General features: G+C 26.2%; 76 protein-coding genes across 95 annotated transcripts; 39 read left to right on the top strand and 37 right to left on the bottom strand.

Annotated features, from left to right (window-relative positions):
- Positions 1 to 670: 670 nt before the first annotated feature.
- LOC128953748 (carbohydrate sulfotransferase 14-like) lies at positions 671 to 1,883 on the top strand. The gene is made up of 2 exons (XM_054299267.1): positions 671 to 693; positions 1,133 to 1,883. The coding sequence occupies exons 1-2, from the start codon at positions 671 to 673 to the stop codon at positions 1,881 to 1,883; spliced, it is 774 nt and encodes a 257-aa protein (XP_054155242.1).
- Positions 1,884 to 2,475: 592 nt separating this feature from the next.
- LOC128953828 (uncharacterized) lies at positions 2,476 to 8,021 on the bottom strand. Its single transcript, XM_054299350.1, has 8 exons — positions 7,702 to 8,021; positions 7,551 to 7,642; positions 7,370 to 7,479; positions 7,170 to 7,292; positions 3,686 to 4,040; positions 3,462 to 3,619; positions 2,951 to 3,405; positions 2,476 to 2,880 (listed from the first exon to the last, which is right to left on the bottom strand). The coding sequence occupies exons 1-8, from the start codon at positions 7,802 to 7,804 to the stop codon at positions 2,699 to 2,701; spliced, it is 1,578 nt and encodes a 525-aa protein (XP_054155325.1). The 5' UTR covers positions 7,805 to 8,021; the 3' UTR covers positions 2,476 to 2,698.
- Positions 8,022 to 8,130: 109 nt separating this feature from the next.
- On the top strand, positions 8,131 to 10,734 carry LOC128953827 (hepatocyte growth factor-regulated tyrosine kinase substrate-like). Its single transcript, XM_054299349.1, has 4 exons — positions 8,131 to 8,345; positions 8,403 to 8,487; positions 8,553 to 8,628; positions 8,682 to 10,734. Exons 1-4 carry the CDS (start codon positions 8,309 to 8,311, stop codon positions 10,617 to 10,619), a joined length of 2,136 nt encoding a protein of 711 aa, XP_054155324.1. The 5' UTR covers positions 8,131 to 8,308; the 3' UTR covers positions 10,620 to 10,734.
- Positions 10,735 to 10,736: 2 nt separating this feature from the next.
- On the bottom strand, positions 10,737 to 14,589 carry LOC128953826 ((E3-independent) E2 ubiquitin-conjugating enzyme-like). Of its 2 annotated transcripts, none has more exons than XM_054299347.1 (4): positions 14,162 to 14,589; positions 12,464 to 14,104; positions 12,289 to 12,404; positions 10,737 to 12,218 (listed from the first exon to the last, which is right to left on the bottom strand). In XM_054299347.1, the coding sequence occupies exons 1-4, from the start codon at positions 14,414 to 14,416 to the stop codon at positions 10,802 to 10,804; spliced, it is 3,429 nt and encodes a 1,142-aa protein (XP_054155322.1). In that variant the 5' UTR covers positions 14,417 to 14,589; the 3' UTR covers positions 10,737 to 10,801. The 2 variants fall into 2 exon arrangements, with proteins under 2 accessions (XP_054155322.1, XP_054155323.1); XM_054299348.1 differs by having other exon boundaries at positions 10,737 to 12,176.
- Positions 14,590 to 16,273: 1,684 nt separating this feature from the next.
- On the bottom strand, positions 16,274 to 20,134 carry LOC128953747 (N-sulphoglucosamine sulphohydrolase-like). The gene is made up of 8 exons (XM_054299266.1): positions 20,017 to 20,134; positions 19,802 to 19,880; positions 19,546 to 19,733; positions 19,278 to 19,428; positions 18,694 to 18,932; positions 18,332 to 18,507; positions 16,845 to 16,982; positions 16,274 to 16,768 (listed from the first exon to the last, which is right to left on the bottom strand). The coding sequence occupies exons 1-8, from the start codon at positions 20,132 to 20,134 to the stop codon at positions 16,274 to 16,276; spliced, it is 1,584 nt and encodes a 527-aa protein (XP_054155241.1).
- A 6,859-nt stretch (positions 20,135 to 26,993) lies between these two features.
- LOC128953598 (protein dimmed-like) lies at positions 26,994 to 52,222 on the bottom strand. 2 transcript variants are annotated; one of them, XM_054299093.1, is made up of 5 exons: positions 51,879 to 52,222; positions 30,166 to 30,330; positions 29,654 to 29,884; positions 27,806 to 28,115; positions 26,994 to 27,179 (listed from the first exon to the last, which is right to left on the bottom strand). In XM_054299093.1, the coding sequence occupies exons 2-5, from the start codon at positions 30,262 to 30,264 to the stop codon at positions 27,052 to 27,054; spliced, it is 768 nt and encodes a 255-aa protein (XP_054155068.1). In that variant the 5' UTR covers positions 30,265 to 30,330; positions 51,879 to 52,222; the 3' UTR covers positions 26,994 to 27,051. The 2 variants fall into 2 exon arrangements, with proteins under 2 accessions (XP_054155068.1, XP_054155067.1); XM_054299092.1 differs by having other exon boundaries at positions 30,166 to 30,327.
- A 12,362-nt stretch (positions 52,223 to 64,584) lies between these two features.
- LOC128953746 (somatostatin receptor type 5-like) lies at positions 64,585 to 71,751 on the bottom strand. The gene is made up of 5 exons (XM_054299265.1): positions 71,164 to 71,751; positions 65,955 to 66,316; positions 65,254 to 65,315; positions 65,145 to 65,165; positions 64,585 to 64,931 (listed from the first exon to the last, which is right to left on the bottom strand). The coding sequence occupies exons 1-5, from the start codon at positions 71,743 to 71,745 to the stop codon at positions 64,585 to 64,587; spliced, it is 1,374 nt and encodes a 457-aa protein (XP_054155240.1). The 5' UTR covers positions 71,746 to 71,751.
- Positions 71,752 to 82,596: 10,845 nt separating this feature from the next.
- Positions 82,597 to 85,051, top strand: LOC128953856 (nuclear protein localization protein 4 homolog). Its single transcript, XM_054299380.1, has 5 exons — positions 82,597 to 82,851; positions 82,920 to 83,000; positions 83,081 to 83,559; positions 83,621 to 84,786; positions 84,841 to 85,051. Exons 1-5 carry the CDS (start codon positions 82,849 to 82,851, stop codon positions 84,993 to 84,995), a joined length of 1,884 nt encoding a protein of 627 aa, XP_054155355.1. The 5' UTR covers positions 82,597 to 82,848; the 3' UTR covers positions 84,996 to 85,051.
- A 45-nt stretch (positions 85,052 to 85,096) lies between these two features.
- On the bottom strand, positions 85,097 to 88,605 carry LOC128953857 (WD repeat domain phosphoinositide-interacting protein 2-like). The gene is made up of 7 exons (XM_054299381.1): positions 88,167 to 88,605; positions 87,768 to 87,850; positions 87,106 to 87,560; positions 86,864 to 87,042; positions 86,509 to 86,793; positions 85,847 to 85,899; positions 85,097 to 85,448 (listed from the first exon to the last, which is right to left on the bottom strand). The coding sequence occupies exons 1-7, from the start codon at positions 88,244 to 88,246 to the stop codon at positions 85,366 to 85,368; spliced, it is 1,218 nt and encodes a 405-aa protein (XP_054155356.1). The 5' UTR covers positions 88,247 to 88,605; the 3' UTR covers positions 85,097 to 85,365.
- Positions 88,606 to 90,573: 1,968 nt separating this feature from the next.
- On the top strand, positions 90,574 to 97,507 carry LOC128953643 (protein flightless-1-like). Of its 3 annotated transcripts, none has more exons than XM_054299149.1 (7): positions 90,574 to 90,607; positions 93,205 to 93,319; positions 93,393 to 93,819; positions 93,907 to 94,671; positions 94,757 to 95,846; positions 95,913 to 96,026; positions 96,104 to 97,507. In XM_054299149.1, the coding sequence occupies exons 2-7, from the start codon at positions 93,257 to 93,259 to the stop codon at positions 97,455 to 97,457; spliced, it is 3,813 nt and encodes a 1,270-aa protein (XP_054155124.1). In that variant the 5' UTR covers positions 90,574 to 90,607; positions 93,205 to 93,256; the 3' UTR covers positions 97,458 to 97,507. The 3 variants fall into 3 exon arrangements, with proteins under 3 accessions (XP_054155124.1, XP_054155125.1, XP_054155123.1); XM_054299150.1 differs by lacking the exon at positions 90,574 to 90,607 and adding an exon at positions 93,033 to 93,049; XM_054299148.1 differs by lacking the exon at positions 90,574 to 90,607 and having other exon boundaries at positions 93,085 to 93,319.
- A 192-nt stretch (positions 97,508 to 97,699) lies between these two features.
- Positions 97,700 to 106,481, bottom strand: LOC128953744 (chaoptin-like). The gene is made up of 7 exons (XM_054299264.1): positions 106,441 to 106,481; positions 101,587 to 102,499; positions 99,224 to 101,532; positions 98,732 to 98,946; positions 98,171 to 98,377; positions 97,768 to 98,042; positions 97,700 to 97,717 (listed from the first exon to the last, which is right to left on the bottom strand). The coding sequence occupies exons 1-7, from the start codon at positions 106,479 to 106,481 to the stop codon at positions 97,700 to 97,702; spliced, it is 3,978 nt and encodes a 1,325-aa protein (XP_054155239.1).
- Positions 106,482 to 108,647: 2,166 nt separating this feature from the next.
- On the bottom strand, positions 108,648 to 111,024 carry LOC128953743 (triokinase/FMN cyclase-like). Its single transcript, XM_054299263.1, has 6 exons — positions 110,785 to 111,024; positions 109,693 to 110,699; positions 109,336 to 109,441; positions 109,023 to 109,265; positions 108,857 to 108,958; positions 108,648 to 108,796 (listed from the first exon to the last, which is right to left on the bottom strand). The coding sequence occupies exons 1-6, from the start codon at positions 110,957 to 110,959 to the stop codon at positions 108,648 to 108,650; spliced, it is 1,782 nt and encodes a 593-aa protein (XP_054155238.1). The 5' UTR covers positions 110,960 to 111,024.
- Positions 111,025 to 111,620: 596 nt separating this feature from the next.
- On the top strand, positions 111,621 to 113,006 carry LOC128953672 (uncharacterized). The gene is made up of 5 exons (XM_054299185.1): positions 111,621 to 111,739; positions 111,806 to 112,150; positions 112,218 to 112,702; positions 112,784 to 112,837; positions 112,903 to 113,006. The coding sequence occupies exons 1-5, from the start codon at positions 111,715 to 111,717 to the stop codon at positions 112,906 to 112,908; spliced, it is 915 nt and encodes a 304-aa protein (XP_054155160.1). The 5' UTR covers positions 111,621 to 111,714; the 3' UTR covers positions 112,909 to 113,006.
- Positions 113,007 to 119,008: 6,002 nt separating this feature from the next.
- On the bottom strand, positions 119,009 to 125,917 carry LOC128953589 (protein Tob1-like). 2 transcript variants are annotated; one of them, XM_054299079.1, is made up of 2 exons: positions 125,717 to 125,917; positions 119,009 to 120,887 (listed from the first exon to the last, which is right to left on the bottom strand). In XM_054299079.1, the coding sequence occupies exon 2, from the start codon at positions 120,727 to 120,729 to the stop codon at positions 119,410 to 119,412; it is 1,320 nt and encodes a 439-aa protein (XP_054155054.1). In that variant the 5' UTR covers positions 120,730 to 120,887; positions 125,717 to 125,917; the 3' UTR covers positions 119,009 to 119,409. The 2 variants fall into 2 exon arrangements, with proteins under 2 accessions (XP_054155054.1, XP_054155055.1); XM_054299080.1 differs by lacking the exon at positions 125,717 to 125,917 and adding an exon at positions 121,352 to 121,415.
- A 3,029-nt stretch (positions 125,918 to 128,946) lies between these two features.
- Positions 128,947 to 132,313, top strand: LOC128953865 (mitochondrial Rho GTPase 1-like). The gene is made up of 11 exons (XM_054299394.1): positions 128,947 to 129,351; positions 129,497 to 129,637; positions 129,929 to 130,026; positions 130,090 to 130,159; positions 130,219 to 130,412; positions 130,470 to 131,035; positions 131,098 to 131,195; positions 131,257 to 131,486; positions 131,586 to 131,714; positions 131,786 to 132,054; positions 132,130 to 132,313. Exons 1-11 carry the CDS (start codon positions 129,279 to 129,281, stop codon positions 132,254 to 132,256), a joined length of 1,995 nt encoding a protein of 664 aa, XP_054155369.1. The 5' UTR covers positions 128,947 to 129,278; the 3' UTR covers positions 132,257 to 132,313.
- Positions 132,314 to 132,421: 108 nt separating this feature from the next.
- On the bottom strand, positions 132,422 to 133,507 carry LOC128953742 (cytosolic Fe-S cluster assembly factor NUBP2-like). The gene is made up of 5 exons (XM_054299262.1): positions 133,294 to 133,507; positions 132,969 to 133,236; positions 132,807 to 132,917; positions 132,582 to 132,755; positions 132,422 to 132,439 (listed from the first exon to the last, which is right to left on the bottom strand). The coding sequence occupies exons 1-5, from the start codon at positions 133,491 to 133,493 to the stop codon at positions 132,422 to 132,424; spliced, it is 771 nt and encodes a 256-aa protein (XP_054155237.1). The 5' UTR covers positions 133,494 to 133,507.
- Positions 133,508 to 133,756: 249 nt separating this feature from the next.
- LOC128953868 (epsin-2-like) lies at positions 133,757 to 136,974 on the top strand. The gene is made up of 4 exons (XM_054299397.1): positions 133,757 to 133,824; positions 134,851 to 136,008; positions 136,069 to 136,209; positions 136,290 to 136,974. Exons 2-4 carry the CDS (start codon positions 134,862 to 134,864, stop codon positions 136,601 to 136,603), a joined length of 1,602 nt encoding a protein of 533 aa, XP_054155372.1. The 5' UTR covers positions 133,757 to 133,824; positions 134,851 to 134,861; the 3' UTR covers positions 136,604 to 136,974.
- Positions 136,975 to 139,192: 2,218 nt separating this feature from the next.
- Positions 139,193 to 140,850, bottom strand: LOC128953741 (cell division control protein 6 homolog). The gene has a single exon (XM_054299261.1). It carries the CDS (start codon positions 140,810 to 140,812, stop codon positions 139,193 to 139,195), a length of 1,620 nt encoding a protein of 539 aa, XP_054155236.1. The 5' UTR covers positions 140,813 to 140,850.
- Positions 140,851 to 142,832: 1,982 nt separating this feature from the next.
- LOC128953595 (ubiquitin carboxyl-terminal hydrolase 7-like) lies at positions 142,833 to 148,465 on the top strand. 2 transcript variants are annotated; one of them, XM_054299090.1, is made up of 19 exons: positions 142,833 to 142,963; positions 143,049 to 143,781; positions 143,844 to 143,960; positions 144,021 to 144,123; positions 144,185 to 144,283; positions 144,345 to 144,418; positions 144,484 to 144,548; positions 144,614 to 144,702; positions 144,766 to 145,141; positions 145,210 to 145,792; positions 145,852 to 146,319; positions 146,388 to 146,548; positions 146,624 to 146,949; positions 147,219 to 147,327; positions 147,407 to 147,484; positions 147,547 to 147,867; positions 147,941 to 148,012; positions 148,072 to 148,171; positions 148,238 to 148,465. In XM_054299090.1, exons 2-19 carry the CDS (start codon positions 143,664 to 143,666, stop codon positions 148,351 to 148,353), a joined length of 3,375 nt encoding a protein of 1,124 aa, XP_054155065.1. In that variant the 5' UTR covers positions 142,833 to 142,963; positions 143,049 to 143,663; the 3' UTR covers positions 148,354 to 148,465. The 2 variants fall into 2 exon arrangements, with proteins under 2 accessions (XP_054155065.1, XP_054155064.1); XM_054299089.1 differs by having other exon boundaries at positions 143,031 to 143,781.
- Positions 148,466 to 149,002: 537 nt separating this feature from the next.
- LOC128953686 (uncharacterized) lies at positions 149,003 to 149,683 on the bottom strand. The gene is made up of 2 exons (XM_054299200.1): positions 149,678 to 149,683; positions 149,003 to 149,594 (listed from the first exon to the last, which is right to left on the bottom strand). Exon 2 carries the CDS (start codon positions 149,578 to 149,580, stop codon positions 149,041 to 149,043), a length of 540 nt encoding a protein of 179 aa, XP_054155175.1. The 5' UTR covers positions 149,581 to 149,594; positions 149,678 to 149,683; the 3' UTR covers positions 149,003 to 149,040.
- A 1,029-nt stretch (positions 149,684 to 150,712) lies between these two features.
- On the top strand, positions 150,713 to 154,808 carry LOC128953600 (UNC93-like protein MFSD11). The gene is made up of 8 exons (XM_054299097.1): positions 150,713 to 150,765; positions 152,950 to 153,156; positions 153,244 to 153,413; positions 153,489 to 153,568; positions 153,636 to 153,932; positions 154,008 to 154,073; positions 154,142 to 154,442; positions 154,505 to 154,808. The coding sequence occupies exons 2-8, from the start codon at positions 153,070 to 153,072 to the stop codon at positions 154,806 to 154,808; spliced, it is 1,305 nt and encodes a 434-aa protein (XP_054155072.1). The 5' UTR covers positions 150,713 to 150,765; positions 152,950 to 153,069.
- A 585-nt stretch (positions 154,809 to 155,393) lies between these two features.
- Positions 155,394 to 159,368, top strand: LOC128953740 (polycomb protein suz12-A-like). Its single transcript, XM_054299260.1, has 9 exons — positions 155,394 to 155,747; positions 155,825 to 155,871; positions 155,946 to 156,085; positions 156,150 to 156,208; positions 156,281 to 156,370; positions 156,438 to 157,690; positions 157,758 to 157,837; positions 157,900 to 158,098; positions 159,252 to 159,368. The coding sequence occupies exons 1-9, from the start codon at positions 155,597 to 155,599 to the stop codon at positions 159,366 to 159,368; spliced, it is 2,136 nt and encodes a 711-aa protein (XP_054155235.1). The 5' UTR covers positions 155,394 to 155,596.
- A 471-nt stretch (positions 159,369 to 159,839) lies between these two features.
- Positions 159,840 to 180,386, top strand: LOC128953687 (glutamate receptor ionotropic, NMDA 2B-like). Its single transcript, XM_054299201.1, has 18 exons — positions 159,840 to 160,044; positions 162,224 to 162,523; positions 165,945 to 166,126; positions 169,462 to 169,712; positions 170,521 to 170,704; positions 171,408 to 171,534; positions 171,598 to 171,634; positions 174,162 to 174,214; positions 174,385 to 174,512; positions 174,593 to 174,737; positions 174,838 to 175,021; positions 176,716 to 176,841; positions 176,921 to 177,017; positions 178,214 to 178,498; positions 178,569 to 178,619; positions 178,752 to 178,882; positions 179,637 to 179,872; positions 179,980 to 180,386. Exons 1-18 carry the CDS (start codon positions 159,841 to 159,843, stop codon positions 180,310 to 180,312), a joined length of 3,054 nt encoding a protein of 1,017 aa, XP_054155176.1. The 5' UTR covers position 159,840; the 3' UTR covers positions 180,313 to 180,386.
- Positions 180,387 to 181,706: 1,320 nt separating this feature from the next.
- LOC128953620 (autophagy-related protein 101-like) lies at positions 181,707 to 182,984 on the top strand. The gene is made up of 6 exons (XM_054299121.1): positions 181,707 to 181,874; positions 181,951 to 182,028; positions 182,090 to 182,173; positions 182,228 to 182,444; positions 182,526 to 182,698; positions 182,785 to 182,984. The coding sequence occupies exons 1-6, from the start codon at positions 181,845 to 181,847 to the stop codon at positions 182,884 to 182,886; spliced, it is 684 nt and encodes a 227-aa protein (XP_054155096.1). The 5' UTR covers positions 181,707 to 181,844; the 3' UTR covers positions 182,887 to 182,984.
- An 814-nt stretch (positions 182,985 to 183,798) lies between these two features.
- Positions 183,799 to 185,526, bottom strand: LOC128953614 (ubiquitin domain-containing protein UBFD1-like). 2 transcript variants are annotated; one of them, XM_054299113.1, is made up of 5 exons: positions 185,398 to 185,526; positions 185,077 to 185,159; positions 184,581 to 184,994; positions 184,347 to 184,522; positions 183,799 to 184,280 (listed from the first exon to the last, which is right to left on the bottom strand). In XM_054299113.1, the coding sequence occupies exons 2-5, from the start codon at positions 185,093 to 185,095 to the stop codon at positions 183,927 to 183,929; spliced, it is 963 nt and encodes a 320-aa protein (XP_054155088.1). In that variant the 5' UTR covers positions 185,096 to 185,159; positions 185,398 to 185,526; the 3' UTR covers positions 183,799 to 183,926. The 2 variants fall into 2 exon arrangements, with proteins under 2 accessions (XP_054155088.1, XP_054155089.1); XM_054299114.1 differs by having other exon boundaries at positions 185,077 to 185,131.
- Positions 185,527 to 185,664: 138 nt separating this feature from the next.
- LOC128953637 (putative uncharacterized protein DDB_G0274435) lies at positions 185,665 to 187,788 on the top strand. Its single transcript, XM_054299142.1, has 4 exons — positions 185,665 to 186,043; positions 186,109 to 187,046; positions 187,218 to 187,598; positions 187,652 to 187,788. Exons 1-4 carry the CDS (start codon positions 185,817 to 185,819, stop codon positions 187,756 to 187,758), a joined length of 1,653 nt encoding a protein of 550 aa, XP_054155117.1. The 5' UTR covers positions 185,665 to 185,816; the 3' UTR covers positions 187,759 to 187,788.
- A 401-nt stretch (positions 187,789 to 188,189) lies between these two features.
- LOC128953610 (probable serine/threonine-protein kinase DDB_G0282963) lies at positions 188,190 to 191,076 on the bottom strand. Of its 2 annotated transcripts, none has more exons than XM_054299108.1 (4): positions 189,086 to 191,076; positions 188,816 to 189,019; positions 188,591 to 188,742; positions 188,190 to 188,246 (listed from the first exon to the last, which is right to left on the bottom strand). In XM_054299108.1, exons 1-4 carry the CDS (start codon positions 190,901 to 190,903, stop codon positions 188,210 to 188,212), a joined length of 2,211 nt encoding a protein of 736 aa, XP_054155083.1. In that variant the 5' UTR covers positions 190,904 to 191,076; the 3' UTR covers positions 188,190 to 188,209. The 2 variants fall into 2 exon arrangements, with proteins under 2 accessions (XP_054155083.1, XP_054155084.1); XM_054299109.1 differs by lacking the exon at positions 188,190 to 188,246 and adding an exon at positions 188,379 to 188,471.
- A 355-nt stretch (positions 191,077 to 191,431) lies between these two features.
- LOC128953739 (uncharacterized) lies at positions 191,432 to 212,862 on the bottom strand. Its single transcript, XM_054299259.1, has 19 exons — positions 212,714 to 212,862; positions 204,249 to 204,403; positions 202,298 to 202,354; positions 202,014 to 202,134; positions 201,832 to 201,945; positions 201,418 to 201,707; positions 199,842 to 199,952; positions 199,176 to 199,254; positions 198,994 to 199,097; positions 198,801 to 198,931; positions 198,637 to 198,715; positions 198,448 to 198,567; positions 195,112 to 195,297; positions 194,930 to 195,040; positions 194,676 to 194,864; positions 193,387 to 193,802; positions 192,838 to 193,321; positions 192,663 to 192,763; positions 191,432 to 192,595 (listed from the first exon to the last, which is right to left on the bottom strand). The coding sequence occupies exons 1-19, from the start codon at positions 212,860 to 212,862 to the stop codon at positions 191,432 to 191,434; spliced, it is 4,161 nt and encodes a 1,386-aa protein (XP_054155234.1).
- A 1,823-nt stretch (positions 212,863 to 214,685) lies between these two features.
- Positions 214,686 to 215,753, bottom strand: LOC128953611 (39S ribosomal protein L12, mitochondrial-like). The gene is made up of 5 exons (XM_054299110.1): positions 215,616 to 215,753; positions 215,372 to 215,549; positions 215,234 to 215,311; positions 215,024 to 215,158; positions 214,686 to 214,945 (listed from the first exon to the last, which is right to left on the bottom strand). Exons 1-5 carry the CDS (start codon positions 215,669 to 215,671, stop codon positions 214,829 to 214,831), a joined length of 564 nt encoding a protein of 187 aa, XP_054155085.1. The 5' UTR covers positions 215,672 to 215,753; the 3' UTR covers positions 214,686 to 214,828.
- A 1,230-nt stretch (positions 215,754 to 216,983) lies between these two features.
- Positions 216,984 to 221,775, top strand: LOC128953858 (coronin-1C-like). The gene is made up of 7 exons (XM_054299382.1): positions 216,984 to 217,226; positions 217,302 to 217,499; positions 219,386 to 219,814; positions 219,879 to 220,100; positions 220,165 to 220,371; positions 220,773 to 220,874; positions 220,942 to 221,775. Exons 2-7 carry the CDS (start codon positions 217,302 to 217,304, stop codon positions 221,299 to 221,301), a joined length of 1,518 nt encoding a protein of 505 aa, XP_054155357.1. The 5' UTR covers positions 216,984 to 217,226; the 3' UTR covers positions 221,302 to 221,775.
- Positions 221,776 to 222,148: 373 nt separating this feature from the next.
- On the bottom strand, positions 222,149 to 224,320 carry LOC128953607 (scoloptoxin SSD14-like). The gene is made up of 5 exons (XM_054299104.1): positions 224,214 to 224,320; positions 223,897 to 224,116; positions 223,714 to 223,832; positions 223,552 to 223,652; positions 222,149 to 223,488 (listed from the first exon to the last, which is right to left on the bottom strand). Exons 1-5 carry the CDS (start codon positions 224,318 to 224,320, stop codon positions 222,164 to 222,166), a joined length of 1,872 nt encoding a protein of 623 aa, XP_054155079.1. The 3' UTR covers positions 222,149 to 222,163.
- A 7,994-nt stretch (positions 224,321 to 232,314) lies between these two features.
- LOC128953738 (G-protein coupled receptor 26-like) lies at positions 232,315 to 235,199 on the top strand. The gene is made up of 2 exons (XM_054299258.1): positions 232,315 to 233,345; positions 234,798 to 235,199. The coding sequence occupies exons 1-2, from the start codon at positions 232,338 to 232,340 to the stop codon at positions 235,197 to 235,199; spliced, it is 1,410 nt and encodes a 469-aa protein (XP_054155233.1). The 5' UTR covers positions 232,315 to 232,337.
- A 6,489-nt stretch (positions 235,200 to 241,688) lies between these two features.
- On the bottom strand, positions 241,689 to 243,608 carry LOC128953612 (regulator of G-protein signaling rgs-5-like). Its single transcript, XM_054299111.1, has 2 exons — positions 243,378 to 243,608; positions 241,689 to 243,303 (listed from the first exon to the last, which is right to left on the bottom strand). The coding sequence occupies exons 1-2, from the start codon at positions 243,400 to 243,402 to the stop codon at positions 241,769 to 241,771; spliced, it is 1,560 nt and encodes a 519-aa protein (XP_054155086.1). The 5' UTR covers positions 243,403 to 243,608; the 3' UTR covers positions 241,689 to 241,768.
- Positions 243,609 to 244,047: 439 nt separating this feature from the next.
- On the bottom strand, positions 244,048 to 246,152 carry LOC128953850 (rhomboid-related protein 2-like). The gene is made up of 6 exons (XM_054299372.1): positions 245,748 to 246,152; positions 245,475 to 245,669; positions 245,286 to 245,412; positions 244,908 to 245,201; positions 244,730 to 244,836; positions 244,048 to 244,659 (listed from the first exon to the last, which is right to left on the bottom strand). Exons 1-6 carry the CDS (start codon positions 245,811 to 245,813, stop codon positions 244,303 to 244,305), a joined length of 1,146 nt encoding a protein of 381 aa, XP_054155347.1. The 5' UTR covers positions 245,814 to 246,152; the 3' UTR covers positions 244,048 to 244,302.
- A 942-nt stretch (positions 246,153 to 247,094) lies between these two features.
- LOC128953737 (leucine-rich repeat-containing protein let-4-like) lies at positions 247,095 to 258,375 on the bottom strand. Its single transcript, XM_054299256.1, has 8 exons — positions 258,112 to 258,375; positions 251,908 to 252,138; positions 251,102 to 251,343; positions 250,778 to 251,035; positions 250,043 to 250,259; positions 249,778 to 249,958; positions 248,631 to 248,770; positions 247,095 to 247,345 (listed from the first exon to the last, which is right to left on the bottom strand). Exons 2-8 carry the CDS (start codon positions 252,083 to 252,085, stop codon positions 247,095 to 247,097), a joined length of 1,467 nt encoding a protein of 488 aa, XP_054155231.1. The 5' UTR covers positions 252,086 to 252,138; positions 258,112 to 258,375.
- Positions 258,376 to 259,297: 922 nt separating this feature from the next.
- On the bottom strand, positions 259,298 to 261,531 carry LOC128953593 (phosphoserine phosphatase-like). 2 transcript variants are annotated; one of them, XM_054299086.1, is made up of 7 exons: positions 261,347 to 261,531; positions 261,034 to 261,118; positions 260,505 to 260,749; positions 260,140 to 260,274; positions 259,732 to 259,877; positions 259,523 to 259,671; positions 259,298 to 259,456 (listed from the first exon to the last, which is right to left on the bottom strand). In XM_054299086.1, the coding sequence occupies exons 3-7, from the start codon at positions 260,651 to 260,653 to the stop codon at positions 259,346 to 259,348; spliced, it is 690 nt and encodes a 229-aa protein (XP_054155061.1). In that variant the 5' UTR covers positions 260,654 to 260,749; positions 261,034 to 261,118; positions 261,347 to 261,531; the 3' UTR covers positions 259,298 to 259,345. The 2 variants fall into 2 exon arrangements, with proteins under 2 accessions (XP_054155061.1, XP_054155062.1); XM_054299087.1 differs by having other exon boundaries at positions 260,505 to 260,717.
- A 2,574-nt stretch (positions 261,532 to 264,105) lies between these two features.
- On the bottom strand, positions 264,106 to 267,524 carry LOC128953721 (trafficking protein particle complex subunit 11-like). Of its 2 annotated transcripts, XM_054299242.1 has the most exons (8): positions 266,977 to 267,524; positions 266,677 to 266,917; positions 266,483 to 266,600; positions 266,249 to 266,422; positions 266,138 to 266,171; positions 264,500 to 266,053; positions 264,246 to 264,422; positions 264,106 to 264,167 (listed from the first exon to the last, which is right to left on the bottom strand). In XM_054299242.1, exons 1-8 carry the CDS (start codon positions 267,205 to 267,207, stop codon positions 264,123 to 264,125), a joined length of 2,574 nt encoding a protein of 857 aa, XP_054155217.1. In that variant the 5' UTR covers positions 267,208 to 267,524; the 3' UTR covers positions 264,106 to 264,122. The 2 variants fall into 2 exon arrangements, with proteins under 2 accessions (XP_054155217.1, XP_054155216.1); XM_054299241.1 differs by having other exon boundaries at positions 264,500 to 266,171.
- Positions 267,525 to 267,603: 79 nt separating this feature from the next.
- On the top strand, positions 267,604 to 269,026 carry LOC128953725 (ER lumen protein-retaining receptor 2-like). The gene is made up of 5 exons (XM_054299244.1): positions 267,604 to 268,033; positions 268,104 to 268,204; positions 268,268 to 268,426; positions 268,483 to 268,735; positions 268,792 to 269,026. The coding sequence occupies exons 1-5, from the start codon at positions 267,943 to 267,945 to the stop codon at positions 268,824 to 268,826; spliced, it is 639 nt and encodes a 212-aa protein (XP_054155219.1). The 5' UTR covers positions 267,604 to 267,942; the 3' UTR covers positions 268,827 to 269,026.
- A 317-nt stretch (positions 269,027 to 269,343) lies between these two features.
- Positions 269,344 to 271,971, bottom strand: LOC128953724 (serine/threonine-protein kinase PLK1-like). Its single transcript, XM_054299243.1, has 5 exons — positions 271,348 to 271,971; positions 271,171 to 271,278; positions 270,998 to 271,114; positions 269,718 to 270,932; positions 269,344 to 269,661 (listed from the first exon to the last, which is right to left on the bottom strand). Exons 1-5 carry the CDS (start codon positions 271,444 to 271,446, stop codon positions 269,428 to 269,430), a joined length of 1,773 nt encoding a protein of 590 aa, XP_054155218.1. The 5' UTR covers positions 271,447 to 271,971; the 3' UTR covers positions 269,344 to 269,427.
- Positions 271,972 to 272,224: 253 nt separating this feature from the next.
- Positions 272,225 to 273,543, top strand: LOC128953619 (RNA exonuclease 4-like). The gene has a single exon (XM_054299120.1). It carries the CDS (start codon positions 272,573 to 272,575, stop codon positions 273,503 to 273,505), a length of 933 nt encoding a protein of 310 aa, XP_054155095.1. The 5' UTR covers positions 272,225 to 272,572; the 3' UTR covers positions 273,506 to 273,543.
- A 153-nt stretch (positions 273,544 to 273,696) lies between these two features.
- Positions 273,697 to 275,453, bottom strand: LOC128953736 (WD repeat-containing protein 13-like). The gene is made up of 3 exons (XM_054299255.1): positions 275,153 to 275,453; positions 274,966 to 275,101; positions 273,697 to 274,891 (listed from the first exon to the last, which is right to left on the bottom strand). Exons 1-3 carry the CDS (start codon positions 275,265 to 275,267, stop codon positions 273,697 to 273,699), a joined length of 1,446 nt encoding a protein of 481 aa, XP_054155230.1. The 5' UTR covers positions 275,268 to 275,453.
- Positions 275,454 to 276,319: 866 nt separating this feature from the next.
- On the bottom strand, positions 276,320 to 278,111 carry LOC128953676 (14-3-3 protein epsilon-like). The gene is made up of 4 exons (XM_054299190.1): positions 277,775 to 278,111; positions 277,400 to 277,706; positions 276,969 to 277,312; positions 276,320 to 276,908 (listed from the first exon to the last, which is right to left on the bottom strand). The coding sequence occupies exons 1-4, from the start codon at positions 277,839 to 277,841 to the stop codon at positions 276,835 to 276,837; spliced, it is 792 nt and encodes a 263-aa protein (XP_054155165.1). The 5' UTR covers positions 277,842 to 278,111; the 3' UTR covers positions 276,320 to 276,834.
- A 2,338-nt stretch (positions 278,112 to 280,449) lies between these two features.
- On the bottom strand, positions 280,450 to 281,798 carry LOC128953609 (translation initiation factor eIF-2B subunit alpha-like). Its single transcript, XM_054299107.1, has 7 exons — positions 281,715 to 281,798; positions 281,562 to 281,657; positions 281,369 to 281,505; positions 281,193 to 281,309; positions 281,018 to 281,130; positions 280,801 to 280,945; positions 280,450 to 280,713 (listed from the first exon to the last, which is right to left on the bottom strand). The coding sequence occupies exons 1-7, from the start codon at positions 281,725 to 281,727 to the stop codon at positions 280,450 to 280,452; spliced, it is 885 nt and encodes a 294-aa protein (XP_054155082.1). The 5' UTR covers positions 281,728 to 281,798.
- Positions 281,799 to 281,866: 68 nt separating this feature from the next.
- LOC128953592 (coiled-coil domain-containing protein 130 homolog) lies at positions 281,867 to 282,906 on the top strand. The gene is made up of 4 exons (XM_054299084.1): positions 281,867 to 282,011; positions 282,076 to 282,209; positions 282,264 to 282,696; positions 282,751 to 282,906. The coding sequence occupies exons 1-4, from the start codon at positions 282,009 to 282,011 to the stop codon at positions 282,904 to 282,906; spliced, it is 726 nt and encodes a 241-aa protein (XP_054155059.1). The 5' UTR covers positions 281,867 to 282,008.
- Positions 282,907 to 285,313: 2,407 nt separating this feature from the next.
- On the top strand, positions 285,314 to 287,665 carry LOC128953866 (centromere protein J-like). The gene is made up of 4 exons (XM_054299395.1): positions 285,314 to 286,980; positions 287,070 to 287,140; positions 287,224 to 287,419; positions 287,476 to 287,665. The coding sequence occupies exons 1-4, from the start codon at positions 285,445 to 285,447 to the stop codon at positions 287,623 to 287,625; spliced, it is 1,953 nt and encodes a 650-aa protein (XP_054155370.1). The 5' UTR covers positions 285,314 to 285,444; the 3' UTR covers positions 287,626 to 287,665.
- A 176-nt stretch (positions 287,666 to 287,841) lies between these two features.
- On the bottom strand, positions 287,842 to 289,162 carry LOC128953735 (39S ribosomal protein L44, mitochondrial-like; the record flags this gene model as incomplete). The annotated part of the gene is made up of 5 exons (XM_054299254.1): positions 288,945 to 289,162; positions 288,631 to 288,888; positions 288,481 to 288,565; positions 288,098 to 288,401; positions 287,842 to 288,020 (listed from the first exon to the last, which is right to left on the bottom strand). Coding segments are annotated over exons 1-5 (1,038 nt in total), but the record flags the coding sequence as incomplete, so codon positions are not given.
- Positions 289,163 to 289,363: 201 nt separating this feature from the next.
- On the top strand, positions 289,364 to 290,506 carry LOC128953733 (tRNA wybutosine-synthesizing protein 2 homolog). Its single transcript, XM_054299253.1, has 4 exons — positions 289,364 to 289,469; positions 289,558 to 289,729; positions 289,798 to 290,390; positions 290,499 to 290,506. Exons 1-4 carry the CDS (start codon positions 289,364 to 289,366, stop codon positions 290,504 to 290,506), a joined length of 879 nt encoding a protein of 292 aa, XP_054155228.1.
- A 2,103-nt stretch (positions 290,507 to 292,609) lies between these two features.
- On the top strand, positions 292,610 to 295,121 carry LOC128953732 (uncharacterized). Its single transcript, XM_054299252.1, has 4 exons — positions 292,610 to 292,887; positions 292,960 to 293,109; positions 293,239 to 293,407; positions 294,992 to 295,121. The coding sequence occupies exons 1-4, from the start codon at positions 292,821 to 292,823 to the stop codon at positions 295,119 to 295,121; spliced, it is 516 nt and encodes a 171-aa protein (XP_054155227.1). The 5' UTR covers positions 292,610 to 292,820.
- On the top strand, positions 294,950 to 297,682 carry LOC128953660 (uncharacterized). 3 transcript variants are annotated; one of them, XM_054299173.1, is made up of 9 exons: positions 294,952 to 295,167; positions 295,278 to 295,349; positions 295,442 to 295,517; positions 295,949 to 296,128; positions 296,324 to 296,521; positions 296,717 to 296,797; positions 296,925 to 297,104; positions 297,186 to 297,227; positions 297,458 to 297,682. In XM_054299173.1, exons 2-9 carry the CDS (start codon positions 295,284 to 295,286, stop codon positions 297,526 to 297,528), a joined length of 894 nt encoding a protein of 297 aa, XP_054155148.1. In that variant the 5' UTR covers positions 294,952 to 295,167; positions 295,278 to 295,283; the 3' UTR covers positions 297,529 to 297,682. The 3 variants fall into 3 exon arrangements, with proteins under 3 accessions (XP_054155149.1, XP_054155148.1, XP_054155147.1); XM_054299172.1 differs by having other exon boundaries at positions 294,952 to 295,349; XM_054299174.1 differs by lacking the exon at positions 296,717 to 296,797 and having other exon boundaries at positions 294,950 to 295,349.
- A 241-nt stretch (positions 297,683 to 297,923) lies between these two features.
- LOC128953731 (smoothelin-like protein 1) lies at positions 297,924 to 299,313 on the top strand. The gene is made up of 4 exons (XM_054299251.1): positions 297,924 to 298,072; positions 298,545 to 298,635; positions 298,966 to 299,117; positions 299,187 to 299,313. Exons 1-4 carry the CDS (start codon positions 297,924 to 297,926, stop codon positions 299,311 to 299,313), a joined length of 519 nt encoding a protein of 172 aa, XP_054155226.1.
- A 2,160-nt stretch (positions 299,314 to 301,473) lies between these two features.
- Positions 301,474 to 303,679, top strand: LOC128953656 (SWI/SNF-related matrix-associated actin-dependent regulator of chromatin subfamily B member 1-like). Of its 2 annotated transcripts, XM_054299167.1 has the most exons (7): positions 301,474 to 301,711; positions 301,773 to 302,005; positions 302,176 to 302,438; positions 302,513 to 302,679; positions 302,750 to 302,940; positions 302,994 to 303,161; positions 303,260 to 303,679. In XM_054299167.1, coding segments are annotated over exons 1-7 (1,098 nt in total). In that variant the 5' UTR covers positions 301,474 to 301,636; the 3' UTR covers positions 303,261 to 303,679. The 2 variants fall into 2 exon arrangements, with proteins under 2 accessions (XP_054155142.1, XP_054155141.1); XM_054299166.1 differs by lacking the exon at positions 303,260 to 303,679 and having other exon boundaries at positions 302,994 to 303,165.
- Positions 303,680 to 305,498: 1,819 nt separating this feature from the next.
- On the top strand, positions 305,499 to 307,694 carry LOC128953658 (meteorin-like protein). The gene has a single exon (XM_054299169.1). The coding sequence runs from the start codon at positions 306,423 to 306,425 to the stop codon at positions 307,407 to 307,409; it is 987 nt and encodes a 328-aa protein (XP_054155144.1). The 5' UTR covers positions 305,499 to 306,422; the 3' UTR covers positions 307,410 to 307,694.
- Positions 307,695 to 310,488: 2,794 nt separating this feature from the next.
- On the bottom strand, positions 310,489 to 311,722 carry LOC128953659 (ADP,ATP carrier protein 2-like). Of its 2 annotated transcripts, XM_054299171.1 has the most exons (3): positions 311,614 to 311,722; positions 311,001 to 311,548; positions 310,489 to 310,935 (listed from the first exon to the last, which is right to left on the bottom strand). In XM_054299171.1, the coding sequence occupies exons 2-3, from the start codon at positions 311,545 to 311,547 to the stop codon at positions 310,583 to 310,585; spliced, it is 900 nt and encodes a 299-aa protein (XP_054155146.1). In that variant the 5' UTR covers position 311,548; positions 311,614 to 311,722; the 3' UTR covers positions 310,489 to 310,582. The 2 variants fall into 2 exon arrangements, with proteins under 2 accessions (XP_054155146.1, XP_054155145.1); XM_054299170.1 differs by lacking the exon at positions 311,614 to 311,722 and having other exon boundaries at positions 311,001 to 311,556.
- Positions 311,723 to 311,990: 268 nt separating this feature from the next.
- Positions 311,991 to 314,055, top strand: LOC128953730 (UDP-GalNAc:beta-1,3-N-acetylgalactosaminyltransferase 2-like). The gene is made up of 9 exons (XM_054299250.1): positions 311,991 to 312,464; positions 312,526 to 312,624; positions 312,706 to 312,900; positions 312,994 to 313,078; positions 313,147 to 313,330; positions 313,402 to 313,527; positions 313,586 to 313,745; positions 313,803 to 313,859; positions 313,930 to 314,055. The coding sequence occupies exons 1-9, from the start codon at positions 311,991 to 311,993 to the stop codon at positions 314,053 to 314,055; spliced, it is 1,506 nt and encodes a 501-aa protein (XP_054155225.1).
- A 12-nt stretch (positions 314,056 to 314,067) lies between these two features.
- On the bottom strand, positions 314,068 to 315,215 carry LOC128953657 (2-oxoisovalerate dehydrogenase subunit beta, mitochondrial-like). The gene has a single exon (XM_054299168.1). The coding sequence runs from the start codon at positions 315,164 to 315,166 to the stop codon at positions 314,117 to 314,119; it is 1,050 nt and encodes a 349-aa protein (XP_054155143.1). The 5' UTR covers positions 315,167 to 315,215; the 3' UTR covers positions 314,068 to 314,116.
- A 1,801-nt stretch (positions 315,216 to 317,016) lies between these two features.
- LOC128953729 (nuclear pore complex protein Nup205-like) lies at positions 317,017 to 322,687 on the top strand. The gene is made up of 7 exons (XM_054299249.1): positions 317,017 to 317,230; positions 317,293 to 317,438; positions 317,507 to 319,123; positions 319,191 to 321,659; positions 321,730 to 321,939; positions 322,006 to 322,267; positions 322,323 to 322,687. The coding sequence occupies exons 1-7, from the start codon at positions 317,203 to 317,205 to the stop codon at positions 322,685 to 322,687; spliced, it is 5,097 nt and encodes a 1,698-aa protein (XP_054155224.1). The 5' UTR covers positions 317,017 to 317,202.
- Positions 322,688 to 322,833: 146 nt separating this feature from the next.
- LOC128953709 (NIF3-like protein 1) lies at positions 322,834 to 326,878 on the top strand. 2 transcript variants are annotated; one of them, XM_054299226.1, is made up of 8 exons: positions 322,834 to 323,313; positions 324,393 to 324,529; positions 325,083 to 325,139; positions 325,200 to 325,385; positions 325,451 to 326,124; positions 326,199 to 326,322; positions 326,379 to 326,517; positions 326,570 to 326,878. In XM_054299226.1, exons 1-8 carry the CDS (start codon positions 323,145 to 323,147, stop codon positions 326,839 to 326,841), a joined length of 1,758 nt encoding a protein of 585 aa, XP_054155201.1. In that variant the 5' UTR covers positions 322,834 to 323,144; the 3' UTR covers positions 326,842 to 326,878. The 2 variants fall into 2 exon arrangements, with proteins under 2 accessions (XP_054155201.1, XP_054155202.1); XM_054299227.1 differs by lacking the exon at positions 322,834 to 323,313 and adding an exon at positions 323,546 to 323,683.
- Positions 326,879 to 326,971: 93 nt separating this feature from the next.
- LOC128953710 (phosphatidylinositol 3-kinase regulatory subunit alpha-like) lies at positions 326,972 to 330,351 on the top strand. Of its 2 annotated transcripts, none has more exons than XM_054299228.1 (2): positions 326,972 to 327,120; positions 329,183 to 330,351. In XM_054299228.1, exons 1-2 carry the CDS (start codon positions 327,109 to 327,111, stop codon positions 330,317 to 330,319), a joined length of 1,149 nt encoding a protein of 382 aa, XP_054155203.1. In that variant the 5' UTR covers positions 326,972 to 327,108; the 3' UTR covers positions 330,320 to 330,351. The 2 variants fall into 2 exon arrangements, with proteins under 2 accessions (XP_054155203.1, XP_054155204.1); XM_054299229.1 differs by lacking the exon at positions 326,972 to 327,120 and adding an exon at positions 328,865 to 329,078.
- Positions 330,352 to 337,103: 6,752 nt separating this feature from the next.
- LOC128953650 (uncharacterized) lies at positions 337,104 to 363,874 on the top strand. Its single transcript, XM_054299157.1, has 39 exons — positions 337,104 to 337,354; positions 339,102 to 339,377; positions 339,476 to 339,577; positions 339,755 to 339,871; positions 340,287 to 340,418; positions 340,536 to 340,658; positions 341,849 to 342,070; positions 343,167 to 343,199; positions 343,275 to 343,397; positions 343,468 to 343,590; positions 343,667 to 343,909; positions 343,989 to 344,246; positions 344,301 to 344,423; positions 344,502 to 344,603; positions 344,674 to 345,078; positions 345,153 to 345,275; positions 345,373 to 345,498; positions 345,581 to 345,712; positions 345,785 to 345,919; positions 345,994 to 346,113; positions 346,185 to 346,451; positions 346,525 to 346,629; positions 346,691 to 346,804; positions 346,882 to 358,188; positions 358,253 to 358,324; positions 358,388 to 358,645; positions 358,721 to 358,900; positions 358,992 to 359,063; positions 359,131 to 359,592; positions 359,660 to 359,779; positions 359,867 to 359,971; positions 360,045 to 360,308; positions 360,406 to 360,483; positions 360,557 to 360,784; positions 360,868 to 360,996; positions 361,069 to 361,287; positions 361,347 to 361,913; positions 361,979 to 362,152; positions 362,237 to 363,874. Exons 1-39 carry the CDS (start codon positions 337,351 to 337,353, stop codon positions 363,355 to 363,357), a joined length of 18,864 nt encoding a protein of 6,287 aa, XP_054155132.1. The 5' UTR covers positions 337,104 to 337,350; the 3' UTR covers positions 363,358 to 363,874.
- A 1,777-nt stretch (positions 363,875 to 365,651) lies between these two features.
- Positions 365,652 to 371,752, top strand: LOC128953651 (protein phosphatase Slingshot homolog 2-like). 2 transcript variants are annotated; one of them, XM_054299159.1, is made up of 13 exons: positions 365,652 to 366,021; positions 366,080 to 366,156; positions 366,219 to 366,381; positions 366,470 to 366,633; positions 368,452 to 368,517; positions 368,609 to 368,743; positions 368,817 to 368,873; positions 368,997 to 369,090; positions 369,156 to 369,331; positions 369,399 to 369,545; positions 369,616 to 369,816; positions 369,879 to 371,164; positions 371,218 to 371,251. In XM_054299159.1, exons 1-13 carry the CDS (start codon positions 365,971 to 365,973, stop codon positions 371,220 to 371,222), a joined length of 2,622 nt encoding a protein of 873 aa, XP_054155134.1. In that variant the 5' UTR covers positions 365,652 to 365,970; the 3' UTR covers positions 371,223 to 371,251. The 2 variants fall into 2 exon arrangements, with proteins under 2 accessions (XP_054155134.1, XP_054155133.1); XM_054299158.1 differs by having other exon boundaries at positions 369,879 to 371,752.
- Positions 371,753 to 371,900: 148 nt separating this feature from the next.
- Positions 371,901 to 373,955, top strand: LOC128953652 (geranylgeranyl pyrophosphate synthase-like). Of its 2 annotated transcripts, none has more exons than XM_054299161.1 (7): positions 371,901 to 372,007; positions 372,377 to 372,390; positions 372,459 to 372,506; positions 372,818 to 373,109; positions 373,178 to 373,389; positions 373,456 to 373,558; positions 373,729 to 373,955. In XM_054299161.1, exons 1-7 carry the CDS (start codon positions 371,938 to 371,940, stop codon positions 373,917 to 373,919), a joined length of 930 nt encoding a protein of 309 aa, XP_054155136.1. In that variant the 5' UTR covers positions 371,901 to 371,937; the 3' UTR covers positions 373,920 to 373,955. The 2 variants fall into 2 exon arrangements, with proteins under 2 accessions (XP_054155136.1, XP_054155135.1); XM_054299160.1 differs by having other exon boundaries at positions 372,459 to 372,527.
- Positions 373,956 to 374,372: 417 nt separating this feature from the next.
- Positions 374,373 to 379,638, bottom strand: LOC128953608 (guanylate kinase-like). Its single transcript, XM_054299106.1, has 8 exons — positions 379,580 to 379,638; positions 377,480 to 377,610; positions 375,546 to 375,689; positions 375,440 to 375,481; positions 375,252 to 375,348; positions 375,046 to 375,184; positions 374,785 to 374,955; positions 374,373 to 374,720 (listed from the first exon to the last, which is right to left on the bottom strand). The coding sequence occupies exons 2-8, from the start codon at positions 377,571 to 377,573 to the stop codon at positions 374,685 to 374,687; spliced, it is 723 nt and encodes a 240-aa protein (XP_054155081.1). The 5' UTR covers positions 377,574 to 377,610; positions 379,580 to 379,638; the 3' UTR covers positions 374,373 to 374,684.
- Positions 379,639 to 380,242: 604 nt separating this feature from the next.
- On the top strand, positions 380,243 to 383,724 carry LOC128953864 (general vesicular transport factor p115-like). The gene is made up of 8 exons (XM_054299393.1): positions 380,243 to 380,430; positions 380,484 to 381,422; positions 381,495 to 381,738; positions 381,813 to 382,251; positions 382,314 to 382,495; positions 382,544 to 382,968; positions 383,027 to 383,341; positions 383,635 to 383,724. The coding sequence occupies exons 1-8, from the start codon at positions 380,353 to 380,355 to the stop codon at positions 383,683 to 383,685; spliced, it is 2,673 nt and encodes an 890-aa protein (XP_054155368.1). The 5' UTR covers positions 380,243 to 380,352; the 3' UTR covers positions 383,686 to 383,724.
- Positions 383,725 to 386,545: 2,821 nt separating this feature from the next.
- On the bottom strand, positions 386,546 to 388,802 carry LOC128953594 (high-affinity choline transporter 1-like). Its single transcript, XM_054299088.1, has 7 exons — positions 388,599 to 388,802; positions 388,423 to 388,530; positions 388,048 to 388,352; positions 387,692 to 387,971; positions 387,406 to 387,623; positions 387,234 to 387,351; positions 386,546 to 387,168 (listed from the first exon to the last, which is right to left on the bottom strand). The coding sequence occupies exons 1-7, from the start codon at positions 388,783 to 388,785 to the stop codon at positions 386,570 to 386,572; spliced, it is 1,815 nt and encodes a 604-aa protein (XP_054155063.1). The 5' UTR covers positions 388,786 to 388,802; the 3' UTR covers positions 386,546 to 386,569.
- Positions 388,803 to 389,792: 990 nt separating this feature from the next.
- On the top strand, positions 389,793 to 395,227 carry LOC128953728 (vitamin K-dependent gamma-carboxylase-like; the record flags this gene model as incomplete). The annotated part of the gene is made up of 9 exons (XM_054299248.1): positions 389,793 to 389,844; positions 392,143 to 392,298; positions 392,366 to 392,531; positions 392,606 to 392,788; positions 392,870 to 393,033; positions 393,112 to 393,485; positions 394,424 to 394,757; positions 394,823 to 395,138; positions 395,200 to 395,227. Coding segments are annotated over exons 1-9 (1,773 nt in total), but the record flags the coding sequence as incomplete, so codon positions are not given.
- An 8-nt stretch (positions 395,228 to 395,235) lies between these two features.
- LOC128953719 (histone H2A.V) lies at positions 395,236 to 396,417 on the bottom strand. Its single transcript, XM_054299239.1, has 4 exons — positions 396,315 to 396,417; positions 396,039 to 396,116; positions 395,854 to 395,967; positions 395,236 to 395,785 (listed from the first exon to the last, which is right to left on the bottom strand). Exons 1-4 carry the CDS (start codon positions 396,315 to 396,317, stop codon positions 395,588 to 395,590), a joined length of 393 nt encoding a protein of 130 aa, XP_054155214.1. The 5' UTR covers positions 396,318 to 396,417; the 3' UTR covers positions 395,236 to 395,587.
- A 201-nt stretch (positions 396,418 to 396,618) lies between these two features.
- Positions 396,619 to 397,373, bottom strand: LOC128953718 (metallo-beta-lactamase domain-containing protein 1-like). Its single transcript, XM_054299238.1, has one exon. The coding sequence runs from the start codon at positions 397,267 to 397,269 to the stop codon at positions 396,661 to 396,663; it is 609 nt and encodes a 202-aa protein (XP_054155213.1). The 5' UTR covers positions 397,270 to 397,373; the 3' UTR covers positions 396,619 to 396,660.
- An 851-nt stretch (positions 397,374 to 398,224) lies between these two features.
- Positions 398,225 to 402,098, bottom strand: LOC128953717 (long-chain-fatty-acid--CoA ligase 1-like). Its single transcript, XM_054299237.1, has 17 exons — positions 401,928 to 402,098; positions 401,281 to 401,395; positions 400,958 to 401,227; positions 400,762 to 400,890; positions 400,664 to 400,684; positions 400,538 to 400,593; positions 400,372 to 400,435; positions 400,142 to 400,200; positions 399,973 to 400,050; positions 399,817 to 399,916; positions 399,430 to 399,698; positions 399,299 to 399,323; positions 399,182 to 399,229; positions 398,907 to 399,112; positions 398,602 to 398,847; positions 398,389 to 398,535; positions 398,225 to 398,291 (listed from the first exon to the last, which is right to left on the bottom strand). The coding sequence occupies exons 1-17, from the start codon at positions 402,072 to 402,074 to the stop codon at positions 398,229 to 398,231; spliced, it is 2,043 nt and encodes a 680-aa protein (XP_054155212.1). The 5' UTR covers positions 402,075 to 402,098; the 3' UTR covers positions 398,225 to 398,228.
- A 3,198-nt stretch (positions 402,099 to 405,296) lies between these two features.
- LOC128953707 (actin-related protein 3-like) lies at positions 405,297 to 406,961 on the top strand. Its single transcript, XM_054299224.1, has 4 exons — positions 405,297 to 405,494; positions 405,560 to 405,743; positions 405,803 to 406,528; positions 406,595 to 406,961. Exons 1-4 carry the CDS (start codon positions 405,451 to 405,453, stop codon positions 406,898 to 406,900), a joined length of 1,260 nt encoding a protein of 419 aa, XP_054155199.1. The 5' UTR covers positions 405,297 to 405,450; the 3' UTR covers positions 406,901 to 406,961.
- A 92-nt stretch (positions 406,962 to 407,053) lies between these two features.
- Positions 407,054 to 408,423, top strand: LOC128953646 (hamartin-like). Its single transcript, XM_054299153.1, has 4 exons — positions 407,054 to 407,760; positions 407,824 to 407,981; positions 408,041 to 408,155; positions 408,224 to 408,423. Exons 1-4 carry the CDS (start codon positions 407,193 to 407,195, stop codon positions 408,343 to 408,345), a joined length of 963 nt encoding a protein of 320 aa, XP_054155128.1. The 5' UTR covers positions 407,054 to 407,192; the 3' UTR covers positions 408,346 to 408,423.
- Positions 408,424 to 409,516: 1,093 nt separating this feature from the next.
- Positions 409,517 to 411,688, top strand: LOC128953715 (lysine--tRNA ligase-like). The gene is made up of 2 exons (XM_054299235.1): positions 409,517 to 409,734; positions 409,818 to 411,688. The coding sequence occupies exons 1-2, from the start codon at positions 409,671 to 409,673 to the stop codon at positions 411,593 to 411,595; spliced, it is 1,842 nt and encodes a 613-aa protein (XP_054155210.1). The 5' UTR covers positions 409,517 to 409,670; the 3' UTR covers positions 411,596 to 411,688.
- Positions 411,689 to 411,758: 70 nt separating this feature from the next.
- Positions 411,759 to 412,525, bottom strand: LOC128953716 (mitochondrial import inner membrane translocase subunit Tim10-like). Its single transcript, XM_054299236.1, has 2 exons — positions 412,379 to 412,525; positions 411,759 to 412,311 (listed from the first exon to the last, which is right to left on the bottom strand). The coding sequence occupies exon 2, from the start codon at positions 412,125 to 412,127 to the stop codon at positions 411,816 to 411,818; it is 312 nt and encodes a 103-aa protein (XP_054155211.1). The 5' UTR covers positions 412,128 to 412,311; positions 412,379 to 412,525; the 3' UTR covers positions 411,759 to 411,815.
- Positions 412,526 to 413,933: 1,408 nt separating this feature from the next.
- On the bottom strand, positions 413,934 to 416,559 carry LOC128953604 (transmembrane and coiled-coil domain-containing protein 4-like). Of its 2 annotated transcripts, XM_054299101.1 has the most exons (7): positions 416,328 to 416,559; positions 416,145 to 416,274; positions 415,877 to 416,076; positions 415,792 to 415,806; positions 415,451 to 415,681; positions 414,497 to 415,383; positions 413,934 to 414,419 (listed from the first exon to the last, which is right to left on the bottom strand). In XM_054299101.1, the coding sequence occupies exons 1-7, from the start codon at positions 416,380 to 416,382 to the stop codon at positions 414,012 to 414,014; spliced, it is 1,926 nt and encodes a 641-aa protein (XP_054155076.1). In that variant the 5' UTR covers positions 416,383 to 416,559; the 3' UTR covers positions 413,934 to 414,011. The 2 variants fall into 2 exon arrangements, with proteins under 2 accessions (XP_054155076.1, XP_054155077.1); XM_054299102.1 differs by lacking the exon at positions 415,792 to 415,806.
- Positions 416,560 to 417,117: 558 nt separating this feature from the next.
- LOC128953648 (non-structural maintenance of chromosomes element 3 homolog) lies at positions 417,118 to 418,292 on the top strand. The gene is made up of 3 exons (XM_054299155.1): positions 417,118 to 417,534; positions 417,602 to 417,866; positions 417,949 to 418,292. The coding sequence occupies exons 1-3, from the start codon at positions 417,268 to 417,270 to the stop codon at positions 418,224 to 418,226; spliced, it is 810 nt and encodes a 269-aa protein (XP_054155130.1). The 5' UTR covers positions 417,118 to 417,267; the 3' UTR covers positions 418,227 to 418,292.
- A 1,321-nt stretch (positions 418,293 to 419,613) lies between these two features.
- LOC128953727 (slit homolog 1 protein-like) lies at positions 419,614 to 423,521 on the bottom strand. Its single transcript, XM_054299247.1, has 3 exons — positions 422,640 to 423,521; positions 422,229 to 422,391; positions 419,614 to 421,049 (listed from the first exon to the last, which is right to left on the bottom strand). The coding sequence occupies exons 1-3, from the start codon at positions 423,519 to 423,521 to the stop codon at positions 419,614 to 419,616; spliced, it is 2,481 nt and encodes an 826-aa protein (XP_054155222.1).
- A 6,925-nt stretch (positions 423,522 to 430,446) lies between these two features.
- Positions 430,447 to 453,899, top strand: LOC128953726 (titin-like). The gene is made up of 8 exons (XM_054299245.1): positions 430,447 to 430,677; positions 430,980 to 431,196; positions 431,275 to 431,418; positions 431,500 to 441,833; positions 441,951 to 442,023; positions 442,114 to 442,161; positions 442,358 to 447,736; positions 447,835 to 453,899. The coding sequence occupies exons 1-8, from the start codon at positions 430,612 to 430,614 to the stop codon at positions 453,897 to 453,899; spliced, it is 22,326 nt and encodes a 7,441-aa protein (XP_054155220.1). The 5' UTR covers positions 430,447 to 430,611.
- The last annotated feature ends 5,911 nt before the right edge of the window (positions 453,900 to 459,810 follow it).

Here is a 459,810-nt window from a genome sequence, read left to right as displayed (position 1 = left end):
AATTGAATCTTTATATAATCTTAATATAATAAATCAAATCACTTAAATATTTATTAAACTGAATATTTTTTATAATTTAAAAATACAAATAGAGATTATATGTTATTGAAAAATATTAAAATAATACTTTTCTTCATTGAGATGAGTCTCCAAAATATTCTCAAAAAACCAGTTTCTGAAAGATATAAATATTTAATACATAATAGAGAAGAAAAGTCACCCATTTATGAGATGCTGTCAGCGATACAAATAATCACAATATTTCGTCAAAACTTTTTCATTATTACAGTTAATAAATGTTTTTAACTTATATTATATTAATATTTATAAATGATTTGTCAATATTTGTAACAAATGAATGATTTTAAAGATATATATTACAAATATATAAATTTATTTTTTTCTAATAATTCAAAATCATTTAAACGCATTATAATAGTAATTATAATTGTGCTTATATTATGTATGTTATTATATAATAATTTATTATCATCAAATTTGTGGTCAAATAGACAGACAATAATTAATGGTCACAATGCTATTAAACATCACAATTATTCACCAAATATATTGTCTCAAATGATTTTTCTCCCAAATTTAATTCAAAAACCTTTAAATATCTACACATCTGAAACTATAGCACTCATTAATTTTAAAGATATTCAAGGAAATGGTAGTAACCATTTTTATAAGGTATTTATCATTTTTAGATTTTTTTGGCAAAATAATTAAAATTTTAAAAAATTAGTCCATTATATTTTTGTTAATATTAATAAATTTACTATTCTTGAAAAATTATAAAATTAATTTTTTTTTTAAATATCTATTTTATTTGAATAGTTTCTTATAATGTTTTTCTTAAATATTGGCAATATATACTGTAATATAATTTTTTAATAAGTAAATTTAATATGTCAAAAATTTACAATAATTAATTAGAAATTTGAAAAATATTAAATTATATTATTTAATAGTAAATATTAAAAAACAAATAATATTTTATAATAATTATTTTACAGAAAAAAGTTAATGAAAAGGATATTCATAACGAAACACAAAACGATCGCAAAAATCGTTTAAAACATTTTTGCCAAAAATATAATTTAAATCATAAAATATTATCAATTTGGAGGAAATCATCCAATTATCGAAAGGGAAAATCCAGATATTGTACAACAAAAAGTTGTCCGCTTTTGGTTAATGAAAAACATCGGTTTATGGCCTGTTTTGTACCAAAGATTGCCTCGACTTCGATGAAGAATATATTCAATATATTAGATGATAATAAAATCAATATTACAAATATAAATAATACAGAATTTCATATAAAAGCCAACGATTTGTTAACACGAATCAGTCCTATGTTTTATAATATCAAACAAAACAAAAACTATTATAAAATGCTTTTTGTTAGACATCCCTTCGTTAGACTGGTCTCTGCCTTCAAAGATAAGGCTGAGAGGAATCGTTCAGAAGAATCATATTTTTATGACAAATATTGGGATAAAATAATGAGTAAAGAGAGATCTCATTATACAAATGACTCAAAACCTACATTTCAAGAGTTTGTCAAACTTTTATTGACTACAAATGAGTACACATATGATGAACATTGGGCTCCCATTTGGACCCGTTGTGAGCCTTGTTATGTGGATTACGATTTCATTGGCAAACTTGAGACCAGTGCTCAAGATTTTGCTGTTATTAGTAATAAATTAAATTTAAGTCAAATGTTTTGGGAAAACAAAAATGTCAACAAATATAGAAATCAAGTCAAACAATATTTATTACAAATTTCCAGTCAAGAGATTATTGGTTTATATAAAAAATATTTTCTTGATTTCAAACTTTTTGGTTATACTATTGAAGAAATATTTTATTGATTTTGTTGTTATTATAAGAAATTGCACTTTTATTTAAATTCGTTTTCGGATATAATAAAAACAAACAAAAAAATTATAACAAAACTTTTTAAAATAACAAATTAACAAACAATTTATGAGCAAATCGCTATTGAAACCATAATTATGCAAATAAATAAATTGTAAATAAAACTCCTGTAAAATAGTTATTTTCGATAAATATATTTATAATAATAATAAAATTTCTAATATTTGATGTTATCTTTTGTATTTTTAATTTGTTTAAAATGTCTGATATGAGAATAATTTGATTAAATAATCAAAATTAATTACAAAACTAAATATATACTAAAAATTATACTGTATAATAATATAAATTATAAAGATTTTGTTGTATATAATTTATATATTATACAGTATATAATATACATTAATTTTTAACTGTAATTAAAACTGTAAAATACTCTTTGATAACATTTTATAAATAAAATTTAGGTAAAAAATGAAATTTAAATTAATGATGATCGCAACAATTTTTATGTATCGGGAAATTAATAATTTAATGTTGTATAAAAAATTTTAATATAAATTTATAAAATAATATATACCAAATATATTATAAAATTAAGTCACTACCGGTAAGTATAATAGTTGATAAAATTTAAGATAAAAATAACTTGTAATTTGTAAATATGTATTGATCATCATTTCTATTAAATTGTACTCTAATTATACAATATATTGAGGAGTAGTAGGTTATAAAAATTCAAATATCTGTTAAGCTTTTAAAAATAACCGCTAAAATCAAATAACAAAATTACATTGTTTTAAAAAAATCATTCACCAGAAAGGGATGGAAGCGCTGCTAACTTAATGTTTAGCTCATCAACTAATTTGTCGACCCTTTCGGAAAATCCCTTAAACTTATTGATGTCTGGACCCAACATCTTGACCAGTGCTGGCACATCATTGTAACTGATGGCTATAAACCGGATGATCGCAGTTAAACACATAAATGCTGTAAAAAATTAAGTTTCTATTATTTTATTGAAACAAATTTATTGTTTAAATTTATTAAATTATAAAACCTTGGTCTTCAGGGAGATCTCCGTGAAGAAATTGTAAGACAGCTGTGGCTAATTCAGTGGCCGTGTCCTCAAACAGCTCTTTTAAGGCCAAATTATAAATTAAAAATACACCGGTTTTTTGTAAAGTAGTTAATTTATCGTTTAGTAACGTATGAACGGCCGCTTTTGTTGTAGTTCGGCTGTTACTTGAAGACTGGCCATCAGATTCAATCCATTCGCTGATATATAAAAGCCAATCAAATGTTGTCGGTTGACCACAAAGATTGCACAACAATTTGGCCACTTCTTCTTGTTCGGCTAAAGTCAATGATTCAATTTTGTTGATATAACTCATCAATCGGTGATCTTTGCGGTCCTGATGTAATACCAATACAATGTCATCTTTAAGTGCTGCCGATTGTAATACTTCGAGAACTAAAAGCGCAACATTTGGAGCAAATTTTCCGTCGCCGCCACTAAACATGTTTACAATCAAATAAAACCAATTACAAGCTAACAATCTATTACAAACCTGAGTAACAATGCAATAAACTCCAGGTGCTCATCGCCCAGAGCCCAGGCTCCGCTCTCAGATACTAAATATTCACTCAATTCTTTAAGATATTGTTGTTGTTCATTACTTAACAAATCTGTTATTAATTCGGTTATCTTTTTAATAGCTGCCACTCCCTATTAAATGATCAAATAAAGTATTAAATATATACAGTATAATACAATGTACAGTATATAACAAACATTGACATCTTTAAAGAGAACGGGTGGGTCATCATATTTATAGGAACGCCTTTGACTTTTAGTTTCTTCAGTTTTAGTTTCTTTAGGTGTTTCCTCTTCAACTAAATCGGTTTCATTGTCAGCCATTTTGCAGTTTGTTTGTGGCTGTCTTGGCGTTGACTGTGTAGTAGTCACTGATGACACAGTTTGAGGTAGACTTTCAGTGGAACTCTTCCTTCTATTTATCACTGAATTACTATTTTGTTCACTGGATTCAAGTGGTATGTTATCAACGTTACCACTAAACGATACACCAGTTCCTTCGGGTCTAATACTCAATGAACTCAAATATAATTTCAATGTTTGTCCAATAGGTCTGTAAAAAATATTTGTGAATATAGTTAACAAAAAATGTGTTGCATTTACTTCAAGAATTGGCATCTCTTTCCCAAAAAGCACTCAAAACTATATGAGACTGTAATTCGAGTCCATAGAGACTGTCAAACAGTTATTTTTAGACAATTTCATACATTTTAAATACTTTACATACAAATCAACAATTATTAATACTCCTCCACAAATACATATGTAGTTTTTATATTTTCCAATTATTGTTATATTAACTTAAAAACAAACTTATTTAAAGTTCACATAAGTATAAACTTAAGTATAATATAAATCTCCAAAATTTAATAAATAAAAACTATTTTTATATTACCGGTTCATTATATAATCTAATTTTTATTTAAATTAATTTATATATATTATAAAATTTAATACATTATATACATTGTTAAACATTGTAGAAATTTATATATTGTATTATAATTAATACTACAATACCGGTATATTAAACATAAAAATATCTACAGAAAATTATACTATAATAATAAGCAAAAAATTAATTACAAAAATAAGTAATCTTTAATTCGCTAAAAATTACAAAATAAATTAAAGAATAAATAAAAATCTGATATAAAAATGTTATTTTGTATAATTTTATAGTAATTTCAATATATAAATTAACAAAAAATGTTTATTTTTAATTATTATAAGTATGTAGTATAGAAAATAGTTCAATATATTCTGTATAAATATATTTGATAAAAATCCCTTCATTACATAATATTCAATATATTTTTTAACCTTTCATTAAATATTCTGCGAAAAGATCACATAAACTTATTTTCAACACTAACTATAGTATATCTAAAATAATAGAAACTTTATTTATAATATTGTCTTAAAGCGGTTTAAGGCAAACCTCCCGAACCCCCAGTGGGTTATAATGGAGAGGTTTGAACTGCTTGTTAGGGGAATGTTTGGCCGATCGGTATCCCAACCGTCGGCATCTAAACACTCGGCAATAAGAAACACAAGACAGCAATCAAACAACAAAACTATTTATTATTATTAACTTAAACACAATATTATCATCGGCTCGGCTATACTGTAGGCCTGTCGTGACTTAACATAACTAAGCGATGAAAATGCTAAACATTAACAAAATAATTATTTAATATACAGCAAGCATTAAGTTTGAGTGAAAATTTTGACGTCATATAGTATTGTTTGAATTCAAAATAATAATATATATATATACAGGGATCCTCAAAACATTTTCTCCAAAATTAGATAAATTTAATATAAATACATATATTTTATTTTTTATGTAAAAATTTTATATAAATAAATAAATAATCTTAAAAAACATATGGAAAAAATTAATAAAAAAATACAATTAATTAATTTTATTAATTAAAAAAATATATTAAAAAACCATTTTATAAATATCATTATATACTAAATCACTATAAGTTACTATATCACTAATAACAATAAGTATAAAAAAATAAATTATCTTTTTTTACTAACATATTTATTTTTAGAAATGAATTTAAATAAAAACAAAATTGCTATTGTTATAATCTGTATGCATTAAATTTTGATGCATTAAATATAGCTCAACAATTTGCTTTATTACATCCAAACGCAGAGATAGAAATTTTGGTAATTTTTATTATTTTTTACTGATTTTAACAATTTTAATTTTTTAGATAAAAACAAAAAAAGCTAAACTTGATAACAATATTGAAGAAACTGAGGAAATTAATAATGATACGTTTAATTATTTTCGTTTTAAAATATTATGTATTTTATTTATGATATATTATTGTTATTTTATTAACACGATTAATAATTAAAATATTTATAACACTTATTTATTTATTTATATAAAATTTTTACATAAAATAATTATATGTATTTATATTAAATTTATCTAATTTTGGAGAAAATGTTTTGAGGACCCCTGTATATATATATATATATATTATTATTTTGAATTCAAACAATACTATATGACGTCATAATTTTCACTCAAACTTAATGCTTGATATACAGTATTGTACGGTACGGCCACTACATGTGCCGTCCGTTTAAAAGAAAAACTTAAATATAAACTTAAAATATAAAAACAATACAATTAAATGTTTAGTACTTACGGTACGACAGCTACACGTGTCGCCCGTTTTAGAGTAAAATAACGACTAGTCTTAAAAATACATAAAAGTATCTCTATTTATACACAAAAAATATCTATAAAACTATTCAAAAGTATTGTGAAAATTACTTATAAAATATTAATCATTAAATTATATTCAAAGCTAATGGAAAATACCTAATATATATACAATGTTATAGTTTAAACTTTTGACTCTAAAATATTATACAAAAATATCATAAACTTGTAGTCAAAGCTAACAATCCGTTTACAGTCTCAACTAATTTTATGTAAAAATTTAAAAAATAAATAAATAAAAATCCTCATAAATATATTTTGAATAATAATGCATTACTGTATGACTACAGCATATCGGTATACTGTATATTATGAATAATATTAAATATAACTTAGTGTTAACAATAATGTATATATATTTATTATATTACAAGTTTTAAAAATTGTTAAAATCTAATTAACGTAATAATATCAACATCAGGAAAAATAATCAAATTTTAAAATTAAATTAGTCATGCAAAGCATTTAATTAAAAATATTTATCGTAAAATTAAAATAATGAAATAAATTAGTAATAAGATCTTAATTAATTAATATAAGTTAAAAAATTTATTTAGATATACTTATGAAGTACAGTACTGTATATACTATATTGTAATTGGCTATAATGCCCATTATTTATTAATATACTGTATATCATATTAAAAATGTAATAAATTTGTAAACTACCGTATTTTCATCAAATTAAGAGTATTAATAGCACAGCAAATGTATGTTATAATATATTATGTAAATATAAATATTTTAAAAATAGATTAAAAAAATGACATAATATTTGGCTCTTGAAAACAGTAAAGGTTTGATAAATTAAACACAAAGTGAACAGAAAAACTTTTTTTTAAAATCTGAATTTTATTTAAATGTTATTTTATATAAAAAAAAATAATTTAAAAATTATATAATAAAATGGGTTTAAAAACTTACGTATTGAGTACTTCTTGTGGCAAATCAATGATTTCTTGAGGAATGGGTCTTCCGGTTAGAAATATAGACAATTCATTGCTGAAGTTATTGCAGTTGTGGTCCAATAGACTATAAGAGACGGGACTATACAAACATATATGTAATGAATGAGACACTAATTTATTGGATATATTGTAATGTTTTAAATATTAAACACTAACGCAAAGGAAGAGTCGCCTAATGAGAACAAGTACTCCAAGAATAAGCTGTACGGCAACTGACACTTTCCCAGTGATAATATCTGATCCGGTTCTCCCAATACTGTCTCTCCCTAACAAACAATTATTGTTAATAACATTTCTTTTCTTTTTTGGATCAAATGTCAAATATTAAATGCATTACTGGATTACAACTTTCGATACCAAACGAGCCGAAGAAGTATTCCCTGTCATATGCGATGACACTCGTGTGCCAAATACCCGGAAGCTCTTTGCCTATCATCGCAACGGTTAATATATTGTTATCAAATAAAAATTATTACTTCATTTAATACCTAAAAACATCTGTGAAAACGCTTTTGCCATCCCTTTAGACATATCATAGATATAGAGAAGTACTTCCCGTTGCGAGTCATCGGCGGTGTCGGTCTCAGACATGACAAGCGGTCAATAAAACACATTAAAATCGTAAAACATTAAAACATTGATAAAATAGTTTTAAAAAATTAAAAACAATTAAAAACAGTTAAAAATAAATAAATTTAAGATTTAATGTCAAAAATTAGATGAGTTGTGAACTAATGGTAACAATGAATGAAATGATGTGTTATTTGTATTACATTTGAAAATTGTATTCAAAATGTTATGAAAGTATGACATCAATGACAACAACAAATGCTATGTCATTACAAACTGTATTGACATCTATTGACACAAACTTTACAATTAATATACAATTTGTTGACTCTTTAGACAATTGAGTGACTCATTGAATGTTTGCAATAATAGAGTCGTATAAACATTGAATGCAATAATAGTTTGCTATTGACTTGTATTACATTAACATTAAGTCAATTGCCATTACATCTAAAGTTAATATTGTATTGACTTTTATTGACATAACAGTCGATACCATTGTTTTGCAATCAATTATCACTTAATATGTTTAAGTCTTCGGCAACATTTGATCGACTTTTAGGTAATGTATTGATTGATTGATTGATTTAATGGTCAACTAATTGATATGTTGGCACAGATCGGGCCACAAGTCTGACCAATTTGGAGCCCGACTGGAACGCCATTCTTCTGATATGTGATACAATCAGACAAAATGATGTCCAGTGAGTCCATCGATAGGTTTGATATGTTTGACATAACTAAACATATGTTTTGTCCCAATTTTAAGACCAAAGTATGCCGTGAACGCCATTAAAAAGAAATTATACGCAACTAATCCTAATGTTGAACTTCTGGCTATTCAGGTATGTGTGACCATCACTGAGATAATGATGTTTTCAATGATATGTCTGATCAGGTGTTAGAGTCGTGCGCCAAGAACTGTGGCACACCTTTTCATAACGAGATCGCAACGAAAGCATTTATGGAAGAGCTTAGAGACATTGTAAAGATGTCTTCGGACACAAAAGTGAGAGACGAGATATTGAAGTTGATTCAGGTTTGGGCGCACGCCTTCCGCAACGATTCCAACTTTCGTGTCGTTCAGGACACTGTCAATCTGATGAAGATTGAAGGCTACAAATTTCCGGTTCTTAAAGAAAGTGACGCCATGTTTGCAGCCGATTCGGCACCCGAATGGGCCGACGGTGAATGTTGTCATCGATGTCGCACTCAGTTTTCAATGGTTCAAAGGAAACATCATTGCCGTAATTGTGGACAAATTTTTTGTCAAAAATGTTCGTCAAAGATGTCACCAATTCCTAAATATGGAATTGAAAAGGAGGTCCGCGTTTGCGACGATTGTTTCGATAAATTGAATAAATTGATAAAACCTGTGGAACAATTGACAACAAAGTCAGGAACGACTTCAGCTGAGTCACCATACAGTAGTGTCAAAAGCAAGAATGAAACGACAAAAAGTGAACGCGAAATACAAGAAGAAGAAGAACTTCAATTGGCTTTGGCTTTGTCTCAATCAGAGGCTGAATCTAAGGAAAGAGAGAACAAAATGAGATCATATTCAACGCCTTCATATTCTAGTGGAACCACTAAATCAAGTCTTAAGACGAGCTCTCCGAAGAAATTGGACTCTTCAACAAAATCATTATCTAATAACAGCATTGAGATTTCAGATCCTGAACTTTCTCGTTATCTAAATAGAGAATATTGGGAACAAAAGTCTATGAGCTATCAATTGGATGAATCGACGGCTAATAAGCCAACGCCAAGTGCTCCACAACCGCAACAACTTCTAAACAATTCAGTGAAGACAAGTGGAAATATAGGCTCAGATTCTAACAAATCAAAGTATAATATAACCAATGGCTTAGACGATGAAATGGAATCGTTTTTGGTGTCATTGAAGTCTGCAATTGAGATATTTGTCAATAGAATTAATTCCAATCAATTGAGAGGTCGTCCCATTGCTAATGACAGTGCTGTCCAATCACTGTTTATGAACATAACAAACATGCACTCAACACTTCTGGCTTATATCCAGCAACAGGACAATGATAGGACACACTTTGAATCACTTCAAGACAAATTGGGACAAATACGTGATGCAAGAGCTGCTTTGGATGCACTCAGAGAGGAACATAGGGAACAAATGAGACGTGAAGCTGAAGAGGCTGAAAGATTGAGACAACAACAAATGGCTCAGAAATTAGAGATAATGAGGAAGAAAAAGCAAGAATATCTACAATATCAGAGAGAAATAGCTTTACAGAGAATGCAAGAACAGGAACGGGAAATGATGTTAAGACAGGAACAACAAAAATATATTCCCAATGTTTGGCATCCTTCACAACCTGTTCCACAAGCATTATCATCTGTTATACCCCAAAGCTTACCACAATCTGTTCCTCAAGTTATGTACTCAAATGGTCCACAAGCAATGCCATCAAATTATGTCCCGTATGGTCCACCAACTGGACCGCAACCACTTGCGAATCAAACCATTCAATATGGAGCACCAAATACTTTGGCAACTTCTGGACAAAATGTTAATTTATATGGACAACAAAATAGTGGTCCTCAGTATCCACCTCCAGCACCACAACCGCCACCGTTGCCTACCACAACACAAACACCACAATCCTCGCATATAGGAGGAGCTCAACAAATAAATCCATATAATATGCAGAATATGATGAATACTTTACCACAAATTCCAGTTAATGTTGTTCAGGGATCCATTATGTCAATGAATGCACCGGTAGGGCCACACACTGATGGTTCGCAACAGAATCCGGTACCACAAGCAATGGAAGCGCCGCTTATATCGTTCGATTGATTTATTTATAATTAAAAATAATTTCTATTTAAATGGATTATTTTATAGTCAATAATTGAGGTAATTAAGGATTTATGGCTTTTAATTAAAACTTAAAAAACTGCTTTATTTTATAAATTTATTATATTTCATATTATATTAAATTCAGAATTATTAAAATAAAATATTTTAAAAATGTGATTTTAAAACTTTAAAAATAAACCGAGTGTTTCCTCAAAGTTAACAATTGCTTTGTTCAACGATAAACAAAACCCATGAGATGCCGGTAACAGTGGAAATGGCGGCAACACTTGTATTAGGTTTTTCATGGACTCACTTAAGACTAACTCATCCAATGTGGTGATCGACTCTGAAATACACATTTGTGAAACTTTCTCCCAGTTTTTAACCCTTTCAATAAATTTATCTGAAATTTTTTGAATGTGATCTCTCATCTGCCTTTCAAATGCTTCGTGAGGTAATGAAAGCATTTTTGTCATCGATTGTATCATTTTGATGACAACCATTTCATTATATAGTCTACTATTTTCATTAGCCATTGTAGTTCCCTTTTGTTTTTGATAACCGGCCTCATTATAATAAGGTTCGGCTACTAATATGAGTCCTTGTATTGAGACAATCACTTGTAATAAATTTGAAGTAATGGGTGACCAAACTTCGGTTCCTTTGCCACTCCACGTTCCCAATAGACTTACGCATACTTTTCCATTCTCGTAAAGATTCGGATTTAGTCTATCGGAACAATAGGATATATAATGGACTAATGGCGGAACATTAGGATAATTGGCAGGTAATTGAATGTCAAATAGAAAGAGTCCATCTTCATATGGTGTCTCATTTGGTCCATATATCATAACAGACAACAAATCCATTCTATCGTGAAATGTTGCCACAGATATGCCTTCTGGTAATGAACTCTTTAAAAGAGAAATTTCATATTTAATTCTTTTTAAAAAATCTTTCGGATTGTTCATAGAATTCGGCGAATAAATAAACTTATGATTTTCAGGAACTTTCTCTAAGAATATAACATTTTCCTTAATTTCATTTGAATTAACTTTATCGGGACTTTGAGTGTAAATCAATTCATCACAATTGCAACAATTTAAAGATTTTTCTTCTAAATTTTCATCATTAATTGTTTCGGATTTAATATCATTTTCCAATATTTGTGTTTTTAGATTATCAATTAATTTAAGAAATTCATCAATATTTGGATCGGAACCGGAAGAAGAGCACTGTTCATCATTCGTATCATTTATTTCTTTAATTGTGTTATCGATATTATTGTTTATTCCGTTTGGTTCAACAGTTCCCGAGAACGGCAACAAATCGAGTAACCGTCGGGACAATTGTAAAATACGAGTTCCATAATTAGACAATTGTTTTTCTGACGAATCATTAGTAGTATTATTGGTTTTTTCGGTTATATTTTGGCGAATCTTCTCTAAACTAGATTCAGCTCTTTTCATAACTTTGAGCAAATTTTGGACACCATTTCGATATCCGGTTCCGCTTTGTAACCACTCTTCAACTTGTTTTACACCCTTTTGTAATCTACTGACAAGACTGTTAATATTTGAAGATTTTTTTGGTGGACTTTATTTATAAAAAAAAATAAAAATAAATAACATTTTAAAAATCGTTAAATATTTTTTAAAAACCAAACCTTTTAACAGAAGCAGTCTTTTCTTCATCAGTTTCCCAACTTTCAGCGCTTTCATAATGACTATAATCAGAGTAATTCAAATCTGAATCGCTTTCGGCCCATAAATCGTCCGAATCCTTAAGTTTTAATTTAATTATAGATTACAGAAATTAAAGATTTATTATCATTAACTCACATAATCTCCGATTACAAACAACTGTTGTGGAGATACTAAAGATATTTTCCCGTTAAGCCAAACACATCTTAACATTCCGTCTAAAGTTAGGTCTAAGACCTGACCGGTTCGTGAAATTGAATCACAATCTTCTTCATGTAAATGTAATATTCTGACCACACAAACACCGGAACGGAAATTAAAGTCCGGATGATCTTTAATATCATAAACACTCAGTTCCTGTTGTGTTACTAATTGAGGAATTAAAGAATCGGGAGTTAATGAAAACCATTTAACAATAGCTGTTCTTGAAGTGTAATCACACTTCTGAATAACTCCGTATTCAAAGGACTGAAGTATATCTTTATTTTCGACAACAAAATCTCCGGGAAAGAAGTCGTGATTATCGATGTGATGGACGGGATATAAAGTAACTGATGGAACGTTATGTTCTATTTCAGAGTTTTGCCAAACAACAGAAACTCTTGTATTTGTGGCCACAATTTCAACGGGTAATCGGGAACCGGCTTTTGCATCAATTGGTAATAAATACGTTGTCTTTCGATTAGAAGAAACTATTTTCTTCTTTTTAACACTTTTTAATGAAACTGAAATATGAGTCTTAGGTTTCTTATATTTCCTATGTCTTGAATCAATAGAATCTAATGAAGCCATCGATAGACTGTCGTTCAACTTATTTTTATCAATATCTTTGTTTGTTTCGCAATTACTTTCTTCATCGGATTGAATACAACTATCGGATTCAACTGATAATTGCTTTTCTCTATTTGCTTCTTCAGTGAACAGTCTTTTTGATTCATTTTCTTCCCATTCATTGAAAGGTATTAGAGAATCGTTTTCTTTAACTGTATAATAACATTGATGTCCGATTTGAAGAGAACTTTTGCGAAAGTAGTTTAAGCACTTAATTCTTGAGATGGCATCTCCTCTAATATTATCACCGTTTGGATGAGATGTGACATTTAAAGGACTGTTTAATAACTTATTATTATTATTATTATTATTATTATTCCTTAAAGTATTTTTTGGACTATTAATTATATCACAATTTTGTAATTTATTATTTACTGAAAAACTCTCATCTGAGAGACAACAAAACCAATTTATGGAAACGCTATCAATAACAATGTCTTCGACGACAAAAGTGATCTTTGAATTTCTGTTAGACTTACTTCTCATAAATCGTTTCATATGTAGAGTCTGTGAAATCCATTTGGCATTCTTGAGGTGACTCTTTGGTCCTAACAATTGTTGTCCGATATAATACTCCTCTCTATTAAACTCTGAGTCGTCGTTATCGCGTTGAGTCAATAGATCTGTAAATTCACTGATATCTAAGTCATCGACGACAAGAAGAGAACCGTCGCAACATTTCAAAGTAATTTTCCGATATATTTCCTTTACATATCCAATCCAAGAATCCAATAAACATAAACTGTCTGTTGTTATGCCAGAAAGCATTTGCAACTCATTTGAATCAACGTTTTCAATGACTTTATTGGTGCCTAAGATCTTCACTGTTGTCCAGATCTTTGATGACTGACAAAAGCCGTGTTCACCGTTGGGGACAATCTTATGTGTGTTTGGATCCAATCGCTGAACAACGTCTCCATTAAGAAGTGATCGATCATACAATTTGGTCTAAAAGTTGGTCAAAGAAATTGTCAATAAAGTGGTAAAAAGTGATTCAATGGTAACCTTTGTTTCATTGATGACTAAAGTGTTTCCGTTGGGATAAACGGCCACTTTTGCGAAACCGGGCTTTAATTGTTGCCATTTGTTATCCATGGATGAGCTGCCATAATGGCTATCACTGTCAACATCACTATCTTCATCATCGCTTGCGTTCTCTGAGCTTTCGATGACTAATGCAAAAACAAGTCCACCATTTGATGACCTCTTGACCACAACGTCTTCATCGAAATACTCGCAAAGAGTTTCTCGTTTTAGCATTTTATTTGATAATCAATTTAATGCATTAATTATTTGTTTAAAAAGCAATTGGTTTTCAATTGATATATAAAAACAAGTAATGATTGATAAATGACTATAAAATAGTAAAAATGATTTTCAAATTAAATGTTTGATTCAATCAATGGTTGAGTCAATCAATTCAATGATTACTCAAAAATATCAGTCAATTGTTGTGAACTTCAAAACATATGATTTCATTACATATTATTAGTACTGAATATATGGTATTTCACACAATATTAGTGATAATACAGTAGTTTATTGATTGCCATCTCGTGTTCAATCATTAGGCATATAATTCTCTACTATTAATAGCCATTAGATTCTGATATACTGTTTATTTATCAGTCATTTATTAATAATTAATAAATTTAAGTTAAAATTATAATTATATATAAACTATTAATAGTATAAATTAAATATAAGTTTATTTTACTCATTCATATAAATTTATAGAATATCTGTTAAATTTGTTAAATTGTAATATATTTTTAGACATTTAATCATAAAGTTATCACTTATTTTCAGTCAGTGATGTAAACGAATGAAATAAAATTAATTTTATTTTATTTTATTTACAATTTCCAGAATATTAGTTCAAAACAATAAATATATTACATATTAGATAATCAAATGTATTGTAACTTATACTCTACTAAATGTTGAACTGAATATATTGGAAATGTTATATTTTTTTGAATAAAAAATTTCTAGAATATTGCTAAAAGAAATTTCTGTTTATGACATTGCTATTATATTTTTATTTTATTTTAAAATTGTTGCATTTATATGTTATGAAATGTAAGTAAATTATTAATTAAAATACTTATATGATAGTAGTAATTTTTTAACTATTGCATTTTATATTAGTTATATTGTATATACAAAATATATTAAATAATAGCAAATCTAATTTGTTAAGTAAACAAATCTAATTTATATTATTAATTTGAAGTAAAATACAATGTTTATAATACAATTGTAATGCAAATTAATCAATGATTTATAAGTGCATGACATAGCAGTCCTAATAATGTAAAACTGTATACTTTTAATTAACACCGCAATAAAAATGAATGAATGTTTTTATTGATAACTTTTTCAAATTATTGTATTTAAAAAACCTCCTAAACTTAATGGTAAAACATTACAAATGAAATTATTTGCTTTATTGTCGATTTATTATTTTATTATATAATTTGTCTATTAATTGTTTAATTACGGTATATACAGTATTTTGGCATAAAATATCTTAGTATAGTATATAAATAATTGATAAAAAAAGACTTTTGATTTATCATTTTATTTAAGTTTAAAATATATGAATTCTTAATTATAACTTAATTTTCTGTCACAATATAAATAATTATTAAAATTTTTTATTTACTGGTAATACAGTATATTCTGTTATATATAGACCGTATAGATTATACGGTATTAAGTTTGACCAAAATTGTTATATAACTTTTTATGAAACAAAAATTCATGAAACAATATAATGTAAAATATAATTAATTGTAATTATAAAATGTTATTAAATGCTATAATTTAATCTATAAAACAAATAATGCTAATAATTATAACTGAAACATAGAGATTATAATAATCTAATTAATGACATAATCCATGTATGACTGTTAAGTTAATATTGTATTGTACTGTATATTATATTTTGGTATAATACAATATTATCAAGTTTTATTTATTTATTTCAATATATCATGTTTATAATCAGTATATTAAGACTTTAAATAAAATTTAGTAAATAAAAAATAAGTTCATAAATAATAATCGTTATCATAAAATAGCATAAAGTTTATGGATTTTGTGTAATATCTAATTCAATGTGATATCAATTTCTTTATGAATTTTTTGATTAAATAATGGCAAACATTTTGGATGAGATTTATAATCTCCTGTGTCTTGCAATACATAATGTGGTGAACATATGAATGGATCGTTTGTAATGGTTCTCCATTTCTTCAATTTATTCTTCAAATTTTTAGTTATATTATTATATTTCATGTAAGAGTATATGTTTTTGGCTTCTATTGAATCATATTTCAAATCAAATAACTCAAACTCTTGCCTATAATAATATTGTTGTAAAGTTTTAAACCAATAAATTGGTAACAACTGATGAGTTCTGTTCAATATATATTGAAATGTTGGAGAAAGATATAGATCCTGATCGATACCATATGGAGAGTAATGATTAATATTGTGGATCAGCTTATATCTTGAAGTACGGATAGACCGCATGGGATAATACATTGTTATCTCGTGAAAAGTATGACTTCCATATACATCCCGATCTTCTTCATTGATATCCTATTAAATATAAATATAATACTATTTTTGTATTCAATAAATAATATCATTATAAGTTGTTGAAAATATCAAATACCTGTGCTGTATATGGAAGTAATGACTTTCCTGTGTAATAAACTTTTTTACCAAAAAGTTTGTATTTGGGAATTGGTATATCAAACCAGTCAAGTATAGTGGGAACTACATCTAATAGAGTTGCTGGAGTTGAGATGTGCTATAAAATGATAGTTTTTTTATAAAAATATTTTAATAAATAATTTAAAAGTTATTACGATATAGTTGACATTTAAACATTGTATACAATGTATACTATACATCACGTATAATACTATTATTTAATACTTTAGAATAAAAAATTGTCATATTATGAATAAAATATACTAATGCCTAATTAAAATTTATATATATATATATTATATTGTATTTATAATATTTATTTATAAATTGTATATTTTTGATAATCTAATTTTTATCGTTTTTATGGTTTTAAATTAAAAATTAAAAATGTAGTGTATAATAAATTTATTTAAAAAAATATTTATTATATTTCAATTATAACATATTTATCTACCAATTTAAAGCTTTAATTAAATTCTTTATAATTATTTACTTTAAAAAGTATAAAATGTACTGCATTTGAAGTCCAATTTCATATTAACATTGAATTTACAGAAAAATATATAATGAAATATAATGTACAGTATATACTTCAAATATATTATATACTGTTGATAATATTTATTTTTAAACTGTTTTGTTATATTACAACTTGGCTTAAATAATATGATACAGTATAAGTATAATGAATATATACTGTAGTATATGCAGTATTAATAATTTATTTATTTATATAATTTAATATTAATATTTATAAACAGGTCTAAGTTAGCATTTTTAATATTTTACATGAATTGTTAATAAAAGCTTTTCTTATAATTCATAATGTATATAGAATTAAGAGATTTATTTAATTTTTTAAACAAAATTTAATATTGATTTATGTAAATAATAATAAAGTGTTTGCAAACATGAGAGTGAATTTTTCGCTAAAGTTTTATCGGATCAATATGTTTATAATATAGTGTATAAAAACATCATTCATATCTATTTTTGACGCTAAAACAATTTTCATATTTCAATATATACTTATATATATATATACAGTATTTAATATGTGCAGTTCTATATAATATACTGTAAATTTATTTTATGCTAATATTTGTTAAAACATAATTTACATTAAATTTAATATCATTTTTTTTGTTTGTTATAAAGACATGATAGTCTAGATATTATTACTTAATTTTTTAAATAGTTTAGTATTTATAAGAACATTAAATTTTTAAAATCATGACATAAGTTTAAGGCAACATTTAAAAAATAGTTGACTATAATTTCAAAAATGCTAATTAATTTTTAAAAAATAATATCAATGATTAAAAACATTTTCGAAAAATATTTTAATAATTAATTTGATAAAATGTTGATTCATATTTTTGTTATAGATGTGTATTATTTCTATATATTTATATTTTAATTTATAAATAACAGTTTAAACCAAACCTTATTCCACATTTCAGGCTTTAATGGATTAGATATAAGAAGAGGTTCTCTGACTCCGGGGTCATATAAATTGGTTCTTCCCATTGGAAATGGCGGTCCATTGTCTGATGAATATATGATTAATGTATTATTTAATAGACCAGACTCTTGCAGTTCATTGATAATTAATCCAATCCCTGTTTAAAAATAATTTTATTTTAAAATACAATATTATTTTTAATTAAAAAACTTAATTTTAAAAACTTCAATAATTATAAGTTAATTAAAACTAATATTACTTAATTTTTACTAAATTTATATTTATTTTTTAAGAATATAATAAATTGAATGATTTAATAATAATGATAACAATGATGTCAAACCCTGATCTAATCGACTTATTGTAGTGTATTGAGCACTTATATCCTCTTTGACAGGTCTGGTGTCGGGTAAATAATAGGCAACTTTTATATCATTGACAGAATAATAAACGGGTTTCCAATCGGGTATTAATCCCATTCCTTTTTCTCCATTTCCAAACTTTTCGCAAAAATTGCCAAATTGTGGAGTAATGTGACCGCAGCGGTGAGGGTCATGAAATGCAATGTATAATAAAAAAGGTCTAACAATAAAATAGCATTAATTTTTAAAATTTAATAATAATTTCTTAAATTTAAAAATAATATATAACTTGGATAATAAATATAACACTAAATATAACAGCTATATAAGGTATAAATCTAAAATAAAATAGATATTTATTTATTTTTTTATTTTTATAAGTTTTTTATATTAAATTATAATTATTTATATACCTTATAATTCAAACTAAATAATTATTAAAATTGATTTTTAATTTAACACTTGTTTAATTACTTTTACTATTCATGATTTGTAAATTACAACAATTAATATTTCTTTTGCTAATATATTATGTAAATTAGAAAACATAAAAATATGACAAAACCTGGTGTCGTTATCATTAAGAAAAAGATGGACTAAATTTTTAATGTTAGTTATATTTCTTGCGATTTGATTAATTGGATAGTTTTCTTCAGTGTATTCAAAGTCAAATGTATAGACCTGTTGTGGACCGACGTGTTTCTTACCAATTATACCTATTAGTTATATATATATATATATATATAATAAATATATTATACATAATATAATTACAGCATATTTGTATAACAAACACACAAACATCTACTTGACGTAAGACCACACATACATACCGGTGCGTATGTTGTACTGACTCAAAATGTTTGGTAAACTTTTAACTGAATCAAATGAGTTGAAGTTATGGACACTTTGATGGAGTCCATACATCCCGTTTTGATGGGACGGTAGACCAGTCAGGAGTGTTGAACGACTTGGAGAGCATGAGCTCACAGATGTAAACGCTTCGGTGAATATAACACTCCTATTAATAATTAATTATTTAGTATTAAATTAAATTAAATTAAATTTCATTTATATTTATTTTATAACCTTTTGGCTAAATTTTCTATGTTTGGTGTTTTGCAAACAGTATTATTATATACAGGAGTCTCAAGACCCGCGTCATCGGCTTATAAGTTAATAAAAAAAATTAATAAATAACAAAAAAAAGTTTATATTTGTATTTTTATATTGTATTTTTCAATTAAATCTTTGAAATTATTATTTAATTAAATGATTAATATAAATGACACGTTAAGACTCACCAAACAGAATGATAACATTGTTAGCATTTTTAACGTTATATTCAATGCAATGACTATTCGCTATAATATTAATACAAATTATAGCCAACACTAGATTTATTCCGATGTTTGAACACATTTGAGCTTTTATTTCAATTGTTTTATTGATTTGTTTGTTACTAACAAAAAAAATCTATTGATTGAATAAACAGTGTGTTAAGGGCTCGACTATTGACTACTAACACTAGTGTTGCCAACACTCAAGGAATAGCCTTAAGAATTAAATAATTGACTTTATACTGTACTTCTTACTTATATACTGTATAATGATTAGTTAAAATATGTATATTGTTTTTCAAAAATTAATTAAATCAATGAATTAATTTTTAAATATTATAAAAATAATTGAAATGAGTTTATACTTTATTACAATACTTTTATATAACATTGTTAATATACAAACGAAACTTTGTTATTTAACTATTAAATAAATACAAGTATTGTAAGAATTGAAAGGCAACTATAAATGTTTTAAATTGAATGTAAAATTTTATTTATTTATTTATTTATTTATTTGTTTGTTTGTTTGTTTGTTTGTTTGTTGGTCACACTAAATATCACAACAACAACACCAACAAAAACTACTACTACTACTACTACTACTACAAACCGAGAGTATAGTCTATAGTATAGACTCTACTGTATAGACTACTTGTTGGTATTGTACAGTATTTGAGCGCTAAGTAAATCTTTTATCGCCTCTACTCAACCCTAATAATAAAGCATTATATGCCATATTATTTGATACTATAGTTTGTATTAATAATATAGCCTGGATCAATAACAAATTTTACAATAAATCCTAATTTCAATTCAACTCATATACCCGTTATTGTGTATAATCTTAGATTTTTTTTAGTTTCTTTTAATAGTCTATACTATTTATAACCATTTTTAAACCTTTCATTTTATAATATACTGTATTACTTAAATAGTTTGTATCGTTAAATAAAATTGCTATATTATACTAATAACAAAATATTTTACAATAAAATCAACTAAAAAATATATAATTTAAAAATCTAATTTAAATTTTATTTTTTCAAAATGTATGTGTTAATTAAATTAAAGTAATTTTATACTAAATTAACTTTTATTTTTGTTGTTAGTTTGTAAATAATAGATAATATTGTGTTATGTAGTAATAAGTGTTTTCTCTCATAAAACTATAACAATAATAATCACAATACAAACTGTAATAATCGTAAAAAAGTTGAAATATTGAAGTACTTTATTTGTAAAGCAAACATTGAAATTGAAAATTTTGAAAATTTATTTCTATTGAAAACGTAAATTGTTTTAACACGAAATGACTACAAATATATATTATATATTATATATATATATATACTGTATATACAGAGTAAACATATAGTCGCTTAAAGTCACAACTTATTTATATACTATTTATAAGAATCTTTTCATAACAAGAATTTCAATCAAAATGTGTTTTATCAGTAAGTTTTCGGTTGAAATGCAGGAAAAGTTGCATTCATTTCCTATTTTTTATAAGTTTTTCCTCTCGTATTAGTCGTGTTTATGTTATCCTTCATTCATATCTCACCGCTTTATCGGTAAAAGTAAGTAAAACCTAAATTTCCAAACAATATCTAAACCCTAATCCAGAACTAAGTCTTCTTTTGTCAATTTAATGCAAAACTAAAGATTTGATTTTCAAACCAATTTTGAATCTAATTTACTTTAACTTAAATTTTTACATTTTTTCTATAATTCGTAATTATTTTTATTTATTTTGTTTGTTTTCTAAGTTACTTACGTTTTATTATTGATTGGTAATCATATGATACAATTTTAATTAATATATTATTATATTCAATAAAAAGTAAATTAATTACATATATTTCATTGTATACTTTAAAAATTAATGTTTTAGAAAAACAATATTTAAAACTTAGTAATAAAAGCATAAGATATGATAGTAGAGAGCAGTTAAAAATTGCCACAAATATTAAATTAATTATATTATTAGACTTTTGTATAAATATAATAACATACTTACAGTAAGTACATAATTATTATAAAACATCTTACATTAAAAACATGTAAATTATTGTTTGTTCAATGTTTGCTAATGTGTTGCGGTATAAACTTAATGTATAATTTATATATTAAATATAGTGAATAATGTTAATTAGATTATGATATGAAACCAAACATAATGAAAAAGTTTGCCTAAAAATATATGCATTAATTTAGATCTAAACAAATGGCTTTGCATTAGATTTTGAGTGCAAAATTCAATTTCAAGTCTTACTGATTGAGTTATACTAATATATGGTTTCAATGACAAAGTTTTTGGTCATATGTTTATTGCATTTCTTCTATTATTTGTATATTTATGGGAAAAAAATGAGAAGAAAATGGTTTTGAAGTGATCTGTCGTCTCATTTAATAGATTTCCACTTTAGTTAACCCAATGTTTCTATGATATGCCTCTCATTTGACTTATTGACTGCACTTTTCTTATATTGAGTTTACAACAAACTAATGATACATTTGAGATAATTTGCGGAGACATCCAATGAACTCTTTATTTTACTCTTAATCTAATTGATTGAATAAAGATATACATTTGCAAGACATCTAAAAAGTCATTGTTTTATATAAAAAAATTTAATAACATTATTATTTACAGCAAATTTATTTATTTTACAGTATAAACATTGCTTTGCAACAAACAAACAAATATTATTTCGATTTGTTTTATATTACAATAAAAGCATAGATATATTTCTGAATTTTCAAATTATTAAGATTTTAATGTTTTCTTTAATTGGTATAATTATAAACAACGGGTGACTTAATTTATTTTAATTACGACAACCATTAAGCCATGAATTATCTAATGAATTAAACACAAGAGATTGATTGCATTAAAATTAAAATCACTTTATTTAACAATAAATTTCAAAATAAAAGATTTCAAGTTTTTGAAAAATTGTACACATAAATTTATATCCAAATTTTATTTGAAATTTTAGTTATAATTATATATATATACGCATAATATTTATTTATTTTTATGTAATATATTTATAATAACCTTTTTAAGGATTACAATTTTTATAAAAACACTTTATCTTGAGTGAAACCAAAATCAGATAAATATAATTTTGTACTTAATATGTAACAAATGTTTGTAATTTTATGTTATAATGATAGTGTTATTTTAAAAGTCTAAAACTTACTTAAGATAACACAGAGTCGTCTCAAATACTGTTTATCTATGGGTAAGACAATGAACAAAGTGGTCCCAAAAATTAAAACAATTTTTTAATTTACAATAATATCCCCCAATTTATATGATATTTTATTTACAATCATTACATTACTTTAAAAATAAAATTATAAATATTCAACAATTAAAAACAACATAATCTAGTTATAATTAACTTAATAACTATTTAAATTGTATAAAAATAAAAATTAAATTATAGATTAATAAAAAATATTTAAAAAAATCATTTATATAATTTATTTAGGAATTTTATCTAATGTTCAATTTATCCCAAACTAAATATAAATGTAATAAAAAATTAGGTATAATTAAAATAAAATTATTAACTGCTGGTTAAGTTAATATCATTGCCAGTGATATGATTAATTCAAGCTCTTGAATGTTATATTGTTATTCATGATTATTATAATTGTAATTTATAAGTAAATTTACAAATATATATATTTAGCCATTAAATAAATTATAAAAACTATTTTTTAATATATAAATTAATTGTTAAAAATTCATTTGACAAGGAATGAATTTTTATAAATTTATTAGAAATTATCAGACATTAATAATTGTAATTTATTTAATAACTGTGAACTCAATTGATATTGATTAAATTCAAGTTCAAAATAACAGAAATTAATGATAAATATATTGAAATATTAAGTTATTATTTTATTTAATATGAAATGATTAAACATTTTTTACACAAATGAGGAATGCCATTAACATAATTTTATTAAATGTTTTTATTAATTAATTAAATTACATAACTAATTATTATAATCTATTCGTGAATATTTATTTAGACAAAAATTATATTTTGTCCTCAAAATAATCAATAATAGCTGATTATAGCCAATAATATTACGATTAATAAATTATTTAACAATTCTATGCTTTGAAAGATAAATGCTTTTATCTACCCTTTCTCTAGAAAATATAACTTTCCATTGTATAAGTATAGAAAGTCTACTTTTTGCTGACCCACTCCTACTTTATTTGTATGGACGTCTTTCTAACATATGATATGCTTTCCTATACAGTAGTTGTCATATTCAACACCACAAACACATATAAAATACTAATAAAGTACTATATTTAACGAATATGACCATATAATGTATATATATATATATATATATATATATATATATATATATATATATACTATATATTAATTATATTTATTTAATATTTTTTCATAAAATATAATTTAATAAAATTAATTTTTTCAACTATCATTATTAATGACGTATATTTTAATAATATATAATACAATATATATATATAAAATATATATAATGTTGTATTATTGTATTATTGTATATATCAATATAATGCTATTTATATAATATTAATAATATATAGCATGATTGATAACAGACCCGCACATGAATTGTTAAAATCAATCATTTAAATATACTTATTATTGTTATTTAAAAATCTATTACTAATAATATTTGTATTTAAAAAGTTGATATATAGATCAGCGCTACTATAATAACTACTACATGTTTTATAATTACTATTAATAATTTATAAGTTGATATCAATTATAAATTACAAGAATATAAAGTATCCCATTATAAATGTTTAATTCATCAAATAGTAATATGAATAATAATAATATATGTAATTTTTTAGATATAATTTCTTCTCACAATTTGTCAATTATCACAAATACAGAAAATACAGCAAAAAGACAATTATTGTCTCTATTAATTAAATCACGTTACCATTATATATAAAATTATAATTAAACACATAATAGACAAATAAATTAGTATGTAATTTATAACTTATATTATAGATTGCTTACTATGTAATTTTATAATTACTTTGCAATAATTTTATTTAATTTTATATGTTAATCATTCAAATTATTATTAATAATTTAAAAATAGAATTATAATTGAATCAAATAAATTATTTATGATAGTTAAAATATTAATAAATACTGTATATAAAATTGTATGTAATGCATGTATATAAATTTATATAATATATCAATACATCTAGAATGCTAACTAATTGTTTTAAATCATAGATATTGTTAACTTGAACTCGATATTTATGTTTATTTGAGATTTAAACTCCTTATTAACATATAATATACAGAATACTAAAAATACAATATTAAAGAAATGCTTTGTTGGCAGACATGTAGAGACAAATAAATTTTTTAAGAATTAATTTCTATAGAAATTTTACATTAGTTCTGGTATTCCGATAAATAGCAATTATTGTTTATATGTATACATTATAAACAATATTAAAATGTCTATTATTGTATATATATTATATAATTGAGACCCCAATATATATATACTGACTATTTTTATTATAAATTTTAATTCTTTTTAATAATTTTAATTTAAAAAAAAGAATATAATATATAATAAAATGTAATAATATTTATAACTATTAATAATATTAATTAATTTAAATACAAATATTACTATAAATTTAACATTAAAAATTATACTCTATTACATGATAAAAAGAAAAACAAAAGTAATCAGGGGAATCACATAAATAGAAATTTATTTTGGAAACATTCTAGAAAATTTTTCATTAGACCAACTTTACAACATGAGATATTACTGTTTAGTAAAAAAAATTTAATAATTATAATAATTTAAAATGTTTACGAGTAAATAGATCTGGATTAGTGTAGAAACTAAATGAAAACATTGAAATGATACACAATTTAATTAAAAACATATTTATATTTAATTTAATTTTCTATAAGTTTTCTTTGATTTAAAATAAAACAAAATGTTTTTGAGTGGGTGTGAATTGAAATGACTTTAATATATTGACCTGAATGTAGACTACTATAGACTAAAATATATAATATTAAAGTATAAGTTAAAGATACCAGTAATGTTAGAATCATTATTAATATAGTAGTATAGTATAATAATAACCAGTACTATAAATTGATAAAATATTTAATAATAAAATAATCTTAATAATAATATCAATAAAAATCACGGAATAGTAAATTTAAAAATATAGTAAGCAATCTATGCCAGTATATACAGTCAATATGAAAACTAAATTTAATACTTTAAAAGTTTAATATATTGTAAACCATTTGACAAATATTAATGATGAAATTTTAAATTTAGTTTATTTAAAAAATTATATATTATTAAATGAAATATTTTCATATGTTAAAGCTAAATAAAAAGTTATTTGCATACTTTATTTACATATTGATTGTAAATAAATTTAATTTTTTATTTCTTATTAATTTAATAGCTACTTTTAAAGATTATTATGTATTTATACCATATATAATTTGTTGTTATATATGATTAAATTTTGCATTTTTCTAATTATTTTAGTTTTCTAATAAATAGCAATTTAATATTTTAATTTTTTATAGTAATAAATCGTGAGTTTATTTTAAAAATATATTAATTTCGGTTAAATGGTTTTCAATATATTGAACGTTAAAGTATTGTACTTAAGTTGGTTTACTTGTCGACCGTATATTTATATACATAACAGTATATCATATTTATATATAACATAGTTATCTAATATTATGTTATAATATGATATAATCACAATAATTACAAATATATATTTATATAATAATATATTAATTATAATAAAATTTAAATCTTTGATAACAATTGAATAAAAATGAACGAAACCTTTAGTTTAATAATTGACTATTAATTTTATGGATGTGTTTTGATAAGAGTAGTAATGATAAGAAGATATTATTATTATTAGTCTTCTGTTTCCACTTTTATATGTTTTGGACCATCTGTTGGATCGACTGCTTCTCCATTAAGAATAGAACTTTCAGTCAGACATGTCTTATGATTTCCATTCCTTTCATTGAATAATGAAATCTCTATTTTTTAATTATAAAAAAAATGGTTAACTATTTTGTGTATTATTACAGATATTATTAATAGATTAAATTTGAAATCAATTTTTTGAAAATATTTTTCATTAAAAATTTTGTGTATAATATGAACACAAAAATAATAATAAATTAAATTTAGTTGAAATTTAGATTTAAGCAATATTTGAAAATTAATTATAGGTTAAAACATAATTTCAATTACATTTATAGATGATTGAAAATTTTGGTATAAAATCGGGTTTGGATAGTACTGTATTTATTTTGATAAGACTTATATAAGACTTAAATTTTGGTAAAAAATATAGCTGTAATGGTATATACTTTGGTCAATACATATAAATCCATCAAATATTCTGTAATTCTTAGATCAAATAAAAGTAAATACAGTAATATAAAAATATATACAAAAATGTCATAAAAAAGGAAATCAACGAACACTTAAAACAAGAGACATAAGAAAAGCATTTGTATCTATATTTAGGTATTTTATATCTAAATATTGCAAACATTTATATACAGTATTTACTATTTCTATCTATTAAATAATAAGTTATGACTAAAATATTGATAGAGGACAGCATAAAATTGTTTTATTTGTTATTTATGGTAACCTTCGTTGTCGTTGTTGTTAAAGGTGTCATCATTACTGACTGTGTCTTCAGAAGCAATTGAGGCCATAGCGGAAGGGCTCAGTGTCTCATAAGGTGATGTCTCTCCCCTATGACTACAGACCACATTTGTGAGCGCCATTATGTAGTTCTTGGCCAACGTTAAGGTTTCAATTTTAGATAACTTTCTCTCGAGTCTCACGTGAGGTATGACTTCCCTGAGGCCCTGAAAAGCATCGTTCAGACTATGCATTCGCATCCTTTCCCTCTCATTGCTCTCCAATCGCCTTAAGTTTCTTTCTCTTGCGCTAACCTAAAGTGTCATCAAAATGATATCATATATACAATTAATTTTTTAAATAAATAAAGCTTTTAATTTTTTATTGTTAGTATATATATCTAATTACAAAACAACAAAAAAGTGTTTTAAGTTTTACTATTTAATAATAACAGGTAGTTTTGAAACATCATTATAATAGACTGCAACTCTTATAACTACATTATTTGACACATAAATACAGTATATAGACATTTACTGTTTTATACAGATAATGTAAACACTAATTCACAAAACAGTTTTCAAAGATAAAATTGGGTTTAAATTTTGAGTGCACTTATCGTTTCAAATACAGTATCAAAATTATTAAAAGCAATTCATTCAAATAAAAATTCATTTATATTATACAGTATATCATTCACTGTATTCAACATAATGTTTGTTTGTTTTGCTTAAAAACCCGTTTAATTAAATGAACTTCAAATATGTATTTTGCATACAAGTATTTAAAGATTTTTCAATTATTATTTATAGCTTTTATGTGAAATATATGTGAAATGCAATTAACAAATAAAATTTTTATATGAATAATATATACATTATTTTATTGTATATATAGCTCTTTATTCTTGTTTAATACACATAAAATAATGATAATGTGATAAAAGAGAGAGAGAGAGAGAGAGAGAGAGAGAGAGAGAGAGAGAGAGAGAGAGAGAGAGTCTCATTTGACATTTCTAAAAGCTTTTTAAAACAAATAAAAACAATTTATTTAATTTAATATTAAATTATATTATTTAGGCATTTAATAAAAATAGTCAAAAATAACTAATATATTATCATTTATTAAAATAGAATTATATATATTGTCAGCCAAGAGACCAACAATGAATTAAATGATAGTTTAATTGAAATGATTTTATTAATGATAATTATAACAATTACATGTAGTGATGGGTTTGAGGGACAAAACATTACTAAAGGGAGGAAAGGGATATAGATTAATGATTATCTGCAATAAATATTGTATTTTAGTTTTACATTAAATAAAACATTATTCCATTAATATTTTTAAAAGTTAATAATTTATATTTAAATAAAATTTGGTGTATTTTCTAATTGTTTATTAAATTAAAAACAAAAGGTTTAAAATATTTACTTTTATTAAATTATATACTTATATTTTTCTTAAAATAAAATATAAAAAAAAATTGTTTAAACTTTTAACAGCATTAGAAAACTTTGAGAGAAGTTTAGTATTATTTAATTCTTAATTTTATATTTACTTAATGTCTTTATGCAGAAAAGTTAATAAAATTTGTATTGAAAACTATTATCAAAAATGAAAATTTGATTAAATTTTTTAAATAAGCAAAAATCTTTTAAATATGAATTTAGTGCCGAAAAACAGAAAAAAGAGATATTGTATCATAAAAACAGTAATTTAAAGCATAAAAATATTTTAATAAAATTAATGTCACAATAATAATAAATGTTAACAAAATGCAAACTATTATTAAATTAAATTATAAAATATAAATAGAGTATAAAAATTTCATTATTATATGACATACAGTACTCTTTCTTTTGCGGGATGTGTTTGAAGTCAAGCTTTTCCGATGTCTTTTGGATTTGTTATTTGATTGAATCAAATCGTCATACGTTGAACTGGAATCAGTCGATTCATTACCATTTATTGATTGGTCATCACCACCACTACCACCACTACCACCACTACCACCCGCGACACCGGTTTTATTACCGGCGCTTTCAATCTTACGTTTGCGCAAATAATTTAAACTTTGCTGTAAATAAATTTTTAATATAATTTATAATAGGATTTAAGTTTTTTTTATCATTTTATAATTTTATCATTATCATCAATAAATTATTTTTGTTTGAAGTATCTCTCTCTCTCTCTCTTTCACTCTCACTCACTCACTCACTCACTCACTCACTTACTCACTCACTCACTCACTCACTCACTCACTCACTCACTCACTCACTCACTCACTCACTAACTAACTAACTAACTAACTCTTTCTAAATCTATAAGAATTAAAAGATAAAATGAAATGATATTTACCTGAATTAATGATTTCTGTTCCCTCCAAATGGAAACCGATTCAAACGTATTGTCATTACGTAAACTCGTCGGAAGATTTGTTGAACTCTTGGACTTCATTATTCACTTGACTTTAGATTTGTCACGAATTTGAACACAATTTAAGCCACTATTTAGCGACCACTTCTTATCGAGAAATATGAGTTAAATAAACAAATATTCATTAATTTTACAATAAAACTTAAAATATAAATAATTTTTATTAAATTATAATTATAAATTGTTTTTAAAATACATTATATTATTTATAATTGTAATAATAAAGTATTTATAATTTAGTAATAATATAAATCATTGGTTAATTTTGATTAAAACAAATTTATATGTATTAAAAATAATGCTCTTTAATTAGCAATAGTAACAATGTATTTATCATTTATCACCTGAAGTTAAGTCTAATAATTAAAGGATGGCTTTGGTTATAGCAAACGATTTAATTTTTTACGAAACAAAACACCTATTATTTTGATAAAATCGATTGAATTTATACTAAAAGTAAAGCAAAATTAAGTCTCGAGAGAAATATTCACCAAAAAGTTTCAAAAAATTACATTTATTTTTATTTTGAGTACATTTTACTTTATATTTTTATTTCAGTTTCACATCAAATTACAAATTGATAAATATATAACACTTGTTTGAATTAATTAATCTCAAAATTAGTTGTTTTAAATGTTTTATATTTAATTCACAAACTTAACTATAAATAACATAACAATGTTTAATATAACATAATAATTATATTTCAATTTTAGTTTGTTTTAGTTTTATTAAAACAAGAATACTATTATTAAATAAAAATTAATATTTTGATATACAAGGTATATTTAAATTTAAATGATATATATTATATAAATTTACATATAATATAATTATTTTTATTATTATTTAAAGTATTGTATAAAATTTTATCACACTGTTTAATAACACATATATTTAATGTTGATATTTATTTTAGTGTATAATAATATACAGTATAACTACTGTATATCATCATACTATTGATAAATAATATATTGTTTTGAAATTCATTAATATTTAAAAAATATTATAAAATTATAATATACTTATTTTTACTTATAGTTAAAATGTTTCATTTTAAAAAAATATCAATTACTAAGAATCGCTTTTATCAAAACCACTCAATTATTAAATAAGTAAAAAGTTTTAATAAAATATTAAGATATCATTAAATTTGTTTTCAATTAAATATGGTATATTAAAGTGTTGTAAAATTATCACTTAATTATTAAAATTATCAAATAATGTACTGTATAGCTATGTAAGCATAAATGTACTAGCTAATAATGATATGGTTTTTAATCAATATTTATAAAACATATTTATATCATATTACTATATATCTATAAATAAACAGTATCTACTTATTGTGTAGTACAGTATATGATATATTTAATAATACTATATAATTTATATATATAACAATACATAATAAATTTATACAGGTGCTATTTTCAAAATAATAATAAACACAAGTATATTTTGTTAATTAAAATATTAATTACAATAAATATATCATTTTATATTTAAAATATTTAAATACAAATTGTATTATTTTCATTAAAAGATACTTGAATAGACCTGGGTATATTTTTTTGGCTACACGTGATTTATAGAATTTATAGAATGTCTAAATTAAATGTGAAGTTAAAATAAATTATAATGAGATAGAAGATAATTATTGAAAGTCTATTATATTAATTAAAGTCAACAAAACGAGAAAATAATAAAATCTCAAATATTATTAATTAGTTTTATTTTTATTCAACAAAATATTATTTACAAAATGTTATTTATATAATAAAATACTAATTATTGAAATAGACATCATCTCTATTAAAATTATAATATTTATTAATGTTATTCTGTTTAACTTAATTTATACAAACATCAATTTCACATTATTTATATTACTTTATTATTTTTAAAAACAACACTATTTATTGCATTATTGTTAAATAATAATCTTTAATGTTTTAAAAATTTTATTATAAATTTAATTTGTTAAAAATTCTAGATTGGAAGTCTAGCATTGCCAAATAAAATTCTGTAAAGCATTTTAAATCCAATTATGTTTAAATATATTTCAAATAGATTGAGAATTCAATTTATGCTAATATTAAATGAAAGATTTGTAAATATAATAAAATTATACAATTAATATATATAATATAATATATTATGCATTTAATAGCATTTTTATAACCTATTTCACAGTTTATTATTTGCTTATTATTTCAATATTTTTTGATAGCAGCTTAAAAATATTAGTATTTTATTCATTTATTTCTATTCGAAATCAAAATTTATAAATAGCAAAAAAAACTAACAAACTTTGTTAAAAAATTAATTGTTAACTTAATAAATTCAAAAACTACAACTTTAAAATAATTTTGTGGATATATAAATAATTTGTCATTTTATATACAAAATTTTAATGAAGCTCATGTGAAACACATATATTGTTTTCATTTAATTATTTGTAAATTATTGTAATAATTTATATTTTATCAATATATATAATAATATATTGATAAAAATATCAATAACTACTTGATTACTAAATAAAAATAAATATCAAAATATTTAATATAATGACATTATAGTTGACAGTCAGAGAAAAACTTATTGAGAATCTTAAGCTAAACATATTGTTAGACAACCTGTTGATTGCGATTAAATATTTGATGGCATATAAGTATATTGTATTATGAAATAAAAATCATAATTGTTTTTTTAATATACGAGTTTTAAAAAATTTGTTTTTTATATTAATCTATTAGTTGATGTATTAGTCTAATAAACATTTAATCTTTTTAATAGAAAACATTTTAATGGAGTATAATATTTCAATTATAAAACTAATCAGATTATAATAATTTTGCTAAAAATATAAAATTCTCAATTGAGTCATAAAAATCAAATAGCAATATAATAATATTTTTTTACAGATTAACAAAACAATTTTAATATAATATTATATTAATAATACGATAGTAGAGTATAATATCTTTAATAAAAATTAAAAAAAACGTTTTTTTCTTGTGTTTACATATACTACAAAAAATGGATTTTACCAGAAAGTAGTGTCTTTGGTTATTATATGTATTGTATAAAATAATAGGGAAAGTAGTGTTTCATTTGGGATAGTATTCGGTTAGACAGGTAATCGACTCATTAATTTATATTAAATATATGATAAACCATATATTCAAGTAAAAATGACCAAGGGCATAATTACACAGATTTCTACAATACTCTAGATTTCTTTATATATATAATTTACACAATTATATGGTATTACTTACTTTAAAAAATAATTTTATATATTTAAATTATAAAATCTATATTTATTATTAAACATGGTATACTTTGCTTATTTTAATGCTTTTACAATTAGGTGGCGTTAAATTTTGTTTGTATGTAAAATTGGCCATGTATTATACATTGTATTATACTGTACTGTATAACACGCTTTGTATTAATTTAATAAAAACATTTAGTCTTTTCCAATACCGCTGTTTACTAACAATGAAGCATAACTTTACAGACATTAAGATAACAGTTTTTATACTGTACTGCAATCACTTTATTATATGATTAAAATTTAAAATTAGAAATAAACTTAAATAAAACTCATATTTATATCGTAAATAATTTTTTTGTTTGTTTGACAAACTATACATTTAGTTAAAAGTAATAAAGTTTTGCTTTTTACAATTTATATATATATATATATATATATATTAGTATAAAAATATATATTTATAGGTATATAAATTATTAATGGTAGAAATTATTGACAACCATTTTTGCCAAAAAACACAATATTTACTAAAACTCATATATTTTTTTGATATAACTGTGATCTAAGTGCATGTTTTCGGGATTATACTATAGAATCGTAATATTAACTGTTAATATACAACATATGTTTTACACAACAGATTATATTATATGAACGATAAAGTTGTGCACAAAATATGTGCTGTTTTTAGTGCCACTACTCTAATACTATAGCAAATGTTAGCCAATAGTAGCAAATGGTAGCCAATGGACGACTATTTTCTTATGGATATAAAACTGCTATTTATTGTCTCTAAACATATGAATTGCTATTAATTTCTATTAATATTAATACTAGTCTTAACAAAACAATTCTTAATATATATATATATATATATATACAGTATGTCTATATATTAACCAAATAATGTTGACTTAATTTACTTCATTCATTCATTTACTGAGAGGGAGAAGTGTTTTTAAAACATAAAAATATATAATTAATTGTATAATACAAACAAATAATCAATTTTTATATAAAAAACAATACTATATGTATTAAGAATGTAGTTATGTAATATTTCAATTAATTCAACTAAACTTATTAGTAGATATCATATAATACTATCCAAAATTAAATATAATATAAAACTACACAACAAATTATCAGTACAGTATACTGTATATGATATTATAAAACTACTTTATATTCATTTAAATTAGTAGATATCTCTAATAAGACAATATTAAATAAAAAAAAATAAAATTTTATGTATTACTAGATTAAATTATTTTTGTTTTTGTTGTCATTTATTTTTATATTATTAAACTCTCTTAATATAATAAATCCTATAAATATTTATGTTTTCTTATGGATTCATAGGACGTATAAAAGATTAGACATTTAGAGACAAACTGTTATACAAAAGAGATCTTTACTTATAAACTATAATTGAATGTTCACTCTTGTAATACTATATAATAAGTCAATATAATATAAATATATAAATATATAAATATATATATATAGCACTAATTTTAATTAAAAAGCGCAATTGCAATTGAAGTCGAGATTAATAAATTATGCGGTTATCAAATAAATAATTATTGTATATTTTATGCAGTTATGCCATATAAATATAAATTAAAATACTATTGCTTACAATATAATAGAATTTTATTATTATTATTAAGTCATTTGACATTTTCATTAGCCATGGAATATACGATCTGTTTTATAAATTAATAATTTTAATAATATGTTGACTGAGTTTTAGCATAATTTAAAATTTTGCTTACGTTAACAACTAATTCGTAAATAAATAGTATTATTTTTAATGATTACAGTTATAAATTATGACTTATAATAATAATATTATTATTCAATAAATTTAAAATTAAGTTATATATATATATATATCTATTATTGAATAATAAATAAAATGTTAACATAAACAGATATTTAATAATTATGCAAACTATTGAAAATATATTTGCTTATGACTTATTTTTGGTCATCTGTTTTGAAATATTATAAAACAGTTTTTCAATAATCTCTATAAAATTGGTAACAAAAATCGTGTGATAGCTTTTTAAAAAATGATGAGACTAAATTTGACTGGATCATAAAAATATTTCATCGACAATGATTTTTAATTATCTATACTTTATTTTAGTATAATGCAGGGCTCAGGGAGTTTCAATATCACAAAAATTACAAATAATTATTATTAATCTATACATCAAAATATTGTTAAAATATTAGATAAATAATGATATCAAATGATAACATGAATTATTATATATACAACTATAAATAAAGTATTTTATAAAATTCATAATTTAAGTGTTTAAACCATTGTAGTTATAGTGAATTATTTAAATTTAAAATTTTATTTTTTAAATCTTCAATTTAAATAATTTTTACAAGTATTATAAAATTTGAAATATTCAAAATATACAGTTTCATTTTATTTTGATCTGTCATCATTAAATAAAACAAATTTTATAATCATAATTAAATAAATTAAATATTGTACTGAATCTAATTGTAAAATATTTTTTAAGGTTCTGTTATTAATAAATTATAGTATAAAAAATAATTTAATATAACCGCTATAAACCTAGACACGTTTTAATCATGTAAAATACTAATTTATCTTTAAATTTAGTTTACAAGTTATCTAAAAGTTATTTATAAAATAATAGAAAACTTCATTAATATATTTTATTAAATTGAAGTATATTTTATCAAATGTTAAAATAGTAATTTCGAATTTATGAAACTTTGTAAAATTATAAAAACATTTCTATAAGAAATTTCTGCTAAATCTACTTTTTGTATTACCGGTAATATAAATAAATCAATGATAAAAAATTATATGATATAATGTATAATAAAAATTATCTAATTTAAGATAAAAATAAATCAAAAATAATATTTAAATAACAACTTTTAAAAGTTATATACTTTTCTAAATTATTTCTTTAAGTTAAATAACAAAAGGCACGCTAATAATAATTTGATTATATTTTATTTACTTATATTTATAGTTAAAGTAATTCAACAAAACAAATGTTTTAAATTTTTGTTGTTTTTATAAAAACAATTATTGTCTAAAAACGAATACAGATTTTATTATAACATAAATTAATTATAAAATTTCAAATCTTTAATAACAAAAGCAGCTGTCTATTGTAAAATATAAATATAATAATTAAGGAAATAATTAATTAATTGTGTTTATGTTTATTTTAATGTTACACAAATATAAGAAATGATAGATTCATTTAAAATAATTAAATAAAATTAAATATATACAATAAATATATTAACAATTTTGATAGAAATAATAAATAATGTTTAGCACAATTAAAATTTGATTTAATTATTATATCAACATTTTAACTGTTGGGCCACAAATAAACTAAAGGCAAGAATTAGAGCCACTATTAACTGAGAGTGTCTGTAATATTTGAGTCACTTTTATCAGTAATATCAGTAAAAAATAATATTAATCAACATTGAAGAGCATATGGTTTTTATTTGATTATTTCTCTACTACTACTCTATACATATATCATTGTATGGCATTGTAGTGTATTGTATTGTATTATATTATATTGTATTGTATTGTATTGTATTGTATGCCAACATAACGTTTTTAGGTCTTTTGGGTAAAAAATATGCAAAATTTAACGCTTGTGTTGACTCATAATATTTATGGTGACAAACAAAATGCAAGAATATTCTTTACTCTATTCTTATCAATTTTAATATAATTCATAGACTTATATGTCATTTTATTTTTACATATAGTGTAGTGTTGTTTTATTTGTTAAAACAAAATGTTACATTTCATGCTAAGTCTCTAACAAATAATACATGTTTTAATACAAACAATATATAGCCTATTGTTATGTTTCTAACAGTTTTTTGAAAATCACGTTTTACTCCTTTAACTAAATGGCATTAAGTATTGCCACAAAAAATCGATTCTCATTTAAAACATGTTTATTACAAATAACTTTTTACATACATATTATGACATTATTTTTTATTGATAATAATACCAGTTGTTATTATTAATACTGTATAACACGATTACAGTATATTAATACTAATATAAATTATATTAATTTTTAAAACACTTATATGCATTTATCATTATTACATATTGATTGTTTAATACTTTATGTTTAATAAGAAACTTAAGATAAAAGATAATTGTATAAATATATTTGAAAAGTATTGTTTAGTTTTAATTAGTTTTTATTACCTATTATTAGTTTATTCTTAATTATATGATTATCAGCAAAAAATAGAAATAAAAGATAGACAATCAAATTTATATACAATTTGACTTACATTAATGTTATTGATGACAACAAATATAAATTTTTAAATCAATCAAAAATTATACATAAAATACTGTATAAGAAATTATTGCGTGAAATTGTTGTGTGACATATAAAAACAAAAATATTTTAAGTAAATAAGATATAACCAACAAATATTAAGTAAACTTTGCTGTTATACTTTTATAGAGTATTATTATTATTATTATTATTATTATTATTATACTGCATTTTAACAAAATTAAATATATTTATATATTATGCTCACAAGATATACTGTATACTTAGTTTCAAAACAATCAAAACTATTTTGAATTATAAATTTATTTTATCAATTTTAAACTGAGTTTTAAAATGCAAAAAAAAACTTTATAATTAATTTATATAAAATTTAGTATTATATTCAGCATACTTACCATTTAGTTATGATTGAAAAATACAATATTAACAACTATTTAATTTACATTAAATCAGTAAATTTTAGAAAATGAGTTTATTAAATAATCTAAACAATGTATACATATTGTACAGTACATAGACTATATAATATTAATAACAAAAAAATGTATTTAAAATTTAATTTTACAAAAATATCTTATGATTTATAAAACTGGAAGAATTAAAAATCACATTAAAATCGATTTAATAGTTGAAAAGTTGAAAATAGTTAGTTTACTATATTCAATGTATAAATTACAATTTAAGTGTAATAATAGCTATGTATAATAATAATATGTTTTTATTTAACCGTAAGTCAACTGTCGGACTACTAATAGTCAGTCATTACTTGTCGTTAATATAAAGTTATGGTTAACCTTGACATTAATAATGATTTATTAAAATTGTTATTATATACTACAAGTAAATTAATAGTATATTATATCTTATTAGTAAATCTAATATTTATAAAAATATAAAATACTAAATAAAAAACAAAGCATTTTTATAAGTAGTATTAATATTTTTAAAATATTTAAAATATTCTTTAAAGCGAAAAACAATAAATTTAAAAACAAAAATTAATTAATATAACATATAAAGTAATAATTAATAATTATTAATTATATATGAATTTTTACAAAAATGACAGAGTATTGTAATATTTAAATATTATAATACAGTATAATGTATAATGACTACAATAATAACCCGGTACCGAATATATTATAAATACCGTTTTATAAAAATTTTAATCAAGTATCAGTTTACAAAAAATCTACAATTTTATCTAAATCTAAAGTATTTAGTGTGTTATCTAATTATTCAAAATAGTTTTTAATATATAAAACAATTAACTGGTTTATAGTAAAGTTATGTTTTTAGTATTTGGTTTAACTAAAAATATAAAATACATTTTATTAAAAGACTATTTTAAGTAAATATTGACAATTACTGTATAAACTGTTATTAATGCCAATTAAAATGATATTTGTTTCTATATTCCCCATTGATTTATATTTCATTTCATTTTTTAATAAAGTTAAACATTAATATTGTTGTGCAATAAGTTATAATATTAGATTAAATACATTTTATAATTATTTATTATCATTTTTGTAAATAAAAATAATGTTAATTTTATTCTGTATTATTAAAAAAATGAATATTATTTTAATCAAAAAAAAAATTATGTTAAAAAATAAGATTATTAAGTTTTATACTAATATTTGTAAAAAATTTGTTTAATTTATAATTTATAAAAACAAAACTAGTATTTATGATTCAATTTTTTTATATCGCTAAGTGATTATTGTTTGAATACTTGACAAAACCATGTGATCAAAATTAAAACCATACAAACCAATCAAAATTTATTAAATTTTTTTACGGTTAAATTGTTAATACAGAGTGTGACGAAAAAATGGTTAACTAAATTAAAAATTATTTTAATTAGTGATAATTAGATGCAATTGTCATCAAATTGATAAAATATGTGAAGATGTTGAGGAATAGGCACTTTGGAGTTATTTAAAACAATAATAATTTCTTTTATATTTTATTAACTTAAGTAAATGTTTTATAAAGTTGACTATATATTACTAGACAAAAATAATATATATTTTTACAAACTAATAGGTAATGAAATCATATGTAGTAATAATTGCATCTAAAGTTGTACTTCTTATGATTATTAATAAAAGCAATATTAGTGTGTCTTATATGATAGTCTATGTCTATAAATATAAAGCTAACATTTGAAGTAATCCCATAGGAATTGCTATGCAATAAATATTATTGATAATAATTTAGAAATAAATAGAGTGACCAACTATTATCTATAAACTTTATATAAGCAAATAAAATATTTTATTACTATTATACTAGTTATCTGATTCATTGCAATTGACTATATTAGCTAATTAACATGATAGATAAAAACTATTAAATATTTAAATGGCTTAGTAATAAAGTTTAAAATAATTGTGAAGTTATCACAAATATAATAAAATAAAATATTGTGTTAAATTTTAATTATTTATTTAATCAAAAATTTAATTAAACGCTAGAAATCTACATTTAATATAAATATCTACATTATATATTAATATTTACAATATATACTGTATATAATACAATATATATATATATTGTACGAGTATAATTTTTATTTATATATAAACAAAAAATATATGTATATAAAGTATATATACATAAACATATATAAATATAGAATATGTTGTAAAATTGAGACAATTTTCTACAAAATAACACAAGAAATGAAAATTAGATACGAAAGAGAGTGAAATAATTAAATATATTATTTGCTTTTTAAAAGTCTCTTTGATTTATATGTTTAATCAAATGCAAGTTGTCTATTGTTTAACCAACATTTATACAAACAATATTTTATGAAAGTCAACAAAATAAATGCAAATCTAATTTAATTGAATTTCTGAATAATTTTGTTCAATTTTACCGACTATTTCTCTTTCATGAATATCAAATAATATTTAACAAATTTAGTGAAATTTTTATCTATGTTTTACTTTTTATAATATTTAAAGTTATGATATAATATGTATATAACTATATTTTTGATTTTGGCAAGAATATACATTAATTAAAATAACAAAAATTAAATAAACAGCTAATGATTTTATAATATAAAACTCATTCTTGAAATTCTTATAATTTTTAAAAATTTATTCAAAATTTATATATTTTATTTATTTTTATTTTATTTCTCTATATTTTGCACAATAATATATAATTATAGAATAAACACGTTTGCCGTTAATTTGTAAGATAATTAATTTTTGTCAATGATGTCAAATGTTATTTTAATACAATTTATTTTAGACAATGTTTTTCAACAGTTATTATATGGCATACATTTTTCATTATAAAAATGTTGTCGACATTTTATTTTATAACTTACTTTAATATATTTTAATATTTTTTATATATTAAAATTTATACGTAAATGAAAATAAATTAACTTTATCATTTTTAGTTGTCTAATAAAAGAATATTTTCATAGACATACACAAAAAATTAAACAAAATATAGGTTTTTATAAAAATTAGAAATGATTGCAATAAATGAAAAATTGAGAGAAAAATATATATAATTTAATAATAAAAAAAATCAATCAAATGATATATCTTTTTAAATTCCCGTTTAAACTTCACATACAATACAAGTATATAAAGTTATATGATTTTATAAATGTAATTCAATTAAATCAAAAAAATATAAAATAAATTTTTAATATATTTGAAAGAATAGAAATTTTTAGCATTTATAAAAATAATGATTATAAGTAAAATATATTTTTAATAAATAGAAAAATGATAATAGAAAGTTAATTATCTGGATCATTTTTTTTATTAAAATAGTGAAAGCAATTGAAGGTGTAGTTTATCTTAAAATTTTGAGTTTAAATAAAATAAAAATTTATAGATTTGTATATTATTTGGTTTTTTACAATAATATATGTCACAACCAACTTATGATAACTAATAAATTTATGTATTTTTATGATTAAAATATAGTTTTGTTTAAAATATTTGTTTAACTGTACGTAAGTAAGTTGTTTATAATATAACATTTATTGTCAAAACAAAATGCGACTAATAATATGTTTTTTGCTGTATTTAGAGTTATAGACACTAAATGTTTGTTAATTATAAATTATATGAATTAAATTGTTTAAATAAGCAAAATGTGTGAAAATGTTTGATGAAAACTGAGACAATAAAATTGTTTTTTTTGTAATGTAAAACTTGGTTTATATTTGTAAAGCTTAAAGTTGTCTATTTATTGGAGGTCTCCATTTACGTCCAAATCATATTTAAGCTCTCATTAGTTAAGCTCTACGCTATAGTTGTCTATTAAAAACGATTTGTTGGATTTTGTTGGAACTACCGGTTTATTTAAGTTAAAATAAGCCCAAAATTCATTGACAAAAATAAGTTACTTTTTAAAAAATACTCATTTCATTAGTTTTTGCTATTATATTATAACATTAATTTGAATGAAGTAAACATGTATTTAAAAAATAAAATAATGTTTAAATAAAACTAATATAATATATTTAGAAAGTCGTTAAATGTGATTGAAAATCGAGTAAATAATATATAAGTTTTATTTAGTTGACTATTATTGTAACACATTTTAATTACATGTTTTAAATTAAAAGTCTAAATGAAATGAACTATAATTTTTGTATTACTAGTATTATTATGAAAGTTGTTTGTTTAGGAGCCATATATTTGAAGAATCGGTAGCTTATAGTATATGCATGTTATGGTAATGGCTGAGCACAGTATACATACAAACAGAGCACTGGTTTTATTAAAACATTTAGACACATATGTGCCCCCATCATACTGTTGATATATACCATTAGACTGTATATTAAATGTTAGTTTCCTGGGAAACATGTGAACCCCCATTGAGATGTAGAAGCGATTGGCCCACCATTTGTGGTGTAAATGCGAGTAGGAGTCAAACCATTTATTGGATAGCGTTTGGATAAAGAGTTGCTTTTCACTCATATATCGTATCACGACTTCAGGCTTTCACTGCATTTAGACTCAAACTTTATCACACTTTCATTAGATATCACATGAAAATACTTGTGAGCTATAAGACGTGAAATATAGTGAAAAGTAAATAAATCAATGGTTGGGTATATAACTGTTAAGTTATATCTATTTATTTACTATATATTTGGTGTCATATATTCAAAGTGTATGTTCAGTGAGGAGCACAACAAACAACTTATATTTACCATTAAGAGAGACATTACATTCAAAACAAATGACAATTTCCTGACATTGACTAACTAGTAATGGCTAACAATTGACGCTAACATACATACCATATATTATTATAATCATACTTTTAATATATCCAAAACTATACTTAATTATACTATCATTAGTATAATTAATGTTTACTATATCTATGATAACTTTTATAATGATTTGCATCAAAACTAATTTTCATTTCGTTTATCTTTTTTAAACTTTTCAATATATATAAGCTTAGTATACATTGAGACAATGAATCAACGCTTAAATGTTGATTAAAATAGTTTTTTTTAATCAATCGATTCTCTAATTTAATTTGTTTGTAAAATTATCTCTCAAACTGGTTTGAAAACATTTTGTTTAAAATATTTTAAATAAATATTGATTTGTTTTAAATTTTATTTTTGAGAATCTATTTTTGTTTTATATTTGAGAAAGTTCAATTTTCTCAGTATTTTTAGTTCTCTCTCTCTCTCTCTCTCTCTCTCTCTTTCTGCTTATTTTTATAATAACAGTTAAGTTTGGTTGATATTTGATGCACTTTTATTGATTCAACGAACAGGTAAATTGTGAAAGTAGTAGACAAAGTCAATAAAGTTTTGCTTAGCTATACATTAAAAAACTCCATAATTTGAATGTTTAATAGAATGATAATAAAAACCTAAAAATATTGTAATCGCAGACATAATAGACAATATAAAGACAAAGTGAACACATGAGACACTATAAGACACCAGAAGTGGAGGTCATCATCAATAAGATATATATATATATATATATATATATATATATATATATAGTGTGCCATTAGATAATTGATAGAGACTTACACTTTCATAACAAATAAAAGACTAATAGAAAAAACATGTATTTTGTCATCAATTCAAATGCCATATTAAGAGATAATATATTTATAATTTAGTATAACTTATTGTGTTTTATTTCTGTTCTATAAAATCGGGTTTTTATTATTATTATTATTATTATATTGAAAGCATCTTTTCAACATTGAAAGTACAGTACATCAATATGACATTTAATACATTATGTTTTAATAATTAATAATTAACTGAATTTCTGTAATTTATTCTGATTATTTTTTTGTAAAAACATTTTATTATATTTTAAATAAATGTTCATATTTATCATACAATATGCTATTAAAACAACTGTTTAATTTTTTAAATACTCTATAATATGTATATGATTGAGTAAAATGACGAGGGTCATATTATTAATTTATATTATCCAAAAAACGGCAGATGTTATCTAAATATTGTACAATATATATATACTAAAGATCAATAGTTAATTTATTTTATCAATTATTTATTTTATAAATATATTTGAATAAATTTAATACAATATTTTGTAATAGTATTACAAATTATTTCATAAGTTTATAAACATTAACCATAATTTTTACACTTTTAGCTATTTTATTCAATATTAATATAAAAACCAACTAATGTTGACAAAAAGATAACAATTTGTTAGACAACCAATCAATTTTGAGACACTTTTTTTTGCTAAAATATAAATGTATCGAAATATTCATTATATAAATTAGTTTTATTACATATAAGCTGTTTTATATTTTTTAATATAATCTACTGTATATTTATCGCACAAAATATTTGGTTTATAAATGTCAATTCGGGGTTCACTTGATTTTACATATGTTATGATTTTAAATTTTTAATAAAATTTATAGCACTGTATTTGTTTGTGGTTCATATTATACTTCATAAAATACAATAAAATAACATAAATCTAATAATGAATATGTATTAAATTATTATATACTATTTCATTGATAAACTAATATTTGATTTCATTTTTCAAACAAACAAAAATACAATAATAAAAACTTATAAATAAATAAATAGAAATCTTAGAAATCATAATTATATTATTTATATAATAGCTGCTAAAAATGTAAGAATTTAATAACAAATTAATAATAAGTTGTCTGAAAATCCTGTTAATACAATAATTACTTTAATCTCAAATATATTATATGTTGTGTCAAAATAAATAATACACTAAATTGATAACGTGGACTCTAATAATAATAGGTCAACAAAAACAATGATATAATACAATATATATATATATATAAAGCGCGTTAGTGAAGATCACTAAGAGTATCACTTATTTGATATATAAAATACAATACAAAGTTTACATAAGGCATCAAATTTTTCAAATAATTGTGTATACAATTCCTATTTTTTATGGTATTTATTTATATTCTAACAAATGCATTGGTAATTGTCATATTTGAAATGCCTATTATTATACATATAAAATACATGAATAACTTACACGAGTTAGCCTTAAAGTTATTTTGTGTAACCATTGTGTAAATTGAGATGTAAGTACACAAACATTTATTAGTTTAAGTATAAGAAAATTATTAGAAATTTATTTTAGTTAATTTAAAATATCCAATTTTCAATCAACTAACTAACTAATTGAAAAGTCTAATATTGTTTTTATTATGATGTTTACTATTAAAACAAATTACAATTAGTGTATAATTTATTAATTAAATCAAATTAAGTACTGGTGTTTGAACAGTATATATGAGCATTTAGTTCAACTCATTATTACACTTTGTATAAAAAATATTAGAAAATTATATATTAAATTATAATTATTTTTGCAATTAGTAATATTTTTAATGCGTGCAGCAAATTAACTTTCATATTTAAAAAAATAAATAAACTAAAAATTGATATATTTAAAAAATATATTTATATAAAATTATGATTATACTGTATTGTAAAATTAAAGTCATTAAAATATTAATTTATTTATAAAGTTCGACAAATTTTAATTATAATTTTAAGTATAATGTTATTTTTAAAACAAATAATTTTTAAGGTAATAAAATAAATAAATAAATAAATAAAAATCAGTAATAAATGACTTAGCAACAATTTTATATTTAATTTTATGTAATAAATAATTAATAAATTTACAATTAAAAATAATAAAAATATTTCTTAATATTATTATATATCATAGTTTATACTGTATTATAAATTATATTTTGTTGTATAACTATAATAGCTTGAGTGCAAATATTTCATTTATTACACAAACAATTCTCCAAGCTAAATTTTCATTATATTAAAACAACAATAATAAAGCATTACTATTTTATTATTGTTGTCGGTTTGTAAATGTTTAGTTAGATAATAAAAATAACAACAAGAAAATTAAGTTTAAAAACCTCTTTTAATAACCGTTTGGGAGGTTTTTGCGATTTGTTTTTTTTCAAAGAGACATAAAATGAGGCAAACGTTAAGTTTATTTTTTGGTAATTATAATAATAACGATTGCTTTTATAACAACAGGTGTTCTAATTGTGTTCTCTATAGTGATATAAAAGCATTGCATTTATTAAAGTAAACTTTGATATAGTATTTAGATTCAAATATAAAGCAATTGGTATTATAGTGTATAAAATAAGGTAAATGCAAAAATATATATACTGTATATAAATTATTAAGATATAAAATACTGATAATAATAATATCTAACATTTACAGTATATATGATTAAATAAAAAAAATTCAAATAATTCATTGAAGTTTATTTTAATATATATTATTTATGTCAAATTTCTTAAATAAAATATTTTATGAAAACATTTGTAATTTGAATTTGAAATAATGAATGTTATATAAGAAATATATCAATCATTTGTTGTATAAGAGATCTAATAATTATTAAAGTGTAGATGAGATCTACAAAAGAGGTAAAATATAAAATTATGAGTAAATAACAAATTGATGTAAAGTTTCCATAAGAAAGTTTCATCAAATAAAATCTTAAACTATAAATATTTAATTTTAATAATAAAAAATTATATTTACAATCTATTTTTAAATATAAAGCTACAATATTGATAAATATAAAATCATAGATAAAAAACTTTTAAATTTACATTAAATATAAAGTAAAAATTACTAACGAAAGCTTTTAAGAAATCTTTCTTGTAGTATTTTTTAAAATTTTATGTAATTTATTAATATTTATATTAAATACATAATAAAAATTATTTTATATTATCTACAAATAAATAATACTAATTTTTTTCAAACTAAATAGTTTATAACTTTTATAAAAATACTTACCTGTATTCAGTAGTAATATACTTATGATATTAATTATAAAGCTCTCAAAGAATATGTTATATTAGGAATTATTTAATAATAAAGCAATATATTTACAGATTGTTTCTGTATTTTTTCAATTTTCCATTTACTAAAACTAGTCAATACATCGACAAATGTGTGCAACAGGTAGTATAGTACTATTGTTTGTATTATATTAATATTAATACATTATATGCAATACAATTGAAAATGCATATATAAAAAGTATAATTAATTAATTTATAATTCCTATAAACTTGTCAAATGATAGCTTAACACATGTGTTTGTATTTATGCGTTTGTGTTATTGATTTCCTGCAGTAATAATTATTTTTAATTGAGAAAACACGTAATAAATGATAATTATTTTTTATAAACTATTTTTACTTATCATTTTGATATTCCTAGTAAATGTCATCAAAATAATTGCATTAAGAAATTGATGCTAAAAGCTTTACACTTTTTTAATTATTAAAATGTTTAGCTAAACAAATTAAAGGTTAATATGATTATAATAATAATAATATTTAGTATAATACAATATATACAGTACATACAGTATATAATAAATTATAAAATATTTTATATATGTAATATTTTTAAAATGTTTGTTTAAAATTAAATTTAAAACTAGCTGTATAAATAAATAAATATTGCACATTTATACAAACAAAATTTAAAATTTAATAAAACTTATAAAAATATTTAACTAGTAGATTTGTAATATTATGTGTAATATTAATAATGAAAATATTAAATATACTGTTTATTGCAATTATTGAGATAAACAAAGTTTACTTAAGCATAAAAATAGCAACATTTTTAATCATTATCTGATTAATAATGTATTGGTATTAAAGATATTGGATTTTTTAAATTAATGTATTTTAAGATACTTTCATTTGATTCAATGCCAAAAAATACTTTATTTATTAGAAACTAAATTATCGGTAATAAAACAGAAATTATTTTACCAGCATTTGTTTGAGTTTATATTTTATAATAATCACATTTTACATTAAAATAAATCATTTAATATTTTTGTTATTTAACATTTTATATAGACTTTCAATTAATAAAATACAGTTTCAAAAGTTAATAACAAACAGTCTATTACTAAGATATTCAAAAAATCATTTTTAAAAAGCTATATGTTTTATAAGATTTTTAATTTTTTAAGCAAATTTTATTATTATTTTGAACAATTGTATGACTATTTAATAAAAATGTAAATATTTCTTTATTATTTAAATACAACAATCAATATTGTTCACAAAACATAATAATAGTGTTGTGAGCAACAAATATATTGCTGTATAAACATGTTTTAGATATGAAAAATCCTTTAGCACTAGTTTTTTGTTAATAAAACGGCAAAAATAAACGTCAATTCAGACAATTCTTATCGCTCTTCCTTTAAAAAAGATTATCATAAAACACACAACAACTTACTCATGAATATTCTGTACAATATTACTATTTTTAAATCAAACTAATTTTCTAAATATATTTATTAATTATTGAATACAAAACAGAAAAATATAACATTTACTGTTTACATATATAGTATAATATTTTATTATCGATATATACAATATTTTAAAAACTAATTTTTAAAGCATTAATAAAAAAATTACATTTTTCACATTGACTTTTAATAAGTTTTTTTAATTAAAAAATATTTTCGTTATAATATATAAGAAATGATTGTCAAACAAATTTTATGTAAAACTTTGTAATAACTTTGTACGGTATTATCATAAGCATACCTTTGTAATGTTAACTTAAAAAATATTATAATTTTAATAATGTTATCGTTATAAAAATAATCATAGTGTGATATTGAAATATAAGTTTATTCTATTAATTATGTTAAATATAATAACAACAAATATTTAAAATCTTTAATAATGATATTTATATATCAAATAAAAATATATAATATATGAATCACATGTTCATCTTTATTTACAAATTTAATATTTTTATTTATTTATCAATTTTAATAATATTAATAACTGATGTATACGTATATGTAATTGATAACATTGTACTGTTATTGATGATATAATATAATATACATAATATAATATGTGTATCATTTGATTTTTGAATAAATGATTAGTATCATTTTTATCATTAACAATAAACTTTGACCTTTAAGATTAATATTATATAATAGTCAGTTTTATAATTATTATTAATTATCTTTATAAATTTGTTTTTGTTTGTTTATATATTTTATTTTTTTAAATTATTTTATTAACATTGCATTATAATAAATACAATAAACATGACCAAATAAATTATAACTATTTTTTTATTTAATTATATTACCAAAATCAATATAATAAAATAATAATTACAGTAAATGCATTAATAAATTATAAATTATATCTAAATTAATAATAAATTATCTGAATTTTTATGATTTGTTAGCATAATTAAGAATATATAGCATATAGTGAATCGATAAGATATGCTATTAATTATTATTAATACAAATAATTAATATTGAGAATCTATACTTAAAATTATATAATATTGTATAGTTTAAGATAGAATTTTTTTAAAACCCTCACAAAAAATAATTTTGTCATACATGTCAAATTTAATAAATTTATTAGTAAAAAAATATTATTAACTATATTTATAGCGTTTCAAACAATTCAAGTGTTATTTAACAAAGACATAAGTAAACACTTTTTGGATGAAATGACTGCACTTTTAATTAGTTTTGTTAATGTGTTTAATATAAAGTGGTATTTCTTAAGAAAACAATTTTTTGGTTATACTCTATGAATGCAAATAAAAATAATATTATCATAGCTAAGGTGTTGTCTCACATTTTTTTTGTTTCTCTCTAATCAATGTTATTGCAGTTATGGGTCAATCAGTTAAACTTTAAATAAAAACAGTTACATTAAAAAATATATATTTATATGGTTTAATCAGTCAGGGCTTGTCTGGGGGGCTCCAAAAAAAACAAGTGATAATATGCATTGAATACATAAATTGTAGGACAAATAAGTATTCAATTTATTCATCCATTTAAACAGTTTTCCTCACAAAAAGTGGATGTAATGCCAGATTGCTTCGGGTTATACTAAGTCTCAAAGCGCTATCCATAATATAAGACTAGTTTTCTCAAAATTAAATAACTCTCTCTCTCTCTCTCTCTCTCTCTCTCTCTCTCTCTCTCTTTCTTTCTTTCTCTCCATTCTTAAGAAAAAATTGTTTAATCTAACAAAAATTTATTTTGCGAATATTATTTTTATATTAAATTAAAAAAATATAAATGCATTTTATAAATAGAAGAAAGTGTGATCTAAATAATATATATATAATTAAATGAAAACAATTTGCAATTCAAATATAACATTAATTGTGGTAAACGGCTATAACTAAAATAGTATGACACAAGGTTTGATTCACAGACAGTTATGATAACAATTTGATTTACAAAAATACAAATATATTGTAATTCTCTCCATATCATAATCCTTGACCTAATCGTAATGTGTCTGCCATTAGAAAGAGAGAGAGAGAGAGAGAAAGAGATTTCAGCTCTGAACAACTTAGATAATAACATACAATAAAACTGTTTAAATGATGCGATTTTACAGTGTGTATGTGTATGTGTATGTGTATGTGTATGTGTATGTGTATGTGTATGTGTATGTGTATGTGTATGTGTATGTGTATGTGTATGTGTATGTGTATGTGTATGTGTATGTGTATGTGTATGTGTATGTGTATGTGTATGTGTATGTGTGTTATGCAATGCAAATCAGTTAACATTACTTGCAATCAAATACTTGTTGCTGTAATTCTTGTCTCATTTGAAATTCTATACACAGAATATCATCAATACATTAGTTATATAACTATATATGTTTTCAAAATAGTAATCATAAAAATGTGTAATAATTTGGTTTTAATCAGATAATCATTTTTTATATTAAAATATATTTAAGCTTTTATATGTATAGCATATAAAACAAAACAAAAAGTAAAATCATAGCAAATTAGATTTTATTACTCAATTCACTTCAAATTTATTAAATTAATGAACTATTTTCTAGTTTTTTAGACTTAAAAAAGATTCAGTCAATAATGTGTTAAAATCATTTTTATTTTTTCTAATTAAATTAATTGTACAAAATTTATACTAACATAAATATTAGTTTAAAATTTTCTTTAAAATATAAAATTGAAAAGTTCACATTTTTACTTTAAAATATAATTATTTATCTATAGAAAGTAAAGTATATTGTATATACACTGTAATATTAATAATTATAAGAAAATTACTATTTAAATTTAGTAATGAATATTTATTAATGATAAAAAACTGTTTGTATGAATTTATTTATAATACACAATATATAATACATTTTTACTTATAATTTGTTTGTTCAAACCATAAGTACAACACTAGCGATGCATAACATCATAGAAATGATGATTTATGGCTTATGGCAGAGCAAATAATTTATGAAATATATGAGAAAATTGCTAATAGCTTGTTTCAAATAAACAGATAACACATGTATAACAAACATTAAAAACAAACGCTTACCTCACTATATGATTGTGTGATTATAACTGCAATCGTAATTGTATTTTCAATAACTAGTTGTATATAACTGATACTATTAATGTCAAACTCGGCCAACTTTTTTTGCTGTTGGTTCAAGATTAAGCCAACTGTCCAATTGTATGGCCGTCACTTAAATTATATTTTATATATTAAAAATGCAATTTTTTCTAATCAACTGAACAAAGTTTCATCTGTTTTTTCAAGTTATGGACTAATAAGTGTTGTATGGATTCGTTGTTTGCACACTAAGAGACTGAATGAGACTTTTAGAGAGAGATCGAGAGTTAGAGGGATTGAAAGAGAGTGAGACTCAATGCATAACATATACTGAATTGTATGAAATGATTGCAACCACTATTTGCTGAATTATATTTCAATGCATTCACTACTTTATGGTTGCGCTGACTTATGTGCGCAAACATGTGTGTGTATGTGTGTTATCCTATGGGTTTGGGAAAGTCATATATCAATACTATATATATATATATATATATTATATAACAGTGTAGTTAACGGAACGACATATCGTTACATACATTACACAATTTATTTGATGAACATTATTGTAGAGTCGGATCTTATATTAAGAGCAACAGGTCTTCATTTTCATTATATAACATATCAAACATTTTTAAAAGTTGTTTATATTGTTTGTCTTATAAGTCTAAAACTCTGGAATTCTCAACTAAATTATATTTATATAATTATTTTGATGTACTCAATTATGTTTCATATTTATAACATTAATATACAATTTTAAAATAAATTAAAAATGACAACATTATGAAATTCTCAATCATAATAAATACTAACTTCATTATTATATACAGTATATTACAATATATATATATAATGTTATTGCATATATAAATATGCATATGTACCTAATAATAATACTATAAGTAACTTATCTACTGTATATATGTTTTCAGTTTTGTAATTTTTAGTTTTTAAATTAGGAATAAATATATAATCATAAATAATTTAGAAAATTTTATAAGAATATGTGATTATTGTTTTTATTCATATTATGTAAAAAATTAATTTATATTTTTTATGATTTCATAATTTACATTAAATTAGATAATTTGATATACAATACAAAAGAAAAAAAACATCAATTTTGTAAATATAATTCAAAGCTTATGATAACCGGATAATTTGGCGAAGAATAATATAATATTTATTAATAAATAATTGCGTTAAGAATAGCATATTTATTATTATTAAAACAATATATAAATGTAATGTATTTAATAATTCATTGAATGATTTTCATAATAATTTGCATATAATTAGTAATACTGACAATTTTCGATAATCATTTACAATATATTAGTAAATACTGTGATCCCAAAAACATTTTGGTATTATATTTATGATTAAAGACTAATATAATGTTTTATAAGTACAATGTTTTTGTCTAAACGTGTCTTATCGCAAATACAGGCAAAAAATGATATGAAACTCATAATTCAGATGAGTATTATATAATATATATATATATATATATATATATATATATATATATATATATATATATATATATATATATATATATATAGAACTATCAATTTATTAAATATTTAGTGCAACTAATAGCAACAATCATTCATTTTCTCATATATATATATATATAATAAATTAATTAATTATAATAATAATAATAACAACAAAAATCTTTATTAGATTTCTGTTTTAAACGCATTTATAAGAATTTACTAAATATACAATGTTTTTTGAGATAACTTGTTTGAAAGTTTTTAAAACCTAAAATTATAGTATTTAACATTTTAATTATTAATTAATGTAAAATATATTGAAATTATTAAACTGGGTATAATTTTTTCAGTCTAAAAGTATTATTTAGTATAACAATAATTGTAATTTAGTTTAGTTTTAATACAACAAAATACTGTATATTCTTGAAACTAATATGAGTTCAGAATTTAACTTTTTTTAGTGTATTTATTTTTATATATAAATTTATATTTTTTTTAAAAATATAATAATAATAATAATATATTGAATATCATTTTATAATTATCAATAGTTATAGGTTCAGTGGATTTAATATACATTACTTTCAATTGCATAACTTATTCAAAACAAACCCCTGAAGAAATTAATGTAATCATTGATAATATAATAATAAAAACTATATTATGTTTTGTAATCTATTAATACAATATTAGAATTACAGTATATACTGTATATTAAGTTTTTTGCAATTGAAAAACTAATAATAATAATATGAAACTATATTTCTTTACAATAATATCAAAACGTAATAAATATGAATTTTGTATAAAAACATTTTAAATTATAAAATAAAGTGCTATTTTAATATATTTATTATCAATTTATTATTATTATATTTGTCAAACCTTTACTACTATTAAACATTTTTGATTTTATTTTTAAAACATTTTAAATATAAATCTTTAGTCTAACTTAAAATCTTTTTTTATTTTGTAATATATTGAAATAAATATATAATTTAATTATGTGACCATTGATTATGATTGTGATGAAGAAGATAAGATGACAACAATGGATCCAACGAAAGATGATAAAAAATTATTGATTACACATTTGATTAGTTTTTGAAGAGAAAGACATTAATCAAGGATTCAATGCAAGAGAGAGTGAATTTAACGGAACACCTCTTTAAATAGTAGACAACAAAGTGTATGTATGTATGTATGTATGTATGTATGTATGTATGTATGTATGTATGTATGTATGTATGTATGTATGTATGTATGTATGTATGTATGTATGTATGTATGTATGTATGTATGTATGTATGTATGTATGTATGTATGTATGTATGTATGTATGTATGTATGTATGTATGTATGTATGTATGTATGTATGTATGTATGTATGTATGTATGTATGTATGTATGTATGTATGTATGTATGTATGTATGTATGTATGTATGTATGTATGTATGTATGTATGTATGTATGTATGTATGTATGTATGTATGTATGTATGTATGTATGTATGTATGTATGTATGTATGTATGTATGTATGTATGTATGTATGTATGTATGTATGTATGTATGTATGTATGTATGTATGTATGTATGTATGTATGTATGTATGTATGTATGTATGTATGTATGTATGTATGTATGTATGTATGTATGTATGTATGTATGTATGTATGTATGTATGTATGTATGTATGTATGTATGTATGTATGTATGTATGTATGTATGTATGTATGTATGTATGTATGTATGTATGTATGTATGTATGTATGTATGTATGTATGTATGTATGTATGTATGTATGTATGTATGTATGTATGTATGTATGTATGTATGTATGTATGTATGTATGTATGTATGTATGTATGTATGTATGTATGTATGTATGTATGTATGTATGTATGTATGTATGTATGTATGTATGTATGTATGTATGTATGTATGTATGTATGTATGTATGTATGTATGTATGTATGTATGTATGTATGTATGTATGTATGTATGTATGTATGTATGTATGTATGTATGTATGTATGTATGTATGTATGTATGTATGTATGTATGTATGTATGTATGTATGTATGTATGTATGTATGTATGTGTGTGTGTGTGTATGTATGTATGTATGTATGTGTGTGTGAGTGTGTRTGTATKTGTGTGTGTGTGTGTGTGTGTGTGTGTGTGTGTGTGTGTGTGTGTGTGTGTGTGTGTGTGTGTGTGTGTGTGTGTGTGTGTGTGTGTGTGTGTGTGTGTGTGTGTGTGTGTGTGTGTGTGTGTGTGTGTGTGTGTGTGTGTGTGTGTGTGTGTGTGTGTGTGTGTGTGTGTGTGTGTGTGTGTGTGTGTGTGTGTGTGTGTGTGTGTGTGTGTGTGTGTGTGTGTGTGAATTCAAGTGAATATTAAATGACAATTATAAAAATTAAATTATTTTGATTTATTGTACTCTAAATTAACTAAATTATATAAAAAACTGAAATTAATAAAACTAGTATTTGAGTGTAGTTTTGCCCACAGAACTAATGTATCAAATCTAATCAATAGTTATTTATTAATTTATATTTATTGTATACATTTCTTTAACCACAATATATGTATTGTTATTATAAATTATATATTGTTTATAACTATTTATAAATAAATAAAGAAATATATTAAAATAATATATATTTTATAAAATTAGTTGAATTTCATAACTTGTCATTAATGATGAAACAATATTTTTCATAGAAAATATATTTTATTTTTACTTTAGCTAAAAAACTATTCATTACTATTAATTTATACTCAGAATGTAATTGTTTAAATAATTTTCTAAATTATAAAAAATATATTAATAATTATTAGATTTTAATAAAATTTTATAAAACTGTTTTAAGTTAATTAAGAAATCGTTTTTTTAGATTTTAATTGTTTAAAATAAATATTAATTTTATTATAAATTATTTTACACACATATCTTTATTTATTCACCATTTAATAAATTTTTATAATTATTTACATTAATCATAATAAACTGTATATAAAAATTTTACTTATTGTCACTTTTATAAATCATTTTATGTAAAAATTCCTTTTAGAAAATAGAAAATATAAAAATTATTAAATTGAATTCTACTAATAATAACTGTTATATTACATATTAATTGATAATAAACATTTAATTACTTTTATTAACTTTTAGACAAACAGTTTTAATTTATAACTGCATTTTTTAAATATAACTAAAATTTTAAACACTTGTAAACACTTTAAAACACAATAAGATAATTATTAGTTCAGATCATCACTACTACTGTTTGTTCCCAATTTAGTATAGGAATCCTTTATTAATACAGTATTAATAATAATATTATTATTATAGCACAGTATTAAATAAATGTTATTATATAATATAAAAATTATATGCTGTATAATAACATTTTAAAAATAAAATGCTAAGTGATTAAATAATGGACTAATGTAATATATTTAAGCATATGATTTATTATTTATTTATTTATTTAATATAAAAACATATTATACTGTAGTTTATTTAGTAAGCACTTTAATGAATGATCTATAAAGCAATTCAATTATTTTTATTATAATCTGTAAATATGCAAACAACTCAAAATATTAATAAATTATTTATTAAGATCGTATTTAAATGTTTTAATATTTATTACTAATTTGTTTTAAATAAATTATATAAAATGAATCATTTATACATTTTTTAATATTAGAAAAATATGTTTTATATTATTATTTAAAATTAAATTATTCACATAACATTTCTTATGCATTTAAAACTTCATTATTAATCTTTATTGTTAGCAATATATTGTAATTACATAACATAGTACTGTATAATTGATTAATATATTTAAAAAATAAAATAATTTTTTTAGTTATCTCATCATGTTAATTAATGTCAATAATTAGTTTGTTGTTGTAATTGTTTTACAAGTCAAAGTTTAGTAAATTTTAATCTTTTATTTATAATCTTTTTATTGTAATATTATAACTATTAGTCTATTTATTAGTAAAATCAAATAAATGTCGATTATGTGATGAGTTTAGTTACTAAATGATGATATTTTACGTTTAAAAATAGTAGACGACTTAATATAACTGTAGTAATAAATAATATATATATATATATCAATATAATACTCATAAATATAAATTTACTGTAATTTTTGAACAAATATTAATAATTAATTTTTCATTAGTTTTTGAAAAGCACATATTTATTTACTATACTTTATATACATTTTATAAAATAGTCAATTTTTATTACCTCCTACATATGCGCCCACTTTTTTAATTCATTTTGTTTATATTACATATGATTTATATAACATTTATATATACATGTATTTATAGAATATATATATATATTATTATAAAACAGCTGTTTTTATTGAATTTCTTTTCTTAATCTAATTTAATGATTGGTTAAAACATTTCAATTTGTAACTTAATATTTCATTATATGATAAGCTGATAAATTTATATTTAATAAGTTAATTTATTTAACATTATCAATATTATTGTTTTAGTGAATAAATCATTTTTTAAAATTAAAAATTAGTTTATTGCATAGATATGAATTTGTCTAATTATTACAAAACAAAATAATCAAAATATAAAGTTATTTGGTGTTTTATTTACTTTTTATAACTTTTATAATTATATTTTAAATTATAAATACAATTTTATAATTTATTAAATATACTTTAATCTTTTTAATAATAAGAACATCAATTAAATTTTTAATTTAAATTTTTAAAATATTAATATAATAACAAAAATCATAAATATAGTTATTTTTTATACATAAAATATAAGTTTAATTATTTAAATCTATATAAATAATAGTTCAGACATTACAATTAGAGTACAAATAATTAAATGTTATAATTAATAATGATTGAAGAAATTGTCTATGTTTAATATATATATATATATTAACAATTAAATATTGGACCATGCTGCAAAATTATTTTCCACTATTTGTTGAATTGTCAATAATATGGAAAAATGGTTTAAAGGTTTGGATTGAATATTTACTGGAGATCAACAACAGAATAATCATTTTTTTTGTCAAAAACATATACTTTTGACGATTCAATTATTATTAATTATTTGTTAAAACTATACATATATTGTAAAAATTAGCCTTAGGTTATATCATTACTTTGAGTATAAAAATCATAAATTCATTTCAATTCAATTTTAAAATGTTATTTTATAGATAATAATATAGAATTAATTTGTAATAAATTATTTATTTCAAATAATATGAATGAAATTAATAGTATTTATGTAAAATCTAATTTATTTTAAAATTATTATTTTGATGATTTTATTATATTTTTGTTATATAGTATGTATTTAGTATAAAATAATTTTATTGTATTTTGTATAATAAAAATTATTACTAACGTGAATAAAAATAAATTTAAATTTTATAATAATCTATGTATAAAAATTACTTTCTATAAAAATATTACAATTTAAGTAAAGTAATAGTGATATATAATTGATATAAATTTACTGTATATAATAATAATACTGTTATAGATGTGAACATGTATTAGTAAATCGATCATTAATAACATTACTTTGTACTGTATATGAAATACTAGAGTAGTGGTAGTGTTGCGCATTCAATGGTCAGATGAGAGAGAGAGAGAGAGAGAGAGAGAGAGAGAGAGAGAGAGAGAGAGAGAGAGAGAGAGAGAGAGAGAGAGAGAGAGAGAGAGAGAGAGAGAGAGAGAGATTTATATATAGATATAAATGTTTGAGAGACAATGTTTTTGCGTCACTTGAATGGTCTTTATTTATTCAGAACTTCCACCAAATTAGCTAAACATTGAACATATTAGACATAAGACACAAACAATAATAATAGTTGTCTTCAACACAATAACAGCTAATTATTTTCATAATCATAACTAATAAATCATTTTTTGATGTTTAATAATAAAAGTTTTTAGCATTTTTAGTTTATTTGTTGTTTTTAAATATAATTTTTTTTGTGCGTTAGAAATAAAATTTTTAATCAGTTATACATAAAGTATTAGTTTATATAATAATAATAATAATTAATTAATTAATTACAAAAATCATTTAATAATAAATTAAGTTATTTTTTATTTTATATTAATAAAATATGAAAATATAATTATAATAATAATATATTTGATATCTTGTGTAAAATTAGAAATGTTTGTAACAAATAATAAGAAACAATAAAAACTAATACAATAAAACACGTCTTCCTTTATTAGTTCCCAAAAGTAAAAATAATAAATCAAAGAAAAACTAATTTATTTTTATTTAATTTGAAGTGAAACCAGAAATCCATACTTTTATATGTATTGGGTTTCAGTCAATATAATATAATTTACGAAATTGGGTTAATCCTAAAGTTTTTATTGTATCTAATATTATATAAAGTCTAGTAATATATATAATAATACATTATATTATCATATTTTGCTACTGATTTATTTATTTTATTTAAGTAGTAAATTTTTTTTTATAATTCTTAAATTTTTGTATACCTTATCTAACAAAAAATAGCTAAATAACTATCAAATAAAATATAAATATATATATAAATATATACATTATTATAGATGATATGTTAACAATAATATTTAAATAACGACAATTATTTCTTAATAAAACATAAATTATAATTAAAATATTATTAGTTATCTATTAATATAAAAATACGATGGTAATATAGTCATAATAATTTATAATGATTGGTTTAAATTAGTTATAAACAACATTTTCAATAATTTTACGAAAAAATAAGCCAAAAAATGATTTTTTTTTGTGGATAACATATACTATAAGTTCATCTAATATTTATTTGTTTCATGAGAGATTGTTTAGTATATTGATAACATTTAGTGTATTACGTAAATTGCTATAAATACAGTTAGCAAATAGTAATATTTCGTATTTTTGTTTGGCTTCTCTAACAACTTATTATTGTATTAAAAAAGTTGCTAAAAATATTCATTGAATTTTAGGCAAATTAATAATTACATTGAAAATAGATTATTTAAGGAATAATTTATTTACAATATTTAATATTCAGTATTCATAATATATACTATATATACTATATATATTATATAGTTTATATAAATTATTCATTATATAGATATATACTTTTATATATTTTTTATTATCTATATAAATATACACTATTCAAATGAATTGCCACTTGGTATAATTTAAATAGGATTTATTATTTGGTGTAATGTCTAAGATAAATATGTATATAATTATATTTTTATAAAATAAAGACAAAATTGCTTATATATTACTAGTATAGGCAATTACTATTTACTAATATTCTAAATTGCATAATATACTTAATTATGCTAATAATACTAATACTAATGCTAATGCTAATGCTAATGCTAATGCTAATGCTAATGCTAATACTAATACTAATACTAATACTAATACTAATACTAATACTAATACTAATACTAATACTAATACTAATACTAATACTAATACTAATACTAATACTAATACTAATACTAATACTAATACTAATACTAATACTAATACTAATACTAATACTAATACTAATACTAATACTAATACTAATACTAATACTAATACTAATACTAATACTAATACTAAAATAATTCAATTATTAATAAATATATTTTATTTACAAAAATTATATTTAGTATTTTAATTATGAAAAATAAGAATCAGAGTTTATTACTAAATTTTTATATCAAATAAATTATTTAACAATTTTGACTATTGCTTTAAATATTTAAGATATTTTTTATTATTGTATTTATTATTTTTATACACATTTGAGGAATAGCCTTAATATTATATGCTTTCAATGATTTTTTATTAACAAATAACAATTAGTATACATTGTATAAGTTGTATATAAAAATTGCCATAAATCACAATTTGTGACTATATTTGGTTAAAATATAAGACTTGAATTTTATATGCCATTTATATTACACTATTTATGAGGTAAGCGATGATATTTTAAAATAGACTCATAACTCATTAAATCAAATTATTATTCATTAGACATTAAGTTATGGTATAGAGAGAGACAGATTTCATACACACATTGGCTTTAATTTGAAGTTTGATTTAAATTTATGTATAATTATATCGAAATAAACACAAATGTGATGCAGTGTTGAAAACATGCGATCAATAAAGCAGTTATATGTTTTCAAGTGGCTCTTAATATATTGTAATATGTATTATAGAAATATATATTTAGAAACATTAAATCAATTTTAATAAATTCAATATTAAGTCTATTTTTTCATGAATTCATTCAATATATACCATTAGATTTGCTATGAATAACATATAAGGTTTGAGAAATCAAATCTACTTTTTATAAACAAAACTATTTTGAAATGGATTTCTATATTGAAATTAGATTCAATATAATGAATAAGTTATTTGAATTTTTCAATTTTATAGGACTTTAAAAAATCAATAAAATCATTGCATTTGTTTTAACAATATTATTTTTAATAAATATAAATGCTATTAACATATACATTAATTTTTATTTTATAAGCAAGTATTTATATAAATAAATATATTATACAGTATTGTATATATGTATATATTTATATACTGTATTTAGAAATCTTTTATTTATTTACTAAATTTATTAGATTAATATATATATAATTTTATATTTTTATTTTTAAATAATCTTCATTTGAACAAAAATAATTTAATTAAAACAATCAATTTGAATTGACCTCAATTTATATGCTTATATAATACAGTATTTTAGTAATATACTGTATTATAGTATTTATTATAGAATTGTCAAATCTAATAGTTTTATAAACAAACTGCAAACTTATCTCAATAGGAATCACAGTATGATATATAATTTAATTTTAAATTAAGTTTATTTTAACTAATATTTTTAAATTAAAACATTTAGATGATAATAATAATTTGTTGGATAAAACATATGTACAAATAATTATAATAATAATAATATTATTATTATCGTTTCAAAGATTATGTTTGCTATGACTTGTGAACCAATCCGTGTATACAAAGCCACTCATGTCGTCCACGGGATGACACTTCATGTGATATATGTATTAGAAAATAAAATCACTTTTTAAGGACAAATCTAACATTTGAACTAAAAGTAAAATTAAATTTTATTAAATTAATAGTCAAATCCGTACCCATAAATAAAGCTGATATAAACTAAATATAAAATCAAAACTTATTAGACCATAACTTTGATTAAAATAATAAAATTAAAAACTAATTATAATATATTTTTATTATTCTATTATTTGAAGTGTGTGTAAAATAATTATTTTTTAATATTTCAACTTTTATTATACTATAGTTATTATTACTACTATTTTATTATTGCATTTACTTGTTTTGTCTATTTTAATATAAGATAAATTAAAAAACAAATTTTTGAAAAAACATACTTTTGAAATTTTTTTTTTACTAATAAATGATTTGACATTTAACTTTTAAATTATTTACTTTAGATTAAAGATTATACATATTTTTTGAATGTATTCAACGAACGAATAAATCATGCGTTAATTAAATTAAATATTGTTATATGAATTTTTAAACCCTTATAACTGTAATTCTTATTAAAAAATTTTAACAAAGAATTAGAGTTTACATTAATTTTTTAAGTATAATATATCATAATTTTTTAAAAACAATTATATTTTAATTTTATAAACAACTGACATTTAAAACATATTTTTTTCTATGTTTGTATTAATATTATATAAAAAATTTTTAAATACAAATATATTAAGATAATAGAATTCTTTAAATTTTAATAATAATAATAATAATAATAATAATAATAATAATAATAATAATAATAATAATAATAATAATAATAATAATAATAATAATAATAATAATAATAATAATAATAATAATAATAATAATAATAATAATAATAATAATAATAATAATAATAATAATAATAATAATAATAATAATAATAATAATAATAATAATAATAATAATAATAATAATAATAATAATAATAATAATAATAATAATAATAATAATAATAATAATAATAATAATAATAATAATAATAATAATAATAATAATAATAATAATAATAATAATAATAATAATAATAATAATAATAATAATAATATATGTACAGTAGTTTGATAATTATCTATATTTAATTTATTTTTAATAAAAATGAATTCTTAATAAAATTTATTTAATTTTTTTTGTATACTTATTAAATAAATACAATGAATTTATATAAATAACAATATAATTATGAAGAATATGTTAAGTTTTATAATAAAAATTTAAGAAAGTTTCATAATTTAAAAATAAAAATAATTGTATTAAATAAAATTTAAAAACAATTTTTATCATTATGTTAGTTAAGAATGAATATTATAACATCAAATTTATAATAATGCTAATTTAAAAATTAATGTAATTTAGTTTGATTTAATTGCTATTAATTAATTAGATTTTACATTATATCTAACGTTAATATTAAAATTGTTTTTAGAAAATATTTATATTTACTGATATCTATACTTTATTTTTTTGTAAATCTATTAACACAGCTATAAATCTGTAATGAATAAAGTAATTTTAATTTTTGAATATTACATTTAAATGATTAATAATGTTTTACATATACAACAATATTTAATTTATATTAGATAAAATAAACTTAACAATTATTTGTTTAGCATTTTAGGACAATTATAATGTTTTTTACATACAAATTTATAAGTAATAAACAAATCTTAAATTAATTAAGTATAAAACAATTAATTTTAATGAAACAATTTATGAAAATAGCTTAAAATATATGTCAATTATTATTTAAATATTAATTACAAATTAAAACATAATTTATATACCATTATATATACAATATTTGTAAATACAATATTGAGCACCAAATAAAATCTTCCTTTCAATTCAATAATAATTTTTATACAGTTATTAAAATTTATGGGCTTTTCATTGACAAACAATTAGGTATTAATTGACATTTAAATTTAATGGCTATTTAATGTCTAAATCATCTTTAATTCGGTAAAGTTTGATAATAATGCAAATTAATGATATTTATTATCATTATTATTATATAATGTACTATAATTATTATTAAACATTATGTGTACTAATGGATGCTTCTGTATATCCATTATTGAAAAGGCTATCCTTTTCTTGTGAAGGCATGCATTGGGATCGGGAGGTCATAGTAAAAGCAGTGGACAGGTCGATGTCATTTTGGTGCTCTATATTACTCTCATGTAATACAAAATTACTGAATCCTTGAGTCTCTCCGTTGTCGTCAATATTCTTAGATTTGCGAGCAGTTGTCTTAGTCGAGCCGCGGGTCGACTTCGGGAACACCGAGTTCTCAACATTCAACTGTGCGTTCACTTCCTTAACGCTAACACAAGTGAAAGCCCTTCCAAAAGATTTCTTGAAATTTTCAGATAAAAATGCTGTTAATTATAGATTATATTTCATTAGATTCACCATTATATGTGATTATATGTGATATACATATAAATTTTATATATAAATAATATAAATATATATACAAAGATATATAGAAAGAGAGAAAAACACAAATTAGTGTTTATTTGATTTATTGGATTAAATGACAATAAATTTAAGTGACAAACATCTGATATCTATGTATACACAATACGTACCGTAAAGAATAGGATTCACAGCTATTGACAAAAAAAATCAATAAATAAATAAAAAAATAATTAATTTAACTTTATTTAATCAATTATTAGCTTTTAAAATAATATTGACCTGAATTGGCGTATGAAAGACAACCGGCCAATAGTATGAATGTTAGACTGGCTTCAGAGTGACTAATAATATAAAGATATTTAGTTAAAATTATAAGAAATAATATTTTATTATTATTATTATTTATTTACTATACAAAACTGACCTTAACTTATAATTAATATCTAAAAAATTGTTTTTGTAATTTAATTGACTTTAAAAAAATTAAAAATTTATATTTTAGAAAAAACTAATATAGAATTATAATATATTTTTGTAAACACGTAATCAAATGTTACATTTTTAAAATCAAAAACAAAAAATTTAATCTTTAAAATTAAAAGACAAAAATTGTTTTTTGTTTGCCTTAATCTTTGTGACATTTTTCTAATGACTTTTATCTAAACACTCCTATCATTAACTGATTTAAACAAAGATTTAATATTTTCAGTAAAGTAAAGCAAAGTTTGTAACAAAATATACAGTAAAACAAGTGATGTGATGATAATGCTTGAGGTCATCAATGGTGAAGACAGTAAGTATTGGGTTTATAGAGTGAATGAGCTAAAGACTAGCAATAAAGGGATCAAAATCAATATAAAGTTTATTTAGAGTTCTGACTATATATTTATGACTTAACATTGTTTTAATATAAATTTCAAGCATTTATTTTAATACATTTATTAAATGTCGTGTCATTTATAGCTATTGAAACAACAAACCGATGATTGGGTGCCGGAGGCAGGAAAGTGATGTAGACCTGTCCGATCCAATAAGGCAACCAACACATGACGTAAACCGATATAACGGTGAGTACAAGGTATGTGACCTTACGGTGTGATCGCTTCTTCTCTTTGGATCTATTTTTTGGTCCGACTTTTCTTAGTTTGCAAATCACCAGAAAATAAAAAAGAAGAATTAAAACGAATGGTATGAAGAATCCCAAAGTAAACGTATATAATGTGAACGCCTTCTCGCCATTCATGAGATCACTTTCGGGCCAAAAGATATTACAAGATATTGTTGTCGGAAGTTCTAATGTGTTGGCGTACATGAAGATCGGCACCATTAGTAATGCTGATACCTATCCATTCAATACATCAAAAATATACATTTATTATTGTCACAAATTTATTATAAACACAGTCTATAACTAAAACTAAAATCATTTTATTGATTATTTTTATCAAAATTGTTTATATATTAAAAATGATTGACAATATTACTGTAATATATATATAATTTATATAATAATTTTATATAATAATATAAATATATTAGCAATAAAAATAAATAGTTATATTGATAAACGTATATATATTATGAATATATAGAATAAAATTATTTTATATTGTTATTTAAATTTTTATTATTTAATAACTCAAAAATTATTGTAGAAATAGCTGTATAAACTTAAAGAATAAATTTTGTATTATTAAATAATTTTTCCCATTAAACATTATTAATTAAAATTAATTTTATTTGTATAAAATAAAATGATATAATCAATAATTTAAACTGAATGGTTGAATAACTGTTTTACTAAAATTAGTTTAATAAATGACATAATGTATTATGAAATTCATATGTATTAAAATAGTTAACTTTATATATAAATAAAATGTCACTAAATGTCACAAACAATTTATTCGCTTCAATATATCCTTTTCCTATCGTATTATTTCATTTCCCCTAAAATAGTCTCAGTTTCTGACATTGCCTTAAGCTAAATGATGACAATAATAAAAGCAATACAAGTATTACTCATATAAAGAAAATTATTTAAGCGCTTTTAATGTCAAACACACACACACACACACACACACACACAMACAAACATACATACAAATCCACACACATACAAAAAAATGGTATTTGCTAAGATTTGATAACAATTGTTTTACTTTCAATTTCAATTACAATAATAAATATATAAACTATAGTTATTTTTAGCATAAATATAATGATCTAACTTATCATAACTACTGTAATGCAATGACTGTATTAAATAGCAAATAAGTTTTTCTTAACATTTATTTTTTTCTTAAATTAATGGTTTGACTGTTTTGAGATTAATAACTGTTTTACTTCATTAGTTAACTTAAGTGTCACTCATTATATCGATATAGAGTGAGACCATTGATCTAAGATATTACGGCACAAGAGTTGGACATATGTCTAGACTAAAGATATCCATAATTTTTAGTCAATTCATTCATTTTATAATAACTCATCAAATGATTAATTGTTGTCAATTTCCTTCATATAACTAATCAAAACATTTTATCTCATTTATTAAGTTTTATTTATATTAATGTTTGACATTTATTACAAATTATATTATCATTTTAATTATATTTTATATATAAATTATTTATTTTATATGTATTAAATGTTTTATTGATAAATGTATTTTTTATTATATTGTTACAATTTTTATACTATATTTTAGATATACTGTATAATCAATATTTTTTGTTATTATTTAAATTAAAAACGCAAAATAATTTTAATATTTTATAAATAAATAATTAAAACCAATTTTCAACCAATAATCAGTTTGTTAATTATAGTTAAATATAGTATATTAAAGTTTAAGATTAGTTTTAATTATAAATTTTACAAAGAAATTATATCATTTGTGTTTAGCATAGAAATACGTTTATATTATACTGTATTATGAAAATGATAGAAAAATGTATTAACTTTTATCTATCAAAATAGGTTTTATCAAGATTTCTTATTTGCATCAAATAATTCAATGATCAAAACGTTAATTAATAATAATATTCATTAATAGCTTAATAATTAATAGTGTATTAGTTATACAGTTAGTGTTGGCAAAAAGGAGAAATTTATAAAATAATAGAGAAATTTCTAGAAAGTTTCTAAAAGAAATTTCTATCTATGGGATCCCCATGGTTAATTTTGTTATCTCGATATTTGCTATCATATAACAATACATTAAATATTATTATTATTTTAATTATTAATTAAAATAAAAAATTAATTAATTAAACTATGATTTATATAATAAAATGAATAAAATTTTACAAAACTGATTATTATTAAATAATTATAATTATTATACTGTATGATATTATATGTATAGTATTATATATAATTAAAATACTGGTATTACAATAACTATAGATATGGGGATCACATAGAATAACATTAAAGTTAAATTTCTATAGAAATTTCACGGAAATTTATTAGAAACTTTCTATTCACCCATCTCTATATACAGTATGTGTTCTCAATGAGAGTTAGTGAACAAATGATTCAAATTATTAAGTGTTAGCTATACTGTTGAACTTATTTGTTAAGACACTGTAGACCCCATTATAGTCTATAATTTTATTAAAATTAATTAATTCTTTGATGTTAAATATTTATACAAATTAAATATAATTTACAAATTATAAACATTAGTTTGTCAATAATCTACGATAAATACAATTTAGAATCGTTAAGTGTATTATTGTATTGTATTGTGCTTTACAATATAAATATGATTATATAATATTAATATTTAATTGAATATTTAAAAAAACATTTATAAATAAAATGTTTGATTGTATTTCATTGAATCACTATTGATATAAATTCAAATAAATTCATTTAAGCTTTTAATATATAGAAAGATTTTTTAAAATAAATATTATTTTTAAATCCATTTGTTTTATATATAAATCGAAACATGTGTTGAATCTTATGTCTTCAATCAAAAAAAAAATTCTCAACAAAACATTATACAAAAATTATATTGAATTTCAACATAAATTTCAATTATAAAAATAACTGAATAAACACTATATTTTAAACAAATTTATAAAAAATCAATAGAAACTTAGATAATATGCTGTTCTTAAATTTTCATTCTCAAAATATGATATAATTGAATTCATAATTTATTTATATATATATATTTGATTTGTTTATATATTGCATGAATTTAAATTATTTGTATAAAAATGCTATTTAATATTTATTAATTTTAGATTATTGTTATACAGTATTTTGTTTATAAAACACATTTAAAAATAAGAACAAAATTATAATATTTTGGTTATCATAAATAAATAGTAATTTGTTATATTCTGTTAAACCAAAACTGATAATTAAAATTTTTATTTTAAAATTACAATGATAATTTTATATATATGTATATATAATTTAAATATTAATATTTTAATTTTATAATTTTGATTAATGTTTTTATTTTATACATATTGTTTCCTTTAAAAACATTAATATTAATATTAACATACAGTATAAATATTACTGGTATAGTAAATAGTATATTATTCTGTAATAAACTAAATAATTATTATATAATAGTGCTTAAAATCAAAGTATAATGTATAATAAAAATCAATATTTAAATTTAAATTCTTATATACTAAATATAATATTTTCTTATGTATTAAAACTCGTATTACTTTGTAGGTGAAGATCAAATAAATTTAATTATTTAGTATAATATTTTATTCAAATGTGATTCAAATGTGTAGATTTCAAACATTAAATCGATAGATGTTTTGAAAACAATAAGACACTATAATATATCTATTAGTATTACCAATATATTTTTAACTATAACAAAGTTAACATTTAAAACAATTAAAGAAAAACTATAAAAATAACTAATATATATATTATTTAAGTGAAATACATCAATACAATCGATTATTATTTGCAAATGTCATTATTTGTTTATTAAGACATTTTTATTCAGTTTTAATAAATCACATACAACTAGAGTTCGATCAACTTAGCCATGGAGGAAGGTTTCCCAAAAAACCCTCCAATTTTCCCGGAATATATAGAAAATTTTCTATTTTCCCTCCCTTTATCGTTAGAAAAAATATTATATATTATTACAATACATATTATAGTACCAAAACTTAAATATTTTGCAAAAAATATTATTGAAATATTTAAAAATAAATTTCAATTCAATAAATTTAGTGATACTTTTTGGTAATACAACTTAAAATAGAGTAAAATATTATTTGTTTAATAATAAACTGTTTTGTTTAGGATTTAATAGGTGATAGCACAAGGAAATAGATTCCATAGAAATTCCCAGAGAGCAGGGAACATAAGAAACTTTTGGAAATAAAACAAGGGAGGAAATCTGATCTAACCCTACATATAACTACAAATGTATAATATGTCATAAATTGTTGAAGCATTTGTAAAATTAATTAATGTGACGATTTATATTTGCAAATAAATTATTGAATATAAGAATTTATTTATATTATTCACGAATTACTTTTGTTTGAACGGCAAATTCAATATTTAAAAAAATCATTTATTAATGAGAAAAATTATTTCAAACAATGCTTTTTATAAAAAAAATAAGCGGATATTATTTAGCCTTACAATGAAAATAAATTATAATTTTTTATTTGACTTTTTATACATAAAATTAATTAGGGTATATTAAAATAAATTTTACAGTCAAATTTCGATTTTGACTAAAATTTGTGCATTGTCTCTAATTTAAATTATTTTAAAGCTAATTAATTGTAAAATGTTTGCGATTTATAGATAAAACAATTAAAAATATTTTATATATATATATACTAAATGCTAAACTTGATTATATGAATCCATCGATTTAAAAACATGAATTACATTTATTAAAAATGCGCGAGACATACAATTTTCATTACTAAAACCATTACTTCTATGTTTTTAGGTTAGGTTTGTTGGGTTTGAGGGTTAGGAGGGTTGGGAAAGGGAGTATGGTTGGTGAAGGTAGGAGAGGATAGTATGAGCGTTTTTAATTAACTTTATTGTTTTAATAACTTTTAAAACTATTAAAAAATTGATGATAACCTCAGATAATGATTCTGTTTTATTCTAAAATATTGTAATTATTTAAAAAAAACATTGAAAATATAATATTTAACTTACAGTCCAAACGGTAAGACAAATAAATTTAGCAATAAATGGCGTCCGATATCGCGGAGATGAGATGGGATGGCAAACGGCTACATATCGGTCGGCACTCATTACTGTTAGCAGTAAACTACTTGTAAATTGATTTATAGAAGTAGTAGTCATATATATTTTGCACATAATTCGTCCAAATGACCAATATTTGTAAATAACAGTTGTTATGAGGAAAGGTAGGCCTACGAGAAACATTTCATCGGCAACGGCTAAATTGAAAATATACATATTGGTGACGGTCTGCATCTTTGAGAAACGGCAGACAACATATATGACCAAAGTATTGCCAAATAGACCGACAAGAAATACAATGCCGTATAATATTTTTGCGAATTCAAGCACTAATACCGGATAACCAACCGATGGCGGCATTTCATATGGAGGTTCACTACAGTTGATGCCATACAGTGACGATGAGTTGGAAGTCTGTAATGGATTATAGTTATTGGATGACATGTTTTGTAAAGACATGTTTAATTGACAGTCAGTTGTCGATGTATTGCCGATCACATCATTCATATGTGACAATAGTGTGCCATTCATTATGGACTCTCCTTATAAATGCAGAATATTCTGTGAGTTAATTTCTAATATTGACTTTCAATATTAGATATATAGTTATATACAATATATATAGTTATATACAATATAAGCAAAACAAACGATAAATTATTCTTATTTTCATCAGTCAATACAAATGTGACTTACATTTAAATCATTGTTTATTTAATCGATTCTTTAAAAATTTTGATTTATTGCTTGACATATATTACTATTATTTACGGTCACATATCATATTATTTACTTTATTACGAGTTTGTTTGATTTTTCATTATTAAGTAACAAAGATATATATATTAAATAAACATATTAATGTTTTGTAGATAATAACACTAAAATATTTGATAATTTTTTAATCACAATATAATTATTTAAATATTAGATGTTTTTTAATATTTACAGCCATTGTAAAATACATTTCTAGTGTAACATATATTTTTAATTATTTAACAAAATTTTTCAAAATGTGTGATTTGAAAACTGATAGCACATCCAGTAGTGGTATAAAGATTGTTGTGAATATAGATAGGCATAGACATGGATGCTATATTGATCCGTATATATCTTCAGCCAAAATATAATAACTATCAGTGCTTTGTATGCAATTTTAGGCGCCGGGAGTTTGCGCTACAGAATCAGTGCGCAAACATTTAATATTATATATCATATACTCTTTAATATACAGTATTTAATATAAATTTTGTGTCAAATATATGGTATACACATAATTCTGTGAAGAGTTTACATAATTTTATAATTATTAATATGTTGACAGAAATCAAGACATAAAAATTATTTTAAATAATTGTTAGATTATTTAATAATCAATTCGTATATTTGACATTTAATATTCAATTATTAATTATTTAACTGTTTATGTAAATATATGCAATATAATAGTATATTTTCAATTTTTTTAGTTTTTTATTCTTTATTCTAATTTAATATTAAAATTTAATTTTTATCTAATAATAAAAATATAGATTAAATTTATATAATTTAATTCAATATTTGATTAATATATTTTAAAAATTTAATATTATAAATTTTATTTTATTTACTTTACTAAAATGTAAATAAAGCAAATGATTTTTTATTTAAAAATTAATTACTTGTATTAAAAACTCAAAAAAGACTTTAATAAACCACATAAAAAAGTTATAAACTGTGTGCACATAAATATATGAGTTTTATTATAGTCTAAAATATTTAAATCATAATAAAATCCTAATAAAAACAGAAACACTTTACTTATATCTTCAAGAATTTTATTGTTTGCTTTTAAAGATAACGAGTAGTTATTTTTATAAAAATAATAATAAAACAGAATATACTGTACTATTATATTATTTACTATGTTATTAAAGCAATATATATAACATCAAAATAATTAATGATATGAATACTTCATAGCAATCTTCAAACGAATAAATAGACTTTAATTAAATGACAAAACAAAAAACACAATAATCTATATACAGTATATATATATATATATATATATATATATATATATATGTGTGTGTGTGTGTGTGTGTGTGTGTGTGTGTGTGTAATTTATGTGTCGATCATTTGATATTTTTGTTATAAAACCACTTAAAAATATTGAATATATAATTTAAATATTAAATAATTTATTTTTTGATTTAATATAACAAACCAAAGAAATTGGTTTAAAATTACTGTAATTAAATTTTTCGTCAAAAATATTTTTATTATATATATATATAATATTTATAAACATTTTTGTTGTTTTTAATTATATAAAATACGAAATAATTTATTTAGATTAAATATAATAATATACATAAAAATTTGTGATATACTGTATATCTGCAAATATAATTATTAAATATAAATTACATAAAACAATGTTTAAAATTTTTTTCTTTAATACATTATTTTATTTTTTATCATATACAGAATACAGTGTATACTATGTACAGTACTATACATTGTTCTTTATTATACTGTGTTATATTATATATACTTTATTTATAAATAAATATAAAAAATGCATAAGTTAATTTTTAGTATAAATTAGTTTTCATAATCTAATTAATTAACTCAAAAATTAGTTTTATAAACATTGAATCTTATATTTCCATTTAATGTCATATTGTATGTTATAAAATGAATAATCTAAATACTATATTGTTAAAAGTTAACAAAATAAAATTTATATATTATTATATATGACATACAATATAAACTTTTCAATGAAGAATAATTTTCAAATAAAATGTTTTTATTTTTTTGGAAAATTAAAAGATATCTTATTTATCGACTGATTATATTTTATAGAATAAAAATTATATTTAAATATTTTAAAATTATGAATTTAATTAATTAAGTGATACTATTCTATAATAGCACTCAATATAACAGTAATTCATATAACTTTTGCTTTTCAAACTTAATGATAAAATATGTGGATTAGAGTTCAATTAATGTCCAAAATTATCAGTGAAAAAAATAAGTGTAGATTTTTTCTGTAAACAAAATAAGAGACGGAATCGCATAAACTTTAATAAAATAATATATAAATATTTAATGTTACAGTACTTGTGTTTTCTTTATCTAATTTACAAATTGTAAATTACAATCAATGAAAAAAAATATTCGGTTCACAAATAATTTGTGTTATATTAAGATTTTAGTTTTTGTCCACAAATAAAATAATTATGTCTTTCTGAGACAAACTTTTTACTTTAAATTAAAGTATTTTTAAAATATTTTTTTTTAAATGCTTAATAAGTTTATAATTATGTATTTTATATTATTGTATCAATTTATGTTTAAACAATAATAGTATTTCTGATATTTGTGTCAAAAGCACGTGAATCTCGTGTTTTTGTTATTCGCACGTGTTTTCTACATCAATACTACTTTTTGAATTTTGACTTTATATGATATAATACAGTATAATACAATGTATTATACAATTTTAAAGACTAATATATACAATGAAAAATTTAATAAATATATTTAGTAAAAATATAATTGTTAAAAAACACTATTTTTATAATAATCGTTTTTAACTGATTAAAAAATTAAATTCAATAACATGCATATTTATAATAATAATTCAATAAATTAAAAATCCAATTATTTATTTTATAATAAAAACATATTAAAATAGTAATCTTTATTAATTCAATACAATTTAAATGTCAGTGTTTTTAATTAAATAATTACTATTTGTATTATTCCTTCGAGAAATTACTAAAGAAATTATACTCTGATTTTTTTTTAATTTACTGATGGCTTTGACAATCATTTACTTAAAAGTAATCTTTAAAAAACTACAATTAATAAAATTTATAAAATCTTTTTATATAAATTTCTTTTTTATTAACTCTATTTATATTCTTTAGTTATTGAAAAATATACATATTTGAAGTGTTATATTCTTAAAACAGTGTAATACTCTTATATTTAAAAAAAAAACTTGAAAAGTTTTGTTTACTGAAATCTATAATGGCTTTTTGAGTCTGTGTGTGTGTGTGTGTGTGTGTGTGTGTGTGTGTGTGTGTGTGTGTGTGTGTGTGTGTGTCTGTAGCATATTTTTTACGAATTTTGAAATTCTGACTTCAGATTCGGTTAGAGAACTACTAATAATGTATTGAAAAGTTGCATAAAAATTTTGATATCTCTTAGGGAACGTAGAGAAAATGGCGGCCAAAGTAAAAAAATTTAGGTGAAAATTTTAACGTTTAGAATTGTATAGAGCATCAAAAATAATATATAATAGATCAGCATTATTTTATTTTTTAAAAAATAGCGGCAAAAGTATGATTATAATTGTTTATTTTGTCATACTGAATCATTTGATATCCCACATACCTTAAGTTGTTTATTTTGTCATACCGAGTCATTTTATATCCTACATGACTATAGTTGAGTATATTTTGTCATACTGAATCATTTGATCTCCCACATGATTATAGTTGTTTATTTTGTTATACTTAGTCATTTGATACCCTACATGTCTATTGTTGTTTATTTTGTTGTATCGAGTCATTTGATAACCTACACGACTATAGTTGAGTTTATTTTGTCACACCGAGTCATTTTATACCATATATGCCAATATTTAAATTATGTATATTTGACCAGTTTTTAAATAATACTATATAGCCGCTAACTAATTGTTTTCAACCTATTTATGATATTCAAGTTTTTTTCTGAAAATGCTTTCTAGCATTCTTAACTGGTTTATTTATAAAATCAAAATTTTAACATAAAAATAATAATATAATCTTGTCTTGATACATTTAAGTAAAAAATATATTTTTTAAATTAGTATAGTTAAATAGTATAGAAAAATGAACAATTATATCATATTTATGCATTTTTATAAAATAAATTATATAAATTATAGGTTATTTGATTTTTCAAATTTTATTACTTAATAATCATTTATTATAATCTTTGCTATTTTATAGATTAGTTATTTTATCAGAATTTACGTTAAAATTTAAATAATTTATTAATACTTGAATTATTAATTAAAAAATTACACGATTTAGTGCTTTATTTTAATTTTCATGATTCAATATGAAATGTAAAAAATTAAGTAGACATGTTTAAAATAATTATTAACTAATTATTATTTTGTGTATATATAAAAATAAGAAAAGTAAGATATTTCATAATGTTGTTAACTATTGGCACATAAAAGTGTTGGATATTTCTATTATAATATAATTTAATAAGGTATATATATATATATATATATATACGGTATTAATTGATATATAATCAATGCAATACATTATGTAACATACTATAAATTTTAATATAAAAATGTGACTTACAGTTAGTTTATTTATTTATATTATAAGCTTATAGTAAGCTTATAAATTTTGCTGCAAGTAAAATATTTAATACTTATATTTATTATTAAATTTTGTTTATATTTATTTGTAAAATCTTATTAAAATATTCCAGTAAATTTCTATTTGTCCAACTTTATTTGAAATATACAATAAAACCAATTAAATTAAGAAAATAAAAATAAATTTATGCATGATTTAATATTTACATAAAATCAATTTAATTGAAATAATGTTTGCTTCAAAATAAAGTTTTTTTAATTTAATTAATTAATTTATCATATTATGATAATATTATTGTAGCATAAATTTAAAAAAATAAGTACATAATTTCTATTTTTTAATAAATAATAGTTTTAAAATTTAATTTTATTAAATTAGTGATTTAGACATATTTTAATCAAACTGTAATAATTAAAAATTCAATTATTAAATAAATTAGTTATTTCTAAATTCCAATATTAATTTTTTAAATTTAGCTTAAAGTTTAAAGTAAATGTCAATAATTGAATTCAAAAATTAATATTATATACTGTAAATAATAACACATATACAGTATATTATAAAAGTATGCATAAAAATTTGTTTTATGAAATACATTTTATAAATTAAAAATATAATAAAAAATAAAGTAAATTTTATAAACATTCAAATAAATCAAATAAACTATCATTTTAACTTAAGCTATTATATAAAATTAATTTTATGGATTTTTCTAAATAAATATATTATGTATATATTTGATATAAATTTATTATTAAAATAAAATTTCTAAATATTATAAAGTAAATCTATTAAAATTGCTTAATCAAGTTTTTTTAAACACGAGTTAGACATTACTCTATACTGTCAATTAAACTTTGATGAAAATATTCTTTGAGTCTATGGTTATGAATAGCAATGAAAGGGAAAATCATTAATATAAGTGATGTCTTAACATAAAAATACTGTAGTTTTATCGATTTATTTATGTATTGATATTTTGTAAAATATTATATTTGACGAGTTTATGTCGTAAACTACATATTGTAATATATTTGATATATATAGTATATCGCTTAATGGAAATTTCGTAATGGAAAATCGTATATAGAAATGGGCAAATAGAAAATTTACTACTAATTTATTACTACGGGATTCACAAAATTCCAATATATAAACTCAAACAAACAAACAAGAAAATGTCAAATATTATACAAATATGTAAAAAAATAATTAATTTTATTAAATTTAAAAATTAATTTAGAATATTAAGAATGATATTCTATTTCAAGTATAGTTTAGACAAATTTGATGACTTGTTTTAATGTCAAAAATATTAAATATATATTTTTTATGTATCCTTGGAATTACCAAATTGGAGGGCATTTATTTGGATATTCCTTTCTTTGGGAAGTTGCCGAAACTTTATTACAAGATAACTAATATTTAAAAAACAGTGTCAACATAACGATTATATATACAAAAATTTATTTTAGAAACTTTCAATAAAATTTCTTTTTTGGCTAATACTAATAGAATAGATTAAAAATCTAACTAAAATAAACATAAGCTATAACTGAATATTTATTTATAATCACAAGTATATAAATATTAATTTTATAAACTGGTAATATTGCGATCAAAAATAATCTATCATTTTGTTAATAAAAATATTCTTAATTATTAAAAATAAAAATTCATATAAAATAACTTTTTTATTAATTGATAAGTAATAACAAATTTTCATTTACTTTTTAAAAGAATTTTGTAAATAAGTTTTTAAACAAAAAATGAAAATAGCTTTCTGATAAAATAATTTTTGTATCATTATATTAATTATATGTCATTTTATATCGATATAATGCAAATATAATAATACAATCAATTACAATATATGTTTTAATGGTATTAAGCAAACTTTATTCATATACAGTATATTAAATTAATAACTTCAGCTTAACTAGTGTTTGTATTAATATACAGTATATACTATATATATTTTTAGTACCCATTTATTTTAAGAATTATCCATTAAAATTAAATTTTATATATAAAGCATAATATTAAATATTAATTTAAACATTTTTACAATTACTCATACAACAAATCATTTTTTAAAAATAACTTAATAGATAAATATTAATTTAAATAGTTTAATTAAAATTTAACTTTATTTTTTATTCATTTTAATAAACTTACGTTTATTAACTTAAATTCTATATTCATTTTTTATGTAGTAATTGTAATATTGCAATATTGTATTGTACAGTAGATATACAGTATGTAGGTTTTATATTTTTAATTTTTAGTTTTATTATAGTGTATTATATCAAATATGTATTTAAAATAACAATTGCGATAAATTATCACTGATTGAAACAACAATCCCAACAATATATGGGATCCCAATTGATTAGGTTTTTGATTGTGTACTTCAATATTCACTTTAATATTAAACACATAGAGACTAGTTTTTCATAATCACCAAATAGTGTACACTATTAACGATATTATAGTATTAGATATACAGTATGTGGGTGTCTATTATATGTTTACTTATATTTCAATAGAATAAATATTACGGTTAGTATTGTATACATATTTCATTAAAATAGTGAACTTTATTAACTTATTTATCTTTATTTTTGTAAATATTTTATTTATTAGTAACATCCAATATATTTATATAAATAAAAAATATATTTTATCATTAAATAGTGTACAATTGAAATGGTGTGTTAAATAATTAAAAATTATTATTTAATTTAAATTATAATATAAAATATACAGTAGTTCTCACAGTAAAGTTTTTATTCAAGATATACATTGTATAATACATTGATTACCAAAAAAAATTTGAAAAAAATATTTTATAAAAGTATACATTTATTCAAATTCAAAATTTTAAAAATGATAGATATGTAATATATTTATTATTGTATGGTTAGTATTGCGTGGGAATAGTGTATAAGTACTATAATACTAATATAGTATTTACTTTATTATATACTGTACTATATTATAGTATTTAATATTTATCAACAAAACTAAAATTTCAAAATTTTAAGTTCAGAATCGGATAAAACATGAAAAATAATGTTTAAGTGAATCATATAATCAAATATATGCCATCATTTTCAGCAAAATCAAGAAAATGGCGGTCAAAGTATAAAAAGTTGAAATTTTTAAATCTTGACTTCAAATTTGGATAAAACATTAAGTAAAATAAAATTGTTTAAAATGTATGACTGACTGATGTTAGCAATTCATACAATAACATGAATCTAAAGTATGTGTCGTTCATAGAGATAAGCAAATAGAAAATTTCTTAGGAATAAATTTTTATAGAAATCTAACTATTGTTATACTATGGGATATATAGCTATTGTAATACTATATTAATGAGACATAATACTATACATATAGTACACTAAAATATATAATGGGATACTTATATATAAAATAATTATTTAATAATAAAATTTTGTAGAATTTTATGCATCATTTTATTATAAATATTTAATTATTAGTTGTAAAAACAATGTATTGTTACAAGATAACAAATATATAGCGAACAAAATTAACATGGGGATCCCATATATTGAAATTTATTTTAGAAATTTTCTATAAATTTCTCAATTATTTTAGAAATTTCTCTTTTTGACAACACTAGTAGTACGGATATTTGTAATAAATATGTTTGATTTATTGGGACAATCATACAAATGTTAATAATGTATTGTAGACGAGGGATATAACATTACTTAATCAATGAGGGAATAATGATTGAATTTTATTTGATTTTACTTTATTTTATTAATTTTGTAAAGTTTATAAATATAAACATTTAATTAAAGTAAAAGTTTGTTATATTAATAGCTGATTGTCGTTGAATTAGTAGTGAATAATTTTTTAGTGAAATGATTTAAATGTTTATATTTTATATAATTATATATTTCAAAACATCTTATTTATAATAAAAACAATTTTCAAATAATTTTAATTATTATTTAAGCAAATCAATAGATTCTTCGTATTTATCCATTAATTCTTTAAGATGTGTATTGAATTGTATAAGAGATTGTTTAAGTGAATTGATTTGTTGTAAAATATTAGTGACATTGATATGGGATGTATTCATCTGATCGTCGATTATGCCATTAATCTCGTAATCCTCGACTCTATGCTCAACAACAGTCAAACGTTTGCCGATAAGTGAAGACTTGAGAAGTTTTGCCGCATTTAAGATGTTATTCACGTCATACTCTTCACACAAGTCTTGCATAAGTGTCGGCACAAGAATCGTACGGTCAGTCGTTTCAATCAACGTTAACGTCTCAAACACTGTACTCATCAATGAATTGTTGTTTTCAGTCTTTATATTCACACTTTGCGATTCACCACACATTGTATTTGAAGACATTTTGATAGACAACTACACAAAATTATTAACAATAATTTGAATTGTTTTCAGGGGTAACCAAGATTTCTAACTGACTTATTGAAAATATCAGAAAAACAAAATTAATTTTTTAATTGTTAAAAATAGCGATAAAATTAAATTGTTGTATAAATTTTATATTTAGATAATATTCTTAACAAATAGTTATCACATTTTATACAATTTCAATAGTGAGCGTCTTGTGGTCAGACACCTGTTGCAGCATTTATTTTGCAAAATCATTGAAATATAATATAATACTATTAAAAACTACTGTATTTATTTAAAAAATATCATATTTACTATAAATATATAAACAACACATTAAATAAAATTTAATTCAATTAAATAAAATGAAACTAAATGTAGGATATGATTAATACTCAATAAATTAATAAACTAAACATAATCTGCAAACAGTTAATATTGGTTTAACTAAATTAATTTTAATACGAAAAAATAAAGCATATAACTTAATTTATACAATATTAACAATAAGTTTAAATATACAGTAAAATAAATCAATTAAATTTTCTTATTAGTTATACATGTATTTGTTAATAATAAAATAATACCAAACATACTTTCAATTAAAATTATTAATCATGCTTATTTTATACAAGTCATACAGTATATATAAATATAATATGAAAATTATTTTTTCAAATAGTTAATAAAATTAATTATTTTTACATTAATATATTTGAGGATACTATATATATATATATATATATACTATTTTGTGGATTATTATTAATAATATTATTGTTATTAAACATCACACAAACAAATACACATAAAGGTGTGGAAGAAGAGAATAGATTTAAGTTAATAATTGATTTATATATATATATATTCATATAATTACTTGGATTTCAACACTGTTTTTATTGGGTGTCTTTAAATTACATGTTTTTCCTAATTACTATATATTTGATTTTAAATTATAATTAATTAAATTATAAATTGTATTAAATTTTGTAATGTAATTTTTCCTAGTAGTATAGTTCCTATTATTTAAATATTTTTTAAAAATAACTTATAAACTTACTATGATTTATAAGTACTATACTATTTGTTTAATAACAATGGGGTATAAATTTGTAAATTATATTAATATTTATTCATATTTTTCAATGTTTCAAAAGTAAGTCTAGATTTTTTTTTTAATTAAATCAAATGATATACTAAAGCATCTATAAGTAAAAAAATATTAAAATTTATTAGAAATAATTGTCTAACGTATTTAAAATATTATTAATTACTAATTATTATATTCAATTGGGCTTATATTCTGGGGGGTCAAGGGTTAGGAAGTGTTGTATGTATATGAAAAGGAACGGTATGTGAGGGATAGTAATTGATTTGATTTACATGTATTTAAACTGTGTTTTAACTGTGTTTTTAACTGTGCGTAAAATTACAACAAATCAATAATTAAATACTGTATAAAAACATTATTTGTTTGACAATTGTTTTATAAAGTGCTGTCACCTATAGTTGTGTGTAATGTTGTCTGTAATCATATAATATTGTAATACATGTATACATATGTGTTATGCATTCATACAGTATGTGTCTAATGATTGTTCCGTTTGTTTCAACAAATACTAAGTGTTATAACAAAACACAAACACTTAAACAGTTTGCTTACGAGTCGTCAATAATGACTCAATCATTGAATCATTGAATGACTGACTCGTGAATGACTTTGCGTTTAAATATATGATTCAATTGAAGACCAAATCAATTGTCAGTTGAAAATCATTGAAACAATTAGTAAATCATTTAGACTGTTGACCACATCGACAGTCAACCGCTAAAATGGTAACACAATTGATATCTCTTTGTTTTAAAACAATAATTGTCTAATGGATTGTAAATTGTTTTATCAGTTGATTAGAGTGGAGACACCCGAAGGCACCAAAAGAGTTGAGACCACTGAAGATGAATCCACTGAATGTCTCATTAAAAAAGTGTGTCTTTTTAATGATTGTTATCACTATTTATCACTTATTATTTAATTATTATTTAATTATTATTTGTTGTCAAACAGATTCAAAGCGTCTTTACTATCAATGATTTATTTAGTTTTAAAGTATTTAAAGACAGATCACATAGCATTCAAATACCATTATTAGAGAGAAAAACAGTGAAGGAGTTCGGCCTAAAACACGGAGACTTTGTATACGTTGTGTTCAACAAAAATGATGAACAAATGGCAGACAGAGAACAACCATCGACTTCGAGTCACAACAGCAGTCATACGACTGATAATCATATTAGTGAAAGTCTTAGAAATAGTATATTAGGATCCAATTCTGGAGTAACTGAAGATGATGTGGACGCCCATCTCTACGGTCAAACTGGTGGTATTGAAAGACCTCCAACAGCTGACTGTCGTCACGGCGCTAACGCCAAGTGTGTCCACTGCACGTCTATTGAACCGTACGATGAAAGCTATTTGAAAGAACATAATATTAAACACATGTCTTTCCATTCCTATCTCAAGAAACTCACAAATGGTATCGATAGGTAAGTCTTATAATTTGGCGATTGATTGTTATTTATTTAATTGACTATTCTTTCAATTTAGGGGAAAGTTTGCTATATTAGAAAACATAAGCTGCAAAATAAAGCCGGGGTGTGCGGGACACGCTCCCTGGCCACAAGGAATATGTACCAAATGCCAACCGAGTGCTATCACTCTTAACCGACAAGTGTACCGACACGTCGATAACGTTGAGTTTGAAAATCCGGAGACAGTTAATAACTTTATAAACTATTGGCGACAAACTGGCTTTCAAAGGGTCGGCTTTCTCTATGGCTATTATAGTGTCCATAAAGATGTGCCGCTTGGCATCAAAGCAACAGTTGTTGCCATTTATGAACCGCCACAGGAATGCAATCGGGATTTCATTAAACTGATGACTCCCGATAATAACTGCAAAGTAGCCGAGTTTATTGCCAGTCAATTAGGTCTTCAACGCATCGGTTGGATATTTACTGATCTTATACCAGAAGATAATCAAAAAGGAACCGTTAAATACTTGCGAAATATGAACACATACTTCTTGAGCGCTCAGGAGTGCATTATGGCTGGATTTCTACAGAACAGTCATCCAAATAAATGCCGTTATTCTCCCGACGGATCATTTGGTTCTAAGTTTGTAACTGTATGTGTGACGGGTGATGGAGATAATGCCATTCATATGGAGGGATATCAAGTTTCTAATCAATGTATGGCTTTAGTTCGCGACAATTGTTTATTACCGACACGTGATGCGCCTGAATTAGCGTATGTCCGCGAGTCAAGTGCCGAACAATATGTTCCCGATGTATACTATAAAGAAAAAGATATGTATAATAATGAAGTGCAGAGATTGGCCCGACCTCTACCTATTGAATACTTGTTAGTCGACGTTCCCGTCTCATCTCCAATGCATCCCAAATATACTTTTAATCCATTGGAACAAATGGAAAGGTTTCCTATAGAGAACCGTCATATTGCCGGACATTTACAGGATTTCAATTCTCTATCTAAATATTTGCGACAATTTGGTGGAAATCATTTCCTCGAAGCCATGTCTGACTTCCATTTGCTTATATATATCGCTACTATGGATGCCTTACCACTAAAGAACTCAATGGAACCATTGCTTGAAGCTATCAAGAAATCAAGTGAAGAATTGGCTAATAAATGGGCTCACAGTGAACAATGGGCTACTGTTGAACAACTGGTTCTGGCCAACACTTCGGGCCGTAAGTATAGTTAAAATATTGAATAATAAGACTAATTTTGATATTAATCGACAGCATCGACATCAGTGATGAATAGCATTACCGCTAATGAAGCCAATGTTGGTCTGTCAGCACCTAATGGTACTAAATGGTCGTGTGCTTATTGCACATTTGAAAATGATGATAACAAAAACACGTGTGAAATGTGTAGTTTACCCAAAGAAACCTAATTGAGATGAATTCAATTGATAATTAAATTAAATATATAAAAAATATTAAATTAATATAAAAATTGTGAATAATATTCTGTACAGAATTATTATTTTTAATTACAAAGTAATTATTGGCTGCAAATAAACATTTCGATATTACGATACATACATTATTAATGAAATCAATAATACAAATCAATTGAGACTATACTTTGATTGTTTGATAATTAATTTAAATATTTACAGCAATGCATTATTTACTTTATAGTACAAGTTTATCAAAAAGAGACTTATGTCCCATAAATAGTCAATTATTATACAAATTATATATAACTGATTAAATCAGTGGTAAACTGTTTTATGACAACATTGAATGTCAAGAATAAGTTCAAAATCCTGGAGAATAAGTCATGGGAGGGAACTCTCCGTCATAATCGGGTGCCGAGGATTCACTTGTTTGTGGCGAGGATTCTATTGGATTAAATACAATCAAATTAACATTTATTAATATTTTTATTTATTTAAATATATAATAATCTAATTGAATGAAAACCATCGCCAGAATTCATGGATCGCACAAAAAGCATAACACAATACGTATTGACACAAATCACTCAATTGTGATGAGACAGACCTGCGACTGAACTGACAGACACGGGCTGAAGGGTAGAGTCAATAGTAGAGGTGGTAGTCATAGTCAAAGTCATTTGGTTGGGTTCAAAGCCGCGGACAACAGCTGCGTAACTGATGTTCCCTATGGTTAACACATTTGGGACGAAAGGGTTTTTAATGCAAGAGATGGGCATTACTTCAATGAATTCCAGCCAAACACACAAATACATAGTTATCAACAATTAAGTTATACATACCCTCATTATTGGCTACATTGCTTGCTTCTGCACTCTTAATAGTCTCATCCAATCTATAGATAGTATTAATAGTATATAACATTAATATTACAAATTTTACAAAAATCAACTAAAGGAGTTGTCAGAAAAATATGTCATTTTATTCATGCATTGTGTAAATAAATACAAATATATTTATTTTATAATAAGAATTTGTTGGAACATGGTCTAATTTCAAATATAATTTAAACATTAAATATTGTATGTACTGTACTGTACTGTACTAAGTCAATATACATTTTAATTTAATAATAATAACAAGAATATACTATATTTTACATTATTATGGAAATATTTAACTGTTTTCAATTGTATGAATTTACAAGGGATAAATATTAAATATTTGATAATTTTATAAATTGTACAATTTTCACTAAAAATAGTTTAATAATATTCAACTTTTATAAATGTTATCTTTAATTAATTTACCTTACTTCAATTATTGAAGCTTGAACAAAATTACATTTATTAAATTAGATAAACTTACGCAAACTTATTAACTCTGTATAAGTACATTCACATAATAGAAACTTACGGTAATTACAATCTATAATATGTTAATACTGTATATTAAACATTAAAATTTTGCGACAACTCCTTTAGTTTTTCAAAGTTAATAATACCTGTGCTGTTTGATTAAAGTGCAATCTCCGCCTTCATTGACGTTTAGATCGTAGATATAAAGGTAACCATCGGCTGACGCAATCAGCACTCGGGGAACCTTTTGAATGTTGGCCACTGAGCACACATTTCGGGGTCCAGAAAGGGATAGTTTAGCGGTGGCAAAGGATCGCCACTGATTCATCATATCTGCCATCGATGGCCAATAACTGGCCGTTTGTTGCAAAGCTTTCGCACCATAAGTGCTTATATATCCCAATAGTCCTTTTGGCTCTTCGGTTGGTTTTCTAAAATAAATGAAATAAAATCATCAATAGATATAAATCAAACAATAAATTATTGCTAATAATTGCTTACATTTCAGTCAAATCTTCTAACTTGAAAATATGAACCGTTTCTGTATTACTAGAGGCACATAAAAACAGTGAATCACTGCTGAAAGATAATGAATATATAGTAACACATCGGGCATATCCTCGTCGAAACTCATAAAGACTTTGTCCGTCCACAACATTGAATACCCGAATCACAGTTCCCTTCAAAATAAATCATATGTAATGAGTTAAATATCTGTAATATTTAAATAATTAAATCAATACTTTTTCCGAAGCCGTGGCAATCTTGACTCCCTGTGAGTCGAAAGCAATAGCGGCCAATGGGTTGTCGTGAGCTGTAATCAAAACCTTGTTTTGAAGGTTCTCTGCATCAAAAATATTAACTTCACCGCTGGTATTGTTGGCCGGATATGCAAAGTAACAGTTGTCAGAGTTGGGCGATAGTGCGCACAGACCGTTGGGATTGGACGGCATGTCTTTGATTGTGTGTAATAACTTCATATCGCGAATGTTATGGATGTAAATGCTTTCTTCGAGGCAAACGATAAGTCGTTGTCGATTCAGTTTTACGGCTAGTATTGTATTGGCGTACGAGTTGTTGCATATCTCTGTCTTCTTCTTGAAGTGACATACCTTCAACTTTCGCGGTGACGACAGACTCACTATCGCTAAAAGACTCGATGAAAACAATCGCTCGACAATCCGGATGTCTTCAGATACTATTTGTTACGACAATCGGTCATTAGTTAATTATCAATAATAATAATAATATAGTAACATAGGATATAAATTTATTATCATAACTTTTTCGCTACAATTTTGCACATTTTTTCTTTAAAAAGTACTAAAATGTGATCCAAATTGATATTAAGTCTATCATAGGTGGGTGTGGTGTGGGGTTGGGTGGGGTAAGAGGTCATACATACCGTCCTCGTAAAGCAAATCCAATTTATCGGTTGAAGTCAAGGCATATAACTTGTAACCAGTTTTAGTGCCGATCGCGAGTGACCTTTCATTTGATGTCAAAAACCAAAACAAATAAATATGTTATCAAATGATTAATAAACAAAACACAGGTTTTATTGTATGTGTTGTCTAATGTATGTTAAGGTCACTCATGTGATCGCTATCTTTGTCTCAATTAAGTGACAGACAATGACGTTAAGGCTATCATCGTATCCATCACTCAATTGTCTTAAGCTAACAATTATCTCATCAATACTATCATATCATATCATATAATATGATATCTTATCAATAAAATGGTAAATATATTATCGATATAACAGTTAAGATATAATAAAGTAATCAAAATCAAGACATACGTCGAGTCCTGATTGAAGTTAACGAACACTGAGTTCTGCATCTCATCATTGGTTTCGACACCAAAATTAATTGATCCCATGTCTTGAGCGTATAATCTTAATTCATCACTTGTTGTCCACCACTAGTCGTACCATTGGTTTCAACGATACTATAATTTAATTGTTTGGGTCATTGGCTGTCAAACAACTAAACAAGTGGTCATCATATGAGACACCATTCACTACAACTTAATGTCAAATCAGATGACAATTGTAATCAATTTTTTGCTGATTTTATTCAAGTCTTATGTCTAATACGTTATAAATTCAATGATATTTAATCATAGCTTCAAATCAGCTGCTAATGAGTGACTTATCGTATAAACATTAGACTGACTCTCATATCATATACACTAACACTCATTACACTAAAGCGTAGTTACAGTCAATGCATTCAACATAACATTGAATATACAGTCAATAGTATTGTCAATACATTGATTCAAAACAACACAGTTTTGTGTTGAATGCGTTGTATTACTCATTCAATTTGAATGCATATCAATGTTCACGTAATTCATACTCAATATTGCTATACCCGTACACTATGTGTTAGTTTACTATACATTATATTAAATATTAATAACACAAAAGTATTTCTAATAAATGATAGTTAATTACGTATCCATACATTTACCCCCTATTTATATAACAATATTTTAAATATTATAATTGACACAATATAAACCAATTAATCTAAAAATTAATAATTTATATAAATAAATAATTTTTAATAAAAAGTTATAATACACTTTTACATATATTTACAGTATTATACAATTTATAATTTATACAAACTTAATAAATCTATTTTATACACTATTATATTATTGAAATAATTGCAAATCATTAAATATATAATTATTAACTAATTTTAAACTATACAATAACTTTAGATTACATATTCAATATGGTATAGTATAGTATAGTATATGTATATTCAATACAATATAGGTTTTATAATACAGTAAATTTAATTTAATTAGTATTTTAATTAATAATATTCGTTATTTATTAAATGTTGTTAGTAATACTTAATAAAGTATATGTCAGTATATGATAATACTATAATTATATTTGAAAATATACAATGTATATTATGAAAATAAAGCAGTTAAAAATAATATAATTAGCATTATCAGAACAAACTTTCAAAAAGTATAACTAATTATAATGTTTGAACAGTTTATTTTAATCGCCAACTTTAGCTCTAATTTAGAATTTGTAACCCACTCACCCACTCACCCACTCTCCCACTTAATCACTCATTAATTTATGCCAATATAAACTAAGTTCAGTAAAATAATTACTGAATTTTAAAAATTATTTTGACCATGTTCATTATGAAATATTATATTATTTTTTAAGACAATTTTATTCTACTTGTTGTATATCTATCTGAATCTGAATTCATAATTTTAGAATTAAAAAATAAATAAATACAACAAACAGACAGTCAAATAGTTTTCAATAATAAAATTTCAAAGTTTGTTGAGAAAGATCTCAATAATAATTCAAATTACAGAATGTGTTGTATTATATTATAAACTCAAATTAAAACTTTTTAAAATTATTAATAGAAATAAACTTATTTTACAAAATTATAAATAATAAATATAAATATTATTAATTTGAATCAGTTTTAATGTAATTTTGATTTGTTTTATGAATAATCTTATTTTTTTAATTTGAATAATAGTTTAATTATCATAATATAGTATATACTTATTTATCATAGTAATTTTTATAATTTTTAAGCTAAATAATGATTTTTAATAAATTATATAATATATCAGCAGTTATTGCTTAATGAGATGTCGATAAAGTCTTATTAGATTTAATTTATTTCGATATTTAAAAAAAATAATTAATAATTTATTTTTAATATTTATTTCTAATGATTCATAAAAAGGTAAATAAGAAATGAAATAAAAACAAATAAACATTGAAAACATTATTTAATTATCAATTGTATAAATACTATATGTTTTAGCCTTATTTTTATCTTACACTAGTTATATATATTTTATATGTATATTAATATTTTAGACAACTTTTTTTAAAAATAAATATTTATTCATTGATCACATGAATTCCCAGAGGTTTTAATAGTTGTCAATAGGTATATTCATATCATTGAATTTGATATACAGTACTAATACATATACAGTAATTGACGGTATAATAAATTAATTAATTTGCTGATGTCTACAATAAATATTATTTGATATAATTAAAGTGCTAATCATTATAAACACTCAACTTATATATAATTTATATATTTTTATATATTGCTCTAATTAATAGTTTTTTCGTAATTATTCGTAACTCATAACATATGTATTAAAAAATAAGTTCAATTTAATGAATTTAACAATAAATAAACTTTATTTAAATATAAGGTATGCATTTATATTAAATACTAAATACACTAAATGAATGAATTTTTTCTAATAAAATATGAGATAATTTATATGTTAAAATAATATTAATAAATAGATAAATTTAAACATAATAATGTTTTAAGTACTATTTATTTAAATGTTACATGTACAAATGTAAAAATGTAAAAAATTATGATTATGAAAATATAATCACGTGTTTATCACATAAGTATAATTATGTACATCAATCATGTATTAAATATTTACTATACATTACCTTATGTGCTATTAATCTGTATTAATCTTATGATTAATTAGTATATGTGTGACATCACTAGTGAAATGTTAAAACAAACAGTCAGTTTATATCATAATTTCAATCAGATTTAATATTTAACCGATAATAAAGACATTGAATCAGTTCATAGATTATGTAAACATTGTTAGAATAGTGATAATGATATTGAAATTAAATGTTAAGCAATTAAATAAAATTTTATCAAAATTATATAACAAAACTATATGTCTTGAGAAATATCGACAAAAAATGTGTAATTTTTGTTTTCAATGTGTTATTATATAAATAATATGTATTATAATTTATAAAATAAAGTTTAAATTGAAATTAAAGTATATATTTATAATTTATAAATATAGACATTGATAGTCATTATTCTAATTTATTTATTAGAACTCATGTGAATATTTACATTTTATTACATACTATTTATATGTTTAATATTAACTTTATATACATAACCAATATATCAAACTATATTAATGATTAATCTAAATGTCTTATTAATTAAAAAAATAATAATTTTTCATTTATTAATACAACTCATATGACATACAGTTTATGGGTTCAATAAAATTAATACAATAAACATGTACACTTTCTATAATTAAATTTATTTTTTTATAATTTGTTATAAATTAAAAAAACAAAAATTAGTCTAAACTTTTAATAATTAATCAATAGTTTTATGACATATAAGTTATGTTAACATATAATAGTTATTTAAAAAATGATGTTATTATAGTGAAATCTACGATTAGCAATATATATATTGTTATATATGTTATGTTTATTGATTATTAATTTAAATATGAAATAAAATAATGATATATTATGTTATGTTATCAAATTAAGTGTAAGTGAGTGCTATTAGGATTGTATTATAAGATCCAATAAATTAGATTTCAGTAATAATTTGTATTAATTAGACTATAAATATAATTAATAAATTTTGTAAGATATGTATTCTATTTATATTATAATTTACTACAATATACTGTATGTAATAATGTAATCGATAATACATTTTTATTTTAATAAGTTTATAATACAGTATAAGTAAAATTACAGTAAGTTTTTGCTTACTTTTTTTAATTGAAAACAAAACTAATCATAATATGTAGTATATTGTGTACGATAGGCCATCGTTTCTCTAATACCACTCATAAGCATTGATCTGATCATCACATATGCAATGGTTTTTAGATACCAGTGCTTTAAGCGATATGGGAGGTCGGTAGGGATTAAGTGGACATGTTTTATAGTTTGTGAACTTTTATTACTTAAATCACATATCAATGCAATTTGTTTAGTTTGTTATAAATTTTTTAAATGTCTAATGTTTTCAAAAATATCATATGCATATAAATTAGCTATTGCCAAAATATTGTATACTTTTTAACTCTTAATAACTTCCTATTAGAAACAAAAAAAAACTTGTAATACAATTCAGATACAAATAAATAAGTTTTTGTATTTATAGTCATAATTAAAAGGAGTTTACTATTGTTTCAGATATTAAAAACTATATTTATAAATACAAAAAATACAGTACTGTATACTAAGTTAACTTATCTTATAACTTAAATTACTAACATTAAAATTATCAAATTTTGATGTCATTGTAATTTCTAGAATTTGTTTTTATACAATTTATTTCATTCATTTTTAAATATAAACCAAACTTATAATGTATAATTTAAAAAAAAACAATAATATTAGAATTTAAACAAGATAATTTATATGTAAAATAATAATATAAATATTAAATTTGAATAGTATTAAAATTTAATTTATTGATTTTTATATTAGGAAAAAATATTTATTATTTTTTAAATTTTAAATTAATTTGAGAAAAATACATTTACTGTTAAAAATTATATAATATGTACAGTATTAGTGTTATTATATGTTTGATGAGATAGTAATTTACAGTTACTACTGCTTATGTCGTTTTTATTTTTATTAAAAAACTTTGTTTTTATATTTTAGTTATAAATATACTTTTTATATTGTATTTAACCAACAATTTTCATATGAGTTATAAATAGACAAACTTTTGGATTTGAGACTAAAATTGTGTTGATTTCAGCAGTTTTGACACTTTTGTCGACTCTATTATTGCCGATAGATATCACTACAGATATCAATGAAATACAAATGTATTGAATATATTGTAAAAGATTTCTATAAAACTATTTTTTATCGCAAAACATGAAAACATTGTTTTACTCAATATTTTTACAATCAATCAGTTTTTATAAAAGATTTTGATTTAATATTAATTATGTTTTATTAATTTTAATCAAATTTACAGTTAATTAGTGTGCAATTGATTGTGCAATCGGTGGACAAATTAGTGGTCAGACATGTCATCGACGGGTGTTCTGCCGTTCGTTCGCGGCGTTGACTTCAGTCGCAACGACTTCCAGGTATTTGATCGTTGATTTGAATGATAATTATGATTACAGACCCGATTGTAACCAAATTGTGGTCCATTTATAGGACTACAGTTTCCCGAAGGAGCTCAAAGACATGCGAAACGTGCGATGGCTTAAACTGAACAGAACTCATATGGATTGGATTCCTGAAGAGTTGGCTAATGTGACCAAATTGGAGACACTGTCGCTGTTGCGCAACAATCTGGTGACTCTTCACGGAGAGTTGGCATCGCTTCCATCTCTTCGGTATCTCAACTGCCGGCACAATAACATTAAGAACAGTGGCATTCCTTCAGAGATCTTTCATTTGGACGAACTCCTGGTTCTTGACTTTAGCTATAATCAGCTCAAAGAAGTGCCAAACGATTTAGAGAAAAGTAAAGGACTACTTGTTCTCAATTTAAGTCATAATTACATTCAAACGATTCCCAACCAATTGTTTATAAACTTAACGGATTTGCTTTATCTCGACTTAAGTCATAATCAATTAGGTATGGATTTGTATAATTTAATGTCAAATATGTTTTAATGGTTGACAATGAATGATATTTTAATGACATTTATTTTTTTATATTCAGAAACACTTCCGCCACAAATGAGACGTTTGGTTAATCTTCAATCACTTGTTTTAAGCCATAATCCTTTAGGACATAACCAGTTCAGACATTTGCCATCATTGGTGTCACTAAAATCATTGATTCTTAGGGCAACAGAGCGTACGATACAAAATATGCCCAACTCTTTGGATACATTGACAGAACTAACAGAATTGGATTTATCTTTCAATAATATTCCTCGATTTCCTGATTGTGTTTCTACATTAAAAAGTTTAAAACGACTAAATTTAAGTGATAACTGTTTGACTCAATTACCCCAATCTATTGACGAAGATTGGCCTTATCTGGAAGTGCTAAATATATCTCGAAATCAGATAAGTTGTCTCCCGAATTCATTGTGCAAATTAGCAAATTTAAGAAGACTTTATGTTAACGATAATAAACTCGACTTTGAAGGCATTCCCGGAGGAATTGGAAAACTTTACAATTTAGAGCTTTTTATGGCCGCGAATAACAATTTAGAACTTATACCCGAAGGAGTGGTCAGATGCGGTAAACTCAAGAAATTGATTTTAGCCAACAATCGATTGATAACATTACCCGATGCTATTCATTTGTTAACTGATCTTAAAGTTCTTGATTTAAGCAATAATCCGGACCTAATAATGCCACCGAAACCATCAGAATATGCTAAAAAAATGGAGTGCTATAACATTGACTTTTCACTAAATAATCAGTTAAGACTTGCCGGAGCTCCCAATGCTCCCGGTTTAGTCACAACTAATGGTAAGTTAATTATTGTACTTTTTAATAGTGTTTTATATATTTATATTTAAGTTATTTGTTATTTAATTTAAATTTATTATTAAAGTGCATAATAAGGATCCGATTGCAAGAAAATTACGATTAGTTCGGAGGGCTCGAGAAAATACAACGAATTCTGATTCATCTAAAGTTTTGAAAGGAATGACTGATTTGGCCAAAGATAAAGATAAAATAAAACGCGAATCATTAGAACCAATGGAACAGGACTTGAAGCCAAAGAGATGGGATGAAGCACTTGAAAAACCATCACTAGATTACAGCGACTTTTTTGATAGAGAGATCGGCCAATTACCCGGACTGACTATTTGGGAGATCGAGAACTTTGTGCCAAATATTATTGACGATACACTTCATGGAAAGTTTTACGAAGGAGACTGTTATATAATACTTAAGACAACAATTGAAGACAACCAGAACCTCGATTGGCAAATATTTTATTGGATTGGATTACAGGCATCACTAGACAAGAAGGCCTGCTCTGCTATACACGCCGTTAATTTACGAAATTATTTGGGCGCTAATTGTCGCACCATTCGAGAGGAACAATCGGAAGAAAGTGACGCTTTTATTGGTCTGTTTCCCGATGGACTTATTTATATAGAGGGCGGACGCACTGCCAGTGGTTTCTTTACTGTTGAAGAAGTGGAAGTGTCGAGTCGTTTATATAGATTGCATGAACTGTCAAATAAACAACTTTATATGGAACCGGTAGCTTTGGATATACAATCATTAGATCCGTGTTTTATATTTATGTTGGACGCGGGTTATAAAATATATGTGTGGAATGGTATGAAATCGAAAAATACAATGAAACAAAAGGCCAGATTATTAGCCGAAAAAATTAATAAAGAAGAACGAAAAAACAAAAGTGAACTTATATTTTGTACCCAAGACTCAGAACCGGAACCATTTTGGCTCGAATTGAATTCTGGAAAACCATTTGATGAACAATTGCCTGAAATTATTGAACACATCAAACAATTTAAACCAATTGATCCCATATTATATAAAATAGATTTGGGAATGGGTTACTTGGAATTACCTCAAGTCGAATATAAACCCAAACAATTGATACGAAAACATTTTGAAACTAAAAATGTATATATAATGGACTGTTCTAATGATGTTTTTGTTTGGTAATGTTTTATATTAATTATTAATTATTTATTAATTTTATAATATTTTAATTATTATTATAAAAGGATTGGACGTAAATCAGCCCGGTTAGTTAGAGCGGCAGCTTTGAAGTTGGCACAGGAGTTGTTTTCTATGGTTAATAGATCTGATTATGCAGTGGTTACTCGATGTCTTGAAGGGTATGAAATTTTTATTTTGTTTTACCATTAATTTTATATCTTATATAATAAATGTTATATAATTTGATGTATTTTAGTACTGAAACTCAAACGTTTAAATCAAAATTTCAAAGTTGGGATAATGAACTTGAAGTGGACTTTACACGAACTGCCGAATCAGTACAGAGAACCGGCGCTGACTTAACAAAATGGGTAACAAATCAACAAATGAAAATTGATTTGTCGGCATTGTTTATGCCTCGACAACCTATTGTCACTAAACAAGAGGCTCAACAATTAGCCGATGATTGGAATGAAGATCTTGAAGCTATGGAAGCGTTTGTATTAGAAAACAAAAAGTTTGTTAAACTTCCTGAACACGAATTCGGACACTTTTTTAGCGCCAATTGTTATGTATTTTTATGCCGTTATTGGATTCCTGTTGAAACTGAAAATGCATCGAATGATGAGGAAGAGGAATATGAGGATGACTTCCATTGTGTAGTGTATTTCTGGCAGGGAAGGGATGCTTCTAACATGGGTTGGCTTACATTTACATTTAGTTTACAGAAAAAGTTTGAATCGATGTTTGGAAATAAATTGGAAGTGATTAAGAGTCATCAACAACAAGAAAATCTAAAATTTTTATCGCATTTTAAGCATTTTATTATTCATAAAGACAAACGTCCCATTGGTTCGGCCAATACTTACCGTCCAAATGAAGTCGAATTCTTTCATTTGCGATCAAATAGCAATTCATTAACTCTTCGATGTATTCAAATAAATGCCGATTCAATTGTATTGAATTCTGCATTTTGTTATATTTTAAAACTGCCGTCCGTTGATGAAAGTCAAACCGGAAAAGCTTATGTTTGGATCGGTAATCAATCAGATGAAGAAGAGGCCAAAATTGCCGAACAAATGGCTCTACAGATGTATGATTCAGATTACTTCGATATATCAATAATACCTGAAGGAGAAGAGCCGCAGCAATTTTGGGACAATTTGGGCGGTCATAAAGCGTATGAGAGGGGAGCGGCATATATGCTATACTCACGTTTATTCCGGTGCTCTAATGAAAAGGGATACTTCTCTATATCTGAAAAGTGCAGTGACTTTTGTCAGGACGACCTCATCGATGAGGATATTATGGTTTTAGATAACGGCACACAAGTATTCATTTGGTTGGGCTCCCGGTGTAGTGAAGTTGAAGTCAAGTTAGCCGTTAAGAGTGCTCAGGTATACGTTCAGAACATGAGAATCAAACAAACAGATAGACCGCGAACTCTAATGTTGACAATGAAGGGAAAGGAGACGCGAAAGTTTACCAAATGTTTTCACGCGTGGAGTCAACACAAGGTTGTGTCCGATCCTAGACTTGTTCTCGACAAACAAATGCTTCAAATTAATTATAAGAATTCAATTCAAACAAATGGTGTGATTAGTGATTAATTTTTTTATTTTATAATCTTTTATTTATTTATTTAATTTTATTTATAATATACTTTGTAAAAATTATTAGAAATATTTGAGCCTTTAAGTAATTAATTTTAATAATGTATTAATATAATTAACATTTAGTTCAGAGTTTAATAACAAAATTTTGCAATTAAGATATTTATTTAAAAAAATTTTAATACTTAAAAATACTTAAGATTTAATACAAATATCTAATTGTAATAAAATGTAAATTTTTAAAATGAAAGCACAACCTATTGATAGAGACAATCAATAATATGATTATAACTGCATTTGACGATACATTAGATGATATATTTTGACAATAAATATCATCTGATCTAAGATCCAGAAGTGATATTTTTTTCAAATGTTTTATTTGAAGCTTACTTTGATTACTATATTGATTGTCATCCGTAAAGTAAGCCATGCATTGACTCATTGATGCCATAGTGTTTGCCTGAATAGCAGCCTCTATGTTAATGACTCGCATATCACTAATTAATCTCTTCATCCAATCACTTATCCAAACTAAATCACAGTCACATCTCAATGGGTTTTCATCTAATAGTATTCCCCCTAAAATTTAATGATTAACAAATATATCAGTAATTTTTATCTATTTTTATGTAACTAATTATATTTATTAAGTGCTATAATTGAGTATAAAGTAACAGATTTTTTAAAGTTTGCTAATAAATTCTCACCTAATATTTGCTGTGATTCCCAATTTGTAGTCAATTTGTTGTCTAAATTTAATAGAAATACATCCGGTTTTAAAGTTTTAAGTTTATTTTTTCTCAAATCTATAGTAATATAACGAATATCAGCCAAATATTTTAATAAACCGGATGGCAGTGAACTTATGTTAGTATTGGTGACTCTCAATGTTAGATCGTGTGTATTGTAGAGACCTATCAATATTTAAAATGTAAAATTATTAATTTAATATGATATCAAAATTTAAATAAAGCATAAGTTTTACATTTTACATCAATTGTTTATATCTATATTTAATATAATTTGGATAATTACTATTAAAAATGAGCAAACTTTTTTTTACCTATTTAAATAGAATTTTTTAAAAATATAAATAGGTACTACAAACTACCTTGGTAAATAATTATCTAGCCATGAATTTTAAGATATAATATTACCATTAACTTTACATAATTAAATAGTATGTAAAATAAATAACATTGTAATGTTAATAATAAAACTAAAATACAGTAAAATTAAAATCAATTAAAAAATGATAATTGAAATACCGAGGAAAGCATCCGGTAATATCTTAATTAGATTGGTTCCGGTGATCGTAAGCTCCTTGAGTTTGGCTCCAAAAGCCCATTGGATTTGATGAGATAATGTCGACTCTTGTACTTCAATGACAGCACTTCTTAATGAACTGGTTTTTGCTAATAAGTCGTGTAAACGAAATGATCTAACATTTGGATATGTGCTTGACTTTAGAGATAGTAAATACCTGAAAACAATTATTAAAATTATGTATTATTAATAATATAATATATTATAGAATATAAACATTGTTATTTAAATATAGTAAAACGTTTATAATTTTATCATATCATAAAAAATAATCTATATTTACATAAAATATAACTAATAAATAAAAATCATTTAAAGTTATCGAAAATACGCTAAAGAATACTTGAATAGAAAATCAATATCTTTATTACATTATAGGACCTAAAAGTTATTTAGTTGTTTGAAATGTAATATTAAGTGTCATTAAAACATACCGATGATTATGAAGAAGTCTTGTGTCTATATATTGGAGATTAAGTCCTCTAATGTCTAAATGATGCAAATTCTTGAGTTCAGCAAAACTAGAAATGTCTAAAATGTCGATTGGATTCAATTGAAGTAAAAGTATTTGCATTTTTGTCATATATTTCCACAAATATCGGGGAACGTCTTGTAATAAATTTTTTGATAAATCTAAATAACGAATATTTCTTGAAATAGTCATCGATTGTGGATCTATTGATGATATCATGTTTTCAGATAACTCAAGATGTGTCAATTGTGGCAAATTGAGAACTGGTAGGTCTATTAGACTAACATTGTTTAGTTTTAAACAATTTAGACTTTGAGTATTAAATATAAATGATTTATTGGCAATGATTTTCATAGGATTATGACTTATATCGATTTGACGTAAAGCCGTCAACTTATAGAGTGTATGCTCCGGTAGGTTATCAATGAGATTATGACTCAAACTAACTTCAATGAGATTCACGCATGAAATCACATCAGTTGGTATAGTATTCAAGTAATTATGCGATAAATCTAAATATTGAAGACTCAAATTGACACCAAAACAGTTACTTATTAAATGGTTTTGCGTTTCATTATATTTAATGTCATTAATTAAATTATTGTGCGCTAAATGTAATCGTGTTATAACAGTACCAACAAATGCATTGTCTATTAAAATGTCTATTAAATTATGGCTTAAATCTAAAACTCTTAAATTTTTTAATTGTTTGAATATCGGTATAAACTGTATTAAAGACTTGATTTGATTGTGTCTTAGATTCAATACTTGGAGATCTGAATCAAATGTTATGTTTGAATGACTCAAAGTGTCTGTAATTAAGTTATGGCTGAGTATTAATATCTGGAGCTGAGGACAGAATTGCAGTAATTGTATGGGAAATGTCATCATTTGATTGTAGTTGAGATGTAATGAATGTAAACTTTTGCACATAATTTGAATAAACTGTTGGGATATGTCTTGTATTTGGTTATGTGATAAGTCTAAGACACGTACATTCAATATTTGTCTTGAATGGTCATCAAAGTCAACGACCACTGAATTATTATCGTCAATACTATATGTTTGTTGAGATCTATCAATAGTACAGTCAGTCAAATGTTTGATCTCATTGTGCGATACATTAATATATAAGAAGCCGTTTAGAGAGTTGTTATCCATTGATCCAAATATGTCCGCTGAGAAACATTTCAGTTGATTGTCGTCGAGTAATATGGAAAGGGATGCAGAACTTTGACCCAAACTATTGAAAGCATTTATTGCAATGCTTTTGATTAAGTTTTTTGACAAAATTAATGTCTTTAGTTTTGGCAAATCATTGAATGCATTGTTTTCAATACTATTAATTTGGTTTTGATTTAGTCCTATATTTTCTAGTTGTGGTAAATGTGCAAAACTCTGTGATTTGATTAACGAAAGCTGATTGCGGCTTAAGATAATTGTGCTTAGATTAGGGTTTCCCCTGAACTCCGATGATATGTCAGTAATTTTATTATTCTCTAAATCGCATCCAATCATTGATTTCAATGTCGACGGCATTTGTTTGAGTCCGTTGTTGTTTAGTTGAAGCCATTTCAGTGAATCAAGTGATCCGATGTCAACATTTTGAATAACACGTTCAGACATTACATCATTTAGTGAATCACTTAACTCTAATACTTCCAGTGCGTGAATCGGCTTTAATATATAAGTACTAAAGTATAATATACTGTTCCCTCCGAGACGTAATTCCCGCAAATTCTTGGTTTGTTTGAAGGCGTCTCTTGAGATGTATTTGAGTGAGTTTTTCGACAAACTTAATGACACCAATGTCTGAGACCAATCACCCAAATTGCTGTCATCAAGATTTGTAATTAAATTACCGTAAAGATTAAGTTTTACTAACGATTTGGTTACTGAAAGTGAAAGACTGGGAATATCTGTTAATAAGTTTCGCGAGAGATCTAATACTTCAAGACTGTGACCACAGTTTGAAAACGAGTCTTCGTCTAAATGTTTGATACGATTATTCTTTAATAAAATTTGACGTATATTTTGAAGACTTTTCAATGCCATTGGGAATGAATCGATGAGATTATAATTGAGATCAATAGCTCTGAGCTCTTGTATAAGCGGACCATCAAATGCTTGGCTTGAGATGAATGCAGATGTGATGCGATTGTTTGATAGAGATAGTCGTTCACAGGAAATGTGTGCAAACAGACCGCTTGATAGCGATTGAATAAAATTGAAGTCTAAATGCAAATCCTTTATATTGAGTGAACTGATAGGGGATTGGGATTGTGATTGGGTTTGGGATGTATTACTATTATTATTTGCGACCCAAATATACTTTAAATTATAAGAACTGTTATCATTATTATTAACATTACTGACACCATAGGCAGTGCCAGAACCTCCTTCTCCTCCTTTTTGACGGTCTTTTTGTACATTTCTATATCTAAAAAGATTACTTGTTTTTTCTGGTTGTTGTGTAAAAGTGAAGACATCTGAATTAATGGTAGAAATTAGATTATGGCTGAGGTCTAACATTTGTAAGTTATGTGTTGACAACAATTTCATATGTGGTAAATGACGGATCAAATTGCCTCTCAATTGCAGTATTTGTAGATTTTGTAGGTTTGATATGGACTCTAACGGCACTTCTTGTAGCAAACAGTTAGATATAGAGAGAGTAATCAAAGTGGACGGGAATGGCTTTCCCTCAATTCTGGCAATCATATTGTCATCTAAATCGAGAAATTCAAGATTCAAGAGTTCCGTAAATGTGTTATCGAGAACTTGTGATAAAGAATTGTCACTTAAGAGTAAACTTCTCAATGCTTTTAAATCTTTAAAGTCTTTAGCTTTAAGTTCTTCTATTTTATTGGCTTTAAGACTAAGCCATTGAAGTCGATGCAAATGAACAAATGCCTGACTTGGAAACGATCGCAACTCACTGTATGACAACTCCAATGTTGTCAGTGTCTGTTCCACACCTGACTGAACCAATGCTAATGAATCAATCGATGCAAGTCTTGTCCGTGAAATAGTCAGACTCGACAATGACTTGACATTTGCAAAGTCTTGTCTATCAATTGATGACAAATCACGCGAACCTATTATTCTAATCCTATAAAAGTGTTTGTTTGGCAATTCATTAAGTTTTATATTAACTCCAAGACATGTCAATTCAGACAATTGTTTCGTATAGTTGGAGCAAAAACACAATTTATTGAAATTACATACTTTTTGCAAACTATATATTCCAATGATTACAGTGTTTAATATTATCAAACAATGTGTCCATAAATAGAAAAATTTCACAAAATTCTTATAGCAAACCATTTGGCTTAATATCTGTATATTAAATAAGAAATACAAAATAATATTACAATAAATGCGTTAAAACATTTGAAATGTTATTTAGTATATAAAAAGTATTGAAAAAAGTATAAAATGTTTCAAAGTTATTTGTTTTAAGTCAATACAAAATATAATAAAGTTTACAATTCAATAATGCTTTTAGATTTCTATAATATATTATTTTGTTTTGAATTAGTTGTGAATAATTGTATTAAAAATGTGACAAAAGCTATATTGATTGGGTGTTATATAACATATGACCCTAACTCTGGATTCATAATAATCCTCACTGTTTTTGGTACTTCAATAATATTGAAATATCCTCTAAGTTAAAGAATCGCTTTATTATTAGCGTATAGTTCATTGATTTTTATGATTTCCGACAATTGACTACAAAAGGCATTTGCGAACAGCTGTTGAATGATATTTGACATAAAATGATTGCTTTTTATATAATAACTAAAATCTAAAATTATGATATTATAGTTTTGTTAAATTTATTAACAATTAATGGCAAATTTTTCTAAATTAAAAATAAAAATACTATTAAATTTATTCTATTATATTTACTTAGATATAAAATGTTGTTAAGTCAATATTAAGGCAATGCTACATAAAATAAGTTTATGTAAAGTTTTTATACCCATTATGTAGAGCTAGAATATTCATTTTAATTAATATATCTAATAAAACAATTTTAAAATATTTTTTATGAATTATGGATTTATCAAATTTACAAAGTTTTTAATAAGAGTATAAACTGTGATTTGTCTGATAAACGATTTCCAATTTCGTTAATATTTTTATATAAATTATATAAAGTTATTAATTTCTCAAAGAATAATATAGAATATAATAATAACGTTTAAAATAATTATATTTAGTTTACAAAAAGTTAATTTAAATATCATAATATTTTATACAAAAAAAAACTATATTTAAAAATAATAAGTTAATAAAAGTAATTCATAGATGATTCATATTAAAGTTTATAAAAGTGTGAATTAAGTATCTTTTATATATTTATAATAACCAAATCATAGATAAGCATTATTTGAAAAACAATTGGGAATTGAATGGCAGTGTTAGAGATAACTAAAAACCATTGAAAAGTATGAGAGGAATGGCTGACACACCAGAGACTCATCACTGTATGCGTGACTCAAACCTTAACACAATTCGTGATATGTTTGCACAATATGTGGATAATATCTGTACTTTTAGATCAATATAAATGACAATTTTTAATATTTAATTTAAATTTTAAAACCAATTTTTTTTCTTTAACTTAGAAATCGTTTAACAAAAATACCGTTTGTTTATTATACAGTTAGAAAATAAAACTAAAGAATAAAAATTATAATATTAGTAAAGTTAAGATTTTGTTACATTTAATAGTAATGTTAAATAGCTTTTTGAATGAGGGTTTAAGTATTTATTCATTATTATGGCATTCATTAAGTTTTTCACACACACACACACACACACACACACACACACACACACACACACACATTGAATAACACATTGATTATATATATTGTAATTTATATCCGGAATTTCTATTGAAATAAGAATTTACATTTATTTACTTGAAATTCTTCGCTGTATTAGTCATTAAATTGTAATCAAATATAAAGAAAAGAATGTTTGGGTTATTATCATACATATACTGTAATAACCTTTAAAAATGATGTATAATATTATATTATAATATAATATAATATAATATTAACATTCAAAACATTTGCTTAATAAAAAAAATTGAATTATTATTTCTGAATGAATTGTAATTTATTATGCATATAATTTATTAGTAAAAATTAACATCTTATTATTTTATATAAAAATAACAGACTAACCAATGTTTGACTAATTGCCACCTGAGATGACAAATTGGTGATATATAATGTGCTTAAATTATATTATACTAATTATATTCAAACCATTTCAAATCATATATACAGTATATGAGATGACAAATATTAATAATTTAGATTTGACTTATTTGCGAAAATGATTTATTATATACAATAAAACTAATTAAAATAAGGGGTGAATTGAAGTCTTAAATTAATGGCTAAAAATAGTTTTATTTAGCGAACAATAGTAACTGATTTCATTTTAATCAATATCTACTGTATTATATAAAATGGTTTATTGCAACCCAAGTGTCGGTCGTTTTATATAACGTTATGTCTATAATAATGTCAGAGAAAGTTCTCTCCAATAAAGACAACAATCTTTAACTAACAAAACATATACTGTAATAATATAATACTGTTTCCATTTTTGTATCGATGTTAGCGGTACTTCCCATACGTGACCCGACAACTAATAAATTGCAGCGCACTATGCGATGCCACTGTGAGCTACCGTTCCTCTGGGAAATTTTAGGCTTTACTTTCGGTTCAACACTCGTTTCTCATGTAAACACATACCCATACCTTATTGTCCATAAATATCAAACATAGACATTCTCTACCAGTCCTACCATCAGTCCGTCTCCCCTATGATTACTCTCTTTTCAAATTATTGTCAATTTTGCTAAATTTCTTAGTTGTCGACATTTAAGCTTATTTTTTGCTGACTTTTCTCATTTAATAACGATTAACAAAAACAAAAGTCAAAATATATTGATTTTTTAAAATTATTAAGTTATAACAATAAAAGTTTCAAATACAATATCAAAATAATAAAATTATTATCATAGCCTCAAATAAACTCATATATAATTCAATAGATATTAGTGATACTGTTATTCAAATAATGACATAAATGTATAAATGATAGCTTTAATAATCAAGAAATTGATGGAACACTGCATTAGACTTATGGATCAAATCAATGATATATTAAAGTCAATCAATCATTTACTTTGTATCCGTTTCTCTCAACTAAACATTGATTTGACTTTTCTCTTAATTTAATATATCTATGAATGACATACAAACACATCAAACTGTATAATATATGCTATTATATTGTTTATTTATAAGTATTATATACTGTATTTATTTGATTATACAGTAAATTTTATTTATATACGGTACAGGTATATTTTGCAGTTTTGCTCCAATTAATAACAATATTTATAAAATTTATTTAATATTTTTAATATTTTGTTATTTTTCCAAATTATTTTTATATAATTTTTTTGAGCAGTTTTTTTCAAACTTTCTCCCGTTATTATTAATGTCAGCAAAAAAAAGTTATTTATCTAAAAAGTTTACTTTTATTACAATTTAAAGAAGATATAAAATATGGGATAAACAGTGTTAGCGATTTATATTAAGAGATAAAATGAGAAATTGTATAAAAAAAAGTATTACAGAATAAGCGTTAGAATAAATTATAGTATTATTATTTGAGACCTAAAAGTAAATGCTTTGAATACTCAACGAACCGATGCCTCAAACCGACGGCATCTGAATATATTATATAGACTTTACTTTAATATAAACTAACTGTCCTTTTCTCGTGTCCTCTATATTTGTTTTGATGTTTTTTTATCTAAATATGCATTAAAGGTTTTACTACTCTAAAACAATATATAACATTGAAACATACTATACAAATATTTTATATCATAGCCTATGGATATTTATGAAATACAAATGTAAATATACGATATTTGATATAAAATATTTTTATTGATATATTGAAATTCTTCTATAAATTGTTAACCAGTGAATTGGTGAAAAAAATTTTGTTATATAAATATAAAAGTACTAAATTTAAATTATGATATTATTTGAATTTATTGACTCATGTAATCCAATAATTCTTTTAAAAAATCAATTGATTTATCTGTTTTCAACTGATATCACTTACCCAACCAAACCATGTGAATCAAATGATTTCCATTTAATCATATTTGAGTTAAACTTTTTCTATTTTATATATTAAAAATGTTTATTATACAATTTATGTATTGTATTTATTAATTTTACTTTTAGTTTAAGATTAAAAACTAAGTTTCTAAAATTTCCTAAAATCTTTATCAATAAGTTTATATATAAGAGTATAACGTTACATAAAACAAGTTTTATTATTTGATAAAAGTTTATATATTATAATCAACAAATGAAAAATGTTAAGATAAACTGTATTTCTTTTAAGATTATAAATGATATTTTTAATAATATTTAATTGAGTATTATTTAAATTGTAATTGAGTTTTACTAGCAATTATAAAAATGATAATTAAATGCAATAAACATATTATATCATTATTATTATGATTAGCAATAATATCATTAGAATGGATGACATAACACATCAATTGAATGTTTATCACATTGTTATCAATCAATACAAACCGTCCAAAATTGTCTCAACTGTTCCCTATAATTGTCATTGAATTGTCAATTATCTGCTTTATTAGTCATCCATTTAATCGAAACCCTAAGACATTAACAATTCCTATCCTCTCTGATCTCATATGACTTATAATAACAATTCAATAATAAGTTATTTATTTTGATATTTCACTCATTTATTTTTATAATATAATATTTTGAAAACTTTATATCACAGGTATTTAACTTTATATTTTTACTGTTATGTAGTAACTTAAGTATAATATAAAACGATAAATTAACGATAAAAGATATATTAAAGTTAATTTTTACTTACATATTATGTATTAATTTTAATTAAATTTTATTATTTGTGTGATAAATGATGTACAATGTTATTGTGTAATAATTACAAATGTTAAATATTTTCAATTAATTTTTTTAGTAGATTTATTTAATTTTGTCACGTATTAACTAAATTTTTACATGTATTTAATATTATTATATTAAAAATCAGAAATTATATTATATTATCTTTATTTATAAATAAAAATGCACTTAAATGGAAAATTTAGAAGTTATTTAATTATTTATTAAAAATTATCACAAACCATATATAATTTATGTTAAATTAATTTATTTAATAAACAAAAAGTCAACTTTTAAATAAATTTTTTGAATTTTAATTTTATACAGTGTATGGAATAATAACTAATTTAAGAAATCATTTTGATTTAATTTTAGACTTATTTTTAAAAATAATCATTAATTTCAGTAATAATATAAAATAAATGACTTACCGATTGTTTTTTTGAGTTGATTTTTATCACAACAAAAAGCTATAACTTATAAAAAGTTAGTGACATTGATGTCGACGACAATGTTGTATCAAAAAGAGAGCCAATTATTGTGTTTAAATGAGTCCACTGTTTGTGACTTTGCGTCAAAAGCAAAGACAACTGCTTTGAGTAAATGCAGTCAATCTATGCTTACTTTTGTTGAATCCCTCTCTCATCGCAGGCATCTCTTAGTAGAATCAAGCGCTTAGAGCACAGGGAGGTATTGAAGCAAAATATAGAGTATTGAGACACACGTATGACTATTACTACAGTCTATATACTATACCGGCTTTCATTGCCACCAACCCTTAGTCTGTGATCACTTGTTTTTGGGGGGGATTTCTAATAAAATGTATAATCATTTAAATCAAAACCTATTTCTTCTATTAAACACTTGAGACCAATAAAGTGTTGGTTGAAATCAATCAAACTTTATATATTAAAAAATTTGACAATAAATATTATGATAGTTATGTTAGATTGTAATAAAAACTACAAACCAAACAATTTTTTAACAAAATAAACTTTTGGTAATATATAGTAAAATAAAACTAAATGTTAGTTATTTAAAGCAATGCCTAAATGTTAAACATTACCCCCGCTTTTAGAGTCAACCCTATGGCTAGAGTATAGTTGATTTGCTTTATGTGTTTTGCAAAAATTTCAGCAAATGTTGAATTAAAGAATACATTGTTTGCTTATTTTATTAATATGTTAAGCATTGGATACAATTTAAGATCAATAAGTGAACGGTTTAACTGTTGTATTAGTTATAATCATTTTTAATTCAGTCAATCATAATATAGTATTACAAAAAAATGTTACAAAAATTAATTCAATTTTTTAAAATTGAAATAATGAGAATACATTTGTTTATTGAATGATATGATTAAACAAACAATTAAACTTTGTTATCAAATTCATTGAATGCTTGTGCGATAGCGTTAATCCAAATTGAAACGGCAATAGCACCGGGATCTGGTTTAGTCACTTTATCCAGATTTACATACGAAGCCCTTCCGACACTAGCTTTCATCGCTGCCGTACTTTCTATTAAAATATAAACTATTATAAATAAAATGCAAATTAAAACTTAATTGAATGCATTACCGGCTCCACTCTTAGCACCCTTTGATACAAGATTTGCAATTTGATTGTAAGTCAAATTATGATCGCATGAATCTAATACCTGATAGACGCTGTACAGTGAATCTGTTTAGTAATAAGTATTTAAAATAATTATTTTATTATTATAACGATTAGATGCCATACAAACCAAGCATCGATCGATCGCCAGGTTTTGCTGAACTGTAACGAGTGATTGTATCCAAACTGTATTTAATGACATCTCTCCAGAAATCTAAGTAATCATAAGTTTTTTCGTCGATGCGATCATTGTTTGCCCGCACGGCCTGAGAGGCGGCAGTAAACATAAGACTATAGATTGCACCGGAAGTGCCGCCCATATTATTCTCACACAATTGAGATAATTGAATGAATGATGGCTTCAATTCATTATCTTTGGGTTTAAATTTTTTAGTTTAATACTAGTATATAAAAAATTATATTATTATATAACTTATGATTACTTGATATGAGTTGAAGCAAATGTTTTGCTGTTGTACTTAGTGTTGAACCACAGTCTCCATCACCTAATTGAGTGTCCAATTCATTCAAATATTTTTCATGTGATATCTGTTGTATGTGATAGTATTGTCAACAATATTTTCAACTCATTATTAAACATGAATACACATCAATACTTATAAATAAAACATAAAAAACTTTTTATAAAATCTTATTTTTTCTCAGAAACATTAAAATACAATATAATGTATTTATTTTGAATCAAAAGTCAATATCAAACACAGAAAATAAGAAATTGTAAAATAAATAAATAAATTTTTAAATTTTGAATAAATTTAAATAACTTTTTTGAGACTTACTAATGCTTTACACGACAATTCAATGCATTTCAAGAATAATTGTTTACCAAACTTGAGACCATCGATGGATTCAAAGTCAATCACTTGTGAACTCTGTCGTTGTGTTTTCAAAATAGTCGATCGATTGAGTATTTTCGGTGTATTAACCAATTGATTCCAAGCGCTTGAAGACGACGGTCTGTCCAATAGATGTAACATTTTGTTGTCAACAGTCATAGCGGTAATTGAAACGCCAGACATACCGAAGGATGTCATGAATGACCCGAAATATAATCTTTCAATTTGTAAATCAAGTGCTTCTAATTGAGTGATGGTTTCATTGATTATGATATTTAACTCAAACATCGAGAGTCCGCCCGTATTGTTAAACAAAATGACAATTCTGTTGTTATACTTCTTGATTGATTCAAATAAAGGTGATGTCTTTCCGACCAAATGTTGAAGCATAACACTGACCACATCCCGAGCCGAACTCAGTTTCATACGCTCAACACCGGCCTCTCCATGAACTCCAAGTCCCAGTTCTATCTCATCGAAAGCCAAATCAAAAGAATTGCCTAAACCGGGAATATTACATGAGTTGAGACTTATAGAAATGGTACCAATAAGTGGTGAATAATTATTAAGAGCTTCTTTGATTTGTTTCATATTATTTCCCTCTTCAGCCAAAGCACCGGCCAATTTGTGTACGAATGTAATGCCGGCTAACCCTCTTCTACCGGCACTCTTTCCTTCGCCATAAAAGGCAACGTCTTCGCCAAATATAAAAACGTCTACATTATAGCCATTGAGTATTGCGTGCTCTCGGGCTAAGCCAAAGTTAAGCCGATCACCCGTATAGTTGGCTATTATTATTAATATTTCATTTACACTTTTGTCGGCAATGGTCTCAATGAGTCTCAACGTTCTTCTGGGTGGCGGAGAAGCAAATATATTTCCTGCGACGGCACCCGTCAATAGACCACTTCCCACAAACCCGGCAAACATGGGTTCGTGTCCTGAACCACCTTTAATTGAAAATTTACATTAAAATTGCCAAACAATAGATAGTTATACTGTATTTATAGATAAACATAAACGACAATTAAATACCGCCACTAATGAGCAAAACATTAGACTTTTGTCGATAAGTAAGAAAATCTTTGCGAATAACAGAATTGCATTCAGGAATCACTTGTAAGGAATGGTTAGTCGACACCAAACCCAACAAATTCTCGTAAACACTGTTTTCGATTGCATTTATTAAATGTTTTGTTGTTGTTGTCATTGTTTTTTAAAATTACTTTTTTAGTTATATTTTATTAATATATGCTAATTATTAAACTAACTGATAGTTTCATTAAAACGCTTGAATTACATTTGAAGTATAAGTTGTTTAATAATCATTAGTTTATCGGTTTTTAAAAGATTACTAAAGATTATCTGAGTTCAAGGTTTGATGACATGAGCTGTCATTAGATTAAATGTTTTGATAAAATATTTTAAGTAAATTTAGTCTATACTATAGTTTCTCATATTATTACATATGTTTAAAATAAATTTACATTACCTTTACTTATAATATTTATATTTATTTATTGAAGCATCATGATTCATGATCAATATAATACATAATTTAAAGTATTTTTTATTCACCATAAAATGCAAATATTTAATATTAATTACATTTAAAATATTAAAAATGTTAATATTAAAGAAAAATAATTTAATTAAATTAGACAAATAGTTATTATGTTCTATTAATGGAAATATATATATATATTATATAAAAATACTGGTATATTGATTATAAAATATTATGATTTTAATTAAAATCTGAATTTTTTAGTATGATGTGTCTTAAAAATATATTTATATCAAATTTCAAAATTAACAAATAGTAAAATAATTTTTAATTACAATTACTGTATTAGTTTTCTGAAAGTATATAATAAACAACATAATATTATTAATATAAAATACAGAGAGTTTTATACTAATTAACTAGATTTAAGCAATTTGTAAATTTACTTAAAAAATCTGATGGCATATATAATTTATTCAATCAGTAATAAATTGTTAACTCTATTGAATTAAATTAAATTATTTAATGTAAACTTATATTTTTGAATAGCAATCATATGTTTGTGTATATCAAACATAAAAACAGAGTACAGACCCGATATGCAGAAGAATATATTTCGTGCTCTCAATAATAATAAAGGTATCTTTGATTTCGGGTTTTCGACGACATATGTCGGTGAAGATCCGTTCACTTTTGAACACTTCCTATTCATAAGACATCACTTCTGGAAAGTCAAACAAACAGAAAATGATGAGAAAGAGGTTTGCATTGAAGACTTGGAGAGTGAACAACACAGTGAATTCAACCATAGATTCACTCTTGCCTTTAGCTATCTGTCCGATCATATGGTCCAACACGACGATGAACTCAATCTAACAAATCATGTTTTTTTACGTATGAATACAATTATTTTGATATATTGTTTTGTGTGCTATTTATATGATTTGTTTTTTATGTGCAGAATTGACTCTTAAATCAAGTGAATATTACGCTGAGTTTGAATCACATGAATTGATTGAAAATATCTTTGACGCCAATCATAAGGATTTATATTATATGGTTGGCGGCGATTATTATCCATTTTTCACCCATTACTTCAACGCGACCGCTGCCTTTCAACCGCAGTCGTTCACCGACGACGGAGAGACCGATGGACCCAACTTTGTGTTTATTCAGCAGAATATAACAGTTGAGGGACTTTATGAACGGCTCTCTGAAGTTCATTCAATCATTGATAACTTGAAAATCAGAAATACAACCGAAAAGTTTGGCAAATATATACCGCCGTTCATAGCACAGGTCGATCCACGACTCTATATAAACTCTGTTTTGCCGATGCGTTTGGGCGGCGATATAGAGGAAGGAAAACCCGCCGCTATTCTTATACTACTTGACGAAGGAATCATTAAATATTGTGTTACCGATGAACAAGTCTTAGATGAAAGTGTGGGTTATTTTTGTTTAATTATTTTTGTATATTTTAATATATATATAAATATATTAATTATATTTGTTATCATTATTTAGTGCAATCCATCAAATTTAAGGCAACTATTGAGGTGTAGCTTTTCTCATGAAGAGGTAATAAAAAACATATAATATTTATATTATTTAGTAATAATTGTTTTATTATTATTTTTACTTAGCTTTAACCATAATTTCAATGGCATTGGTTTTAATTTAAAACATTATTGTATTTATTTTTGATTAAATTTGAAATATTACTAAGCTGTAAACAGTTTAAATAAATGCTGCAATCTTTTTATTAAATATATTGTAATTATTTACAATTACAAAACTATTCAAAGTATAATAATAATTTAAGATATATTAATTATTACACTATTTTATTATAATATTAATTTTTGATTAGATATAAATCTTTAAATATTGAATCTTTAACAATATTCTTAGTAAAATAAAAATTATATTACAAATTGTTAAATAATTGACTCATTGACTAATATTATATAACAATTTGGAAATTTATTATTAACGGTAAATAAAATAATTTTGTTTGTTGTGTAATTTTAATTAATAAATCAATATTTTTTTATTTAACGTCACGATTAAATTCAATTATTAATATTATGATTTGACTGAATGCTGACTAATAATGATTTGGTATTTTTATTACTTTTTTATATTTACAGTCTATCCGTGACATATGTCTACCACTGATTGAATAATAATAATTTAATTATATTAGAAACTAATCTAATTTACAATTAGATTTGCAATTTGTCAAAGAGATAATGAGCTAATTTTATTATTTTTCAATAGACAATTTAATTATTGATATTTTCTATATATTTATTATTTATACATTTTATTAACTATAGTCTAAATTAAAAAAATAATATACTATTAATAATATGATGAAATATTTGTGTAAAAATGTTAATATAATCAGTTTATTATTTTAGGAATTAATATTTTATTTATTATTATTAAGTATAATTACAGTATCAACAATAGTGTTATATTATAATAATATTTAATTATAATGATGTGGCATTTCTATATTTCAAATTTTAAACAAATAATAAATATGTATTAATAAGTATATAAATTTGTAATTATAAAGAGACGCCTCATTTAGTTTACAATTTGTTGAATTTCTAATTTATTATAATTATTATTATAATATTGTATAATATTGTTAGTGTGCAACTGTAACGATAAGTTTATAAATCAAATTAGTTACTCTATCAGGAGTTAATCTACTTTTATCACAAGGGATTAATTATGTTATATATAATTAATAATACTAAATACAGATATTAATATAATGTAAATTTCATTTTAAAAACTGTTAAATTTGGCGCAAAATATTGATTGCATTGAATGCGGAAGTTATCGCATAAATGGCTTAAAGGAAGTGAATTCGTGTGAAAGTTATGATCCTTTTTGGTGGGTATTAGGAGTTTGTTGTGTGCTATAAGTTGTGGCTCTGATATTGTGTATTCCGCACATGTATTATACTGTATATCTCATGGTATATATGTGTATGTGTATGTGTATGTGTATGTGTATGTGTATGTGTATGTGTATGTGTATGTGTATGTGTATGTGTATGTGTATGTGTATGTGTATGTGTATGTGTATGTGTATGTGTATGTGTATGTGTATGTGTATGTGTATGTGTATGTGTATGTGTATGTGTATGTGTATGTGTATGTGTATGTGTATGTGTATGTGTATGTGTATGTGTATGTGTATGTGTATGTGTATGTGTATGTGTATGTGTATGTGTATGTGTATGTGTATGTGTATGTGTATGTGTATGTGTATGTGTATGTGTATGTGTATGTGTATGTGTATGTGTATGTGTATGTGTATGTGTATGTGTATGTGTATGTGTATGTGTATGTGTATGTGTATGTGTATGTGTATGTGTATGTGTATGTGTATGTGTATGTGTATGTGTATGTGTATGTGTATGTGTATGTGTATGTGTATGTGTATGTGTATGTGTATGTGTATGTGTATGTGTATGTGTATGTGTATGTGTATGTGTATGTAATGCCAAGGTTGATCGATCCAATTCTATAGCCATTATTGTCTCTAATGTATACTATTATATTTTATATCATTTATATAATGTCCCAAAATTAAAGTATAACTAATATTTATATAAATCATTTTTGATTTATATCAGCCTAAGAATAGATGTTTTAATGATTCAAATCAAATGGGATTTAATACAGTCGTATAATTAGTATAACTATTACTAATGAAAATACAATTTTGTAATATACTGTTTATAACTGAAAAAATATATATCAATAAATTTACAGTATTATATTTTTTGTGGCCTTTATTAGTGCATAGCTTTTATATTAAGAAAGAAACATTTGATACAAAAAAAATGATAATTGAAAACATAATATCTATAAATTATTGTAAACCATTTATAGATAATAATATAAACCAATTATTATTATTTTTAATAAAAATTGTCTATTTGTGTGATTTTGTTGAGAAATTAATCGATAAAACAAAAAGAAAAATAGCATTTGGTTTGTAAGTAAATAAACGACTGATTTAACAAAAATTGTATTATATTAAAAAAAAAATAATTACACTTAATAAAAGATTTATGAAAGTAAATATTTATTATTTTTATTATTAAAAACACTAATATAAATTTTATTTGTTTTATAAAATATTTATTATGTTATGATTTATTGAACACATGTAAAATAATTTATTAATATTTTACTAAATATAGAATTATTAATACCAAATAAAAATTTACTTAATTGATATTTTAACAAAGCTTATTTTTTAATAACATTTAAACATAATTTTTTAAAATTCAATAATAAAGTCTACAATAATTAATAAATAATAAATTTTAAATAAAGTTATTTATTAATTGTAGACTTTATTATAAAATTTAAAAAATATATCTAAATGCTAATAAAGTGCCATTATTGTGTAAAAATTAAGATAAATTGTTAGAAACTTTTCATATGAAATTTCTAAATAAAATTATTGACCCAACAGTATTCATGTTTCAGTATATTATTAGATTTAAACACTATAGAAAACAGTAAGTATATTAATTAAATAAATTTTTAATTATCTAAATTACTATTATTAATTACTAAATTTTGATAGGAGTTTAAATTAAATTATTTTTTGATCTTATTTTTTGTTCATACAGATAATTATTATAAAAATGTTATACAATAATAAAAGTACTGTAATGTTTACATATTAAATTAAAATAAAAATTAATATAATCAATGCTACAAAGTGACATATAGACATCAAAAAATCAATAATAGTATTATTACTGTATTTATTGATATAATTGTATTTTTAGAATAACAAATAAATATCATAAACAAAATATTTATATTATGGCATTAATATTATTACTATTATTTTATATGCCCTTATGTAATGGCCAAAAGCAAAAATTATGATTATTTAAAATCTGTAAAAATTGTAGAAATTTTAAAAATTTGAATGAATATTTAATTTATTAAATAGTATACATATGTTTTAAATAGAAATAATTTAAAATTATTGTTTTGTTTTGACAATAAATATAATAAAATTATAATATATTGAACAAAACATGTATTGAATTGACTTTAATATGGCTCTCATTCTCATCGATCGATAACTTACTAAATGCTTTACACTATAATGTTGTGTCTATTTATAGAATATTCTATAAGAATACACAATCGTATAGAAATTGGCACAAAATTTAGGTCAGTGTAACATTCAATTCAATTCTATATTTTATTTAATATTTAATAATTTGTTTTTTAATATTATGCGTATATCTTAATAAAAATAAAAATATAAATTTGTATTTTATTTAGAATAAAATAATATATATATAAACCTGATTTAGGATATATTTATTTATATATATAATTTATTTTTAATTCATTGTAATGGGCAAATCTCATTTTGAAAGTGTATTTAAATTAAGTGTAAATTTTGATTTGACTATAATAGATAATATTCAATTATTAATAATGAATAAAATGACAATAAATAATGAAATACTTAAGCTTTATTAAAAACTTAAAAAATAGGTTACAATAAAAATTTATATATTTATATATACTATAATATAAAATAAAATAAATATAACATATAATATATATTTTTATAATTAGCATTAATTCAATAACTTACATACACACCAGATATAATTGTATATCTATAATTATTGTTATAACTATTAAAATGATTAAATCTATGGATAAAATGTAAGATTAGAAAAATGTTTTTTTTAAATTTATTGTGTGTTATTTTTCAATATAATTAAAAAGTACTTTAAATCTACAATTATATTAATTTGAAGTTATATTGAATAATAAGACTTTCCTAAAGAGAATTATTGGCAAACATTATATAAATAATTAGCTGTTATTGATCTCTGATTCAAATATGAATTAACATTATATTAACATTAATTTTTGTTTAGTAAACATTAATGTCAAAATTATTTAAATAATTTATAAAAAATTAAAGCATATTTACTATTAATATTAGATACAATGTATTTTCAAATTGTATATAATTTTAATTTAAAACATTTATGTAGTTAAATAAGTAACTTTATAATAATTACATATTTTTATCAATTAAAAAAGTTAAGTATTTATATAATTATGTTAACTGAAACTTTACAATATATGCTCAATAATAAAAAACATATTTAACAATTAAATTATTTTAAGTTTAAGAAAATATACTTATTTTGATATTTCAAAAACTATGTGTTTTATGTAATTTTTTAAAAACGTAAAATATTTAGAGATTATGATATTTTTACAATACTTATGAATAGTATTCAACATTATTGTGCTATAGATTTCATTTTTGTTTAATTTGAAAGTTTTAGTACAGAATTTTTTTTTCTAATTTTCATATTTATTTTTTATAACATTAATTGTCTTTTAATAAAAGAAAGACATTTGGTTTGTTAAAAAATTAATTTTTAAGTCTAAATATGTATATTATATAGATTTTTACTAAAAAAATGATTACAGTATAATTTATTATAATCATAGTTAACCAATAAATTTAATTAAAAAGTTTCACTTGAAAACATGATATTAATATCAATAATAAAAAATGTTTTATTTTTAATAACAATTTGATAGTAAAAATTAACATATTTTATGGGCAGTGAATGTGCGAGTATAGTCACAACTGTAACCCAAATATCACCAATCAATTAAATCTGTCTGTACTTTATATCGCAATTTATCAAATTTATATTAATCAATATGTTATTATCTCAACACAAGATTTATATATAAAAATTCTGTACTCAATTGTTTGCATAAAATAAGTTTTAAAACTTTTTTTGTGTTTTTTCAAATTAAATTATTATCCAAAATAATAATGATATATAAATATTAATATATTAAATTTATACATTTCTTTACACTAATTAAAAAGATATTTTCAAAATATTATACAATTGTTTTTGTATTTATTGTTTTTTATTTGTTTTAAAACTCTTTATCGAAATAATTACCGAAGTTTTTTTTATTGTACTCCAGGTTTATAATTAAAATTACAAAAACTTTTTATCATTCAATTTGCACTAAATTGTATGAATTTCTGTGACATTAAATATTTGTGATAAAATGTCATTCATTGTTATTAATTATTTTAATTGATTGAAACAAATTGACAACAAAACTGGTAAAATGTTGTTTAAGACTCGCATTCGCAACAATTTTAGCATTTTTTGTACTAATCTCTCCCTGTTATGAATCTCATATTGAGCTCATATTTCAAATAATTTTTGGTTAATTTTGTTAATTTTCATACAATTTTATAACATTAATAAATAATAATTAAATTTTATATTATATATTTTGTTATATTAGATAAAAGTAAAGTTATGTTATTGTAAGTAATAGAATATAATATTAATATATATATATTATATATTAATATAATGTCAAATGTAAAGATATAACAGATTTTTATATAAGATATTATTATTTATAACATTTTTATATAAAATAACAGCAATAATAATAAATATATATATATATATTTAAAAAATTATTTTGTATTTAATAATTAATTATCACAATTAAACAAATAGAGAAAACAATATATTATTTTCAAATATAATAATCATTAAAATTTACTACAAAAATGAAAAACTCTTTAAAAAATTTAAATTATAAGTCAAATAGTTTTGCTATAAATACAAATATGTTTAATAATAATAATAATAATAATAATAATAATAATAGTATTAAATTTGAGAAATAACACAATTTATGAAATGAAAAAAGTAGAATAAAAGCTGCGCTCACTCTTTCTCTCTCTCTATATATATATACTGTATATATAACTATAATTATTAACAATTATTCACACCATTGGAAACCTATTTAATGGTAACTCAATTATGACGGCAAGGATTCTAGTAATTATGAAAAAATTTATAAAATTAAATCTTATTTATAATAATAACATGTTTACCCATAAACAGCTTTTCAAATGAATTATAACTTTAACAATATTATAATTAATTACTTTTTCATATTAGACAAAAAAAATAATTTAAGTTTGATTTAAAAATATGATAAAATGTTTAAATCATAATTAGTTTGCATTTTGTTGTATCAATTGAGTTGATTTGGCCCTCAATTGGCAACCAGAAGATGTTGGTATTGGTTAGGATAAGAAACGCCGTTTACATTGAAGTTCATGTTATCGAAAGATTTGGAAGAATTGTTAGCAGAACCTGACGTACCATTTAATACATTTGAATCACCAGAAAGAGAGCCAAAGTTGGCATTAGAGCCACCAAATGAATTACCAGTAGAGTTGCCGATTGGATTCGCTGATGACATGAAGGGACTCGTCTTGTCCAAGAAGGATGTGAATCGGTTCATACCATTGGTCTGTTTGGACTGATGTTGGTTATGGTTGGCTTTGACTATGTCACCGGTTCCGACCAATTCGGACAAATAGTTAGTGTCAAACAAGCCATTGACAAACGCACTTCGTTTCGATGGTGTCGTTATGTTTGATGTAAATACATTTTGTTGGCCACCAAATGATCCATTCGGAGAGGTCGGAGAATTACCACCGTTTGCCGTCATAAGCATGAAGTTGTTGGTCGAATCCATTTGAGTTGAATTAGGAGAAAGTGATCGAGAATTGTGCGGAGAGACAGATGAGGTCGAGTTGTTTGAGAAGAGATTAGTGTTGGCCGTCATTCCGTTCAAACCGATGACCGATTGCTGGCCTGTCTGTTGCTGAAGAGCTCGCTGTTTGATATAATTACTGAACTCAGTTGGAGACATGCGATGAGATCTCTTTGTGTTTGATTTAAGTTTAGTCGATCCAAACTTTGTGGCCGCAAAAGTACCCGCCGTGTATGTGACTGGTGTTGATGTCTTACTCACCATATATGGAGTGATAGGACTTACATTATTCTTATATATGGGCGGAGATACTTCCTCGTTGGCGATGGCATTACCATTAGTTAGATTTAAACCACCAAATTGTGATGTCAGACATTCAATAGGTTTAAAACACTGGGCCTCCGGATTGAATGTTCGGGTCACTTGTCGGTCGATATTTTCTCTTTCGATGTTATTGTCGGCTTTTTCAGAGTACAGTATCTTCACGGGTCCCTTCTCTGACATACGATATGACACTTCTCCCGGATCCACCCAAATGCTCAACTCTTGCGGTAGATTCTCCTGAATGTCGCTCAGATCCATACCACTAGATCTGGCAGCCGTTTCAAACACTGTCGGATCTAATGGTGGACTACAACGAATACAACGATATGCTGATCCTTTGTACGGCTTTTCCGGATACCAGTGCCCCTCGAACTTGATTTTGAGAGCATTCTCCAGTTCCTCACCGAATTGGTTCACTCGTCTTCGGGGAAGTTTGTTATACAAGAAAGAAATAAGAAAATTGAGGGCCACTTGTATCTCAACGTGCATTGCAATCCACTTTAGATTTTATTATTTATTAGATTTTAATTTTATTTAATTGAGATTAAATTTGTCACAAATTACACTTCTGACTGGCGATTAAATAGAAGCACAAATCGATCAGTTATTCTCCTATTTTTTTGTCTATTATTGGCTCGAATGGTAGTCTGAAATCATAAAAATGTATTTTTATTAATATTATAAATATTAATATAATTCTTAATATATTTTGCTATTAAATAATCTATAAGTAAAAATGTAAAAAACAATCTTATAGATAGTTTACTTAATTTCGATACAAAACAAATTTTAATAATTTTTTAAAACAAACAAATATAAAATTGTTTAAAATAACACATTAATTACAAAGTCTTTGAGTTTATATATAACAACATCTAAAAACATTTGGTTATATTAAAAGTTTGGTTGTTTGACAAAAATAAATATTTTGAATATTTTTGTTTTTAAAAATACAAGAATCAGCAAAAAATTAAATAATATGATTTCAAATATCATTAAATATTAAATCATTATAAAATGGATCATAAATATAGTACTATTTTATAATATTAAACATATATAAATAAATAAAGCAATTTAAAGTTCAATAAAATGATTATACTTGACTTACTAAACAATATTGTATAATAATAGTTAAATTGTTGGCAAATGATTGATACAAATAGTTATATTAATAGTTTGAAATTTTTAAGGTAAAAGAATTGCATGATTTATATTGTATGTATAAACTGAAAGTCTTTTACCAAAACTGAAACTTTTATTCAAAATAATACTTTAAAATTAATAATAAACATATTTATTAGCATAAACATAGATCACAAAATTATGAAAATGTGAATTATAAAATAGTAAATTTGTAATATAATGTAAATAACTGTATAAACAATGTTTGTTATCAATAAATGAAAACATTAGTTCAGTGATAGAGAATTGGATTGAATTCTCAAATGAGAGTTAAGCGAGACTTGAATTTGAGACCAAAAATAGTAAGTTTTATAAGTATATAGCAATAAACAAAATTGAAAGCATAATATAATATTATATAAGTTGTATAATACTGTAGTAGACTTTGGAAAAATCGATGACTGACCCACTTTTATAAACACATATAACGCTATACTACTCCACCAATAGTATACACTATATATCTTCCATATATCCAATACTTCTCTCAACTATAAACTACTGGTACTGTAGAGTGTGTTGTGTTTATATGTTTTTCATAGTGTAGGCGATAATCATAAGAATAATAAGAGTAGTTTTTTTTATAAAACTTTGTCTATCATGGGATTCACAATACAAAAAAGTGTTCATTATATCAATAATTAGAGTTTCAAATCAATTGATTCATTGCATAGAAAAGCTTATCAAATGTCGAGTCAATGATTGTGTTTTAACTAAACTAAACAACTCTAACTAACTATTTTTGAGTAATTATTTGTTGATAATTATTATATAAAGTTTATAGCATTTATTACATACATTAAATATAATATAAAGTGTTTGATATAAATTAGAATTTTATAAAAATAAATGTATCAAAAAAATTCTAGTCATATATTTATAATCAAATAAGACTATGAAATACATGTGTTTTAACCAAATCCAAATGTGTAATATAGACTTATCATATAAGCGGGGAAAGGGATGCAGAGCTTAAAATGCTATCTATTTATTCATATATATATATATATATATATATATATATATATATATATATATATATCAACTCATATGACGAAGGGATGTGACATAAGTCTATATAAATAGTCATTTCTTTAGTTTACTCTCTATAAAAATAATGACAAAATTTGATTTTATTGAACCAAATGTTTATAATGTTTTATATTTATTTAATTATAAACAATATGATAGTAAATGAAGAAAATTGTTTCGGTTTGTATGAAAGTGAATTGAGTCTATAGTCACTGAGTCTATAGAATATATAGTATAGATAACCTGAAAATTGATAAATATATTAAACATAATTTTATTGATTATAATGAAAGCCGCTTTCGTTCACACATTAAAATAAACTTTTGAAAACAAACTAATGATAAATAAGTTATTAATTTTTCAAGTTTGCATATAATGTATACAATTTATGTGTGTAATGTATATGTATTTTAATTTTATAGAAATTAAATCTTATTTTATATGATAAAAATATCATACAACTAGTGTTTTTATAATATTAAAGTAATATATTTTGTAGATTAATAGTCAAATAAGTTTAATGAAAAAATCGATGTATTTGTAAAATACATATTCGTATCTAATCTAAACTAAATATTATTTTATTATTAGCACTTAACTAAATAATATAATAATAAATAAAATATAAAATATTTGTAATCATACTGTATATAATAATATGTGTAATTAATGAATACTACAATAAAAATTATTCATAAATTCAATGTTTACATTAAGCAAAATTCATGAATAAAGGCTATATTGATAGGATATATACAATAATATTATTAATATTGAATAATATATGGATATAAATACTGAATACTGTATGTCTGTCTCTAGACTACTAACACTATAAATATTCGTCACATTTGACGTAATAATACAATCGATTTATAGTTTTGACAATTAAAGTAAAGGTCTGTCTATTATATTATATGATAGCTGTGATCCACTCGACGAGGAATTTAATTTGAATTACTTTTTCATATATTAATAATAATGACAATCAATATTTCATTCAATACTAACATTGATTAATATGACATTTTGTTTTCTTACATACAATTTATACATACATATACCTGTACTTATTTATATAACAATAATTTTTGAAAACAATATTTTTATTACAATTCAAAGCACACATTTTTATTAATGAATGAATAATTAGATTTTTTTAGTGTTTGTTTCCTAACGTGATTTTCAATAAGCACTACAAGTAGTGGTAAAAGTGAGCTCGTATTGGATGAAAAAATATCTAAAAATAAGTTTACGATGAGTGGTAAGGCATATACCACTCATGATAATAGTGTATCTCATATAGTAGTGAATTATAACAACACAACTAAAGTATTGATTAGTGAAGACATAATTAGAAATGAGTTTTTGTGTGAATCGCTGTGTCATCTAATTGTATAATGACTTGCATTCAGGCAAATAGCATATCACTAGTCATTAATCGAAACTTTATGGCGTTTACCGATAACACTGTTTTCTATATGCTATCAAAATGTAACATATTGTTTGTCATAAACTGAATACATTTATTTTTTATTTAATATAATGTATATAATATTAGCCTATTTAAATTTATAGCTAATTAATATACATTTTAAGCTATATGTCAAAATTTAAGTGCCATTGCTAGACATTTCAATAAATCAAGTGATTATTAGTATTTTAACAAATTTTATTAATAAAAACCATATTTACTAATTAATTCATTGTTTGCCTAACTTAAAGATCATAAGTCATGTTTTATTAAAAAAATAATTAATGTTAAGATATGTGATTATTTAAAAATTTATAGCACACAAACAATCAATACGAATATAATAACTATAACATTGTTTATTTTTTATAACTATTATTTCAAAAATAGACATTAATTTGTTTTTGATTTGATATGAATAAAGTTAATGATTAGTTAGTATTGATAACAAAGTCATATTGTATTGAAGGACAAACAGATAACGTTAAGTAATAAATGATATGAAAAAAGCAAATCATTTATATTTATTGCTATCAAAGCAAATGTTTTGTCAAATGCAAACTTTTGTAAAAGACTGTTGTATTTTACATTGAAATAAAAATTTATCAATGTATTAAATATATTGAATATATGATGAATGTGTGATTAAATATATGCAAAGTTTAATCAATTGATTAATAAAAAAATACTATAAAATTTTACACATTCATCTCACGTTTGCCAAATAAACATAAATTTATAATACATTTACAATAAATATCATTTGCTAACACCACTGTTTGTTCATATAATTTGTAATCAATAAATATATTATTACGACAATACTGTATGTATTTCTATTTTTATGACTTCATAAACTTGTCTACAATTAATTGACATATTGTTTATTTAAAAATGTATTGTAATTTGATTTAGTATTTTTTAAATAATATAATACATTATATATAATATACTATATGGGCGTTTGACTTAACTTATATATTTGGGTATTGAATTATTTTTGAGCCAAAATTCATATACCGGAAGGTTATATAGTTATCACTCATTTTTTTAAAACTATAAATAACATATCTTTTTTAAAAAATAAGAGTTGATTCCAATAAAGTTATAAAACTATTTTAAGTGATTTTTTTTGTTGGCTTAAAACATGTTGTGTTTTATAAAACGGCTGTTTTTAGCGATACCCGTCCTCTATAAAGATGCCAATTGAATGCTCCATACGTTAGCAAATAATTTGGATGAAAGGCAAAAACAGCTAAAAACAAAACTCAATACAAATAGTTGTGACACTATTTTCTATATAATATTGGCGTAAATGAATCCAAAAGTAGGATCACTGGATGAGGGATTCACCACAACTATAATGATTTCCATATAAGTCAACGCAAGTCTACATTAATTTATTAAATATGACAAATAATGTTTCAAAAAAATTTTTAAACATATTTTCAATTGATTTTATAATATAATATATAGTTTTTTCCCTACTTTACGATCAATAAAAATCTCATCAATATAAATGTAACAAATATTTTTTTAATTTATTTTTTTAAACACAACTGTATTTACATAATTTATAATACACTATTTGCAATATAATACTGTAGATACCCTCTATATATATTGTAAATGTCAATAAATAGTTCAATTGTTTTTCTTATAAATATATTAATTTAATACATTTTTATAATTAAAATTTAAGCACACATTGCAAAAATAAACAAATTGATAAAATTAATGTATAATTATATTATATATATATATATATATATATAAAACACTTACCTATCACTAGTTGTCGTTTTTAGATAGTTGCTTATTGTTGTGGACAAACTTATTGACTAATTGAATAATATGTTGTATATTGTCTTTGAAATTGATGATTAAAGTAATACATTTGTAGAAAAATATAATACAAAAGTAAAAAATAATAAAAATTTATTTATATATCGATTTTATGTTGTTTTTATTAAAATAAGTCTATAAAATAATTGAAAATTAAGAGAACTGTGTGTAGAATTTGTCGATAAATAATTCAGTTTTGAGAATTATTTTAATTATTATTAAAATATATTATTATTATTATTAAAGACTAGAATTTTTTGATTTAAGAATCGGTTAACAATTAATAACAGAATTGAAAGCTTCAATCAAAATATGTGTTATAACAGTAATGTTGTGTACAGTAATGATATTCAATGATAATAAGGAAGCGCAGCGCACACACCATAAGCAGCGACTCAGTTATGCCACACAACTGCCTGTGCTTGTAATGCCTGTTCTCTGGCACTGACTTCAGCTTTTATGAGAGACCATCTCTATTGCCTTATCGCATACCAACTCATGTGCCGAACTATTTTCTGTGCAAAAGTGGGACAACTATTGTCGTCACCGATAAAGTGGTTGAATTGTCCAAAATATTTTGTTATATAATAGTTAATACTATAGATATGCATATTCTTATGTCTTAACCATAATATTAAACAATTAAATAAATATTTAAAAATCAAGTGCACTAATAATTGACAGTTTATAGAGTTTATAGTTTGTTGTGTTCATCTAACAGTGCTTAGAGATTGCCTACTCTGCACATACATTGCATATCATAACTTGTATATGTAATGCAATTCTATATATTGTATATAAATTCTCTATTGACTAATATATAGTACTATATAGTATATTTATACAGTGTGTTATGGCTTACAAATAGTTATCAAGGCTTACAATTGAGTTTCAATCAAAATATATTCTATATATTCACTGCAATGCTATGTCTATATGTATACAATAGCTTATATGTAGACAATTGAGGTTTACATCTACTCTCTCTCTCTCTCTCTCTCTCTCTCTCTCTCTCTCTCTCTCTCTCTCTCTCTCTCTCTCTCTCTCTCTCTCTATTTTTCTCTCTATTTTTCTCTCATTTTTATACAACAGATCCAATGGATCCCATTTTGCGTCAGTTTGACGTCAATTTTGCTCGAGTTTTACATTGATATACAAAGTCTAACATTACATTAGCGATCGATGCCATCATTTTCTTCATTCGTATATTTTATATATTTGTTAACAAATAAGATTTGTTTCAAACTTTGCTTAATCTGCTCAACATTTTCTAACCATTCATTATCGAGACATTCTTTCTAATAAAATGGTACTTTAATTATGACTTCCCTATCATTAGTAACATTCATTAACTATTGATTTACATATTAACTACTTAGTCATAATGTATTGATATATTATATTTATATATTAATAATASATTTATTTATGTTCATATATGTTTAATATTAAATATATTTAATTTCTATCCAATGTTATGCCTTAACCTAATGCAGATTATATAATATTATAAATGAAACTAGTATTAGAATATTAAAATAATACAAAAACAAATTTTTATATATTTTTATATATAATTGAGAAAGAAGAGAGAGAGAGAGAGAGAGAGAGAGAGAGAGAGAGAGAGAGAGAGAGAGAGAGAGAGAGAGAGAGAGAGAATTACAAACTATATGTTTATAGAAATACCACACAAAAATTAAATAAAAATATTGTTAATTAGCTAAAAGATAGTACGGTTTAATAATTGACAAAATAACAGAATATACATATATATATATATGAATTTATATTCAAAATGTAATGCTTGAGAGGACTCACAATGTTTGGCACAATTGGGTGAGACCTTGAAGTTAGACAACACTATATATGATATCAACAAAAAAAATTATTTGGCATCGATTCTGTATGTTTTGTATTTTACATTTAAAGCGCTTTTCTAAATACATTTATTTTGCATAGTTTTTTATATATGCTATTAATAACTTAAATATAATTTGTGTACAATTTAGCAAATATTGATTTTAATCACCAACAAAGTAATTATTTCATTATATAAATTTTATACCCTTTAACATTTTGAAAAAATGTTTTTAAACTATTGATAACGAATGTACATATATTTAAATATTAAAATTGGATTGTTTTTATAGATCTATTAAACAATAATAAACAGATAATTTAGTTTTTATCAATTAAACAATTTTATAATAATTTTATTAATAAGTAGTACATTAAATTTATTACTTTTAATTAAATTAGCATTAATACTTTACATATAATAATAATAAATGTAAAAATATTGCATTAATTTTTAAAACTACTTTAGTGTAATCCAAACACTTTACTAAAATCAATAAAATTTAATGAATTGACATAAAAATAAAAGATTATTGGATTATGGCTTATATTTAAGGTTACCGATGTTTGCCGAGCATATCAATTGACAATAAATAATTAATTAAATATATATATATATATATATATATATGTAAACGAAAAGATATAATCTATTATTAGTAAATAAATTAAATATATATTTATAAAGTAATTTTTCTAAATATTTTACTGAAATTGCTTCAAACAAAATTATTCATTTTTATTTTTTTTCTAATTTATATTTCAAAGTCAAATAACAAACAAAAAATAATAATTTATTACTAAATATAAAATGCATGTCTTATCCATATATTGTGCAAATAAATTACATTCTTATTAATTCTTAAAATTTATTTTTACTCTAATATAATATCAGAATATTCTGCTATTTAATAATACAGTACTACTAATAATAATAATGCAAAACATTTACATTCAAAGCTATAATATAAAGCATTTATCAAATAAGGAAATATTTTGAATTTATTAGTTGAACAAAAAATGTTAGATATTATAATCAATAAATTGTTACTAAAATTTGCTTAAAATATGTTTTCAGTAGAGTCTGACTACTGAAGGCATACATTAAGTATTTTTTACAGTTATATACAAAGTATATATACATTCAATGTATTATTGCCTTATATTTTCAAATGTGACACAATTCCGGTGTCAATCTCTAGTAATAGTAAACTTTTAGACCGATTTCGAGGTCTATTAGTTGAACCGTTAAATGCAATGATTGACTGATTGAAAGTAGAGATGTCTCTGTTGTTATTGACATCACATGAATGGCCACTAAAACAGTGATATTATTGATAATAATAATAATATGATTGTATTTATTATGTTATTTTCAACACATAATTGATAATCAAATTTGACATTTAATTAGTTGAATGATTAGATTGTATTCAATCAATAAATCATTCAATTATTTAGGAAAAGAAAACATATTTTTGATATTAATTTCATAACAAATCTGGCATTTGATCCAAACATCTACTCATTGTCTCGTAATGTGTCTTCAATTAGAAAGGTTTGATCACAACTGTTGTCACATTTAAGACATCGGGTGTGAAGTCTGGTCACAGTTTGCTTCTCAGTGTTATATTTGTGACCACAAATGGTCAACTTGTCGGCCGAAATGGTCAGTGAAAACGGCAAGAAATGGTGTCGTATTTTATTAGTCGGAGAAGGTATTGACCATTGAATTGATTGTCGATATCATTGGTGATCATTGTTTGATATGTCTGTCAAACATAAGTTATCAGTGATTTTGTTTAAAAGTTTTAATTTATTAGATTTGTATTTATTTAAAATTTATTTATCTTTTATCCAAAGCCGGTGTCGGCAAGACTTCACTTATATTTTCATTGGTCAGCGAAGAGTTTCCAGAAGACGTGCCGCCAAAGGCAGAAGAGATTACAATACCGGCTGATGTGACCCCTGAAAGGATCTCAACTCAAATTGTCGACTATTCGGGTATTTAAATATATTTTTAATATTTGAAGTAATTTGTATTACAGTGTATATAATATATATAACATTATATACTGTAAAATATTTATATGATATATATATATAATATTTCAAATTACCGGTAATTGTTGATTGTAATAGCATTTGTCAAGAGTTGTCAAAATATATCTTAATTTATAGAGAATTAGTTTTATATTAACGTTTATATTAATATAATGTTATATTAAAAGAGATAAAATACATTGTGTATGATATTTATTAAATTGAATTATTAACTAATATGATTGATGTCAGCTCAAGAACAACCACACGATGTACTCGTCGAAGAGATCCGTAAAGCAAATGTTATTTGTGTTGTCTATGCCGTCGATGACGACGAAACAATTGATAAGGTTTGACAAAAGATAGAGATTATTGAAAACAAGTTTTTTATCAAATGTTATCGTTTATTGCAGATAACTAGTTATTGGTTGCCATTAATTCGGGATGAGTTGGGCGAAGAGCACAGCACTCCCGTTGTTTTAGGTAATTGTTGTATGATTTTGGTGTCAATTTAAGAATAATTACTATTTATATTTTGATAGTCGGAAACAAAGCCGATTTAGTCGATTACAGTTCACTTGATGTGGTCCTACCGGTTATGAATCAATTYTGTGAAGTGGAGACATGTGTTGAATGTTCGGCTAAAAGTTTGAAGAATATATCCGAACTGTTTTATTACGCACAGAAGGCTGTTCTTCATCCAACAGCACCTCTTTATTCACCCGATGATAGAGACGTATGACTATTAAGTTTATTTAATTTACATCAATGAAAACACTTTTTAAAATAATAGTTAACAGAAAACTGCAAGAAAGGATTGACGCGAATCTTTAAATTATGTGATTTAGACAACGATGGAGTACTCAATGATCACGAACTCAATCGATTCCAAAGACGATGTTTTGATAGTCCACTTCAACCACAAGCACTGGAAGACGTCAAGAATATCGTTAAACGTAGTATTCCTGACGGAGTCTTTGATGATGGCTTGACTCTCTCTGGTTTCCTATTTCTTCATACTTTGTTTATTCAAAGAGGAAGACATGAAACCACATGGACTGTCTTAAGGAAGTACGGGTATAACGATGTCGTTCAACTTAGTGAACAATATTTAAGACCCAAAGTAGACGTCCCATTGGGTTGTAGTACTGAGTTGACATCTCAGGGATACGACTTTTTAAGAAAATTGTTCCTCAAATACGACAAAGACAATGATGGAGCTCTTTCACCCAATGAGTTACAAAATGTTTTCAGTGTTTGCGAACGATTACCTGTTTGGGTTAATGAAGATATCTCTGGTATTGTTGAATGTAATGATAAGGGATGGGTTACACTACAAGGATTTCTTGCCATTTGGACGTCAGTCATAACTTAAATTTGATTATATCTCTAAATTACTAATAAATAATTTGTATTTCTAGGCTTATAACTGCCATTGATGTCAGCCAAACATTTGAATATTTTGCGTATTTTGGTTATATATCGCCACCTGAAGAGAATCAATTATCTTCAGTTTATGGTAATATTAGTTGTAATTAAATAAAATTTATAATTAAAAATTAATTATTATTTTTTATTAGTGACAAGAGATAAGAGAATTGATCTGCAAAAGAAACAAACGAGTCGTAACATATTTTCGTGTCATTTGGTTGGACCTCAAGGGGCGGGAAAGACATCTTTCATGAAAGGATTTCTCGGAAAGAGTTTACAACAAACTAAAGCCAATACAAGTCTTAACAATAAAATTAGTCTTTATTCCAATTATGTCGTCAATACTATTCAAATATATGGTCAACAAAAGTATTTAATTGTAAGATTTATCTTAATTTAATTATAATTAGGATTTAAATTTTACATATTTTTAATGTATCGTATATTAAATACTTTGAATTATCAATACAATGTTTAGATCCGTGAAATAGATATTTTTACTCTTAATGACCGACTATCAGAACCTGAGTTGATATGTGATGTCGCGTGTCTTATGTATGACTCAACAGATCCCAAATCATTTGAATTTATTGCCCGAACTTTTTTGGTAATAGTAGTTATAAATGCTTAATATTACCGATAATGTTATTAAATTTTAATTTCACTGTTATTTTCTAGAAATGTTTTATGAACACTAAACTCCCGATCCTAGTGGTGGCGGCAAAGAGTGATGAACTGGCAGTTCGACAGCAATACACACTACAACCTGACGAGTTTTGCGGTAAATATAAGCTTCCGCCGCCTCATTATTTTAGTGTCAACAAAGAAGAGCTTCTCAAAGAGGTTTATGTCAAGTTGGCAACGATGGCCGCCTATCCTAACCTCAGGCGACTGGTACATGTCCTTCTCATGCGGCCAACTCAGTCATGGGTCTCACAACAAATAGAGTAAGTGAAATGTGTGATACATTTTAATATTTTAATACCGGTTGTCTTATAAATTTTGTTTCATTTGTTAAACAGTACTCTCCAGAGTTGTCTTCCCGATACAAACGCATTAATGAAAGCCGGAGTCGGTTTGGCCACACTTACTATAGTCGGACTCTATATAATTCGGTTAATGAAAGCAACAAATTCTGGACAGAGATAATACATTATATTTAAAAAAAATAATTACTAATTGATATTATTTGAGATAATTAGAGACCAAAAGTCATTTTAAAAAATTAGTTTTAAAATTCATTTTTTTTGGAATTATTTTTAGATTGCATTTACCGGTAAATGAATTAATGAATATTTGCATAATTTTTTAGTTTTAAGGTTCAAATTGTGCCTCAATTTCATTGATTGAGTTTCATTTATTTATATATCGAATGCTCAGAAAATATCATTTTTTAAATGTAAAAATATTCAATCTATTAAAAAATATTTTATTTGCGTAAATATAAAAACTATTCATTAAATAGATTTTTTGCCATATTATCAAATATATTAGCTGTTTGTGAATCATTGAAATTATTGATGAAATCTATGCCATCATCAGTACATTCGCCTAATTTAGTGTCGATCGGAATTTTGGCCAAAAATCTAATGTCCGCGTATTTGGCCAGAGATTCGCCGCCACCACTCGAGAAGATATTTGTACATTCCTTAAGATATTTTATCAACAAATGTTTGATGTCATTGATGGTCGCACTTACCGAACAATGTGGACATACATAACCACTCATATTCTCGATGAGACCTATTATATTGATATTAGCTTTTCTACAGAATGTGATCTCTCGGCGTACGTCACCAATGGATAGGTCCTATCAGTTAAATCAGTTAAATTGGGTATAATTTAAACAGTTTTGACATACCTGTGGTGTTGTGACGAGAATAGCACCATCAGGAGTGCGATATTCTTTAAGACACTCAACCACTGAGATGTGTTCATCAGAAGTGCCGGGAGGAGTGTCAACAATGAGATAATCTAAAGAACCCCAATTGACATCAGTTATGAATTGTCTAATCATAGCATTCTTCTTCGGTCCCCTCCATATGACTGCACTGTCCTTTCCCTTCAAAAGAAATCCTATTGACATTACGCTAAGCAGTGGACAGCCATCAACTGATACGGGAAGCCAACTAAACAATTATACAAATGTTAATTAATGTATAGAAATAATGATGACTTTAACCAACCCTTCATTAGTTTGTTGGACATGACATTCCTCTAAGTTTAACATTCGGGGAATACTTGGTCCGCACAGATCTATGTCGAGAAGTCCTACCTTAAGTTTATTATTAGTTAGTGTTAGTGCTAACTGTGTGGCGACTGTACTCTTGCCTACCCCTCCCTTACCCGACAACACCAACACTACGCGCTTTACTTCAGATATCATCACTAATACCAAACACTTGTCATAACATATGATCAATCAGTTTGTCATACATTCAATACATTCAATACATTCACACAATTATTACCTAATATTTGACTGCAAGCGTACACCTCTATAGTGAATGTGTAGAGGAGTGTATGTATTGTATTGTATTGGATGTCAAGTGAGTCGACATTTATTATTGGGTCTAATATTTAGACAATTGTTTACATCAGTGGACACACACTTTGACACCAATTGTAATGCAATCGACATTCATATGATTTAATCAATTAATTTGTTTCAATTGACTTCAATTGTCTTCAATTGGATATTAAGCATCAATTAAGTGGTAAGTCTTGACATATCATCTCATAATTTATAACATTTTTAACAGTCATTTACCTGTATTTTCAAACAATTGTTAACAAATTTTTGACTCAATATTGTGTTGTTTTTGACACTTAATAATAGCAATGAAATAGCAATTAATGTTACGATAAGACCATTGATTTATCGGTCATTTTATTAATTGTTTTCATGTAATCATTGTTTTATAGCTTTTAATAATATATTGTCAACTATTGTATTGACAAAACTCTTAACATATAAATGTATACCGCATTAGATGTCTTTAAATGTCTAATGATATGAAAACTATTTTTTATTACTTTATTATTAAATCAATGACTTAATTCAAATCACTAATTATCAATGTTATGACATTAAACTTAAATATAATAATCTATTATACAGTATATATCATATATATACTGTATTTATTACATTTAAGTCCATATTAGTCATTAATGATGACAAATACAACACTGTGTTTGACATAACATTGAATAAAATATCATATACTTTAATATTTATGTATTAGTTATTTCAATATAAACCGATTATTAAGTCTATGACTACAATATATTATTATAATAAATAATAATCACTTATAGGTTATTCAGTATATCTACATATCTATCCATTGATTCATTTAATTATTGAAGTAATTTTTATAATATAATATTGATTGTATGCTTTATTTGTTAATTGTATGCAACGATAGACAACTGTGTGATATACAGTATATTATATATGATTTTTTGAAGCCATTTGTTGATTATAGATAATCGTTTAATTATTACTTACGATTCAAATATAATTTGATTAATAAAATATTTTACGCTTTTTCACGCTTTAATGAAGTAAATAATTTACACAAATGTATACAATAATAATAATAATAATAATAATAAGTTTTGTAATGTATAATAAACTGAAAATAGTGACCCTTTAATAGACACGTATAGACTAATGATTAGTTTGGATATATTGATTGATTGATTGATTATATTATGAATATATTGTAATTTATAAGACAGTGACGATATGATGAATGTAAGGGGTATTAATCGAAACCTGAAGAATGTGGTAAAGAACTATTCGGACGCTCAGGTGAAGGTACGAGAGGCCACATCTAACGACCCGTGGGGGCCATCGAGTACTTTGATGTCTGAAATTGCTGACCTGACCTATAATGTGGTGGCATTTTCTGAGATAATGCAAATGATATGGAAACGTTTGAATGACCATGGTAAAAATTGGAGACATGTCTATAAAGCATTGGTTCTGCTCGAGTATCTCATCAAAACTGGTAGTGAGAAAGTGGCCCAACAGTGCCGGGAAAATATATTTGCCATTCAAACACTTAAGGACTTCCAATACATTGAAGAGAACAAAGACCAGGGAATGAATGTGAGAGAAAAGTCGAAATTATTGGTCGCTCTTCTTAAAGATGATGACAAACTTAAAAACGAAAGAACTCGTGCTCTTAAAGCTAAAGAGCGTTTCGCTCAATCGATGTCTTATATGGGAAGCAGTGGTAATATTGGCGAATCTCTTCCCAGATCGTCATCAAGTTATCACGAATCACTTTCATCTTCCGGTGACCATTCATTGAGTGCCGCAGCCCGTGCAGCACAGTTGGCCTCAGAGTTGGAGAACGCTCGGCCACAAACTCTCGGGGAAGAAGAGCTTCAATTGCAGTTAGCATTAGCCATGAGTAAGGAAGAAGCAGAACAAGAGGAAAGAGTTCGAAAGAATGATGACATTAGACTACAATTGGCTATTTCTGAGAGCGAGAAGAGCAAAATGAAGATCCAAGAGGATAAACGATCGCATGTCGACGAACTATTAAGTCTAAACATTGGACCAACAGTAACATCACTACCCACCGATCCATGGGGTCAACCATTGAACAACACAACAACCAGTCCAACATTTGGAGGTAATGGACTGTTAGCATCTCCACCACAAGCAAGCAAAGTAAAAGATCCGTGGGGTGTACCCCAACCTCAGGCTATGAGTGCACCTCTTATTGACAATAAAGCCGGTGGTGATCCTTGGAGTACACAAATGTCTCAATCGCGACCAATGTCTGCACAAAATGACCCGTGGAATTCTAGTCTAACAACTACTCCCACTAATATGGATCCATGGGGTTCAGCAAACAATAATGATATGCTCTCGAGTCCAGGTATTATCACATTTTTATTACAATACTTTTAATCAAAATTAATGTTTTATATGTCAATAGTGTTTGATTCAAAACCAATGAACGGGTCTAGCATTTCGCCAACCAGTGAGATGAACATTAGGAAGACTCCCGAAAACTTTTTGGGAGCCAATTCTAATTTAGTTAATTTAGACGCTTTGATTAGTACTAAACCGTCATCAGGTATGGTATTATTATATCATTCAAGTGATTAGTCGTAAACTTATATAAAATAATTACCGGTAAATATTTATATTAAACAGTGTTACCTATGGGTGGCAATCCATTTGCTCCGTCGTCGTCGTCAACAACGACAACAACAACAACATCGTCTACACTTCAGGGCAATCCCTTTCAAGCGGCCAAACCTCCGCCGCCGACTATAAATCAATTGAGAGCTCAAAATCAATTCAGCGCTCCTTTTGACTCTAACTCAGCATTAAATACAAATCTAACGCCACAACCAATGTTTCAATTACAACAACAAACAACAAATAATTTAAACACAGGTTTGCCTTCATTTCCAACTAATTTTCCACAACAAACAACACAAACTCACAACCCTTTTGCTATGTGAAGCATAAGAGAGAATAAGTTAATAATTAAAATAAAAAAGTTTTTAAATGTATATAAATGCCCAAAACATACAAAAATAATGGCAAAACTTTTACAGTATTTCTTTTAATATCTTTTTTACTTTTAACTCTAATACTATTGTATCGGAAATGTAAACATTAAGTGGACTTTTAAATGTTGGTAATACTTGGTATGCAATCATTGAATGACAAATGCATACCAATATATTTTTGGACTTTTATTAATAATATAGTATCGTATGGTTTGACATAATCTTGCAAACAAATTATTGTAATTTATATCAAATTTTAGAGATTATTTAGATAATATTGTGTTGCCTTGGTAAAAATACTGTACATAACCTAAATTGTAGTAATAAAATTAAACTCTATAGTGATTTATTTGTTAGCATTTATTTATTTCATCAATGTTATGTCATATACTTTATACTGTTAGCATTTGATATATAATATAAAATACTGTATATATATATATATATATATAACTATGTAACWATTTTATAAATAAGACTAGAAATTACTATTTTTTAATGTATTTATACTATGACTATAACTAAAATTATTTACAAATATATTTATAATTTGATGCAATATTATCTAAATACAGTAATTTAGCACTTATTACCATCAATTGAGGATTTTGTCATTCAATACGGTATATAATCATTGCTAATATTTATATTTTAAGTCTAATTAATATATTTCTGTAAACGATTGTTAATAATTTATTTTTCGACAAGTTTTATCGATTATATCTAATAGTAATATAACTAATATTAAGTCTGTACTGATATTCATTTCTGATAAAATAATTTGGGATTAGTTAAACATTTATAAACATTTAGACAAATTTTCAAATCTAGATTTATTAACAAATAATATACAGATTGTAATTACTTAGTGGACTGTAAATGGTTTATATATCAAAATAAATTGTTTTATTTTTATCAAATATAATTTACAATAAAAAAAACTAACAACTCTTAATAAAATGAAATAATAATTTGAATAAATTAAATAAAATAAAATTTATATATTTATAGTTTTCTATATTATATAATAACGAGATTTTGAAATAATTATTTATAATTTATTCCAAACATATGTAGTCTATAATGAATAATAAAGTTGTGTTCACTAACTAAAAAAGCTTTACAATAATCAAATTATTTTTATCTATTTATAGTATTATTATTATTGTTTTAATTTTGATTGCTTTGATAATTAGTGAATTCAGATGATTGTTCATTATAGTCTATAATATGTCTTATATACTTAGATTTAAAGTTTAATTTGCTGTTAAAACTATTATTATATTATTATCACTAATATTTACCATTTTTTATTGAATTTTTCTATCTTTGTTTTATTAATGATATAAAAAATTGTTTAATTGAATGCTATTCTGAAATAAAGTTAAAATTTTTATTAATAAAACAATGTCTAATATATTTATTTCATAATATGTTATTTATATCGTTGATAACAATATCATAAAAAATTTATTATTATTTTCATTTCCAATTTATAAATGCATTATAATATAATGATTTTACTAATGAATTATTTTATGAGTTATATTTATTCTGACTTTTTAATAAAATGTTAGCTATAAATTACATTATGATTTTGTAATTTAATAGTTTATTTAATGTGTTAAATTTATACCCATCCCTAAACAGTATTTTTATTAGCGTTTACCTTATATTTTATAAATTATTTAATGACATTTATTTCACATTTACTTTATTACGTTATTATAAACCAACATTTTATTATATTTTGATAATAATCTTAAGCTAATATACTGTTATTAATATTAGTGATTATAATTATTAATATTTGCAGTATACTGTATTGTATATAGAGTTTAGTAATAAAATTCCTATAATTTTTCCGGAAAGTAATGCAAATATTTAATTTGTTCACCCTGGTACGTTAGAGGATAAAATAWATATATTTTTAAATATTACAGTAAAAGTAAGCAAAACTCGATTACTAGGCATAACATTTTATTAAAATAATTAATAACTAATATACATAAAAATTCATTAATATTATTCAATAATAATTTAATATACTATAACATAAAATATTATTAAAATGTGTGAGTAATGTATTGAATATGTTATTAATTTATATGAAAATAACCTTTTATTCAACTTAACATTTAACTGGGTCATTTGAATTTTTTGAAAATAAAATCAAACTGCGAATCTTACTCATGTATGATATATATAAATCTAATATCAATATTACATATATTTTATAGATTTGGCAATAGTAACCAATTATTGGTCTAAATTAATAAAAAAAAATCAGCTATAAGTGTACTAATAATAGAAATACAATATTTATTTAAAAAAAATAAATATTATTTTATTGATTATTATTTGTATTATACGTACGATAATTACAAATTATTTGTTGATTTAATACAATAGAAACATTAAATTACGGTAATGTTTACTTTGGTATAAAAACAATATGTTATAATAAATCAATTTAATAAGAAAATGGTATAAATTAAATATAATAAATATAATGAAACTATTGAATAATTAGTCAAATTATGAAATAAAATTAGTCGATTGATTCAGAATAGCGTTAAGAAATTGTGTGTCACTTAAAACTTGTCTGATCTCTGTTTCGTCGACTTTAAGAGAGATTTTGGCGTTTCTGACACTTTGACCACAAGAAGACTTTATGGCCACTAATCCATAATCTTCTAAGAGCTGACACATACTTAGTAGTTGTCCTTCACTTTTAATGTCAGAATTGATGCCACGTTTAGCGCAAATATTTCCAAATATATGGTGACATTCACTTAGTTTGACTTCTTTGATGGATTTGTGTTTAAAGATCACTAAAAGTGAACACAAAATGATTTGTTGATTAAATGGTAATTTGTGTTTGGATTCCGTTTCAAATTTCTGTCCGTAAACTCGATTCAAAACTGCCATAATTTGCGGCACATCTACACAATTGGTTCCATTGTGTTGGACAGTCTTCTTAGGGGATCCACTGTTGAAGCCGTCATCATTGGATAGCTTTAATGGATTATTTGAATTAATCACCGGTTTGTCTGTATTTTGAACCAATTCAAGAGCTCGTCGACAAACATCCAAAGCCTTTCTAATATCACCCGAAACTGTTCCTATCTTTCGAGCGCATAATTGAATGGCCAGAGGAGTAATGACAACATTTTGTTGATCACTCGCTCTTTGGATTCGGTTCTCAATTACGGCCACAATCTGTTGTGTAGAGTATGGTTTGAAATGTAATTCTTCTATATTGTTGACACCGATTGCTTTGATTCGCGACAATACTCTTGAAGTAAAGTCTAATGAGTTGGCAATTCCGATGAGAATTAGCCTACTTTTGGTCAATTTTGTCCACAAGAATATAGTATTGAGCACATCGTGACCCTTACTGTCCAACAATTGGTCGATTTCATCGAGAACTAAGACAACCATTTCATCTGATGACCGGCCAGTAAGTAAAACATTGATTGCTTGCAAACAATCGCTTTGTTTTAAATGTCTTTTTTGTTTCAATTCATTCAGTATTTTGTTATAAATAGCATTTGCATTACGAAAAGTCATACAATTAATGGTAATTAAGTTAAAGTTAAACGTTTGCTTCAGTTGATCCAAAACATAAGTCACAGACAATGTCTTTCCAGTTCCGGCCGAACCCGATATGTAAACACTAACCGCTTGTTTAGACGTGAGATGTGAAGTGACCAGTTGTCGGACTCGCGTACACTCATTATCTCTGCCAATGACTGAGTCGACGACTGATGGACTCAGAAATTGCTTAGTCTTTGATAAGACAGAAATGGGTTGACTTTCATGTAATGTTTTCTTGACTTTTGTTGGACTCACAGCCAAACTCTCTTTATTTTCATCCACTTTATTGTCAATAGTATCACAATTTGATAGTCGTTTAGCCGTAATCTTTGTCTTAGTCTTCGCCGGAGTTTTACTTTTCGGTGTTTTTGCAGTCTTTGTTTCAATGGTCTCATTGATCATACATTTTGTGATCTCTTTTTCATTATAATTGACTTTTTTAGTCTTTCGGCCACTTTTGCGGACAGAGAAGTTGATCTCTGTTTGAATGGTTGAAGACATTGTCGATCGGAAAAGTGTTTTCAATAAATATTTAATTAAAATCAAACACTTTGTCATCAATTACTTCAACAAACACTTTGACTAACTTTTGGCGCTTTAATGTCAATGTATTGTCAATGATATGTAAAAATAAAAGTCTTTTAATAAATTGGCGCTTATTTTGCAATGTTTTCTATTATTAATGCATTGCTTTAGTGATGACGACCTCTTGTGTTGTTTATATCAAACATTATTACATCATTGGCTATGAATTTATTGCAATTAAATTGTTATTAAATTGTTATTAAATTGTTATTAAATTGTTATTAAATTGTTATTAAATCAAATAATATTTGTTTGATTAATCAGTTAATAATTTTTAATTATTATAATAATATTTACTACAATATTTTTAGCAATCGGCTATAATATTCAATTATAATATATCATTGAGATATCTTATGAAATTATCTACAAAGTTGACCATGATCATTTTTGAATCAAATGTACGGTAAAATTGACAGATTATTGTAATTACAAAACATGTTATCAATTGTTTGAAAAGTTATTGAACTAATAATAAAAAGATATTTATTATGTGTAACTATAGTATAATATAGTAGTTATAATAGTCACTTAACTACAATATAATACTAATTTTAATAATCTTTTATTTTTAATAAACTATTTGTGAGTTTTAAGATGTTTAATACTGTAAGTATTAAATGTATTATAATAATGCATAGTTTTTAGTATTGAAATAAATAAGTTTAGTTTTGAAATAATTGTTTACAATGAAATAAATATGTTTACTATTGAAATAGTTTTCAAACCGTTTTGAAATACTTTAAAATAAATAAACACTGGTTTAGGTGAAACACTGTAATATAATCTCAATTTTTACAAATTGATTGTTATTTAAAAATCTTAGATATTATATTGTATTATACTATCATATAATAGAGTATACATTATTTATTTTTGTCATATATTTTGATAATATTTTGATAACTTATTAATTACTCTTTCATTTGATATCAAAATTGTCTTAAAATAAAATAAAAAGTTATTTGATCTTAAAAGTGGTGATATCACTAATTTTCAACAATAATTAATTATTATTGAAAAAAAAACTAAATGTTTTGACTGTATGTCTACACTACAGTACTGTACACTTGACTATTGAATATTAAGATTTTCAAAAATCAAATAAAATGTTGAATTTTTCACATAAATTCAAATTATTTAATATGATTTATACAGTATTACAAACTCTTTTATTACTGATAATTGATAGTTATATTTGAAATAATGGTTTTAAAAAATTAGTTTCATTAAAATATTTATTTCAAAATAATCATATTTTCAATTAAATCAATTTATTTGAAACACATTATAAATAATTTTGAAGTTAAGTACAGTACCATGGTAGTTTTATTATATCATATAGTTTTTATTGAAATAAGATTTTCATATTTTATTTAAATAAGGATTAAATAAATGATTTCATATAATATTTTGAGCCAAAAGTTATACATTATTTTCATGAGTTGTTTATATACTAAAAAAAGTTGTTTCAAGTATTTCTCTGACAATTCTGGCTTTAAATCAAAAGCTATATTGCATTCAAAAGTTATTTCAAATATTACTTTTATATACAAAATCACAATATAATTATTTCATTACATATTTTAAAACAATTAATTATTATTTTAAATACTTAATTTAGTATATTAACAAAAAATTTATATTAATGATACAATTTTATATTTAATTTTAAATTAAACCTTTGAATGTAAAAATATGAATAGTTAATTATAATGTTAAATATAAATATCTATAAATATCTATAAATATTTATACATGTACATTTACATAAGGAATTTAATAAAATATAAATAATTAATATATCTATAGTTAAAACATAAATATTTAATAAAATATATGAATTTGCAATTTTTCATTGAATTGATTAATAATAAATTGATTGAATTATGCGCTCATTTATAGTATATTTATTTGATTGGTTGTGATGAGTGTATTGATAGCCAATCATAGGAGTCATGACATGAAATAATAGGTTTGTTGAGAGCTATAGTAATGTTAAGCTATGCTATAGTTATGTTAACCGTATAATAGCTATAATACTGTAGTATTGAGTTGTATAACACTCTGTGTATGTATTGAATACATTGAATACATTGAATGCATTGAAAAGCACTGCAATTGGTATCTAATATAACAATATATATGATTGTAATATATTTGTGTAAATTAATGACAATTCAATCAAAAGTATTGTATTCAACACTAGATTGTCATCAATGGTGCAGAAGTAGTGTTAAGACAAGCGTGTATTGAATGTGGGATCAGATGTCGATTGTTTTGTCACCATTTAATTGTTAAGCAAATAATCGATTTGATTGTCACTTCAATTGGTTTCCGTCTGTAATCAGTTGTTGTCTTCTGTCAACTCTATTATCTATTGATTGAATGTCTGTCCCCTCGACGGGGATCACCAATAGGTCCAGTCATTGGGCGAATAGCGAGCAAACATTCAAAAGCGGTGACCGTTTCGGACAGAAAGACCACTCACGAGAGCCAATCGGGTCTAACCTCTGATTCTGACCACGACTTGAGTCACAAAGATATATGCGTTCAAAGAAAGGTCATCGAAGACATCAACAAAGATATATCTAATATTGACATTAACGCCGACAAAGACAGGAAAGAGAAACCACTTGTAGAAAAAGCAGACGACAACCAATTTTCCAACAATTATACTGACATCACAACCGCACAAACAGATCCATCGATTGATAACATAAAGTCTTTCAAATCTAATAAGACTATTGTCATCGACAGTACGGGTGATCAACAACTGAATCCAATCAACACGACTGACGGCACACTAAACGCTAGCGACGCTATGAATCACGTGACACAAAATGACAAAAGCAATCAACTGTTGAGACATAACGACATTCAACAGAACGACGAAGAAATGATGGACACCGCCGGTGATGACAATACAGTCAGGACTGATGGTAAGAGATAACAACATTGACAACAAATTAACATATTATTAACTTTAAACAATTGTCTTAAGATATTATAACATCACTTAATATTGATGGCAACGACGATAAAAACCGACACAAAGACGAAACAAAATTACTTAACGGAGACTCCGGTGGCAATCAGGACGAGGCCATGGATGAAGAGGGTATACAAAACTTATTGAATTACCGGTAATTTGTTTTATTATTTAAATCTCTTTATTTAGATGAGGCCCGATCTGAAGCGACATTTCGCTTTAAAATTGAAAATTTCAGTAAACTAAGGGATACAACATTGAGTCCACCCACTTATGTTCGAAACCTTCCCTGGTATGTCATATTTGTGATAATTATTTGATTAACCAATTGACTAAATGTTGTCAATTATAAGGAAAATAATGGCAATGCCCCGAACAAATCAAGCACATGATCGACAACCCACCAAAAGTCTTGGTTTCTTTTTGCAGTGTAATGGAGAGTCCGACTCAACGTAAGTCTAATGGTTATTATTTGAAGTCTACTGGAAATAACAATTGTTTTATTTATCACAGAACCTGGTCTTGCAATGCAACCGCTGAACTTAGGATTATCTCTCAGAAAGAGAGCATTGAAAATATATGTCGAAGTATTGAATGAAATTATTTTTTGATGAAAAAAAACAATTCTTATAATTTATGTTTTGTTTTATAGAAATTCAACATATTTTTTATAGTAAAGAAAACGATTGGGGTTTTAGTCATTTTTTGGGTTGGAATGTATGTTACAATTGAGAGTTAAGTTTATAAATTATTTCGTTAATTATTTTGTTGATATTTTATAGGATATTCTTGACCCAGACAAAGGTCACATTAAAGATGACGCCGTCATTCTTGAAGTTTGGGTCTCTGCCGACGCACCACATGGTGTTAGGTATATATGATTTAATAGATGATTACAATTGAGAATTATTTGCTAACCAATTGATTTGAACAGTTGGGACAGTAAAAAACATACGGGTTATGTGGGGCTCAAGAATCAGGGGGCGACCTGTTATATGAATTCTTTGCTTCAAACATTATTTTTTACGAATCAATTGCGAAAAGCAGTCTATCAAATGCCCACTGAAAGCGACGACTCATCCAAAAGTGTTGCTCTGGCTTTGCAACGAGTATTCTATGAATTGCAGTTTTCCGATAAACCCGTCGGTACTAAAAAGTTGACCAAATCTTTCGGATGGGAAACATTAGATTCATTTATGCAACACGACGTACAAGAATTGTGTCGTGTTTTAGTCGATAATATGGAAAGTAAAATGAAGGGAACGTGTGTTGAGGGAACTATTCCAAGACTTTTTGAGGGAAAAATGATCGTAAGTTTAATTATCTGTATAATTGATATAATGATAATTGAATTAATTTTTTAAAATGATTTTGACAGTCATTTATTCGCTGCAAACACGTTGACTGTTCGTCATCAAGAATTGAACCCTTTTATGACATCCAACTGAATGTAAAGGGAAAGAAGAATATTTATGAATCATTTAAAGACTATATAGCAGTTGAGTCATTGGAAGGCGAGAACAAGTACGACGCCGGAGACTTTGGTCTTCAAGAAGCAGAAAAAGGCATTACTTTTGAGTCGTTTCCTCCCGTTTTACACTTACATCTGTTACGCTTTCAATACGATCCGTTAACCGACACTAACGTCAAAATCAATGATAGATTTGAATTTCCAGAGAAACTTAATTTAGAAGACTTTCTTCAAAAGGCAGAAACAACTCCCGCTAACTATACATTACACGCTGTTTTAGTCCATTCTGGTGACAATCATGGCGGACATTATGTAGTATTTATTAATCCAAAAGGTGATGGAAAATGGTGTAAATTTGATGACGATGTAGTCTCCAGATGTACTAAAATGGAAGCCATTGATCACAATTTTGGAGGAAATGATGAAGACGTGACTGTCAAGCATTGCACCAACGCTTATATGTTGGTCTATATTAGAGATAGTGTCATAAGTATGTCAATTGTTTGACTTGTGATTAAATTATTGGTAATAAAAATGATTTATTTTTAGACGAAGTCTTACAAATGGTCACCGAAGAAGATATTCCGGAACAACTTATTGAACGATTACACGAAGAGAAACGTCAGGAAACTTTACGACGAAAAGAGCGAAACGAAGCGCATCTCTTCATGAATATTAATGTTTTCACCGAAGACTCATTTATGGGCCATAAAGGCAATGACCTCTACGACCCCGAGAAAGCCATTTATAAAGTGTTTAAAGTTAGAAAACAAAACACACTGAGCGAAGCCATTCAGTTAATTGCTGAACAAATGAAATATCCATTGAATTCAATGAGGATTTGGCCAATTATTTCGAGAGCCAATGAAACACTGAGGCCATCATTACTTGATTTTGACTCTGAATGTAACCGACAGGTCAATGATGTTTGTGAGGGACAGAATCCATGGAATATATTCCTTGAGTTGACTGAATCCGATTCAGACATGCAATCTTTGCCATCAGTTGACAAAGAAAGTTAGTTTTGAGTTATGGTAACAAGTCTTTGAATAATWTTTAATATCTTATAATTGTTTATCTTTTAGGTGATGTCTTACTATTTTTTAAATTATATGATCCAAAAAATAATTTCATCAGTTATTGTGGTCACGGACACCTACCAGCTGCTGCTAAAACTAGGGATATCATACCTATCCTTAATAGCAAAGCAGGTTATCCATCTGACACACCTCTTGAGTTATACGAAGTGAGTTATACCGTATAATCCATTATCATTATGAATGGTATTAACAATGTTTTTTTTTGATGAATGATAACATAGGAAGTAAAGCCTAATTTGGTTGAACGCATTGAAGATTTAGACGCACCACTAAATAAAGTTTTGGATGAACTAATGGACGGCGATATCATAGTGTTTCAGAGGGCGGACTTTAATTTGGGTCCCGAATGTGAATTACCGAATGTTAAAGAATACTTTAAGGATTTATTCTTTAGAGTTGAAGTGACTTTCTGTGATAAGACTAATCCAACTGATGCCGGCTTTACAATCGAGTTATCCCTTAAAATGAATTACGAACAGATTGCTAACGCCGTTGCTCAGAGACTCGGAACCGATCCATATCTGATCCAGTTTTTCAAAAATCAGAGGTATTTAATACTAACATATTTAACACTAATGAAAATATACAATCATTTTATTGACACTAATATAAAATAAATATAAAATAACAATAGTTTTGTGACATATTTAAGTTTATAATAAAATTGTAATAATAATAATACTTTAATAATAAGGTTTTTTTCTCTACTACTGAGCGCTACTATTATCATATTTTTATGATTTATTTAAACTGTATATATATATATATATATACTGTATAATAGCAATTACTATATAAAATTGATTTTAACTATAGTTATCGCGATGGTCCGGGTGGTCCCTTACGGTGCAACTATGACGGCACTCTTAAAGATATTCTCATTTTCTATAAGCCTCGACAACCAAAGAAAATATATTATCAACAGGTAATTAATTAATTAATTAATTGTTTTATAATTATAATTAACTTTAATATAATTATAATTCTTTGTCTTTCAAACAAAGCTAACGATAAGAATCAATGAATTGGAGAACAAGAAGCCATTCAAATGTGTTTGGGTTAACTCGAAACTCAAAGAAGAGGTTTATTAACCATACAATTAGTTTGAATATTGATTACTAAATGATTTTAATTAAAATTACAGAAAGAGTTACAGTTATATCCAAATAAAAACGGAACGGTTCACGACTTGTTAGATGAGGCGAAAAAACAAATTGAATCCGTAGACGATTGGTCGGGAAAGTTACGACTTCTAGAGGTCACGTCATATAAAATTCAACAAATTTTAGCCGAAGATATTCTTCTCGAGTGTTTGAATCCAACCGGAAGTAAAAGCTATAGAATAGAAGAAACGCCTAAAGATGAGATCCGAATGGAAACGGGAGAGTTCTTGGTTCCGGTGGCGCACTTCCATAAAGAAGCCTATCAGACATTTGGTGTACCCTTTCTGCTCAAACTTAAGCACGTAAGTGATGACTATTACCACAATATACTCTTATAAATTGATTTACCATTTAATTTGAATTTTTAATAAACAGAAAGAGCCGTTCACTGCAGTTAAAGATAGGATTCAGAAGAAGTTAGATATTCCGGAAAAAGAATTTGAAAAAGTTTGTCATTTAAGAGTTTAATTGAGTTATCATTAAATGTATTTTCATTGATATTGTAGTATAAGTTTGCATTAGTGACCGCCGGAAGGATTCAATACATTAATGAAGATAATGAATATGTTATTAATAAAGAAGACTTTCACGTTCACACTATTAATAGTTAGTCATTGATTGTTATAATCATTGAATATTATATTTATTTTTATAACTCTTGTCTTATTTCAGGTCCAATACAGACCAGTTCACCTCCAAAGCCGTGGTTAGGTTTGGAACACATAAATAAGGCGCCGAAGAGATCGCGTTATAATTATTTAGAGAAAGCTATAAAAATTCATAATTAATCGACTATTTTGTATAATTTATCAAAAAATATATTTTATTTGTATATTTAACTAATAGAAAAAATCCGAAAACAACATCTTTCGAGATTTTGGGTCAATTACTCAACAATTATTGTTGAAATATAATCTAAATAACAAAATTAATTTGAAACTAATTAGAATACATTAACAATACATAAAACACAATATTTATAATAATTTGTTTGTTAGCCACAAAATTGAGACATTGGTCTAAAATACTACCTTTCCTTAAATGTGTAAATAATACTATAATAACTGTAAATGTTATAAGACCTGGTGTTCCGACTTTTAAATGCATTACCCGTGCGATGGTTTGTCCTTAAAACTCACACTTCTTTTTTAAAAAGCTTTTAATTTAATTAATGAAATTCTATTTAAAATTTTTTTTTAAATATGAATTTAATGGGAATTTAATTATTAGTAATAATTATTAAAATATATTGAGTTTTTATTATTCAATTAAAAATATGTTTAATTATTGAATGCAATTATTGTATTATTATTATTCTCGCAATTTTTTTGAGTAACGCAAAAAATATTTGTATATAAAATTGCCATTATTTTTGAATTTTTAATGTAATTTAATTGCTATTAAAACAAGTTTTTAAAGCAAATATACATTTCATATAAAAATTACTAAAAGTGTGGAAAACTTTTACGAAAGATTTAGTTGAAGGCATCAAATGTCATGAAGTCTTTGTTAACATATTTATTCATCACTTGTTTTGAGTCAAACATTTTGATGTCATTCTCGGCCATCGATTTCGATGATATTGTCTGAAAATCGCGTAAAACTTTGGCCAACAAATTGGTACAGTGTTTGATGTCGACCACCGGTTCGGATGACAAGTTGTTGGCGGCTGTTGTCTCCATTGTTGCCATCGATGTCAACAATTCCGCTAACATTTGCTGACACGACTCGTTTGTTCGCAAAAAATAGTTATCCATTTGATGGTCAGTATTGCCATCAGAGACAAGAAATCGATCGAAATATAGTTTAATTAAGTCTTCATTTTGAATGATTTGTGAGATCTTTGACTTAAACAAGTCTGATGTCAACAACTCTTCAAACAAACCATTTGTCAAATGGTTTTTGTCTTCACGTAATTGTCGGCGCAATGAATCCACTTCTAAATCATTCAAATGTATTATCTTTTGGTCCAATTGTTTCATTAAATCAATCATTTGATTAAAATTATCACTCATTGTGTTCACTAAATCTATAATTTGTTATATATTTGTAAAACAAATAAATGATTAAAACATTTCAAAAATTATTGTTTCAATCAATCATTGCATTCACTTTTGAGGGAATGTTTATGTATTGCAATGTTATTCACATAATATGTAAACAAATTATTTTCAAATCCTTTCACATTACCCATGATTTTGTTTGTTATACTCTATAATAGTAATAATAATAATAATAATAATAATAATAATAATAATAATAATAATAATAATAATAATAATAATAATAATTATTATTATTATTATTATTATTACAGTAAATTAATTAGTGATTGTTTTAAGAGTTGGCCACAAATATAATATCTAATTATATGTGATATAATTAATACAATTTTATTGTATATTTTTTAATAATAGATATAACGTAAGCATAAAATAAATGTTTGATAATATTAATATTAATTAATTAAAATTATTATTTTAATTGACTTATCACTACAACTATAACAACAATTATGATATTTAGTATTGAATTTTGTGGTAATAATTTAGTGATCATTCATTAGCATTGATATAGTCATAGACATAGACATACCAGTGCTTTACTATACAAACCATATGTGAAGTCAGTCTATGATTTAAAAAAATTAATTTCTGACAAATGTATTATAATTTATTTAAAATGTTGATTATTATACAGTATTTGTTTTATTGAAAATTATTATTATTATTATTATTTAATATGATTTAAATATAAAATTTATTATTCAATTATTTATATCACAGAATATAAATGAATTGATAAGAGAGTCACCAGAAGTTGAATAACAAGTTTTGTAAATAAAGTGTTCAATTGATTCAATAGAAGAGGCGTTTAGTTATTGTTTGGTATTTCAAGTGTTCATTACATTCAACACATTATATCATATCATATATGAATTGAATTGAATTTTTTTTTTTAAATACATTTAAATATCTTTTTGTATATATTATTTTCAAATGAATTTACAACTATTTGTATACTTAATACTGTATTAATTGCTTATGTATTAAATATTTTCATATATGATATATTAATAGTAGTTTTTATATATCTTATAGAGTTTATATTATTTTAATAAAAATCATTATTATTATCAATATTTGCAACAAAATAATTACAATTCAACTGTTTATTGACTACTGTATCAACTGTTTTGGGTAAGAATTAAGCGATTAAATTGTTTTTTAAAATTATTTTATACACGATTAACACAAATGATAATCGGATTGACATTAAAATTGACACATAATTGGTATTATTTTTTTGAAGTGATGTMAAAAAATAACCATTTAATTGAATTGAATGAATGGATCAGTTATTCGGTGATACATTAAAAGTATTATGAGATTATAATAACACTCATCAATGCATTGCTTTGAAACTAATAAACAACTATTAGAGCAATCAATCAATTAATTGATTATTTCATTGTATTAATATTTCAATGCCTTTTAAACCATAGATTAAACTATATTAACTGATTTAATTATTTAGTGTTACAATATATTTAATATAAGTTTAATATAATACTGTATCAATAATAATAAAAATTGTTAAGCATTGTAATAATTTTGTTTTAACTAATAATTATTATATAAAAAATAAACAAATTGTTTAGTAATTATCAATTAGTGTTAATCAATCAATTCATTAGAATTGTTAGTTTAAATCTCAAAAATATTACAAAAATATATCTTTAAAATTTAGGTTATATTTAGTGGTAATATTGGTTTGACTGATGAAACCCCTGGGATTCAACCTTATAATGGGTTTAAAAAATTTATATAATTTATAATCAGTTTAATAAAAAAAACAAGTCTCTCATGAAATGCCATATCATTGCCATTCAATTGACTTAAAATTTAGAGCAAACAATATTTTTTAAAAATAAGTAATAATATTATTACTGTATTATTAATTAATAAATTTAATTGTTTATTTGGGACCCATTTTATAATTAAATTTATTTTTTATTGAGAGATGACTTGAGATTAAATGTTTTTTTATTATATCAAACAAGTTTTTAGTTAATTTTGGCAAATAGTATAAAACAATTTTTATTTAATATTATATCTATAATATAATTTTATTAACTCAATTTAATTAATCTTATATTTTTTAAAAATATTTATTATTTTTTATGACTCAATTGTTATGTAAATATGTACTGTATGTTTTTGTTTAATTATTTAATACCATTTATACAGGTTACTTTTTTATAATTAAAACTTGTTTAATTTGTAAAATTTAAATAACTATACATTTTCACATTTAAATATTTATAGTTAAAATAAATGCAGTTAATTATGAGTTTATATTTTCAATTTTAGTTCAATTTAAATTTTTTATATTTGTTTTTATAATTAAATGATTTAATAAATTAATAATTTTTGTTTTGTAATATTTATGTGTACATAATTATGTCCATATTTTTATCAACTCATTTGTTATAATAACAGTTAAAAGTTAAAACAAAAAATAAAATAAATACTACTGTATTTACTAAATAATGTTATTTTAGGTTAAGATAATGCAAATATAAAATATTGTTATTAATTATAATAACTATATAAGTGATAATTATAATATTTAATAATTATTAATAAAACTTTTAACATACATCAGTGATTTATTAAATTTTATATGATTTAAATAATATAAATTTTCACTTTTATTTTACATGACTTGATCTCAATTTTAATCCTAAATAATACTCATAACATATGAATTTCATTTTGTTATTTATGCTATTTTTCTCAATTGTTATCTCTTTAGACGATATATTTAACACAAATTATTAGAGTAAATGTCAAGATTAGTGTAATAGTAGAAAAACACTAGAAATAGAAGATTTGTTTTAATTGATTATTGTTTTTTAATATTAAATATTTAACGAACAAATCATAAAAATTTTACACAAGTAATCAATCGTTTCTATCTAATAATATAAAGCTTTTAATTAATATATTATCAATTTTTTCACTGTTAAGGAACAAATAATTGATTTATTTTGAATATTATATAATATATTTATACTTTTTAATTAATCATAATTGTAAATAATCATTTTTAAGTTTTCAGTACGATATCATCATTAATTATGTTAAATGAAAATACAGAATATTTACATATGTTTTGATATTAAATAATTTTAAAAATTCTGTATTTATGGTAACATTTTCTTATCAATTTCCTTCATTCCGAATAATATAATGAAAAAATATTTTTTTTTTATACTTAACTTGTTATTCACAACTTAATAGAAAAGTTTTGTTAATTCACATAATTATCAATAAAATATATATAATTTATATATTTTCTAATTTTAATTATATTTATAGTTTTGAATATGGAATAAACACGTTTAATAATATTGTTATGTTATAAATATATCAAAACTATTTGCATAACAAATCAGTATTGGTATTGAAAATAAACATTAAATTTTGAATTCAATACAAATGGACGGCAAATTTGTTAACGTTATTTTATTGGGATTAGCTTTTATGCTAATTTTTACTGCCTTTCAAACCGGTGGTATGATTCAAGTAAGTCTAGTTTAATAATTTATATTTCATATGATATTATACTAAACTTAATTTTAATGATTGTTATATTTAATTATATTTATATAGCAAACAGTGGTCAAAAGTATCCATCAAGAAGATTCCTCTTATACCGCCGATGGATATACCAGTCTATGTATCATATATGCCACTCTTGCTATAGCTAATTGGTTCGCCCCATCATTTATACTGATAACTGGACCTAAATTTGCAATGTTTATTGGGGCTATTATTTATTGGTATCTATAATTTACATTGTATAATACTATTGAATTATTTAGTATATTATAAATTGTCTCTAATGTATTTGATAGTCTATTTATAGCAAATTTCATGTTTCCTAAAGTATGGGTCCTTTACTTTCTATCAGTTGTTATTGGTTTGGGAGCGGCCAGTAAGTTATAAGTTGTTTAAAAAATAATTGGTATAATATTTATTATAGATATAATTAATTTAAACAGTTATATGGACGGGTCAGGGAAACTTTTTGACTATAAATTCAGATGAACGTACAATGTCTCGAAACAGTGGCGTCTTTTGGGCCATTTTGCAGTGCAGTCTTATTTGGGGCAATCTTTTTGTGACATTTGTTTTCAAAGAAGATCACATCAAAGAATCCACTCGACTATTGACTTATGGAGTGCTCACAGTTGTTGGCGCTATCGGAGCCCTATTGTTGTTAGTTTTAAGAGGCGGATACCGAACCAATACTGGTCTTACTCTTAGTGAAAGTGTTAAGGATAGCTCAAGTGCTTTGGGTATAACATTATATGACTGAAAATTTTAATAAATTGATACTCAATATTAAGTCAGTGTCTAATGTCTACTAATAGTGAAAGCCTTTCGCCTATTGTTTACTAAACGAATGTCACTTCTATGCATCGCTTTCTTCTATTCGGGTATTAATCATATAATTATTTGTAATATTAAAGAATATATTATGACATACACTGTATATCATATTTAGGACTAGAATTGGGATTTTTTAGTGGTGTTTATGGAACAGCTATCGGAAACACCAATAGGTTGGCCGCAGACGGAAACTCCAAGCCATACATCGGTATCGTAGGAATTCTCATCGGTTGCGGTGAGATTGTTGGCGGCGCCACATTCGGACTGCTCGGCTCTAAGACGAACCGTTACGGTCGCGACCCGATCGTCATCTTGGGTTATGTCGTTCATATGGTTTCATTCTTTCTCATATTTATTAACATTCCAAGTATGGCATCATTAGAGCAAACCAATGATCCGGCATATATTAACAGCAAGTATGACAACTATCATCACTATTAACCAATTATTGCTAATTATTAGATTCAATTGTTTTTAGTTTAGGGATCGCATTATTCTGTGGTTTCCTACTAGGGTTGGGCGACGCCTGTTATAACACTCAAATGTACTCAATTCTGGGTGTCCTCTATCGGGACGATTCTGCGCCGGCATTTGCACTCTTCAAGTTTGTCCAATCTTTGGCAGCGGCCATAGCTTTTGTATATACATCATATGCAGACATTCACATCCAAGTGCTTATATTAGCCATATTTGCCTCATTGGGTACCATATCATTCTCGGCGGTTGAATGGAGCGCACATTCCTCTGATGTGTCGGACGATGAGGACAGACACGAGAGTTGAGACCTATTTGCTGTTATATTTAGAAAAATTGTATTTTTGTTAATATTTATCAAATTCATAGTTTTCAAGTTTATTCAGAAAATTAATAAATATTTTTGTTATCAATTTTATGCAATAATGTTATTAATGACACAATAATTGTTTTATTATCAGTAAAACAATTTCATCAAATTGTTTCTTTCGACAATAACTACAATTTGTACTAAAAATTTTAAAAATAAAATATAATTAAATAAAGTATATTTAAATGATTCAATAAAATAAAATGTAAAACATCTAAACTCTAGTTTACAAACCCAAACCAAACCAAACCCTAGTTTACAAACTCAGACCCAAACCGCTAACATTTAATTAAATTAATTTAATAAATAGAGAAATCATATTATAAAATGAATAATAATGTGTAATAATGTGTAATAATGTGTGACCACTGTCTCGATGGCCAATACATACAAATGTTGTTAAAATGTTAACTAATTGTTAATTATTTGCAAATGACTGGATTAAGCAGTGATTTAATGATTTGATGTTTTATTGCCTTTACTTACTGTAAAATACTGTACATTATATGCCGTCCAAAGCACAGGTAGTTTTGGCGCCGCTTTGAGTGTAAGGCATGTATTACAGCAACTGTTGTGACAAACAGTGAAACATTGGATTTGATTGAGTCTTACATACAATCAGTAATAAACAAATACTTTGAGCACTTCATTGTCCACTCTGTTGTCATATCCATCAGCGTATCACTTGTTTGTAACCAATTGGCTGACCATTTAAGTGATTGGCTCATGTCGTCCAAGAAGAGAGTTCGCTCTCATGACAACAACACAAGCGATTGGAGTAATAGATCTTCAGTGGACAAGGAGTGCAAAAGTGGCGATAAATACAATGAGACCAACAATTTGGTCGAAAACGAGCTTTTCTTACAGGCCTTTGAAAGTAAAGACCAATTGTTTACTAATCTATTGATTTACTTTTAACCAAATTATCACTTAATTATCTCTTTGTTTGCACAGAACCGACACAAATATACCGATACTTAAGGACTCGTCATTTGGTTTCAGTTGAGTCCCAAAAGTTTTATTTAGTTTTCATGAATTGATAATTGTTTTAATAATTGTTTTAATTTATTTTTAGCCAATATTTCTTAATCGAAACTTAACTTATTTAAGACATAGACTCAAACGTTTCAAAAGCAAACGTCGACGAGATTTCAGTGTCGACAACATTATGGAGTATGTCTTAGAAAAGAAACAAAGAGAGGCCATCGCTGAAGAGTATGTCATTGATTGTATCTCTTGTATTATGATTTATCACTACTTTTAATGTTTATATCCACAGATCGTCTGGCAATTTAACACTCAAATTGTTGTGTATTAAAGATCAGAGTATTAATAATGGTTTGGCATTTGAATCGACTTTTGCATTGTTAACCCTTTTATTACCAAATAATATCTTTTTTTATTTAATAGAGTATTCTTCTGTAACATTGGAGACATCGTTGTTAAAGATGGGACACCAGAAGCGTAAGGATGTGTTAGCGCCTATATATCAGTATTCAGGTATTTGATTGTTATTTAATTATTATTTATTTCAACAAATTGTTTAACTGATGAATATTATAATCAGTTGGCGCTTCAGACACGACTCTAAATGGAGAAAACTTTGACAACAATTGTCTTACAGTTTATAAAAATGATTTTAATGAATCCAACGGTCAAATTGTGAAACAATGGTCGTACTCTTTGTTATTTATTGCATGTCTTCATAAAGACAATCACTCGAAATTGGATAATCTTGAAAAAGATAAACCGGAGAACATAATGAATGAAAATAATAGAAGTGAACCGTCGATGAAGAAGCGAAGACTCGATACAAAGGACTACTATAAGGCAGAACTTATTGTATTTGACAAACATAAGACTTGTTTGCTGACTGATGGCGAGTACACAGTTGTTTTGCAGCAATGTTTGCCACCAAAAGCCAACAAATTAGCAAAGTATGGAAAATATTCAAAATGGCAAGAAATTAGTGTCGAAGACATTAAAAGTTTGACTATTGAAGACAACAAACCTTATGGGTCTATGGATGTGTTCAGAAAAGGTCCGGTTCTTAAGTTTCAGCTCTCGTGGAGCTCTAATCAACAAAATATAAATACAAATACAAATAATAATAATAGTAATAGTAATCATTTGGTTTCCAATAATGAAAATGATTCAGGAATTGGAAACAATATGAGTGATAACTCAAGTAATCAGTCATATAATAGCAATCATTCGCCAAATTTGGATAAAACTCATATTAATGATCACTTAAATTGTAATATCAATGGACTGTCGAATCGCAAGAATAGTAATGTCGTTCAAATAAAATATCAATTTATATTTAACAATAATATCCGACAAATAACTCGACCGCGAATCGACATGTGCTGCCCGTGGTGTTCACTTAACTGCCAACAACTCTATTCACTTATTAAGCATTTAAAACTATGTCACTGCCGTTTCTTATTTAATTATATACCGGACGTAAAGTGTTCCCGAATTGATGTTTTCATCAATGAGGGCTATGACGGATCGTATGCGGGAAACCCTCTCGATCTGTCCTTTCCAAACACTGGCTTTGCATTTAGTCGTAATGGACCCGTTCGCCGAAGTCCAGTCACTCAAATGATAGTTTGTCGACCCAAACGCCATCCCCATTGTATGAATGAGTTTGACGAACCCGATGACGAAGACGCCATCAATTGTCGGACTTATATTACAGGACACAACAGATTATATTATCACACGAACTCATGTTTACCTATTAGACCACAAGGAATGGATTACGACAGTGAAGGTGAAAATGATCCGCAATGGATGAAACAAAAGACTCAAATGGTTTGTTTCAATAAAAAAAAACAAAAATAAATTAAATTTTTTAATATTAAATTATATATTATTTTAGATGATCGATGAGTTCACTGATGTAAATGAAGGCGAAAAAGAGGTGATGAAGATGTGGAACTTACATATCATGAAATATGGGTATGTTTTACATTACCGGTAATAGTATTTTAGTTTATTTAATATATTTTACTTTGTTATAGATTTGTTGGCGATTGTCAAATACCATTAGCCTGTAATATGTTTGTCGATGAAAAGGCAACTGAATTAGTAGAAAGAAATTTATATATGAATTTTATATTACATTTAAATAATTTATATGATTTTGGACTTTTAAGTCAAACGAATTTATGGGATAGTGTGAGAAAATTGCATCAATTAATTAAAAATAGTGAATCTATTGTAAAACATGAATCAAATAGTTCTCAAAAATCATCGTAATATTTATTTCATTTATATATATATGACATTTTAGTCTAATTTACATTCAATGTAATTATAGTATAAATTAAGTGCGCTATCATTTATAATTATCATAACTTTATATACACTAACTATATTTTTTAAATAATTATTACGTAAATTACTGTATAAACAATTATTTACAATTACATCACATTTTAATCGATTATCAAATTAAACTATTGTAGTGTTATTTTTTAGATCTCTTATTCTTTATATGCAGTTTTAATTAGAGTATTRTTAGTCAATTAAAACAGTAAATTGAATTAAATTAATGATTGAATGTTTAATTATTTGTGTTCAATATATATATACAGTATATGTATATATTTAATATATAATTATCAATTATTAAATTTACTATAAGTAATATTTAAATAGTTAATAAGTAAATATGCGATTCTATATCAATTGTAAAGACAATAAATTTTATTATTTACATAATTTAATTAAAATTTTCATTTATAATTATAGTTTTAATAAATATTTTGTATAAAAAAATCACCTATATATTATAGAAATATGGGTGATAGATTTTTTAAAATTAAATATAATTAAACAATTGTAAATTTTGATATATCAATAAAAATAAAATATTCAATAAAATTAAAAAAAAATATTTCACAATTATTAAATTTTTTTATTTATAAAATTAGACTATAAAATTTTTTTTATTTTGATTGATTGTATATTTTATAGAACGTTAAGATTGATAAGATAATAATTTATGTATCGTAATTGAAAATTATGAAAATATGTATTATTAACGTAAATAAATATTTGTATTAATAATAATTTTGTAGCAATGAAATCATACATTAATGGATTTTCTATAAATATATTAATTTTGCAAAAATCAAAAGTGACGTTAAAGTTGTTATTATAAATGTTTTTTTTGTTTAATCAACTGTATTTAAAAAAGAATGATTTTAATATCGACTAAACTTAGTGTTCATCAGATTTATAAATTGAAAATATTTGAGAGAGAGAGAGAGAGAGAGAGAGAGAGAGAGAGAGAGGAGTCTAAAGAATTTGATAATAATTTTAACGAAAATTATATTGACCTATATTTTTATGATAATCTTATGTAAAGGAATGGTATGAAAGCGACACCAATACTGTGGACAGACAACTGTTATATGGATTGATAGATAATCTGTTGCCACGAGAGGGCAAACGTTTGGGAACTGAAGAAGTGGTGACCAAATAGTCTTATAGTATTGTGTGATGTGTTGAGAGATTCAGTCAGTGTTGATGTGAATCTGTATTCAATACAATGATTGCTGTGATTCATGCTTTCAATGATGACTTAGAAATTGACAATTCAATCATTTTAATGTATTTACTATTTGAATGCTTTTGACTTAAATATGTGTTTCAATTCAAATGAGACTAACATTGTGTTTAATAATAATTTATTTACTAATAATTCAATAACTTTGCATTGGCTTCAAAATGCTTAAAAGCAAACAACTATATATTAAATATATATATTCTTATTTAAACATTTTTTAAATAAATATTTAATACAAATAATTGTTGAATATAATGTAAAGAATAGAAAGAATATAAAAATATTTTTTAATTAAAAAATGTTTGTATTGAACCATCATTTGATAATTTAGTGATTCAATGAATTGATATATTGATATATTTAGTATTTGTCTCAATCCATGGCAAACATGAATTTCCTATCAGTGAGCAGTTGTTGCCTCTTGTTGTTGATTTATGTGTTGCAGTGCACTGGTATTGAAGGGCAGCGGTCGCGCACATCATTTGGATCCCTATCCCCGGTATCAACATTTGGCACAAATGTCCAAAAAATAACATTTGGTGCAATTCTACCGAAAACTTCTTTAATTACATTACAAAGACAATATTATAAGGTATTAGAATTGGGTTTTAATGTTTATATATTTTTCTGTTATATTAGAAAAAATAATATTTCAATTGGTTTTAAATGAAATTATATAAGCATTAATGGGATTTTAGACTTTAATTAATTAATATTTTTAGTATTATTTAATAATGAAATACTAATATATGAAATAATCCGATGACAGTCACAGCAATCCTCTTAGCAATTGTGTTATAATTAGTTAAGCGATTGAACTCTTTTAGTGACATATTTGCCACCAAATGCCACGAATAATGCGTTCACTATATTGTAGTTATATTCATAAAGTTATTCATTTACTCCACAATAAACTATATTATATGATAGATAAATATCTGAATTGTGAATACAATAATTGATATTAATTTGCACCAGAATTTGGCAAAATATATTATAACACAAATAATATTGTTATTAGTGTAGCGCCAGATATATCTAATATAAAAACAGAACATCTTTTTTGTAAAGTTATCTAATAATAGTCTCAATCAATAAAAAAAATATAAACAAAATTTATGAATTTTGTCCTCAAAAAAGTTGTATAATCTAAGAATTCTCATAATTTAAAAAATAAAATATATATTATTTTTTCTTCTTTTTATATTAATATATCTTTGAAGAGATATTCTTCAGAGATTTCATTTGATACACATTTGTAATGTTTTTCTTATTGAAAGTTATGGTTTGTGTTTTCATAAAATTATTCAAATTGAAGTTTTATGTTAAGCTCACAGTTATCTGGAAAGTTAAATATAAATATAATGATAAATATAATTTCGATGAAAGTATTTAATAATAATATTAAACGAATATCTTATAACATTAACTCATAATATATAAAAAATGTCCAATTATTTCACTTAATGACATTTAATATTTTAATTAAAAAATACATTAATGTTGTTTCTCAAAGAAAATAGTTTAGATCCAAGTAGTTGGGAAAAAAATTTCTAAAATAATAGAGAAATTTCTGGAAAGTTTCTAAAAAAATTTGTCTATGGGATCCCCATACTAATTTTGTTCTCTCGATATTTGTTATATTGAAACAATTCATTATAACTAAATATTAACTAAATTTTATTATTAATATTTTAATTAATATTCAAAGTAAAAAATAATTCATTTAACTAAAACTAAAAATATAAATCAATTATATATAAAATTTTACAAAAACTATAATTATAATTAGATAATTATATTAATTTTATAAATAAGAATCTCATTAATATACTGTAGTAGTGTCGTGTATATTATGTATCATTAGTACAGTATTATAATATCTATAGATATGGGGATCCCATAGTATAATGATAAAAAAAATTTCTATAGACAATTTATTCATGAAAAACTTTCTAGAAATTTTCTTATGGAAATTTATTAGAAAATTTCTATTTTCCATTTCTAGATTCAAGTGAAACAATATAATTCATGACTATTGATATGTGAAAAGTAAAGTGAAGGCAAATGTATGTGATTTAAGACACACTAAGAGTTATAGCTGTTATGCTATTTATTGTCATTTCAAACCAATTCTTTTAAACTAAATTCTGATTTCAATTTATAATTTATATTATATTGCATTTCAATAATATTACTTTTAAAATTTATTATTGAATTTTAAATTGTAATAAATCTAAACTTTTATTTGTATCTTAATGTTTAATAACAAAACAATAATCTTTTGGATTCATGTTTAGTATTCAATTGAAATACTTTAGCGATTGAGTGCTTTATTTCTCTTGAGATTTAATTGTTTTTTTCGACAAAAATCAAACATCAAAAAACTTAGTTAAATATAAATATTTTTTTGTGATTAATGCCACAAATAGTTTGTGTTAACAGAAAGCATATGTCGTGTAAATTGAATTCTGTTATTATTGTTGTTATTAGACATAATTAATCAAAGATTGTAACAATTTTTGGGATAATTTATATTTATTAATTTAATTGATAGTAAGTTTATGTACATATTATGATGCTAATGTGATGATGGTACATTTATTAATAACATTATATTTATTATGATGTTAAATACCATCTATACAATCTATATAAAGTCTATACTTAAATCAATAATAATAATAATTAGATTCTTAAATAATAATACATTTACAATATATTTACAATAATATGTGTTGTAATGATAATTGTTTTATATGTATGTACAGCGCCTTCAGGATGCGGTCGAGTCATTGATGAAGAACCGACAGGCAAAGTATAACTTCACTAATTACTATCGTATAGCACAGGCGCAAGTGGTACTCCTGCCACTGGCACCCAGTCCTACTGAAATATTGTCGACTCTTTGCAATCAGCTATTAGTCAAAGACATTACGACCATATTATATATGACTAATTCGGAAATATGGGGCAGTAATGCCGCGTCTGCCCAATACCTCATGCAATTGACCGCTTATATCGGAATACCAGTCATTGCATGGAATGCCGACAATATAGGCTTAGATCAGGTCAGACATCCATTCCCTCTAAATTGCAATATTTTCTCTGTTTATGCAATCGTTTAATGCTTTTGCATGACTCTCTCTCTCTCTCTCTCTCTCTCTCTCTCTCTCTCTCTCTCTCTCTCTTCTGTTTCTCTCATCTTTTCATATAAAATACATTTAATATCTTATTTTTGAGAGATATGTGTTCACTGTATTGTAAATACAGTTGAGAAGACTTATGTCAATAAATTGAATGCTATTAATGTCACATCAAATGACTTGAAATTCGTCGCTTTTACTGTTTTTACTGTATTTCAAGTAATAGTGAGACTGACTGTCACTGACTGTTATTGACATATATTTCAATAGTTCAGTTGGTTTTATCTTTTCTTTCACTTATCCATACATATGATTGTTAAACGTCTAGTATTTGTCGGACAATCCTTTATTTACAACAACAAAAATATTTGTAATTTGAATTCAAAACGATTGTTCAGTATTTTTGGAGAGAAATTTCTAAAATGTATGTATAGTTATATTTAGAAAATTGTTCAATACATGTATATAATAAATATAATTTAAAACCATAAATACATTTATTGAAAACCACATTTTATGAATGCAATACAAATTTAGTACAAATGTAGTTAAATAATCGCATCATTACATAAAGTTATAGTTAGTTTATAGTGAGCCTACAGTTACTTCAATTTATACAGTAATTACACAATTCATGTATTTGTCGTCTTTCTTGAGTTAATTAATTAGTTTTCCGCAACAAACCCATCACAACAACATGTGTAACACATTTATATGTTTTAGACATAACCAGTATTTTTATATTTTTAATCAAATGTATTAATGAAATTAAACTCTAAATATAGAAAATCATTTAATAACTTAACTAAAAACTTTTATAAACATTTAGTAAATTGTTATTTATTCATTATATACATTATTTGTTAATAGTCTAAACAATTTAACACTTTTATGGGTTAGATATGGCATATAATAGTAGGATATTTCTGTTTTATTGATTTTAACGACAGTATATAGAGAAACATCTAAATAAAAATATTAAATACTGTAAAACATATAAATATAATACAATTTAATATTTAATACTAATTTGTAAGTTTTGAATAGAGAAACAAATTAATTAATATTTGTGTTAAAAACAAAACTTAGTTATTATTATTTAAAACATAGGTTTTAGTTAATAAAATGTTAAACATTAATGCTTTAGTTTTTGTAAACAAACTTCAAAATAAATTATTGACAAAATATAATGAAATTTTAGGTTAGTTTATGTTTGAAATGTAATTTTCTTAAACTACTGAATATAATGAAACGACAAAAGCTTTTTACGATAAATCACTGCTAACTATATATTAAACAGATAAACAAGTTTATGGAGTGAATAAAATATCATAAATAAAAAATTAGTTAAATCTCTTGTTTAATATTGTTATTATTAAAATTATTTTTTAAATCTAATTATATATTTATTAAAATCTACTTTAATTTTAAAAGATTTTTCATTATATATAAAAATAAGTAGAGGTTTTCTGTAGATAATTTGTATTTTATTGAAACGATATTATGATATGTCAATCAATATTTAATTAAATAATAAATAAACTTTATATTAATTTGTTAATACTATATTAAATGATATTTTAGAATAAATATTGCATTTAAATTTTGTACACATATATCGATATTACTGTAGATATTAAATAAATAATTGGAAATATATTTTTATGATCAACCAATATATAAATTATATGATTTATTATATTTTTAGTAATATTATATAGAAAATGTTGTTGTTTTTACAGCATTGATTTGAAGCAAATAATTTTTATTATTTATAAATAGTTATTCTCAACATGTTCTCTAACATTTTATAATTGAAAATTTAATATATATATATTGTATATAAATTGTATATATAAAGTGAATAATATAATTATCAATATAATTACATTGTTATAATTTGTTATAATTTGTTATAATTTGTTATAATTTGTTATAATTTGTTATAATTTGTTATAATTTGTTATAATTTGTTATAATTTGTTATAATTTGTTATAATTTGTTATAATTTGTTATAATTTGTTATAATTTGTTATAATTTGTTATAATTTGTTATAATTTTGTTGCTTCGTTTCATATGTCATTTGATATGCTTTCGTTATGTTGTAAACCAACACTTTTGACTACAATTTTGTTGTTATACTGTATATACACTACTAGTCTATGACATGTCAATAACGACCAATTTTCCAAACTCTGGAAACCAAAACTATAAAAATATATATAACATATAGATATATAGATTTGTTTTATATATAATATATACTAAATATATTTATACATATAGTTTATTATCTATAAATAGATATTACAAGAAACTGGATTATGTGAAGCCATAATAAATGTATCCAAATGTCTTGACAGACACTTTCAAACGATACAATTGTATTGCCATTGATTTTTAAAAGATAAATACTTAAATCGATACAAAATTATAGTGAATAAATAATGTGAATATTTAATACACAACTTGATGTGATATTTGATTCAATTTTTTATATTATATAATTCAAATATATAGTAAATACAACAAATAGTAAGAATCTTATATTACAAAATTAATCTAAAATCTAATATTTCATTTGTGTTAAATCAATACGATTATACCGTTAAATACTATAGTTAAAATATTTAATTAAATCTAAATATTTTTTATATTTATATATCTTTTAATTAATCATAAGAATTTTGCTTTTAGTTATCAATGCAATTTAATTTTATTTGCATTAAATATTTATTATATAATATATAAATATATTATATTAAAAATTATATTAATAAAGTATTACAATAAAAGTACTATTATTTTTTTATTTTATCTTAAAATACTGTTTTTTCATATTATTTTTTTTAATTTCAGAAAGTGTCGTAGCTTTGAAAAATAAAAATTTAATACAACTAAATAGATAATTTAATGTCTACATTATATTACCATATTAAAATAAATAGGGATCTAATCTAAAAATAATAAAAACAATTAAAATTAAATAATTGATATACAAATATTATGTAATCTTATAAATATAGTCATTTTCGATTGATATTGAAATTTCAAAAATTTCTTTTATATTATACATTGTATTACAAGTACAGTACAACTAATACTATTTATAAATATACTATAAATAATTAAAAATTAATAAATTACTTATAAAAACATCATCATTAGCCAAATTGCAATTTTCATTGCATAATCAAATACTATAGATTGAATTATTGATGCATATATTAGGATACATAAATTGAGAGAGAGAGAGAGAGAGAAGAAAGAAAGAAAGAGAGGAATAAAATGATTAATATTTAATTGAAAATATAATAAATTGTAAACTATATGAAACATTGTAGCGAATGGTAGACTCGCGTGTCCTCCAACTCGCGCCGTCCGTTGAACATCAGGTCTCAGCAATGCTTAGTATTTTGCGGCGCTATTCGTGGCACGTCTTCTCTATAGTGACCACTGATATCGGCGGATACGACCACTTCATCCAAGCAGTCAGAGATCAAGTTCTCTTAATCGATGACTTTCGGTATGTCATGTGTTTGTTATTTGATGTCTTATAATAAGTTAAATGCATTACAACTATTTTATAATAATGATCTTTAATTATTTATCAATTAATAAATTAATTATTTCATTAGTTTTTTTTGTCAACTCTTAATAAATATATAATAATTTTGTATTTTATATTTTATCAAATATTTTAATAAATAATATTATTAAATTACTATAAAAAATCATAAGATTAATAAAGTTTAATTTACAATTTTTTATTTTAAATACAAGAATTTTGTTAAAAGTTTGAATGTAAGCTTAAGTACAGTAATTTTTATAAATTTTTTAATAATATACCAATAATATACATCTTATACATTGTATTATTATTATTAAATTATTATTATAGTATATTGAAAACATTTAAAACTATTTATATTAAATGACTGGAGACTTACTATTAGATATTTTAAATATATTGAAATATAAAGTATAAATTATATTGTATTAATAGATGAAAATTTATTTGAATTGCTAAGTCAAACATTTGTCATTAGTGTTATTTAATACATTTTATTATTATGGTATATAAATAAAAATTTTATGACTTAGATTTTCAAATACTGTATATCATAAATGTTTATTTATTTATATCTAAATAAGTTTTATTTATTTAAAAACATTGTAATCACTTAATATAACATACATACTAATAATAAAATTATATTTAACTGTAAATAACATTATTTAATTAAACAGTACTTATTATTATATCTTATTTTAATGATTACAATTTACAATAATACTGTATGTACAGCAGTAATTAATAAAAAAAATTAACTATTTTAAATACAATGTTTATTTTAATAAATTTATCGATTTATTGTTTTTTAATGTTTTTAATAAATAAAATTTTATGCATTCAAAAGTCATTGAATAAATGTGTGAATAAAATATTAGAAAATTGAATATAAAGTCTAAAAAAGAGAGAAAAAATTAGAACCGAAAGCAAATCAATTTCCATTAGTTTTGTTGCTCTAAATAGTATACAAAGATTTTTCTATTTTTATGCTTAAATACGACAACTTTTTGGTTGCTTTTCAATACATGACTTTGAAAGATGACTTAAAAAAGCATTTGTTAACGTTGAGGCAAAATAACATGTTTTACAATTTTTTACTTTATATTTTTCACAGTCTTAATTTTAAAAATAGTTTTTTTCTTGTGAAATAATAATAATAATAATAATAATAGAAAAATTAATCATAAAAACATGCAAATGTAATACTTAATAGTATACTGTTAGRGCTAATATTGTTTAAAATTTTTGTTAAATGATAAGACACACAATAATTGTGTAAATTTAAAGTTACTTATATTGAATTCATTAGAGAAATCTCTATCTGACAAACAACTCGTTAAAAATATAACGCATATTATTCATGTATAATATTATTATATTTTAATGCATCGATTTATTTAAGGGACTAAAATGACTATAAAATCGTGTCTAATATACAGTATATATACTGTTGTTTGCATTTGGCATGAATTGAATTCTTAAAGAATATAACATTAATTTAGAAAAATTATGACTAAAGATATTGCTTAAGATTTATTATTTATTATTATATAATTTATTATATCAATCATCAAATACTATTGAAACAATAAATTGCTTATATTTGATTGTTAATAAATAAGATTATATACAGTATATAATTTGCATTAAATTTTATAACAAAATATTTTATGCATTGAATAAATAAAACAAATTTAATGTTCAACAATATAATAATTATTACAGTCTTGTTATGGTTACATGTATTATTATTAGACTGATCACACAATTTCTTAGTAAACCTGTATAATAGTATATAATATATGAATTTCATCTGTATTTTCTTATATATTAAATATTATATTCCTGTATTTAAATAACTGTATATATTCGTATATATTTATAATATAAATTAAGAATAATTTAATTTAGATATTATAATTACACAAAAAAGTTAAAATTTAGTTTTTTATTTTGAACATGAACTCCATAAAATTGTAAATCTTTTTATAAAAATTAAAAAAAATTATTTGTTATATATATATATATTTAAAATACAAGCAATTTTTACTAACAAAATGTAATTCATAGTTATTTTATACTTTTATTAATCAATTAGTTTCACATATTTTATATTGTATATTACATTGTATCAGACCCTACATTCCTGTACAATACAGGCGGCAACTGTATGGGTGGTCAGTCTATGTATTCTACATATTCTACATTATATGGTTCACTATATTAGATGTATTGTTTATACGGTATATTGTATGTATGGAAAAAATATTAATACTTGAAGTGATTAAACACAAAAACCACTTATTTTATATATTTATTACATAATAGTAGCGTAATATTAAAATTATATTAAGTTATAATTATTAGATTTACAATATTTATAAGAAATTAAATAATATTATGAATTAGATTTCTAAAATTATTAAAAATAAAAAAATATTTTGCTATTATTATTTATAACAATTCTAAAATTTATTTAAAATTGTATAATATTTGTTTATGAAATAACTAACTAATTTATTATTACTAATATCACAATGAAAGTATAATTTCAGATGAGAAATTAAAAAAATTATTTTAATAAACACAACTGATTAGATGAGTTACAATTATTATAAATTAAAATTTGTTTTATTGTATTTTTTGAATTAAATTTTTTTAATTATAAAAGATAATAATTACATAATTTTTAAATATTGGTTTTGAATCACTTTATAACATGGGTGATCAAAATGGTTAAATAATAATCTAAAAATAATGCAAAATCATTAAATTATAAATTATGAAATAATTGTTTTGCAATATTTTATAAAAATTATATATGCAATTTGGATATTATTATAAAATTATAACAATTTGATAAATTATATAATTTAATACAATTTTAATGGATTTCTTCTCGTATAAACTATTTTTACTTAATTTAATGGCTTATTATTAATTAAAAATATTTTAGAATTAATTTTAAATATTTAACAATATGATTATATTATATTATTTAATATTAGTTATTATTTATACATTTTTTACTAATTACAAAATCTTATAATTTAAAAATAATACTAATTATTGTTTAAAAATTCTGATTTATTAAAATATATAATTTTATTAATAATTATTACAATCACTATTTTTTTAAAATCATTACAGTATTATATTAATTATACACATTTTATTTGCATAAAGCAAATTAAAAAATAAAAATAAAGCATTATTTTAGATATAATATGTTTGATATAAAATTTAAAAGAGTTTTCTAATAATTTTATTGTATTTCTATTGTTTAGGTTTAATATTCTCGATATTTATTTGATTAAGAAAAACGACAGAAATGAGATCAGGGATGAACTCCAAGCACTGGCAGTAAGTGAGGCTCGGGTTATACTATTGTATTCAACTAAAGAAGAGGCACAGGAAATATTGGCCGCCGCGGAGTATCTGAAAATGACGGGAAAGAACTACATGTGGATCGTCACACAAAGTGTCTTAGGAGGCGGTGCTGACTACGCACCCGGAGAATTCCCACCGGGAATGTTGGGTTTGATATGTTTACTAATAATATATTTAATATATATATATAATATAAGATACAATAAGATTAGCAACTGTTTAACTAACAAACAAATAAAATTTAAAATTAACAGTTTTGAAACATTTTTATTATTATCAGTAGTAACAGTATATTAATTAAATTAAATGTGATATTTGATATTTATAATTAAAAATCTGAAAAAATTATAAAATTAATTTTGTTAAAAACGCTTACATTAAACGTTGTCTTATATACTATTTACTTATATTGTTTATTTGATAATAAAAAAATTTGATCAATGGATCAGTTAAATAAAGACGTTATGCGAATAATAATTTGGAAAAATATTGATATTTAAATATAAATGAAAAAGTTAATTAAAATAACAGACAATTCATATATTGTAATCAACAAAAACCTATTCATACATTTTTTGCATATTTTAAATATATATTGAAAGTCATAGATAAAAATTTATTGATATATATATCACAAATAATAGCAATGGTTAAATTAAAAATTAAAAGACTTGTGTCAAAACAACATTACAATACTTGTTTTCCTGAATCTCATGAGAGATTATATGTCTATTATGAGAATAGCTGTAAATAATATGATAAATATGAATTTATACTGCATATAAAATCTATAATTTTTATTTAGTTTAGTTTAGTGTGTGTGTCATAATTTATTAAATTATTTATTTAATTTTATTTTAAAAAATTGTACAGATTTTTAATTGTATTCCATTATATAAAATAAAAATATTAGAGTTTTAACAAAATATTGTTAATATGTATTGTATTGTATTTAGGCGTTCATTTCAATACAACACACCAGCGATTGTTGGATGAAATAGAGAGAGCCGTTACTATCTTTGGTCACGGATTAGAGCTGTTTGTAAACGACGCTAAAAATCTTAATTTAAGTCTTTCACCAAATTTGTCGTGCAATGGATCAGCTGAGACACGTTGGACACGAGGAGACATATTTTTCAAGTATTTATATTTATTAATTAAACGTTCATTAATTCATTAATATTATTATTATTGCCAATATAAATATAAACTTGTATTTATTGTATTTTACTTTAAATTAATATGACATAAATACAGTATATTTAGTAAATTAAATATTAACAAAGTAGTTTATTATAATTTATTTTATAACAATATTATTTAATCACTAGTCAAATCTAAAAAAAATTAATTGCTAAAATCATAGATTTTTATTATGATTGTTGATAATCTAATTTATTATAGTTTTTAATATATATATTTGAATTATTTTTATTTATAAATTATTCATAAGATAGCAAAAGTCTTAATAGCATTAGATAAATCTAAATTTAAAATTCAAATTCTTTATCAATAATATAATATATCAAATATTTTATCATAAAATACAGTCAATCTATATTTGAGTCAAAATTTGGTTATCTGTTCACTATTAAGTATAAAACTGATGTAAAATAAATTTAATGATTTATATATTTATTTCTCTAATTATAAAATATTATGTACTTTAAGCACATTTTAAGTAATTTTTATTATTAATTTATTCTATATAAAAGGTCAATTTTAAATATATTTATTCAATGTAAATAACACTTAATTTAATGATTTTAAAATTATAAAAATATTTAAATACTCATTAAAATTTAATTAATTAAAATTAATATATTAATTATATCCAAAACAGTTACCTACGAAACATTAGCCTAAAAACAAAGTACGGCAGACCTAACCTCGAGTTTAATGCCGACGGAACCCTTAAATATGTTGAGTTAGATGTCATGAATCTTAATAACATAGGGATGTGGGATAAGGTATGACCTTTTAAATCAATTAATATTTTACATGAAATGCTTAAAAAATTAATAATTTTATAGATTGGCACATGGACTGATCAGGGAATTGAAATTAAAGGTATCACATATTATGAAATTATTTAATAAATCTATATTAAGTAATATTATATAATATAAAATCAAAATTTGTTTATAAAATATTGTAATTTAATTTGGTATTAATCCAGCAATTAATATATTTTGATTAATTTAATTATCAAATTTAATTTTGGACAACATTTTAATAATAATAATAATATGGAATGTATTAGAATTTGTTAATCTTGTGTTTTTAGATTAAATTTTAAAATTGACAATTAAGCTAATTAATCATGCACATTTTGAAATTCATGGATAAACTATTGTATTAGTGATAATAGATTTGAAACATTGCTAATTAAAACTTTTAACTATTAAAAACACTTATTTATATGTAGGGTTTGTCTACTTTATTAAAAAAGTAAAGTTTTCAAACAAAATTCCTCTAATATTTTAGTTCTCTTTAACAATTAAAGTGGAAAATAATATTAGTTAACTATATTCCTAATAAAACCAATTAAAACAAAAAATGTTAAATAATGTATATTGATTTGTATATTTGATTGACAATTCATGTTAATTTCATTATATATTGTATTCATATATAGAAACAATGAGATGCAGTATAATGTGAGTAATATTCCTGACAACTTCAACAATATTATTGTGGAAAAAATTATGTTATTTCTAATTATTAGCATTATTTTATTTGAAAAAAAACTTATGGATTAATTATATTAAATTAAAAGATTATTATTTAGATAATTTGAATATATATATATATATATATATATATATATATATATATAACAAATAACTATAGGTACATACTTTAAATTACTATATAATGTTGTTTATAATTATAATTGTTAAGTTAAACAAAGAATCTATATAATAAATGTGTAATAGAAAATAAATTTTATGTATCTTTCAATTAAAATAATATATTATAGTATATTTTTGATTATAATAATTTGGATTAAAATAAATGTTTTTTTAACTAATGCAATAATAATATAGTAATTTTGAAGATTGTATGTTATAAGTTATAACTTATAACGTTATATTGAAACAAATATATCATACAGTAGTAAATTTATAGCATTTATCAATGATAGTTATACTTATAATTCTTATTTCTAGTCTTAATAGGCTTAAAATGTTAGAGTGGATAATACAGTACTAAAATTTATTTTTAAAACTTATTGAAAATAAGTAATCGTTTAAAGTTTATTATATTGTATTATATTATATTTATTTAATCAGAATTAAACTTTAAGATAAACCTTACAATAAATATATGTTATATTTTTAATTTGATTTGTTTAAAATTAATTTTTTTTTATAAAAGTTTGCTTTAAAAATAATAATAAATCAAGTTAACTATTAATAAAATAATAATACCATGATCAAATTTATCGATTAAATATTGTTTCAGCAAAAAACGACATAACTATTCATAAATATTAATACCAAAAATTTCTTGTACAGTAATTACATCAAAAATCAAATACTGTTTTTATGACTACATTAGACTATACAGCAAACTATATCTCACAGTAGTTGTCACTAAGTTTTCATAACATTATTATAGTATAGAAAAAGATTAAATACTTTATATTTGCTGTGATTATGACCTAAAGTTATACTAAAATTGATTTTTTAATTTTTACTACAGTGTCAGCTATTTTTATAATACTATATCTCTTATATTATTAAGAATAGATTAAATAGAATAATGAAGTGACCTAGATCATTGAGATAATCGCAAGAAAATAGTGATTTAATTAAATTTAATTAAGCTCATTTATGATTATAACAATTTATCAAGTGTTAAATTATTTATTTTTTTAGTTGTTTAAAAATATTGATTTTTACTTATAAAACAATATTTGTACTATTTTTTATCAAAATTTAAGAGATTTCTTTTATTTAAAAATAGATTTTATAATAAATTTATTTTGAAAATCATAGGCTCGCTGTTTTAAAAAATATTTTATGGTTTATTTCTTATTTTGACTTATCTGATAATATTTTTATTATTGTGTGAATATTTTATGAGTTTACGTGAAAGCATACTTACTTAAACAAATTGAGTATATTAAATATAGTACACTATAAACAATACAAAATATATTTATATTATAATAAATACATTTACACGTTATACCGTTATTATAGTATTATAATGTGTAAATACTATATATTTTTAATAAATTTTAATAAAAATTTTACTTTTTAATATACTATAAAATTATTGTAGAAAATAACATTTATACTTATTTTTTAATATCATTGATGGCATTCATATACATATTGTATGGAGTTTTAAAATAATTGAAACAAATTTTCGTTAATTTGATTAAATTAATAGAAAAAACATGAGTTTGTAGTGATTGAGTAAATAAGTATTTAATATCTTTAGGAAATATGTCTTAACTAACCTAACCTGTAAACTATTGAATTATGTATAACATAGTTGTGTGAGAAATAAGCATTCAATGTATTGTTTTAAATAATTGATATGAAATGTTAATAAATAATGAGAATGTGTTGCTTTATATTAGACATCACATGGCCGGGCAACTCACCGGTGGCACCGATGGGAGTACCAGAAAAGGTGAACCTTTTAATACAATAATAAAATATTTACAGATATCTAAGTAATTGGTTTGAAATATTTAATACATATTTCAATTAAGAATATTCTGTTATTCTGAGATTTGTTGTTTTTATACTAATATATAAATTATATAATAATAATAAATATGTGTTTTGTTTAAAAAACAGTTTAGTTTGAAGGTGTCGTTTCTTCAGGAGCCGCCATTTATAAACTTAGTTCCGCCCAATAACGAGACCGGAGAGTGTGCGGTCAGTCGTGCCGTTCGGTGCAAAATAACTGAACCGTACGTAATTGGGTATGTGTTGAGACAATTATATAATTTTCAATAATAATAATAATAATAAAGTGCTTAAAGACAACACATGTGTTAAATAGTGATAACAAGAGCTCGACCGGCACTCGTATCCGGTATGGCTGTTGCGCCGGATTTTGCATCGATTTATTACAGAAATTTGCCGATGACTTGAAATTTTCATATGAATTGAATCGCGTTGAAGACGGCAATTGGGGGGTTCTTATTGTAAATGAAAACTCATTTTTTCATTGAATTACTTATTGATTGATTGATTGATTGATTGATTGATTGATTGATTGATTGATTATTATTATTATATGAACAGAACGGCACTTGGAATGGACTGATAGCCGATCTATTGAATCATAGGTCAGATATGGTGGTGACGTCCATCAAAATCAATTCAGACAGACAGGCATTTGTTGACTTTACGGTTCCCTTTCTGGAGACGGGTATAGCTATAGTAGTGGCCAAACGAACCGGAATCATATCTCCGAAAGCCTTTCTCGGTTTGCTTACTCTAACAACACTTTAAATAGCTATACATTTAAGTACTAACACTAGTCTTGTATTATTCATTTACGGCTAATTTGTTTGTATAGTCAGTCAGTCCTCATGTATTGTACTGTACTTTAACTACTATTTTTAGTGTAGAAGTGATGGCAAATTGAAATCCGTCCCTATTGTTAGTCAAACTGCGCTTAAATTGCTTCTCTATGTGATTATACGTTATATACCGTATATACTATATATAAATATATGTATTCAATATATTGTATAGCAGTGCTATTATTTTGAAGCTATTGTTACAATTGTTGTTTAGCTATAAAAAGGGAAATACATTTGTCTTATCGCTAAAATTGCCGATACTTTTATTTAATAGTATTTGTGTTACTCAAACACAAACTCACTTAAACCATAAAAATTTTAATTACATTTAATTTATTTTTTATTCATTCATAAAATTTTAAAGTACAAAATAAAATGCATTTAATGTTCAATTTTCTAATAAATTCTTATTTGTATTATATGTGATAATTGAATACTTAAAATAGTATTTTTGATTATTTTCATTATTTAACATAGAATTCAATGTATTTAATAAATAAAAAGTCACATTTTGTGGATAAAATTCGCTCAATTTATAATTAAAATTAATATAAATGCTCAGTTTGTAAGTCTAAACAATATATTAAATGTAAATTAATCATTTCTCTTAAAATGATATTTTTAAAATGCTTTTTCTAAAACGTTATTACATTAAATTAAGTGACCATTGAAACAATGTTAGTAACAATTTTTAAAAATTTTATAAAAGTTATTAAATAATAAAAAAGATATTAAGTACAATAATATAAAACTGTATATAATTTATGAAATATATAATATAATTAGTTTTTATTGTTTAGTAACCAATGGACAGTAAAAATGTGTAATTTAGTTCATATTTATATAATATGTTGTGTAATAATCAAAATGTATAATGAATTTTTTAAATGAATTCAATTTAATATAGCTATAGCTATATTGGGTTTATATTACAGTAATTTATTAATTTTATATATTATTTAATGTTTTACGAGTCAATTGCCTCGAATGCTTTGTTTACAACATTTTTGTGACAAATGTTTGTAATACAAAATAATTTTATTTTTTTAATACAATTAATAAACATGAAGTTTATTAAGTTTATATAACTGAAGTTTACGTTATAATATTATCTTTTATATAATATTGATATAATAATTTGTCGTTAGACAGCGAGTATTGCATATAATGTAAAAACTATTGTAAACTTTTCATATACTGTATTATTAATATATAATTATATTATAAGTATTTATATTTACATTATATAAATACTATTTATTTAGGTTTTACTACAAGCATTCAAATAAATTGATTATAGTAAATAATATTATATAAAAATATAAATAAATATAAGTAATAAATAAAAAGTATATATTATATATTGTAATACAGGTAAATTATTTACCATTTGAAACATATAATGTATAATATATGCTCTACTAAATGTATATTCCATGTTATTAACTATACGTACATTATATACTCAATATTATATATACTGTATAATAGAAATACAAAATATATTTTTTTAAATTTAAGAAATTTTAATTATATAGTTTACAATAATTGTAAACAAAAATTATTTAAAATAAACTTTATTTTTGAAACACAGAACCGTTTGATACGATTTCATGGATAATGATTTTACTGATCAGTATTCAAGTGGCAGCTTTTGCTATATTTCTGTTTGAATGGTTGAGTCCATCCGGTTATGACATGACTCTCGTCCCTCCCAGAGGTATATGTTTTTAATTAAAAAGTTTAAGATATTATCAAAATATTAATGAATCTTATTTTAATTTTTACCTATTATTTAGACCATAAATTTTCATTATTCCGAACCTATTGGTTGGTTTGGGCTATTCTTTTTGGAGCCGCTGTTCACGTGGATATACCTAAAGGATATACAGCCAGGTTTACACACTATTACACTATATTTTATACCTAAATTAGTTTCTAAAGTAAAATATTTTGTAACAGACATTTAATTTAATTTACAAAATTTAATTGTTTAAAAACATTATTTTTTTATTTGAGTAAAGTATACCAAGAATATGCCATTTGAATAACAATATAATAAATTATAATTAATAATTTTGGTGTTATTGCAAGTCTGTGAAAATATATTTTTAAATAAATTTATTTTACGTAAATTATATGTTTTATATAAATAATAACTTTATTCATTATAACGCGTTAATGAATACATAAAATTAAAATTTATTTACAAATTCTTTATATTTTTGTAAACCTAAATTTCACATATAAAAAATCATTTAAATTTATTAACTTATTTAGAATTTAATATAAATATMTATAAATATTTAGAAAAAATCATTATAATCTAATGTATTATTTATTAAAAATTTTAATCCACTAATTTTGTTGTTGTTATAAATATATAATTATAAGTTAATAAAATCTTATTTACAAGAAAATATCAAATTAGAACTAATATATAATTTAATTGATAAACATATAGATTTTATTAAAAGTAAAACTATTGTTCTAAATGGTTAAAATATTTCATCATTTAATTTTTAATGTTACAAAATATTATTAAAATGCCATAATTTTAGAAAATTTATAGTTTTTTGAGATATACCTATTGTGTGATTATGAATGGAATTAATTATTTCAATATATATGTCCCAAAAAATTTCAAAAAATAWTTTTTTTATTTATTTATATTCTATATTATATAAAAGTTATTAACTAAGAAACTAGTTTTTTTTGATTTTTATGATATATTACTTATTATAAACTTTGCATTAAGCAATTTTATATACCCATATGCCTTATAATAATATACAGTATTTTAATAATTGAATAGACTATAATTTAGACATAAAAATAAATAAAAAATTGTTTGTTCAATTTAAGAAAAATAGTATTATGTATTATATAAATTTTTAGATAACTCGCCCACTCATGTCATGTATTTAACATATAAAATCTTATTTTTTATTTATAAAATACATTAAATTAACTAAAATAAAAAATAATAATTTTTACATAATATTTTAAACTATTGTATTTGATTTAAAATGTAATAATTTATTAATATATAATAAATTATCTAATAGTAAATTTTAATAATTTAATATTAGATTTATGGCTAACACATGGGCTACATTTGCAGTCGTGTTTTTAGCCATATATACGGCTAATTTGGCTGCTTTTATGATTACACGCGAAGAGTATCACGATTTTTCGGGTCTCGAAGACCGCAAACTACAGAACCCCCGACTCCATGATCCGCCCCTTAAGTTCGGTACACTTCCTTACGGTAATACAGAAGCTGTGCTCAAACGAAACAAACCCCGAATGCATGCATATATGGCTCCCTTTAATAAGTCGACTCCAATTGAAGGCGTGAATGCCGTCAAAAAAGGGTATTTTATACAATTTAGTCAAATGTTTTTGTTTTTAGTTTAAATTTAATTGTTTTTCCTTTTAATTCAGTGAATTGGATGCCTGGATCTATGATGCCGTAGTATTGGATCATTTGGTTGGGTTTGTATTTTTTCATTATATTTTTAGCATTTATTTGTATACAGATTTTTAATCATTACTAATAAATTACATAAAATATTGTTTCTCTTTGATAAAAATGATTATTATTTCGATAATTAATTAATTGTATAGAGAGGACAGTGAGTGTGGACTGTTGACAGTTGGCAGTTGGTATGCTATGACAGGGTATGGCTTTGCAATGCCTAAAAACTCAAAATATTTGGAAAAATTCAATAAAAAGATGATTGAATACAGAGAATCGGGTTTGTTATCAAACATTTTATTTATTAATTTTTTCTAAATAAATAATTTATATAGGTTTTATTTTTTATCTTTAATATAATAGTATGTTTAATTAAAATTTTATGTCATTACAGTGTTAAATTAGATTTTATTTTTTAATTCAATTATATTATATATAGACAAAATTTTACAATRTATTTTATTATATACATTTTACATTATAGTTATGTTTTTAATACAATCTTTATATACTTATAAGTTTAAATTAAAATACAAAATATAAACAATTATTGCTTGATTTGCTTTTAATGTACTATAAATTAAATTAAATTTTATTTTCTATTCTATAGTTTAAAAGAAAATGAAGTGTTTTAGAGTTAATCTATATTTTTAGTCAAATATCGATTGTTTGCTTTATTTAAAAAAAAACTGAAATAAGAAAATGAAAAATATTCATTACATTTATCCGATTCATTAATTTTATTTTGATTACATTTATTTTTTATATACAATATACACATAAACTTTTATATACTGTATTTATATAGCATTAAGAAGTATTACATAACAAAATTTATTTATAGATATATGTCARGTACTGTATGTATTGTACATGTATTTTAACAATAAATACAGTAGAAGTTATGATAGCAAATTTTGTGTAGCCTATAATAAATGAGTTAAACATATATCAAACATACAAAAAAATAATAATAAATATTTGAAAAGTAGCAAAATATATAACATATATTTGCATTCAATTTATTTTTTTAGGTGACTTAGAGAGGCTCAGGAGGTTCTGGTTTCAGGGCGCCTGTAAATCACAGAAAAATAAACGAAATATAAGTAAACCATTGGATGTCAATCAATTCATGAGTGCTTTCCTATTACTCGGTTGCGGAATATTATTGACAGTAGTTTTATTAGCATTAGAGCACTTGTACTTTAGGTATTGCCGACAGCATCTGGCAAAAACTGATAGGGATGGCTGCTTTACATTAGTCAGCTTGGTAAATTCAATTTTATTACATTTTTTGTTATACTGTATATCATTTATAGTATATAAATTATATATATATATATATATTATATCTATTTTATATGTCCCTAATGCTAGAGTATGGCCCGATCGTTGAGATTTCATCACAATGACCGCAGATATCTATACAACCACTGCAATGATCCCATGTGTCAAATAAAACGACGACAAACTCTACAAGAAGTAGATCTAACAAAATCTAAATTAAGACAACTTCAAAGTGATAATACATTTAAAGAATTTGATCCTAAATTTAGACAATTTTCTCGCACTAATAATACTCCCAATGAGACAATTATACGAACCAGAGATATGACCAAAAGTATTACGACAACCAATGATCCGACGGCTATAATGACACACAAAATAGCAAATCCCGGCGCCGTCTCTGAGTTTGARACAGTGCTCTGATTGATATAACATTTCTTATTATTATACGATTATTAATTAATTATTAACACTAACATTATATACTGTATTAGAGAAAACATAACATCATTGTAATAATATTAAGGAAATACCGAACCATCAAAGTGTTAATATTAGTGAATCTCATCAAACAATTTCTATTATACAGTATTTTCAGTTATTTAATTGTCTACATTTCTCGCTTATAATTGCTTATCATTCATAACTTATTATTGTTAAATACAGTATCAAATGTTTTTTATTTTATTTTTTTTTTAAATAAAAATGCCAAATATTATCTCTCATAATTATAAATAATGTTATTTTAAATGATGCAACCATGTAATCAAATGTTTGCCAAAATTATTGCTCATTTAGTTATTTAAAATGACATTAAAGCAAATCAACGAAACAATAGATAACTATAATAAAAACTTATGTGCTTTATATACTGAATTAATAAAAACCTAGTCTTATACTGTTTAATAAATTTATTTTTAGCTGTCATTGATTTACTTATTATAAAATATAGATAAAAAAGTATTTAATTTTTAGTCAATGCTTATTTTATTTTAATCTCAAAACATTAATGAATTTTATGTAATGTATATTTATAAGCAAAGTTTTCATTTAAACATAAGTATTAACCTAAATCATTTAATATACAAATTTTTAAATTTAAAATTTAAGTGTATTTATATTTATCAATAAAAAACAATATCAGAATATATAACTAAAAATATTACTTATGTGTATAAATGTACAAATTTTTAGATGTATTGTATAATAAAAGTTATAGTTTTAATATAAAAACCATTTTAAACTAAATAAATATATAATAATATAAATATAACTACAGTAAGTTTACAAATACAATGTAGTTTTCAAATTAATAAATAAATAAATATGTATAATATATACAGTATATATATATATATATATATATATATATAGATTAAATGTATATATAGATTAAATTGTTTAAATGCCAAATGATTACATTAAACTGAAAACAATATTAAGTTAGCATCAAATTGTATTTAATTTTTTTATTATAAGTTATGTTTAAATAATATAATTAAATAAAATAAGTTTTTTATAGATATTAATTTATGTATTTTTATTTATTTATTTATTTAAGTAATTATATAAAATAACAGAATATTCTTTACTTGAATGTCAATTAACATAACATTTGATAGATTCAGTAGAAATACAATACAATTATTGTATAGTTTGTCGTCATTTATGTTTACAATCTATTAATATAAGGAAATGAATGCAATATTTACAGTAATATTAATATTAATATTAATATCTATAGTAATAGTAATAATACTTTACTTTAATTTAATAGTAAATAAACAGAAAAAATGCGTTAATTTTGTTGAATTTAGTGGCAATTGTTGTGTGAGTTATAGTGTTATTAAAAACATTGTTTTCAATCGATATGAATATTAATGATATTTATTAATAATATATAATATTAACAATTGATTGCAATTAATGGTCAAAATTGAATGCATTTGTAATCAATGAACGCCAGAAGCAATACGTTTGAGTTTGTAAGCAAAGAGTTGATCCATTGATCCATTAAATGATTGATTGATACATATGTTTGTCTTTGAAATTAAATGACAGAACTGTTTGGGCTCTGAAGTCAATGAAATAGTTTCGGCGATCTTTCACTCGATTGTCTTCTATAGATGTTATGGCAAAGTATGACCAATTGATATGACCATTGAATTGATCCAATTGATTGTCTGTTTATAATTTATAGTTTCAATACAAACACGAAGACTCGTATTCAATCGGAACTCTTGGTTACGAAGAGATTGACTGTGATTTCATAGATTTTACTTATGTATGTCTTAATTATCTATAAAAAGGTTTCAAATATAATGATTGTCTTTATTAGATCCGAATATCTTCACCACAACTCATTCAGAATATTAATAAAGCCATCAAAGAGTTTGTCGATGAGTTAAGACAAGACAATAGTCAGACTAACGGTGCGATCACTTTAAAGTTTTTCTCCCGAAGACGTGGTCGCTGGCCATTCACTGACGCACCACTTGTTTGGGAGATTTGGACCGTTAAAGTCAACTGTGATAGGGATAGGGATAGAGATAAGGGTTTGTTTATAATATTTGTTTTTAACTAATCATTTGTTTATCATATTTGTTATCATATTTGTCGGTTGTATTTATTTTTAGATTCAAAAGAGTGTCAAAGAGATCGCATTGAAGACCTATTACTTGAAAAATTGATATCAATTATACAGATAATGAATAGCAGTAAATCATATTTACCGCAAATGCCTAATCAACAAAACTCTGACACTATTTTTGAGACTAATTATAGCGATGTTCAGCCATACATATTTCAAGTAAACAATTTTAATTACAATACAATATACTGTACTATAATTTTTACGGTAAATTATGTAATTGTTATAAATTATAACTATAATAGATATCGCATACAATGGGCGCAGCAGCTAATCCTCAATTAATGGCAACTCAAGGAACTGATGAAAATGTTATTAAGAAATTTATCAAAGAAATTATTAATTAGGATTAAAAAATTAATTTTAATTAAGATTTTATAATGAAATAAACAACAAAAAAGTTTTAATATAATGAAATAAAAATTAAATGTTTATATTTATTGCATATTTCTAATTGTTTATATTCTATACAATACATTGGTTTGTTATAATACAATGTTTTAATTACGGTAAGAATTCTCCAATTTTTTGCAAAATTTCTTAACAAAAACACTACTTTTGCTTAATTTTCAAAACAAGTTATCAAAAACACAAAACTGAGAGAAAGTATACTTTAAATACTTAAGAAAAATTGAATTACAGATTAATATAAAACGTATGAATTACACAAGGGTTGCGTATCTATGTATTTAATATTTTTTGTTTAAATATAAAAACAATTAATCTTTTAATGGTTTATTACATATATTTACTCTAAATAATGCAATAATTATGTAATTAATTATTTGTTCAGTATTTAATTAGTTTTTATTCATGTATTTTGTAAATATAAGCTATTTATTTATTTTAAAATTCACAAGTATTTATTTTTTAGTTTAATAACTTAAAACCTAACCCAAACCTAAAAATCTCGATCTCAGGGGGTAAGATGGCCTTACCCCTACCTACCCTCCCCCTTACGCATCCCTGGCATTACATATATGTTGTATTCATTAAATTAATTCTAATTGTATTTTATGTCAGTATAAATATTAGTATCTAATTGATTAGTAAATAATAATAATTATACAAATAATTCTAAACTATATCTTAAACAAAACGATTTTATACTTTACTTTCAGAGAAACTTATAGAGAATATTAAGCAAAACAAAGTCAGTGTTAATAATTTGATATTTTGCAATAATACTGAAGCAATTTCTCAATAAATTATAAAATTAAAATAATATAAGCATTTGTGACTATTTTATTGTCTTAAAAGTCAAAATTATAAAATTATTTTTTATTGCAATACAAATGTTATAATTTAATAATAATAATAATGATTATTTAGTTAAATTTACTAAACATTAATAATAATTTACATTAACATGAAGTAATAGATAGACTCATTTGCCAAGAATGGTGTCTTTAATGGCATCGACGAATTGCGACGGAACCCAATAAATCCAAATTCTTGATAGTTCTGTCGGACCGGTTTGGACACCCATTATATGGTATTCCGGATGTTCTTCAATGGGTTCGCTAACAATTGATCGAATGGAAGCCATTTGCAATTTGTCCGTTCTTTCTTTAGTACCGATCCAGAGCTGATCCAACTCCAATTTGAATGTCAGTCGCACCTTATTGTTAAATTTATTCACCATTCCATAGAGTGGTTCAGGAGGTAGTGGTGCCCTACCATTCCTCCAGGCAGGCATCACATCTTCTGGTTTACCCCTTTCGAGCACTTTTTTGTGTTGCTGTTAGAGATAGTCATTCAAATAAATCAATTTGATTACCAAAAACTTCATTTTCAATTACAATACCTTTTGTTTACAAAATGCTTCTTTAGTTGATGTCTGAGTCTTTTCTTCTTTAATGTCTTCTTTTGTTGTCGAGTTGACGGCCATAACATCATTAAGTGTAGACCCGATGAGCATAAGTTTGACTCCAGACTTGATGCCGCACTCCTTCAGAGTTGGTTCGTCTTTCACTGGGATTCCTATTCATATAATTCATTCGTCAAATAAGTCATCAAATAATTGTTAAAAATGTCAAACCTTTTAACAAAAGCTTTTGCATCGCCGGCGCCACTGATGTCAGAGTTTGTATCTTTTGTTTCAACTCAAGACCCGTTCTCTTCTCTCCCATAACTATATCGTAATTAGTTTTATTAAACACTAACTTAAAGTTAACCATCTCTTCACTGGTCGACTCATTTGACCCGTCAGTAACTAACGTCTTGAGATCACTCGTAGAAATACTTTCTAACGACTCGGCGCTCTTCATGTGGACGTCTTGTGGCGGTTCATCTGCTTTTGCTTCACTCTCTTCTTTCAACTTATTTTGATCACTCTTTTCATTAATTGTCACCAATTGGTCACCACTTCTGTCATCGGTTGTCGCATTTGTGGCCGATTCTGTCGTAGCGTTAGTTTCTGTTTGAGTGACACTTTGATTGGTCTTTGAATCGGCTATTTGTTAAACAATCGGTAAAAATGAATAAATAAGTCAATCAATCAATCAATTGATTCATTCAAATGTCTTCAAACTTACTTTTATCGTCTGTTGTCATCTCTTTGTTGACAAATAATTCAAGAAATGGTTAACTCTTTTAATGATATATTAATTGTTAAATACTATTAATAATTGAGAAATAAATTAATAAATAAATTCAATTCAATTCAAATGCAATTCAATTGCAATTCACTTAATCAACGACTCATTCAATGAAAGACAACTAACAGTCAAATCATTTAACAGTTTTTTGTGGACTAAAGACAAGCAATTGAACAACAATTTCAAATAATAACAACAATTAAGTCAAATGTTATTATTTTAATGACAACTATATTATTGTTTCATATGTTTTATTACCTAAAATGATGACAATTTAAGTGTCAATTGAGTCCAATTCAGTTAATTCAAAGCAATCAGTCTTTCAATTAATTCACAAAAACTTTGCCACAAATGAACTCAAAACAAGACTACAATTGACGTCATATTCAAAGTGAAAGCAAAACAAAACACAAAATATTATTATAAATAAAGTGATTCTCTGTTCACATAAAACGTGACTTTTATTGCATTCAATGAAAGCCCTAACAAGTGATCAAACATTTAAAAGACATTAAAGTCAATGATTGGACCAATGATTATGTGATTTGTGTGCGAGTGTTATGACTTGTGGTCACAAATATATCCATCAAATGATCGGTTGAATCATCTGTTGGTTGTCTTAGTCTTCATTCAATGTATTGATCCGTTGTTTGCATATCAGTGACAATCACCACAATATGAGTGATAATATTAGGGTTCGCCTCGAGTTCAGAGGATTTCAAGACAAAACACTTCATAACTCGTTGTTGTCGTTCAAGAAAAGTATGACAAAAGATGTCAAAAGTCTTCAATTGTTAATTGAGAAGAGGTTTCAAATGAAAAAAAGTTTTGCGTTATTCATCGATAACTTTGTATTGGAAACCACAGAACCCATTGATATTTTGAGAGATAATGATCTCATTGTGTTAGTTAACTAAACGTTATATTAATTACATTTGATTTACATAACGATATTATTTTTATCCTCAGAGTCGAGCCGAAGAAAGACATGTCAATGACTAATATAAAACCTAAACCAAAAATTGGACCCAAAAGTAAAGTTCAGAAATTAGATGAAAAAGTAGAGAATGTGTTACAAGATATCGAAGTAAAACTAAAACCAAAAATCGGACCGAAAAGTAAAGTTAAGAAATTAGATGAAAGTGAAGAACATGTGTTACCAGACATTCATGTAAAACAAAAACCCAAAATCGGACCAAAAAGTAAAGTTAAGAAATTAGATGAAACTGAAGAACATGTGTTAAAAGACATTGAGATAAAACCAAAACTGAAACCCAAAATCGGACCCAAAAGTAAAGTTAAGAAATTGGATGAAACTGAAGAACATGTGTTACAAGACATTGAGATAAAACCAAAACTGAAACCCAAAATCGGACCGAAAAGTAAAGTTCGGAGATTGGATGAAACTGAAGAACATGTGTTACCAGATGTCAAAGTGAAACGTGAAAGCAAAGAGTCACTCTCAACAACACCAAGAAGTGTCTCAAAGTATTCTCAAAATTTTGGTTTCAGTAAATCAAAAGATATGTCTAAAAGTGAGTTTAAACAAGACATTGATAATGAAGATAAAACACAATTGAAAGAAATAATAAAAGAAGAATCACCACAAATGGACAGCGATCTGATTGAAGTGGTATCCAATCGAGAGATTCCTTTGAGAAAAGCATTTAAAAGCGCCAGTTCTGCCATTAAAAGGAAACCACAAGTTATAAGCAAAACGCCTTCTGAGATGAGTTTAGATGAAATGAAATCCAAACGAAAACGACACGCAAAAGAATCGTATGAAGCGGTTGACATTTTTTCACCAATTATTATATTGGATAGAATTGAACTAAAAAATGAACAAAAATCAACTCAAATGAGTGCTGTCTATGATAGTGACGATTCCAGTGATATTCAAGAAGTCGGTCAGTATAACGATATAAACAAATTCTTTATATCACTCCATAAGCAGTATTCAGATTACCGATAGTTTAAATATCTATAATATTAATAGACTTATCCTATTATGTCTATTATCCTAACAAAACTATATTTATAAAAATGATTGATTTTTATCTTTTTATTTGTAAATCTAGTTATCAAAAAAGTCAACTCAATTGTTGACAAACCAACAGTTAAACGAAACGCACGAAAAAGTTTTCCCAAAATATCAAAAACTACTATAAATGGTAACAATGATAAACTAAATACAAGTGAAAGCAAGTCTAGTGATAATAATAATACAAACAAAGAAGAAACGAAAGAAGTGGAAAAAGAAACGACAATAGACTTTGAGAACAGTCAACCATTGGTATCGATTCCAGATGTCGGCGATATTATAGCATTTAAAATGGTTACTAAAACAAAGGGTGACAATGATATGTTGCAATCATCACATTTTATGATGGCTTCCGTATTCAATATTAATTGTGAAACACAAATGATTGACGTTATCCTCAATAAGAATCTCAACAGAAGTATTCATTTGATTCTTTAGTTTTAATTTTATTGAATGTATTATCTCTTTCAGACCATTCAAGTATAGATCCAGACGACCATATTCTCACATTGAAGTTGAATTGGACAACACTTTTAGAAGCAAAACTAATTCAAAAATCCAGTTCTCATATCAATTAATTTATATACAAGTATTTGTTTTTATTAATCGCCAATATATTTAATGTATAATTATCATCAAAATGTATAAAATATTTATTAAATACTAAAATTACTTTATATACGATAAATCACAAAAAGTTTAGTTTTTAAATTGAATTAATATATCCTATGTTAATATACAGTATTTGTTTGAATTCAATGAATTTTTAAATTTTAATAAAAGTTAGCATTTTATTCATAATAATTAAAATCATAAATATTTTTTGCTATATCAATAAATAAATTACAGCCCAACAAATTAAATATAATTTAAAAAGACTGTATAAAACAGTCAAAAAATAATTGTTAAAATTTTTTTATCATAAGTTTAAATTAAGACATTTGATATCACTTTGAAATAAAAATTTCAATCACTAAATAAAATATGTGATTAGTTAATAATATAAAATGTTGACTCACTTTTGATAATTCAAGTACTGTCATCAAACGTATGGGAACAACACATGCTATTTAAAAAATTAATGTTTGTTATGATTATTATATTGTATATATTCATAAATTTTATAATTACGGTAATCATAATTTTATAATTATTAAATTATGATTTGAAAAAATACATTATGTGTGTATATGTGTGTATGAGTTAATAGTAATAGAAGAATAAGTTTTATACAATTTTTATAATACAATATTTTTTTTAAGCAAAGGCCGGAACTTTACTGATCCAAAAGCTGTTGTTATGGTAAGCATTTAGTAATTAAGAAAATATTTGTTAGACAACTATCATTTACAACAATATAAATGTCTTTTTTTGTAAAAATATAAATAAAAAAACAATTCAATGAAATACCTGACAAGCATTCCGTTGGATCCGTTGGAAACAACGCGAGGATTAATATTAGAGTCATTCTTACAACAGTCTGTCTGACAACTGGCGTTCACTTTGTCCACATCTGACTCATGACATACGTATCCGTTATTATTTATATTTAAATATTTTGACTGAAAAGCAAAAAAACATTTCAATCAATCAAATCAATTAAAATTAATTGTCATAAATATTTAATAATAATACCATTTGTTGCTGTAATAACCTAATGGTTCGTTCTTTATCTTCAATGATCTGTTGTTGTAATACTATTTGTCGCTTCAAATCAAAGTTTTCTTTACTTAAATCACTTGAATCAATGTCTTCAATGATATCATTTTCTGATACAATCAATTGATTATAAAATCTATTTTGATTGTAATTATTTTCAAATGGATTTAATGTTTCCGCCTATGAAATAAACAAATAATTAGTTTTAATTATTTTACAAATAAAACATTTATAAAATATTATTACATTTTGAAGTAATCCATGGAGTCTGAAAAGTAATGTTTTAATACCAATCAAGTCTTGAGTCGCTGCTCTAAATGATGGCGAGTCTAATCCAACTGATCCGTCGGGCATTTCTACTAAAGATAATGGTCTTGGCTTTCGAAATGTCGTTATATTTGGAATTACATTTGTTGTTGTTGTGGATGAAGATGTAGATAATGAGACACTTGGAGAGGAAGGTATTGTTGATATAACAGAAGTGTCCGGTTTGAACACATGTGTCTCCTCGTTGTTCATTGATTTCTTTGATTGTTTTTTATTGATGGTTGAATTCAGTACCAGCTCTGGCTGATCACTTATCTCGTCATCAATTAAGAAATCATTATTAGCGTTGACGACACCACCAGTAATACTGTTATTATTTTCAAAAGACTTTTCGCTTTTGAGTAAATTATTTTTGGATATAATTATTGAATCTTTTCGTGTAATTTTTGGTGTCAATTCTCGAATGGTTTGAATACTTTTTGGTAAAAATGAATTATCATTGGATTTACAATTCACATCATTGTCTATATTATTATTGTTAACATTATCCGTATTATTATTATTATTACTATTGCAGACATTATTATGGTTTATAATGTCTAAACAGGTATTATTTGCAGTTGAAGTCATTTCTTTAGTTGTGGTTTTCATATTTTGTTCAAAACTTGATCTAACTTTACCGGTAAGCGAACCATTTGTTGTAAATGATTTACCGGTATATTTATTTTGGTTATTATTATTATTATTGTTATTATTGCTACTGTTATTGTTTAACACCGGTTTCGTTAAATTTAATGGTTTCTGTTGATAGTGTAAGCGATTGTAAGCTAAATGATTGCCATTATTATTAGTATTGGGTCTTTCGTATGGCTTATTATTATTCATTTGGTAAAAGTATGGTTTTATTTGACGTAGACTTGGATCACATGTCAAGTTCTGGTTCTTATTGTCGGAGTATTGTCGCAAACGACTGCTCCCATAATTCGATGTCTTATCACTGCTATTATCCAATATTTTGTCGGATCTTTGACTAGAAGTAGACACTATGTGTGCTGTTTGTGGTCTCGGAAGACCTGATACTTGTGTCGTATACTTAATACTGTTATCATTAGCGGCCAATTTAGTAGATGTGTGCTTAGGTTTGCTACCATTAGACTCATTATAAGTAATGGTCCTATTTTTGRGAGTCTTAGTATCACTTATATTGATCCCATTGTCATTCAATAGGTCACTCGTAAGTGAACTGTTTTTTTCTTTGCTACTATTATTGCAGTTATATTTGTTTTGAACGGAAATTGGTTTCTTAAGATTTGAAGAATACTTGAGTTGATTGGGAGGCGTCGGCGTTCGTGAGGTAACCGCTTTTGGTATTGATGTCTGCAGTCGACTGATGTTAGACGCTGAAGATGACGTTGATTTGGACGCCTTCGACAAATTGATGCTACAATCAGAGCTGATGGATGTGGTCGAAGAGTTGTCGCAAATCATCACTTGACTCACATCGACTGACGCCTCATATCTTCGAGTCCTATATTTATTGAAGACATGTTCTTCACAACTCTTAGCTATCACTTTGTTGTGATTTGCCGTCAACTTTGACGAAGTGGTGGGTATTTTGTTGCGATTGTTTGGTTGCGAAGACATTGATGTCGAGTCTAAATTTGATTGTATTTGTTGAGCAAATGTGACACTTTGGTGACTGTAAGACAATTGTCTCTTCAATGGCTCAATTGGGCGACAAATGGTCTCATTTGATGGACAAGTCTTAGATGTATGACCTGAATAACAGGCGCCCATCGATGTAATGGATGGTCACTAACACAATATCATTGCACAGAGTCATCAATTTGTGATCAATTGTTATCATTACTGAACCATCAAATCAATTGTCATTTAATTGTCATTCAATTGTCATTCAATTTCCAATCAATTCATATATCATATCATATAATCATTTACTCAATCATATTGTATGTGACGTAAACACAATGTGTTGTCATAGCAATCATTAATCACTTACAACACATGTTTCAGTTTGGCTCCAATTTTGAACATAATTTTAATGGTTATGTCTTTTAAACTATGGATCAGTTAAGTGATGATATATTTACTATAAATTAATATATTATTAATTTTAAATAAAATTTTTATTAGAATTAATTCAAATAAAATTACTTATTATTTATTAAATTTATTGGAAATTATTTGATAACAAACTTACAAACAATAATATGATTTATATTTAATTATATTAGAGATATTAAAGTTATATAATAAGGAAAAACACTTATTTATAGTCTAAATAATTAAGAAAAACACTGAATGTTATAATAGGTTATCATCTCTAATGGCAATGCAAAGCATCGCCCGATTCCATGGCATCTGGAGTTTGACTACTTTGAAGTCATTGTTAAGATGTTTAACTTCAGAGCAATAGACGGCTGACATACAGAATCTGTTGAATTGATCCAATTCATAGATAGGATGACTCTCTCCTCGAGAAACAACTATTGAATTCAGATGTTTGACCACTAATTCAATTATCTCTTTAACAGTTGTTTCTGCCGTCACTTGCAGTTTAAGACTCGTACCAAATGGTAGACCGCAATCATAAGCGGCATAAACTCGTAGTATAAAAGTATTATCACAAAAGTTATCACAAAATTTGTTAATTTGATTGGTTTTACTTTTTTGTGAAGTATTTGATGACATATAAGGCATAAATTCATTGTCCTTTAATTTCTGTATTTGTTGTAAATTTAAATCAAAAGTGTCAGCACTTGAAATACTGGACAAAACAATTGGCCGAAAACAATGGTCACCCGATTCTGACTCTTTGTTCTCGTTATTGGACTCATCGATGACATCCATTTCCGATTCAAACAATTCATTTAAATTTAAGTGTTTTCTAGATGTCGTTGTTTTCAAACTTTCATTTGATGACATCAATTGATCACTTGACCATTGATTATCACTTCTTATATGATTTCCACGATTGGAGCCATTTGTTAATTTTGAAGCCGAAGAACAGCGACGCATATCATCACAAGCTTTACCATAAAGTGCTTCAGTTTTATAGTCAGAACTCATGAAACATAATGAATCAATCAATGAATATGAAGAAGTGGAAGAATTTATACGAAGCTGATCCGAAAAAAAATTTGTGTCTATGGTTGAGTCGTCACGACTGGGACGACGACTTATGGGATGTGGTGGAGGACTAGATTGAGGTGAGTTAAGTGGTGACGAAGACAAGTTTATGGTAGGAATTTGAAAAATTTCTTCGTCTTCTAAAAGAACATTACTGTTAGTTAATGTATGTCTAATATTATCCAAAGAAATGCCACAAATGCTTTGTTTATCTCTAGCAATGGTCACCACATCCATAATCCATCGCATAGATCGCCACAACTCTTCCAATATATTCTGAAATTCTTGAAGTTTTGTTAGACGTGATTTAGCGGCCAATACTTCATTGGATGAAAATGCCTATTAATTTGACAAACAATTAATTGTATTTATAATTTATATGTGATATCTATAATGGTTTACATACTTCTCGATGTGTCTGTTGTGCTACTAATAAATCCATCTCAAGAATAGACGATATTCTTGAATAACGCGATATAAATGTTTGTCGATATGTATTTAAATTGACTAAAATTATTATATAATATAACATAAAATCATAAGTTATAAACAAAATAAATGACAATTAATTTGATATATACTTAATTCAAATGTTCTGAGAGGAAGATATATAAGATTCAAATAAGCGGGTAATTCATCGGATTGGCTGAAGATTGAACAGACATTTTGAACCGGAGGTAATAATATGATAAACGAAACGTCGGGACTAAGTTCTATCACTTCTGTATCATATATCCTATGGCCAGGGATTTCATTTTCCGGAATTTTTAATGAGTTTAGCAAAACATTTGCAGATTTGGTAATAAACTGTAAAAACTTCAATTGCGACGATTCAGAGATTACATCAACTTTAAGCTGATTTGGATGAATGCAGTTCTTAAGGCAAATCCATTCTTCACGAGAAACATGTGGATTATCTCTGACTTTGATGTGTGGCATAACATTTGGACTGTTCTGAGGCACTAAAATACTCATTGTGTCCACAGATGTCTTGAGTTTGACAAATCCCAGATATAAGCCTCGAGGCAATGGGTTATTACATGCCTTGTGATAGCAAATCATTTCCTGCATTCATATTATTTGATTTGTAAGTAAATAAAAATTAAATATTAAAAGTAATGTTAACTGACTTGTAATGAGGAATGAAGTAAATCTCCAATTAGTGGACAATTCATTGACTGTTCACTCATTTCTTGCATTGAATTTGTATAAAGACTAAGAAGTTTTTTCTGTAGTTTTGTCATTGGTATCCATCGTAATGATAACCAATTCATACTTTTAATATCAGTAAGCCTTTTGATAGCACACAACACAGTTGTCCCGTCGCTGTCTTTCAATGGCTTATAAAACAGTTTTCCCAAATCTTGGACTCCAAGAAATGTCTGCATTTGTTCAACAGATGATAATATTTTGCTTCTGAAGTGAGCCACTGATGAACTCTGGCTTTTATCGAGCTCTCGGCGTAAAGCCTTGACGTCCTCCCAAGTGCTCGATATCTTAAGCATCCAATGAAAGTCTGTTTGAAGTGATGACGGATAGACATCATCTGTAATAATACAATCATTTCAAACATTTAATTTAAAGTTTTTGGTCGCTTTACTTCAATTGACTTTTTTACGCGTTTTCTAAACTCTATTATATTATATATAAAAATTCAATTACTATTAAATTTATACRTATATAGTATTTTGCACACAATTTTTACCACAATCTATAAAATATTTCAAATCTATCTCCTAATATATAAAAAATTTACCAAAAATCCAATAAATTGGTAATAATTTTATTTTTCTATTTAAAAAATCGACCACTTAAAATTAAATTATAAATTATAAGTTTTGTTGACATTTCAATTATTATCTTTAATAAATTAAATATAATTTAATTATATCAATTGAACATTAATAAATCCTAACAATTTTGTATAGAATTTTACATAAGAATGCTTAAAATAAAAAATAAATTATAAAGAATTACTGTATACAGTATAAGCAGAATTGTGTATTAGAGAAATAATACTAAAACTGGGAAATTATGTAAATTTCTTTCCCATAATAATTGATAGTTTTAAGTTATCAAATTATTCCCACTAATCAAATTTTTTTGGACGTCTGTAATCATTTCCACCTTTAAAATATACCACATATGACTGGTCTTTAAGTTTGTAAGATTTAAATAATTTTAAAAAAGTTAATATTTTTATTTATCTAAATAAAACTTTTTCAATAGTTTTGTTATTTTAATGGATTTAATTTGATTACCGTAAGTAATTATAAATTATTTTGAAACAAAACAATTATTTGAACTAATTTAGACCGGTCTCACATAAAATTGTTAGATCTACTAATATCTACACTATTTTTATGAATGGTTATTATATTATCGATAATAATAATAATTTTTTTTGTTAAATAAATACCGATTTCAATGATCGGCAGAATCTCATCGTTGGTCACGAGAACCTTGTCTTCGTTATATAAAAGACACGACAAATAGATTCCTCTTTTCATAGTCTTTTGAAACTTAGGAGTCGTCACAAACAGATTTTTAAAACTTTTGCGGACCTGTCCTTTGCGTTGATAAGAATTATCACTTTCAACAGATAATACTATTAAAAAAAATTAATTTATCAATAATTATGAAAATTAAAAACTATTTAATTATAAATTTTACCCTTAACTTCAACCCATGTGTTTGGTCGACAATCTATCATATCTTGAAATAATTGATCTATTTTTGAGAGATCAATATTTGTTGAATGCTTTTGATCGACATTTCTCCAACCTTTAACACATTTAATGTATAGTTTAATTAGATTTAAATATTTAAAATAAACATTTAAACAAATGACTCACTCGAAGGAATGGCACAATTAGGTGATGGATAGGAATAGACTGAATATCCTTTACAATTGCCGGACGCAACCCTTACGAAGTATTTTTGACTATTTTTTAATCTTTCGATTATAATTTCAAGCTTTTGAAGATCAGTGATATCGAGTGTGCCATCAATTGTAATAAAATTATTTTCACTCCATTCAACTATAGATAAAAAAAATATTAACATTAATTTTTGTCACTTCTATACAATGTATTACTTTAGTAGTATATGGTTTGGTAGTTTGTTTCGATGTTTAGGTAATGCTAATAATAATAATAATAATAATAATAATAATAATAATAATAATAATAATAATAATTGATGCTTTTTTAACATCAATATATCATTTTATGCGAGTTTGCAATTCAAATAAAAATCAATATATATTTTTGTAAACCAAATTGAAGTACATCATAAATATTGATTGATATAATAATATTTAGGAAACACGTTAATGTATATTTTTGGACAATTCATCATATGTTAAACATATACAGTAGAAATACAGTACAATTCAATTCAAACTAAGCAAACAATAAATATTATATTAAAGAAAGTTTTTGAATGTTTTTGTATCGTTAATCAAAAGTTTGTTAAAATCCCTTAAGAATTACTCAATAGTTTCTAAAACTTTGGAGATCTCATAATTACAAATAACTTTATAAATGTATTATACAGTACTATCAATACATGGTATAAAAGTAATTGTATAGTTAGAGTTCGATCAATATGCCCAGGGAGGCAAGTTCCATAAAAAAATCCCTCCAATTTTCCCGGAAAATATTTTATTTTCCCTCTCTTGATCGTTAGAAAGGAAAATATATTTTATATTATTACGATAAATATTACCAAAACTTAAACATTTTGCAAAAAATATTGAAATATTTAAAAATAAATTTCAATTTAATAAATTTAGTGAAACTATTTATCAATACAACTTAAAAATACGTTTGAATATAATATTTGTTTTTAAACACGTAATATGTGGTACACAAGGAAATAAATTCATTAGGAATTCCCAGGAAGGGAGGGAACATAAGGAACTTTTGGATAATAAAACGGACGGAAATCTCATCTACACATAGGTATAGTATATTCTGTAATATATTGTATAATATCCTTATATAACTCGAGTGACTAATCACTCAATGGTTGTATAAATCGAGATTATAGTAAATAAAATCAGTTTACAGTAAATATAAAATTTTATGTTCAATAACACAACTATAGTATTACTAATTAAAGTTTTTTTTAGATTTTTCATAAATATCTGTGGCGTAAATATTAGTTATTATTAATATATTGTAGTTATTTAAAAAACAAAGCTTAAAATACTTTAGTTATTTAATAAAAGTGTTTTATATAAAGTATATAAAAAACATAATATTAATATAAAATGCAATTTTTATAAAAAAATAATAATAAAAATAGCAATTTTGTATTAAACTATTTTCATAAAACAAAGTACTATATAAAAATAATGTTTGCAAAGCATATAAAATAATTTTATAACATTTTTAACTATTTGTATGTAAAAGATATCTGATTGCAAAATATACAATTTTGAAAAAATCAATATGTTTTGGATTACTTGGTTTCAAAAGAAAACTTATATTTAATAAGACAATTTCCTTATCAATAAAAATGTAATATTATATATTGATTAATAAAAAAATTTGACTTAACAAAAAATCAATGATTTAAGTTAACCACATAAACGATATTTTGAACTTTAAATAAAAATTATTATTTTTAGAATCAATTTATTATGTAAATTCATATCATATGTTTAGTCTAATTTTTATACAATATCTTATAATATAATTAAATATTTTAAATATTTATATGCRGTATTATTGTATAATTATTTTAAAAATTGTTAATAAATAATGGGTTTATTTAGTAAATAAATTATATCTTATGTATCTTACATTATTCTTCATATAAAAAATAATTAAATACTATTATGAAGTTTATTAATAAATGCCAAAAGATTCCATAAACAGGAATTTTTTGCCTAATTTTAAAAATTAGTTTTGAACATAATAATTGTAATTACTTAATTAACTTAAATTTTAATAATAATATTAATCATAGTATAATTGCAGTACTAAAAATTGTAATTTTTTTAAATGGGCTTATAAACATATACAGTAAATATTTTACAACATTAATTTTAATATATGATTTTATACAATAATTAAATAATATTTATCAGGCAATAAAAAAATTAGATTAAATAATTATATTAGTTACAGAAATTATATAATTGTGACTTTTAATATTGTAATTTCAATTTATAAATTTATAAATGTCAAGTGCATAGATAAACTTTAAATTAATAAAATACATTGGTATTAATTTGATAATCTTTTATATACATTTCATTTTAATAAATAAAACAATTATTAAAAAAGCAATTTTCTGAATATATTTAAATTCTATGACAAGAATTTTCAATTATTTAACATTTATGTAAACTTGATTATAAAATTTACTACATATAAGTGCACTAATAAAACTACTAAACAAATGTGGTTTTATTGAATAGTTTGTAACTTGAATTATAATTTATTTCAATATATATATATACTGTATTTTAGTTTTATTTAATTAGAGATCATTGCAATATTTTTTTTATACATTTAGTATATACTGTCGATACAATTTATATAGTATTTTTATATTATGCAAATATACTATAGGTTACAGTACTCAACATTTAATTCAAATTTAAGGAAACGCAATATATATATATATACTGTATATATAAATAACTACAAAATCAAACTGTAGAATCTATAGTCTAAATCATGTAACGGTAATGTATAATATAATACATAATTGTATGTATTTATGTGTTTGTGTGTGTGTGTGTGTGTGTGTGTGTGTGTGTGTGTGTGTGTGTGTGTGTGTGTGTGTGTGTGTGTGTGTGTGTGTGTGTGTGTGTGTGTGTGTGTGTGTGTGTGTGTGTGTGTTGTGCTATATGTGTTAGAGTAACACTGTTACTGCATTATGCATAACAAATTATTTTGTATATACAGTAATTTATATTGTATGATTTATTTGTCTTCAAATTTCTACAAATAATTATTTATTTTAAGTATTTGAATAAATAGCTAAATATTTACAAAACTCAATTAATTGTAAAAATAAATTTAAAAATCTAAATGAAGTTTCAATATCAGTATAGTAGATAAAGCTTAAAATGTTTTGTTAAATAAAATATTTATTTTATAATTTGTAACAATTTATGAACCAATCAATGATTATTGACATTTAAAAGTATATTTTAAGACTTAAATAAATACCCTTATATTTAGTGATGATTGACTTGTTTTCATTGCTAAGTATAGGTTCATTAAATCTTATGCGTAAGCAATCGGTGGCCACAACTTCCAAGTGGACACATACGGGCGGTTCGGGTGTTTCTATCATTATTTGTTTGGCGTTAAAATTAATTGACTTCAAATGATATGTAAAGTCATTGAAAAATATACCTAATCTTTCAAAACCGGATCTCATTCGCTCCAGAAGTTTGAGTCTTCGCTCCCATAAATACAACTGTCGCTCCTTTTCCTGTATTTTATATAAATTATATATAAATATAAATAATATAAACTATTTTGCGAACCATATGTGACATTAAATAATTAGTTATTACTTTAAGAAGTGCAGCGCTTAGACCACTATTAGGTAAGACACTAAAGACAGTCAGATTGAGATCCAAAACACATCGTTGGGATTCTTTAAGAAGAGATATCAACTGATTTTCACGACTTTCTTTAGTCGAAACTATTGTATTATTTTATATTCAAATTTAATTCAAATTCCGGTTAATTTTCATAAAATCTTACAGTTTTGACTCTCTAGACTACCATAACTTTGCAATAATTTAATTAATGGTATATTTAATGTCATGACTGCGATATCCAATGGAGTGAAACCATCGGAGTTGCAACTGTTTAGTGACAATAGTATATAAATGTGTTGAAAATATTTACATTTAAATTGAATAACAACTATGACTAACACATACCTATTAATATCAACGTTTGTCGACTCAATTATCATCCGAGTCCTCTCCAACTGTTCATTTTCAACGGCAGAAAACATTGCTATACATTATTTACACAATAAATCAATAATATTATAAAAATTTCTTTAATATGTTTAAATATAGATGATTTTTTTAAATTTATATTATTAAAATATTAATTAATATACTGTATATTAATATATAACAAAATACAAACATACAATAAGAACTTGATTAATTTTTTTTGTTATTTATAAATTATTTTATATTTAAATATAATCAGAAAACACAATTTTTGAGCTAGCTAAGTGTATAATATATATCTACAGTTATATGTATATGAAAAATATAATTTATAAAATAAAATTTACATAAATTGTTTATATTAAAAGTTATTTAATATTATAATTCTCTGAAGTATATCGTGTAAAATAAAATATTTGCAAAATTGTCTAAAATTGTAAAAAAAAACTCAATATTTAATTTATTTCTTTATTGAAAAAACTAATTTATTTTACTATATTATATATTATAATATATGAATAATACAGTATAAATATCATACTATAGTATAACGTGATTTATCTTGAATAAACTTATATAAAAATAGAAATGCATTTGATATAAATATATTGCAATATATATATATATAAGTACTGTATATACCCTGTAAATCAAAATTAAATTTGTTGTATTTTTCGAGTTTTTTCTTCTCAGATTTGGTCAAATAAGGTATGCCTTCGGGAACAAACACATCGATACTGGCCTGTCGTCGACCTATAAAATCGATTTCAATATATTTTTATATTAAACATATTTGTTTTAAAAATCAATTTATTATATAATTCTATAATAACTACTATGCAAACAAAAATTTGTGTATAATTTTTATCAAATAAAGAAAATTAATTAAAATAATTATTTTGTATAATTTAATGTTATGCACATAATGTTTAAGATCTAACTACTAACAGTGTTATTTAAAAATTAATATATTAGCTGGAAGTGATATTTTGTACAACAATGTATTATTGATAGTAAGTTTTGCTTAAAATTAATATTTTTACAAAATTACTAAAATATCACTTAGAAAACATTATATTAATATTAGTTATATTTCATTTTTGATTATATTTAATGAAACATTGATTTTTACACAAAACACGTTTATTTTGCATATAATAAACGAATAGCAGATTTCAGCTAAATTTCAGTCAAATTGATTTGTCATTTAAAGAAATTTGATAAAAACCATATGCTTTTACAACGTTTATTATTATTATTATTAAAATAATCTAAAATAAATTATATTTATGTTTTTAATTCTATGAGATTAGTAATTATTTTTTTAGCTCAAAATACTATTTGTCAAATAAATTCCTATAAATGAGTTATTTAACTAAATATATATTATTTGATTTGCCGTCAGCTAAATACAAGACAATTAATAATAATTATAGAATTTCATGTTTTAATAACTTCAACATTTTCATTAAAAAAATCAATTATTTGTTTAATAAATTTGAAAATTGCTGAATAAAAATGTTATTTACAATATATATGTATATTGTTTACAGGTATTGAAATCATTTGATAAGCAGTTAAAACTAATTTAAAAATAGTGTGAAATAATTTTCATTGTATATTATTAGAGATGGGCAAATAGAAAGTTTCTAGAAAATTTCTCAGAAATAAATTTCTATAGAAATTTAATTTTATTGTTATACTATGGGATCACCATATAAATAGCTATTATAATACTATAAATATATTAATGAGACATAATACTGCACATATAATACCTGTATACTATTATACTGTAATACACTATTATACAAATGGGATCCCTATATAAATAATTATAATTATATTTAATAATAATCAGTTTTGTAAAAATTTTATTCATCTTTTTATTATATCATAGTTTAATGATTAAATAAATATTTTTTTACTTTAATTAGTAATTAAAATAATAATAATAATTAATTAATTATTACTTGTAAAAACAATGTTACAAGATAACAAATATAGAGAGAACAAAATTAACCATGGGGATCCCATAGATAGAAATTTCTTTTAGAAACTTTCTAGAAATTTCTTTTTAATTTTATAAATTTCTCTTTTATGCCAACACTATATGTTATATAAATTATCAATGTTTACAATAGATTGCTAAGTTGTTAAATAGTTTTCAAGTAATTAATAGTGAATATTAAATATAATCAATAATTATGAGTCCGACCTGGAAGTGTTCGGGTGATTCTATATGAAGCACTTGGAGATGATGGCACGTCATGTAAGTTTCGTTGTAAATCCATGAGATGTACAGATGTTGTCGAACTGAGAGGCAGATGACCCCTAAACCGGGGAGATATAGAAGCGCTAATTCTGTCTCTTTTGGCAACATTTGAATTGTTTGGTTTGTTTGAAGAGTAAAATGGCTCAACAATAATGTTTTCATTTTTGCTACTGAGCTGTGCGTCCATAAAACTGTCAATACTTCCACTTCTCTTTATTTTATTAGACATTCCTCTATTATTCCAGAAAAAACACGAACTTTTTAAGATACAAGAAATAATTATTACAAACAAACAAATCTTTTTTCAAATATAACAACTAATCTACAGATCGATAGCATATTTATTGTAAGACATACATATCACCGGTATTATCATTAGTGAACTGATGTCCGGTTGACTTTGAAGCCGATAACTTATCTTTTGGTTGTGTTGACAGTAATTTTGTAAGTTTGGCAAAACTAACACTTTTTCTAATAATTTGACAAAAAAAATTACAGACAAAATGGTATTAAATTTATAAATAATATCAGATATTTACTTATGTGAGGCATCTTTTGTTGCCGAACCCGTAGAACTGGTCGATGAGACACTAGCTCTGGGCGAAAGTGCCGGTGATTTAGACATAAAACTATCATTATCACTAACTGATAAACTATATTCTGCATTTAAAAATAAATATAATATAACAAATTAAGTGTTTTGTTTTATTATCTTCTTTATTATATTAATACAGTATATAAATTTATATATATATATATATACAGTATATAAATTTATATATATATATATACAGTATATATATTTAATAAAATGAATTCTTACTGTATTGTGGTTCATGAAGAAGATATTGACATTTAATTTCATTTGATGGCAGATCCGCTGTGTGTTTATCAAATAAAATGTAAGCAAATATTTATTTAAATTTTCATCAATACTGAGTTTACTTAAGCTTAGCTTTAGATAAATTATAAATGTTAGAGAAGTGTATAGTAATGTATGAAACAAACTGCAGTAACAATTATTAGTTAAATTTTTATGTCATAGCCTATAGTATATTATAATTAAATATTTTAATATATAAAAATAATGCCTAATTACTCAACCAATACTATAGTACTGTATTTATTGTTTTGTGTATTTTACATTAAATTTTAAATTTTAATATTTTTTCACTTTTATGTACAATATAGTACAGATAAAGAATAATATTCATGATTTTATTAAATTCTACAATATGTACTTTATAGCTTTATACAGTAGATACATAAAAAAATATTTACTGTATAAACCCTAAGTAATAATATTTATGATATACAAAACATTTGTTGCATTGACTTAAACCATCACTTGTTGATACAATTTTGCAAAATATATATTATTTTTAAATATTATAAAAGCTTTTATTTTAAAGTAAATGATTAATTTTATAAAAAAACTAGTAAAATATGCAGAGCATATGCAATAGCAATAATTATAAATATATTTATACAATTTTTTTTATTTAATATCTTTTAAAAATGAAAATTATTTGTTAAATATTTTTCTTTAAGGAAACAAATCTATAAATAACCCATAATTAATAGACATTAAAATAATTAATTTTAAAATTATAAACAAAACAATGAGAGAAATATAATATAAAAAATGACTTCAATTTAGGCGAAGATTATAATACTAATAAAAAACGGGATCACACTGTACTATACTATACACTGCCTTTCATAGTACAGTATTTTCCTATTATTTTTTTTTATTATATAGTATTTGAGTATTGGATAATATAATACATTTCAAAGTAGAATATTTTTATTTTATATCTATTCTTAATATAATGTGTGTAACATATATTAATAATAACATATTATTATTACTGTATTATAAAATGCAGTCGAGTGTTAGCTATACATTCACTACAATTTATTATAGTTTGAATAAATATAAGTGAAAGTAATAAGAGTTGACACAACAAATCCCATATCTTAAGAGAAAAATTGTGAAAATCTTGACTAAAAAAACTTGAGTTTATTTTGTAACAAAAAAGTAGAGAATTTTGTAATAAAGTAATGAAAATAGTCTCTCATGTATTGCTTAGTACTGTATAATCTTAGTTATAGTAAAAAGTCATCGTTTTTTAAAAGTTATAAATGTATTGACATTTCCTTTAACTATTGTTACGACAAAATTTACCGAAATTGTTGTTTACTATAAAATCTGTAATCAAGTGATTTGAAATCACATAATTTAAGCCAATAGTCATTTCAATGAACACAATGCTTAATGTGTTGATTGTAAACATCTTTTTTATCATTAAATATATCAATACTATATATATAATACAGTATTTATCTACTACTTTGAACTATAAATATCAATAAAGAATAATATTTTTTATTGAGATATCAGGTAAATAAAAAATTGAATCCAATTTGATAGCAATATATTTATAGCAAATATATATATATTTCTATACTTTTGTGTTCAAAAAAGATAGTGTACTATAATTTATAAGAAAATCAATATAAAAATATAGTATTTAGACAAAAGACAAGAGTTTTATAGTAAAGTATTGAACCATTAATTCGTGATATAACACAACACAACATGTATTTGTTTGGGTCGAGACTCAGTATATAATACAGTATTAGCAAAATAATGATTCAATTGATTATATATTAGTCCAAAATATATGATATCATTTAGTGTATCGTTTATCCATATGAATGGGTATCGTATACTATATTTACCGACAAATTTATCGACAAAAACTACTCACCGGTAATACCACTGGAGGACTGTTGATCATTAAAGGGCTCGAGTTGTGCCTGAAGTATATTTAATGCGGGAGTTATGATAGCTGGCAGTGTCCGCGCCCTAAGCATCGGTGGCTTACTCTTCCTAACGATCGGGTGTCCTCTTTCCGATATATTACTATCAAATAAATATAATTATCTATTCATTTATATGTTTATTATGTCATTTAAGAACAACAATTTATTACTAATAAACTTTTTTATAATAATTTTTTCTTAAGTATTTTATTTAAAAAATAATATTTAATTAATGATAATCAGATTCTAAAACAAATAAATAGATTTTAATAATTTTTTATTAATAATTAATAATTTGTCATTTGTAATCATATATTACAAATAATTAAATATTATGTAGTTGTTATAACAAAGATATTAAAATTTTAATAATTATAATATTTTAATAATTTTAATATTAATAATTTGATATTTAGATTTGCATAACATTTAATACAGATATAATAATAGTTATTATAGCTATCATTTGTAATAAATATGTTTATAAATTAATAATTTAATAAAATAAAAGCAATTATATAACTAAAATACACAATAGAAGTACTTGTCTTAAAGTAAACTTTGTTCGATAGAAATGGGGTTTTAAACTGAATGAGAAAAAAGAGATTTAATATTATATACTTTTAAATAAATTTTATATAATTTACACAATAAACAGTGTATTTAATATAATAATAGACAATAACTATATAAAATCATCTCACGTTTACCACATTTTATTGTCGATAGATAAAAATTTAGATAAAGGTTGAAAGGTTAAGGTTATCCTATTGTAAAGTATATTGAGTTTATATCAATATATAATTGCAATCAACATTTGAATTAACAGTCTATACTATAGACTCTATAGACTCTATACAATAAATAAGTTATATTAAGTGTTAATAATTTTTTATTTGCCAAAACATTCTTAATGTTTAGCATTGATTTCTAATAATTTTTATTTTTCTATTAAAATCAATAAAAGTTCTATTTATTAAATAAAAGTAAAAACTAGTTATCATTTCTCTATATTTTAAAAATAGTATAAAATTAAAAGTTAATTATTTCTTTACATTATGTTATGCATATTTCCATTGTAGTATTTTACAATTTACATAAAAATAAATTTTATCATGTAGAAATAATAATAAAGATATGTAATAAATTATCAATTATATAAATATTGTTAATTTATATAATATTAAATATTAAATATTATCAATTCTGTATTATTATAGTTATATAATAAATAAGTTATATAATTATATTTTTAATGACTTAATAAAATTTATGCAATATTATAAAATAAATATAAAATACTATTATATTTAATATTCTATTTGTATATAAAAATCATATTTTATTAATTAAATTATTAATTTTTATTTTATTTTCAATTTATTTTTTAATAAAGTGTTTTACAATAATATGGATTCATAAACAAAATCACAATTTATGATTAGCTGTATTTGATGCAACAATTACTAACAAATATTGTTTTGTAATAATTGATTTGTTTTAATGTGAAATTTGTGTCATAATTGTGCCATAATTTCAATAAAAAACTAAACCAATTTAATATATAGAATGTGTGAACAAATATATAATTATTTTGATTTAATATATAAATAAAAACAATGAAAAATATGTGTATGTGTATGTGTATGTGTATGTGTATGTGTATGTGTATGTGTATGTGTATGTGTATGTGTATGTGTATGTGTATGTGTATGTGTATGTGTATGTGTATGTGTATGTGTATGTGTATGTGTATGTGTATGTGTATGTGTATGTGTATGTGTATGTGTATGTGTATGTGTATGTGTATGTGTATGTGTATGTGTATGTGTATGTGTATGTGTATGTGTATGTGTATGTGTATGTGTATGTGTATGTGTATGTGTATGTGTATGTGTATGTGTATGTGTATGTGTATGTGTATGTGTATGTGTATGTGTATGTGTATGTGTATGTGTATGTGTATGTGTATGTGTATGTGTATGTGTATGTGTATGTGTATGTGTATGTGTATGTGTATGTGTATGTGTATGTGTATGTGTATGTGTATGTGTATGTGTATGTGTGTGTGTATGTGTATGTGTATGTGTATGTGTATGTGTATGTGTATGTGTATGTGTATGTGTATGTGTATGTGTATGTGTATGTGTATGTGTATGTATGTTTGTGTGTGTGTGTGTGTGTGTGTGTGTGTGTGTGTGTGTGTGTGTGTGTGTGTGTGTGTGTGTGTGTGTGTGTGTGTGTGTGTGTGTGTGTGTGTGTGTGTGTGTGTGTGTGTGTGTGTGTGTGTGTGTGTGTGTGTGTGTGTGTGTGTGTGTGTAATATATTGAAATTCAAAATGATTTGTTGAAATGCCATAAATCTAATAATCTTTAAATACAAGGACTTTGAGAAACTTCTTAACGAATAACAGAAGCGAGAAATAGACTCAAAGCTAACGGTTCGAACTTAAGAGGCTTTACCTCTCATTTCAATGCATTACTCGCAACAAACACCTAATGTTTCTCCAATGTTAGCAATGAAACAACACTTCAATAGACAAATCACTTTTTAGTTAACATTTTTTCATTTGTTTGTTTAAATCTTATGATTATTTATCAAATTTTATTTTATTGTAAAATATTTTTATATTTATTCATTGATTTTTGAAATTTAATGTCAGACACAAAAATGTTATAATTAAAAAATATAATACTTTACATGTTTTGTATAAAAAGATAATATTAAATAAATTTATATATTTTTTATTACAACTAATATTTACTAACTATATATTTACAAATTAACATTTTTTAAAATTATCAAAATATTTATTATTTAAATTTTTAGAAAACAAATTTAATTTTACTTTTAAAAAATATATTATACATTTTCATGTAATCTAACAATGAGTCAATTCTATGAAAATGAAATCTATTGAAATAAAAATTTATATTTTTCATTGATATTTATATATTATAAAAATAATATAAATAAATTGAAAGACAACAACAACAGCAAAATAGTGAATTATTAATAAAATATATAATAGCATCCGTTTGTTCATAAATATTATACAATTCAAATTATAATATAATTAAGTGTATTTATATTTTTAAGATTAAGTTATTATATTATATTAAGTTAATTTTTATTTAATTATAAAAATTATGCAAATAATTTGTAATATATAAATTAATTTGACTAATAAATTTTTAATGAGTTTAAAAATAAGTAAATTAGTAAAAAATAAACATGTGTTAGTAAAATTTATTTGTAAATTAAAAATACAATTATATATATATAACTTATTATATTATAAAATGTATTAATATATAGTATACTCAGTATATTTCATACTATTGTATAATACATATCCCACGGGATTAAAATCATGTTCAACACAATCTCTATTTACTTTTTTACAACAAATATTGTATTCAATCAATATTTAAATAAATAGTTTAAAAATAAAAAATTGTATTCAATTTGAATGTGTGATGAAACCACTCCAAAAAACCCAAAAATTATTAATTTTATATTTATCTCTTTTTTTATAATATAAATACAGTATTATTCTACTATATTATAATTACTTAAATAGTAATCGTTCTATAATTTTAATTATATTTCTAAATAATATAAAATTATATTTTGTATATTATAATCATTTATTGTCGATATTTTCACATTAAAATTAATAACAAAGACGTAATAGAAATATATATATATATATATATATATATAAGGTTATACAAGGGGTATGGTATGGTATGATATGGTATAGCGATTTAACCCCTCATAAGATCGAAATTTTTKGATTTTATTCCCAGACTTTTTAACCAAATCAACAACAAAAAAACGATGAGAAATAGAGTAAAAACTAAAATATGAACTTTTTGTTTAATAAAGTAATTATTTTTAAGACAATTAATGATAATGATAATGATTATTAAACTATAAACATTAATATTTTTATTAGTTATTTTTAAATATTACATTAATTCTTGTTAAAATTAAAAAGTTTTTAGTAATTTAAGAAAGTATTTCTAAGAAATAATGGAATTTATTAAAAATATTTTCCTATTTTACTGGGAATTTCCTCCCATTCTCAATGCAATTTTCTCAGAACCCCTTTGATTTTGATTTTTTTCATTATACCCCCCCATACACCTCAAAAATTTAAAAACCTTAATTAACCCTTATATATATATATTCTATTATTTTTTGTTGACTATTATTGTGCGCTAAATTTGAATAATAAATAAATAAATTTTTAGAGATCCGGTAAAGACTGTCGAAATAATACTGATTACTGTATAATAAGTGTTAATACAATAAATATTGATAAACAATAAGAGTTTTACACAAACATATCGACAATCTATATGACAATTATATATTTAGATGGTATACACTTAATAAAAATTATATTAACTCAACAAACCTCATATCAGTTCCGTTACAAACGTTTTTGTATTATTTAGCTAAAAATATTTGCAAATTTTCTTTGATTTTTGTATTTAATGATTAAACAAAATAAAATTACTAAATTAAAGAAAATAATTAATATATTTTTAAGAATAAATTTTTATAGAAATACATTTTGTTACTACTATTTTATTACATAACTATTAAATACCATTTAGTTATAAATTATGTAATTGTAATATAATATAATATTTATTAATACAGTATTATATAATTTTATTATTATTATCACGAATTAAGTTTGTTTAAATTGTTGATTACATTATTGTTTGTGCAAAAAATATGTTTTTAATTAAATTATATAAAAGTTTGTTAATATAGCATATTTTTTGAATATAAATTGACATTTAAATAACTTGCTATTATGATAATTTTTAGTACAAACAATTTCAATTATTATTATTATACAGTATTATAGATAATTAAATTATTTAATAATTTGTTTAATATTTACATAATCAATAAAATATTAACCAAAAAAAAAAAAATGAATATAAAAAATAACAATAATATTATTTAAATTGTCATTTCATTTACATATTTTATTTGCTATAAATATATGACATATACTGTATTATCAGATTTAAAAGATATAATAAATGACTGATTAGTCAAATTATAGCAAATATAGCAAAGAGGCAACAAATCAATAACTACATTATTACTGTCAAAAAGATATATATTATTATAAGTTTTACAGTAAATGTAGATTTATAAAAATTTAATATAAAATTCAAAAATCAAAATAACATTGTATAACATTAATATATCAATAGTACAATTTACTCGACTTTTGTAAAACATAAAAAATTACTTATTTTACGGTGTAATAGGTATACACATTGTTATCTAAAAAAATGAATTAAATATAAAATTCTAACTATAAATTTAAATAAATAAGATAAATATTGTATATAAATTATAAATTGCAATATTTGATACATTAAAATGAATTGCACACAAAATTTATTTAAATTAATATACTGTAAATTGAAATATATGTTGAAATTGGAAATTTTGAAATAAATACCACAAATTAATAATATAGCCAAATGTCAACTTTTTATTTATTACAGTATAATCATAAATATTTGTTTATATACTGAAAGATAATATAAATTATTTGTCAATAAAGTCTAATAATGAAAACGATTCTTAGTTTTATAGATAGTAATAAAATAGTGTAATCATTAAATGGAATATTGTATTAATATTGTATATTGTATTACACAAAATATCATATAATAAAATGTCTAATAATATAAGATAATTATTGATTGGTTTTTATTTAATTGTATAATATATTTATAGTACTTTACTTAATAAGTTGGTTATATGACTTACATATACAATACAACACTGAGGTGAATGACAATTATATAATAATTTATTACATTATTATTAATAAAACTAATGTAAATAAAAAACAGTAGTTAACAGAGATTATGCTTTAGTTATGTTTTTAAGTATTTTAAATTTTAATTTTTAATATTTCTATTATAATATTTTATTTATGGCTTAACAATAACAATCAACAATAAGTTATTATTAATAATAATAGACCAATATGTTTTAATACTATAGTTGTATATATTTTCAGACAAATTATTAGCGTATAATTTGGAAGTTTTCCAATAAGCCATTACCACATTGTAATATGGATTATATGTCAAAAACAATTCAAATCTACATCTATTGTTACTTATTGTACAGTATATATAAATAATGACATTTCATTAATTTGATATAAAGTATTTAAATTTGTTATAATATTTTCGATAAATTAACATACAGTATTGAAAATGTTTTAGGCAAAGAAAATGAAATTGTTATACTTATATATTCAATAAAATTTATTAAAATTAACAAAAATTTTATATTCAAGTAGACATAACCTAAAGCTATAGCATAGCAGTGAAAATATTATAAATTTGGTAGATTTCAATCCTTATCCATAAGCCAACCAAACTATTGGAAAGTTTCTATTGACTAAATATATCCCAATAAATCAAAAAACAATATTATAGTTGATTGATAATTGCTTTCAATAACCAATAAATATTATTTTGATTGTTATATTAAACTAAAAGTGTTATCATTTTATTAACACAAAAACAAAATTTTAATAAACCAAGAATTATGTAATTAAATATTAAATTTTATCTTATTAACTAAAAATTTAACCAAAAATAAATAAATTAATACAAAGCTAATATTTAAATCTATGAAAAATCTAATTAAAGTAAAATCATAAATATAATTAAAATAATATCGTATTATTTAGCATTTAGCACTAAACGTTAATTGCACTATTATTGGTGTTTAATGTAATGATAATTTTTTGTTTTGAAATAATGTATAATAAATGGTGCTTATTTCTAGAAATACTATAATATAAAATGTTAAAACAATAAACTAAATTAAATGTATGTTAATCCCAATACTAAACTTAAATCTAATCAAATAAAACGATTTCAGTATTTATATCATTTAAGAATCTGTTTAATTGAAAGTTTGTAATCAATACAAGTTTTAACAAAAATATTTTATCTAATTATTTGCTAACAATTTTTAAATGTTATTTTATTACACACCAGTAATTTAGTTCACGAATAATAAATATAATGCAATAATGAGATTGCTTTTATTAATTGTTTAAATTCTATAAATGATTTAATTATAATTTTAAAAAATAATTTTAAATAATTTGCATATAATTTAATCAATTATGCATCGCTTCCTCTGAAAAAACTAGTAATTGTAGTAATTTGTCTAAATTATACTTTTTGCAAATGATATTTATATTAAATTTAAGATACTATAAAATAACTTAAAACATTAATGAATATTAAAAGACTAATAAATATTAGGTCTAATAATATTAAACATATTATTGAAGTGTTCATCAAATATCTAATTCATTCAATATTATGTAATACATAATACAGTTTTAAACTAATGTAAAAACTGACTAAAAAAGCAATTGACTTAAAAGCTTATTCCTGTCCCAGACATCAATTGTAATTCAAAATATATAAAATAAATTTTTATATTATAAATATTTTACGTTTATATTTAATATTGTGTATTGAATAATATATACAGTATTTATTTGTATATTTTTATTTTTTTAATTCAATATTTCTTAAAAAATAATACAAATTAAAAAACTGTTTTATATTAATAATAGAAAATTCAATTTATAGATACTCTAAAATATCCGTAAAAATTTTATCCATAAAATATCAATATAAATTAATTATACTTCAATAATTATAAAAATTTTAAAACTTTTATCAATAATTAAGCAATATCTATAAACTTTATACCATAAATTAGTAGGAGAAAATATATGTAAAATTTTTAAAAAATGTCTTATTGTCTATTAAAAAAATTCAAGTCATTAAATATAGAAATAGATCATTTAGCAATAATAAAATATTAAGGAAATTGTTATAAATATAAGAAATTGATATAAAGAATCAATAAACTATTTTTTAATATAAGTTAAACTATATAATATTTACACTAAATAATTACAATATACATATTATAAATTTAGTATTCATATATTCTGTATATACATTGTATATTATATTTATAAAATAAGTTAATAGTTTTTTGCTAGTTATATAAAAACATTTTAAATATACAGTTTATATTCAGAGTTTATATATGTATATTAAATTTTATTAATAAATATAAAATTAAAGACTTAATAAATTATAAAATAAAATATTTTTATTATAATAATTTCTGATATATAGATATTAGATATTATAAGAAATGAGTAATAATAAATACAAACAGAAATATTAAGTATATTATAGTACAAAACATGAATGTTGTCTTATATGATATAAAATAATAATTATTATTATTATTATTAATATTTATAAATAATATTAATAATTATTATAAAGATTTAGTATTAATATACCTTTTATTTAATTTGTGTTTCTTTTTATGGAAAACCCTCTTAATTCTGATGAGAAGAAAGGCCGCTCTGTCCAGACTTAGTGAAGAATTGCTATTTTTATTAAYTTTGTTGGATATACCCGATTGACTAACCGATGGCGTGTCACTCATTTTTATAACTTTTATTATATTTAATAATTAGTTTTTTAAAACCAATTTTATGTTTAATTTATTTGTTGACTTATTTAATTGTAGTAATAATAATAATAATAACAACAACAAAAACAGCAAAATCAATAAATTTGGTCAAAATTTATACATAATATTGTATTAATAATAACAATAATATTCTTAAATTGTGATCACATGTATTGTGAATCGGATAAATAGGTAAACAATGAAATATTAAGTTAAACATAACTTTCTATCAAAATTTGATTTTACGATAATATTATATTTATTAAGTTATAAATATTTATGAAAATATATGAATTGAAAACACAAAGAATGAATAATTGTCTAAAACTATATTTAGGAAAATATGCTTCACATGCGATACAATATAAAGTTATACAGTATATACAGTCTGTTATATAATATAAGTAATGTTAAAATACTGTGTAAAAGCTTTATACCAATATATACAGTATATAAATATATTGAATATATAACAAATTGACTGTTGTTGTGATCACACAATAAATGAAAGTAAAGCAAACCCCAGAATCAAATGCTATATTCTGTTATTTTATAGCCTATAAGGTCTATAAGGAATCGGATTCTGTGCACACTTCACGCATAATCACAAACTTTGGACATAAGTTTACTTTAAAAACAGTTGCAATTGATAATCATTTATGAAATGATTTTTTATTTAACCAACTTATGACTAAATCCAATGTTAAGCCACAAAGTGGGCAACAACTAGATATTGAATTATAAATGTCGGCTCATTGAATAAGTGTCACCTATTTATGTTGTTTTAAGTCTTTTATAATTTATAAAATACTCTGCATTTGTTATAATATATATATATATAATACAATAAATGTATTATTTATAAATCATTAAAGATTTTTGTTGACGCGATTTTGCTTTCAATCGCAATGTTTGTCATGAAAATAAAAAAGTTATTTCATTTAGATGTTTGTCTCATATATTCAATACATGTTTCACAGTAAACATCAAACATTTATATCATTAGAGTAATCCAATAGTTATTTGTCAATAAAAATGATGCGATCAATAAAATTTTCCTATTTATTATAAGTTGTCAATTATATAATAGTATTACAGTTATGGTATATAAACTAACCACGATTACTTGTTTATCAAATTAGTTTAAAAAAGTAACGGTCTATAAGTTATTGTATTAGATTTTTACAATTATTGTTATCAAATTCAATAATCATATTATAGTTTAAAAAAGTAAGTTATACTGTATATTATGACTAAAAAGTCATAACTCGTCAAATATTTTCAATTTAAAAAAAATAACATTAAAAATCAGACTTACCCAAAGCAAAAATGCTTATTCATATTTCACTAATGTATATATAATTTATATATATATTTAATAACTAATTTGTAATCAAATAGAAAGTATCAATACTTAATATTTTTAGTGAATATAAGCATATATTTTGAAGTTAAATGTCTTCACTCTATTGTTTTGAGCACTAAATTAATTTTTTTCACATGAATTTCAAGTTTGCTTTTCAATAGCCTCAGGCTTTACATACTTTGCTTTCCGGTCGAAGTATAGCTAATGTGAGCATCACTTTTAAAATATTTTTTATTCATATCAGAAAAATCTGTTTTACAAACTTAGAGGCAAACATTGTTATATCGATTAAAAATATTATTTTATAATTTTAAAAATTAATTAACAAAAATTACTGGTAATTATATATAAGTAACTATAGTATATGAAAAGTAATGCTTCTATTGTTTTTTAAAATATAAAAAATAATTAATTCAAATATATAGACAAATAGATTAACATTATTTTATTATAATAATGATATAATTGACATAATTTGACTACAAAATTGTTAACTAAATTTAAATGAATGCTTCATTACAAAGTCCACTATACAATAGATGACTGAAATAAATCAATTGATGAAAACTATTACTACTCTATAACACACTGTCCACCGACGGCTTCGAGTGCGGTCTTTAGTTTGTCGGCCTCGTCTTTAGCCAAATTAGATTTAATTATTTGTGGAACCGATTCAACAAACTTCTTCGCCTAATATTTATTTTAAATATAATAATGCAATGAATTGATTGTATTATCAATTGAATTGATTTAAATTGTCTTTAATACCTGAACCAAATTCATGCCCTCAATTAAAGTCTTAATCTCCTTAATGAGCGCCACTTTCTTTGAGTCATCAAATTTGTTAAGTTTTAATGTGAATGATGTCTGAACTGCTTTACCGGCCATTTCTTCTTCCTCTTCCTATAAATCAAAAATATATAACATTTAATGTAATATCACTTTCAAGATATCAGTTAAATATGAAATCAAATTTACCTCTTGAGCGGCAACGGGTGCACCCATAGGAAGAGCTCCGAAAGACATCATAGGTGTGTCCGATATGTTCAGTGTTTTCTTTAACAAAAGTGGTCACTTTTAACCATCTTTTATCATACATTACATACTAACAAATACCTTAAGTAATTGATTCAGTTCTGACACTTCCAGAAGTGTTAAACTTGAGATTTCATCAACAATTTTAACAATCTTTTGTGGATATTGTTTGTCATCAATAGAGGCAGCGGGTGGTCGGATGACCGGCTCGTTCACCACCGAAGTCGATGTCATACTTCGTCTCATAACATAAGTCCATCTGATAAACAAAAAACAAGACATATTAATGACAATTAATAGATTGTATTGTATTTTATGGTTAGACCTGTTATGCAATGGTTTGCTGAAGAAGTGGTGACAAACTTTGATTAAAGAAGTCATGTTTGGTTTGGTTTGTTATGTTTGTTATTAGTCGACAACATGTGAACCAATTCAACACTCTTTGTCTCTAAAGGTGTCTCTACTGTCTGTTTAAACACTTTAGATATTATGAAAAATTGTCAACTTTTTCATTATTCAAACCAAACCATTAGTTTTTTAGTCAAATCATCAAATTATTGAAAATTATTTTCTTTTCTTTTTGTAAATTATGTCTATTTAATAGTTTTATAAAAATAATAATAACATAAACTTATTTAACCGACAATATTGAGGATCTTATAAAATACAGTACAATATATTGTTTAATTCATTAACCGAACCGATTTTACCTCTAGTTATTAAAGGCAGTACTACTGTATATGTATTATAGGGTCAAAGGTGATGGGCGCCAATCAATACTAATATTAGGTCAATTGATCCAATAATGTAAATATCTTATCATGGTCATTTTGCATAAATATTTCACTAAAATGTTATTAATTGCTAAACTATTAAAACTATTGATTGACAGTTTGAATGGATTGGTTTGCATATGAATACTAATGATCAGTGTCTTGATTTCCAACTAAAAAAACTATTTTATCGGTTTAACGGTTATAAATGAGACTTAGTTTGTCGACCGAACTAAACCAATGGACACTATTCCCGAAATTTTATTTAAAACTATTTGATGGCTTACAACTACAGTATAATAACTTAAATAAATAACTATTTCAATGATTTTGAAAAATATAAGCATTAAACTGTAAAATATTGCACTAATATGTAAAAATACAAAATATTAGTTTTAAAAAAATTATATGAAACTAAAATTCATATTAATTTTTGTTAACAATAGAAATAATTAGCACATTTGTGTACATCATTACTGTAAATATGCGGAAAAAAGTAAATCATATCATTTGAAAATAATATAAAAATAAATAACTATTTTAATAACTACAGGTATTTGGTTTTTTTGATGATTATTATACAACTATTGAGAAGTTTTTCTTAATTAAAACATATTTAAAGTGATAAACGCCTGATTTAAACAAAACAAAAAATGAAATATTATTTTATCATCCAATCTAATCAAAATTAATTTAATTATTTTCTAATATTAAAAAATAATTAAGTATTTGACTTTTATATAACAAATACTTAAAATAATTATTAATCAATACATTAGTAATGATAGTATTGTTTAGTGTATATAAACTACTGTATTATATCCCGCCTTAACTACAGTTTGTTCAGTGCATTAATGGGCGACAAATGGGCGGCGATTGGGTTAAAGTGTAGTCAATGTTCGTTATGTTTGTATAGCAATTGTATGGCAATTGTGTTCAACAGAGCCATACAAGGAGTCAATTGTAAGCTATATGTGAAACGCATGCGTAGTGTTTGACAATTGACACAACCATTGATGTACTCATTGCTTGTGATTCATAGTATTTGATTGAATCAAACAATCAAATCATTGGATCAATTGCTACATCAAGTGTTAGCAATTGTGAACAAATCTGTTGACAACTCGTGTGGTAATTGACAGTACAATCAATTGATTTAAAAGGTGAGTGTTGTAGTGGATGTGATGGATGTGATGGTTAATATAGTTATTGATTAACAATGTTTTTGTTTGATTCAGATGTCCAAAGGTATAGTCAGGACGAGTAAGTTTCGGCACGTGTTTGGAAAGGCGTTGAAGAAGGAGAACTGTTACGACAATATCCGTATTTCCAAGAACTCGTGGGACAGCAACTTCTGTGCCGTTAATCCCAAGTTTGTGGCCATAATCATTGAGGCCGCCGGTGGCGGAGCTTTCCTCGTACTCCCACTCAATAAGGCAAGCGTTTAGACATTTGTTACAATTTAATCCATTGTTTAGTATCCATTATATTTGATTTGATATATATCTTATGGTATTTATTTGAATAATCAGTTGCTATGTCTAACATATTTTATCATAAATTGTTCATTTATTTGACACATTGAATGTGTCTTTAAAAATAAATGTATTAAACATATTATGATATTTATAAACTCTGTCTCTTATAATATAAATATTTTTAGTTATGAGCTAATACTTGTTAAATAGTTATGAATTTATTAAAAATAAAGTTATTAAATGTTTTCTTTTTTTCAGTGATAACACAACATTACAGTATTATAAACATATGAATATAATTTTTTGAAAGTATTGCTACTAATTATAGTATAACAACAAATATATTATTTTTGTTGTTTTTCACTTTGAAAATAGACAACTCTATATATGTGTGTATTTAACTTTTTGTTGTTGTATAATATGTATTAAAATAATTTTGTAGTTAATTAATACATATATTGGTATATATGTATAAAAATGACTAATATATTATACTGTATATCCGTCACATATCCTTCCCTAATAACTATAAATCATTTAACAATTTTTTTAGTATCTCATATTTTCAATGCAAAATTTTTTTGGATTCAAAATGTTTTTAGTATTAGCAACTCAACAACTACTTGATGTGTTAAGGATTATATTTAATAATAATAATAATAAAACAGTAATACTTAACACTGATATGTAATACACTATTAGATAACGAGTAATAATTTTATTTGAAAACCCGATTCCTAAAGGTATTGAATGTCAAAGTTATTGACACTTATATTACACATTGAGATCACCGGCAGTTTTGACACAATTTTACAAAAGACTTGCATTGAATTATAGTAATATCAGTGTATTATATAAATATTGTATATAAAAATCAATGTTTTTGTAAGTGTCTGTCACCGGTTTGATTGCATTTCGGCCTAATTTATATATTATAACTCATCTGACTTTTGGCGAGATTTTAATTTTCTTCCATTACTTTGATATCTTATTTTTTATTTCTATTTATTACTTGTTTTTACATTTATTTTAAGTTATAGTAGCAATAGATTTATGATATGCTTCATAAAAAACTATAGAAACTTGAAAATTTATAATATATAACTATATATTAATTTAATGTTTATTTTTTATATTTGATATACTATACAATGCATTTGTTAGCAACATTTACTAAAGTTTATTTGATTTTATGATCTGATATATAAAAATAATAATAAGATTAAAATGCATTGTTTTGATGTTTTAAAAATTAATTGAACTTTCCTTTGTTAACAATGAGATAATTTGATTACAATGTAATTGATGTGTTGTTTAATCTAAAAAAATCTATGAATTTTAGCTATACTTTAAATAATAATATAATATTATTATAATGATAACTGTTGAGTAAAAATTAAGCTCAAATCATGTTTTTACATAACATTACATATGTTTATGCCTTTAACCCTATTTTACACAACAAGTTAACTATTAAAATGCATTAAAATTTCAATTCAATTATCCAACATTTAAATGAACTCAAATGTGATGTACATTCAAACAATAGATTAAAATAAGGTTAAACGTTATGCTCGACCTCTCTATTGCCTGATATATATTTATACACTATTTATAATGATTTATATATACAGAATATGAATACATGTTTGTCGTTATTATTTACATTATTATTATTATAGGATTTATTTCTACTGATAATTATTTGCAATTTAATAATTTTTTTTTGTTAAAAAATTGTATACTATTTTTGTTGACTTATATTCTTACTCCAAATATAATGAATGATTAATCAATTTAATGTCTTATAATGAGAAAGTCAATAATAATATAACTGTATATAGACTGGTCGTATAGATCCTAATCATCCGTTAGTTGCGGGCCATAAGGGACCTGTTCTGGACATCGCGTGGTGTCCTTTCAACGATAATGTCATTGCCAGCGCCTCAGAGGATGCAACAGTCAAATGTTGGCAAATACCAGACTATGGCTTAACGCGAACTCTTACAGAACCTGTGGTTGAACTTCATGGACACCAAAGAAGAGTTGGATGTCTTTCATGGCATCCAACAGCTAATAATGTGTTGTTAAGTGTCGGTTCTGATAATAAAGTAATCATTTGGAATGTCGGCACCTCTGAAATGCTTGTGATGATAGAGTCACCAGATTTAGTATTTCATGCCTCTTGGAGTTGGGATGGAAGTCATCTCGTGACCACATCTAAGGATAAGAAAATACGGGTTTACGACCCAAGAACTGGGGATTTAGAATCGGTATTAAATGATAGATATTATCGTAAGTGAAATAAAGCTAATATCATATCTTATATATGTATAGGAAGGCGATGGACATGAAGGAGCAAAGCCTCAACGGGCTATTTATTTAAGAAATAATTTAATTTTTACGACTGGTTTTTCACGAATGAGTGAAAGACAATATTCTTTAAGAAGTGAATCTGCTTTAAGCGAACCCATTGTTTTGGATGTATTGGACACTAGTAATGGTGTACTCTTTCCTTATTATGATCCCGACGTCAATCTTGTCTATCTCTGTGCAAAGGTATTAATCAAGTGATTAATATATGAAAGAAACATAAAATTTGATAATAATTTAACATTTAAAGGGTGACAGTAATATTCGTTACTTTGAAATAACTGATGAACCGCCGTTTGTCCACTATATAAGCACATACCAGTCCAGTGAACCCCAACGAGGTATAGGTTTTATGCCTAAGAGAGGGTGTGATATCCTTAACTGTGAAATCGCACGACTCTATAAACTTCATACCCGAGGTTTTTGTGAAGTAATTCCATTTACTGTTCCTCGAAAGGTATGTATCCTTAACTCCTACGATATGGTGTTATTCAATGGCAAAAACTTTTGCTGATTATATGCCAACTATTTATATAACACTTAAGCTTTAGTTATTACAAGTTTTAATATTTATATATTTATATTTTGCTATTTCTTAATTATGACGTTTTAAATGCCTATAATGGAAGATATAAATAACTATAATTAAGACATAATATATAATAATTTTAATTCATATAAATTTATTTTGGTTTGCATTGCTTTATATATCTATTTTTGAAAAATAGATTTTTATTACTATTATATTTAAGATAGATTATTATTATTTTTATTGAAAAAACTATAAGTGAGATATAAATATTATAATATCTGTATAAATTTAATTTTATATAATTAATAATTTAAATGTTATTATAGTCCGAATTATTTCAAGATGACTTATATCCCGATACATTGAGTGATATACCTGCGCTTACAGCTGAGGAATGGATCAATGGTGAAGACAAAGAACCTGTTTTGGTATTATAGAAATATATCGATTGAATTAATGAATTAGATTTAATGATGATTTGATTTTAAATTATAGGTATCACTTAAAGAAGGCTATCAGCCGACGAAGAATAAAGACCTAAAGTTGGCCAAAAAGAAGCCTAATTTGTTAGACAAATTGCCCGCCAAAAAGCAATTGTCTTCATCAGGTGGTTCCAAAGAATCAACTCCATCGCCTCCCAGTTCTCCAAAACCTTCTGGAGGTTCATCCGGTGTTTCAAATCAAAGAGTCGAAGAATTGGTTTCAGAATTGAATAAATTAAAAGCAATTATATTGAAACACGAGGTAAGGATCAGAGATTTAGAGAAGAAGGTTGAAGAGAGTCAAACTGATTCACATAATAATCATAACTCACAACAAAATAACGGCGATTCACATCTCGCCGATGAAGTCTAATATTTGTGTTTCAAAGTAATCAATGCCTCAATTAATTAAATATTTTGTGCATTACATTAACAGTATATACAAATGTACAGTATATTGTAATTTACTGTATTATAAGTATATACAATATATTTATTTATACATATAAGCATTAATTTATAAATTGCATACCAAATATTGATATCATAAATACTAATTAATACACTACTTGTGAACTAATTGTTGAAAAGGATGGCTATTTTGCTCAATTATAAAAGCCATTGATGCCATTCAATACAAAAAAAGTGATGTTTACTAATGGCATACAATTGGCTTCTATGCAAAAACAAAGCCAATGCTTAAATAATTTTATTTTTGATTTTAAAACTTTAAATGCTCTTTTGTTACAATTTGAACAAATATTGTTTTAATTATTTTATTTTATTTGTTTAATTATATATATATTTATGAATATATAAGAGTAATTATTGAAATTACTCACTTTATGAGCACATATTTATAATGTATTTTAGATTTAAATTGATTTATAAAAAAATAATAAATTGAACATGTAAATTATTTAAATTTAATGTTTATTTTGTGCCAATCAATATAATAACAGTTGCAAATAATTTAGATACATTTTAACATTTTAGTAAATTGCCACAAATTTTTTAAATGTTCATATATTGAAACCATCACAACATTAATATACAGTAATAATTAAAAAATTGTACAAATTTTAAAACTAAATTTATTTAATTCAAAGCTTACAATGAATATACATTTTATAATCTAAAAATGAGATAAAAATACAATTAAATTTAAAGTTTGAATAAATGAAAAATTTATCAAATTATTTGACTTATTTGTTAATCTGTAATCAATAATGAAATCAAAAGCCATCACTAGAGCCACCTTTTCTGTGATCAATGAAAGTAACAAAACTAGAGTTTGTGTTTAAAATAGTATAAACCGATGAAACTAATTGTTCGGTCTCTAAATAATGGCCGAAATGGTAGAGTCCATCGATATATACTTTGGGAAAATTAGACTCATATAAGACAGTATTGGTAGTGATATCATAGTAAAGACGTGACATATCAGTGGCTTCTTTAAGTGTATGACATCCCCATAGGATTTGATATAATACTTGAGAGATTGACGACACAATTCTTGTGCCACCAATGCTTCCGATTGCGAATTTGGTGTTTCCATTGCTGTCAACGATGATTGTGGGGGACATTGAGGTCAGCGGACGCTTACCTCCTTGTATAGCATTAGCTGATGTCACTGATGGCTCACCATTTACTTCGACAGCAAAATCTTTCATTTCATTGTTGAGAACAATTCCCGTCGATTTTGATATGCTTTTTGAACCAAATACTGAATTAATACTAGAAGTAACTGAAACGGTGTCTCCATTGGTCCCAATGACAGATATATGACCCATTCCTTCGTCATTGTCATTGATTACTTGTTCAGTCAACCCATAATAAGATGTTTGTTGAGCCGTTTCTTGAATATTTTCTTTTATTGATTTCGCGTATGAAAATGATGTCATATTTTTTAATATCTCAGTATTGTTAACGAAATCTGGATCTCCTAAAAGTAATCTCTGTCCAAATGCAAACTTTAAAGCCTCAATAAATCTATGAAATACTAATGTCCTATTGTTGACATCCAATTGTTGATCACATGTGTGGTTAAACTCATTGAGTATGTTGAGTATGAGTGCAACGACTGATCCACTACCCGGAGGCGGAACAGTTAGAAGTGTATAGTCTCCGCCACGAAGTGACACTTTTATTGGTTGACGGACTTTTACTGTATATGATTTCATATCTTCAAGTGTTATGAAACCGTTAAGAGCTTTAATATCTTCTACCAGTTTACTAGCAATTGATCCATTATAAAAATCTTCAGGATTTTTAGCAATCACTTCCAGAGTTTCGGCTAATTTCTCTCTTTTGAGTATTTCCCCAGATTTGTATAGACTATTGGTTTCGTTATTTTTAAATATTTCTTTTAGATTATCATTCATTTCGATGTCATCTTTAAATTGTATTAAAATCTCTTCTAAATGTTTGGTGACATTAATGCCATTTCTTGCCATTGCTATCGATGGCTCAATCAATGAACTCCAGCTTAGTTTGCCATATCTTTGATGAGCCAAAATCATTCCTCTTAATTGTCCGGGAATTGCTATCGACGGCCCGTCTTTATAAAAAAAAACATATTTTATTTATAAATAATATTTAATAATATTTATTTAACTAATACCCGATTGAAGAAGTGATGAATCATTTTTTAACAAATTAATAAAATCTACATTTTTAGGAGCAGTTTCTCGAGCATCAATCACTTCGCTTGTATTGTTAGCTCTATTTTATTGATAATTATAAAAATAAGACATTTTTAAGACATAAATCAAAATAATAATACCTGTTGTAAACAATCATAAGAAATCCTCCGCCAATACCAGAACTCTGAGGATTTGCTATTTCATCACAAAATAGCAAAGCGATGGCCGCGTCCACTGCCGAACCATTTCGCGATAATATCTTTTTTTGTTGAAAATTATATTATATTATTAAAACTTAATAAATAAAAATGATTATTAAATACATCTCTTGCAATGCCAGCGCACGGCTCTCCATCCACAACGACTGCCGACGAACTAAACCTAACTTCTTGAGCATCCGAGACAATGAACTCTCCTTTTAAGTATTGACTGCGCTTTTGGCGAAGTTTAGGCAAACCCAGGATTAAAGTTACCGAAAATGCAATTATGATCACAATTAATGAAATGGTCACTAAAATACATTGTTTTTTCGTGAAATGAGTTCTGCAAATAAAATATATATATTTTTATAGATAATTATATTTTTATTTTATTAATTTCATTAAATAATTAGCATATAATTTGACATATAATCACTGACTTGGGAACCGAATCTATTAAAGTATATTTATAGCTAACACTACCGTATCTTTTACTGGACGTATTGTCCAACGTTTCGTCTCTAATAAGTTTAGATTTTTCACTCATTTTTCAAGTAATTATTATATAAAATATTTTTTATATAAATAATAAATACTGTATTTTTCACTTAACAAAAACAATACATAAATTTTACGAAAACACAATTGCAAATGACACCCATTTTTGACGATTTATTTAATTTTTATCAATCAAAAGATATTTCAAAAACAATTATCTATTTAATTGATTCATAGCATTGTTATGATATAAGTATAAACTTATATTATAAATACTGTATAACTAACTTAATTGATAAGTATTAATACTATAGTATAAATTTTGATATCTTAAAACACTTAAGTGATTATTTTTCTATTTATTTAATGACAATTTATTCTAATATTTTAGTACAAATTGAATTTAACTTAAACTATTTTTAAATAAATACAAATATAGCTAAGATTTTTATTTTATTAAATAACAAATAATTTTAATGGATTTTTAAAGTTAAAATATAATTATATGACAATTTTTTTTTATATATACTGTATTTATCACTTAAATTTTATTATTGTAAATTTTTATTGTTAAACTAATTACTATAAATAGTTAAATAAATATTACAAATTTATTGTTTTTATTAATTATCAATAGTTGAATAAATATCTTTAGCCAAAATTAAAATAAAATATTTATAGAAAACTTTGTGACATTTATAGCTGCGAAATTTAATTGTTAATATTAACTCATGATTTTAGTACGGATAGAAACATACATTTTATTAGATAAATTTTATTTAATTTGTTTTAATTTATTTTATTTGTTGATATATTAAAATTACATAATTTAAAATTTAAATTATGATATTTAAAATTAAATTATACATACAAAACAATTTGACTTTCTCCAGTTGATACTCTTTTATAAATTTTTGTCATTTTGACATTTTAAGTGCACATTTAAAAAAAATATGAGATAATACTTATAATCATAATATTTATATTTACTGTATGTAATCAATTTAATATCAATTCAAATCAATATACCAGTACAATGTGTGTGATAATAAAATGTCTGATATTTCATTCAATGATTTGCAATAAGTTTTATTATAATATAAATTTATTATATATTCACCTGTACTGTAAATATACTATTTGTAGTACTATACTAATACTATTTTTTTATATAAGACTTACAATGATTCAATTATTTTTATAGATTGGTTATTATAATTTACAACTATTTAGATATTAGCTTATGTTTTGTATATATTTTTTAAATAAAAATTCGTAATGCTGAATTTTAATTACTAAATTTAATTATTTATACTGTACTTTTATTAATATAAATTTTGATCTTAACATTTATTAATAATTAATTAGATATCTTTATAACTTATAATATATATATATATATATTAATGTTTATACATGTATACGGTTTATGACACATAGAATACATATTTATCAAACAAAATATTAATTATTTTGTATTAAAACTCAATGTTTTGTCAATATATTAATTATTTAGTTTGATTTGAATTAAGTTTAAGATTATTGTTAAAATGCATTACATTTGTGATCTGTGTTCACATTCACTGTCAAACATATGAATTGCATCCTTGAGACACATATTTCATCAATTTTTACTTTAATTAATCATTTATTTGAAAATTTAATGATTTTTATATATATTAAAAATAGCATAAATTATTTTTTTTTATTAAAGGCCATTGCATTTTAATAAAACAAATTTATCTATACTTATCATTTATACGGTATTAACTGATATCTAAATAACAAAATATACTTAACATTTTAAAATAAACCAATATATTTTTTTGTATACATTTTTATAATTTTTTACACTTATACAACTTATACAATATACTAATTTTTAATATTAATGTATATTTCAAAATTTGATTACAAATAAAAGCAGTAATATTTGTCAAATATCATTAATTTATTTTTATTTAAAATTTTATTATCTTATTTTAATAAGTAATATAAGAAAGGGGTTAAGAAAAGGGGTTATCAATGCCATTCACATATAATATATTAATATATTTTATATACTGTATATGACCCCCAAATAACCGAACATTTAACAGAAAATATAAAATATTATAATATTTTGATGTACTTTAAAAAAATTAATTAAAGATAAATATTTATATTTTATTAATTTTCTCTGTCTCTAATATGAGAGATATATTAAATAATAAATTTTTATATTTACAACAATATCTTAAATGAATAGTAAAATGAATAATAAATTTTAATGTCATATAAAGTAAATACAGTAGTAAATTGAATGAGTCTATAGATACAGTATATTTAATGAATGAGTATTTATAATTGACTTACTATTTATAGAGTTTTATTAGTTTTTATTAAAAATTAATTCATACAAATTGAAACAGAATTTATTCAAATTAAATTATAAATATTGCTTGTTTTATAACCATATATTAGATATTAAATATTAAAAACCCACTTTATTTTTATGTAAACTCATTTTTTATGTTTGGAAAATAGTAATTTCCCAAAAGAAATTTTTTAGAAATTACTTTTACAAAAATTTATAGAGAACTAAATAATTTTAATTTTATTATAAATAAACTTTACTTGAATTTGTTTATATATGTACTGAATGTATGAAAATAAAATATATACATATATTTATATAACTTAATATAAAGTATATACAGTATTATATACAATATGACCTATTAACAAAAAATATACTGTGAATTATAATTAATAATTACATTATTGACTTTATTAAAATTATTTATAATTTATATAAAAGCTTTGCACTAAACTCTATTACATAAAAATTTGATTATTTATATTATAAATATTGTATATTTTAAATACGGTAATATTACATACAATATATTTTTAAATAACATTTTTATCAATCTCAATATAAAATTCTAAAATTATAATAATAATGAAAATTAATTTGTAGCTAATTAATTAAATTTACGTTAATTTATGAATTGAATTAAGATGTTTAAAATTAATTATACATTTGAAGGTAAAATAAAGTTGGACTACAGTATTATATGAACACAATTATTGAATAATGTATTTTGTATTATACAGGTATTGACTATTTTATATGTATTGGATTTATAATTAATAGGTTACCATAAATAATAATCGGATTCTTAGATAATAATTTAATTTTTTAGATTATTTATATATTGAATATATATTTTTAAAAGAAAAATTTCTCTTTTGCATAACATTACTCATGTTATAAAACTCAATGAATTTAAATAATATATTTGTATTAATAAGTTAAATGTATGTAATTTATAATTTCAATTATTTTTTGGCGGAACGCCTCCGGAACGTGCGTCAAGTTATCCACACTTTTTATAATTTTGAATACAGTATTTAATATAAATGAAAATAATAAAAATCTAATATAATTTATATTTTAACATATTTATGAGTTTGCTTAGAAAAAAACCGTATATATATATAAATTATATACTGTTTTATATTTTATCAGATTAATTATGTAAACCACATACTAATTATAAAAAACATTAACAGCTTATATATTGTAAGATAATTTGATTAACCAAACATTAATTATTAATAGCATTAGTGACTTTTAAGTTACAACATATAAACAATATCAGCAAATAAAGTGATCAAATAGTATTAGCTATGATTGTGTGAAAATTGATTGTAAAAAATCGTATTCAAGGTTTTTCCGGTACAATAAATTAATTGAAACAACTCTTCCTATAAAAACTATTTGTTATTTTGTTTAATAATAATAATTACGTGATTTCATTGACTATACGGAACTGTTTTAAGAACGAGTTCAACAAGAAATACATTTAAAAAATTATTTTCATAAAAATTAATTTAATACAAATTTAAATATAATTTGCAAAATTTGATAAATAATAATATAGTAATTTGTATATTATTTATTTATTTATTTACATATACTTCAAGTCCATTTGCAAAAATTTCTAATAACTCTAACTTAATTTATAGTATAAACATCATATAGACCAAGATAAAAAAAACAAATTTAAAAATAAATAAATTATTCAACTATTATATAAAAATGAGCTATTTTTAAATAATAAAACAAAAATTTCAGAAACGTTGATAATCAGTTTACTATAAATAATTGTGAATTATACTAAATAATAATTAGATTTAGACATATACTAAAAATATCGACTTGTTTTATTATAAAATAATTTATAAAAATTATACTATTATTATACAATAATTATTTCAATGTAATTTATAATGATAAACTTTGTTAATAATATAGCAAATATATTTATATATACACTATATTGATACATAAAACGACAATTTAATAATATTATATTTTGACACTAAAATTATAGTCTTATTGTTTTTATTGCTGATTGGGTTAACTTGTTGTGAAAGTCAATGACATATTTAACAGTAAAATTTTTAAAGTTATAAAATTAAAAATATATAACAATTTTAGAAATCCTTTTCCTTTAAAAATGACAACAAAATGATTTGTGTAATTATAAACATTTAAATTATTATAACGAATGTTGTTATTATGAAAATAACTTTAAAAAAGTGATTTCTTAATAATTAGTAAATCCTTGACATGTTGTGTATTATTTTGAATTAAAAACATTTAAATATTATGATTTTAAGTGAAACTTAAATTTTTATATTATTATTATTGTATAAAAATGTATTCATCTGTGTGTTTGCTTATCATATAAATCGATGAAAAATTTAGTTTAGGACAAGGCTATAGACAAGTGCAGTGGTAATGAGATTATGTGGTAAATAATTGAATATTTTATGTCAAAAACTTTTTATCTAAAACTCAAAAGTTGAAAGAAGACTACCATAAAAGTATAATTTTTTATCATTTATTTAATGTCTAAAATATTTTTATGAGTCTAAATAAAATGTTATTTCTTATATCTTAATATCAGAAATCATTGAAATAATATATATATATATATATATATATATATATATATATATATATATATATATATATACTTTATTTTGCCAATCATACTCTAACTACTATTTTCATAAATATTAACCAATTTACTCAAAAAAGGTAAATATAAAAATAACTAATGACTCATAAAAGTTAATTTAATTAATAATAAATTATATTATACTCAACATTATTGTGATAATATTATGGAAATTAATGGCCATAAACATAGTGCTAATACAGTTTCATTTCAAACATTAATAGTATTGTTTTATTGAAATAATTTCATAAAATTTTTGAAAAACATAATACATAGTACTATCATGTAATAAATACAATACAGTATATACTGCATATATCGTACATATTTAATATTATTACGTTCGTGTTAAAGGATATAAAATAAAATTTATTATAACATTTTAGATTTATCATTGAAAGTTAAATTAGATTTGTAATGCATTATACTGTATTCAATTTACTGTACAGTATATATTATAGTATACTAAGATTTACTATAATTAAAATATAATAGAAATACATTATAGAAACTCTGTACTGTATTTAAGGTAAAAAGTTTTCAAACAAAATATTGATAACATTATTCGTTGTTTTTAAGTTAATAATTAATATATAATAGTATTTATGGTTATATCGAAATTTGTATCAGATTTGTATATCATCTATTATACATATTTATCAAATAAATTTATAAAATTTAAAATTATATTATCTTAAAAAAGATAATTAAATATATAATAACCTTTAAATAATCTTTACTTTATTTTTAGTTGTCTAACTTTAGTTTATTTTTAGTTTTATGTGCCATAAAATTAAAAGTATTTAAACATGTTTATACAGTTTATTGTTAGCACATAATGTTAATAATTATACAATAATTGTATTAAATAAAAATACCCAAAAATGACATTGCTAACAAAGCAAATAAATTGTGTATATCTTAATGCGATATTTTGCAGTTTTTACTTAATTTTGAGTCCAATTATTAGTTTTAGCAATTTTGTGGTAAAATGTTTGTTATAATTGCAGTTTTACACCGACTATCGTAATATTGAATTAAAAATTTAGTGAATTTCGTCTAAAATGTTTTAATCATTGAAAATGCTATAAAAATGAAACATTGGATGATATAAACTAATGGAAGGCTAGCCTTGACATCCAGAGCTACAGTTTCACAGGGAGTCGTCTAAAATCGGTGCCTTAAATGAATGTATTATTATATATAAAATTTACTGAAATAATAAAACATTACCTGAGAAGTGACATACGGTTGTCATTGAATGAAGTCTACATTTTATCGATTGTTAATGAAAATCATATAATATTACTGTATGTTAATGTTATATGATATGCAAATATTATTATTAGTTGCAATCAATTAAAGCAAATAGACTGAAAACACGACATCAAGTTATATATTAACAATAACTGATGGTTTTTATACATTAAAACTTTCAATCATCAATTGACCCGTTTTAAGGTTATAGGTCTCCAAAAACGCTAAATATAATAAATGTAAGCATTACTGTATTTACAACTTCCTAAATATCTATTATTTTCATTTAACAATAAAATATTTATTAAATATTACACAAATGTGTTTACTATAATATTTCATACTATTGTTTGATTAATGAAACAAATAAAGTTATATAACAATGTTAGCAAATTATTTGTAACAAGTTATTTGATTTTTAATAAAATACGTATAGAATTTAGTTTAGTTTATATTATAAAATTAAAAACAAAAACAAAAATATAAACAATATATATATATACTGTATATAAATATATACCGGTATATAATATGTTTTAAATGCATTTGGATCGCAATTAAGTGATCAAAGTGTTTAAGATAAGACATGAAAATTACATTTGAGTGAACAGCTTCTGGCTATTAAAAAGGCAACAAATTAAAGCAATTAAAGTGAAAAGGCCTCAACTCAGAGGTAGTGCCACTTTCACTGACATATATTTGACACCATTTGGCAAACATTACTCACAACTAAATCATTTGACTATTGAATGCTAACCTGTGTTACTGTTACTGTCTCTAAAATATTTTAACTGTATTTTTAAAAAATATAGTTTATTTAATTCAAATTTTTTATATCACAAATCTTGGTGTGCATTACTATCTGCTTTAGTTTTGTTTCCATAAATCATATATAAAAACTTGAAAAAATCTGCAAAACCAATGATGCGAGACATTAGTGACATTAGTGTTGCAACTTTTGAACAGTAAAAAAGGTTTTGTAAAGTTTGGTGTAAACCTGGAGTACCTTCAAGACTGAAAATCTTAGAGTTGTTAGCACTCAAAGCTAACTAACTGTTCATTATATATATAATATACTGTATATAAGTATATAACTTATATGGAGTAATAATAATAATAATAATAATAATAATAATAATAATAATAATAATAATATGAGATACGAGTGTTGGACCATAACTTCGATAACAGGCTCTGTACTGGTGTTGACTTAATTTAACAATAAGTGTTGACCCGTTTTGTATTTATTGTGTTTTGAAATAATATTTAGCAAATATTGTGAATCCGGTAACTCTTTAGTACTGTTTTAATGTATATCTCCAAAGAGTACACTTTTTCTTCATATAATAATTTATAATAAGTGTCTGCAATACTCTGTATATTATATGTGTAGTACATTGTGTACGCATACACACAACAGCTATACAAGAGAGCACTGGTAGTCAAAGTTATGCCAAATGAATTCATTCCTCTCCTCTCACTCACGAGTTTGTCAATTAACTTACCATTTGTTGGCTTTAAAGTTGCCTTTTTTCAAATGAAATAACTTTTATTATCATTTATTTTAGTGTCTCTTCAATACACTTCAAGCACACATATATATACAGTAAATGTATGTAAAATGTATTTCACTTTTTATAATAACAACTATTCATACATTATATTTTCAAGTGAAATGTAAAGTTAAGTCATTTCATCAATAAGTTGATTGAAAAATGTTTGCCTAACTGTTGAACATAAAAATTGCTTTCAAATATCACAAGTCATATAAGTGTGTGGAGTCGGGCGTCAATCATGTCTAAGTCGGACCCGATTTTCACATTTACTATCGTATGTCAAGCAATGGTTGCTTTTATTGGTCTCATATTTAACGGATATATACTATTTGTATTGATTTGCTCTAAACTAACAGTTAATAATATTTTATTATTATTTATGGCTTTGGCTGACACTGCTATTTGTTTATTAATACTTGTGGCCAACACACCAATGAGTCTGAACCATCACTTACCACAAGTGCAACACTTGTCTATAAATTCATCACAAGTTATGGATGAATACAATGTCCAGGATTGGGCATGTGGTGCACAGGGAGCACTTTGGACAGTACTACCACTATGTATAACATGGGCTATATGTGGTCTAATAGTCGATAGATATATAGCTATAGTACGTCCTTTAAGTTATAATCGGCTAATAAATGTGCGAAAAGCGACTGTCCTATTGATTATAATATGGATGTGTTTGATATCATTTTCATTACCACCACTATTGGGATGTTGTTCTTATAGATTCCTCTTAAGTCATTCGGGATGTGTTGCCATTTGTTCCCGAAGTACAATCAATAACAATGAGTTTTATTATATGATATTATATATAAGTTCACTACTAATACCTGTAATCGTGATAATTGTGTGCAACGTTCACATAGCTTTCATTGCACACAATCATAGGCATCGTATCGTTTCAGCTATCTATGAGATCACAATGCGAGCCCAGGCCACTGTTATACACCAGTCCACTGTGACCCACCAGTCCACACACCAGTCCAGTCCCAACTATCTGTTCAAATATAAGGGTCGACACGCCTTCCTTCCTATTTTACAATTAGTCGGTTCACTCGTGATTTTTATATTTCCTTATTATATAATATATGCATACAAATCGTTTTCAAATAAGCCATACGATGACTACTGGACCTCAACCTCAACGCTCATCCTATCGTTTACGCCGATAGTTAACGGATATGTCTATGGAGTCAAAAGCAAAGCTTTGAGGAAAACTTTTAAACGACTGCTTCAGGTCTGACCTTTTGATTACTATTTCATTAGTTTTTATTTGTTTACATCACTTCACTTGTTATTGTTTTAATTAATTAATTAATTAATTTATATACAGTATATATATAGTATATATAGTATATATAGTTTATACAGTATATACTGTATATTACCAACTTTTATAGCATTCTTAGAGTTAAACAGTATATGACTGATATGAATGACTGTTTACTATTGATATACAATTATTATTAATAATAGTTAATATTATAGTGAATTTTGCAGTAATTTATAAAAATAAAGTATTTTCGGTACTATAGAATACAAAATAAATATTTATTTACTAAACATAAAGTTACAAACAATTTAATTAAACTACAAAATTAATGTAATTTATGAATTGATGTGAATTAATTAATTTATTATTAAATTAAAAATTTTAATTTACTAGTAAAATAACAATAACAATAAAAATATTAATTTATTAATTTTTTTTGTAGTTGTCTCAACTCATTTTAAATTAAATGTAAATTTTGCTTACTTTGTTGGTCACAACTTTGTATCCGCAAACTAGCCGTAAATTATGGCTATTAAGGCAACTGTAAGTTTCAGGTCTGAGACTTACATTTGACTATTACTGTTGATGAAGAGGAGCCGATCTCATCGAAACAATTGTCCAGAAATTTACCGCTAGTTTGCGGATACAAAGTTGTGACCAACAAAGTAAGCAAAACTTACATTTAAAATAAAAATATTATTATTTTAGAAATAATTAATATTTTAATATAAAATTCTAAAATTAAATTAGAGAATAAATATATTTACAATATTTGTATCAAATAAAATATAAAATATATTTAACTGATTGAACAAATAATTTCAATTCTATTGGTTATCAAATTACATAAAAAATAATTTAATTATCAATATATTCAGATTTTTATTTTTTATTGAAAATACTTATATTTTAGAGATTTTCTCAATTATTTCTATAACTATTTAATTTTTAAATATTTTAAATATAATTAAATATTTTTAAAACAAAATTTTGATTTATAAAATAAGTTTATTAATAAATAATAAACTAACAATAAATCTAATTTTTACACAAATTATATAATAATACATTAAAAACATATATTGTTTTTATGTAATCCTATTCTATATAATAAAATAAAAATATAGTTTTAGTGCTTTATATGATATACTTTATGTGTTATTGAATAAATAAAATATTTGCATTTATGTTACATTATATTAATATAATTTAGTATATGTAATAAATGCCTAATTTTATATAAGAGACATTACAGTATATAATAGTACACTATATAATACGTATCGAATATTTCATTTTAATCCATTACATCTAATTAGTAATGATATTAAATTTAGTTTATTATATAATTTTATTATATAATTATGATTTGAATAAAAATATTGTTATTTTAATGTATTGAATGATGTATTGTAGAGATATCTGTACGAACAACAGGCATCCATAGAGATTGATAGAAGACTATCATTGAGATCACAGTCATCACTGAGAGAGGGATGGAATTCATTGTTAATCACATCCAGTCTGTCCTCACAAGTGATGTATAGAAGTCAGAGACGATTCTCTGCTCCAATCAGTTGTACTCCGGTTGTAGTCTTGACTAACAATAACCATAAATTACCGGAAAGAAGACAATCCCTACAGAATATCATTGTTTGCGATACACAGACTAAGACAAAGTCAACAACTTGTCCGCCACTCACTAAAAGACCATCATTTCTGGCTGAAACCAGACTTACCTCTGCGACACCTCTCAGTCCTATACAAGAAATATCGCATTTCAGTGATAACTCGAGTGGTGTTATTAACTATGAATAAAATTTACTTAATTAAACACTTTATATATATATTATAATATTTTACCTAAAATATGTCTTTCATAACAAATGTGTTAATATATAAATTACTATTTATTTGTTTATTAACTGATTGTTATAAATTGTTAAGAATTTATTTTATTATTTATAGTTAATAATATTAAAAAATATTATATATTTTAATCGACAAAATATTTATTTATTGTAATAAAATATATTTTATTAGTTGTAAATGTATTTATATCACATATTTTTGTTAATATAATTTGTTGAAAATTATTTATTTATTTTTTTGAAAAAAATTGTAAATATAGTAATAAAATAAATAAATTTTGTGCCATTCCTTTCCTAAAATACCAATTTGTTATTTAACCTAGGTTAATAATTACATTGAAAAACACAAATAATCAATATATTATAATTTACTGATGTTTATGTTAAATACAAAAATGTTTTTACTTTCGACTCAAATTGTATTAATATATTAAATAGTATTACAGGTAAATATTAATATTAAAAAAATAATATAATAATGTAATATTAACTTATATTTTAATACAGTACTTAAAAACTATTTGTATAAAAATAAAATATGTTAATATATTATTATTATTGGTTATTATGTTAATATATTAATTAAAATTATAATTAAAAATAATTATTTAAAATAAATTTCATGAAGTAGTAGTAGTAGTAGTAGTAGTAGTAGTAGTAGTAATAATAATAATAATAATAATAATAATAATAATAATAATAATAATAATAATAATAATAATAATAATAATAATAATAATAATAATAATCATCATTTTTAATGATTTAAAAGTTTGAATAAATGTTCAATAAATCATAAGTTTTTTGTGCAATTTTTTTATTTTAAATTTCTAATCGATTATAAATTGATTGTAAAAATATCAAACATCTAAAATCAAATATAAAATAAATCAATTTAATTTACGTAACTAATAAAAAAATTTAATGTTATTATTAAGTAATTAAATAAAGTAAAAACCAATATTAATTAACTTTTGTTATTTAAATTGACTTAAATTAGATTTTAAGATTAATAACTAATAGCTAAAATAAATTTTAATTAATAAAATACAGTATATGTTATATAGAATTATATTAGGGTTATGCAAGGGTAGGGGATTAGGTCAAAATACCCCTAAGATTAAGATTTTAGGATTTTATCCCCAGACTATTTGACAAAATTGAAAAATTGTCGCTTAAAAAGAGGAGAAATGACCCACATATAATTTTTTCAAGTTTATAAAAATTATAATTTTAATTGATAATATTTTATTAAGTATTATGTTTTTATAAATTATATGAATGTAATTATTAAGTAAAAATAAGTAAAATAGTTAAAATCACATTAAAATTAATATAAATATAATATTTTAATTAAAATATTCAACTACAAAATTAAAAACTAACTATTTGTTTGACAGTAAACATATTGCAATTTAAATAGAATTTAAATATAAATAAAGTTAGTAAAACAATATATATAATGTATATTAAAATGATTTTAAAATAAAAATATGTACCTAAAAACTTAAATATTAGCTATTCATTAAAAAATTAATTATGTTATAAGTAGTATATTATTTAAAATTAATTGTAATTAAAATGTTAAAAATACATCATAGTGAAAAATTTTCCATTTAAAAATGCAATAAGTCTATACCCCCCAATTTTTACGTTATTTTTTACATTTGACTCCCTATACCCCCTAAAATCCAAAACCTTGCTTAATCCTGTTAATAGTTATGATAAAAACTGTTGTATTATATTTAATCATGAAAAAATTATACCTGTACTACTGTATACTGTATATAAATAAAATAAAACATTATTAAAATTTATAATATCGTACAATGATTTTCAAGGTTAAGTTTGTCTGTTTAAAATTATATTTTATTTTTTATAATATATTACTAGAATATGAATATATATCTCCTATATATACCAGTGGTTATTCACGCGCGTTCATTAACCAATTAAAATAGAGTTCTAATTTTCATTGTTATTGATATAATGTACAGTGTGTACAAAAAATAATGTGACTAAAAAAATAATTTATAAATTTAAATATCTAATTATAATCAAATGGTAAAAATAGCTTAAGAAGTTGAGGAATAGATCCAATTATCATCAAATGGTAAAAATACCTTAAGAAGTTGAGGAATAGATCCAATTATCATTAAATGGTAAAAATAGCTTAAGAAGTTGAGGAATAGTAATAGTTATCAAATGGTAAAAATAGCTGAAGAAGCTGAGGAATAAGTATAGTTATCAAATGGTAAAAACAACTGAAGAAGTTAATGACATGTTTTGAGTGATGGCGTTAAATCTGTACTAATTGATTGTCCAGTTATTATAGATTGTATTTGTAGTAACTGGTTTAGTAAATCATCATTTTAATATTAATTAATAAAAGTTGAATTATTAACATTTAAATGGTAATTATCATTTAAACAGCAGAATTAATCCATTGATAAGGACAACGATGACTTATGCATTTGTTGATTGTCAGACATGTCGAATGACATAAAAATACAATCAATTCTTAAATAACTTTAGTAATAACTTAATTTACAAAACTTTTATAAAGTTAATTCAATGTTTTGGACCTATTCCTCAACATCTTCAGCTATTTTTACCATTTGATGATAATTGGATCTATTCCTCAACATCTTCAGCTATTTTTACCATTTGATGATAATTGGATCAATTCCTCAACATCTTCAGCTATTTTTACCATTTGATGATAATTGGATCAATTCCTCTACTTCTTCAGCTATTTTTACCATTTGATGATAATTGGATCAATTCCTCAACTTCTTCAGCTATTTTTACCATTTGATGATAATTGGATTAATTTCTCAACTTCTTTATATACAATTTTATATATTTAATAATATTACGTTAATTGATCAGTATATCAAGTCACACACTGTACTAACAATTAAACGGTTAAACAATTAAATTAATTTTGATTGGTTAATATGAATTTGATTTTGGTCACATGATTCTGTGACAAAGTCACAGTTTACGCAGTTAGCGACCATTCAATTTCTGTGACTTTGTCACTAATACTACGTCACGAGATATATATACAATATATATAGTATAGATATATAATTAATAAATATAATATAAATAACTAATTAATTAACAAATTATTGGAAAAGCAATTTGAAAATATCAATAAAACTATATTTCAAGTGATTAAAGATATAAAAACATTTTGACATAATATTTATAATAATTTAATTGTAAAAATAATTTTATATAACTATTATTGTATTTACTATTAAATATCACTAAATTGTTTAATGTTTTAAATGTTTAAATACTAAAAAGTAAAAATCATATTCACAATAATTAATTGATTTTGCTATAATTATATATTTAAAAATATATTCAACTCAAATTTCAAGTAATTTATTAACAGTAATGTCATTATATAGTTATTTTAAGAGTTATTTATTTCTAAGTAATAATTTATAGTTTAACAGTTTATAGTTAAGCTTTATATCAATCAAATATTTTTGCAATATTTATCATAATTAGTATTTAGTATTTGAATATTTTAAATTTATTTAGACTAATATTTTCCTCAAATTATTAAGATTAAAAAGATTGATATAACATATAACAGCTCAGTATACTATTTTGGTTGTATAACACTTTAAAATATATATTTATTCATTTGTTTATTAAATAATTTTTAGATTAACTATCTGTAGTTTTATAAAATTATTTTAAAACTTCTTATTAAAAGAAAAAATTTAAAGTAAAATATATATTATTTATTTAATAAAAAATATTACTTCATTTAAATACATTTTGTGATTATTCAAACCAAACTAATAAATATCTGAAAATTTCGTACAAATATTATTACTTATCATTATAATAATTTATTATATATTTACATAATGTATTATACAATACAGTATACTATAGCATATGTTTTTGTATATAAAACATATTATGAATATTAGTAAAAGATTATAATTATTTGTATCACATTTAATATTTAGAATCCTAATAACTTTAAGACATTTGTTTTGTCTGTTTGTTTGTTTGTTTGTTTGTTTGTTTGTTTGTATGTGTGCACACTTCCTCAACAACCATTTTTTAATTCAAAGCTAAAAATATATTGTTATATTTTCAATTTTAATTTAAAGCAATATTATTTCTATGGGAAATTTTAAATGATTATTGAGCTCAGGTAGGTTTTAGGGACAGGTAGGCTGGTGTCGTGTAATTACACTTTGCTATATTATATGAGTTACAGGGCACCGGGAGGTAAGCTACCTGTGCTAAATTTTTGCAAAATTTTCTCAAATGCAATTTTCAATTTGTGTTAAAATTTTCAATTTTAATTTAAAGCAATGTTATTTCTATGGGAAATTTTAAATTTTTGTTGAGCTCAGGTAGGTTTTAGTGACAGGTAGGCTGGTGTGTCGTGTAATTACACTTTGCTATATTGTGTGAGTTTATGGCACATGTTAGCTACATGTGTTAAATTGCTTTTTTTCAAATGCAAATTTTTTTTCGCAAAAATTAAATTTTCAATTTTTATTAAAATTATTTAAATATATATAAAAACTAAAATTTCTCAAAAGTTTAGTCGAATTAATGTGTATTGGTTCAGTAGTTTTGTTACATTAGGTTATGTAGTAGTTGTATAAACAAATTAAGTCTCATTCAAATTACTTATAGTAAATATTTTTAAATTAGTAAAAGAATTGCACGGCTATACATGTTGCTCGGGACAAACTAGTATTCTTTATTATATTAAGAAAATTTGCTTTTTTTAATGTATATATAATTTTATATTAGTACAGAAATGTGATAAATTATAGTGATATTTATATTAATGTTAGTTTACACAATTTGAAAATTTAAATTTACTTCATAGTTAAAAATATTCTAATGTAATATCAAGGTTAAAATAACATATCAATTAAATTTGATGAAAATAAACACTGAAAAGTGAGATAGTTTAACTAAAAATGACTAATATAACAATTTTATTTAAGTATTATACTGTATACAGTATTAATCTATTTTTAATTTATAAAAATACTTATTTATAATATTATGTTTAATTTAATAATCATTTTACAAAGACTCAATTAAATATTAGTTATTTTTACTACTAATCAATATATTTTACAAGATTACATATTAATTTACCTGGATTTTATTGATTTTCATTATTAAAATTTTAATATAAATATTTTAACAAAAAAGTATTTGCAAAATTGAAAGTCAAAATAAATAAAAGGTTAAAATGTTAATATTTTGTAATATTAAAGATAAATATAGCAAATCAATGAGCGTATAAATTCAATATAGAGTAAAAAATATATTAATTGACTTATAATGTAAATAAATGAGAATTTAGTAAATATACGCTATATATATCATTTTAATTATATAAATTTTATATTTTGTTTGCTTCAATGTTGATTATGTTTGAAAATCATATTTATATTTTTATATTATGTCAMCACAATTTTTATCAAACAAAATACTGTACACTACTGTATATTGTAGTATAGGTGGAGTATGTTATATACAGGTATATTTATTTGAAATTAATTTTTAATAAATATGATATTCATCAATTACTAGTACTATACAATTGCATTAACATTATCTATATAATAATGTTTAATTAATAAAGTAAAAACAAAAAAATTTAATTTACCATAATTTTATAATTAGTTTTTAAAATCTCATAAAAAAAGTTTGGTTATTGAGATTGAGGTCATAAATAAATTTTATAAATCAAAGATTAATGACTCGTTTGATTGAAACATTGAAATTATTTTATAGTAAACTTGAATTTACGGTAGAAATGTTTGATAAATATAGTTTAGACCCAATAAAATGTGGAGCAAATAATTACAAATTAAATACTATAAAACTGCACATTTGTGCTATCGATCCATCAAATAATTTATTTACAATTTTTATTACTTGAGTATATATATAAATATACCGTACAATTACTGTACAACAGTTTACTTTTAAATATGTTTGACATGGATCATTTCTATTTATAAATTAATATAAATATTTATTTCTAAATTRTAAATTAATGTTTAAACTAAAAGCATTGTTTAAATGCAAATTTAAGTATGTTATAAATTATATTTAAAATATTCAATTATCAAAAAATGTTTTTAATCTATACACTAAAATTACAGTATTAATCATTTATAAAAAAATAATTTTATACATTTTAATATTCTGTATATTTGTATTACTGTAGTAATTAATTTAATTTATTCAAACAAACAACCAAAATAACATTAGTAAAAATCCTATATTATTTTATTTATTAACAATAGCAGATAATAAAATCCATTATTTAAATAAAATATAAATGATAAATAAAAAATAAGTTTTCTTTTTAATTACATTTCAATTTTGATAACAAGTATTAAAAATAGATCATCCGATAAACTTTACAATAATAGTAAACAATATATACTTAATATAATTACATAATTTATTTCAACAAAATAGAGACCAAATGCCTCACGATTGTTGAGTATTGACATTATATCCATTGCAAGTGTGAGTGACATCATTGACAATCATAGCTGCGATCTTCCACGCGATCTCCTCTTTGTCCTTATCTTGAGATGAATGCAAAGAAAATTTTTTCATGACTTTCATCAGAGAACCGGTAGGTTTGTCGGGTTCCGACTCAATCTCACTGTAAATGCGTCCATATTTGTCGATATGAGTGAACTGAAGTTTTCCACTTAAATCTCTTTTCCATAAAGTATCAGATTTTAGGTCATCAATCAAGTGATTGTTTTTATGTTTCAGATTAGTTAGAGATGAGCCACCACTCAAAGCGTCGCTATCTTTATTGCCTTTTGAACTCAAAGAGCTAACAAAACTTGATTCACTATTATAACTACTGTCACTATTTGTCCTTTTATGGCATTTAGTTGATTCAGTTTGGATGGACTGAAGACATTTGTTGAGATAATCCATAAAGAATTGGTTTTGAATGAATTGTTTTAAGTAAGTCTTCTCGAAGTACTGAATAAGAATAGCGGCCGCTCTGTCCAAACAATCACTTTTGAAATTGTTTTTCACTAATTTTTCACTTAAACTCATTAYTAAACTTTCACTAAATCCTAACTTATTGTCGATGTCATCGCTGAAAAAACGATTGAAGAGTGCAATGGCGTCGTCATAATCGTTGGAAAATTTGCGATAATTTTCAAACATTATTAAAAAATCAATGAATGACTTCATTCCTTCAGTTTCCATAAATTCAATAAAATTTGTGGCCAATAGTGTGCTATTAAACAGAATGTCAGCCAAAGTGACTGATTCTGTGGTTAAGAAGTCAACRCAAAACTTACAATAATAAGAACTATCGAGAAATAAGTAAAAATAAAGTTTTTCAATGATTTCTATGGTATACTTCTGAGCGCTTCCAAACAAATTATACGTAACTTCAGATGTTTTGTTTATTAGTTTATCTTTAATTTCATCTTTTATTTCTTTCGGTATATCTAATGAATTTGTCAACGATTCCGATAAATATTTGTCGTAAATGCCAATTGAGTCAGTGATAAAGTGTTGTCTTAAGTTATCGACTGAATGGTCGTTACTTTGCTTTGTAATACTCTTTTGTGACTCAATAAGACATTCTGTTTGAATCCAGAATCTGATCCAACATTTGCTGACATTTCCGAGCGATTCCATGAATTGAATAAAATAAGGAAATATTAAATTGTCTGACAATACTTGTGGCAAACTCTGATTGAGCCGAGAGTTGAGGTTGAGTTCAACAGACGGGTCATACATTGATTCGGCTAAAAGCATTTGATGGACAGGTTTTACATTACGATGAGAGTGCAGACTCGATATCGTCGATATCGATGCATTAGTCTTAGGACTTGACTTTAATTGGTTGGCCGTCGGCTCATCATTCATGACATCCGATGGCAAACCATTGCACTCTTTGGTTGTCACTGTAGTTGTTAATTGCGGTGAACTATTCATCGACAACATCGACACCAATGACCCATTTGGTGACCCTTTAGGCGCTAAATATGACAAATCAAGAAACTAGAGGTTATATATCAACAAAATCATCAAAATATCTTCAATAGTGACAAACCTTTATTGCGTTTAAAGAAAGACATGTCTTTAAATCAAATTCATATCATTTGCTTATAATACAAGATATTTGACATCATTTGAGACCAATTGATGATCAATAGTGAGTGCATTGTTTCAAACCATTTATACATTTCATATGAATCCCTAATAATAACCGCAAATCACTATTGATTTACATTTAAATCATTTTGTTTTAAGTCAACCACTGTTTGACACTAAAGGCGTTACTTATTATAACATATGATATTCAATACAAACATTGAATTACGTTATTTGTATTATCAGTAAATGTCAATATTATATACAATTAAATTTATATATTTGATTACAATATTATTAAACTTATTATAAAAGTTTATTAATTGTAGATAAAACTTATCAAAAAAAAATTATTAAACAATTATTAATTATTTTTATAATCATTATATCCAATAAAATATTATAACTAAACAACAAATAATTACTTTAAATAATTGTTTTATTTTGCAAAATATAATTCAATTTTTAATTTTGAAAAAAATAATTTCATTAATGTAATTCATGCATTGATTAGGTTATAGAAAAATTTTCATATAAAATATAATTCATTAAATTTTAGATATTATATATTAAATAAATAAATAAATCTCAAAATTTTTTGATTGTATACTTACTAATTGTAAAGCTTTTTAAATTAAATAATTCTCAATAATTGTATAAAATTTATAAATATAATATAAGTTAATATTAAATATTGAAATGAAAACAATTACTACAATTCAATATTCAATAAATTCATGACTCATCCTATAATTAAAGCTTTTTTTAGAGCAGTGTATATAAAATATTTTGTGAACAATTGATTTACGATATGTTTTTTGTCAATCAAATTGATGAGCAATTAGTTAAATGTCTGGAGACTATAGGTAAGTCGTGTCAAACATTTACGGGTGTTGTTGTGAGTCGTGATACTCTGACCGCAAACATTGATTCGTGTTTTCCTGATTAATATAGTGATCTTTATTAACTATGTTGTAGATAATTGCGAATCCCATTAGCATAATATAGATGACGAGTGCAAACCAGCCTAAAATAGTTTCCCATCGCCGCACCCGTAGATTACGTAATACATTAATGCCGACCAAAAATCCGGCCACAGCTCCAGCAAGATGTGCGGCATAACTGGTCCTATTCTGGGTATCATCAGTATATCGGCCATATATAGCCACTCCAATATCAGTGCCACCAAATAACACCAGACCAGCCAACCGAAGCCAATTGAACTCCATTTCTGACCAATTCTATTAAAAAGTTTTATTAAGTATTTAATTAATAGATAAAATTTATAAATATAACACAATTAAGACATACGATGACAACACTGGCCAAATGAGCCGATATGAGTGCATAGACCCCACCACTAGCACCGGCTAAATAACTGAACGGATCACTAATGTTCGCGCCTAAACTTCCGGCCGCTATTTGACAGCAAAGAAATACATTAATTCGTTAAATAATTTATTTGAATAAAATGCTGTCACTTGCGTACCAACTCCTGCCAAATAAACTGTTCCCACTCTCCACCATTTATGTACCATTTCTAATGGTATTCCGAGAATCAATTGGACGACAATATTAAAGAATATGTGAACAAATCCCGCGTGAATCAGCATATATGTGATGAACCTCCAGGCCTCTTGTCGTTTGCATGGGTCATATATAAGAGTACTTTTCCAGGGAACGGGACCTATGGCTGAGATTGATCCCATGTCCACACAATAGTAAATAAAAACWGATACTTCGAGAACACTTATTACCAAAAGAAATAATGGCGGCGGCATACCTGTCATTTGATTMACATTTTTAAAAATATAGATATAATTTAAGAATAATAATAACTATTTTTTAATGTTATGCTAATTATTACAATTATAATCCTCAAGATATCTGCGAATAATGGATCTTCTCTGTGATCGCGGAACGACAGCCATTGCTGCGTAACGGATAAGCCGATGAAGTCGTGGTCTTTGAGCGCCCAAATCTCGTGCGTGGATCTGATATCATATATCAATTAATTTGTAAACTTAATTAATAATAATAAGAGTGTCAACTAAACCATTTTAAGAAATTCCTCATAAGTGATAACACCATCTCTACAGATATCGCTTTTTTCAATCATTTCGTCCAACACTTCTTCGGGAATGTCTTCACTCAAATGATTATTGCTTTCCTTAAGGATTCGCTTGAATTGTTGGCATTCAATGATACCATCTTTGTTGGTGTCATACTTGTCAAATACTGGTCGCCACAACTGATCCATTTGTAATAAACAATACAATTAATCAATTAATACGGATAATAGTTATTAATATAATCAAAGACATCATACTCTATCCATCTGAAGACTGATGGCCTGTTCATCGCCTGAAACCGTGTCAACACGTGTTTTGACCATTTTGTTGACCGCAGTGTCGGCGACAAACAAATGTTAAGTAAATGAATCACTAATTAAATGCAATGATTGTTATGATTGTAATGACTATTAAGTTATGAATGCATTTGTCGGTCAATCAGTCATACAATAAGTGAATCACTATTTCATTCAAAAGTCATAACAACAACACATAAGTTATAACAACAAACACAACAAAACTGTTTAAAAGTCAACACTTTATTCTAAACCTAACGTCTAATGCATTGCTTTTCAATTCAATTCAATTCAATTGACACTCATTTCACACCCATTTTATTATATAGTATAACATGTAATCATATAATACTGTACTATACGGTAGTATAACATCTCTAAAAGTATTGAAAAAGTTTTTATTGCAACTATTATTGAGGAAAACATTGCACTTATATTCAGTAATATTGTATGTTTTGTAATGCTCTCTATATTTGAAAGTAACAATCTTTTAATATTTATTTTTATTGTTTTTTAATACATAATATAAAAAAGTAGAATAAATTTCTTATACTATTTATTATCAATTAATGTATTATCTGTAATGAATTAAATATAAATTAAAATTACTTTCCATTAAATTGCTTAGTTATACTTTATTTACTTAATAATACAGTATTTCATATATATTATATTATATTTAAAAGTTTATTTAGTTTTTTCAAAATAATTTTAATAAAATATTTGACTAAAAATATATACATTCAATATTTACATTAGATTTCAAAAATTGAATACAATATTTGGCAAATTTTTGGTAATAATTGTTTAAAATGATATGTTATTTTTTTTTTTTTTTAATTATTATTATTATTATTTAGATTGTTCACAGGTTATTTATAAAATAATAATTATTTTTTAAATAAATACAACATAAATATCATCAAACGATTTTTTAAAAAGTTAGTTATATTAATGATTAAATTTGAAATTATTCACTAATAAACTAATTTTAAGAAATACCAATATTTAGAAAATATTAATTATTAATATAAACATTATTATATATTATTTATTTAATTTATATATTGTAATTAAAATATAAATGTTAAACATCTGATAATAATTAAATCAATTAACAAATTCGATCAAAAATTACAATTTATGTTAAAAATGGACTTTTTATATGAAAATCACTGTTATTGTGATTGTCTATTAATTATTTAATCATTATTTCTTTAAATGATATTATATGTTACATAAAAATGTTTTAACAAATTAAAACAATATTTGTCACAATTATATTGTTTGTTAATTTGATGTTTAAATTTATACTATTATGACAATCATTAGTGATATGAAAAGAGAGACCATTGCTGGAAAAGATGGCAAACATGAGAGGGAACCGGTGTTCGTACAGCTAAGCACTTCATACGGAATCTCAGATATAGGCGTCTTATATAATGATGTCGGAGATTGACATTTGGTTTCTTTAGGAAGACTCACCACAACAGATCCACGGCCTTTGATCATCCATTCTCTAAACCATGTGATTTGACAGTCGCATACAAACGGATTGTCTGCAAACATATATAAATTTACATTAATAATAGATGTCGTCAAACATTTATCACATAATATATCTATCATTTTCATATAATTTCTATTATTTCATTGTGTCTTCTATCATGTTATATATTATACTATCATTTATAATGTTATGTAATATATAGTTTTATACTACAGTTTATGCAAATTAATGATAGTTTTATCGCTGTTTTATCAAATAATATTTCAAACAAATCTAAAATACTTTATAAATCATTTGATATTTAAAAACCAGTACAGTGTAGGCTCTATGTAAGGTTAGGTTACTGTTATGTAGAATTATCATAGAATTTCATATGAATTTAATTAACTATAATATTGTTATGTAAAGTATGCAATCTATAAAAACTTCGTATAACAAAATTTGATTGATAATCATTATAATAAAAATTATGTCATTAATATAATATATGGAAAATAATTTAATTTTAAAACATTAAAAAATTGTATAAAATAATACGATTCTTATTTAATCAGTATAATTTTAATTTAAAGGCTTAGACTGTATATATGATATAAAATTATATATTGAGATCGATTTAAGTTAAAGTAAAGTATAGGTTAAATGTTATTAAAGTTATGTCTGTTTTCTTTAAAAAAAAATTGTGCTTTTGATGGCAATAGAGAGTGAGACACACAAAGCAAATTGAATTTTGACTCAAAACTCGCGGATGACTGACAATCACAGGTCGACCTTATTTTTGTACAAATCATTATAACTATTGTATTGTTTGCTATGATGTTGACTGCCATCAGATTTCATATTTCACTTTAGAGTTATTGAATCATATAATTTTAAAAACTTTTATTACATTAGCTTTTAAAAATAAAAATAAAATATATGATATAACGGGAAAATTGTAAAAAATAAACACATAAAACATTATATTAAATGTAAAAAATAACACCAAATACTGTATTATGATTATGGATTAAATTTAGGTTTAATAGAGGAAATTGCAATCATTTATTAAATTATTATATATATAATTTTTAAACATTAAATATAAAAATTGACTTAAATAATGTTTCATAATATAATACATTTTATCCTATCTATTGTTTTATGAATAAATAAGTAGAGATTTTTTGTTTTATATAAAATGTAATTTAAAATATATAATATATTGTACAACATTAAAAATAAAATATATAAAATTTAAGATTTTAAATATTAATAAATTAATAGAATAAAACATAAGAAAAAATGTAATTTTTGATTTAAATATGAATAAAATAATTTGAATTAATGCATACCGTGTGCGTCCAAAACCGATAGTGAATTGAATAGTGGTTTAAATGTGTGATAAGAAAGTGTTTTCAATTTGTTTGATTGTATGTAAAACCACTCCAATGAATGCAAATTATCCAATGCCTCAGATTCTATCAATTCTATACTATTTAAATAAATATTCAATTATTATTTCAAAAGTTTATCGTAAATAATAATTTTTTTAAAGTAACATATTTATTAATTTTGTTAAACTAAATACTTGCTAAACTTTAAAATATTTAAACTAATTGTTTGTATTTTTATAAATATAGTTTAAATCTCGAGATTTTGAAGATTTAGATATTACAGTAAATAAATAATAAAACAATGGGAGGCAATCTCACAACCCTACAATTATTATAACAATAAATAATCTTGAATCAAAATACAGTATATAATTATTAATATATAGTTTACAAATTATATAATTACAAAATTCAATAAATAAATCAAATTTTAATTTGTAATAAATTTGATTAAATTCTTTCAATTTATTGCAAAATAAACATTTATATAAAATTAAAATGTAATATTATATGATTATTGTTTCTTTATAAGCAAAAAAAATATTATGCAAATCAATCTCAATAATACTAATTATAATAGAAAAATATTATGCAAAATAATTTATAAATATAATATTATAATAGATTGAAAGCCTAAAAACAAGACATTAATTTGAATCTCGAACACAAAAAAATAATTGATTTTTTAATGCAAGAGATTCGTGTTTTTAATAATTGCAGTCAAAACATATTCCTGTGTTTGACTTCTATTATATTTTTTTTATGTTTTAGCAATTATGTCATGTTTTATATAATATATAGTATGCATAAGTTTGTACTGTTATGATATATTTAGAGGACATTGTTAAGGTTTTTTTAATTTTTTATATAAATCGATAAAATAACTTAATAGTGTAAACTAAATCTCATGTATTGAAAATGTAAGTCATGTTTGCTATAATTTTTAAGTGTCTTATCCTTTGTTCAGCAAAATAGTGAATGTATACATAAAGAGCAATAAAAATGTTAACAAATAATGAATAAATTATTAATTTTTATATAAATATATGTATATATATATAACAATAATAATAATAATAATATATAAATTTATTGTATGACTAACTTGTTTTTCTGAAGATAAATAAATTTAAGGTTATTTCCAAATTCTTTGAGTGCATTATTATGAATGACACTAATATTATTGCCTCTGAGGTCCAGTTGTCTAAGTTTTGTTAGATTTCTAAGAGATTCACTGGGAATGGCATCCAAACGATTCTCTCCCAGTTTAAGCCATTCCAATGATTCTGATTTTGCATTGAATTGCATTTATTTATTCATTCTTTTATATAAATTTTGCAAATTTCATAAAATAAAGTTTCTAAACAAACCTTCAATGCCTTTAAAAGCATTAATATGTATTTTTGAGATATGATTGCCCTCTAAGTCCAATGAGTTTAAAGCTTGAAAATTAGAAAATGCATTTTCAGATAACTCATCCAATGAATTGATGGCTAAATTTAAGACATCGAGACTCTGAGCCAATCCAATGCTTCCTAATTCATCCACCGTTACTGAACTGATCCTATTCTCGTGTATTTGTAATCTCTATAAAAAACAGACCACCACTTAATAACATTAATCTAAAATTTTATTTATTTTTAAAACATTTTTATCTAATTATTTTTTAATAGGATAATATATTATTAAAAATATTTTGGACATAAATAATAATTTTAATTAGAATTATTTTAATAACAATTTTTTATATAAACAAAAAATAAAACTAATCATTATTATAATTAAAACTAGTCACTAGACTCATATTGTTTGACTCAAAATTATTTAATTAAATAATTCATTGGAAACAATGGTTTTGACTAAATTAAAAAATGACATTAAGTTGTTTTAATAAATTAAAGAGTTAAAATGTGATAAATATAAACTTTTTAATTTATTTAATTAAATAACATGGACAAAATTAAACCTAAAAAGTCAAATACATAATTTAGACTTAATGAGTTAAGTTTACTGATTTTTATGTAATTGAACTAGACACGTTTTTAGTGCTATATATAATAACTAACATAATGTGTAATTATATGATGATATTATAGAGTACTTACTTGTAATGATTTTAAATGTTGTAATGGCTTTGATGGTATGGCAGGCAATAAGTTTCCACCTAAATTGATCCTGGTCAAATTACCACCGATGCCATTAAAAGCCATTCCATCAATCGATTTGATTTTATTACCATATATTGATAATCTTAATAAAGATATTAATCCTTTAAAAGCATTGGCTTCTATTGATTCAATTAAATTATAATTTAAATTTAGCGAAATTAATGATAAAAGTGGTTCGAGTCCTTTACTGGGGATCTGTATATAAAAGTGTTATATGTATTATATATTTAATTGTTATATAATATTGTATTATTACAAGACCTCATGTAATCCATTTTGTGAGAGATCTAATGACTCCAATAAATCAGAGAGACCTATAAAAGCCGAGTCATCTATGGATGTGATATTGCAGTGATGGGCCACCAAATGCCTGATATCGAGTCCGTCCAATAAAAATGATGGGAAAGTCAACATTTGGTTTTTCCTCATCTTTAAGTACCAAACTATTTGTCCGGTTTGACCAAAATTCTCGAGCGCTTCCCTTAATTGCTCCAAACGGGCGCCTATTATATCATATATATTATGTATCAAATATATGTATAATAAATGGTCTAAATTTGCAATAATAGCAGTATTTAAGCACCAAAATTGATTATTTCGCTATAATTGCGATATAGCTATTGCTAATAATAGCTATTATATTATTTAATAAATCAAATATCATTAGATCAACATTAAGCTCAGTGACAAATATAGTGTAAATATTATAAATATCTATTGTAATAAAATAACTTCAATATTGCAATATTAAGTTAAATCAATCATAATATACACACTCCTATATACACTGTACCGGTATATTATTACAATATTAGATTAATAGTATAAAACATAATTATTCAATTAGTTTGCTTAATTTTTATCAATTTTTAATTAATTTTTAAAATACAATACAAATCATATTATAAAAATCAAATATAATATTGAATTTATAGAAATACTGGATATTAGATACAATAATTATGGCTTTAATAGTAATAAACTAACAGACAATTTATAAAATATATGTATAAATCAATATCATTAAAGACATATAATTAATGAATATTTAGAGACAGTGTACATACCTTCACACGAAACGTCGAGCCCTTTGGTGATCTCCTGACACACACAGGGCTTGATTAGTGGTCGCGCCGGACAACCATACCTGAGCGCACATGAATGCGGACCAAACAATATTGATTGCAAGGCTAATACTGACAATATTTTACTCAATAGCTTCCGTAACATCAGAGTTGTCCACATTATTCACACTTTATTTTCCACATTTATTATATGTATTATTTGTAACGCAGATTCTAACAATTAATACAATTATTACAAAGTTTTATAATGTTTGTTATATCTACTCTTTTTTATAAATTAATTTTAATAATTAATTAACAGAATTATTATTATAATCATTATTTACTACTCTAATGTGATTCAATTAAATGAAAATGTAAATAATTTAACACATTTTAAATATTTCATTTATAGTACTAACTTCTTAAAAGCTGTTATGTATATTAATATTTTACATGTATTTACGTGTAAATTATTATTTAATTAACCAAGATAACATAAAAATTGTAATTTATTTATAAGTTAAAATGCAATCAATTTTAGTTTAGCAATAATTTTAAATAAAGAAAGTTAATGATTAATTATAGTTAGATAAAGATTATGTTTAAATTAAATTTAATCATAATATTCTATACTATTAATACAGTATATAAACAATTTATAGAATACAGTAAGAAAATGTTGAATTTATAAATTATAACGAATAGAATATTTATTTATATATTGTATTAACATTATATTATCATACAATATGTAATCATCGATAATAAGTGTTTTCTTTATACCATTAACTAATATTTGAAATATTTCATTATTTTAATAAATTACGTATTATACTGTAATTTTAAATTTACTTTATTAATACTTTAATTTTTATTTATTTATTTACAAAATAAATTAAATTGATTTTTAACAAACTACGTAATCTGAAATTTGTTTAATGTTTTTATTAAAGAATTTTAAATTTTTGACTTACTATTCGAATAAAGTAATTAAAAATTAAAACTAGAATAGAATTCCTAATGATCAGGGTCAAAATAGTTATCAAATATTTTTAGGCATTTTTAAAAACTATTTTCATATAACTATTTATATTTAAGTAAGAATGTACTTTACCTGTAAATTAAAGATTAATAATTGAGTGGTTAAGTAAAATAAAAAGTTAAAACACAATAATTATATTTTTATTGAAATTCTGTAATTTTTAATAGTTTTTTAAATCTCGGTTTTTCAAAATCACTCGGTCTCCGGTTTTTTAATGTATTTTATAAAGAATTAGAGTATAATATATATATTTATAATTAAATATAAGTTATATAAATATATATAATGACTGAATTTTGTATTTAATATACAATTTTTAAATGTAAAAATCATTTTATTTATAAAAATTATTTCAAAATAAAAATAAATTATAAAGTTTTATATAACTCCACATTTTCATATAATTCTAAACTTAAAATATTAAAAAATAAAATTAATTTTTAAAGGATTCTATCTATTATAATAATAATAATAAATTAGCAGTGTTAAAACGYTAAAATATAGATTATTTTACATTTATAGGATTATACTTTATGAATAAATTAAAAATATGAATAAATTAATCTATATTAGAGTAATAGAAAATAATTCTAGGGACATTTTCTAATTAATAAAAATCTATTTGAATTTTTAAAACAAAAAATTATTTCTATTTATAATTACTATTATCAATAAAATATTTTACTCAAAGTATTAAATATCTTATTAAAAAATATATACATTTATTAAAAATATTTTTACATTTGTTTGACTAATGCAAAAATAGGCAAAGCATAAGCATTAATGATTTGAATGAACGACATATTTATATATTTATATATTTTTAATATTTGTTTTTTAAATAAATAATAAAAAATGGATCTTTCATTAAAATCATTATACAGTATATTGGCTTACATTGCATTTAGTCATTCAATTGCAAAAAATGCTAAACTATAATATATTGATCACAACTAATGGATTGATGACCAAAATCCACAATTATTAAGCAAACATTTTTATATGATTACTAAAATATTTGCTGATGTTTTTCACAAATAATGCTAACCTTATCACAAAATTTCATTAAATCAAACAGTGGTTAGCGTAGTATTTTGGTAATCTATGATATCATTTTGTTTATAACTTACAGTAATCAATATTATAATAAAAATTTTATTTTACTATATAGACCTAATATAGTAAATACAAAAAACTATTTGATTAAAATAGATTATTAATTTATATTTTTATTAATTTTAAGTTTTAAGAGTATAATTTGATATACAGTAAGTAAAATAATTATAATTAAATAAAGTATTATTTAGATAGAAATAGTACCAAAAATTATTATTTAAAAAATTTTAAATCTGGCATTAAATAATAGTCTAATTTAATTAAGCTATTGATAACATTAAAAAATAACTACCAATCAAACAATACATCAATTGAAGTATTTTTAAGAGTAGTTTTCAAGTGTTACAAGTAATTGCACTTAAGATCAAACAATCAATTATTTGTTGAGAAATAGAAATGTTATGTTTATGACAATCCCATTGCTTTATAACTAATTTATTTTCCTCTAAAAACATTTCTAATAAAATGATTAAATGTTATAATAATGTCTCAAATCATTCAAAAACATATTTTTAATTTAATTTATTAAATAACTTCAGTTATAAATATTATACTACAAATAATAATTAATGCATTTTATTAAGCAGTATTTGAATTAAATAATACAGTAAATAAAGTAAATATAGTAACTATTGTTAATTATTAACAAATTTACATTTAGAAACTTCCTTAAAATAATCTGTTTTGTTATAATAAAAGAAAACTAATTTTGTCAAACATTGAGCCTATGATTAGTGCCAACAATGAAAGATATCGAGTAATACAAGAAATCGCTGATAAATAAAGTCAATGAATCTTTTCAGTGACTTTTGCATTGCTTTCAATTGAAGTGTTAAATTAAAGACACTGTTATATAATGTTTTTTGACATAAAACAGTTGAATGACTTGTATTGCACTGAAAGCAATAATGCTGTAAATGTATGTGTTTTATATAAAAATGATAGTTTTACCAAAATTTCTGATAAAACAAAACAAAAGAGAGATAAACTGGAAAAGGGATTGAAAAAGGAAAGGGAGGTATACAGTATATACAGTATATATTATATTATATTATATACAATATATTCGGTAATATAAGTCGTAAACAGTTATTGTATTAATCGATTTGCATAGATGTTGTTGGCTCAGGGAGGTTGGCTGTTGACTAAGCGCACCGTTTGCTTCAATAACTCAATAGACTTATTTCTACTGATATCTTATACGGTATAAGTTATACCCATTGAATGCAACAAAATGATTATCTCTACTAAAATCTAATCAATAACTGCCTCTCAAAGAGTTAACTTATTTTATAACTCAATCAAAATAATATTATTGATATAATAAAAACTTTATGTTTGTAACATTGCAAATAATGACAGTATAAATGCAGTGAAAATCATTTATAAAAATAACATATTATCAAAATATGTTACAAAATAAATTAAATATTAATAATTTACAATCAATTTGCTAGAGATTACATCAAAATAAAGCAAATTATTTATTATACAAATGTTAAGAAAAAGTAAGAAATAGAAAGTAATTCTTTGATAATTTTTTTCTTTTTTGTGTTTTTATAAATAAATAATAATACTATTTAATTAATTTTATTATAAGATAGTTGTTAATTATAAATAAAACATTATTTGTAACTTTAACTAGTTTTATATTTATATTAAAATTTTTATATAAGAAATTAAAATATTTTATAATTAATTTAGTATACAATTGTATATTAAATGTAATACAGTAGTTGTTTATATATTTTATTTTGTTTGTTATATTTGTTTGTCGTTTTTATGTCTTTTATCAAAATAAATGTTTGTTTAAGAAATATATTGATTTGAGTAAAACTGGTCTTAAAAACTGTGGATTCTCTCGGGATTTCAATGGTTTGCAATGAGAATAAAATGTCAGAACTACTTAACTGTGCAATCGATACCACTTATGAATATTAGATATTATGTATAGATATATGGTTTGATAAAAAACACTTCACTATAAAAATTGCAAAAAAAGTTATATTTTATTATTTTTTATTAAGTTATATAAATTACCAAAATTTGAAAATATTTTTGATGTTTTATATTTTTTTATTCTATAGTTTACAATTAATATTTTATAAAGTTTATTTTCTAATATTTTGCATATAATATTCGTTAATTTATATAATCATAATCAAATTTGAAATAAAATAAATTCCGGCAAAAATGATATATACAATATACTGTATAATCATTAACCCATAATTATAATGACAAATATTAACCGTAAATTAATGTATACAATAAAACTTTTATGACACCAAAAATTATAAACTCATTGCATATTTAATTAGACTTTAGAATTTGCATTTTAATATAAATTCTAATTTTACATTTGAATTGTTTTAATAATGCTATGCTTTTGTTATATTCATTTATAAAAAAATTATATTATTAATTATATTATAGTTACTAATTGTTTTAATTGCAATTTTTATTCAAATTATGAATAAATAATTAATGTATTGTTTTATTGTATATCTTAATTAAACTACAGTATATACTGCATTAATTAATACAGTAAAATAATTTGTATATAAATGTTATTTAATGTTATTTTATTACAAAAGAAGTCAATGGCGACGATATAAAAACTGATTGATTTAAAATAATTATTGCAAACAATTAATAACATTTTATATCTCTTTTGATTTATTTGTCTGTATCTGTTAAATATAAATCAACAAAATATTATTAGACATTAAGTCTGTTCAATGAATAATAATTATATTTTAGTAAAAAATGTTATATTTAGACAATTATTAGAAAATTTTAAAAAATTATTTATTAAATCTCAATGTTAATTTTGTTTTCTCTGTTATTTTTCTATGATACAATATAACTACTATTTATTAGTTATATAATAGTTATAATTTAYAAACTATTATTAAATATTAATTTCATTGTCAATTTTTTCATATACATTGCTCTAATTTAATATCAAGATTGTTTTGAATATGTATTTTTTGTGTATTATATGTATTCAAAACATTCATTACTAATAAAATACATTCAATTAGAATATAATAATATTATTAAAAATAACATTTTACAATTAATTTATTTATATCAGTTTTTAGATATATGAAATATATAATTTTTTTATATATATATATATATATATATATATATATATATATATATATATATATTTATCTATATTCTATTTTATATATTTTTAAAAACTTATATTTTCATTTATAATAATAATTTTTAAAATGTGTAATTATTTATAATAAAACGTGCAAAATAATAATATCATTATTTAAAAATAGATTTTTATATTAAAATTATATAGAATATTGATTTCAAAACTAAATTTTAAAGTTTATTTTATAGCTTATAATATGATTTAATAGTATTATTTTTGTTATTTGAACGTTTTCTATATAAATTAGATTTTAGATAATATAAATACTATTTAATGCTATTATTATAACCATAATAAAACTAATATATTGATATTTAAAAAAATTAATTAAACGTGCTTAACTAAACTGAACAAAGTTTGTAATTTATTGGAAAGTTTCTATTGAAATGAACGACTACTCAAAAATATATTATTTGTTTGTCAAACTTGTTTCAATCGGTCAATATTTCAATCATCGTTTAAAAAACACAATTTTCAATGTAAACAATTTTTGTTTGTTGAACTATTATCTGATAAATTGTCAAAATATTAAAACACATGCAAACAAAACTAAAACATGAATTAAACATAAATATCAGTAACGCTATGTGTGTATATAAATTGTATTTAAAGTACTGTTAATAATTAATTTAACAAATTCTTGCGAGAATTTAGTTAAATTCATGCTTTAAATTCTGTATTCAACACTATTGAAGCAAATACTGTGTAAATGAGTATCAAAACAAATAAACGTATATATCATAGCATACATCAAACTATTTAATGATTATCTATTTTAAAATTAATAACTTTTCAATAGTAGAAATGAAACTTAAATGTAACTTCAATCTAACTTTTATGTATTTTATTTTATTTTTAAAAAACTTACCGGAGTTTATAATATTGACAATTGCAATGAAATGTATTGCAAAAGAGCATATGTTTAAAACGATAGACAAAGCAATACATAATTCATATGATATTAAATGATTTTAGTCGTAAAATATAGCAAACATTATGAGGAATGTGACGATTGTAGACAACACAGGAATTTAAGTCTTTCCCAAAAACACATTCATATCTTGTGTTGAATTCAAATGTTTTTGTATTCAATGTGCGCTCACTTCTAGTTATCATTCATTGAAATACAGGAAAAACTGTAGAAATATTTTGTATCGATTTCTTGCTTATCATAACTAAACGTTCAGTTTTTGGTGTAAGTCTTGCGCAGACATCAAGTGATAGTCATATATGAATCGCAAATACATTGGAATTACATAACATCCAGAATATGCTTTAATATCAAAACTCTATTATCGTTTCTTTCTATTATCTCTCTCTCTCTCTCTCTCTCTCTCTCTCTCTCTCTCTCTCTCTCTCTCTCTCTCTCTCTCTCTCTCTCTTTGTCAGTCAATCGGTAAAACCACTGGAATGCTGACCTAACCCGACACAGTAAAGGATGGGTCTAACAAATAATCAATTAATAGCTCTTTAGTAAAGCGTTTCCTCAATTTCAGCCAAAACTAACATCAAATTAATTAAATAAATAATGAGTTAATGAATGAATGAAATTATTATTTGCATTCATTAAAATATTTGACAAACCATTTCGTATTCACATTTCATTTGCCAAACAATATTTATATTATGCATGCGATTCATGCAACACATGAAATAAATTTAAATAAGATAATAAATAAGTCATTTAACAAAAACAATAAAACAAACTTATTTTTATAGTTTTAATTTATCTGTTATAAAAATGAATAAAAAACTACATTTGTATAATATTCATATTTAACAAAAAGAAATGAATAAAAATAAAATTTATAAGTTTAAAAACCAAAATCCAAAAACTATTTTTTGTTAATATTTAATTACAGTACTTTGAATATATTGTACATCAATTAAAGCTTTATATTTATATTTATAAGTAATAAATTAAAAAAAATGTTAATAATTAATATTAAATATTAAAAATTTAAATATATATATATATATATTTATATTATAATAGATAATAATAAAGTAGAAAAATTGAGAAAAAAATTATTTGTAAATGTAATTATATATAACATAACAATATATTAGTCAGAAGTAAATACTAAAAAATAAATTAAGAATCAATTTCTGTTGAGTTCTTCAATGAGGTCATAGAATGAGGTGACGAACCATTTCGACTCTTTCTTCACTTTCTCTCGTATTTGATTTCCTCCGAAACCAATGAACGCGTCCTAATAAATGACAAAATAAATATATATAAATAATAAGTTACTCCTGAAATCCATTGTGTTTCTTACAGCTGGAGGACAGGCCTCTAAATCAGTTACTCCATCACCAATCATAACGACTCGTTGGTATCCTTGTAAGTGCTTAAGATAAGAGACCACCTGTGCCTTACCATCCTGTTGTGATGTCGGCTCTGTTTCATCAAATCCGGCATAACTTCCTGTGTGGACATAAATTTGCATCAATTGAAGTCTAATATAAAGCAAATCCTAAGACATACCATCAAAAAAAAATTTGATTCGATTGGCAAATATATTTTTAACGGGAATCTTGAGTTCTCGGGCCACGGGCTCTATCACCGAATAGAAACCACCCGATACTAAGTACACGTCAATATCCCTTTCAATCAGAAGTTTAACTAATTCTCTGGTAATCAACAAAAACATAACATTATATAACTTTTCAATTATTTACTTATATATACATTAAATATGTTTTACTGTATATCAATGAAAGTTTGGTGAAAGTATAAATTTAAGCCTAACATAAATGTATGACAAAATCACAGTTACATAAAATCCTAGACTTAATATATAAATCGATATATTAAGTGATAATCATTTGCAAGAATTTGTTGCAAAAATAATAGTATTTTGGGATTTCTATGAAGTATAGACTCAATACATACCTAATTCCTGGTGTCAGTCGTGGCGGATGTGTTTTCAGGTATTCTTTAAGCATTTGTGTGTTTGGCTGAATCAGATCCAATCGTTGAGCCAAAGCATCTCTGAAACTACAGGTTCCCCTCATAGCTCTCCTCGTCCTGTTTTGACACAAAATTGCAATTTTATATCAAAATATATTACATTAGAGATTTTATTTCACTTTATTTAATATCATTTTCTTTAAGCATCGATATATTATAATATAAATATAATGCTATAATCTTGTAAATAGATATACATTATAGCATTACATTAGAGAATATGATATGAGAGCAAAATGTCCTTAAAAGGAGTTCCTCTTTAAGTATCAAATGAGATAATAACTTACATTTCAGTCACTTCTTTCTCTTTTCCCGCAAATTTCGCGATTTCATCGATAGCTTCATCTCTACAAACAGTGGAATCGATATCAAAACAGACGGCATCTGAACCCCGAAAGATAGCTCTGACACGACTTTCCGTTAAATTATTCGACATCTTCTTTGACCACTTAATACTCGACAACTGGTGTGACAACAATCTCAACAATCTCTTCTCAAATCTTAAGAAAACCCGTTTATTAAATACTTTGCGCTAATTATTGATTTTTTTAAAAAAAACATTCATTTATATAACACAAAACTTTTTAAAAATATAATTTTTTTATTTCAGGTTTTCATTTGAATTAAATATAAAATGAAATAAAAAACCAAATTATTAATTAAAATAAATTTTTTATTCCAATTTAAAATGTAATTCAAACAAAGTAAACGTTGAATATATTTGCAATGAATAGCATATTAAGCAATAAAAAGGAAAATTTATAAAAAAAAAGTTATACTAAAGTTTACAAAAGTGACATTATTTTGAATACTTACGAAAAATACTGAATTATTAGATAAATTAAAATATTTCAGATATTTGTGCAAAAAAGCAAATGAATTGATGCCAAATAAATGATAACTAAAAAATAATAAATTAAAAAATAAAATAAATAAGTAAAGTATTTATATATAAATATATATTATTTATAATATTTTAAAAGTTTACAATAGTTGAAAAATTCTTTGTTAAATAAATTAATTTATAGAGAAAAATACAATATAATAAAGATTTGATAAAAACATGTCTAAAAATAAGTTATGCAATACATATATAAATTAATTATATATTTATATTAGCATATATTACCTTGATAGTTTTGTAGCTTAATTGTCAAAAACAAAAATTGAAATATTCAGCTCAGAGTAGGTGAGGGCTTATTAAATAGTGTTACTGTTGTGCTGTACTGTAGTGCTGTAGTGCTGTAGTGCTGTAGTGCTGATGCAATTAATTTCATACATGTATATTATTGGGCATGTATTATACTGTGTAGCTGTGTATACTGTATAGCTTATGTAGTTTTTATAGTTTTTGTATAGACACTATTAGACAGATGTTTATTTAACTGATTTAACTATATATTTAGTGACGTCAAGTCAACTATATGGCCACCCAATGGTGTGTTTCACTGGTATTGTTAATGAGTGACTGCTTTTTAATAGTTAATTATTACTAAACAGTAGTTTTATAAAACTGAATCAAACATATGACTTAAAAATTAGAAAAAACACATCAAATCATTCAATTGGATGTTTCAATGATTTGACAGAGCATTGCCTTAAAATCAAACACAACAACAATACGTCAATACATGTGACAACAATTATTAACTCAAAAACAATATTTATTAAAACACTAAACTAATTATATAATTATTATAAACTTGTTGTTATCCAAAATATAAATTCATATTCAATAAAAAAAACTATAGTTTAATTAATATTAATATATTTATGACAATACATGAATAACTATCAAAAGTGTATTTATCGTCAATTTTATAATTATAGACTAACTCAGACTCACTGTCGCCTCTAATAAGATAAGCATTAGTTTTGAGATAACTTTTTGGTTTTAAATATATCGTAAAAATACATTACTTGAGATAAACTTAGTCTTTACTATCACACGATGTGCACAAACAGGTCTTATTTTCAATGATTTTCAAAAAAATAATTGTTTGACTTTACTTTTATAAAAATAAGTTTCGGGAGATTTATCTATTTATACTTTTAAACATTTATATATTAATATATAAATATACATATATATCACAAACTAAGTCAAATAAAAAACGATATTTAAATGATATATATATATATATATATATATATGAGAGCATATAGTCTATATAGACATAAATTTATATATTAGTTATGATTAAAGTCCAACTGTCCCTAAAATACAGACTTAAATTGGTACCAATTGGGACCTCCAGTAAAATATATATTTATTTGCAATTTATTAATCAATAATTATATAACCCTATCTTATATTTAGATATTATATTGTACTCTACAGTAATGTTTGATAATAATATTATAAAGTTAGATAAATCATTGATTTGTGTAAAATTCCATTATTCAAAAAATAATTAGAAATTTAAAGATATATTAATTGCTATTTTGCTAAATAATATAAATTAAGTAATCATGTTTGCAAACTTCAAGTAATTTATTGAAAATGAAATATCCAATGTCATACTGTTTGTAATACAAATTTATAAAAAAAACATCAAAATACTGACCTTGATATTACAATACATAATAAATACTTTTTGATATTAATATTCAAATATTTACTTATAATAAATTCTTTATAATATTCTGTTTAAAAATATATATAATTCATATATAATTAATGTATTCATTTAATAAACATTTTTGAATTTATTTATTATAAGTAGTAAAATAAAATAATTATGTAAGAAAATAATAAAAAATAATATATTAAAATTTTATTATATATTAATATATAATACCGTAATTATTTAGCATTAATAAAAATTAGTAGTTATTCTTAGACATAATACTTTATATAATTTTAATTTTATTGCATATAATACTGTAATAAAATTCAAGTTAATATTTACAAAAATAATTTGTTTGATTTTAATAATTATTTAATAACTAGATATTATAAAAAACATGACAAAACATTTAACTCATTAAATGCRATATTTCACTAATTAATTATGATTTGATCCTAGTTTCTGAGTAATTAAAAATTAACCATAATAAATACATTACAATTATATAACTTTTATCTTATAAATAGTATTTATTTTGGCCTAAAATAAGTTTTATCATTAAAATAAAACTAATTATTAATAACTGTGAAGAAAGATATGTTGAAATGTCATTTATATTAACATTATATGATTTGACTGATTATGCATTAAATAGAAATGACATAACTGTTGCTATGCATCCAACGGATTAATGTGTGACTAAATTAAATATTATTTAGTTATAAATCGTGATTTCAATTGTCAATTATATCTACAAAAAATGCATATATGAATCAATTTATTATATAAATTTATTACATAAAATATAATATATGGAATTTTGTGGTAAAATTACGTTAACAAAGTTTAATAAAAAGCTGTTTTTAATAAATAAATAATTTTCAAACTTTTTCTTTGTTTCAATTTTTTATATATACAGCATATAATATACCCATTCTCAAGGACTTTCAGTACATTTTTTATAATTATATAACTTTCGCTTTATATAATATAAATTAAACTATACAATAAATATTAATTATGCAATAACATTTAATTTTTGTTAATCTATATAATTTAAAATATAAATTTATCAAATTTAATAATAAATAATAAACTTTGTTGAATTATGGCTACAATTATGTTGATAACATAAATAGTGTTATTTATAATAATAAAATACCTGTACTTTGCTAAATATAGTTTACTTTTTTAAAAAATCAGTTGACAATTATTTCATAATAAATTTGTGAGCAAAAAGAAACCAATTACTAACAGTCAATACATTAACCAATTAAAACTTATTATTAAAATATTTTCATTGCATTATTTAAAAAATACAGGTATAACATGGTATCAACAATTTTGGTGTAATATATCGTTTAATATTTTAGTTTGTGGCTGTGGGATATAAAAATACATTAATTATAATTTAAATAAATCATACTCTACAGTATATAAGTAAATAAAAATACTCACAAAAATAAATAAATGATCTGGCAATATTGGATCCATAAAATCAATTTGTTTAGAGGAAACACCTACTTTCTGATGAATAGATATTTTAAGTTTAGGTAATTCAAGTGTTCCACAGATCAATGGATATAATATGAAGTATTGTCCAACATTTTCATTAGTTTTCAATACTATATTAATCTATTTTATTAAAACAAAAATTTAAATAGATAATATATATATATATAAACTAATTAAACATTCAATATACTACTAACCAATTTATTTCCAGAATACATAAAATTATCGGATGTTCCCATTGATAGCTCTAATAACAATTCACTATCAGTTTTATTTAATATATTATAGCGTAAAATCATTGGATTTCGTGCCACACATTGATCCGGATATTTAAGTTCAACAAAAATCGGTGAATTGTTGTCCAAAACGGTAGGCATAGTACTACTAGGGTGTGCTGTTGATGGTGTATCGTATATATTATATGTGACAACAGGTCTTATACTAGACTTTGCCATACATTTGGTGTCGTAATCATTGTTTTCATTGTATTTCCATTGCATTAATATATTAAAAAATTGAGTTTCAAAAGCTAGTAATACATCTGTGATGACTATACTTTGATGACTGTCTTCAGTAAAATTAGGAGTAATATTGAATAAAAACTTTTGACAAATGTATGGTTTCAATATCAAACTATTATCACTAGTATTGTCTAATGTATGCGTTATTTGACAAAATTGATTATAAATCTCATTTGTAAATAAAATGTTAAGTTTTGTTAATTGAATTTGTTTGGGAAGTAATGATTTGATTTGAAGATTCAATTCAATAGTTTTGTCATTAATTATTATATTACTTGAAAATTTCGGTTTACATTCAATAAAAGTCATCAATGATTCCATTTTCATATTTATCTCAATTTTGTCTGAAATCAGTGATAATGCATTTGTCCATAAATTTAATGCATTCATAGCATCATTTTCATCAACAAATTGCAACAAAAGTGGCGATTGTTTCTGAATTATGTTATTAATACTGTCTTGTATTGCAATTTTATATTGCGAGTCATAACAATTGGATGCCATAATTTCAAGACCTAATTTAACAAAATTAATTACATCAGCGGATAGATAAGCGGCTTTAAGTGCAATCATCAAAATATGTTCAATCAATGGTAGCCAACGTTCGTGTCTATAATTAGGTAAAACATTGTTGAGAAATGTGAGAGCATTACTATAATCTCTGTTATATAAGTACTCGTCGGCCACTAAAACCATTAAATATCTTTGCATTCTTAAACAGTGATATTTTTTCAATTGATTGATGGCATTACTTAATGATAATATTATTTGCGCCGATAGACTACCGATATTAGTATATTCTTTATATTGCAATCCTTTTAATCCAATTCTTTCTTTGTCGGCATCCAATGGTTCGAGTGTTTGACAGCCCGGTCTCCACGACCTCTGTCCGAAAAACTCCATTTCTTGATTTGATTGCAAAACTGAATTAAATAAATCAATTTCTTCAACAGTTAATGAATTGAATTCAATTGGAGAACATATAGAGAGACAAAGTTTTCTTCTATTCATTGTTTGAAGGGCTGCATCCAAATAATAAGTGCCCGGATTTTGCACCTGAGAAGCGACTAAACCAGAGATTATAGCAAATTCAAAAAGACTGGCAAAAAGTGAGAACTGTTTCGATAGCCACGCCGAGTGCTCGAACTCGATCTCTTTAGGTTCACATTTGCCTTTAAATATATCGATGTGTCGCCTAAACTGAGAGATTGCATCCAATGGTGTACTCAACTGAAAACACAATTTGCAAATCTTGTAATTAATAAAACCACCGATTGTTTTGATTTCATATAAATTGGTTAAAGTGAGTCTCACTTCCATTAGATATGCAAAAGCATTCTTGTAATGCCTATTATGTAAATAAAATATATTTTTAAATTAATTTTCATTAAAAACTATTTAACGTATTATTAAAACATATCTCACTTGAGAGCAGTGTTTGGGTCCTGTTTTAGTTCACTATAAAAAGCTATCTTAAACTGATGTCTCACATAAAGTAATTGATGAGTTGTCTTATTGAGCTGATCCGCATGTGATTTGACAAGTTTGCATTCATTGTGATAATACAATTTCGACAATTCATACAAAGCTGATTCCATTCTTCATCAATCAAATAACTGCCATTAAACCATTTCATTAAAGAAATCTATATATTTTTACCTCAATATGTATTCCATTATTTGCGAGACATCACTAACTGGAAGAACAAACAGTGACTTAGCGTTAAGATCACAGGAATTGCAAAGAAGTGCTGCTCTTTCGGTAACTAAAGAATCATCTGTTCGTAAAATATTATAAGATTTTTACCGTAAAGTGTTATTATAACCAAATATTTAAAACAAATGACGACAAACCCGATGGTAATGGTGTTGATGTTTGGATGAGAACTAATGTGATCTTTGTGTTCCTTAAGTGAAGAACTCGTTTCAGATACTCAACTCTGGCCACACAATCGGTACGCTTTTGATTCCAGTTTAAGTCATCCCAATTGAGTTCAAAAAATAAGACGCAAACCGACGGAATGTCAAACAAATGCTTCTTCAGCCACAATGACTTGAGAATGCCTTTGGGAATGTGCCACTCATATGAAGACTTCTGGTCATTACAGCAACAAACAGTCAATTAATATCTTCTATCAAATCAATGGTCAATACTTTAGGTTTGGATGCAATGAATGTGTAGTTATCAGTGATTTGTTTGAAATAAAGCGGTGATCGATCTGATCCGCGATTTACAGTAAATGAGTTCCAAATCAAGGCGTGGATGGCATTAGTTTGAGCGCTCAGACCTACCAGTGATATGTATGGCACAGGAGTGTACTGAAGCTCTTCGGGAAACCAGTCGTTGTCATCGCCGTCGGCCATCTGTGTCTGTATATCACTCATTGTTATCAAAACAATGTCTATAAGACAACACTTCAAAACATAAAATGTTAAATCAAGTAATAATATCTTCACTAAAGTGATCACCAAATGAGTGTCCAATCAATTAAAAGTGTCTTCAATTGTGTACTCATTTGTTGACAATTTGTGTCTCATATCATATCATTGATTGCCATCTATTGAGTCATTCATAAGAAAGTTATCCACAAATACTATGAGAAAGTGAGAGACAGTGGGTGTGAGTGAGTGTTGTATGTATTGAATGACAATTGCATAACATTTGCATTTAAAGTGTGTTTTGGTATGACATGAGTGTTACGTGATATGTGAATGAATGACCGGTTAGTACAATGTGTTAGTCTATTATAATTATATTACTGTATAGACTATACTGTAGTCTATAGAGTAGTGTTAGACATGAGGTGGAGATATATTATAGTACTGTATGTCTAACAATATGTTGAGTCAGTGCTCATAATAATAGTGTTTTGTATATTAAATATTCAGTGATTCAGTGCTCACACACTCTCTCTCTCTCTCACTCTCTCTAACATACAGTCTGTGCCCGTAATGTCAGTTGTGTTTGATCTCTGGCCACGTCGTCAAGTCTTCAAGTATTGAATCAATTGATAAGTGATCGCTGGTTGTGGTGAACACAGACTCCACTTAAGAGTTAAGACAATCGATTGAGTGACCAATTGTTGCAATAGTTGTCTAAATCAGTAGAAATCATATGAAATGAATATTTTCCGACTGACGGGTGATTTGTCACATCTTTTAGCTATTATTGTCCTTTTGGTTAAGATATGGAAAACCCGTTCGTGTGCTGGTATGATATGACCAAACAATTGATCTCAACTATCAAGTGATACTAATGACAATTGTCTGACTTTTTGTAGGGATATCGGGAAAGAGTCAAATCTTATTTGCATTGGTTTACATCACCCGATATTTAGACTTATTTACAAATTATATATCTCTTTACAATTCGTTTATGAAGGTATAGATTAGATCCACTTATGATTTGTAAATGAGATAATTGTTTAATGATTTATCTTAACAGCTAGTATTCATCTGCACCTCATTGGCCACTCTGTATCTAATGTACATGAAATTCAAAGCCACTTACGACCGAAATCACGACACTTTCAGAATTGAATTCCTTTTGATTCCGATCACTATATTAGGACTAGTAGTCAACCATGAATTCACACCACTTGAGGTATTGAATAGATTTTTAATATGAAATTGGTTTCAATTTTGAATATCAATTAATAGGTGTTGTGGACATTCTCGATATATCTGGAATCGGTGGCCATTTTACCACAATTATTCTTAGTGTCGAAGACGGGTGAAGCCGAGACCATAACATCTCATTATTTGATGGCTTTGGGTTCATATCGAGCATTATATCTGATTAACTGGATTTGGCGCTACTATTTTGAAGGCTTTTATGATTTGATTGCCATCGTTGCCGGTATTGTCCAAACAGTTCTCTACTGTGACTTCTTTTATCTTTACGTCACAAGAGGTTTGTCTGACTTTTAAGTTTAAACATTATTATTAATGACGTGTTTTTTCTACCAGTAATCCGAGGTCGGGCTCTGAGACTTCCCGCATAAGTATTTGTTGATAACTTTGATTTTAAATCAAATGCAAATATAGTTTTAATTTAACTAAAAATCACAATTAATTTAACTAATGAATGTTATTTGTAATATTAAAGTGCCTCAAAATGATCGGCAAATTTCAGTCTTTAAGCTCATTATTGATTTTTCTATATTTATTTTCAATTAAATATTATTTAAGTTATAAATTCCTAAATCCATTGTTTTTACTTATTATTAATTGTAAATATTAAACAATTTTAAATATTTTAGATAACCATTAATCAAAGCTTTAGTTAATGTCATTATTATGACATCGTTTTTTGATAAATTAGTCGATTTTTTCTAAATTAATTTCGAAAGTGATTAAAAATTATTTATATAAATGTGAATTATTTTTTATCAACAAAATCTGTAATTTAATTAAAAAGTATAATGAATTTTTTATTTAAACAAAATTAAGTGAATCTCTAAGAATATATATATAAATATTTTTAAAAATAGCTAAAAGATTAAATATAAAATATGGCTGAAATATAGTGATATACAATATATATATATAATTAAGAGAAATAAAAATATATAAAACATTAAAATGATTGCCTTTACATAGGAATCAGTTACCGCTTCGCTTTGAACCGGTCTTTGTGTTAGAGCTAAGCTTATGAGTCATTAATCTGTCGACAATATCATAGGCATATCGGACACGAGTGAACAGCTCTTTACTGCAGCCATACTTCTCCATCAAACTAAACTTATATGTCTTGAAGTCTCGCTTGTCATTGATGTAAGTGACGGCACCCATCAATGGACATAGAATTAATTTAGTGTGATCTTGGAAAAAGTTGATCTGAAATGCATTCAATATTAGTATTGTTTCAAATGAAAAACAATGTTTATAAATACCTGAACGGATCCGTTAGTCAATTGAAAGACAATAGCATTTCTTGTTCGGAACCAATTGTTAAGATGTGGTAAACGCACCAAATCATCGCCTTCACGAGGTTTTGGCTTATCTCCAGTCTTCAACAAATGCTCATTCATGTAGTTTCTGAAGTACTTCAATAGTGTTAACTTCTTAAGAATATCGTTTGGACACGAATCAAACTTATGATATCTCTCATTGCCGTCTCTATCAATGTAATGCATATTTGATTCATCAGACATGAGAACAATTTTGGTGATGTCGTTGAACAAAACGCCAACACTATTATCGCATAATTGGTAGCCAATACCGTATTTATCAGTATAGTCGACCCATTTGGAGATCCAAAATATGGGCGAAGAAACAGGATCTTCGGCTTCATCTTCCATAATCTGAGGCAAATCCGCAGGTTTTTGTGCAATAAGATGAAGCAATTGATTACTCAAATCCTTCAAATAATAGTCTTTTGGCGCCGAATCGAGATTTCCTTTCGGTCGCAGATTTGGTTCGTTATATTTGTTGACTAAAGCCTTCTCAGGAGACTTAGTCATACCATTGTATGCCATTTCTCCCAATGGTTTTCGTGGAGACATTCGCGCGTCATTTGGAAGTATTGAAAGCCGAGAATCATAACGAGGAGCTACTGTAAGACAGGATACTGGAAGACGTGACGGAATATAATTCTTTGTTAGATATGGATGATCTAACACCTCAGCCATTGAGGGTCTCTTTTTGGGATCAGATTGTAGTAAAATGCTAATAAAATTGGCCACTTCTGATGGTACGTGAACCGGAATCTTGTATTCATTACATTTGATTCGTTTGTATGTGTCCTTTAAGTCGTTAGTTTCAAAGGGAGGTTTGCCACAGATTAGTGTGTATACAATACAACCCAAAGACCAAACATCCACTTCAAAACTGTGACCCTTTTTGAATAAAACTTCCGGTGCGATATAGTTAGGAGTTCCGCAAAGTGTAAGTTTGCGTTCGCCTTCTGAAGCAATTTTTGTGGCCAAACCAAAGTCGCCGACTTTGAGTTGCATATTATCGTTGAGAAACAGGTTTCCTAACTTGAGATCCCTGTGCACAATGCGATTCTCGTGCAGGTATTTACAAGCGCAGGCAATTTGGTGCACATAATATCGCACTTCAGACTCATTCAAAGTTTTACGCCTTTTATGCATTTCCATCAACGACTAGATTTCAAACAAACAAAAAGTTTATAATAATGTCATTAATGAAACACTCGTCTAATACTTACTCTTTTACTGCAGAGTTCGAGGATAATGTAAATATAGTCCTTATCCTCAAAGAAAGTGTGAAATTCAACGACATGTTTGTGATTAATAGACCGATGAATTGTTATCTCTTGAGTCATCTATTAATTCAAAAAAAGTTTAATAACTTAAACACAAACTCTTGAATAAGACATACCTTATCTTTTTGGTCGGGTTTGACTAACTGTGATTTGGCGATCACTTTACCCGCATATATAACACCATTAGATGTATCAATCAGTTCATAGCATTTGGCAAATCCTCCCTTTAATTGCAATCAATAATACATTATAATTATTGAAACTTTCATTAAGTGGTCACTCAATGGACATACCCTTCCCAAGAACTTTCCTTTGCGATACTGTTTTCGTGTTTTGGGATCAATTACCAAATCAGGTATTTCAATCTTCATGAGATCGTTACGGCGAGACATTTCAATGATAATTAATGGACACAATTAAAAGTATTTATTTAAAAAAATTGATAAAACCGTTAAAACTTAGTTTAAAAAAGGTATGAAAACCATTAAATTATGATAAAAACTAATTGCAATTAAACGACTGATTCATTCATTTAAATATTAAAATAAATGTATTTAAAAAACTTTGAAATCATAGGAAATGTCGTTAAAAACGGTTTTTTTAAAAGTAATGAAACGATCGATGCCTTCGCCAGTCGTTTAGACACTGAGTTAAAGTCCGACTCAAAAGTTGTTGTCTTTTTAAACAAGTTTTCAAATTTAGTGCTCATTTGCAACGTTTACTCAACCCTTTAGACTATAGACTATACTGTAGTGTATAATATGTTAAAGTTTATACACTATTGTCAGTCTATTGTATGCATTGTGTGCCCACACAAACACATGTCACTGACTTAGCCATACATTCAATACATTCAATACATTCAATGCAATGCACTCTCAATCAGAGTCAACGGTCAACAAGTATTTCAAAAATTTAAATCTTGTTTCGCACGCAATGCGCATGCGTTCAGTCTTTAAAGGGTTTTCAAAATCAACTGACAATGTGTTGCTATCGTTACCATCAATACATATACTACATGTTATTATAACTCAATACTAGAGTAGGCGGAGCTTAAATATCATACAATTAATATACACATCATGTTGTTTTGTATGTATATATTGGTAAAAGTCTATGTTTGATATATGTCATAGAAATATGTATGAAATGTATAATACATTTATAGGATAATATGTGAACACAATATTAGAGTAATGTTTGTTTGATTGCATATTGTTTTGCTTTTTTGTTGCACGTGTTTGTAATTTAACAACACGTGTTACGTTACAATCCATGATTTGATTCAATTGTATAATATAGTGATAGGAAGTCACGATTTGTGTACCGATTTGATGCTAAAACAGTGATTGTTATTAATATAACATATAATTTGTGACATAATTTTAGGCCTTAAATGACTTCATAATTGTTATGAAAATAACTGACAATTACTTGAAAACAACAATTGTTTTGGTTTTTAATTGACAATAAAATAACTGTTATTTTCAGACACTCTTTGGTGTTGTGTTTCTAAATATGGATCAAAATAGTAGTAAAAAGCGTAATAAACAAACAAATAACAAAAAAGTTGTTAACAAGAAAAAGAAAAATAATTATAAAAGAAATAATTTGAAGACTAGTTGTAAATATCCTCAAGACGTCAAAGATATGTCCATTAATTGGAAGCGTTTGGAGAATACATTGAACCAAAACAAGAGTCATAAGAGTAATGACAATAAAATGAACAAAAAGAAGAAATATTTGAATAAAAATAATAGCAATGAAAGCGATAAAAGTGATAATAAAAGGACTAATAATAAGAATATATGGTTTGATGGCGTAGACAAATGTCTTATTAAGTCATCGATGTCTGAAACTAATCCATCAAACAGTGACTCAAATGCTAGACTTGTCAAAGAGAAAAGCTTTAACGGTTTGACAAAAATAGTGGCCATCGATTGTGAAATGGTTGGCACTGGAACTGATGGAACTTATTCAATGTTGGCCAGAGTATCAATTGTTAATTTGTTTGGTCACTGTATTTATGATAAATATGTGAAACCAGTTGAAGAAATAACAGATTACAGAACAGCTTTCAGTGGTATCAGACCTTCAGATTTAGTTAATGCAGAGGACTTTAAAACAGTTCAGAAACAAGTGTTTGATATATTAAACAATAGGATAGTTGTCGGACACGCCATTCATAATGACTTTAAAGCACTTCTATTAAGTCATCCAAAAAGTAAAATTCGAGACACGAGTCGATACTTTAAGAAGTTGTTAGGCGGAAGAAATCCGGCCCTCAAGAGGCTATCGGACTCAGTCTTAGGCGTTAAGGTTCAGACAGGAGAACATAATTCAATTGAAGACGCGAGGGTTGCCATGAGATTGTATACTATGTTTAGAAACAAATGGGAATCAGATATCAAGAAAAAGGATATAAAACGGTCGAAAACATCCAAAAAATAATTGATATATTAATTAAAATGATTTCTTATTTAATCATAATATTTAAAAATTGTAAAATATTTGTAAAATGTATTCATTATTTCTTTTTATTAATGTTATAGTTATGAGAATATCAATTATTCGTATAATATTAAAAGTTTTAAATTTATTATATTATGAAACAATAATTTATTTATTTAGTATTAATTGAATTAAAATGTTTCTCTTTTCCAAATAATGACATTTCCTTTACTATCACTTGAAGCTAAAAGACTTTCATCATAATTAAAACAGACGTCTAAAACTGGTGCTGAATGTCCCTGAAGTTTATTAACGCATTTGCTTTTACAATAGTTGTCTTCAACAGTAAAGAAATGGACACAAGTGTCTTCACATCCGGTGACCACACAAAATCCGTGTCGATTTGAGATAATTGGACAAAAGGAACTTCGAATCATTAGTTCCCGATTTTGGTGTTTTATTGAAAAGCTTTGAGTTATTTCCAAATTAGATTCACTTCGGTTTACTTTAAATAACAATAAGGCATTACACGCACTGTTGACTAATAGCAAAGGATCACTATTAGTAGAACCAGAAACACATCGGTTAGATATAGAAGTGATGGCACATCCGGCCACTACTATCACTTTGTTAAATAATATAAGACGACATGTTTTCATCTCAAATATAAATGATGATATAAAGCCTTTAGAGTCGCCGACCCAAAGCGTTTGACCGGTTATGTCAAAACATAGACACAAAATGCAATTATGTTCATCACTGCTCTTAAACATACCCCCCTTTGTGTAGATACCGGTCGACACATTGAGGACTTGAAGATAACCTTTTGAATTGGCCGTAACCACCATATTATTATTGTAAGGATGGAAACTACAGGCCATTACTGGTAAACCGTAGGGATCTTCAATTGTGCGCAAACAATAACCAGAAGCCGCTCCCCATAACTTTACGGTTCCATCTAAAGAACAACTGACTATTAGATCATTAGATAGAGACCATTCAAAATCAACGACTCCTGCTTTATGTCCTTTTAAGATATATAATATGGTTGCTGGGGATGGAGTTAATTGACATATAGATAAAGTCGAGTCCATAGATGCACAACAAAGCAATGACTTGTCATCGTTGGCGAATCGGATCGAAGTGACGGCTTCTTTGTGCTGATCAAAGATGTGATGCATTCCTGAAAACGAATAGTTCTCCGAAAAGGCATTCATCACATTATTTCGAGTCGAGTCTAACTCAAAGTCTGGTATCAATCGATCGTAAATATTGCTGATATTGGGATCAAACACTGAAAACAATTGACGACTGGGTCTCGACTCCATCGAGTCTTCAGATGTCAAACGACTGTTACTATTACTTCTTACATATCGATTTCGGGATCTGTTTACAGATAATTGACTTATTATTATTAATATTAATAAATAATATCATAAAATCATATCAATGATACTGACGACTGATCCCATTTGACTCCATATCTTTGGCTCAATAATTGTGTCCTGAGTTTTATATATTGTTTACGAAATGAATTCAACTCTTGTTTGGATATCTCTCTGAGGATCTGATTTCTTCGCTTTATATATAATATCTCTGTTGATGACAATCAATGTTAATCAATGTAATCAATAATCAAAGTCTTACTGATGTTGGCGTTTCTGAAGGCATTATATCGGACATCGATGGCAATGATTTGTTGCCAAATGATGTGACACTTGTATTGGTTTTGCTTTTCAATTGAATTCATTGATTCAATCATTGATTCATTTATTTAATTAATTAATTTATTAAATCAAATCAAATCAAATAAGTTTAGTATTCATTCAATCATTTCAATAGCAATACATTTGACAATACATTGTAAACATAACATTACGTCACTCTATGTGTCATTCAATGAGGCAATGGTTTGCATTTATTGCATACTTGAGATGAACTCAAATACCGATTCTCACTGTATTTTAATAGCAATTAATTAATTAGGCGTCAAATTGACATGAAATGCACCGTTAGTTTAAATATCAATCTCTTTGATTGCAATCAACATTAAATATATTATAATTTATTACATTTAACATTTCAATTCAACCAAATATATACTGTAGACCATAGTTTTAAATTTGTTTTAATTAATAAGAGAATAGTGATTAATATAAGCAAAATTACATAAACTTATTATATGATAAATGCAATTCATTTAATTTATTTGCTATAAAATACAAAATTCAAATTATTTCATGAATATCGTGTTTAAATCGTCTAATTTAATGTTATTTACTATAATTTTTTTTGTCAGCAATTATTAAGTTTCAACATATTTTAATATCCAATTTATTCCCAAAATTAAGATTTTGAATAACCATTACATTACATATTTATTAAATACATATATTATGTATTTTGTAATATCAGTTTCACTACCAATAGTTACATCTAAATAATTTTTAAAAAAGCATTTCATATAAATAGAAACTAACGAATAAATTAAGTTAAAGATAACAAATAAAATAAATCTCAAGAATATTTAAATATCAATTCACTGAAAAATAAAAAATATGTAAAACGAAAAATTTTTGGAAAAATATTTAGCATTAGACTAGAATTTTAGTATAAATATAAAGATATTGATATAAATTTTGTATTAAAATCATACTTGAGATCAGACATTATTTCTGTTAATTTTCATCAAATTATTATCATTTTATAGCTAAATATTAGTTAATATTAATTTAGAGAAATGTTTTTAAATATTTTTATCACAAAATGGAATAAAATATATTTACGTTAAGATTGGCTTAAATGGAGTTTGTTTTGCATTTATCTATAAAATTGAATTTAATATTCACAGTAATTGTTAAATTCATTAAATTTTAATTTAGTTGTATATAAATTAAAATTAGATTTAACATAAGTCTCTGATTTTGTTATTTATTATTATTTATATTAATTTTTATAATTGGGTTTACAAACTATGAACATAATATAAATAATATACAAAATAAACTCCATTTGTTCGATAATTTTTTAGAAAATTTTGGCTAAAATATAAATTAATTAACTCTAAAAATTGGTTTCATTAGACAAATTTTTATGAAGTTAAATACGATACATAAATATTATTGTATTACCGGTAGTTTTTTACTCTTAATATTTCAAAATTTAATGAAAAATTTTAGATAAAGTGAAACCAAATATTACCGCTCATATTAAAACTTATATAAAATTAAAACAATTTTAAAGTATATCAGTATTAATGATGTCGTTATTAGATGAGGATTAGGGAACAGACGGACTTTTTAACTGAAACTAAAAATAATTGATAAAATTTATGAGACATCAGTTGTCTGTTCAGTCTCTGCGGGCGGTGCTCCACCTGAAGACTCTTTTTGGTCGCCGTCTCCTAATATCAAACAAATATCCTATTAATTTACAAATCAAAAGCATATATATGTGGACATACCGTTGTGCTGCATATCTGATGTCCATAACGTCAGGTTATCTCTAAGCAATTGCATTATAAGTGTCGAATCCTTATAACTCTCTTCAGAAAGTGTGTCCAATTCAGCGATTGCGTCATCAAAAGCAGCCTTTGCTAACCGACAGGCCCTCTCTGGAGAGTTCAATATCTCGTAATAAAACACTGAGAAGTTGAGTGCCAGACCCAGTCTTATGGGATGTGTTGGCGGCAATTCAGTCATCGCTATATCTGAAGCTGACTTATACGATACCAAAGAATTCTCAGCCGCCTCTTTGCGATCATTTCCGGCCGCAAACTCAGCCAAATAGCGGTGATAATCTCCTTTCCTAATATAATACCATTAATATTAATATTAATAATAATCTTAATTATTATAAATTCAGTTTTTAGTTATCAATGAATAAGTGACTGACATTTTAAAGTAAAACACTTTCGACTCTCCCGAAGAAGCCGTAGGAATCAAATGCTTATCCAAGACATCGAGTATATCGAGACAAATGTCACGCAATTCTTTCTCGACTTGAAGTCTGTATGTCTTAATCAACTCAATGCGTGTTTCGGATCCTTTCAGTTCCTCTTTCTGTTCAATAGACGATATAATCCTCCAACTGGCCCGTCGGGCACCGATCACATTCTTGTAGGCCACTGACAATAGGTTCCGTTCCTCGACAGTCAGATCGGCATCAATTGTCGCCACTTTCTTCATCGCGTCCACCATTTCTGTCAATCGGTAAACAAAACAATTCATTTAAAACAATCAATTAATTGGTCAACCGATGGTCACTTACCATCATATCTCTCGGCCTGTTCGGCCAACTTTGCTTTGTAGACATTGTCTTCTCGATTATCGGTCATTATTTCAATTAATTAAATCAAATGAGATATCAGTAGTGATGTCTTCAGTGATCACTTGTGTGTCAATCGCTGTCTTCAGTGTTGTCTATCTCTCTCTCTCTCTCTCTCTCTCTCTCTCTCTGTATATATAATACTCTAATAGAGTCTCAATAGCTGTCTATTACTCACTATTTTCACTCACAAAACAATTCAGTCGAACATAACGTCAAAGTGTTATCCAATCGCTGCTCACGACTAGAGGCCGACATTTACTATACATTTGAGACACTTATACACTTGTATATGAAATACATTGTGAATCACATGCCATACCATACAGTCATTGACTAACATTACAGTCAATACTAACAATCAATGAAACGGGCATTAAAAGTGTATATACTTTGAATGTACTCATGCATTATCACAACAGTTAAATACAATACATTACAATTTAATCAAATCATTAATATTGTTATAACATTATAATATATAATCTAATAATATATACATTTTTGTTTTAATCTCAATAATTAACATAATTTAAAAATGAATCAATATATACATATTTTGCTGTATTTAACATTAATAATGATTTTTCCATTACTTAATCATTTATAAACCATTAGAATTATGTCAAGTGTATGATTATATTGTGTTTGAATTATAAAATACCAAAATCTTTTTAATATTAAAAATTAATATTTATTATTTAATATTATATTTATTTGTAAAAAATTTAATTAAATAAATTTATAATTTAATTTTATCTATAAAGTATTATTGTAAATTTCAATATATTCCAATTTTAATTCCCTATCTATCTATCCCTAATCCCTGGACTTTTTAACTTTAATTCCTGCTCTATCCCATCCCATCCCAGTCGACACAATTATTCCCATTCAAATAGGGACTTAGATTTATATGTCTACTTTTATCGATTTATTATACTTAAAAAAAATAAAAAATTTCTGATTGTATTCAAAGTATTTACGCTTTTAATACCTACAAAACTTATCGCTAGTATTGACCCATTGCTAACACACACGTGCTTTACATTTTAGTTTGACATTTGGTATCAATTTAAAAATGACCATCATCATTTAAAAATGACCATCATCATTTATCATATACAGTCATTCATTATATGTCCATGCTCATTTTTATAAATGTCAATTAACTCAAATTTATAAATCTTTAATTATTTTTTATCATTTGTTATATTAATATTTTAGTTTGTATTTATCAGTTAACGCACATTAAGATTATTACTATATTTTAATCATTTAAAATATTTATTCAAACAATACGAATACAAAAAATAATACTTAAATATGATATAACTAGTCATTAAGTTTTTATTTAAAATCTAATTATTTATGAAATTTTATAATAGATATAAATTATTTCTATTAGAATTCAATTCAATTTATTATTAATTAATTAATATATTAATTCTATAAAAATGTTATTTTTAAATCAATACTAGTTTACAATCATAGAAGTAAATAATTATTTAAATCAATAAATTAAAAAAAAAGTTTTTAAATCCAGATTCCAAGTAAAGGATTTGATAAAATTAATTAAAGTTTAAATACTTAACTTTTTATACAGTAATTGTTGGCTCTAAAGTTCATTTATAATAAAAGACCAAATAAAAAGTTTGTTATTTGTTGTTAAAAGTTTACAAAAAGTTAATAAAATTATTGAATTATAATAAAATCTATATTTTTATTAATTAGGTTTGAGTTATAATTACAACATTAAATATAAGGCATGATTTAAAACGTTTATATTTTTATATTTACTGCAAGTTTGTTATTATCTCATATAATTAAAAGGTTTGATCTTAATATAGTACTGTACTATACCTATACTGTATAATACTGTACATTGAAATAAATACCCGTATACTGAGTAAACTTCTTATTTAATTAGTTAAACTAATTATTTAATAAACTAATTAATTTTTTTTATAAAATTTTATTTAAAATATATGATGAGCACAACTTCAAATGGTTGGACACATTGTCTAATTTTAACTAAATTTGATTTTTATACATTTTTGACATTGCAATTATTAACCAATAATATAATATAATGATTTTATAATAATATATTTTAGTACTTTATTTTTAGTATTTTAGTATGTACAGTAGTATAGTATAAAACATGTACAGGTATTAAAATAATATTGGTGTAATTTAATTTTGAACAAAAAAAAGTCACATAAATAATCAAAAAGTTATAAACTATTTTCAAGTTTATATTTATTAAAAAATTATTAAAAGTTAATAWCCGTTTTTGGTCTTTAATAATAAGTATTGAATTAACGAATCAACTCTATATTATACCCCTATATTGAATGCGTGTAAAACATATCGTATTCTTACTGTTTTGTTATTCAAACTAACAGCAAATAAATATTTTCTTAAATGTTTAAAAACTGGTAATAAAAAGTAATTTTGATTAAATATGACAAACAATACGTTAAAATAAAAATCGTTGAAATAACTTTAAAAAATAATTTATTTCATTTATTGATTACCTTAATATGAAATTTTATTTTATAAATACCGTATCGGTAATTGTTAGAAAAAATATTGAAAAACTAATTATAATAACAATACTATAAATAGAGTTGCATTAGTTGATCGCTGACCGCAGCAGTGGTTAAAGTTCCCAAATCTGTTAATAATAATGTTATATAAGAAGGAGGCGTATAATCAACGAGTGGGTGATCAGCGAAATCAGTATTGGTTTTCCATTTAAGTCTATCGGGAATATCGGACTGATTTAAGGGATATAAACGTATAAATTTAAAACTTTCAGCTAAAGCATAGAATGGTTTGTTCATTGATTTGGCGCAAATGGCCACTGAATAGGTTCCGATCTAACAATAAATTTAACAAAAATAACAATAAATTATTATTATTATAGCATTTATTCAAATATTTATCTTTTGATAATAAAATAATACTTTATTAATTATTCCTCCACTTTCAGCGACACCTTCAGCGCCAACCAAAACAATGTCAACTCTTTCCATAATATAAGCGACTGCGGAGTCAATAATCAAAGTACTCATAATTCCGTTTTCTTTAAGCCATTCAACCATTATTTTGCTTTAAAAATATATATATAAACAATAAAATATAGGTAATTGTATATAACTGACAATCGATGTCATCAAATACCCGCTCATATCAGGTGCAGATTCAGTCACATAAACAGTAAATCTTTTATTAGCTTTCTTTGCTTCGGCTAACGTACAGTTGACAGCACGGGAACAGCCGTGGATTAAAATAGTCTAATATTGACAACAAAATCATATGCAATAATTGTATGGATAATAATATGCATAAAACATACGCAACCGTCCGATATGAACGGGTGTCCATTTTTGGCCACTTTTTTGCGACATTCCATCATTTTCTTGAGAAACAAATCACTTCTTCGAGATAATTCACTTTTCAATTCACGAAATTCCTGAAAATCCGATCATTAATATTATAATTGAAATAATTTTTAAGTTGATCTCAATTCACGTCATATTCCGACGCTTTTAATGTAATAAATCTGAAGTAAATCTCTGCCACTGATTCCACTTCAGTTCGCGACTCAGTATTCTTCAGCAATTCAATGGCTGACCGGACATTATCGCGAAGACCCGATGCAGTGGTGGCTATAAATTGGTTTATATATGTGTTATGCTATGATATATGACTCTCAAAGACATACATTCATCTCTCTTCAAGTATTCAATTAATGTCTTAAGTGTTGCGATCGCTGGCGAACTCTCGACAGCCAACTCTTGGCGATAGTGTTGACAAATGGCTAACAAACAAAACACGAGATAATTATTACAAAGTATTATCAGTTAACAAGACATACATTGATTGTCCATTTGAGGTGATCTTCAATTTCAAGACTTAGTATTCAATTTGATATCAAATCAAGTGATCAACAAATACCACATAAATTAAGTCTTAATTATCAAAGCATTAGTAATAGAAAAGTATTGAAATTTTTCAAACATTATTAGTGAACAACAAATGTATAGAAAATGTGATGAAATTAACTGACGTTTTGTTGACAACTCTATTGAATGTCAAGTGTTGTACTGTTTATGAAAAATAACGGATCAATCATTCAATTGTTTACTAAAAGACTTAATTTAAAGACAATATGGTTTGTATTAATTGTATTAAATATGATTGACATTAATATTAATAATGTTTGTCTTATATAATAGGCTGAGCGAAAAGCGACGAATAAGTATTACCCGCCGGACTGGACTCCGGCCAAGGGTTCAATCAATAAATTCAGAGGTAGTCATCCACTTCGGGACAGAGCCCGCAAACTACATGAAGGCATACTTATCATTAGGTTTGTTATGACAAAGACATTGTATATCATATGATTGATTGATATCTCTTTCAGATTTGAGATGCCATTCAATATTTGGTGCAATGGCTGTAATAATCACATCGGACAGAGTGTCAGATACAACGCTCAAAAGTCTAAGACAGGGATGTATTACACGACTCCTATCTATAAGTTCCGTATGAAATGTCATTTATGCGACAATCACTTTGAATTTCAAACGGATCCCAAAAATTTGGATTACGCCATATTGAATGGCGCCCGAAGACAGGAACTTAGATGGGATGCCAAAGATAATGAACAAATAGTTGCCGAAGACAAAGAAGTTATCAAAAAATTAGCCACAGATTCAATGTTTAAGTTAGAGCATGAAGTAGAAGATAAACAAAAGGCTAAAGATGTCGAACCAGCCATTGAACAGTTGGAATCGCTTCAGAAACGATGGAAAGATGACTATTCATTCAACAGAGCCATTAGAAAGACTTTTCGGGTAATTAATACTAAATTGATTGACAAATGAAGTAATTTATTTGTTTTCATTTAGACTAAGAAGTATGAACTCAAAGCAACTAAATTTGCTGATCGATCGTTACTCAAGAGATCTTCGCTTCCTTTATCTCTCAAATTGATTCCCGAGTCTAAAGAAGACTCAAAGTTAGCAAAACTTATGAAACTCGAGTCAACGAAATGTAAGATATAGTTATATTTCACTTAACAGTCATTTTTATAATTATTAATATAAATAATTAATTTTTTTAAAGCACTCGAAACTCAACAAAAAACTAAAAGAGAAATAATTTTAAAGAAATCTATATTTGATAATACATTACAATGCAAATCAAGAGATCTCATCGATAATTCAAAGTTATTTGAATCCAATAATATTTTTAATGCAAATAATTTGAAAAATTGTATAAATAGTAACGTAAATGATAGTATAGATAATAATAAAACTATTATAAATGCAAAAAATATCAAAAATAGTGAAACCGATAAACCAATTATTGCTTCTTTAGTAGATTATAACAATAGTGATTCTGATTAAACATTTTTAAAATTTTATAATAAATATATAATTTATAAAATATAAGTACCGGTATTTTTATTTGTAAATAAAAAAATTATTATCAATATAATATTTTTATTTATTTAGAAGATTTAAATATTACAGTAAATTATTAAAAATATTAATATACTGTAAAAACTGTAAAAATTATTATAGACTTAAATTATAATAAAATATTTATATAAACTTATTATTAATGAATTTAGAAATGAATTTCAATTGAATTAAGAAGTGGTAACATATTGTCGACACTTATTCAGTGAATCCATAGAATTGATTGTTTGGACTGATTGTGTAGACACTGTCAGTCGTAGTCTCAGTCGATGACTCTGAAGATATATGACCAGAGAATTGAAACGGAAGGCCTAAGAAATCACTGTTTTTAAAAGTCAATAGTTTGCTGGACATAGACTTCTCAATGTCACCATTAATGTTGAGTGAGTCACTTGACTGATCCACTGTCTTCTCATACGGAAGAGGTAGTGAATCACAAGAAAAGTCAGTCGATGTACTCTCAAACTGTACATCACTTAATTGATCATTAGTTGGACTTTTAGAAGATGAACGACTGACCAATTCATCACTGGATACAAGTGTATCGCTGATAACCTCTTCAGACATTTTTGGTGAAGACTTAGAATCATTGATTTGATTCAAATGAATGGCTTGTTGTCTGTCATTAGCTGTTTGATTGCTAATTGATTGGTCGGATGAGCTCTGGTTAGCTGATGAACAAGCTATCGATGTCGAGGAAATGTGAGCCTTGTTTTTACTCACACAACAACCCATTTGTTGATATAGTTATTATCAATAGTCGACAATATATTAGTTATAAGTAATAATAATAATAATACTAAAGTGTCTGAAATTATATTGAAATAAAATTTACGTAAATTTAATCAAAAATTGGTTTTCATTTGATATTTCTGAGTAAAAGTATATCAATTAAAGTAATATTCTATTAATTATAATTCAATTCAATATACAGTACTCTCGTTCACACATTTATAGTGTTCTAATAAATAGAGAGACATATAATAGTAGTATTGATAGAGTTTTACTAACAATCTATTGATTCAATTGCAATACATTCGGTATATTTAACGCATTGATTGTTGAAGTTTGACGCGCGATGTTATAGTCATTAAGTTTATGATAAATACAGTACTATTTTATTACTTTATTTAAGTTATGTTAGGGTGGATGTGGATGTGGAGGGTTAGGAAGTAGTGTGTGGGGAGGGAAGGAACGGTAGGTGAGGGATGGTTTCTAAAACTTGTTAAATTGTCATTTTAACAGCGTTCACAACTTGAACAACAAATGCGTTACATATACCGAATCTGTTCCCATTCGGTATATGTAAACCATTTGTTGTTCAAGTTTTAAACGCTTATAAAATAACAATTTAAAAGTTTTAGATACCAACCCTAACCTCCAGTTCCTTCCCTTCCTAACCCTCCACACCCACCCCAACCTAACCTAACATAAAATAAATTAATAAAATAGTACTATATTTGTCATAAACTTAATGGTTATAGCAGTGCGCGTGAAACTACAACAAATGGATTACATATACAGAACTTTAGCCAAACATTGTACTGAAAAGTGTTACCTCAACCAAGACACTTACCTCCCAATTCAACACCACTACCTAACCCTTCCACACACACACCCTAACACTTCCTAACCTCACCACCCATTCCACCCCAAACTAACTTAACTAAAAGGAAAATAAAATGAAAAACATTTAATATTTTAGTTAACAATTGTTTCGTGCGATATGTATGTAATTTAATGCATTTGATTGCATGCATTAAAACGATGTATTTTAGTAGAGAATTATAATCTAGATTTAAGCGAAAAATTAAAACAAAGTTTGAAAACAAAGTTTGAAATCAAAGTCACAAACAAATGACAAATAATTATCTAATAATTTATCAAATTATTAATCAATTGAATAATAATATGAATTCGCTATGAATTCAAATAATGCGCTTAAAGTATATAATGAATGGAAAAGTCAACCAATGAAACCATTGTTTGTCTCTTTGAATGTTTGCGCCAATTGTTTACATAATTATTGACACAATTATTGATATAATAGTTAACTTAATATTTAATTGATTGATATTTTGGTGATTAAGTCATCAATAGTTTTGTGACAACTAATGGATGGATACAACATTTGATCGCTTTGTAGACGAGTGGACACATGTATGGCAACAAATCATGGATAAGTTGATTGAGTTGAAAGAGTGGCAACAAATGCAAGAAGAAGTGATTCAAAGGATTCACACCAATCGCCAAATGAAACCAATAAATGAAGAAGACGTTGATTCTGATCCAGTCGTTGACAATAACTCACACATAAAACAGTTATTACAACCAATAGATAAACAAATGAAAACATGTTTTAGTGATGAATCTGTTGAAGACGTGAGAGCAGATGATAATGATTTCAATATAAGTCAGACGAGTGATAACATTAGTTTTAACCAATCATTTGCTGAAGATTCGGTAGTTGTTCCCGGAATTGATGGCAAAAATGTCAAGACATTCGAACAATTACTTGATCTCAGACTTAATGGCCAAAAAACTGACGAATCGGTGGAAACAATACAAAATAAACCGAAAAAACCTTTTCTTCGTAAAGGAGAAGGAGTTAAGAGATTTGCGCCGAAAAATAGTGGCAAAAAACGGACAACAATTACCAAAGTATTACCAGAAAGTGATAATAAGTTATTGGAAATAAAGACTTTTGTCCGTAAAGTAGATACAAATGTTTTAAATAAAGTGAACACAAATAGACATCAATTTAGAAAATGCAATAAAAATGAAGAAAAACCACAAATGAAGAAACCTGTGAACAAACCAGTTATGCCATTGACTACTAAATTGGATAAAAACCACAAATCAGTTGTAATCACCAGAAATGCTCCGACAGTTATTCAAGATTTAGACGATAGCGACGAAGTATTGTTTGATTGTTTGCAAAAAATTTATGAAAACATATCAATTGATGACAATTCAATTGATGAACAACTAAAAGACAAAGACATAAACGAATTACAAGATTTACTCAAAAAAATTGAATTAAAAAAGAAAAATCTTAAGCAAAGTTGTAGTGATAGTAATGGATTTATTGGTGCTAACGATAGACAAGTAACTGCTGAATATACAAGACATTTGCCGGTTAAGAAAGAGGTCAAGAAAAGAGTTCATTGGAGGTCTCAAGATATTGAAGAAATTGATAGTGAGGAACAATCATCAGATTCATGTGAATTATCTGAACCAAAATGTGGCGCTTATTCTTCAGCACTTAAACATCAAATCAATGATCTTGAAGAACGGTTAACGAGATTGAAAAATAGTAGTAAAGAGAAAATATCGGATAAAATACTTACAAAACCACAATCAGTCGATTCAGATATTTTGAGTCCAATCAGTAATGAACTTAAGAAACTGACGGAACAGATTGAAAAACTAAACAAAAAGATGATTAGTATTGAGTCGAAATCATTTGATTTATTTAGCGGTCAAAAACATGAAAAGACAAATCTTAAGCAAAATGTTAAAGTGTTTCCCATCAGAAGTGAAAAGACTTTGACAACCAATGGACACAATATATCAGTGAATGAAAGACAAACTGATACTACAATTAATTTTCCAAATGGAGATAAAATGACTGTTTCTAAAGATAATACAATTGTATTTAATTTAATATACATTGAAATTATAATTACTGTAATAAGTWCTATAWATTTGTTATTTTATTTTACCTGTAATTCAATTTATAGTTCTACACCTTTGCTAACGGTGCCACTCAAACAACATATCCGGATGGCCTCAAAATCATTGATTTCCCGAAGTACCGTAATTTTTAATCACTCATTAATTTTTAATTATATAATATACCGATAATTATATCACATCTAAACGATTTTTAAATAGTGGTCAGTCAGAGAAAATACATAAGAATGGTGTCAAACATATCACTTATGCCAATGGTTTGCAGCGAATTATAAACCCCGACAGTTCTGAAGAAGTTCGTATGACTGATGGAACCGTTTGGAGAATACATTCGGATGGCTCTGAAGTATTAGAGTTTGCGAACGGAGACCGAGAGATTAGAACCGATAAGTTTAAGGTATGACTTCTTCACTTATTATATACCATTAGATGATTGCAAACATTGTGTTTCAGAGAAGAGAGTATTCAAATGGAAATATGAAAACAATATATTCTGACGGAACTGAAGAAACCCGTTATGTTTGTGGAAGACTTAGGATTAAAGACAGATTCGGTAATCTTATGGTCGACTCAATGGTCAGACATTTAAATCAACACATTTAATGAAGTGATTGAATTTAAAGTGAATTAACCGGTAATTATTCGGCCAATTGATTGAATTATATTTTATTATTATAACTATTTTACAGTACTGTATATATAAATATTTTTTATCATATATTTATTTTGTATAAAATGTTTACTTCATAAATATGACATTATCTAAAATATACTTAATTAAATGTTTTGCAAAAGTTGTTTAGTTTTTATATTATTATTCAATGAATTTGGTGACCATTCACTTAAATAAAGCGATTCACGTTTTGTTTGACTCAAATCAATATCATAAGCTTTGGGACCAAATTTGAATAACATCTGAGAAGTCTTTAAATGAAATAGATTTCTGAGTGCATCTAAGTCTGCCATTTGTTTGGCCAACTCTATTGTCTCTCCCGGTGCTATAAAATGTATACATTATGTTATTAGTAAATACTATACTTTAAATAAAAATAAACAAGAAATCAGATGGACTTACCCGAACCAATTAATTGTTTGTCTACATAAATGCCGACCACATAACAGGCCTCAATAGTACCGGAAGCGCTTTCCCGAAGCAATCTATACTCGGGTTCTGATAGTTGTTGTCGATTAAGAATATTTCTTAATTGAAACTTCGGATTAGGGATTTGCCATATTTCGAGGACGTCTTTGTTTAGTATATAAGTTAATATGAAATCTAATACAAAATTATTAGCCTTTTTCACTCCATTATCTTCAGCAATAGCACCGACAATGGAAAGTGTAGTCTTTGCTAATGAGGACTCTTTTGGTGGAAAGTCCTTAACAATGAATTAAATATTATTTTGATTGCAGTAATCATATATAGTTTTTTTAATGACTTATTATTAATATTTTTACCTCACATAAGACCAAATCAATACAACCGATCCATTTGGCGACATCTGAAAGCACTTCTTCAGACATCAGATAATCATAGATCGCTCTGAAAATCGCATATTTATTAAAATATCATTTACGGTATTTATTTTTAAAAAAATATTTAAATACTGTATTCCTTCCTCAGGAAGTCGCGGCAGAAAATGTCTTAAATATGGTTTGATATAAGAGTTACAAATATTTTGTCCAATTTGTATGAAATGATTGTTATCCTTGACATTGATGGAGACATCACTAATACCGAGTTGTTGTCGTTGTTTGACTTCTTTGTCGACATACGACTGATGAGTGAACGCAATCTTAAGACTTTCTTCGCTGATATTTTCATGAAGTCGTTGATTGAAAGCAAACAGTTCTGCCTTAATGTTCCTATGAATCAAAGTTAACACATAAGAAGTGGTCACCAATTGATTATTAATTCATACCATTCTTGTTTAGTATTGCGATGAAAAAGTGGTGATTTAACGGCATTCAACAGTCGGCTCCTGTTATACATCAACTTTAGTGTCTTCTCGTACCATAACTTAAACGTCCGATTGGCCACCAATTGATTGTTTGGCCTCATTTGTAATAACCGATTGACTGATCCTCGCGAATGAAGAGTTATCCGACTCAGTGATGCCATCATTGATGTCATGTCTGTAGTCAAAGACAGTGATGTCTCAAATGATGTGACAAATTGTGACAAACAAGAGATTAATGAATATATCAGTCATTGAAATGTATGGCAAAACACAACACAATAACACATGACTTGAATTCAAAACATTACAACAAAACACATGTTTTCAAACATTTGACTCTCACTTCACTTCAGAGATAATTCATTGACTATTAATAACAAATGAGTGTCAATACAGTTGGATCTGATGGATGTGATGGCTATAAAATGCGTTATAATCGACACAATGATCTCGTCATTATCGACGACAAGGTTTACACCGATTTCGGTAAATTTATTTTATCTTAAGTTAATTTTATTTATTTTTAATTATTTTTTAAATATTATCCTATATTTTGACAATTATTGTGAATAAGTTGGCGGTGAAGATAATGCCAGCGATAAACTGATAAACCAATTATGTGAGAAACTTAATTGCAAACGATTGGCTGTCAAGAGTAGGATCACATCGGATGACTTCAGGACACCAAATGTACGGCTTGTTAGAGGAGACAACTCGTGGGTCAAACACAAAGACAACGGAATTATGTATAAAATGCATTGATTTTGAATGTATTTGTTGTGATATTTACTAAATATGTTTTATATGACATTAGTTACACTTTTGATGTAAGAAAATGTATGTTTAGTTTCGGTAACATTAAAGAAAAGCTAAGAGTGTCACGACTTGACTGCACCGGTGAGACAATTGTGGACTTATTTGCCGGAATCGGTTACTTTACACTTGTTTTTGCTGTTCATTGCAATCCACAACTGATCCATTGCTGCGAATGGAATCCAAACTCTATTACAGCACTTGAGAAAAACCTGGAACTGAATCGAGTGTCCAATAAATGTATTGTTCATTTCGGTGACAATCGAGACGTGTGTCCCGAGAGTGTTGCCGATCGGGTCTATATGGGACTGATTCCTACATCACTGGAAAGTCTTGAGATAGCCTGTCGTGCGCTTCAAAAGGACAGTCATAAACGCATTTTACATATTCATGAAAACGTCTCACATTTTGGTTGCAAAACTAAATCAGATATTAAGATAATTTGGAACAATTGGGCTCAAGAATTATGTGCAAAAATATCTCAAATTATGTCATCAATACACTTGAATACTGAATGGTTTGTCGAAGTTTTAGATATTAATAAAGTTAAGTCTTATGCGCCCCGTATTGACCACTTGGTGGTCGATATTAAGTGTAATTTAATTAATTCACAAAATTAATTGTATTTTTATTTGATATAATGTAATATAATATTTGTAAAATTTATTTTTTAATAAATTATTTATTAATTAAAATATTGAGATAATTGAGTGCAATATTGAATGAGTAAAGCAATTGTTTGTCAAGTCATGAGTATCTGTCTGAGCGCTTGACTCAGACAACCAAACAAATCAATAAAAACCAGTGTCGACACTAAACCGTGCGATACTATGCTATAAATATCATAATCATTGTGTTAAAAAAACATATATTTTATTAAATAATTTATAACTTATGTTTATTTAGATAAAATTGATAAATATTGAAGAATGTTAGATATAATTATAAAATATGCGATAAACTATTTGCAGGAATCGGTTTGAATTTATGAATCAATGGGCAGTTGTATGGGTCGGTGTGCCTGTCGGGTGCAGAAATGTTTTTGTTGTACCGGTAATTGCATTATATTTTGGACCAATTTAAAGGACTCAATCACTAGAAGACAAAGACATACGATGAGTGGTCAGACATTTGCTATGAGAAGACATAGTTCTTCAAATACGATTGAATTTGAAAATCTTATGTTTGAATTCAATCTTCCTGTGAGTGATAGAGTATTCTGTTTTGTTGAACAATATGTCATTGATTTAAGTGATATATTAATTAACTAAATATTTTAGGAATTGTCGGCATCTGTAATACCAATTCAAACCACGAGGTATGTCATCAATTCAATCATTAATAACATACATATTAAGCATTAGATTGTAATTTATTATCAAATTCTTGATTCATAAGTTCATTGACTTATATTAGTCTTAATAATAGGATTCTGTATTCTTAGTGATAAAAACTATATATAAATAATTACTGACTAAAAATATACTCAAAATTAGTAACAATTTTTGTTTAAATTGCAATAAATTTTTTAAAAATTCGTTTTTTACGACAAACCTCTACTAAACCTCAACCTTCAGTCTTATAAAAATACAGCGAAATTGTGAAACGCCTTCACTTAATGATTGCCAAAATAATACAGAAAGTCGAGAGTCAGTCAAACAACAAATTATATCTCAAACAACTATTTTTAACGAGAAATTTACATAATTTTAAAATTACTTATTCTTTTAATTTAATCAAAAACTTTTTTTTATAATGAATTCTTTCCAACAATTTTTTTGTCACTAAATTTAAAGCCACAAGACTTGGCTATTAACTGAAGATCACTACAAACCAAATGTAAGAATCATAAGAATAGTCAAAAGAATATTCTGTTTTAAATGCAATTGTTTTTAATTATATTAACATTTTTGATATAATTTCATTTGAAATGTCAAGAATCTTATTGTTGACAAATCAATGTCTTTAAACTTTGCAAATCCTTTGACATTTGACAACACAATGGATGAGAGGTCTTGTGAATTGCCATTAATTGATGCATTAATAACACAAACAACGCATTTAAAAAGCAAAAGTGATTTATCAGATATGAGAGAGAAGTCCTCTTTAGGCGGCTCTTCATCTCTGGGAGAACTTCAGTGGGAAAATGAGATATTAAGCGATGACTTCATTATAAATGGACAAAACGATACTGACTTAGAATGGGATCACTTTCAAGAAGATTGTTATGCACTTCAAAATCAAACCCAACAACTAATTCATGAGATCGAGCTATTGACTAATCCATCGTTTAACAATTTACCATGATCATTTTATTATTAAATATAATATATCCATACATTTTTTAATTTATTGCCTTTTTATATATAAAGCGATAGTTTTGTGATATATTTTTGTTACAAATCTTAATAAATTAATACGAATTCTATTAAATAATGTATTTATAAAATTTTTAAACACTATTTTGTTATATACTGTATATATGATATATATATATATATATATATATTTATGTATATATTAGATATTAAAGCCAAGAATTTAATTTATTTAAGCGTTAAAAAAGCAAAAAAAAATATTTGAAAAAACTAGATTTGATAAGATATATAATACTAAATGACAATTATTTAGTAAAAATGTTATGTTTGTCTAAATGTCTTTTATATTTATATTATAACTTTTTTTTGAAAAAATGTAAGAATACAGAGGCTTTTATTCAAATGAAAATATCCCTGAATTTGAATTTTATTTATAACGAGCTCTGGCTTTACATATGTGATGATATGCCTTAAACCTACATTCAATGTAACTATGAGTTTCGTATTTCATTTCTATGTTGACATACCTGTGCCGCCCTACCTGTGCTACACATGAAACACACCCAACATTTGTTTTGTCACATTAGCTTCAATTTGAATCCGTCCGTAAAATGTCTTAAATTTAACTAATAATTAATATATTTGTAATTTTATATATAAATTAACCCCAATTTGATGTATAATTGACATATAATTTGAACACACAATGAAAGTAAACCATTTGGCGAATCTCTTGTTGATAATCTCTACGATCTCATCGGTGATCATCAGTGGTACTAATTATGTCAAATCCTATGATTTGTAGTTATTTTTAAATAAAAAATAACTTTTTTTCTGTTGTATAGTGTCGTCCATAAGTTGCTATCAATGCGAAAGTAATAGTGAATTAGATTGCGCTGAAAAGTTTGATGCGGACACCACTGAATTGCTACCCAAACCATGCAATCACGTGTTTGAGGCCCGATATTGTATTAAATCTACGGGAATGTTTGAAGGCATCTATTTTTGTCATATATTTATTAATTCATTATTTTACAAACTTTATTTCAAAATTATATGCGCAAACATTTTATTATTTATTAATTCAAAAAAATTTTTTTATAAATTCAAAAATCAAATTTTAGGTAAAATCGGTACAAAAAGATTTTGCTCGTCACGTGATTTCGGCGATTACTGCGATTATGTCCGCCGACCGGGAGATGAAAGAGACTACAGAAGCTGTATATTCACGTGTTCTTCGGACGACTGCAATCACTCGACCCATACATATGTCTCACATTTTTTGTTAATAACGTCTACTATTTATTGTTTTTACTTAATTTTATCAAATTTTAGTTAATTACTAAAACTAAATAATTAAACAAATTATATCACAATTTTGTAAATATTTCTATTTTATACAATATTAATATTTCTAATACTTTGCTCACAATTTTGAAGTGTTATTTAAAATAAATAAAAAAATAATATAATAAATATAATTATATTGTATAAAGTTTATTCATATAATTTTATACTATTATTAATATTAGTTTAAAATAGTCACTAATTTAGTGAATTGTATCTTAATTTTTAATTTGTTTTCAATTTTTAATTACAATTGTAACAAACAATTAGGTTTAGGTTAGTATAACTTAAAATAGGCACATCTCATCATTAGTTATTAATTATAGTTTAAACTATTATAAAAAAAACTTAAGTAATCTGATATTTTTACATTGTTTTTATTGCTGTATCCATACAATTGAAAAGTTTTTTTCTTTAATAACATAAATGCTATTAAATATAAGTATAGATATTGTAATTCAATTTTATAACCTATGAATTCTATTGCTATTTGTTAGATCCACGTAATAAAATGTGTATCAATAGTTAACACGTGCAACAATACTCTCTCTCTCTCAATCTATCTCTTTACTAGACAATGCTTTCACGCGCTATATAATTATATTATAGTTTATATTTTATTTATTTTTTATTTAATAAATTAAAATTATTAATAATCGCGCGACACATCAAAAGTAATTGTTTGCGTCACACAAATTTGATACAAACATTGAACAAATTATATAGTAGTATAGATTTGTTTATTCATAAAATAATTATTTAAGATTTTATATGTGTTTCTAAATGAGTTAAATATAATGTATATATATATTAAATATATTCTACATTACTATATATATAAATATATATTTTACAGTATATATAATGTATATATATATTATTTTTAGATTTAAATATAGTTAATTTTAGAGTAAATGAAATGTCTGTACTATCAATAATAGCTAATTAGTTATATATATATATATAATTTTGTGAATTGTTATATCAATAACACAAAAGTATTTTAATGTGTCTCTAAAATAGCGTAATCTTTAACAAGAATCAAATGGCAAATAAAATCAAATAATTTTTCATTTTGTTTAATATTGTTTGATTGATGACATGCTGTGAACTTAATACATAAAGTCTATAATAGTATTAACATTTGTACTAATAATAAATATATTAATAAATGCAATACCAGTGAGAATATAAAGATGTAATAAAGTATATCTCAATAATTGTAAATATTTGAAAAGTTGTGTTTAAAAGTTAAAAAATATTGAAAATAAAATAAATTGAGAATTCTTTGATCGAAAATACCTTTTGGTTTAGAGGGCCGGCAACTGAGCGCCTGTATGTATGTATATATATATGCAAACCTAAACGTTGACTCATTTGTGATAATTATTTATAGCATGTAATGGTTGTTCACATCCAACACTTCCATATATATTCAGAGACGACTAAAACTTGAGTTTTATTTCAACAATTATGAGCTCTGAATGCTAAGAGATAAACTCAGTAAGAGTTGGATGACTACCAAAATAGTGATCCCAAAGCCGTCCCACAAATTGATGTGTTTTTGGTTGAGTATTACGGAGTGTTTGGGCAGAATCGCACCGACTGTCAGAAAATATATTTTCTTATTATAGCATTTTTAGCTCTCAGTCCTCAATAAAATTTTGATTTTATATCCAGACGTTTAGTAATTTTAGTTATCAAAAGTAATTCATATCTCTTGTGAACCCATTTTTTTGTACACTAAATATTATAAAAATATTAATATTAACTCTTTTACTGTAATACAACTATTATAACAAAAATATTCTTGTAGTTGAAAATGGGTGACATTGAACAAGAGATCAATTTGGATGAAATTACTGATGAAAGCGTTTTGCAAAATCTGGTAAGACTTGTGAATCAAATATTATTGAAGACAACTGTTCAGACCATTTGTTTTGGCACTTGTGTTATATGTTGTGATATTCTGACCAATAGCTCGACCAAACTGAGGATATCGACGACCGAAAGGCCATTAGAGCCCGAATTCAAGAGTTAAGGTCTGTTGAAAAAGGTATGACTTTTCATATTATTTTTTTTGGTCTTTTAATACTTGTGTTTCAAAACTAACATTTGTTTATATCATAAGTTTTTTATAATTTGCAATTTATTAATGTGTTTTTAAAATAATGATAGCAAAAAATTTGAAGTTAAAGTTATTATTAATTTGAATATAATTTATTTCTGATCTTAAGTGCTATCGATTGCATTATAATTTATTAAATAATGTTTCGGTAGTTTAGTTTTAATTATAATGTGTGTCATAATTACTCTACAAATATCAATAATCTTTGCATTTGTATAAAGAAATTAAATACAATTACTTAATGAATAGTAATGAGTATTAACTGAAAAATGCAATCAAATAGTAGTTAACTTGAGTTCAGAAGTCGAGTGACTACTGATTGACAAATTGTTTGCCAATATATCTGTATTATCCGATAGCGCGAAGGGAAGAGAAATTGAATAAATTGACGAATAGTAGAGAAGAAAGACTTCAACAGAAACAGAAAGAGGCAAACGATCAGAAAATGAGAACAATGGCTATGTATGACTCTATGGCTAAGTCTTCACCCGCCGGTGGCAACAAAGTCATGGATATTGGCATTTATAAGAACTTAGATGGTTAGACATTCAGACATTTTATTTGATTATTAGACTTAGATTTCATTAGATCCACTCTTTAGCTAAACATTCCTTTAATAATTCAATTCCTTTTATGGTATATATAATTCCCGATATGACATAAAAATGATAAATTGAAAAAACAAACGATCATTTTGTTAACTTTGGTAACTAATGCCTGTATCTAATCTAAAGCAACCCCTCCCGGAACACCTACCGGTTCACTATCTGGAATAAAATCAAGTGATTTAGTTGAGGATGCATTGCGTTCGAGACAAAGAGCGGCCGAAGATAGAAAGAAGCGAATGTTGGCCGCATTCGATGCGGCCGCGAGATCGGGACCTGCGGGCAGTTTACGGGAAGTCAATTTCGATGCATTTAAAAAAGCTGATGGTAATGATTATATCAATTTTGCTTATCTACATATAAACAATGATTGTAATTATATGTATTATCAATTGATGTCTAAACTGCAATGTCTTTCCATTAAATTAATTGTTTTCAATGATTTTCTTTCTCTAATTCTGTCATCTTTTATATGTCGTGTCATTCCTCTCCTGTAAATGTTTTGTCATTACAATACGTTAGTCTCTGAATATGATCCCGAGTTTAAACCCGATGGCGGCGCTACTTTTGGTAGCTCTGGTGGTGTGGCAAAGGTTTCAAAGGGTGGGTAGAGATTGAGGACTAGTATTGCTAATAATGCCTAAAAACTAGTGATGGCTTGCGTTGTGTTGACTTTTGATCAATTGAATTCTGTGACCGAATATTAAAACAATCATTTTTCGACAAACAGTCTCATTATCACAACCGGGAACTCCTTCAACTCCTGGATTTCCCGGAGGATTACATTTTCCCAAAGTTGATGCCGAACCGGATGCCATGGAACGGATGATTCGTGCCCGACAAGAGGAGGCCGAGGCCCGCAAGAAAAAAACTTTGGCCGCCTATGACATCGTTGCCAAACAGGGCGCAGGTCTGTCATCATTGTCTCCAACTTCTCATTTAACTCTAGCTCTCATTTAATATATATATCACTATTTGATTTCAACTAAAGGTCCAAAACTTGTTTGCTTAGAGGAGTTCAAAGATATTGACAGTAAGCACATTAACCGGTCATTTAATCAACATTTTGTGTGCTTTAAGTGTTTCAAAATTCAAATAAAAATTTAAAAATTATAATTTACAATAAATATATGAATTATAATTTTTATGAAAAATAGGTTAATATGACACAAATGTAATTAAAGCACACTTAATGTTGAAGTATTAAAATAGTAAAAAGTGACTAAATTTTAATGAAAAACTATGTTTTTGTGTGAATGACAGTCAAGAATCACAATATAGGGACAAACTATTCATCGTCTGCTGGATTTACCGGAGGAATCGCCAGATCCTAATCAGTCAAAAGTGTTGACCACAACATCGATAACAAATTCATGTTTCTATTTAAAACAAAAACTACTGATTACCGAAAAAATGTCAATTATATTATATTATGACTGATATTTATGAATTATTATGCAATATATTAATAATAACTTTATTATTATGAAACAAATAAATTAAGCATTAAATATAAGAATGAGTGAAATGAATTTTTTGCTATCACTTTACCATTAGGTTTTCATTTGTTTTAAAATTGCTTTTTCTGCTTTATTATTGTAATTGTATTAATCAAATGTATTTAACAATTTTGTATTAAAAATATCTAAATATTTTTTTTTGTTTTTTTTGTTTACTTCAAGAGATATTAAATTTTTTCAAATATATTAACAATCAAATTTAATAAACAATGATTTTTATAGAGACAGAGCAAAAACAAATAGAGAAACGGACTGATTTAGAAGTGGGATCCACTTCCAGTGGAGTCGGATCCACTTCCAGTGTTACCATTACTAAGTCGGTCACAACTTCTTCATGTACTTCAAGTACACAAAAGAAGTAAGTTTTATATAAACTAAAGACTTACTTTATATCACAAATTTTATAACAATCTTAAACTGTAAAAACTTGAGACTTAAAATGTATTTTAATGTATTATTAAATGTTACAATAATGAAACTATTAAAGTGTTTTCTAATTAAAAAACTCAAAAAATTTAATTTTGATATTTTGTTGTCAATCTCGTAATGTATAATAATTAGTATAAAAATTATTTAAAACAAAAAAGACTAATCAATTATTTAATAGTATTGTAATTCAAATGCATTCAAAAATAAATTTAGTAAAACACTTATTCATTCATATGCTAAAAAAATGTTTTGGTTTTGATTTTAATAAGCAATTTTAATACTAAATAAGTTATACATTCACTATTAAAATTAAAGTGGAAACTTATAAATCAAAATTAATAAATCCAATAACATATTAATTGTAGTGATTTTTTAAAATATAATGTAAATTGTTTTATTAGTTTTAAATCTGGTGGTGGAGTAGCCAGAAGTGGCAGCGATATAAAGGATATGTTGATTAGATGGTCGAGGGCTAAGACCAAGGAGTACGAGGTATTCACATATTAATTAATTTGTTATAAATGTAATATAAAAATAAAATGTAACCAAAAAAATAAAGTTTACAAACTTATTAATAAACATAAAAATGTCAAGAATTAAAGTTTTGCAGACAATTAAAAACATTAGACATTTGCAATGATTTAATTATAACACAGAATTCAAGGATAATATGTTTTTGTATAATGTCTTTCAATGTTTGTCATATGTTTATCTGTGAGAGACTATTAAAAGTTAAATATAATTTATAGAGAATTTATGTATAATATTATAATAATACTGTAATAAAAAAATGTTGAAATAATAATAAATAAATGCCAACAGAATGTGAATATCGAGAATTTTTCTGGCAGTTGGGCCGATGGACTCGCATTTGCCGCACTCATACACCACTTCTTTCCCGATGCCTATGACTTTAAAGAGTTGGACTCAAAGAATAGACGCCGAAACTTTGAACTGGCCTTCAAAACGGCTGAGTATTAGTTTTATTAGTTTACTTGAAGTTATTGAAAGTTAAAATTAAATAAATATTTGTTTTTATTTAGGGAAAGGGCTGATATATACCCATTGATAGATCCGGAGGATATGGTTGCCATGAAAGACAAACCCGATTGGAAATGTGTGTTCACTTATGTTCAGAGTATTTACCGCAAACTCTATGATAAACCTTAAGTTATATTATATTTACGGTTTTGTTGCTTAGGGTTAGGATTTATAATAATGCAATAATTTATTATTATATTTATATACTATATTTGCTATTATTTTTTGAGCTTATTTATCAAAATATCACATTATCTATGTTAATGCAACAAATGATTGAATTTTATTGTTATTAATGGTTTACAGTAAATAATTATATTATTTAAATATATTAAAATTATTAATTCTTTAAATAATATATAAAATATATTTTTAACGATAAAATATTAAAATATAATATTTATTTTTAGTTAGATTTACTGTAATTGTGTTAAATAGATTTATTATATCAATAGTTTAAAAACTATAATTATTTATCATGTAGAAAAATATTATATGAATAAAATGTAATTAATTATTAATAAATCATTTTTTAAAAGATAAAACTTTGTTTTTTAAAAATGACATTTTAATTGTTTGAATTAATTGTTTGTATTGAGCAAATTATGTTAAGTAAATAAGATAACAATATACCGGTAAATGTATTAATGTTTGTAAAGTATGTTAAATATTACATAAAATGTAAATAATGTAAAATAATTGTAATGTTTCGGTTAAGTGATTCTCAATTGTATATATCAATGAAAACTTAATTCAAACAATTGTTTCATATTGTTTCATAAGTATTAGATAATCAGCTAATCTTATAAAAAAAATCGTATATCATTTTATAGTATTTAAAAGACAACTAATTCAGTATATATTGTATATACAGTATATATATATATGTTTTCATTGAAAAAAACAGTGAATGTTTATATGTTTGAGACATTGAAATTGATTGCTTTAAAAATTATAAATAACTTTTAATTTATCTTTAAAGCATAAACCATTTTAATCATTTACACAATCAAAGCATCACTATTTGTTTAAAATAGTATCTATTAATAACCTTATTCTTGAATTTCAAATGTATTTTTTGTTAATTCAATTGTTTTGAGATAAAAACTATAGTAAATGATAATATTTGCCAATTTTTTCCCCAATAGTCAGAAACAAAAACTTTCGGGCGTTATATAACTTATATAATAATAATTATAATAACGTATTATATAAATACAATACATTTGTATAATGTATAATACATAGAAAATAAAAATACATCTAATTATAATAAATAAAATTTTCAATATTAGTATATAAAAAATATTTTGCAAAAGCATTAATTTGAAACCGAAAAATTAAAAATATTAATTATATTGCTTTTACTTATTGTATTTTAACAAACAGTAAAATGATTGCAAATAAATTAAAAAAATTAAAGGAAATTTGTTTATAAAAATTAAGTTTATTTTTTGCAATTTGTCTACTTTGGCATAGTTTATATTATTTTTATACTCTAGGAATTTATTTGTTATTCAAAATAAAATATATATTGTATAATATCATTGTATAATATATCTGTCTCAGAAAAATTTTGTATTTAAAAAATAACATTTAAATAAATAGTTTTTAGTAAATATTTTATTGAATAATTAAAGGTTTATATTAAATATATTTTATATTCTCTAATAAATTATTTCAATGAATTATTAGTAATAATACATATTCACGAACTCCTCTCACGAACTCACGAAATGCATTCTAAGAGTCTGTCTGTCTGTCTGTCTGTCTGTCTGTCTGTCTGTCTGTCTGTCTGTCTGTCGGTCGGTCGGTCGGTCGATCGGTCGGTCTGTCTGTCTGTCTGTCTGTCGGTCTGTCCCACGAGGACATAGGTTCGAATCCAGGCTCCGCTAAAAATTTTTTTTTGATTTTTTTTTGATTTTTTTCTTTTTTAAGTTAAGGAGTTCGTATGGAAATGCTTTTAAAGCATTCTCAACTGGTTTCAAAATGTTTTTATTGTTTGGAAAACATATATTTTACAGAATAATTCAGTACTTTTATTAACAATACTATTTGTATCTTAAATAAAAATATTGAAAATATAGTAAAAAAAATAAATTCAATTCAATTAAAGTAAATTATAGATTATTTTAATTAATTTGAATAATACTTCACTTTAAGTAAGCTTTCAATTATTGAATCAAACATTGTGTGAGCCGGCAATGCACTGATAATACAGAAAATACCTTTTTAATGTAGTTATTACTATGTCTTATAATATATTATTATTATATGTAAAAAGGGAACAAAATAATGATAATAATTGAACAAAAACTTATGTATAAATGGCGTTCAAATGATTTGATCGATAGTTAGCATTGAATGTGATTTAAATGATATCTAATTAAAAATATTTAACACTTGATTATTGTGACCAAAATTACCGAAACACTTGTAGTGTTGGACAACAATGCGGACATTTGGTGAGCGACCGACGGCTTTCCAGTTGGAAGAGAATGGAGATTATTATTACATCGGATCTGAAGTGAGTGATGACTTGGTTTTGTCTTAAATATAGTTTAATCCAATGATAATTGTGATGACAGGTCGGTAACTATATGCGGATGTTTAGAGGATCTCTCTATAAGAGGTATCCTTCGTTATGGCGCCGATTGGTTAGCGTTGAAGAGAGAAAACGTTTAAATACATTAGGATTGGGTCCGCACTCGTTGGCCACTAATATAACACTTCTTAAGTCATCAGAAGTGGATGAGATCTTTGAGGGAAGGGATGAAAAATATAAAGCAATTTCCATCAGTTCAGAGCCATCTGTTCAAAGGTTGACAATTATAAGCTAAACTTTATTATCATTTATGTCTTAAAAAGATAGATAAAAACCATTGATTATAATTAAATGTACTGTAAATTAATATCATATATATATTTATATTGTTATTATTGACACTAATATCACATAATTTGTCTAATATTACATTATTGTTGATAAAGAGAGAGCAAATCAAAGCGATCCAATTGGATCCCGACGTTACCAAACAGTTCCCATCATTTGGATGCCGTTCCCTGTTCGACACCAATCAGTCGAAGCCGTATATCACACAAAAAGGTGCGAACCTTTCCCCTTCTGTACGATGACTTGGATCCGTCACTCATTCACGAGAATGCCTCTCAATCTGAGGTTTTGGTTCCCATCAGACTTGATATGGAGATTGAAGGACACAAACTTAGGGATACATTCACTTGGAATAAGAATGGTTTGTCTTATTAAATGAAATACCTATCAAATGTGACTTTTAATGATATTTACCACTGTTTTTGACATAAATAGAGCAAACTATAACTCCGGAACAATTTGCAGAAGTTCTTTGTGATGATCTCGATCTGCCCCCACTCTCCTTTGTTCCGGCTATTTCTCAATCAATTCGTCAACAGATTGAGGCCTTTCCTACAGATAATCTTTTGGAAGATTCAACCGATCAAAGAGTGGTTTTAAAGGTTTTATTTATAAATAAATCAATTATTGTTAATATTAGTTAACAATTACCGGCATCTCTTTCATTGATAGCTTAATATACATGTCGGTAATATATCACTTGTGGATCAGTTTGAGTGGGATATGTCCGAGAAGGACAATACACCCGAACAGTTTGCTCTTAAACTGTGTTCTGAGTTAGGCTTAGGCGGAGAGTTTGTCACTGCTATTGCTTATAGCATTAGAGGACAGTTGTCTTGGCATCAAAGGACATATGCTTTCAGGTAATTTGTCAGAAAAGTACAATAATTTAAAGGTTTTTGTTTTTTATTACAAGTGAGGCGCCGTTATCTCAAGTAAATGTTCCATTCCGTAACCCATCGGAAGCTGACCAATGGTGTCCATTCCTTGAGACACTAACTGATGCCGAAATGGAGAAGAAGATCCGCGATCAGGACCGCAATACTAGAAGAATGAGAAGACTGGCCAATACAGCGCCGTCCTGGTAGTCATCCTTAGACTTTAATATATTTGTTGATATATTTGTATTGAAATTGATTTACTAATCGTTGAATTTATACATATATTTGTTGACTTTCACAGAATGCCTCACAAAATGAAATCATAATTTAGAAGCTTTTCATTATAATTATGCTTTTAGTCAATGAGTTTGCATTCATTATTACCACAACTTCCTAATATTCATTCATTGCAATCAAATAATTCATTCATTCGCTGCCATTAATACATGATATCGATTAAGACTTGACATTGCAATCATTGAAACAATCATTTTGTAAGTACCGGTAATCCTAACTCTTTGCAAATCCTTTATATTTAAATGTTTGCTTCAAATCATTTGCTTTCAAATCATTTTTATTTGTCTATCATTAACATAATAATTAAATTATTTCATTTTGGGAACTAATTATTGTATTGTATTTTTAACTAAATATGTTTACAAATTTAATTCAATTGAAATCATATGTATTTATAAATCTATTATTATTTCTAATTAAGGTATAAATAAAATCATTTTTCATACAAATGTTTGATATCTTTCCATTGTTTCTATAAATAAAGATAATTGTCGTTAATTTGGTGGTAAGTTATTTAATAATAACAAGACATACGCCTCTATTGACACTATCATAGATAGCATCGCTGATGACAGAGGCGCCCCTCTCGTAGAAGAGGGCGCCCACCACTACCACGATTGCGGTGGTCGACGTCCGCGCAAACACTGTCCGATATAAAGATGACGCCAATGGCATACCTGACCACACAATCAATCAATTATCGTATTTATGATTATAGTTATCATAATAGTTATGATAATACTTACTGAGTATTAACCGATTGGATCCAAACAATCAACAAATTATTGTTAATTTAATAAACAATTCAATTGAATGTAACACTAAAATCAACATTCAATTCATAGACTATGTATTAATAACTTGTATAACAACTAAATGTTAGACATTTTCTCATATTATTTGTTATTATTTAACTAAAAATCACTTATTATAGGGAACTTTCAGTTAGTATTTAATTGTTACGTTATATTTGAATTTTTTAAAATGATGTCAAATACTGTAGTAAAAGCAAATAACGTTATATTTTTTTTAAATGTGCATGCTCAATTAGATAATTATTTAATTTATACATTTAACTGTATTTAATAAATAAAATATTAATAGTTATAACAATTCTATGAAATAATTGCATAATATTTAAAAAACTAGTTATATCTGATTAAAAATATTTTATATAAAAGTAATTTAGTCTAGTTTTTAATTAGTTTTTTTGTCAAAATTGCTATCAGTGTATTATAATTTATAAATTAAATAGTTTAACAGTGTACCTGGGGCAAAGTTATATTTAATTAGGTTATTGTTTTAAAAATTCATTTTCAGTTCAGTTAAACATTACACACTATGTCCATTGATAATGTATTTTATCAAAAATATTTATTGCCTCCAAATTATAATCTAAGAAAAATATAATTTATTGAAAATGTCGACAATTTTTAAAAATTTACTGTAATTGTTATGTAAAAATAAAAAATAAAACTTAAGATACAATATATATGTGTAAATAAAATATAGTCTCTTTTGAAATGTTAATCTCTGTATTTTGTTTTTTGATAAAATAATTCAAAGAAATAAAATATGGAAAGTGTCTAAAAAATTGTAGTTTATATATAAAAGTTTGTTTTTTAAGTATCACTAATCCAATGAGGAATTATATAAAATAATATTATATTTCAATAAGTTTGTTGACTCAAAACATATGTAAATGAAATGTTGATAAAAAAAGTTAGTGAAATAAAAATGATAATAAGTTTTAGCATTGATTTATTCAGCGATTATAATATATAATATATATGTAAGATATTATATGTATGTATATTATATACAGTATATATGGTGTTTGAATGTATGGTTAGTGTATAGTTGAGGTCATGAGATGTCGATATATAGTGAAGAGATGGCAAAACTGGAAATGTTTGCAGTGTTTGTGTGATGTCTGTGCTATAGATCGTCATCCAGTGCTGTACTACCAGTTGGTGAGCGCTTACACTAAGAGTCAGACCTCATGTGAGCCTTGAGTCGACTACTGGACCACTACTGCTATACTGTACTATACTTAACAGTGGTTTCATTGAAATCAATGCCATTTTGTTGATAATATTGAATATATATTTGAAAAGTTGTTTGTGTTTGTCATTACTAGCGATCATCTCATGAATGGTTTTACTAACAAAGCCATAGATTAGTAAATGAATAGTAATTTAATTAAAATGTATTTATTGTGAAAACTATTGATTTAAAGGATTAATATAATCAACAAGTTTTCTATGAAATCACAGCAAACTTATTATAAACTATATAACAAAGTCGTGCTTTTCATTGGACTGTTGCCTATCGCTTGTTCCTCAAGTGGATCGCATACCAGTGCAGCCAACAGTGCTTACGGTGTCTAATAAAACTTAATATCAAGTTATAGCTCACTATGAGAGGCATTTATGACTGTCTTCGTTGAAATCAAACACAAATGGGAACCACTTTATGATGTTATGTATGCATCGCTTATATGGATTTAAATGTGTGTCTAATGTGTTGCCAGTCGTGCGCCTCATTTGCTTCGGGCGCTATTGTCCTCAAAATACAACTATAGCTACAACTACAACAAGTGCTAACAATAAGACTTTTTCACTAACACCACACCACACAACACATCCATACATCTCAACCATCAACTTATAAATATATTATTTTAAATATCAACTATTAGTGAAATACCAAACTTTTTTTGTAATGTTATGCTAAACTAATTATCAATTCAATATTAATGGCAAGTTTTTTGATGTCATACAAGAATTAATTTTGAAAATTGATCCCATGTTAAGAAAAGTTGACTTAAACTATAAAAATAAGTGAAAGAAGTGCTGATTATATTGATGGCAAAGTTTATTGCTTTTCACGTTTAAAGTCATAAACTTGTCATAAAAGGATTTTCTGGTGAAGACATTGGCTATAATTGTTTAGTAGAGAAGCCATCAGTTGTGAAGTGATGACCTCCTGAAGCCTAGAAACAGTGCTATCAATTGCTGAACAGTGCTCTCATTGTTTGCCATTCAATACTTGACTTTTTATATCATTTCAAATGAAGATGTGATTGCAGTGATTGTGCGGTCTTTCACTTAATTAATACTTTATTTGTTTGATGATTACGTAAATCCATTATTCAACGACTTTTTATGATAACAACAATGAAGTTGTCTTCTTGTTGTGTATTGACTTATTATAAGACAATGTCTGCAATAGTGTGGATGACTTTGCTATTGATTCCATCAATAAAGTGTTTGCCCGTTAGTTATACAGCTCTTAATTATCAACAAATTAGTGATGTCTGTGATTGGGAGGGCAGCGGATCCATTGAGACGGACTCGGATCGAGTCATTGTTCCCGTATATCTTCGTTGTTCTCACGGAATTGTTAAGTGGTTGTACCCGAAGGGAGGACTACGAGTTGTATTAAAACACGGGACGTCTGATAAAGAGTTTAGGGGTTGTATACGAGTGGCCAGAAATACAAGCAAAAGTGTCCGCATGTATGTTGAAGGCAACCAACAGTTACACAAACTTTATGCCTTTGATGACAATAAAGACATTGATCTCTTAAGATGTTTTGTATCAAACAATGGCAAGATTGCAATATTCGTTGAGTCTGAGCCCTCACTATCTAATGATCTCATATACAAAGACTTTGTTAAATTCAGTTATGACTTACAAAGTGTTTCATCAAAAGAAGAGCTCATTACCGATGATGAAGAGTGCAAACCCTGTGATGACAATCAATTGCTTTCGCAGTACTGTACGAGTGATTTCATAATTGAGGGATCAATTAATTCTCTCTTTCATAACAAGCCATTAGAGCGTTCAGAAGTGACTGTTAGAGCGCATCGGGTCATCAAAGACCCGGTGGACAACACATATCAAACATTAGGACATAATAATAGTGTATCAGTCGATGCCATCATTAGTCAGTACGGGATTGTCAAACACTATACTATTTATCGACCGCTCAGATGTCGGACCAAAGCTGGTTCGGGAACTGAATTCTTATTTATTGGTCGATGGCTTTTGGGAAGTCCTGTCATCTCTTGTGCGCCAAAACTGGAACATTGGAAACATGTTAAGAGTAAAGCTCTGGAGAGCGGAACAAATGAGTGCCAATTATTTTGATGACAACTCTTGAGCCTATCATCTATAGGTTGTTTAGTCAGTTAAATGTGGCAATTGATGCCATCGACGCCATACATGAGCCCTAATGTTAATTAATGTTTATTCAAAGCAATATGTTGTGTATAATATGTAAATAAATTGATATTAACTGCCAAAGCATCTAATCTTTCAATTGAATCAATTGATTTGCTCTATACTTATATTGCAATTGTAATACAATACCAACTCATATATACATACAGTATATATCTCTGTAATAGTCTGTATATATAATATTTAGATATCCGCTGAGGATATGTGTTTGTTATCATATTTTTACAACTTATGTGTAATATGTATAATATATAGTTAAGTACTTGTTGTATATATTATTTGATTTATTACAAACAAATTTCTAGAGACTTATATGAATATTAAGATAATATATATATATAAACATTTTAATAGAAATATATAGACACATAAAAACAAAAATATTTATATTTATGTACATTATTACATATATATATATATATCTAATTTACTAAATCAAAAGATATATTAACATTAAATCAAAAATTAAAGTTTGTATTTATATTTACTAAGAGAAAGTTGTTATTAAATTATTGAATAATATGTTGTATTTTTAATAAAAATAAATTTACTTTAATTATAAGTGTTTGTGTCAACTTATTTAACTTTATTTTGATTGAAACATAGTGTAAGTAAATCATTTGATAACATAAATCCTTTGCAACACTTTTGTAATAATAACTATCATATCAAATGATACAGTATTATCATTCATTATAAAAATGCATTTTCATGTTTTTCCAATCAAATTATCAAAAAACACTACATTAGTGTACTTTTGCAATGCTCTTCAAATTGATTTCTACATGAAATTGCAAAAAAATATGCTATTTATGCCTGATTTGCTATTATTTAATCACATCATTGTACTGTAATATTAATAATTGTAAATCACACTTCAAAATAAAGTATATTATAACTTATAATTTATAAGTGTAAATAAAAAAGTTATAAAGTTTAAGTATAACAATGTTTATATATTGTACTGTATAGGCAAATAAAACAATAATTGTAAGTTTAAGTGAGTAAGAGATTAATTGACTAAAAATATTATGATTTATATATATATTTCTATAAAGTTATAGCCAGTCATCTAAGTTGAAGGAACGGCATATTTGCTGTATTATATAATATGCAAACTTTGATTATTTGAAATACAACCCTATTATTCATTTAAAACATATCTGAAAATAAATTGTTTAGTTTTTTTTATTACTAAATCATTTATCAATTGAAGACATTTTGCAAAACTCTTTTGGGAGGGAAAGGGGAGAGAGATGTGCGGTCTGGTTGTTGGGCTATTGAGGCCCCACAGGAATAAGTGGTAGAACTTGTTTTGCCTCCAAAATAGGTTAAACTGAAAATATTTTTGAGTTTAGTAAAAAAAATTGCCGGTCATTATAATAGCTATATATATACTGTATATATAACTTATGTGTATATATTCAATGCTCTATACGATATAAATGCTGAAACATAATGACTGAACATTTTTATTGATAATACCAACGATGGCCTCATATATTTTAATACATATTGCTGTTTAAAAAAAAACATTTGAAATCTTAAAAGTTTTAAAAATTTTAATAGAATTCTCAATTATAGTCACAAAAATATTAGAAAGCAATCAAACGTTTATTTCAATAAAAAAATCTAACTATAATTTTAATATACTATATATACAGTACTGTATATAATGTATAATAAGATTTATACATTTGATAAATTTTTGTATCCATTCATTTGCAGTCAAACAATAAACACAAATACAGCACACAATAGATATCCTTAAAGGCATTACTCTGTAATTTAAGAGTTTTATATGAAGTTTATATTTAAGTAATCAAACCAAACATTTATAACCTATAATAGGAAAAAAAAATTATGAATATTATAGAGGAATGCAATGCATAAGCATTTGTAGTCTAAGATTTTGAATATATTTCTTCATAGAGCTGTCATTTGAGTGAAGATTTGCAAGTTTTTTGTTATTGTTTTGGTCAACACAAAGAAGAGTAAATTGAAGAGAGAGAGAGAGAGAGAGAGAGAGAGAGAGAGAGAGAGAGAGAGAGAGAGAGAGAGAGAGAGAGAGAGAGAGAGAGAGAGAGAGAGAGAGAGAGAGAGAGAGAGAGAGAGAGAGAGGTATCTGAAGCAAAACCGGTCCTAAACGGGCCAAACCTTAAAGTGGGAGTTATATTATAGATTGATGTTTGAGCCCATAATACAAGTCCCGGTGCTTTTCATGAGTTTCTGTAAATAATTCTTAACACAAATCGTCAAAGAAGTAGTTATAGTGGTCGTACTGGCGGTGAGCCTCACTCTATGCCCTGCTATCCCCTGAACCCCCTTTGCCTTTATTACAGTAAACTGTAAATCGATGAGTGGTATGGGGTCTACCAGAGCCAGTCTGCAAAATAGCAATAGTTATGGTATTAACCGTAACGATAGAAATGCAAAGAAAGTGAATTGAGATTATAATTGAAGGCCTGAATGCCTGAAACACTCTGAGACCCTCTTTATTGGTTTTGACGACGACTCCAACCAAACCAAAGCCATTGACCGTATCGTCTCAAAGGGTCTCAAAGGGACTCAAACTATGTTTCGGATTATATTCAGACAACAAATACACAGCACTTGTATTGATATTTTGTTCAACAGTTGATCTGATGAACAAACAAAACTAGTTTCACACTTTCAATCACATAAACCACTGAAAAACTAATTCAATCGCAAAATATTTGAAAATCTTTTACTCGTTTTCAACCAAAACTACACTTTTATCCGATTGTTCGCTAAATTATTCATTCATTTAGATTAACGATAACTTTATCCATTGATTCGCTTCTTTACTGCATTTATTTAAAACAAATAATATCTATATATTTCAATTACCGTAAATACTTATCAATTGATTATTTATTAAAATTTTTAAAATACAATATAAAATAAAATTGAAAATTAACATCAAATGTGAGCAAACATTAATGACTAAAAATTAGTGTTACATTTGACTGATACAGATAATTGACATTTATTTGGGTTTTTAAATCAAATTTAAGAGTAATTTACTAAATGCATGACTAATTGATTTCAAGTATTAGCTAACCCAACATAGTTTTGAACTCATCGTATAAGACCAGAACCAATGCACCGCCAGTGCTCCTGAAGACGTTAGAGAGAGCACCTCTAAAGAAGGCCTTTGAGCCCTCGGTTTTGGCAATTTTGCCCCAACAGTGGACAGTACTCTTATACATCCTCTCGTTCTTAGGCAGACCCGACTGCATCATCATTCGTCGTCGTACTGTATCAAAGGGATACGAAACTATACCCGAAACAGTGGTCACTACTTGCGCGATAAACCATGAGATGAGTAGTGGTGTGTTTTTCGGGTCCTCAAGCATACCCTTCGCGGTGTCGAATAAACCGAAATACGCCGCTCTGTAGATAATAATACCTATAGTTTAACAAACCATTTGGTTAGATATCACGAGTTCATAAATAATCACTAGTAATGTAAACCTTGAACCGAGACAACGAATCCTCTGTATAGACCAACCAATCCGTCAGATTTATACACTTTGACCAAACAGTCACCTAAACCTTTAAACTGTCTGTCGGTTTCAGATTTGCCGATATCTGCGGCCAAACGAGTTCGGGCAAAATCAAGTGGATATACAAAGCACAGGGATGTGGCACCGGCTGCTCCACCCGACGCAAGATTTCCCACAAACCATCTAAAGAATTGAGTGTTTTTGTCGACGCCTCCCAAAAATATCTTCTTATATTTATCTTTGAATGCAAAGTTGAGGGCCTGAGTCGGGAAATATCTGATAACATTCGCCAGATTTCCTCTCCAGAAGGACACTATTCCCTGTTCTTTGGGAATCCGGACGAAGGCATCGATAATACCCTTATATCTCTGACTTTCTTCTATTTGTTTGGACACATGTTGGACCTGAAGAAGTAATTTGACTCTTTCTATGGGTGCCATCGCTGTCTTAGATATGGCTGCAGAGACACCACCGGCTATGAAGTCTTTAGCAAATGAGACGGCGTCCACAGGCATACTGTCCATCAAATTTACAATTTATCATTTAGTTTATGTTATTAAAAAACAATTTATTATAATTACCTTTTAATTAAATTATCTAAACTTTAAGAAATAATAATAAATGTAAAGAAAATTAAGGAAAAGACAGGAAAAGGAAACAAACGACAAAACTGTTTGAATTTACCGTAAGATTGTATTAAATACTGTATATTAAGACATATAAGACAAGTGTAGTGTTTGTTACAGTTATTTAAGTCAACCGCCAAATACTATACGATATTATTATGTACTTAATGTTATACAACCATTAGTGTGTCAGCCATTGTCACATAATATATTTATATGATTAGCTAATGGAAACTATAGATATGTTTTGTGTATCATATGTTTTCAAATTATAGTAATTTATTGAATGTTTTTTTATTTATTTATAAAAAAGTTTTGATAGTAAAGTACTTATGGTTTCAAATAATTATTGTTTAGTTTATGTTATAATTAGTTCAATAATCATATGTTTGTTCAGTTATTTTGTGGTAGTCTTAGTCAATGATCAATCTCTTGACATCTTTGATAACAATTACCACAAATGTTCACTAAATATATTTATTGCAATACTTTCGCAAAGAAGTCATTTCGACAAAAGACAAACATTGAGACAAACTTGGATTCAGACCATCGATGAGATCAATAGAAATAATTCATTGATTATATCATCAAATCGGCAATTATGTGACATCAAAGTGACCGCGAAGTTCATCATCGGACACAAGGACTGTCCGATTCATCGGCTGTATCGCCAAAATGATTATAATTGTCATTACAATGAGCTGTTGATGACAGAGACAGCCAATGATATAAATCTACAAGAAGTCCATCATTTTGCCGACAGATCTCCATCTGATACACAGATATTTCGTGGATTGAGTTTTGTGGTGAGTTTGATCACCGATGATGTCTTGTAATCTACTGATTAATATGAAATATTCAAAACAGATAAGACATACAATAGTTGTGACCAAATTAGGGATTCATAAGACTTTTTTAAACGATTATCAAAATATTACAATTGTTTTACTGAACGCCGCAAATAAAGTAATAATTAAATTGAATTAATTATTTTTTAAATACATTATAAATACTGTACTTTAAATGATTATAATTTTTTAACTAAAGGATATAATTGTCAGCAAAAATATATCGATAAAATCAATTAATTTCAATAATAATTATTACGAAACTATTGAACCAATAGTCTTAGCCAAAGATTTTTATGGATTGCTTATAATAGACAATCAATTGATGACTTTTGATGACAATAACCAAATAAATATAACATACAATCAAAATGGATTTATTCATATTTTGAGGGTTTGTTTAAATGATAATATTTTATATTTTTAAAAATATATAAATTATTTACAATTGATTTTCATGTTTAACACATTATTGTACATATTGTAGGCTTATTATGGATTCACTGATTTTGAATCCATTTCATATAATCCACAGCTAATTATTGGACCAACTTTTACATACAAAGTATTTGGTAAATAATATTAATTTAGTTTAATAGTATTGAATTGTATGCAAAATAATAATAATAATAAAATTTAGATATAAAAGCAATTGAATTACTTATAAATTCTCAAAATGAGACTCAAATCCAATGGACTAATGAATTGATAAGAACTGAGAAGAGTTTGGCTCAAGAAATTGCTGTCAATAATGATATACTAGTCGTTGAAACCATTGATGTCTATAGAAATTTAGTCGAAAAAGTTATTCAATCTCTTCAATTGTAATACTTATTAAATACTAAACAATAATTGCCTATTGATTACAATTATATATATATTTGTATACTATTAGTACAATTGAATTTTTTAACGGATTAACACATTTTGTGAAGACCGACGATGACTGCTATTTGAATATTATTAATATAATTAAAGAATTAATTGAAAATAATCGCATGAAAAATGTTTGGTTTGGAAAGTATGTTATAATTAATAAAAATTTTTATTTAATATAAAATAAAATTCAATTCAAATAGTTTTAGGAGAGTTTGGCCGTTAGACTATTGGGGCAAATGGGCTGAAAATGAATACGAGTCTCCTATATATCCAACATTTGCTTGTGGTTCGGGTTATGTATTATCATCTGATTTGGTTAAATGGATATCATATAACACACATTATTTGCATAGATTTCAAGTAATTATTTTAATATAAATAGTTAGCATTTAATAATTTAAATGATTTGTTGATTAGGGAGAAGATGTTTCAATGGGAATTTGGTTATCAGCTATTAAACCAATTTATAAAGATGTCATTATTTTATCATTATTTAATAATTATAATCAATTTATGATATAATAATAATATTTCTTTATTTTAGGACAAACGATGGTTTTGTAACAATAGTCAGATCAATATGAGTCATGGCTTTAGTTTCCCTCAATTAGATAAACAGCAAATTATAAAAATACATAAATTCATATCAAATCGTAACAAAAATACTTAATAAAAATACATTATATTTAATATTATATAATTTATATATACTGTATATGAGGATAAAAATGTTAAAAATTGATCAATTTTTTAACTGAATCGAAACATTTCCACTTATCGGGCAAATAAAAAGGTTCAAAGATATGTGGGAACGGTGTGTCATAACCGCAGACCCGATGTATGGGTGCTTCGAGATGTAGAAAGCATTCCTTTTGAATCGTTGCCGCAATTTCTGCGCCAAAACCCGCAGTAATGGGCGCCTCGTGTGCTATGAGTACTCTTCCCGTCTTTTTAACTGAATTAATGATAGTTTGTTTATCCCACGGAAGGACTGTCACCAGATCTATGAGTTCACACGAGACGTTCAGAGTATCGCTTGCCATCTGACAGACCTCATGTAAGACATGCACTTGAGTTCCCCAACCAATGAGTGTCACGTCATCGCCTTCAACCAGCACTTCAGCTTTGGACAGTGGAATCATATAGTCTTTGAGTGGCACCTGTTCTACAGCCAAACGGTACAGAATTTTGGGTTCAAAGAAAATACAGGGATTCTTATCTCTTATGCAACTCAGAAGCAATCCCTTGGCCTGAATGGGTCCGCGAGGGATAACCACTTTAAGTCCGGGACAGTGGGCAAAGAAGGCCTCAACACTTTGTGAGTGATACATAGCTCCGTGTCCTACAGCACCACACGGAGCCCGAAGTGTAAGAGATCCGCAATCAAATTGATTGCCTGATCTGTATCTAAACTTTGCCGCTTCGTTGACAATTTGATCAAATGCAGGAAATATATAGTCTGCAAATTGAATTTCCCCGATGGCTGTGGCGCCCGCAGCGGCCAAACCGATACCAAAGCCAGCAATTCCTTGTTCACAAAGTGGTGTATTAAACACTCTGTCTTTGCCAAACTTGTCTTGAAGACCAACAGTGCATCGAAATACTCCTCCAAATGCCACGTCTTCACCAAATATGACAGACGAAGGATCATTGGTTAACGCAATGTCCAGAGCGTTGTTCACGGCTTGGAAGAGATTCATACGAGTCGTATCACCCGATTTGGTGGACGGAGTCTGAGGATTGAATGTGAAGTGAGTCATACTTCGGGTCACAAAACTCATTGACAAACATCTCTTCCCTAATATTTGTCTAAAAGTATTATTAAATTTATTACTTAATAATAAACTCATTATTCAAACAATTTATTGATTTTTAATTTATAACAAATTTCAGGAAACTTTATATACAATATTCAAATAAATTTATAAATCATAACATATTATAACATTTAAGAAATAAGTTTTACAAAAATAAAAAACTTTTTAAATAACTTTGAGAGTAATATAAAGTAAATCACATAATAATTGATCAAAATATCAAAACTTATTTATGATAAATACATTTTAGCAGTAATTGATTATTCAATATATTTACCAAAAATATGATTAACTTATATATGATATAAATTTAATGAATAGTATTGTATGTATAACTACTGTAAGTCATCATTCAATTCATTATTAATCAGTTTTGTCTCAATTTATTAATTAATACAACATATCTCTATCATTGATAACCAATATCTATAAAATAGGAAAATTATATTTTTCTAGATTTTATTTGATAAACTAAAAAACAAATAATAAATCATAAAAATTAAAGTCAAATGAGAGTCATTTAAATAATAGATTTGACAATTAGTAGTAAACATATAGATATTAATAACTAGGATTTATATGAAAATACCAGTAAAAATCAAATTAACAGTAATTTTTAAATAATTTTTTAGTCAAAAAAAAATATTAATTCAAATGTGATAAATAAGATTATAATGTAACGAAAAGTACAGTAATAAAACAAATTTAGTTTTATCTAAATAAATGAAAATTGTTTATTTAAATAATGTTAATAAAATTACTATTCTATTTAAACTACTATATACTTAAATATAATAATAATTATTATATAGAATAATTTATATTAATATTTCAAAATAATATCTACAAATTGTAATTAAAAAATCCTATTTTATTGGGTACTAATTATTTAATATCTACAATATTACTGTTCAAATCAAGTTTATTAAAAATACATAGATATATCATAGATTATAAAATACATACAAATAAAAATTAAAACTCCTCCTCTAAGCATTAAACGTTATAATATCGCGCCCATATATATTGCTGTTAACTATAAAGCGTACAGTAATAATGTAAAGATTTATATATAAGATATTTTTTAAATTAATTTATTAACTAATAAAATATAAATTATAATTTTTTATTGAAATAGAAATATTTTAAATTTTTAACAATTATTAAAATTTAATTTTATTTATAATATATTAATTATTATTTAATTATTATATTTTAATTTAATAATTATTTAAATTTGTATTTAATAAATTATTAATTGTATTAATTATTAATATGGAATATATAAAAAATTATTAATTATACAAAATTATTATAAAAAATATTAATTATAAAAATATTAATTATAAAAAATATATATATTTAATCTAAAAAAATGTAGATATTATATGACAACTATGACATTAGTTTTATTATTATTATTATTAGACATTTTAATTAACTTTAATTAACTTTAAAAACTATATTATTGCACATAATTGATTGTTATTAATATTGTGTTGTATTTATCACAATATTTAGTACTATTTACAACTAATATTTATTATTTAATCACATTTGTTATCACAAATTAAAAGTACTTAAACAACAACTTAGTTTGTTTTCAATGCCACACAATGTCATCCTATAATACAGTCAATAGTATATATGCGCGCAATATTATAGCGTCTAATGCTAAAAAGTCATGGCATAGTTATTATACATTTGTATTGTTTGTATATATTAAGTATAATCTATGATATATCTATGTATTTGTGGTGCATCATATAGATGGTTCAAATCAGTTTTACTGTAATAAATATTATAATAAAAAATCAATTCATAAATAACGTGCAAAACATGTGCTATTGATGTAGACATCAATGGTTTGGTCATTGATTTTAGCGCTAATTCGTTGCATTGAATGACATAAACATTACATCAATTAATGACCACTACTTTGACATCAATTATCTTCATTATTGTTGACTAATTGGATCAATTGGATCAATTGGCCAGTCATGACAAGTGAAACTGTCATCAATTTGGGTATTTTATAATTGATTGATTTGCTTATAGTTTTTTTAACGTTTCAATTGATGACCGATTAGGTTTTGCTCACCGATGGTCACCATTGAGACAATTAAACTTATTGGTGACCAATACTGTGATGGATAAGTCTCAAAGAGGTTCAACTGATTTGGAGACAACTCTAATGAAACATAAAACAGATTTTATATCTTTGCTTAAAAATCCGGTAATTTTGTTATTTGATTATTGTATTGAAATGTGAATCAATTGATTGATTTGTTTATTCAATTAAAGGCCAGAAATGCTTTGCACAAAGAGATTGTAGTGAACGCTACCAAAGATGGTATTGTTGTTATTGAACAACAAAATAGAGTTAAGACGATAATACCACAAATTATGATCGACGAAGCACTACTCATGAGTGAAATGTTTGATTTGAATGAGTTGTCGGCACTCGAGCTGATCATTGCCGGTGAGAATCAAGAGTCGCGATACGCTGGCCTCACTCGAGGTCCGATCGCTGTATTGCTTTATTTAGACGGAAGGAAGAGTTTATTGAATGCATTGCATTCATTGATTCAGGCGAGCACTGGCAGGACATGGTGTCTGAAGGTGTCCCGAGACTCGTCTCGAGTTATCAACAAATTTGTGGACGAACTCAAAGACGAAGGCATTGTAATGCAATGTATCGATCAATTGTTTAATCTGAACGTAAAGTCTGAGTTTGAATTACTTGAACGCAACAGAGCTTTAGGTCCATTCAAGTATCGCAAACAAGTGTTGGATATTCTTAAAGAGATTCGCCAGAGATTGGCTGATATCATCTTTTGCTATTCATCTCAAACTAATCTCAACAATAATGAAATTTCTAAATTAATTCAATTAATCGCTAATATAAGCAAAACGACTGCAAACGGATCATTAGATTCTGTGTCAACCACTTTATTGATGTCAGTTCTCTATGTAATTGATGTCAGTTTTCTACAGAACGCTGAAGAATACGATAGAAGACTATCAAACAATTCTATACTCAAAAATCCAGAATTAATAGTTGAAATTGAAAGACATTTGAATCAAAATGATTTTCAAGTAAAAGAAATCAAAACTATAATGCAATTTGCTTTAGCAGTGACTTTGAAGACCATTTCTTCATATCCGATACCCGGAATAGATAGTGATATTGAAGACGAAAAATTAATTGACGCGACCATCGAAGCAAAAGTCTTTGAATCACTGAATACTTTAGTTGGTTTAAATGAATATGTATTTAATGAAGAATTTTATATACGAAGAATTCATACTTTGATTACTGATTTCATTGTTTTGATGCCTATAAAAATGAAAGAACTCAAAGACAAAGGCGATGAAATTGGAAGAATAATTGACGCCTATTCTGCTGAAGGCATTCAACCGCCGACAACACTTCCGCGTCATTTTGAAAAACTTCTCTATTTTTTGAGTCAATTATATAGTAAAGATCGCTACGAATTAAGTAATATGTTTTGGCCCACTCTTTGCGATGGCAAACAATCAACGCATAGACAACAGTCGTTACATAAGTTTGTCCGAACAATTCAGGACTCATTTTTTCCATCCATTTTGCACATACCTGTCATTAAATTGTTGAAATCATTGGCAACTAATTCTGCATTCAATGTATTCAATCTAATTAAAAGTCCATCACTTAATCTGAGTACACAGTTTTCAATGGATAGCTTTAATTCATCTCTATTTCAATATTATAATACTCTTCGTGGTTCTGATGGTAGAGAGAATATGAACGCCAGTACTAATCCATTTGGTTTATCTAATATTCATTTGCCATTTCAAGGTCAACAACGATTGATTTCTGGCATTAAGTCAGAGATAATATGTGCCATCATTGAACTGATTGAAGAAATTGTCTCAAATGTATGATTTTAATTTAATATTAATTATTACGAATCAATCTAATGGTTATTATAATACTATTTTATAGGACAAGTCGTGTTGTATAGCTATTGCTGAGAACGTTCAGTATTCGGTTATTCCCTCATTGGTTGGTATCTTAAGATGTGCTGTTCCTAAAGAGTTAAAGGCAGCCATTTTGAATTGTTTATCCGGATTTGCTATGTCTTCGGCATCAGTTGCGTATATGATTTGGGCTAAAATTGATGGAATTTTGCCAAAATTTATGCCCACTATAACAGCAAGTGTGACAATTGATCCATTATCTCAGCACCGTTTGTGGCAAAATGGAATTGGCATTGAAATTGAAGAAATTGAAGCTAAGAATGAAGAATATCCTATAACTATAGGTTTTATGCGACTCATGAAATCATTGTTCATTCACTACGATTCTAATCAAACACAACAACAGTCATCAGCAGAAGTTTGTCTCAATTTTATTGTTAACTCAATACTTCTTAAAACGAATGCTAGAGTTTATAAAATTGAAGATCAAAAGTGGATTATCAACTCTCTCTGCTATGAAGTTATTGAAATAATCATTAAAAATTACGAACCATTAGTCGACGGACCAAACTCTAAGCTGGCATTCAGTATATTCACACAAACTCTTCAAGAAAGTGGTCTCTTTCGTCAAATTATGTATACATTAGAGGAAATCGCAGAAACGTTTGAGAAACAAATGCTTTCTGTTTGGTTTGAAAGTAATACAGTATTTCCCAAACTTATTGAAGATTGTGCTATAAATGGGTTACAAATTTTGAAATTGATTTGTGAGAAACAAAATGATTTCATTGATATGATTCATGAAATTCCTGGATTTCCATTAGCTATAATCGCAAAATTTGATATTCTCTTCAATAATGTCAATCCAAGAAGTGGTGTTATCGATAGGTTATCGACTTTAATACGATTGATATATTTGCCAACTCAGGCATCGATCGAAACGTTGAAAGTATTGAACAGTTTATGCAAATGTAATGTAGAAGTATCTCAATTATGTTTAACACAATTGCAATCATCAAACTCTAAAGTTTTAGCCAATGATTATATCGTTAGTCTATTTGTTGAGTGTTTAGAGTCTGAATCTAAAGAACTTCGATTGGAAACACTGAACCTCATCGACACGTGTATTGATTTTGTTGCCATTAATTATTCATATAATTTTGGCCATAAATTGTTGGGAATTGATAGGTCTCGTAGTGTTATCAAAGAAGCCGGAAATCTGGAGCAAACATTCACTTGTTTTCATTCAATACTTTCACTATTTGATTCATCAATTGATATCAAAGAATTCTCTGAAGAAAGAAGACTTGGAATGAAAATATTACATAAACTTTGTGTTTCATTCTTTACTTATGATATAGTTTTAAGATTTTTGAGAACAAGTTATGACTTTATTATACAATATCTTTATTCGTGGGAAAAATGGTCTTCAGAACCAAATTTTGACTCAGAATTACAAGAATTAATATTTGAAGAAATGACATACTTTTTGCAAATATTAGCCATCGATATAAAGATAACATCAGAACAAAAGCTGAAGTCTCACTGCGCTTCTTATGTCAACTTTTTGTTTACTCAATCCAAAAGGTCACGTATTTTGGATTTGTTAAGTCCAGCTCTCTTTGTTCACACAAACCCAGAATTACCAAATTTGGAGTTTTTTGAGCAAAAAGGATTGTGGAAAGCCATCATCGAGTGCTCTAATGATAGCAAAACTATTGATCTCAAAGCACTTCATCAACGATTGCTTAATGAGATCCGTTTAATTGGTCCACAATTAGGTGTCATTCAAACAAATCTGATTCGTAATGAATTAAAGGTTATACTATCATTTGGAGCCGCTTTGAATGAATCGCAACAAAAATTGGACACAAAAAACAAATATTTCGACTCTTGGCGTCAATTACTTGAGATACTAATAATTACCGGAAGTTTAGAATCTTGTGATGAAGAGACAAGAATCAGATATTTATTAGAAATAATTGTTGAACTGATTAACAGAGCACAGGATTCAACGACACCATTATCACTGTTATGTCCGATTTCATCATCAGTTTTGATTATTTCTTCGGCAATGTTTGGTATTAAATCACAAGTGTTGACCTCAAATGTGAGCGCTTGTGTGAAATCCATTATAAATATATTGGACTCGTCGTCGCACACCATTTGGAGCGATCAGAAGATAACTCGTATTAACTTTTATGCATCGCTTCTCTATTTGTTTCGATCACTTCCTTTCAATATATTTAATGAATTTAAATATAATAATAGACTATTAGAGCGTCTGTCTAAAGATATTCTGTCCGGACATGAAGTGGCAAAAGTGTTGTCTATTTCATTGCTCAATAGGAGTGATCTTTCCGTTTGGTTGAATGAGATCGCATCAAATGGTACTTTAAGGCAACTTTTGGATACACTTTTGTCTGATGATCGCGAAATCCGAGCCAACAATTTTGAATTTATTAAAGCTTTTTATGGTTTTGAAGCAAAAATGGTGAGTATATTATCGGTAATTTTTGTTTGTTTTGATGAATCCATTTTAAAAAAGTAATAATGTATTTTAGATGCTTTTGCTTCAAATCTATTCTTCAACTAACGGATCCCATTCATTGAGTCATAACTTAGAAATGATGTCAACTCTTGAGGCGATTCAAAGCTTTGATATGTATCCATATTTGGTCGGACAAAACACTGTTTGCCATAAAGTTTTTATTCATATTCTTCGATTGATTCTAACAATGTCTACCACTAATAATCAACAAATCATTAATGAAGTAATAACTTTATTTAAATTTTTAATTAATGGTAATTTAATTTTAATTTTTATTATTAAAAAACAGTTGTCAGAGTTTATAAACAGTAGAACCACAATATCTGATATCTTACGAATGGCACCAAACATGAAGAATACTATCGAAGGAAAGGAGACATTAGTTTTGATAACCAAAATGATATGTCGTTTGATTTTGAATGTCAACAAAATAACTCAAATCAGTTTCATTGGACTTCTGTCTCATTATTGTAATGACTTTTCTACAAYACATGACTTGGAAATAATATTTAATATATTATTTGGTTGTATTCAATACAGTCGAGCAAATGGTAAAAAATATAATATTTTCAAATAATATTTATTAATAATTGATTTATACTATAGCTTTGGTACCATTATTTGAACCGAGTCTTTCAAAACAAGATTCAAAACTCATTACACGACAACCTTTAGGCCTTTTGGTATCAGTAATCAGCAACTGTTGTACCAAATTAGACGATAGTTTAAATGTGTTACCAATTGTGGAATCAGCTCTTTATCTGCTTTGGCATCACTTGAATCTATATTTTTCGGTTCTTAACATTCCCGGCGATAAATTACAAGAAGTAGAGACAATGAAATCTGAATCTGAATATGTCTTGAGTGACGTATTTTTCTCTAAGATTCAAGTCTTGTCTCAGAAGAATACATTTATTGATGCATTAGTTCGTCGTATTAAAAGAATTATTCATTTAAAGAAAGATAATTGAAATTTAAAGTCATTTTTATATTAAAATATTTTTAATAATTGTATTGATTTTAACAAATAATAAAAAGTTATAAATAATTATTATATTATTAAACTTACTGTATATAACTAAATATGGTTTAAATTTAGCGTAATATGTGTGGGTTGTGGTAGAGGTATAACATTATCATAATATTGTATTACTTTAATATTGAATAGCAATAGCATTGGTTTCAGTTTGTATTGTATAGAAAACCCCAGTTGTAATGTATGGCAGCGTTAATGTTGTGTTTAATAGCAGTTTGTGTGCCATTTGTGCCCTATTTTCCATACATTGGGAATAATCCGAAACCATTAGAGTCTTGTCTCTTACTTTTTACCCAAATATCAGGGCGTTTGCCAAATGGCCCCCAATTTCACAACTTTTTTTAAATAGTTTTTTTTAATTACAGTTTAATTTGATTTTTAATCACTTAATTATGGAAGAAACGGTTACCGCTGAGGACACAGAGGATAACCAATTAGTTGACGTCAATGAGGCTGATGTCGATTCCAACGACGACAAGGAACAGGTGATTAAACTTAAGTCGAAAAATTCATATCGACAGAAGTACAAGAGGGCCTGGGAACTGGATCTACTACTTAGAGGTAACTCATCTCACAGATTGATTGTCTAACAGATTGTGTTATAATAGTAAAACAAAAATTAATTGATAACTGATTTTAATTAATACAAAATTATTGACTTTTATTGGGATTTTCACACAAATCTTTGCTTATCCCAGATTTTGCCCAAACTTTTGTACCACTGATTAAAATGATATTTATTTGGGGTTTACTTTGTTTTGGTTTTTAAAAATTGGTTTTTAAATTTGATGTCAGTTTTCACTGTTTTCCAGTGATTGTTAAGAAAAATTAATGAATATATTAAACAAAACATTAGTTTTCGGAGTCAAACATTTTAACCAAAATAGCTTTCATCTAAATGCTAGACATCTAATAACAACACAGTTTAAAGGTTTAAATCAAATTTACACTAAGCTATTAAAAAAACTGCTAAAATATATATTATTTAATAATAAATATTTAATTTAACAAAACACGTGTTGTTTACTAAAAACTTATTCATGACTTAATAATAATTATTTTATAGTATTATTTTAATTACTGTTAATGCTTTTCAATGCTTTATAAAATTTGATTTATAAAAATTTATAATATAGTATTAAAAATGCTTTTAATAAACTTATTTATTAAGATAATGCTACCGATATGTATACAATAATATATCATATATATAGTGATGTACCGATTGCAAAATGCGCAATTGCATTGCTCGGAAATTGCGTGAAATTGCCGCAATTGCAAAAAGCTCGATTGCGAAAATCGCAATTGTAAAATAGAACAATTTATAATTTTTAAAAAATTAACAAAATTTAAATGGCAAAGCAATATGAATAAAAACATAAATTAATTATATAAAATTTAATTATTTTATCATAAAATGTTGCCATCTAAAAACCATGTAAAAATAATAATAAATTAGTAAATTCTCTTAATCTATTGTAAACAAAATTTTTAACGTTTTCAAAGTTAATTTTTATACATTCCCTCATGCGCGCAATTTCAAGCAATTTCACGCAATTTTCCGCAATTGCGGCAATCGAAAATTGAATTGCGAAAAATTACCAACACTACATATATACAATAAATTATTTGATTGATAGACTGGTTGTCTCCTTTCACTGGTGATCCGTATTCGGCCTTTTGTAGGACCTGTCACTGCAAACTTCACGCCCATAAAAAAGGACTGTTAGCTCACGCAAAGTCATCAAAACATAGGAAGCATACACTAACTGGTGAAGTAATGGACATAATTAACATTTTAAACATTGATTTATATCATATATACTAATTATATAATAAATTAAAATCATTTTTAAATATTCAAATCATTAAAATATAATATATAATATAACATTACTTACTTTGTTTACTTAATTATAGTCACAAAAAAAGTTTGAATATTTTTAATTTTTTTTATTCATATTTAATATATAACATAATTTACATAATTTATTTGATAAATTGCTAATTTGAAATTCAAGTTGTTTTTAAAGAGTACCCGTAATATAAACAGTATTTGACAATAATTGTTAAAATATTTATATCTCATAATTATAATTTGTAAAGTAAAAAGTAAAACTTGTTATCAAAAATTTGCAAAATGCTTATGCGATTTGTAATTAAAATAATTATAAGTCTCAAGTAATTATAACACGACATATCTGAGCGTTAAACCTGAAAATTATAATTTCTAATCAAACGTCTAGTCATGTAATTTATTATACAGTACTCTATAACTTAAATGTTTTTAAAATATAAGTATCAATTAAAACATTTAGTTTTATTTTTAGGATCCGTTAAGCACTGAAAGTGGAGAAATAGTTGCGTTAAAAAAACTTAAGAAAACGGTATGTTTTTAGAAAATATCGACAAATAAAGTTTTATCACACATTTTATGCCATTATTAGCACTTTAACGATCAGTGGCTCGAAGACACAAATTTTTCTCAATGGTTAAGAAAAATCCCGAATAATTCTACAAAAGCTCTTTGCGTGGCCTGTCGTTCAGTGATAACCGCCGGTCGGAGTGAACTTATTAAACACAGTCAGGCGGCCAAACACAAGAAGGCTATTTTAGACGGCATTCCCGAAGATGTAATTAAAATTGATTTAATTTTTATTAATTATTTTAATTTTATTATATTACCGATAATTTAAAGATAGGAGAGATTGATATCGATTGGTTGGATCCGTCATATGTGCCACAAATTAATAATAATTCTAATAATAATAATAATAATTTAACAGTTACTCCAGCACTAACTTTTAGTACAAATATAACCGTTCAACAGATAAATTCAAACAATCACATTATGGATACATTAGGTTTGAATTTAAGTGATATTATAAGTCAATTGCAAGAGTCAGTACCTCTGCATTTGGCCGAAAAGTGGGATAATGTAGGACTTCTGAGTCAACCGACGCAACCAACAAAAATTCACAATATATTACTCACAATCGACTTAACTGAGAAAGTAGTGGAAGAAGCGCTCAAAAAGAGAGTTAATCTAATTATATCATATCATCCGCCAATATTTAAGCCATTGAAGAGTTTATCACCAAATGTTTGGAAAGAAAAGATTATTTTGACGTGTATTGAGAACAAGATTGCCATATATTCTCCGCATACCGTTCTCGATGCCATCAAAGGAGGTATCAATGATTGGCTTTTAACAGCTTTTGGATCGTCACTGTCTTCGCCTATTCAACAAAGTTATTCGGATCAGTCTGGAAGCGGACACTTCTCTAATTGTTTAGATGTTCTCGTCTCTGAAGGAGAAGATGTCACACAAGCTTTAAGTGGTTTGGAAAATGTTATTTTGACGGTTAAGAGGTTTGATATTAAATTAGTCTCTGACTATTGCCAGTTGTTTAGCAATAATATAATTAAAAATTTATATTTAAAAGCAATGAATACGGAGGATGTGATGTGAGAGTGTGTTGCGATGATAAGACATTACCAAAAGTTGTTGATATCTTATCGCAACATCCGGTGGCACAGCTTTGCAGCAGAATTACTAAACTTCAAACTGTAATAAATGATTGATTTAATAAGCAATTTATTGAAAATGTTTTTCTTAACGATAGCCTCCACTTCCCGGCCAAGGAATGGGTCGATTTGCATGTTTGGATCAATCACTTCCACTCTATGAAATTGTTCACAGAATTAAACAACATTTAGATCTAACACATGTCAGACTTGCAATATCTCCTAAACACACGAGAGGTTTGATTTGAATATTTGTAAACTCGATATTAATTGAAATATAATTAATTAGATACCAAAGTGAACACAATAGCCGTGTGCGCCGGTTCGGGTGCCTCTGTCCTCAGGGGCTGTAAGGCTGATGTCTGGATAACCGGTGAGATGTCTCATCACGAAGTCTTAGATGCCATACATTACGGCTCTTCGGTTATACTCTGCGAACACACAAACACTGAACGCGGATATCTTAAGCCATGGGCTGAACAACTGAAAGACAATTTAGGACAACATAATGTCAATATAATGATATCCGATGTCGACAAGGATCCACTAAAAGTGGTCTAAAAATATTTGAATGACTTTTTATATAAATAAATAAAAATAAATATATTTAGTATATAAACAATAAAAGTTTGATTTGATTGAAAAGTGGCGCCAATTGTGGTGTTGTATGTAATGGTTATGCAATGCATTGATTGGATGTATTAGTTGTATGACGAGTGTTGTGGTGTCAGTGGTTGTCATAAACCAGTCATTGATGGCTCATATGATGAAAGATGGCCTCCAAGTGATCCAATTTACCACTCATTTCATCAACACTTCCATCACATTATGAAAGATCAGGTGAGACACCAATCATTACATATGATTTAGACTATCATTTGTATAACAATGTCCACCAATACATCAATTGATGTATTTGTTGTCCAAATGATTACACAGTTGTTGTCAATTGATTTAATCTAATCAATGATTTTAACTAATTGTTAATTATGTTAATTGAAAATTGTTTTAAATATTTTGGTTTTGCAAACATTATAATTAATATAAACTATTAAAATGCAATACTTTTTGTGTATATCTTTGTATTATTTGATAAATAAATTAAAAGTGTTTTAATTGTTTAGATATTTAGTGACTCTTTTGTTAGTCATTAACGCTATTATTAATGAAACAAATTTATAATTAGAGGTCAAAGTACTCAAACATTTTGATTACACTATTTCTCAGTTAAAAAAAACTTATCATTTATTTGACGAGACATTAATTGCTATTATATTTGAGTATATGTTTTGTTACACTAACTACTACTGTATTAAAACTTTATTTTAGTCTCATATCATATAAATTTATTGTAATAATTATTAGTCTTTGAAATAATTAAAAATAAAAATATTGATTTTGTTAATGTAGTTTTTATTTAACATCAATTCAATATAATTTTTTTTACTAAAATATTATAAATAATTTTTGTTTTGTTTAATGACATTATACTATCAAAAGTGCAGTATATTAGCAAAAAACTAATTTGTTTTCAAACATTTGGTTTGCTGTCATGTCGTGAAAATTTATGATCAAATTAAAGACAAGAATTTATAATTAAAAATCATTTATGAGTTTCATTTTAAATGCTATATTTTAATTGAAAATTTATTAATATTTTAGCCGAAATTAATGCTCAATCAATGGTTTCAACGTTTAATACTTTTATAAAAAATTATTTTTCAAGTATCTAAAAGTGGTTTTATGTCTTTTTAGTTGATATTAATGTGAGATATACTCAAATATATTGCTAATGAGTGGTTGGGTTGTGTGTGTGTGTGTGTGTCGGGTATTGTACTGATAACCCGTGTAGTGATCTCTTGAAAAACAAAATAATTTTTACAAATAAATATTAGAAAAGTTGTGATCTTCGACTATATTACCGACTCATTCAATATACAGTAATTATAAAGAAAAGTATGATTTTAATTGATATGATTAATAGCTTTATATCCATTGCCACACATATTGTATACATTGAAACTTTTTAAGTGTTTAATTATTGAATGTAACACCATTTAAGCACTTTAATTGAAGGTATTATTCAATAGTTTTATTATTATTTAAAACATATATTTTGTATTTTATATATTACATTGACTTAAACAATGAAAATGATAAAACATTTTATTTTATTTTTATATCAAAATTTGTTTTCCTATACTTGTGTATACTACATAAATAATATGTTATTTGAATAACATATTTGATAGAAAACTGTTAATATAATTTGTTTAAATATATAATATATATAATTATTGCTATTAGTTATGAAAACTAACAAAACATTACTGAATGTTATATTAATTTAAGCTAAATATCCTCTAAAGGAGAAACTGTGTTCAGAGATAAGCAATTGATTGAAACACTGATCGATGTTTTGCCAACTGATTGACACTCAATAGCTTACAGTTGTTGTTATCAATAGATTGCACTCATATTTCTCAGTAATGACTAATGAAGGGATGTCTGATCCCAAGTGATACCGTTTTGATGACTACAGGAAAGTCAAAACTAGGCCTTTAAAAGGTGAACACAATTTTCACATTGCATTCATTTGTCATATGTGTTGCATTTGAGTTGTTTTTCATAATAACAATGCATTTGTTGTATTTGCCAATTGATTTAATAATAATTCAGTTGAAGACAAGTCCATCATTGGGACGCACGCTTGACATTTGAATGGCGAGCTGCCCAGTGAAGGGCTGTTGTTTAACTGACTGTCCAACCATTACCCTAACCAGCAATGCATTGATTTTGTAAGCCATTTACTAACTATTTGGTTCATTTTAATTTACATTAATTTGTCAATAAATATAAAACATTTAGTATTTATATCTAAAATGTTTTTTTATTTCAACAGATAATGTCAAAGAATGAGGTGTTTGATGATCAAGAGTGGTATTGGGGAGACATATCCAGAGAAGAGGCCAATGAGAAGCTAAAGGACACACCTGATGGCACTTTTCTTGTAAGGAATGCCTCCGATAAAGGTTCCGGTGATTATACACTGACATTAAGGAAGGATAGCACTAATAAATTGATAAAAATTTGTCACAAAAATCAAATGTTTGGCTTTTCTGATCCGTTAAGATTCAAATCTGTTGTCGAACTAATCAATTATTACCGCAAAGAATCTCTCAAAGACTATAACCACACATTAGATACCAAATTATTATATCCGATCTCAAGGTTTAGCCAAACAGAATGTGATGACATCGAAACAAACGATATCTCGAAACTTAAGTTCAAATTGAATGAAATTGTCAAAGAGTTTCAAAATAAGACGGAATCATATGATCAATACAACGATGACTATAATCGGACGGCACAACAGATACAAATGCAAAGACAAGCTTTGGAGTCGTTTAAAGTTTGCATTTCATTGCTTGAACAGCACATCGAGATTAACACCAACCTTCATGAAGAGTCGTTACAACACGAAAAAGAGTCGATGAAAGACCACAACTGTAAATTGAAATACAAATTAAATGCTTTAATTAAAAGCAGATCAGATTTAGACAAAGAATTGAAAAACTCGACTGCTTTGCATCGTTTGGTCGATAGAGAGATGAATTCAATAAAACCAGTGCTCCAGCAATTGGGTAAACAGAGGACAATCCTACAAAAATTATTAGATGCCAATAGTGGCGGATCTCTGCCTCATCACAACACTAGTGCCTGGTTTGTTAGAGACTGTAGTCGAGATGATGCAGAAAATTTGCTTAAAGAGCGACGCGACGGCACATTCCTCATCAGAAATAGTCGACAAGAAGGACAGTATGCACTGTCTATAGTCAATGATAACAAAGTATGCCATTGTCTTATACATCATAAGGAACAGGGGTTTGGATTCGCCGAACCCTTTAATATATATCCATCGCTGTTAAGTCTAGTTCTTCATTACGCTCAGACCTCACTTGAAGAACACAATGATTTACTTCACACTACTCTCGCATATCCTGTTTTTGCCAACAATTCTGTAAATAATGGAAAGTAATTCTAGTTTGCTATCTATTGTATTATTATTATTATATAATTGATTTATATAATTGTTTTTCTATAAAAAATCTACTCTAACTTGTTTTTAATTTAATATAAATATATTTATGTTATATAAGTGAAATAATTGAAAATAAAAAGTGATTTATACTTAAAATTTTTAATGAAAACTTAAATTTATTTGTTTTAACAAATTTTAAGCAACAAATAGTTATTTTATGGGAGTTGTTGGCTCTATGCAGTTATTTATATAATTAATTATTTATATTGAATTATATTTTGCATTTTATAAGGTAAAGTATATAATTTAGAGCTATATTTTAATATTGAAGATAATAATTAAATATATAAATTTATTTTTGTTTGTTTTGTTTTAGTTAAACAACTTTCTTGAACTTGAATTTCGTGCTTTTATACCGATTCATGAACTATACGTATAAAACAAAACAAAATTATGATTTATAATGACTTTACTATCAGATCTTGATATCTCAAAGACATCACTTGATTATAGTTTTTGGTGAGATTTAATTTTCCAAAAATATAACGTTTTTTTATAATTAAGATATTTCAAGCAAAAGTAAAATTGTTTTGTATGTAATTTTTATTTATCAAATATGTTAAACATTTCCTCAATTAACTTAATATTTAAATTATTTTTATTTATATAGCAATCCTTTATTTGACAAAACAGGTATTTAACAATAAAAATATAATATTAGCTGAGATGAGGAGTGAAGACAGTAATTGAATACCTATTCCGGGAGTTATCTTTGAATAACAATTATGAGATGGGCTGACACTCTAGTCATACTTAAGCACATTGATTGACCCTTTGCTTCAAACATTGTATATAATATGATATAATAAATAATTTTCAAAATGTTTTGAACTCAGCTTTTATTTCTCAATACAATTTAAAGCAATTGTAATTTAATAGTCGTTTGTGTGTTAAATGTCTTTCGTATTTAAATTTTATCGTCAATTCGGTTGCCATTCACTGCATTTTTTCGGTTTCAAACATCTCATTGAAGAATTCCCACTAACTTTTCCAAACTACCTGAGCCCTAATGTTTTATATATATACAGTATATATATATACTGTTTATTATACTGTATGAATTGTAAGCTTATATACAGTATACTTATATACTGTATAATATATACACATAATTTAATATAATATATAAATAATGATGAGAAAGTATATCATCATAATTGAAGTTTTGCTGGCAGTTATTTATTAAACTTTAAATATACTCTCTATAAGGTATGCAATACAAAAAAACAGTATAATAGTACTGTATATACATTATCTGTATTTTATATGAATATTATATGTATTATACTGTACTACAACTTTAATAGAAATTTTTGTTTGTTAAGTGATGTTGATTTTGGTCATTAAACACTATTAATCAAATAGATTTTCTTTTATTCAATTATTATGATTAGATCTAAAAATATGTATTACATTAGTGGAACTTAAATACAGGTACAGTATATAATAATATATAATATAAAGGAATTTATTTTTTAAAAAAATTATTAGTGAAAGTGAGATCTACTTTGTAGCCCTGACCACACATTTATATATAAAAAACAAGTTGTGACTTAAATGTGTATGAATTTTATTTTTTTAAACGAAAAGATTTATTTATTTTTTTTACTGAAAACTTGTTTACTTGAAATATGGGTTGAGATTAGAGATCAAACAATACTAAATCATTAATACACTTACTTTTCCTAAAAAGTAGTTTTCTCGAGTATTGAATAATTTAGTAATAAAATGAACACTAAATTGTAAATACTATTTATTTGATGGCATTTTGTTTATTGCATTATTTAATTCCTGTTACGATATTTGTTATTGTAATTATTAGCAATTTTCACAATAATTGTTATTTTAACTACAGTATACTATTTTAGATATTGTAAGTATTAGTAATATATAAAAAATAAGTTTGTAGTGTACTGTATAACAAAATAACAATACTTAAGCAATGATATGAAAAGTCAATGAATATATGATAGAATAACTAGTCTTCCAAAAAGCAATTAATAATAATAAATATTTTTAAACGATTTTTTCCAGATATATAGGCATTATTTTTACAGGTTCTGTATACATATAGATTATAAATAGCATTTACATCATATGTTTATTATTACTTGTTTTTACATAATTTATATTATATAATAATTTAAATTTATATATTATTATATATATATATTGAGTAGCGATTGCTTGCGAAGATAATTGTTTTGAATGCCGTTAACTATTTGTTCAATAATATGACAGAATATTTAATTACTTGTTAAATATAAATCAAAACATTAAATAAGATTTGGTTGAATTTTTGCAAAAAAATACTACAAATGTGACGGAAATAACATTTGCAAATCAGATAATAATTAGCTACAAATCAGTATCCTATGTAAAGATAAACTTGAATTTCCGAAATCACTTTTAATAAGAAAAAAGATTTTTTTAAAACATTAAAATTATTTGACAGCAAAATATTTTTATTGACAAAACTTAAGCGTGTTTTTCACTATAAATAAATTAGCGAAATATCTGTTAAATGGCTATAATATTAATATTAAGATAAAAACATTAAAATTTATGTAACAAATAGCCATTAAAATGTGTAATACAAAAATTAACAAATTATTGATAATATCCATTTATAGATGAGAGACTACATATAAGCAAACAAATTAAAATCAAATTTTGGTTGTAAGTAAATTAGTCTACTTAGTAGACTCTACTAACTTATTGTTATATTTATATACTTAATATTATATTATTATTATACTGTACAGTATATACAGTGCTATTTGTGAAACAATAACCCGAATGATTTTTTTTTATGAAAATAGCTATAATTATGAAGTTTGAAAGCAATTCAGTAGTAAATGTCATTTGTAAATATATATACTATATATATACAGTATTATTGTGTGTATGTATATATATATATATATATATATATATATATATATATATATATGTGTGTGTGTGTGTGTGTGTGTGTGTGTGTGTATGTATGTATATATGTGTGTGTGTGTGTGTGTTCTTTTGATTTGAAATTATAGATATTAGCCATCAATGAAAGGGAAAGTTGTCTCATTGGTGTTGTTTCTTAGGTTTAGTTAACTTATAGTGAGATAAGGGGTGAGTGAAACATACAAATTGTTGTATATTTTTTGTTTAAAGGCAACAAATATAAAAATAATGCATTTTTAAATCATTACTCCCTATCAAACAGTGCTGTAATTTTCAAAACAATAATACTATAATTTATGACAACATATTTATGAGTATAACAAGAAAAATAAAATAATACTTATGATCACTAATGTCTTCAAAATATTAGATATACCTGTTTTATATCTCAATATAGTACTGTATATCCCAAAACTTATACAGACATTAAAATATAAAATAAAAATTGTGAATTGTTTTTTGTTATAAACAAGTTTAAAATTAACATATATTAAGAATTTTACTTTAGTTGATATTCAAATGTTTGAGGGATTAATTAAAGTCATTAAAAAACAAATAAATTATTATTAGTAAATAGCGAGTCAGGTGCCAGTGGACAGACTGCCGAAAGTGGTATTGAATTTATTGCTCAAAAAATTATTTTCATTTTTATGAATAAATCCTTTTAATCGCAAACTTTTTTAGAAGTTAAGGTAAAGAAACTGAAAGGAATTATATAAATGAAATAAAAGTTTAAAATAGTAAACGTTTTAATCAAAAGAAATGAAATAATAAATAAAATAAAATGAATAGAAAAGAAAAGAAAAGAAATTTATTTAAATTTTTTATGTATTCTCTAATTGATGTTTGAATAAAATTTATTATTATTATTAATATTAAAAATAAAATATTTGTATTTATTTATGTATTTAAGTTTTGTTTCATTAAGTTCTCATAATTTCTCGAAAGTCAATATTTATAGCAGAGGTGGAGATCACTAGCACTGGGATCAAGAATTTAAGGATCGGTGAACAGGAAGTTTGCCATTTCATCGCTTCATGTCTTGTAAAGTGATGTTCAAATACAACAATCAAATCGATGACAGATATCACAATTGGAGTGATGTTTACATATATTTTGAAATGCTTTGAATAATTGACTCTTATTTACAACTCCTTGTAAAGGTTGCCATCAAAACTAACGTTCCTTTAGTTGTAAGACACACAACACGACTTCAAATTGCAAAGAACTTGAATTTAAATAAAAAGAGTTTAAAGTTTTTCAAAGATATTATTTGATTGAGAGGTTTGGAGGGATTTGTGGTGTTCTGGGGTTTACAGACTAAGGGACTGACAAACTTAAGAGGTTTGAAACCATGATATGTCTTATTTAAGATTTATAAGTGAAACCAGCTTTTCGGCTATTTATGAGATCTTTATCGATATAAATTCATTTATTATGTATTTGGATCGCTATATGAATATATATATATATATACAGTATATATGTATATTCAAAAGAGTAAAAGAAATGTTAAATAATAATTAAATATTTTGATAAACTTTTGAAAAAATACTAAAAAATATTATATAAAAATAATAATTTAAATTTTTTTGACACAGTCTTACCTTAAGAGAAGATTCTTTAAGAGAAAGTTTTTTTTGTTGAAATTACAGACCAAAAGTTTTGAATGACTTTGAATGACATTAAAATTGATTCAAAATTGGAACCAATTTTTCAAGAAATGACAGCCAAAAGCCAGAGATGTCTAAGAGATGGCAAAATTCAGTACAAAAACTGGTAATTTTGATGATTGTCTGCTGACTCACAATTGAAAACATCAACTGAGATGTGCGGCGTCTAAATCATAACTCTTGACATCATTTTTTTTTGATAAATATTGGTTTTTATAATCATATTTATATTGAATTTATATGTATATTCAACATATATGAAAAAATATTTAATATTTTGTTTTTAATTTTATAATTTGTTTATTTATTTAATTTAATAATTATTAAGTTTTTTTTATCGGTTATCTGTCAGTCTGTTTGTTAAGTGCTAACAAAAAATAATTGAATTAATTAAATTCATAGTTAATGCTTATATTATAACTGAATTTGACCAATAATTTTCAATATATATTCACAAGTAATTACAGACTATTTATATGTCTAACTCTTTGATATCAGTAGTAAGCAGTAAATGTTGAGTCAATGAAATCATTATATAATTGATAAATGACTTGAATATAACTTCAGGAAAGATATAAATATAAATACAGATATTAAGCGATATAACTGTAAGAAAAGTATTTTTCGACTATTATTTTAATTATCGAAAGCGCCGGAAGGCATATAAACAACATTAAAATTCTTATACCTTTTGCATATAATGTGGGAGTTTTGCCGTTGCTTTCAATTGTCGCTAAATGACTGCACAGGTATACTGTATATGCCGTATACCATAATACCAGTAATAACTATCTATCGGTTCACTAATGATTGCCAGTCTTGTGTCAGTCATGTCAATGGCTTATAATATGTCAAAAAATTGTGATTAAATTTATTTTCTCAACAGTTATGAAACTGAAAATCATTATATTATCTTTAATAAAATCAAACAACTCTCATAAAAAATAAGTGAAGTACCCGTTAAACATGGTTTGATTACATTGATATCACTATTTATAATATGATCACTCAATATAGCCATAATGTGATTTGCTTTCATGAGTTGTATATTAAGTTTTTTACTCTTTATATATAATCGTGTTTATGATTTTATTAAAATGAAGGCATAATTTAATAACAATTAGATATACCGTACAATTGGCAAAACCAATGGCGCAAAACCAACATTCAATGCATTCATAGCATTGATAGCATTCACTTGAATGGTCGTGACTTGTCTTCAGCGACGACCCTCACAATCAACAAATATAATGTAATTTCAAACAACGTTATCATTAGAGCAGTTCATGATTTAAATATACAAATACAGGAAATTTCGCTTTTTATTCGCTTCTAATTATATCTAATTATCAATTAAATAAATATTTCTATTCCACTAAATAATGTGCACAACATTTATGCTTTTCTTATGTCAAAATAAACTAAATTAATTCTATGAGAAACTTAATCATACATTAAATGATGAGACAATCATAATAATAGCACTGGTATTAAACATAAGTACATTATATTATATTATATGCATTAGAAATAAATTTCCCTTTGGATACAATTGAAAGCATTGGTAAACCAATTGATTTTAGGGTTCCTTTGATTGATCTTTATATGATCTTTCGTTACATATTTATGGCAACAATTTGTCAAATGAAATAAATATAAAATACTCAATATATATATATATATGAATCTCTGAGAAAAGGCAAACAATTTATTGGTTTGGATTTAGGGATTGAGGAGAATGAGAGGCAATGAGAATAGGATAGGAGAATCACCTCCACTTATAACGAAGCCGTTGCACCTGACAGGACAGGTATGCCTGATATACAACATTACATACGATTACATAGCATTGTATTACATAGTAGTGAAAAGCGTTGAGATGTGTATGTTATACCTGTAGTATAGTGTATGTAAGCAATAGTATGCAGGTATAGCATGTATGGCATGTATGGCATACCTACTCAGCTATACATACAATACTATTAAGTCTTCTTTTGGTAAATTTTTGTTTCATTGGATCTTTTATCAGATCACGTGGTTGTGGCCGCAGGTTAACGATTGAGAGCTCAGGTAATTCTTATACAACATTAGATAGTATTGTGAAAGTGGAAAGTCGTCGGACAACTTCCTCACTACCAGTGCTTCAACTAAACAACACTTTTGCAGTTTTGCTCACTTTTTTGATGCAAACAGTGTTTAGTGTTTTAGTGTTTAGTGACGCAGTCATTGCCAGTCCTCACGAGTCCAATATTATTGATATATCATCTAATTTGATACCATTTATTGTTTGTGATAACCGACCAAATTTGACATAACCAGTGATGAAAGTAATGTGAGGACCAAATCATGAGTAAGTTCTGACCATTTTATAAAACTTTTACTTAACATTACTGTCTGTGTTTGCTCTGAGTCTTAATTATCAAAACTTGTATTGTATTTCATATACAATGCCATAACATGAGTGAAGAACAGATGCAAACTATTATTGAGATAATGGCGACCAAAATAATACCTAAATATCACTACTTTTAAAGCTATCATTCAATCATTTTAATCATTTAATGGTCGACCAAACAATTGCTTTACAAATCTGTCATAAATGTCATGTTTTGGTAAAGCTTTTGTTTGACGAAAGTCTTGCAAATGTCTTATAAGAATAATGACAGATAAGTGTCGGCTCTCGACTCTTGTCTCAGTTTTCATGAAAAGACAACTAAAACTCAATATTAATCAATTCTGTGATAAATATAATTGAATTTTCGGTTCATTTCACTTAAGATGTGGTCTTCACTAACTTTAGACCACAATTAGCGATCACACCTTCGGCTATATATATGTCTCAGACATTCAAATGACTTATACATCACGTAATGTTGTTTAAAATTTAACATATTTTATAACAGTTGATGATATGTTGTTATTATCGAAAAAAATATCTATAACTTTTGATTAATAATTTAAAATTAATATTAAGTACCAGTTTAGCTGTAATTAAACATAGTTTGCTATATTACTATCCCTTATATCGATACCAAACCCCCAGATTTCACTGTCTCTTATGATAGAAATATCGCTTCCGGCGTATTGTAAATATTTCTATAAATATAACTGTTGTTCAAGTATTTCAATCAATCTATAATTTTTTAAGTAGTTTTCTGTAGTTTTTTTTTAAAAAGATTATTGACCGTCAAAAGCAACTAACCATTACATTAGTGATGTCCCAACATATTTAATATCACTGTATATTTGTGTACTTATGTATGACTGTCAATATATATTTAATATCTAATAATAATTAGTTTCTGTCATAATCACAAATTTATACATTTATGACACAAAAGTTTTAAAAAAATTAAAAGTTTTAATTACGTTAAAGCTTAACATATTCATAAATTATTGAGTCATTCATAGTATTTATCAATGATTTTACACACCATTTGATTGTAAGACATAGTAAGATATACCTAACTGTGCCGATGCTGCCCTTGTGCTCAATATATTGTTTATTGGTCTTCACCGCCTCATAGTTTTCGCCCACACCTCATCACAATCCAAGCCTCAATCAATTGTAGGCACAGATTGTAAGGTTACCTGATTTGGACGATTCATAAATGGATTAATACTTTTTAACACAAAACCATACAGTAGTAGTAGTAGTAGTAGTAGTAGTAGTAGTAATAGTAGTTAGTTGTGATCTCATATTATGTGAAAGCTAGTATTTTTGTTAAAAACGTTTTATAATATACCATAATGTCTATCAATTAATTGATATTATAGTTAAAATGTAAAGATGTTTTGTTTAATACAAATTTCAATTAATTTATTATTATAAATAATTTACTGACTTTAATTACAAACAAAATAAATATTTTTTTATTGTTAATTGTGTCATAAAAATTAAATTATTGTAAATGACTTGATCTTCATTTTAAAATTCAATTTTTATTTCGTTGAAAGTTTTCACTAAAAAATCTGGTTTTTCTCCATATATATATATATACAGTATATATATATATATATAATATAACATTTCATTTTATTTAATATAAAATACAAAAAAATTGAATAATTGGATGAAATTTTATTTGGACCGATAGTTCCGATGGATTCAGTGAAAGGGCTGGTTCTGTGGCTGTTATCAGTGCTGAGCTGGTCGTGTCTGAGTTCAGCTCAATATAGGCCCAAATGGCCGTCACCTTACGTTCAAAGAGAAATATTTGTATTAAATCTAGAGGACGGATACTTTGGGTGCCAAGTCAACGAATCTACAGATTTTCTACAATTATTTGAATTATCCAAACTTTGTGATGGAATACCTCAATGTTTCCAGGGATCAGATGAGGTTTCACTTGAACTCAAGTGCACCGACCGAAGTGAGTCATCTTTACAAGAAAACATCTAACCATCGATTATCAACTTATCATTTAATATATATATATATATATATATTGTTTTTTGTGTGTATCTGTAGATCATTGTCATCCAAAATTGCCAAAATGTCTGAACGGTGTGTGTTTAGACAGTCTGTGCTATTGTAACGATGGTTTTGGTGGTAAAGGTTGTGACCTACCAGGTATGTCATTTATTTGCCACTCATTAATCATTTATTACTAATTTTACTCTAATTTATATATTTATAAAGCAAAAAATATATTTATTTATACCAAATATTAAATCTAATCTTTTGTAATGCTATAACAATTGCTGTCAATGTTAAGCAATTTAATAAAAAAGTGTTAATAAATTACAGATGAAAACGAGTGTAAATACCGTCCGTGTGATGTGTTTGCCCACTGCACCAATACTATGGGTAGTTATTACTGTTCCTGTTTTCCCGGCTATGATGGCGATGGCTTTTCATGTCATGGTTTGTACCAATTATCCCATTCATTCAATTATATTTTGATTGACACCTATTTGTTATTAGTCTTTTTATATAAATTTTTTACCCATTCATTATTAAACTAAAAGTTAATTCGACAATAAATATAATTAATGTTAACCTTTCCTTTTCGTGTATGAGCTCAGCCAACAATAGTTTATAGTTTCGCAATATCTAAAAGTAGATGTTTAATGATACCGATATTGTGTGAATGAATGAATGAGTGAGTGAGTGAGTGAGTGAGTGAGTGAGTGTGTGTGTGTGTGTGTGTGTGTGTGAGAGAGAGAGAGAGAGAGAGAGAGGCAAATAAATGTGTAGATAATTTGATTTAAATAAACTAGTCTTAGGTCTTAATAGTTTATTTCAAACACTTTAATCATTATATATTCTCATCGGACAGACATCAATGAGTGTGAGATCCCAGCACTGGCGGGTTTATGTGCAGATAATGCCGAATGTTGTAACCTACCTGGGCATTTTGTTTGTAAATGTAAACCTGGATTCACAGGCAATGCAACCGTTTCCTGCACAGGTATTATACAATGTTTTTAATATAAGTTTTTTTTTGTTGATAAATCATCTTTTGTCATTTATATAGTTTTTTTTGTAAAGTTATAGTAAATAATTAAAAATTATTTTTTTAACAAAGATATCGACGAGTGTGTGAATCCAAGTACTTGCGGAAGGGGTGCCATTTGTGAGAACCTTGCGGGCAGTCATAGCTGTCACTGTCCACTTGGCTTTGAAGGAGACCCTGCAGTGGAATGTTGGGGTGAGTTAACTGTCATTTACTATAAGTCCCATAGTTTTCAATTTATGATTACTGTAATTCCCATACATTACTACATTAAATATTATATAACGAGCAATGAATAGTAAGAGCTATGACTTTCAATAAATTGTATAAATAGTAACTTAGAGACCAATTATAAGTTTTGAAAATATAATCAAAGCATTACATAACTGGTGTGAGTGTAGTAGTGTTGGACGGAGTGGTCTGACCGCTAATATTATAAGCATTTATGTTATTATATACTAAACTTGTTTTTTTTGTTTTAAGTTTTTGCTTTCAAAACTTAATAACTTATTACTGTATTATTAATAAATGTAATGCTCTTTACTGCCGATACTATCATTTGCGATACAATATTGTTTTTTTGCAAATAACTCTAGTTTACCAATAATTTATAATTTACATAAACAGCTCTCAGACTTCATTAATTATATTATTTTCAACAAAAATTAAAACTTTTAGCAACAATTGCTATACCTTTTAATTATAAGCTTAATTTTTATTGAATTAATACTTGGGAACAAGTCTAACAACAATAGAAAAAGCAGTCAAACATTTAATCTATGAATACATAAAAGTAATCATTATTTAATAGTGTTGTATACTGTTGTATACATTTTTATTTTGAATATTTTATCTTAAGGTTAACTACAGGTTTTCACAAATTTCACTCTAAGGCTATTTCTCTGATTTCATGCTCTCTCTCTCTCTCTCTCTCTCTCTCTCTCTCTCTCTCTCTCTCTCTCTCTCTCTCTCTCTATCATTAAATGATTTAAGTTTAGCAAAATATCTCAAATTCAAATATATTTGGTAATCTTATTTTTGTCTTAATATTTTAGGCATTATGTAAGTTATATTGTATTACTTGAGTTCACATCAATTTTTTGTCCCTCATTTCAGAGAATTTCAATTGATTTAACACAAAATTATGAATATATAAGATTATATAATTATATATATATTTATATATATAAGAGAAAGTCATAAACAATTTTAAATTATAGAAAGAAAACTTTACTGTATATAAATGTATTGAAAGTATAGATTATAATTTTATTAAACATTTTACTATTTGTTTGCCAATACTTTTATTGTTTTATAACTCTTTTTATGGCAACATAAGAATATTTTAACTGCTATTTGCCAACTATTTTTGTTAACAATTATAGATATTGACGAATGCAAAGTCAATCCCTGTGGTCCCGGAGCCCTCTGTACAAACATACCGGGCAGCTATGAATGTAGTTGTCCGTCTGGATATAGAGGCAATCCTACACCGGCTGATGGTTGCATTGATGTGGATGAATGTACCACAAGTGTGACACCTATTTGTGGTACAGGTGCCAATTGTGTTAACACACCCGGAGGTTACTTCTGTCAATGTCCTACAGGTAATAACAAAAGTCACTCAAATATTTTTTTACAATATATAAACTACAAATAGATATTGATATTAATCACACAAATCATAAACTGATATAAACCAACAAATACTTAAATACATCTAAAATTATAGTATTCTTATGTCTAATTTATTATAAACATAATAAAAAATACATTATATTAAACCCGGTATAAAGATTTAAAGCATAATATCAATTAATTACAGCTATTTCTAACAATCTCAACCCAAAGGCGATTTTTAAAATATTTTTTTTAATATTACTTTATAAAAAAAATTATTTGAAGACAAAATAAAAAATTAATGTTTTTGAAGATCATTGAGAATTAACATTAGGAGGTCTTCAATGAAATGAATGTTTTTTTCTAAGTTTATAAGTCGAAGAATATCTTCATCTCTAAGATGTTTTGTAATTTGCCTCAAATGTGTTGCTTTGTATTAATCAATCACTAAATAAATTCACTGAACTTTAGTTTGAACTCAAAAAATAATTTTAATATTAAAGTATTTTATATTTGTATTAATGTAGTATCAGTAATAATGTACATATACTCTATTAAAAGTTTTCTATTGTTTTATTTTACAAAAGATTATTTTTTGAAGTAATATTTTTAAACATTTGCTTTTATAAAATTATAATTTTTTATAAACATTCTACAAAGTTGCCAAATATTAAATTAAATATAATGTTTATATTAATAATACAATTCAATATACAGTAAATAGTGATCAATATTAAATTGAAAGTCTTTAGTTATATACAGTATGAAAATTTATATAAAATTTATTTTTTATAACAATTAAAGTTTTAACTGTAAAAATGATGGATTAAGTATACAATATCATTATTTACTGTATATAGAAAGTCATTGAAATATTTTCCGTAATATTTATTAAAAAAAAGTGAAGTTTAATTAAGTTTATATTTATTTGGAGTCTTGCCATGACTTCAATTTAATTTAAAACATTGAGTTGAGACTAAAATAAGTAAAAATATAGTTAACGCTTGATTTGGAAAATACGAGACAATTATAATTTGATTGTTATATAATTTTTTTATTTTCTGTCTCTTTATTGACAAACAGGATATACCGGTAATCCAAAAGTCAGTTGTTTGGGTGAGTAATATAACTATTAATGTAAATGTAATTTAGTTATAATTTAGTGAAATAATGTCAAATGTCATACAATAGACGTCGACGAGTGTCCGCATTCATGCGGTGCTAACACTCACTGCCAGAACACACTCGGAAGCTATTTGTGCGAATGTAAGGCCGGCTTTGTTGGTGACCCCTATCTATCAGCCGGTTGTGTGGGTAAGCAGTCAATCATTGAATTCAATTATTGTGTTTTCACTTCAAATATTATTATTATTTTTATATAAAGACGACGACGAATGTCTTCGACCAAACACTTGTGGTCTTAATACTGATTGCTATAACACTTTGGGTTCCTATCAATGCCAGTGTAGTGTCGGTTATACTGGAAATGCAGGACTTGTTTGCGCCGGTATATAGCATAGCATTTAATAAAAATATTTTATTTAAATATAATATTTAATTTAATTTATTATTATTATACATAGATATCGATGAATGTCTACAAAGTCCATGTGGTGCCGGTGCTCAATGTATTAACTCTGCCGGGTCATATTACTGCCAATGTCCCGATAAATATGTTGCCCGGGGAACACCTGATTTGGGTTGCGATCGGGCAGCAGTGGACGTGTCGTGTAAATTTGATTACGACTGTACTGAAAATGCTGGATGTATTGATGGGTCGTGTCGTTGTAAAATTGGTTACCAGATCAGTGGCATTGAGTGCATTGGTATTCATTTATTATTTTAATAACTTATCCCATCATTTGGTGTTAATATTAATGAATGAATATATTGAATGTAATATAGATGTAGACGAGTGTATGAACCGAAATATATGTGGCATTAATGCTAAATGTGTTAACACTTTGGGTGGTTATGAATGTGACTGCAAAGCGGGATACGAAAAGATTGAGTTGACGTCAAAGAGCCGGTGCAGAGACACCAATGAATGTGTTTTCGGGCGATTCCCGTGCGGTGTAAATACTAAATGTATTAACACTGATGGCAGCTATAAATGCATTTGTAAGGATGGCTTCATTGGCAACGCCACCATTGGCTGCAAATGTAAGTCAAACATATAATTAATTAATGTTTAATTAATTCAAGTGCTGTCTGCAGCTCCATGTGATGGAGTCAACTGTGGTAAACACGCCATATGTCAGGTGAATGGCATTGAGGCCGCCTGTGTTTGCGATCAGGGCTTCACTTTCGATCCCAACAATATAGCTCTGGGATGTATCGGTCAGTGACCTCACGCTATAAACCCATTCACTTAATCAAAGTTTTCGTGTAATCTCAACATATTTCTCATAATTATAGATATAAACGAATGTGATTCTAGTCACGGCCCCTCAGGTCTGTGTGGACAGGGAGCTGTTTGCAATAATGTACTCGGAAGCCATCACTGTCATTGCCCACCAGGTCTTATATCTCATTTCTGAGACAACTAAAACTACCCATTCATTACTTATTTAAATTTTATTATCCTTAGGCTTTACCGGAGATCCATTTCGCTATTGTGAAGACATTAATGAATGCGACCGACGTTTTGGTACATTCGGACAGTGCGGCGAAAACTCAATTTGTACCAACTCTTTAGGCTCATACCAATGTTCGTGTCCGTCAGGATTTACTGGCAATGCTAGAGATAAATGTGTTGACATTAATGAGTGCTCACAAGTGTTTGGACCCAACGGAAAGTGTGGTTTTTCTGCCGTCTGTACTAATACTATCGGTAGTTTTAGTTGTCGGTGTCCACCGGGAAGTCATGGCGAACCATTTACCCGATGCGTTATCGAGACATTCTGTGACTCCAAGACAGGCTGTTCTGGAAATGCCATTTGTAAGAACAACAGATGTGTTTGTCCGCCGCCTTTCTTTGGCGAGGGATGTAAACGTAAGTTCATTAGTGGCTTAGTTGGTGTGACTATCATTTCTTATCGCTAATCGATTGACTTTACATATCTATAGATCCCTGCGATCAGCTATTTTGTGGCGAACACGCAAAATGTCAATTGGACTCAAATGGCAATCCTTTATGTGTTTGTGCCGAAGGCTATGAAGGAAAAAGTAATAGTCTTCCCGGTTGTGTCGGTAAAGCATTATATTATTATTATTTTGATTTTTTAATTAAATTTTTGAAAGTCAATAAAACAATTAATTATTTACTCTCTGTTTATCAATTTGCAAGACATTGACGAATGTGGGAACAATCCGTGCGGACAGAATGCTGTCTGTCGTAATACTCCCGGTTCTTATGAGTGTATTTGTCCGCATAATTTCAGAGGTGATCCATATTCTGAATGTTCTATTGAAGGTAACAAATGATTCATCAAAATCTTTCAAATTTTATTAAATGTAATTTTATATAATAATTATTTATTTATATATATATTCAGGAAAAGAGAGACTTGAGTGCTCTGATACCAACCCGTGTCCTCTCAATGAGGAATGTGTCGAAAACAACAAAACACATCAATGTGTTTGCAGAAGAGGTTATATTCGGGATGCTGTGGGCGAACAGTGCAGAGGTTTGTTGTAATAAAATTAAAAAATAATATTTAATTTATAATTGAATTTCATATGAATGACTTAAACAATAGATGTGAATGAGTGCACAGAACTGACCAAATCTGCGTGTGGTCTGAACGCCTTCTGTACAAACCTTGACGGAGGGTTTGTGTGTCATTGTCCCACTGGTTATACCGGAAACTCATATTCTGTCTGCTATCCGGATCGTTAGTTTTTTTTAAAAATTAAAATAATATTTTATATTTAGATAACATACTTATTGTATTTAATATTAATATAGTAATGAAATGTGAAAAAGACAAAGAATGTCCGGGAAATACCGTTTGTATCAATGATACATACGATGGCAAACACTGTGGCTGTCAAACACCGTTTGTTAGAGAAGGAGATTATTGCATATGTATTATAATATTCATGATTTTTCAATTTTAAGTATATTTTGTTAATAATATATTAATTTATTATATCCAGTGTTGAGCCGAAATTGTTCGACAGTTAATACTTGTCCTCAAAATCAAGAGTGCATTTACTCGGGTTCAGGCTATGGATACTGTATTTGTCCAAAAGGTTTCACACTTGAAGCCAATGGCTTTTGTAGAGACATCAATGAATGTGAAGAAATGAATGAATTTGAATTATGTGGATCTAATACTGAATGTGTTAACCTACCTGGGTCTTATGAATGTCTGTGCTCACCCGGGTATTCTGGTGTCGGTAAACAAGGATGTACCAGAATATGTAAGTTTTTTTATTGACATTTGTAATTATTTATTTTTTGTTTAAAATTTATTTATTTATTACTATTTTAAAGACCAATCGTGCGAAAAGGATACTCAATGTCCAACAAATTATAAATGTCAACGAAAATGGTGTGAATGTATGCCTCCATTCATATTGGATGGACAGTCATGTAGACGTATGTAATCTGAAATTATTTGTAGATTCAATAAATCTAATGCCAATAACATTTGCATCAGATCCATGTGATTGGCATCAATGCGGTCAAAATGCCGAGTGTACATTAGGACCAAATGGACCACAATGTCGATGCAAACCGGGTTGTACTGGAAATGCTAACACTGGATGCACGGGTTTGTATTTATGAAACTATAAATTATTTATTGAAATGTTTGCTAATTTCATAATTTGTTGTATTTGTAATTAATAGATATTAACGAGTGTACCTCTCACTTACCAATTGATCCCAATGGTCCCTGTGCTGTATCAGCCATTTGTGTGAATGTTTTGGGCAGTTATAAGTGTGAGTGTCCTTCTGGAGCTGATGGCGATCCGTACACTTCGGGATGTTTTGGTCCATCGCGATGTGATTCCAACCAATATTGTCCGGACGATACAGTTTGTGACAGACAGGCAGGTGTTTGTGTTGACGCCTGCTTTTCTGCAGTTTGTGGACCTAATACTGATTGTTTGTCTGTCAAACATGAGGCCAATTGTCAATGCAAACCTGGCTTTACTGGAAACCCCAATGATTTAATTCAAGGCTGCGTCAGCCCCTGTACTAACGTCTGGTGCAGTATTAACGCTCAGTGTATTGTCAACAGCGAAAATATAGGAGTCTGTCAGTGTATGTCTGGTTTCAATGGAAATCCATGGGCTGGAGGGGGATGTTATCCAGATTCAGGATGTTCTTCAAGCAAACCCTGTGTTGACGGACAAGAATGTATTGATGGCAAGTGCTTAGAGAAGTGCAGTGATAGCAAGTGTGGAGTGGGAGCCAAATGTGATGTTCACACCAATCAATGCAAATGTTTGCCATTCTTTGTTGGAAATCCAGACATTCTGTGTGCGCCACCGCTTCCATCGCCGCCCTTATGTAACCCGGGCTGTGGTCTTAACTCTCACTGCACTTACTCGACACCAAACAAATGTGTCTGCAATTCAGGTTACAGTGGAAACCCATACAAGTCATGTACATCAGTGCCCAGATGTGATAATATAGTTTGTGGTCACAGCGCTACCTGTCTTGAAGGCGCCACAAGTGTTGAGTGCATCTGTCCGGCAGGACTTCACGGCAACCCATATCTTGGCTGTGAAGATATCAATGAATGTCTTCAGGGCAATCCATGTGGAACCGGTGCCAACTGTATTAATGTCATCGGAAGCTTTCAATGTATATGTCCTTCGGGTTTCATTGGCAATCCATTCTATGCCTGTCAACCACCCCGTGAAGCCGGTATCGGTGATCAAATAGCAGGCATAGGATCTCCCTGTTCGACAACATTTAACTGTCCGACTGGCGCCGTATGTTTCCGTGGTGTATGCGCTCAACCCAACGCTTGTAAACATGACTCCCAGTGCGAACATAACAACGCTTGTAATTATGTTAACAAAGAGATTGGATACCAATGTGTCGATCCCTGCGATACAACTCAATGCGGACCCAATGCTTATTGTATTAGTACTGAACATAAGCCCATCTGTTACTGTAAAGACTCGCATACGGGTGACCCACACGATCTCGACAAGGGATGCACTTCAAGAACTTTTCAACAAACTATTATTAGCTGTACTGTTGATGACGAATGTTCTGAAGGATTTGTTTGCAAGCAATCAGTTGATGGCCAGAAAAGATGTTCAGACGTGTGTTCAGGCATACAGTGCGGACCAAATGCTATTTGTCAATCACTGGGACGAAGACCAGAGTGTAATTGTTTAGATAATTACGACGGAAATGCTTACGATCTTCATAAGGGTTGTAATCCTCCGCTTTGTAGAGAAGATGGCGACTGTCATCCGGACGAAACATGTGTTCTTCTGTCTCAAGGAATCAGAGATTGTCAAAGTGTTTGTAAAGACTTTCAGTGCGGTATTAATGCCATTTGTCGGGGAACGGGTCACACACCTTACTGTGAATGTCGTCCTAACTTTATTGGTGACGCTTATGACAATCGCTTTGGATGTCATCCGTTGGCCGTTACCTGTGCTGATGACTCCAGTTGTCCTGATTCACAAGCGTGTCGTCGTATAGCTAATGGACTTAAAAATTGTACCGATATTTGCGTTAACGTTAGATGTGGTCTAAATGCACATTGTGTTGGAAGAGGTCATCAAGCAGTTTGTGAATGTTTACCCGGTTTTATAGGCGATGCCATTAGAAGCTGTCAGAAACCACCACAACATTTGTGCGATAGAGACGATCAGTGCTCTCACGACAAGAAATGCATTTTAACCAATGAAGACATCAGAGACTGTGTCGACATATGCTTTGGCCATACATGCAGTGAAGGCGCGCATTGCGTCGGTAAGAATCATAGACCTCATTGCGAGTGTCTTCAGGGATACACACGAATCACTGGCGACTCGAGTGGTGCCTGTGCTCCCAATCTGTGCCAATCAGATCGTGAATGCAAAGACGATCAGATCTGTACGACAACCAGAAAAGGAGTACTCGATTGCGTTGACGTCTGTCAGACAATCAGATGTGGTCCTAACGCACAGTGCGCTCCCATTGACCACACGGCCAGTTGTCAATGCAAACTAGGATTCATTGGTAATCCTAATGACTTGTTAAAAGGCTGTTCACCTAAAGACAAGTGCGCTTCCAATACTGATTGCAAGACAATAGAAGTTTGTCAACTAACCCAAAATGGTATCAAAGATTGTATTGATGGCTGCAGTAGTAATCTATGCGGACCCGACACTATCTGTTCCACTAACAATCAGTTCGTTTCCTGCACTTGTAAAGAGGGATACACTGGTAGACCAGGCGATGGAACTGTTGGTTGCTATAGAATGCCTCACGAGTGTGATAGTGATGATACCTGTCCTTCCAATGCTGTCTGTGTTGGAGGACCTAATGATATCAACCAATGTAAGGACCCGTGTGAGCACTTGTTGTGCGGTGAGAACGCCCTGTGCTCGACGTTCAATCACAGGGCACAGTGTGCCTGTCGTAAGGGATTTGTTGGCGATCCCTCACATATGTGTATTAATCCGGATGAATGCAAATCAGATGAAGACTGTTCATTAGATAGTGTCTGCAGAACCGATACGGCAAACACTCGCAAGTGTGCCAACGCTTGTCTTTATGTCAAATGTGGTAAAAACGCAATCTGTAGATCAAATAATCATAAGACACAATGTTTCTGCTCCTCTGGATTCGATGGCGACGCCTACGATCTCATTCATGGCTGTCAAACCTTAAGAGTTAATCTATGCGAAGCAGACATTGAATGTAAGGCCACTCATGCGTGCCGTCAAAGCTTATCGGGAATTTTGGATTGTGTCGATGCTTGCGATGGATTCAATTGTGGTCCCAATGCAGTCTGCAAAGCAGTCAACCATAAGGCTCACTGTCAATGTCTTCCCGGATATGTTGGAGATGCAGATAATGTACTCAATGGTTGTCGACAAAGGGAAACCAACGAATGCGAGTTTGATATCGACTGTCGACAGCCAACAGATGTGTGCAAACCTATGAATGACGGACTCAAGAAATGCTTCAATGCGTGTCAGTTCACCAATTGTGGCTCAGGATCTAATTGTGTGGCCTCTAATCACACGGCATTTTGTGAATGTATTGGAGGATTCGTAAGAGATGCCAATGGTATTTGCATACCAAAGGCTAATGAGTGTAATCAAGACTCTCACTGTCCGACATACGAGTCCTGCAGATCCACACCGTTTGGTAATCTCAAGTGTGCCGAAGCTTGCATTGACTTTACTTGTACTCCCAATTCACGGTGCGTTTCACTACAACATAAAGGTCAGTGCAAATGTGATGCCGGCTTTACTGGCGATCCTCAGAGCAGAGCTGGTTGTCTTCCGATTCCTATTCATGGATGCGATGCTGATATCGACTGCGCCAACTCTAACGATGTCTGTCAACCAGACATTAATGGTATTCGCAAATGTATTGACGGTTGCTCTCACTTCGAATGCGGCAAAAGCGCCGTTTGTATTATGATTAACAGACATCCTGAATGTCGGTGTCCACAAACCGGTCTCTATGTCGGCAATGCATATGACCAAAGTAAAGGTTGCCGACGGGTAGAGTGCATAGCAGATCGCGATTGTGCCGACAATAAGGCCTGTTCTAATCAGAACTACTGTTTCGATCCGTGTATTAACGGTTGTGGCGCTAATGCCGTTTGTGTGGCTCAGGCACATAGTCCTAACTGCAGATGTCTTTCTGGATACGCTGGCGATCCCTATAGTACTGGATGTGTTGCTTTAAGACTATGCGATTCTAATCCATGCCATCCATTAGCTCAATGTGTTGACTCTCACGGCTCCTATACATGCAAATGTCCGCCAGATTTTATTGGAGATCCCAATGACAAAAGTATTCGCGGCTGTAGACACCCTAACTCGTGTCCAAACGGCAATAAGGACTGTCCGTCAAGCGCTGCCTGTCTTCCAGACCCGACTGGTATATTGCTTTGCAAGAATGCATGTGAGCGCATGCAGTGCGGACCTAATGCTGTCTGTGTGACCCGCAATCACGAACCGTCCTGTATATGTCCCGATAATTTCAAAGGAGAAGCCGATTCACTTGGAGGTTGTACTCGCATCTCACGACTGTGTACTTCAAATCCTGATTGTGGTGACAGTCAGGCCTGTGTTGATGGTCAGTGTCGGTTCGTGTGTACGGTAGACACTGAATGCGCTTCTGGAGAACGATGTGTTGACAACTTTTGCGTGAAGGCATGTATAGTTCACGACAGTTGTCCCCCGAACGAGGCCTGTGTATCAAAGGGTTACTGTAATATTGGTTGTCGAGACAACTCTGAGTGTGCCTCAGATCAGGCATGTATTCAGAATAGATGTCAGAATCCGTGCGAAATCAAGAGTATTTGCGGATCAAATGCTTTGTGTTCGGTAATCAATCACAACCTGACGTGTGGTTGTGTTTCAGGCTTTGAAGGCTATCCCACAGCTATACTCGGCTGCCGAAGAAAAATTATCGATTGTCTTGACAACACTGGCTGTCCAATTGGTCATTCGTGTCACGGACTTGTATGTCGAGCTCCCTGTTCTGAGTGCGTTGAGGGCGAGAAATGTATTAATAATGCCTGTGCTATGACCTGTTCTTCAGATAGTAACTGTCCGACAGGTGAAGTATGCAGTAATCACATCTGTATATCCGGTTGTCGTTCAGACGGTGATTGCAGTATTAATCAAATCTGTGCAAACACTCAATGTGTTTGTGTTCCGGGATTTGAATACAAGACAGGACTGGGATGTGTTGACATCAATGAATGCGTTATCAATCCGTGTCACGAAACAGCCATTTGCGAGAATATCGCTGGAAGTTATCGGTGTATGTGTTCTGAAGGAGAAATCGGTGACGGAATCACTGGTTGTCAGAACCCGGGAGAGTGTCCGCGAGGAGACTCTGACTGTCCGCCGAACGCCGCGTGTAGAAGCGATTTCAATGGTTTGTCAAAATGTGTCAATCCATGTGATATCAATCCCTGTGGACCGCACTCTATCTGTACAGTTGCTAACCATCAGGTACTTTGCAAATGTCCTGAAGTTGGCTTTTATACCGGAGATCCGTATAACAGACAAAATGGATGTCAGAAAGTTGACTGTCTTCACGATGCCGACTGTCCGTATGACAGACAATGTGTGAACTTTAACTGTGAGAATGCCTGCGATAGCGTTGATTGTGGTCCTTATGGAACGTGTGTTATTCGTGACCGTCAGGCGGCCTGTCGTTGTGAACAAGGATTTGAAAATAACGGACGCCTTATTTGTGTGGACATTGATGAGTGTCGACTTCATCCGTGTCATAATACAGCCATTTGCGAGAACACACCGGGAAGTTATAGCTGTAAATGTCCGCTCAATTTGGTAGGCAATGCATACACACAACAAGGGTGTCATGAACCCGATGTCTGCTATAACGGAGATTCCGATTGTCCCGATTCTGCTACGTGTATACTCGTAGCTGGAGTTCCCAAATGTAGAGATCGTTGCAATGATCCGACTGTTTGCGGAGTAAACGCCAGTTGTGTGACAGTACACCATAAGCCTCGCTGTTCGTGTCCAACAAATTATTTAGGAGATCCACACATCAGATGCGATAAAGTCGAGTGCACTACAAGTCTGGACTGTAGTAAACAAAGCGATGTTTGCTATGAAAACAAATGCATTAATGTCTGCCAGACATCAACCGCTTGTGGAGATAATGCTGTTTGTGTGCCACAGATTCACAGCTATACCTGTAAATGCAAAGAAGGATATTTCGGAGATCCAATCGCTGGTTGTCGTAAACGTCTTGCCTGTGATACTGATGACAATTGTCCGACTTCTCAATTCTGTTATATCGACCACTTTTGCCGTATATCCTGCAGTTCTCACAGAGACTGTGCTCACAATGAAAGATGTGAAAATGCTAAGTGTATTCAAGTTTGTCAATCAAACACTGATTGCGCTGAAGATTATCATTGCATTAACTGGAAGTGTATATCGAAGATTGAAAGTAAATGTCAAACGGATAATGAATGTGACGATCATTTGGGATGTCGAGCCGATCAAAGAGGACATACCGATTGTAGGGATATTTGCGAGAATGTTCTTTGCGGACGAAACGCCGGCTGTCGGGTACGCAATCACACACCAGTTTGCGAGTGTTTGCCCGGATTTACTGGCAATCCTAATGACAACAAGTTTGGATGTAAAGCAATTGAATGTATTGACAATCAGGACTGTAAGGCCAATCAGGTCTGTTCCAAATACAACTGTGTCGATCCGTGTCGTCAACAGAAAATCTGTGGTGAAAACGCCTTGTGTTCAGCGGAACAACACTCAGCCGTCTGTCGTTGTCTTGAGGGCTTCGAAGGCGATCCTTTGGTTGGATGTATTGCAACTAACTATTGCGCTAAAAATCCTTGCCATCGGTCAGCCATTTGTAAGAACAAAATTGGTGGCTATGAATGTGTTTGTCCGGCAGAGAAAAATATTGGAACACCTTATGGTGAGCCGGGCTGTCGCGGACCTAATGAATGTCCAAATGGTAATTCCGATTGTCCACCAAATGCTGTCTGTGAGCCTGACTTTACAGGAAATCTGATTTGTCAGAATCCATGCGATAGACCACAAACTTGTGGACCAAATGCTATTTGCAGAATTGAAAACAGACAGAGCGTGTGTTCGTGTCCCGAGGCTTTTGCTGGAGATCCACACGACCATAGAAGAGGTTGCGTACGAATACCCACCACTTGTATCACAGATAGAGAATGTACTTCTGGAATGGTTTGTGAATTAGGTCGATGTCGACCTCCATGTCATTCTGCCAAAGATTGCGCTCTTAAAGAAATTTGTTCCGAAAGTCGCTGTGTATTAGGCTGTTCTACTGATGAGGAATGTCTTTCGGGAGAAATCTGTTCAAACAGGAAATGTCAGTTCGGATGTCGTATAGATAACGATTGTCTGTACAAAGAGGCCTGTATTTTGAACAGCTGTAAGAACTTGTGCGATACGCCTACTTCTTGTGGAACCAATGCTATGTGTAATATGATATCCCATCAGCCGGTATGCAGCTGTCCGGTCGGCTTCTCGGGCGACGCAAAGCTTTCGTGTACTCGAGTAATGCGAATGTGTTTGTCAAACAATGACTGTCCTCACAATTATTTCTGTACTGAAGGCAAATGTAAACCCGAATGTGTTTCAGATAAAGACTGTGCTTTAGGAGAGAAATGCTTTGGAGGCTTCTGTGCTCTTCTCTGTCGACACGACAGCGAATGTCAATACAATGAGATCTGTAATCAAAACCGATGTCAAACTGGATGTCGATCTAATAGCCAATGTAGTGATCATCTTATATGTACAAGAAATCAATGTATGGATCCGTGCGAAGGAAGTGCCGCTTGTGGTCCAAACGCTTTATGCAATGTTGTCAATCACCGAATCACATGTAGTTGTCCGCCGATGTTTGTGGGCCGACCCACTGCTAATGTTGGTTGTATGAGGGAATCAATCTCCTGTATGTCAAACATTGATTGTCACACTTCCGGCCATTTCTGTGCAAACACCAGGTGTCGACCCACGTGTAGCGCTAACAAAGACTGTGCGGTCGATGAGAAGTGTATGAATGGCAGATGTCATATACATTGTACTAAAGACAGAGACTGTCCGTCCAGTGAAATATGTCTGCAAAACACTTGTAATGTTGGCTGTCGTTCCGATTCAGACTGTGCCTCATCTGAGACCTGTATCAACAATCTATGTATAGATCCATGTGCTTCGCCAACTGCTTGTGGCACAAATGCCATCTGCAGTGTCGGGCAACACGAGAAGATCTGTTCGTGTAAAGAAGGATCCATTGGTAATGCATATGTTGAATGCGTACGAATGACAACATCTTGTGGTCCACTCGACACGTGTCAACTCGGAAGCAGATGTGAAAACTCTGTCTGTCGGCTGCAATGCTCTTCAGATAACGAATGTTTTGACAATGAGAAATGCATAGACAGACTCTGCAGTATTATCTGCACCATTGATGATGTCTGTCCACAAGGCTTTGTCTGCGATGGTGGCAGATGTGTGTCTGGATGTCGATCAGATGCTGAATGTCCGTCAAGCGAGTCATGTATTAACCGAAAATGTATGAATGTATGCGCCAGTCCTACAGCCTGTGGAAGTGACGCCATATGTAATGGTGTGAATCATCAGCCATTCTGTTCGTGTCCAACAAGATATACGGGTAATCCAAAGATTGCTTGCAAACGAATGGATTGCGTGGTTGATGTTGATTGTGGATCGGGAAAGATATGTCAAAACTATAAATGCATTGCCGGCTGCAGATCTGATGGTGGATGTGCTGATGACCAGAGCTGTATAAGTCTTCAGTGTACTAATCCCTGTTTGTTTAGTGGTGTTTGCGGTGAGAATGCCGTCTGTAGAGCTAAGAATCATCAGCCGTTCTGTTCGTGTTCGCCACCATTTGAAGGCAATCCCGCTATTCGTTGCATTCTTCCGGCACAAGAAGCCATATCTTGTAAAACAGACTCTGACTGTTCAATCGATAAGTTCTGTATTCATCGACAATGTATTACACGATTCGAGTGCAGTGCAGATAAAGACTGTGCTGTCGGACACATCTGTGTGAAAGGCAAATGCTTTAGCGGTTGTCGACGGGATGAAGACTGCGCTCTTGATATGACATGCTTTTCACAACAATGTCAAAGTCCATGCAGTTTTAGAGGCGCGTGTGGTGTCAACGCAGAGTGCGTGCCATTCAATCATCGATCGAAGTGCACGTGTCCACCAAATTATACGGGAAATCCTGACACACAATGCTTAGAATTACCGACCTGTCGTCGTAATGAAGACTGTCCTATTGGTTATGTGTGTCAGAGCGGCAAATGTTCGGTAATATCGGGATGTGTTTCCGACAATGAGTGTCGTCCGTCAGAGATCTGTGAAAATAGTCGTTGCGTTGATGGCTGTCGAAGCAATAGTGACTGCGATTTTACCAAAGCTTGTATTAACAGATTATGTATCAATCCGTGCAATGTTAAGGTATGCGGCACTAACTCCCTGTGCATTGCCATCAATCACGACGGTATTTGTCGCTGTCCTGAGAGCTATACTGGAGACCCAACCATCTCGTGTCAAGTGGAACAGGAAGAATGTTATGTAGACACGGATTGTGGATCTGAGAAGATATGTGTCAGTAATCGCTGTTTAATAGGATGTCGCTCTGATATCAACTGTCCGTTTGATAAGTCTTGTAGCAACAGAAGATGTACTGATCCGTGTTCAGTACAAACGTCCTGTGGTTTTAATTCGCTTTGTAAGGCCATTAACCACAAGTCCGAGTGCTCGTGTCCGCCCAACTTTCAGGGAGATCCCAAAGTTCATTGTATTGAAAGGAAAACACCTGTCGATACATACGAGTGCGATGAAGATAGTCATTGTGGACCCGGAAAAGTATGCGAACAAAACTATTGTGTGTCACTCCAGAAGCAATGTTATAGCGATACCGCTTGTAATCCGGGAGAGATCTGCGATAATGGCAATTGTATTACTGGTTGTCGTCGAGATTCTGACTGTACCTTTGATAAGGCCTGTTATAACAGCAAATGCGTGAACCCATGTACTGTCCAAACGCCGTGCGGACAGAACGCCATTTGCCAACCAGTACTACACAGACCTCAATGTCGCTGTCCGTTCAACTTTGAAGGAAACCCTTACGACTACTGTAAAGCCATTACAAAACTACCGACTCATGAATGCACTGTTGATAAGGACTGCAATTTAGGCTATCTATGCGAACAAAATGTTTGCATAATTGGCTGTAAATTTAATGATAATTGTCAACAGGACAGGGCTTGTCTTCACAAACAATGCCTAAACCCATGCGATTATCCGGACTCTTGTGGTGCGAATGCCATTTGCTCTACAGTTGGTCACCGACCGAGATGTTCATGTCCTCCTGGTTTTACTGGTGACGCTAATATTCAGTGCACACCTGTTATAATACCGGTGTGTCTGCAGGACGGAGATTGCGGAACGGGACAGATATGCGAAAACGGAAAATGCATTGACGCGTGTCGTACAGATGACACGTGCTCTTACACAATGGCCTGTATTAATCAACGTTGTCAGGACCCGTGCAGTGTATTTGGCGCGTGCGGTCGTAACGCGTTATGTCAATCTGAGAATCATAGAGCAGTTTGTAACTGTCCTCCAGAGTTTAGTGGAGATCCCGGTGCGATCTGTGAACGTGAAGACTCTCATCAACTCTTGACTTGTGTTGGTGATCATGAGTGCGCTTTTGGTTACATATGTGAGTCGGATAGTTGTCTGGAAGGCTGTCGTAACGATGACCAGTGCATACCCGACCAGACTTGTTATAACAGAATTTGTAGGAATCCATGCGAATACCCGAACGCGTGTGGAATCAATGCCGACTGTTCTTCTAACGCTCACCGACCGGTCTGTTCCTGTCATTCGGGATTTATTGGTGACCCTCATGTTGAATGTCGACCACTTCAAGACGTTAAAGAATGTCAAACTGACAATGAATGCGGTAATCGATTGGTCTGCGAAAGCAATCGTTGTATTATAGGTTGTCGTAATAGTCAGAGCTGTGGTCTCGAAGAAACGTGTATTAATGGCATTTGTCAAAACCCGTGCAGTCTTTTTGGTGTTTGCGGTCGCAATGCTATCTGTAAACCATTCAATCATACGGCTCTCTGTTCGTGTCCTTCGGGACTTAAAGGAAATCCAAACGTTGTTTGTACTGAAGCTCCGCCACAATGTCTTAAAGATAGCGAATGTGTTTTGGGACAGATTTGTGAAAATACTCAGTGTATATCTGGATGTCGTCTCGACAATAACTGCCACGAAGACCGCGCTTGCATTCATGGCATTTGTCAAAATCCATGTCTATTACCGAACAGTTGTGGAGTCAATGCCAACTGTCAGCCATTTAATCATAGATCTCGTTGTGAATGTATTGTTAATTATAGAGGAAATCCATTCGTTAAATGCGAGCCAAGTATGAGATTTGAAATATATTTATTTAATTTTAACATTTTTAACGAATTTAACACTTATATCAGTTCCCGACGATTACTGTGAACAGGACGCTGCCTGTCCTTTGGGAAAGATATGTGAAAACAATCGATGCATCGGTTAGTTTAGCTATCAATTCGTTAGTTTACTTAATTTAAACAATTATTTTATCAATGAATCAGATGGCTGTAGAAATGACGCCAACTGTCGCTTCGAGGAATCATGTATTGCAAAGACGTGCCAAAATCCATGCAATTTGTTTGGCGCGTGCGGTGTCAACGCAGTTTGCAAACCATTAAATCACGACAGGATTTGCACGTGTATTCCCGATTCTACCGGTGATCCAAAAGTTTTATGCGAACGAATTCTACCCCCACCTGAATGTATATCTGACCCTCAATGTCCTCTCGAGCATATCTGCCAAAACCAACGATGCAGTTGTGAGTATTTCTCTCATAAAATCATATTGTATTTGATCTCAATATCATATAATAATTGTATTTATTATAATACAGATGGATGTCGATCATCGAGTCATTGTCCAACAGATAAGGCTTGTATTAAAAGCAAGTGTACGAATCCGTGCAGTCATAGTGGCGCGTGCGGTAAGGAAGCCATCTGTTCGGCTGCCAATCATGTGGCTGTCTGTAGCTGTCCGAGTGGTTATAGAGGTGATCCTGATGTTGAATGTAAAGGTTTGTTATAATTTCATAGCAATTTCATATAACTGTACGTCAAATATATATAATAATTATATTAATGACTGTAATTGTATTGTATATACAGAAATACCTCCCGAGTGTCGCAATGATGATGATTGTGGTCTCGAGAGAATTTGTTTGAAGCAGAAATGCATTGGTATTTATAATCATTTATTATTAATTTTGATGATTTGTTAGTTTAATATTATTATTATTTTGTTCAGTCGGGTGTCGAATGCATAACAACTGTCCCTTCGATAAGGCCTGTGTTAACGGTTTCTGTCAGAGTCCGTGCAGTATTGGAGGAATGTGTGGAGTAAATACCATTTGCAGAGCTGAGAAGCATGAGGCCCAATGCTCATGTCTGCCCGGATATACTGGTGACCCATTGAGACAATGTATTAAAGTATCGTTTGAATGTGAAGTCGACAAAGATTGTGGAAATGGATACGTTTGTGCCAATCAAGAGTGTAAAGATATTAATGAGTGTCTCAAAGAACGAGTGCCTTGTGGTCCCGGAGCAAGTTGTACTAATTTACCAGGATGGTTTAAATGTTCATGTCCTATGCCATTAGTTGGAGATGCTTACGGACCACTAGGATGCAGATCACCCCTTCCTGTTTGTACTCAAGACTCCGATTGTAAAACTGAACAAAAGTGTAATCCCGTCACTCAAGAATGTTACGGTTTGTGACAAATAAAAAAAAAGTTATTTATTATTTTGTAATTATTTATAATTATTATTTTTAATAGACATCTGTTCGCGACCCGGTGTGTGTGGTAAAGGAGCCATTTGTAAAGCCGTCAATTCAAAAGCTGACTGCTATTGTCCGTCCGGTTATAGAGGAAACCCAAATGTCGAGTGCTCTATTCGTATGTTAACCATTATATTATATTTATAATGTTATAACTTATATATATACCGGTATATACTGTATATTAACAAAAATGTATATTTAGGTGACTCCTGTACCAGTAATACTGACTGTCCGGGAAATTTGCACTGTTTGGGTGACTTCTGCAGTTGTCCGAAACCATTTCAACAGCTCTCCTCTTTTTGTATTTGTATGTATTATTATATACTGTATTAAAATTACTGTATGTTTACAACTAACTTGATTTCAAATCAATTAAATAGTGACGAGCGTTAACTGTTCTACAACTTCATTGTGTCCACAAAATCAAGAGTGTGTTTACAATCGGGGCAATGATATCACCGGATTCTGCATATGTCCGCGAGGTTTCGTTCTGACCACTGATGGATTCTGTAAAGATATCAATGAATGCGAACAACAAGCCTTTTCATGTGGTCCCGGAGCTCTCTGTACAAACACTATTGGCAACTTTAAGTGCAACTGTCCTCTTAGTAGTTCAGGCGATGCTTATGGTGAAGGATGTTTCGGTAAGTTTTATTATATTAAAATTGTAATACAGTATTAAATTTGTTAAATATCTAAAATATAAAAATACTTTAATTTTTTATCGATATTATTGAACAGCTGAAACACCACGACAAGAGTGTCTTCACGATTCTGACTGTCACGAAGATAAAGCTTGCATTGACTTCAGATGTTTGAGTATGTATTTTAATTAATATTTGTCTCTATAAAGTCTTGTAATATATATATATATTAATTGTTTATCTATTAGGTCCGTGTCTTGAGGACACTGAGTGCGGACAGAATGCCATTTGTTCAGTTGCTAACCACAGAAAAGAGTGTAAATGCAAACCATTGTATTTTGGAAATCCATATGAAATTTGTCGAAAACCAGTTGAATGTGTCTCAGATGGCAATTGTCCGGGAAATTTGCTTTGTTTACCCGACAACAAGTGTGGCTGTCCTCAAGATTTTGAAAGACAATTGGATTATTGTTCAAGTAATTATTAATTAAACAGTATTTAATATATAATATTCATTACCGTAATGTTATTTAATAAAATAATTTATAAACATTTACAGAGAAAAGCCAAAAATGTACGACAACTAACCCATGTCTCGCAAATCAGGAATGTATATATAGTGGAACGGGAAGTGGATTTTGTGTTTGTCCCCGAGGTTTTAGACTATCGCTGGATGGTCTCTGTGAAGGTATTAACTTTTAGATTATAATATATTTAAAATTAATATATTAATTATTTATTGTGTTTTATATAAAATTAGATATAAATGAGTGCATAGAAGAGCCACGAATAATATGCTCGAAGAATGCCACGTGTGTTAACCTCTTGGCTTCGTATGAATGCAAGTGTTTAGACCACTATGAAGGAGATCCATACAGAGACGGGTGTCGACTAATACCACCAATAATTAGGGGCTGTCGAGCAGATTCTGACTGTTCTCTCAATAAAAAATGTGACTTTTCTTTGGGAGAATGCTATGGTAAGCAATATTTCATTTGATTATAAGATTAATCTAACATAAAAATTTGCGTTCATTAGATCCATGTGCTGTTAGAGGACATCTAGAATATAAATGCGGACAAAATGCCATTTGTAGGACAGAGAACCATCAATCGGACTGTTATTGTCCTCCCGGACATGAAGGCAATCCCTTTAAATTATGTTTCAAGAAAATAGTTTGCGGTATTGACTATCACTGTCCCGGAAATCTTATTTGTTTGGACAGCAATACATGCGGTTGTCCGCAAAACTTCTATCGCGAAAATGATTACTGTTTTATCAAATCATCCAATTGTACGACAACTAATCCCTGTCCACTTAACGAAGAATGTGTTTATACCGGTAGTAGAAGTGGTTTCTGTGTCTGTCCTCACGGTTATGAGTTACATCCGAGCGGTGAATGTATTGATTTGAATGAATGCCAACACGTAACCTGCGGTTCCGGTGCTCTGTGTAATAATAAGCCGGGAGGTTATGAATGTAGTTGTCCGGTAGATACCATTGGCGACCCATATGTTAAGGGTTGTATACACATTGAGGGATGTCGTGCTGTTGATGACTGCGCCAATGATAGGGAATGTGATTTAGGAAGTAAACAGTGTATAAGTAAGTCTTTAGTTAAACTGTTTTAGTAAATAATTTATTAAAATATATTAATTGACAATTGATAGGTCCGTGTTATATATGTGGACCACATTCAGAGTGTACTGCACGCGACCATAAGGCCATTTGCACGTGTCCTAAGGGTCGTATTGGAGATGCCTATGATAAGAGTGTTGGCTGTTATGTAGAACCGGTCGAAATAGAGTCTCCGCGAACAATACCTCCCCCTTCGGAAATATTAGGTATGTATTTATATTATGATAATGTTTTTAATTTAGTAAATAAAACTAATTTATATAAATACTAATTTAAATGTTTTTCAATAGTTATGTGTTTGGCTGATGGAGTTCAAGTGTCAGTTCAATTGGACAGATTTGATGGAATTATATATGTCAAAGGTCACAGCCAAGACCCGCAATGTAAACGATTGGTGACCAGTGGTGAAGGAGATTCTATAGATTTCAAAGTCCTATTTGGTCACTGCGGGCTCATACATGTAGACGGAGAAGCGTCGTTTGTATTAATTATACAAAAACATCCAAAATTGGTAACTTTCAGAGCCCGTGCTTACCATATAAAATGCGTTTACAATACGGGAGAGAAGACTATAACATTAGGATTCAATGTCAGTATGATAACAACATCGGGAACTATTGCAAATACAGGTCCGCCACCCACTTGTATTATGTCGATATGTACTCTCGAGGGAAAAGAAATTAATAGTGCAGAGATCGGCGATGACTTACTATTGAAAGTTGACGTCCAACCAGACTTCATATACGGCGGTTATGCCCGAAGTTGTGTTGCAAAGACTATGGAAGACGACGGAGAGTTCCAGTATGAGGTGACCGATGCCAATGGATGTGCCACTGATCCCAGCATTTTTGGCAATTGGGAGTACGACCCGCACAAAAAGTCATTAATGGCCCGATTTAATGCGTTTAAGTTCCCGGCCAGTAATAATTTAAGATTTCAGTGCAATATTAGAGTTTGTTTTGGGTCATGTCCTCCTGTCAACTGTGATGGTGTGGACGCCTATGGTCGCCGTAGAAGACGTCAGATAAGTGATGAAGATTTAGTGCTTACCGATGCCTTTAAAGAAGGTGCTCTTCGGGAAGAAATTATGGTTCAATCAAATGCAATCTTAACATTTGAAAAGAGAGAGCCCACGCCATCACTTCCCGTACAAAGCGGCCCAAAAATTGAAGACATAGAGCACGTGTGTCTACCAAAATTAGGTCTTATAATATCAATGATAATAACAACTCTGTTAGCATTGGTAGCGGTTGCGGTTGCCATTTCATGTTGGCTAATGGCCTATCGGCGCAAACCTAAGCGCGCCGGACCACTGCCTCATCCGCCAGACTTTCCAAACCCATTGTATACAACACCAGAACCCATAGCAGAACCGTCACCTGACTATTACCCGACATCACATAATATGTGATCCATTGAGTCAATGGATTTTATAAAGAGATAATATGTGATACCAGTCTAAATCAAAGCCTAATTTATGAAGTGTTCATTCAATTAATTAATTTATCAATTTTTATCCATCAAATCATTTGTTTCATCAATTATTCACACATTCATCCATAAGAATCACCTCATCGTTGATATCTACCAACTCTTTCCTAACAATTTATAATATAAGCGGTTCTGGTTCTGTAAAAAATATTAATTAGTTTTTCAATGGTATAATTAAAATAAAAGATTTTGACCACTTTTATGGTAATCAAAGTGTGTGGCAGAGGATGTGCCAAATAATTGAATCCACACATCAATTGCATCGATAGCTCACAAATATTAGTATCATTTATATATTAATAATAATACCATAAAAGTGATCAAATTCGGGTGATCTTCACATCATTTTTCGGGATCAGTCTATTCCCTAATAAAAACCAAACCCTTAATTTAACTTAACTTATATAGTAATTAATTATTTAAATTATAACATAAATTACCGGTTAGTGTGATTTAATCAATTTAATGTGATTTATTGCTTGCTATTCATATATCATAAAAACTATTGTTAATTTTATTTTTTATTATTAAATAATTATTTAAATAAATAAAACATGTATTTTAAAGGCAGCTAAATATGATATTGAATAGCAAACAATGATTGAATGATAAAAATGTATTATTCAAGAGCTTATAAGTTATCACTTAAAAGCTCTTAAATTTATAACTGAAATAATAGTGAAATTCAAAGGCAGCTATTTTTGTAATGATTTTTATACTTTTAATTTAAATAAACATAATTTCTATTTAATAAATAAAATTATCTTTTATTAAAAATGATTGTTTTTTATTTACCACCAAATTAGACAGCAAACTAAAAAAAATGATTCAAATTTTGATTCTTGAAATAACAAAATTATAATCTAAGTTTTGAAATACTATTTATTATATTATTTTAATACTGTATGTAAAACAGATACCGTTTCACAAATGATAAATATCGTCAAACTTTTTTATTACAATTTTACAAATTTATTACAGTATAAAACTGCTGAATCCATGCTATTTTAATAATACAGTAATAATGTATTTTTGAAGTTAGTTTTGAAACATACTGTATACATGTAGTAAAATTTAAATTACCTTTAAGTGCTATGAATATATTTTTAGTTTTAAAGGCTTTTAACAAAATTAATAAATAAGATAATTGGATATATATATATATAATTATAACAATTTTAGGCTAATAATTACTAATACTGACTAATAATAATATTAAACTATAATAACTATAATAAATTTATTTGTACTATAATTTAGTTGTATGATTTGATTTTATAAAAGTTTATTTCATAAATTATAATAATAAATATTTTTTAAATTTTTTCTTATGACAATCCCTAATAAAGTTTAATGTAATAACAATTTAAAACAATAAATATCAACAAAAGTTTTGTTTTACTATCTTATCTATATTTTTGAGAAAAATTATGAAATATAAGTATAATTTCTATTTCTGCTATATTTCTTATTGTTAAATATAGTTTTAAAGTCGATAGAAATATATTTATTATATTTGCACGAAAAAACTACCGGTAATTGAATTTTATCAATTTTAATTATCATAAAAAATTAATTAATGCAATTATTTTACTAATAATAATCAACTACTTACTCATGGCTAAGATACCAATAATTTATATTTTTATACATTATATTATTTGTGATACATCTACAGTATATTAATTACTGAAGTAATTTAAAACAAAAGTTTTATTCAACTTTTCTCAATTTTTATATTAACTTTACTATAGACTATAATACTGTGGGTTTTTTTGTAATACAATGATTAGTTAAAATAAATAAAGTGCTATTATTTACAATTTGTCAAATAAATAACAACTGTATTAATATAATTTAATATACAGACAGTTAAGTCAAATGGGAAGTTATTACCGTTTAATCTAATAAATTGAAAATATATGCGCAAATATAGTGACCAAATAATAATAATATATAATTTATTGATATTTTTAGAAATATATTTTGTTGATTAAATCATATACTGTATTAAATACTAGTATATGCTTAACACTATCATAATGTGTACTTAAAAGTACAACAATTATCGCATTATTGATATTACAGTTGTGTTTGTATGAGTGTTGGGTAACTGTGGTGTCAATGAATTGTAGTGTTTGTATGCAAGCGATGATCGATTGTAATGTTTGGCAGCACTTGTCTGACAACACAAACAAATGAGTGCTTAATATGACTGACTCTCTAATACTATATTCATATCATATATGACTGACTGCTGTCACCAATAACTCTATGATTAAACCCATTGATCACTAATAATCACTTTTAGCCACAATTTGATGTATTGATTGAATGCATTAATATATCAATCAATGATATGTTAATTAAAAAGTTGTTTGTTTTGTTTGTTTTTATATAATAATAGCAAAAATGTTTTGACTTTTAATATAAAATGATTTTTTAGTTTAATTAATTGAAAACTAATTTATTTATTAATTATAATATCATATAATATAATGTTTTGTTTAAATGTCTGTCCGATTGTGTATTAATGGCATTCATAACAATCCAAAGACACGCAAACATATCACTCGACCACAAGGTATGTGTGTTTGACCACCAATTGGTGACAATTTTGTTGAACAACTGTTTAATTATAGAGCGATTCAAAGCACGCAATTAAGTACTCGATGGTAGAGACGAGTCCTCAAACACATACAATTGATTCACATAAAAGGTTGGTTTGCGACCACTTTTGGTGATTAAGATTTGTTAGATCCGATTGTTTTGTTTTTTTAGTGTCAATGAGTGCTACTTTGCAGTCCGAGGCGCAGCCATTATATTGCCTCACGAAGAATGCATTCATCTCTATAAAAGTCTTGCAAAAAATTCATCGACAGAAATACAGAAACACTTGCAGTCGATGTTTCTTCAGCTCAGACCTGACGACACACTTAAAATGGTATTAAAAGTTATACAATACATGTTATTGTGATTACAGTATATGATATGCAAAATAATATCGGATGAAATCTATGATTAATGTATAGGCTGTCAAATTGGAGTCAATTGGTCCCAATTGGACCCGTTATTTAATGATAGTCAGCAGTGGTGAAGAAAGCTGTTTGTTAGGCATCGATTACAAAACTGAGGCCACCATTGGATTAGTACTTCCCGTTTGGGCCAACACTCGTATCACTCTCGATGGAGACGGGTATGACTTGAGTGAAATTTGACAGACAAACACTCATTAATTATATATATATATATATCATATAAATCTTATTTAAAATATGTGTTAATATGTGTTAATATGTGTTAATATGTGTTAACTCAATTGAAACAATGTTATGATAAATGTAAATACTATGCAATGTTTTATAACTGGTTAATAAAGATGTCAGGGAAAGCTATTTAACTTAAAAAACAGTAAATTAACTTTAAATAGTTATTTCTAATAAAATCTACTCTAAAAGATAGTTTATATAACTTTTTGACGATTTTAAATAACTTTTGAAACAATTTTGTATATAATTTTTAAAAAGCATTTTATTTTATATATTATTGTTACAACTGTTTGTCAAACATAGACAAGTGACCAGAAATGGCAATTGAAAGCATGTGTCGGACATTAATTAGTATCATATAAATTAGTAATCAATGATTTGTCAAAAATGTTTGACTAATAAATATTACATTTATTTAACATACAATTTGACTCAAAGATATGACAAATTGTAATTAAAATTTTTCCATATTTATTTAAAGTGAAAATATTAGCTTTGAATAAACAGCTTATTAAAAAAATTATTTAATTATTATAATTATGTAAACTTTTTAGTATATTTATTTACCAATGAAGCACATTGTACTACAGTATAGGTATTGATTATTGTTAATGTGTTAAATCAGTAATTATTATAATAGCCTTGTTATAAATTGTATTTGAATAGTACACGTATTATAATTATTATGATTATTTTAATTCAACTAAAACTAAAAGTTTGCTTAAATTAAATATTTGTTTTTCGATCATAGATAGTATAGAACCTTAATATTGCAATTAATGATATATTTTTTTGATAAATTTGAAAAGTTTTTTTAAAACTGATTTTTGAGACAAATTTTGCATTAATTGAATAGAATTAGAAGTAATGTATTTGAATAACAAATATGAGATAACAATAAATACATTGAAATCTAATTGTGTTAATTATTGCAATAAACTTAATGATTAAATATATGAATGAATCTTAAAAAATATTTTGAATGATATACAATATGTTAAAATTTGTAACTTATATAATATAACTCAAATTTAACTTAATTTTAAAATTAGACATTTTTTATTTTATAATCTTAAATAATTTTTTATAACAATTTGACGATTGTTAAAAACATCAAAGTTAGTTAATAATTAATATATTCTATATATTTAGGTTAATGATTAACGATAACATTAAATTATTAAAAATACTATATTTTGTTATTGCTTTTTATGGTTTTGCAAATGATTGACATTTTTGCAAATTATTTCGTATTTTAGTGAATGCAACGTAACTATAAGCAAAACATTAAATTAAATGCATTGGATTTATATTATATATTTTATAATATTAATTGTATCAAAAGTAAAGCTAAATAATACAATTTTAATTACTCAATTCGTTTAAATAAAAAATGTATTAATTCAATGTATAGATATTGCTTAGTTTTGATAACAATCAAAAGCATATGTACTGTATTATACAGTCTGTATATCAATTTGCATATAAATTTGTATATCAATTTGTACAGTACTGTATATCAAACTTTTTTGTGTATAAAATTATTAAAATATTTTGCAAACATCAAAATCAGTTGTAAATCCATTAAAAGCAATAATCATTTTAATGTAACATTCAATTAAATGAAATGACATTTAAATCAAATGAAGTTATGATTATTTATATATTTATTGCCTCTTTTTATTAATTGAAACTAGAAATAAATTTGAAAATACTAAATTTATTTTTACATTATATTTAAACAGTGGTTTTAGTATAGCATCTAATGACAGTCATCACATTTTTAAACCTGTATCAGTTCAAGCCATGTGGTAATGTATTAATAAATAATTAATTATATTAATTACTATTATATTATATTAATATATATATATATATATATATTATAAAATCAAATAACAGGTCAGCTCTTCAAACCCTTCATAAAGTGAGTGCAAAGTCACGTCTAAATAATTATTTCAGTGGCGGATCCTCACATTCATGGGTGGCCTACTATACCAATAAAATTACATATAATAGATCGACTTATAATGAATGGTATATACTGTATATACAATATATGAATAATTTTTAATTAAAAGAACTGATTCAATGATTTTTTTCGTGTCAGGCATACAACTGATGATCTCTTAAACAAAAGGCCGCCGTCTCCAGACTTACGAACAAAGTTTGTATTTGAATTGATTAAACAAATGTTTATTAGTTGATAATTAAAAGCCAATTGTGTTTTGTTTGATTATATAATCAATTTTTATATGAATTAATGGTAACTTTGTTTTTATGATTAAAGACCCCCCGAACAGGTGGCAACTGAACAATCAATTCGTGCCAAACTTAAAGAAGTAATGATATCCGAGAATCTCGATGAAGTCACCTCTAAATATGTATTGATTTAGTATTTATTATATATTTATTTAATTAAATTTATAAAAATGTTATTTGAATTTAGATTCGAACCAAAATAGAGAAAGAATTGAAAAAAGATTTGAATTGTTTTAAGTCATTCATTGACGAAGAGATTCTTAAAATATTGGGTCAAATGGACGAGTCGTCAAAGATTTTTGATTATTTATATTTAGGTTCCGAATGGAATGCTTCTAATTATGAGGAACTTAAAGGAAAGGGGTATTTATATTAAATATAATTAACGGCTAATAATCATATCTAATGTCATATCTTATAACAACCAAAGTGTCGGTAAAATATTGAACGTTACCCGAGAAATAGATAACTTTTTTCCCGGAATGTTTGATTACTATAACATTCGTGTCTATGACGAAGACTCAACAGAAATGCTTAAATATTGGGACAAAACATTTAAATACATTAGAAAAGCAAAGTATGAGTTGTTTTTAGTAATTAATTTATATATATTTTTCTACTTATAATCATTGATTTAACTAAACCAGAGATGAAGGTTCAAAAGTATTGGTTCACTGCAAGAAAGGTATTTCAAGGTCTGCATCAGTGGTATTAGCGTTTGTAATGAAGGAAACGGGATGGAAGTTGGATGAGGCCTTCGAGTTCGTCAAAAACAAACGCAATTGTATTCGTCCCAACTCTGGATTTTTGAAACAATTGGAGATCTATGAGGGCATACTTGACGCTAGGTTTGTACTTATGTGGCTTACTCTACATTTATGCCATTAATAAATATATTCATTATTTATAGTAAGCAAAGACATAATAGCTTATGGCGTTCAAAATCTGAGACAAACTTAGTATCGAAAGATAATCTAAACAAAAGAAAGAGTAATGAAGAGTTAGCGAATACGAAGAATAGGATTAATATTCAATTAAATAGAAAGAATGAATGCAATAAAGAGAACTCTGATATCACAAACGTTCTTCAAGTTCCCAATTGTCCTGAAAGACCAAAGTCGTGGTCCGCTGAAGACAACGTATTTGGAGAATTAATTACAACTAATAAAAACTCGAATAATAAATCTAAGCGATCGCATGGCAGACACAGATTTGGAACCGATCCGTCGTGTTATAACATAATGGAGGCGAAGAAAATGGATTTTAATAGAAACGAAATGTCAGAATTACAAACATCTCAACGATTTTCTATAGTAAAGGACAGAATCACCGATTTTGAGTCTTTTCCAAACTCACAATCCGTTAATATAATCGATACGATTAAAGGGAACAATAGCTCTGGTCTGGTCTACAATCTAACCAATCAGTTTGAATCATCTCATTATAAGCATACCAAACAAAAAGAAGTAATGACTGATTTGTCAAATATTGAAAGCAATCTTAAAACAAGTCTGCATTTAAAACCTCCGATTCCTAGATATCAACAAAATATTGATAGATTTAATCATAGATTGGAATCACAAGAAAGTTGTGATAAATTAATAAGAAATGTGAAGACATGCGAACAAACGTTTGATTTATCCAAGTATTATATGAAAGAATATTCAACTGAATTACTTTCATCGGGAACTTCATTAACGCAAAACTTAAGTTCAAATTTAAAGAATATCAAAGACAATGCAATAAAGAGAACCAATTCGTACGACAGTATTCTTAATGAACTTTCATTATCATTGTTTGACAGTCACTGCCATAAGAGGCCACAAAACGAGTCTAAAGGACACAAACGAAGTGCTTCACTATTCACTCGTAATGACAACTGGACTACAATTGTAGAGAACGACAACTTGTGTTTTGATAAGAGCATAGAATCCAAGTCCAAGAGCTCGTATGAAAAGATCCGTCCAATAAGTCATAGCAAAAGTATGCCTTCAGTTATAGAAGCTGTCAATCAAGTGCTTTGTAGTACAAGTGTTGTCATGAATAGCCTTATAGAAAGTATACCCAATAGTAGTAAAAATCAAACAAATATCGAGTCATTTGCTATGGATTACGAACCCATTGAAAGTCGAGTTCAACCAAAATATAGCCAATCTTTCAATGAATCCTTACTTCATAACAGATATTCGTCAAAATGTGAGTCAAAAATATTCTCAAAAACAAGTTATCATTTGAACCGTACTTTAAAGACTGATTCGGAAGGAGTGGTTAAACGGTTGACTGAAAACTTTGAGGCAAAAGTCAAAGACAATAAGTGTAGTGATAAATGTGAATGTGATTTACACCATTCACAGAGCACTCCCTCATCGCCTAATTTTACCCGAAACGATAGACCCCGCGCTTCGACATTAAATGAAACAACTAATGAACCAAAAATGAAAACACAGCGCAAAACAAGTCTTGAATTTCCGTTCAAACGCATCAAATCTCAATCATTTGAAAGCAATAACAATCAAATGTTAGCTGAAGTCGGAACTAATCAATTGGCAAAGATTTCTAAAAATATAATCGAAATTCAAGAACAATGTGACGATTGCACCGGCAGTACATCACTGACCCATAAAGGCCCACAAAAGTTACAACAGGGAAGAACTCATCCGTTAACTAAACTAATGCATCAAAACTCGAAGTTAAAGACTTCGTTGTAATTCAAGAGTTATTAGTTAATTACAAATGTATTTAATTTAAAAAAAAAAAACACTTTTAAACTACTAGTCAATCAAATGGCGATTTTATTTACTAAACACTTATTTTAAATAAAAACAATATTATCTTTTAAATTATAATTAATATAATCTTTTAATTTATTAATAATATACAGTTATTGTATATTTTAATGACTAATTGAATGAGTGATGCAATGAATGGCAAGAATTGAATAACAGGTTAGATGTGTTTGTATTGGTTTGATGTCATTGAATAGGCGTTCAATAGATGTGACGAGTCTTACAATAATAATTTCAAACATTCAACCAAACCGTAAGTCAATAATAAAACATATTTGCAATTCATGTACTTTTACTCATTAACTAATTAAATGAATCAAATAATAAATAATTAAAATGCAATTAATTTTTAAAATTTAATAATATATTAATTAACTTTTTTTTATTTATAACGACATTAGAACTTAATTATTGAACCGAACCGTCAATTGTTTGTAATCTATTATTTGTTATCAATTTTAGTGAAAATACTTGATATAATTATTACTGTATTTTTATTACTGTATAAACTGTGATAATATTTGTCTATAACTTAAACTGAAATTTAATTTATAATTTTAAATATCAATTGAAAACATAATCGACATAAACATCACATTCATGTGAATGATGTCCAATAAAGCCGAAGAAGAAAAGGTTGAGATTTTTTTTGATGATTTGATTTATAAATTATAATAAATAATGAAATTGTTTGTAAATTACAGATACTGTTAGAGCCGTATAACTATTTGCTTCAATGTAGCGGAAAACAGGTGCGAACCAAACTGATCCAAGTAATGACAACTATTATCTTAACAATTATTGTGTCCAATACTTATCTGTACGGAACAAATGTAGATTATAGACAGCCAGTAGAAAATTATTTGTCCCAAACCCATCCCCACCCACCCAACCACTTCCTAACCTCACACACACCCCAAACTAACCTAACTAAATAATAATTAAGTAATAAAACTATCATTTAATATATGCATAAAAAACATTACTTTTTTTGCTGGCTGTCTATAATATACATTTAAGTCATCTGTACTAATGTTAATCCAAAACTCATATCTTTAAATAGGCATTCAATCACTGGTTTAATATACCATCGGATCAGTTGGTGATAATTAGTGATATCGTTGAAATGCTACACAACGCTAGTCTTCTGATTGACGATATTGAAGATAATTCATTACTTCGCAGAGGAATACCAGTGGCGCACAATATCTTTGGCATCCCATCGACAATCAATTCAGCCAATTATGTATATTTTCTTAGTCTAGAAAAAACTATTAAAGAGTTGCCCAACGAATTAGTTCCTAAAGCTGTTCTCATATTTACAGAACAGCTCTTAGAGCTTCATAGAGGACAGGGTTTGTGTTGTTTAGTTGAAGAGTGCAAACCTATTGATGAACTTATTGACAAATATTTCGTTTTAAAGGAATGGATATTCATTATAGGGATTCATATAAGTGTCCGAAAGAGGATGAATATATTGATATGATTAGGAAGAAAACCGGTGGTCTCTTTGGTTTAGGCGTCAAACTAATGCAACTCTTCAGTAATGATAACCGAGATTATAGTCAACTCATCTCTTATTTGGGAATTTATTTTCAAATAAGAGACGATTACGCAAATCTTAAGTCACTTCAGGTTTGATTAATAAGTCTGTTAATATTACCCGTAATACTAAGTCAAATGAATTAATTGATCCATTAGTACGAAGAAAACAAGAGTTATTGTGAAGACTTAACTGAAGGCAAATTTTCATTCCCTATCATTCATGGCATACAAACTCAACCCAAGGATTCAACTCTATTGAGTATTACTATAATTATAACTTTTATTTATTTTATTGCATTCAATAATTACCGTAATTATAAACATTATAATAACACCATTATTGTAATTCTCTAATATAAATACCGTGTCATTAGCTAATCATATTTGAAATACAGTATACATTATATGAATGTTTACTTTAAAACTCAGATATTCTTCGACAGCGAACCAAAAACGTTGAGCTCAAGAAATATGCGGTTCAGAAGTTAGAAGAGTTCGGATCTTTCATTCACACACTGAAAACATTAGAAGAAATCAATGGAAAAGCGAGGCATGAATTGGAAGCATTGGGTGGTAATCCACTTCTGTTACAATTATTGGATTTTCTTAAAATTATTTAAATCATATTATTTATGTTTTTCTAAATATTTAAATATATTGTCATAATTTTATTTTTATACTAAAAATTTAAATGGCATCAATAAAGATTAAATTATAAATATTTGTACATTAAAAATGTATTATTTTATCAATAATTAACTCTTATAACTCATCATTATCAACCACAGAATGAAAATAATTATGATATTAAAACTTAATTATAGAAAAAATACTAAAATAAAATACTTCAATATAAATAATAAATAAAGTTTGTATAAAACAAAAATAATACAATATAGTAATTGTGTAATAAATAAAATATTGTTACATACATTGTATTTTATCAAATGAATGAATTTAAATTAATTTATCTTATAATACTTTGAAAATAAACTAAACTACTATATTAATATTAAAATTAATCTATTATACTGTATATGTTTCAAATTAAGCAATAATGTGATTGAATGCTAATAGATATTGTTAAAATAATAATTTTTACAACTTTAAATACGCTATAATCTATACTAATATCTATATAAATTACCTGTATATCAAAATTATATTTTTGGATACATTTACAATAATGGTACTGTAAGCTAAATTTATAAATGTTATCATCAATATCAATACAGGTTATCAAAACACTAATGTAAATGTTTAAACCACTTTACAATTATAACCGTTTATAAGATAACGAATTTATAAATTCATCCATACATTCATTAATAAAAATACTGTTGAAAAACATTGGTTTCATTATTAATGGGAATCATTATAAAGGCTTACATTCCTCGAGAAAATTTAAGAGCCTGAATGTCCTTTAATTAGACAAATAAATTATAATTTAATTAAAAGTCTAAATTTGGATCAATTGGTCAATACCTGAACAATGAATTGTTTCAACTCATTATATGCCTCTTCAATCTCATTATTAACAATAACCAAATCAAATACACCGTTCATTTCTCCGAATTCCATCTCATCGGTGGCACGTCTCAGACGGTTTTGTATGGCCTCTTCAGTTTCTGTACCACGACTTCGCAAACGTTTTTCCTATTTTTTTGGAAAATGTTAATAAATTTCAAAAAATATTATTGCATTTTCTTGTTGTAATCAAATTACTGTAATAAATAATATAAATACCAATATATCCATATTTGGTGGTTTAATAAACACAAATCTTGGATTCAGATCAGTTTTCTTGAGATTCTTGACGCCTTCAATTTCGACATCTAATATACAAATTCTACCCGAATTTTGTACATCTTTGACGGCTTTTTTACTGAAAATATATCTCAAATTAATTATAATATAAACATAAAAATGTTATGACTGTTGTGATGGCAAACCTCGTGCCGTAATAGTTATTCGAGAAACGCGTGAATTCGAGAAACTCTTCCTTTTCTACACTTTTTTCAAACTCTTCGTGTGTTATGAAATGGTATTCTGTATTTGAATAAACATTTATTAAAACCATTAATTAGAAAAACAATTATTATAATAATATTTAATATAAATTGTATCAATGCATACATACCCCTACCATTTACTTCCGCCGCTCGGGGATGTCGTGTTGTGTCTGAAGTGGACATTCCATCAATTATTTTACATCAGTATATAATACTAATGATAATAAATCTTACGGGAAATACTGAATCCAAAGCAATCCTTGAACTCATCCATCAATTGTCTTAGAAGAGTACTTTTACCACTTCCTGAGGGTCCGGTTAACACCAAAGGACTCGGACCGATAGGTAACTGGGATGTCGACCAACAGATATTCAGACCTGATTTAGGTCGATGGTATGGAGTGGGATGTAAAACAGCCATTAAATTATTATATGATATATTCAATTATATATTTATATATATATAGTATATATATTATTTGTAAGTCAGAGCTTAATATCGTTGAACCAACAAATTTATTGCAGAGTTTGATACAAAATATGAGAAACGGATGACTAAAATACTTATAAATACAGTGTAAGTGATGGCATCAAAGCTATGTATAGATATTTGCCAACTTTTATCACACTATAAATAATTGTGTCGTTAGCTTCAACTTTATAGTCAGTGATAAAACAATCATCTATTGTGTCAACTATTCTGTCGATTACTTACTATTAAAACTACTTTCAATTTTTTAATCATTTCTATTCTAAATATATACTATATATATATATATATATATATATATATATATATATATGTATTAATAAAATGTTATTAATTTACTGATTAACTTACAGTAAGTAATAATTTAAAAATGATTATACAAAAATAACTACTGTTAGATATAATTATATAATTAGTACAATGCAATGTAGATGTGTAATTGCATATTACTTTAGTGTTTGCAATTAAAACGTTTATATAGTGTCATTTTATTTCATATTTACTAAATATTATTTAAAGTACAAATCTATTTATGACAAACAAATAAAGTATGATAAACATACTGTAGTTATAAATACTTTATAATATTAGTATCAACAGTTAAAGGACTTAACTTTTTAAAAATGTGAAAAAAATTATATAGTATATTATATTTAATTAAATATATGATTACATGTAAATTGTAATACAAGTTAATTATGAATCATAACTTTAGTGACACAAAATCAGGCACTAAATAGATTTAAATAGTTTTTTAAGATTAATTTCACTGTAATGGAGATGAATGATAATATTTAATTTAAAACTAAAATTTCTCGGGAAGTATAGTAAAGATAATATGAATATTTTAATAGATTTTATTCATAATAAATCCTTTAATTCTAACTTGCTAACATTTTTTAATAATTATTAAAAAATAATTTTATACTTATAAATGATAATAAAAATGGATAATTATATTATATACAGATTTAAAATACGTCTAATAGATTTAAACCAATGTTGCAAATTAAATATTTTTATTTAAATTCCATTCCAGAGTCAAGTTATTGTCAAAAAAACTATTGCCACCTATTTTGTCTCTGATTTTATCTTTATGATTTAATCATATAAAATGTCAATTTTGCATTTTCATTATCTAATTCAATTATTTCCCATAAGTTTATTACAATTATTCTCAATACATTCAATTTTATCATTTGTTTGTTATTAATAAAATAAATTATCAAAATTTATTTATTAATTTCTCAAAATATTTGTTAACAAAAATTATTTCCATAAATACTTTCATCTCCTTTATATAACTATAAGTCTATAAATAAGTGTTTATTTGGAAGCTTTTCAATCATTATTTAATGTAAATGTTATTTTTTAACTAAAATATGTAGACTTTAGAGGATTATCTTATTTATAACTTATAAAGAAAGTACACAAATAAGAAACAACAAGTTGTCAACAATAAGGAAAACAAATAAATATTAATTTCTAGAGTGCAGTGAAATTACATTTATATAAATTTACAATTATTGTAGAGTTGAATAAATGTAAGTTCATATCAATAATTGCTAAAACAATGTATATTTGCTATTCATTTAATAAATTTAACAACTAAATCGATACAAACAGTGAAAACTAATAAAATTATAAATAACTATAAATTAAAAACAGATATAAATACCTTTATCAGAGAGTGTATCGGTTCCAGAGTTGCCATTGAGGTAATGGGGTTTCTTGTTGTGGTATATACCACTTAAATTGGGTATTATCGACATTTCACCGCTATTTTATTAATAAATATGTAGTAATAATCTGCGATAAATGAAACTTATTTTACAAATTCATACAATTTTAGACAAAATTAAAGAATAGATGAAACCTGTTTAACAAAAATTTTTTCAATTCAATAATAGTTTAATAGTTTATATGAATTTCATTTATAGATAGAGTATAACAGTCTCTTTTATAACATTATTTAAAAACTTAATTACAGACAATTGGTTAACTAAATTGATTATTACATTATAAATAATATGATTTAATGAATGTATTTCACGAAATATTTATATCGATAAACGTTTAGTTAACTTGAATTTTTCATTGCCAATCAAATAATTAACAAAATGACACAATATTTGGCTAACTATTGAAACAATTAATGATCTCAAAATTGGTGATACTTTTAGATTAATATCTACTTTATTATTTATTAACTCATAATTATTAAATGACATTTGATAGGCATGAAAAATGAAATAATGATCAACAATCAATCAATTAATTAATCAATCGTTATTAATCATTATATCATTATAACTATTGTACAATATTTATTTAAATCTTAATGATCTCTATCACAAACTTTTAACACTTTAATTATAATATGTATTTATTTTTTAAGATTCCTTGAATTAACATCATTTTATTTGTTTAAATAAAATATAGAAAAAATTATTAGATTTTGAAATAAATAACTAAACTATTATAGTAATTATTTATTACACAACTATTTATTGCAATTTCAACAAAAATGATACCAGTACTGTATTATTATTTAGTATAATCAACAACAACAAAATTATAAGAATCTAATAATATCAATAATCAATAATAAATTAGTAATGAATCATTATATTATAAGCAGGGTTAGTAGGGTGTAGTAGAGGGTAAAGTATATGTATATAAAATATTGTTATTTATTAATAATTAGTAATTTTCGAAATCTTAATGAAGAATTTATAGAAAAAAATATTAAGAATTTTCGGGAATTTATAATAAAATATTATTTATTTCATTGGATTTAGATTTAAAAAGTTTAGCCTATATATAGAAAACATAATATTTTTGGTCATTTACCCCACACTATAACCCATAGAATCGAAACCCCTGTATAACACTAATTAATATACATATTAATGCTGTATCAGTAATAATATATATATTTTATAGATTTGTAAAAACAATATACTGTATCTCTTTTATATGCTATTTTAATTATTTATAATATTTAACTATCAATATTTATCTACAGTATATTAAAAATAAATATATTAAACTATTGAATATTAATAAAGTAATCACGATTTAATTATAATAATTTTAATGAAAATTTTAATTTATTTATTATGTACTATTTATTGTATTATTAATAATATTTATTGTTTCAAATTATATGACAAAAGTTAATATATTATGTATACAGTATTGTAAATTACAATTTGTAATCAATAATAAAACTTTTGATATCATTAATTAATACAATAGAAATTAAGATACAGTATATGAGTATTATTATATTATATACTTCAAGTGTACAATTGATACCATAAAATATCATATAAAACATATCATTTTAATAACATTGTATAAACTTAATGTTATCATTCAAATTATTTTATAAATATATTATTTGGTTTAGTTAAAAACTAAAAACTAAAAACTAAAAATGTTAAAATACTTTATCCAATATAGTACTGTATAACCATTTTTAAAAATAAGGTAAACGTAACATTAAATACGGGTAATTAAAATTACACGTATTATCTTATTTTATATTATTAGTAAATATATTTAAATTTAAATTTTAGATAAATGAATGCATAAAAACATTAACAATAGCATCATATCATAAAACATATTCATTAATAACTCAATACTAAATCATATAAATCCCGGTTTATATTGAATTTTAATTGAAATATTCATACAAATACTAAATATATTAAATAATTGAAATTTATATGAATGTAAAATAAATAATTAGACAAAAAGTAATACTTACTTATTATTATTAATTTGCCTTAAAATTGGAATCCAATAACTAATTAGTTATAATAACATAATTATCACCAAATGATCATCAGATCTATCATTGATTGTCTTATAATATAATATTAATTTTATTAACAAAATATTTAAGATTTAATTATTTTGTAAATTTATTTTATATTAATTACAAACATATTTGTATTGAATTGTATTGAAAACCATTACTTCCTGTATATCATATAGTGATGGCTTTCACGCAAATCATTAATATAGTGGTCATACAGTTGTCTCTCTTAATAAATATCTTACAATAAATTGTATTTATGCCTAAATTTTATTTATATTTGATTTATAGTTAATTTAATAAATAAAAACATTTATTTAATACAAGTATTGAAAACAAGTAATTTAGTTAATATTATTAATTTATTAATATTGTATTTATAAGCCTAAAGTATGGTATTAAATAATACTGTATTTATTTATGCGCACAGTTTGTGTCAAATTTTTTAAAAATTAATATTAATTTTTTGCTTTAAGTAAAACACAATTAATTAATATTAATCATAAAATTTAATAAAAATTAATGATTTTATATTTATATTTGTATTAAAAAATTCAATCATTTTTTAATATTGTATTCAATTTTATAAACAATAGTTTTGTTGATATAATAAAAGTCACGTAATATATGTTGAAATGTAAGCAATTGTTTGACGAAATGCCAAATAAGCCATAGATTTGATGACAAACTTAACACATCTTAAGTGAAGATATCTTCAAGTGATGGACTTTTTCAAGAGTGGATGGAATTCAGTTGTTGGATCAAATCCAGACACCAGTCAACCGACAGTTGCAGAAACAGTCTGTTTGACGACCAATTGATTGAATAATATAATAATATCATTGATTTTTAGGTCGAAAGACTTGTCGAAAGAGTCGAGTCGTCAACTCTTCTTGAGGACCGACGCGATGCCTGTCGAGCATTAAAGTCACTGTCGAAGACATATCGGCTTGAAGTCGGTGCACAAGCCATGGATGCGCTAACAAATGTCTTGCAAAACGATTCAACTGATACTGAAATAATGAGTTACGCCATCGATACTCTTAATTATGTCATTTCTGGATCAATGGATGATATACAAGACAATACTGTCAATGCAAGCAGTGGTGACTCATCACCTGATTTGGGCGTACAGTTCACTGAAATATTTATAAAACGTAAGCAAAATGTGTCGCTTCTGTTGGAACTATTGGCCGAATATGACTTCAAAGTCCGTTGGCCTACAGTTAAGCTATTGATTGGATTACTGAAGAATAAGTTACGCGACTGTCAGGACTGTATACTCGCTTATCCGATGGGTGTTTCCAGACTTATGGACTTATTGGCCGATAGTCGTGAAGTGATCCGAAACGACGCTTTACTACTTTTAGTGCATTTAACGAGAAGTAATGCAAACATCCAGAAGATTGTTGCCTTTGAAAATGCTTTCGACAAACTGCTTGAGATTGTTGCTCAAGAAGGATATAGTGATGGAGGTGTTGTTGTTGAAGACTGTTTAATAGTTTTGCAAAATCTTTTAAAACTGAATTCGTCGAATCAGAACTTCTTTAAAGAGGGTTCTTATATTCAACGATTGTTGCCATTCCTCGACATTCCTAATGCCAGTGTTTGGAGCGCACAGAAGGCTACAAATCTTTTGTTTATGCTTCGAGTGATGCGGACTCTTGTCTCACCTAATAATCCATTACAAGTGACCACTTCGTGCCAGAAAGTTATGCAACAGAGAGGACTTCTCGAGAAGTTATGTTTTATTTTGATGGCCAGCGGAATACCCGCTGATATTTTGACAGAAGTATTGCGTTAATTATTTTGTTAATAATTAAAACGGTTTTTATGTAATAATTTTATTAAATAATATTTTCAGACAATTAATGCCGTATCAGAAGTAATTCGTGGTAATCATACTAATCAGGAATACTTTAGTACAGTTAACGCTCCGACAGTTCCACCGAAACCAGCAATTGTTGTGTTATTGATGTCAATGGTTAACGAAAAACAACCGTTTGAATTGAGATGTGCTGTTCTCTATTGTTTTGAATGTTTTTTATATAAAAATGAATTGGGTCAGGCTCAGATTGTTCAAACATTATTACCATCATCTACTGAAGGTTATAATCAATTATTTTTGTTAAATTATTATAATTAGAAATAAGTTTATTTATCATTATTTAATATTATTTAGTGGTTGCCGTAACTGCTGGCCAATTGTTATGCGGTGGACTGTTTAGTCCCGATGGTCTATCAAATTGGTTTGTTTCTGTAGCATTAGGTCACGCATTAGTGGACAATACGACTCAAAAAGAACAACTTCTTAGAGTACAATTGGCTACAGAAGTGAGTTCGGCTCCGATTTCCCTATTAAAACATTGTTCGACTATTTTACAAACGGGTGGCAACTTTCAGAAGCGAATCAGTCTTCTAATGTTGTTGTGTACGTGGCTATCGCACTGTCCATTAGCCGTCTCTCACTTCTTAAGTATTCCTACAAACATACCATATCTGACATCACAAGTTGGTCTCGTAGAGGGCGATGACCTGGAGATCCTTATACAAGGAATTTGTGCTTTTCTTTTAGGAATTTGCATTCATTTTAATGACAACTCTGTTCCCAGTTTTACAAAGTATAAGTCATTTGTCATATTTTATAAATTGGTTATTAAATTGTTATATATTTTGATAATAGAGAAGACTTGTGTCAATTGATTGTTAAGCGAATTGGTTTAGAGATATTTTTGGATAAATTGGGATTCATTTCTAAGAGTGAAAGCTATAGTCAAGCCGTACAGAAACCACAACTTTCATATAAACGCACTGAAGATGTTATTTTTGATTATGAATTTTGTCGTCTTTTTAAATCACTGGAAGGTCTGATTCATAATTATTTTTACTAATAAATTAAATATAGTTTTGTAGGTCTTGTGATTAAATCATTACAATTAAAGTCAACTGATTTGACAAATGGTCCCGAATCTAATATGACTGTTGATGAACATCGACTCCTTAATCAGTATAAAGAAGTGATCCGAGAACAAGACCAGCAATTGACTGTAGTTCGTCGTGAGTTCGGTGCTCTTAAAGAAGAGCACAGCAGAGTATTATTACAATTACAGGAACAGTCATCACATATTCAACAGCTGAAGGATCAGAATTCACTATTAAAGGCACAAAAAACTGCTTCACATTCTAGTCTAAGTAATACAGCAATTAATTTGTGTACAAATGAATCCCAAATATTGGATATCAATCCTGAAAACAACAATAATTGTGAAGAACATAAACTTAAGATTGAAAACCTTATAAAGGATTTACAGGAGAGAGACAATACAATAGCAGCTCTTGTATGATATTATTTAAAAATCATTATAAGATTATACAATAAATTATAATTATTTTCAGAAAAACGATTTTTCAATCAAAGTACAAGAGTCTCAAGCATTTATCAGTCAAGAAATACAAACTGAAAGTCCGGCAAATAATGAAATTCTTTTAAATGAAAATAAAGAGTTACAAGAATTGGTGACAAAATTGAAGAGTGATTTGCAAATCAGTGAAAGTAACTCATCTGACAATGACATGACTATAGAAAGACAACAACTTGAATCTGAATTGGAAACGCTTCGTAAAGAACAAGAAGATCTACTGGTTTTGCTCACAGATCAAGACTCTAAGTTAGGACAATATAAGAAACGATTAAAAGAATTGGGAGAAACGGTATTTTACATTTTATTATCATTTTATTTATTCATAAAATTATATTACGAATTGCTGAGACGACAACAATGTAATAGAGGTTAATATTATAGTCCTATTCATTAACTAAGTTATCATATTTACAGCTTAGAGTCTATGCTTACAGTCATTGTAAGCATTAAATATGATAACTTAGTTAATGAATAGGACTATAATATTAACCTCTATTACATTGTTGTCATCTCAGGATATTGTAAAAAAATTTTATATTTATATATAGTATAGTAAATATCTATTATTGGATTTGATTTTAGGTTGAAGACGACGATGATAACTATGATATCGACGATTTAGATATTAATTGAAATAAATACCATATTTTATCAAAACATTGTTTATATTATTATTTATAATAAAATCTATTATATTTAAATACCTTTATTATTTTATTTTAAATAAAACAATATTTTACAGTCGTTAGTAAGCATTTTTATAAATTTATAAATATTATTTTATTTAATTAATCTTCAATCACTAACTTTCAAGAAATTTGATAAATAATATTTGATATTATTTTATTATCTATTAATAGAAATATTAGATTATTATTACCTGTAAATAGTAATATATGATAAATGTATTGTACGTATAAGTGAACCATAGTCTATTGTAATTAATTTAGATTACATAGATTATATAATGTTTTGGTTTGGTTTTAACAGTTTAGATTACGGTTTCGGTTTTATTATCAAGGTTAATTTTGGTTACTATAATTTGTTGAAACTCCATTGAAAATAACAGTTTGGTTTCGGATTTAACAATTACCAGTAGATTATATTTCTATTGTTTCAAATTTATGGCTTATTTCTATTGATTCGATACCTGAAAATTGTGATTTATAATTGAGTGTACTTTACTATACTTACAATATTTTATATGTGTGATTGAAAATCTATTATTGATGATATTTTATGCATTAATATAGACAAATAACTAAATATTTATTATATTGCTTACAATTATAGGTTTACTATATTAATCTATAATTAAATTTAAATTCAATATAATTTTATATCATTATCGATATCATTATTATATTGAAGCGATCGATGCTAATTGTTTACAATAAAAGATATTGATTGAATGATTTGACATATGATATAAAAAATAAATGAATGCAAAGTTTCGTTGTCTAATCATTTATTATGTCTATTATACAATATTATACGATTTATTAGCATTTTGTATACATTGTTATTAGTTCACAATTGATTCATTTAGTTAACAAATACAATATTAGGAATTTACAATTTTAACTTAATTTTTAGTACACTTATAATTGATATTAACATTTTTATTATGTTATTAATAATTGTTTTTCACAAAATAACAATTACTGTAAACCATAAAATATTTTTAAATATATGATGAAATTTAATTTATTAATCAATAATTAACATATTCAACCCTGTTAATTAAATTCTATTAACATAATGTTTTAACATAATTAAAAACATTTTTTAAATAATAAACTTAAAATAATTTAAATATACAGTTGACAAATAAATAATTATAATTTAATTAATAAAATAATTTAATGGTCAAAACAACATGAAATATTTAATGTTAAATTCACTTTTAAAAATAATATATAAATAAAATAAAAATTAGTTTATAAAAAATAGCCAGTGAACGTTTTATTAGAATAATAATAATAATGACTACCCATTACAACAATAATATTTTTAAATAATATTATGTTAGTTGTTGGTCATCCTGAGTAACGATTAATTGTATTTATTGGAAGATTTAAATGAAATATATATTTAGTCTACAATTTCAATGAAAATGTATTTTATTTGACAATTACAGGCATTGTTCACAACCATAGTTTATAAATGAAATTCATTATTATATATATACGGTATATATATTAAAGACCAAAATGGGAAACATTCATAAAATATATCAATTAATTTAATGAAATCTTTTTCCTAAATATACTACAAATTTAATGTTTAATCCGTATATATAATTTGTAAAACTATTGCAAAATAAAACTAATTTAACAATGAGTTTAATAAATATATCTAATTAGTAGATAGATTAGTAAAATAATTTACAAAACTGATAAATAAATTATTAACATTTATAAATGTAAAATATTTTCTAAAAATACATATTAATTTACATTTAATAAATTATTCATATATATAATAATTTTACCTACAATTTAACATAATTTTTGCAATAGTTTTAACATATAGATAATGTATATTTTTAATTTTTATAATATTTTGCACAACATACTTATTTAAATATTTTTGATTATTGATATTTACAAATATAACAAATAAAATTATATAGAATTTTATGTATCTATCAATAAGGCCCATTAATAATATTAAACTTAAATATAATTTATTGTGTAATAAAGTTTAATAACTAAATATAATTTTTTTTATAGATGGCAATTTATAAATACTTATCTAATATAACAATAATAATAAAATTTATCAAACATAATATTACAATAATTATTAATAAATTTGTTAACAATTATATTATTGAAAAATTTTATTTTGTTTGATAGTATATAATTATGATTGCTAATTTATATATAACAAATTAGTTGATGTAATTTAAATATCTTTCTTTAAAAATGGTTAATAAGTTGTTTGATTGATTGGATTGATTGATCACAACCTTTTAGTTTAAAATATTTTTAAAAAACATTTTCACAACCATTAAATCACAACCTTTTTATATGTTATGTAATATAACTTATATTTATGGCAAAGGATTAATTTGCAAAATAAATTAAGTCTATTTTAAATGACTTGAAATATCTTTATGTATTATAATGTTTTGTATTTGTCATATAACTAATGGAGTTTTACTGTATATTTTAATACAGTGCATTAAATAATGTGTTATATATATGTATATTATATTTATGGCAAACATTATATCGATTCTGATATTTCTTAATAAATAAGTTTTGGTATACTTATTGCTTTTTTACATAATTGTTTGAAAAAATCAATCAATTTTTCATATCAATGATTCAGATTTGCCTATCAATGTAAAACTAATTGATTTTTTGTTTATTAAAACTAATGATTTTTTGTGACTAAAAATAATTGTTTTAAAAATTTGATATAATTGAGAATAATTTTAAATAAAAGTTAAAACAATATTTTTTCGACAATTATAGTGTCTTTAGTTGATATACTTAATGATAATGACTTACAGTTTGGTGACAATCACTTGTCCGGCACCTATAGATGTGAAGAGTCCATCAACAGGTTTGGCGTGAATCTCGTCGTAATGTTTGCCTTTAAGTGAATCTTTTCTATCATTTTCATTGCTTCTGAGTTTAGTGTTTTCATTGATGGTCTCATCTTCGGTGACCAGTCCCGGGTTGACGCGGCCATTGATTTCCGATGTTTGATAGAATAAGGCCTGATTGACATTCAGTATTGTCATCTCTTCGTGCGGCTCCTGAACCACAACAAAATCTTCGGGAATGTTGACAATACAGTGAAATATATCCCAATGTGGAGCCAATGTTTCGCTTTCAAACAACCATTTAAATAGTGCCGACACAGATAATAATGAGGTCAAACTCATTATCATTGCAAATGTCCGAAATGGGAACAATTGACCCAACTCTGGATCATAATATGGATATTTAATAACTACTGGCAATCCCATCATAGCTTCACCTCCCAGTGCTCTCAAGAAAAAGCCCACAAAATAAGCTGTAAGTGAGCCGTAAGTATTGCAATGATGCTTAAAGTGGACGACACAAACCAATTGTGGAAATAAAATGACATAAACTAAATCTGTTTTTATAATAATATGTTAGTTAATAGTAAAATATGTTAATATTAAAGCATAAATATAATACCTGATGAAAGATACCAAAGACCATATATAGATTTAACAGTGATGGCCATTGCAGTGGCCACACAACCGACAACAATGATAGCGACCCTCATTATCCAAATCACTTCATGTTCAGAGGCCTAAGTCATTAAAAAATCAGTTTTGGATTTAAATTTAAGCTGTAATTAACATACATTTTGTCTTATAATAAGTTTATAGATATTTCTGGCAAACATAGAACTGGCGCTCAATAATGAGGAATCAGATGAAGACATGACAGCAGCACTGACGGCACCCAAACCAAAGAAAGATACAAATGGTGGGGTCAGATATTGTAAGACCATTGGTAATACAAGTGCCTGATGATCCTGATCTAGCGGTAATTGGCCCTTAAAATCAGTCTCATTCCAGGCTATATAAATTGAAAATTAGTTATTATTATATATATCGATAATACCGGTAATTATTTAACTAAATTACCCGTCACTCTGGCAATGGCGCCGACAATCATGGGTGGAGCTGCCATTATGATACATCCAAATGCGGCCACATATGACAATATTTGTGCTTTAAATGCACTCTTAGAGGACAGTACTCTCTGAAAGTATACCTGCCATGGAATGCCTCCCAAAATTAATAGTAATCCACAATCAATATATTGTCCGAGCATTTTGTACTCTAAAATGCCAAACCAATCGTTGTGCTCCATAGACATACTGCCCACTGCCGGGTGATTAATACTGAATGGTATACATAACCACTATTTAAACAAAATATAATTATAATTATTAGATATATTGTGTAATTTATATAATTTGTTAAAACGTTTGACATACCAGTCCAATAAATATACAAAATAATTGTATGACATCAGTGTATGCAACAGAATAGAGACCACCGAATAGTGTATATATGAGTGCAATACACGCCGACAATATTATTGATGTATTGCTTTCCAAGTCTATTATGACACTAACAGTTGCGCCCAAAGCCGCCAATATAGCCGCCGACCAGAATATTTCACCACAAAGTGCGGGCAAAAACAATAAGCCTCCCATTCGGGAACCAAATGTGTCCTGAAAAGGGTCTAACATTGTTACGTATCCCTCTTTTCTCATTTTATTGGCGAAGAAAATCCCACCTAATTTTGTCATTATATTTATTATATAAACTATATATTATCACTCAAAATATATGTTTATTATAGAAACCTAAGGCAAGACTTAGAGCGTATCCAAAGGGCGCCTGACACCAGATTATCCCTGAAGTGTATATCACTTCTGCCGTCCCATTGATATATCCACCCCCAACCCATGTTGCTATTTATTTAACAATACAATAACATTAAATATAATATGTAAATACAGTACATTAAAAATTTATATACCAGTCATAGTAAAGATGCCAACAAATATGCCGATATTTCTGCCGGCTAACATGACTTCCTCCTGTTCAAACTCATCTCCCTGTCCATCTTCATGTGTCTTTTTCTTACGCCCGGCCCATATGCCAACCAAAAGGATCATTATATAAAATATGATGACTGATAAAACACCCGCAATGTTTATTGTCATCTTTTATCAGATTGTCATTCAATACTGTAAAATAAATGTAATTTTTAACTCATATATTAATATATTAAATATAATATATTTTAAAAGTTATAAATATTATTAATAAATTAATACTATTTTTAATTTTTCTAAAATAAATATTAAGCACATTTTAAAAGCAATTATTAAATAAATAAATCTTTAAATTACCTTAATTTATAATAAAAATTATCTTAATTTTTCATATACAATGCTATAATTTATAGTCATATTGAATATTTTAATGTAAATTATATACAAAATTATATTTTATATGTAATAAAGCTATAAAATTATAACTGAAACAATTATAAATAATTATTTTTAACACAATTAAAGATTGTTTAAATTAATTTGTAATTTATTTGATTTAAAAATCGATTAATAGTAATAAAAGAAATGAAAAATAGTAATAATAAGACATTTTGGTTGAGGAGTCGATTCACTGATTCTGTCGATTCTCTATATTCTGTATATTCTTATATATTGTGTATATTCTGTACATTCCGTGAACTTTTGTATTCCTACCGATTCTGTAGACTCTGGAGTCGAGTGTCAGATGTGACGTATGTGTCGGTCATCGACAGAGAGAGAGAGAGAGAGAGAGAGAGAGAGAGAGAGAGAGAGAGAGAGAGAGAGAGAGAGAGAGAGAGAGAGAGAGAGAGAGAGTGGTTGCTATGGATATTGATTTCCGAAAAGTGTTGTCTTAACTGACGATTCATTCAAACCATCACTTCATTCACGTGTTATCCAAAAGATCAATAATTTTTACTATTTCTTCAGTTAACACATTTATACACATTTACACACATTTACACACTTTTATAGACTTTTATAACACAACAACACATTCACATTAAGTACTCAATAGTCAAACATTTGTCATTTAGTGTATAGTTTGATAATACAATCGCTTTTAGTATAGTTTTTGTCAAATCATATTATATAAGATAATAATATAATTTAATAATTAAAAAATGTTGAAAAAAATGTTTACTAAATGTGATGCCTCTTCATTAGCTTATATTCGTATAGTTGTCGGTTTGTATTGTTATTTATTTCATACATTTCATTATTGATATAAAATATTCAATCTTATGTTTTTGTATTTTTTATTTATAAATAAAAATAAGATTTTCAAATAATTTCAAATTTAATTTATTAAAATTATTTAATATATTATTATTAGTAATTTTTAGAAAGTTTAGAAAGTTAAATATAACAAAAATGTTTTCATAAAATTATAGTTTAAAGATTTTATGTAAATATATTAAGTTAGTATAATTGATTATCATAAAATTTTGTAAAAATTATATGTATATAAATTTATTACAGTATATCTTAATTCTTTATAAAATATTTAAAATATTTTTAATTGTTAAATGTGTTAATATAATGCTAATTATTACAGTATTGTAAGCAGGATAACGTATAAGTTATAGTTATAAGTTATAGTCAGCTATTATTCAATATATTATTTTATTTGATTTCAACTTTAACTCATTCATTCAAAATTATTAAATAGTAACTGTTGTTTGGCTATAACACAAACACATACATATATATATTATACTTTATAAATTTTTATAAACTCTATATCAGTGATCACAATTAAGTGTTATCATGATAACTTTGTGATACATATATAACATCACTAATTTAACAGATATTTAATAGTAATTTTCATAATTTATACAAACAATGAGTAAGTTAAACAAACACTCATTTAATATGTACTAGGTTATTTGTACAATTTTGTTTTATAAAGTTTAATTTTGATCACTGCTTTTGATACAGTAGATAGCAGGGTTGGAAAAATACAAGGTTTTGAATTTTGATTTTGTATAAAACAGTAAAATACAATGTACTGCATATATTATACAAATTTTAAAACTATATATATTATGTTAAAAAATTACTTAAAAATATAATTGCTAGAAAATGAATTACAGGGTTTCACTATTCTATTTCAATGTATTTCAAAACTATTTCATAAGTAAACATATTTATTTCACCCTGAACAAATATATTTCAATAGTGAACGTATCTATTATTATTATAATCGTTTCTAAGTTATAAAAATAAAATAATTTAAAATAAAAAATGAAATTCAATAAAAAACCAGTTGAGAATGCTAGAAAGCATTTCCACACGAATTCCTAATCATAATTAAAAATTAAATTCAGTATGATAAAATAAAATCAACTATAGTTATGTAGAGTATCAAAAGATTTAGTATGACAAAATAAACAACTATAGTCATGTGGGGTATCAAATGATTCAGTATTACAAAATAAACTACTATTTTCCTAAAAAATAAACTTAAAAACGAAAAAACTAAAAAATCAATATTCAAAAAAAATCAAAAAAAAATTCAAAAAAAAATTCAAAATTTTTTAAATTAATTTTTGGACACCATTTTCTTCAATTTCCTAAAAAATAAACTAAAATAAGAAAAAAAAACAAAAAAAAATCAAAAAAAATTGTAGCGGATAGTGGATTCGAACCTATGTCCTCGTGGGACAGACAGACCGACAGACAGACAGACAGACAGACAGACAGACAGACAGACAGACAGACAGACAGACAGACAGACTTATAGAATGCATATACGTATTCCTTTCAGGAATTCGTGATAATATTAAATCTATATTTATTATAAAACATGATTTACTTTGTTTATATCAATGCTTTTAGCACTAAGTGGCGCTAAAAATTTGTTGTAAGCCAAATTGGTCATGTATTTTACATTGTATTATACTGTATAATAATATTTGTATTATACAAACATTTTGTCTCTGCCAACAACTGATAGATTTAAAATTTATGTTTAATAATAAAATATTTGAATCGGTGTAAAATTTTCTTTGAATACGAAATAAATATAATGATTATATAATTGATATTTTAATTAAAATTAATGACAATCAAATTCAATATTATAAATATCAATGAAAAAATGATAAAATATTATATACAGTGTAAAGAATACAAAATATAATTATGAATTATCACTTTAACCTTATGTTTTTTATTTTACATTATTTTAGTTATTTTTTGTTAACGAATAGTTTGTTATAATTTTATATTATATCAATTTTAGTATATATTTTTCGAGTTTAACCAAATTAAATGTTTTGTTATAATTAAATGACATTCTTTTATTTACTTCTAATAAAAATCTAATAATATAATGTTTCAGCTAATACTATAAATATTTATTTTTCTATAACTTATAATAAAAATATGTTTCAACTAATATTTATAATATAAATGATATATATATTGCAATCAATTTTCTTTTATCAATGTAATAAATTACTTATAAATGCAATTTAGGTATTTTATTACTAATCGATTTGGTATATGAAAGAGGTTTATCTCGCGCTGAGTTAATATGGGGTAACCCTAATGAATGTCGGTTCCCATTGTTTGATGGCCTTAAAGTACTTCCGTTAAGAGCTATGTTTGCTGTCTATACTCTTATGTTTATTGGTATTCAAATTATACAATTATAAATCATATCGATAATAGTTATCTATTTATTGTTTCATTTATATAGGAGTCGTGGGAATAATATTAGGCTATAAATATAAGATGAGTTGTTTTATTTATATAATAAATTATTGGTATTTGTTTTTGTTGGATAAAAGCCGATGGAATAATCATTCATATCTTTTTGGTCTTTTGGTTACATTACTGTCCATTTGTGACGCTAACTGTCAATGGTTTACATTTAAAGCCTAATTGTGTTTTATATTTCAACTATATATTAATTTCATTATTATATTTAACATTATAGGTCTTTGGATAGGTTTTTAAATAAACAAATGGATAATAGGGTTGCTTTTTGGCAATATTTTCTTATAAAAAGTCAAATATTTTTTGTTTATTTTATGGCCGGCATAAAAAAGTTTGACACCGATTGGCTAAATGGATACTCAATGAATTATCTATCGGAGCACTGGGTGTTTAGACCATTTAGGTTTATATTTTTGTTTGTTTGCTATTTATATTACATAATTACAATTTAAGATTTAAAAAAATTATTGTTATTTATTAATAGATTGATACTATCAAATGAATCAATAGATTATTATGTCATACATTTGGGAGGATTTCTATTTGATCTAACCATTGGTTTCTTTCTAATTTGTTCCTATACTCAGTCCATTGCATATATATTTTGCTTGATTTTCAATTTAATGAATTCCCGACTTTTTTCTATTGGTTGTAAAATATTATTAAAGACATTTCATTTACAGTTTATATAATATATTTTTTTTTTAATTTAAAATTAATTTTAAGGTATGTTTCCATATATGATGATTGCTGTGATGCCAGTGTTTAGTGCTTACGATTGGCCTAAAAATATGATTCAATTAATATGTAATAAGAAGTCTAATAAAATTGAATCAAATTGTAAATCTATAAAGAGATACAATTCTGATAAACAAAATAAGTTTTCATCAAAACATAGACTGACTTTTGTCTTTGTAATCATTTATATAATAAGTCAGTTATTATTACCAAATTCCCATTGGATTACAAAAGGATATAACACATGGACTAATGGGTTGTATGGCTATTCATGGGATATGATGGTTCATAATTGGAAACACATTCACACCACTATTACTGTTGTCGATAAATCAATGAATAAGTTTTATTTGAATCCTCAGGTTTGTTCACTTATATAAGTAAATGTTAATTATTTTAATTTAAAGCTATAGCTATAGTTCATTATAATTTAGTTATATTTTATTAATTTAAGTTTATGCCCATTACTTTACTACTCAATATTATGAATTTTACATAAATCTTATTTTTATCTAACAGTTTCTACTTTTTTTTGTCCCAAAAGTTAATATTTTGGACAAAATATTAGTAATTCAATGACTATATAATGAGTTGATCAAAATGTTGTATTTGCGATAACACTAATAAAAATTATTTTTGTTAAACTTTATAGATAATTATTATCATTTTACTCCCGGAAAATCGGGAGTAAAAAAATGACAAAATCGAGAAATTAAATTTTTGATTATTTGCTATAATACTGATAGTCAATAGTTTATTTATCACAAATTTGGTTATATTTAATGAAAAATACATTATTTTTAAATTTTAGTTTATTATTTAATTATAAAAATAAATTCAACTTAGATTTTAAACTACAATTTACCCATTGTTATGTAGAAATACATTAATTATTTTAATACATTAACAGTTGATGAAAAAATCAGGTATTTTTATATATTTTAAAGTTGAAAAAAGTAAAGCAGTTTTTTAATACTAATCCTATAGTTTTTTTTTATAATACTCGTACTGAAACTCGTTTACAATTTATTAAATAAAGAATCTGTAAAAATATAAATATTTCAGATTAATCTATAAATATTTGTCAATCAATAAATACTAACAAACCTTATTTAACTGATACTTGTTTTTTAAGTTTTATTTTTAATTTAATTAGATTTAATTATTATACAATCAATTTCAAATCTCGATAATATTAATGAAATTACATAAAATTGTTTAATTATTAAATTTACAAAATAAAAATTAACTAACTTTATAATAATTAATATTTCATAATTTTGATAATCAAATGTGTTAGTCGTGGACACAAAGCATGCGATGGTCACATCACTCAGATATGGTTAAGCAGTACGTTATGTGTGCACATAAAAGATTGGTTAATGAGTTTAACATAACTGATCCGTCAATTTTTGTCGACACCTGGATATCACTAAATGGACGATTCGCTCAACGGGTTTATGACCCCAGAGTAGACTTAGTGAAAGCTGAGTGGACACCATTTAAAAGACCCGATTGGGTTTTACCGATACTTTCATATTTGGCTGATTGGAGACAAAAGCTTAAACAATATGAATATGAATTATATAAAGACAACAATCAGACGGCCGTCATCTTTATGGCTGATTTTCCAGGTTTTTATATTTACCTAAATTAATGTATTATCTATTTTTAATATTTTTTTTATTAAACTTTATAGGAATGACACTTAATTATTACATGGGATCTGAATTTAATAACACATCACTAGTTGTCCTAAAGGGTTGGCTTAAGCATCAAATTGTGGGTCAATCGACTCGGATTATGAGTACCGGTGACCAAATGGTATTACCTGTCAATTGTTACCACAAACTGACACCAATTAAGTCTGAAACGTCCGCTTATATGTTTATTTATGTCAATTCAAGTCTGTCGTTCATTAATCATATTACCAGTCAAAGTCACAATCAAAATCATAGTACAAAAAATACTAATAATGAATCTGAAAATATCAGTCACAATCCATGGTTTCAAAGGTATACAAATATTATATATTTTCATATAAATGAATTAATTAACTAATAATATATTCAATAGTTTACAAAACATGTGGTCCGGAATAACATATATTTTTGAAACAATTATGAAAATAATTGATAAACTTTTTTTAACACTATATAAGCGTTGCTTTATTTGTCTAAATATGAATGAATTATGAAGTTTTAACTGTAAAAGTCATACGAAATAGTAATTAAATTACAGTTCAATTCAAATTTTGACAGTAATATCAGTTAAGCATATCATAAATCGGTGCAAAAATTGTTATTCAATAAACGGCTAATTATTATTTAAATTATTTATCGGTACATATTATGTTAATGTATGTATGTTTTAAGTAAAAATGAAAGTTAAAAATAAATGAAATGCCATTATTTGATTAAATGAATATTTAGTGGCAAAGGACTCAATTTAATGGTCAGAAAACTTAAGTCGGTTTCTGTCCGGTGGCGCCTTTCTTGCCGATCAACGACTTGTGGATGTGTGGTATGACACCACCGCCAGCAATGGTCGCTTTGATCAACGAATCCAACTCTTCGTCACCACGAATGGCAAGTTGTAAGTGACGGGGAGTTATGCGCTTCACTTTCAAGTCTTTGCTGGCATTTCCCGCCAACTCCAACACCTTTTAACAAACAACTTCATTGTTAATAACAAAGCAAAAAACAGTTAAATGGATTAGTTTGTCATTACCTCAGCAGTCAGATACTCGAGAATAGCCGCCGAATAGACAGCAGCGGTGGCACCAACGCGACCGTGAGATGTCGTACGGTTCTTGAGATGGCGATGAATACGACCCACTGGGAACTGTTTAAACAATTAAATTAACAAATTTATGGTCATTAAGAAACAATAAGACAATTATCAACTGATAATACCTGTAGTCCTGCGCGAGCAGATCGGCTAACGGCCTTAGCCTTGGCTTTTCCCGAGTCTTTTCCCGCTTTTCCGCCGGCCTTTCAATATAACAGTCATTGTATTACTTATACATTACTATTCATACAATACTATAACATTGAATGCAGTCATTGAATGCTACTTTCAATCACTCATTTGGGTATCAAATATGTCAAACATATTGACAAATGTATTCAAAATCATTCATTTATGTCATTAAATAGTTAATTGCAATCAATAGACACAACAATACATACCATTAGTGCTTCAAAATAGTGATTCAAATTGTGATTCAAATCGTCAATTAAGTCAACTCACAGCCAAAGCGCCTAAAATGAAACTGAAAGGGGATTGTCGTCACTAAATACAAGTGCTGTATACCAGTGCTCAACGTTCATACACTACACTACACTCACTATATTGATGACAACTCCGGGAACAGCCGTCAACACACAAGGCATACATAAGCCATACATAAGGCATACCTAAGCACTCATTGGCCAAACATTTGCGCCAATAATGCATTGCTTGGGCTTTCAAAGTGAGCGCTCAGTTGACTTCCAATCAGTTATGAGAAGCACTGAAACCAATAACACCATTGGCTTACACTTTGGTCACCTTAAACACCGACCCGTGTCCGGGCATTATGTGGTCACACATCGATAGCATCACTTGGCGGTGATGTCGCTGTTTGGCCACATCCTGACTGCCGGCAGATATCCAAATGGATTCATCTGTCAGATCATTTTGACACTCAAATAGATCACCACATAAGCCAACGGTTCCCAGTTTATCGACATTATGTACGACTAGACTTATACTGTCCATTGTATGTCCCGGAGTGGCAACGATCTGCATATCTCTTGATAATTGAATGCAATGACTGTCTTGAAATGGCGTCAGTTGGTAGACATCTTCTCGATAGACGTGATCCCCGACATAATGTTGACATTTGGTAAAGAGGTTGAGATTACCGATGTGGTCGACGTGAGTGTGACTGCAGACCAACGCATTGATGTCATCGCAATTGATGCCAAAAGTGGCCAACTTGTCGATCATGTATTGTCTGTCCCATGGACTCAATGTATCGAAAACAACATTCATTTGGTTATCATTTGATCGGATCAGTACTGAAGTTGCGTTTGCGGCCATTGTGTCTGCGGTTAGCCATCGGCTGTAACCCTCTTTGATAACATCAATACGATTAGACATTACTTAATAGTTAAATGATTTGACTATAATTATTGCACTAAACTATTGCCTATAATATGAATACTAAACATAAAAATGACAACAAATTATCATAAATAATGCAAACATTTATTTTGATTATCAAATGCTATATTAATACTATATGTTATTATTTCATCAAAATATTAATAGCTATCAATCATTACTATTATATTAAATATTAGTATATATTATAATCAGTTGAAATTTATATCATAATCAATGACAACTTTATTAAGTTTATTACTTAAATATGTTTTTTATTGACAAATTACATTATTTTTTTATTATTTTAATTTATCAAATGTGAGTTAATTGTTATATAAATTAACATTATCACTCAAATTGACATTAGTTTAAATCAATTATTGCCTTAACATTATTTTAAGTGGTTTATTAAAAATTAATAATAAGTATTTGTTTAGGTAATGGACAGCTTTTATAATTAAGTTAATATAAAAGTAATTGAGCACAAAGTAAGATCATATTATCAATAATATCATAAATTATTGCTATATTAAGTAAATCACATTTTTAATAATACAGTACATATTAATAATAAATGTGTGATTATGCATATTATTAGTTAAAAGTGTTTTATTTTTTATCACAATATTTGAATATTTTTATAAATATTGCAAATTATTATCACTCGATAAGGCTTAGGCTTAATGTGCATTAAATGCAAGTTTTTAAAACTTCCACAAAAACTGAATTTTAATTACTGAAGACACGATCGGATGTCTAAATTAAAATGTTTTTCTTATTTGATTAAATTTTTTCTACTATTAATAACAATTAATTTTTTACCTTTCATTTAATCAATAATCCTTACATTTCGTTAATTCAGTTTTTTAAGAGTTTTGATTAAAATTTAAAAACTATGTGAAACCAATACTTATATAATATCTATAATTGATTTAATATATTATGTGATTGTTTTAATTTAGTGATCGATACATATTTTCCAATTGGACGCCGAAATAATTTCTGATTTCAAGTCTCTGTAATACAAATATAATATATTTATTAGATTAAGTCTGAAATTTTATACAATAATTACTATATTTAATAAATTTATATCAATATTATAATAATTACTTTTGATTTGAGAGTTGGTGTTAATAATCCGTTATCAATAGTAAAGGCTTCGTAATGAATGTATATATCCTTTGGTTGTTCAAAGGAAAGCAAACCTTCTTTATTACCCAAAGATATTAAGTCATTCATAATAACTTTCTTGACGTCCTATTGTTTGAAAATAATTATTAAAATTTTAATCTTATAAATACCCGTAATTGCAATAATTCATACTGTATTTTGACATAAATCTCTTAGAGTGCCTCTTATATTGTTTTTACGGCACCAGAGGTTTAGTATATCAACTTCAGGTACAATAACAGCCACTAAACACGACTTTAAGCTTTCGCCGTAAATAAAGATCTGAGCGATGAATTGACTTTTGCTGTAAACGGTTTCAATCTTTTCGGGTGCGATATACTCTCCTTGAGATAACTTAAAGATATGTTTCTTGCGGTCAATTATCTTAAGCGTACCATTCTTTCAATTATATAAACAGTCATTTTTATATTTACTTTTATTTAAATGACAATACATACCGGTAGCCACTGTCCAATATCACCTGTCTTTAACCAACCATCTTTGGTTAACACTTTGGATGACTTGTCTGTGTCTTTAAAATAGCCATCGAAAACAATAGGTCCGCGAACACAGATCTCTCCTTTGCCTTTGTTAGCGTTGTATTCCATTTCGGGTACACTTTCTAATCTTATTTCACAACAAGGAAGAGGTGGACCAACATGTCCTGTGTTGACATCAATTGAAATATATTTACTAAATTAAATCATTTAATTGATTAAATGTCATAACAAACCAGTTTTACTGTCTCCAGGAATTGTTAAACTGCAGGGACAGACACACTCTAAATATAATTAAAAATAAATTTAGAATATAAATAATTAACCATGGTCAAACAACATTTCTAACTGACCAGTTTGTCCATATCCCTCAACAATCTATAAAAAAAAATTGAAAAATATTTAATAATAGACAAATAAAGTAATAAATGTACAATAAATGTATAATAAATGTACAATAAATGTATAATAGATGTATACATACGATACAACCTAAAGCACATCTCATAAATTGGAGTACATTTGGTGGCAGAGGTGCGGCTCCGCAAACAATTAACCGCATTTTACCCCCCAATCCCTCCCGAATGCGTTTGAAAACTAATTTATCCCAAAATCCATTGTTACGAACGATTCTCTTCTCTATTTCTGATTGTTTGCTTGCAATGGCTTTCTTAAGCATCCATTCCTTGAGTTTGTTTCCCTTTATATTTTCATAGCATTTGTCATAAATTCTGGACAGTAATCGCGGAACCACTAAATTATATACATATTATTATTATTATTTTGTAATTTAAATTAATTGCAATGACTAGATATATATATATATATATATATATTATTAAACTTTATAAGTTTGAATATTTATAAATACCAGCCATTATAGTTGGTTTGACTATTTTCATGTCATCCGATAATGTTTTGATATCACCGCTAAAATAAGCAGTTTTACCGCCGACCATGAATACAGCGGCCTATTGATGGTTAGATTGCATTAATAATATTGTGATCATTTGAAATCAAGTCATACCTCACAACATCTTTCAAACATATGAGCCAATGGTAGAAATGATAGCAATGTATCTGTTTTACAAGTAGCCGATGGACCCTATTTTTAAATATTTTATAAACATTTAATTATTTAATATAACTGAGATCACAATAAATTTGTTTTATTTTCAAATATTAACATATTATACCATTTGGTAAAGTACGGCACATATGTTTACAATTACACTTTTGTGACTTAACATAACTCCTATAATTAATAAAAATATTTTTTAATTTAACAAAATTAAGTTCTTATTCTTATTAAATTATATATTAATTATTAATATATAATATAATTAAATTATATAAAATATACAATTATAATAATAAATATAATAACTTCAAATAATTAATCTAAAATATATGTGACTTTAAATACCTTTTGGTAGATCAGTTGTCCCACTTGTATAACAAACAAGTGCTAAATCTTCAGGTTTTGGTGACTTTTAATGATAATATGTATGTATTAAAAAGCATATTAAATTAATGTAGATTTATATAAATTAATATTTATTTTAATTAAATTATTGTAACTTATAAATTACCAAACTTTCAATTGGATTGTTTTCTCCTAAAAGTTCAACCTCTTTGATTGTAAACACTTTAATAAAAATAATTGAATCAATATTTTATAATTGTATGGTTAGTGAAAAATAATGTTTTCTTAAAACCTTTAATCCCATAGTTGATTGCTTTCAAAATGTCAAAATTAATTGATCAATATATTAGTTATATTATATAAGTTAAAATAATTTGTGTAAATAAATACCTTTACTTTTATAACTTTGCGGAATATCATTAATAATGACAATGTATTGAAGAGAAGGCATATTATTTGCTTGACTTAATAAGGCCTGAAAACGGTCTTCTTTATCACAAACAACACAACAAATTTCAGCTGATTTTTAAGAAAAATCAATAATAAATATGAATCAAATGATAAACTATTAATGAATGGATAAAACCTTTATTAATAATAAAACGACAGGCATTTGGTCCTAATGTGTCGTAAAGAGGAATAACAACACACGACTGGCTATAAGATCCATATTCAGTGATGACATAATCGACACAATTTGTAGCATAAATGCCAACACAAGTATTTTGTCCGCCTTTTAGACCCATTTTAATGAGTCCGTCACCAAAATGTTTGACTCGTGTCAATACTTGAGCATAAGTTAACCACTCGACGGTGTTATTAGTCTTATTGATTGATCCCAAACAGTTGCCATCAACTAACATAAATAACATTTAGACTTTAATTTTATTATCTAATTAATATACAGACCGGTCTCTTTGGATCCGTTAGACAAAACATTATCTAAAGTGAATACACCATCAAACAGATGTGTCAGGAAATCATTTTTATCGTAAATTTTGGATCTTTTCACTAAAGAATTTCTCTATATATAAATGACATTTTATTATTGTGTCAAACATATCATTAAACAATTAATATATAAATAAATTATTGAATATGACATTACATATACTAAATAGTGAATACAATAAATGAATATTTTGCATATTTTCAGTAAAAATAATTTATATTTAGGATATCTTTCTAATCTAATAAAATTAATTAATTTTAAAATATATTTTATTTTTTGCATAAACTTATATTTTTTGTTTAATAATTTATTATTTAAAAATACTATCTAAATATAACAAATAAATTAATACATTTAAACTGTAAAATTAAGTACAAAAATACTTAATTTTGTTTAGTTATAAACGTAATTAAGTTTAATATACTATAATTATTTAATAAATACTTATTTGTTTTAATGTTTAGTTATATCAAATTATGGTTATAATTATATAAGATAAAAAATTGTCAAAATTAATTTAGCATTATATTACTTATTTTTGTATATATTATTTGATAAAAAGTTCAAATTTTTTGTATTTAGTTTGAAAGTATAGATTACTTACATCACTCGCAACCGACTGTTCCTCAAAATTAATGCCTTCACCTATAGGTTGAGGCTTTCGAAATGCCATTACTTTGATTATAACAATTGCCGAACCAATAAAACCAATGAACAATCCTATTACTAGACTATAGCAATCACTTTCCATGGAAGTGGTTGTTATCACATTTCATTTTTTAAACTATAAATATAATATATAATTAATATAAAATTTAAATTTCAGTATTTACTTAATATAAATGATAATTATTCTTAATTTTGTATATATATATATCAGGGTTAATGTTTTCAATTCTAAGTGAGATCTAGGGTGGGATTAATTGGAAAAAATATTGAAAATTTTTGTGAGTATTTGATAGAGGTATAAATCTTTATTGAATTTTAAACGATAATTTTTCAATAATTTGTTATATTTAATAATAAAAATTCACTATATAATTAATAAAAATATATAAAATTTAACTAAATTAGAATTAATAAAATATATAGCCGGTAGTAACAAATATTATAAGTAAAATAATATAAATATCATATTTATGATGATATATATATATATATATATATATATATATATATATATATATATATATATATATAGTATACTATTACTTATACTAGTATTATTTATTTTATTATCTTATTTTCAATTATTGCAAAACACACTTTTTAGTTATGAATAGAAATAAAATTATGTTTATCTATTTTAAATAAACAATTAATTAATTTATAAACTTTTAGTTAGATATTTTTATTAGAATTAATGTTTTTATTTTACTTAATATTCATTTATATTTTATATATAGTGCAGTAATACTATATATATATATATCGCATTAAAAAATGCGACCAAATAAAAACAATTAAAATAAAATAATGAATTAAATAAGTTAAAAATAACACAAAATATGTATTTTCCAATTGATTTGTAATGTATTAACTAATAGTACAAAAAAGTTAAATAATAACAACTGATCACAAAATTATTACCGTAGAAATAGCTATAAAATATAGTACTTTTAAGGTTAGATCATATTAATTGGTCCTAATTGACATCAATTGCTAACACAAAAAAATAATTTTTAATAAATTCAGTCATTGAAAAGTTATTTAGATTTAGTTTAACAATAATATATCGTTCAATAGTATTAAAATTATTTTCATTATAAATAATGTAAATTTACATATTATGAACTAATATAAACATTGTTGATTTTTATAGCTTTTTTAGCTTTAAAAATCAATAAAATATCAAATTAATACTTGACTTAAAAAATAAAAAATTATTGATTACCTGAGATAAAATATTTATAAGAAATAATTCAATTATAATTAAACTTATAATATTAAAAACTTATAAATGAATATATATATATTAAAGATATAAATTTTGATGTACTACTGTATATTCAGATTAATTTATAAACAACGACATAAAATTACACAATTAATAACAAAATAATTTTAATTTAATAAATTGAAGTCAATTAAATTAAATTTCCAAAATATAATATTTTGTTTTTTTGTTGTTGTTAATCATATGATGATTGTAATTATAATTAAATTCAAATTAAACTAACTTTTATGAAAATAATTTTCTTCGGATAAGTTTTATCTAAAATAATATATTTAAAGATATACTTTGATAATAATTCGTAAATATTTACTTAAGAATGATATACAATATTTTCATTATTAACATATCTATTATTTGGAAAATAAGTTAAACCTATATTAATAATTAATAATATATTATTATTAATAAGATAACATTTATTTTTACATTTTAAAATTTTTATGATAGTAAAAATAAAATAATTTTTACCAGTATAATTATTTAAATCTAAAATAGTATAATTTTTCAAAATCTAGGTTAATTAATATATTTTTAGTTACAAAAATTTAACTTAAAAAAATTACTGTATTTAATATTAAAGTTACCTTTTATTGTTGAGTTGTTATAATGAATATTAAAAGCTTAAACAACCTATTATTATTATTAGTATCTTAAATGATTACTAATATATTACATATAAATAAATCTAAAAATTAACAATAATTAATAGTTGACTTTTAAATATATAAATTAATATACAATATGGTGTGATTACATAACGAAGAAAAATGTGGGCAAATAATGTCTATAAATAAATTTGATATTTAAAAACCAATGGAAAGCATGAATTGAGAAAATCAATGAATGATCAGAGGATGAGAGCATATTTGGCAAACTATTGCTTAATTGCAACCATTGATCGATCGGTGCATGTCTTCTATCACTTTTAAATACCGGCTTCAGGTATATCATAATTTTTAATGTATTTTTATTATTATATTATGTTATTATAACATAACTTTTATTATGCAAAATTATATTAATTGTACTTAAATGACTAATCATTGGTAAATCAATAAATGTTTGAAAATTTTATAAATAGAGAGAAACATTAAAAATTTGCAAAATCAATAGATAGGTCAGTGCTTAGAATATTACATTTTGAATGTATAATAACATTATGAAAATATATATTCATTATTTATATTAATTATAAAAACATTAACTTAGCTTATAAATAACAATTATTATTGAACTTTATATATAAACATTTTTAATAATCATAATTACAAGAATATGGTATATTAATATTGTAGGTTAAATTTTATTTAAAAATTATATTAAAATTGTTTTTTTAAATTAATTAAAAATATATATAAAAGTTATTCTGATTAAAACAATATGAGCTATAGTATTAACTTTATTTTTAAATAAACTGATTTAAAAATTAAATATTGTTTTAATTTAAAATACTAATACATCACTTGAAATATATAAACCACTTTTTGGAACCATTTTATATCGATTGACCAAAAATTATAAGTTATATAACATTAAACAAAATTATGAACAATTGTGCTCTCATTTACAAATTTGTTTGTTTTCAAGATATAATAAATAAAATTATTGCTAATGTTTAAAAAGTTAGACAATTGATAATTATACATTTTTCTAATAACAATTATACGACAAAAAAGTTTTTTTTAATAATATAAATTGTTAAATTAAAAAAATTCAATTTGCTATATATTAATAAAAATGCTAATAAATTTACTTAAAATATAAATTAGTCTTAATATTTAATTATTGTATTTACAATTAGTTGTTATGCTTAAGAATTTTATATTAATTAGTGTTAAAATATTTAAATAAAATATTTAATACAATTGATAGTAAAAATTGACATTTTTTTGCTAAAATGTATTATATAATTGAATTATTGCGTAAAAGTATTGATTGTATAGATTGTGTGTATTATACCGGTATATGTGTAGTGTATGTGTAGTGTATGTGTAATACTGTATGTATTGTAAGTACTGTTATATGTGAGCACTGAATGACTATTAACTGAGTGTTTGAGTGAATGATGTGTTTGTGTTTGAAAGGGTGTGACTAACAGTCAGTGACAGTGATTGACACTAAAACTCAATTGATATCAACACCTGATTGAAGACAACAATTGTAGGACCAAATGGCTGGACGTTTACCGGCCATTGTCATCGACAACGGCACCGGGTTTGACATATAATTGAATGATTTGGACACCAATTAATGTAATGATGATTGTGTTGTCATCACAGATACACCAAACTTGGTTACGCCGGTAATCGTGAGCCACAATTTATAATCCCGTCGGCCATTGCAGTCAAAGAATCACCGAATGTTGGCGATCAGGCCTCAAGACGTTTGGCCAGAGGTATAGATGATCTGGACTTTTATATCGGTGACGAAGCGCTTGAAAATCAATCGGCATATACTGTCAAAGTTGGTTGACATTCATTCATAAGTTTTATCAATTTATCATTAATTATATTATTTAATAGTATCCTATAAGACATGGTATTGTTGAGGACTGGGATCTAATGGAGCGATATTGGGAACAATGTATATTTAAGTACTTAAGAGCCGAACCTGAAGATCACTACTTCTTGTTGACGGAACCGCCACTCAATACGCCAGAGAACAGGGAATATACGGCGGAAATAATGTTTGAGTCTTTCAACGTTCCCGGTCTTTACATCGCTGTTCAGGCAGTGCTGGCTTTGGCCGCGTCGTGGACTTCACGACAGGTCGGCGAACGAACGCTTACTGGAATTGTGATCGATTCGGGCGATGGCGTCACCCATTGTATTCCCGTAGCCGAAGGTTATGTCATTGGGAGTTGTATTAAACATATTCCTATTGCCGGACGAAATATAACTTATTTTATTCAAAATCTATTGAGAGAGCGTGAGATGGGTATACCTCCCACTCAATCATTAGAGACGGCAAAAGCTATTAAAGAGAGATTCTGTTACGTCTGTCCCGACATTGCAAAAGAGTTTGAAAAGTACGATAAGAATCCAAGCAAATGGATTAAGAAGTTTTCCGCCAAGAATGCCATAACTAAGCAACCATTTGAAGTAGACGTCGGATTTGAACGTTTCTTAGGTCCCGAAGTTTTCTTTAACCCCGAGATTTCAAACCCTGACTTTGTTACACCACTTTCGGAAACAGTTGACACTTGCATACAAAACTGTCCAATCGATGTGAGACGTCCTCTCTATAAGGTATACATTTTGTGGAAAATATCGGTTAATTTTTTAATTGAATTCTAAATTATTTTTATTTAACAGAATATTGTACTCTCGGGTGGTTCGACAATGTTTAGAGATTTTGACCGTAGATTACAACGAGATATACAGCGAATGGTCAGCGGAAGACTTAAACTAAGTTATTCATTAAGTCAGGGAAGACTGAATCCCAAACCAATAGAAGTTCAAGTGGTATCCCATCACATGCAACGTTACGCCGTATGGTTTGGTGGCTCAATGTTGGCCTCCACTCCTGAGTTTTATCCGGTTTGTCACACGAAAGCACAATATGAAGAATATGGACCCAGTATTTGCCGACACAATCCTGTTTTTGGGGCAATGACTTGAGTGACACACCATTTGGCACTCAATTGATATATAAGTTAATGAAATCACTTTAAATGTCAATTAATAATAAATTTTAATTTTTTATTTGATTAATAAACTATTATTAATAATAATTATATTTAATTGACTTTTGTTGAGACGTAATGTATGAATGAATTGAGTTTTGTTGACATTCAGTGATGTTATGATTGATGTTATGATTGAATGTCTGATTTGACACTAATTTAATGTCCAATTGAATGGTTATATGAGTTGTTACTAATCAATGAACTGATCCAAAGAGTCACAAGTGATGGCAGACATACAGACAGATGATGTCGAACCAAAAGCGGTGAAAGCAATGGTCGACAGGGAGAAGGAAACAGTGACAACTAATGAACGTCTTGTAGCACAAAGGGATCAACTGTTACTTCAGGAGAGAGAAATCGTGACATTAAGACAAGACATGGAGAATATGAGACAAACACTACAGACAATGGAGACGGAGACCACTCATGAAAGGCAACGATTGCGCAAAGAACTGCTATCTTATGTGGAAAAGTGTCGACAATTAGAGGATAATAAGCGAGAACTGGAAGAAAACGTTGCGCTATATAAGGAACAGAACAGAATTCTTCATCTTAAGTATCAGTCATTGGAAGCCAAAAATCTTGAACTCGAAGAAGACCTGAAACGCGCTGACAAACAGAACGACAGCATTGAAGTGATCCGAAAGGATAATCAAAATCTCAAGACTCAAGTGTTGATGTTGTCTGAACTCTATCAGGGATTGAAAGACAGGTTCGCTGTCGTCAACAAAAACGCATCAATGGATGAAATGTTTGCCATTGAATCTGAGATCAGAAATAAAGAACTTAAAGGTTAACAACAAGTCTATCACTTGAGTTATCTCTTTATTTATCAATTGTTTGTTTATAAAATAGATTTAAAACTAAAATTAGAGACTACTATACATCAGATGGAAGTCTATAAACTTAAGAGTACTGAGAGTGAGAGCCAAATGTCCAAAAAGGATACCATAATTGCAGAACAAAAGCAAACCATTGAATCTAATAAAATAATTCATAAAAAGCAATTACAGGTCTTTATTATAATAAAATTAAAATACTTTATTTTATTCATTTTTGAATTGTATCTTAGATTGAAAATCAAAGAATCGAGGCTTTAAAGAAAGTGATCCAACAGTTGGAACAACATATCCTTAGTCTTTACGGCCAATTGGGACTCAAAGAGCATGAAGAGAGGCTCAGAGAAAGTAAATATGCAATTGTTATAAAAGTTTTACTATTTTGACTAATTTTATGAATTATTTTTAAAAAATAGAACTTGAAATTAGTGAAGAACTAGCATTGGATCAAACAATTAACTCAATAGATATTAATCAAACAAATAATGGCAGTAATAATGATAACCATTTGTATACGAATGGCAATTATAAACGATAATACAGTATATTATTTATATTTATACAGTTTAACTGTAATTTAGTTTTTGTTTGATTTTAAATGAATTATTTTAAATCTACCGTAATGTCAATATTTAATTTATTTTAAAAGTTTAATTACTTTATAGATAAAAGTGAAACTTACCGTAAGTGTAACTATTATCGTATAATAAAAATGTTGAATATATTGATATAGATTAACATTTAACTGGTTTTTACTTTCAATAAAACAAATGTAAGTGAATTACAGCTATTAATGATTACCGGTATATAGTAAAGTAATTTACGGTAAAAGTTTTTTTTAAATAAATGGTTTAATATATGTTTTATATTATGCTTAAAACAGTTTAAATATGTAAATAAGTTTTTGTAATTTTTCATTTTAAAAGCACTAAAATAAATATTTATAACAAATGCTTCTTAAAAAATATATTATATAAATATTTTGATTATAATTCCCATTTGTTTATACTTTTCTTGTTTCCATACAATAAGTCTGGAAATATTAATTGAAAAATAGATAGCAATTAATCCAATGGTTCCCAAAGACATTCCTGTTGTTTAATTTTCTTACATTAATCTTCTCTAATAATTCTGAATCTGAAGTAAATATTAAACAGATATGACTTTCTGTTAAAACTAAATTAAAACTAAATTAAAACTAAATTAAAACTAAATTAAAACTCAGTTACGATAAGTACTCATTTCAAGACTTTCATAATTACTTAAAGTTTAAATAATTTTTATAATGATTTTATAAATTTAAGAATTATAGCATTTTCATAACAATATCCAATACTTACTGAATATAATACATGTCTAACAGTTATAATACAGTATAAAGTTATGTACTGTACAGTAGATACAGTGCTGTAAATTATAATGATTGCCACAAATTGATGTCAATATATGCAATGATTGCCACAAATTGTGGTCAATATATGCAATGATTGCCACAAATTGTGGTCAATATATGCAATGATTGCCACAAATTGTGGTCAATATATGTAATGATTGCCACAAATTGTGGTCAATATATGCAATGATTGCCACAAATTGTGGTCAATATATGTAATGATTGCCAGATTGGATCAAAAGTAGAGAAAATTAATTTCTAAATAAAAATTTGATAACAAATTTATGACTAGTTTTAAATAACACATTGAATGCCATCTATTGATTGACTAAAATTGGTGTACAATTGAGGACATGTTGTCAATGATGTTAAACGTGGATTCAATTGCATCACATAATAGTTTGTTTGATTGATTGATCAAAACATACGGTATTAACACAACTCTATTGATATAACTTTGTGTTAATTATATGTTGAGTCCATTATTACCACAACTTTTACGACTGACTCGTCTGTCAAAGCATTTACTCAAAGGTTTGACTAATTGTTTGTAAAGATTTGTACACAAAGTAGTCGTTTAAACGGATATTCAATTGACAATTGACCACAAATTGCAGCTAATCTTCAAAATAAAGCCATTTTAAGGACAATGAGTGAAACAAATGACCAAAAGATAAGCAAAAATGAGTTAAAGAGGAGAATGAAAGAGCAGAAGAAACTGCAAGAAAAACAACAAAAAGAAGAAATGAAGAAACAGATGACCAATGAATCGATGGATAATACCGGCAAGACTTTGGCAAAGAAACAAAACGACGAAGAATTAGATGAAAATGAATATTTTGTTATCAGATCCAAAGCAATCAATGAACTGAAGGGATCGGGAGGACAACCATATCCTCATAAGTTCAATGTGACCACCAGTTTAACCAATTTTATTCATAAATATGAACATTTGAAACCCGAAGAGATTATAAAAACAGATGAGTTATCTGTCGCCGGAAGAGTTCACGCAAAACGAGAGTCCGGACAGAGACTTATATTTTATGATTTGAGAGGAGAAGGCGTGAAAATTCAGGTGATGGCAAACGCAAGACAATATGAAAGTGAAGAACTATTTCTTAAAGATAATGATAATATTAAAAGAGGTGACATAATTGGATGTATTGGTTGGCCGGGAAAGACTAAAAAAGGAGAATTAAGTATAATTCCCAAAAAGATTGAACTCCTGACCCCTTGTCTTCATCAGGTGCCTCACTTGCACTTTGGTCTTAAAGACAAAGAGAAACGATTTCGACAAAGATATTTGGATCTTATATTGAATGAAACGGTTCGCCAAAAGTTTCACAGAAGGGCTAAAATCATAAAATATATGAGAGATTTCTTCGACGGCTTAGGTTTCCTTGAAGTGGAGACACCGATGATGAATATGATTGCTGGCGGAGCCACTGCTAAACCTTTTATAACTCATCACAACGACTTGAATATGGATTTATATATGAGAATAGCACCGGAATTATATCTTAAGATGTTAGTCGTCGGAGGCATTGATCGCGTCTATGAAATCGGTCGTCAATTTCGTAACGAAGGCATTGATTTGACTCACAATCCGGAGTTTACGACCTGTGAGTTCTATATGGCTTACGCTGACTATAATGATCTTATGGTAATCGTTGAGACAATGCTATCGGGTCTGGTTCTCCATTTATTTGGTAAATATGAAGTCACATATCATCCCGAAGGTCCTGACGGTCCACCGGTTGTCATCAATTTCATGCCTCCTTTCAAAAGAGTTCAAATGATTCCCGAGTTGGAGCAAAAACTTGACGTCACTTTTCCCGACGCAACACTATTGGACAGTGAAGAGGGAAATAAGTTCCTATCAGATCTTTGTATTAAACATGAAGTCGAATGCCCGCCGCCGCGAACCAGTGCTAGACTTCTGGACAAATTGGTCGGAGATTTTCTCGAAGTTAATTGTATTGATCCGACTTTCATTACGGAACACCCGACTATAATGAGTCCGTTATCTAAATGGCATCGTTCGAAACAAGGACTCACCGAAAGGTTTGAATTGTTTGTTTCGCGTAAAGAAGTGGTTAACGGATATACAGAATTAAACGACCCGTTCATTCAGCGACAACGCTTCGAACAACAGGCGGCGGCCAAAGCTGCCGGCGATGACGAGGCGCACCCTATCGATGAAATCTTTTGTAATGCTCTCGAATATGGATTGCCGCCCACCGGTGGCGTAGGAGTGGGTATCGATCGGTTGGCTATGTTTTTAACTGATTCTAATAACATAAAAGAAGTACTGTTTTTCCCGGCCATGAAACCCGATGAACCGAAAAAGAGTGACCAAACAGATGACAATGAAACGGTAGCTAACGGTTCATAAAATGAATGTTTGTTAGGCTTTAATTCGACTTTAATTATGATTTGATATTTAATAAAATCTTTTTTATATTTATTTTAAACTAAATCCAATCCAAAAGCATTTATATCCAATCGTTTATAAATGAAAGTCAAATCGTTTTTTGAATAAAATATTTTTCAAACCAAATAATACTAACACTAATTGATACTAAATTTAATTATAAAAGTATGAAAACATATGACTAATTGGTGGCCTGTGTTTGGTTGTCCTGTTGTTGCAATTTCTTCATCATATCTTCGTCTTGAAGTGAAAGAGTGGTTAACTTTTTGCCGATCTTCTCATGAATGTCCAAATACTTGGCGACACACCTATCGATGCAAACGGACTCTCCTTTATTGAGTTCAGAGTCCCTATACTTCGGAGGAATACATTTGCGATGACACGCGCGGGTCATCCGGTTATACATATCGGACATCATTTCAATCTCCAAATCGGCCACTAATTGCATTTTGGACGCATCTAACGTAAGGCCAGCTCCCGGCGGACCACTCATTGTCGATGTTTAACAATACAAACAATTTATGAATAAATGCAATTAATTGTCTCTTTTTGATCTTTCTTTGTCTTTTAGTTGTTGTCTAATCTGTTCCCTAATTCTCATAGCATTTAACTTATTATTGTTGACATAATCTTTGGCCGCAAAAAAAGCCGAAACACCGATCGTTGCAAATATAAACCTAAAGACACAACAAATCATTAAACAGTATTACTATTGAAATGATAATCCAAGTGATGATTATTTACCACGAAATGACAACCTTCTGGTGATTACCAAACTTCATATGATTTACAATAAATACAAACAATAACTCTTATGAAATGATAATCATTGGACACAAACACATGTCATCTCTGATGCAACCAAACGCTCATACATTCATTACGTTACACTTTAACGACAGTTGACTGTATTGTAGACATCAAGTGTGCCACCAATTGATCACTTATTTTGTATATTATTCATATTAAATGATTATTTAGTTAACTAAAGTAATTTTTATTTTCAAATTTTTTTATTTTTTTATTAAATAACAATTTTATGAATGCTTACAACTATTATAAATATGACAACTGTTTATTTATAATAATTATAATATAATAATTGTTACTTTAAAAGTTTAAATATACAGTATTTATATTAATCTAATTTTTTATTACAATTTAATAATAATTATAAATTTGAAACACTAAATGACTAAATACTGTATTATAATGATTATATAATTTTATATAATTTCATTAAAATATAAATAGAAAATCATTTTCTAATATTCAATTAAATAAAACAATCATATATTGTTAACGAGAGTAAAATTAACAAAAGTATTAACAATTATTAGGGTAATTAAAAAATATAGTAAATTATTATAAAATTTATATTACCGCTAAATAATATTTTTAACTTTTATAAAAACAATAAATAAATAATAATAAAATTTAAATAAATAACCCATAAGTAGCATAAATACTACTTTTAATAAATTGTAAAATTCATTGTTAATTCGTCCTCAATTATTAGTCTTTAAATTATAAACAATATATCATATGATACATGCAGTATATTAAATGTAAATAAATAAATAATTATAATTTAACAATTAATAAAATAATAATAAAATAATAATCACTCAAATACTGTTATGTATAAAGAGTGCCACATTTCAATTGAATTGTTATTAAACAGTATTACCGTATATTTAAAAAAAATGATTTTTAAGAACAGAATTTAAATATATAATGAAAATATTATATAAATTTTCAATAAATAATTAATCAATAATTGAATCTACTTTTATACTTCAAAAAATTAATGTAACATTTTCTAGATAAATGTTACACACTTTTTGCTAAATTTATTTACCGTAATGTTAAATATATCGGTAATATTATATGAGGTCAAAGGGTAATTTTAAATTTATCTATTTTATACTATTTGTATAATTAAATCGGATATCACATAAGGCACTGACTCTTGTATTGGAAAACTTGTATTAATTATTAGTTATAATATTATAAGTTAATTATGAAAAACAAATTAAAATAAACTATAAAATACAATAATAAATGAAAGGCAAACCATTTGATGAATAACTTTCTTTGGATTTTTTCATCGACTTGTATAACATTATATCACATCTACATTAATATTACGAAAAGTTTTTCTGATTATTAATAATTTGCTAAACAATTCATACTTTGATGAAAACTATAGGACTTTTAGATTATTTTAAAGATAATTCATTTAAAATCAATTATCATTTTATAATCTCTAACTAATTTTATACTAATGGTTGGGTTCTAATGATTATTTTGATAAGTTTAGATACATTTAATTATTTTGATTCATTTTACCCAATAATCACAACAATCACAACCATTATTGCGGAACATTAAGAAAATCAGTTGATTTTCTATAGATTGAGTTTTTAATTAACTCAGGGCTTGTAGTGGTCGGTGAACTACAGGTCATACCAATTGAATTACGGCTAACTTTGCTAAGAATACTCTCGAGTGAAGAAGATCTTCGTGATATGTTTGCTGACTGTTTCGATAAAGCATTCAATTGGCAGACGACTAACGGATCGGAATAACGACGACCTAAATTGGAATCGGATTTCGAGGAGACAATCATTGCATCCAATTTTTGAGTCATTTGTGTTATGTCTGAATGAGTTCTTCTCATAAAACACTCGTTTGTCGTCACATTTGGCTCTTCAACGGTACGAACGCCGATCTCTTCCAAGACTTGTTTCATTTTGCGTACGTAATCCATATGTCCCGTCACCTATAAGTATGCAAAATAGCAAAACAATTATTTATAAAAATAAAATACAATAAATTTAAATACTATTTATCACTAACAATATGGCTGAGGTCAACGTTTGTCATTTTTCGGTCGTTCCAATCAATGGCCTGAAGTCCTGCTATTCTTAAAGTTGCCGAAGAAGTTCTGTATAAAAACTTTAAGAGCCAATCTCCTCGACAATAACCATTAATTATTCTTCCGCTAACAATACGTCCAAATGCTTTCCATTGATCACATGACGCTGGAACTGGTGCTCCCAATAACACCACGTCCTCAATGATACCTTCACAACCTTTTCTTTGAGCCATTTCTTGTAAACAATAGTAAACAACTCGAGCGCCTAAACTAAACCCAATTAAAGTAACCGGACGTCTTCCCTGTTGTCTTGCAATCAATATTTCAGCCAAATGTTTGCCTACTTCTGCAGATCTTCTAATGCATACACCCCATGGATTATCAATAGCACCCGACACAGTTACCAATGTTGCTGGCCATGCAATAGCAGCTATAAGTCCACTTAAAATAGTGTATTTTAGAGCTTCCTGTGCAGCCATACTAACGGCAAAACTAAGAAAATAATCCATAGCTCGTCCTAATTCTAGTAAATATGCCGATTCATATCGTATGCAATACTGTTCCCTAGAATTCAATAATGAAAGCCACGGCTCTTTAAATGCTTGGGCACCTTCTTGTGATACCCAACCAGATATTGCAATCGTAAGATGTAATTCTCGACCAGCAGTTAATGTGTCGAAAGCAAATTCTTCAATATCTCCCACTCTTTTTTTCATTTTATAACCCGTAAGCCCAGCACCGGCCACACCAAACAATGAACCGATTACTGCTATTCCAGCTGACGAACCCAATACAGCAGCACCGGCTGTACCTATTATAGCACCAGCACCGGCAGCTACAAATGGTGCGGCCAAACCACCAGTTAATCCTATAACATAATTTATAATTAAGTTATAAAATAGTAGTAAATTAATATATCAAATTATTAAACATACCAATGATAGCACCGCCACCAACACTGGCCAAACCAATCATAACATATCTCTTAATTTTTTTATTTCGTTCCCTTTTTCGCTTTATTTTAATTTCTTCATCATTTTGTTGAGGAATGTATTCGGAAAGCATTTCAATGACTGATTCTTCGTAGAGTTCGACAATAGGTATGGGAACTCCTAATAGTTGAGAGATATGCAAAATCAAAACCCGAAGTCGTGCGTCATATACGCCTAATTAAAATAATTATTTTGTAAATATATTAAAAGCAAATTTATTTAATATACTAATAAATACTAATAATATTTAATAATATCAATATATTTGTAAACAAATCTAATACCTCTTTTAATCCATCCTTTATTGAAGCATTAAATTAACAAAATATTTCAAACATTTTATTTTGAAAAAATAAAAACTATAAATACCTTCTTTGACGGCAAACATAACCAACTCTTCAACGACTCGGACACAGGAAGACTTGAAATTAGACTCTTCTTTGATGAGCGCAATGAAAGCACTGACATCTCCTCCTTCTCCATCCATCAGAGCTTTCATCGCATTTTGAACTTGTGATGGAAGTGCTAAATGTCTTATCAATTCAGACATAGTTGTCTCACAAAATGATCTGTTTGTAGACCAATAAAATCATTAATAATTGATATAAAATAAATAATAAAAGATTGTGTGACCAACCGATCCCATTGATAGGGAAACAAGTGATGGAAAGACATGGCACAGACACCACATATTGAATATATGGCCGCTTCGGACACACATTCATTCAATGGTAGACTGTCTGTCGTCGATGATAATGACGTGTAACCTATTATAACAACAATTTAGTCATTAACTCTGTGACCAAATACAGTGACAAACCCAATGATGAGGCCGACGATGCCGTCATTTGATCGTCAATTTCATTTGTGGCCATTAATTATTGGGACCAAAGTTGTGATAATAAACAAAGTAATCAAAACTTAATTGGCTATCATTTGAATCAAAAGTAATGAAATTATAAAATGTGAATATATTTCAACTATAAATTGCAAACATTTTTATTATAAATGACTACAAAAGTTATATATATTTAACAAATCAAACATTAATTTTATGGCAAAACATAAACAAAAAACAATTCAAACAAAATATAAAAACAATTATTAAACAAAACATTTATTTGATTGCATTGAATGTAAACTCAATAATAATAATAATAATAATACAAAATAGTAAATGTATTAATACTATTAATACTGTATATATCATATTAGAGTATAAAAATAATATCACTTACAGTCTCACACTTAACCCAAACCGCTTCAACTATTTCTATAGAATCTAATGTTTTATAAACAAAAAATAATCAAATTATTTAATACTATTAAGTTTATTAATTAGTTAAATAATAAAAATAATTCATTAATTTTATTTTTATAAAATTTAATTAAAAAATAAATAATTAAATTAATTTTAGCTAAAATATTCAATCAATGGTAAGAATGGGTTATATTATTTGATATTCACATCTATTTTATCAAATAAATGACGCAATTATTGAATATTATATTAAATTTGTTAATAAATATTGTTTAGTAAACAACGTAACCATTTATTAAGCAGTTTATAGACATAAAGTCAATAATTGATTGATATTATAGTAAGCGTAACATAATATGTGAGCGATTCATGAAGTGATGAATTGGCGGTCAATCCAGTGATTGATTGATTGAATCAATTGTTTAGTATTTTTCATATCATTTAATAACCAATTGATTACTAAATTACAGACCAATTGGTGACAAACTATCGCTCAGACATGTCTTCGAGTGTCAGATCCACTAAAAGTTCACGAAATACAGCCATCTTTACGTACGACTCGACACAAAGTCAAACGACAGACCATCGGACCAGACATGAGACCAATGATGAAGACATGGATCGATTGGTCAGCGATTGTGTTAAATATATGCTTATTATGGACAACAAGAAGACTGCCATCAAAAGATCGGATATCGTTAAAGCCATTGTTCGCAAAGGACAGACAGAGCCTAAAGGACAGGCATTTAAAGGATTGATTGACAAAGTATGTGATTATTGGCTAAAGATATGATTTGTTTAGTGATTAATCAATTGATTGGATCTGACAATAGGTTCGCTTACGTTTAGATCAAGTATTTGGTATACAATTAGTTGATTGTCCCGACAAAACAAATGAATACATTTTGGTCAACAAAATGAATAACAAAGAGATTGAATGTAGAAGTGATGTCCAAATGTACAGAACAAGTGTTTTGTCATTAGTATTGTCTGTGATCTTCATGAATGGCCAGTCGTGTGCCGAACACATAATGTGGAACTTTTTGGCCAAACTTGGCTTTGATGTCAATTCAAAGTCTCAGTTACTGTCAATCAATGGTTAGATTTAATAATAATTATTGTTTTATTTAAGTCGTATACAGTTTTATATTATAGATATTATAATGTTTATTAAAAACAGATGAACCGTCAAATAATGTGACAATAAAGAAGATGATGACAGAGCAATGGGTGCGTCAATTGTATTTAAAGTACGATCGCATGGATGGAAGTGATCCGATCACTCATGAGTTTCGGTGGGGAGTCAGAGCTGAACATGAGTTTAAAGAGATAGATATTCTTCAGTTTGTTTGCAATATCTATAACGATAGCTCAAAACCAGAAGATTGGAGATCACAGTATGATAAGTGTCAACAACACAATGATTTAGATAATGAGATACATATTATCACTGATTAACTATATATTAACATTATTACAGTTGGGTATTGACATCAATATTGAATACAAGTAAGGAATATCACTTACCATATACTGTATGTTATATACAATAAAATATATAAAAACTGTATTTAATTCAAAATTTGACTTTCATTCAAATTATAATTACAATAATACAAAGCTAATTATTTATTTATTTTTTTTGCTAATGCTATTGCGTAACACTTAAAAAATGCATTTATTAATTAATATCAACATAAGTTTGTAAATATGATTTTATTATAAATGTTATAAAAATGCATGAAAGTTTATATGCTTTTTTATTTAAAAAAGTTTCTTGGATATAATTATAATTATTAAATAATTTATATTATATTTTAAATAACAAAAATCTAATAAAAGTGATAAATGAAAGATTGGATAAAATGCCATTACTTTACCACAAGTGTCGAGACTTTTATTGTTGAAAATTATTTTATTTTTGTTGTTGTTTACTATAGAAATCTCACTTCATTTTTCAAATATATTATAATTTTTATAGTTTTTATTGAGTAGTTTAATGAATAGTGAAAATAATTAAAGATTTGTTGCAAAAGTGGGCACACCTTCCTATTTCATACATATCGTGCTTTCAATGATTTTAATAAATTTATTAAATGCAAAGACTGGCACTTCTGGACACCAAAAACTGAAAGTTAATGAAACTATTTTTTAATGATTGATAGGTTTTCCAACATTTAAACATTTGTCAAATATTTTACAGAAGTTTTTTATATTATACGATAAAATGTGTTTATAAATGATGCGAAAATTATTTTTATTTGAAATAAATTTCAATTTTCAATATGAAGAATATAACAAAAAAATTGATGAATAATGCCATTTAAGAAACATATCCTTTTGGGTAAAATCGTGAATTTTTGCTCATAAAAGTGCTCACAAACACACACACACACATACACATACACATACACATACACACATATATATATATATATATATATATATATATATATAACACATACACATACATACAGGCTGTCAATCGTTTATTTAAGAGACTTATAAACAATCTTATATGAGAAGAGGTTCAACAAGTTTTCTATTTATTTATTCATTTAATTTTATTGAAAAATGAAATTTATATTACATTTATAATATATATAAATATCTAAAATATATATTTTCTTTTTATTATAAATATTCATAAATAATTTTAAAAACAAATTGAGAACCAAAACCATTATTTCTGATAATAGTTATTAAAGTTATTTTAAAGTTCACATATTTATATATTACTAAAAAATTATTATATATTAAAATATAATTTATATATATTTTTGGCACAGAATCTAAAGTTCGCTAAACAAATGTCATGTGAAATGTTAAATATAAAAGTAATTAATTATTTAAGATATTTGTTTCTACCATTGGTTGAGATGACATAGTTTTGATCGACATATATGTCGAGTGCATTGTCTTTCCAATTGTTAGCAATTCTTGGATGTGAACCATAATTCCAGTGACAATCGGACTCGTATTCGGTTAAAGAGTGCAATGAGTTGGTAGAGATCAGTCGGTTTTGATTAGTTTTCTTTCGTTGCTTTTTATGACTATTAGTGTGTGTGTGCTGTCGGGACAGTGCGGACAGGCTTTGGTGAGATTTTGTAAGCTCTGTATTATCGCCAATACTTTGTGAATGTCTGGCCATTGAATACGATCTGTTTGATTGTCCGTCAGCTATGGACCGATGTTTCATATAGGGGTTAGTTGTCTGATAGCAGTTCGATACATGAGAACGTGTTTCATCTAACCCTAAACTATTTGGAGAGTTAATGGCAGTGCTGTCCATGTGATACATACGAGCTCTGGGTATACTACGAGTGCTATATACAGATACCGTTTCCCACTCGTGCTCTGATTTTGTTAATGGAGTAGTAGTTTTGGTTGATTTATTGCTTCGATGGTAACAACAGCTGAATATAAAGACAGCAAAGATAACAAATATACAAACAGATGCCGAAACTATTATAACTATTTTATCCAAATCACTGATTCGCTGAACATCTCGTCTTAGTTCCCGACACTGACTCAGAGGAATGTTATTTAGTTTATTATACGAGTGATCTTCTAAACTGATAATACAGACAACAATGCATTCATTTGATGGTATCTGTGGTGTCTTATATCTTCGTTGATGAGATGGCATAAGTGGTCCTTTCTTGAAGTCTCGACTGCCAAAGAAACGATAGACCACTTGATAGCCAGCGTTGTTGGACTTAATGGGTTCCCATTCAATGTTAATAGAGTTGTTATGAAAGAAGGCGTCAATAACTTTGATACTATCGCTGCCAAACATTGCACGACTTAATGGCGATTTTTTCACATTTTCTGAACTTCTGGAAAGAGGCGTTAATGTTGTTGTCATCGGTGGTGTTGAATCCATCAATTCATATATGGATCCATTGGAGCCATCATTAGTATGAGTTGAATGAACCTTCAATAAAGAAGACGCCGATAATAAAGAAGATTCGTCAGCACTGTTGTGGTCTGAGCTTTGAGATTGTGGTGCTATAGTAGTGGTGGTAGTAGTAGTTGTTGTAGTAGTAGTTGTCGATATATGGGATGGCATCTGATCCCCTGCTGACTGTTTCTCAACGATTACCTCATTTTCATTGCAAATTAGTTCCGATTGGTTTATATGAAGAAAACTTTTTCGCCTCAAACTATCAGGTTTTGCACAGAACTGTGGGTTTCTCTCACGACTGGTCACCTGTAGGTTGTGATCACCAATCCATTGGGCGATCCATTTCATCCTACAATCGCAGTCAAGATGTTTACCTAAATTTTCAGTAACAAAAGGGCGTCTAAATTAGCATTTATCTCAAATTTTAATGCATTTTAAAAATAATTTAAACCTTTTATATTTCATTCATTTTACAAACACTTCTGTATTTATTTATTTATTTATTAGATTCAGTTATATAACGTAATAATAGGTAAAGCCGTTTACAATACACTATACAAATGCCTGATAAATACATTTAATGTTTTCCTCATTAACTCATTAAAACAATTTAGTAAAAGTTTGCGTTCAGATTATTATCAAATAAAAACATTAATCAAACAAATCTTATTTAACCTCAACTTCTCAAACCATATCAAGTCTTATGTCACGAATGTTTCAAACAAAAGAAAAATTCATTAATTTTTTTATTATATTTTTTCATTTTCTCTCACTCTTTACAAACATATTAAATAAGAGACAATTGCATTAAAAATACGTTAAAAGAGAAAACTAATTAATTGAAAAAACAAACAATAAATTAAATATGAGATACTTTTTATCACATATACAGTAAAAGAGTAATTATGTTAATATTAAATATTATTATTATTATTTTAAATCACGTTTACTGGTCTCTTAACCTTAAGTTTATACAAACCGTTAAGTCTAACGGATAATTGTTTTTTGTTTGTTTGGTTTTCCTATTAAAATAATATTTAATATAATAAGATGTGTCGCCTAAAACTATATATTTAATACAATTTATATATAATTTATATGATATGTGTAATCAATTTTCCTAAAGAATTTCTAAATCTTTATATTATATAAATAAAAATTTATGACAAAACCATTAATTTGTTTTTATATTATTTGTTTGATTAAGTAGTTTATGTAAATCTAAAATACTGTATTTACTGTACTTTATAATAGGTTTTACCGTATATGAGTTATATATCAATAATACTGTATAACTACAGTAACTAAAATACAGTATTTCTCATTTACTTTTGTTAAATAAATTGTAAAATCCTTTGAACTCAACAATTGATTGAGAAAACAGTTGAGTTTAAAAAAAAGTACATAACGTTTGTTTTGACATAACATATAGATTACGGCATTATTTTGATTAATAGATTTACTAACTGTTTTGTATGGCTAAATATAAATTATATTTTATAATATATTCTTTACAGTAAACTAATATGTTTTTAGTATACATAAGCCCTTACCACCAATGCTGAGGCCTCTCAAAGTACTGTTCAAGTGTTGAAAGGCTTGGAAGGGAATGGTATTTAATGGATTGCCGTCCAGAGCTAATAACGTTAATAGAGTATTGTCACGAAACGCCCAAATCGGTATCTCCTGTATGTTATTAAAGCCTAAATCCAATACCTATTGCATGAGATAATATGAATAATCATTACTATTATATAAATGAAAAAAAAGTTTCAACAAATTAGTCGATTTCTAGCTATACTTATAGCTAATGTTAGAGTATTGCTTAACATTAAACAATTTAAATAATATTTATTTTTTGTGTTCAAAAGTTTGAAAAGTTTATGAAAAAGCGATTATGAATGAGTGTATGTATGAGTGTATGTATGAGTGTATGTATGAGTGATTGGAGAGAAAGTACTTACACGAAGTCCTGTTAGCTGTGATATAGCCTGAGAGGGGAAGTCATCCAATAAATTGTTTAATAACGACAACGAACTTAACGAGTCATTAATGCCAACGAAGGCCCGGTCGTGGAGGCGAGCAATTTGGTTGCGCTCGAGATTGATGGCCGTCAATGAATCCATACTTTTAAATACATCACCACTTATGTCATTCAATCGGTTCTGAGCCAAGTCTAAGAAAGCCAAAGACGACAGATTCCGAATAGCCGTCGGAATTGACATCAAATTTGTTGCCTTTAGGTTGAGATTCTTGAGCGTCGACTCCAAACCATTGAAAGCTCCTTCACTTATAGTGATGTTGTTGTCCGACAATTTAATTGTATTCAATTGCATGTTTGCAAATGAATTGTCTTCAATTAAACTCAATTTATTGTTAGACAAGTCAAGGGATTTAAGTGCACGAAGTGATTGAATTTGCAAATGAGGTAATTGTTTGATAAAAGTGTTTTGAATGCTTAATGTTATCAGTTTATCCTCTAATCCACTGAATGCGTCAATTGCTATATTTTCAAGTTTGCTGTTAGATATCTGTAAATTGAGAACATCCAGGTTCTTGAATACACCTCCAGGAATGGTAGTCATTGTCGAGTTGTTTATATACAACATATCAATTGGTATTTTCTGTACTGACAGATGTATGGCAGTCATGAGTTGAGTGAAGTTAACGGGACTGCACTGTATTGACAATCTTTGTACGTTATTATAGCCACAGATGCAATCTGAGTGGAGGTCTATGTGTTGAGCCGATCGAGACCACGGGCACTGACCACTTACATACCCAACCAGTTGTATCACAAACATCAACACACTTACATAAAACATTACTATTACTTTTTCACCCATTATTTTAATTATTATTTAATAATCAATGCATTGCCTGAAAGAAATTAAAAGTAAAAGTATTTTATAAAAGAAATCTCATTCAAGTAATTCATGAATTTAGTAACAAATAAAAGGTTAATTGCATTTATACAATAATTATATTATAATAATAATACTTATTAAAACAAACATTTACTTCATTAAATGCTAATATTAATGTATGATAATTTAATTTGTGTAATAACTTATTTTTCTAATATATAATTATTTATGATTCATAATGTTAATGAATATGTATTTTAAACAAAGTGTTTTTTATCCATCAACTAATTAAGCAAACATTGTATTATATGTTAAATTTTTAAATAATTTCATTAAAATTTTTATTAAATAGTCTAGTAATAAATTTTATAACTATTAAAGCTCACTTAACATTCCCTAAAAGGCTAGCATTTGTCAGTAAATTAAAATATAATGGTTTATGAGATTATCATATTTAATAAATTTATAGTTCACATTACATAAAAACGGCAAAATTATATTAAAATAAAAGATTGCACTGAAATGTTAAGCAAAAAATATAACGTTTGCAGACATTATAGGAAATAACTTCCCTGAGAGTGACTAACTTAATGGTCATTTGATTTATACACTCAAATAATTTTTTATAAAAAAAATAATAATTCTGTATTTATTATATTTCATGTATGAGCTTATTATTAAAGAATTATTATAATAATTTAGATGCATTATTTTAAAAATTAATCAAAAATAATAATAATAATAACTAAAAACTAAGTTATATCTAAATTATATCCCAAAATATTTTACTGATGTTAACATTAGATTAAACCTCAAGAAAAATTTAATGAATGTCATATTAGGTAAAACTCAATTATTTTGTTGAAATTACAGTTTTTATATTAAAAGTAATTTTTGAGACAATATCACAATATATATATAAATATATGAATTTTATTTAAGATTTATACAGGTTTCATACAATTTAAGAGGACTTAATAAAAAAAATAGTTTGACTTTTTAAAATAAAAAATATAGTGATATCACTGTTGATTACAAGAATAACAGTAAAAATGTCAAATGATAGCAGCGATGGTGTGATTGTCATCAGAGGATGTATTTACAGGAAGTTTTACATTATATGATAAGCTCTTTGTCTCACTTTTCAAAATATTATATACAGTAAGTTATTTATAAAAGCATTGAATTGAATTGAATTGAAGTGAATGTGTTTGTAATAGTGACGGCACTAAAAGCCTCTGAACATCCAGTTTAAGACTTTTACCAAATTATAGCCTTAAGTCACACCACTATTGGTAAGCGATTGATGTGATCATAGATCAGGAAGACTACCAACAAATATCTCATCTTATAATAGCATTAATAATAAAAGCAAAGCAATTGTTGTTATGTCAGTGTTTTCATTGTAATCACGATTCACTTTTTACACGAAATTGCTAAACAAATTATAAGCAATTTGTTTATATAAAATCAATTGTATAAACATATTTGCATTGATTAACAATCATTTTAAATATATCTTATTTTCAACTCAAATCATAGATTTAATTAAAGATATCGATATAAAAGAATTTTTGTTTAAATTTGATTTATTCAAAAAATTTAGTTTCAAAACATGCGGGACAACTAAATGGATAAAAAACTATTTTTAAATTACTCTAAAAATACACGTATAGTAAACACTCCAACAAAAATAATTCTTAAAATTGAAATAGTAATTAACTTAATGACAAATTACTTTATATAAAATGAGATTTACATAAATTATACAATTAATATATATTTATAACATTACTTTTCTTTATACATTGAATTACCTATACTATTGATTAATTGTAAAGGAAATTTTTTCATAAAAGTTTAATGAGGAAAATGAAAAAATTTATTTGATTTATCGTATATTAATAATTTAATGAAAACTCATTTTCTTATGTTTATTAATGAACAAAAATATAAATTAATTTAAATAGTACAAACGTAAATAATTTTAATTAATATAATTTATTTACTATATAAAAATTTATATTACTCATCTTAATATAAATATTTGCAAATATAAAAACAAATTTAAAGGTCGACTAAAAAGTTATGGTAATATTGAAAGTTGGGAAATATAAAAAAAAAATTTTCTGATAAAATCAACAATATTTATCATCCAAACAATTGGTATTTTAAAAATAACAAAACATGTGACACATCGATGAACATGAAGTCAATAAAAGGCAATACAATAGATTGAAAAGCTTTTTTCAAAAAGTATTGTATTTATTGTACTTTTCCTGATTTCTATAAAAACTCAATGAATCCCATTGTTATGGCAAACAATACATCAATATTTATTATATAATTAGGAATCTATATTTAAATATAAATTTATCAATTTATGAGAAGTACACTAAAATTGTTTGCTGGCATTCATTGAATTTATAATCCACTAAATTGATGGCAACTTTCTCGTCTCAAATTCATAACATGCAAACTATACTAAAGCCTAGACTTAGAGATAATAACTAAGAAATATGTGATTATTATGTTAATAATATTGTTTCTCATTTGCAGACATTTAGAACATTGATTTACTTAAAAACAATTTCTAAACTATTAGGTATATACTGATATTAAAATTTAAAAAATAAATTGAATGTCAATCATTATGTTTTTATAGGTTGCGTGATTGCACTAATTATTTGGTATAGTCTATATTCTAATAATTTTTAGTTATTTTAAATTAATAACATTTTAATAAAATGCTAACAAATTAACAATTGACGGTATTATATGATATGATAACAATACATTATAAAAGTAATAAATAGCTATAACTTATAATATTGATGTGAAAATTTATAATTTGAGGTGTCTTTTGTAATAATGGTTTAAATGAAAAAAGATATCTATTATAAAAATAACAACAAAAAATAAATCAATGTTTGTTATCACTAAATCATAGCATTCATTAAATGATATTTGAGAGACAAATGGATTTTCACACAATAAACGATATCAACAATAAATCGTTTGTAAGTTTTGCTATTTTTCTCACTAATGATGTTTAAAAGCATTCATTTTTGTTAAATATCTAAATATATAGAAAATTATGAGTAAATAGAGATAAAAGTGAAGTGATATAACTTTGTAACGACTTTTGGCATAAATTTATGCGGATATTAACCCCAAATGCATTATATCATTACTATATTGAATGGATGTCTCTCTCTCTCTCTCTCTCTCTCTTCTCTCACTTTTTATAACACCAAAGATAAGTCAACTATTGCTTTGAACCGATCGTATAATTTCAACACATTTACTGTTTCTTTGAAGAAAAAAACATTACTTTAATTGTCGGGTCGGCTCTATCTTTGCCAATGGTTTCGGGCTTTTATCGTAAAACAACTAAAAGTATTCATAATTTGCATTACTTTGTTTGATGTAAATAGAAAATTGTATTTTTTGCAAAATAAATATAAAGTATAGTATTATTATTAATATATGTAATAATTTCTAATTACTATTTTCACTATAAAAGATAAAATAAAAATTATTATTCAATACAAATCTTAATCGTTTGTGATTTTTATCAAAAATATTTTAATGTTTGCTAATTATTAGTGACAAACACTGACTGAGAGGGCCTTTAAAAATCACGGAGAGAAGCAACAGGTGTTCAATATTTAAACAACCAGTCCTTGAACTATATTATTAAATATTCGTATCTATAGTCATATATTTAGAGCTAAACTTTTGTTGTTAACTATTTGTTTGCAATTTATTGCTAAAGAAATGAAAATTTCTGCGATTGAATAACAATTGTATGCATTGTTCGGCAAAAATATTTAACAATAAAATCTTGTTTTGTCTCTCAATTGACCGCACCTTATCTTTGATGTGATTTTTTTAGTTATGTATAGCACTTGCTTTTAGTTTTTATTTGTATAAGAAGAGAGAGAGAGAGAGAGAGAGAGAGAGAGAGAGAGAGAGAGAGAAAGTATTGGCAATACTGTATTGGAGTGGCTTTACATTCATTCATAATTGCTTTCTATAAATACATATCATAATCATAATTTCAATTTTATTTTTGTACACTATATTTATATATAGCTATTATATAAGTTGATGTTTGATTACATAACAGCATGTTTTGTATTCAAACCAAACGATAATTGTAATCAAACACATTATAAGTAAAGAATTTTCATTAAACAAATATTTATGAGAATTTAAATTTATTTTCAGACAATCATAAAATATAAAAAATAATAAGAAAATTGTTTATATTTATATAATATACAGTAAAAACACATAATATATAATAAAGCGGATCCAACAAAAATATTTAGAAAAATGGTTTATTTCATTTTCACGCATTTATGTAAAGATTTATATATATTAATATATAAAAAATAATTATTTTAAAAATCTGGTTATCTAAAAAATTGCTAAAATAATTAGACTCCGTATCTGATTTAAAAAATATAATAACATTTAAAAATAATTTTTAAAATATATATTAAATACTATTTTTATAACTTATACAATATACTTTTAAATACTTTTTAATCGTTACTAACATATTTATTAATAAAAATTAATAATATTAAATAAAATTAAAATTAATTAACACGTAGATTAAACAACTATAAAATATAAAAATATTTCATATATAAATAATAATTGATATAAATTGAAATAAAATTTTATCTTTTTTGTATTATTAATTTGGTTATATAAAACTAATCTAATGTAAGCTAATGTTTATTTAAATATAAATTAATAATTCATAGATAATGAATATGAAACGATGATTTTAAATATATATCTATATATTTACTACTTTAAGCCAAAATTTGATTAATAAAACAAATATAAAAAGCACAACAAAAAAGCAATAATAAGAAAATAAAAATTTAAGCAAATGCCAAAAAGTGAAATTGATTTACAGTATATATAATACATAAAGTGTATTAAATAATTGAAAATAAGTCTAAATATAACTTGTATTACTAAACGCCTTTAACGATGGCAATGATATAAAAGTTTACTTTCACTATTACTTCTATATCACTGTTTATAAATAGTTTAAAATAAAATAAAAAATATAAAGCATACCATTAAATCACATGCGTCTATATTGTGTTGATTTCATTTACAAACTAAATTAAAATATATATTTAATTTAATAATTATTGATTTTTAAGTCAATTAAACACATAAAACAACAAATTAAATCATGTGAAAAATTATTATCAAAACATATGTATGTTTTATAAAGCATTTGCACAAAAGTCAAAACTATAAGACAGTAAGCATTATAGTTATAAAATAAATCTGTGGTTTAAAAGTTAACTTTTGGTTCACAAGAGATAGTACATCGAAAAAGCATTGAATACAACAATTGATGGGAAGGAAAGCCTGAACGACAACTTCAGGCAATCCAACGATAGGAAGGGTCGATGAAACCTGTTTTAGGGGATATCGGGGCTGTTGTGCACTGGTTTTACTTTTAAAGCAATGTCATGGCATGTCTTATATTATATAACTATAGGTATATACAGTATATAAATAGTTTTTTAAATAACGCGATGACCGTAACTCTCATCGAGTTTTACTATTATATAAAAATTTTATTTACAAATACTCTATATATATATACTGTATATACCGGTATATAAATGATTAAATTTAAACAATTCATCCAAATTTTTGGCAATCTTTATAATTTTGTTATATATAAATCTAAACTTAAATATTATTACTAAATTAATTAAAATATTTGTATTACTATCAGTTATCTTAAATTATATCTAAGTATACATAAAGACATAATGTATAAAGATTATGAACATACTGTACATTTCATGCTTATTATATAAATGTCTATTTTTATAATTAAATTCAATGTCTTTAAAGATGAACTTTTCAGTATAAAACTGATTTTATGATACAAAAAATAATTTATAAAATATAATTGTATAAATGTGAATTTATAATTTTCTTGAATTAATTGCAAATTAATAAATATAACGTATATTTAATATAAAATTAATTAAATGTTTACAAATAAAGTATATTAAAATAATAAAACTATATATTTGTAGTTAAACTCAATAGTTGACACATTTGTTGCGATTATTTATAGCATCTGATGGCTCCTCTCATCCAACACTTCCTTATATATTCAGACAACTTTTAAAACTTTATTATTATTTCAACGATTGCGAGCTTTAAGACCAAAAGATAAACACATTATAATATATTCAAATAGTTGAACCAGATTTTTCCAAAATTAAAATTGTTATGTAATAAAAAAATGAAATTTATATATTTTGTTAAATATCAAATCAAATCAATTAAATTCAAATGAATGGGAATTTTAAAAAACGAAATTTATAAATTGTACAAAATATTTATAAGAATAAAAAATTATCCAATAATAATATAATACTGTATTACTACTGTTTACATACTAAAATTTAAAATGCTAATCTATAAATATTATTATTATAATAATATAATAATAATTTTATTAATTTTATGAAATAAAAAAATTATAATAAAGTTAAGTAACAGTTATTCTATCATTATTTATATTAATATATATATATATTTAGATTAGATTAAAATAATATTTATTAAAAAACATTTGATTAATAAATGATTAATATTTTGAAAATCAGATTAATTTTAAAATATAAATTAATTGTTTTATTAGTGGATTAATTAATAGATTGATAAAATTTAATGAAATTAATGTCACCAAAAACCCTGTAAACCTATTTTTAATTATATTCTATATATTCAGTGAATTGGATGAATACCAAAATAGTGATGTAAATCGTCCCAAAAAATTCATGAATTTGCTGATCAATACTTGTGTCTGTTTGAGACACAATTGCAGTGACACTCAAACAAATACTTTACTTTATTTTTATATCACTTATAGTTTTAAGTCTTCAAAATAAAGTTATCTCTTATGAACAGTGTTTTGATACCTCAAAAATATTATTGTATCTAAAATATGTAATTTAATAATTATAAATATAATGTATAATTTAAATCAATAATAGTTTTAATGGAAAAAACTAATCAAGAGATAAATTTAGTTGAAATAATTGATGAAAGAGTATTACAAAATACGGTAAGTTTTGTAAATCATTCAAATTAAATCTTCTATAAAAATAAAAATATTTAGTATTAATTAATAGTAATAATATTAAATAATTGAAATTTACAAAAAAAACTATTAAGATATATAATTAGAATTATAATTAAAATATTTTTAAAATTAACAAATTGTATAAAATAGTAAATGGTATTTTAAAATACATAACAGTATCAACAAAAAATAATAATATAAAATACTGTAAATAATGGAAAATTTATACATACATTAAAAATAGTTTATTTAAATAACTAATATTTAAATTTTTAAATCAAAAGTCCGACCGAAATGCAAACGAACGAACCGACGACCGAATTGCTTCGGGAGCTGACAGTCGGGAATTGGAAGCCATTAAACAACCAAATTTCGTCAGACCATTGACAGCTCAAGTGGTCAGTGAAGGACAAGATGTCAGCTTTGAAGCACAAATCACACCTATAAATGACCCGACGGTCACCATTGAGTGGTTATATAACGGACAGCCATTAAAATGTGGTAAATATTAGTTATTAAAATTAATATCTAAATATAATTAATGTTAAAAAATAAATTAAATATTATTTCGATAATTAGGCTCAAGAATAACTACTTATTACAGTTTAGGACACATTTCGTTAAACATATCACATGTGAAACAAATAGATAAAGGAATTTATACACTAAAAGTCAATAATTCAATTGGAGAAGCACTTAGTACTGCATCTCTTAATATTAAAAGTAATAATCATTTATAGAAATAAATTATAATATTAATAAAATTAACTAAAATTTATTATAAAATATGATATTTCTATTCAGATCCGACAAAAAAGAGAAGTGAAGAAGAAATCTACGAAAAAATGGATCAAAAGAAACGATCAAAAACTGAATTCATTGATCGAGACTTAGAACCAAAACAAATGCCAACATTTCTAACGCATATCAGAGACCAGATTAATGTAAACGAAGGAAATGTTGTGATGTTTGAGGCATATTTGGAACCATTGGGAGACTCGACAATGAAAGTCAAATGGCTTAAAGATAACAAACAATTGGGCGCCAGTTCTAGAATCACTACTTTCTTTGATTTTGGATATATTTCTTTGACAATCAAAGATATAATAAAAGCTGATGAAGGGATATACGTCTGTTTAGCAGAAAATAGTTATGGATTCGCTAAAAGTATAGCAAAATTAACAATTAGTAAAGAAATACAAGAAAGTGATTTGAATTACAACCAAAATATTTCATATAAAAAATATTCAGAAAATAATTACTATTTTGACGATAAATCAAATGAGAAAATCAAATCAAATGACTTCGAACAGCAATGTATTGATTTTAACAAACAATTTGAGCAAATGATTGAAATTAAAAAACAATCAAATATTAGAAATATAATATCACCACAACTTATGACAACACGTCCTGTATTTACGAAAACATTTAAAAAACTGGAAATCTTTAGAGAGGGTCAGTCGGCACATCTCGAGTGCAGACTTGAACCCATTAATGACCCGACAATGACTGTCGAATGGTTCCTAAATGGAGTTCCCCTCAAAACTGGACACCGATTTAATTTAACCAATGATTTTGGATATATAGCTCTCGATATACTGTATGTATATCCAGAAGATACGGGCACTTATATGTGTCGGGCAGTCAATGCTATGGGAGAAGCAGTTATTACCAGTTCAATACAAGTTGAGCCTCGAAAAGTTATTGATACGGATCCGATACTTGAGCAAAGTTTGCAACAAATTGTTGAACTCGAGAGACCACATGTCAGACACAGATTATCGCCACCATTGGAGACAACTCGTCCTGTATTTACAAAGACATTGAAAAATTTGGAAAACCTTAGAGAGGGTCAGTCGGCACATCTCGAGTGCAGACTTGAACCCATTAATGACCCGACAATGACTGTCGAATGGTTCCTAAATGGAGTTCCCCTCAAAACTGGACACCGATTTAATTTAACCAATGATTTTGGATATATAGCTCTCGATATACTGTATGTATATCCAGAAGATACGGGCACTTATATGTGTCGGGCAGTCAATGCTATGGGAGAAGCAGTTATTACCAGTTCAATACAAGTTGAGCCTCGAAAAGTTATTGATACGGATCCGATACTTGAGCAAAGTTTGCAACAAATTGTTGAACTCGAGAGACCACATGTCAGACACAGATTATCGCCACCATTGGAGACAACTCGTCCTGTATTTACAAAGACATTGAAAAATTTGGAAAACCTTAGAGAGGGTCAGTCGGCACATCTCGAGTGCAGACTTGAACCCATTAATGACCCGACAATGACTGTCGAATGGTTCCTAAATGGAGTTCCCCTCAAAACTGGACACCGATTTAATTTAACCAATGATTTTGGATATATAGCTCTCGATATACTGTATGTATATCCAGAAGATACGGGCACTTATATGTGTCGGGCAGTCAATGCTATGGGAGAAGCAGTTATTACCAGTTCAATACAAGTTGAGCCTCGAAAAGTTATTGATACGGATCCGATACTTGAGCAAAGTTTGCAACAAATTGTTGAACTCGAGAGACCACATGTCAGACACAGATTATCGCCACCATTGGAGACAACTCGTCCTGTATTTACAAAGACATTGAAAAATTTGGAAAACCTTAGAGAGGGTCAGTCGGCACATCTCGAGTGCAGACTTGAACCCATTAATGACCCGACAATGACTGTCGAATGGTTCCTAAATGGAGTTCCCCTCAAAACTGGACACCGATTTAATTTAACCAATGATTTTGGATATATAGCTCTCGATATACTGTATGTATATCCAGAAGATACGGGCACTTATATGTGTCGGGCAGTCAATGCTATGGGAGAAGCAGTTATTACCAGTTCAATACAAGTTGAGCCTCGAAAAGTTATTGATACGGATCCGATACTTGAGCAAAGTTTGCAACAAATTGTTGAACTCGAGAGACCACATGTCAGACACAGATTATCGCCACCATTGGAGACAACTCGTCCTGTATTTACAAAGACATTGAAAAATTTGGAAAACCTTAGAGAGGGTCAGTCGGCACATCTCGAGTGCAGACTTGAACCCATTAATGACCCGACAATGACTGTCGAATGGTTCCTAAATGGAGTTCCCCTCAAAACTGGACACCGATTTAATTTAACCAATGATTTTGGATATATAGCTCTCGATATACTGTATGTATATCCAGAAGATACGGGCACTTATATGTGTCGGGCAGTCAATGCTATGGGAGAAGCAGTTATTACCAGTTCAATACAAGTTGAGCCTCGAAAAGTTATTGATACGGATCCGATACTTGAGCAAAGTTTGCAACAAATTGTTGAACTCGAGAGACCACATGTCAGACACAGATTATCGCCACCATTGGAGACAACTCGTCCTGTATTTACAAAGACATTGAAAAATTTGGAAAACCTTAGAGAGGGTCAGTCGGCACATCTCGAGTGCAGACTTGAACCCATTAATGACCCGACAATGACTGTCGAATGGTTCCTAAATGGAGTTCCCCTCAAAACTGGACACCGATTTAATTTAACCAATGATTTTGGATATATAGCTCTCGATATACTGTATGTATATCCAGAAGATACGGGCACTTATATGTGTCGGGCAGTCAATGCTATGGGAGAAGCAGTTATTACCAGTTCAATACAAGTTGAGCCTCGAAAAGTTATTGATACGGATCCGATACTTGAGCAAAGTTTGCAACAAATTGTTGAACTCGAGAGACCACATGTCAGACACAGATTATCGCCACCATTGGAGACAACTCGTCCTGTATTTACAAAGACATTGAAAAATTTGGAAAACCTTAGAGAGGGTCAGTCGGCACATCTCGAGTGCAGACTTGAACCCATTAATGACCCGACAATGACTGTCGAATGGTTCCTAAATGGAGTTCCCCTCAAAACTGGACACCGATTTAATTTAACCAATGATTTTGGATATATAGCTCTCGATATACTGTATGTATATCCAGAAGATACGGGCACTTATATGTGTCGGGCAGTCAATGCTATGGGAGAAGCAGTTATTACCAGTTCAATACAAGTTGAGCCTCGAAAAGTTATTGATACGGATCCGATACTTGAGCAAAGTTTGCAACAAATTGTTGAACTCGAGAGACCACATGTCAGACACAGATTATCGCCACCATTGGAGACAACTCGTCCTGTATTTACAAAGACATTGAAAAATTTGGAAAACCTTAGAGAGGGTCAGTCGGCACATCTCGAGTGCAGACTTGAACCCATTAATGACCCGACAATGACTGTCGAATGGTTCCTAAATGGAGTTCCCCTCAAAACTGGACACCGATTTAATTTAACCAATGATTTTGGATATATAGCTCTCGATATACTGTATGTATATCCAGAAGATACGGGCACTTATATGTGTCGGGCAGTCAATGCTATGGGAGAAGCAGTTATTACCAGTTCAATACAAGTTGAGCCTCGAAAAGTTATTGATACGGATCCGATACTTGAGCAAAGTTTGCAACAAATTGTTGAACTCGAGAGACCACATGTCAGACACAGATTATCGCCACCATTGGAGACAACTCGTCCTGTATTTACAAAGACATTGAAAAATTTGGAAAACCTTAGAGAGGGTCAGTCGGCACATCTCGAGTGCAGACTTGAACCCATTAATGACCCGACAATGACTGTCGAATGGTTCCTAAATGGAGTTCCCCTCAAAACTGGACACCGATTTAATTTAACCAATGATTTTGGATATATAGCTCTCGATATACTGTATGTATATCCAGAAGATACGGGCACTTATATGTGTCGGGCAGTCAATGCTATGGGAGAAGCAGTTATTACCAGTTCAATACAAGTTGAGCCTCGAAAAGTTATTGATACGGATCCGATACTTGAGCAAAGTTTGCAACAAATTGTTGAACTCGAGAGACCACATGTCAGACACAGATTATCGCCACCATTGGAGACAACTCGTCCTGTATTTACAAAGACATTGAAAAATTTGGAAAACCTTAGAGAGGGTCAGTCGGCACATCTCGAGTGCAGACTTGAACCCATTAATGACCCGACAATGACTGTCGAATGGTTCCTAAATGGAGTTCCCCTCAAAACTGGACACCGATTTAATTTAACCAATGATTTTGGATATATAGCTCTCGATATACTGTATGTATATCCAGAAGATACGGGCACTTATATGTGTCGGGCAGTCAATGCTATGGGAGAAGCAGTTATTACCAGTTCAATACAAGTTGAGCCTCGAAAAGTTATTGATACGGATCCGATACTTGAGCAAAGTTTGCAACAAATTGTTGAACTCGAGAGACCACATGTCAGACACAGATTATCGCCACCATTGGAGACAACTCGTCCTGTATTTACAAAGACATTGAAAAATTTGGAAAACCTTAGAGAGGGTCAGTCGGCACATCTCGAGTGCAGACTTGAACCCATTAATGACCCGACAATGACTGTCGAATGGTTCCTAAATGGAGTTCCCCTCAAAACTGGACACCGATTTAATTTAACCAATGATTTTGGATATATAGCTCTCGATATACTGTATGTATATCCAGAAGATACGGGCACTTATATGTGTCGGGCAGTCAATGCTATGGGAGAAGCAGTTATTACCAGTTCAATACAAGTTGAGCCTCGAAAAGTTATTGATACGGATCCGATACTTGAGCAAAGTTTGCAACAAATTGTTGAACTCGAGAGACCACATGTCAGACACAGATTATCGCCACCATTGGAGACAACTCGTCCTGTATTTACAAAGACATTGAAAAATTTGGAAAACCTTAGAGAGGGTCAGTCGGCACATCTCGAGTGCAGACTTGAACCCATTAATGACCCGACAATGACTGTCGAATGGTTCCTAAATGGAGTTCCCCTCAAAACTGGACACCGATTTAATTTAACCAATGATTTTGGATATATAGCTCTCGATATACTGTATGTATATCCAGAAGATACGGGCACTTATATGTGTCGGGCAGTCAATGCTATGGGAGAAGCAGTTATTACCAGTTCAATACAAGTTGAGCCTCGAAAAGTTATTGATACGGATCCGATACTTGAGCAAAGTTTGCAACAAATTGTTGAACTCGAGAGACCACATGTCAGACACAGATTATCGCCACCATTGGAGACAACTCGTCCTGTATTTACAAAGACATTGAAAAATTTGGAAAACCTTAGAGAGGGTCAGTCGGCACATCTCGAGTGCAGACTTGAACCCATTAATGACCCGACAATGACTGTCGAATGGTTCCTAAATGGAGTTCCCCTCAAAACTGGACACCGATTTAATTTAACCAATGATTTTGGATATATAGCTCTCGATATACTGTATGTATATCCAGAAGATACGGGCACTTATATGTGTCGGGCAGTCAATGCTATGGGAGAAGCAGTTATTACCAGTTCAATACAAGTTGAGCCTCGAAAAGTTATTGATACGGATCCGATACTTGAGCAAAGTTTGCAACAAATTGTTGAACTCGAGAGACCACATGTCAGACACAGATTATCGCCACCATTGGAGACAACTCGTCCTGTATTTACAAAGACATTGAAAAATTTGGAAAACCTTAGAGAGGGTCAGTCGGCACATCTCGAGTGCAGACTTGAACCCATTAATGACCCGACAATGACTGTCGAATGGTTCCTAAATGGAGTTCCCCTCAAAACTGGACACCGATTTAATTTAACCAATGATTTTGGATATATAGCTCTCGATATACTGTATGTATATCCAGAAGATACGGGCACTTATATGTGTCGGGCAGTCAATGCTATGGGAGAAGCAGTTATTACCAGTTCAATACAAGTTGAGCCTCGAAAAGTTATTGATACGGATCCGATACTTGAGCAAAGTTTGCAACAAATTGTTGAACTCGAGAGACCACATGTCAGACACAGATTATCGCCACCATTGGAGACAACTCGTCCTGTATTTACAAAGACATTGAAAAATTTGGAAAACCTTAGAGAGGGTCAGTCGGCACATCTCGAGTGCAGACTTGAACCCATTAATGACCCGACAATGACTGTCGAATGGTTCCTAAATGGAGTTCCCCTCAAAACTGGACACCGATTTAATTTAACCAATGATTTTGGATATATAGCTCTCGATATACTGTATGTATATCCAGAAGATACGGGCACTTATATGTGTCGGGCAGTCAATGCTATGGGAGAAGCAGTTATTACCAGTTCAATACAAGTTGAGCCTCGAAAAGTTATTGATACGGATCCGATACTTGAGCAAAGTTTGCAACAAATTGTTGAACTCGAGAGACCACATGTCAGACACAGATTATCGCCACCATTGGAGACAACTCGTCCTGTATTTACAAAGACATTGAAAAATTTGGAAAACCTTAGAGAGGGTCAGTCGGCACATCTCGAGTGCAGACTTGAACCCATTAATGACCCGACAATGACTGTCGAATGGTTCCTAAATGGAGTTCCCCTCAAAACTGGACACCGATTTAATTTAACCAATGATTTTGGATATATAGCTCTCGATATACTGTATGTATATCCAGAAGATACGGGCACTTATATGTGTCGGGCAGTCAATGCTATGGGAGAAGCAGTTATTACCAGTTCAATACAAGTTGAGCCTCGAAAAGTTATTGATACGGATCCGATACTTGAGCAAAGTTTGCAACAAATTGTTGAACTCGAGAGACCACATGTCAGACACAGATTATCGCCACCATTGGAGACAACTCGTCCTGTATTTACAAAGACATTGAAAAATTTGGAAAACCTTAGAGAGGGTCAGTCGGCACATCTCGAGTGCAGACTTGAACCCATTAATGACCCGACAATGACTGTCGAATGGTTCCTAAATGGAGTTCCCCTCAAAACTGGACACCGATTTAATTTAACCAATGATTTTGGATATATAGCTCTCGATATACTGTATGTATATCCAGAAGATACGGGCACTTATATGTGTCGGGCAGTCAATGCTATGGGAGAAGCAGTTATTACCAGTTCAATACAAGTTGAGCCTCGAAAAGTTATTGATACGGATCCGATACTTGAGCAAAGTTTGCAACAAATTGTTGAACTCGAGAGACCACATGTCAGACACAGATTATCGCCACCATTGGAGACAACTCGTCCTGTATTTACAAAGACATTGAAAAATTTGGAAAACCTTAGAGAGGGTCAGTCGGCACATCTCGAGTGCAGACTTGAACCCATTAATGACCCGACAATGACTGTCGAATGGTTCCTAAATGGAGTTCCCCTCAAAACTGGACACCGATTTAATTTAACCAATGATTTTGGATATATAGCTCTCGATATACTGTATGTATATCCAGAAGATACGGGCACTTATATGTGTCGGGCAGTCAATGCTATGGGAGAAGCAGTTATTACCAGTTCAATACAAGTTGAGCCTCGAAAAGTTATTGATACGGATCCGATACTTGAGCAAAGTTTGCAACAAATTGTTGAACTCGAGAGACCACATGTCAGACACAGATTATCGCCACCATTGGAGACAACTCGTCCTGTATTTACAAAGACATTGAAAAATTTGGAAAACCTTAGAGAGGGTCAGTCGGCACATCTCGAGTGCAGACTTGAACCCATTAATGACCCGACAATGACTGTCGAATGGTTCCTAAATGGAGTTCCCCTCAAAACTGGACACCGATTTAATTTAACCAATGATTTTGGATATATAGCTCTCGATATACTGTATGTATATCCAGAAGATACGGGCACTTATATGTGTCGGGCAGTCAATGCTATGGGAGAAGCAGTTATTACCAGTTCAATACAAGTTGAGCCTCGAAAAGTTATTGATACGGATCCGATACTTGAGCAAAGTTTGCAACAAATTGTTGAACTCGAGAGACCACATGTCAGACACAGATTATCGCCACCATTGGAGACAACTCGTCCTGTATTTACAAAGACATTGAAAAATTTGGAAAACCTTAGAGAGGGTCAGTCGGCACATCTCGAGTGCAGACTTGAACCCATTAATGACCCGACAATGACTGTCGAATGGTTCCTAAATGGAGTTCCCCTCAAAACTGGACACCGATTTAATTTAACCAATGATTTTGGATATATAGCTCTCGATATACTATATGTATATCCAGAAGATACGGGCACTTATATGTGTCGGGCAGTCAATGCTATGGGAGAAGCAGTTATTACCAGTTCAATACAAGTTGAGCCTCGAAAAGTTATTGATACGGATCCGATACTTGAGCAAAGTTTGCAACAAATTGTTGAACTCGAGAGACCACATGTCAGACACAGATTATCGCCACCATTGGAGACAACTCGTCCTGTATTTACAAAGACATTGAAAAATTTGGAAAACCTTAGAGAGGGTCAGTCGGCACATCTCGAGTGCAGACTTGAACCCATTAATGACCCGACAATGACTGTCGAATGGTTCCTAAATGGAGTTCCCCTCAAAACTGGACACCGATTTAATTTAACCAATGATTTTGGATATATAGCTCTCGATATACTGTATGTATATCCAGAAGATACGGGCACTTATATGTGTCGGGCAGTCAATGCTTTTGGTTCAGTCGATTCATTCTGTATTATAACAGTCAGAGGAGAGTATTCTATTCATGACTTTAGAATCTCAAGTGTTTCTCCTGTTATGAGACAATCGATTCAAACGCATGAAACCAATGAATCCGAAGAAATCATTGATATTTTGGATTTTACAAAACCACGTGACGTCACATCTATTCTTGATATTAAATCTTCTCCTCATTTGTTAAAAAAACCAAAACCTGAACCAAAACTTAGTGTTAATAAGATATTTGCAAAATTTGATTCAAACAAATCTGATACAAAACAATCAGTTGTTGAAACAAAAGATCAAACTTTTATTGAAATCAGTTCCCGTAAAATGAAATTAAAATCTAAACCATTAATTTCATCGACAGATATAAACTTTACTCAACAATCAATAAGTTCTGAAGATATTATACAAAGTGATGAAAACAAATTTGATGATAATTTCGAGTTTAATAAAGAAAATATTAAACAATTGGAAACAACACAAGAAGTTACTGAAAAACCATATCATATGAGTTCTCGTAAATTAAAAATTATCACAAAAGCTAAACCAATAAATACAACTTCAGAACAGGAAATACTTAACGAAAAATTAGTTAATACTTTAACAAAATTGGATGAAACAAATCAAATGAAATCTAATAAACATTTGTTAGATTTTGCGGATCAAACCTCAAAAACAATTGTATTATCTGAAGACACAGCAAAAGCTTCGACATCTCATGATTTACCCTTTGATATAAACAAACGCAAAATGATTGTCATTACAAAATCAAAACCGTCTGAAAAAGAAATGGATTTAATTGAAGAAAACTTAATACAAACAGCATTAACATCACAACAGTTGCATCCAAAAGATATTAATGAAGAAGTTTATGATTTGACTGATAATATTGAGTCACAAAAAATTATTGTCAAATCAAAGCATTTCAGTAAAATTGAAGACAAAACATCATTTACTTCATTAGATGATAAACAAAATATTTTGCACACAATTGAGACAAATGATAACGAAATTTCATCTCAACAGCCAATTGTTGTAAACACGCGAAGAATTATTATTAAAAAATCAATTCCACAATCAATGACTAAAATGGAGACAAAAATGGAAAGTATTGTTCAGGAAATAGTAGAACAAACGGAACAACAAAATGATTTACAAGAAGTGGATTCTACAAGAAGTCAATTACCAAAAATAACAATAATATCCAAACATATGACAAATTTAAATGAAGGCGATTCGGCACACATTGTGGCAACTCTTTGGCCATTAAGCGACCTTTCAATGGCTATTGAATGGCATTTCAATGGCGAACCATTGATGGCGAGCAACAGAATCAATACAATATACTCTTGCGGTCACATTATTCTTGAGATATTTAATGTCAGTTTACAAGACTCTGGTATTTATACGTGTATTGCAAGTAATCAATCAGGAAGTGATCGCATAGATGTCCGCTTAGAGATTGACAACAAAAACATTAATTTATTGGAAAACATGAATATTATTAAATATAAATCTCAACAAACAGTTGATATAAATAATTTTAAGGTTAATTATTAATTTAAATCATAATTTAAATTGTAAATTATAATAAATAATAAATTGCATTATAAATATAAAAATAAAATTTTAAAAATAATACTGAAATTTATAATTTATATTTAGGAAACAAATACAACAAAAGATGGACAAGAAATTAGTAATGCAATTAAATTTGACAAAATGGCGGATAAAATAGGTAATAATTAATAAAAAAATCTAAAAATTTAATATTATTGGCTGAAACTTTTATAGAAAATTATTATTTATAAAAATTTTATAATTATAGCCATTAGAGGGATTAAAAGTGATAGCATTGGAAAAAATTCTATAAAAGGTGAAAAAATGTGTGACAAATAAAGTTAAAAGCTTTACTAAATAAATAATATTAACGCTATTGTATGCAATAAAGCGCGCAATTAATAATTTGTATTTCAGATAAAATAAAATGTAAGTATTATAAAATTTTGAGCTATAAATGGGCTAAAATGCAATATTATAAATGAAAAATAATGGAAATAAAAAATAAATAGAAAAAAATAAAGTGCCAGTGGATAGTAATGGAGAAAAAATAATAATAAAAGTAAAACAAAGAGAAACAAATAAAGATAAAAGAAAACTATCTGAGACTACATTAGTTGAAGAACAGATTGAAATAACTGATCGAAAGCCATCAGTAATAACACTTCCAGATAAAAGTACCAATCAATTGGTGGACATGACTACTGAAGAAATAAGTCAAATTCCTGTCGATAGTAGTAAACAAAAAATTAAAATTAAATCAAAACAAAGACCAACAACTGATGATGAAATAAAATCATCTGAGACTACATTAGTTGAAGAAAAGATTGAAATAATTGATCGAAAGCCGTCTGTGACAACACTTCCAGATAAAAGTACCGATCAATTGGTGGACATGACTACTGAAGAAATAAGTCAAATTCCTGTCGATAGTAGTAAACAAAAAATTAAAATTAAATCAAAACAAAAACCAACATCTGATGATGAAATAAAATCATCTGAGACTACATTAGTTGAAGAAAAGATTGAAATAATTGATCGAAAGCCGTCTGTGACAACACTTCCAGATAAAAGTACCGATCAATTGGTGGACATGACTACTGAAGAAATAAGACAAATTCCTGTCGATAGTAGTAAACAAAAAATTAAAATTAAATCAAAACAAAGACCAACAACTGATGATGAAATAAAATCATCTGAGACTACATTAGTTGAAGAAAAGATTGAAATAACTGATCGAAAGCCGTCTGTGACAACACTTCCAGATAAAAGTACCGATCAATTGGTGGACATGACTACTGAAGAAATAAGTCAAATTCCTGTCGATAGTAGTAAACAAAAAATTAAAATTAAATCAAAACAAAGACCAACAACTGATGATGAAATAAAATCATCTGAGACTACATTAGTTGAAGAAAAGATTGAAATAACTGATCGAAAGCCGTCAGTGACAACACTTCCAGATAAAAGTACCGATCAATTGGTGGACATGACTACTGAAGAAATAAGTCAAATTCCTGTCGATAGTAGTAAACAAAAAATTAAAATTAAATCAAAACAAAGACCAACAACTGATGATGAAATAAAATCATCTGAGACTACATTAGTTGAAGAAAAGATTGAAATAACTGATCGAAAGCCGTCAGTGACAACACTTCCAGATAAAAGTACCGATCAATTGGTGGACATGACTACTGAAGAAATAAGTCAAATTCCTGTCGATAGTAGTAAACAAAAAATTAAAATTAAATCAAAACAAAGACCAACAACTGATGATGAAATAAAATCATCTGAGACTACATTAGTTGAAGAAAAGATTGAAATAATTGATCGAAAGCCGTCTGTGACAACACTTCCAGATAAAAGTACCGATCAATTGGTGGACATGACTACTGAAGAAATAAGTCAAATTCCTGTCGATAGTAGTAAACAAAAAATTAAAATTAAATCAAAACAAAGACCAACAACTGATGATGAAATAAAATCATCTGAGACTACATTAGTTGAAGAAAAGATTGAAATAACTGATCGAAAGCCGTCAGTGACAACACTTCCAGATAAAAGTACCGATCAATTGGTGGACAAATCTGAAGAAATAAGTCAAATTCCTGTCGATAGTAGTAAACAAAAAATTAAAATTAAATCAAAACAAAGACCAACAACTGATGATGAAATAAAATCATCTGAGACTACATTAGTTGAAGAAAAGATTGAAATAACTGATCGAAAGCCGTCAGTGACAACACTTCCAGATAAAAGTACCGATCAATTGGTGGACAAATCTGAAGAAATAAGTCAAATTCCTGTCGATAGTAGTAAACAAAAAATTAAAATTAAATCAAAACAAAGACCAACAACTGATGATGAAATAAAATCATCTGAGACTACATTAGTTGAAGAAAAGATTGAAATAACTGATCGAAAGCCGTCAGTGACAACACTTCCAGATAAAAGTACCGATCAATTGGTGGACATGACTACTGAAGAAATAAGTCAAATTCCTGTCGATAGTAGTAAACAAAAAATTAAAATTAAATCAAAACAAAGACCAACAATTGATGATGAAATAAAATCATCTGAGACTACATTAGTTGAAGAAAAGATTGAAATAACTGATCGAAAGCCGTCAGTGACAACACTTCCAGATAAAAGTACCGATCAATTGGTGGACATGACTACTGAAGAAATAAGTCAAATTCCTGTCGATAGTAGTAAACAAAAAATTAAAATTAAATCAAAACAAAGACCAACAACTGATGATGAAATAAAATTATCTGAGACTACATTAGTTGAAGAAAAGATTGAAATAATTGATCGAAAGCCGTCTGTGACAACACTTCCAGATAAAAGTACTGATCAATTGGTGACCATGACTACTGAAGAAATAAGTCAAATTCCTGTCGATAGTAGTAAACAAAAAATTAAAATTAAATCAAAACAAAGACCAACAACTGATGATGAAATAAAATCATCTGAGACTACATTAGTTGAAGAAAAGATTGAAATAACTGATCGAAAGCCGTCAGTGACAACACTTCCAGATAAAAGTACCGATCAATTGGTGGACAAATCTGAAGAAATAAGTCAAATTCCTGTCGATAGTAGTAAACAAAAAATTAAAATTAAATCAAAACAAAGACCAACAACTGATGATGAAATAAAATCATCTGAGACTACATTAGTTGAAGAAAAGATTGAAATAACTGATCGAAAGCCGTCAGTGACAACACTTCCAGATAAAAGTACCGATCAATTGGTGGACATGACTACTGAAGAAATAAGTCAAATTCCTGTCGATAGTAGTAAACAAAAAATTAAAATTAAATCAAAACAAAGACCAACAATTGATGATGAAATAAAATCATCTGAGACTACATTAGTTGAAGAAAAGATTGAAATAACTGATCGAAAGCCGTCAGTGACAACACTTCCAGATAAAAGTACCGATCAATTGGTGGACATGACTACTGAAGAAATAAGTCAAATTCCTGTCGATAGTAGTAAACAAAAAATTAAAATTAAATCAAAACAAAGACCAACAATTGATGATGAAATAAAATCATCTGAGACTACATTAGTTGAAGAAAAGATTGAAATAACTGATCGAAAGCCGTCAGTGACAACACTTCCAGATAAAAGTACCGATCAATTGGTGGACATGACTACTGAAGAAATAAGTCAAATTCCTGTCGATAGTAGTAAACAAAAAATTAAAATTAAATCAAAACAAAGACCAACAACTGATGATGAAATAAAATTATCTGAGACTACATTAGTTGAAGAAAAGATTGAAATAATTGATCGAAAGCCGTCTGTGACAACACTTCCAGATAAAAGTACCGATCAATTGGTGGACAAATCTGAAGAAATAAGTCAAATTCCTGTCGATAGTAGTAAACAAAAAATTAAAATTAAATCAAAACAAAGACCAACAACTGATGATGAAATAAAATTATCTGAGACTACATTAGTTGAAGAAAAGATTGAAATAATTGATCGAAAGCCGTCTGTGACAACACTTCCAGATAAAAGTACCGATCAATTGGTGGACAAATCTGAAGAAATAAGTCAAATTCCTGTCGATAGTAGTAAACAAAAAATTAAAATTAAATCAAAACAAAGACCAACAACTGATGATGAAATAAAATCATCTGAGACTACATTAGTTGAAGAAAAGATTGAAATAACTGATCGAAAGCCGTCAGTGACAACACTTCCAGATAAAAGTACCGATCAATTGGTGGACATGACTACTGAAGAAATAAGTCAAATTCCTGTCGATAGTAGTAAACAAAAAATTAAAATTAAATCAAAACAAAGACCAACAATTGATGATGAAATAAAATCATCTGAGACTACATTAGTTGAAGAAAAGATTGAAATAACTGATCGAAAGCCGTCAGTGACAACACTTCCAGATAAAAGTACCGATCAATTGGTGGACATGACTACTGAAGAAATAAGTCAAATTCCTGTCGATAGTAGTAAACAAAAAATTAAAATTAAATCAAAACAAAGACCAACAACTGATGATGAAATAAAATTATCTGAGACTACATTAGTTGAAGAAAAGATTGAAATAACTGATCGAAAGCCGTCAGTGACAACACTTCCAGATAAAAGTACCGATCAATTGGTGGACATGACTACTGAAGAAATAAGTCAAATTCCTGTCGATAGTAGTAAACAAAAAATTAAAATTAAATCAAAACAAAGACCAACAACTGATGATGAAATAAAATCATCTGAGACTACATTAGTTGAAGAAAAGATTGAAATAACTGATCGAAAGCCGTCAGTGACAACACTTCCAGATAAAAGTACAGATCAATTGGTGGACAAATCTGAAGAAATAAGTCAAATTCCTGTCGATAGTAGTAAACAAAAAATTAAAATTAAATCAAAACAAAGACCAACAACTGATGATGAAATAAAATCATCTGAGACTACATTAGTTGAAGAAAAGATTGAAATAACTGATCGAAAGCCGTCAGTGACAACACTTCCAGATAAAAGTACCGATCAATTGGTGGACATGACTACTGAAGAAATAAGTCAAATTCCTGTCGATAGTAGTAATCATAAAATTAAAATTAAATCAAAACAAAGACCAACATCTGATGATGAAATAAAATCATCTGAGACTACATTAGTTGAAGAAAAGATTGAAATAACTGATCGAAAGCCGTCTGTGACAACACTTCCAGATAAAAGTACTGATCAATTGGTGACCATGACTACTGAAGAAATAAGTCAAATTCCTGTCGATAGTAGTAAACAAAAAATTAAAATTAAATCAAAACAAAGACCAACATCTGATGATGAAATAAAATCATCTGAGACTACATTAGTTGAAGAAAAGATTGAAATAATTGATCGAATGCCGTCAGTGACAACACTTCCAGATAAAAGTACCGATCAATTGGTGGACATGACTACTGAAGAAATAAGTCAAATTCCTGTCGATAGTAGTAATCATAAAATTAAAATTAAATCAAAACAAAGACCAACATCTGATGATGAAATAAAATCATCTGAGACTACATTAGTTGAAGAAAAGATTGAAATAACTGATCGAAAGCCGTCAGTGACAACACTTCCAGATAAAAGTACCGATCAATTGGTGGACAAATCTGAAGAAATAAGTCAAATTCCTGTCGATAGTAGTAAACAAAAAATTAAAATTAAATCAAAACAAAGACCAACATCTGATGATGAAATAAAATCATCTGAGACTACATTAGTTGAAGAAAAGATTGAAATAATTGATCGAAAGCCGTCTGTGACAACACTTCCAGATAAAAGTACCGATCAATTGGTGGACAAATCTGAAGAAAATATTGAAATATCTGCTAAAAAACAAAAATCTAAAACAAATCAGGATAAAAAAGGTAATTTTTAATTGTTTATTTATCGCCAAATAAAAGTTGTAAGTATTTATTTTTATAAATTAAAAACATTTAAATTATAAATATTACTATAACAAAAGCAAAAATAGATAAGATAAAAACTGCAGTGGTTACTATCACTGAAATTAAACCATCAGATATAGTTGACATCAAATCAACTGATACATCGGAAGATATACCAATTGTTTCTGATATGAGTGTTGATATGTCTACACAAAAGAAAAAAATTAAATCAAAGACAAAAACTCCTGTTGAAGACACAAATGTTATACAGAAACAATCTGATGATATCGAAGAAGTAGTCACTATCACTGAAATTAGACCATCAGATATAGTTGACATCGAAACAATTGATACATCTGAAGATATACCAATTGTATCTGATATGAGTATTGATATGTCTACCCAAAAGAAAAAGATTAAATCAAAGACAAAATCTCCTGTTGAAGACACAACTGTTATACCGAAACAATCTGATGATATCGAAGAAGTAGTCACTATCACTGAAATTAGACCATCAGATATAGTTGACACCAAAACAATTGATACATCGGAAGATATACCAATTGTTTCTGATATTACTGTTGATATGTCTACACAAAAGAAAAAGATTATATCAAAAACAAAAACTCCTGTTGAAGACACAACTGTAATACCGAAACAATCTGATGATATCGAAGAAGTAGTTACTATCACTGAAATTAGACCATCAGATATAGTTGACACCAAAACAATTGATACATCGGAAGATATACCAATTGTTTCTGATATTACTGTTGATATGTCTACACAAAAGAAAAAGATTAAATTAAAGACAAAAACTCCTGTTGAAGACACAACTGTAATACCGAAACAATCTGATGATATCGAAGAAGTAGTCACTATCACTGAAATTAGACCATCAGATATAGTTGACATCGAAACAATTGATACATCGGAAGATAAACCAATTGTTACTGATATCACAGTTGATAAGAGTATTCAGAAGAAAAAGATTAAATCAAAGACAAAAATTCCTGTTGAAGACACAACTGTTATACCGAAACAATCTGATGATATCGAAGAAGTAGTCACTATCACTGAAATTAGACCATCAGATATAGTTGACACCAAAACAATTGATACATCGGAAGATATACCAATTGTTTCTGATATTACTGTTGATATGTCTACACAAAAGAAAAAGATTATATCAAAAACAAAAACTCCTGTTGAAGACACAACTGTAATACCGAAACAATCTGATGATATCGAAGAAGTAGTCACTATCACTGAAATTAGACCATCAGATATAGTTGACACCAAAACAATTGATACATCGGAAGATATACCAATTGTTTCTGTTATGAGTGTTGATATGTCTACACAAAAGAAAAAGATTAAATTAAAGACAAAAACTCCTGTTGAAGACACAACTGTTATACCGAAACAATCTGATGATATCGAAGAAGTAGTCACTATCACTGAAATTAGACCATCAGATATAGTTGACACCAAAACAATTGATACATCGGAAGATATACCAATTGTTTCTGATATAAGTGTTGATATGTCTACAGAAAAGAAAAAGATTAAATCAAAGACAAAAACTCCTGTTGAAGACACAACTGTTATACCGAAACAATCTGATGATAACGAAGAAGTAGTTACTATCACTGAAATTAGACCATCAGATATAGTTGACATCGAAACAATTGATACATCGGAAGATAAACCAATTGTTACTGATATCACAGTTGATAAGAGTATTCAGAAGAAAAAGATTAAATCAAAGACAAAAACTCCTGTTGAAGACACAACTGTTATACCGAAACAATCTGATGATATCGAAGAAGTAGTCACTATCACTGAAATTAGACCATCAGATATAGTTGACACCAAAACAATTGATACATCGGMAGATATACCAATTGTTTCTGTTATGAGTGTTGATATGTCTACACAAAAGAAAAAGATTAAATTAAAGACAAAAACTCCTGTTGAAGACACAACTGTTATACCGAAACAATCTGATGATATCGAAGAAGTAGTCACTATCACTGAAATTAGACCATCAGATATAGTTGACACCAAAACAATTGATACATCGGAAGATAAACCAGTTGTTTCTGATATGAGTGTTGATATGTCTACACAAAAGAAAAAGATTAAATCAAAGACAAAAACTCCTGTTGAAGACACAACTGTTATACCGAAACAATCTGATGATATCGAAGAAGTAGTCACTATCACTGAAATTAGACCATCAGATATAGTTGACACCAAAACAATTGATAAATCGGAAGATATGCCAATTGTTTCTGATATTACTGTTGATATGTCTACACAAAAGAAAAAGATTAAATTAAAGACAAAAACTCCTGTTGAAGACACAACTGTTATACCGAAACAATCTGATGATATCGAAGAAGTAGTCACTATCACTGAAATTAGACCATCAGATATAGTTGACACCAAAACAATTGATACATCGGCAGATATACCAATTGTTTCTGTTATGAGTGTTGATATGTCTACACAAAAGAAAAAGATTAAATTAAAGACAAAAACTCCTGTTGAAGACACAACTGTTATACCGAAACAATCTGATGATATCGAAGAAGTAGTCACTATCACTGAAATTAGACCATCAGATATAGTTGACACCAAAACAATTGATACATCGGAAGATATACCAATTGTTTCTGATATTACTGTTGATATGTCTACACAAAAGAAAAAGATTAAATCAAAGACAAAAACTCCTGTTGAAGACACAACTGTTATACCGAAACAATCTGATGATATCGAAGAAGTAGTCACTATCACTGAAATTAGACCATCAGATATAGTTGACACCAAAACAATTGATACATCGGAAGATATACCAATTGTTTCTGATATTACTGTTGATATGTCTACACAAAAGAAAAAGATTAAATCAAAGACAAAAACTCCTGTTGAAGACACAACTGTTATACCGAAACAATCTGATGATATCGAAGAAGTAGTCACTATCACTGAAATTAGACCATCAGATATAGTTGACATCGAAACAATTGATACATCGGAAGATAAACCAATTGTTACTGATATCACAGTTGATAAGAGTATTCAGAAGAAAAAGATTAAATCAAAGACAAAAACTCCTGTTGAAGACACAACTGTTATACCGAAACAATCTGATGATATCGAAGAAGTAGTCACTATCACTGAAATTAGACCATCAGATATAGTTGACACCAAAACAATTGATACATCGGAAGATATACCAATTGTTTCTGATATTACTGTTGATATGTCTACACAAAAGAAAAAGATTAAATCAAAGACAAAAACTCCTGTTGAAGACACAACTGTTATACCGAAACAATCTGATGATATCGAAGAAGTAGTCACTATCACTGAAATTAGACCATCAGATATAGTTGACACCAAAACAATTGATACATCGGAAGATATACCAATTGTTTCTGATATGAGTGTTGATATGTCTACACAAAAGAAAAAGATTAAATCAAAGACAAAAACTCCTGTTGAAGACACAACTGTTATACCGAAACAATCTGATGATATCGAAGAAGTAGTCACTATCACTGAAATTAGACCATCAGATATAGTTGACACCAAATCAATTGATACATCGGAAGATATACCAATTGTTTCTGATATAAGTGTTGATATGTCTACACAAAAGAAAAAGATTAAATCAAAGACAAAAACTCCTGTTGAAGACACAACTGTTATACCGAAACAATCTGATGATATCGAAGAAGTAGTCACTATCACTGAAATTAGACCATCAGATATAGTTGACATCGAAACAATTGATACATCGGAAGATAAACCAATTGTTACTGATATCACAGTTGATAAGAGTATTCAGAAGAAAAAGATTAAATCAAAGACAAAAACTCCTGTTGAAGACACAACTGTTATACCGAAACAATCTGATGATATCGAAGAAGTAGTCACTATCACTGAAATTAGACCATCAGATATAGTTGACACCAAAWCAATTGATACATCGGAAGATATACCAATTGTTTCTGATATAAGTGTTGATATGTCTACACAAAAGAAAAAGATTAAATCAAAGACAAAAACTCCTGTTGAAGACACAACTGTTATACCGAAACAATCTGATGATATCGAAGAAGTAGTCACTATCACTGAAATTAGACCATCAGATATAGTTGACACCAAAACAATTGATACATCGGAAGATATACCARTTGTTTCTGATATGAGTGTTGATATGTCTACACAAAAGAAAAAGATTAAATCAAAGACAAAAACTCCTGTTGAAGACACAACTGTTATACCGAAACAATCTGATGATATCGAAGAAGTAGTCACTATCACTGAAATTAGACCATCAGATATAGTTGACACCAAATCAATTGATACATCGGAAGATATACCAATTGTTTCTGATATTACTGTTGATATGTCTACACAAAAGAAAAAGATTAAATCAAAGACAAAAACTCCTGTTGAAGACACAACTGTTATACCGAAACAATCTGATGATATCGAAGAAGTAGTCACTATCACTGAAATTAGACCATCAGATATAGTTGACATCGAAACAATTGATACATCGGAAGATAAACCAATTGTTACTGATATCACAGTTGATAAGAGTATTCAGAAGAAAAAGATTAAATCAAAGACAAAAACTCCTGTTGAAGACACAACTGTTATACCGAAACAATCTGATGATATCGAAGAAGTAGTCACTATCACTGAAATTAGACCATCAGATATAGTTGACACCAAAACAATTGATACATCGGAAGATATACCAATTGTTTCTGATATTACTGTTGATATGTCTACACAAAAGAAAAAGATTAAATCAAAGACAAAAACTCCTGTTGAAGACACAACTGTTATACCGAAACAATCTGATGATATCGAAGAAGTAGTCACTATCACTGAAATTAGACCATCAGATATAGTTGACACCAAAACAATTGATACATCGGAAGATATACCAATTGTTTCTGATATGAGTGTTGATATGTCTACACAAAAGAAAAAGATTAAATCAAAGACAAAAACTCCTGTTGAAGACACAACTGTTATACCGAAACAATCTGATGATATCGAAGAAGTAGTCACTATCACTGAAATTAGACCATCAGATATAGTTGACACCAAATCAATTGATACATCGGAAGATATACCAATTGTTTCTGATATAAGTGTTGATATGTCTACACAAAAGAAAAAGATTAAATCAAAGACAAAAACTCCTGTTGAAGACACAACTGTTATACCGAAACAATCTGATGATATCGAAGAAGTAGTCACTATCACTGAAATTAGACCATCAGATATAGTTGACATCGAAACAATTGATACATCGGAAGATAAACCAATTGTTACTGATATCACAGTTGATAAGAGTATTCAGAAGAAAAAGATTAAATCAAAGACAAAAACTCCTGTTGAAGACACAACTGTTATACCGAAACAATCTGATGATATCGAAGAAGTAGTCACTATCACTGAAATTAGACCATCAGATATAGTTGACACCAAAACAATTGATACATCGGAAGATATACCAATTGTTTCTGATATGAGTGTTGATATGTCTACACAAAAGAAAAAGATTAAATCAAAGACAAAAACTCCTGTTGAAGACACAACTGTTATACCGAAACAATCTGATGATATCGAAGAAGTAGTCACTATCACTGAAATTAGACCATCAGATATAGTTGACACCAAAACAATTGATACATCGGAAGATATACCAATTGTTTCWGATATGAGTGTTGATATGTCTACACAAAAGAAAAAGATTAAATCAAAGACAAAAACTCCTGTTGAAGACACAACTGTTATACCGAAACAATCTGATGATATCGAAGAAGTAGTCACTATCACTGAAATTAGACCATCAGATATAGTTGACACCAAAACAATTGATACATCGGAAGATATACCAATTGTTTCTGATATTAGTGTTGATATGTCTACACAAAAGAAAAAGATTAAATCAAAGACAAAAACTCCTGTTGAAGACACAACTGTTATACCGAAACAATCTGATGATATCGAAGAAGTAGTCACTATCACTGAAATTAGACCATCAGATATAGTTGACACCAAAACAATTGATACATCGGAAGATATAACCAATTGTTTCTGATATCACTGTTGATATGTCTACACAAAAGAAAAAGATTAAATCAAAGACAAAAACTCCTGTTGAAGACACAACTGTTATACCGAAACAATCTGATGATATCGAAGAAGTAGTCACTATCACTGAAATTAGACCATCAGATATAGTTGACACCAAAACAATTGATACATCGGAAGATATACCAATTGTTTCTGATATCAGTGTTGATATGTCTACACAAAAGAAAAAGATTAAATCAAAGACAAAAACTCCTGTTGAAGACACAACTGTTATACCGAAACAATCTGATGATATCGAAGAAGTAGTCACTATCACTGAAATTAGACCATCAGATATAGTTGACACCAAAACAATTGATACATCGGAAGATATACCAATTGTTTCTGATATTACTGTTGATATGTCTACACAAAAGAAAAAGATTAAATCAAAGACAAAAACTCCTGTTGAAGACACAACTGTTATACCGAAACAATCTGATGATATCGAAGAAGTAGTCACTATCACTGAAATTAGACCATCAGATATAGTTGACACCAAAACAATTGATACATCGGAAGATATACCAATTGTTTCTGATATCAGAGTGTTGATATGTCTACACAAAAGAAAAAGATTAAATCAAAGACAAAAACTCCTGTTGAAGACACAACTGTTATACCGAAACAATCTGATGATATCGAAGAAGTAGTCACTATCACTGAAATTAGACCATCAGATATAGTTGACACCAAAACAATTGATACATCGGAAGATATACCAATTGTTTCTGATATTACTGTTGATATGTCTACACAAAAGAAAAAGATTAAATCAAAGACAAAAACTCCTGTTGAAGACACAACTGTTATACCGAAACAATCTGATGATATCGAAGAAGTAGTCACTATCACTGAAATTAGACCATCAGATATAGTTGACACCAAAACAATTGATACATCGGAAGATATACCAATTGTTTCTGATATGAGTGTTGATATGTCTACACAAAAGAAAAAGATTAAATCAAAGACAAAAACTCCTGTTGAAGACACAACTGTTATACCGAAACAATCTGATGATATCGAAGAAGTAGTCACTATCACTGAAATTAGACCATCAGATATAGTTGACACCAAAACAATTGATACATCGGAAGATATACCAATTGTTTCTGATATTACTGTTGATATGTCTACACAAAAGAAAAAGATTAAATCAAAGACAAAAACTCCTGTTGAAGACACAACTGTTATACCGAAACAATCTGATGATATCGAAGAAGTAGTCACTATCACTGAAATTAGACCATCAGATATAGTTGACATCGAAACAATTGATACATCGGAAGATAAACCAATTGTTACTGATATCAGAGTTGATAAGAGTATTCAGAAGAAAAAGATTAAATCAAAGACAAAAACTCCTGTTGAAGACACAACTGTTATACCGAAACAATCTGATGATATCGAAGAAGTAGTCACTATCACTGAAATTAGACCATCAGATATAGTTGACACCAAAACAATTGATACATCGGAAGATATAACCAATTGTTTCTGATATTACTGTTGATATGTCTACACAAAAGAAAAAGATTAAATCAAAGACAAAAACTCCTGTTGAAGACACAACTGTTATACCGAAACAATCTGATGATATCGAAGAAGTAGTCACTATCACTGAAATTAGACCATCAGATATAGTTGACACCAAAACAATTGATACATCGGAAGATATACCAATTGTTTCTGATATGAGTGTTGATATGTCTACACAAAAGAAAAAGATTAAATCAAAGACAAAAACTCCTGTTGAAGACACAACTGTTATACCGAAACAATCTGATGATATCGAAGAAGTAGTCACTATCACTGAAATTAGACCATCAGATATAGTTGACACCAAAACAATTGATACATCGGAAGATATACCAATTGTTTCTGATATTACTGTTGATATGTCTACACAAAAGAAAAAGATTAAATCAAARACAAAAACTCCTGTTGAAGACACAACTGTTATACCGAAACAATCTGATGATATCGAAGAAGTAGTCACTATCACTGAAATTAGACCATCAGATATAGTTGACATCGAAACAATTGATACATCGGAAGATAAACCAATTGTTACTGATATCAGAGTTGATAAGAGTATTCAGAAGAAAAAGATTAAATCAAAGACAAAAACTCCTGTTGAAGACACAACTGTTATACCGAAACAATCTGATGATATCGAAGAAGTAGTCACTATCACTGAAATTAGACCATCAGATATAGTTGACACCAAAACAATTGATACATCGGAAGATATACCAATTGTTTCAGATATGAGTGTTGATATGTCTACACAAAAGAAAAAGATTAAATCAAAGACAAAAACTCCTGTTGAAGACACAACTGTTATACCGAAACAATCTGATGATATCGAAGAAGTAGTYACTATCACTGAAATTAGACCATCAGATATAGTTGACACCAAAACAATTGATAAATCGGAAGATATGCCAATTGTTTCTGATATTACTGTTGATATGTCTACACAAAAGAAAAAGATTAAATTAAAGACAAAAACTCCTGTTGAAGACACAACTGTTATACCGAAACAATCTGATGATATCGAAGAAGTAGTCACTATCACTGAAATTAGACCATCAGATATAGTTGACACCAAAACAATTGATACATCGGAAGATAAACCAATTGTTACTGATATCAGAGTTGATAAGAGTATTCAGAAGAAAAAGATTAAATCAAAGACAAAAACTCCTGTTGAAGTCACAACTGTTATACCGAAACAATCTGATGATATCGAAGAAGTAGTCACTATCACTGAAATTAGACCATCAGATATAGTTGACACCAAATCAATTGATACATCGGAAGATATACCAATTGTTTCTGATATTACTGTTGATATGTCTACACAAAAGAAAAAGATTAAATCAAAGACAAAAACTCCTGTTGAAGACACAACTGTTATACCGAAACAATCTGATGATATCGAAGAAGTAGTCACTATCACTGAAATTAGACCATCAGATATAGTTGACACCAAAACAATTGATACATCGGMAGATATACCAATTGTTTCTGTTATGAGTGTTGATATGTCTACACAAAAGAAAAAGATTAAATCAAAGACAAAAACTCCTGTTGAAGACACAACTGTTATACCGAAACAATCTGATGATATCGAAGAAGTAGTCACTATCACTGAAATTAGACCATCAGATATAGTTGACACCAAAACAATTGATACATCGGAAGATATACCAATTGTTTCTGATATAAGTGTTGATATGTCTACACAAAAGAAAAAGATTAAATCAAAGACAAAAACTCCTGTTGAAGACACAACTGTTATACCGAAACAATCTGATGATATCGAAGAAGTAGTCACTATCACTGAAATTAGACCATCAGATATAGTTGACACCAAAACAATTGATACATCGGAAGATATACCAATTGTTTCTGATATCAGTGTTGATATGTCTACACAAAAGAAAAAGATTAAATCAAAGACAAAAACTCCTGTTGAAGACACAACTGTTATACCGAAACAATCTGATGATATCGAAGAAGTAGTCACTATCACTGAAATTAGACCATCAGATATAGTTGACACCAAAACAATTGATACATCGGAAGATATACCAATTGTTTCTGATATTACTGTTGATATGTCTACACAAAAGAAAAAGATTAAATCAAAGACAAAAACTCCTGTTGAAGACACAACTGTTATACCGAAACAATCTGATGATATCGAAGAAGTAGTCACTATCACTGAAATTAGACCATCAGATATAGTTGACACCAAAACAATTGATACATCGGAAGATATACCAATTGTTTCTGATATGAGTGTTGATATGTCTACACAAAAGAAAAAGATTAAATCAAAGACAAAAACTCCTGTTGAAGACACAACTGTTATACCGAAACAATCTGATGATATCGAAGAAGTAGTCACTATCACTGAAATTAGACCATCAGATATAGTTGACACCAAAACAATTGATACATCGGAAGATATACCAATTGTTTCTGATATTACTGTTGATATGTCTACACAAAAGAAAAAGATTAAATCAAAGACAAAAACTCCTGTTGAAGACACAACTGTTATACCGAAACAATCTGATGATATCGAAGAAGTAGTCACTATCACTGAAATTAGACCATCAGATATAGTTGACATCGAAACAATTGATACATCGGAAGATAAACCAATTGTTACTGATATCAGAGTTGATAAGAGTATTCAGAAGAAAAAGATTAAATCAAAGACAAAAACTCCTGTTGAAGACACAACTGTTATACCGAAACAATCTGATGATATCGAAGAAGTAGTCACTATCACTGAAATTAGACCATCAGATATAGTTGACACCAAATCAATTGATACATCGGAAGATATACCAATTGTTTCTGATATTACTGTTGATATGTCTATACAAAAGAAAAAGATTAAATCAAAAACAAAAACTCCTGTTGAAGACACAACTGTTATACCGAAACAATCTGATGATATCGAAGAAGTAGTCACTATTACTGAAATTAGACCATCAGATATAGTTGACACCAAAACAATTGATACATCGGAAGATATACCAGTTGTTTCTGATATGAGTGTTGATATGTCTACACAAAAGAAAAAGATTAAATCAAAAACAAAAACTCCTGTTGAAGACACAACTGTWATACCGAAACAATCTGATGATATCGAAGAAGTAGTCACTATCACTGAAATTAGACCATCAGATATAGTTGACATCGAAACAATTGATACATCGGAAGATAAACCAATTGTTACTGATATCASAGTTGATAAGAGTATTCAGAAGAAAAAGATTAAATCAAAGACAAAAACTCCTGTTGAAGACACAACTGTTATACCGAAACAATCTGATGATATCGAAGAAGTAGTCACTATCACTGAAATTAGACCATCAGATATAGTTGACACCAAAACAATTGATACATCGGAAGATATACCAATTGTTTCTGATATTACTGTTGATATGTCTACACAAAAGAAAAAGATTAAATCAAAGACAAAAACTCCTGTTGAAGACACAACTGTTATACCGAAACAATCTGATGATATCGAAGAAGTAGTCACTATCACTGAAATTAGACCATCAGATATAGTTGACACCAAAACAATTGATACATCGGAAGATATACCAATTGTTTCTGATATGAGTGTTGATATGTCTACACAAAAGAAAAAGATTAAATCAAAGACAAAAACTCCTGTTGAAGACACAACTGTTATACCGAAACAATCTGATGATATCGAAGAAGTAGTCACTATCACTGAAATTAGACCATCAGATATAGTTGACACCAAAACAATTGATACATCGGAAGATATACCAATTGTTTCTGATATTACTGTTGATATGTCTACACAAAAGAAAAAGATTAAATCAAAGACAAAAACTCCTGTTGAAGACACAACTGTTATACCGAAACAATCTGATGATATCGAAGAAGTAGTCACTATCACTGAAATTAGACCATCAGATATAGTTGACATCGAAACAATTGATACATCGGAAGATAAACCAATTGTTACTGATATCAGAGTTGATAAGAGTATTCAGAAGAAAAAGATTAAATCAAAGACAAAAACTCCTGTTGAAGACACAACTGTTATACCGAAACAATCTGATGATATCGAAGAAGTAGTCACTATCACTGAAATTAGACCATCAGATATAGTTGACACCAAAACAATTGATACATCGGAAGATATAACCAATTGTTTCTGATATTACTGTTGATATGTCTACACAAAAGAAAAAGATTAAATCAAAGACAAAAACTCCTGTTGAAGACACAACTGTTATACCGAAACAATCTGATGATATCGAAGAAGTAGTCACTATCACTGAAATTAGACCATCAGATATAGTTGA

This window comes from Oppia nitens, unplaced genomic scaffold (genome assembly GCF_028296485.1).
Source record: "Oppia nitens isolate AA-2021 unplaced genomic scaffold, nextdenovo-longstitch-racon4-pilon3 scaffold23_pilon_pilon_pilon, whole genome shotgun sequence".
In the NCBI taxonomy this organism is placed as follows: Eukaryota; Metazoa; Arthropoda; class Arachnida; order Sarcoptiformes; family Oppiidae; genus Oppia; species Oppia nitens.
Note: the sequence above shows the minus strand (reverse complement) of the source record. Positions and strands in the feature narration are given on the sequence as shown.

Bases quoted from the DNA above. Each gene is read 5' to 3' on its own strand.
- LOC128953748 (XM_054299267.1), top strand. From the start codon at position 671: ATGGTAGTAACCATTTTTATAAG. The intron at 694-1,132 runs GTATTTATCATT...ATCAATTTGGAG, and splicing joins GTAGTAACCATTTTTATAAG to GAAATCATCCAATTATCGAA.
- LOC128953828 (XM_054299350.1), bottom strand. From the start codon at position 7,804: ATGTCTGAGACCGACACCGCCGATGACTCGCAACGGGAAGTACTTCTC. The intron at 7,293-7,369 runs GTTAGTGTTTAA...ATGTTTGTATAG, and splicing joins TTAGGCGACTCTTCCTTTGC to TCCCGTCTCTTATAGTCTAT. The intron at 3,620-3,685 runs GTTTGTTATATA...ATCATTTAATAG, and splicing joins TTCTCTTTAAAGATGTCAAT to GGAGTGGCAGCTATTAAAAA.
- LOC128953827 (XM_054299349.1), top strand. From the start codon at position 8,309: ATGTTTAAGTCTTCGGCAACATTTGATCGACTTTTAG. The intron at 8,346-8,402 runs GTAATGTATTGA...ATGTTGGCACAG, and splicing joins AACATTTGATCGACTTTTAG to ATCGGGCCACAAGTCTGACC. The intron at 8,629-8,681 runs GTATGTGTGACC...ATGTCTGATCAG, and splicing joins TTGAACTTCTGGCTATTCAG to GTGTTAGAGTCGTGCGCCAA.
- LOC128953826 (XM_054299347.1), bottom strand. From the start codon at position 14,416: ATGCTAAAACGAGAAACTCTTTGCGAGTATTTCGATGAAGACGTTGTG. The intron at 14,105-14,161 runs GTTACCATTGAA...ACCAACTTTTAG, and splicing joins TAGTCATCAATGAAACAAAG to ACCAAATTGTATGATCGATC. The intron at 12,219-12,288 runs GTTTGGTTTTTA...TTATAAATAAAG, and splicing joins AAGACTGCTTCTGTTAAAAG to TCCACCAAAAAAATCTTCAA.
- LOC128953747 (XM_054299266.1), bottom strand. From the start codon at position 20,134: ATGTGTTCAAACATCGGAATAAATCTAGTGTTGGCTATAATTTGTATT. The intron at 18,933-19,277 runs GTTTTGTCATAT...TTTTATTGTTAG, and splicing joins CTTAATGATAACGACACCAG to ACCTTTTTTATTATACATTG. The intron at 18,508-18,693 runs GTTTGACATCAT...ATTTTTAAACAG, and splicing joins AATAAGTCGATTAGATCAGG to GGATTGGATTAATTATCAAT.
- LOC128953598 (XM_054299093.1), bottom strand. From the start codon at position 30,264: ATGAAGTCCAAGAGTTCAACAAATCTTCCGACGAGTTTACGTAATGAC. The intron at 29,885-30,165 runs GTAAATATCATT...ATTTATTTACAG, and splicing joins AACAGAAATCATTAATTCAG to CAAAGTTTAAATTATTTGCG. The intron at 28,116-29,653 runs GTATGTCATATA...ATGACACTTTAG, and splicing joins CCCGCAAAAGAAAGAGTACT to GTTAGCGCAAGAGAAAGAAA.
- LOC128953746 (XM_054299265.1), bottom strand. From the start codon at position 71,745: ATGAATGGCACACTATTGTCACATATGAATGATGTGATCGGCAATACA. The intron at 66,317-71,163 runs GTAAGTTAAATA...TTGAATGGATAG, and splicing joins TTTGTCTTACCGTTTGGACT to GTATCAGCATTACTAATGGT. The intron at 64,932-65,144 runs GTACGTATTGTG...TATAATTAACAG, and splicing joins TGTGAATCCTATTCTTTACG to CATTTTTATCTGAAAATTTC.
- LOC128953856 (XM_054299380.1), top strand. The intron at 83,560-83,620 runs GTAAGTCTTATA...CTTTCAATTTAG, and splicing joins CTCACAAATGGTATCGATAG to GGGAAAGTTTGCTATATTAG. The intron at 84,787-84,840 runs GTAAGTATAGTT...ATTAATCGACAG, and splicing joins TCTGGCCAACACTTCGGGCC to CATCGACATCAGTGATGAAT.
- LOC128953857 (XM_054299381.1), bottom strand. From the start codon at position 88,246: ATGGGATCAATTAATTTTGGTGTCGAAACCAATGATGAGATGCAGAAC. The intron at 87,043-87,105 runs GTATTGATTTAA...TTTATTTTGAAG, and splicing joins TTGCCACGGCTTCGGAAAAA to GGAACTGTGATTCGGGTATT. The intron at 86,794-86,863 runs GTAAGCAATTAT...CATTTATTTTAG, and splicing joins TTAGAAGATTTGACTGAAAT to AAAACCAACCGAAGAGCCAA.
- LOC128953643 (XM_054299149.1), top strand. From the start codon at position 93,257: ATGTCATCGACGGGTGTTCTGCCGTTCGTTCGCGGCGTTGACTTCAGT. The intron at 93,320-93,392 runs GTATTTGATCGT...GTCCATTTATAG, and splicing joins TCAGTCGCAACGACTTCCAG to GACTACAGTTTCCCGAAGGA. The intron at 93,820-93,906 runs GTATGGATTTGT...TTTTATATTCAG, and splicing joins CTTAAGTCATAATCAATTAG to AAACACTTCCGCCACAAATG.
- LOC128953744 (XM_054299264.1), bottom strand. From the start codon at position 106,481: ATGATTAAATGGAAATCATTTGATTCACATGGTTTGGTTGG. The intron at 102,500-106,440 runs GTAAGTGATATC...TGGAATATATAG, and splicing joins GATTCACATGGTTTGGTTGG to TTTGCAAAAAGTATGTAATT. The intron at 98,378-98,731 runs GTATTTCAATTA...AAATATTGATAG, and splicing joins ATTACCGGATGCTTTCCTCG to GTCTCTACAATACACACGAT.
- LOC128953743 (XM_054299263.1), bottom strand. From the start codon at position 110,959: ATGACAACAACAACAAAACATTTAATAAATGCAATCGAAAACAGTGTT. The intron at 110,700-110,784 runs GTATTTAATTGT...TTTCAATTAAAG, and splicing joins TGTTTTGCTCATTAGTGGCG to GTGGTTCAGGACACGAACCC. The intron at 108,959-109,022 runs GTTTGTATGGCA...ATTACTAAACAG, and splicing joins TGGCGATCGATCGATGCTTG to ATTCACTGTACAGCGTCTAT.
- LOC128953672 (XM_054299185.1), top strand. From the start codon at position 111,715: ATGGCATATATAATTTATTCAATCA. The intron at 111,740-111,805 runs GTAATAAATTGT...ATTTTTGAATAG, and splicing joins ATATATAATTTATTCAATCA to CAATCATATGTTTGTGTATA. The intron at 112,151-112,217 runs GTATGAATACAA...TTTTATGTGCAG, and splicing joins AACAAATCATGTTTTTTTAC to AATTGACTCTTAAATCAAGT.
- LOC128953589 (XM_054299079.1), bottom strand. From the start codon at position 120,729: ATGCACGTTGAGATACAAGTGGCCCTCAATTTTCTTATTTCTTTCTTG.
- LOC128953742 (XM_054299262.1), bottom strand. From the start codon at position 133,493: ATGATATCTGAAGTAAAGCGCGTAGTGTTGGTGTTGTCGGGTAAGGGA. The intron at 133,237-133,293 runs GTTGGTTAAAGT...ATAATTGTTTAG, and splicing joins GTCCAACAAACTAATGAAGG to TTGGCTTCCCGTATCAGTTG. The intron at 132,918-132,968 runs GTATGTCAAAAC...TTTAACTGATAG, and splicing joins TTCTCGTCACAACACCACAG to GACCTATCCATTGGTGACGT.
- LOC128953868 (XM_054299397.1), top strand. From the start codon at position 134,862: ATGATGAATGTAAGGGGTATTAATCGAAACCTGAAGAATGTGGTAAAG. The intron at 136,009-136,068 runs GTATTATCACAT...ATATGTCAATAG, and splicing joins TGATATGCTCTCGAGTCCAG to TGTTTGATTCAAAACCAATG. The intron at 136,210-136,289 runs GTATGGTATTAT...TATATTAAACAG, and splicing joins TAGTACTAAACCGTCATCAG to TGTTACCTATGGGTGGCAAT.
- LOC128953741 (XM_054299261.1), bottom strand. From the start codon at position 140,812: ATGACAAAGTGTTTGATTTTAATTAAATATTTATTGAAAACACTTTTC.
- LOC128953595 (XM_054299090.1), top strand. From the start codon at position 143,664: ATGAATCACGTGACACAAAATGACAAAAGCAATCAACTGTTGAGACAT. The intron at 144,419-144,483 runs GTATTGAATGAA...TTTGTTTTATAG, and splicing joins CATTGAAAATATATGTCGAA to AAATTCAACATATTTTTTAT. The intron at 145,142-145,209 runs GTAAGTTTAATT...TGATTTTGACAG, and splicing joins TTTTTGAGGGAAAAATGATC to TCATTTATTCGCTGCAAACA.
- LOC128953686 (XM_054299200.1), bottom strand. From the start codon at position 149,580: ATGAGTGATAATTTTAATCAAATGATTGATTTAATGAAACAATTGGAC.
- LOC128953600 (XM_054299097.1), top strand. From the start codon at position 153,070: ATGGACGGCAAATTTGTTAACGTTATTTTATTGGGATTAGCTTTTATG. The intron at 153,569-153,635 runs GTAAGTTATAAG...TAATTTAAACAG, and splicing joins TATTGGTTTGGGAGCGGCCA to TTATATGGACGGGTCAGGGA. The intron at 153,933-154,007 runs GTATAACATTAT...GTCTACTAATAG, and splicing joins GGATAGCTCAAGTGCTTTGG to TGAAAGCCTTTCGCCTATTG.
- LOC128953740 (XM_054299260.1), top strand. From the start codon at position 155,597: ATGTCGTCCAAGAAGAGAGTTCGCTCTCATGACAACAACACAAGCGAT. The intron at 156,086-156,149 runs GTATGTCATTGA...TTATATCCACAG, and splicing joins AGAGAGGCCATCGCTGAAGA to ATCGTCTGGCAATTTAACAC. The intron at 157,838-157,899 runs GTATGTTTTACA...ACTTTGTTATAG, and splicing joins TTACATATCATGAAATATGG to ATTTGTTGGCGATTGTCAAA.
- LOC128953620 (XM_054299121.1), top strand. From the start codon at position 181,845: ATGAACGCCAGAAGCAATACGTTTGAGTTT. The intron at 182,029-182,089 runs GTATGACCAATT...TATAATTTATAG, and splicing joins TCTATAGATGTTATGGCAAA to TTTCAATACAAACACGAAGA. The intron at 182,699-182,784 runs GTAAACAATTTT...TAACTATAATAG, and splicing joins TTCAGCCATACATATTTCAA to ATATCGCATACAATGGGCGC.
- LOC128953614 (XM_054299113.1), bottom strand. The intron at 184,523-184,580 runs GTTTGACATTTT...TTATATGAATAG, and splicing joins GCAAAAGCTTTTGTTAAAAG to GAATCCCAGTGAAAGACGAA. The intron at 184,281-184,346 runs GTATTGTAATTG...TATCTCTAACAG, and splicing joins AAGCATTTTGTAAACAAAAG to CAACACAAAAAAGTGCTCGA.
- LOC128953637 (XM_054299142.1), top strand. From the start codon at position 185,817: ATGAGTGATAATATTAGGGTTCGCCTCGAGTTCAGAGGATTTCAAGAC. The intron at 186,044-186,108 runs GTTAGTTAACTA...TTTTATCCTCAG, and splicing joins AGAGATAATGATCTCATTGT to AGTCGAGCCGAAGAAAGACA. The intron at 187,599-187,651 runs GTATTCATTTGA...TATCTCTTTCAG, and splicing joins CAATAAGAATCTCAACAGAA to ACCATTCAAGTATAGATCCA.
- LOC128953611 (XM_054299110.1), bottom strand. From the start codon at position 215,671: ATGACTTCTTTAATCAAAGTTTGTCACCACTTCTTCAGCAAACCATTG. The intron at 215,312-215,371 runs GTATTTGTTAGT...CTTTTGTTAAAG, and splicing joins AACTGAATCAATTACTTAAG to AAAACACTGAACATATCGGA. The intron at 214,946-215,023 runs GTATTAAAGACA...AATAAATATTAG, and splicing joins AGGGCATGAATTTGGTTCAG to GCGAAGAAGTTTGTTGAATC.
- LOC128953858 (XM_054299382.1), top strand. From the start codon at position 217,302: ATGTCCAAAGGTATAGTCAGGACGAGTAAGTTTCGGCACGTGTTTGGA. The intron at 217,500-219,385 runs GCAAGCGTTTAG...AACTGTATATAG, and splicing joins TCGTACTCCCACTCAATAAG to ACTGGTCGTATAGATCCTAA. The intron at 219,815-219,878 runs GTATTAAATGAT...ATATATGTATAG, and splicing joins GAACTGGGGATTTAGAATCG to GAAGGCGATGGACATGAAGG.
- LOC128953607 (XM_054299104.1), bottom strand. From the start codon at position 224,320: ATGAGTGAAAAATCTAAACTTATTAGAGACGAAACGTTGGACAATACG. The intron at 224,117-224,213 runs GTCAGTGATTAT...TTTTATTTGCAG, and splicing joins TTAATAGATTCGGTTCCCAA to AACTCATTTCACGAAAAAAC. The intron at 223,833-223,896 runs GTATTTAATAAT...CAACAAAAAAAG, and splicing joins GCGCTGGCATTGCAAGAGAT to ATATTATCGCGAAATGGTTC.
- LOC128953738 (XM_054299258.1), top strand. From the start codon at position 232,338: ATGTCTAAGTCGGACCCGATTTTCACATTTACTATCGTATGTCAAGCA. The intron at 233,346-234,797 runs GTCTGACCTTTT...GATGTATTGTAG, and splicing joins CTTTTAAACGACTGCTTCAG to AGATATCTGTACGAACAACA.
- LOC128953737 (XM_054299256.1), bottom strand. From the start codon at position 252,085: ATGTGGACAACTCTGATGTTACGGAAGCTATTGAGTAAAATATTGTCA. The intron at 249,959-250,042 runs GTTTGTTTAGAA...ATGCAAAATCAG, and splicing joins TGCTTTTAAAGGCATTGAAG to AATCATTGGAATGGCTTAAA. The intron at 247,346-248,630 runs GTATGCATTAAT...ATATGTTTGCAG, and splicing joins ATCGGTTTTGGACGCACACG to ACAATCCGTTTGTATGCGAC.
- LOC128953593 (XM_054299086.1), bottom strand. From the start codon at position 260,653: ATGTCGAATAATTTAACGGAAAGTCGTGTCAGAGCTATCTTTCGGGGT. The intron at 260,275-260,504 runs GTAAGTTATTAT...GTGTCAAAACAG, and splicing joins GAGAAAGAAGTGACTGAAAT to GACGAGGAGAGCTATGAGGG. The intron at 259,457-259,522 runs GTAAGAAACACA...GTCATTTATTAG, and splicing joins TAGAGGCCTGTCCTCCAGCT to GACGCGTTCATTGGTTTCGG.
- LOC128953721 (XM_054299241.1), bottom strand. From the start codon at position 267,207: ATGAGTGATATACAGACACAGATGGCCGACGGCGATGACAACGACTGG. The intron at 266,601-266,676 runs GTTTGTCGTCAT...TTTTACGAACAG, and splicing joins ATCAACACCATTACCATCGG to ATGATTCTTTAGTTACCGAA. The intron at 264,168-264,245 runs GTGAGTATTTTT...TATATCCCACAG, and splicing joins CAGATCATTTATTTATTTTT to CCACAAACTAAAATATTAAA.
- LOC128953725 (XM_054299244.1), top strand. From the start codon at position 267,943: ATGAATATTTTCCGACTGACGGGTGATTTGTCACATCTTTTAGCTATT. The intron at 268,205-268,267 runs GTATAGATTAGA...TTATCTTAACAG, and splicing joins TTTACAATTCGTTTATGAAG to CTAGTATTCATCTGCACCTC. The intron at 268,427-268,482 runs GTATTGAATAGA...ATCAATTAATAG, and splicing joins ATGAATTCACACCACTTGAG to GTGTTGTGGACATTCTCGAT.
- LOC128953724 (XM_054299243.1), bottom strand. From the start codon at position 271,446: ATGTCTCGCCGTAACGATCTCATGAAGATTGAAATACCTGATTTGGTA. The intron at 271,115-271,170 runs GTATGTCTTATT...TTGAATTAATAG, and splicing joins AACCCGACCAAAAAGATAAG to ATGACTCAAGAGATAACAAT. The intron at 270,933-270,997 runs GTAAGTATTAGA...TTTGAAATCTAG, and splicing joins TCGAACTCTGCAGTAAAAGA to TCGTTGATGGAAATGCATAA.
- LOC128953619 (XM_054299120.1), top strand. From the start codon at position 272,573: ATGGATCAAAATAGTAGTAAAAAGCGTAATAAACAAACAAATAACAAA.
- LOC128953736 (XM_054299255.1), bottom strand. From the start codon at position 275,267: ATGATTGAATCAATGAATTCAATTGAAAAGCAAAACCAATACAAGTGT. The intron at 275,102-275,152 runs GTAAGACTTTGA...TGTCATCAACAG, and splicing joins CTTCAGAAACGCCAACATCA to AGATATTATATATAAAGCGA. The intron at 274,892-274,965 runs GTCAGTATCATT...ATCTGTAAACAG, and splicing joins GGAGTCAAATGGGATCAGTC to ATCCCGAAATCGATATGTAA.
- LOC128953676 (XM_054299190.1), bottom strand. From the start codon at position 277,841: ATGACCGATAATCGAGAAGACAATGTCTACAAAGCAAAGTTGGCCGAA. The intron at 277,707-277,774 runs GTAAGTGACCAT...ACCGATTGACAG, and splicing joins ACAGGCCGAGAGATATGATG to AAATGGTGGACGCGATGAAG. The intron at 277,313-277,399 runs GTCAGTCACTTA...GTATTATATTAG, and splicing joins AAAGTGTTTTACTTTAAAAT to GAAAGGAGATTATCACCGCT.
- LOC128953609 (XM_054299107.1), bottom strand. The intron at 281,310-281,368 runs GTGAATTGAGAT...TCGGATTTTCAG, and splicing joins TAAAAGCGTCGGAATATGAC to GAATTTCGTGAATTGAAAAG. The intron at 280,714-280,800 runs GTATTATTTTAT...ATTTATTGTTAG, and splicing joins GTGGAGGAATAATTAATAAA to ATCGGAACCTATTCAGTGGC.
- LOC128953592 (XM_054299084.1), top strand. The intron at 282,210-282,263 runs GTTTGTTATGAC...TATCTCTTTCAG, and splicing joins GAAGGCATACTTATCATTAG to ATTTGAGATGCCATTCAATA. The intron at 282,697-282,750 runs GTAATTAATACT...GTTTTCATTTAG, and splicing joins CCATTAGAAAGACTTTTCGG to ACTAAGAAGTATGAACTCAA.
- LOC128953866 (XM_054299395.1), top strand. From the start codon at position 285,445: ATGGATACAACATTTGATCGCTTTGTAGACGAGTGGACACATGTATGG. The intron at 287,141-287,223 runs GTACCGTAATTT...ATTTTTAAATAG, and splicing joins AAAATCATTGATTTCCCGAA to TGGTCAGTCAGAGAAAATAC. The intron at 287,420-287,475 runs GTATGACTTCTT...ATTGTGTTTCAG, and splicing joins TTAGAACCGATAAGTTTAAG to AGAAGAGAGTATTCAAATGG.
- LOC128953733 (XM_054299253.1), top strand. From the start codon at position 289,364: ATGAGTGTCAATACAGTTGGATCTGATGGATGTGATGGCTATAAAATG. The intron at 289,470-289,557 runs GTAAATTTATTT...ATTGTGAATAAG, and splicing joins CAAGGTTTACACCGATTTCG to TTGGCGGTGAAGATAATGCC. The intron at 289,730-289,797 runs GTATAAAATGCA...ATATGACATTAG, and splicing joins CACAAAGACAACGGAATTAT to TTACACTTTTGATGTAAGAA.
- LOC128953732 (XM_054299252.1), top strand. From the start codon at position 292,821: ATGAAAGTAAACCATTTGGCGAATCTCTTGTTGATAATCTCTACGATC. The intron at 292,888-292,959 runs GTACTAATTATG...TCTGTTGTATAG, and splicing joins CTCATCGGTGATCATCAGTG to TGTCGTCCATAAGTTGCTAT. The intron at 293,110-293,238 runs GCATCTATTTTT...ATCAAATTTTAG, and splicing joins ATCTACGGGAATGTTTGAAG to GTAAAATCGGTACAAAAAGA.
- LOC128953660 (XM_054299173.1), top strand. From the start codon at position 295,284: ATGGGTGACATTGAACAAGAGATCAATTTGGATGAAATTACTGATGAA. The intron at 295,350-295,441 runs GTAAGACTTGTG...TCTGACCAATAG, and splicing joins AAAGCGTTTTGCAAAATCTG to CTCGACCAAACTGAGGATAT. The intron at 295,518-295,948 runs GTATGACTTTTC...ATTATCCGATAG, and splicing joins GTTAAGGTCTGTTGAAAAAG to CGCGAAGGGAAGAGAAATTG.
- LOC128953731 (XM_054299251.1), top strand. From the start codon at position 297,924: ATGATTTTTATAGAGACAGAGCAAAAACAAATAGAGAAACGGACTGAT. The intron at 298,636-298,965 runs GTATTCACATAT...AAATGCCAACAG, and splicing joins CTAAGACCAAGGAGTACGAG to AATGTGAATATCGAGAATTT. The intron at 299,118-299,186 runs GTATTAGTTTTA...GTTTTTATTTAG, and splicing joins CTGGCCTTCAAAACGGCTGA to GGAAAGGGCTGATATATACC.
- LOC128953656 (XM_054299166.1), top strand. From the start codon at position 301,637: ATGCGGACATTTGGTGAGCGACCGACGGCTTTCCAGTTGGAAGAGAAT. The intron at 302,006-302,175 runs GTTGACAATTAT...TTGTTGATAAAG, and splicing joins TCAGAGCCATCTGTTCAAAG to AGAGAGCAAATCAAAGCGAT. The intron at 302,439-302,512 runs GTTTGTCTTATT...TGACATAAATAG, and splicing joins ATTCACTTGGAATAAGAATG to AGCAAACTATAACTCCGGAA.
- LOC128953658 (XM_054299169.1), top strand. From the start codon at position 306,423: ATGATAACAACAATGAAGTTGTCTTCTTGTTGTGTATTGACTTATTAT.
- LOC128953659 (XM_054299170.1), bottom strand. From the start codon at position 311,556: ATGGACAGTATGCCTGTGGACGCCGTCTCATTTGCTAAAGACTTCATA. The intron at 310,936-311,000 runs GTTTACATTACT...GTTAAACTATAG, and splicing joins ATTCGTTGTCTCGGTTCAAG to GTATTATTATCTACAGAGCG.
- LOC128953730 (XM_054299250.1), top strand. From the start codon at position 311,991: ATGGTTTCAAATAATTATTGTTTAGTTTATGTTATAATTAGTTCAATA. The intron at 313,528-313,585 runs GTATGTTATAAT...CAATTCAAATAG, and splicing joins AAAAATGTTTGGTTTGGAAA to TTTTAGGAGAGTTTGGCCGT. The intron at 313,860-313,929 runs GTCATTATTTTA...TCTTTATTTTAG, and splicing joins TTAAACCAATTTATAAAGAT to GACAAACGATGGTTTTGTAA.
- LOC128953657 (XM_054299168.1), bottom strand. From the start codon at position 315,166: ATGAGTTTTGTGACCCGAAGTATGACTCACTTCACATTCAATCCTCAG.
- LOC128953709 (XM_054299226.1), top strand. From the start codon at position 323,145: ATGGAAGAAACGGTTACCGCTGAGGACACAGAGGATAACCAATTAGTT. The intron at 324,530-325,082 runs GTAATGGACATA...TTTTATTTTTAG, and splicing joins AGCATACACTAACTGGTGAA to GATCCGTTAAGCACTGAAAG. The intron at 325,140-325,199 runs GTATGTTTTTAG...TGCCATTATTAG, and splicing joins TAAAAAAACTTAAGAAAACG to CACTTTAACGATCAGTGGCT.
- LOC128953650 (XM_054299157.1), top strand. The intron at 344,247-344,300 runs GTAAGTCAAACA...TGCTGTCTGCAG, and splicing joins CGCCACCATTGGCTGCAAAT to CTCCATGTGATGGAGTCAAC. The intron at 360,309-360,405 runs GTAAGTTTTATT...ATTATTGAACAG, and splicing joins TTATGGTGAAGGATGTTTCG to CTGAAACACCACGACAAGAG.
- LOC128953651 (XM_054299158.1), top strand. From the start codon at position 365,971: ATGGCATTCATAACAATCCAAAGACACGCAAACATATCACTCGACCAC. The intron at 366,022-366,079 runs GTATGTGTGTTT...GTTTAATTATAG, and splicing joins ACATATCACTCGACCACAAG to AGCGATTCAAAGCACGCAAT. The intron at 366,157-366,218 runs GTTGGTTTGCGA...TTGTTTTTTTAG, and splicing joins ACAATTGATTCACATAAAAG to TGTCAATGAGTGCTACTTTG.
- LOC128953652 (XM_054299160.1), top strand. From the start codon at position 371,938: ATGTCATTGAATAGGCGTTCAATAGATGTGACGAGTCTTACAATAATA. The intron at 373,110-373,177 runs GTTTGTGTTGTT...TTCGTTTTAAAG, and splicing joins AGAGCTTCATAGAGGACAGG to GAATGGATATTCATTATAGG. The intron at 373,390-373,455 runs GTTTGATTAATA...TTGATCCATTAG, and splicing joins CAAATCTTAAGTCACTTCAG to TACGAAGAAAACAAGAGTTA.
- LOC128953608 (XM_054299106.1), bottom strand. From the start codon at position 377,573: ATGTCGATAATACCCAATTTAAGTGGTATATACCACAACAAGAAACCC. The intron at 375,482-375,545 runs GTAAGATTTATT...TGTCCACTTCAG, and splicing joins CTTTGGATTCAGTATTTCCC to ACACAACACGACATCCCCGA. The intron at 374,956-375,045 runs GTATTTATATTA...CCAAAAAAATAG, and splicing joins CACCAAATATGGATATATTG to GAAAAACGTTTGCGAAGTCG.
- LOC128953864 (XM_054299393.1), top strand. From the start codon at position 380,353: ATGGACTTTTTCAAGAGTGGATGGAATTCAGTTGTTGGATCAAATCCA. The intron at 380,431-380,483 runs GTCTGTTTGACG...ATTGATTTTTAG, and splicing joins AACCGACAGTTGCAGAAACA to GTCGAAAGACTTGTCGAAAG. The intron at 382,496-382,543 runs GTCTGATTCATA...ATAGTTTTGTAG, and splicing joins TCTTTTTAAATCACTGGAAG to GTCTTGTGATTAAATCATTA.
- LOC128953594 (XM_054299088.1), bottom strand. From the start codon at position 388,785: ATGACAATAAACATTGCGGGTGTTTTATCAGTCATCATATTTTATATA. The intron at 387,624-387,691 runs GTAATTTAGTTA...CAATTTATATAG, and splicing joins CGCCATTGCCAGAGTGACGG to CCTGGAATGAGACTGATTTT. The intron at 387,352-387,405 runs GTATGTTAATTA...TTAATGACTTAG, and splicing joins AACTTATTATAAGACAAAAT to GCCTCTGAACATGAAGTGAT.
- LOC128953719 (XM_054299239.1), bottom strand. The intron at 395,968-396,038 runs GTATTATCAGTT...TTGTTTAAACAG, and splicing joins CTGCTCGCGCAGGACTACAG to TTCCCAGTGGGTCGTATTCA. The intron at 395,786-395,853 runs GTAATGACAAAC...GTTTGTTAAAAG, and splicing joins TCGAGTATCTGACTGCTGAG to GTGTTGGAGTTGGCGGGAAA.
- LOC128953718 (XM_054299238.1), bottom strand. From the start codon at position 397,269: ATGTCTAATCGTATTGATGTTATCAAAGAGGGTTACAGCCGATGGCTA.
- LOC128953717 (XM_054299237.1), bottom strand. From the start codon at position 402,074: ATGGAAAGTGATTGCTATAGTCTAGTAATAGGATTGTTCATTGGTTTT. The intron at 400,594-400,663 runs GTTTTAAGAAAA...TTTTTATTAAAG, and splicing joins AATCAACTATGGGATTAAAG to TGTTTACAATCAAAGAGGTT. The intron at 399,699-399,816 runs GTATTTATAAAT...TATATAATTTAG, and splicing joins CAAACCAACTATAATGGCTG to TGGTTCCGCGATTACTGTCC.
- LOC128953707 (XM_054299224.1), top strand. From the start codon at position 405,451: ATGGCTGGACGTTTACCGGCCATTGTCATCGACAACGGCACCGG. The intron at 405,495-405,559 runs GTTTGACATATA...TTGTCATCACAG, and splicing joins GTCATCGACAACGGCACCGG to ATACACCAAACTTGGTTACG. The intron at 405,744-405,802 runs GTTGGTTGACAT...ATTATTTAATAG, and splicing joins AATCGGCATATACTGTCAAA to TATCCTATAAGACATGGTAT.
- LOC128953646 (XM_054299153.1), top strand. From the start codon at position 407,193: ATGGCAGACATACAGACAGATGATGTCGAACCAAAAGCGGTGAAAGCA. The intron at 407,982-408,040 runs GTCTTTATTATA...ATTGTATCTTAG, and splicing joins TTCATAAAAAGCAATTACAG to ATTGAAAATCAAAGAATCGA. The intron at 408,156-408,223 runs GTAAATATGCAA...TTTAAAAAATAG, and splicing joins TGAAGAGAGGCTCAGAGAAA to AACTTGAAATTAGTGAAGAA.
- LOC128953715 (XM_054299235.1), top strand. From the start codon at position 409,671: ATGTTGAGTCCATTATTACCACAACTTTTACGACTGACTCGTCTGTCA. The intron at 409,735-409,817 runs GTTTGACTAATT...CACAAATTGCAG, and splicing joins GTCAAAGCATTTACTCAAAG to CTAATCTTCAAAATAAAGCC.
- LOC128953716 (XM_054299236.1), bottom strand. From the start codon at position 412,127: ATGAGTGGTCCGCCGGGAGCTGGCCTTACGTTAGATGCGTCCAAAATG.
- LOC128953604 (XM_054299101.1), bottom strand. From the start codon at position 416,382: ATGGCCACAAATGAAATTGACGATCAAATGACGGCATCGTCGGCCTCA. The intron at 416,275-416,327 runs GTTTGTCACTGT...TTGTTATAATAG, and splicing joins ATCGTCGGCCTCATCATTGG to GTTACACGTCATTATCATCG. The intron at 415,384-415,450 runs GTATGTTTAATA...ATTATGTTATAG, and splicing joins TGGTGGCGGTGCTATCATTG to GATTAACTGGTGGTTTGGCC.
- LOC128953648 (XM_054299155.1), top strand. From the start codon at position 417,268: ATGTCTTCGAGTGTCAGATCCACTAAAAGTTCACGAAATACAGCCATC. The intron at 417,535-417,601 runs GTATGTGATTAT...ATCTGACAATAG, and splicing joins TTAAAGGATTGATTGACAAA to GTTCGCTTACGTTTAGATCA. The intron at 417,867-417,948 runs GTTAGATTTAAT...TATTAAAAACAG, and splicing joins TCAGTTACTGTCAATCAATG to ATGAACCGTCAAATAATGTG.
- LOC128953727 (XM_054299247.1), bottom strand. From the start codon at position 423,521: ATGGGTGAAAAAGTAATAGTAATGTTTTATGTAAGTGTGTTGATGTTT. The intron at 422,392-422,639 runs GTAAGTACTTTC...CTCATGCAATAG, and splicing joins CACAGCTAACAGGACTTCGT to GTATTGGATTTAGGCTTTAA. The intron at 421,050-422,228 runs GTAAGGGCTTAT...CTGAAAATTTAG, and splicing joins GAGAGGCCTCAGCATTGGTG to GTAAACATCTTGACTGCGAT.